At 41.3% G+C, this 513,730-nt stretch overlaps 3 protein-coding genes across 5 annotated transcripts; 1 reads left to right on the top strand and 2 right to left on the bottom strand.

Annotated features, from left to right (window-relative positions):
- Nucleotides 1–28,579: 28,579 nt before the first annotated feature.
- PLCE1 (phospholipase C epsilon 1) lies at nt 28,580–353,781 on the top strand. 2 transcript variants are annotated; one of them, XM_084634850.1, is made up of 34 exons: nt 28,580–28,727; nt 58,112–59,695; nt 176,400–176,685; nt 228,636–228,952; nt 267,439–267,584; nt 270,353–270,611; nt 275,945–276,153; nt 281,090–281,765; nt 283,687–283,869; nt 284,671–284,788; nt 291,239–291,392; nt 297,205–297,327; nt 297,426–297,562; nt 298,131–298,369; nt 299,261–299,322; nt 299,417–299,582; nt 302,628–302,735; nt 303,500–303,616; nt 303,702–303,860; nt 305,351–305,480; nt 306,934–306,975; nt 307,816–307,940; nt 312,491–312,608; nt 319,020–319,151; nt 320,135–320,428; nt 321,685–321,848; nt 334,511–334,772; nt 335,541–335,659; nt 337,353–337,481; nt 340,140–340,349; nt 341,785–341,946; nt 342,146–342,361; nt 347,311–347,517; nt 351,890–353,781. In XM_084634850.1, exons 2-33 carry the CDS (start codon nt 58,490–58,492, stop codon nt 347,482–347,484), a joined length of 6,942 nt encoding a protein of 2,313 aa, XP_084490976.1. In that variant the 5' UTR covers nt 28,580–28,727; nt 58,112–58,489; the 3' UTR covers nt 347,485–347,517; nt 351,890–353,781. The 2 variants fall into 2 exon arrangements, with proteins under 2 accessions (XP_084490976.1, XP_084490977.1); XM_084634851.1 differs by lacking the exons at nt 306,934–306,975; nt 351,890–353,781 and adding an exon at nt 348,497–350,037.
- A 149-nt stretch (nt 353,782–353,930) lies between these two features.
- NOC3L (NOC3 like DNA replication regulator) lies at nt 353,931–380,747 on the bottom strand. The gene is made up of 21 exons (XM_084634852.1): nt 380,648–380,747; nt 377,327–377,534; nt 376,022–376,148; nt 371,686–371,843; nt 371,514–371,573; nt 367,879–368,009; nt 367,046–367,207; nt 365,223–365,316; nt 364,713–364,888; nt 364,309–364,437; nt 363,382–363,513; nt 362,359–362,439; nt 361,354–361,454; nt 360,789–360,861; nt 360,627–360,690; nt 360,464–360,535; nt 359,064–359,245; nt 358,613–358,741; nt 356,755–356,852; nt 355,930–356,014; nt 353,931–354,393 (listed from the first exon to the last, which is right to left on the bottom strand). Exons 1-21 carry the CDS (start codon nt 380,654–380,656, stop codon nt 354,262–354,264), a joined length of 2,403 nt encoding a protein of 800 aa, XP_084490978.1. The 5' UTR covers nt 380,657–380,747; the 3' UTR covers nt 353,931–354,261.
- A 7,038-nt stretch (nt 380,748–387,785) lies between these two features.
- Nucleotides 387,786–488,177, bottom strand: TBC1D12 (TBC1 domain family member 12). Of its 2 annotated transcripts, XM_084634848.1 has the most exons (14): nt 487,103–488,177; nt 455,825–455,948; nt 437,039–437,095; nt 412,345–412,460; nt 409,497–409,579; nt 402,914–403,031; nt 402,395–402,501; nt 400,373–400,453; nt 397,112–397,206; nt 396,604–396,675; nt 395,517–395,645; nt 395,141–395,250; nt 393,139–393,397; nt 387,786–389,577 (listed from the first exon to the last, which is right to left on the bottom strand). In XM_084634848.1, the coding sequence occupies exons 1-14, from the start codon at nt 487,951–487,953 to the stop codon at nt 389,509–389,511; spliced, it is 2,271 nt and encodes a 756-aa protein (XP_084490974.1). In that variant the 5' UTR covers nt 487,954–488,177; the 3' UTR covers nt 387,786–389,508. The 2 variants fall into 2 exon arrangements, with proteins under 2 accessions (XP_084490974.1, XP_084490975.1); XM_084634849.1 differs by lacking the exon at nt 437,039–437,095 and having other exon boundaries at nt 487,103–488,175.
- Nucleotides 488,178–513,730: the final 25,553 nt, after the last annotated feature.

Below are 513,730 nucleotides of genomic sequence, written 5' to 3'. Positions count from 1 at the left end.
TCCCCTCACAGGATCTTAGCTTCATCTAGTACACAGGACCAATGGTACTGAATTAACGGGCAGCTGTTCAATATGTGACTTTAGGCCTTATCTACTGCACAATATTCAAATCCTGCTCTGAAGGCAGAATTTTTAATTTCTGCCTGGGTTTTTCTATGGTGCTCATCATTGTAGTATTCAAGTACTTCACAAACATGAATGAATGATCTTCACAATGCTGCTGTGAGTTCAGGGGATACTATTGTCCTCATTTTACAGATGAGGAGCTGAGGCACAGATTTAAAGTCAAATGGATCAACTAATTTTGGGTGCCCAGTTTCAGATGACTAGAACCTGATTTTCAAAGTAATTAGCATTATGTAGCACTCTGTGTTCAGTTAGAGCTCCCATTGACTTCAATTGTAGCTGTGAGTGCAATTTAGACCCCAGAGTCTCAAGTCAAGCACTCAGAAAATGAGGAACACACAATTAGGGCAGGGATCAACACTCTGAGATTGATCCACCAGCCATCAGTTTAGCTGGTCTAGTGAAGACCTGCCAAATCAAGTGCAGATCACTCTCCAGTTGACCCTTGTACTCTACCCTCAAAGAGAAGAGTAAGATAAGACGCGCACACACACTCTGCAGTGTAGGCCCCACGGTAACTCGACCTAAGGTATGTTGACTCCAGCTACATTATTCACGTAGCTGGAGTTGTGTAGCGTAGGTAGTCTTACCGTGGTAGTGTAGACAGCCTAAATGACCACCTGTAAAAAATTTTGTTTAAGTGCTGTGCCCAGCATCACATAGGAACTTTGTGACAGAGGCAGGGATATCAGTGCTCCAGAGCAGCATTTAAGTGTCTTAACCATGAGAGCATCCTTTCTCTTCCAGCAGTCCCTTGCTTCATTCACTTTCCAGCTTCTGCAACAAATGAGGCAGTGCTCCTACAGACAACAGCCTCCTTCATGACACAGCCCTGACTCATCCCCAGAGTGAGCCTATTATGTACTGGGAGACAGAAGTGATACGGAAAAAATGTGATCATAACATACACACAAGGGGAAAAATTAAGGTTAAGATCCAGGGTAAAACATTTTAAGTTATGTTAGCTGGCCATGTTTTTGTGCAGGCTTCCCCCAGGCTAAAACACAGACAGCTAACATGACTTCAGACATGTTAGCCTTCATTTAAACACAATTTAAAGCCCTGTTAAAATTAACCCTTTAATTGAAAAACACCCTTTTTGCCTGTTAAAATGATGGTAAGGCCTACAGATATCCGTGCCTAACACAAGCAATATACTTGGGTTATATTTACCTTCGCACCACATCAACCTTCATAATCTACCCATTATGAAGTTCATCCTGTTTTGTTAAAAATAGCACTTAATATGGTCAGTAAAGTTTAGAACAACTTTTAAAGTGGGGAAAGGAAGTAACTTGCCATGGTAGAGTAGCTCTGCTGGCAATTGATATAATGGAAACTTTACAGATTTAAGTTGAAGTTATTTCTCATAAGAACACCATCTTTAAAATGAATACATTTAAATAACTAGATGTTTATAATTATAGTACTAGTTTTCTCTCAATCGGAATTTTACAGCTGACCTAATCTGAGGAAGGGCTGAGCCAGTTCAGGCAAAATAGAAACACTCCTGATGCTTTATCGGTATCCTGAATCAACCTAGAAACCACTTAATATTTTGTGATCCAAGTGTCCCTTTCCATTTCTTATCTCCATGGAAAATTTGGAAGACAGGCCACAGTGTTCAAATGCCAGCCTTGTCCAATACCACACAAAAGCTACATGAATTTTATTCAGATATAACCCCTGAACATGTTAATTTCAGTATAGTGCTCCTGGATCGTGTTTAAAATTGCAGAATTGCACATTAGGCTCGTCTTCACTAGAGCAGTTTAGTGTTAGTCATTTACAGTTTCCCAGAATGCTGATAATACATATCACATGCTTAACACAGTGCACAAAAGTTCACACAATGTTATGCACTTGCTTTGAGCAAGGCTAGGCTGTGTTACATCCATTGCTATATATACCATTGCAGTGATAGCATTGTAGCAGATGCAATAATGCAATTAGCTCTCCCATAATGATTCAGCACACCCCTCGCTGGCTGTATGCATGGCTGAGAGCAGCCAATGTGGTACTCAATTGGTCTTAGCAGTGGCCACCACCTGGTACCTTCAGCCAAGCTGCCAACAAAATAAATAAAACCTCACCTACCTTGTCTCTCTAATAAATTCTTTAATTCTTAAACTGAAAAAATTGCATCCACTTTTTAATCAAAAATCATTTTTATACGTTTTTTCCATTTGTTTATTTTTTGCAACATTTAAGAAAATATTTTATTGTAAAATGTTTATTTTTAATCTATATATTGTTTAACGTAAACTTTTATAACAGCATTCTTTTCTTTTTTCCCATTGTTTCTCCTGCAATGTGTTTTGCTTTTGTAGGTCCATCAATGGCTATTAGCCAGGATGGGCAGGGATGGTGTCCCTAGCCTCTGTTTGCCAGAAGCTGGGAATGGGCGATGGGATGGATCACTCGATGATGACCTGTTCTGTTCATTCCCTCTGGGGCACCTGGCATTGGCCACTGTCGGAAGACAAGATACTGGGCTAGACAGACCTGTGGTCTGACCCAGTATGGCCGTTCTTATGTTCTTAAAGAAGGTTACAAAATAACCACTGCCTGAGCCTGTGCTTGAGAGAGTCTTGCTTGTAATGTATGTCCCTGCCTGGCTGAAGCCTTGCTTGGCAGCTATCGAGAAGCATTTCCTGAACTCTGGAAATATTAAAAGAGAAAAGGTTCATTATATAACAGGAAATTATTAATAGTATCAGTTTAGCTACCCAATACTTGCTCCTCCTCCTTCCCCCTCCTCCCAAAAAAATAACTTAGCATATAGTGTCTTGTTTCCTCCCATTCTCTGAGCATGCAGCATAACCCCTATAGTGACCACTGTCCCAGATATGGCAGGAGGGAACTAATTCTAGGTTGAGGAGTCCTGTGGATAATCTTGCTTACCCTTGAACCTGGCTTTTGGGGAGACCCTTTTCTGGATCCTATGGAGAAAATATCAAGAAAAAGGGAAGCTACTTACAAACTCCAGTTACAAGGCATGGTCTCTATCTGTATTCCACTGTGGCTATGCATGCTCTCCATGCACCTGAGACTTGAAAATTCTTGCAAGCAGTATCTTTTGGTCAGCGCCTGCACCCTTTGCTCTCCTCATACTCCATACCAAGGGTATAATGGGCAGGGTGCATTGACCACCTCTACAATTCCTTCACTATTGCGAATCTAGTCATGATCCAAAGCAGAGGGGAAGGACTGTGGGTACTGGAGTACAATAGGAATCACACATCTTGAAGAACTCCAGTTACAAGGTAAAAAAAAACTTCCCTTTCTTCTTTGAGTTCTGGTCCCTACGTGTATTCCACTATGGGTCATTAGCAGTACTCAGAGAAGAGGTGGGTGCAAGGATGCAGGTGTTATAGCTCCTTGTAGAACCACTGCCCCAAAGGACGTGTCAGCAGAGGAGCGTTGGACCAAGGCATAATGTCTTGACTGTCTGAATGGAACTCCACATAGCTGCCCTGCAAATGTTTGTCATTGGGGCCCCTTGTGCACTTGTAGAGTGAGCCCTTACCCCATCTCGGGGAGGGAGCTGTGCCAACTGTGATAGAGTAGGATACAGTGAGAGATCCACTTGGAGATCTTCTGATAGGATATAGCTTGATCTCTGACTCATTCTGTTATGGCAACGATCTAGATGACTTACTGATCAGTTTTGCTCAGGTCAATGCTCCTCTTATGTTGAGGGAATGAAGTCTCCTTTCCTTGCCAGAGGCATAGGGCTTTGGAAAAAATGCAGGTAAGTGAATTGACTGGTTTATTTGAAATTCACTCCTAAGTTAGTTTCAGGTCATAGTAAGACTTTGTCCTTATGGAATATTGTGTATGATGGATCAGTCGTTAGTGCCTCGAGTTCACCTACCCTTCTGGCTGAATTTGGGATACAGTTTACTTGGGCTTTCTGTTTGTTTAGATGATCTATGAATCAGGGAACTGTGGCCAAAGGGAGCTTTGGGGGTGGTACCCACAGGTGAGAGAAGTATGCGGCGGAGCCACTTGCCCCACCCCACCCCCTGAAGCCACTGCTGGACATGCTGGTCACTTCTGGGTGTGGCACGGGGCCAGGGCAGGCCGGGAGCCTGTCTTAGCCCCAGAGCCACTGGAAGTAAGCGGCATTGGGCTGGAGCCCGCACGCCAAACTCCTCCTGCACCCCAACCCCCTGCCACACCCCTCCTGCACCTCAACCCCTTGCCCTGAGCCCCCTCTTGCACCCCAACCCCCTGGCCTGATTCTCCTAACCCCCTGTCTTGAGCCCCCGCCTCACCCCTCCTGCACCCTAACCCCTTGCCCTGAGCCCCCTCCTGCACACCGCACCCCCTCCTGCACTCCAACCCGCTGCCCCAGCCCTACATTCATGGTCCTGCATAAAATTCCCCACCCAGATGTGGCCCTCCGGCCAAAAAGTTTGTCCACCCCTGGTCTAAGCCCTGTTATTTTGCAGTGTGGATGCAGCTCAATCTGCAGACTCAGCCAGAGGTCTGTGTCATGCAGTATGAATTCAGGGTAGATGCTCAACTACAGGCTTGGAAATACACAGTCCATAGTGCTGTGTTTACAGTGCTGTGCAGTATATGTGTATGTGTATCCAGAGAGTCTGTCAGCTAGTGTTAGCCGACGGCCAAGGATGTTTGGTGAGGTGCCAGCTATGCCCATTTATACCATCCGTGACTTTAACCGCTAGGACGCACTGTCCCTTCGCGGCGGGCAGCCCGGGCTAGGCTGACGGATGCCCCAAGGTCCTAAACACCCGTGACTTTAACTGCTAGAGCTCAGAGCTCCTTCGCAGCGGGCAGCCAGGATTGACTGACAGGTGCCCCAAGAGTTTGCCCCGTGGAGGCGGCACAACTCAACGCTAGGCTCTTAGTACTCTCACCTAATGGCCAGGCTTTAGAGCCAAAACGGCTGAGGTTCTTTAATTGTGTTGACTGCTTTACAGTAAACCAGAGAAAACAAGTCAGGCTTATGCACAAATGGTTACCAAAATTTATTAAGCTAGATTCTAATCATGTGGTTACAAAATTGCTAGTGCCTACTTATTTAAATGTAGAGATGTTACACACACAAACAAAGCCACAATCCCAAAGAAAGGTTTCAGAGTAACAGCCGTGTTAGTCTGTATTCGCAAAAAGAAAAGGAGTACTTGTGGCACCTTAGAGACTAACCAATTTATTTGAGCATGAGCTTTCGTGAGCTACAGCTCACTTCATCGGATGCATACTGCTGCAGTTTCCACGGTATGCATCCGATGAAGTGAGCTGTAGCTCACGAAAGCTCATGCTCAAATAAATTGGTTAGTCTCTAAGGTGCCACAAGTACTCCTTTTCTTTTTGCGAATCCCAAAGAAAGAAAACAAAGTATAGAGCTCTATTTCAAAATATGTGTACACTAAAGATAGGAGATCAGGTGTGGGTGCTTCTTACCCTCCTTGCATCTCTCGATTCCAGCGGTGTCAAGCCAGGATCGGTCACTCAATTCCGCGGAAAGACGAATAAGGGACAAGGCGTAGGGACCCTCTTAGCTGCAGAAGCCTTGGGAGGCTGTCACTTATCTGACCAGCAGATAGATAGTGAAAAGCACTCAAAAATCATGGTGCTGTAGGTCCCCTACTTATACCTCTGTACTCCTTTATTCTCTTTCTCCTTTCTTATGCCAAATTGAGGCTGGTCTGTCTGGGTGACACCAGCTTTCGCAAGAGTAGTTTACTCTTGCAAGGGAGAGAAACAATAAGTTTCGACTACTGGACATTTCTTTTATCAGGGTAAATATTTTCCCACCTAGGATGTTGGTGTGTGTGCATCACGCTATTTAGTAGGGGCTAAGAGCCATGTCTGTCACAGGGCCTCTGCCTGCTGTGAGCTTAATCGTTGTATCTGTTCCCAGAGGCACATTGTAGCAGCACACCTGTGCTTTCACAGCTTCAAAGGTTGTGCTGGAATATATGTTAAGTGCCCTGTTCCGGCTTCCTCCTGTGTTTCCAGCAATGCTGGTCTGAGAGGAGGGGGGGGGGGGGGGCTGGCTGTCTGGCTACAGCTAGATGGCAACCTGTGTATGTTATGGCAAGGATGGTGGGTGACACTGAACTAATGAGAAAAGGCTTTGTCAGCTGAATCACAGCACCTTGTATCAGCATGAATATTGCTCCAAATAGGCAGCTAGCTCTTGGTTAAGCAATGGCTTTGTGCAAAGCACTTCCACAGTCAGATCCACAGTCATTAGTCCTGCCTATTAGGCAGAGGAAAACTTAGACCTGCTTTTAATTTCATAGCCCTGCTAGTGCACAGCAATTTGCAACTGTTTAGAGGGCTGTATGAGGATCCTGAGAGGAAGATTTAGCCCTAAGAAAACATTATATCATTTTCTCGATAATAAGGAATATGAAATTCTTTAAACTACAGTCCTTTCTTTGTATTACAATGTCTATATCTCCTTTCTGACAGTAGATGGTGCTAGGTCTAATCAGAATCTAAAAAACTGCTCAAGGGTATGAATTTAAACACAAAATTCAGCTCATTCAAAAGTTAAGATTTGCTTATAGTGACATAGCACTATTGTACATATTGTATACTATGATCTAAGTTTGTTGGTCTAAATTGGTGTCAAAACACTTGTTTTAAATTACTGTATGCAGTATATGCCATTTTTCAGTTAATTACACTATATAATATGCTTCCAATCTAGATGCATGGGCCCACATGCTCCTCTCCACTGTTCAAAGCAATGGATAGCAAACTGTACCTGGAAGCCAGCAGAGACTCCTCTGCATTCTCCCATGCTCCTAACAACATCCCACACCCTGACTCAAATTAAAAACCTGTATCTTTCCACAGGATAGGGGCATGTTGGCAGTGCCATCTCTGAAATTTGTCCTTTGTCCTAAATAGTCCTTGCGAATATGCTCTGTGTGCTACTACTCAGGCAAGGGCTATAGGTGTTTTCAGATCCTATTTCCTAAGGCTCTCGTTCTGGATGGGTGTGCCAGATGCCTCCAACTGCCAAGCATTTCCCAGGGCCCCTACCCATCCTGTCTCCATGACCCACTCCTCCCTAACTGCTGTAGTACCTTCCCCTCCCAGTGACCTATATTCTTCCAAAGCAAAGAAGCAACAGGTTCATTATTAGCAAATTCATCATACTGCCCTCTATTGGCTTATCACTGCTCAGGGATTCATTGCAATGTGTTATATTCCTAGGCCCTGATTTGCAAAGAGCTTAAGCATGCATTATTTCTCCCTTCGCTGAGCCTGGAGGAAGAGGGCCTTTGTGGCTGGGTGCTTATGTTGCTTTGTAATTTCAAAACTATTAAACAAGTTGTTTGTTTGTTTGTTTTGTTTATTTCAAACTCATGTCAACATTAAATGGGCTTCAATCGCATCAGTTTCAAAATCAGCAGAATTTGAAGGATTCTGAACCAGCAGACTAGAAAGTAACTTGTGAGGGTATATTCCATGCATTTCTGGTATTGACTGAAGTTTAAATGTTATCTTGGAAATTAACATGCACCACTTTAAAAATAAAGTACAGCCTCTCTAAGGAAGGAGGGTTATATTGAAATGAGAGAGCTGCAGGGTGGGATAGGAATTTTTGATGAATGAGCATTGTAGAGGCCAGGGCAAAGACACGACTGCTTATTGTCACCAGCAGGTGTCACTATAATAGAATTTGTTTTGATAGTTATCTGGGCAATTTACAAACATGAACAGAGAATAAAAGGGAGTTTAGAGTTACTTGTAAATTGTATGATTAAAGCCCGTTGCTCTGTTGCAGAAAGTATACTTTGATCCAGGCACATAAAATACCTAACTACTTTATATTTTTATTTTCAAAAGAAAATTACAGGTGGAAATATACATTCCCATTAAGGTACCATAAAACCTATTCAACCACAATCAGGTGTTGATCAGGAACTAAGAGAAAAAGCCTTTTACTTAAAAAAAAATCATTGTGAAGGTCCACCTATTTATGGAATTTCTTCATTTATTTTATGCAATTTAATTTTAGATTCAGATTTAAAAAAAACAACCTTTTAGGTTAGCTCACAAATCACACTAACAGTAAACAATGGTTTATATATTGCTGTTCCAGCTTCAGTATTTTCAGAATCTTGATTGGATTTAGTTTTATGATATTTGATTGCCTTCTACAACAGAGAAGTCCCTAAAGCAGAATATTTTGCACTGTATAATGTACCTATTCAAACAGTGTATTTCTTTTCATGAAACAGTATCTTTACTACATGATAATAGGAAAGAAAGCGCAGAACATATTATGAAAGCTACATTGGAAATATGAGAACCCTGTTAGACAAAAGTCATTACCCCACCATATGGCAACATAGTCTTTAATATTAAACAAATAAAGCAATAAAGAGAAATTTTATAATCTGGAATATCATACACAGGAACTCCAAAGAACAAGGTAGTATTTTTTAACTCATCACCTTTGCTTGCCAGTCACATAGTTTTATTTTCCCAGCACTTCATTATCTCCTACCCTGTCCCAGAAAAAGTAGCTATTTGTGTAAGGGCTGGCCTTAAGCACAAGGAAAACAAGTAGCCACTTGAGGCCATGCTTTATTGGGGAGTGGTGGAGTGGGGATCTCCTGTGCAAGTTCTAGAATTTATGAGTGAGCCTTATCCACTCTCCATCAGTGGGAATGGAGAAGGAGGAGAAGGCTACTTACTGCAAATTTCCTTTCCTCTTCCAGTTTAAGACTCTCCAAACTATAACTTAAAATCAGACCTATTTGTCTCAGTTTTACTGGGAAAAAATACCAATGCCTCTGCTTCTTCACTGGCAAACAAACTTTTGAGCAAAACTATCTTCCTGCATGCTGCCTGTGTGCCCAGATACAAACTGGGAGAAGGGAAGGAGCAGTTTGTCCTCTTCCTATGTATTATATAGTAAAATTCTTGATAGTGTGCTGCTCTCGCTTAGATTACATCACCTATCCTAAGAATGGGATAGGATAGGAAAACCAGTGTTAAATCCACAATTTTTTTTCTTCAATGTGTTATCCCTTAAATTTGGAAAACATGCTGGCTATGTAATTAATCTTATTGAATATTAAGTTTTAACATGTTAGAAACTCACATTTCTATCAATGTATCAGGAGCCCCCTTGTGTACTGGTTTCCCCAAGAGAGATACACATGGCAATTTGACCCAGTGTTCTAAGTTTTCTAGGGGTCACTATACTGCCTTTCCAAGTTTCATGGTGTCCTCGGACTAGTCTGTGACATGTTTACTATTTGTATTTTGTCTTCCACCTTCTCATTCCTTCTATCAGATTTAGCAAGCTGCATATCAAAATTAGAACATTCCTCTGCAATCTTTACTAACTTCATTTTTAGTGATAAAAGAGTAGGTCGTCTCATACCCTGATTAATTACTTATAATACATATTTGCAAGGTACATATTTGGCAAATAGGTATGTGCTGCCAATTCATTTTTGAAGCAATCTCTGATAAGCAATGGTACTTGATGCAATGGGACTTTGTAGGCTGCAGTCTAATTGCCCTTTCTTCTGACTTTCTGGTTCAGAAATACTTAGTTCTGCTTCCTTTGAAGTCACTGGCAGCTTTTAGGTAAATCATAATATATATATATATTATTGTGTAGAAGCATATGTGAATCTATGTGGTACATGTGCAAATGCATAGGCCGCACAAGCCCACCTGGTACCCTGGGTATGTATTTGCATTGTTAGCCTACTCCACTTAATCATAGGATAGGGGAATATTATGTGGGCAAAGGAGCCAATGGCAGAAGGATTCATGGAGCCAGGAGCATAGAAAGGCTTAGCAATGCTGAAGATTGGCCAGCACATTACAAAGCTGGAACTTCCAGTCCCTGCATATCCCTAAGACCTATGGTATTTGGAGGCCATATCTCTTCCTTCTCTGTGCCCCCTCCAAAATCCTCTCCATAAGTGGTGCATTCACTGGAAACTGGTTTAAAAAGGGAGTAAAAAGGGGAACAGAACACTTTGGCTAACCAAAGGCAAACACCATCCACTGAATGCCTCCGATGAAGTGAGCTATGGCTCACGAAAGCTTATGCTCAAATAAATTTGTTAGTCTCTAAGGTGCCACAAGTACTCCTTTTCTTTTTGCGAATACAGACTAACATGGCTGCTACTCTGAAACAACCCACAAATTAACAGTCAGAAAAACCAGAACAGAATTTGGGTCATTTCAAATTGGAACAGAAAGGAACAGTGTAACTCTATAAAACCGAGAGAATGTACTGTCAGGGACAATCCTGCATTGTTGAAGAGCTGGATTAATGACATATGCCTTTTCTCACCTCTAACAACTTCATTCTATAAAAAAATCACTTAATTTAAGAAAATCTTTGCATAAAGCTGTAGATCAATATGGTGACATGGAAGCTGGTCAGTTACATTTTTTGACAACTTCCAGGTGTAATTATGTTAATATATGTTAAAATGATCAGGAATTATTGAGTGGGTCAGGGCTATTTCCAGTTTGGTTGTTAGATTCCTTATTATCAGCCTGTAATGGAGTTGTTTAGCCTTGGTGAGTGATCCAATTTATAATTAGTATGTCAGAGTTATAATGTAATGAGATATCTGAAAGAAAGCACAATGTACAAATATTTTGAAGAAAGGAAATCAGGACACATTACTTTTTATACAGCTGAAAGCTGCTCAGCAGATGTGGAAGGAATTACAGTAAAAGGAACCTCAAATGGCATATAAAACAGGAGCTTTAGTTTACTTTGTTTTTATTATGAAATAGAAAAAGAACACTTTAGTAAGATTCTGTTCCATTTAAAATTATATGGCTATATAGTAGTAATGGAACAAAAGAAAATTATCCAAAATTAGGCTAGGTTGTCTGGGGCTGAATATAAAATTCTATGTACTAATAGGATATTACAAGTAGAACATGACAAGTTTTTACAAATGTATTTAGAGTAAAGGTTTTATAGTTTCTGCATTGACATTCATTGGCTAAGCTTGCAAATGATTTACCTCTGAGGTGAGCAGGAGGGAATAAGGGGGGACACAGAGCTGCTGACATAGGGGAAGAGTGAGGGACCCTAGTATGGGAGGGAATGGGGAGCACATAAAACTCCTGGGTGGGAGATTGTGGGAACCTGGCATGAGATGGATCAGGAAATGGGGGAGGGGAGCACACAGGGGCCCAGGCATGAGAGGGTGGCGGGAGTTGCAGGGAGTCCCTGAAATAGAGGGGGATGGGAGGGTGGCACATACGCAGCTTGTGGGGGGGGGGAGGGAGAGGATGCAAGAAGCCCCTAGTAGGTTCAATGAACTTGTCTAAAAGAAGCTACAAAATGTGCAATCCCCTATTTGTAAAATAATCTCCCTAGAAATTGGATTGATAGCAAACCACATGATAAAATGGGTTTCATTTATTTGTATGTGATGATCAGTTCTTGTTAAACTCCACTCTTTTTCAGTTCACTAGTAAAGTGAAACATAGTCATTGCCCTTTTTTGTAGACTGTGCCTGGCGAAGTTCATGGAAAGCCCTGGTCATGTAAATTCATTTCTGAATACCCATTATGAGTAATTGTATGAACTCTCACATTCTAAACACCTAATCAGCCAACCTGAACTTGGAAAAACAATAGGTTATTGGAATCTAGAGCAAAGAATGAACCAGAAAAAATATGAATACTATTAAACTGTTAAAAGATCTATTTCACTCGCTATTTTCTTTTTGTTGAAATCTTTTGTGGAAAAGCTATTTTGGAATTAAAGAAAAGAGTAAAGTTCTATTCATACCTCCTCCTTTTTGAATAGCCAGCACGTGATAGGTAGAGAGCCCCGCAAATCTGTGAATATCTGCTTTTTAGCTGCGGATATCTGCATCTGTGGTTATCCATATCCGCAGACCATGTTTGAGGATCATGGATGTACGCGGATCCAAATTATATTTCTAGAGCCCTGCAAATCTCTGGATATCCATTTTATATCCACAGACCATGTTTATGGTTCACGGAAACGGTTAATGTAGAGTCAGAAGGCGGCTAATTAACCTGGCAGGCTGCAGCTGAGGGGAATCAGGTGGCTAAATAATCCCCTGACTGAGTGAGGGAGCCCAGCTGGGGAGGAACGAGCTGGGCACAGTCTATAAAGACAGGAAATTGGCAGCCAAGGGATCTGTTGGGAAAGTCTGCAGTCACTCCCTGGGAGAGAGAATTGTGAGGCTGGAAAATTTAGAGGGCGTGCCAGATGGTAATGAAAGGGCTCGGGGAAGACAGTTAGGTCTAGAAGGGAACAACCTTTGGCTGTTGATTAGTGGGTTCCTGAGCTGGAACCTGGAGTAGAAGGTTCCCCTGCCAGCCACTAAGGATGTGGCGCCATTTGGCAGTGAGTGAGAAGATAGCCTAGGATTGCTGAAGGAAGACACTGATATCCCGGAAGGGGAAAACACACAGTTATCTGGCTGAAGGGTCAAGTCATGAAGCAGCAGCTCCTGGAGCAAGAGAGGGGCTGCAGACTGCGAGAAGGATGGAGAGATCTCATGCAACCACAGAAAGGGGTGTTAACCTTGCAAAGCTAATCCCCAGAACAGCCAGGAGGAGGCACCATCCTAGTGGTGAGTACAGCACCCTGTCACACAGGGACATCAATTAACCCACTCTACTGTTCATACTTGATCTCCTGTCCATAAATCCTTTGTTGTATATAGACAGCAATGTGTTCTTTGTCTTTAATCTTACTCTTTTAAATAATAGACCTAAATTGTGGAGCATGGAGTACCAAAACCAAATGGGCCAATAATGGGTTTCTCATACACGTCTCTCAAGTACCAAAGATATTGCTGAATTAATGTATGAATCAAGTGCTACCAGGAATGCAACTATATATAGTACTCATGACAAATGGTAGACACACAAGAATGCAACAATGGTAAATGAGAGTCAAATGTATGTCATTATTCTATTCACTTGTAAATCTCTTAATCTAAGAAGAGCTTTGCTCTTAAACTTGAAATTACAGAACAGATTCTTCCAAGGGTATGTTGGGAAAGGTAGGTCCCTCAACATGTCACTTTATAAGGACTTAAGTTTATTTTGCAGGTTCTTTTAACTGTGCTAATGTAGAACAGTAGTAGACACCAAAGCAGTGGACAACATGAAATCTTTTGCAACGCCATCTCAATTCACATGAGTTAGTTAGTGCCAAACTGTGCTGGCTGCAGCAGATAATATTGCTATTTGTGGGATATGCCAATCATATATTGCCTTAATGAAAACAGACACTATTTTACTATTGCCAAATTTTATATTGCCAAATTGCAATAAACTGTCACTTTTAATACTTCTTGGAATCTACATCTGTTTAATAGGTTTTAATGAGAAAACCAGAGAACAGTATTAAGTTGTCATAAATAAGTTTCACATAAGCTCAGACTTTTTTACCACTACATTGTGTAACCAGAAACACCTCAGCCCTTTGAAGATCTGTATATACAACAGCATCCACTGGCATGAGGTTACATCTATTTGGAACGAAGGCTCAAAATCCTAGTATTGACAAGGACTAATTTGTCCTTGAGCTTTGTAGTGTTGTCATAGCTGTGTTGGTCCAAGGAGGATATTAGAGAGACAAGGTGGGTGAGGTAATATCTTTTATTGGACCAACTTAAATAAAAGCTCAAAAGCTTGTCTTGCTTACCAACAGAGGTTGGTCTAATAAAAGATATTACCTTACACACTTTGATCTTAGGGGCATTAATGCAAGTCTTCCAAGATTAGGTTTTTCCTTGCCCTTGATAACTCTAGGGAAGATGTATACCATGTAGGCCCTCAGAACGCCCAACAGAGAGACCTATGAAAATTGGGCCACTCTGAGTGGTGATTCTGGGATTTTTTTATTTGACTTTGTCTAATTTACTATTCCTCACTCTGTTATCTTCCTTCCCTTTTTCCTGTACTTAAAGTTTTGTATAGCTGTTAAGGAATTTATATTATCAGAGTAGTATTTCAATGTGCTATGGGAGGGGGAAATAGTCTTCTCTTGTTTTACGAGAATAATTCCCAGTTACGCTAATGGAAGTTCTGTGCATAGTTTGTGGGGAAAGTAGTCCACGGGCACGTTGCATCTGAGAGTGCTAAAGGAATTGGCGGCTGTGATTGCAGAGCCATTGGCCATTATCTTTGAAAACTCGTGGCAAATGAGGGAAGTCCCAGATGACTGGAAAAAGGCTAATGTAGTGCCAATCTTTAAAAAAGGGAAGAAGGAGGATCCTGGGAACTACAGGCCAGTCAGCCTCACCTCAATCATGGAGCAGGTCCTCAAGGAATCAATCCTGAAGCACTTACATGAGAGGAAAGTGATCAAGAACAGTCAGCATGGATTCACCAAGGGAAGGTCATGCCTGACTAATCTAATCGCCTTCTATGATGAGATTACTGGTTCTGTGGATGAAGGGAAAGCAGCGGATGTATTGTTTCTTGACTTTAGCAAAGCTTTTGACACGGTCTCCCACAGTATTCTTGTCAGCAAGTTAAAGAAGTATGGGCTGGATGAATGCACTATAAGGTGGGTAGAAAGTTGGCTAGATTGTCGGGCTCAACGGGTAGTGATCAATGGCTCCATGTCTATTTGGCAGCCGGTGTCAAGTGGAGTGCCCCAGGGGTCGGTCCTGGGGCCGGTTTTGTTCAATATCTTCATAAATGATCTGGAGGATGGTGTGGATTGCACTCTCAGCAAATTTGCGGATGATACTAAACTAGGAGGAGTGGTAGATACGCTGGAGGGCAGGGATAGGATACAGAGGGACCTAGACAAATTGGAGGATTGGGCCAAAAGAAATCTGATGAGGTTCAATAAGGATAAGTTCAGGGTTCTGCACTTAGGACGGAAGAACCCAATGCACCACTACAGACTAGGGACCGAATGGCTAGGCAGCAGTTCTGCAGAAAAGGACCTAGGGGTGACAGTGGACGAGAAGCTGGATATGAGTCAGCAGTGTGCCCTTGTTGCCAAGAAGGCCAATGGCAATTTGGGATGTATAAGTAGGGGCATAGTGAGCAGATCGAGAGACGTGATCGTCCCCCTCTATTTGACATCGGTGAGGCCTCATCTGGAGTACTGTGTCCAGTTTTGGGCCCCACACTACAAGAAGGATGTGGATAAATTGGAGAGAGTCCAGCAAAGGGTAACAAAAATGATTAGGGGTCTGGAACACATGACTTATGAGGAGAGGCTGAGGGAACTGGGATTATTTAGTCTGCAGAAGAGAAGAATGAGGGGGGATTTGATAGCTGCTTTCAATTACCTGAGAGGTGGTTCCAGAGAGGATGGTTCTAGACTATTCTCAGTGGTAGAAGAGGACAGGACAAGGAGTAATGGTCTCAAGTTGCAGTGGGGGAGGTTTAGGTTGGATATTAGGAAAAACGTTTTCACTAGGAGGGTGCTGAAACACTGGAATCCGTTACCTAGGGAGGTGGTAGAATCTCCTTCCTTAGTTTTTAAGGTCAGGCTTGACAAAGCCCTAGCTGGGATGATTTAATTGGGGATTGGTCCTGCTTTGAGCAGGGGGTTGGACTAGATGACCTCCTGAGGTCCCTTCCAACCCTGATATTCTATGATTCTATGATAGTCCACTAGCAGCAGCTTTATTCCTGGATTCACGCATTTCTGTAGTAGAAAGTAGTTTTGTTCCTAATCTGATTTTGTTATGGCAGTACAAGGTAAACAATGTGCATAACGTGAGCATAGGTGCCAACTTCTCCTGGTGCTGGTGGGTCCTCTCACCCTCCGCCCCGACTCCACCCATACTCTGCCCCTGCCCTCCCATCAATTCCAACCCCATTCCCCAAAGTCCCTGCCCCAACTCCACCCCCTCCCTGCCCCTATTGGACTCCTTCCCCAAATCCCCACCCTGGCCCCGCGTCGTCCCCTGAGTGCACCACGTTCCCACTCCCCCCTCCCTCCCAGCTGTTTCGCGGCTGCAAGCACTGGGAGGAGAAGCAGGGAAGGCGTGCTCAGGGGAGGAGGTGGAGACAGGGATGGAGGTGAGCTGGGGTGGGGTGGGGGAGCTGTCCATGGTTGCAGAGCACCCACCAATTTTTCCCCGTGGGTGCACCAGCCCCGGAGCACCCACAGAGTCGGCGTCTATGAATGTGAGCAGGTCTTTCTCACAAATATCTAAGTTTTCCTTCCTTACAAATCTGTATAAGATATATTACTGGGGGAATTCTGTGCCCCAAAATTAAAAATTCTGCGCACAATATTTTAAAATTCTGCATAGTTTATTTGTCAGAATAACACAATATAATCACTCCAGTTTCAATTATGTTGATAACTTACTCGTTGACAGGTATTTTGAAATATATCTGTAACAATACAGACAACAACAAGGATTCAGGAAACCTTTTTTGACAAATAAGGTTCCTTACTAGGTATATTAATACAGAACTTTGAGTAATAGTTCATTTAAACTACAATACAGAATTGTATTTCCTGCATCTCTCAGAAGCAGTGCAAAGGCTTGGGAGAGTCAGGGGTAATGGAGGAGCTGAGGGAGAGGGAAGTGATTGCTGGAAAGGAGCCTGGGAGTGAACCTGGAGGGCTGTTGGGTGCAATAAGTATAGAACAGGTTTTTGGTGGGGAGGGATTGTTAGGGAGTTGGGGAGCCTTCCCCATGCAGACACTGGCTGATGTCCTAGCCTCTCCCATTCAGTCAGGCATATTTGTCCCCATGTGTCCCTGCACACACACCCCAGATGTCCCTGCACCTCACCACACACCATGTGTCCCTGCACCCCAACTCAATCACCTCTCCTCCCCCAACTCTGTGGTTCCACACCCCCACTAATCCACCCCTCTTCCCCATTCCTATGTGTTCCTGCACCTCTGCTCAGCCGTCCTCCTCCCCCAGTCCACACGTATCCCTGCACCCCAACTCCCATTCAGCTCCTGCCTCAGTCTGTCCCCGCTTGTACTCCGTTCTGTCTGACTCCCCATATCCTGTGCCTCCTCACCTGGCCTGCAGGCAGGGCGCTGTGAGGAAAGCAGTCTCTCCTCCTCCCTTTCTTTGCTGCTTCTCAAGTAGCCTTAGAAGGATCTGAGACTATTAGAATGAGCAAGAACTTCAGGATTGATCCTAATGTACGCAAAAAGTTCTCTAATTCAATCATTACATCCCTAATTTAAAAAAAGGAAAATGTGTATTGTATAGCCCAAAATTCTCTTTATATTTTTATGCTAAGTTACTTTTTATCATTTAATCAAAGTCTTGTCAAATTTTAATTTGGCTATTTCAAGCATTAGAACATATTACAGGAAAGTCTTGACCTGAAACATCTCATTTACAGGCATAAATACAGAACTTTGTATGTGTAACTATATAACATGGTCTGATCTGGTTGTGGCTGTTAGTTACTACTGTGATATGTTAAATTATGAAAATAACTCATAAGGGGCTCATCAAATTGCAGAACTGAGCTATAAAAGAACAGAGAGGTCCAATCATGGTTCCATTGGAATTGCTGGCAAAACTCCCATTCACTTTAGAGGTCATAGAATGAGTCCCCAAAAGACACATTTTGAATAAAAACTGTATCTTTTCCTTTGTGCAAAGGAACATCTTTTTCTCATTTTCACAGAACAGAACTCAGTGGATTTCAACTTTCTTTTTGTTGAATAGTCTGTAAATGATCCAAGATAAAGTACAATATTAAAGAACAACAAAAAAAATTAATTTCCATCAAAACTATATTACTTACAATACTATTGCCCTTCGCTTTCACATTCAGGCTTCTCAGAACAATTCAAACAAAAGCAAAATGTCCTAATATTAAAATATGCATGTATGGATTTCATAAAGATTATGCTCAATAACTCATGGAAGATGGGAGAGATTCCAGAGATCTGGAAGAGGGCAAATATAGTGCCAATCTATGAAAAGGAGAATAAGGACACCTGGGGAATTACAGACCAGTCAGCTTAACTTCAGTACCCAGAAAGATAATGGAGCAAAAAATCAAGCAAGCAATTTGCAAACACCTAGAAGATGATAAAGTGATAAATAATAGTCAACATGAATTTGTCTAGAACAAATCGCGTCAAACCAGCTTAACAGCTTTCTTTGATGGGGGAACAAGCCTTGTGCATAGAGGGGAAGTGATAGATATGGTATATCTTGATTTTAGTAAGGCTTTTAATACTATCTCACATGACCTTCTCATAAACAAACTAGGGAAATATGGCTTAAATGGAGTTACTATAAAATGGGTACATAACTGGTTGGAAAACCATCCTCAAAGAGTAATTATTAGTGGTTCACTGCCAAGCTGGTATGTCATATTGAATGGGGTCCTGCAGGGATTGGTACTGGGTCTGCTTCTGTTCAATATCTTCATAAAAGATTTAGATAATGGCATAAAAACATAAGAATGACCATACTGGGGTCAGATCAAAGGTCCATCCAGCCCAGTATCCTGTCTGCCGACAGCGGCCAATGCCAGGTGCCCCAGAGGGAGTGAACCTAACAGGTAATGATCCAGTGATCTCTCTCCTGCCATCCATCTCCACCCTCTGACAAACAGAGGCTAGGGACACCATTCCTTACCCATCCTGGCTAATAGCCATGAATGGACTTAACCTCCATTAATTTATCTAGTTCTCTTTTAAACCCTGTTATAGTCCTAGCCTTCACAAATGCAAAACGATCGACTTAGGAAGGAACAATCAATTGCACAGATAGAAAATGGGAAAATGACTGCCTAGGAAGGAGCGTTGCAGAAAGGGGTCTAGGAGTTATAGTAGATCATAAGCTAAATAAGAGTCAAGAGTGTAATACTCTTGCAGAAAAAGTAAACATCATTCTGGGATGTATTAGCAGGAGTGTTGTAAGCAAGACAGGAAGTAATTCTCCCACACTAGTCCACACTGATTAGGCCTCAGCTGGAATATTGTGTCCAGTTCTGGGTTTCACATTTCAAGAAAGATGTGGACAAATAGGAGAAAGTCCAGAGAAGAGCAACAAAAATGATTAAAGGTCTAGAAAAAATTATCTCTGAGGGAAGGTTGAAAAAAATGGGTTTGTTTAGTTTGGAGAAGGGGATATGATAACAGTTTTCAAGTACGTATAAGCAGGGCAGGCTCTAGGATTTTTGCTGCTCCAAGCAAAAAAATTTTGAGCCGCCCCCACTTTTTTTTTGTGCCCCCCAAATCCCCGGCCCCACCTCCTCCCCCAGGAGTGCCGGATTTCTCCCCCCCCATTGCTTCCTGAGGCTCCCCACCCCAGGAAGTAACGGGGAGGGTAGAACCGCTCCCCCACCCCCAGCTTGCCTCCGCTCCACCACCACCGCCTCCCCCGAGCGCGCCGCCACTCAGCACCTCCTCCCTCCCTCCCAGGCTTGCACGAAACAGCTGTTTCACGCGCAGCAAGCCTGGGAGGGAGGGGGGACAAGGGGAGTGGCGGCGGCATGCTCAGGGGAGCAGGTGGAGTGGAGGCACATTTCTAGGGGCAGCGTGGCCGGCGCCGGAATGCCACCCCTAGAAATGTGCCGCCCCAAGCACCTGCTTGTTTTGCTGGTGCCTAGAGCCGGCCCTGCATATAAGGTTGTTAGAAGGAGGAGGAAGAAAACTTGTTCTCATTAACACCTGCGGATAGGACAAGAAGCAATGGGCTTAAATTGGAACAAGGGAGGCTTAGGCTGAACATTTAGGAAAAACTTCCTGTCAGTGTAGTTAAGCACTGGAGTAAATTGCCTAGGGAGGTTGTGGAATCTCTGTCTAACCTGCTCTTAAAAATCTCCAATGATGAAAACCTGTCAGGAATAGTCTAGTTGTTATCTAGTCCTGCCTTGAGTGCAGGGGACTGGACTAAATGACCTGAGGTTCCTTCAAGTCCTACACCTCTGTGATTCTGTGGAGTGGCAATCTCATTGGATAACTAAATCATGTTACACTGGTTTCTTAAGAAGGCCAAATGTGGCTCTGGGAGACTGCCAGAGAAAGCAGGTTCTAGAAGTATAGGCCCTCCAGGGTGAATGCCCTTCCACCAGTCAAGGAACAAAATGGAAGAATGACCCATCAGATTGTGGCAGAAGAAGAGAGGAAATCTCAGTCAGATGAGTCTAAAACCATGTAGGATTTTTTTAATCCACATAATCAACACTTTGAACTGTGCTTGGAAGAAAATAGGCAGCCAGTGCAGAGCATAGAGCTCTGATATTGAGCTAATTTGTTGGTTGCTTTTCAAGGGAAACCCTGAACACTGCAATAATTTTCCTCTAAATTAAAGGCCTAGCTCACAGAGGTCAGAGGAAGAACAGCCACTGGGCAAAAGTGTAGGCGAAGAAAGATTCTTTAGAAATATCAATCATAAGAAACAGACTTAAAAATAAAGTTAAAATACTGTTCAACAGGATTAGTCAGGTGAGTCTGAAGACACAATGAGATTATACAAATATAGACACATCTAATTAGATCAGATCAGTCACACTTTGTTAGACACTCTTTGAACATATTCACTGCCTGTTGAATTTCAATGTAATTCAATAAACTGGTAATTTGTAACAATATTTTTAGGCACCAAAAAGGAATTTAATTGTGGGGAATGGGATATTTATATGCCATTTGGGGCAAACTTAAATCTGGCACTCTGTGGGGGGAAAACGTATAGTCATTAGATTGGTATCTCAAGATCAAAGGCTTTAATATATAGCCTAATCATCTTGATCTACAGTGGTAGCCACTCTTTCTTTTAAGTGATCTTTGTGTATAACTCATGGCACAAATTCCCTTAAGAATTAATATACTAAAAGATTTATCTTCCATTCACAGATTAAACAAGCTTCTGATTTTAGCGAGAACTACAGATAATCTCAGAAAATTGATGCAGTTCCTTTAACATTTATTAAAAATTGAGTAGTAGTAGTAAAGTAAGATGAATTAAAAGTTCATATGCTTAAAATGTTTGTACTAAATCCCACAGCCTCATATTGTAATTTTTGTAAGAATTATTCCTCCAAGATTTTGAAAATAGGTATTTTAAACTGTATTTAACTAGGGAAGGAACTTCCTGGAATAGTGTGGAGAAAACATTTGAACAGAAACACAGATAAGTAATAAGATGGCAATAATAATTAAACATATTGGCTCAGATCTTCAAAAATAATTCTGAGGATCTGGACTGTAGGGTCTGATTCATTTAAATAGGAATAAATTAGGAGTAACTCTATTGAAATCAAAATTAGTATAAGCAAGAAGATAATCAAGATGATGATTGTTTAAATTAATTAACATATTTACAATAAAGTTATTATCCTTATTAGAAATGTTTAATCTTAGTTAGATTTGAAAACAAGATTTCTCTTTACAAACTACTCAGGAAACTTCCTGATTGATTCTACTAGGCTGCTGAGTGATTACAGAGGAGGCATATTACTGTTATAGCCAATAGAGTACGTTTCCTTGATCTGAAGCATAGCTTGGTGGAAGTTTGAAAGCTTGTCTATCTCACCAACAGAAGTTGGTGTCATAAAAGATATTACCTCTCCCACCTTGTCTCTGATAGCCAGTAGATACATTTTGTGGTGGTCTTTTTGTCCAGAGATTAAACATTTTTCTGCATTATGATGTCAAAAGAGACTCCAGCTGAGCATGCTTATTATGTCTCCAAAATTATTCACATAAGCCCAACAATATAGCAATCAGGTTGGATGGAATCAGACTCACCCTGTGAAGTGACATTATATGGTTGTTAACAAAGAGGTACTTACTGTTCCAACACAGTTGTCTACATAGACCCATGGAACATTTGTAAGATAGCAGCTTTGGTTAAGACCTTTTATATGCTAGAGTCAAAATCTGAAAAACTGAGACATAACTCACAAATACTAGAACAGCTCTTAATATCTGCACCTTTGGGTTTTCTACTTACTTATTGTTTTAAGAAAGTACAATAGGGTATTGATTTAAATCAGTGTTTCTCAACCTTTTTGTCCTGGTGACCCCCTTTGGACTTAAAAAAAAATGTGACTAAGACTTGAAAAAATTGCAACCCCCCACCTTAAATATTATTAAGTAAATTATTAATAATATTCAGGGTCAGTGTTAGTGGGTGGAAAGCAGGGCAATTGTCCGGGACCCCACACCAGCAGACCTTGCAAAGTTAAGTTACATGCTTGAGTCTGGGGTGGCAGGACGCGGGCTGAAGCATGTAATTTAACTTTGCGGGGCCCCCTGTGGCATAGGGCCCTGGCCAGTTGCCCTGCTTGCCACTCCTAATGCTGGCCCTGCACTTGTGACCCTAAAATTGTCCTGTGACACCTCCCAGGGGATCATGAATCCCAGGTTGAGAAACACTGATTTAAACTTCCTTTTAGGAGTTCAAACTATTAGAAACCATTTGATTTGAAATGAATACTTTCAGTAAAGCAACAGCCTTCAGAGCTGAGACTGTGGATTTCCCCAGAGAACTCTCTTATAATGGGCCAGAATGTATCCTCCCTGATATAGAGGACCTGTCAATTGTGTATGGAAAGGGGATTGCTTGGCAGGACTTGGTGGGCTATTCCATGTGTGCAGAATCTGTGCTGCAGTAGGAAAGACAACTGAGCAGGATAAGAAGTGGAGTGGATTGGAGGCAATTAACTTTGTCCCTTGTGTGGCCTTATATACCTTCCCTAGCAAAGATCATTCATCCCCAAGCTATATTACCTTTTCCACATGACCCCACTGTGGATTTTGGAAGCCACTGGAAACAATGGGAGTTTCAGCTAGCATGGCTCCAGTGGAACAGTGCTTCCAGGAAGCTAGGTGGGGTATACCTTCTTGAGGATCCCCAGGGCTTTGCCTGGCTTGTCAACAGACCGCATTATTTTTTTCTCTTGGGAAGAGGGCAAATCCAACCTCCCTGGTAGGATGATATAGGTAGAACTTCCACAAGAAGATCCTGACTGAGATTTCCTTCCCAAAAGCTCTCTCCTGTGGCTCTTAATGTGGAAGGAAGTGATCTGGCCCAATATTAGTAGAAAGCAAGACTCTTTGAATAATAAATGTGGGTTTTTAAAATTTTAATATTGTGGTAGTGATACTTTCATTGAAGTTGAGAGAACCTTTTCAGTCTAAATTTGTGTTCATGTGTTTCTAACTTTTTTTTTATTTTTATTATTTAAATTTCCTTGTGTGTGTGTTCTTAGCTCATAGGTGCATTTTGGAGGAAAACTTGAAGAAAATACTGACATTTTAAAATTATATGAATGTTAAAAATGTTTAATTAAAATTAGATAGTTTGAAAATATTGTTATAAAATATCATAATTAAAGAAAAAACTTTTCTATACACTCCATTCTGTAGATTTTAGACCGAAGAGGCACAGTGTAGACCAAGGCCAGATCTACACTACAGACCTATATTGGTATAATTATGTTGCTCAGTGAAAAATCCACACCCGTCAGCAACGTAGTTATACCAACCTCACTCCCCATGTAGACAGCATTTTGTCCCTTCATGGAGGTGGATTAACTACACCGAAGAGAGAAGCTCTGTAGCGCTGTATGTGAAAACAAGCCACTTTCTCTAAGATGGTAGCACTTACATGGTAAATTTGGGGTGGTTTTCTCCTCTCTCTATCATCAGGCCCACAGAAGCTATGGGCATTGTGTTGGCATTACTTTCAGCCTTGAATCCTCAAGGATCTCAAAAGGCCAAATAAGGAATAAAGGCCACCCCATCTCGTCTTCACATAAAAGAATGATGAGTGTGATGTGGAGGCTTAGGGAAGAAGAATGGAAGACTCTTCCATCTTGTGAGGGATTCCATGGACCCACATGACAGAAAAATATTTCAAAAGACTGTGATCTATGAGTCCAACTCAGCAGAAGACAGTTTTCATACCTTCAAAATGCTAGGTTAGAAGTTGTCCGTCAGAAATAAGAACTCAGGCAGCCCCAGAATTATCCCCTCAAATGTTAGCATTTGGAATGCAACACTGAAGGGGATGGAGCCCTTGAAGCAGATGTATACATGTGGAGTATCCCCTCCCCAATAACACACTCGTTTTCAATAATTTTTCCAAAACTTAGTTCAACTCAACCTTTTTAGTAGCCCCGTTGATAAGGGGCTAAGTATGGAGCCAGACTTCCCAAATGTCAGTTGTGTAGAGGAATTACTTCCCAAATGTCAGTTGTATAGTAATGCCAATGGACTGTGCAGTCAAAGGTGAACTGTCCTGAAAAACTGAGTGATGCAGTGTGGAGGGCAAAGAGATCATCTGAATGAATTATCCTCTAATAGGCAGCTTTAGAACTTGCCACCAAAGCCCTGGTGGTTATATTTATGCAGAATTTTTTTCCTGCTAAATCTTCGCAAGCTGTTGCAGGCAGATCAGAAGGTCATATATACTTCTGTTCATTTCCTAAATTACTACAAGTGGCTTAAGAGAACCAGCAAAGCTTGTCTTTCTTGATCTGCCAATGACTTCCATGCAGCTTCTTAACAAGGAAAATCATGTGGAAAACGTAATTAACCATGGGGTTACATGAAAACTCATTATTTAGATATACCTATATATGCTATTCCTTTCTATTAAAACTTTATTTTAGTCTGCAACACTTTTCAGGAATGTGATTTCTGGATTAACAAGCACATAAAAATAGGTTGGAGGAAGGAGTCTGAATGCGATAGTTCTGCAACTCTATGGAAAGAAATAATTAAGATGCTAAAAAACTGCTGGGTTGGGACACATCCTCCTCAAATGTACCCATCTAATCAATCTAGTATTTCTAATGTGCCTATCACCATGGTATCAGACATGGATGTTTCACGTTTGCAATTTTCTATCTATTTAGGTATTTCTATGGCCCCAATTGTCATAGTATCTGAGAACCTCATAAATATTAATGAATTTATCTGCACAATACCCCTGTGAAACAAAGTGTTATCCCATATTTACAGATGAGGAACGGGGTTACAGAGAGGTTAGTTCTCTAATTCAGTAAGGTACTTAAGAATGTGCTTACCTTTTAAGCATGCGAGTAATCCCATTGATTTCTCATATGCTTAAAGTAAGGCACATGCGTAAGAACCTTGCTGAATCAAGGATCAGATGATTTTCCCAATTTTTTAAATTTTTATGAAGGTTATAACCTTTTATTACTCTTCAGTACAATAAACATATACTCTTGCCAAGTTAATAAAAATCAAGTGCTCATATATTGTGAAGGAAAATGGCAGATACATTTTCCACTGGAATAATTTGATATAAGTTTCCTGTACTTATTGAAACAATTGAAAAAGCAGAGAGGCTCCATGAAAAGTTCTTCTTTAGAGAGGCTGCTATTGCTTGTATTTGTACTCCCACTCATGATTTTTACTAAACAACTACTAGTCCTCTTCTACGGAAATTTGGTGCTTTAAAAATGTAAATCACACTATTTTATTTATTTAATTTATATTTATATATACTGTTACAATATTTGTAAATTAAATATACTTGTGTACAAATTAAAAATAAACAGTGCTGAAACACAATACAAATATTTTCAATTCAAGATGTGACTTGGCTAAGGGGAAAGAACCAACAAAATGTCACCTATGGCAAAAAAGGGACATTACTATTAATACTATGTACTATGGGTGAAATCCAAACCATATTGGAGGCCATGAGAATTTCAACCAATATATGGTCCATTTCAGTAGAGAATGATTAATATGAAGTATTTTGAATTGGTGTAACTGTTTTAATTTCAACTAAAACATAATTCAGATTAAACTAGACATAACAGTATAAAGTCAAAATCATATTAGGAAGGCTGAGGTGATCTGTTGTGGCTCGCATATTTTAGCACTTTTCATTCTTTACTCTAATAACCTTGTAGTTTAAGCTTGTTGAAAGAACCAAGCTTAAAATAAGTAGCTAATAAAGCCACGTAATGTTAAGTGAATATTACAAATATCTGGCTACGGTAATAGTAAAAAAAACCCCTATGCTTTCAGAAAATATATATCTTTCCTAGGTTTTACTTCACTAGACAGTTACATTTACTGGTTTTAAAAGTCTGTTATAACATGTCTCATAGTAGACTTATTACACTTTGATTCCCAACTATGCTACGCTCAGTATAGGTGCCCACACTATCATAGTGTCACCATTTTATAATACTTGTCCTCTGAGCATGGTATAAAGAGATACAATATATTTTCTGAAGTAAAGTAAGTATATAATATACAATAGTAAATACCTGACCCTCAAGTGTAAGATACGGTTCCCTAGAAAACAGTATGAATTCCTTATATTAGAAGGGAATGAAGTAAATTAATTTTTTTAAAACCCAACAGTGAGACATTATCTCCACATGCTAGCTATGAGAATTTGTATTCTTTATATAGAAAAGTCCAAAAATAAAATTGCATGTTGTCTACAGCCAACTTTTGCTGTTTTCAGAATTAGAATACTACTTTTAAAATTAAGTTCTAAATAGATCAAGACTCCTTTTCTCTTTGTTTGACTCTGCACACAAAGACCAGAAAGTCTTGCATGCAAAGATGCACAGCTGAGTTAATTTAAATTGTATTTTTCCATAAAGTACTTGGAAACTGTACAATATTTCCCCCTTTCACAGACTTTAGTTAAGTCTTTCTTCCCATAGATAATGGTTGGCAGCAGTGCACAGTGCAGAGGTTGTGTGCTGCACTTCTGAACAAAGTCGTGAATTGAGCCATTGTTTTCACTAAGATAGCCTGCATTTTTCGCTGGACAGAGAGCAGGGTGTAAAAAAGGCACCTTGTGTGCAACTGTTGGCAAGGCTTGGAAGTGAATTAAAATCTCCACAAGGTCTGGGCAGTACAGCTCTGCTCGGTATTGAGCTCTTTGGAAGCACAGTTAGCTCAGACATTCCAATGTAGTGAGACAGCAGGAGGGACACAACTCAACTCTACAGTCGAACGGGGGAAAAAAGCCAACTCTTTCACAGAGATTAGTCTCTGTACTGAACTTTCATTCACAACGTGTGAGACACACAATGGCTCGGGACCAGCTTCTGCTCTACAAAGATTTGGAGAAGGCTCCGTTATCCAGTGATCTTGAGTCACTGGGTATTACCACTTAAACAGAATGAGTTGCCTGCCAGAGGTAAGCAAAACTAACAGGAAAGGCTGAAAACAAATCAACTGAAGATGCACGTCAACTGCTATGGTGTAGGAAATTTTGGGGAAAGTAACTCTCCTTTTGCGTTTGGTCTTTACCCAAATCCTTTCCTCCTTCCAAGCTCTGGTGTCATTTGAGCTTTACAAACCAAATCAAATGTAAAAATAACAGTTGAATGTATTTGCGTGATTATCTTAGTTAGCATTTTGGAAATCTCAAGCCCCAAATAGTTTGCTGTAGTGTGGCCTTGACACCCTAACCTCAGTATTTTAATTGATTTCAGCAGAGAAGTTCTGAGCTTGAGAGCCTTTGAAGATGCACCATAATTCAAGAGCAGGCAGGCTGCAGCTCTAAACGTGATGAAAGGCACCAGGATAGTAGCTATTGAACACTGTCCTATTGCTTAAAAAGCAAATGCGTTACAGCTGGGAGGGGGCGGAGTGTACTCCAGAGGTGTTTCTAACAATGTAAACTCTCGATCAGTGCACGTAGCACTGCATACAATGGCGCAAACTCTTTGGATGGGGGTATGTATTTAATATTGCATGTAACAATTTTAACATGGAACGGAAGGTCAATGTACCTAACGCCTCACAGCGGTACAGATAACCGGGGAGACTCTCCGGGGGAGGGGAGAAAGAGCTGTGTGGAAGGTTCAGCCACATCTTGTCCCCTGAGTTCTGCGGGTGCCCCCCGCCCCGCCCCCCGCTTTATGCTTTTGGGTAGGTGCAATAACCTTCCTCCCTGCAGCGTGTGGGATTTGTGGGAGGGGAGGATCAGGAGCCTGGCCCTGGACTGTGTCGGGGGGAGGCGGGCTGCGGACCCTTCAGCGTTGGCGCGGTGACGTTCTCTCCTGCACGGTGTGTGGCCCCCCTGAGGAGATCGCTCTGGGGCTGGGGCGGCGGTGTAATCCCACTGTGCGCTACGCTGGGCAGCACTAGTTCCCCGGGGCAGAGCACGCAGGAGGAGGAGGCGGCAGCAGTACCCAGCACTGGGCTGTTTGCCCTGGTGCGAATGACTCAAGGTGCTTCCCTGCTCTGTGGCCCTGCCGCGCTCACCTCAGGATGCCTGTGGCGGGCTCCCTTCTCGCTGGGGGAGAGGAGGGCTGGGCACGTTTCCTTGCCCGCCCAGCCGTCCTGCGGGGGGAACCCGGCCGTAGCCCCCTTCTCCCGCCGCCACCCCCCCCCCCGGGGGCTGCGCGAGCCCCCGTTCTCCCCGCTGCGCCTCCTTCCGCCCAGCTGGGCGTTGCGAGCCCGGCAGGCCACCTCCCCCTCGGTCAGCGCGCGCTCCCGTCCGCCGGCTCGCTCAGCGGAGCCGTGGAGTTCGGGGGCTGACCTGACTCGGAGCCTGCCCTGCGCAGTCAGCCGGGGCGAGAGCCCTCGGGGCTGCTGCGGTGACCCGCCGCCCGGCCTCAGCTGCAGCGGCAGGAGGAAGAGGCTGGGGAGACGCTGAAAGTTGCCTCCTTCTACTTATCCCCAGCGGGTGAGGCGCTTCCACAGGCTCCTTGCCTGAGTTCCTGGGGCTGGGGTGGGTGGGCCTCCGGGTTGCCCAGAATCACCCCCATAGGTTGCTTTGGGGTTTCGGGTGGTGAGAGAGCGCCCCCCCCAGTCACCGAGCTACGGGGACACAGGTTCACACCTGATTGTGCACCCCAGCAACCTCCTGGACGTCAGAGGGGTTGTACTAGGTCTGACATCCTTGCATTGGCTACACTTGCACCCTAGTTTGTCATCCCCTTTCCTCCCCATATATCAGTTCTCCATTAGGCTTGTGAAGATGATGATCCACACTAAAAAGCAGTTTCTATGCATTCACATTGCAATATTTAGTTGTAAAATATCCCCTTTCTCTGCAGAGGATTTGAGGAAATGCATAGAGTGATTTTTTTTTTTTTGGGTGTGGATTGTAACAAACTTGTTATAAATTACAACTGGGTCTAAAGTCCTCACTATCTTTTCCCTGAAGTTCTCCCTTTACAGCGTGGTTTATATCAGTAGTAAGTTTCATATTTCATTGCTTTAAACTTTCTGGCTAATCACATCTCAGTGGATTGTTCTGGGTGAGATGCAACATCTGATCAACTACTAAGGTTTTAGGCTACTGGGGTGAAGTGGTCTCTCCCCAGCATTTTGGTGGTTTACAGTAATAAGCCCCGGTTCTCAGATGTTATAAAAGTTCGTTCTAGGCTGAAACCTGGAAATCAAAGCAACGAAGTGTGTAAAAAATTTATTTTTCACTGGTTCTGGCCTTGCCTTTGATATTTTTGAAAAAGTTTAGTTTTGTGAGTAACTTTGCATTCCCTACTAGTCCTATTGAAGTGTTTGCAGGATTGGAGCCAAAGTGTGCAAGACTTGCTGGTTCTCAGGTATACTGTACACTCTGGGGAATGAGACTAGCATGGAAGCCTAGCCGTGGTCTACACTAGGACTTTGGGTCGAATTTAGCAGCGTTAAATCGATGTAAACCTGCACCCGTCCACACGATGAAGCCCTTTATTTCGACTTAAAGGGCTCTTAAAATCGATTTCTTTACTCCACCCCGACAAGTGGATTAGCGCTTAAATTGGCCTTGCCGGGTCGAATTTGGTGTACTGTGGACACAATTCGACGGTATTGGCCTCCGGGAGCTATCCCAGAGTGCTCCATTGTGACTGCTCTGGACAGCACTCTCAACTCAGATGCACGATTGTTTGCTGTTGCTCTGACGCGGGGGGGGGGGTGACTGACGACACGGCTTACAGGGAGTTAAAATCAACAAAGGGGATGGCTTTACATCAAGGAGTATTTCAGGCAGGACTTCACGGAGGGTTCCAATAAGAAATGGTGCATCTAAGTTATTGTTCTTATTGGAACAAGGAGGTTAGTCTGGCCTCTGATTGATACATGGCTAGATTTACCTCCCTGCACCTTCTCTGTGAGTGACTGCAGTGTGACCTAGAGGAATGAGTCTAGATGGGGGGGTGGGGGGGGTTGCAGATGAGTACAAAACAAATCTGGTCTATTTCTTGTTTTGATACACTCCATCTATCTTTTACATCTTTGGCTGGCAGCAGATGGTGCAGAAGGACTGCATGCCATCCACATCTCATGGCTGCTTGGCAGAAGATGGTACAATAGGACTGCTAGCCATCCTCATGTCTTGCCTGCCCGGCAGCAGATGATGCAATAGCAATGCGTATCACCTGCCTGCTCACCATAAGATGGTTCAATAGGACTGACTGCAGGACTAAAGAGAATGACCTGATCAAGTCACTCCAAATTTAGTCCCTGCGACCAGGAGCACCTCAGACATGACGATGACGGCTACCAGTCCTATTGCACCGTCTGCTGCCACAAGGTAATGGGTTGCTGGTGCTGTGAAGCAAAGCAGTGCCGCATCTGCCAGCACCCAGGAGACATACAGTGACAGTGAGCTGAGCGGGCTCCATGCTTGCCGTGGTATGGCGTCTGCACAGGTAACTCGGGGAAAAAAGGTGCAAAACTATTGTCTGCCCTTGCTTTCACAGAGGGAGGGAGGGAACGGGTGCCTGACGATATGTACCCAGAACCACCCACGACAATGTTTTAGCCCCATCAGGCATTGGAATCTCAACCCAGAATTCCAATGGGCAACAGAGACTGCAGGAACTGTGGGATAGCTACCCACAGTGCAACACTCCAGAAGTCGACTCTAGCCTCGGTACTGTGGAAGCACTCCGCCGAGTTAATGCACTTAATACACTTAGAGCATTTTCTGTGGGGACACACACACTCAAATATATAAAACCGATTTCTAAAAAACCGACTTCTATAAATTCGACCTAATTTCGTAGTGTAGACATACCCCTAGAGAGGAGCTATAAGAGTATCAGCAGGCTGAGTTGCTGCATTCTAAGGATAGTAGGATGGTAACTGAAATGATACAGGTTTCAGAGTAGCAGCCGTGTTAGTCTGTATTCGCAAAAAGAACAGGAGTACTTGTGGCACCTTAGAGACTAACACATTTATTTGAGCATAAGCTTTCGTGAGCTACAGCATCCGATGAAGTGAGCTGTAGCTCACAAAAGCTTATGCTCAAATAAATTTGTTAGTCTCTAAGGTGCCACAAGAACTCCTGTTCTTTTTGAAATGATACAAAAACTCATGAAAGGGTTGGCTGTGGTTCAAGGACAAGACAAATGTTCAGACTGATTCTTATTTTGCCATGTGGTTTGACCATCCCTAATTGTAATGCACATTTGCGAGGGAGTAGTATTAAAATTAGTATTTTATGTTTATATCAAGATTTTGTTGAATGAATAAAAACATAAATTTTATAAGTATTTCAGAAGTGGGGATGTGATTTGCCCCCTTATTAAAAAAAATTCTCAACATCTGAGAACTAATAAAGAATTTAAATTCCAGAATTTGTAATTACCTAATAATCATCTTGAATCAGAAGCCCTCCTTTTAATTTTTGAATCATCCTATGAGAAATAGGACTAACTACAAACAGTATATGTATATTTCTAATTAGATGAAAACAGTGACAAGATGAGCAACACCTAGACCAACAGGGGGGGAAAAATAAACCAAATCAAACTACAAATAACTTTATCACAGGAACTGAATATATTGTAGATCACCAATAGAAAGCTGTTGAGAGAGACAAACTGGACTGCGTAAGTCATGAGAAACCGTGCCCAGTTTGCATAGAAATTAACAGGGGATTGCTAAGTTCTTCCATTCTTCTCTTAGTCATCTGAGTAAAAGAAACTTCTCATATTTTTGCCATGTTAAGACATTGATCCAATATATTATTATGAGTTCATTTCCACTTTCCCATGTGTTGAGACAGTTTTCTTTGTAGCTAGATTTGCTCTTAGAAACCTTCCCTTTTTGGGACCCAATTCTACGAAGTGTCAGCTACCCTCAACTCCGTAGACTTTTATGTGGAATGTGTTGGGCAATGTATTTTTGTTGCATTAAGCAAGATTTAATACTAAATATAGTTTAACCAGTATCTTCTCTATATTTTTGCATAATTTTGTCAGTCTGACAATAAGTGACACATAGGAAAAGACGGGGAAAACTCTATCAGTAAAGTAAGGATAAGAAAAACAATAAATCGTCAAAGTATCCATTGAGAGTCATGGAAAGGGTTCAGAAAAGGGCTACAAGAGTGACTTGATGTTTGGAAACACAGATTAGAAATAAGGCACAATTTTTTTTTTAACAGTGTGGGAAATTAACTATTGAAATAGTTAACTAAGGGTTGTGGTGGAGTCTCTATCACCAGTAATTTTAAAATAAAGATTGGATACGTTTCTAAAAGATGTGCTCTAGTTCAACCATAGCTACTGGACCTCAAACAGGAATTAATTCAAGTCCTAGTCTAACTTTCTGCGTAACACAGGACATAAATCACAATGGTCCCTTCTGGTCTTAAAATCTATATATGAATAACTGCATTAAAATTAGAACTGTTACTGAGTGTTTTTCATTAATCATTAAAATAAAATATATATTTCAAAGATCAGTTGAAAGTAATCTTCCAGTAGAAAAAGTATTTCCATGTTGGTTAGTTTTGTTTTGAAATAACCTTATTAGGAACCAGGCTCTTTAGGCAGGAACTGTCTTTTTGTTCTGCTTTTGTACAGCGTCTAGCACAATGAGATTCTGGTCAGTGAATAGGGCTCCTTGGCACTATGCTAATACAACTAATTAATCGTAATGTCTGCTATATTTTATATACTTTTAAAAAAAATCCGTAAGTGAAACATAATGCTTAATCATGCAACTCCAACATGACTAGTTATGAAAATAAGTTCTATTCCCCTTGCAGTCATTTGGTATTAGTTGTGTGAATAAGGGATGTGGAATTGGTCCACAGTCTTTAACTATGAAATTGCACTTTAAATTTTTTATTTTTTTAATTATTTTTATTATTATAAAAAACTGTTAGTATGCAGAAGTATGAGCCATGTTTGTCAGTGGTCAAATTCTGCCCTCAAATTACTTTTTAAATCCCATTTAAGTTAGCGTTATTGTATGTGAGTACCTGAGGCTGTAAGTGACTGAATACACAAATCAGAGCAGTACGACTTATGCTGCATACTACTTAGTTTGTCTTGGCAGACCTATGTGGAGATCTGACTGTGGGTGGGGTTCCCAGAATCATGCTTCTGTCAAACGTGGATCATATTGCACTCTTGGTTTCTGAGCAAAACTCCTATTTACTTTGAGAGTTGCATGAGAGTTGAGGAAGAGGGTCATTGTGTTAGCACTACCTATATATGGGTGTCTTTTCTTTCTTTAGTGACAGAATTCTGATCTCACTTGAAATAAGTGGAATTTCTTCAGACTTACAGCAGTGTGATATCGAACTCTGGCCATTAATGGTCTATTATGTTCCATCGCTCTAGCATTTGGGTGCATGACATAACTGAATGCAATTAGATACTGAATCATACCATTGACAGTATTCTTTCCTGAACTACCCTAACCAGTCATAAATAATCCACCATAGTCAAACAAATACTTAACGTAAAAGGTGTCTTGTACTTGTTTCTGAAAACCTGTAAAGGTGACCTCTAACAGAGTGCTCATGGGGATGAGTTTCAAAACTAAACTTTCTCCTCCAGAATCATCCGATTTCCAGTGCCCAAGAGTGCACACCCAGCAACTATCAGCAGCGGTGTCTCAGGTGATCTCATCTGTTGTGGTGATTCGTTGGGTCATAAGCGAGTCACGTATCAAACCTCGGGGCATATATGAATATATCTCAAGGAAAATCCTTCTGCATCCAAATCTCCTATTCAGTCTAGGGAAGTTTTGGGCGTGCGAGAAATGCAGGATTGAGCCTTACATGATGATCGGCATTCTGCAGGCTAGTATTTCAGCTGTGACATTTTATCCACAGTAGTCTGTGGCATGCCTCAGTAGACTAAATGGGTTCTGGACTCTGGAATGTCTTTTGCTGTATATTGCAATCAACAGAAAAGTAACCTTTAGTAATTTGGTAAGAAAATTGCAATGGAGATCTCTTTTTAAAAAGGTAAAAATGATCTGCTTAATTTTTAAATTGATATGTAAAGTTTTTTTAAATAAATACTTTAAATATCATTCAATATCTTTAAAATATTTAAAGGTATTCCTGTGTACTCTTACAGTTAACTTTTTTGTGTTTCTTTCTGTTAATTCTTACTAACATTTAATTACTTCTGGTTCAGCAGAAAGGTGAAAATGTTGTGTACCAAAGTAAAGTTACATGAAAGATATTTTTAAATATTTATTTTGGGATAATATTTTAATTCTATTAGTATGCACAAGTGCTGTATAACTTGCATCTAATAATAGTATGTTTTGTTAAACAGATGACTCTCCAGTTGCATGTGACCTTGCCTAGTGTTGTAGGACTTTTGCTGTCTGTTGTTTTAGACAATGCTCTGATGTGGGACTTTTCCTCCCACAATATTTTTCTCCATCTGTGCTACAGTGTACAGCAAGAATGCCTCTGAAGTGAACTCTGGTATTTCTGAGGTTTGTGCTACAATACATCTTTATTTTAACATTTTTATAATGCATTCCTTTCTTTCAAATACAAAACTCAGTTGTTGATTGAAATCAGCCACTTAGTTGGCTGATTTCCCCTCATAGCAGTGCAAGTAGTTTCAAGCAGCATTAACACCTGATTGAATTTCCACTTGGAAATCAGTGGGTTGTGGAGGGAATCGTGCTGTGTAGAGTAACTGCGCTGTGAATCTACTTCATCTACAGTGCCTCCAAATTCCCATGAAGGAACAAACTTGTGGAGCTCCAGTTGAGAAACTTCCATGATGTCAAAAGAACAAGGAGTACTTTTGGCACCTTAGAGAGTAACAAATTTATTTGGGCATAAGCTTTCGTGGGCTAAAACCCACTTCATTGGATGCATGCAGTGGAAATACAGTAGGAACATATATATACACAGAGAACATGAAAAAATGGGTGTTGCCATACTAACTTTAATGAGAGTAATCAATTACGATGGGCTATTATCAGCAGGAGGAAAAAAAAACTTTTGTAGTGATGATCAGGATGGCCCATTTCCAACAGTTTACTAGAAAGTGTGAGTAACAGTAGGGGAAAAATTAGCATGGGGAAATAGTTTTTACTTTGTGTAATGACCCATCCACTCCCAGCCTTTATTCAAGCCTAATTTAATGCTATCTGGGGACATGACCAACTTTTTCTTAACCAGCCGTGTCAGTTAAGAAGAAGTCAGAAAAACACTATAGAGGAGATGAAATGTGCATTGTGGGCTTAGTAGATCTCTTATTAGATGGAGTGTATCAAAGTTATTTATTCAAGCCTAATTTAATGGGTTTTGATTGGACGTCTTTATTCAGTTTGCAAATTAATTCCAATTCTGCAGTTTCTCATTTTGGAGTCTGTTTTTGAATTTTTTTTTTTTTTGGAGTATTGCGACTTTTAGGTCTGTAATTGAGGGAGGTTGAAGTGTTCTCCGACTGGTTTTTGAATGTTATAATTCTAGACGTCTGATTTGTGTTCATTTATTCTTTTGTGTAGAGATTGTCAGGTTTGGCCAATGTACATGGTAGAGGAGCATATGCCCAAATAAATTTGTTCGTCTCTAAGGTGCCACAAGTACTCCTCGTTCTTTTTGCTGATACAGACTAACATGGCTACCACTCTGAAATTTGTTTCTATGATGTCAGGTCTCACCCTTCAATTTCTCTGGCTTGGTTCTGCTTGTTTTGGATCCTGCCTGCTTATGAAAATGAAGGGGAGAAAATCGTTTCATGTTTTTAGTATCCAAGCTAAAATTTAAGAGCATATTTTGCTTCTTTGCCTTCCTTTGCTAACTTTCATTTTCTTATTTTTTCATATATTTATAACTAGATTAAGATAATGAATTGTTCAATTCATATGAGTATATTAAAATAAATGTGTTCTGTAGGATGCTTCATTTAGTGGACAGTGATATTTTAATATTTGTACTTCTAAAGTTGTTTAATATTTATACATTTTACTAATAAGCTTCATGTTCTGGTGACTTTTTTCAAATAAACTAGATACCTGCTGTATGTCTACATAGCTCCCTTCTGCTCAAAATTATGTGGGTGGGAACTAGCTAATACAAACATTCCCTGGCCCCGTAAAAGTTGCAGGTCCTTGTAATCTCATCTCTTTTAGTGTATGGAACCAAAAGAGGTTCAAGTGTAAGGTAAGCAATAAAAGCAGGGAATCTGCATGTATCCAAAACTCCAATTCTGCAGATTATTGGCCAGCTGAGCCCCTCTGCATTCCCCTCTGGCTCTTGCCAGTTGTGCCTATTACTTGATCAGGCCAGGAGGTTCACAGGTTGCTCATCCAAGGTTGTTCTGTGACCATCTTGGGTGGTAAAGGGTCAAAGAGCAAATAAGATTGTTTGTTTGAAGTCCTACCCCCCACCCAGTGGTTCTTCCATGATTCTTGGAGCAAATATATTGCTCCATGTGGCTCATTCAGAGTACTGTGAGAGAGTATACTGCATAGTGCAGCTCCCATCCAAGTCCTGTCGTGTCCCGTCCCCCCCATGCAGTCTGCACAATTCTTTTGTAGTGGATATGCAGAAGGGGGAGTATCCTGCGTAGCTACCTTCCCTCTGCATGTGGTCATTTCATAGCAGTGTCTGTAGTCTTGCTTCCCTTCACATGAAGCAGCTGGAAGAGGAGGTGAAAATAGGAGCTTTAGAAATGATTATGTATAATTTGTATTAAAAAGTACATACAGTGTAGAACCCCAGTGAGGCCAACTAGTCATATATTAAGAGAAAAGCTTTTAGATGCACACAATTAATCCATAACATGAGTGGGAAATCTCACAATTTCCTTGGTGGTTGTTGCACTCTCAGGCAAGGTTTCAGGCAGAAGCTTATACCAGGATTGTTTTTAGGTTAGTGAGCTCTCAAAATGTAGGTATTACAATGGGTTTTGATTGGAGGTCTGTTTCAGTTCTAGTTTCATGTAATAGTGTACTCTGCAATAATTAGGTGATGTCTAAAGAAGTTCTACTTCTTGTTGGCCATTCAGCACACATACAGCCTGGACGTAGAAAAATTGGATCTCTTGTCTCACTTGTATAATAAAACCAGTATCCCAGGGCTATACCTTTTAAAAGATATTTTCACTCTAATTAGCATGTATCATTTAAATATACAAGGTAGGCTTATAGGGCCTTTTTTTGTTTTATGCATGTATAAAGCACCTGTCACCATATTAGTGTCTGTCACTGAACAATATATGTTTCAAGTTACACAACTCAGAATTAAGTATCTTATTCCTTTTTATAATTGCTATATAGCCTCACAATATACAATCGGTCATATACATCTTGTTTTCTTAGTACAGTTTTTAGAAGGCAGTTAATCATGTGTCAGGTTTCAGAGAAGTAAGACTTCAGCATACCACATGAGTGTATGTGCTTACAAAATATAATTTCTAATACTTAGAAATACAAATAACACTCATAAAATTAATTGTAGTGTTGGGGTGCAGTTCTTTTGTTTGGCAGAACATTTGGCAGAGTTCCAAAATTCATATGCATTTCTGTATGCTCTGGGTGGCAAAACATTTTGTCCAGTTATTTCCTATCACAGTCATCTATTTGCACTATGCAGATCTGGCTGAAGGAGGGATTTGCTAATATACATTGCTCAAAAACAAGGTCACTGTACAACCAGTAACTAGTTCAATATCTGATTCCTCTCTTGTGTTTTTGCTTTGAACTTTTCCCAGTTTCCCTCTTCTGCCCATAATGTCAAATCCTGTTTGCTGTTACATAGAGGTTAGATTCTAAAAAAGAGCAACTGATGTTGTAGCAGGCAATATGTGCTACAAAATACAACAGAAAATCAGTCGTGTGATTGTACTTTTAATTTCACTGCCATGAAGCGTGACTGAATGACCTTGGAAACCAGTAATGTGTCTGTTTTCAGGGCCTCTTTCAATGTTCCTATCAGTCCTACAAAAAGTCTTTTGTTCTAATTTTTGAACCTCTGCAGACCAATGAGCCACCTGAAGAAGTTGCCTGTCAGCTGAGCTGGTGAAATCAACAGAAGGCTGTCTGAATACATATGCAAACCAAAGACTACTTATCCACCAGGCACATCACATACTAACCATTCCTGAGGCTTAATTATTATATGTGCTCTTTTTAAATCTAGCAATAGCCTAAGTTCCAGATGTATTTTCTTTTTGTTTTTAATAAAATTTACCTTTTTAAGAACGGGATTTTTTTTGTGTCCTAAGAGGCTGTGCACATGTTGTTTAATTAGATGGTGGCAACAGTTGATTTCCTTTGTTTTCTTTCTCAGCTCTTCCTGGGGGGAGGGTGAAAGGGATTGAGGGTACCCCACAGGGAGGAGTTCCCAAGTGTGCCTTCCTAGGTCCAAAGGATTGTTTTTGCACTTGGGTGGTGGCAGCATCTACCCATCCAAGGTCAGAGAGAAGCTGTAATCTTGGGAGTTTAATACAAGCCTGGAGTGGCCAGTATTAATTTTTAGAATCCTTGCAGGTCCCTACCTTCTGCATTCGAAGTGCCAGAGTGGGGAATCAGCCTTGACAGCCCACAACCGAGTTTTTATTTACGTCTGAGAGTGAAGTATGTACAGATTTCATGGCAGAATGCTATTAACATCTAAAATCCAGTTTTATCTATCAGTTTTGCCATATAGTGACTGTAGCTTGGGTATTTGTTAATGAATGTAAAATATTTCGTTATTTAGATTAGATTTGCTGTTGCTTATTTGTGGTGGTTTTTAAGGTTTATTTCAGAGAGAGAGCATTTTTGAGTCCTGAAACTATTTGCACTGACAGGGCAAAATTTTTCTAGCAGTGGCAGGTTGTCTATTGGATGTTAAAGGTACTTTAAAAATAAAGTTTTTAAAAATTAAATGAAATATATATTTAAAAATTTAAACTATGTACATTTAAAATATAATTCTTTTCCCTCTGTTGTGGTTCCCTTTCCTGGTAAAACTGGAAGACCCTTTGAGACTCAAGCTGCTGCTGTCTTAAGGACTTCCTTTTTCTGTGCTCAAAAGGAACTATGGTAGCCCAAGGAAGTTAGAGGAAAATATTGGATTAGGGAAAAGATAAAATCTATTTACATTACTTCAGTACGTTCTTGAGAGTCCTCTTGGGTGTGGAATCAGGAACTGGTTAGATGTCAGCAGCAGTGTGGGATGCAAATAGCTTTTCTTTCTTTTCTGTGGGAAAGATGTAACTTTTAAAAATGATTGTGGAAAAATATTTTTTTGCATAATTTAAACAATTTGCCTTATCATGGTACCTAAGAGCCCCAGTTATGGACCAGAGCCCTGTTGTGCTTGGTGTTGTACAAACAGAGAACAAAAAGACAATCTTTGCCCCAAAGAGCTCACAATCAAAGTATAAGGCTAGAGACAACAGATTGGGGAGTACAAGGAAGGCATTGAGACAATATTGCCTAAAATAAATAGACAAGACAGACAGAGAGGTTGGGGGAAGAAGTACAGCACACAAGCAGAGTGAACAATACGATGGCAGCAAACTTCCTGTTAGTTCCACATTTATTTTGGAGTGTGTGAGTTTACTTAGGAGATTAGGAAGGGAAGGGAAGTGAGGGGGACAAAGCAGGAATGGAAGTGTGACCGAGGGAGCAGGAGGATTGGCGCAAACAGCCAATCAGCAAAGAGCAGAGAAAGTCAGAACATTCTACAGTTTTGACTGGAATGTCTGTGGGTCCAAAAGTCCCTCATTTGGCTGCTCCTATTCCTCATAATGAAGTAACTGACGTCCTCAATTTAAATCAGTTTGTTATGATTAGGGTCTGGCTCCCCCTCTCAACTTCAGTTCTAACATGTCATCAGGCATTTTTTTTTATAACAAAAACAGTGTTACTAGCTCCCCCAGGGTTCAAAAGTCACTTGATATGCCATCCAACGTCATTAGGTTGTGTTAAAAATAATAATTTGGGGGTCTTTATCCTAAGGTTCCTGAATCTTTACAGGTCATGTTATATAAGTGTTACCACAACTATGAGGGCTAAAACATATATTAAAAAAAATTAAGTTGAAATTCTCAGCAATTACATGACTCCAGGAGCTGGGGCTTTAAGAAAAACACAAAATTTTGTGAGACTGGCAATATGATGAGAGTTTTCAGAGCATTGCCTACCTGGTTAGAGATGAACACTATATACCATTTAAGAACTGGGATTCTGAACTTGCAGTTTGTGTTCTGCATTGATTGTAATTCTGATAGTTCTCAAGATAGCAGTACCTAAAAACAAGTCTGAAATGCAGTGGGCGATTCCCAACTTTCCGATGGTTGTATAGCATTTGACTCCTGGATGGATTCAAAATCATGTCCATAATTTCTAGTTTTGGTAGATAAGGGACATTAAAACAGCTACTGGTCTCTCAGCTCAGTAGTACCTTTTTTTATTTTTTAAGCACATTTATTCAAACTGAAAAAAATTGACCACAGTTTATGTAGGAGTAATGTTTTAACTGATCCCCAGCACACTATTAGAAGGAGGTACTCTAGGGAGTGGTATTAACTGGTGTTAGGAGCCAGATTCTCCTTAGAGGAAAAAGGATAATGCTAGCTGGAAAAGCCTTCTCTTTTTGAGTCCATTTAAAAAACAAAACAAAACAAAATCTTTGCCTGAACAAGTGTCCCTTGTTTTGTTCATTTGTCCAAGTTCATTTAAAAACCAAGCTGAAGGAAACTAATTGAACTTGATTTTTGAAGTATTGACTGTGCAAAAACTTTCTTTTGACCAGGCTCCAAAAATCCTGAGTACACCAGGAAAATGGGAATCAAAGCCTTCAGTTGTTGGTAGAGACTGAAATATTCGAGTGACCATCTATGGTGAACCTTATAATGAAAATGAAATCTAGTAAAATCTTTGCCTCCATCCTTATGCTCTATACATCTGCAGACTCCTACTCTTCCCCTCCAACCCTCATTCGTACACACCCTTAAAAAGCTCATTTAGGTTACTGTCAGTTGTCCTCAGTTTCAAACAAGCACCTTCATGCTTCCCCTCATGTTTGGGAGAAACTCCCTGTAAATATCCACAGAACTAACTCATTATCACCCTTCAAGTCTCTCCCTAAAACTCTCCTTTACTGTGATACTTACACAAATACCTAACAATGGTTAGGCTACCAGTGTACTGAGACCACGTTCTATCATGCTGACCAATATGTTCTCAATGTTTCCTTGTTCTCCGCCATGTATCTATAGCCAAAGTCTCTTGTCTTTTACTTAGATTGGCTCTTTGGGTCAGGGACTGTCTGCCGCCCCCCCCTCCCCTCCGTATTTCTACGGTGTCAAGCATAGTGGGAGCCTGGTCTACAACTGGGGCTCCTGGGTACTACAATAGTGTGGACTTATAGCATTTCCTTGGAGGACTCTGGGTCCACAGACAAAATAATGGATTTTATTGCTCCATTAGCAGTTACATCTGTTTTAACTCTAAAATATATGCTAATACTCTTTACTTTGACATGACACTCCTCAATTAATGTTTAAAACAGGTATAATTTAATACATTTCTAATGTAAACTATGTTCTTTTTATCCTAATATTTTTACTTCTACAGTACAGTACCATTTGTCTGAGGAACTCGAATTACTTAACTATTTGTCAACGCTCACAACATTAAGTTTTGTTCTTCCCAGATTTGGAGGAGAAAATTGAAGTACAGAGAGATTAAAATGTCTTAAGTTGGTCACTCAAGAACTGACACACACAGAATTAGAGGGCATGTCTAAAAGTATTGAGCCAAAATGCCTTCATACTGTACTGGACATCTATGGAATTTTCTTTGAAATTTGGGCCCAATTAACTTATCTAAGGTCACCCAGTAAATCAGCAGCACCATGGGAATGGTCTCCTGACTACCAGTCTTGCATTCTAACCATTTGATAATGCTCACTGCTTTTAGTTCAGCAGACTTATGGCATATGATGTAAGGGGGAAACAACAGAATGATCAAATATAATATTAATCAACTCTGTATTTTATGATGAACACTTACTATTAGCTTTACAGTCAATAGCATATGGCAAGTCACATCAGGATCATAAGCGAAGGATGAAGGTTTCTGGCAATGGGAGTTTGGGGAGGGCTGAGAAGTTACTTCCCTACCCTGTTTCTCAACTATCATAAATCCTCTCTCATCCTGTTGCCAGTTTCTAAGAGTTAACTTTAAGGTCTTCATACATTTTATTATTAAAAGAAGACTGAGGATAAGTAGTATTGTAGTTGTTTCAGCATCCTCATTAGTTTGGTTTTTTTTCCTTATTATGTAGTGTTCATTTTCCCCCTGCCGCCCCCTTTAGGTTCCTCATATCATTTTTGCACTGTATTGATACATTTTCTTCTTGTTTCTTTAGCGATGTTATCCAACACTATTTAAGTTTACAATTCAATTTTATTCTTGCAACTTTTCAATGATACTATATAGCCTAGTCATGTTGCTTCACCCTTTTTTCATTTAATGTAGTTTTTCTTTTAATTTTTTTTAAAGTCTTCCCTGTAGTCACAGTGGGTTACTTTTGTTGTTTCTTTTATGTTTAAACTGCAACAGAGTCAGTTTCTTTTGTAAGTAGTGTAGATTCCACTAATTTCAGAGGGATGGATTAGAACAATAGAGTAACTGCTTAACTGTAAATTTGTTCTGTGTGGCTCAGATCCATCTTTCTGGAGCCTATCCTAACAGACAGCTGCAGCAGCACAGGAGCCAGCAGACAGAGCTGTAAACAGGGAAGTTTGAGTGGGAGTTCTGTTGAAGGAGAAGGTATTATGTTGGAGGAGAAGACTAACAGGACTTAGGTGCGAAGGCCATGACCGATACCGAGGCAGCGGTGGTAGTGATCCAAGTAATGGATGACACAACGAAGATGACTGAATGTGGAAGCTGCAGCATGTACATGATCCTAGAGGGGATACCTGAAAAGAGTTTTGTCTGTATGAAGTGCCGCCTGATAGAGCTGATGGAAGAAAAGATCCGAGGGAACAAATGATACAGCTAGGTTCTCGCTGGAACGTATCAAGGGAGAGTATGCCAGGCTGGGGAAGATGCTTAAGGAAATCGAGGTTCAGGTGATCTTCAGTGGGATTCTTCCTGTTCCTAGAGAAAAGCAACAAAGGTGTGACAAGATTATGATGATCAACAGATGGCTCAGGCAGTGGTGCTATAAGGAGGGCTTTGAGATGTATGGCTACTGGGAAGCATTTGTGGACAGAGGACTGTTCTCTCAGGATGGACTTCACCTGAGAAGGGAGGGAAATAGACTTCTAGGATGGAGGCTGGCACAACTGATTAAGAAAGCTTTAAACTAGGAATTTGGGGGAAATGGTTGGGAGATGTCCAGGTAATCTCCATGCTGGATTTTAACATTGAGAGGGAAGAAAACAAATTAAGAAGGGATACAGTCGTGGGTAGGAGAATGGACATAAGCAGGAAGGATAGTGTAGATACCAGTCTAATAGGTGATACTGGTTGTGGAATGTCTGTGCCCAATTGGGTAAAGAATGTGAGCGAAGTGAAACAGCAAAAATTAAGATGTTTGTACACTAATGCGAGGAGCTTTGGTAACAAAATGGAGGAACTAGACCTACTGGTGCAGGAAGTGAAACCAGATATTATAGGGATAACAGAAACATGGTGGAATAGTAGTCATGACTGGAGTACAGGTATTGAAGGGTATGTGCTGTTTAGGAAAGACAGAAATAAAGGCAAAGGTGGTGGAGTAGCATTGTATATCAATGATGAGGTAGACTAAAGAAATAAGAAGTGATGGAATGGCTAAGACAGAATCTGTCTGGGCAAAAATCACATTAGGGAAGAAAGCTACTAGAGTCTCCCCTGGGATCGTGCTTGGGGTGTGCTGTAGACTGTTGGGATTCTATTTGGATATGGATAGAGACCTCTTTAATGTTTTTAATGAAGTAAATACTAATGGGAATTGTGTGATCATGGGAGACTTTAACTTCCCAGATATAGACTGGAGGACAAGTGCTAGTAATAATAGTAGGGCTCAGATTTTCCTGGATGCAATAGCTGATGGATTCCTTCACCAAGTAGTTGCTGAACCAACAAGAGGGGATGCCATTTTAGATTTGGTTTTGGTGAGTAATGAGGACCTCATAGAAAAAGTGGTTGTAGGGGACAACCTTGGTTTGAGGGATAATGAGCTAATTCAGTTAAAACTAAATGGAAGGATAAACAAAAATATATCTGGGACAATAAAAAATTAAGGAAATTAGTTAAGGAAGTGGATTGGACTGAAGAACTCGTGGATATAAAGGCGGAGGAGGCCTGAAATTACTTCAAGTCAAGGTAGCAGAAACTATCAGAATTCTTTTCAGAGTAACAGCCATGTTAGTCTGTAATCGCAAAAAGAAAAGGAGTACTTGTGGCACCTTAGACTAACCAATTTAACTCCTTTTCTTTTTGCGAATACAGACTAACACGGCTGTTACTCTGAAACCTGTCATTATGCAAGGCACTGCATTTAGCCGTATGGACTGAAAATGCTCAAATAAATTGGTTAGTCTCTAAGGTGCCACAAGTACTCCTTTTCTTTTTATCAGAATTCTGCATCCCAAGAAAGGGGAAAAAATTCATAGGCAGGAGTTGTAGACCAAGCTGGATGAGCAAGCATCTCAGAGAGGTGATTAAGAAAAAGCAGAAAGCCTACAAGGTGTGGAAGATGGGAGGGATTAGTAAGGAAAGGTACCTTATTGAGATCAGAACATGTAGGGATAAAGTCAGACAGGCCAAAAGCCATGTAGAGTTGGACCTTGCAAAGGGAATTAAAACCAATATAAAAGGTTCTATAGTGATGTAAATAAGAAGAAAACAAAGAAAGAAGTGGGACCGCTAAACGCTGAGGATAGAGTGGAGATTAAGGATAATCTAGGCATGGCCCAATATTCTAAACAAATACTTTGCCTCAGTCTTTAATGAAGCTAATGCGGAGCTTAGGGATAATGATAGGATGAAAAATGGGAATGAGGATATGGAGGTAGATATTACCACATTCAAGGTAGAAGCCAAACTCGAACAGCTTAATGGGACTAAATCGGGGGGCCCAGATAATCTTCATCCAAGAATATTAAAGGAACTGGCACATGAAATTGCAAGCCCATTGGCAAGAATTTTTAATGAATCTGTAAACTCAGGGGTAGTACCATATGACTGGAGAATTGCTAACATAGTTCCTTTTTTTAAGAAAGCGGGGGAAAAAGTGGTAGTTTGACATCTGTAGTATGCAAGGTCTTGGAAAAAATGTTGAAGGAGAAAGTAGTTAAGGACATTGAGGCCAATGGTAATTGGGACAAAATACAACATGGTTTTACAAAAGGTAGATTGTGCCAAACCAACCTGATCACCTTCTTTGAGAAGGTAACAGATTTTTTTTAGACAAAGGAAATGCAGTGGATCTAATTTACCTTGATTTCAGTAAGGCATTTGATATGGTTCCACATGGGGAATTATTAGCTAAATTGGAAAAGATGGGGATCAACATGAAAATTGAAAGGTGGATAAGGAACTGGTTAAAGGGGAGACTACAACGGGTCACACTGAAAGGTGAACTGTCAGACTGGAAGGAGGTTACTAGTGGAGTTCCTCAGGGATCAGTTTGGGACCAGTCTTATTTAATCTTTTTATTACTGACCTTGGCACAAAAAGTGGGAATGTGCTAATAAAGTTTGCGGATGACACAAAGCTGGGAGGTATTGCCAATACAGAGAAGGACCGGGATATCCTACAGGAAGATCTGGATGACCTTGTAAACTGGAGTAATAGTAATAGGATGAAATTTAATAGTGAAAAGTGCAAGGTCATGCATTTAAGGATTAATAACAAAAAAATTTTGTTATAAGCTGGGGACGCATCACTTGGAAGTAACAGAGGAGGAGAAGGACCTTGGAGTATTGGTTGACCACAGGATGACTATGAGCTGCCAATGTGATATCGCCATGAAAAAAGCTATTTCTAGTACAGATAAGGAGGTGTTAGTACCGTTATACAAGGCACTGGTGAGACCTCTTCTGGAATATTGTGTGCAGTTCTGGTCTCCCATGTTTAAGAAGGATGAATTCAAACTGGAACAGGTACAGAGAAGGGCTACTAGGATGATCCAATGAATGGAAAACCTGTCTTATGAAAGGAGACTCAAAGAGCTTGGCTTGTTTAGCCTAACCAAAAGAAGGCTGAGGGGAGATATGATTGCTCTGTATAAATATATCAGAGGAATAAATACCAGGGAGGGAGAGGAATTATTTAAGCTCAGTACCACTGTGGACACAAGAACAAATGGATATAAACTGGCCACCAGGAAGTTTAGACTTGAAATTAGACAAAGGTTTCTAACCATCAGAGGGGTGAAGTTCTGGAACAACCTTCCAAGGGGAGTAGTGGGGGCAAAAGACATATTGAAGTATCACTAGAGGAGGTTTTGGAATTAATTGAGAAACTTAACAGTAACAAGTCACTGGGACCAGATGGCATTCACCCAAGAGTTCTGAAAAAACTCAAATGTGAAATTGCGGAACTATTAACTATGATTTGTAACCTGTCCTTTAAATCAGCTACTGTACTCAGTGACTGGAAGATAGCTAATGTAATGCCAATATTTAAGAAGGGCTCTAGAGGTGATCCTGGCAATTACAGACCGGTAAGTCTAACGTCAGTACCGGGCAAATTAGTTGAAACAATAGTAAAGAATAAAATTGTCAGACACATAGAAGAACATAAATTGTTGCACAAGAGTCAACATGGTTTCTCTAAAGAGAGATCATGTCTTGCTAATGTATTAGAGTTCTTTGAGGGGGCCAACAAACGTGGACAAGGAGCCAGTGGACAAAGTGTACTTAGATTTCCAGAAAGCCTTTGACAAGGTCCCTCACCAAAGGCTCCTAAGTAAATTAAGTTGTAATGGGGTAAGAGGGAAGATCCTTTCATGGATTGAGAACTGGTTAAAAGTCAGGGAACAAAGGGTAGGAATAAATGGTAAATTTTCAGAATGCAGAGTGGTAACTAGTGGTGGTCTCCAAGGGTCAATCCGAGGACCAATCCTTTTCAACTTATTCATAAATGATCTCAAGAAAGGGGTAAACAGTGAGGTGGCAAAGTTTGCAGATGATACTAAACTGCTCAAGATAGTTAAGACCAAAGCAGACTGTGAAGAACTTCAAAAAGATCTCACAAAAGTAAGTGGTCGGGCAACAAAACGGCAAATGAAATTTAATGTGGATAAATGTAAAGTAATGCACATTGGAAAAAATAACCCCAACTATACATACAATATGATGGGGGCTAATTTAGCTAGAACTAATCAGGAGAAAGATCTTGGAGTCATTGTGGATAGTTCTCTGAAGACGTCCATGCAGTGTGCAGCGGCAGTCAAAAAAGCGAACGGGATGTTAGGAATCATTAAAAAAGGGATAGTGAATAAGATGGAGAATATTTTATTGCTGTTATATAAATACATGGTATGCCCACATCTTGATTACTGTGTACAGATGTGGTCCCCTCATCTCAAAAAAGATATACCGGCATTAGAAAATGTTCAGAAAAGGGCAACTAAAATGATTAGGGGTTTGGAATGGGTCCCAGATGAGGAGAGATGAAAGAGTCTAGGACTTTTCAGCTTGGAAAAGAGGAGACTAAGGGAGGATATGATAGAGGTATATAAAATCATGAGTGGTGTGGAGAAAGTGAAAAGGAAAAGTTATTTTCTTGTTCCCATAGTATAAGAACTAGGGGTCACCAAATGAAATTAATGGGTAGCAGGTTTAAAACAAATAAAAAGAGGCTCTTCTTCACTCAGCGCACAGTCAAGCTGTGGAACTCCTTGCCTGAGGAGGTTGTGAAGGCTAGGACTATAACAGGGTTTAAAGGAGAACTGGATACATTCATGGAGGTTAAGTCCATTAATGGCTATGAGCCAGGATGGGTAAGGAATAGTATCCCTAGCCTCTGTTTGTCAGAAGGTGGAGATGGATGGCAGGAGAGAGATCACCAGATCATTATCTGTTAGGTTCATTCCCTCTGGGGCACCTGGCATTGGCCAGTGTCGGTAGACAGGATACTGAGCTGGATGGACCTTTGGTCTGACCCAGTATGGCCATTCTTATGTTCTTATGACCTTCTGTAGATGGGTTGAAATGATCCCCAACAACTGTATTGCTTGGCATGTGTGGTCAGTTAGGTCTTGGAGTTTTCTGGTTGGGAACAAACAAAATGGATGAGTCAGGAATTTCATCAGGGCGAAGAGGAGATAATTCATCAAGTCATGGAGGGGGAAAATGCTGGAGATGATAAACCTGAAGAAGAAGAATAAATTCAGGCAATCTAAATCCATTCCTCAAGCATCTATACAGTAGATGCCACTTAAAAAAAAACACCTCCGCATTCACCCTCCATTCCAGGTAGTGTATTTGAAGCGACCAGGGGATCTTCAGAACTACAGAATCTCTGGATTATTAGTGGAAGCAATGGTATAACTACATGTTTGTCTTCAATGTTGTTGTTGATTTTCTCTATAAAATATTGAAAATTTTGTAGATAGTAACTCTAGGTAGATATGTTCTTTTAGAAGTCTAGAGTATTTTTAGGAACTCCTTTTGATCCTCGGAAAAGAAGATTTGGGTGAGATAAAGCATAAGCACATCTGCAGTCTGAGAATGGAGATTATGATGTACTGTAAAAAAGCATTAGGATTTATGCTGGCATGTGTAGATCTGGTGTCTCTGTCAAAATTCAAATGCTCACTGCAAAGTTTGATGCAGTTGGAATGGAAGAAGGATCCATGAGCCTGCATTGCACAAATTCATTTGTCAACTAAAGTCCGGGTAGTGCTACATTATGTTAATTCCAGTGAAGCAAAGGGAGACCTCTAGATTCTCCAAAATCTTTGAACACCTTTGATGATCCTGTTAGTCAAGATTGCAGTGGTGATTGGAAGGTTAAGAGTACGGCAATGTAATTAGCATGTCCCATAAATCTTCAGACCAGGGCAGTTTTCCTAGCTATGTTGAAATGACAGTATTCGGTGAAAGGGAGGACTGTCTACAATGTACATTACAATATATATTGCAATACAATTTTTTGTCATGGTTTCATTATGAAAAATCAGGGAAAAGGTACAGTAAAACCCCTTTGAAGCTCTCTTCCTTTTTGCGTGGAGAGGCATCTGAAAAAAATCAAGTGTCTCACTTACCTGGACATCTTGATATGAAGTTGGACTGGTTGTCTTCACCAGTTTAAATCCAAGGGAATTAACAGTACATCCAATGATCTTTACTCAGTTGTGTGAGAAGTTGAAATTTCACGACTGGATTTATTTAAATCAAGTCAACACTGCCAGTTCTTTCAGGAATGGGAAAAGGTGTGCAATAGTGAAAAATGTTTGGTCAGCCAAACTGCTGTTGGCACGTGCATTTTCCTGGGTCTGTTATTCATGACATCCATAGAGAATGGAGAGGGAGATTAGTAATTTTGGTGGATTTGACTGAGATGGCGGATAGTAGAAGGACCTTGTATCTAGTTAGATGAAACAAACAATATGGCAAAATTCAGTATTACACTATCAATTGGAAGTTGTCACTTTGAGCATGAAGTTCAAGGCAACTGTTGAACAAAAAAGGGTCTTTGACTTAAAATGCAGATTTTTAAGGGTGTTTAGACCTTGCTGTACCGTTGGGATTTATCTCTGGAAGGCCTAAATCACTTTTGAAAATGAGATTTAAGCTCCAAAAACAGGCATTGTAGCACTGAGCACAGCAACACCTAAATACCTTTAGAAATCTGGGTCTAAATGATTGCAACTCAGATCTAGAAAGAAACCAACAACTTCCGTTGACTACTGGGTTTGTGAGAGATTGTTTCAGGTTCTCCTCTTAGTATTGTACTCTTACTGATGGAAAAAGGCATGGATGTGGGGGAGCAAATGGGGACCTGTCTGGCACAGGGGGATTTCAATCCTTAGCTCCCCAAGATTAGTTATGGTGAGAAGGGCTACAAGGGGCTGCAGCATTTGGCACATTATTGGAACATCTAATAGTTGATTTTAAATTTTCATTCTATTCTGTTATAGCTATTACAAATAACTGTCTAGCCTAATTTATGACAAGTTGCATAACCATTTTAATTCTTTGAGATTTTGTTATTGAAACGGTCTGATGACACATCTGCATTACTGTTATATTTTATGCCAAATATATAATTTGTCTTCAACTGTTAAAAGGGATTATGTTAGTTTTCATTGATTCTTAGGAGGCCCACCATTTCTTTTTCACTGTTGGTGTCCTGGTGGTGGTGACATTGCCAGGTGATGGAACTTGCTTCTTATTTCTGGGGCCTTTTTCATATGGGGAATTAAATCTAGATATTTTACTTCCAGGAGCACATTGCCAGGGTCATTCCATAACTTTATTATTAGGAAAAGGTCTGTAGTTTCAGCTTTTTCTTGCTAATCTAGAGGTGAAAAGCTCTGTATCTCATCACAAATCCTGTGACCTGTCCACTCCTCCAGATTCCTTTCTTTAATATGGAAAACTCATCTAATACTGAAGTCCGTACTGATGTCTTACCCAAGCAAAACTCCAACTGGCTTAAATGGGAGTTTTGAATAAACAATTAAGACTGGACCCCATCTCACCTTTTGTGGAATTTTCTTAGGTTGGTAGGGGTGTAAACCTATTTTTACCTAGCCTCTTTTTTAATCTATTTCTAGAATTCTTTTTTAATTTAAATATGAAGTTACCAAATAACAGTCAGTACTAACTAACACGGCTGTTACTCTGAAACCAGTCAGTACTAGCTGACACTTTAAATCTTAAAACACTGTACAAGTAATTAAGCTAAGTGAATATAGATGAAATATTTACTTTGTTAAATTGGTTTCAGTGTCTTATGTTTTACAACTTGAAACATTTTGTGAATGTGAGTGCTGAAATGTTGCCATGTTATCTCTCTCAATTATTCACTTTATTTTTGTTGGCTGACCTTTGGATCCAGGATGATTCACCTTTGGATCTAGTTTTCCACATTTTTACTTTTCTGTATTGATATTGGGAGCATATTTCATTTGAGGCTTAAATGATGTCAGAAATGTACCAGTGTAGTTATTAATGTATTTCATTAGCTATTTAGTGGCTTTAGAAAATGTCCATGTGAGACTATAACCAAGGTGCAGGCTTTTGTAGGTTGGCCCATGTGCCTTTATATTCAAAATTAATTATAAAAATGTTTTGAGTGCTTTTTGGCAAAATAAGATTAATTGGGATAATTTAAATGTTTGCATATTTGCTGTGTGTATATATTTTCAGGTTTCTATACTCATTGTTTTTGACTGTTCATGTGCAAGTATGCAAATAGGGAGGGCCTGGGAAGTCACCCTTTCTGCATATCTCTGCAGAGTGGTAACTAGCATCCTGGTGCTTGTTTTCCATAAACACTAGGTGGAGGAATGCACGCTATACTTTTTTAAAGGGTTTAGCAATTGCTGCCTCATTGTGCTCCCCTGGTATCCCTGGAGACATTTTATCCACCTCTGTGATCGTCAGACATAATGCCCTTGGACAGCTGCAGCCTGTGAAGCATTCCCCCATGTGTCTGTGGCTTCAAAAGCTACATGTAATGCCCATGTCACAGGGTGCATCGTCAGCAGTGGGCATGTAACCTGGGACCTATGGATCTTAATGCATGAGTCTCCACTGCTTAAGCTAAAAAATCCCAGCTTTTAGGTAGGGCTGTAGCAGGCTCATCAATCTCTAGGGCTAGCAACCACCAGAGGGGGACAAAGTGCCAAACTAGGTGGGCATGGATTAACTACAGTATATAACCTAGCCAGAGAAATATTTACCATTGAAAATGCCCACAGGCTTACAGACTGTTTCAAAATATTATTTTATTTTAGTAGCTTCTTACGTACACTGGTACACAAGTACTATGTTAATGTCAATGTTTTTACATTTTAAATGGTGTAAATTACCATCTACTGATCAGTTTTATGGTCTTCAGTGAATGCTGTAAAATTAAGTTGCATACCAATGTTGTAAGGCTTTTCTGCCTTAAATAAATTAGTTGCTTTGAAAGAATCAGTTACTGAAGCAATAAATACATTATTCTCAGTGACCGTTCATAGCATTTTCTCTTTATTTCCAGTTTAGCAGCATCACAGGGAATATATTTATGAATATGGTACAGTAGGTTACCTTTTTTTAGGTTTGTCTGGAATTTTCTTGCGTAGGCAGGAAAGGTGAATCCGTAGTCTGTAGTGTTTTGATAGATGAAAAAAATCCTCCAAAAAATAGAAGGATATTAGTAATACATGTATATATTTTGATCTCTAAACCATCATTCTTATATTGGAAGAGATCTAGTGCAGTACGGAACAGGAGTTGGAAGAATATAAACAAGGTATCTAGAGAAAGCAAAACTAAAAAGATGTTTTTTCCCCCTATACTTTGATTTTAAACACAGGGTGTTTAAAATAATAAGCCAATCATGTCCTCCACATTAAAAGCCACAAGAAGGCCAAAATGCAAGTAGAAAAGTCTATTGACTTGAATCTGAGGGATTTTAGCTGCATCATCCCTTAAAATGGGGGTTTGGCAGCTCATGAAAGTGGGACTGTGGATCCCCATGCCAGTGGCTCCTTGCCTGTGCTTGACCAGAAACAACACCAGTGGGAGGGTTGGATTTGAAGGCACAGAGTAGTAATCTATAGAGATGAATGTGGAAAGGTTCAGTGGAAACTCCTGTGGGCATTTTCCCTGAGTGTGATATGGGAAAAGTTGCAAAGAAAAGTTTTCATGTTTGTTTAGGAAAATGGGTCAGGGTAGATAAAAATCAGTTACTTGAAGAAAAATCTGATTATTTTTTCTGTTTTAAATTGGAATTTTTTAATTTAAATTGAATACAGATTAATTTTTTTAAACCTCTTTAAAATTAAAATTTGAAAATATAACCACCTATGTTAAGGCCTCAATGTACCATTTATTAACATTTAAATTATTTAAAAATACATATTTGTTTGCCAGGTTTTGAAGAACTTCAATCACTGAACTGGTGGAAGTCACTGGGTCGGCAACTTGCATTAGAGTTGTTTAAAACACCTTTTGATAACAGTAACCTCTGTGGCATGTGGAGAGAGAATATTTATTTTTATAAATTTCAGTTTAGTCAATTAGCTCAATTGAATGACTAGTTCATTCAGAGTTAAGAAAAAGATTAGGAGTTGAAAAAGGAAAGCTTGTTGTCCTCTTGTGATCTATGAATAAAAACTAGGTATGAGAAAATGAGACCTACTAATTCTAAAATCTGGAAGGACATGGTGACCAGAAACAATCAGTTTGATTCACTAACTACAAGTCTTCCTTTGTTTAGTAAATCAGTTAGTTTTAAAAGCAAAACGTTTTGATAAACTTTGTTTTTTTCTTATGTATCTAGCACATTTAAGGTTTTCATTTTTAAAAAAGTTTTGTGTATAATTCCCTGTTTTCTAAGATAAAAAATGTAAACATTAAGAATCTGAATAAATATAACATAAGCTGTATAATAGCTGAAATAGATGTGTATAGCTATACACATCCTCCTACTTAGCAAAAACAAGTTCCAAATTTAGTGTAAAGGCCTATATTTAGTTGCAAATCAACACGTTTTAGTGGTTACCAACGAATGAGGTTCAACCTTTCTTTTGGTAAATAAGTAAATACCAAGGTAAAACCAGATTAAAACTGATTTTAAATCAGTTTCCCCCTTGCTGAATTAAATCATAATTAAAATGGTGTGGTTTAAATCAATCCACCTTGAGGGCAGAGGTGTGGGGTGTAACATTATTGCTGAGGCACCCTCCCCCCCGCCCCCCAGCAGAATTTTGGGCATTGAAGTGTGCTTTTTCTGATCCATTCATTCCCCAACTGGGTAAAATTTAGGGAGGTGATCGAAGTAGAAGTAACTAGTTTTATTTAAAATATTTCATTTGGGGAAGATTCTCTAATGATGATAAAATTGGTCAAGTGTGTAAGGAGATTTTCAGAATTAAATGAGCACATAGCTTGCTTTTATTAAAATGCTGTAACTGCACGTGGTAATTTTAAAAAGTAATTAGTTTTATTAGTTAGGTTGATGAGAAACAGCTGTTGATTTTAGAATGCTTTTTTTTTTTTAAAGAATCCAGGGGTTCTAACAATCAATCTTTTCCTTGCTAAATAACAGGGCTTCTAGTCTGTTGCCTTGGACACTAGATCATAATTCCTTTTTTTTATTTAAATGCCTTACCCTCTGGACTGGCCTCTCTCGATTCTACTTCTATCTCTCTGGCCATTCCTTAAGTGTCTCTTTTGTCTGGTCATCATCCTCTGTTCCACTTGCCATAGCGATTCCACAGGAATCTATCCTTTGGCCCTTTTATTTCCTTTTGTCATTTCTTTAGATCAGTGGTGCCCAGCCTTATTACACAGGAGGGATACATAAACCTAAGCACAACCTTGTGTGGGCCAAAGATTTAAAGTCCCCTATATTGATTTATATTTTAAGTTCCACTTGTTTGGTATGTATTTAGGTTGTTTCTAGGTACAGTATTGTCTTTTTACACACTTGTGTAAATTAAAATCATGTAAACATGATGACAAAACTTTAATGAATCAGCTGTTAGTATATTGCGTTGAAGCACGCTGCCGGCCTTAGGAAATGCCCTGGTGGATCATAGGTTGAGCACCCCTGCTTTAGGTGATCTTATATGCTCCACATGGCTTTAGTTAATATCTCTATGCTGATGAGACTTTAATTTGTTTGCTCCTGAGTTGTTTTTCATCCATTCAGTTCCATATCTCAGCCTGTCATTCTGATATCTACTGGATTGCCGCTCAAATTCAGCATTGTCAAAAGTTAACTACTTATTTTTCCTAACAAACCCTCCCAATTCTTTCTCATTGTTGACAAAAACCACCAACCTCCCTGGAGCTTAGACTTGTTGTTAATTATTTGTATTACTATAATACCTAGGAGTCCAACTTATGGATTTAAAGGTGTTAGTTTTGTGGATGTTTATGTGGAGTTCCTTCCAAACATGAGGGCCAGCATGGCAGAAAAGAAGTAAAGAGCTTGTTTGAAAATGTAATAATGGGGATAGAGTGTGGCTTCATGGGGTGATCACAATGAGAGTTGACATCGCAGTGGTGAATGGGAGATGATAGATAAGATAGTAGTAAGTTGGGAGGGGTTTAAAGTGAAGACCAGTAGCTTATGTTTGGCATGATAGAGAAGGGGGATGCAAAGAGAGTGGAGATGTGGTCAGAGACTGACTAGGAAAATGGTCTTTGCAGCAACATTCTGAATTGATATGAGTGTGCAAGTTTGCATTTGTCAAACCCAGAGAGAAAGATATTACAGTAGTAGGTGTTTTAGCTGTATTGTGGCTGAATAGGAAAGGTCATATTTTTAGACATGTTTTGTGGAAGCAAGGGGGTTTGAGTTCATTCAGAACAGAGAGCATGTGCTTGTCTAGCTAAGCATGGGAAGGCTGTAATTTGTATGATATATGTTGCACCAAGGAGAAAGTGTTTAACCTGTGCTAGAGATCCTTACTTGGGTTTACTCCTGGCATTGCCTCACCAAGATAAGTATTTTATTGCTTAATATAGTACTTGTTCCAAGTGTTTAACTCTTGCCCTCCCTCCAGGAGAAAGGGTTGGGACTTGGGCAGAGGCAAGTGGCTGGTGACCTGGGATCCCCTTCCTCAGCTCAGGGAACTCCCCACCTCACACATTTTCTTTCAGTCCCTACTGCAAAAACTCTCATCCAGGCTCTCATGATTTCCCCTTTTGACTACCTCCTCTTTGATACCCACATTAACCCTTCCAATCTGTACAAAATGTACATACTAAGATGCTTGTTGTTCTGACTGTGACGGGTTGGACCCCCCTCTCCTGTCCGGGATGACACCTGATGTACTGGGGTTTAACTGAGCCCCTTTTCAACCAGCCTGGGTTCCCTCTCGCTGCTTTGCTGAATTAGGCTCTCTGGCCTCTTGCAGCACACACACACAGAGGTAGGGCCTAACCCCGCTGCAGACAGACTAAAGTCAGTTCTGTGTGAGAGGGCTACCCCAGCACTCGCGTGCCCCCACCCCTTTTGGGGGACAAACTCAAAGTAATACTGTCTTGCACTATGTAGAAATATCTGTACAGCACAAACTCTTAAAATTTGCCCTCTTCCTCAGTGTGAAGAGAGATGCACGACTTCTTGCCCCTCTGTTAGAAATTGCATAAACTGGGTTTAATAATGAACAAAATCTGCCTTTTATAGTTCATAAAATTTAAGTGGTTTAAGAGATAACGAACAGAGCAAAGCAGATTACTAAGCAAATGAAACAAAACATGTAAACTAAGCTTGACACACTAGATAGGTAGAATACAAATTAGCAAATTCTCACCCTGAGTGACAAACAGGCTGGCAGATTCTTAAGGCACACGTTGCCTTGACTTTCCCAGGTTTTCATACACAGGCTAAAGATCTTAGCCTGGGACTGTCACTTCTAACAGTTCAGTCTTTGTTCCTCAGGTGTTTTCAGATGTGTTGTTGTAGGGATAGTGAGGACTCCCACATATTATCATTGTCCCTCTTTTTTTATTTCCTCTCTCCCCCCACACCCCTTCCTGGAAAGCTTTTTTGCTGTGACTTGGGTCAAACAAACAGCTCTACACAATGGGAACTATCTCTGACCTTTAATGATGATCATAACATTTAATGATACCTTACGTGAGTCATCTTGCATAAAGTACATCTCAGTTATGTCATGTCCATATCATAAGCATATTTACATAATGAATATGAAGCGCAATGTCACACTGACCATGTCATGTTCCGTTAGATTTCTTCTCTGGCTTTTCCTCCTTCATACCAAGTTCAATCCTCTGTCCTTGCTATCAAGTCCCTGCACAATTGTCTTTTTACTTTTATCTCCCATCTCCTTTGCTGTACCAGTGGTAGCAGCCTTGACACAAGACACTTGACTAGAAGAAATGCGTTCCCTCATAGTGGCAAGGTTTAAGGGCAATTAAGTATAATCGTGTAATCTTTAAAAAACCTCTGTTAAGGCATAAGCAATCATTATCTTGACCACTTTACTTGTGTGTTGTAACTTTTTCCCCTACTGTGTGTGTCTATCTCTTTAATTTTGATTAAAAGAATCAATTATTTTTCAAAGGACATCAATAATTAATTTTTTCTGAAAATATTTTACCAACTTTAGTGATAAGTAGCCCCTAAAATAACTCTGAAAGAGATCATAGAAAACCAAGTATTTTCACTTTGTTCATATTATGTATGTTCAATTTCACAGTTTCACCCCGTACAGTAACATTTTCCTGTTTGTGTTTTCATGCAATAATGTAGAGAAAAACCTTTTTTAAAATAAGAAAATTTGATTGCAAAACCTTAAATATTGATGGAGGGAGTCTAAGGGGATGCCTATACAACAAAAAGGCCTGTGGCAGTGAGTCTTAGGGCCTGGTCAACTGGTTTGGGCTTGCAGGGCTTGTGCTACGGGCCTGGAGCCCAAGCCCAGACATCCACACCGCTGTGTTTAGCCCTGTAGCATGAGCTCTGCAAGCCCAAGTTAGTTGACCCAGGCTCTGAGACTTGCTGCTGCTCCTTGTGTAGATGTTCCCTAAGACAGATATACTTCCTGAAACTGTTTTCAACTTTTTTTTTCAATTAATTAGATATCAAGTTGACTGTGTCCTCTTAACATTCTATGAACAGCTTTTACATACTAACCATTTCTTCTTGTTGTTATGACTATGCATTTTATACCATGGAATTTAATACATTGTCTTTTTCTTGCAGGAAACTAATTAAAATTGGATGTTGTATGGTGAGATACATCTTTGTGATGGATTATATGTTCAAATATGCTCTTTTTCTACAAACTGTGGAAACAAATAGTACCCTGCGTATGACAGAAATGCTGAAAGTGGAAAGAAAATTGTCAACTGGCAATATCACGTTAAAAAACTGCTTTAAGAAACACTGTAGTTCACATCAGTGATCCACAGCTGGTAAAGCTTTGTAGTTAGTAGTGCATGTGCTTTTAAAAGTAATAAAGGATTCAACATGTTTTTACACAGTGTCTGCACTGATAATTTAGCACTGAATTTTCATACACTGAAATCATAGTATGATTATCAGTGAGGAAAAACAGAACATTATCTAAAAACTGTCAAAATGACCTCTGAGGAAATGGCAGCTTCTGTACTTGTGTCTGTGGCACAGGGTAAAGTGATACCTGCTCAGTCAGCTGGAGCTGAAAATAGTGAAAATGCTGTGGACACCAATGTTATAAAAAGACACATTGCTAATCAAGGAAGGCAGACGACACATACTTTCTCATACTTACACAGACTTAAAGAAGAACATCTTCAGGGCTCGCTGCCCAAAATTTTCTCTTTGGCAAATGGAGAAGGAATGACTGATAATAGGAGTAATGAAAACTTCTTGGAGAAGAACACATGCATCCCTGGTTCAGTGGAGTTTCTTAACATGAATTGCAACACTATAAAGAAAAAATGCAAGAGCAGTGTTCCGCATAACCAGTTACATAAATCATGTGATTCTTTAGCAGAAGAACACACATGCTTGGAAACTGGAATTTCTACTTCACGGGAAAGAACCATGTTTGCTGAAATTCAGTTGAAGAGGGATGAACCTTCAGTAGAGATGAAGTCATTAAGAAACCATTTAGCGGTAAATAAAAGTGGCACAGATGATGCTGATAATGTAGCAGTGTTTCACTTTCACTATGCTAGTGAAAGAAATATATCAAAAGCTTTGTGCACGCTACACAACAGATTCATTTTGGGTGACTGTTTACAGCATGTAAATGTTGGTAATGATCATGCCAGTGATTCAACAGCCTGCACTTGTAAATTAATGGAATTGACAAATAATTGTGACAATAAAAATGGACAACAGTTGTATGATAACTGTGACACTTTAAGGGACAAGTATTTATATGTGGAAAGAGCAGCACGAAAGGTTAGAGTGGCATGCTCAAGTCACAGCTTTTATGGTGGTAATTTTACTGGAAAAATGGCCTCAAAGCCCTTTCTGAGCCATTTTGAAGATTGCAGTGATAACTGCGAAGAAGGGATGGAGGAGGAGTTTTTTAGAAACAAAAAGGAACGTTCCACTTTATTAATCAGACGTTTTTGTAAAAATGATAAGGAGATTAAAAAATCAGTTTATACTGGAACAAGGGCAATTGTTAGGACTTTACCTTCAGGGCATATTGGAGCTGTTGCTTGGGATTATGTGGAGCAGAGGAGAAACAAGAGTGATATAAAGCATTGTAGGATTATCGCAAAACATCTAACTATTCAAGCCTTAAGTGAGGAATTAAATTCTGATCTTGTGAAATCCATGTGGTATGAGGTAAGCTTTTCATATTTTTTTTCATGTAAACATGTACTGAACTGATGTTTTGATTTAACAAAATTATTACACAATTTATTGGTGAAGCTCTTGAGGAGGGTGTCAAACTACATGATTAAATAACACCGATAACCTTGTAGATAAGATGTAAAACAGCCACAACTACTATGCAAAAACAAGCTTTTATTATGAATAACATTTAAGATGCATTTTATGATTATGTCCACTGGTACCAACTAGTATAGAGAATGGAAGACTTAATTAACATATTGCTATGTTGAACACTCCTTTTTAGAAGGGTTTGTCTCATCCTTAAACTCATTTTGTCTAAAAACTGGCACAAGAGTTTCTAATCAAGGGTAGAATAAAAAAAGAAATCCATCCATTTTTATGGACTTTCTAAAAACGAAGCAGAGACATTGTTGTTTCAATTTTTTTTTTACAATTTTCAGACTAATGCTATAATGTCCCATGGTGTGGATTGATATAGAATGATTGTAGTGAAAACATATGGGTTATATTAGGTATTTAGGTATTTTTAAAAAAGTACCTAAATATTTCATCTAAATTATCATGTTTGAACATTACTTCTGCACATATAAATGACTATCTTTATAATTTGTTATGACAGTTGCATACTGTGTATTGATATATGGTTGTCTTAACTTACATTCTGTTGACTAAATATCGTTCTAAGCCTTCATCCACAATTATTATGAACTCATTAAAAAGTTGTAGAAATGATATGGTGCTTCACAAACAAATAATATTAATTGTGAAGTACTTTTACATTATGCTGTTCAGAGTTCTGCAGTTCCATGGTTATAGAACTGGAAGCAGAAACTACACTTGGTAATGGAATTTATAAAAAAGAGTTTCTTCACAGTATTGCTAACAAAATGCCATTTTAGAATGGAAGATTACAGTGCTTTTCTTTGGCATCAAGTTCAGCCAGCATCTAATGTCAGTGTTTTGTATTTGACTTCACTTTGCCAACCATATGCTGCCGGACATTTAAAATCATTCTACATAATCTTATTACAACTGACTTTTAAATTTAACTCTGATTTTATTAATCGTAGCATTACTCTTCTAATCGTCTCGACACCTGTTTATTTTCATGCCACTAATACGTGTAAATGATGTAGTATTTTGTGACTGGGCAATCATCTCAAGGGTGTAAATAGTGATATCAAATCCATTCTCCATTTTTGCGGTGGTTCCTGATTTTACAGTTTGACTAGTTGGCTGTCATTTTAACATTCCCTTTGAATACCTGTGTTTCGGGGAGAATCTCAGTAAACAATATGACCAAAGAACAGCAAGTGTATCTAGATCATGTGAATGGTTGCTGCATTCCATATGGAGTAGTGGTGGAATCATTGCTACTCCAAAGGATATTGTTGCTATTGTCAGATCACTATATCAAGACTGAGAAAAGGCCATGTGACTGCCTGTTTAAAGAAAGTGTTTTAATTTCATCTTTTTATTTATTAAACTCTGTCCATATCCAGAAAAAGTGGAAGAAGTTTTCAAAGGTAACTAACTGGCATTTGTGACTTTGAAAATCTTCTCCAGTGTGTATGAGTAATTCTCCTGTAGTACTCCATATTACATTTTCATATTTATGCTCATTTATTATTCAGTCATATTTTCCTGGTATAATTTACACTTCCTATATATTTTCATTTTACTTTTTCTAAATTATTTAAAGTGTTGAAGAAAAAATAAATTTGAAATATGTTTATAGGGACTTCTGATTTTGTTTCACATATCATTTGGGAGAGGGTGAGCACTCTTTCTTTTGGTCTCTGATTTAAGTACTTAAGCATGTGAGTACTCCATGGGATTTAAGTGCTTTGCAGAATTGGGGTGTGGAGCAAGCTGTTCTAGCTCACTACTGTGTAGAGAAATTGTCTTCAATTTCCTAAAGAACGTATTTAAAGGAAAGCCTGAAATAAAATTCAGTACCTAGGATTTTTTTACCTTGTTTGTCTGTCCAACTTTTTGTCGGATCTCCAAAGTTATTGATTTGTTTACAGTTGAGTTGAGCAATATTCCTGTGTTATGCTTGTATCTTCTTTAATGAATTCTCCTGTTCCTATGTTCATGAAGATCTCTAAAAAGCAAATAAGATAAAGACAGAAATCAGGAAAATGTATAAGTAGAACTTTTTATATAAGCTACTGCTTCTTTTTATGCTTATCTCAAATTATGAGAGAGATGAATAAAATATTTCTCAACGCTTAATTATTTATCCAGTACCTGAATGCTTTGGTCAGTGAAATTGGAACAAATAAAACAAAACAGCTTCTCATATCTCAGAGCTTTTTTGCTAATGTTTCTGATAGTTTTAGAAATAAATAAATATATTTATTTATTTTTATTTATATTTGTTTTTGGAAGGAGAAATTTGAGATTAAAAATAAGTCAAAATTAATTCCTGATATTAGTGACTACAGCTCCACTGACTTGGAATAAAATCTACCTGCACAAGGTCTGAATCTAACTAGCATAGAATACATCACCAAAGTCCCATCTAACTAGCATAGAATACATCAAATCTGGAGTAGTGGATATGGAACCATGAGAGCACAATTTCTGTGACATAGTATTCCCCAGACCTTGGAACGTTGCAGAAGCTTCTCTACTGGACTTATATGGGGTTGCGCCTCCCTCAGTACTTAGCAGTTGGGCCAAAACTAACTAACGTAGAGAGTCGCATGAGGTGAACCGTTTTTCCCACTGCTCTCTGTCTGGATCAAGATGTTTGACTCCATCTTAAGTTGGATTCATGATGGTAGAATCCTTTTCAGTCATCATCATTATAGATCATTCTTTGTCTTCCACGCTGCCTTTTCCCTCCAGATGGAATCCAATCTAAAACATACCTTGTGCTTCTGTCCCAGGGTAGCCTAATTACCTGACCAGACTGCCATAACTGTGTCTGTATAATTTGAGTCCACAGTCTGCTGACCCATGCGGCACAATACTTCCACATTGGTTACATAATCTCCCTGGTAGATTCCCAAGATTCTTCGTAATGCTGGTGGAATCCATTGAGCTTTCTGTTGTGTACATCCATTATCTGCCATGTTTCTGAGGCATACAGCAGTGCTGGGAGAACAATCTCATATTACTGTATATATGTATCTTCTTCTTCCAGATGTTTGACAAATGAGAAAATGATCCTATGGCTTCACTGATTGCTTCTTTAGTGAGTTGGCCATGAGCAGATCATAGAATCATAGACCTTAAGGTCAGAAGGGACCATTATGATCATCTAGTCTGACCTCTTTCACAACGCAGGCCATGGAATCTCACCCACCAACTCCTGTAACAAACCCCCAACTTATGTCTGAGCTATCGAAGTCCTCAAATCGTGGCTTAAAGACTTCAAGATGCAGAGAATCCTCCAGCAAGTGACCCATCCCCCACGCTGCAGAGGAAGGCGAAAAACCCCCAGGGCCTCTGCCGATCTGCCCTGGAGGAAAATTCCCTCCTGACCCCAAATATGACTGTCCGCTAAACCCTGAGCATTTGGGCAAGACTCACCAGCCAGACACCCAGGAAAGAATTCTCTGTAGTAATTCAGATCCCACCCCATCTAACATCCCATCACAGGCCATTGGGCCTATTTACTATGAATAGTCAAAGACCAATTAATTGCCAAAATTAGGCTATCCCATCATACTGTCTCCTCCATTAACTTATCAAGCTTAGTCTTGAAGCCAGATATGTCTTTTGCCCCCACTGCTCCCTTTGGAAGGCTGTTCCAGAACTTCACTCCTCTGATGGTTAGATACCTTTGTCTATTTTCAAGTCTAAACTTCCTGGTGGCCAGTTTATATCCATTTGTTCTTGTGTCCACGTTGGTACTGAGCTTAAATAATTCTTCTCCCTCCATGGTATTTATCCCTCTGATATATGATAGCAATCATATCTCCTCTCAGCCTTCTTTTAGTTAGGCTAAACAAGCCAAGCTCGTTGAGTCTCCTTTCATAAAACAGGTTTTCCATTCCTTGGATCATCTTAGTAGCCCTTCTCTGTACCTGTTCCAATTTGAATTAATCCTTCTTAAATGTGGGAGACCAGAACTGCACACAGTATTCCAGATGAGGTCTCACCAGTGCCTTGTATAATGGTACTGACACGTCCTTATCTCTACTGGAAATACCTCGCCTGATGCATCCCAAGACCACATTAGCTTTTTTCACGGCCATATCACATTGGTGGCTCAGTCATCCTGTGATCAACCAATACTCCGAGGTCCTTCTCCTCCTCTGTTACTTCCAAGTAATGTGTCCCCAGTTTATAACAGAAATTCTTGTTGCTAATCCCTAAATGTACATCCAAGGTAGAGGAAGTCCTGAACTCCTCTGTACTCTTCTTCATCAATTACATATGTGCCTGTGTTGACAGCATTCTCTCCTGCCTCCATAGTCTTGGTCTTCTGTGTACTGACACACAATCCCTCTTTAGTTACTTCTGCTTTTATGCTCATAAAGGATCTTTTATTTTTTTAATTTTGTCCAAGTTGGTATCCAGTATGACCATATCATCTGCAAAATCTAAGTCTCACAGCTTATTGCTTGCCCAAACAATACCATCGTCGTTGGCAGCAGCTCTCGCTCTAGTCATCAGTCTGTGACAGTGCAGAAGAGAAGTGGGGAAATTATGCAATAACAATTTGAAAACACTCCATGTCTACGCTTTCTGTCCAGATGCAACCTGCAGACTAATCATACAAGGCTTTTATCGAATTCACATCTTTGCTGGAATTCCAGAGTGCCTCAGGATCTTCCAGCAGGCTTTTGTAGACACTATATTCAACACTTCTATGAAAATCAAGGAAGTTAAAAACCATCTTCTGCTGGTATTCTAGGCCTTTCTCAAGTCATGTCAAGGTGAAAATCTGGTCTGAACACAACCTACTGGATTGACATCCAGTCTGATCTTCCCTGAGTATTTAATCAACAGCAGTTTTCACCATATTTAAAATGATAATGCAAAACGCTTCACCAGGTATAGATAGTGTTCTCTCTCCAGTTATCACAAATAAGCTGCCCCCCCCTTGGGAAGCTTGCAGATAACACCTCTTGTCTGATCTTTAGGACAGGTTTAGGGTTCCTAAACTATTCTATACAACCTGCAGGTGCAGTTAATCATCACTTCCTCTCCATCTTTTAATGTTATAATAGTCTGGTGTTTTCCCTTTCTCTTCAGTTGGTTTATGACACTAGTTACTTCCTCAAAGGCAATTACTTTTAGTGATATAAGTTGTCTGCTATTTCTTTACATATCTGTGTGTGTTAGTGTTCTGGCTGATTCAGGGTAGCTGTAAATGTTCCATCTAATGGGCTCTCTACCTTTCCTCTGTGGTTAAAATTATACCATCTCAAGTCTTCACAGGGCCACAACAGTTTGAGAATTATGTCAGTTTTACAGATACTACTAAAACCTTTTTAGAATCTCTGCTTTTGTATGCCACCTCAGCTTCTCTTGCTTTATTTTCCATACATTCTCTCATCTCGTCTGGCTGATCTTTTTAACTTTCTTGTCTTTTGTCCACATATTTTTGTTGCGGAATACCTCTTTTACTGCAGTTTCCTTTAATACTGGTCTTCAACAAGCCTCCGTACATTTGGTTGGAGCCATTATTTTTTCTTCGCATCCACACTTGCTTCTTTGAGAGACTACCATTGTTTGGTTACATCATCCATCACTGTCTTTAACTTTTCAAATCACTATCTAAGTTGCAGTTTTAAATGTTCCTTCACTTCTGGATATACTAACTTTCTAATATCATAGATGCCCTTTGCCTTGCACGGCCTTACCTGTTTTAGTTTTATTTTCCTAATGACAAGATGATGGTCACTTCCAACATCAGCACTCATATACGCTTTAGTGTTCAACAGTGTTCTTCTCCAGCTTCTACTAATGGTAACACACTCAAGCTGTTTCTGGGTGAAGCCATCCTTAGATCTCCATATTATTTTACCTTTCCTTGCTTGGAAATAATGTACCCACAATGCAAAGATTGCATGGACCACAGAATTTAACTAAATGTTCTCCATTGTAAATCTGCCCTGGCATGCCATGTCTGCCCATAATGTGTTCATATTCAGTATTATCATCACCAGCCTGTGTTATCCTCATCGGGATATTTAAAAGCAATGTCATCTTTATTGGTCTGACTAAGGACATGCTGCAGTTTTTCATGGAAGCAGTTTTTGACCTGTTCATCGCTGTCACTTATTGGCATATAACACTGAACAGCTGTGACTTTTTTGCATGGTTCATCACAAAGCAAGCAGTCAATATTCTTGAGTTTACAGGTTCCCATTCCTTCAGTATTTTAGCTTCCTTGCTGAATAATATATCTAAGACTTCCCAGTGTTTTTTATCATCCTGTCTTCCAGAATATAAAACATTCATGCCTTTGATGATGATGATTTGCCTTGTCTAGTCCACCTCATCTCATTTAGTCTAAGTATATTCGGGCAAATATTTTCATTTCTCTGATAACTTGAGTCTTACCTGTGCTCCAAAGTGATCTAATATTCCAATATCCAATTCTTGTGTTAACCTTAGCTGTGAAGATGCCTTGTTTCACTTTCAGAAATTCCTTGCAGCTTTGATTCTTCATCATCATAGTGTTGGTTGCTTGGCCAGTACTGTCTTATGTCCAGCAGATTGTGGTTCCCACAGTTGATTTGTAATAGCAAATTTGTGACACTCCTCTTGTCTCTGGGCTGATTCCATAATAACAGAAAACATTTTTGCATGGTCAGGTTGTTAGCCTGACTCTCAACCCGCTAACAGAAAGACTGGTGGACTGCCTTTAGTCTGGCTTCTACCCTTCAACCCATGTGGCTTTGGAAACTGTACAGGGAGTTTTGCTTTAAGCAGCATTTAACATTATCTGGAAACTTCATACTGTGCAGCTATGGAAGGTCTCTGCTACTGGCAGCAGAATTCCTGCCTCTGGTTGGTACCCAAAGCCCCTCTCTTGAGGGGAATATTGAAGGAAAACTCCACAGCAATGATCTCATGGAGTTTCTCTACCTCTACTGCAGGTGTCTTTTTATAGGAGGGTACAATTGGGCCCCAAATTTGGTATTTTATTGTGAAGAGATTTTAAAAAGAGCTATAACTCTGAAGTCTCACTTTCCCCACACCTTAAAATAATAGTTTATTTTACAAACCAATATATTCCTTAGAAGAAAAATAACTTAATTTTTTTTTGTTCTGAAGATTCTATCCATCTGACTTCATAAAAATATCTGAGAATTCCTTGTAGTTAAGGATAGAGTGATTTTTACCAATTTAGAAATCAGAGATCAGTCTTCTCTACTAAAACTGCTCACCTGTTGGAGGTTAGTACTTTACTTTTCCATTTAAAAATATGTAAAATTATCTCACTGTACCATACAGTGTCGCTCTGTGGTAAGGTTCACTAACGTGATGTCCCCAGTCATAAATAGTGAAAGTATGCAGATGCCTATACTTGTGTAGGACTTGGTAGATGGGCCACATTCCAATGAAGGAATGAGTCTGAACCACATATTTACATAACTTGACATCCACTCACTAGATTTGTGTATCTTTTCACTTAACAAACATTAGCTGAGATCAGATCAGATTGTCACTTGCTCAATTTAGGAATGGATGTATTTTAGGTTTCTTGTAGGCAGTTCTACCTTCAATTATTAGAGTCTATCTGCTTTTACATGCACACTGCTTTCCCTGACCTTTTCACCACCGCCACAATCAGTGCATATTGTGCAAGATGTTGAACATTTTGGTTGTACAGATTTAATTTTAATTTATGGTCCCATATCTACAAATTCAAGAAAAGGATCAGCAGTACATAAAATTGTCATACAAAAGTACAGACAAAATAAGAAATTATAAAAAAATTTTAAAAAATAAGAAATTTTTTTAAATACAGACAAAATAAGAAAAAATAAAACGCTCAGTAAAATTGCCAGAATAATTATTGCAAAGTAAGTAGCTTGTTCGCCATAGAACGGAAGACCAGACAAAACAGTGACCTAAATCTGCAAATGTCACTGTTTCCCGACCTGTCACCTTCCACATGATGGTTTCTGTATTTCCTTTACTATCCTATTCTGTAATTGACCTATTGCGCATAGTATTCATCAAGAATTCCTAGTATCTTTTTAATAAAAATGTAGTGAAAAGTTGTTCTGTAATATTACTCCTGTTAGTTTTTTGATTATAGTGTCTTAATAATGTTTTCATATACCTGCGAATGAATTGTGTAGTAGCCAAGTATTAATACATTTACTGAGTTTAAAAAAAAAATCAACTTAGAGAAATGGTAGCCAGTAAATGAATGTGACTTTTTTTTCATACTTTTTTCTCCTTGGTTCACTCTTATGCATGTTTTGTTGGAACAACTGAGTGAACGTTAGTACAGTCTTTTGAGTAAGAAAATCAGAGCACTTATCCACACCAGAGAGATTGCCTTGTCACAGTAGAATAGCTGTACCATTCAGCATAGTGCTGTCCGTGGTCTAAGTAGAACATGTGGGTATCGTTGATAAGTATCTCTTTGCATGATTGTTTCAGCGTTGGTTTGGAAAAGGCACGATATTGTTGTCTTGTTAAAAAATTTCCTGTTTGCTTGGACTACTGAAGTGTTAAGGGATGTAAGAAGGTGGAATTGAGGCTTCAGATGTATAGATAATACAGAAATTATTAGCGTCCTTGTATAGTGTATGGCTGCTCTTTATATATATTTCATATACAGGTCTCCTTGTCCATATAAATACCTTCATATAAATAGGGGATATCAATGTTCAGTCACTACTTACGTTTAGTTCTTCCTTTTTATTTAGTGTATAATCTCTGTAGTGATCAGTAAAATGAAAAGAGGCTCCATTCAGTCCTAGTCTATTTATCACAACATCTTGAATATGAAATATGAAGTCCTGTTCTAGACCATTGGTTTTCAGACTGTGGTCACAACTCCAGTACTGGGTCGCGGAATGTAAGGCACTGGGTTGCAGCCGCTCTGGTCAGCATCACCGACCGGGACATTAAAAGTCCTGTCGGCGGTGCTGCCTGGCCAAGGCAGGCTAGTTCCTACCTGTTCTGACCCCACACTGAGCCTTGGAAGCGGCCAGCAGCGCGTCCGGCTCCTAGGCGTGGGGGCCATGGGTCCCACCCAATGGGAGCTGGGGGGGCAGTGCCTCCAGGCAAGAGCCGCACAGAGCTGCTTGTGCACCTCCGCCTAGGAGCCAGACCTGCTGCTGACTGCTTCCGGGGTGCAGCACGGTCTGCAGTGCCAGGACAGACAGGAAGCCTGCCTTAGCACCCCCACTGCACCGCTGACTGGGAGCTGCCCGAGGTAAACCCATGCTCCAATCCCTGGCCCCAGTCCTGAGCCTGAACCCCCAGCCCAGAGCCCTGAACCCCTCATTCCTGGCCCCACCTTGCAGCCCTCACCCCTGCACCCCAACCCTCTGCCCCAGCCATGAGTCCCTCCCAGACCCTAAACCCCTCATCCCCAGCTCTGTTGGATCATGCGCAGCAACGGAGGAAAAGCTAGTGAAAACAGGATGCAAAAATGGTCATTGTAATACCATCTTGAATGTAAAGATCTTGAACCTAACTTTGAAGATCGCTAGAGAGGGACATTGATCCAGTATTGCCAACCCCACGTGTTCAAAAATCCTGAGTCAGGCCCCAGAAATCTTTAAATTGGTTTAAAGATAATGAGACTTAAAAATAATCTCATGTTTTTTTTTTAATTTTACTTTTACTTTTTAAAAAAACCTTCAAGATACAATCTGTTCAAGTCTTTGAGCTTTTCTTCACAGCCATGAGGGCTAGAATTTTTTTAAATGAAGGCTGAGATTCTCACATATCACATGACTCCAGGACTTGGGGCTTTAAGAAATACATCAGATATTTGTGAGAGTTGGCAACATTGCCTGTGGTTATGCTTAGGAAGGGAGTTCTAAAGTTTTCTTGAATTAAGAAAACACTATCCCTGGCTTTTTCTTGAATTAAGAAAACACTATCCTTGGCTTGATTCAAGAATAGCACTGTGATTGGTGCTTAATTCCCATCACCTGTAAGGGAAGGGAGATGAGCTCTGCACCTAGGAATGATTAACTGATTGATTGTCTCCTGGCCAGAGAAGGAGGAGCTAGGTGGTATAAGGAGCAGAGAGAGCTCCCTTGGAAATGGAAGACCCAGGAAAGAGAAGGTAGGTGGAAGAGTTCCCCTCCAGGGTAGAGGCTTGGAGGAGAGGCTAGTTGTTATGATTGGTTGCTCCTATAGCTTTGATTTCTAGTAAGTGTTAGCTTCTCTGGTGGGACTCTAGAGTGGAGAGAGTCCCAAGCTAGGGTCTCTAAGGACGAGGGAATGATCTATAAGAACATGAGGGGTAGAAGTTGAGTGATACTTGGAGTCCTAGCAGAGAAAAGCCCTGGGGTCAGTAATGGGATGGAGGGGAGGAGCCAAAGTTGAGCCCAGGAGGGGCAGAGAACCTTTTGTCTGTCAAGCCCATGATTGGTGAAGGACCTTTTTTTGTTTAGAGCTGAACCCAGAAGGTATCAAATTATTGTGTGACTTGGCCGGAGGGCTGAGCGATAGGGACTCTATTGGGCAATCTGGAAAAGGGACCATCTGAAACTGACCATCACAGGTAGGGTTGCCAGGTGTCTAGTTTTTCAACTGGAACGCTCGGTCGAAAAGGGACCCTGGCAGCCCCAGTCGGCACTGCTGATCGAGCTGTTAAAAGTCTGGTTAGCAGTGCAGTGGGGGCCCGGGGCTAAGGCAGGCTCCCTGCCTGTCCTAGCTCCGTGTGACTCCTGGAAGCAGCTGCCAGGTCCCTGCAGCCCCTAGATGCATGGGCGGTCAGGAAGGCTCTGTGCACTGCCCCATACCTGAGGGCTGGTTCCACAGCTCCCATTGGTCAGGAACCACGACCAATGGGAGCTGCGGGGGCGGTGCCTGCGGGCACAAGGGTAGTGTGCACAGCCTCCCTGGCTGCTCATGGGTCTAGGGGCTGCAGGACCTGGCAGCCGCTTCCTGGGTAAGTGCCGCTGGGACCTCGCACTCCAACCCCCCTGCTCCAGCCCAGAGTCTCCTCCTGGAGCCCGGACCCAAACTCCCTCCCGGAGCCCTCTCCCGCACCCTGAACCCCTCATCCCCACCCCAGAGCCTGCACCGCCATCCAGAGCCCCCAACCCTCTGCCCTAGCCCAGTGAAAGTGAGTGAGGGTGGGGGAGAGCAAGCGGGAGTGTGTGTGTATGGGGGGGGGGACCAGGATGGAGCAAGCGGGGGTGGGGCCTCAGATAAGGGGCAGGGCAGAGAGAGGGCCTCGGGGAAGGGTTTTGTGCAATTAGAAAGTTGGCAACCCTAATCACAGCCCTGGAAGTGCAAGAGGCAAAGTCTCCTGCAACAGTGCATCCAGAGAGGAAGGGGGCACCCTAGTGGTAAGGACATGCATTTACAAGCACCAAAGATAAATGTTTGCATGGCTATTACAATAACCCCATTAAAATGACAGGTTTCAGAGTAGCAGCCGTGTTAGTCTGTATTCGCAAAAAGAAAAGGAGTACTTGTGGCACCGGTCTCTAAGGTGCCACAAGTACTCCCATTAAAATGAGTATTAATAAAAAGAAAAGGAGTACTTGTGGCACCTTAGAGACTAACAAATTTATTTGAGTATAAGCTTCCATGAGCTACAGCTCACTTCATCGGTCTCTGGACTGCACTGAAGCTTCTGTGCCCCGATATGTTAAGTAAGTGGCATTGAAGTTTGCCTCTAACTCCTCCTCTTTATGAGGCATTGCTTCTGCAGAATTGCTGAAAGCATGAAGCACAGGTCAGAGCCAATAGCTGTGTGTGCGCCGCTGCCAAAACCTTTAAGTTTGAGCTGCTCCATGTTGAAGCCCCTGGAGAAACCTCTCAACATTTGGAGATCTCCATGTTCAGGTTCCTTTGCTTGTTCAGTTCTTGTTCACCTAGCAAATTCAGCTGTAACACAGGAAATGCTGATTTGTCCCCAAACCTGCTTATAAACAGGATTCTAGTAGATTCCATAGATTAGACTGTATGAGTGTTTCATAACCAGATCAATGATTTGGTGTAACAAAGGTTTAAAAAAATTATACATTCCTTAGGATTATGTAGTTAAAATATTTTGGATGTTAGAAGTAAAACTGAATAATATGAGGAACTCTTGCTTCCTATGTAATTCAGGAAGTGACTAGAGGACCTAGTAGTTGACGGTAGTGCCAGTTAATGATCTGTTATCTGTGTTTGTCATATTGACATAATGCTACCTCAGATAGTCAAAGTATTGTGAGATGAGAATTTTTTCCCCTGTGTTGTGCTGGGAACATGAGATACACAGAGTGTGCTCTCAGATGATGATTTCAAAGAAGCACAATTACAAATGAGGTTTGGTCAAATTTTCAGGTGTTTGCTAATTTTGGATGCTGCTCTTGAAACATCAAGAGTAATTTTTCAGAGGTGCTTAGCATCTACAGATCTAGTCAAGCTTCATATAAGCTGCAAGTGTACTACCACCTCTGACAATCAGAATCTGTGTATTTAGAATTAGGCACCCAGAAATTGGGACAACAAAAATAAGTGGGCATTCTTAAGGGGGAAAAATAAATAAAATGTGGACTAAATGATTTGTCCAAGTAAAGAGAGCATGTTAATCTCAGCCATGGGATTGGAATCTAGGTCTCCTGATGTTCAGTTCCACTCTCTAAACACTGGGCAACTCAGCATTCTATAAATAGTATATATTTGTATGTTTATTATTAAAGGAAGATTAAGAAGTGTTTGTGCTCAGATAATATGGAAATGCCCTTTTGGTTAGTTTAATCAGGTTTAAGCTCCCCCAATAACCTGGTTAAACTCAACAGTTTTCTTTTTAATGATGAATTAGATTATTCTATTTTATAGCATTGTGATGGATATAGTGTTTCCCACTCCTGCTACATGCAGGAAGATTTAATAATGCGCATGCACAATTTTCTAAAAAGGTAGATAAAATTGAATATGAACTATAATTTATAAAAACAAATTTAATTGACCCTAGTTTGCTAAGACTATATAAAAGCATTTTCTTGGTGTCAGTCTTTTCACTATGATGGCTAATGCTATTTAGGAGAAGAAAAACAAAGGTTAATAGAGTGGTAACATAGTCATCCACCAATAGGAGTGATGGAGAAAATCATTCTGCCAAACTCTAACTTCTCAGGGTCTGAAACAGTAGCTGTGTAATAAATTTACTATTATCTTGTTACAGGTGCTCTCTTGTCAATTTGCTGACTCATTTGGCTGGCAGGAGGAACCAAAGCCTGAAGGCCCTGTTTTGTACAGGAAAATTTCAGGTTATAGGGGCACAAGAACAAATTTTACTCAAATTAAGTAGTGGCAAAGTCCAAAAGAAATGAACAATTAGAGCTCATGGTTCAGAATCTATACTTCCTTATTGCATAACCACCAAACATAGGGGTTTACACGATGGAAATTGCAACTGACCCTTTGTTAAAGTTAAGTGGTTATCCCAATGGCAATAAATTTGTGTTCTTCTAGTGCTTGCTCATGTGAATGTTAGGTGTGCGTACGCTGCATGTACCGCTGCTGGAGATTTTTCCCTGAGTGGTATCTGTAGGGCTGGCTCTGGCACCCTCTGGAGTGATGCACTCACGCGCTGGAATATGAGGCGCTGCCGGCTCTGCGCCTTCTCAGTTCCTTCTTACCTCCCGTGAAGGTTGCAGGAACAGTGCTCTTGCTTCGGCAAGCCTCTAGTGGTTTCTCCTGATTTCCATTGTAAATAGTAGTATAGTTTTTACGGGATGTTGTTCCTAAGACAGGGCATGCCCTGGTCTCTGGGCTTCAAACCACGTTCAGTGTGTGCTAAACCCATGCCGGTCAGCAACCCTCACTGTAGCTGCCTGAAGTGTCTGGGGCAAGTCCACATTTGTGATAAGTGCAGGATTTGCAAGAGCTTCCGCTCGTGAATCCAAAAGTACAGAGATTGGACTCAAAGCCCTCCTGATGAAATCTGTGCTGAGACTGGCTTCCTAGTCAAGTTGATCAGACTCTTCACTGAGCATGTCTGCCTCTGTGCGCAGTGCTCCTGTGGCACCGTTCTGTCCTCTGCACTGTTCAACATCCCCAGTGCTGAGGAAGAGACAAAAGAAGCGCACCGAGAGAGGGCACTCCCAGTGCTTGCAGGAAATACAAAAGATTTAGGAAGTGAGTCGTGACCCGCACCCACGGGAAGAAGCAGGCCTTTTGGAGGCACGCTCAGGGACAGATTACCAATCTCCGTCCTGGATCAGCAACTTCCTCTTGTGTTTCTGGACCACCTTTTGCCATACCTACCTGCTTGGGCAGCTATTACATTGGACCACTGGGTACTGAGTACTATTGCAGTGGGGTACCACCTCCAATTTGTTTCTATCCCTCTCCCAGACCGCCCCCCCATTCCTCTTCAGGGACCCTTCTCATGAGCAACTTCTTGTCCAGGAGGTTCAGGCCCTCCTGGGGGTAGAAGCAGTGGAGGCAGTTCCTTCAGAACTGAGAGGGAAAGGATTTTGCTCCTGATACTTCTTGATCCGAAAGGAAAAATGGGGGGTCTATGGCCTATCCTAGACATACATCACCTCAACAAGGATATCAAGAAGCTGAGGTTCTGCATGGTCTCTTTGGCCTCCATTGTCTCGTCGCTAGATCCAGAAGACTGGTACACTTCCTTCAACTTGAAGGACGTGTATTTCCATGTCCATTTTTTGGGGACACAGGAAGTTCCTCAAGTTCATGGTGGGTCACGAACACTGCCAGTTTACATTGCTCCCCTTCGGACTCTTGGTAGCCCCAAGAATCTTCATGATGTGTATGACAGTGGTGGCATCTTCCTTAGGCCCAGAAGAGTATAAATTTATCTGTACCTCGACGACTGGCTGATAAAAGGCTGTTCAGTGGTAATGGCCACCTGCAGATCTCCGGGCCTTCTCATAAATGAGAGAGTCGACGGTGATCCCAGTACAGATGATAGAATTTATAGGAGCAGTGCTTGACGCCTCCAAGCCCAGGCATTCCTCCCAGAGGCCAGATTCAAAGCCATCATGGTCTTGGTCTCTCAGCTGTTAGCTCGTCTGCTGACAACTGCCCAGGTATGTCTGCAGTTTCTGGGCCACATGGCGGCGTGCACTTACATAGTTTGACACACATGGCTGTACCTCCAACAGCTCCAGATGTGCACTGTTCTCTTGGGAGTGTCCTTCAAGACCCCGCAGCCTGTGATGACCCTGGTATCTGACACGTCGGACCTACAGTGGAGAGCTTACCAAGGCAACTTCAGGACTCAGTCTCTGGGTGACAAACAAGCTGTCCCTGCACATAAATGGGAAGGAACTTAAGGCAATCCGCTTGGCATGTGAGGTGTTCCTCCCCCAGCTAATGGGCACAATGGTGCAAGTGTTGAGGGACAATACAGCAGTGATGTTCTATGTCAACAAGCAGGGAGGTGCCCGCTCAAAGGTCCTTTGTCAGGAAGACCTTGGGCTATGGAACCTCTGCATGAAGCATTCTGTCCACATAGAGGCCAATGCACCTGCAAGGGGAATGGAACGTACTAGCAGATCGCCTCATCAGGTCCTTCTCCTCTCACCGTGAGTCGTCTGTACACCCGGAGGTAATCAGTGCAATCTTCCAGAGGTGGGGACTCCTCAGGTGGATCTGTTCACCACTTCAGAGAACAAGAAGTGTTCCCTCTTTTGCTTAAGACTCTGCCAGGGCAGGGGTGCTCTGTCTCAGTGGTTCTCAAACTTTTGTACTGATGACCGTTTTCACACAGCCTCGGAGTGTGACCTCCCCCTTATAAATTTAAAACACTTTTTTATATATTTACCACCATTATAAATGCTGGAGGCAAAGCAGGGTTTGGGGTGGAGGCTGACAGCTCGCGATCCCCCATGTAATAACCTCGCGACCCCCTGGGGGGTCCTGAACCCCAGTTTGAGAACCCCTGCTTCGTCCATGGTCGGACATTCTGCTGTATGCTTTCCCACAAATTCTTCAGATTCACAAGGTGGTTCTGAAAATACAAGTGGACAAGGCAAAGGTCATTCTGATAGCCCTGGCATGGCCTCACAACATTGGTTGGCATGCTCCTAGACCAGGGGTGGGCAAACTACGGCCCGCGGGCCGGATCTGGCCTGTCGGGGCTTTGGATCCGGCCCATGGGATTGCCCCCTGTGGCGCTGCAGGCCCTGTGCCGCTCTCAGAAGTGGCCGGCACCACATTCCTGGGGGGGCGGGGGCACAGAGGGCTCTGTGCTTTGCCCTTGCCTCCAGGCACTGCCCCCCCCCAGCTCCCATTGGCCGGGAATGGAAGCCCTGTACTCCCCGCCCTGTACTCCCCACCCCCCAGGGCCGTGGTTCCGGCCGCTTCCCAGAGCGGCACAGCGTGGGGCCAGGGCAGGCAGAGAGCCTGCCCTGGCTCCGGTGTGTGTCGCTGCCATCCTGGAACCGCTTTAGGTAAGCGGCGCTGGGCCGGAATCTGAACCCCTCCTGCACCCCAACCTCCTGCCCTGAGCTCCCTCCCGCAGTCTGAACCCCTGCCCTGAGCCCCCTTCTGCACCCCGCCTATACCCCAACCCCCTGGCCTGAGCCCCCTCCTGCACTCCGCACCCCTTCTGCACCAACCCCCTTCCCTGAGTCCCCTCATACACCGTGTACCCCTCTTCTGCCCCAATCCCTTGCCCTGAGCCTGTTCCTGCACACCGCACCCGCTCCCACACTCCACACCTGCTCCCACATCCCAACCCCCTACCCTGGCCCTGCATACAATTTCCCTATCCAGTTGTGGCCCTCGGCCCAAAAAGTTTGCCCACCCCTGTCCTAGACCTAGCTGTTGCAGCCCAGTGGACTCTCTCCCTCAGACCAGACTTGATCTCACAGGATCAAGGGAGGCTCCTCCATTCAAACCTTGCAGGCCCACCCCTGACAGCATGGCTGCTGTGTGGCTGAATCCAGACAAAAGAACGGGTTCTGAGCAGGTGCAGCAGGTCTTGCTAGAAAACCCTCCTCGAGGGCAACCTACCTGGCCAAATGGAAACACTTCTCCTGTTTCTTCTGTAAAAGTTGACTTGGTGGCAATTTCAGCATTCCATCTCTGGATCCATGGCAGGTTGATCTTTGCACAGAAAATGATGGGCAGAGTTATCAAATGGCTGGAAAGTCTCTAACTGCAGGTTTGTGCCCCCATCCTGACTTGGGACTTGAACCTGGTTCTGTCTGGGCTATTTGGGCCACCCTTATAGCCTTTGGCATCATGCTCCCTTCTGGTACTCTCATGAAAGGCTGCTTTCCTGGTGGCGATCACTTCAGCAAGAAGGATTTCTGAGCTTCATGCATTAACCTCTGAACCCCCTTAAACCACCTTTTTCAAAGACAAGGTCTGGCTGTGTTCCCACCCAGCCTTTTTTGCCCAAGATGGTGTCGCAATTTCACATCAAACAGGATATCTTTCTACCAGTCTTCTGACCGAAACCGCACAAGTCAGAAGAGGAGCAGTGTCCACATTCTCTGGATGTAAGAAGGGTCCTAGTCTTTTATATTGACAGGACAAGACCCTTTCACAAATTGATGCACTTTTTTGTTGTGATAGTGGATAGGATGAAGGGCCTTCCGCTGTCGGCCCAGAGGATCTCCTTCTGGATCGCAGACTGTATCTGAGCCTGCTGCGAGCAAGCAGGGATCCCATCTCTGGCCATTGTAAAGGCTCATTCCACAAGAGTGCAGGCATCCTCAGCAGCTTTCCTGGCTCATAGTCCTATGCAGGACATTTGCAGGGCCATGACTTGGTCATTGGTGCATATGTTTGCATCAAACTACACCATCACCCAACAGGCCAGAGATGACGACAGCTTCGGCAGAGCTGTGTTGCAAGCTGCATGTCCGTGAACTCTGAGCCCACCTCCAGGGATGCTGCTTGTGAGTCACCTAACATGGAATCGACATAAGCAAGTACTCAAAGAAGAAAACACAGTTACCTGCCTTTTATAACTGTTCTTTGAAATATGTTGCTCATGTCCATTCCGTTACCCACCCTCTGTCCCTGCCGTTGGAGTTGATGGCAAGAAGGAACTGAGAGGGTGCGGGGCTGGCAGCGCCTCATATATATGGGTGAGCATGGCACTCCAGAGTGCACTGGAGCTGCCCCTATGGATCCCACTAGGGGAAAAATCTCTGGCAGCAGTGCACATGGCACGCACACACCTAACATAGAATGGACATGAGCAACAGTTATGAAAGATAGGTAACTGTTCTATTTATGGTGACAGGTTTCAGAGTGGTAGCCATGTTAGTCTGTATCCACAAAAAAACCAAGGAGTACTTGTGACACCTTAGAGATTAACAAATTTATTTGGGCATAGGCTTTCGTGGGCTAAAACCTGATGAAGTGGGTTTTAGCCCACGAAAACTTATGCTCAAATAAATTTGTTAGTCTCTAAGGTGTCACAAGTACTCCTTGATTTTTTTGTTCTTTTTATATCATTGTATTATAAAAATGTAAGGAAGTTGTCTATGGAATGGTATGCAGTTGAACTGTACTCTAATACAGAGGTTCCCAAACAGTTTTCCCTGAGGACCACCTGTACAGCTGCAATAGGTGCTGTGTCCCACTATTAACACGTGTCCATCAGGGAGAGAGGTCACAGGGGGCATGCGCAGCTCCTTGCCTCAGCAGGAAGCAGGGCCTGTGAGAGGGCAAAGGGGTCAGGCAGGTGCCACAGCCAGCCCCTGCCGACACCCTCTGCCTCAGCAGCCCGCTGAGTGCCTTGAGCTGGTCACCTACTCAGCACCCTAGCATGCCTCACAGGCATCCCCTGCGGGGGAATGAGGGAAGGGCTGAGGGCCCACCAGTGCCGGGCAGAGGCAGGTGCTTAGCTGGGCCCGGCCCTTGCCTTGATGGTCCTGATCACCCATTGCCAATCCCCAATCCCTGGGCTGGACAGCCATGGATCGCGGGGTGCAGCATCTCACAACGGGAATGGCCACAAACTCTCCAGCTTTCCTGGGAGCTGTTGCCTCTCAGGGGTGTACCCTTCTTCTGGCCCACTGCCCGGTGCTTTTACCACCTGCCAGGGACGCTGGACTCCTTCGGACTCCACTGATGGCGGACCATCCTGGATTGTGTCACAGCCCATCTTTGGGCTGCGACCCACAGTTTGGGAACCTCTGCTCTGAGTAACAACTATATCCTTGATCAGAGTGCACAGCTAGAGTAAATAGGATGTATGCTCAGGGAATGAGGTACAGGGTTGAGGAACAGCCACATATGTAATAGCTTGCACTGAGCCACTTGTGCCACAACTAAGTCAGGCTATAGAGCAGAAGGTGATATGGATTGCTGCAGTCTCGCTATATAAGCTGTGGGAGAGTGGATCCCTGTTGTGACTAGGGAGTCCACACACACTGCCATTCTGCTGATCCACCATTTTACCATTTTGACTTCATATTGCACAGAGCATTGGAATCTCCCTGAATGGTTCTGCCCCTTTTTTTTTTCCTTTAACCCCCCCCAGTTGCCCCACACGTGCATTTCCACCATTTTAGGTCTTTTCTGATTGCAGGTGGGGCTGAAGAATTTGGCCCGAAACCAGTAACATTTATGCTAAAGCCTGTGTACCATGACCCCTGTTATAAATATATTCTTTACAGTTATTCTACTTTATATATGGTTGTGGGTTAGGTTTTTTTCTGTATTTTCACACTTTGAAATAACAATTTCCTCCCTACTGTCTGGAGGAGGGATTTGCATGACAATGTGGTATAAAGCAAATCTGCTAAGTGCTATTCCTCCCATTTTCGGGAAATTAATTTTCTTCCCTTCTACTCCTCTGACCCTTCTGTTACCATTTAGAAATATCTCATACCTGGGAGGGGGTATTTCTAAATTTTAAAAGAAAGTTTTATATTTTGAAGTTCAAAAATACTGAAGAATAGATAAAATTTTCCTTTTATATTGTCTCAAACTTGGGGTGTTATTGATATTCTTTTTATAAAATTCAGAATCTGAGATATTCAAACATGTTTTAAAGCATAGGTTCATGAGCAAACATAATTAAGTGGGGGAGGGAAGTAAAGCTCCAGCAACAGTGAAGCCAAATGGACACAGAATGAGGTTTCCGCTTTGGCAAATGCTGTAAAAATTAAATTGAACTGGTTCAAATGAAACTGTATACTTCTATTTGCTTTGGTCAGGGTTACTCCATTTTTATGGTCTTGCCTTTAGATATAGAAACTGTATACTGTTTGTATAAAATAGTCAATTCTATCACTATCAGGTTTATCGATAAATTTGTTTGCACTTCTATGTGGTAGTGGCTTAATGGCCTTGCTTCAAAAAGATTTTGGGCCAAATTTTTAACAAAGTTTTAGCTCTGAGCACATTCATGTATTTAGAGCCAATAGTGTGGGAGTCTTGGCAGGAGTAATAAAATATGCCTTCAGTTTTTCCAGCTTTTCTGTCCTTCCTTCTAGTGGTTATTCCTTAACTACGAAGAAGTACAGAGCTCTGTTTTAGAGAATGTCACCTCTCAACATATTAAAAAGTTAATCTTAGATCTTCATAAATTAGGTTTTTCTAAATTATTGTCAAACTTTTTAATTTTAAACACTTCACCTGCCTGTCAAAAGGACAGGATCTGATAAGCTATTTAATATTTGTTTAATATTTGTGGCTAAAATCTGCCTGAGTCAAGATATTGACAAGATATTGACAAATCTGCTCAAGAGTCAAGATATTGGAAATTGGAGTCACATATGTGAGTTTAGCAAGATCATATTTTGCATTGATCTAACCCACTTAATTCCGAGGCATCTCAGAACCCTGAAGAAATTATACACCTACAGGTCTACTGAAATATTTGGGGTAGATAGCAGTCAACGGGCACATGTCATGCTGTTAGGAAATTTTAGGCAAGGACATGTAGGAAAATCCCTATTCTTAAAAAGTGCCATCTATCATCAATGTCTATACAGAAAAGAATGGAGGATACCTTGAAAACTGTGGTCCTAATGTTCCATGGTGCTCAGTTTCTTTACCTGTGAAAGGGTGAGTTCCTCTTACTAGAATATGAACATGTGGCTCCAGAGTGTCTAGTTATTACAAATATAGACCCTTCTCTTCATTCTGTTTCACGTTCATTCATGCATATCCATTCCCTTCAACAAGGTGGTACTCAGTACCAAGATATCAGGGTCACAGGCACAGCTGGCTCTCAATGAGCTCCTTCCAAATGGTTGTTACTTGTTGATTGGGCACGGGAACCAGCAGTCTTCTACTTGAGCCTTGCAGCAGTCATATGGTGGCTGCTCAGTGCATACCATGCCTGTAGCTGTGCTTTCCCTGCTCTCACTTCCAGTCCTTGCTCCAAGCCCTGCTCCTGCTCTAGCTCTAGCATCAGCCTGTATCTGCTCCATTCTGATTTGACTCCTGGTTCTGACTCTGGCTAAATCCCTGACTAAGACTCCACTTTACCCTTTGGCTCAGACTTTGACTTTTGATTCCTGGTTCTGACCCCCTGGTTACATCTGACTATGATTCCTGCTTAGGTTTTGGCTTCTGACTCCAGTTCTGACATTTGGCTTAGCTCCTGATCCTGACTCCAGCTTCAGCCTTGAACTAGTGGATCCCTGGATCTTTGCTTGCCATTACCTGAACTGTCACTACAACCACCAGGCTCCACCCACTAGGTAGGCCACCCATAACCCAGCAGCTTGTACGAGCCGGGACCGGGTGGTCTTGGAGTCAGGTTGCTTGGGAATGCAGCCCAAAACTGCTGGTAAACTCCATCTAAGGCTAAATACTGGCACGAGACCGATAGTCAACAAGTACCGAAAGGGAAAGTTGAAAAGAACTTTGAAGAGAGAATTCAAGAGGGCGTGAAACTGTTAAGAGGTAAACGGGTGGGGTCCGCGCAGTCTGCCCGGACGAGTTCCAGGAGGCCAGAACTGACATTGAAAAACACGTAATAACTGAGCATAGTGTAGCAGTTAGGAACAATCAGGATTAATCATAGTGGTGGTGTGCAATACTGTATAAGAGATTAGAAAAGCCATCAGAGTATTAACACAGAGTAAAGCTGAACACATCAATACAGCAGTCAGACACAATCATGATGACTCAGGATGGCATGGCTGCGCTGAGCATTCATCGAGAATACCAGCAATAAAACGGGTCTGGAAACATAAAAATTCATTCTCTGGGACTGATAGCTCATTGTTTTCTTAATCTGTATATACCTAATAACTTCACCAGCAACTTCTGATTTTAGAAGTCATTCTCTCTCTCTACAAAACATTTACCATACAGTTGTTACGTTATGCATAAAACATTGTGCAAGTGCTCACTTTCATAATACTTAAAAAGCACAACAGGACACAAATTTAAAAAATTTAAGTCAAAAGTCAACATGTCATCTTTTTGATCCTCCCTCTCTTAATCCTGCAATTTTAGTAGAGTCACAGTCATTCTAGCATTAGTAGAAGGGCCTGCTTGGCTGGTACCTGATAACACATATGTATGGATGATATTTTCATCTTCATTCAAATTCACACAAATATTGATAAATCCACTAGATCCTTTTCCTCTATGGTAGAGGGAATGCCTAATATTCAGACTGATGATAGGATGTCCATAGCCATGTAAGTTGATAGCTAATAACCACTTTAAAAAACTTTTCTATATCTGTTAAAGATTTCCTTACTCTTTGTACTTAGCCTCCACAATCACTTGCTCTGGATCTAATTGAACAAACTGACTTTTTTCGCAGCAGTAAGTTTTTTGAAGACCTTGTTTCAGCTTTATTTTTCAAGAGTGCATTGATTGTGTTTTTTCCTCAGTTGTCAATAAACAGTCTATTGGCCTCTATGCCAGGCCCTGGGACTAGTTATTCCTGACATCTTTAATCCTGAAGCCTCTTCAGTGCTTCCCCCCTTTGATGTAAGGGAGAGGTAGGGGGAACTGAGGCCTACGCCCACTCTTCTGGGTTCCAGGCCTGTATGAAGTGGTCAGCAGCAATCTCTCCCAACCCCTTAACTGTTTCTGTGGCATGCTTTCCTGCTGTGCCTCACCTGCAGACCATTCCTCAGTCATACCCTGTAGTTTTCTTCTCTGGAAGATCTGATTTCCCAGGCTGCTTCTCACCTGTCTGTTGCTTTAGATGTCTACTCCTGGTGGTTTCTCAGCCTTTGTGGTAACTGCTCAACTCTGTTATGAACCGGCCTTCTGAGCTACTTTTGTCTGACAGGAACTTTCCCCCGAGCCTTCCTCCTGGAGCTGAGGTTGTGGTTCAGGTGATTTAATAACTTGCTCTTTCAGACAGCAGTCTCCCCAGCTCTCCAAAACATTCTTTATTCCCAGGATTGTTTCCGCTCTCCCAATTTTTCCTAGGTCCTTGTATATCAGGGCTGCCAAAATTTTTAAGGGTCATGTCACGTGATGGTGGGCTGACCCCTAGGCACCACTGCCCTTAATGGGACGGATCACCCCAGATGATTAACATATTTAATTAGTAAAACCTTGTTGCATTACCAGTTGTCGGTAACAGAATGTTCTTCAGTTGCATATATTCATTGTTTCTTATTTTTATTTATTTGTATTACCAGAGCACTTGGAAGCCCCGGTCAAGGACTAGGACCACACTGTATGCCCTGTACAAACACAGAACAAAAAGATGGTCACTGCCCCAGAGAGCTTACAATCTGAGTTTATCAGTGAAATAATAATGGTGTCTCACTCCAGCTCCTATATTTAACAGCTCTAGGTGTTTTTGGAACTATTAAAAAGACAAACCCCAAAGTACAAGGATAAAAATCCAAAAATATATAAAGATCTTCCCCCGCACAAACTAATTGAGACTAAAATAGTATTAGCCCAAATAAGGGCCATAATGTGAACCCCCTACAGCACAGCCCTCAACCCCTTGCCATTAATAAAAGCTTGAGAAAATAGATGAGCTTTGCAGCATATCCTAAACATATCGGTTCTATTGAACCAAGATGGGATCCTCTAGTAGAAAACGTATCACCAGCCTTCTCTATTTTAAATCAAAAGATTTAGGTTGAGTGCCTCTGTTGGTTACAGTTGTTGTTAGTGTCACAAAACAAAATAGAGGCAATTGTAATTTTCATCTATTGCACATGTGTACTGTGTTCATTACTGTATATCATAACATTAAAGCATTAAATATACATGTGTTATGTAATAAATTATTGTGGGTGTTGAAACCATAACTTTGAATTTCCTGGCTTTTATAGGTATACAGTTTCAATTTTAACATTTCAGTAAGAATTTTTTGCATGTCACTATTTTTATTTTTTTTTAAAAAAAGGAAAAACAAACCAGTTGCACATTTACATAAACATATTCAGTATATTTGCTTCAGTGTACACTTCAATATGAGTACAACTCCACATTCACTTGAAACTCCTATTACATTAAAATAAACCCGGCTGTGTATTTCAGTAATCATGGCTCCAGAAATGAAGTCTTTTCATATGCAGAAGTCCCATTTAGTAGGATCAGGCCCTATATGTATGAATCTCTCCAGCACAGTATTTTTTTTAAGTGAAAAGTGATGGACTGTGAATATGCAATATGAGACTTTCAAATCCAGTTTTTAAAAACACAATCTGTGAAGTCAGTATTTCTCACTGAGGCCTTGCTACATGCCAAGTTTGAACTGAGTACAAAACTGCTTTTGTTGTATATGTGGTGGGAAGTGGATAATCCAACAACCTAAAGCATGTTGTGGGTTTATTTATTTATTTGTTTTATTTTATTTTTTTTAAGGTGAAGGTTTTTTCCTTGTTTAATTTGGATAACAAAAATTACTGGAAGAAAATATTTTTAAAAATTCACTTTTAAACATGACAGTGCTACCATATGGTAACAATGCTACTGTAAAACAGTAAATATTTACTCGTTCATAACTGATTTTTACGGACGAACTAGGAAAAAAAATCAAATACTGCTGGTAGGCAGATGGCATTCTGCAGTAATCAGTCACAATAATTAATATTTAATGTATTTACTATAAGGGTATCTTATAGTTTCATTCATATAAATATACTGCATGTGTAAAAGGACACACAACTTCCATATTTATTTCAAATGATAAACAGTTACTTTGGTAGTAAGGCTGAAAACTGTGATCAGTTTTCTTCTCTAACATAGGGAGTATGTGCTGCATTTCTATTATATAACTAATATTTGAGTGCAGATGGTATCACCCCAGTATTTAAATCAAAATCATGTAGAAAGAAAAACTGTAAGTTTAATATTGCACAAGATTAATACCTAAATATAGCAATATGTGACTTTTCTTGGTCTTTAACAGTCCAGAATTGTATCCTGATTTATCAGCAAGCTGGAGACAGAATTTAACAATATGATTGCTTCCCTTGAGCAATAAAGTAAATTAACCTTTCATGTTTAGCAGATTTCAGAGCTAAAAGCTTTCAAGCTTTCAGATTTACTTCAGTTTGTCCAGTGTATTTCTGACTCTGGTTTGGAAAGATTGTAAATCCAGCCATTGCAGGTGATTGCTTTATTTTTGAATTTTGAAAACATTTATTTCTCTCAGCACTTTCGCTGTGACCAGCTGTTTCCTGTTTTTGTTCTCGGAGGCCCAGCTGCAATGGAGATAAAGGCAATGGTGGTATGTTGCAGAATGAATATTGGTCACCTTTATAAAATGATGGAAAGATGAAAGAACAAAAAAAAAATGGACTTATTACACGTTGGTTTACGGAAAAATTCAGGACACAGACAATGCTATCATTCTTGCACCTGTGAGGTCTTGGTACTGTTCTCTTGGCTTTCACCCAGTGCTAGATGACAAGGCTGCTTCTGTTAAAATAGGATCTCTTCCTATGAGGTGAAATTCACCACTCATCACAAAACCTCAAGTAATGCTTCTTTGTTTAGGGAATTCCACAGGGTTTGGGGGAACTGAATCCTCCAATCTGCAGAGATGTTTCAGGGCTACATCACAACACCTTGATGTGCCCAGGATGAGGGTTTTGGGCTGCTTGATCTGCGTAAGGTCTTCAGTTGGAGTAATCACAATGCATGAAGTTAAGAACGTGCATAAGTCTTTGCAGGATTGGGGCCTAAATTCGTGTCTGTTACCCTCCTTGGTCTGCCACTCAGTGGCCCCCTTCACAGTGGCCTATTCAGGACCAGGGTGGAGCCCCCTTTGCAGTGCCCAAGAAGTTTTCCATCTGCTGGATATTCTGTCTGCACCACAGGAGTGAATTGGTGTGGAAACCTTGCATAGACCCTATTTTGTATGCGAAATTCCTCAATAAAGGCTAAAGTCTTCACTGACCATTTCTTAAAACTCTTGACTCCCCAAAAGAGAGAATTTCATGCTGAGGAAAATGTATACATATACACAAAACCTAAGATTATTGTGCATTATTTCTGTGATAAGGGCAGGCTGTGTATTCAGTGCTGTGTAATGCACACAAATACTCTTCCTACCATAAGATGCTTATAGCTTAAAAGTCAGATGCAGAGAAAACAAGACACTGGAAAATCTAGAATATCCATTACTATAAACATGTCAGCAAACCTCTTTGAGAAGCAAATTAGATCTCTCCTATTCAATGAAAACTCTTACAGAATGAAGTCCGTTATAGTGTAAAGAGCTCCATTAAAAGAATAAAATATGGGGTAGAGGGAAGAAACAAACACCTGCCCCCTTCCAAAAACCAACAATAACCCCCTTCCCAAAAAAATACATGGCCTTCTCCCAATCGCAGTGAGGCATAGATTCCAAGGCCAGAAGGGACCATTGTGATCTACTTGCCTGACCTTTTGTTACACAGGCCATGGAACTTTCTCACAATAGTTCCTAGAGCAGATCCTTTAGAAAAAACATCCACTCCTGATTTAAAAATTGCCAGTGAGGGTGCATCCACCATGACTGTTGGTCAATGGTTGCAATGGTTAATTACTCTGACTGTTAAATTACACCTTATTTCCTGTCTGAATTCGTCTAACTTCCAGCCATTGGACTACGTTATACCTTTCTCTGCTAGATTGAGGGGACATTATCAAATATTTGTTCCCCATGTAGGTATTTAGCCAGTAATCCAGTCACCCCTTAATGTTCGGTTTTTTTTTCTTTAAGCTAAATAGATGAAGCTCCTTGAGTCTATCACTATAAGACACATTGTCTAATCCAGGGGTCTCAAAGTCCCGGTCTGCGGGCCATCTGTGGTCCAGAACCTCCCCAATGTGGCCCACGGGGCTCCAGCAATTTTGGGGCCGGGTCTCTCCCTTGGCCCCGTCTGCTGCTCCTGGGTGCTTCCCCTGCCACGCGTCCCCTGGGTGAGTTAAAACTGTCTGGGGCCCTGCCCACCACCGGCAGTGCAGCGGAGCTGAACAGCTTCCTGCACGCTTGCTCCACGTGGCTGCTGGCCCCTCCCTGCAGCCCCGGCGTGGGGCTGTGCCTCCACGTGCTGCCTCTGCCCTGAGAGCCCCTGTGGCCAATGGAAAGCTGTGGGGGCAGTGCCTGGGAGTAGCAGCATGCAGCGGCCCCCCAGCTTGCCCTGCCTAGGGGCTCCCCCCCAGAGCCTGCACCCCCCCTTCCCAAACCCTTCCTCCTGCCCCCCAAACTCCCTCTCAGCGCCCACACCCCTCACCCCCTTCCCACACCCCTCCTCCTTCCCCCAAACTCCCTCCCAGAGCCTGCAACCTCACCCTCTCCTCCTGCATCCCTGCCCCAGCCCAGAGCCTGCACCCAGCACCCAAACGCCATCTCAGAGCCTGCACCCCAGACCCCCTCCGCCATCCAAACTCCCTCCCAGAGCCTGCACCCCAATTCCCTACCCCAGACCTCCTTTCCCCACCCAAACTCCCTCCCAGAGCCTTAGGCAGGTGCAGGGCGGAGTTTTGGGGGGGTGGGTTCTGTGCGGCATGAGTGACATTATTGGTCCGCTGGGAGGATTTGAGGACTGGCACTGGCCCTAAGGTAAATTGAATTTGAGATCCCAGTCTAATCCTTTAATCATTCTCATGTCTTTTCTCTAAACCTTTGCTAATTTATCAACATCGTTCTTGAATCCTTCAGAACTTGACACAGTACTCCAGCAGTGGACAAATACCAGTGCCAAACACAGAGGTAAAATAATTGCTCTCTTGAGATTCCAGTGTGTATGCATTCAATGATTGCATTAGTCCTTTTGGCCGCAGTGTCACACTGAAATCTCATGTTCTGCTGATTATCCACTGTGACTTCTAAATCTTATTTTGAGTCACTGCTTTCCAGGTCAGACCCCCCATCCTTAAACATGGCCTACATTCTTTGTTCCTAAATATATACATTTACATTTAGCCATATTAAAACACACATTGGTTGCTTGCACCTGGTTACGGAGCAATCTGGATTGCTGAGTATTAGTGACCAATTGTTGTGTTACCGGAAACTTTTATCAGTGATGATTTTGTTTTCTTCCAGGTCATTGATAAAAATGTTGAATAGCACAGGGCCAAGAACTGATTCCTGTGGGACCCCACCAGAAACATCTGCTGAATGATGGTTGTCCATTTACAATTCTATTTTAAAACAGTCATCTAGCTGACTTTTGATCCATTTAATGTGCCATGTTAATTTTATATTCTAGTTTTTAATCAAAATGTCGTATGATACCATGTCAAATGCCTTTCAGAAGTCTAAGTATATTCTTACATCACTGATATAACCTTTGTCAACCAAACTTGTAATCTCATCAAAAAGTCATTAGTTTGATGGGATCTATTTTCCGTAAACACATGTTGACTGGAATTAATTATATTTCCCTCCTTATTTCTTTCTTAATCAAGTCCTGTATCAGCCACTCCATTATCTTGCCCAAGATTGATGTCAGACTGACCTCTATAATCACCTGGGTCATACCATTTACCCTTTTTTTTTCAATATTGGCACAATGTTAATTTTCTTCCTGTCTTCAGGAACTTGATCAGTGTTCCAAGACTTATTAAAAATGAACATTAATGATCCAGCAAGCTCCTCAGCCTGCTCTTTTAAAACTCTTGGATGCAAGTTGTCTGGACTTGCTGATTTTAAAACGTTTAAATTTAGTAGCTGCTGTTTTTAATCTCTTCCTGAGATATCAGTGGAATGGAAAAAGTGTTATGATTAAATCATTTGTTTTCCCCCCCCAAATACAGAGCAGAAATTTATTTAACACTTCTGCCTTTTCTGTATCATTATTGATAATTCTACCATTTCCATCCAGTAATGGACTAATACTGTTGTTAGGGTTCTTTATGTTCCTAATGTATTTAAAAATCTCATTGTAGTTCACTCTTCTGCCCATACATTTCTCCTTTGTCCCTTATATTTTTTTCTACAATTCCTAGCTTCTGATTTATATTCATTAATATCAACTTCCCCTTTCTTCCATTGGTGTTTATAGATAATAGCTGCCTTCACTTCCTCTATATACCAGGTGGTAGTCTTTTTTTTTTTTTAAACCACTACGGCCTTCTTCCTTGATGGTGGGTTTTTAGGCTTATAGTAAAGTGTTCTTAAACAATTCCCAATTATCATTCATGTTTTTCTGATGAAATTCTTCTTCCCAGCTGCTATGGCTCATAATTGTTTTCAGCTTTGTGAAATTGGCCCTTTTAAAGCACCAAGTATATATTGTCATTGGTTTGGACTTTATTTGCTTTGCATATTATAAATGTGATGAAGTTATGATCACTTATACCTAAGCTACTATAATTTTTTAGTTCTATGATCAGTTCCTCCCTTATCTGTCAAGATAAGGTCTAATATAGAATTCCCCCATGTTTGATGCAACACTTTCCAGTTAAAAATTATCTATAATATTTTGAAATGTCAAGGATCTTTCAGTACAGGCAGCATATGTCACTCAAACTGAAGTCTCCCATAATCACACAGCTTTTTCCCCTGCACATTATAGGTAGGTGCATACGGAATTGGTCATCCTGTTCCCTAATATGATTTTGGTGGTCTGTAGCAGACACCAACTGATATCCCATCTTGTGCTTTATGTGGTAGGACACTGATCCATAAGCATTTAAGATGATTTTCTTCTAAAGTTATCAGTGACTAAGAAACAGATGCCATTTCTGACATAGTACCACTCCCTCCCCCTTTTTTTCTCACTCACTCCTTCCTAAAGAGGTTATTACCACTGATTTTTAACCGTCCAGTTGTGTCGATGAGTGGTTCTCAACTACGGGTACATCTACCCCTGGGGGTATGCAGAGGTCTTCCAGGGGGTACATCAACTTATATTTTGCCTAGTTTTACAACAGGCTACAGAAAAATACATTAGCAACAATTTCATACAGACAATGACTTATTTATATTGCTCTATATACTATGTGCTGAAATGTAAGTACACTATTTATATTCCAATTGATTTATTTTATAATTATATGATAAAAACAACCAAGTAAGTAAGTAATTTTTCAGTAATAGTGCGCTGTGACACTTTTTTCTATTTTTGTCTGATTTTGTAAGCAAATAGTTAAGTGAGGTGAAACTTGGGGGGCACGCAAGATGAATCCGACTCCTGAAAAGGGTACAGTAGTCTGGAAAGATTGAGAGCCACTGGTGTGACTCCAGGTTTCAGTAATACCAACTAGATTAGATTAAATTTATGTTCATAAATGAGCAATTCAAATTCTTGTTTGTTACTCAGGGTCCCAGCATTGGTATATTAGGCAATTAAAATGTTTCAGTTCACTTCTAGAATCTTCTGCCTTCTGTCTTCCTTTGCTTGTGGGGCAGGAAAGATCTCAGAGAAGATTGTTGCACGCACTTCTTCTTTAGCATGCATATGAGTTCCTTGAAGTAATCTATTATCTAGACTGTGAGATATCTTGCAGTGTAGTGCCAATATGCATCATTACCAATAGTTCCTTGTCCATCGACTTAAGAAGTCTGTCCAGTCTTCGTGATGTCCTGTGTCTTGGCTCTGGGAAGGGAGCACACCATGCTGTTGTCCTCTTGCCCCTTGCAGAATGTTTTTTCTATTCTTCTAATACTGATCCTTAATGAGGATAGTCTGTCTTCGCTGGGTGGTTGGAGAACTCTTGTAGGCAAGCTTGATTTTCTTACAGGCTGGGCTGTACTGCCATCCATTAGCTGTGTCCTTCTGTTCCCTTGGACTAGATGGATCTTGAGAGGTCCCTTCCAGTTGCCACATTGAGAACATGACGTCAATTGTAAACTTCTAGCTGTGTAGAATTCCTCCTGGTCCTCTTTTCTGTGGTGGCCACAGCCTGCCCATCTTTGTATGTCTCCAGCCAAACAGAATGCTACTGTGACCTCTTCCTTCTGGTGGTTACGAACTGCCAGGTGTCCTTTCTGACTCTGTCTCTCTATTTCTGATTTGCTTGGTGGCCAGCTCCTTTCTTCCTTGAACCTGAGGTACTGACATTTCCCGGATCTGGTTGTCTAGGAACTCCTCAGCTTCTCTGATTCTCCATAGCATCTGAACTTCAAGAATCTTTTCCTTTAGCATAGCCACCAACTTGCACTTCATGCACAGGAAGTCCCTTCTGGCTTCAGGTAGGAAAGAAAACATGGCACATCCGAAGCAAGTCACTACCACTGTACGCTTGCTGGCTTTCTTGAAATTGTGTGTAGAACTGACCCTGGAAAGAGAGCCTCTCTCCCTTGCTCTCTCTGTCTTTGTTTGCAGCTCTCAATTTTGCCTAGCTGGCAAGTGATTTTTTTTTATACTAAGTCTTGCAGCTCAGCTCTGCCTCTCACCACAAGAGAGCGATTAACCACTCAGACGTCAAACAGTAGGGCAGATCAAAGCTCCAAGGATCCGAGCCTTGCAGCCCTTAGTAAGCCCTTAGCTTCTTACTCTGGGGCCCTTGTCCCAGCTGTACACCTGCAACACAGAGAACACTCAAAAAACCTACAGATGGACCAAATGCACCACTGAGAGTTCTACTACCTCCAGGCACAGAGTCCACAGCTATGTCCTCTGAAATTGTTAGATACCTAATGGAGGGCAGAACATGGCCACAAATATAAATTTATGCAAACTCATGGCATAAATAAGTTTCTCTGAAGGCAGAATCTTGCTTATTGCTTTTAACCTGAATAAAAATAATTATTTACATGTGAATGCTATAATTTGAACTGCTATGGAGCTAAGTTTTTTTCCCACAGAAGAGCTCTAAAAAATAACTAAATAGGATCTATCCCAAAAGTTATTCTTAATATGAAAAATTGAAAAGTTGTTCTGTCATCTTCTTTCATATGGCTTAGATAGGTAGCAACGATTACAAATTTATATCTAGATTTGATAGCCAGCACACTGCTACAGCAGTGAGCTGGTTAATGTCCTTCAGGCCCCTGGGAAAAGAATGAAGGGGATGCTCAGATATAATGTGCTCCATTTGTTTGTGCCTGATGACCACAGGTGACCATTTAAAGAGGGTTTTTCCACATCTCCCATGGAATGTCCTGATGCAATTCAATCTGCACCTTTCTTCCTGACATGAGTCAAAACCCGGTGGTTCCTTGGCAGGATCAAGGATGAGCTGCTTGTTTGAGCAGTCAAAATGCTCCATATGGCTCTGTATTGAGCCTCAGCGTTGAATGTAAAGGTCTTGATGCAATTCCATAGAAGATTATGGGATTTTAATCTTCTTTAGCGGGTTCTGCAGTCATTGTGCAACGGGATCCTTGTGTTTGCATTGACATCGTTGAGACAGCGAGATGTCTGGGCAGCTCTTCTAATTTGTGAAGGCTGTATGTGTGATAGACTCCAGTTGACTGTTTCCCAGTCAGTGTCCCTGACACTATGTGCATGGTGTTTTTGAGCTGAGTATCAAGGAGCTAAGTGCGGCTGCTATGGGACCACACTGGCGCACAGAATTCAGCCACAGAATACCCCAAGGGAATTGTTGCGATTCGTAGGGTCTGTGGACTGGAGTCCAATGATGTTCCTGTCAGTTTTCTGACAAGCGTGACGTGAGACCTGACCTTGTTCTGTCTCTTAGTACTATGGTTCGTTGTGTTTTTTTTTTTAAATTGTTTGGCTTACAACAGAGGGTCCCACACTTATTTTTCTGAGCTACCCATTTGAAGATTCTATGTCCAATGAGCACCCTCCTCTCAGGGTTAAGGGTGCCCTATATTCATGGGGGCAGGGGGAGGGTAGAAGGGTGCCAAGTACTCATGAAGGCCAAGGATGGGGTGGCGAAGAGAGAGGTGCCCAGTACTCATGGGGGATAAGGCTGGTATGAGGGGTGCCTGGTATTTGTGATGGGGGGAGGGGTACCTAGTACCTATGGGAGGTGAGAGGTTACTCATAGGTTGCCAACTTTCTAATAGCACAAAAACGAACACCCTTCCCCCCCCCTTGGTTCTAAGGCCCTGGCCTCCCTCAGTCACTTGCTGTCCCCCATCCTCACCCATTCGCTCATTTTCACCAAGGGATGGAGTGAGGACTCCAGCTGGGGGTGCAGGCTCTGGGGTGGGGGCCAGGGATGAGGGGTTTGGGGTGCAGGAGGGAGCTCCGGGCTGAGGCAGGGAGTTTGGATGTGGGAGGGGGTATGGGCTCTGGGCTGGGGGTGTGGGCTCTGGGCTGGGGCCAGAAATGAAGGGTTCAGGATGTGGGAGGGGGCTCTGGGCTGGGGCACAAGGTTGGGGCACAGGGGTGTGAGGACTCTGGGGATGCGGGCTCTGGAGTGGGGCTGGGGCCAAGGAGTTTGGAGTGTGTGAGGGGGCTCAGGGCTGGGGCAGAGGGTTGGGGTGTGGGAGCGGGTAAGGGCTCTGGGGTGGGGCCAGGGTTATAAAGTATATCACTAGCTTGAAATTGGCCCACATTGGTTGTGACCAAAAGTTACTACTGTCTGAATGGCCTGTGTGAAATTAGTAGGTCAGTTTCTTTTAGAAAATACATCATTAGAAAGGACACATTTCTCACTCTTGATTTCAGTGATTCAGTAACTACCCAATCCAGGTTTCAGAGTAGCAGCCATGTTAGTCTGTATCCGCAAAAAACAGGACTACTTTTGGCACCTTGGAGACTAACAAGTTTATTTGAGCATAAACTTTCGTGAGCTACAGCTCACTTCATCAGATGCATCCGATGAAGTGAGCTGAAGCTCAGGAAAGCTTATGCTCAAATAAATTTGTTAGTCTCCAAGATGCCACAAGTACTTCTTTTCTTTATCCAATCCAGGTAATTGCATTGTCAACCTTGACTTGGACATCTAATATTGCTGATCCTAAGCTGTATGAAACTATCCTCTCATCCACAGAAAAGTTTCCTTGAGGCCAGTGCTGAAGCATATTGGACGGTGTGACAGACCCAGACTGGTTGGGTGCAGGAGTCTGATAGAAGGAAAACAACACTGGATGAATAATTTTCTGTTTCCTGAGTGATGTGGGCAGGGGCTACCCCAGAGCAATCAGGAAGGTGCTAGAAGCAATTAAGTCAGGCAGATGCCATAAGACATCAATTAAGAACTGATTAGAAGCAATCAAAGGAAACAGGCTAATCAGATCATCTGAAGCCCATTTAGAACCAGCTGGGACTAGTTTAAAAGGAAGCCCCTTCAGCCAGGCCAGCTGGTAGGAGTTGGGAGTAGGAAGGTGTGTTGTGGGAAGAAACAAGAGAAAGAAGGTGCTCTGTAAAAGACCTGGGAAACCAACATGGTCAGGTGCTAAGAGGGGCCGTTTGGGGAAGTAGTCCAGGGAAGGGCTATAGCTCCAGTAGTATCAGAAAACTACCTGTTTCTGCTGCCAATTAGGGTCCCTGGGCTGGAACCTGGAGAAGAGGGCAGGCCTGGGTTCTCCCAACCCCCCCATCCCTACACAGACGCTCCCTGAGAAGGAAGACAGGGACTAAAGAGGGTTCTTACACCAAATCCGTTGACTGACCGATGATGCGGGCAACTCAGTAAGCTGTAACTCTTGTCTCTAGGAGGGGAGAGAGGCTACATTGAGGGTCACAGCAAACCTCTGAGGCAAACCCTAACTGCCTAGAAGTGCAGAACTCCCCCGGGGCAAAGGCGGTGCTCTGCCACACCAGTTACAGTGTACAATTGAGTTGTGATCAGAAGCTGAATGTTCTGTCTGGGTATCTGTTCTGTTTATAATTAAGACTTTAAAGTCTCCAGCACTGTTTACCACCTGGAAACTAGTTGTTTCTAACAAATTTTCAGAGATATGAAGTCAGGGAAAAGGGATAGTTTCGGACAGTTGCGAGATAGCAGAGAGTGGATGGCTGGAGCACATGTAGTCAACACCTCCACCAACAGGTGGTGCTTTATCTTAGTGCTAAGTTGTTGTCTTTGATATTATATTGCTGTAGCTGATTTGGGGTGGAGGGATATCGTAGGAAGTTTTAGTCTTGCTTGTGGTTTTGGAGTTGTTACTTGCAGTGTCCCAATAAATTCTTTGGTTTCTGTAAGTGAGTATTACAATATACATATGTAACACAACTGCCAGGAGGAGTCGGCAGCAGCAAGGGCTGGATTCAATATCTAGGCAGCTCCTTTTTAACAATACAACACAAAACCGGCTTGAGGCCCCACCTAGTAACCTGGGAAAATTACACACCATCCTCTGTGTGCCTGAAAGAGGCAATGTTTCCCCACTTGCAAACACAGAGTCTGTGTGTAGAAAAGAAACTTTTTATTAAAAGGGGCAAAGTAACCTGGCATTATCTTAGGAAAATGCCATAAGCAGGGTTCATAAGCATAAGACCATGAGCAAAACACCCACACCAGAGTATCCTATTGGGATCCAGGAAGCGGGCGGGGGGATCCACAGGACCTGGAAGCCAAGTGATTTTGGGGGACAACTAATAAAATAACAGGAACAGGAGTGCGGTCAAAGGGTCAAACAAAGGGAACCTGACAGGGACACCGAGCAGAGAATGCCTGGACAGCACCCACTGCTCCTCGAAGGCGTCGAGTCAGTGGATGCCACCCAGAGGAACTCTGCCCGGATGCGTGAACGGACGGAAGATCCGGAAGTAGGCCCCACAGTCACAGGAGTCTCCATCAGCCAAGCTCCTCTCCCTGGTTTTATAGATGGCCATTTTAGCCAGGGCCAAGAGGAGGTTGACCAGGAGGTCCCTTGGCTTTGTGGGGCCACGGATAGGGAGTGCACAGATAAGGAGGTGAGGGAAAAAGTGCCGCCAGAAACGTAACAAAATATTTGTGAGGAGCCGGAACAGGGGCTGCAACCTGGCGCACTCCAAGTAAACATGCGCTAGGATCTCCCTCACACCACAGAAGGGGCAGGTGTCCAGGACAGGGGTAAATTGCGCCAAATACACGCCTGTGCTCACGTATTGGACAGTGTATTTTCCCTCAGGTTCTTAAGTTCAACAACCAAAAGTTCCTTTAAAATGCCCTTCCCTTTTCCCTCCACCTCACTCCACTCAGTTGTTGTCTTTGGTCAGTGGAGACCAGAGTTCAAAGGTGCTTTTGCGTGAATTCCCATCCCCCCAGGAAGGGGGGAGAAGGCTTGCTCGTTCTTCCAGCCACTGAACCAGTTCCTCAGGATGTCTTGAGTTCCCACTACTTAACACAGCCTTCTGTGATTTCAGTTGTTAGTAAGGGAGCCTCTGTGCTAGTGCAGGCTGGGCAGTCTCTCTTCTCAGAGACACTGTCCCTTAGACCTGGTTTTAAGCGACTTCACCTCTATTGATCTGCAACACAAGACTCTCAACTGAATCTTAATCATCTCTGTAATTACACAGTGGAGAGGGTGACGGTCAAATGGTGCTGTAGGCCCTGCCTAAGACACGTACAAACACCTATCCCCAATCTCTCTCATCTCTACTGGGCTTTGGCTCCCCTACCCCCTGTTTAGCAAGGGAAGTTCTGCTGCCCTTGATTCACACAACAAGGATAACAACCCTTTATTACCTCTGCACTCCAGTAACAAAGTGACTTTCAATTCACCACCCGCCAAAAAGGATCATTTGGGCAAAGCAGCTCCATTAGGCTGTTCACCTAGCCAGAGTGGGTGTGTCTATGCAAACAAGATCAGCTCCTGAAGTCCTCTTCCCCAGCTCACACTAGATGTCAGGGGAGAGCTCATTCAGACTCTGCTTGCATATACAATAGCAGAGGATTTGTGTTCTAATGTTCAGTCCTGTATACTAGTTTCCTCTAGATATTGTTTCTATTTGAAATTCTTTGGCTTTCTCAAGTAATTGCAGGAAAGAAACCAAATTACTGAAACTAATTTATGTTTGCTGTGAAGCACACTAAACCTGTTCCACTACCTTCTGGCCTGTCACATATGGGAGCTCTCTTTAATAATATGTCCATTTACAGATGTGGTTAGGTGTTGGCCTTCCATACTTATTCATTAGTGACGTAAATAAGGATGAGGGGGAGGGTATAAAAAGAATTTTATTTTATTTTTCCTACCTGGTTCAAGTTAAATCTCTCATCTGGTATGGGCCAGATGTCTCTGTAGATTGGTAATGGGCCACAGAACCTTGTAGATAACTGGTTCAAATCCTGGCCAGCTTGCTAATAAATGCAAGTTGCTGCCCTACGAACAGCTGTTGATGCCATACCTGAAAATGGTTAGAGGCCCCAGTCTACTTCTTATGGACAGATATCAAAGCTCTGGTTGGCAGCCTCAGTAGAAGGAACAACAGTCAAAGAGGAATGGAACTTCAGCTGTTCTCTTATCAAGAGTTGATCCTTCCAGAAAAGGAAGGAGACTGTGAAGAAGCTTGCACTTTGGGTAGTTCCTCATACTGTACCTGTTCTGCAATAAAAGTGGCCTGATCTCAAAGTTTTGACTAACCATAGGTTCCATTAATGTCTGTGGGAGTTCTAGATGCCTAGCACTTCTGACAGGCCTCTTATGTTCAGGTGCCTAAATACAGACTTATGGGCTTTAATTTTAGGCTAACAGATTTGAAAACTAGGACTTAATTTCCCTTGAAACGTTGCCCTAAAAAAACACATCTGTATGAATAGACAAGCTTTGGCCAGCTATTCACATTCGTATTCACGCAGGCCTGGTCTATATTTAGTTATAGTTATATCGGTTCAGAGTGTGGAAAACACTACATCCCTAATTGAGAGCTGTGCTGGCAAAAACTCTGGTGTAGACACAGTTATATCAGCAAAAATGCCTTTAACCAATGTAACTTATTTTGTTTGGGGAACTGGCATAAGCTTTACCTAGCAAAAGAACTGCACCTGCATTTCTACTTGAAGGGTTTGCCAGTAAGGCTGTAGTGGCAACTACTTTTTAGTGCAGATATGGCCTAAATCAGCTTATGGGTTATGTGGCTTCTAAGAACTTGTCTACAGGAGGGTTTTGTGGGCTTAGTTATATTGGCAAAACTTTCCACTGTGGATGCAGTAATTCTGGTATGCTTGTTCTGTCAACCAGGATAAGGATTTGTCTACACTTAAAAGGGTTTATCGGTATAGATACAGTGAAATAGCTATATCAATAAGCTCCCATAGTGGAGCCACAGCCTATCCTAACAAAAGAACTTTTTTTGCCATTACCAGTTTCATGCTTCTAACTGACATAGCTATGCCACTTAAGTGTAGACCAAGCCTAAGCTATTTTTGTATAAGCACCATTATACCAGTATAACTGTGTGTAGACTAGGGCTTTTGCTGGTATAGATATGTTTGTTAAAAAAATTACACCCCTAACCACCATAGCTATGCCAATAAAATGTTTAAGTGTAGAAGGCCTAAGTGTGAAAATACATGTATTTATTCTGAATCTTAATCACAGCATGTATCTTCATCTCATGCATTCTGTTAACACAGTATTGTAATAGCTAATCTGTCTGCAAATCTTGTAATTTACAAGAAGAAACAGGCAGAGTATCTGAAATCAGGTAGCCCAAGCTTAAATATATTTTTATTGAAACTGAGATGCATGTGCCATCTAGTGGATAAAGTTGTTAATGCAATTTTATTGCAAATTTTGCTGTAGTTAATGAATAATTAATATTCACATTTTGGACAACTTGGGTTTCAATGTATCTGTTTTAGGTAGAACTTTGTTTATATTTTTGTAGTCAGATGTGAAAGGCATTCTGGAAACTGAGTTCCTGTGCTTGTTCATAGGCGGAGTGTCAGGCCTCTGCCACCAGCTGTACTGTATATCCTGATGATATAATAACTTTGGAAATGAATTCATTTTCAAGTTTCTGTTGTGATCTTGACTTGTCTTTTCTTGCATATACAGACTTAACGATTCTATTATGCTGTGTAGTTTTGTGATAAACAGTAAATTACTATTGGGATTTATGAGAATTGCAGGATATACTTAACGTGATACCAGAAATTTAAATATAGTGATTCATCTAATAAATTCCTTAGCCTAACACTTTTTGAATATCAAGTTAGAAAAAATTAATTCTGTTGTTAACAGGACAGAATTGAACCGTGTAAATGCTTAATCTCAGAGCATAAGGACTAACACTTACACCTACACAGTAGAACCTCAGTTATGAACACTTCAGGAATGGAGGTTGTTTGTAACTCTGAAATGTTCATAACTCTGAATAAAATGTCAGGTTTCAGAGTAACAGCCGTGTTAGTCTGTATTCGCAAAAAGAAAAGGAGGACTTGTGGCACCTTAGAGACTAACCAATTTATTAGAGCATGAGCTTTCGTGAGCTACAGCTCACTTCCTCAGATGCATATCGTGGAAACTGCAGCAGGCTTTATATATACACAGAGAATATGAAACAATACCTATTCCCACCCCACTGTCCTGCTGGTAATAGCTTATCTAAAGTGATTTCCAGCACAAATCCAGGTTTTCTCACCCTCCACCCCCCCACACAAATTCACTCTCCTGCTGGTGATAGCCCATCCAAAGTGACAACTCTTTACACAATGTGCATGACAATCAAGCTGGGCTATTTCCTGCATAAATCCAGGTTCTCACATCCCCCCCACCCCCATACACACACAAACTCACTCTCCTGCTGGTAATAGCTCATCCAAACTGACCACTCTTCAAGTTAAAATCCAAGTTAAACCAGAACATCGGGGGGGGGGGGGGTAGGAAAAAACAAGAGGAAACAGGCTACCTTGCATAATGACTTAGCCACTCCAAGTCTCTATTTAAGCCTAAATTAATAGTATCCAATTTGCAAATGAATTCCAATTCAGCAGTTTCTCGCTGGAGTCTGGATTTGAAGTTTTTTTGTTTTAAGATAGCGACCTTCATGTCTGTGATCGCGTGACCAGAGAGATTGAAGTGTTCTCCGACTGGTTTATGAATGTTATAATTCTTGACATCTGATTTGTGTCCATTTATTCTTTTACGTAGAGACTGTCCAGTTTGACCAATGTACATGGCAGAGGGGCATTGCTGGCACATGATGGCATATATCACATTGGTGGATGTGCAGGTGAACGAGCCTCTGATAGTGTGGCTGATGTTATTAGGCCCTGTGATGGTGTCCCCTGAATAGATATGTGGGCACAGTTGGCAACGGGCTTTGTTGCAAGGATAAGTTCCTGGGTTAGTGGTTCTGTTGTGGGGTATGTGGTTGTTGGTGAGTATTTGCTTCAGGTTGCGGGGCTGTCTGTAGGCAAGGACTGGCCTGTCTCCCAAGATTTGTGAGAGTGTTGGGTCATCCTTTAGGATAGGTTGTAGATCCTTAATAATGCGTTGGAGGGGTTTTAGTTGGGGGCTGAAGGTGACGGCTAGTGGCGTTCTGTTATTTTCTTTGTTAGGCCTGTCCTGTAGTAGGTAACTTCTGGGAACTCTTCTGGCTCTATCAATCTGTTTCTTTACTTCTGCAGGTGGGTATTGTAGTTGTAAGAAAGCTTGACAGAGATCTTGTAGGTGTTTGTCTCTGTCTGAGGGGTTGGAGCAAATGCGGTTGTATCGCAGAGCTTGGCTGTAGATGATGGATCGTGTGGTGTGGTCAGGGTGAAAGCTGGAGGCATGCAGGTAGGAATAGCGGTCAGTAGGTTTCCGGTATAGGGTGGTGTTTATGTGACCATTGTTTATTAGCACTGTAGTGTCCAGGAAGTGGATCTCTTGTGTGGACTGGACCAGGCTGAGGTTGGTGGTGGGATGGAAATTGTTGAAATCATGGTGGAATTCCTCAAGGGCTTCTTTTCCATGGGTCCAGATGATGAAGATGTCACCAATATAGCGCAAGTAGAGTAGGGGCTTTAGGGGACGAGAGCTGAGGAAGCGTTGTTCTAAATCAGCCATAAAAATGTTGGCATACTGTGGGGCCATGCGGGTACCCATAGCAGTGCCGCTGATCTGAAGGTATACATTGTCCCCAAATGTGAAGTAGTTATGGGTAAGGACAAAGTCACAAAGTTCAGCCACCAGGTTAGCCGTGACATTATCGGGGATCGTGTTCTTGACGGCTTGTAGTCCATCTTTGTGTGGAATGTTGGTGTAGAGGGCTTCTACATCCATAGTGGCCAGGATGGTGTTATCAGGAAGATCACCGATGGATTGTAGTTTCCTCAGGAAGTCAGTGGTGTCTCGAAGGTAGCTGGGAGTGCTGGTAGCGTAGGGCCTGAGGAGGGAGTCTACATAGCCAGACAATCCTGCTGTCAGGGTGCCAATGCCTGAGATGATGGGGCGCCCAGGATTTCCAGGTTTATGGATCTTGGGTAGTAGATAGAATATCCCAGGTCGGGGTTCCAGGGGTGTGTCTGTGCGGATTTGATCTTGTGCTTTTTCAGGAAGTTTCTTGAGCAAATGCTGTAGTTGCTTTTGGTAACTCTCAGTGGGATCAGAGGGTAATGGCTTGTAGAAACTCGTGTTGGAGAGCTGCCGAGCAGCCTCTTGTTCATATTCCGACCTATTCATGACGACAACAGCACCTCCTTTGTCAGCCTTTTTGATTATGATGTCAGAGTTGTTTCTGAGGCTGTGGATGGCATTGCGTTCCGCATGGCTGAGGTTATGGGGCAAGTGATGCTGCTTTTCCACAATTTCAGCCCGTGCACGTCGGCGGAAGCACTCTATGTAGAAGTCCAGTCTGCTGTTTCGACCTTCAGGAGGAGTCCACCTAGAATCCCTCTTTCTGTAGTGTTGGTAGGGAGACCTCTGTGGATTAGTATGCTGTTCAGAGGTATTTTGGAAATATTCCTTGAGTCGGAGACGTCGAAAATAGGATTCTAGGTCACCACAGAACTGTATCATGTTCGTGGGGGTGGAGGGGCAGAAGGAGAGGCCCCGAGATAGAACAGCTGCTTCTGCTGGGCTGAGAGTATAGTTGGATAGGTTAACAATATTGCTAGGTGGGTTGAGGGAACCATTGCTGTGGCCCCTTGTAGCATGTAGTAGTTTAGAAAATTTAGTGTCCTTTTTCTTTTGTAGAGAAGCAAAGTGTGCGTTGTAAATGGCTTGTCTAGTTTTAGTAAAATCCAGCCACGAGGAAGTTTGTGTGGAAGGTTGGTTTTTTATGAGAGTATCCATTTTTGAGAGCTCATTCTTAATCTTTCCCTGTTTGCTGTAGAGGATGTTGATCAGGTGATTCCGCAGTTTCTTTGAGAGCGTGTGGCACAAGCTGTCAGCATAGTCTGTGTGGTATGTAGATTGTAATGGATTTTTTACCTTCAGTCCTTTTGGTACGATGTCCATCTGTTTGCATTTGGAAAGGAAGATGATGTCTGTCTGTGTCTGTACAAGTTTTTTCATGCAGTTGATAGATTTCCACTCCATACGGCTAAATGCAGTGCCTTGCATAATGACAGGTTTCAGAGTAACAGCCGTGTTAGTCTGTATTCGCAAAAAGAAAAGGAGGACTTGTGGCACCTTAGAGACTAACCAATTTATTAGAGCATGAGCTTTCGTGAGCTACAGCTCACTTCCTCAGATGCATATCGTGGAAACTGCAGCAGGCTTTATATATACACAGAGAATATGAAACAATACCTATTCGGTATAGGGTGGTGTTTATGTGACCATTGTTACATTATGACCATTATGGACACAAATCAGATGTCAAGAATTATAACATTCATAAACCAGTCGGAGAACACTTCAATCTCTCTGGTCACGCGATCACAGACATGAAGGTCGCTATCTTAAAACAAAAAAACTTCAAATCCAGACTCCAGCGAGAAACTGCTGAATTGGAATTCATTTGCAAATTGGATACTATTAATTTAGGCTTAAATAGAGACTTGGAGTGGCTAAGTCATTATGCAAGGTAGCCTGTTTCCTCTTGTTTTTTCCTACCTCCCCCCCCCAGATGTTCTGGTTTAACTTGGATTTTAACTTGAAGAGTGGTCAGTTTGGATGAGCTATTACCAGCAGGAGAGTGAGTTTGTGTGTGTATGGGGGTGGGGGGATGTGAGAACCTGGATTTATGCAGGAAATAGCCCAGCTTGATTGTCATGCACATTGTGTAAAGAGTTGTCACTTTGGATGGGCTATCACCAGCAGGAGAGTGAATTTGTGTAGAGGGGGTGGAGGGTGAGAAAACCTGGATTTGTGCTGGAAATCACTTTAGATAAGCTATTACCAGCAGGACAGTGGGGTGGGAATAGGTATTGTTTCATATTCTCTGTGTATATATAAAGCCTGCTGCAGTTTCCACGATATGCATCTGAGGAAGTGAGCTGTAGCTCACGAAAGCTCATGCTCTAATAAATTGGTTAGTCTCTAAGGTGCCACAAGTCCTCCTTTTCTTTTTCTGAATAAAATGTTATGGTTGTTCTTCCAAAAGTTTACAAGTGAACGTTGACTTAATACAGCTTTGAAATTTTACTGTGCAGAAGAAAAATGCTGCTTTCCCTTTATTTTTTTAATAGTTTACATTTAACATAGAGCTATACTGTATTTGCCTTTTTTTGGTCTCTGCTGCTACCTGATTGTATACTTCCGGTTCCAAAAGAGGGGTGTGGTTGATTGGTCAGTTTGTAACTCTGGTGTTCGTAATTCTGAGGTCCTACTGTACATCACAGAAGTCACTAAGATGTGGGTGTACCTGAGCATAGAATTCGGCCTTACGTTTTCTTTTTTTCCCATCTTTCAGGAAGTTGCACCATGCTGTTTATTCTATCATTGCTAAAAATGTCCTATTACTGTACACTGTAATATTGAGGTTCAGATAGGAACATAGGAACAGTCTTCGAATGAAATACTGCAACTACAGTCCAAATATGAACAGCAGGCTACATTTATCCTTTTTTTTTTTTTCCCTTTCATTTGCGTTTAGGCAGTGCATGAGAAGAGTGGTTTTCAACCTGTGGTTCATGGACTGCAGACTGTCTAAGATTTCCAAAGGGGGGTCTGCACCTCCCTTTGAAAATGTTCAGGGGTCCACAAATTAAAAAAGGTTGAAAACCACTGCATTAGAAACAGAAGGGATTTATTTTGAAGATATTACTACTCAGCTCTTCCTTTTTAGAATTAGAGGTCGCAGACACAAAAGCAGTCCAGATATTAGTATATAAAATCAGAAAGCAAAGTGGCTGAATGGCTTTATCTGAGTAGCTGAATTGTGAATAATTAACTTCAAAGATACTTATAAAGTGTTTCTAGAAGTAATTTGTCTAAAATTAAATTAAAAAAATCAATGTCCCCACTCTCTCCTGGTCACACCGTACAGTTACAATGGAACAATCCGTTGCTAGGTTTATCATTTTACTATGTGTGCAGCATTATGGTAATTCTTTGGTCTATGTGAAATGAGTTATGGTGGACAGGTATTCACCTCACAACACCCATCACAACTGGCACTAGTTGGCATCTATTTGTTTATTTTTGAGTTGTACTAATAAAAAAACCCACAGCCCAAAACCCTGTGCACTTTTGGCAATCTTTATATACTCAACAATACTGTTAATAAATCTCTCTCAATACGTGAGAGAGGCCAAGAATTGATTGGGCATAGACACTGAACTATCCTATGACCTGTACAGTCCCAATTCAAGGGGGCACCCCTATTCAGAACAGTACTTAAGCATAGGCTGAATTGGGGCTACATTTAGATTTGTAAGGGGCCTGTCAGAAGTGCTAAATGCATCTACATACACGTTTAGAATTTTAACTCTTTGATGCAAGGACTTTATGTATTTGGCTCATTTTACTCATTGTATAGCACTGTGTATACATACAGTGCTACGTAAATAATAGTAACAAAGATGTAAACATTCTGGTAAGTCTAAGGGGAAACTTCCATTAGTGCTGTCTTTGCTGCATCTGCACTGAGGGCTTCAGTCTCCTGAGATGTCAACATGGTCTGATCATAGCAATACATCTGTGTAGATAATTAATATAATCCCCTATTTACAAAGGAGGGTGTTGAGAGACAGAGGGTCAAATTCCCCCTGGTAACTAACTTGTTGAACTCAGTGGTGTTTCATCAGGGATGAATTTGGGCAAGATTATGAACCCCTTCATCAGACTAGTGAGCAGTTACTTATACAAGTAATTTAATTGAAATCGGTGGGATAACTCAGTCTCTGTGATTTGCCCAGTCAGAGATGATTCGGTGTTACAAATGGAATAAAAACTTGGGAAGCTTTGGCTCCTAACCCCTATGTTTGGTCAACTAGACCACAGTTTGTTTTAAATAAAAGCATAAGATCAATAATAATGTAAAAAGTCAAGCACTGACTGACCACAATTTTGTGTTTCATAAGTATTCACAGAACAGACACAGCACAGGCACCAGTAGTGCACCTACTTCCACTCACTGACCTGCCAATGTGTTTTGATCCTGATGGACCGCTTCTGTGGATTCGTGTGTAGTTTATAATGATTGTCCTTGACCTATGTGCTGAGACTGCTAAAACAGATGCCAGACGCAGTGCTGATTTTAATGATATGGCAGCTTCCCCACTAAAATTACACGGGGACCACAATCTCATTTTATATGGTCACTAAACAGCAGTCAGTTTACTATTTACTACTGAGCTAGATGTGTGAAAAGGTGACTGCCAACAAGTCTTTCAGACATTGTCTTCTAAACTTGGGGTCTTATTTTCTTCTAGTATTGGGAATTTGGATGAAAAAACTCTGGGGATGAGTATCTATTTTGTCCAATGATAAATATATCTTAATTTTATGTAAATTATCATATTGTGATATAGTACAGTTAACATGTTTTATCAAATTAAATTTGGGTTGTAGCTGTTACTTCAAAAGAAAATAATAGCTCTAATATACTGGTGACAAGCAAGTGTGACATGAACTTATTACCATCTTACCACACACTTGAAATTCCATAAGGAATATTATACAATCTGTTTTAATCATAACTAGTTAGCTTTTAAAAGAGTATTTTAAAAGAATTATGCATCTTGTCTAATTTTGTCCACTGCAACTTGAAAAACTAGACATAGTGTATGTGCCTCCCAAAGTTGAGGGCCATATTATGCTTGCTGATGCTGATTTATTTCTCTGCTTTCAAAGCTAAACAGAACAACCGAGAAGAGCAAGAGTTTTTATGGTTGGAGAAGAATGTAGTTGAAGGATTTTGGATCTCAGTGTAACAGAGGCAAAGAAATCTTTCAGCTTATTTCTGAACTAAGCTGCTTTATGTACTTCATGCTTCAACTATTTCAAGATGGAACAGCATGTACGGGCTTTCTTTAACTATTTTGATGCCCTATTCAAAAAAGTATCACTCACGTGCTCTATGCATGTGATTCATGTAGTCCTGTATCTTTTTAAAATGAACACTGCTGCTTGAAAAGAACTTGGTCCTTTGATGCACTATGGGACTTATTGAGCCAAAAATAGCTTCCATGATCGTTTACCCTTGGAAGCTCAGAGCTGCAAAGGTCAAAACCACTGAGATGTACTGCCTCTTCAGAAAAAGAGCTTCCCCTTCAGTAGTGGTCGTAGACTATAGGTTCAGACATTATAGTCACCGATTGCTGTTCTCTTCCCAGGTGAGGGTCAATAAGTCATTCAGTGTTGTAATACGGGGAGCAGGATTTTCCCAACATGACTAAATATTGGTCACTGAAAGGAGAATATAAAGAGGGGTTCTGCATATAGCAGGATTGGTTTCATAATGAGACCCAGGGAAATGAAATGGGCCACTGTAATTCCCCGACATTAAAACACTCCTGGAAAACAGTGTGATCAGGATTAGTTAAAAGGCATTCATGTCAATGGACAGATGATAGATAAAGCCCCCTGCCCAACTTCCATTGGCGGACTGGAGTAGAAGTTTCTTCCTACCCTAACTCCCAGTTAAAGAGGTAAGGGGAGGGAGGCTGGCCCTTTTCAACAACAGAGAGCCACGCAGAAGAGTTATTCAGCCCTATTTATTTATTTATGTACAGGCTATTTGCGGCCTATAAATTAGTTACTTCACATCTAGAGCTGCAGGAAATCCCCCAACCTGTAAAATCCAATGGGTTAAGAAGAGCAGGTCCAGTAGAGGGAGTTTCATAGAGTTTCATAGAAGATGCACAGCTAATTTTTGAGCTCCTTTCACCTGTCTGTGCTTCTGTACAGAATGGTGAAGAGTTGCTGGGTTTGGTGTATGTGGTTTTTTGTGTGTGGGGTTTTTTGTTGTTTCTTGATGCCCTTCTTTTACGTGCCTGACAAAACAGTCATTCCCTGGGTTGGGTTTGCCAGTTATGGAGTCAACATCTATGGCTGTCCATTGCTTACTTGGGGGAAGACTTTTTACTGGGTAGAACCCTATGACATGACTGTTATATTAATCTTAACTGATAAGAAAGATTTACTGCATTCACATCATTTTGTCACTTAAAATGTTGCCTATTTTCATCTATATGAAATATATTTAATATATTGTATGAAAATGTTGCTTATGGCTAAACTGCAAATATTATATTTTACATATCATGGAAAAGTCTTAATTAGTAGGATAATAAAAACACTGAGAGCTACATTACATTTGTACAAATTTTTTTTGTTTTTTCACTATGCAAAATGTATTTCAAGCAAGTTTAATTTTGGATGCAGTAGCCCTTAAAAAGACATAATTAAGTTCTGATGGGACCAATATGTAATATATTTAAATTTTTAAATTCTGAGACACATTGTTGTCTTATTTTTTACCCTGTTGGTTTTTCTTTAATACAGTGATTCTTCAAGCACTGAGCAATTCCTTCAAACCCAAACGTGGCACTAATGGTTCTATATGTGAATAAATCACTGAATATGGGATATAATGGTGAATGGTATGACTTTCAAAACTTAAAGTATACAGTGAGATACTGATAGCTAGAAATTCTGGGGTAATAGAACTACATCTCTATTATGAGTATGAAATTAATTTCCCCCCAAAATGTAAAAATAGGCAATGACAATCGGACTAAATAAGATCAAATACAATTTGAGACTGCTACCCTCAGTGTACTTATTGGGATGAAAGAAGGATCCTGTATTTTGACTTTCAAGCAAATGATACTGTACAATACTTTCAATAAATGTAATTTGGCACCCTTTAGGGCCATTATTAGCAGCTTCTCACATATTTATTTTTTCTTGTTTACTTCTGCATGGATGATAGTGAGGACAAATGCTTTTTTTTTTTCCCCTTGTGGTTTTCTGTACCATTCTCGGGTCTATAGAAGTAATTTTCTTACCAGCAGATTGAAACAGAATAAAATCTTAAATCTTAAGCACTTACTCTGTATCTGAATTTCTTGGACTTGGGCAAGGGAAACCATCTCAGAGCAGCTCCAAGTTTACAGTTCTTAAATAGTGGCAGTTTTCTTAATGCCAGTCTGCTTAGAAGAATAGCTGTCAGATATACATAAAGTCAAGATTTCTGTTTAAGAAGGGGACAACTTTGACACTCTGTATCTGTGTGTTATGATCAGAGTGTGCACTCGCCTGGGCTAAATTTGTTTTGTAATGATGTGATCCTCACCATTGTAGGACTATAAAACATCTTTGCAGACAGCTGGCATGTTACAATTAGCTTCATATATTTTTGGAGGATTCTTCTTTTTATCCATTTTACATTATTTACTTGAGTGAAAGAAAATCCTTCAGTCCAGTGGCAAATCCAGATCTGCCTGGTAGGAGCTGCTTCTTCCAAGGTTTGTTTTTTCTCCACAGACGGTTAAAACTGAAATCATTACAGCTGCAGTTGTTGACCTACATGATCCAATAACAAAATCCCAAAAGACCTGGGAAAGGAAAGAACTTCTTCTATAAACAATATTTTAGAAGATAAACATTCTAATTCTTTAAAATTAAATTTATCTTTGGTGATTTTTAGGAAGAATCCTGGCACTCTAATTGCTCTGCTCAAGATGGTCATAAGACATTAATAAAATACAAACTGTGAATAACGGAAACTGTGGTTTCCTGGTTGTATTATGATACTCTTTATATAGTGTAAAAGTATTGTTAATGATAATTCTTGTATAAATGTTATATAAAAACAATTCTGTCCTATTTGGAAACACATCTTTCTGTTATGAGAGACAGAAAATACACATTTGATATAATTTTTTACCCTATGAAGTGGTAGGTTCTCTAGAATGTATATTATAGGTGAGATTGATTATTATTAAGGTTGCCTGACACTTCTTATTAGCATTCCTGACACTTTTCTCTGTTTTCAGTTGCTTATAACTTTGGTAGACTTCAATTGTTTGGGCTGAAATTTTCCATGCTGGGTATCTGCTTCAGGCTGATTTTGTGTGTGGGGGGAGGTGCTCGGCCACAACCGTTCAGCCATTTCTGGGAATGAGGTTAGTGGAAAATACATTGTCCCATGTTAAAAGATTCTCCTCAGTTTTTCCTTCAGTAGCTCTTGTGCCTCCATATTTTGGGCCAGGGACTTGAAACTTAGTAGGGTAGTAGCTTTTGAGTTAAGGTCTGTTGCTGTCCCCGTGAAAATCTGCCCAAATTTAGCTAAGTTATTTTTTGTTTAAATTGTGGTTCACGCATGTTCAGTAGAAACTTACTAGAACTTGGAATCTTTGGAGAATTTAGAGGCCATCTGCAATAAGCATGCTCCAGCCTGGGGCTGAGAGGGACTTTTCTTTCCCTGTGATTGCAGCTCTGGTTGTGTGGGCCAGGTTGGGGCTGGTCACCAGACCTTGAGGGCAGGGAGCCTGTAATACAGGGATTGGCAAGCTTTGGCACGTGGCCAGCATATTCCTCGGCCCACGCCGCTTCCTGCAGCCCCTATTGTCCTGGAACGGTGAACCTCAGACAGTGGGAGCTGCGATCCGCCGAACCTGTGGATGCGGCAGGTAAACAAACTGGCCCGGCCTGCCAAGGGGCGTACCCTGGTGTGCTGCATGCCAAAGGTTGCCGATCCCTGCTGTAATAAATTTGCTCTAATAAATTTGTTAGTCTCTAAGGTGCCACAAGTACTCCTGTTCTTTTTGCAAATACAGACTAACATGGCTGCTACTCTGAAACCTTTTGGAATGGAATACTAAACTGTTAAGCCACTAGATGCCACTGGGTGTAAAATGCCTTATCTGAGCTCACCTTAGCTGTATCTGGAAGAGCATTAAAGGATCTTACAATGAACACATCTGGTGTGTATCAGCCAGCTCTGTGACCAGCCCATATCTGATATAGGGGAAAATGACATTGTGTCAGGTGTAAACTAAGAACAAAAATTAAAGAAACAGCAAAAAAATTTTCAGGATCTCATCAACATGCTACTCCTAGTGCCGCAGATAACTTCAGCTTTGACAAACTTTCACAATGGACAGACTGGAAACAATATTTTGCAAAATTGCATATTGCTACCAAGCTGCACAAAGAAACTGGAGATGGACAGATGTGATAAATAAAGGGAGGGTAGCTCCCTTTTATGGACACCTAGCCAGCCAGTAACTATAAAATCCTTCTTAGTAGCTGTTCTCTAATTGCTCTGCCTGTAAAGGGTTAAAAATTCTCACTGCTATGCATAGGTAAAAGGAAGTGAGTGGGCACCTGGCCAAAAGAGCCAATGGGAAGGCTAGAACTTTTTAAAATTGAACCAAATACTCCCTTTTGTCTGTTTGTTGTTGTTTTTCCCGGGGAGAGGCAGACAGGGCAGAGCTATGGTGTGAGAAGCTTGGGCCAGGTATGAAAAAATTATGAATATCACACCTAGAAACTACTCATTTAAACCCCAGGTATGTAAGTAGATTAGGAAATGTCTAGGAAGACGCGATTAGGTTTATTTCTTTTTTTATTTCTTTAAGGCTTGTGGACTTCTTTGTGCTAACCCCAGATGCTTTTGTTTTGCTTGTAACCTTTAAGATGGACCTCAAGAAAGCTATACTTGTTGCTTAATCCTTGTAGTTGCTCTTTTAAAATCTAGAAATAGCCTGAGTTTGGTGCTCTTGGTGCAGTTGGCCTTCACCAGCTCATTACATTTAAAGCATTGCCCAGCTGACTGTGAGCTGGGGTGATGTGGGTGGTTGGAGAGTTGGGTGGCTGGAGGAGAGGGCATCTGGGGTCTCCCTGGCTGTGTGGAGAGCTTCTCCTTGCGAGGTGGGGCCTTGGGTTGACCTCGATGGTGGGGTGGCAGGTTGCCCCTTCTTGTATTCCCAGCAACTGCTCCTAGCTTTCTTCTTCTCGGCCACCTCCACCCATTTGGCACAGATCTCCCCCGCCTCTATTACAGTTTTGGGCTTCCCATTTAGGATGTACCTTTCTATTTTCTTAGAAACACCCTTAAAGAACTGCTCCATTTGTATTAGGAAGGACAGATCTTCCAGAGACTTAACATTTGCTCCTGATATCCAGGCATCCCAATTTTTTACAATGTAGTAGGCGTGTCGGGAAAATGCTGTATCTGGTTTCCACCTTAGGGCTCTGAACTGCCGACGGGCATGCTCGGGTGTTAGCCCCATCCTAATCCTGGCCTTTTGTTTAAAAAGTTTGTACCTGTTCATGTGTTCTGTAGGCATTTCAGCTGTCACCTCTGGTAAGGGTTCATTGAGTTGTGGTTTCAACTCCACCATATATACTGGTTTGTAGGGATGTTGTTCCCAACGAAGGCCCTTTCAAAAAATTTTAAGAAGGCCTCTGTATCATCTCCTACCTTATATGTGCGGAATTTCTTGGAATGGGGAGCAGTACCTGTAGGAGGAGTGTTAGGGCTTCCTGGCTGACCCAGCTTAGCCCTTTCCAGCTCTAAGCGTTTCAGCTCCATTTCTGCCTCCGAGCGCTTCTCCTCTCCCCTTGCCTCCGCTTCCAAGCGCTTCACCTTCGCTTCCACCTCCAAACGCTTCATCGATAGGAAAAAATTCCTGTCTTCCACAGTTAGAACTTCGCATTACTCCACCTTGTCACCTGGATCTCTGGTCCCCCATTCCCTCCCTGCATTTCTGTCATGGAGCTGGGTGTCTGAGCTTGATCTGGGTCTGACTTCTCCATGGCGTGCTGCTTTGGGAAGACTGGTTTTTCTAAGTTGCTAAGTTGCTTTAGGGTTTCGGTGCCCGCCCGCAACCTCATGCCCGCTGCCCTACTCTAGCCTAGCTATTTCATTGCCACAAAGCTAGAAAAAAAATACTGCTTATTGGACTCCCTAGCTTTGCAGGCTGAACCCTTTGTGTGCCTGTTCCCCCTCAGGCAGCAAAGAAAGAAAGAAAGAAAAAACCTCCCTGGCTTTGCAGGCTGCCAAAAGGAAATGTGTCCTTTTAAAATCCTGAGGTCTGTTCCTCTGGTTCAAAATGATCCCACTGCTCTGCCACCATGTCAAGGCTGATTCCCACCTCTGGCACTTCTAATGCAGAGGTGGGGGCCCGCAAGGATTCTAAAAATTAGTACTGGCCACTCCAGGCTTGTATTAAACTCCCAAGGTTACAGCTTTTCTCTGACTTTGGATTCGTAGATGCTGCCACCACCCAAGTGCAGAACCCCTTTGAGAGCCCAGAAAGGCGCACTTGGAAATTCCTTCCTCCGGAGAAGAGCTGGGGGCTGGGGAGAGGAGGAAAGGAAATCAGCTCTTGCCACCAGCTAATTAAACAACATGTGCACAAACCTCTTAAGACACAAAAATTCAATTCTGTTCTTAAAAAAGGTAAATTTTATTAATAAGAAAAAAATACATCTGGGAACTCAGGCTATTGCTAGATTTTAAAAGGGGGGTTGCGGACAGGGGTAGGTGGGGTGCAACCCTCAAGACTTTGGAGACCGCTGACATAGAGGATGACAACCTACTACTGCTATAATTTACTCTGTTAACTTAAGTGAGAGAGGTCTGTAGGAGGTATTTAAAAGTTCCCACCCTGCTAATGACTCTTGTGGGTGTCAATATAATACCATGCAATGAAATTTTGGTGTTCTTTTGTTGCCTTTTTTAAAAACCTAAGACGTTTCTCTCTCACACACAATTCATGTTAAAAGAATATTATTAAGGTTCTAAAGTCTAGGACGCAAAAGTTAGGAAATGCAAGAATTAAGGTTGCCAATGCAACCTCAGTTTGCCCCCCTTACGCATATGCATTCTGATGTGATGTATAATTTACATGATGACATGCTATTTTTTTCACAGGACTCCTGGCCTCATTCAGTGCACAGGATAGACCTGCTCTGGGGGTGAATCAGGGTTGTTTAGTGAAGGTTGCTGTTGTGTCTAAGACCTCTGCCTCATATGTTCTAGATTCTAGACGTTTGAAAGATGTGTAGTGAATGAGGTAGGCCGGGTATTGCAGAAAGAGAAAGGATGGTCTCATGGTTAAGAGAGCTGAATTCTGTCAGAGTTCATATGTGATGCTGGAAAAGACATTTGAACCAAACTTTTCACAATTCACACTAATTATGTGTTCGTTTTGTGGGTGCTTGAATTGAAATTGTTAGGTCTGATTTGCAGAAGAGCTGAGCACTCACAGCTGTAATAGAAGTCAATAGAAACTGTGTTTGTTTTGAGCAAATAAAGTGCTGTATAATGCTCTATACTCTGAAAAAATCAGGTCCTAGTTGTCTGAAATTGGACACCCAAAATTAGTGGATATGTTTAACCTAATCTTTGAGTCTCAGTTCCCCATCTGTAAAATGGGATAATATCCATTCATCTTACAGGAGTGTTGTGAAAATTGTTTGTGAAGCTCTGTGTTTTAGTAATGAACACCATAGAAAAGTCCATGAGGAAATTAATAATTCTGTATTTAGAGCAGGGTTTAAATGATGGTGCAGTAAGTAAGCTCTGTGGCCATATATTGAACACCAAGAAGAAAATGAAAACAAAACGTTGAATGTCTGTTTATTAGTTGAACACCATCCATTTTGTGCACTGATCCTGTGGACAAAATAGTATGGTATTTGTAATTAAAGACTATCAAAATGCATGCCTGTGCTACATATACACAAGCAATTTTAATTCTGTTAATTCCTAACTTTTGAATGCTTGACTTTGTTCTTTTAATATAGTTTTTTTTGCATGTGTGTAATATATAGTATCTTGGGTCAAGTATGTTTTTGCATGGTACTACATACAATATATAGAAAAGCTTTATCAATGTGAACCATCAAATGTATTTATTTTATTTGTCCAATATACGAATGCATAGGAAAAGAACAGATAAATATGTTCTTCTTACGCATCTGTGCAATTCAACTAAAATATTGAAATTTTAAAACAGAAACAAATCCATTGTTATACACACTTAGCCCATCCTTTTCCACTCGCACTGTTAAACAATAGACTACCAACTGAAATGTATTGAATATTTTTGGATGTTTTTCTGCTTTTTCAAATATATTGATTTCTATTACAACACAGAATACAAAGTGTACACTGCTCACTTTATATTATTATTTTTGATTACAAATATTTGTACTGTAAAATTAAAAAAAAGTATTTTTCAGTTCACCTCATACAAGTACTGAAGTGCAATCTCTTTATCGTGAAAGTGCAAGTTTCAAATGTCAGATTTTTTTTAACATAATTTCACTTATAAACAAAACAATGCAAAAGTTTAGAGCCTACATGTCCACTCAGTCCTACTTGTTGTTTAGCCAATCGCTAAGACAAACAAGTTTGTTTACATTTATGGGAGATAATCCTGCCAACTTCTTATTTACAGGGTCACCAGACAGTGAGAACAGGCATTCACATAGGATGTTTGTAGCCAGCAGTACAAGGTATTTACGTGCCAGATATGCTAAACATTCGTATGCCCCTTCATGCTTTGACCACCATTCCAGAGGACATGCTTCCATGCTGATGACGTTCATTTAAAAAAAATAACGTGTTAATTAAATTTGTAACTGAACTCCTTGGGGGAAGAATTGTATAGCTCTGGCTCTGTTTTACCTGCATTCTGCCATATATTTCATGTTTTCATAGTCTCGAATGATGACTCAACACATGTTGTTGGTTTTAAGAACACTTTCACAGCAGATTTGACAAAACACAAAGAAGTTACCCATGTGAAATTTCTAAAGATAGCTACATCACTTGACCCAAGGTTTAAGAATCTGAAGTGCCTTCCAAAATTTGAGAGGGACAAGGTGTGGAGCATGCTTTCGGAAGTTTTAAAAGAGCAACTCTCCGATGTGGAAACTACAGAACTCGAACCACCAAAAAATAAAATCAACCTTCTGCTGGTGGCATCTGACTCAGAGGATGGAAATGAATGTGCATTGGTCCACACTGCTTTGAATTGTTATCAAGTAGAACCCGTCATCAGCATGGACACACGTCCTCTGGAATGGTGTTGAAGCATGAAGAAACATGTGAATCTTCAGTGCATCTGGCATGTAAATATCTTGCAATGCCAGCTACAACAGTGCCATGTGAATGCCAGTTCTCACTTTCAGTGTGAATAAGAAGCAGGCAGCCTTATCTCCAGCAAATGTAAACAAACGTGTTTGTCTGAGCGATTGGCTGAACGAGAAATAGGACTGAGTGGACTTCTAAAACTTTAGAGCCTACATTGTTTTATTTTTGAATGCAGTTATTTTTTGTACATAATTCTACATTTGTAAGTTTAACTTTCATGATAAAGAGATTACACTACAGTACTTGTATTAGGTGAATTGAAGAATACTATTTCTTTTGTTTTTTACAGGGCAAATATTTGTAATCAGAAATGACTATAAAGTGAGCACTGTACACTTTGTATTCTGTGTTGTAATTGATATCAATATATTTTGAAAATGTAGAAAACATCCAAAAATATTTAAATAAATGGTATTCTATTATTAACAGTGCGATTAATTGTGATTAATTTTTAATTGCTTGAAGCCCTATTATATAGATATATAGGGTTATAGGAATGTTTACTGTATACATATGTTGAGTTAGTTCAGTATCAGCACTGTTAAAGGAACTAGCAAGAAAGCAAGTAACTTCACAGTAAATACAGTGCGGGGTCATTAAGAAACAGTGCTGGGTTATTAAGCTGTAAAGATGCTTCTACCTTGGCCCCAGGCCAAAGTTACACAGCGGTTTTGCCAAGGCTGGGAACAGATAGTTCAAAGGACTTGAAATCTTTAAAAAGTGACTGGCTTGGGAGGGCAGGGTCAAGGGCTGTTCACAAGGAAGAAGCTGACACGGGGGGGCCTGAAGCTGTTGGGCCTTTGTAAGCTTCTGGGGGATAGTATGTCTTAGGTGAGAGAGAGACGTGTTGAGAGACTGTTTTATTACCTTAAAACTTTTTCTCTTCTGCTTTGCTGTGTTCCTGTGTTCATGTTAATATAAAATAATAATTTGCTTTCAGAAGACTGTCTGCTTACTTTATTAATCCACTGGATCACAGCACCTGAAGGGAAGACTTGCAGGTGCTGAGCCCCATTTGACTTGCCGAGAAATCACAGTTGATAGATAAGAAGCTGTAGCTTAAGACATGTTTTAAGAGTGGGAAAATTATGGGATTCCACCCCAGTACAGGTAAAGGCAAGAGATCTGATATCTAATGGGGTGTACTTAGAAAGACCAGAGAGTGGTCAAAGGTGCAGCTTCCTCTGCACCTGGATGCTTTCTTGGTGCACCCAGCATTGTAAGTCACCTTGTTATCCCTCTGCCTTAGCAGAAGAGGAGTTAACTACTACTAAACTGAGATAACTCCCTGTCCCTCCAGTCTCTTAGCCAAACAAACAAACTCCTTCAGACTCTTCTAGCCTTTACCTTGCCTTGCAGTAGCACTTGATGCATCCCAGTTTCTGAACCCTCTGGAAAAGCGTTTCTGTAAGGTATCCAGCCCCTGTCACTGGACACACTCAGAAATTACCAAGTCTGTTGTCCCCAAGAGACAATATACACACCAGCTTGTTGGATCAGCTGAGGATGCACACCATAGTTTAATATTGCAGCATTGAGATGATGTCAAGGTTCCTCCCCCACTCTGAACTCTAGGGTACAGATGTGGGGACCTGCATGAAAAACCTCCTAAGCTTATCTTTACCAGCTTAGGTCAAAACTTCCCCAAGGTACAAAATATTCCACTCTTTGTCCTTGGATTGGCCGCTACCACCACCAAACTAATACTGGTTACTGGGGAAGAGCTGTTTGGATGCGTCTTTCCCCCCAAAATACTTCCCAAAACCTTGCACCCCACTTCCTGGACAAGGTTTGGTAAAAAGCCTCACCAATTTGCCTAGGTGACTACAGACCCAGACCCTTGGATCTTAAGAACTATGAACAATCCTCCCAACACTTGCACCCCCCCTTTCCTGGGAAATGTTGGATAAAAAGCCTCACCAATTTGCATAGGTGACCACAGACCCAAACCCTTGGATCTGAGAACAATGAAAAAGCATTCAGTTTTCTTACTAGAAGACTTTTAATAAAAATAGAAGTAAAAAGAAATAAAGAAATCCCCCCTGTAAAATCAGGATGGTAGATATCTTACAGGGTAATTAGATTCAAAAACATAGAGAACCCCTCTAGGCAAAACCTTAAGTTACAAAAAAGATACACAGACAGAAATAGTTATTCTATTCAGCACAATTCTTTTCTCAGCCATTTAAAGAAATCATAATCTAACACATACCTAGCTAGATTACTTACTAAAAGTTCTAAGACTCCATTCTTGGTCTATCCCCGGCAGAAACCAGCATAAGACAGACACACAGACCCTTTGTTACTCTCCCTCCTCCCAGCTTTTGAAAGTATCTTGTCTCCTCATTGGTCATTTTGGTCAGGTACCAGCGAGGTTACCTTTAGCTTCTTAACCCTTTACAGGTGAGAGGAGCTTTCCCCTGGCCAGGAGGGATTTCAAAGGGGTTTACCCTTCCCTTTATTTTTATGACATATGAGTTTATAATAAAACAAGAACAGAGATTTAAGTGATAGTAAACAAGGATAATTAAAACAGAAAATAGTTACAAATAAAACAAAACTATAATATACTTTCTAGTGATTGAAACTTAACAGGCAACAATCCTTATCTGAGGCAGTTTTCTTACCTAAATCCTCCTCTCAATGTCACAACCAGCCCCACCACCCGGGGCCAGGATCTAATTTGCATAAATGTTTCCTTAGTGATGGATAACTGAAGGATTCCTTCACCTTCTTCTGATAGTCCAGAAAGCCATTTAAATGGTATTCTTTTGACAGGTACCTCCAGATAAAGTTTTTCTCCTGCATTGGTGTACAGCTGCCCTGCTATCCATGCTCTTTCTTTTTATCCTTCTGTTAACTTGCTGCTCCTGCTTACCTCCAGTGCAAATGAATTTCCCGTGGTCTCTGGCTTAATGCTCAATTTACATCAGAAACCGAGATAACTACCTTCCCTCTTATCTGGAAGAAAACCTGTTTTTCCCTGGCTTTTGTTACAGACTTTGAAGCATAGTATCAGTAAGTATCCATAATTGTTCATATAATGTTAATACTTAAATTTCCCAATGATATTAATGACCATTATTTTCACTATGCAGCACAGTTATAGCTGTGTTGGTCCCAGGATATTAGAGAGACAAGGTGGCTTAGGTTATATATTTTATTGGACCAACTTATGTTGGTGAGAGAGACAAGCTTTCGAGCCACACAGAGCTCCACTTCAGGTCTTAGCATATCACTGGCTTTCATTTGATATCTCACATAACATTTTTTTAATAGAGCACGCTATGACAGTAATGTGTTAGGTGTAATGAGTTTGTCAGGCCTGAAAGGAGTTGCTGTTACATGACAGTGACCCCTTTGCCAGTAGGCATTTGAGGGGCTCGTAGTGTCGCACCATGACAATAAAAGAAGAAACAGTTTAGTGGTTAGAAAAGGGATTGAAAGTTAGGTAGTCTGGATTCCATGCCAGACTCTGCCATTTGCTATTTCTGATTTTAGGAGTGTATTTTAACTTTGATGTGCTTCACTTTTTCCACATTTGCAAAATAGAGATAATATTTACTGGCTTTTGGACCCAATTTCTCCTTTCGCTTGGCCCCCTCTGCAACTAAACACATCCAGTTGGAGGTAAGAGAAATAATTGGAAACTTTAGAAATGATAGAATGGAGAAGAAAAAATATTTAAAATATTAGTGACAGATATTTTCTGCAAGGACTTAACACAGACTTTCTAGTGGGTCCCTGTGAGATGCAGAAAGCTTGGGCAAGCTTTAGTTTTTATGAATTCCTCTACAATGGCTTGCTGGACTTGGTCATTGTATCTTTTCTCCTTACCAGGAACTGTATGGGCAGGAAAGCTCTTGGTTATGTTGTTGTAGGCAGGAATTTTTCATTAGACATTTTCTCTCCCTTCAGAGGGGAAAAGCTATTCAGGGATGCTCTGAATCAAAACCTTCAGGATTTCCATGATGAAATACATGTGATACTGGAGTTTGAAAGGCCATTGTTTCTTTCTCAGTAGTACAGGCTTAGGTTCCAGAGTGTGTACTAGGCTGTGTCCTTTTAGGTAGGCAGGCAGGCTTGATGAAGCCATGCAAGAACATTTTTGACACTTGTGATGTCTCCCTTGGTTCTCCAAGACAGGCTTGATGAAGAGAACAACTATGATTGCTGCGTAGACTTCAGCATCCTTTCATCTGGGACAGATTTGTGTCCTCCTCCATTTCCATTCTCACAAGGAAATGGGAGCAGAAACACTTATTCGTCCATAGGAAATGAGGGTCATAATGCCACCTCTGGAGCACTGAAAAGGTCTGAGGTATTTATTCTCTGCTCTTTGCAGTGTCAAAGAGGTCAAATAGCATTGAGATTAGTGTTAGATTCCATGTGACTGAACTCTTTCATAATATACAGGCACTTCATAATGGAGGCAATTTAGTCATTCATATGGAGGGATTGTTTGTCCCTCTCAGGAGCAAGAGAGTACAGATGACCAGGAAACAGTGCAGATCAGAGCATCTCCAAGTTTCTGCTCAAGAGGAAACCACAGCTGGAGAATCATATCTTTTGTTAATATGGTTCTTCTTTGAGGGCTTGTTCGTGTCAATTCCAATCAGGTGCACACATACATGGCAGCTGGAAGATTTTCCCCCTAGCAGCATCCGTTGGGTCGGCCTGGGCACCCCCTGTAGTTGCTCCTTCTCATGGCGCTCAATACAGAGCCCTGCCAACCTGCCACCCCCTCAGTTCCTTTTTACCACCTGTGACGGTATGCTGCAGACCCCAGGTTTTAAAATTTGCGAGGCCTGTGGCAAGTGTGTGCCTAAAAGTGTTCCACACACCTCATGTTTAAGGTGCCTAGAGGAGAGTCACCAGAAAGACCAGTGCAAGATCTGTCGCAGGTTTTCGCTGGTGCCACAAAAGAAAAGGGGGCCAGAGAGGGGCCAGTCTTCCCTGGTCAAGACCAAAGAGCCAGCCTTTGTGAGACCCGAGATGGGCCCCACCACCTGTATGGGTCGCATCGACTGCTGCCCTGGTGGGGGGGTGGTTGAGTCCAGACCCACCTCACTCTTTGGCCCTGAGTCAAGAGCTGCACCTCCTGTCTACCCCAGAGGCTTTTGAGGTGGCACAAGACTTGCTATGCCTCATGGCGCTGTTCACCCTGCCTAAACGGGATAAGTCGCCAGCACTGATCGATCCCTGAGCACCATTCAAGGGTGAAACCGGCCATGATACCATGGCGGTCTCCATCCGCAGAAGGCCACTCCTTGGCACGGGCAAAGGTCCAGGAACCACGTTGCTCCTGTAGCCAGCAACGCGAACTGTCAGCACTGTGAAGCACCTCTCCTCCGTGGTCCTCCTTCACTGAGATGTTGGAGTCGGACTCCTTCCGGTCCTGCAGGAGGCGAAAAGATTAGACCTTTTTCGGGAGAAAGGTCTACTCTACTGGCAGGTTGCAGCTCTTCATCGGAAACCAGCAGGCCATTGTGAGCAGATACTGTTTTAACACCTGTACTGCAATGGCCAAGTTTGTGGAGCTGCTGCTGCAGGACTCCCGCTCCGAATTCTCGGCCCTAGTAGAGGAGGGCAGACTGATTGCCTGAGCCTCCCTACAGGCCACTCTGGATGGGGCGGATGCGGTCACACAGCCTCTGGCTATGGGAGTGGCCATGAGGAAGAGCTCCTGCCTGCAAGTCTCAGGTCTGCCTTATGAGGTCCAGCAGAACCATCTAGGACCTCCCCTTCGAGCGTTTGGCTCTTTTCTCCGAAAAGATGGATAAAGACTTCACAGCCTGAAAGACTCCAGAGCCACCCTCAAATTGTTGGGTCTCCATACTCCTGCCATGCAGTGGAAGCATTTTAGGCCAAATCACAGAGATGCAAAAGCAGTCCTTTGCTTTTTTCTGGTTATCAGGAAGTCCTTGGTGTGATGCACTCGATATGATTTTATAAAAATATGCTAAAGTGTGTGAATATAGTGTAACTGGACTATGCTTCATGCAAAAGGACTCTTGTAAGGTATCATTACAAAGCTTATAATCTACTGAGTGTGGCCATCCTATTTGTATAAATGTATCACTCTCTTGTATCTGAAACTAGAAATATAAAATATAACTCTGAGGGCCTATTGTAATTATGCAAAGTGTGGGCCATTAATGGTGGTTTGGAATCTTGATGGCTCTCATTAACCAGGACAATTGTCTGTAGATAGCTCTGTTTCACTTGAAGTCTTCCTGTATAGGCGTGTGTTGGCAAGTGGGTAATGAAGTCTTACAGTGACGTGATCATGTCACCTGAACCAGAATCCATCTTTAATCTGAGGCTTTCCATTGAGAAGGAGGGGGTGGGAACCCAGAGAGGGACAAAGGATTCCCGCCTTATGCAAAGGATATATAAGTGGGTGGAACAAAACAAAGGGAGAGAGCCATCACGAGAAATCCCCTAGCTACCACCTGAGCTGGAACAAGGGCTGTACCAGGGGAAAGGATTGTGCCCAGACTAGAAAGGTGTCCGGTCTGTGAAAGAAACTTATTGAAACATCTCTAAGGGTGAGATTTTATCTGTATTCAGTTTTTATTACTGTACTAGACTTAGTCTTGCATATTTTATTTTATTTTGTTTGGTAATTCACTTTGTTCTGTTTGTTACTACTTGGAACCACTTAAATACTACTTTCTGAATTTAATAAAATCACTTTTTATTTATTAATTAACCCAGAGTATGTATTAATACCTGGGGGGGGGGGGAGAAAGGAGGCAAACAGCTGTGCATACCTCTCTATCAGTGTTATAGAGGGAGAACAATTTATGTGTTTACCCTGTATAAGCTTTATACAGGGTAAAATGGATTTATTTGGGGTTTGGTCCCCATTGGGAGTTGGGTATCTGAGTGTTAAAGACAGGAACACTTCTGTAAGCTGCTTTCAATTGAGCCTACAGCTGTTAGGGGACTTGGCCCAGACCTTGGTCTGGGTTTGCAGCAGGCTAGCAGGTTTGGCTCAAACCAGGCAGGGCACTGAAGTCCTAAGCTGTCAGGGCAGGAAAGCAGGAGCAGAAGTAATCGTGGCACATCAGTTGGCAGTTCCTAAGGGGGTTTCTGTGATCCGACCCATCACACTTGGAATGGTGGAAAGAAGTGACCTCTCTTCCAAGAATTGGAATAACAGCAAATGCCAGCCTCAGGGGTTGAGGTGGAAGGAACAACCCTGCATGTCCGTTAGACACAGGTGGGAGAGGTCCCTATGCATAAATCTGTTGGAACTTTGTGCAGAGGCAGTCATACTTTAATCTTGAAAGAGCAAGTTCAGTGCAGGGGGGGGGGGTTTGATATTTAACTGACAGCTCAGCAGTGATCTCCTGCATGAAGAAGCAGAGACATATGAGGAGACAGTGGAACACAATTTGCTGACATTCAGAGTAGCTCATTTGGTTGGATCTCCCAGCATGCAAGCAGACAAGCTGAGCTGCTGGAGACTCCATTTGGGGCAAGCAGTCCCTGATTTCAGAGGTCTTCCAGTAAATCTGCCCAACCTGGGACATCTATTTGATGGAGTTGAGCAAATTCTGTATCTAGTTAAAATAGGCTGGTGCCTTCACACCAAGTGCTTTTTTCATCACTTAGATTGGTCCACTACTATATTCTTATCTTCCCTTCCCTCTCAGCCCTCAAGACCTCCAGAAATCTAAGACCAACCAGGCAGAAATATCCAGTTATTTCTGGAAGAGCCACTGAGCTTGAGTTAAATATGTTTAGATTCAGGGCTCAGTGCCTCTGTTATCCAGAAATGTTACAGCTGAAGGTCTGCTGTAGGAGAGGAGATCCCTGAAAAGTCAGCGCTTAACCAAAAAAGTAATTAGCTCTCTCTCTCTCTTGGTCTCTTGGTCTTTATGTCCATGATTTACTACCATACTAAGTAAAGATTGTATCACTGGTATGCTATGGGGAGGTAAAGTCTTTAGCTGTCTAGAGACTTTCCAGGAAAAGCTGCAGAGGAAGCCTTCATACCTTGAAAAGACAGGAGTCATATTTACAAGCAATAAGGGGCTTCTTTTAAATTTCTATCCTGTAATATCAAGACTTGTGAGGGTGGTGAAGAATCCGACAGCATCACCATATTGCTCCTGTGTATAGAGTTAATCTGATTCTTCAGATGGTTTTCCTCCCTTTGAGCCCTCAGACGTGGTCTTTCCTTTCTTGTTTTCCATTAAAGTAGCCTTTTGGATGATTATTATCTCTGCCAGAAAGGTTGAAGAAATTTGCTGCTTTCCTTTTTTTTTTATGATCCTTATCTGATTTTGCATAAAGATTAGGTGGCCCTTAAGACATAGTTCCATTTTGTTCACAAAGTTAATTTGGAGTTTCAAATGGAACAGACATTTGAACTTCCCATCTTTCTGCCCCAACCCTTTCTTACCCAGAGAGGCCCTTTGGCACATTCTGAATTTAGTTAAAATGACAAACAAGTTCACTGAAAGAAGAGTATGTTTATGTCTATAGAGACACAATGATCCTGAATACAACTGATGGGGTAATTCCCAAACCAAACACAAAATTTCACAGGACTGTGAACATTGTTTTGTCCCCCTTCTGCCCAAACTGAGTCCCTAAAGAATAAAGGGAATTTCATTGTTTATATGCCAGAAGAGCAATTAAATTGTGTTTGAACAAATCTGATAGACTTTTTGTTTTGTTGGGACTGCCAAGAACAGATTGGCTGCCTTGAAATCTTTCATTGCAAGGTGGTTCATACTGCACATTAAAGAAGCTTATAAGAATAAAGCAGTTTCTGTACTAGATGGTATCAGGGTTCATTCTACCAGGACAATGGTGTGGTCATAGGCACTTAGAATGAAGCTTTTATTACTGATCTCTGCAAGTTTGCACTATGGCACTCACACCATACCTTCAATTTAGATGCTTTAGTCTAAATTTTCAAAGAATTCATGTTACTTCAACTGTTAATATACTGCATTATAGTGGTGTAGCATCTTGAAGAATACAGAGTATCTTCCCTAAATTTACATCACATAAATCTGGGTAAAGTTTGAATTTTCTGAGGATATTCAACTAAATACTATACTTAGTATATGAGTTTAAATTATGAGTTTAATAATTATGAATTATTAGTATATGAGTTTGAATTTATTTTTTTTCTTTGTTTCTCACTTTGTGCAACTATTTTGCTAATAAATGGCTGGTTTGTATCCTTCAAATGTTCTATGTAGTTAAAACTCATTTAAAATCAGTGTCAGATGCACATTTGAAGAAATTGCAAGTAAGCACAGTTAACTGTTGTATTCTAACTTTACTGTTATGTTTGCCAATTTCTTTCTTCAAAATGGCTGCTGTTCCTTAAGTTGCAATGGGATGGAAGCTACCAAATGGAAGGGAAGCTACTTAGGCCCTCAGTAAAGATGGCCACCATTTCATTAAAGTCATCCATGTGAAAGTAAGGCTACCCTTAGTAATGATGGCCAATGTTTACGCATTGTTTTCAATAAAATGAAGGTACAGGCTATCCCCGTGGAAGATGGCTGCCATCTAAATGCTTGGCATGTGCAAGTGAAGGTGTCTTAGCCATGTCCTATTGTTTCCAATGGGACTGAAGCCACACTGCCAAAGGAGAGAGAGCCACCCTCTGTGATTTGTGGTTACAAAATTGGACAGTCAATTGAGAAGCTAATCGATGCTCCAAACCCCATCTTGGTTAGAGGGGAGAGTAGCTCTAAGCTCCCATGCTGGGTTTTGTCCCACCTCTTTCAAATATCTAAGTCTTAACAGATGCTCCTCCACTCTGAAGTAAGGCAGAGCGGTTTCACCACATGTCTGGGTCTCTTGGCAAGGAATGCAGGCTCCATTGTACTTGAATTAGACATGGTAGAAACAGGCCAGTCATCCTCTCCCTCAAAAATAAGCTCCATGACCCTCCCTTCAACCTCCTATCTGCTCTGTCCCTTTCTTCAGACATCACTATTCCATCCTGATTCCCACATACTACATTGGAAATTGTATGTGTGAGAGAGAAAGGGAAGACGTGCTTTCCAACACTTCCATGCTCTTCCTGTGTCCTTCTATACTTGCCATATTAGAAATCTTGGCAATTCCATAAACGAAATCTTTGTTTAAAGAAATTAAGGTTGGTTGAGCGGGTCATCCCCTTAACACTAAGCCTTTAATGGAAATGCCAAATTGTGGGGTAGCTCTTAATTATATGTTAACACCAACACAATACATTTCCACTGACAGTGACGGACTTCATAGCCTCATAAGCAACGTCATTCTCCTCCAATAGTTAAGGAAACACAAGTACCAATCCAGCTGTCTTCCACTCTTTCAGGTGTTTACAATTAACTAGAGGAAAGATTTAATAGAATCATAGAAATCTTTGTTCTAGGGTTTTTTTGGTGTTTTTTTGGTTTGGTTTGTTTTACCATAAATTCCATATTTAATTTAAGTTTCTTGAGACATTATTTATAGTGACTCTTTCAGACTTAGTGAAGTGTTCACAACAAATATAATGGACAATAGACCAGTTTATAGCTATAAAAGGAAAGCTTCACTGAACATAATATACAGCAACATTCACCAATGCATCTGGGTTTTTTTTTCTGTCCGCTTGTTATCAGGGAAGCATCACCCTACAGGCAGGTGGTATGGTGTAATGGAAGTAACATAAAATCAATGATCAGAAAGGGAGACATTCTTTTTCTTAAAGAGCTTTTTTCTTAAAATACAGTTATTGTGTAACAGCTATTTTCCATTGCTGTTTGTGAAGATAAGGGCTCTATATCAGAAGGGGCAAAAATTGATCCAAATAGCTTGTACAGTAGAACCTCAGAATTATGAACACCGCAGGAATGGAGGTTGTTTGTGACTCTGAAATGTTCTGTTTTTTTCCAAAAGTTTACAACTGAACATTGACTTAATACAGCTTTGAAACTTTACTATGCAGGAAAAAATGGTGCTTTTAACCTTTTAATTTAAATGAAACAAGCACAGAAACAACTTCCTTACCTTGTCAAATCTTTTTTCTTTTAATTTTCTCTTTATTTTTGTCGTAGTTTGAATTTGTACTGTATTTGCCCCTTGGGGTGGGGAGGGGGTCTCTGCTGCTGCCTGATTGGGTTAGTGTTACAAGCTTTTATGGATGTGATGTTTGGCACAAGAATTCTGCAAGCTGTATTATCTTTGCAGATGAAGTAAAATAAGACTGGGAACTGTATATTCATTGTTATTGACTGATATTTCCGGTTCCAAATGGGGGGTGGTTGACCAGTCAGTTTGTAACTCTGGTGTGTGTAACTCTGAAGTTCTACTGTACAAAAAACCATGACCATCATGTTATTTTTGTTTCTGTTTTGGAATTTGGAAAGAAATTTTATAGTAATAACAATTGCAATGCAACAGAATTTCTCATCTGCCTACTGTATTTTAAATGGCTGTTAGCTACTGTATCACTGAAGTATCTGGTGGCACATTCCCACTGCTTGAAGGAGGAAAAAGTGATGATGAATGGGTTGTAGAAAAGCACTGTTAGTTAAATATCTGTATGTATTCCTTTCTTAAACACACACACACTTTTTATTATTTTCATGTCAAATACACATCTATAATGGATAAAACAAGGGTATGCTGTGCAAGCATTGAAATATAAAGAGAGATTTAAGATTTATCTTTATACGGAGAGTGAGGTTGAGAGAGAAAAGAATATTCTAACTGTACTAACAAATTTGTTTTAAAATAATAAAGCACACATAATTCTGTAGAATTTATTCTTTAATTTTTTCTCTTGTTCATTGGTTGTCTGACATATGGTCAAGAATAAATATTTTACATTTGGTTAGTAAATAATGGACTGTTTACTTTGTTCTAAGTCAGAATATTCCAAAGAGAAAAATATGACTAATGCTTGAAGTGTGAACGCATTTGAACTGTACTTAAATTGCACAAAAACACATAGTTCTATTCATCCTGTGTCATCCCTCAGCAAAAGACAAGAGCCTCCGAATGATAAACTGCAGGTAGATTAGAAGGTGTACATTTGCGTAGTCTATGTAATACGTTTTCTTCAACAGCATTTCCTGACTGTAATGGGTCAGAATCTCTATAGAGCATTCAGAGAGATTTGTAAGGCCACATTGTTCTTGACTGACATGTCTGTGACTACTCAGAGTAGACTTACAGGCTTTCATGGATGTGACATTTGACACAAGAGTGCTGCAAGATGAGGTAAAATGAGAATGGGAACTGTATATGTAAACATAAAACATAATGCCTCCCCCCTCAAAAAAAAGTTCTCTTAATGCTCATAAAATCACAATTTTAGGGACTATGGTCCTTGTCTCACTGAAGAATAGAAAACATTTTCTGTGCTTACCTGAAATCTCCCTCCTCCAAGTACTTACGTCCTCAGATACAGCACCCTTTGAGCGAGTTTGGAACTCCAAAGGAGCAAATAATTTTTTTTTAAATAAAAGAGAGGACTCCATTTCCTTAGTTTTGTAGTAGGTATGTATTGTTTAATGTTAATTTAAGAACAGTTTTCGGCAGCTGAAACAGCTGAACTCCTTAACTTGATTATTAAATTTTTTGGACTCCTCAAGAGGAGCAGCATAATTTATTACCAGTAACTGATATCTGTCTGTATATGTAGTCTGCAAAAAGGCTGACGATCCAGTGTTAGGATCTGTGGGCCTTGTTACCTGAAGAAAATAAATTTCCCTAATCTTAAGCTTTGTGGTACAGTCTAATAACAATTAGAAGAATTCCCCTCTGATTCTCAGGAACTTTCAGAATGTTCTCCCTAGCAAATCTCTGAGGGGAATCAACATCCTGAGAGGAGAAAGAGAAGACATATAGAGCTCTTACTTTTTGTTCATCTCTGGAGGACATATGTGGCTGACCTCAAGTGCCAAGTATTCTCTACCTAGCTACTTAAATATATTTAAGTACAAACTCTGGAATTGTACCGTATTTTAACCTTTGAACAGGGAAACTGGTTTATTTGTTGAAAAAGATTAAATCTTAATGCCACCATTGTATGTAAATCAGTTTTAAAGATTCTAGACCCCCTAAACTGGATACTTTAATCCCTCTATTTAGTGAAAAGCTCCTTAGTTGCAGAAAAAAAGAAAATCCTGTAAAGTGAACTTAGTTATGAATTGCTCTAATTGCAAAAGTATATCCATCGTCCTTGCTTTGTGTAACAGTTATTCTGACCTCTTTAAAATAAGTCTCTTATTTCAGTGACAAAACATCCCATTAAAGGTGATCATTGGGCATTAAGACAGAGACTGAGTTCTATGTTTCTTCCCTTTATATGAAAGAGTAACATATTTTGCAAGATATAAACGTTTATTTCAACCAAAACAACATATCTAAAGAGTATTATATCAAGTTTTAGTGTCTTAGGTATGACTAAACAGAATTCATTCAAATCAGTATTTTCTATCAGGTGTAAGAAGGTGTTGTACTTTACATAAGAAGGATAGTTTCACATCTTTTGAGGGGGCAATCAGTTTTGTAGTTTACAGGTGTGTATGTCTCTTTTAGCAAAGCAATGGGCTCACAGAGATAGAGGATTAATAAATGATTCTAGTTTACTTTTAATGATAATTTTGCACTCTTCCTCTTAGAATTTTGGCTCACTTAAAAAAAAATAGCATGCCTTAGGCTTTTGTACTCTTAAATTGAAACAAAGTCTTATCAGGAGAAGATTTCTGTATTTCCCAACTAACACATTTAATCAGTCCTGTTCTGCTCCAGCATATTTAACTACTTCTGTTGAGATGCTCTACTCACAAAAAGTCTTTGAGTGTGAAATAGAACAGGAAGGAATCATGGCGGAGTGAGGGGTTTAAAATGGTCAACTCTCCTCCCACTGACAGATGTTGCTGCTCCTGGATTTGGGCACTGGGCTGAGGTGGAAAGTGATTGTGGTCTGGAATAGTCCTGGTAAGCATCATTCAAACCTATCTAGGTAATCTTTTGCTGTAAAGTTTTTATGGTGTCCCTTATGCTATTCCTTAGGGAAATTTTTATCTTTTTTTAAAAAATAAACTGTCTCCCTGTTTAATTGCTAATATAATGAGCTGTGATTTTTCACCTTCTGAGAAAGATAAGATCTTAGGGAATAAAATGGTTTCCCTTACTCTGTAGCTATGTAACTTAATGCATTGAGCTTTTCTGGTGTTTCCCATTCCCTTTACTATGCTTTCAAGATAAGAAACTATGTGTTATAAATATGACTTTTGACCATGTTGTCTCTGCCCACTATTGAGAGGACAAATCATGAATAAGGCCACGTTTTAGTCATGGGTATTTTTAGTAAAAGTCATGGACAGGTCACTGGCAGTAAACAAAAATTCACAGTCTATGACCTGTCCACAACTTGTACTATATATCCCTAACTAAAACTTGGGCTGCGGGTACTCTGGGGGGGCAGGTTGGCAGGGCTGGCAGCCTCCTTACCTGGCACCACACAGCTCCCCTGAAGCGGCTGTCATGTCCCTGCAGTTCCTAGGTGGAGGGAAGGTCAGGGGGGCTCTGAGTGCTGCCCCCACCACGAGCGTTGGCTCCACAGTTCCCATTGGCCAGGAACTGCAGCCAATGGGAGCTGTGGAGGTGGCACCTGCAGGCAGGGGCAGCATGCAGAGCCCGCTGGCCCCTCCACCTAGGAGCTGCAGGGACATGCTGGCCATTTCTGGGGAGCCCCCCCACCCCGAGATAAGTGCTGCCCCGTACCCCAACTCCCTGCCCCAGCCGCGAGCCCCCTCCCACACTAAAACTGCTGCTGCTGTTGGCCCAGGGGCTGCCCGAGTGCTTGGGCAGCCTCAGAGCTAGCTGCACCAGCCACTGCAGAAATCATGGAGGTTATGGAAAGTCACGGAATCCATGACCTCTGTGCCAGACACGCAGCCTTAATCATGAACAATGGTGCTTGCATCCATATACCATTTTTCTGTACTGTTGGCTTGTTGTTCTGATAGCAGCCGGGTAGTTTGCGACTAGCTATGACTTGTCTGTCTTCAGCCTTTCTTCTATTTTTTGAAATGTTTTATAATAATAATTAATGATACCTAGGTTGAGGGACAGTCATGGATAACTGAATACTTATTTTAAAAAAATAGTTTCAAACAATTTGGAACCATTAGAACCATGAGACTTTGAAAGTGGAAGGCAGCTTGGGTGAAAGTGATCATGAAATGATAGAGTTCATGATTCTAAGGAATGGTAGGAGGGAGAACAGCAAAATAAAGACAGTGGATTTCAAGAAGTCAGACTTTAGAAAACTTAGGGAGTTGGTAGTGTGACAGACCCAGACCAGTTGAGTGTAGGAGTCTGGTAGAAGGGAAATATATTGGCCGCTGGATGAATACTTTTGTGTTTCCTGAGTGACCAGAACAGGGACTTCCCTAAAACAATCAGGAACCTGCTAGAACCAGTTAAGACATGCAAACTAATTAAGACACCTGGAGCCAATTAAGAACTTACTAGAGTCAGTTAAGGCAGGCAGGCTGATCAGGACACTTGGTTTAATAAGGATCTCCCATCAGTTAGGGAGGGGCGCGCATGGAGCGGGGAGTGAGAAGGTATGCTGCTGGAGGACTGAGGAGTACCAGCGTTATCAGGCTTCAGGAGGAAGGCCCTGTGGTGAAGATAAAGAAGGTGCTGGAGGGAGGCTATAGGGAAGTAGTCCAGGGAGTCGTAGCTGTCACACAGCTGATACACAGCTGGAGATGTAGGCAGTTGCTATCCACAGTGCCCTGGGATGGAATCCAGTGTAGAGGGCGGGCCCCTGTCTCCCCAACTCTGTATCTGACACAGGAGTTCCAGTTGACCTGGTCTGTGAGACACACCAGAGGGGAAGGTCTAATTTGGAAAGGGATCTGGCCTGTCCCCGACCCAGAGGCTGTGGAGATTGTTCTCCGTTTCCCCCATGCTGGCCAGTGATGAGGTTAGCTGAGTGAACAGCAGGTTTGAGCCTCTAGCAAAAGCGGCCAAACTGAGGGCTGCTGTGAACCTCTGAGGTGAGCAAATCCACCAGAAAACGCAGGACCCACTAAGGCAGAGGAGGGAACTTTGTCACAGTAGTAAGATCCCATGGGAGGAAATCTAAGAGGAAAAGCAATTGACAGTTCGCAGTTTTTCAAAGAGACATTATTAAGGGCAAAAGAGCAAACTATCCCACTGAGTAGGAAAGATAGGCAATATGGCAAGAGACCATACTGGCTTAACCAGGAGATCTTCAATGATTTAAAAATCAAAAAAGAGTCCTACAAAAGCTAGGTCAAATTACAAAGGATGGCTATAAACAAATAACACAGGTATGTAGGGACAAAATTAGAAAGGCCAAGGTGCACAACGAGATCAAACTGCTAAAGACATAAAGGGTAACAAAAAAATATTCTGCAAATACATTAGAAGCAAGAGGAAGACCAAGGACAGGGTAGGCACGTTACTCAATAAGGGGGGGGAAACAATAACAGAAAACGTGGAAATGGCAGAGTTGCTTAATGACTTCTTTATTTTGGTTTTCACCAAGGAGGTTGGTGGTGATTGGACATTAAACAGTAAATGCCAGTGAAAATGAGGTAGGATCAGAGGCTAAAATAGGAAAAGAACAAGTTAAAAATTACTTAGACAAGTTAGATGTCTTCAAGTCACCAGGGCCTGATGAAATGCTTCCTAGAATACTCAAAGAGTTGACTGAGGCAATATCTGAGCCATTGGTGATTTATTTTTGAAAAGTCATGGAAGACTGGAGAGATTCTAGAAGGCTGGAAAAGGGCAAATATTGTGCCAATTTATAAAAAGGGAAATGAGGACAACGCAGGGAATAACAGACCAGTCAGCTTACCTCTGTACCCGGAAAGATAGTGGAAAAAATAATCAAGCAATCAATTTGCAAACATCTAGAAGATAAGGTGATAAGTAACTGTCAGCATGGATTTGTTAAGAACAAATCGTGTCAAACCAACCTGATAGCTTTCTTTGAGAGGGTAACAAGCCTTGTGGATGGGGAGAAGTGGTAGACGTGGTATATCTTGACTTTAGTAAAGCTTTTGATACTGTGTCATGTGACCCTCTCATAAACAAACTAGGGAAATGTAACGTAGATGGAGCTACTATAAGGTGGGTGCAAAACTGGTCGGAAAAATCATTCCCAGAGAGTATTCAGAGTAGCAGCCGTGTTAGTCTGTGTTTGCAAAAAGAAAAGGAGTATTGTGGCACCTTAGAGACTAACAGATTTATTTGAGCATAAGCTTTCGCGATGCATCCGATGAAGTGAGCTGTAGCTCACGAAAGCTTATGCTCAAATAAATTGGTTAGTCTCTAAGGTGCCACAAGTACTCCTTTTCTTTTTCCCAGAAAGTAGTTATCTGTGGTTCACACTCATGCTGGAAGGGCATAACAAATGGGGTCCCACAAGGGTCAGTTCTGGGTCTGGTTCTGCTCAATATCTTCATCAATGATTTAGATAATGGCATAAAGAGTACACTTATAAAGTTTGCAGATGATACCAAGCTGGGAGGGTTTGCAAGTACTTTGGAGGATAGAATTAAAATTCAAAATCATCTGGAGAAATGGTCAGAAGTAAATAGGATGAAATTCAATAAGGACAAATGCAAAATACTCCATTTTGAAAGGAACAAGAAGTTGTGCACCCAAAATGGGAAATGACTGCCTAGGAAGGAGTACTGTGGAAAGGGATCTGGGGGTCATAGTGGACCACAAGCTAAATGAGTCAACAGTGTAACACTATTGGACCAAAAAAAAAAAAAAAGCAAACAATTCTGGGGATGCATTAGCAGGAGTGTTGTAAGAAAGACACGAGAAGTAATTCTTCTGCTCTACTCTGTGCTGATTAGGCCTCAACTGGAGTATTGTGTCCAGTTCTGGGTGCCATATTTCAGGAAACATGTGGACAAATTGGAGAGTCCAGAGAAGAGCAACAAAAATAATTAAAGGTCTAGAAAACATGACCTATGAGGGAAGATTGAAAAAATTGGGTTTGTTTAGTTTGGAAAAGAGAAGACTGAGATGGGACATAAGTTTTCAAGTACATAAAAGGTTGTTACAGGGAGGAGGGAGAAGAATTCTTCTTCTTAACCTCTGAGGGTAGGACAAGAAGCAATGGGCTTCTATTGCAGCAAGTGGGGTTAAGTTGGACATTGAGAAAAACTTCCTGTCAGAGTGGTTAAGCACTGGAATAAATTGCCTAGAAAGGTTGTGGAATCTCCATCATTGGAGATTTTTAAGAGCAGATTAGACAAACACTTGTCAGGAATGTCTAGACTTAGTCCTGCCATGAGAGCAGGGGTCTGGACTAGATGACCTCTCAGGGTCCCTTCTAGTCCTATGAAAGTATTATTAAGTTTTGTGCACATAGCTAGCTAGCCTATGAAATATGTCATCTTTTTAGTCTAACCCTCATCCTCCATGTTTTGCTCTTTCATCCCATTGTTTATTATTTTCACTTATTGCATCTTGTTTTAAATTAAATTTTGCTTTACATTTATCTTAATATACTGGTTAAACTTAACATGAACAAGGCACCCTCATTCTGGAATAAGAATGTACATGCATGGAGTTATTCAATAACAGTTTTTTCTGAATAATTCCATGTGTTGAAAAGCCTTTAGATTATTAACTCTTCAGGGAAGAGGTGGTGTGTGTACAGTGCTTAATACAATGGGGCCGTGATATATTGGGCCTCTGAGTGCTACTGCAATACAAAAATTGAATAACAATATTGCCATAATTGCTGGTGTTAGGCTGATATATTTTTTTCATCCATCATGCATGGAACACCACATCCTTACTTTGAATAGTGGCTAGGATGCTCTTTGTTAGTGTGAGAACACTGCAACCTCTGCTGATATAGCATGGCCGCGCTTTGTAGATACTTTGTCAACCCATTTGCAAAAGTTTCTGTGGAGAATAGTGTGTGTCTGTGTCCCCATCAGCATAGATTGATTTAAATCACCTGTTTTTTTAGCATGATTGAAATCCATGGGAGCTTAACTTGCTAAAGTGCTTTTGAAAATCCTACTAGGCACCTGTCTGCATCTTTATTTGCCCAAATATCTTTAAAAATCTGGCCCTCTGTCCTTCAAGTTTTTAGAACTGTAGTTGATCTCATGCTGCCCCAACTGGTTTTTAGTCATAGATTGGAAGAGGAAAAGAAGCTTTCTTGCTTTTTCAGTTCCCAATCAATTTCTCAACTTTGACTGAACTGAGGAAAATATTTACTCTGCACCTGGTAGCTGAACTGAAACCAAAAGTAATAAAGGCAAAAGCTTTTCTGTGCAAGAGAAACTGAAAATACTTTCATTTGGAAAAATGCATTCATTCCATTGTGAACACCTAAAATAATATACTTATTTAATGCAGTACATGACATTGTAACATATTTATAGAGCTTTAGTTGACCTCAAAAGTTGAAATTGTTTTCCCCCTGTTTCTGTATATACTTAAAAAAGCAGCCACTTTTAGCTCATTGACATTTGAGGAGATTTCAATGATATAGCATATGTTTTTAAAAAAATATTTAAATGATTTTTAAATTGCAGTAAGTTTAGGCCTTAACTTAGGTTGTCATACTTTCTAATTTTGACAAGGTTCATTTTTAAAAAGAAAAATATACTTAAATAAATAAAATCATTAACTTTTATTTACCATGGTCGTCGGGCAATCCTGGACCTAGAATGTGTTGACACAACAGGGTTTAAGGTATTGGTCATGATCTAACAAAATCCTAAATAGCCTGGGTCCAGGCTGCCTGAGGGATTGGCTCTTCCCAGCTCCCATCTTGCCACAGTTGAGGTCTGCCAGACCACAGAGCTGGAGTCTCCTTGTTATCCAAGGCCATTATTCCCTATGAGGGCTCTGGAACATGCTTCCTCCTGGGTCTGAAATAGTCCAAATTTGGTGACTTTCCGGGCGCACTACACAAACATATGTTTCATAGGGAGTTTGGAGGAATGCTTCCTATAGTGATGAAGGGGGCAGAACTGAGTTTTTGTAGGTGGCTATCAAGGTTGCTGTTGAATTGATCATTTTAATGATGCTGAGGTTTAATTGTATTGTTAAATGTTGTGTTAGGGCACTTGGAGCCTTGGAGAGGTGTCTGAAATAAAAATGAATACATAAATAAAAATGAAGACCGGATTTATTTTTGCATAGGGTGGGAGCAACTGACTTTTACATTAGTATGGTCAACATGCCAGAATACCATATGCTGTTTTTCAGTAGACCCATGTTTGAATAATATAGGTGACTGATGCCTTCCTGATTTTCCCTGGTTTCCTGATTGCAGTATTTATGCTGCTGGCTTCAGTGCTAACCTCCGGTGGTTCTGAGCTTGTGTCATACAGTTGTTATGCAATGAAAATTTGATGCCATCGAGCTCTGGCTGTGATATATTTTTCATTCCCTTTGAATTTCCTTAGGGAGCTACCTTCCATTCATACCAATTCTTGGGGATACAGTTTTTCCTGTGTTGCGTATACTTCCTTGTCCTTTAAATCTGTTTGTAGTAGTAATAATAATTAATATTTTTACCATTTATGTACTGCTTTTTCATGTTCCAAGTGCTCTTCAAACATTTACTAATGAATCCTCACTACTCTTGTATTGGTTTCAGAGTAGCAGCCATGTTAGTCTGTATCCGCAAAAAGAACAGGAGTACTTGTGGCACCTTAGAGACTAACAAATTTATTAGAGAATAAGCTTTCGTGGGCTACAGCCCACTTCATCAGATGCATAGAATGGAACATATGGTAAGAAGAGATCATATCTATATCTATATATATTATAGATAGATATATACATGCTCTTGTATTGAGTATGCAAAATTGTTATCCTCCGTTTAGAAATGGAGACACTGAGGCAAAGATGGAGTGACTTCCCCAAACCCACACAGAGCAGGGCAGAGTCTGGACTTGAGCTCAAAGATCTTAACTTGCAACTCTGTGCTCTTTTCTTCATATCTTGTCGAACATCACTTTCCTGTCCTGCTGTATGGGGAGGTGACCTGTGGTGCATATGTAAGTGGCCATCCAGACTACTGCAAATCAATGGGAAATTAAATAACACCCTAATTCCCACACATCGCAAACATTCCCAAGTTGTTGGGAAAGGAATTATCATGGCTATAGAGAAATATTAATTCTCATCTTTTTATTATATATTGAGGTTTCCAACTGCTTATGAGTACATGCTTATGTCCTTACAGAACTTCTGGGTATACTGTAATTTATAGCATCACAGGAATGGCGTTGAGTTACATGTCCCAGATATGGGCTCTTTGTATTCTCCTCCTCCCCCCCGCTCCCCCCCCCCCCCCCGGTTCAGGATACCAACAACTTTTTGTTTCCTTCAGACCACACTTTCTTAAAAAAAAAAAAATCAAAAAAAAAATCAGGGACACTTTTCCTTTTTATACATGCAATGCTGTGATCAGTCCATATAAAAGCAGTTGCACTGATCTGGGAATGGTTCAGAATGCCTGCCTGCCTGTGCTGCTTTTTACTGTAACTGTGCTTAGTCACTTTTGATGTAGGCAATTGGCTTTTTGCATACATATCTCTACATTTTGTTAGTAAATGCACAACTGAAATAACTGCAGAGCCCAGGTTAGTCCTTTGAAGGTTAGTTGTAATGTGATCTTTCCCAGATGGTAAAGATTCTAGAACAGATTTTGCTATGCACTTCTTGGGAGAGACAACACAGAGGGCAAGGAGAGGGGCGAAGCATACATTCCCTTTTCATCCTCCATAACTATGATCTGCTATAAGGGGATGATATGTTCCCCTGCGTAAACTGGAGCAGTCCCCAGGCCTACTTTCACGGATGACAGCCTTAACATGGGTGCCTAAAGACTTTGCCTCAGCCCAGTCTCCTGTAGAGAGGTAAGCACTACATACTCCTAGTTCTCCTTCTCCCATGCTAGGGGCTGTAAGAAGCTGCTGCATAGGGCTTTTATGACGGCTCCTGCACTAGAGGAATTCTGTCTTGACCATTTGAGGGAACTCTAAGAACCCTATATGCCTCTAGAGTTGTGCATAGGGTTGCTCCTTCCCTTTTTAAATGGATAAGATTTTGAGAAATTGTTTGTGAAATATCCACGTTCTCCCTAAATAGTGCCCTCCTTTGGAGATCTGAAATACAGTTATGGAGGGTCAGTAGAAAAGGAGATCTGTAGCCTTTAGCAGGGCAGCCTACGACATCAAAGTGCGCTGGGACACTGTGCACTTGTAGTAATCAGCTGAAATCATGCTCTTGTGATATAGTTCTGACGGTAGAATTTGGTCCATAATTTGTATATGGTAATTCTTCTGTAAATTTTCTTCAACAATATTACTGTATTTTACAGTTTAAGTGCATATTTAGAAGTGATGGTTCCGAATGTTGGAGGAGAACTTTTTTTTTTTTTTTTTTAGTTCAGAGTTACCAGTTTGCATTGTATCAGTGACTTCATATTCTGGACTTGTAAATAATTTCTAATTGAAATAAGCAAAAATAGTTCAAGTACTAAATCTTTGTAAAAGATTTTACTTTGCAGGAATGCATGTACCATAAGTCTGAAACGGTGCTTTCAGATAAGTTTAACATTACATCATTTAATTTGCAGAAATGTAAACATTAGCAAACATGCAAGCTCCAGTATGTTTCAGCAAAATGATATATTCCAGATTTCTTTGTGTGTTTTAGTTTTTAGAATGAATTAAACTGGACTATAGGAGAAAGGTTTCACAGGAACTGAAGAAGTGAGGCAGCACCATGTGAAATTCTGCAAAGGGATTAAGATTTGGCACTGCACTTCATTTCTCTGCAGGCTCTTAGGCATAGTCTCTGTAGACGAGAACAGACTGTCATCTTGTATAGCCGAATGCTGTTTGCTTGTTTTGGATGTTTGTTTTTTTCCAGTTTCCATATTATTGTGTAGTTTTTTTACAAGTTAGTGTGATATGGATATGGATGCTGTGGCGCACAAGAGAAAAAGGTATGGTTTATGTAGTATTGAATATCAAAAAGTTTTTATTATTTTTGCAGGAGGACCTTTCTTCTGTAGAAAGCAGCATGCAAGGTTGCAGCATATTATATTCTTTTTCATCTTGAGTCATTGCATTTTTCACTTTGACATGCTTCTGTTTTTCAGTCACTGTTTATTAATCTCTGCAGATACAAAAAACTAATAATACTTTCATAATCTCTGCATTAATTCTTTTTATTTTAAGTTGTGCACACAGAATTGCCTTCAGATTTCCTAGCTTGTTGCTGGTTAATTCATTTTAAAGGATCTTGCAGTATTTTAGTATTTTAAAGTGATAAAACTCTAATAAAATTCTAACTGATTTTATTATGTGGTTAATAGAGTGTTTCATTCTAAATATATAAACATAGTGTAATTGCTCAACTTGCCTTGTCCTGACTCTTTTTTTTGTTTTGGTAAAGAAAATTCTTGCACTTAGTCACAGTTTATAATGTCAGCATTAAAAAACTTCAACAGATACTTTACTAATATTTAGAATTGTAATGTTAGTTAATTAATCAATATTATATATACAATTAGAGTTTGGTAATAGATGCATGGTGTTCATAGGAAAATGTATAAAATCCATAAAGTGAATATGTGGATGTGCTTTTGTCTGTATTCTGTAAAAGTACATATAAAAAGTACAGGCACAAATTATGGGCCTGATCCTGCACTCACTGTGGTCAGTAGATGAGACTTTAGTAAGTTTAGTAGGAACAGGATTATTTACTTTTCACTGCTGTGTGTTAAACTCGTTGACTAAAACTTGAAAATTGTGTTATGTTCAGTATACTTGGCTAACCACTTAAAGTAATGTATTTCAGGAATTTAAACTATGTCACTACTTTTGACTTGGCCTGGACAATTTGCTTTGGTTAATTAGGAATCATACTACCTATTGTTTGAAATAATGTGATAAAAATGTTAAAAGTGAAGTAAAAGTGATGACTGTTTCTCATTTTCATTTGTATAGCAGTGGGGTCATGCTGCTCTATACGCTAGAGGGTTCTAGTACTATTTAACTTTAGAGAGGTAGCTTATTAACTGTGTTAACATCATGTAGACTGCAGAGGTGCTGGAACTAGGGGTTTGGAGTGCTACCTCACCCCCAGCTTAAAGTGATTTCCATTAAATACAGGATTTACAGTTTGGTTCAATGTAGGATGACCAGATAGGGTGAAAAATCAGGACGGGGGGTGGTGGGCAATTGGCACCTATATAAGACAAAACCCCAAATATTAGGACTGTCCCTATAAAATCAGGACATCTGGTCACCCTACTTCAATGACTCTCAGCAACCCCACTGTACAAATTACTCCAGCACTCCTGTAGGCTCAGAATGCTATGATAAAACTTGGTGGCCTTGAGAATAGGGCTCAGATATTGACATGTTCCTTAGTGTAACTATGCAGTAAGAAAACCAAAGAGGCAATCAAATAACAAAACAACTTCACACTGGTATTTACATAATAATATCAATATTATTTTGGTAGTGGCCAAAGGCATCAGGATCTGGGCCTCCTTGTGCTGTGGGTTTTACGAATGCACAGGAAGAGACAGTTTCTGCTGGAAAGAGCTAATAGTCTAAATGTAATAAACACAAATGACTTATCCGATGGGATATATGGGTACAACATACAATTCAATTATCATAATGATGATTGCCACCCATCTGGTTAATTACAGGGTGGGGGGGTGTCTGTGTGTGTGTGTTTTTACTTGTTTGTTTTTATTAGGGCCAGAGGTGAAGTGAAGAGGAATGACCTGGTGGGGGCATTAATATAAGCAATGGAGAAGGAAAGAAGAAGAAAGATATAAAGGGAAGACATAAAAGTGAAGATGGCAGGAGAGGGACTGTGCGCTAAATCCAGAAAGGGGATTTAGGCTTAGCATTGCAATGCCTAATTTCAGATGCCCTGCTCTCTAGTAGAATCCACAGCCACAAATTAGGTGCCCAGGATCCCTATACTATTCATGGGAAGAGATGGGTCCTGAAGAATGAGATCTACAAAAGCCAGCACCCTGAGCAGAGAGCCCCCCAAGCTAGCCAGTGTGGTCTAAGCCCTGCCCCTCAAAGGGAATTAAGTGCCTAAATCTGGATGCGAGAAAGGTGTTTGCCTCAACAATTCACAGCCATGAACTCTGTCCTTTTTTACACCTATGCCCCCCCACCAGTAATGGTGGTGCCCTTCTACCCAACATCCAGTGGTTAGAGCATTACCCCCTGGATGCCAGGTTCTCTTTCTGGCCCAACGAATATTTAAGAATTTTATACAAAGTGGTACAGCTTCAGTAGCAGAGACTGAGCCCCACCACAGAATACCCCCATAGGTAGAGCACTCACCTGAGAGGTAGAAGGTCTGGGTTCAAGTCCCTTCCTTCTCCTCTCAGACAGAATGGGGATTTGAACTTGGGTTTTCCCACATCCTAGGCAAGTGCTCTAACCACTGGGCCCTTGGGTAAGGGGATGGGTGTGCCTATGGCTTAAATTTTGCATCTTAAATTTTGAAAAGCTACTGTACAACTAATTTTCCATCTTTAGTTTATCTTAATTTGTCCCAGGTTATAGGTATCTTATATTTTAGAAGACACTGTACTTGTCCAGTTTCAGGTGAAGTTTTAAAAACATGAACTCCTACAGAGACTTGATTTCATAGCAGGTTGTAATATGGTGTTTCATCAAAGCACTGACCTTAGTTTTTTCCATGAAAATTCATGTTTTTAGCTTAGAAGGTTTCTATATATACATAAAACAGCTTGGTGTTTAATGACCTTTGTATAATTGACTAAACATAGCATCTTGTGTTCAGTGGGAATTGGTTGTTCAGTATTCTATTTATGTAGCCAAGGACTGAAAAATATGTGATTTTCTGTGAAGTCCGTACAGCAGTAAGAAACGCTGGAATCTATGGAACCTCTGTACAGTTAAGAGTAGGGTATTCTAGTTTTTGTGAACATTAATGAGGTGAGCCTATAAAAGGGATTCCACTCTAATTCTTCTCAGGTTCATATACCTCTCTCATCACAGTGTTGTCTGAATGGATAAGGTTGTTTCAGCATTCCTGTTAATTTCCAGGGTGATGCTGCTTGAGTAGAATTAAGGTTGATTCTGTGATCTTAACACTGTTGTTTTCATACTTCAGAGTATTTAGGGCTTTATACAATGGAACTTTAACCTTGAATTTCCACACAACCATTTTGTTTTATTTTAAAAATATATAAAAAAATGCAATTTTGGCAATAATTTTCTGGCCTTTGGTAGGTGACAATACTTTCAACTCCAATTATAGAGTAAACAATTTTTAGCTTGGTATTTACTTCGTTTTTTTGAAAACTGTCATATCATCCATTAGCATTTCTCTTCCCTGTTGTCCTGCAGACCTGGTGAGCTCCACAGAAGACCATTCCTAAACTGTGTAGGAGGAATGGAGGGGGAACTTCTACTTAGGTGGCATTTGGAAGCTTCACAGGCATGCAGTTCCTAATTCTTTACTTTCTTCCTCAGTCTCGCCACAAAAAACTCAACAGGAGATTTATAAACATGTATCTATCTGATGAGTGGTTTTAATGGTTGCATGAGCCATGCATACTTTGTGTGCATGTAAACCGCTGTTAATATCTAAATAATTATGTGCTCAGCTCTCCCAAAACTAGTCAATGGTATAGTCTTCCCTAGAATCAAGCTTTTAAAAATGTACCGTAAGGTTGATATGTGAAAGTTCATATAGATCAGTTTGACTTATGATGATGTTATAATGTTTGTAATGAGAAGCTAGTTTTAACCTTAGTTTTGGGGAGGTTAGCATTTGTCTATAAAGTCATTCATATATCACTCAATATGATATCTTAGCCATTTATAAAAATGGTTGCATTGGAACAGAAGTGTCCATGAATTTTGGTAAAGAAGTTGTTTGTATATACAAAGTTTTAGTTAAAACTAACACTAGAGCAAAATAAATCTCATGGATGCCTAAACTGTAGTCCTTGCATCTGTAACAGTCCCCAGAGAATAAGGGAAGTTAATTTAAAGTGTTTTTGTTCTTCTGGTCCTAAGACAGATATTTTAAATTCAGAAAATGAAGCCTCAAGTGACATTCAACTCCAGTGGAAAAAGACAAAAGAACATATGTACTTGTCCTTTAATAAAAGTTAAATATCACAATTTAAATATTATTATTATTTTTTTGCCAGAAAGGCACATCTACTTTAAAAATATCTTTCTAACTGCAATTAAAGGAATTGGAATCTTTGACGATTAACCAACCTAACATTTAGTGCTCTTGTATAGATTGGGGCACAGACCATAAAACTAATAAATATTCATTTGTTTTCCTCACTATTCTGGATCTTGGAATTGCTTGCCATAACTCCAGTTGGAGGTAGAGCATGATGTAACATATGAACTGATCAATTTTCACCAAACCTGAAAGTGGTTACCATTCTCTCAGCAGAATTAAACACTGGACCTCCATGTCTTTGTCACTGCCAACCATTTCTGGAAATATAGATAAATTTTGTATAGAGGGATATTCATTATTCTCTTCTATTACTACTGATATAGGTTCCTAACCTCTTTTGGCTTTGATTGTCTTAATAAAAATATGGCCATCTGAGCATGGTTTGTTGTCCGCAGTCCATTCCCCCAAATAGTAGTTGTTTTCTTAAACCAAATGTAGGGCAAGTATGGCATGTGCTATTGGCTAAAAAGACCACAAATTATTCTTCTTTGAGTAGGTGCAAATGTGCATTCCAGGTAGGTAGCAGTACCCATGTCTGTAGCCTCTCCCCTGGCTATAGCTCCTCCTCCCAACCTCCTTCAGTTCCTTATTACTGCCTATTGGCTGGAGTCAGAGCTCAGTGTGGTTGTAGTCTCCCAACCTCGCATTCTTCTTCGAGTGATTGCTCATGTCAATTCCATTTAGGGTTGTGTATGCCGTGTGCATGGTAGCCAGAAGGTTTTTCCCCTAGCAGTACCTGTCAGGTCGGTCCAGGTGCCCCTTGGGGTCGTGCTTTCATGGTGCTGAATATAGGGCCCTACCAACGGCCATTTCAGTTCCTTTTTACCGCCTGTGACGGTTAGCCGGAACGCTCATAGCTCTTGCTTTGCAAGCACAACTTCTCTAGTAGTTTGACCTTTTGTCCTGTAAATAGTTAGGTTTATAGTACTATCATTTTAGTATAGTGCTAGGATAAGTTTCAGTTGAAGGTAACCCCTCTCTTTTGCCCTCTTTCCCTGGTACCGGGGCATGCCTCAATCCCCAGTGTTTAAGTCCTGAACAATGTGTGGCAAGTCTATGCCAAGAAGTGACCCCCACACTTACTGCTTGAAGTGTTTGGGGGAAAGCCATCAGAAAAAATGTTGCAAGATCTGCAGAGGAATCTCAAAGAGAGGGATCGGCACCTCAAGATCACGCTAATGAAGGCTGCTCAACATCCCCACTCCGACCCTGGCTCAGCAGAACTGACACTGAGCACCTCAGCATCCGTACGCCAGCACCAACAAGGCATGAGTTGGCGCCAAAGAAGGACTCTGGCAGAGACTCTCAGCACCAGCAGGGTTCCCCACATAGGGGTTCCACGTAGGGCAGTGGGCAGCACCGTTCTCAATCCCTGGTGCCCCACAAGAAGAGGAGACCTGAAAGGGGCAGCTCCCTCATGCACAGATGTGTGCAGAAAGAGCCCACCACCGTGAGACCCACACTGGGCCATGGGAGTTTGGCTTCACCGACTAGGGTTGTGTCAACTCCTGCCCCAGTGCAGGAACAGTCGAGTCCAGGCCTCCAGCACTCCCCTTTCCAGGAGGAACGTGATCTCCAGTTGCCTTCCATGCTGGAGGCATTGGAGGCCGCCAAAGACCTCATTGTCTTTACGGTGCCGCCTTTCCTTCTGAGGTGAGACAGGACACCGAGCTCACATGAGTCTCAACACCCATGAGAACCCCGGTGTTGTCCAGAGGAAAACCGGCAATGCTACCACACTGGTCGACATCTCCTCGGCACTGGTCACTGGTGCTATCCACCAGGGACCAACCGGGGAACTGCACCAGTCCCCGAATTCCAGGCATCGCTCCTCTGTGGTCCTCGTATAGCGAGTCCTATAGGTCCAGGAGGAGCAGGTCCAACAGATGTGGACAGCAGCAGACTCACCCAGTACTGTGACCTGGTTAGTGGCAGGCCCCCGCCAAGTGGCCTTTCTGGACCCTCTGGGCGTTCCACCAGGATCAGGGCCGGAGCCAGAGCTCCTACTCCAGGTTGGCATCGGCCTCAGCTTCAAATGTGCCTCCAGACCCTCGCCATGGGCAGGACCTGGTGTCTGCCATGCCAGCACTGGCACTGCCAGAAGACCAGGCACTGCGTGATGCCTTTGGTGCTGAGGACTGGGAACAGGACCCATTCCCAGCTAGAGTCTCATCCTCGCCTGATGAGGCCGTGACGGGAATGTCGATGGCCCCCATCCTGGAGAACAATAGCGTGCTCCAGCGGCTGCTGGGAAGGGTGGTGCAGAACCTGGGCATCCAGGCGGAGGAGGTCGTCAATACCACAAACCCTCTGGTGGACATTCTCACCCCCTCTGGTCTCTCCCACATTGCCTTGTCACTCATTAGAATAATCCAAGATGCTGCAAGATGCTGTTACAAACCCCTGCTTCTTTCCCACCGAAGAGGAATGAGCAGAAATGAGCACCTTTTCACACATCCTCCGCCGGACTCCCTAGTTGTAACAGCGGCTAATGAATGAGAGCGCCAAGGCTATCAGAGACCCTCCCCGAAAAACCAGGAGGCCAAAAAGCTTGTTCTCTTTGTGGAAAAAAATCTATTCCATGGGAGGGAGCTCCAGTTCTGAATCTCTGATCACCAGGCTGTCCTCAGTAGGTACAGCTACAACTCCTCTGGAGCAATGGAAAAATTTAGGAAGCTGTTGCCGCAAGACTCCAGGGCAGAGTACTCTTCCTTGGTAGAGGAGGGCAAGCGCATTGTCTGGGCTTCGCTGCAAGCAGCCCTTGATGTTGTGGACTCAGTCACTCACACTATGGCCTCTGGGGTATCCATGAGAGAAGGAGCTCCTGGCTATAGGTCTACCATCTGAGGTCCAACAAACCATCCAGGACCTCCCTTTTGGGGGCTTGACACTCTTTTCAGAAAAAATGGGCTTGCGGCTTTACAGTTTCAAGGATTCGAGGGCCACCCTCAAGTCCCTTGGCCTGCACGCTCCGGCTACTCAATGGAGGCATTTCAAGCTGCGGCGCCCGCCTCATTTTTACCACCCTCAAAACAGGCAGGATTTTTCTTGAAGGCAGAATAGAAATAACAGTAAAAACCTCACCCTTTGTCAGCCCAGCGCTCTGGTCAGGCAAAACAATCCTCTGGCCAGAAGCAGAACTTTTGAAGGTGCGCCCAGGGGCGACGCATCAGTCCAAACTATGTATCCATCCCAGCTCATCTTTTCGTGCCAGCTGTCCAATTTCTACCCTGCATGGGCCCGAATTACATCGGATTGCGGGGTACTCTGCATGGTAGAAAGGGGATTCTGCCTCCCTCCAAACCCCCTCCCTGTCCCTCTTCCGGGACCCTTCTCACGAGTAACTCCTCATGGAGGTGGTGTACTTGCTCCTAACACTGGGGGCAGTGGAAAAGGTTTCTCAGGAGCGGAAGGCCAAGGGGTTCTATTCCCAGTATTTCTGAATACCAAAAGCCAAAGGCAGCCTCACTCCCATCATAGACCTGCGAGATCTCAACAAGTTCATGAAGAAACTGAAGTTCCGCATGGTCTCTTTGGCCTCCATTATTCCTTCCTTGGATCTGGGGGATTGGTATGCCGCCCTCGATTTGAAGGGCGCTTACTTTCATATTTTGATAACGCCGTCCTACAGATGGTTCCTCAGGTTCATGATGAACCACAATCAATGTCAGTTCACTGCCCTCCCATTCGGCCTGTCAGTGGCTCCTCGAGTGTTTACCAAGTGCATGGCATTCATGGCTGCATTCCTACACAAGTTCCAGGTGCTGGTTTTTCCATACCTTGACAGCTGGCTAATTGAGGGCTGCTTCAGGGCACAAGTGTCCTGGGCCTTCTACTGAATGTACAGAATTCAACCCTATACCCCGTTCAGCGGATAGAGTTTATAGGGGCAGTATTGGACTCTACACAGGTGAGGGCGTACCTCCCAGAGTCGCATTTCCAGTCCCTGTGCGACACTATACAAAGTCTCAGGCTGTTCCCTACTGCCACAGCAAAGAATTCTGGGACACATGGCTTCTTGTACCTATGTAGTACAGCATGCCAGACTGAGACTCACGCCTCTTCAGGCATGGCTGGCTTTGGTGTATTGGCCGATTCGGAACAGTCTAGATAAGATCGTCATTCTTCCTCATCCGGTCTTCGACTCATCCCTATGGTAGCTTTACCCAAAGGCAGTGGTGCTGGTGTTCCTTTCGCCAGACCACAGCCATCCCTCTCGCTGGTGATGGATGCATCAGCATTGGGGTGGGGTATGCACCCTGCAGATCTCAGGACTCAGAGCCTCTGGTCCCAAGCAGAGCTCTCACTTCACATCAATGTCAGAAAGCTGAGAGCGGATCATCTGGCATGCCAGACATTCCAAGTTCATCTGGAAGTTCATTGGTCATGGCGGACAATACAATAGCGATGTTTTATATAAATGGGAGTGTGGGGGTGCATGCTCCTCTCCCCTGTGCTAGAAAGTCCTCAGACTTTTTTGCATAGTTCACTCAATACGCTTGGAGGTGTCATACCTCCCTGGAGTACAGAATGAGTTGGCGGACTATCTCAGCAGGTACTTTCATGGCCATGAGTGGTCCCTTTGCCTGGATGTCGTGAATACCATCTTCCAACGGTGGGAGTTTTCCTTGATAGACTTATTTGCCATGCATCACAACAGGAAGTACCTGCAGTGCCACTCCTTAGAATCATAGAATATCAGGGTTGGAAGGGACCCCTGAAGGTCATCTAGTCCAACCCCCTGCTCGAAGCAGGACCAATTCCCAGTTAAATCATCCCAGTCAGGGCTTTGTCAAGCCTGACCTTAAAAACCTCTAAGGAAGGAGATTCTACCACCTCCCTAGGTAACGCATTCCAGTGTTTCACCACCCTCTTAGTGAAAAAGTTTTTCCTAATATCCAATCTAAACCTCCCCCACTGCAACTTGAGACCATTACTCCTCGTTCTGTCATTTGGTACCACTGAGAACAGTCTAGAGCCATCCTCTTTGGAACCCCCTTTCAGGTAGTTGAAAGCAGCTATCAAATCCCCCCTCATTCTTCTCTTCTGCAGACTAAATAATCCCAGTTCCCTCAGCCTCTCCTCATAAATCATGTGCTCCAGCCCCCAATCATTTTTGTTGCCCTTCGCTGGACTCTTTCCAATTTTTCCACATCCTTCTTGTAGTGTGGGGCCCAGAACTGGGCACAGTACTCCAGGTGAGGTCTCACCAGTGCTGAATAGAGGGGAACGATCATGTCCCTCGATCTGCTGGCAGTGCTTCTACTTATACAGCCCAAAATGCTGTTAGCCTTCTTGGCAACAAGGGCACACTTCCTGAATCCTTCCTGAATCACAGCCGGGCTCCATCGTGGACACGTTCCTCCTTCTCTGGAAGGGACACCTCTTGTATGCGTTTCTTCCCATATTCTCATTCTCAAGGTGCTCCTCAAGGTTCGAAGGTATGAGGCCTCAGTGATATTGATAGCTCCAGCCTGGCCCCACCAGCACTGGTACACATTCCTCCTGCAAATGTCCTTGGAAACCCTGATCATCTTACCACTGCTTCCGGACCTGATAACCCAAGATTTGTGGGGGAGGGATAGCTCAGTGGTTTGAGCATTGGCCTGCTAAACCCAGGGTTGTGAGTTCAATCCTTGAGGGGGCCATTTAGGGATCTGGGGCAAAAATTGGGGATTGGTCCTGCTTTGAGCAGGGGGTTGGACTAGATGACCTCCTGAGGTCCCTTCCAACCCTGATATTCTATGATTCTATGAAGATCATGGCTGCCTCCAGCATGCAAACCTCGAATCGCTTCACCTCACGGCGCGGAAGCTCCATGGCTAAACCCGATGGAGCTCACTTGTTCGGGTCCAGTCAGGGAAGTCCTCCTTGGCAGTAGGAAACCCTCCATTAGGACTATCTATCTGGCCAAATGGAAGAGAGTCACAATTTGGTCTTTGCAATACCTCCCATCTCCAACGCTCATGGCTATTCTTGTCATATTGGACTACCGTCTCCACCTAAAACAGCAAGGGCTTTCCATGTCATCAGTAAAGGTTCACTTGGCCACCATTTCTGCCTTCCATCCGGGCATGGAGGGCTGGTCAGTCTTTGTCAACCACATGGTCAGTCGTTTTCTAAAAGGCCTTGATAGACTGTACCCTCACGTTCGACAGCCAGTCCCAGCCCGGGACTTTAATCTGGTCCTTTCCAGACTAACGGGGCCATCTTTCAAACTGCTGGCGACATGTTCTCTGCTGTACCTCTCATATAAGGTGGTATTTCTGGTGGCAATAACATCGGCCAGGAGGGTGTCTGAGCTCAAAGCCTAAACTCCAAGGCTCCTTATACAGTGTTCTAGAAGGACAAAGTTCAGCTCAGACTGCATATGGCTTTTCTCCCTAAAGTTGTCTCCCAGTTTCATGTTAACTATGATATTTTTCTCCCAGTTTTCTAACCTAAGCTATACTCAAGCAGCAGGGAGTAAAAACTTCACTCATTGGACATGCGCTGGGCATTAACGTTCTATATTGAGCAAACAAAACCGTTCCAGAAATCCATTTAGCTGTTTATCATGGTAGCAGACAGAATGAAAGGGCTTCCAGTCTCCTCCCAAAGGATTTCTTCGTGGATCACATCCTGTATCAGGGCTTGCTATGATCTTGGGAAGGTACTGGCCCTTCCGCTGACAGTGCCCTCTGTGAGGGCACAGGCAGCATTCCTGGCCCATGTTCCAATGCAAGAGATCTGCAAAGCTGCGACTTGGTCATCTATACATACTTTTACCTCACATTATGCTATTATGCAGCAGGTTAGAGACGATGCAGCCTTTGATAGAGCAGTGCTTCAGTCTGCGAACCTTTGAGCTCTGACCCCGCCTCCAAAACTTAGGCTTGGTAATTACCTAGTTGGAATTGACATGACCAATCACTCGAAGAAAAAATGGTTACCTACATTTTGTAACTGTTCTTCGAGATGTGTTGTTCATGTCCATTCTAATACCCACCTACCTACCCCCCTGTCGGAGCAATTCGGCACGAAGGAACTGAAGTGGCGGCGGGTCGGAATGGCTGTATATTCAGCGCCATGAAGGTGCAATCCCAGGGGTGCCCAGACCAACCTGAAGGGTACAGCTAGGGGAAAAGCCTTCCGGCTGCTGAGCATGTGGTACGCACATACGTAATTGGAATGGACATGAGCAACACATTTCAAAGAACAAGGGTTATGAAAGTTGGGTAACTGTTTTTTCATCCTTTCTTAGCCTAGTTAGTTAGTTTTATAAAAAAAAGTTATAGAATATAGCGTTATCGGTAGTTCTCTCCAGTCATAACCTCACCAATGTTCAAGCATTGCCCTTCGTGTCCAGTGGCAATTCCCAAAAGTGACCCCCCACATGCTGTGCTTCCTCTGTCTTGGCAAAGCCCATCTTGAATAGCATTGTTCAATCTGTAGATTACTCAGAAAGAGGATGCAGGTGGCGTGGAACCTTTGCTTCAAGCAGCATTTTCTTGAACAGGCCATGCAGCCAGACCCGGTACTGAGGACTTCCTTAGGCTCAGAAAGTGCTGCCGCTTCTTGTACTGGGACAGGTGCAGAAGCTGTTGTCTGTCATCGACACCAAAGAAGAGGTCTCATAAGACCAATTGTGAGTGTTCCAGGTCATGGCGTGACTCTTCTGCCTCCTGTAAGAGGAGTGTGGACTGGCATGGGACTGGCTCCAGTGTGTGGGATGGCATGGGTACCTCTGACTCTTCCTCAGAACCAAGTATGGAGGTCAGAAACCCTGTACTGTCACCTCTGGATCTGGCCTCCAGGTGTCTGTTGAGTTCAGTACTGACAGGGGTGATGCTGGTACTGACTACTTCTGTGACGTCAGCATGCCAAGCTGCAGCAGGCCTACTCTGCCTTTAAGTCCTGTCCTTGCTACTGGTTCAAGACTTTTCAAGACTGTCACCTTCAATAGCCCCCCAAATGGAATGTGCCACTGAGCCCTCAGGCCCCTTGGCACCCCACTCAGTACAGGGAACCTCAGTACCGCGACCCTCTTTGGCACTGACGCAATTAACACCACAGATGCTTCCATGGTGGCTGTCACCACCCTTGAAGTCAATGCAGTCAGGCACTTCGGTACCGTTGTTTGTGCTAGGACTGACCTTGCCTATTACATTTGGTACGGGCAATATTGGCTTCATAGGGAGTGCCGATGCTATCCTTGTTCTGGGCAACAAGTGGGTGGGATTGCCCTTTGGCTTCCTCCGGAGTTGCTCTGTCTATGTCACCGGGACCCAGGGCTCTTGTGCTTCAGAGTCAGGATCATCATCCTCCCACTCCACATCATCTGAGGAGGTCCAGTGGACCTGTAAGTCTACAAGGGTTGGCATGTACCCTGGGATGTACTGGCCACCAATGCCTTACCCATACCAGTGGGCCCCTTGGACTCAGTGGGAAGCTCCTGACTCTCGGAGCCGTCCTCCTTCATCCCAATCAAAGGTGAGATCAGCCATCCAATTGATATTTGTTGCTATGGATCAGCTGCAAGCCCAGGCACCCAAGGTTCCCCTTCCTGCAGAGCCTCCAGAGTTTCCTCATCTGGATACATTCTCCCAGGAGTAAGATCCAGCTGTGGTTCAACTAAGGGCCTCATCCCTGGATGATGTGGTGCTGCCTGGTTTGTCCTCCCCTTCCATCCCAGAAGACTTTAAGGCATACCAGGACCTTTTACATTGGGTGCCCACATCCATGGGTATTCAGGCAGTGTTTCTCCAGGAGAATACCCATAATACATAAACTAGTGGACGTTCTCCAGCACTCTGTCTCTAGGAGGGTGTCCCTCCCAATTAATGATGCACTTCTTGAACCAACAAGAGCCATTTTGTGGTACACTGGCCACTGTACCGCAAGTGGCTAAGTGCCTGGAGAAGCGCTGTTTTGTGCCCGAGCAGGATATGAGGTGTTCTTGACTTTAGTAAGGTTTTTGATACTGTCTCACATGATCTTCTCGTACACAAACTAGGGAAATACAACCTAGGGGGAGCTATTATAAGGTGGGTGCATAACTGGTTGGAAAACCATTCCCAGAGGGTAATCAGTGGTTCACAGTCATGCTGGAAGGGCACATCAAGTGGGGTCCCACAAGGATCAGTTCTAGGTCTGGTTCTGTTCAATATCTTCATCAGTGATTTAGATAATGGCATAGAGAGGACACTTATAAAGTTTGTGGATGATACCAAGCTGGGACGGGTTGCAAGTACTTTGTCCAGATCATTTTGAATTTTAATCCTATCCTCCAAACTGGAGAAATGGTCTGAAGTTAAATAGGATGAAATTAAATAAGGACAAAGGGAAAGTACTCCACTTAGGAAGGAACAATCAGTTGCACACATACAACACATATAGTACAAATGACTGCCTAGGAAAGAGTACTGCGGAAAGGGACCTGGGAGTCATAGTGGACCACTATCTGTGACAGACTCCAGCGTGGCTGAGACAATGCTGGTTCTTCGACCTCATTGCTATGCCAGTTCAGCCTCCCATGGTGCTTTCTCTGCATACTAGCCTCCTCACACAGGACCACAGCCACACCTTGCATCGGGTGACCAGCTCCCTGCACCTTACGGTGTGGCTGCTGCATGGCTGAACAAAGAGGAGGAGTGTTGCTTGGAGGCTGTCCAACAGGTCCTACTTAACAGTAGGAAGTCTTTCTCTAGGTAGGCATATTTAATGAAGTGGAAGAGATTTCTGGTGTGGTCCTTGGCCCCGGGACCCATCCAGTGGTGCTTCCATCCAGGACATCTTAGAGTATCTACCACACCTGCAGACATTGGGCTTCGCACTCAGTACTCTGAGAGTGTACTTGGCAGCAATGTCAGAGTTTCGTCCCCCGCATCCAAGGGAAATAATTTTTTTCCAGTGCCATGATGACGAGATTTCTGAAAGGCCTTCTCCACTCACATCCTCTGGTTTGAGAGTCGGTCACCTTGTGGGACCTAAACATGGTTTTAGCGGCTCTAATGGGATCTCCATTTTAGTCTCTGGGGTGCTGTCCACTGACCCTCTTGACTCAGGAAAAACTGTGTTCTTGATAACCATTATCTCTGCCAGGAGGGTGGGTGTGCTGCAGGCCCTGATGGCGGGGCCTCCTTACACCCAGTTCTCCAAGGACAAGGTAACACTTCAGCCACACCCGAAGTTCTTATCTAAAGTCTCTTTTTCATTTAAACCAGTTTTATTGTTCTTCCTGAAGCCTCATTCCTCCTCCTGGGAGCAGCGCCTCCATACGTTAAACGTTAGGCAGTGCCTAGCCTTTTATCTAAACAGGACTTAACCATTTCATCCTTTGCCTTGGTGTTGATATCATATGTGGACCACATGAAAGGACAAGCGGTCTCTGCACAGATCATCTCTAGATGGATAACCTGGATAACATCTTTTATCAGGACTGCATATGAGATAGTGTTGGCTATGCCTCCTCAGGCTTATTCAACAAGATCACAGGCAACTTCAGTAGTGTTCCTCAATGACATTTCTATATTAAACATTTGCATGTGGTTGCCAGATATATAGGTTTAGAGACCATTATGCTATCGCAGCATCTTCCAGAGCAGATGGTGATGTCAGAAGAGCAGTCCTGCGATCCTTACTCTGATAGACTCCATGTCCTGCCTCCTACAAGGGATACTGCTTGTGAGTCACCTACCTGCAATACACATCTGCATCTACTCGAAGAAGAAACAGTTACTTATTATAACTGTGGTTCTTTGAGATGTGATGCAGCTGTGTATTCCACACCCTATTGTCCGTCCTCTCTACATTGGAGTCTTCCCCAGGACGTTCGATGTGAAGGAACAGAGTGGGGTTGTGGCGGTGCTGCCTTGTATAGCTACAGACATAAGGCACGGGTGTCGCCCTTTTACAGGTACTGCTAGACAAAAGTCTCCAGCTCCAGTGCATGCATACAGCTACCTGGAATACGTGTCTACATCACATCTTGAAGACGTACAGTTACAGTAAGTAACCCTTCCTTTCTTTAGGAGACTAGTGTTTTCAATACCTGCTCCCAGCTGCTATCTTTCCAGCTGGAACACTCCAATACTCATATTCCTTTTGGGAGTAGATCACAATCTGACATAAATGTTATTGATACAATATAGAAAAACACTTGGCACGTATGTTGATGTTTATGTCCCAAGTACTGTACAAACAAACTGTTTTCACAGTATACTCCCCAAAATGAGATGGGGACTATTACTTGTATTTTTGCAGAAAGTAATTCAATATTTGCCAGTAATTATTTAACCAGATACGTAAAGTAAGCATGATCTTAAGTGGTTGGCCAGAGTGCTCAACGCCTTGCTAAATCCATCTCTAAATAAAAAGGGGCCAAATAAGATGAAGATATTTAGTCCCACTTCTCAACTGCTTTGAAGGCTGAATATTACAGTTGTAAAGATGCTTATGCCAGATATTTGTGCTTTAAAAAAAGGGGAAAAAGCTAATCCACTGAGGACTGAGTAAAAATAAATAAGTAAATGTGGTACTTTGTGCAGGTTTCAGTATACATAAAGTTATTCTTACAGTTTTGTTAGTATTTGAAACCTGTATTTAATGCTGAACTTGTTTCTTTTCTTAGTTTTGAAAAGTTGAATGTAAAAAAAAATAAAAAAATCCCAAACTCTTAAATGGCATCACAAGTTCATTTGTCACTATAACATGTAGTTTTAAAGATACTAAATGTAAAACTGGAGCTGAAATACCGTGACACAGTTCCTTTAAACATTGAGATCTGGCAACAGTAAACCATTTTAACTTTAAACATGAATTTCCGTTCTCATAAATTCAAAGGAAAAATGGGATTTTTTGGAGGGGTAAGATTTTTTTAAATTCTTTCTGGTTATTGATAATCCAAAATGATAAGTGGGAAACTCATAATTTTGACAAAATACCCACCAGCACTAAAACTTTATCTGAGGCTGTAGATATTGTAATGTTAGTTTGGGCAAAGGATGGTACTTTTTCTATTTCTAGTTAATTAAAAAAACCCTTAGAATGGAAAATGTCTCTTTATAGAACAAATTTATTTTGTTTCATGAAATCATGTTCTGTAGCCTGACCTAAAAAAGTATTAAACAATTCAATCATAAAAACTCTGAGAATTTCCTGGCCCCTAAGTACTATCCGAAATGATCTTCTAATTATTCATGTGAACTCTGTGAACCCAACAGCTGAAGTCCAAACAAACAAATAGGAATAGATTCAGTGTCTCAAAGTATACTGAGAATACTGTCACAAAAAGTAGAACACAGTACTCTAATTTTTTAGTAGTTTACGTTTAACAAGGGAAGGCAGCATTTTTCTTCTGCATAGGAAAGTTTCAAAGCTGTATTAAGTCAATGTTCAGTTGCAAACTTTTGAAAGAACATCCATAATGTTTTGTTCAGAGTTATGAACATTTCAGAGTTACGCACAACCTCCATTCCCGAGGTATTCATAACTTAGAGATTCTTCGGTACTTATAAGAGACTATAAGCTATTTGAAGCAAAGTCTGTTTTGTGTGTGTGTGTGTGTGTGTGTGTGTGTTGTAGGGTTGCCAACCGTCTAATCGCACAAACCTGAGCACTCTTCCCTGAGGCCACGCCCCTACCCTTGAGCTGGGGGCGGGAGGACCGAGGGGTTCTGAGTGTGGGAGGGGGCTCCGGGCTGAGCCTGGGGCAGGTGATTGGAGTGCAGGAGTGGGTGTGGGCTCTGGGGGGGAGTTTGGGTGTGAGAGCGGGCTCAGGGCTGGCTCCTGATGAGCAGATCCAAAGAGAAAGTTCATTCAGTGACCCTATTCCTACTTTGTTTGCTATCTTCCTTGGGAATCTGTGTCAACATAGAAAAGTCCACTTTGACTCCCACAAAGACCATAGACTTTATAGGAGTGACCATAGATTTTTATAAGAGCCTACCTCTTGATGGAAAGATTCCAAGTAATGAGCAACTTGATAAGACAAATCAACCACAGTCAAGGTCTATGTTCCCTCTAAGGTGTGTGGCTGTGCAGGAGGCTACCAACAGTCACACACTTAATTAGCAGAGTTGTGCAGGTGTGCACACTGCACTCAGGGGTGTGGCCATAGGTGGACCTGGAAAATGGTAGTGGGGTGAGGTGGGGGTGGTGATGGGGGAGCTGCGACAACTCCCCCAGCCCTGGAGCAGCTGCGGTGGGGCCAGACGCCTCTTTTCCCGCGTCCCCCCACTCCAGCCCTGGGGCTGCTGTGGTGGGGCTAGAGGCCTGTCCTCCCCATCTCCAGCCCTAGGCCTGTCCTCCCCATCTCCAGCTCCCTGCCGCAGCCCCAGGGCAGCCTGCACCCCAAATCCCTCGTTCCCGACCCCACCCATAGCCCACACCCGCAGCTGGAGCTCTCATCCCCTGCTCCCCAACCCTCTGCCCCAGCTCTCAGCCCCCTCCCACACTCTGAACCCCTCAGCCCCACCCCCATCACACATCACCTCCATATTGGTGCACATAACAAAATTCATTCCGCACATGGATGTGAAAAATTAGAGGGAACATTGGTCAAGATCTGCCTTTCTTTACTAGGCCATATGGCCTGTTTGCCAGTCTCCACATATGTTGCTTAAAGGCTTGGCTTCAGTCTGTTTACTCACCAGAGACAACAAGAATACCAGGATCACACCTGACTCGAGCATACTTATTACCATGCTTCCTATCTTTCCTATGCATTGATGTAGTTTGTTCTAGTTCCCTTAATTGTCTCTTTAAAAGACTGAAACTGGTTAGTTTAGACAGAAAGAGACATGATTGAGTTGAATACAAAATAGATTTCCCAGAAAAAATAAATCAGGAACTCTTATTTTATCCTTTTCAGAATGCAAGAACAAGGGGCAGACAATTAAATTGAAAGGCAATACATCTAAAGTTGGTTAAAAGGATTTTTTTATACAGTTCATAATCACACTATGGAACAAGATACCACTGAATCCTGCTAAGCTCTTGGACTCAGAAGAGGATTAGACATTTATATGGATAATGAAAACATCAAGTTACATAAGAGAGCATAAAAATATTAGGGATGTAAATACTTATGCTTTAGGAGATAAGCCAACCAGCATTGGCACAATCTTGCACGATACTGAGCACTCTGACCTCCATTCAGCAAAGCACGTAAACTAGTCCAAGTACTCACATGCTTAAAGTTAAGTTCATGCTTAAGTGGTTTGTTGGACTGTGGCCAGTGTGTTCAATATCTTGCAAGATCACACCCTAATTGCTTAGTCAGGAAAAAATTTCATATGATTCCAATCTGCGCTTTTCACACACCCTTTGCCTTTTTCATTTTTGGATTTTTTTTCTATCTTATTTCCTAATTCCCATCCCTATAATGATTTCCATGTGACTTCTCAGTAGCAAAAAGGATGAGCAAAGTGTTCTGTTTATTTAGCTGCTGTAATTGAGAGTAGTAAAGAGTGCCCTGAAAAGATCAGGTATGCAGTCAACTTTTGAAGATTAATAGATATTTGTATTATCCAATTTCTTAATGGTTGAGATATGGAGTTATTTATCTGTAGAACGTTGTGGATCTTGGAAGCATTTGAGTCAAATTTGCCAACAGCTTTTATACATTTGTGTTGACCTTACAAGTTTTATGATGTATGCTGGAAACAAAATCAACCTAACAGTTTGGGTATGTCTACACTGCCCAAGTTACAATGCAGCTGTGGCCGTGCTGTGAGGTGGGCAGTGTAGTCATGCTTTATCGCTGGGGGAGAACTCTCCGAGTGATGATAAATAACCACCCTGAACGAGACGTGCTCCTGGCGATAAAGCAGTCTATACTGGCGCTTTTCAGCGCTAAAACTTTTGTCACTCGGGGGAGGGGGTGTTTTTTCACACCCTGAACAACTAAAGTTTTAGCGCTGAAAGTGGCAGTATAGAGACTGCCTTACTTATGGCCTGATTTTCCAGCAGTGGCTGAGTATCTGTGGTTCCCATTTGAAGCTCTATTGTTTAGCCACCTCTAAAATCAGGTTATTAGCATCTGAGGGCTTAATCACCCTGCCTCTGTTTATAAACAAACTCCCTGCCCCAAAGGCAGAAGTTGTTAGCAGCACAGAACTCGTCACATTCCATACTCAAGCTCTGGCTCCTGGGTGCTGAGCACTATTTTTTTTTCTGTGGGTGCTTGAGCCCTGGAGCACCCATGGAATCAGCGCCTATTCATAACCCAGTTTTGGCCCCAGACCATCTTGCGATGGAGAATATAAATCAAATACTTCTCTATTGCAGGTGCTCGTGGATCACCATGGCCGTTTCACTAACATAAATGTGGGGTGATCCAGGAAGGAGCAAGATGCATGCAACTCCAGGAACACTGTCCTATACAGAAAGTTGCAAGCAGGAACTTTCTATTCGGACCAGAAGATTTCAGTGGGGGATGTTGAAAGGCCCATAGTGTTCCTGGGAGACCCAGCATACCCCTTTCTCCCGTGGCTTATGAAGCCTTACACAGGAACCCTGGACAGCAGCAAGGAGCACTTCAACAATAAGCTGAGTGGGTGTAGAATGTCCCTTTGGCAGATTAAAAGCATGCTGGTGCTGTGATATGGCAGGTTAGATCTAAATGAGGAAAATATTCCCGTGGTCATAGAATACTGTGTGGTCCATAATATTTGTGAAGCTAAGGGTGAAAAGGTTCCCCCTGAGGTGGAATGTGGAGGCGGATCGCCTGGCAGCTGATTTTGAGCAGCCAGATACCAGGGCTATTGGGGGTACAATGGCGGGGGGAGGGCTTTTTGAATCAGGGAAGTTTTGAGGCACCATTTTGACAATGAGATCCATTAATGTGTCATTCTATAAAGAACTTTGCCATGCTTTGTTAACTCGCTGCCTTGCATTTAACGTTTCGTTCCTGACCATTATTTGTACTCAGAAAATGATCAAATTGCCACTGTTTGTTAATTCCAGCAGAAACCACAGTGTGTAGGAGACAAACAAAGATTGATTATCTTTCAGAGAGTATGTTTTTATAAATGATCAATTAACAACATACACAAAAGGCTTGGTGGGAAGGGAATAACAATGAAGAGCAGTGTAGGCTTTTATAGCTATGTGCAACTCCAGGTATCATTGTGGAAGCTGTCCAAAGAGGTGGAGTGAGACAGGCCGGGAAGTTGCAAGGAAGGGGGGCTGGGAGGAAGGGAGGCCGAGCACGCATGAATTCTGCTTGCAGTGTGATTAAGGACTTCAACGTCTCCATTTGCTTCTCTATAACTTTTATCATCTGCTCGTGGCCTGTTAAAATTTGCTCCTGGCTCCTTAAGTGCTGACTCTGTGGGTGCTCTGGGGCTGGAGCACCCACGGGGAAAAATTAGTGGGTGCTCTGCAAGCTCCCCCCTGAGTGCACCGCGGCCCCACTCATCTGCCTACTTCCCAGCGCTTCCCGCCGCCAAACAGCTCTTTGGTGGCGCCTAGGACTTTCCAGGAGGGAGGGTGGAGGAGTGGGGGACGCGGTGCACTCAGGGGAGGAGGCGGAGAAGAAGCAGGGCAGGGGTGGGGACTTGGGGAAGGGGGTGGAATGAAGGTGGGGTCAAGCACCACCGGGAATGGTGGAAGTCGGTGCCTGTACCTGGCTGTCCTGCCTATTTTATAATTTTCTTTTAAAGTCTATCTCCACACCCTGTGTTCTTGGAGCACCTCTAGAAACATGAGCTCCTTGCTACTTCTTGGTCCCTTCCTTATCTGGTGGAGACGCTACGCTGGTGTGTAGGGGGTTTCCCTGAAGGCCACATCTGCAGAAACACAAGAAACAATAAACAGAAGTATGATTGTTAGTGCATGCACAGCAAAAGGTCTCTGTTTCTTTTAATGGGATCACTGCAGGCAACTAGGGACAATATTGTAAATTTTGCCACCATTTTTCACAGGCGTGGGTCATTGAAACTGATATCTCACTCCTTTAGGGTAAGCAAGGATGCAAGGGTGCATCTGCTGCATGCATGTGGTTTGACACCGGGTGCCTATGCTGCTCACCCATGTGCCACTTTGGTCTCTGCACAAGTGATTGCCGATTGGTGCAGGAAAGTTTCATACAGTGGAGATGGATCAAAGCAGCTCTACCAAGGAACCTTCGACAGAGGATTGGCAAGTACCTCCAGGAAAGTTTCCTGGAGATCTCTCTGGAGGATTCCTGTGAAATCTCGGTGTGAGTTAAGTCACTGTTTTGATGAACTGCTTAGCTGCACAAGGGAATGTGAAGCACATGCAAACACAGCTAGTCTTGTACATTTCTATCCCTTCGCCCACTTCTAGAATATACAAAGCAAAGGGCAGCTCTACCTCATATAACCGAACAGCAACAACTCAAAAAGATCACTTACCAGAGCCCTCCTCTCCTGCATTGCTGACCACAGCAATCAGGATTGGCATTGTGGGACACCTCCTGGAGACCATTTACAGTGACATAACCAAGCGCAGTGTCTACACTGACACTTTGTCGAAATAACTTTAGCACAAAAAGCTCTACGACTCTCATTGAGGTGGTTTTATTTTGTCAGCAAAGCAAGAGAGTTTTGTCAGTGGAAGGAGCATTATAGTGACTGCACCTCCACTGTTTTGTTGATGAAAGCTGACTTTTGTCTATAAAACTCTGTAGTGTAGAGAAGGCGTCAGTCACACAGTATGTGAGATGTTATGGAGCCAGTGGAATTAATCTAAAGTTGTTCGTGAAGCAGTTTTTATTCTAAGCCTATTTTTGATTTCATATCTAACCTTCTGAAAAAAAGGCACCCCTTATTTCCTGTCATTTTTCATGCTTACTTTCAGTCAAACAGAGAAATTTTGGGGAACATTAGATGTTAGAGACCTGTCTTTTTGGAATTAAAGGGACCTGGTGGGCGAGAATATGGGGCAAAGTCTGTGGAATCTTAATTAGAAATTTCCTCATTTCCAATTTTAAAATCATTTTTTGTAATGATTTTTATCTATAAATTTCTATATTGTCCTAAAAACTTAGCAGCATTCTTTTAATTTTTGGTATGAAAGGGCAACATTTCTGTAATTTTTTACTGTCTTTGGTCAGCAGTTCCTATAAGGTTTGATTTATGTATGAGGGAAAAAAACAAGGAAAAGAAGTTAGGACATAACTTTACAGGGAATATTGTTAATACAACTATGCAGCTCTACTGCCGCCAGCTGTGCTCTGATAAAGAACTCTGGGAAGATACAGGGTCCTTCAGAAAAAGATGTAGATTTCTGAGCAAATGGTACTCTTTGTTCCAAGTAATTACTGAACGTGTTCTCCAAGAGGCGATGTTGAGCTGGTATTTCTTTGTACAAGATATAAAACCGAGATCTTGATTACCTCTGGTCATCAGGGTCTCATGGTACTTCTTTGACAGTGTAAAGATTACAGTCATGTTGGCTTGGTCAACTTCTCATCTCAATAATTACTTTTTGTCTAAATTCCCCCTGAAATTTGTTTCTTGTAGCCTTCACTTCCTGCCCCAAACTGCTACCGGGATATAGTGTTAGACACATCATGTTCTATCCCAGAGGTGACTGAGTTTAGTGGTGAGAGAAGCAATTCTTGGCTCTAAGAGCTTGTAAATTGCTTCAAGATGAAATGTAAGATGCTATTGTTATGAACTAGAGCTCATCAAAAAATTTCTGATTGAATGTTTTTTTATTTGGAAAATGCTGTTTTGGCGAAAACAAACTTCCAATGGGAATATGTTGATTTTCATGAAATTTTGTTTTTGGGAGGGGGAAAAAACAAAGCATTTAGACAAAGTCAAAGCATTCTGTCTCAACATTTTTGGAATTGAATGTTTTGATTTTTCATTTTCAAATTACTTTTTGCTTTGAAATGTCTTTTATTTTCTATTATTTTTAAAAATCAGAACACAACATTTAGATTTTTATCAAAACAAATTTAATTTGGAAATTTTGTTGGAGATTTTGAAATTCTTTGTTTTAATTCCTGCTTGGAATGAGACAAACTGCAAAATCATGGAATTTCCCACAAAATGGAAATTCATGGTTCCCATGCAGCTCTGTTATTTACTTGACAGAATTGTGTTTTGTGAAGTTTTTGTGTTCTCAAAAATTGTTTTAAATGATTTTTCAAGACATTTTCTAGGGAAAACTACAATCTGAAGGATCCTGGTTATCTCCCATTCTTGCTTGGTTAAAAAAAAATTGATAACAAATCAAGTCTATGTATAATAGGAATGCCACACTAGTGCTGTGCATAGTATTTTACTATACACAGATTGCCTGTTATAATTATAGCAAGATAATACTGTTACCACTCAACCAACAAGTCTAACTTAAAATGTACATAATAGACTGAACTTATCAATGCTATGTTGCACTTTGGGATATATGTAAAATCTACATTTCTGCAAAATTTCAGAGGAATAAACCTTCATGTTTTGGCCACAGCAGTCAGCAAGAACCATATAGTAGTAAGACACATTTTTATGTATGCTTTCCGTTTTACCTTATGTTTGGGTATGCTGTATCTTTATGATGATAATAAAGTTATAGAGAAAGGATACAGGATTAATATTTGACCTATTCTTGTTTCAAAATGTTCTGGACTTTACACAATAAACAGCTGTTAGATATTTGGCAAAATAATTGCATTCACTAAGGTCCTAAACTAAATACCTGAGATAAAAATAAAATATGAAAAGAGAAACAGTTAAACCATTTTAATGAACGTAGGGAGTCACATGGAAGTTTTTAAAAAAAGCAAACCAGATATTCTTGAGAGCTTCTGTATCCAATATTTGGAATACTGCAATGCTCAGGAAATCATGCTTTGTTTTGGAGGAACCATCAGTCATATCCCATAGTGCCGAGAGCTGCAACAGTATTTAAGCTGCTGCTTCTCTTATTCTGCAAACCTACAATAACGTATCTGGAACAAGGACAGAATCATCCTTATTTTATAACTGACTAAATAGAAAAACAAAATTAAGAGAAAAATATGCAGTATTTTCAAATGAATTAAATGGATTTGTAATTATAGTAATGTCTGTTGTTGTTGTAAATAAGTCTTATTGCCGAAAGGTTATCAAAATTCTACCTTGCAAATGCCATTTTAACTTTTTATAAGCAAGGCTGAGTGTTGGGGTTTTTTTAGTAGCGACGTAATGATTTATTAGATATTTTATTAACAGTCATCTTGTTTCCATTTATTTCCCAAATACGGATTTGTGAGATTATATAGATGGAATTCCTGGCTGAATTTAATCACATTTACTAATATTAATTTTCATTTTTGTGTCTGAGACCGGTTGTCCTCCTGGCGTTTTTTGTATAGTTTTGTATTAGAAGTTTTTCTATATTCTCTTTATTAACCACCAAGGATTCCACTCAGAGTTTAAAAAAACAAGACAAAAAAGAAATTCTTTAAAGCAGTAATACGTGTTCAGGTTCATGGATACCAAGAGTACAGTAGCATGGAGAAAATAGATGCCACTTTCAATCCTTTTCCTTTTGGGTATGTCATGTAAAAAACCCAAAAGATTGAGGTAGAATGCTTTTTTTTCCTTTTTTTTCAATTAATCCAGAGAAGTATTAATTATGGCTCACACAATTTTATCCATCCATTTATATGCTCATCACAGTGTTAGAGATAAGAATATCCTGCTCAGTACTCATTGCTGAAATCAAATATGTGCTGAGTTCTGCACTGATGATACAAGTAATCTGGAATAAATTCAGTGTTTCATAGTCTAGCAGCACCCTTTGGCCTTATCCTGCTCTCAGTATACATGGGGATTGTTATATAGTGGTATGTGAGATAGCTCAGTCTCAGGCAATAAAAAGCTTTGAAGACCCTGAATTTGATATTGAGATCCTGTGGAAAGCCCAGATAGTTTCTAGAGCACTGGGGTAATGTGTTCTTGTCAAACATTGTTATTTAGTGCATAGACTGCCACATTCTATAACTGCTGGAGCCTCTTCTAGCCCATTATATTAATTTCCAATTACAGTAATCAAGCCAAGATAGAGATCAGGAATGGTGTTGGTTGTCTAAGTTCACATCTGTCAGAATGGACCATAGTTTGATAGCTGGATAGAAGAATGTGGTTTTCTTTTCCGTTATTTGCATGTCCAGTAGTAGTGAAGGGCATCTAGACCAGGAGTGAGCAAACTTTTTGGCCCAAGGGCCACATTTGGGTATGGAAATTGTATGGTGGGCCATGAATGCTCAAGAAATTGGGGGCTGGGAAGCAGGAGGGAGTGAGGGCTCTGGCTGGGGGAGCGGGCTCTGGTGTGGGGCCAGAAATGAGGAGTTCAGGGTGTGGGAGGGGGCTCTGGGCTGGGGCAGGCGGTTAGGGTGCAGGGGTGGGGGTGTGAGTGCTCTGGCTGGGGGTGCAGACTCTGGAGTGGGGCTGGGGGGTTGCGGGTGCAGGAGGGTGCTCCGGGCTGGGACCAAAGGGTTTGGAGGCTGGAAGGGGCATCAGGACTGGGGCAGAGGATTGGGGCATGGCAGGTGGTCAGGGTGCAGGCTCCGGGTGGCGTTTACCTCAAGCAGCTCCCGGAAGCAGTGGCATGTTTCCCCTCCAGCTCCTACGCAGAGGCGTGGCCAGGCAGGAGCTGCGGGGGCAGCGCTTGGGGCAGAGGCAGCGTGTGAAGCCCCCTGGCTGTCCCTGCGTGTAGGAGCCGGAGCGGGAACATGCCACTGCTTCTGGGAGTCATGTGGAGCCACAGCACATGCAGAGTGGGGCAAGCCCGTGACCCCACTCCCCAACGGGAGCTCGATCGCCGGTTTAAAACGTCTGAAGGGCCAGATGTAGCCCCTGGGTCGTAGTTTGCCCACCCCTGATCTAGACTATGCAACATCTTGACAATGCAAGGACAAATGCCCTCAGCTGAGTATGATATTATGATGTTCAAAATGTTTTCCTTTTCCTACCAACATTGTTTCAATCTTCCCTGGTATTACCTTCAGTCAGCTGTTCTTTTTGACTGATGGTCTTGCTTAGATACTAGTTTGGCTGCAAAATAGTGCTGTATGCATTCAACATGAAGGAGGTATAAAGCTGGGTGTAATTTGCTTATTTCTGGCATTTAACTCCATCATGTCCCTTCTGTGCGTCTTTCTTTAATGGGCCCCTTTTATACCGTTTATTGGAGGCAGTCCTCTGATTAAAATAAAAGGGAGATGTATTTACACTCAATAACAAAGCAACAGAAATCATATCTACAAGAAGCATAGATTTGATTACATAAACAAAATGTATAAACCTTTTCATAATGTTTCAGTCCTACAAATAGACATGTGCATAAACCAATGAGCCTACTCATATGAGTAAAGTTACGCATATTTATGTTTGCATGCTGAGATATAAACTCTTTCTTCAGTCCTCCAGCAATTGTAGGTATTTACTTGTGCCTTAAGTAATCTGAACCATCTAGACATTATTGTATTCAGAGCTCATACCTTTAAATTAGGTCTTTCTTGATCAAGTTAGTTTTATCACAGTTTGGACCTCTACAGAAGCTATGGAATAAAGGAGGTTTGGGTATCTATGTATAGTTCACTGTTCGAGGTGGGAAAAAAAAAAGTGAAGAACTATATCACTAGTTTGTGTGAGATGTCACCTGTATTTCTTGGCACATGTTCAAATGTTGCAAAATAAATACATGGTTCTTTGCAGATGGCGTTACCAAGTTCTCAAGTAATACTTTGATGGCCCCTCACTATATTTTTGTGTGTTAAGTGCTCATAGACTAGTCTGGTAAAGAGAAATTTTACTGCAGTAAAATTTAAATTTGTGAGCACTCATAAAACAGGTAAATTAGCCGTTCATAGGTAAAAATGAATTGGATTGCAGTTATTTGCAGTTGACTATAATTATGTACAGTGTCAATCTGTATTTTTTCAAAAGCTCATCTACATAAGGCAGAAGTTACACATTCAGTGCTTTAGCACATCAAAACAGACAGTGTTAGAAAATGTTATATGAAGTGCAGAGTCTTTGGAGACAGCAAGTGCCCTGAAGTTACTTTATACAATCGGGATTAGCACCATTATTCTATATATATCTCTCCAACAAAACACTGTCGCCTATTTCTGTCAACAAATGGTTTCTTTGCTTTGGCAGCTGTAGGCAACAGAATATGCCTTTATAAATTGCAGAACCCGATTTTTAAAGTATTTTGGGAAGGTAACTGCAGTTTTTAGAAATTGTAATTATTTTCATTAACTAAATATTTTTCAGAACAAGCTAGAAAGACTAACTATGCCTGCTGCTAAGGTATTTTAGAGACAGTCATTTATCAGTAAATGTGGTATACATAAATAAATTGCTGTGCTGTACTGTAGTTACACTTGAAGTACTCCTAAATGTTCATAAGTAACCAACATGAGACATGGTTCCAGTTTAAACAGGACCAATAAACAACAATTAGTGGGAAATTGGCACTTTTTAAAATTAAAATTTGACGAACCCTGAAGTTTATTAGATCTGATCTGAAAAGTTATAAGCATTCTGAATGCCCTCTTCCACCTTTCTCAGCTATTACAGATAATTTATTTTCAAAGTGAAAAGGAGTACTTGTGGCACCTTAGAGACTAACCAATTTATTAGAGCATAAGCTATCGTGAGCTACAGCTCACTTCATCAGATGCATATCGTGGAAACTGCAGCAGACTTTATATATATACACAGAGAATATGTATATATTTATATTTATATATACATATTCTCTGTGTATATATAAAGTCTGCTGCAGTTTCCACGATATGCATCTGATGAAGTGAGCTGTAGCTCACGAAAGCTTATGCTTTAATAAATTGGTTAGTCTCTAAGGTGCCACAAGTACTCCTTTTCTTTTTGCGAATACAGACTAACACGGCTGTTACTCTGAAACCTATTTTCAAAGTGTTATTTCCAAGGCAATGGGAGAGTTGTATTGAGATTGTCAGTGGTGGGTATGTGGAAAGAGATCGCAAAAAGTCAACAATATTAGGTCTTGAGATCTTTCTTAAGACTCTTCCCTGAAAATACAACATGTTGTATTCCCAGCAATGCAGGAAGTTGCTGGATGTGACATGTATGCAGAATTAATCATAATATTATAGAAATGTAGGGCTGGAAGGGATTTGAGAGATCATCTAGTCCAGCCCCCTGTGCTGAGGCAGGCCAACTACACCTAGACTATCCCTAACAGATGTTTGTCCAACCTGTTCTTAAGACTGGAAGACTATTCCAGTGCTTAACTATCCTTATAGTTAAATTAGATATCATGGGAAAAAATTCGAAATCTCCCTTGCCGCAGATTATGCCTATTACTACTTCCCTACCTTCAGTGGCAAGGAGAACAATCAATCACCATCCTCTTTATAATAGCCCTTAACATATTTGGAGACTGTTATGAGGTTCCCCTTCAGTCTTGTTTTCGAAAGACAAAAAATGTTCAGGGGTTTTTGTCTTTCTTCATAGGACATGTTTTCTTTTATAATTTTTGTAGCTGTCCTCTGGACTTTCTCCAATGTGTCATTTCTTTTTTAAAGCGTGGAGCCCAAAACTGGATACAGTACTCCAACTGAGGCCTCACCAGTGCCAAGCAGAGCAGAACATTTACCTCCCGGGTCTTACATACAACTCCCCTGTTAATACACCTTGGAATTATATTAGCCTTTTTTGCAGTTATCCATCACATTTTTGACTTTTGTTAAATTTGTGATCCACTATAGCTGCCAGATCCTTTTCAGCATTATTATTGCCTAGCGAGTTATTCCCAGTTCTGTATTTGTGCATTCGATTTTTTCCTTCCTAAGTGAAGTACTTTGCATGTGTCATAAATGAATTTCATCTTGTTAATTTCAGACCAATTCTTCAATTTGTTAGTCATTTTGAATTCTAATCTGGACCTACAAAGTGCTTGCAACCCCACTCAACTTTGTGTCATCTACAAATTTTGTAAGCATATTCTCCACTCAGCTATCCAAGTCATTAATGAAAATATTGACCAGGACTGGACCGAAGACAGACCACTGTGTGACCCAACTAGATATGTCCTAGTTTGACAGCAAACCATTACTTTTAAATGTTCTTTCAATCAGTTATGTACCCACTTTATAATAGTTTTGTCTAGACCACGTTACCCTAGTTTGCTTGTGATAATGTGTTGTGGGACTTACTAAGTAAAAGCCTTACTAAAATCAAGATATATGGTGTCTACAGTTTCCCCCCCTCCTTTAGGCTAGTAACTATGTCAAAGAAGGAAATTAGGTTAGTTTGGCACAATTTCTTCTTGACAAATCCATGCTGGCTAATAAACCCTATTATCGTCTAGGTCAGTGGTTCTCAGCCCGCAGGCCACTTGCAGTCCGATCAGCATGCAGCTGCAGCCCATGTGCCATCCTCCGAGATAGTATATATATTGTGTGGATGCAGCTGTAACCCACGGGGAGCTGCATATACATCCCACAATGGTAAATAGGTTGAAAATCACTGCTCTAAGTGCTTAGAAATTGATTGTTTAATAATTTGTTCCAGGTAACTTTCCAGGTATTGAAGTTAGGCTGACTGGTATATAATTCACCAGGTCCTCTTTGTTCTTCCTTTTAAAGATTGGCACTATGTTTACCTTCTCTAATCTTCTGGGACCACACCTGTTCTCTGTGAGTTCTCGAAGATAAATGCTAACAGTTCCAAAATTACTTCAAGCTAGTTTCTCAAGTACCCTAGGGTCAGTTTCATCAGGCCCTGCCAACCTGAGTACATTTAACTTATCTGAATATTTTTAACCTGTTCTTCCCCTATTTTGGCTTGAGTTTGTTCTCTCTTGTTGCTAGTATTAATTGTGTTAGCTGTCTTGTCACCATTATCCTTTTTAGTGAAGACAGAAGCAAAATAGCTATTAAACACCTCCGCCTTCTTGACATCATCTGTTATTAGCTCTCCTTCACTGCTATGTAGTGGATCTGCAGTTTCTTTCCATTTTCTCTTGCTCCTAATTTATTTATAGAACCTCTTCTTGTTACCTTTTATGTCCCTTGCTAAGTGTAACTAATTTCGTGCCTTAGCCTTTCTGATTTTATCCCTTTCTGAATGTAATTAACTAATCATAACAAAATCCTAGACCTAGTGTAGGATCGAGAATTTTTACTATTAATTTCTCTTAATTTTAAATGCTATATACACATGTTATATCTGAATGGTTCCTGATTCAATGAGAGAAGAACATGTTATATCTTCAGAGTCGAGTCTTGAGAGAGACTGCCTATGCTTTGGAGAGGTTTCAATATCTACTGATATGTTTGCTCTGAAAGTAAAGGTTATATAATGTATAATTAGTAAATGCTAATAACACTCTTTGCTTAAACCAATCAATTAAAATAGACAATATTAGACAGGGTCACATTTAAAATCTATCTGTGAACTTATGGTGTATATTCACAAAGTAATTATCTGTGCAACACCTATACCATTGAGAATTGAGCATATTATTATAGGCATTGCAGTTAGTGACACCTATAGTTAAAGTTGTATGTGCTCTCCTTTGTAAGATCATAGTTTTGGTTGCTTATAACTTTGGCAAACTTAACACTTGGCCTGAAATTTTGCATTTTGGGTATGAGCCTCAAGTTATTTGTTTTGTTCTTTTAATGTTTTAGCTAAAACAGTTTAGCTCTTTCTGAGAACAAAGAGAAAATATGTTGTTTTGTCCATGCTGGGGAAAAAAGTGCATGAATCTAAGAGAGCACACTCTCCTACAGAACTCTTCGTTTTTCCTGAGTCTCAACATTCCTTGGCTATCTAGAAAATAACCGTGAAACCCACTTCCAGAGCTTGTCTCTCCATCCTTTTCTAGGGGCAAGTGCACAGAGAAAATAACTCATCTTCTGTTACCATCTACTCTTCGCTCAAGTGGTAGAGGACTGTATTGGGGATCTTCAGATATGAGGGCTGATGATGACCCGTGGGGGGCCTGTATTGTTCAACATGATGAAATTTTTTCTTTTCAATTTTTAATTTTTTAAAAAAATTGGGAAATATCATTTTTTAAAAGATTACATTAAATAAATATCAAGGTTGCAAAGTCAAACACTCAAAAGTTAGGAAACACCAGAATTAAGGTACCCTGTGCAATCTTTATTTGGCCTCCTTGTGCGTATGAATTATGGGCAGACTTTACTTATATGATTACACTGTTTTTTTCCACAGGATCCCTGTTTTACTCAGTGCACAGGCTGGACCTGCTTTGAGGATAAATCAGGGTTGGGTAGTGAAGAAACCTTGTCTTTAGGACCCCTGCTTCATTTGTTACAGAAGCCAGAAAGTATGTGGTGAGTGAGGCAGGGAACTGCAGGAAAAGAAAGGGTTATTTCATGGTTTAGGCAGTTGAATTTCACCCTGGAAAAAAGGATTCTATGCCTACTTCTGCCACAGGATTTCTTTATGATTTTGGTCAAACCACATTGTGATGGGTTTGGTTATAGAGATCCCCTTGGGACTGTCACCTGATGTGCTGAAGTTACCTCTGAGCCCATTTTCCCTGCCAGCTTGGGACTCCAGAACCCTGCCTTGTTGAGCCAGACACTCTAGCCTGCTGCAACACAGACCCAGGTCTGGTCCACACCCCCAAAGCTGCAGACTTCAACCAAAAACTGCTCAGCAGGTCACCTATCTCCAACACCCAGAAACCCAGCTCCAAACCCAAATAAATCCGTTTTACTCTGTATAAAGCTTATATAGGGTAAACTCATAAATATTCTACCCTCTATAACACTGATAGAGAGAGATGCACAGCTGTTTGCTCCCCCAGGTATTAATCACTTACTCTGGGTTCATTAATAAACAAAAGTGATTTTATTAAGCATAAAAAGTAGGATTTAAGTGGTTTTAAGTAATAACAGACAAAACAAAGTAAGTCACCAAGCAAAATAAAGCAAAAACACACAAGTGTAAGCCTAATACATTAAGAAATTGATTACAGGTAAAATCTCACCCTCAGAGATGTTCCAATAAGGTTCTTTCACAGACTAGACTCCTGCCTAGTCTGGGCTCAATCTTTTCCCCTGGTTCAGTTCTTGTTCGTTCCAGCAGACATCTTAGGTGTTAAGCAGGGGCTGTCTCATGACTGGCCCTCTTTGTTCTCTTCCACCCCCTTTTATAACTTTGGCACAAGGCGAGAATCTTTTGTCTCCCTGGGTCCCCACTCCTCCTTCTAAATAGAAAAGTACCAGATTTAAGATGGATTCCAGTATCATGTGACATGGTCACATGTCCTGTGAGACCTCATTCTTCATTACCCACAGGCTGGCCCACATGTACACAGGAAGGCTTGCAGGTAAATAAACTATCTACAACTAATGTCCTAGTCAATGGGAGCCATCAAGATTCTAAACCACCATTAATGAGTTATACTTCATATTTCTAGCTTCAGATACAAGAATGATACATGCATACAAATAGGATGAACGCCCTCAGTAGATTATAAGCTTTGTAATGCCTTACAAGAGACCTTTTGCATGAAGCATATTCCAGTTAATCATATTAATAAGCATATTTCCATATGGAGTGCAACATCACACATATAATCCAACATTTTCATAGCTGGCCACAGTGTGTCCCTCATTTTCTGTGTACCCAACCTGAGACACCTGGATTGTGCTTTCTAGAAGCTCTAAGCACTCACAGCCACAACTGAGGATAATAAGAGCTGAGCAATAAACCTATAAAGTGCTATAAAATGCTCTGTACTCCGAAAACTCTTGGTTTCTCAAATTGGGTATTCAAAAGTTGTTGATAGTTTTGAAAAGTTTAGGTTCAGTCTGTGTCTCAGTTCCCCAGGTGTAAAATGAGGATAATACCACTATTTCACCTCACAGGGATGTTTGAAGATAAATTCATTAATATTTTTAAAGAACTAAGATATATGAGATCACTATAGACAAAACCTTTAAGGAAAGTAATGGTTCTGTTTTCAGTGCAGGGCTTGGATGGTATGCAGTAAATAATGCATGGGGCCAACATCAAATGATGAGGATTGAAATAATTACATATTTACAGTAACCATTCAGTGAGCACACTCCATCCTGTGCGCTAAATGAGGCAGGGGTCCTGTGGACAAAATAATATGTGATCATGTCATTAAAGACTGTATTGTAATGCGTGTATATAAGGGGGCTGGATTGAGATGGCATGGGCTACATTAATTCTGGCATTTCCTAACTTTTGTGAGCTTGACTTTGCAACCTTAACATTCTTTTAATAAGGTTTTTAAAAAGTAATATATATAGGCCGATATGGTGTGGTGTAGAATACCATGGGGGAGGAACTCCCTTTTCTCCTGAACAGCATGGAGAGAGAGATGTCTCCATGGGCCCTGTGTTCAGCATTTCTTGCTACACCATTCTGAAATGCATGGCATACAATCACCCAGTTTTTCCCTGAAGTTGTTTACTGGAGGAAGTACCTCCTCTGAGAGCACCTTTTCTTCCTTGGTCAAAATTAGGACTGTGTTCTTGCTTAGAGTTCATTCTTGCTTTCCTTGAACTAAGTAACTAACTTCATGCCTATATAGTCCAATCCCCTGCTTGGAGCAGGGGGTGGGACTAGATGACCTTCTTCTAACTCTAATCTTCTATTAGTCTGTGATTGTGCAGAATTCATAAAACAGTTGTATTCTAAAAAAAAAAAAAAAGTGCCACAATTAAAACCTTAATGTTTTCCATAGAATGTTAGAAAAAGTTAAGAAACCAGATGAAAAATAATATTAATTATGGAAAAATGACAAGGTCTCATGCCTTTATTTCAGTATACCATTACATTCTCACTGGAGTTAAGAAATCTGTATTTGTTATCTAGTAATAAGCTAAGTTTGATTCATCCTGTTGACATCAAATGCCTAAAGATCTCATTCATTGTTTTCTAATTTTAGAAGGAGCCCTTAGAGGTCAGTCAGGTTGTCTCAACATTGGGTTCTGAGTCACAGATGCTGTATTTCTAATAAAATTAAGAGCTTCAGAAGTGACTCACCTTGGAAAAGTTTAAATCCATGGAGATTGTTTATGTGGTTTGTATTCTATATTAACAAGTCTGAGAGTTTTCTGTCTGGGAGTAATTGAATTGCATTACTAAATGTGATATTAAATTATCAATTATCATAATAGTAAATTACACATTATAGACTAAATAAAATTGAAATTTGTTTCCCCAAAGTTGTTGTATTGGAATAAACAAATACTAAATTTAAGTTTAAAATATTTATTTTAATAAACATTGCATTATATTTGAGTCCCAAATGTTATGGCTCAAAATGAATTCCAATATATTACTTGGGAGCCAAATTCTGCAGCACTAGTTCAAACAAAACATCAGTTGCTTTCAGTGAGTGTTTTGCCTGAATGAAAACTGCAGAATTGGTACAAGGTATCAAAAATATCACATTAATTTATATCTTTTTATGCATCTGTTCAAATTACGTTTAGAGTTTTAAGCATGTTGCAACCATGCCTTTAACTATAAGTTGAGTCTAGTTGTACTGTAGTAAAACTGTGTTCATATTGCTGTATGGTGATATAAATGATATGAAAGTAAACCACTAATGGTTGCTGTTTATCTCCCATTGGTATAATATAGAAAGGGCAAAATGGAGTGGGGTCTGCCAGTGAAGTAAATTGAAGCCTAATGCGCACATTTATAGATAGAATTTTTCGTAATTTCAAGTTAAATTACAATGTTAAATATGTGTGAGGATGCTTTGGGAGTAAAACACACAACTGAGGGGCAGGGGAAGGGCAGTTGACCAAAAGCAAACCATTTCCAAAGATCATCTAGAAAAAACTGTTAAGCAAGTAGCACTGTTTGTGCTACCATCACATTACTGTGCATGTCTATAGCACCTTTCACTTAAAAATTCTGAAGTGCTTTATGAATGTATATTTGTATATCATTATAATTAATTATATATATGAAAGTTAAAAGAACAAATAGAATTCAGCCCAATATATGTGAGAGAAGCAGCCATTTTGTCAATAACATAGTCAATGAATTTAAAAAAAAACAACTCTAAATAGGAAGTGCTTGTGAATAAGAAAGGCAAAGTGGACAAGCATGAACTGATAGCCTTACACCAAAACTTGCAGATAGCTAGAGGACTTTGGTGAGGAAGATCCAGGGATGAGGTCCTTGAACTGAGAAGACTGCCTCCAGTCTGATCAAAATGAAAGCTGGTGTTGGAGAACAAGGACAACTTGACTGAACTAACATTGCCCTGTTTAATTGTGATAGGACTGAATGTAGTGTGTTTTCAGTGAGGGATCCTTGACTGTGGAATTTGCTTCTGTTGGTGTTCCAGAGACTGGATTTGTTAATCTTCAGGTTGTGCTGCAAGGCTCATCTGTTTTATACATTTTAGAAGGGGTGATGAATAATTGCTTGGTATAACTTTATAGTCTGAACTGTGGTGGTTTGGGAGAGTCCTTATTTTTGGGACCTTAGACCCTATTTTATATTGCTTTTTATAAAGATTGTATGTTTGCCCTGGATGGGAAATTTTGTAGTAAATAGAAATACATACCTAAGTTGGACTTTGGCCACAACACCGTAGCTAACATTGCCAGGTTAAATGTAAAAGGTTAAATGTAATGGAACAAAGTCTTAGTTTTACATCTTATTCGGAAGATGGTATCTCTAGGGAATTGATTAAAGAAAAGTGCCTGAATCACTAGCACCACTCTCTACCACCTAGGTTTTTTTTGGTAGTCTCGTGTCTAAGCAATGAATCATTATACTGATTAGCTATCAAGATCTCATGGAATCACAGTACAAAGTTATTGAAGGACTGAACTAATGGTCTGAGTCCAGATATGACAGTACTATGCACCTTTACAAGGTGGTCTGGGCTCAGGACTCTCTCATCTATTCAGTTAGGGTGAAGAGTATTATGGAGATCGAGTCATTTGTAGGAGGAAGATTTGTTCATGGTACAATGACAGATAAGTGCTTACCCCTCCCATGGACTTTCATTCAAGTTAGGTGCATAACTGTCATCTGTAACTTTGAAAATCTCCCTTCAGAGGCACTTCAGTTCTGATTTCAGAGTGCAGCAGACTTTGTCTTGTTGTCCTACATAGTGTATGAGGCAAAATCTACTATTTTATAAAATATTATAAAAAATATTCTAGTAACAGTAGTACAACCTTGGATGCCGTATTTTTGACAATTGTTTGTGTTTGTAGATTTTGTTGATACTTTACCTCACAGGTTTCAGAGTAACAGCTGTGTTAGTCTGTATTCGCAAAAAGAAAAGGAGTACTTGTGGCACCTTAGAGACTAACCAATTTACTTGAGCATGAGCTTTCGTGGCATCCGATGAAGTGAGCTGTAGCTCATGAAAGCTCATGCTCAAATAAATTGGTTAGTCTCTAAGGTGCCACAAGTACTCCTTTTCTTTTTCCCTCACAGTTCATCCTGAGTAGCCTACCTTCTGCTGCTCTGTATCTAGATTTCCCCTTTCTTTATAATGTGTTCTCTTTCCTTTCATGTCGCCATGTCTGGAAATACTGTAGCAGTGAACCTTGCTTTGAGGGTGGAGAGAAAGGAAACCCAAGAGCTAATAAAATAATTTTAATAAGCAAAGCAAATGCAGTCAGTCTCTCACCTAGTAAAATCCTTCCTTAATCTGCAGCATTCATAAGATTAACTTGTCGGTTTTAAAACTACTTAAATGTTAAATTCAGAAGTAATTATTTCAGGTAGAGTAGATTTATTGAGTGAAGTGAGAATAATGATTTAAGTCCAAAGGTGTAAATTGCTTGCACTGCTGTCTGGTTTCGGGACAGGCCTTTGCAGCTTATCTCGGTATCCATACTGGTAACTATTTAGCTAACCTTTTGCTACATTCACTTTTGGTTTGCTAATTCATATTATTTAATTTCAAAAAGTAAATCTTGAAAACAGAGTATTAACATTAATTGGCAGTTTAGCCATATAAGACTGTGAAATATCAAGTGTTTCCTTGTATATTACATGAAAAAGATTTCTGGAAGCTTTTTGCTTTGATCATTAGGCTCTTTTAAAGTAAACAAAAATTACTTGGTAGCTAAGCCATAGAATGAACTTAATTAGTGTCTGAGCATGAGTATTGGAAAAAGAGAACTAAACCAATATTAGGCAGAGAACCTAGGCATATGCTGGATGTAGGTAATGAGCATAATACCAGAACATTTTGAAAGATTGTTCTTATGGATTAAAAAAAAACCAAAACCCTAAACCAAAAAAACTCTTAATGAAACTGTTTTTACTGCCATTGAAATCAATAGGACATTATTAATTAGTCAAAAAATGTCTAGTCTTATAATAATGTCATAAATAATTTTTAATTTAAATGTTGCCTCAATTTCTCTTCATGGCATATTTTAGTAATATGATGATCAGTAAAGCCTGTTTGGAATTGGGACACACTAAAGTAGTAGTTTTTAAGCATCCTGTTAGAAAACAGCCTTATTTAAATAGCTAGTTTAAAATCCCCACTCAAAATCTTTGCAAATAAGGTTTGGATTCTTAGTATTTTACAGTTTAATATATAAATACAATGTTCTAGCTGCTAGAGTCTTTACTCTTTGAGCCCATTGAACTTTTACAAGAAGTCATGCTGATGTTTTTTCGGAAGGTTCAATTTATTGTCCTCAGCAAATTGAACTAACACTTCATGCTTTTATATTTTTCACAGATCTACAATGCAGTGAAGGAGGAAGAGGCGGCGGAAGATACTTTTGAATATTGTCTCCATCCTCTGAGAGAGCTTCCAACACTAGATGCAGATTGCAGATGCAAAAATGTCTCTTTTGTAAAACTATGCGTAGAAAGTGCTTGCTCTGAGTACCGTGCCACTTTACAAAGGACGTCACTCTCTAACTTTATCACTGGTGCTCTACTAGAAGCAACTACATCACTGGGAGCAAGAAGTGGTCTTCTAAACATCTTTGGAGGGTCAACTGGAAGAACAATGCTTAAAGGTAATAAAGGAAAATTTTGTTGTTTTGAACTTTTATACAAATATATTAAGTACAGAAAATCTTCATATTATAGAATGCTGCACTGTGTACAATAATGTATATTCCCCTATGTGGAACTGGCGTAGATAGGCGAAAGTACTGTATGCTTGCAGAAGCTTTCCTGTACAATTCAGTCGGTGAAGAAGAGGGTAGCTGTGTCAGTTTGGTGAGATAGTAAAAATGCCTGTAAACTGAAATATTCCATATAACAAAAGAAATGTCAATATTTGTTTCTCTTTAGAAATGTTCCTGTCACCATCCCAATAATTAAAGTTTATGCCATAGTTGTCAAGACAGGTTTCTTTGTACTGTAATATCTAAATATTTGGCAAGAGCTCCTTTTTATCAATTGAATGGACTCATTACTTTAGACAAGTCTATACTATATCTAATAATTTTTGTTGTCATTATTATTTTACACAGTACTATACTATAAGCATATGTGGTTCGTTAAATACTGGTTTTCTATGCCCTCCTCTCTGTTGTATCTGAACACCTCAGATACATTAGTGTACCCTATAAGAAAGGGAAGTGTGTTTTCTCAACTGGGGTTTTGAAGCAATAGAAATTGTTACTTGCCCAGAGTCACACAGAGTCTGTGACAGAACTGGGAACAGAATCAAGATCTCTTGGGTCCCAATCCAATTCCTTAATCAGAAGATCATCCTTCTTCTCTTTACAGACAAATAATGGTACAGTTCCTGCTCAGAAGAGTTCACAATTGAAGGCCTCACTTCTGCAATCTGATCAGTGTGATTGGATCCTTGAGCCTGCGTAGAGTCCCATTAAAGTTAATGAGACTATGCATGAGTACAGTTGTCTGCTCATGCAAATCAGATTATAAATTAAAGCCCTAAAATGGATGGGGGGGATTAGGAATAGGTGGTAAACTGTGAGTGGAAGAGGGCTAGGGATGTGTCAACAATAAGAACTTGCAGTTTAGGTCACTATGCACAAGTCTTGAGAGTTTCATTTATTATTATAATAAAAAAAGAGTGCTTATAAACCTTCCTTGAAGAAGTGTGTTTTGAGAAGGAACTTGGAAAAGATATAATGAGATAGAGACAGAAAGGAGGCCCTAGATATAAGCTAAGTGGTCTCAAGGAAGAAGGCATGAAGCTGAGTGCAAAAGAAGGAAGCGAAAGCAGTGATTAGTGAATGGATTGGAAAGGGATAAGAGGAAGAGCTGGAGAGTGTAAGTGTAATGATAGTACAACAGTAGCAGTGCTATAAATAGGACTAGAAAATGTTCACAAAAACAGAGAAATTATATACGTTTATTTGAAAATTTATTGAAAAGTAGTTACCAATGTTATATACATCTAACTATGGAAAACCTAGAATCATCTAGTTACTAGTTTGCAGTTACAAAAAATACATTTAAGTTTAAACATTTTGTTCTGTATATTTGTTTAGCTATCTAAATCTTGGTAACTGCAGGTATTGATCAAAATAGCATTATATAGGGCAAAGATTGGAGGGAGTAGTTAATCATTATGGAGTAGTACATTCGTTTGTTTAGTGAAACATTCATTTTGCGTGCTTTATCTAGTTCAACAGGGAGTTATCTTATAGGTTGTTTTTAGGGATTGTTTTAGGATATGCTGTATAAAAATGGATAGGGAAGGATATATTGTATGGCACTGTATTTACAGTACTGTATGTTGACAAATATTCGCATATAATAGAATAGCAGATAATGAGATATGAGTTAAAGATCTCTTAAAACATTGTAACAATTTTGGATATACTCTCAAGATACATTTCAGTCTCTGTCAAATGAACTAGAAACTTGTTTGTTACTGAAAGTAAAATGTTTTGTCAAAATGTTTATATATAATATGTGAAACATTCTGTCATCCAGGTTTAAAACATGCTGTGGTGATTAAAATTAAGGTCCTAAAAATTTTAAATGTGTATGTATTAGTACATTTAACTGAAAAATACATTATTGATTTTATGTAGGTACTGTATTGTAACAGGGGCCTGGGAGGGCCGGGTGGCCTGTTGGTTGGAATGCATGACTTCCGGCCCCTTGCTTCCCTGTTCAAGGTGCCTGAGTCTTTGGGGTAGTGGAACCTGGTCCCTCCCACTCCAGCAGGTCCTAGTCCTGGACCTGTGTGAGTCAACCCCTGAATTATGGATCTCCCTGCGGGGAGTCTATGGCCACTGTCCTGTGCTCCTTCCTACCGCTGTTCCTTCAGTTTGGGGCACAGCCCATATAATCCAAGTTGCTGTGATGGCTTGTCTCAAGCAGTGTCTTCTTGTGCACCTTGGGTGGTATCCTGATGTGGTCCCAGGTTGATTCTGGGTGGGGCAGCTGTAAATTTGGCAGGGTTGGAACCCAACAAGAACTCTGTGCTACAGTTATCGAATTCTCTCGTAGGCCAGGTGCTCTTAAGTCTCCTCCACAATCTTCATTAGCCAGGGAGATGGTACTTATTTCCTGGTGACTGCCTTCACTGGCAGGCTAGTGATCCTTCCCCTCCAGTAGGGAGGCAGCTAGCTCCTGCTTCTTTTACAGTCAGCCCTGAACTGAGCCAGTTTCTCTTTTTCCTCCCACTCCAGGCCAGGCATTGGCTGCAGGTATGACGAGTCGAGGCCGACTGGACCCAAAGTTTCTCTTTAGCCCCTTCCATGCAGTTTCTCCATTTCATCACATATACAAATGCTTTCTTAAACATAAACTGATACTATTCATTCTTTGATGGGAGAATATGGATTGCCTAGGTAATTCTAAGTTTATTCTATAATATCTATGAGAGCAGCAGTATTATAGAATCATAGGGCTGGATGAGACCTCGAGAGGTCATCTACTCTAGTCCCCAGCATTCATGGCAGGACTTAAGTATTATCTAGAACATTTCTTACAGTTGTTTGTCTAACCTTCTCTTAAAAATCTCCAATGATAAAGATTCTACAACCTCCCTATGCAATTTATTCCAGTGCTTAACTACCCTGATAAATAGGAAGTTTTTCCTAATGTCCAACCTGAGCCACCCACCCTTGCTGCAATTTAAGCATGTATCTTATTCTAAAATCGCCATTTAAAAGTTGAATGGATCAAAACTGACTTTGATGGAGGGATGCATGTTTGTTTAATTCTCAAAATATTGACCATAAACAAGAAGGTTGCTTGTTTTATACTATTTATAGAGACTTTGTTTATAGATACAGTGGAGACATAAATTTACTATTGGTAAAATGTCATTATGAAATAAACATCTATCACAAGAGAATTGGCTTTATTGAGGGATTTTGAGTGGTAATGTAGAAGAGACCAGGAAGAGTTCCTGGCTGCTGGGAGGGAGAGCATGTTGGAATTCTTGCTCATAGTCCTGCCCCTTTGTTGCCCTGGTTCCTTGTGGTACTCTTCCCTAATCTACGTTGTTGGTGACAACCAGGAACATTTCATTTACAGCCATGATGTAAATCCTGTGTTAATTCTGTCCTAATGGTCACAGCAATGGCCACTTCTTATATTTTAGGTGTTACATTTGACATGCATTTGCAAGGAATGACTTTTCTGTCCTACTGAATATCAACCTTCCCATCCAGCAGTGGTAAGCAGTGAAAAGGAAGAAACTTTAAGGAATATGGCAACTCACTCCATCTTACCTGCACCATGGCAGGGAGAGTTTAACTTGTAGTAGTTTAACTTGTAACTTGTAAAGTTAACCTGTAGACAAGCCCTTACTTTACAAAACTACAGAAGTTTTTAAACTACCTATTCAAGTGGATAAATACTTGCAGGCTTCTTTTTAACTATAACGTGGGCTACATCTACCCCATATGGAACAAATTATTTACCCATGCAAGAGCTCTTTCTTCAAGATGATGAAAAGTTTAATTTTTTTTCATTTTTAAAAAGGTAAAAAGGTTCAGGAAAATACAATTAAGCATACAGATTATGCTTAATCTGTTTTATTTTTTCCTTTTTCTACAGGTGCATAGCACTCTATCAGTAATACAGTGATACTACTTTACTAATATGCTAAGCCAAGCACCTGCCACAACTCAAGATACATGAGACAGGGAATTTAATTCCTGACTCATTTAATCATTGACTAAATCCATAAAATAACTGAAGAATACAGAAATACTTTTTAATAACGTAAGAATCTGGAAATGTCAAATATTTTGGTTGTTTCAGCTGCTCTATATTCCCCACTGTGATTCAGCAAGACATTGGTCAAAGTTTTACCTTAAGGCTTGCTGTCTCTGTACATGCGTATATTATTTTACAATTTGAAAAATAAATTGAGCCAAATATAAAAAGGGTAGCAAAACCCATGACTCAGGTGTCTCTGGTGAGAACATTTTGTGTCAGCTGTGATTCCAGTAACTGATGTTAACTCTTTAAAACTCAAAGGAGTCTGATGTTTTGTTTAAACTAGTGGAAAAGGCCATAGGTCTGATATTTTGTTCACTCACAGTCTCAGTGACGCAATTCTGGCAGCCTGGAATCCTGTGGAACATTATTGTTAAAGACAGATGTTCCCAGAGGATAAGAGAATTCCCTTAGTTGACCAGAAAATACCAGATTAGTAATTTAACATGGACCCAGTTTAGATTCGACAACCATTCAGATGTAAACAGCAGGAATTTCAGGCTTACAAGGCAATCATTTCACAGATTCATGTTTGACAAGAGTTAAGAAATTAAAACTCTGAGGACTTGTGTGTTAATTATACAATCAACTCTGCTTAAGTGTGTGGATAGAATTTTTTTTTCCTGATGTTTTTCCACCTCTTTATGGCCGATTCTCTTACTTGACCAATTTTTTTAAAAAACCCCAAATAATATTTTAATGTCATTTATACTTAGTCCTTAGTAAATTGATGGATGTAGTATTTGTTCACTACATACTACTTGTTTCTCAGGGTTTTCTTTTTCATGAGTGTACGTAACATGAAAACTTGAGATAGCTTATTGTAGATTTTATTTTGCTGCCTTGCAGTTTTACATTTCTATATGGACAAGATGGTGACACATACTGTTTGTGACTGGGCCAGATATTTAAAGGAATTTAGGTGGCTAAAGATGCAGTTAGGTACTTAGTGCAATTTTCAAAGCACTTAAGTGCCTAATGTCCATTGAAATCAATAGGAGTTGGGTGTGTCGGTGCTTTTGTTTCACCCCTATATTTACAGAGAAAGCTGTGTCAGAGGGGGATAATTAACCCCCAGTACCACCACTGCCACCATTTCACAGGAATTCTGCTGGAAGAAATTACAGCTGGGGTTCCGTAGGAGCCTCTCCTAGTGGTGGCTGGTCAGGAGAGGAGATGAATGAGCGTGTCTCCTGGGTGCGATTTTTCAGACTGCACAGGGTGTTGCCAAGGCTCACGCAGACCAGGTGCTGTATTTGTGTAGTTGAGTCCGATGTTGCTTCAGGCACGTTTTCTGTTGGAGGGGTCTGTAGCCTTTGTTTCCACCAGCAAAAGGTAGCTTAACCCAGGGCATGAATCTGGCCATATTAAGATTTCTTCTGTTGTTAGCTGTGAAATAAAGGATTTGCTGAGTATGAGTGTGTGGACCATGGCTGAGAGAGAGAGTGTGTGCAAATAGTGAAGTTAATTTTAAAATGAAAGTTTGTACATTTTATGAAGTTTAATTAGTCTGAAAAAAATGGGATTTTTAGTGCATGTAGTTAATCCTTTGGAGTGTATCTAAATTGTTTATTATTTTAAAAGGCTAAAAACTCATTTGCATGAGCCTTGTAAAAGTAATGTCCATGGGAACATTTATAGTGTAGAGTGGAACTTGCTTGGTATGTTTATGTTAGCTTGTCAGTCAGAAGCAAAAAAAAACCCCAAGGACCTCAAGACATTGAGTCATCACTAAAGATTCCCTTGAAGTTTTGTTTCCAGCAAACAAATGAGAAGAAAATAATCACTACATTTATAGTAAAATGCTATTTTATTTATGATCAGATAAAATATGTGGGATACTAATATTTGCTATTGGTTAAATTCTAAGATATCCTTTACAGTTTTCTTATTAAAAGAAATTCTGAATTTTTGTTAGCCTTTCAAACAGACATTTGGTTTCAAAATATATCTAATGTTGTTTTACCAATTGTTCTGTGATCACTCAAAATGTTTTCTATGGTGAGCTATTTTATTCTTTTTATTGGTAGAGAAATAATGAACAAAAATTCATATTTTTGTCAATTTTTCGTTAACATATTTTTATCTCTTCTTCATCTCCATGATGAATCTTGTATTATAATATTTAATATTAATTCCTCAGTTATGTAAATTTAGTAGCCGTCAATTGTAGCATTGAAACAACACCAGATTTACATGTTTATGTTTTGTTTTCTTAAACCTGAGTGGTGTTATTGCCAGGCTCTATTTCCAGTTCCATATAAAAAAAAAGTCAAGTTTTTTCAAACAAAAAGTGTATGCAGCATGTAACCAAATCACGCTTGAGTGTAGTTATTTGAGTTCCAGGTCTAACTAAGTAGTTTTCTTGACTTCCAAGAGAGAGAGGTTACTTATGGTGGCTTTCTTTCCTTAAGTCTTCCCTACCCTAGCTAACTTAATAGACCTGATTTTCCACTTGTGTAGTTCTGCTGCTTGTAGCACTGGAAAAAGTTGGAGTATAGACAAAGTTCAGGTTAGGGTAAGATGAAAAGAGATAAAAATGCCACTATAGCTATGACCCATGGAGAATTATGATATCTGTGTAAGATGATAATTAAGATGCAGTCCAAGAGGCGGCTATCTCTTTATAAGCCCCTCAATTAGTGTTTTTTCACAGTGAATCCGACTTACTGAATGATTCAGAAAGGGTTTTTCCCCCCTATTTTTCCAAGCTAAACAAATAACTGCCTGGGATCCCAGCTTTCTCTCTAGCTATTTGTCTCAATATCTAAGTTGATGCCATATCACTCTATTAGTAAAACTAGGATGGGGTACATACTGGGTGTTTCAGGAAGGAAGTCTTGAAATTAAAAATAAAAAACAAACAAACAAAACCCCCTAACCTACAGGTTTTGTAGTGCTTAGAGTAAAGTTTCCTAAAGCAAAACTAATTCAGTTTATTATTTTTACAGGATGACTGGTCCTTTTTAAGAGAGAATGGGTTCAGTTCCACTTGTGACTAATCAGCTGCCTGATAGAAGGCATTAAGTGTGAAAACCCAGGCAGGTTAGGACACAGAGGAAGCAGAGGTGGGAAGGAGCATAAGGGAGCTGGTGAGGGTTCCCTGGGGTGAGCTGTATGAGCATGTGTCTCTTCCTCTCTCCCCCCTCCAGAAAGCACAATTTGGGGGCTGCTGGGGGTTGGGGGAAGAGCTGGCACAGAGAGAACAGAAGAAAGTTGGTGGGACAAGACTGGCCAGAGTTGGGGAACCCTAACTAGCAGAAGGCTATCAGTAAAGGGGAAGAGCTGGCTCAGCCAGGAGCTAGCTGAACTGAAGAGAAGAGGGTGATTCCAGAGGAATATGAGGGATAGAACTCAGGCAAAGGAGGCATGGGGAATGGAACAGTGGGGTGCCTCCTTGCAGAAGTCTAGAGAGAAGAGCTGTAGCGGAAGACTTGTAAGGCGCTTGGCGAATGGCCAGCATGGTAGTGGTCCTGGAGCAGAGGCACAAGTATCATGGAACAAGGATTGTTGCCTCTTAGGTAGGTGAGCTGGAGGTAGGGGGAGCCTGGGATAGGGAAAATAGAACTAATGAACACCTTTGTAACTTGTTTTACTTCGGGATTTGTGAACTGTTTCACTTTGAGGGACCTGTGAATGATGCACTTATATTAATCAAGTGATGTTCAGAAACAGGGCTTACATGAGACTCTGAGAGGGACATTATTTCTTTTCTGGGTGGGCGAGATGGCTGCTGCTCTGATCTGTGGCAAAAAAAACGGGTAACTCCAGTCAGCTCTGGGGACTGAAGAAGGAGTAGCTGAGGCAGGACTTGCATGTATTGCCATGCTTTGCTGCTTGAGGGCTCTATGTGGGCCCTGTAACAACTACCTTTTGCCTACTTAAACAGCACTGATAAAAATAAATGTCACTTGTTCACAGTGCTGCAGGTAAACAAACTTATTTCCTATATAAGACACATATATACAAAAATTTAACACAATTAAAATCGATTTTGTGTATAATTGTGTTCTCAAAATCAAAGGCTCATTTGAGTCCCAGTATTTCAACTTTTATCTGAGGAGGTGGGTAACCTGACCTTTCAGCAAGCAAGCCAAATGCATGTCTTCTTCATGGCTTACACAAAGCATGTCAGTTATGCATTTTGCCACAGTTTGTAGCTTTAAACGGAGCAGCTGCTGCCTGACTGTGAGTGTGGACAAGTGCTGTGTGCTATCCTTTTTGTGGTATTGAAGTACCTGTTCTTCTGGCATTTTAGAAAGAAACTTAAGGTTCAATAAAAGATACTTTAGCTGGTAAGATTTACATTTTTATGGGCTGTAAAACAAGGAGTTAATAATGTCTTTATAAAGCACGACAAGAGATAGAAGTAATGCGTTGCTTTTTAATCTAGTCAACTCATCAGTGTCTGCTATTTAATAACACAGCTTTGAGGACACTTACACTGTTGCTAGGTGGAAAATAAAGCAGACACACAATGTAAACAATGTTAAATGCAAAGGCCTCTCAGACTTGTAAATATGTATTTTGTAGTTTAATTTGTCTTTGAAATGAAAAGGAATAGAAATCTTTCTGGGGTCTGTAGGTAAATTTGTGTTGATTTTCTTCTCATTGCAGCTAATTTAGTTTGATGGTGAAATACGTTTGTGGGACATGCATTTATTTCTTACTTTATAATGGTAAGATTACATAAAACAGCTGAAATATTTATATTTGCTCCAATCAACTTTTAAAGAAAACTAAACAGGTGATTGTGTCTCATACAGTAGAATCTCAGACTTATGAACACCTCAGGAATGGAGGTTGTTCGTAACTGTGAACAAAACGTTATGGTGGTTCTTTCAAAAGTTTACAAGTGAAAAGTGATTTAATACAGCTTTGAAACTTTACTATGCACAAGAAAAATACTACTTTTAAATATCTTATTTTAAATGAAACAAGCATAGAAACAGTTTCCTTACCCTGTCAAATCTTTTTTTAAAATTTCCCTTTATTTTTTAGTAGTTTACGTTTAGTACTGTACTGTATTATATTTCCTTTTTTTTTTTTTTGGTCTCTGCTGCTGCCTGATTGCGTACTTGCGATTCCAAATGTGTGGTTGACTGGTCAGTTCGTAACTCTGGCATTGGTAGCTCTGAGGTTCTACTGTAGTTCATAAATAATACAGATAAGATGTCATAATTTAGCAAAATTTTTGGAGTGTGTGAATTAATTTCTGCTTTGGTATCTTATACGTGGCCAGGTTTTAATCTTTTGAAATTATACATATGATTTGCTGCAAATTCGTTCTTTGTAGCTGAAATAGTTTTGTCAATAATTTCCCCTTTTCCTATGTAAAGTACCTGAGTGCATAACATGCAAAATGTGTATTTTGTTACTAATTTCATATATAATTGTGGAGTAACTCTTCTCCTACATTATTAAAAGTGAAAATACTGGTACTTGTGTAATTTAAACACATTTAATAAGATTCTTTGAAACAGGAATCAGGGGTGTATTTTATATGATAATGATTATGCTCCCCAAAATGGGCTGTTAGTTAAAGGATATATGAAACATACACCAATCAAAGAGATAATATTGCACTGCAATAGGAAAATTATAGTTGCTATCAGTAGCTACATTTTCACTTTAACTATTTACAGTATACAACATAAAAGCCCTGATTTGAGTCATGTCTGCATTAATGGCAACATAATAGGATTTACTAGTAAAAATGTAAAGTATTCCTGGAGTTGCAATTAAGGGATTCTGAAAATATGCTAAAAGAAAAGGAGTACTTGTGGCACCTTAGAGACTAACAAATTTATTTGATCATAAGCTTTCATGAGCTACAGCTCACTTCCACTGAATGCATCCAATGAAGTGAGCTGTAGCTCACGAAAGCTTATACTCAAATAAATTTGTTAGTCTCTAAGGTGCCACAAGTACTCCTTTTCTTTTTGCGAATACAGACTAACACGGCTGCTACTCTGAAACCTGAAAATATGCTATGATTCAATTTGCAGCTTGCTTGCTTTCAAGAAGAGAAAGTATGTTGCTTTTATTGCCCACCCCTTTAGTTGATTTTTTTCTCCACAACTCAGGGGGCACCCATCTTCCATTGCACAGATTTACAGTACACGATATCACTACTTGAATAACAAAATCAATATTCACATTAATTACATGACAGAGTTGTGTTAGATTACAGAAATTGTGCAAGGTTCTGAGATGTGCAGTGTACAAACAGCAGAATTTGATCCTAGATCTCTAATTCTGACAATATCAAAGTTTCAGTTATTTTAAAAGTATAAATAAAGGTTGAGAAGAATAGTTTAAGTTAACAAAAAGAAATGTAAAGTTACAAAGGTCAACTCAGTCCTCGGATACGTAGAAGTATCTTTCATTGACTTCAATAGTCTGATTTGGTATCATTATTCTAGCTTTTTTCTAAAATGAAGGGAGGTGTGAACATTTTTTGTTAATGCAAATTTTTTTATTCATAAATTATTGGATTACATTAACTACAGATTCTCTGTTTGTACATCATTTACTGTGGAAACAGTTGCATGTATTAAAATGCACTGTCCTAAATTTTAATAATTACAGAATAAATGAGCCATCAGTATGTTTTCTCATATCCAAATAGTGAATGTTGTGGTGTTCTACTTGTATAAATATTTAAGCCTAAACATGAATTTTCAGTTCTTTTGTAATTATTTTAAGTGCTTCAGAAGTTTTTTAAAATTAATTAGCAGAATACCAGGGGTTGCACAGTTTAAGGCTCAGTTCCAGTTTGAAACTCTTAAATTTCTGTATACCGGATTTCATATGAATTGGAATGTAAACATTTTAATACAGATTCTTTTTCTTTCTTTGCCAAATTCAAAGGTGCATATCTGCTTCTGGAAGGGGTTTAGACCTGATGCTACTACAGTAGCTCTTCCCCATTTCTTAATTTATTTTTTCTGTGGGACTACTGAGCGCAAAGTAGCTACTCTCTGACCTTCCACATTCCTCCAAGAAAAAAGAAGAAATTTTTAAAATTGAATTATTTGTTAATTTGTGTAGAATATTTGGAAGTGAGGACGCTGGAAGATATTGCAAACATTTGCACACTAGCCATTTTCAATTAAATTCAGTGAATAATCTCTGTACATGCCCATGCATGCTCACAATTCCAGTTTCAATGTGAAGAATCAATGAAGTGAAAAATTGCTTTATTTTAGTTCAAATTTGTCTTCTGTATGATCAATCCTGTTACAGTACTTCTGTACATATCTCCTTCCCAAAATGGCATTAAGCAGTGGGGGGAAATTGTAATAATAGAAGCAAGGAACGTTTGGAACTTTTGTGTGTGTGTTTGTGTGTATTACTATTACTTCTAGAGAAGACATGGTCTAAACTTACTCAGTGGTCTTTTACACAGGGATTTTGCATAATATTCTTTGTGAAACGTGAGTGGGTACTTAAGTAGGGTGGTATCATACATATAGACAAATTTTTCAAAGGTTACTTTGATAACTTGTTCCTGTAAATACTTTTTCTCCTAGTCATTTTTCAAAAAGAACAGAATTTGGCTTTGTGAGAGTCTGTAGTTCATTTACAACTTTAAGCTCCAGTCCTGAAAAAAACTAATGCACAAGAGTATCATTGAACTACATGCTTTGTCATGTGAGCTGTTGCCCTGTAGAAGTTTTGTGGGGAGTTTCTGGCAGAGTATGGCTAGTGCTGTTCTCTGCAATCTCCTGCCCATTTATGGAGCTGGAATCCAAACAGAGAGACTTCTGCAAGTCAAAGCAAATTATAGAATCATAGAAATGTAGGCCTGGAAGGGACCTCAAAAAGTCATCAAGTTCAGCTCCCTGCTCTGAGCTAGGACCAAGTAAACCTAGACTGTTCCTGACAGATGTTTGTCTAGTGTGTTCTTAAAAATCTCCAGTGTTGGAAATACCACAGCCTCCCTTGGAAGCCTAGTCCAGAACTTAATTATCTGTCCAATTAGGAAGTTTTTCCTTAATATGTAACCTAAATCTCTCTCGCTGCAGATTAAGCCAATTACTTCTTTTCCAACCTTCCGGGAATGGAGAGCAATCGATTATCATCCTCTTTATAAAAGCAACGAGGAGTCCGGTGGCACCTTAAAGACTAACAGATTTATTTGGGCATAAGCTTTCCTGGGCAAAAAAACGCTTCTTCAGATGCATCATTTTTGTTGCTCTCCTCTGGACTCTCTCTCTTTCCACAACTTTCCTAAAGTGTGGCACAAAGAATTGAACACAGTACTCCAGCTGAGACCTCACCAGTGCCAAGTAGACCAGGACAATTACCTCTCATGTCTTACATACAACACTCCTTTTTATTAGCCTTTTTTGCAGCTGCATTACGTTGTTAACTCCTATTCAGTTTTTGATCCACTGTAGCCCTCAGATCATTTCCAGCAGTACTATTGCCTAGCCAGTTATTCTCCATTTTGTATTTGTGCATTTGATTTGTCCTTCCTAAGTGAAGTACTTCTTGTTGTCTTTATTGAATTTCATCTTGTTGAATTCAGACCAATTTTCCAATTTGTCAAGGTCTTTTTGTATTTTAATCCTGTCCTCCAAGGTGCTTGCAACCCCTCCCCACTGGGTTTTATCCAAAAAAATTAAACATACTTTCCACTCCGTTATCCAAGTCATTAATGAAAATATTGACTAGTACCAGACTCAGGACTGACTGCTGTAGCACTCCACTAGATAAAACCTCCCAATTTGGCAGGGAACCATTGATAACTGCTCTTTGAGTACGGTCTTTCAAACAATTTGCGTCTACTGTGACGTTGCACTCCATATGATTTCATGAAAATGAGTGCGAACATAATGTCACTGGAATATGCTTCATGCAGAAGGTCTCTTATAAGGTGCATTACAAAGCTTATAATCTACCAAGTGTGGTCATCCAATTTGTATAAATGTATCATTCTTGTATCTGAAACTAGAAAGATGAAATATAACCCTGAGATCCTGTTGTAATTATGCAAAGTGTGGGCCTTTAATGGTGGTTTGGAAGCTTGATGGCTCCCATCAACTAGGACAATTGGTTGTAAATAGCTCTGATTAATTACAAGCCTTCCTGTGAGTCAGACCAGGAAGAATGAATGCTTCGGGTCTCTCAGGACATGTGATGACGTCACCTGGTACTGGAATCCATCTTAAACCTGGTGCTTTTCCATTTAGAAGGAGGGGTAGGGACCCAGAGAGACAAAAGATTCCCGCCTTGTGCCAAAGCTATGCAAGAGGGTGGAACAGAACAAGGGGCTGCAGTCATGAGAAATACCCTAGCTACCACCTGAGCTGGAACAAGGACTGTACCAGGGGAAAGGATTGGACCCAGACTAGAAAGGAGTCTAGTCTGTGAAAGAAGCTTGTTGAGACATCTCTGAGGGTGAGATTTTATCTGTAATCGGTTTCTTAATGTACTAGGCTTAGACTTGCATGTTTTGTTTCATTTTCTTGGTAACTTACTTTGTTTTCTGAGTAGCAGCTGTGTCAGTCTGTATTCGCAAAAAGAAAAGGAGTACTTGTGGCACCTTAGAGACTAACAAATTTAAGCTTATGCTCAAATAAATTTGTTAGTCTCTAAGGCGCCACAAGAACTCCTTTTCTTTTTACTTTGTTTTGTCTGTTACTACTTGGAACCACTTAAATCCTACTTGTTATACTTTATAAAATCACTTTTGTTTATTAATTAACTCAGAGTAAGTAATTAATACCTGAGGGAGCAAACAGCTGTGCATATCTCTCTATCAGTGTTACAGAGGGCGGAAAACTTATAAGTTTACTCTCTGTAAGCTTTATACAGAGTAAAACAGATTTATTTGGGGTTTATTTGGGAAACAGAGCACTTCCTAAGCCATTTTCAGTTAAGTGCAGCTTTGGGGACGTGATTCAGACCCTGGGTCTGTGTTGCAGCAGATTAGCATATCTGGCTCAACAAGACAGGGTTCTGGAGTCCCAAGCTGGCAGGGAAAACAGGCTCAGAGGTAGTCTCAGCGCATCAGGTGACAGTCTCATAGGGGTCTCTGTGATCAAACCCATCATACCTACTTTATGGTAGTTTCATCTAGACCACATTTCCCTAGTTTGCTTGTGAGAACATCATGTTGGACTGTGTGAAAAAACGTTACTGCAATCAAGACATAATATTTCTACTGTTTCCTTCCTTTCTAATAGGCCGGTAACCTTGTCAAAGAAGGAAATTATGTTGCTTTGGCATGATTTTTTCTTGACAAATCTATGCTGGCTATTCTGTCTAACCCTATTATCCTCTAGGTGCTTACAGTTTGATTATTTAATAATTTGTTTCAGTACTTTTCCGTGTATCAAAGTTAGGCTGACTACGATTTTGTCACAGATATTTTTAGTAAAAGTCACAGACAGGACACGGGCAAAAAGAAAAATTAACGGAAGCTGTGACCTGTCTGTGACTTTTACTAAAAATATCCGTGACACAATGGGGATCTGCAGGTTTTGACACTGCCTAAAGCAGGGCAGCTGCGCAGGGGCTAGGAGCCGCCTGCAGCAGCTGGGGGCTGCGGGGTACCCCTGCCACCTGCAGTGTCAGGGGTCCACCACTGCCTGTGAGGGCCAGAAGCTTGCAGGTTCCCCCTCCACCCCCAGTGAGCTGGGAGCTTGGGGGTTCCTCTGCCAGGCCAGCAGCTCTGGGGGCCCCCACCACCTGTGAGTTCGGGGATTCCCCACCATCGCTGCCTGTGAGCTCAGGGGTTCTCCTGCCACCCACAGCAGCCGGGAGGTCTGAGGGTTCCCCTGCCGCCTGCAGCGGCCAGGAGTTACGGGGCCACCAGAGGTGGCGGGGGTACCACATAGCTCCCTGCCCCTGTAGGCAGCAGGGGACCCTGCAGCTCCTGACCACTGCAGGCTGAAGTCATGGAGGTTGCTGAAAGTCATGGATTCCGTGACTTCCGCGACCTCTGTGATTTAATCGTAGCCTTAGTTTAAAACGTAGCCTTACTTTACGTCACAGCTATTTTTAGTAAAAGTCATGGACCGGTCATGGGCTGTAAATAAAAATTCATGGCCCATGACCTGTCCATGACTTGTACTATATACCTCTGACTAAATTGCTGGGAGGTGGCCTGGGCAGTGCCACGGGTGCTCGGGGGGCAATCCAGGACCCTCATTGGTGCTGGGGCAGAGGGTTGGCAGGGCTGGCAGGCTCCCTGTCCGGCTCCACACCTCCCCGGAAGCGGCAACATCCATCAGCTCCTAGGCGAAGACGTGGCTAAGCATCTCTGCATGCTGCCTCCAACCCGAGTGCCATCTCTGTAGCTCCCATTGGCCAGGAAGTGCGGCAAATGGGAACTGCAGGGGCAGTGCCTCCAAGCAGAGGCAGCATGCAGAGCTCCCTGGTCCCTCCGCCTAGAAGCCAAGGGATGTCACCGCTTCTTGGGAGCCTCCTCGAGGTAAGCGCTGCCCAGAGCCCTCACCCTCTCCCATGCCCCATCCTTGAGCTCCCTCCAACACCCAAACTCTTGCTGCTGCTGGGAGAGGGAGGCCCAGTGGCCTGAGACTGCCCCAGCAGCAGTCAGTGCGGCTGGCCCAGGGGCCACCTGAGCTGTGCAGGCGGCCCTGGGGCCAACCACACTGGCTGCTGCAGAAGTCACGGAGGTCCCAGAAAGTCATGGAATCTGTGACTTTGACCTCCGAGAAAAACTTGCAGCCTTAGTTATAAGTCTCCAGGTCCTCTTTGTTTCCCTTTTCAAAGATTAGTACTATATTTGCCCTTTTCCAGTCCTCTGGGACGTAACTCATCCTCTATGACTTCTTGAAGATAATTACTCATGATTCTACGATTGCTTCAGCTATCCTCAAGTAGCTTAGGATGAATTTCATCAGGCTCTGCTGACTTGAGTATATGCAACTTACCTGAATATTCTTTCACGTTCTTTCCCTATTTTGGCTTGCATTACTTCCCCCTTGTTATTGTTGTTAATTGTGTTTGAATATCTGGTCACCGTTTACCTTTTTAGTGAGGACAAGTGAAATAGGCATTAAACACCTCTGCTTTCTTGATGTCGTCCTTCATTAGGTCTCCTTCCCTACTAAGTAGAGGACCTACTTTTTCCTTTCTCTCTCTCTTGCTCCTAATATATTTAAAGGACCTCTTCTATTACCTTTTATGTCCTTTGCTAGGTGTATCTTATTTTGTGCCTTAGCCTTTCTAATTTTGTACCTACATGCTTGTATTATTCTTTTGTACTCATCCTTAGCAATTTGTCCATATTTCCACTTTTTCTAGGATTCCTTTTTTGATTTTTCAAGTCACTGAAAAGCTCCTGATGGAGCCTTGTTGGCCTCTTACCATTTTTCAGCCTTTCCTTCACATTGGGACAGTTTACAGTTGTGCCTTTTTATATTGTCTTGTTGAGAAACTGTCAGCTTTCTTGTGCCCTTTCATTGCTTAGATCAGTGGTTCTCAACCATGATCCTGGGGTCCCCTGGGAGGCTGTGAGCAGGTTTCAGGGGGTCCTCCAAAGAGGGCCAGTGGTAGACTCACTGGGGCCCAGGGCAGAAAGCCAAACCCCACCACCTGAGGCCAAAGCCCTGAGCCCCTGCCACCTGAGGCCGAAGCCAAGACCTGAGCAGCTTAGCTTCCTGGGTGCCCTGTGGCCCAGTCATTTGCCCTGCTTGCTGCCCCCCTAACACCAGCCCTGGCTTTTATATGCAGAAAACCAGTTGTTGTGCACAAGTGGGTTGTGGAGTTTTTATATCATGTTTGGGGGGGGAGGGCTTAGAAAGAAAAAGGTTGAGAATCCCTGTCTTAGATATTTCTTTTCCCCCATGGGACCTCACCCACCAATTCTCTGAGTTTGTTAAAGTCTGCTTTTGTGAAGTCCATTGTCCTTATTCTGTTGCTCTCACTTCTTCCTTTCCTTAGAATCATGAAATTATCATTTCATGGTCACTTTCACCCAAATTCCATCTTTAGATTCACTACCAATTCCATCTTTAGATTCACTACCAATTCCTCCAGTTTGGTCAGAATCAAGTCTAAAAGGGCCGCCTCCTCATTACTAATTCTACTTTTTGAAACAAAAAAGTTGTCCCCAATACATTCCAACAACTTATTGGAAATTGTATATTTTGCCATATTACTTTTTCCAACAGATTTCTGGGTAGTTAAAGTTCCCTCTTGCAACCAGGTCTTGTGTTTTGGATATTTCTGTTGTTTGTTCTAGAAATGCCTTATCCACCTCCACCTCTTGATTTGGTGGTTTGTAATACACCCCTACCATCTCTACTTTTTCACTTTATCTTTACCCAGAGACTTTCAAAAGTCTGCCTCTGACTCCTTCTGGACTGCAAAACAAATGTATATATTCTTTATATAATCCAACATTACATCCCTTTTTTCCTGCCTGCCCTTCCTGAAAAAGCTATACCACTTTATACCAAAAAGAAAAGGAGGACTTGTGGCACCTTAGAGACTAACCAATTTATTAGAGCATAAGCTTTCGTGAGCTACAGCTCACTTTCCTCACGAAAGCTTATGCTCTAATAAATTGGTTAGTCTCTAAGGTGCCACAAGTCCTCCTTTTCTTTTTGCGAATACAGACTAACACGGCTGCTACTCTGAAACCTGTCACTTTATACCAGTATTCCAGTGTGTAATTATCCCACTGAGTCTCTGTAATGCCAGTTAAGTCTGAATTTATCTTACATATTAATACTTCCAGTTCTTTCTGTTTATTCCCCATAATACTTGCATTTGTGTATAGACATCTAAGTTGTTGAGAAGATTCCTCTACTGATGTCCCTCATGTTGCTCCTGTGACACTGTTTTACCATTCCATGTCTTCCCCCGCCCCCCCCCCCCAACATCTAGCCCTCTGTTAAGGTTTTTATGCTTACCTATGGGCTTTTGTCATCTTAGTTTAGAATCATAGGACTGGAATGAACTAAGTATTATCAAGACCATCCCTGACAGGTGTTTGTGTAACCTGCTCTTAAAAATTTCCAGTGATGGAGATTCCACAACCTCTCTAGGCAATTTATTCCAGTGCTTAACCACCCTCACAGTTAGGAAGTTTTCCCTAATGTCCAACCTAAACCTCCCTTGTTGCAATTTAAGCCCATTGCTTCTTGTTCTATCCTCAGCAGTTAAGAAGAACAATTTTTCTCCCTCCTCCTTGTAAAACTCTTATGTACTTGAAAACTGTTATCATGTCCCCTCTGTCTTCTCTTTTCCAGACTAAACAAACCCAATTTTTTTCAATCTTTGCGCATAGTTCACGTTTTCTAGACCTTTAATCATTTTTGTTGCTCTTCTCTGGATTTTCTCCAATTTGTGCACTACTTTCCTGAAATGTGGTGCCCAGAGCTGGACACAATACTCCAGTTGAGGCCTAACAGAGTGGAAGAATTACTTCTCATGTCTTGCTTACAATATTCCTGCTAATACATCCCAGAATGATGTTAGCTTTTTTTGCAACAGTGTTACACTGTTGACTCATATTTAGCATGTGGTCCACTATGACCCCCAGATCCCTTTCCACAGTACTCCTTCCTAGGCAGTCATTTCCCATTTTGTATGTGTGCAACTGATTATTCCTTCCTAAATGGAGTACTTTCCATATGTCGTTACTGAATTTCATTCTATTCAGACCATTTCTCCAGTTTGTCCAGATCATTTTGAATTTTAATCCTATTCTCCAAAGAACTTGCAACTCCTCCCAGTCTGGTGTCATCCACAAACTTTGTAAGTGTACTCTCTATGCTATTATATAAATCATTGATGAAGATATTGAACAGAACCAATCACTGCCAACCTTCTTGGTGAAAACCAAAACAAGTCATTAAGCACCTCTGCCATTTCCATATTTTATGGTATTGTTTTTCCCCCCTCATTGAGTAACGGGCCTACCCTGTCCTTGGTCATCCTCTTGCTTTTAATGTATTTGTAGAATGTTTTCTTGTTACCCTTTATGTCTCTAGCTAGTTTGATCTCCTTTTGTGCCTTGGCCTTTCTGATTTTGTCCCTACATACTTGTGTTATTTGTTTATATTTATCCTTTATAATTTGACCTAGTTTCCACTTACTGTAGTACTCTTTTTTTTTTTTTTAGGTCATTGAAGATCTCCTGGTTAAGCCAGGGTGGTCTCTTGCCATACTTCCTATCTTTCCTATGCAGTGGGATAGTTTGCTCTTGTGCCCTTAATAATATCTCTCTGAAAAACTTCCAACTGTCTTCAATTGTTCTTCCCCTTAGACTTGCTTCCCATAGGATCTTACCTACCAACTGCCTCAGTTTGCTAAAGTCTGTCTTCTTGAAATCTATTGTCTTTATTTTGCTGTTCTCCCTCCTACCATTCCTTAGTAACATGAACTCTACCATTTCATGATCACTTTCACCCAAGCTGCCTTCCACTTTCAAATTCTCAGCTTGTTCCTCCCTATTAATCAAAATCAAATTTAGAACAGTGTCTCCCCAGCAGTTTTCTCCACCTTTTGAAATAAAAAATAGTCTCCAATACATTCCAAGAAGTCATTGGATAATCTGTGCCCTGCTGTGTTGTTCTTTCCCAACAGATGTCTGAGTAGTTGAAGTCCCACATCACCACCAAGTCCTATGCTTTGGATGATGATGTTAGTTGTTTTAAAAAAGCCTCATCCACTACTACTTCTTCATGGTTAGGTGGTCTGCAGTAGACCCCTCCCATGACATCACCCTTGGTTTTTTACCCTTTTTATCCTTACCCATAGACTTTCAGCAAGTCTGTCTCCTATTTCCATCTCAACCTCAGTCTAAGTGTATACATTTTTAATATATAAGGCAACACTTCCTCCCTTTTTCCCCTGCCTGTCCTTCCTGAGCAAGCTGTACCCTTCTATACCAATATTCCAGTCATACGTATTATCCCACCAAGTCTCTGTGATGCCAACTATGTCATAGTTGTGTTTATTTACTAGCATTTCAAGTTCTTCCTGCTTATTCCCCATAATTCTCGCATTAGTATACAGACATCTAAGATACTGATTTGATTCCCCACTCCCAGTTCTGTCTTGTCTCTTCCTTATCCCTGCTATAAATAGCCCATGCTCTCCCCAAATTCCAACCCTTCTCCCAGGCCTCCGTGTTTTTGACTTACCTGTGGGCTCTGGTCACCTGCCACCTTCGAACCTAGTTTAAAGCCGTCCTCACTATGTTAGCTAGGTTTAAAGCTCTCTTCACTGGGTTGTGGAGTCTGTGCACGAAGATGCTCTTCCCCTTCTTGGTTAAGTAGACCTACCTCATCTCTAGGGGGTAACATGCCAAGAATCCAGTTTTCTCTCTATCCATTCCTAACCAGCCTGAACCCATGGGTTTCATGCCTCCAGGGAGGAAATCAGCCTACGTATACTAGATGTCTGGAGGGCTCTCACCTTCTACCTTGACAGGACTATGACCTTCAGGTCCTCTTCCAGACTATTTGTACCTTTTGCAGAGAGAATGAAGGGACAGCCCATTTGCATGCAAAGACTGTCAAAGTGGGTCTCGGGTTACATACAGTCCCCTCATAGAGTGATGGCATTCTCCAGTAGGGCTCAGTCCACATCTGTAGACCTCTTGAAGGAAGTTCCCATAGCATAAATCTTAAGGATTGCAACTCAGTCCTCTGTCCATACCTTTGCCAAGCATTACGCTATCACATTGGCTTGTAACTCTGTAACTCTGGAATAAATAAACGAAAAGTGAATTTTGAAACTGTTACTGGATCTGAATGGAAGGATATCCAAAACAGTTAATCACTGGTTCCAATTCTACCAACTTTGGTCACCTATGAGTACCTGGGGCCTGTGGCATATCTGAAGCAACTAACAACCCTGTAAAGTGATTCACGTACCACATTGGTCCAATTCATTTAATTGTTAATAAGTTCATCCTTTTAGTTTTAGCAATTGTAGTGTTGAATTTGTAAAGTGTACCCTATGGCTTGTTTTTAAAGTTGTGTTTTTACAAAGTGACATTTGCTCCATTGTGGCACAAGGCCTATACCCACCACTGAAATCGTACTTAAGCCTTGTCAGGACTCAAAATAGAGCTTAAATGGGATCTACGTGGTTCACGCTCTACATAGGGGTAAATTTTACCCTTAATCATAGAATCATAGAATATCAGGGTTGGAAGGGACCCCTGAAGGTCATCTAGTCCAACCCCCTGCTCGAAGCAGGACCAATTCCCAGTTAAATCATCCCAGTCAGGGCTTTGTCAAGCCTGACCTTAAAAACCTCTAAGGAAGGAGATTCTACCACCTCCCTAGGTAACGTATTCCAGTGTTTCACCACCCTCTTAGTGAAAAAGTTTTTCCTAATATCCAATCTAAACCTCCCCCACTGCAACTTGAGACCATTACTCCTCGTTCTGTCATCTGCTACCATTGAGAACAGTCTAGAGCCATCCTCTTTGGAACCCCCTTTCAGGTAGTTGAAAGCAGCTATCAAATCCCCCCTCATTCTTCTCTTCTGCAGGCTAAACAATCCCAGCTCCCTCAGCCTCTCCTCATAAGTCATGTGTTCTAGACCCCTAATCATTTTTGTTGCCCTTCGCTGGACTCTCTCCAATTTATCCACATCCTTCTTGTAGTGTGGGGCCCAAAACTGGACACAGTACTCCAGATGAGGCCTCACCAATGTCGAATAGAGGGGAACGATCACGTCCCTCGATCTGCTCGCTATGCCCCTACTTAATCTACAGTTACTTCATTTTGCAGAATTTATGAAATTTTGCCAGCTAATAGGCAAAGTATATTTGTTCACCTTTTACTATGATGATGATGATAAGAGTACTAATGATATTTTTCCAGCCCAACAAGAGAAATTAGTTACTATTTCAGAATAGAACATTTTCAAGACTGTAGTTAGTGGTGTTATACTGGATATTCAATATCATGCAGACATTTAAACTAAATGAAATAATGGCTATTTGTGGAATAATATCCACAAACACTCAGGTGAAATATCAGAATTGTACAAAATCTCATTTTTGGATGGTGGCGGGGGGAGATCGTTTTTTCTAGTTTGATATGCTAAGACTTTCTTCTGGAAGAGACTTTTAAAAATATATATACAGTGTAGTTTAATTTAATGTACATTAGAAATAATTAATGTTACTTTTACATTTAGAGAAATTTGTTTTGACCAGATACATATTTCCAGAGAACAACACACTTTTTAACACTGGTCATATTCTGCCCTCATATATATTCTTATTTATGGGTGTGGTTCCCATCCCAATACAAGAAAAGTATTTGATTCCATGAATGTACTGTATTTCTCCTGGATAGATAGTTTTTAGTAGTTGGTTCTAGATCCCAGTCTATGTCCCCCGCCCCTCTAATACCAGTAGAGGATTGTGGAGTATTTCACTCACCAACTAAAATTTGGTGAGTGAAATCCTGACCCCACTGAAGTCAACAGTAAAACTTCCCCAGGATTTCACCCATTATGTTTTGTTATTTGTTAAAAGGTTAAAAATTTCAGTCTATTCCATCCTCCTGTATCATATGAGGATTGATTTTATTACATCTAAAAAGCCTTAATAGGTGTGGTACTAATCTTTCCTAAACTATGTCACATTCTGATGATTTTTACATCTTCCCGTTGTTACTTGTTTCATTGCCTCATGGTTATTAAACTTAGAAGGCCAGATTCTCAGCCATATACTTTGGCATAACTCCGTTGAAGTCAAGTGGTTATACTGTACAGAAACCATGCACTTGACATGGCGTGTGTGTGTGTGTATATATATATATACTTCTGAGCGAGAATAACTTCAGCTACCATCATTGTTCAGTCACACTATTCTTATCAGTATGCAGGTTTTACTGAATTATGATTGTGTATCTTTGTATAAATTGAGCCCCTGCATCCTGTAATTGAGCCCCTGGCATCGCTTTGTGATTCCAGAGAGCTTGCTAAGAATAACTGGTCAGTAGCAATACTTTTTAAAAAGAAATATTGGCATGATATTATACTTATATAATATAACAAACATGTGCTACTGTGATAGGAAGTTGTAAAATGATATGTTAATCTTTAAGAAAATAACATACAGATTTCCTGTAGCTTCCTAGAGCTCCTTTCATCCCAGTCATATAGGAAAAATCACCTTGAGCAGGAAAGACTATTATTATTATTATTTAGGATGTTGATTGCTAATTGATGTAACTAGATATTGGCATAAAATCCACCTATTAAAATTTACAACAAGCATGTTTTAAAATATTTTAAAACCAAGGAACTTGGCTGTTGCCTGAGAACAAATCCCCTTTCATTTGCAGTGTCACTATGTACTAGATAAATTTAGCTAGTGGTGGTGTTCAATACCAAAATGTTGTTCTGGCATGCTGGAAACTTGGTTCAGGTTGCAATTCAGGAAGAACCCAGGGTCATGGAAGACTAGGAGCCTTATTGAGCTGTGTGCGAGAATGGGCTCTGCTTCCCCAAACACACTGATCAGTGCACAAAAAGAATATATTCCAGAAGTGTGGCCCATTTTTTTTGTGTTGATTTCTTTGGGTCATGAATGCTATGTGGTGTATATATGAGCTACTCTCCAACTGGCCTAATCCATCAGTATTGGCAAATGTTCCTGTCCTGTCACTCACAGCTTTCCAGCTCACTTTGCATGGGTCTTCTGACTACTTGCATGGTGACATTGCAGAATACCTATTTATGTTTAAGGAAAAAGCAAAGTTAAAAACCCCTTCTCTAAGTTACAGGTATTTGCTGGCTCATTTTATAACATTTCCATGACTTGATAACAGTCCAAAGGTTTAGTCCATGACTAAAGAAGAAATAACAAAACCTGCTTCCATCTCCAGAGAAGTGATGTTCACCGCATCTCCGTCTCCTTTTGCACTCTTTTCACCAGACCGCTTCTTCCCAGACTGTAACATTCCAAAATCATTGTATCAGTTGATAGAAAAAGTATTTTGAGCCACAATGTATTTTCACACTGATTCCAAATATAGACATCTGTGAACACACATGGCTTAACTAAATGGGACTATTCAGGTGTAACTCTGAATCCCCTTTCTAGTTGCTGTTAAATGTGTCTGCATTGCCACTAGCCTTGGTGATCCTTAGCAATTAGTTCAAGCTACTGAATATAGTTTCTGTGGCTAAATATATAATAAGTGTATAAATTACCTTCATTTCTTTTAATCTAAATCATAAAAATTGTATCTGTGATTATCTTGGAATAAAGGAGGAAGATTCTAATATTAGTGTCTAAATTTGATTCTGTAGTTTTGTGCAGTCTATATGTAACAGAAGCAAGATGATATTACAAAGACAGAAGCTGAATCTGAAGTACCATGTTGTGTTCCTAAATCAGACTGCAGTCATTCATCTAGTTTTAAGTTATCTGTTAGATGTGTTTATCAAATCTATATCTGCCACTTGTCTTTTCGATCACTCTCCAATGAATATTCTTTTAGCACATAATACAAATATTCATATGCCAACCTCTTTAATAGTAAATAATTTATTAATTAAGGCACTTGTGCCAAAAAGGCTGTTGTTCCTCAGTTAAAAACCTCTGCTTCTTCACTGTTTTAAAAACTAACAAATTATTTCTAATTCGTCACTTTTCTCTTTTTTTCACCTTCATTTCACTGGCATCTTGTTAAACATGTGTCCTCAATTCATTTATTGAATCTCCTATGTGAGAGTCTTTTCATCATATACCACAGTGCTGTGAAACATTTCCCCTTGTCATAGTAAAATTGGAATGCCAGAGCAGAATTTTGCATTGCATCGTAAGAAATATTTGTTTTCAGCAGCATGTAGTTCATTATTCATATGAACCATGTATTAGTTTTTAAAATGTTTTATAATCCATTACGGTATATAGCAATACTTTAAGATTCTAAACAGTTGGAGATTATGTTCTTCTTACTCTTGTACATTACTGGCATTCAGACTGAGTAATAATTATATCAAACATCTCAGGCATAAATAATATAAAATCACTATCACAACTGTTAAAAAAAAATCCTTCTGAGATTCATTAGCTGACACCTTAGTATACGGAGCTTAACATTTCTATCGTGATATTTGAAAGCCATGCAGCTTTAAATATATGTCATCCTTTTAAATATAGATACATTTCTTGCTTTTTATTCTACACAGAAATTCTTTACGCAGCAAAATAAAATGTAGTTGATACTTCGAGAAATGTCTCCATTTTAACAGTTGTTCTCATCACAGAATAAATGGAGTGTCCAGTAAAGTCAGTAACAACAAGTATACTCAAAGGAAACATGGGGAGGAAAATGAATCCTGTCAGCCATTTATGAACAAGTCAGAGGGGCAGCAAGTTGTCTTTATATCAAACAGAGAAGAATGTAGAATACTGAACATAGTTCCTAGACAGAACACACACTGCAATATAGAGAATGAAAACACATCAGTCAATTTTATTGTCTCCAGATGGTTGTATCTTAGGTATGTTTTTTCATAAATAATTTTCTTCAGATGTATTTGTACAGAGGACAGATCCCAAAACAGATAGGTGGTGTCATTTTACACTACGCAGAGCATTGTAGGAAGCAAGATAGAATGATGTAGAGACCTCTGCGTACATCAAACCTTTTTAAACTGCCTTAAACTCTTTTAAATTGCTTCATTGTTGAGTTACAGGGCTCAAATCAGGAACATTTAATCAAGTGGTGTGGTTTTTACCAGATGCAGCTTGGATTGATTCATTCCCTGTTCCAATAATCAACAAGAGGGCAAATTGAAATATCTCTTGCAGCAGATTTACCTTCTTTAGCTTATTTGCAAGCTCCTGTAGTATCTTTCATCATTCAGGATTATGTTGATATTCAGACCCAAAAAATGAGATCCAGTATTCACCATCTATGTCACCATATCCCACTGAAATTCCAAGGATTTTAAACTTGTCAGATCTTACTTGATTCTCAAGTCATTTTATTAAATGTTTGTCCTTATTGTACTGGAGTTTTTTGAGTTCCCTCAGTCTCTATCACTCTCTTGTCTCTGTTTTTCACCATGTGCTTTAGATAAAGACCATTGGAGCTTTGCCTGGACACAGGATCAAACTTTTGGTTAACATCCTGAGTGCTGTTTTCTGCCCAAAGAACTGTACTATAATGATCATTGTGTACCACAAGACTGAAATACTTCCTGGTGTGCAGGAGTTGCTATTGTCTGCAGCTTCTGAGCAGCACTACAAGTTATGTGAGGAGTTTCTTGCTTATCTCCCTGACCCTGCATGGTTTCTCCATAGTCTCACAAAATCTAGCCCTCAGTATGATCATACTGTTAGAAAGATGATGACATGATATGACTTGGGAATCGGTTTATACTTTATACCTTGAAAAAACAAAACATGCTTAAGCTGAGGTATAAGGTCTGATTCTTAATGGCCTTGCACCTGTTTACACTTAAGCTTAATGGGTTTTAAATGCTGTGGTTCTGACTTAGTATTTTATATTCACTTTGCATTTATTCTGCATGAGATGAATCAGGCCATAATTTCAGATGCAGTGCTATAGTAGTTATTGGTTAAGCCTTGCTTATTCATGTGTTGAATTTCTGAGCCTCTCACAGCCAGAACAACAGTTGGGGGTGTTGACATGGCAGAATGGAGACACCTGTTTTCATACTATATATACAGGTTCCCCATATGTAGACCAGGGCTAATGGTGTAGGTCAACTAACACATGAAGGTGAGATCACATAGTCATGCAGACGTGGGATGAGCAGCAATGGCTCCAAAACTTCTGCATGAAGAAGCAGACCTTCACAGCCTCCTGTGTGGGGATCTTGTCCTGACCTTCCTGTTGCAGGACATAAAACTGATGGAAGTCAACCAGTCAAGAAGGAGGTTGCTGTTGCCACCTGCAGGCTGGCTATCCCACACTGCTACAGGTGCATGGCTAACCAGTCTGGTGTTGGCAAGTCAGCTGTTGATCCTGTGGTAGTGGAATTTTGTAAGGCTGTACATAATGTGATTTATCTGTGGATGGTGGACATTTGCAATATGCTTGAAATAATAGCTGGCTTTGAAAGAATTGGCTTCCCAAATTGTGCTGGGGCCTGCCATAAGGAGCACATGAATGTGTCAACCGCAAAGGATACTACTTGAACATTCTACAGGCCTTCGTTGACCACAAAAGCAGGACACCATCATGGAATTACCAGCAAGTTACATGATGCCAGGTTGCTGCTGATACCTTATTCTCTCTTCCAAATACCCCATTGATAACTGTGTTATCTGTGTCCACTGTTACTTTACCCTCTGCTTACCCTCTACTGCCCTGGCTATTATGATACACTACCTAGATACTTGGCAGAAGAAAGTTTAATTACACACTTAGCAGTTTCAGTATAGTTGGAGTGTGCATTTGGCAGATTGAAGGTAAGATGGCAAAATCTTTTGCATTCCAGTGTCGCCAAAGTCATCTGTATTATTGAGGCATAAGAATGGCCATACTGGGTCAGACCAATGGTCCGAGGTCAATGGTCAAAGGGAATGACCAGAACAGGACAATTATCAAGTGATTCATCCCCCTGTCATCCAGTCCCATTGCCTGGCAGTCAGAGGCTTAGGGACACCCAGAGCATGGGGTTGCATTCCTGACTATCTTGGCTAATTGCCATTGATGGACTTATCTTCCAAGAGCTTATCTAATTCTTTTTTGAACCCGGATATTGGCCTTCACAACGTCTCCTGGCAATGAATTTCACAGGTTAACTGTGCATTGTGTGAAGAAGTATTTCTTCACACTCTTTTTAAACTTGCTGCCTATTAATTTCATTGGGTGACACCTGCTTCTCGTGTTATGTGAAGGGATAAATAACACTTCCGTATTCATTTTCTCCAAACATTCATGATTTTATAGACCTCTGTCATATCCCCCTTATCCTCTTTTCCGTTTCTCTTTTCCAAGCTGTACTTCCCAGTCTTTTTAATCTCTCAGATGGAAAATGTTCCAGACCACTAATAATTTTCGTTGCTCTTCTCTGTATCTTTTCCATTTCTAATATATCTTTTTTTGAGATGGAGCAACCAGAACTGCACACAGTATTCAAGGTGACTCTCTTTCTTGAGTGGTGACAGCTAATTTAGACCCCACCATTTAGTATGTGCAGTTTTCCAGGGTGCATCACTTTGCATTTATCAACATTGAATTTCATCTGCAATTTTGTTGCTCAGTCACCCAGTTTTGTGAGATCCCTTTGTAACTCTTCACAGTCAACTTTTGACTTAACTATCCTGAGTAATTTTGTATCACCTGCAAACTTTGCAACCTCACTGTTTACCCCCTTTTCCAGCTCATTTATGAATGTGTTGAATAGCATTGGTCCCAGTACAGATCCCTGGCGGACACTGTTGTTTACATCTCTCCATTCTGAAGACTGACCATTTATTCCTATCCTTTGCTTCCTGTCTTTTAACCAGGTACTAATGCATGAGAGGACTTCCCTCTTATCCCATGACTGCTGTGTTTGCTTAAGAGCCTTTGGTGAAGGACTTTGTCAAAGGATTTCTGAAAGTCCAAGTATACCATAGCCACTGGATCACCCTTGTAAACATGTTTGTTGATCCTCTGAGAATTCTAATAGCCATCTTGACTCTTCTCCAACAAATCATGTTCATATGGGTATCTGATAATTCTTTTCTTTACTATAGTTTCAACAAGTTTGCCTGGTACTGCAGTTAGGTTTACTAGCCTGTAATTGCCAAGATCACCTCTGGAGCCTTTTTTAAAAATTGGTATCACATTAGCTATCCTCCAGTCATCTGATACAAGAACTGATTTAAAAGTGATAGATTATATACCACAGTTTGTGGTTCTGGAATTTCATTTATTTGAATTCCTTCAGAACTCTTGGGTGAATACCATCTGATGCTGGTGAAGTATTACTGTTAAATTTATGTGTTTATTCCCAAATCTCCTCTATTAACATCTCAATCTGGGGTGGTTCCTCAGATTTGTCAGCAAAAAAGAATGGTTCAGGTTTGGGAATCTCCCTCACATCCTCTGCAGTGAAGACAGATTGAAATAATTCATTTAGCTTCTCTGCAATGGCCTTGTCTTGCTTGAGTGCTCCTTTAGCATCTCAATCTTCCAGTGGCCCTTCTGATTATTTGGCAGACTTCCTGGTTCTGATGTACTTTTAAAAACTTATCAGAAATTTTTTTTATCTTTTGATAGTTGCTCTTCAATTTTTTTTTTTTTTGCTTACCTAACTATTGAGTTCCAATTTTTAAAGGATGCCTTTTTGCCTCTAACCACCCCTTTTGTTTAGCCCTGGTGGCATTTTTTGACCCTTTATTTATTTGTTTTAACTTAGAGGCTCAAATTAAGTATATACTCCACTATGGTGTTTTTAAAAAGTTTCCAAGCAGGCGTTTCACTCTTGTGACTGTTCCTTTTAATTTCTATCTAATTAGCTTCCTCATTGTGGTGGGCTTCTTTGGTATCCCCATCCCCATATATTATTATGGAGGATATGCCTCTCCACTTGTGGATTTCAGAACTAGCTGCTCCAAGAAACAGTCATTTATTGTGTCTAGAAACTTTATCTCTGCATCCTGTCTTGAGGTGACATACCCAGTCAGTATGAGGATAATTGAAATGCCCCATTATTATTGAGTTTTCTATTTTTATAACCTCTCCCTGAGCATTTCACAGTCACTGTCACCACCCTGGTTAGGTGGTGGTAATATATTCCTACTGCTATACACTTATTGTTCAAGCATGACATTTCTATCCATAGTAATTCCATGGTACAGTTTGATTAATTTAAGATTTTTACTATATTTCACTCTGCTTTCTTTCACATCTAGTGCCACTCCCACACCAGCACAACCTACTCTGTCATTCTTATATATTTTGTCCCCTGGTATTACCGTGTCCCACTGATTGCCATCATTCCACCAAGTTTCTGTGTTGCCTATTATATCTATATCCTCAATTAATACCAGGTACTTGAGTTCACCCCTCTTAGTATTTAGACTTCTAGCGTTTGTATACCAGCACTTAAAAAATTTGGCCCTTTTTAGTTGTCTGCCTTCATGTGGTATAATTGCATTGGACTCTTTTTTTCATTTCACTGTTTCTCTTCAATTCCTACCTGTACTTTATCAACTTCTATCCTCTCCTCTTTACTAAGATATAGAAAATTCCCATTAATAGTCCCCCCCATGGTATATCTGATTTTGAATCGTGTGCTCTTCCTCGCCTGTCAGCTTTTCCCCGGCCCTTCGTTTAAAAACTCCTCTACAATCTTTTTAATTTTACATGCTAGTGGTCTGGTCCCATTTTGGTTTAGATGAAGCCCATCGTCTCATCCACTCATTGAGGCCCTCTAGTTCTGCCTGTCTAATGGGTCCTGTGGATGGAACTGGAATCATTTCAGAGAATGCTACCATGGAGGTCCTGGACTTTAATCTCTTAGCTAGCAGCCAAAATTTGGCCTCCAGGACCTCTCTCCTACCTTTCCCTGCATCATTGGTGCTAATGTGTACCACAACTATTGGTGTCTCCCCAGCGCTGCACATAAGCTTGTCAAGATGTCTTAAGAGTTCTGTGACCTCTGTACCTGGCAGACAATTCACCATGCTGATCTCCCGCTCATTACAAACCTAGCTATCTATAATTCAAATCTACTCCCCCCATGACTATTACCTGTCTCTTCCAAATAATCGGGATTTCCCTCCCTTCCCCTCTTGAGAGGTATCCTCTTGCACATCATCTAGAGGGAAGGTTCCAACTATGGAATTGTTTTCCTCCGCTCCAGTTTCCCTCCTGAGTCTTTCATTCTCCTCAATAGCCCAGAGGCTGTCCGTCTGAGAGTGAAACTACTCTACTTTGTACCAGAAAGTCTTATCTATGTGCTTCTCTGTCTCCCTTAGCTCCTCCAGTTCAGCCACTCTGGTCTGAAGAGCCCATACTCGGTCTCTGAGAGCCATGAGCTCCTTGGTTCAAATGCACACATAACTCGCTTGCTCACAAGGCAGCTAATCATAGGTGCCACATTCAGTGCAATAAACTAGATAGCCCCCACTTTGCTGCTGGACTTCTGCCTGCATTTATTTTTACTCCTGTGACTTTCGGGGGGAGGGGGGAAATGTTTATTAGCCTAAATTTAGAGAATGTTAGGTGTATCTGGCTCTCACATTCCCTCTCTAAACTCTCTTGCAAAACTCCCCTGTTTGTTGCTCCTCTGTTCTCTTAAGAGTTGACTTTTTATACCCCTCTTCTCCCTGATTAGCCCCCCGCTGGTTAATGGCTCCTAAAAGGTGAAATGCATGGGGAAATGTGATACTGTGATGGGGGAAAGTGGTACTGTGTACTGGTACAATTTATTTGCTATTGCTTTTATGTGATCATGATGGGGTATACAAACTCCACACTAGGGCAGCAAGAGGTTAATGAGCTGCTCTAGGCTCAGCCATCTCCGCTCTAACACACTTGCAAGAGATGCATAGACTGGAAAGGAGTTAAAAGAGAGCAGAACAGTTCACTTGTGGGCAGACTACGGAAGAGAAAGGACCTCTACCTTGCAGCTCCTGAGGGAATGCAGGATCTCTCCCATCAGGAATTGCCTGAAGGTTCCTCCCTGAAGGAAGGAAGGACTTTTTTTCTTTTATACCCTGAGAAGGAGGCATTTCCCTTTTCCACATACTAGCCCAGTTTATTTCCCCATGTTTTGTTTATGGATTACCCCTGAAGGGAGAGACTTGAAACTGACCTGGCTGTAGGGCCAAGGCACGAAATGAGGCAGCCACTGCCTAAAAGGGAGAGAGCTACCATGCCACACCCAGGCATGAAGAGGTGTCAAGGGATGAGCTGACCCTCCTCCATGCTTTTCTGGTACAGACTACAAGCTTTGGAAAACTGTAGGGTAGAGTAGGAAGTGGCCCAGGGAGGACAGCCTTAAGGTACTCCTGAGTGTAAGACCCTTTTGTTACCCCCACAGGGCCCTGGGAATGAGTCTGGTAGAGTGGGAGGGCCCGGGCTCCCCTACCATAACCCCCCCTGCAGATAGAAGAGCCTAAGCCTCTGACCATTAGACAACACTCCCTATGAGTGAAGACCATCACAGTGATTATAAAAGAGTTTTTTATACTTTATGAAAAGCTTTGGATACAACTTCCTTTCTCTTTCTTTCCCAAGCACTCACAAAGCAATGTATTGTATAGACAAGCCAATTTATTAACAAACAAAAAAAGTAAAAATACAACCAAAATTATTCTGAAAACTATTGCAGACAACCCAGCTGCCTGTAAACAAGCAGCAATTAAAGTAAAAATGCCAAAAAGTGCAAAACTAAGCCATTAGATAAAGTGCAAGGTGTATAGTCTCACTGGTAGTGGAACTGGATATCAAAAATATACCTGTTCTCCTTTCCTTGCATGTACAGGTTGTACTCCATTGCACAGGGATAGAATGAACTGGAAACATCTGCCCATCCCAGTTCATGGAGTGTCTTCGAGCCCATCCACCCCTCAAATGTCCAGTGGCTGCAATAGGTGCATGACATAATAGTATGGAGGATAGTTTGTGGGTACTGGTGATGTTACTAAAGCTGGTGCCAGTGCAGAAGCTGACAGCTGCAGTCTGCTGGCTATCACGGTGAATAGTTACACAGACAGCTCCTTTTGCTGCTCTTGGTCCTGCTCCTTCATCCTTCAGTCATCGTTTAGGTACTGCCCAACCATTTTCTTCTCCACCTCCTTACCTCTCTGATAGTCCAGGTGCTTGTCTGACCTGCACCCAGAGTCATCTGCATTTTATACAATGGGTCATTACTCAGTCTTTTCCTCCCCTTCTCCCAAAGAGGCCTGGGCCTCTGCCTTGGTCCAGCAGAGGTGGAAGGTCCTTCCAAAGAAACAAAAGGGCATATTATTTTTTGTCCATGGAAGGAAACAAAAAAAATCCTCCCTCTTATGTTTTGTGTCACGGCAAAGCCAGAGGTTAATACTGTTATCAAAATGGTATGCCTTTATTTCATTTACATACATTGGCCTGTTCAGAAACTGCTTCTAGCCAGGTTGCCAGCCCACAGACACAACTATTTGTAAGAATATCAGATTTAATTAATTTTTTTAAAAAATACTTTTTTGGGACCTGATTTGGCCAGGGAAGGTTAAGGCAATCAGACCAGGACCTTGATGCCAATATTGGTTTTAACATTATTTCAGGATGGAGACAACATGCCGTAAATAGAGAACATCAGGAAACCAAATATTGCCATCACCAAGGGATTTTTATTACCTAATACAACCACTGAGATTTATAATCCAGGCTGTCGCAATGCTCTAATGTTAGTAATGGTATAAGTCTATCACAGTCTACTGGTGTTTTTTGATAGCATCTTTTGGTGTGTCTGTTGACTTTTGAACTCCCCATGCCCATCCCCAGTGTGTGTGTGAGACAATTAGTGTTGCCCACTTCCCCAAATTTATTGGGTAAAGTGATTTTTGGCTCCTGCTTCAGGAGCTGTGACACCCAAGTCTGCCCATCCCCTGCCCAGTAATTAATTCTGCCCCTGGTCCCCAAATCAATCCTATTCCCCAGTCATCACATAATTTCTGTCTCTCTCAGTTCAACCCTCCCCCCATCAGTTTAGTGCCCATCTGTTCAGCCCCTCCATCAGTTTAGCTGGTCCCCTCATCAGTTGAGCCTCCCCATCCCCCAATGTGTTCAGTACTTCCCCCACATCTATTCAGCACCCCCATCCTCCTCTCTGCTTCTTCTGGGATACTTCATCCCCTTCTCCCAGGCTTGTAGGGAGTGGGGGAGCTGCAGTAGGGTCCTCTTTCTCTCCTCCTTTCTGTCTGTGGAGGCAGCTGCAAGGGCTCTTCATCCCCCCTGCCCCTTTCTATGTTGGGTGTTGCAATGGGAGAGGAGCAAAAGACCCATCCCATTGTTCACAGGAGGGGAAGGCAGAGGTGGGAGAAGTCTCACTTTGAGCTGCTGGGCTCTTTCTGCTCCCTCCTCCCCTCCTATGAGAATGTCTTCCAGTTGGGGAAGGAGAGGGAAAGAGCTCTGCCTACAGCTGCTCTGAGTGGTTGTGCTGCTCTAGGAGGAAGGGAAGTGGGGTCAGGCAGCCAATCGGAATGGGTTTCCCCGGGACTCAGATTTGCTAGAGGGCTAGAGTTTCAGCCTCAGCCAAAATCCTGTCACTTGCAAAACATCACAAGAGTGGGCAAAAATGACAACCCCCCCTTCCTCCTGTCTAAAAAACATACCATCTCTGTCATGCAGGTCTGTGGGTTCTGTGCTTGGGTTGTGGTGAGTACCTTGGATGGTGGGTGAATTCCTTGTAGTAGGAGCAGGTAGGTGGGGTATTGCTGGACTTCTTTATCTTGCAGTAGGCACACTTTAATTTTTTAATGTGCTCCCCACATTGGATGGCCATCTGCTTGATCCCCACCTCTGCCAGCCTCTTTGGCATGTTTTCATACCAGTGCAGATTTTGGATGCTTCTCCCAAAATCATGCTCCTTACTGTACTTGCACTTGAGGTTAACCAGCACCATGGTGTGCTCCTCTGGCCAGCTAGTAGCACACTGGGACATCATCTTCTACAGCTGTTTGGCTGAGGTCAGCTGAGTACTGCAGAATTAGAGCAGGCTTCATGGAATGAAGTATTAAATGCCAACCAAGTGTATATAAACTGACAGGTAGTGTCTGGTGTATAGGAGGCAAGTGGGAAGTGAGTTGGTAAAAGGATGAGAACATATAGGCCTCAGAAGTTGTGGAAGGGCACTGGAGGATTATCAAAACTTGAGCTCCACCACTTGGGTTTTAGTTGCATCATCACTGCAAAGTAGGTGGGTCAGAGCCTGCTTTAAACTCAGGTTCTGTCTAACCCATATGCCCAGCCGTGCAAACAAGCCTGGGTTCAAAACATATATAATCCTATGCATAAAGGTTTTGTTTGAGGATGGTCAGGTGGATTGGGCTAAAACCTTGATAGGAGCTCTAGGTAAGCCTGGAGTGTAGACCTACTCTAAGTGACTAAGGAGCACAAATCCCATTGAATTCAGATTTCACAGTCAGATGGAGTGTTTGGCTTGGTTGAAGCATTTCAGCTTTCTTCACTTATGCAAGGTGGTGTTGCAAAGGCTATTTGTGTCTGAGTTTGTGATCTCACAGTAAGGATGTTAATGAGATCCTGGACCTGTGTTTTTATCATAGATGAGCATTTTAAATATGAAGCTTCCTGGTAGAAAAAAATCTCTACGTAAAATCTGAAATTATACTAACAATTAGGAAACGCACTAAGTACAAAACAGCTATGTAACAATTTAAGACTATAAAATGGAAGGAGTACAGAACTAGCAACATGTAAATACAAATCTGATTTAAACTGATACATATTAAAAAAAGATAATTTAAATTTTTTAAACTGATTTATTTTCGTTTAAATCATGAATTTTACCACCCAGCCTACAATTGAGGTATAAAGTATATTGTATAAAATAAAGCTTTTTTGTAACTATCAAACTTTTTAAAAAAATTGTTGAAAAGCATGTTAACCGCTAGGATGAGACTGAACATGCCAAATTTCAATCTGGAATTTTGATATCTGAATCAAATTGGCAAGGGACATTAAAAAATGTCTCCTGTGTTATAGTATTGCACAGTTAGGTCCAATACAGACATGTTATGCCCTCTTCTGATCATTTTTGGAGAAAGCTTACCAAAGTGCATGGACCATTGTTCATTTGCATTATAGCCATTCTATAGCACCACTGAAAAATGTACGGACAGCCTCATAACTATGGTTATTAGGGGGCAGAATAATACTTTCTTTTGGTATTAATACAGGAATTGAGTCTTCATCTTGGTTTACTTCTAACACTGCTTGTAAATGTAACGGAATGGATATTTTTCAGCCTGTGCATAGGTTATCATCTCTCATGAGAGCATTCGTGCACACCTTTTATGGTCAAAACAGAATGCTTTCCCATGCCCATATGTCTTTTCTTTGTAAATCTGATGCACTTTGACCTATCCAAATCCTGATATCTGGGTCATTTTTGCAGTCAATTTTAAGTAAGAAGTGGTATAGGCAGGTTGTCTTAAAAGTAATAAAGGGAGTACTTGTGGCACCTTGGAGACTAACCAATTTATTTGAGCATAAGCTTTCGTGAGCTACAGCTCACTTCATCAGATGCATTCAGTGGAAAATACAGGGAGGAGATTTATATACACACAGAACATGAAAAAATGGGTGTTTATCATGCACACTGTAAGGAGAGTGATCACTTAAGATGAGCTATTAATAGCAGGAGAGTGGGGGGGAGAAAACCTTTTGTAGTGATAATCAAGGTGGGCCATTTCCAGCAGTTAACAAGAACATCTGAGGGGGGGGGGAATAAACAAGGGGAAATAGTTTTACTTTGTGTAATGACTCAACCACTCCCAGTCTCTATTCAAGCCTAAGTTAATCGTATCCAATTTGCAAATTAATTCCAATTCAGCAGTCTCTCCTTGGAGTCTGTTTTTGAAGTCTTTTTGTTGAAGAATAGCCACTTTTAGGTCAGAAATCGAGTGACCAGAGAGATTGAAGTGTTCTCCAACTGATCTATGAATGTTATAATTCTTGACATCTGATTTGTGTCCATTTATTCTTTAACGGAGAGACTGTCCAGTTTGACCAATGTACATGGCAGAGGGGCATTGCTGGCACATGGCATATATCACATTGGTAGATGTGCAGGTGAATGAGCCTCTGATAGTGTGGCTGATATGATTAGGCCCTATGATGGTGTCCCCTGAATAGATATGTGGACACAGTTGGCAACGGGCTTTGTTGCTTGGATACGTTCCTGGTTTAGTGGTTCTGTTGTGTGGTTGCTGGTGAGTATTTGCTTCAGGTTGGGGGGCTGTCTGTAGGGAAGGACTGGCCTGTCTCCCAAGATTTGTGAGAGCGATGGGTCGTCCTTCAGGATAGGTTGTAGATCCTTGATGATGCGTTGGAGAGGTTTTAGTTGGGGGCTGAAGGTGATGGCTAGTGGCGTTCTGTTATTTTCTTTGTTGGGCCTGTCCTATAGTAGGTGACTTCTGGGTACTCTTCTGGCTCTGTCAATCTATTTCTTCACTTCAGCTCTGATCTTTGGGGCTGTGTCCTGGAGTTGGTTCCCAAAGAACTTTCTTTTGGATCCCAGTTTATATAGTAAAATTTGAGTTCTTTTTAGCTGTACCTTAACCAATCATTATATAAAATTTTACTAATTAATCCTAACATAGTGTAACAAAATTCTCTAACCAATCCTATCCCAGCACCTTAATTAATTTACACCTAGCAGAATTAATTATGTGACAGAAACAATTTCACAACCACAACTGTTTCCATAATCACCATAAGTGATTTCGTGACAGACAGAATGCTATCAAACTAATTTTTTTTTTAACCATCTTTTTGTAGTAGCCAGGCAAGGTACTAACAAACTTCAACAGGACTTTCTTCCCCCTCCCCCCCGCTCCTGCTGGTAATAGCTCTTCTTAAGTGATCACTCTCCTTACAGTGTGCATGATAAACACCCATTTTTTCATGTTCTGTGTGTATATAAATCTCCTCACTGTATTTTCCACTGAATGCATCCGATGAAGTGAGCTGTAGCTCATGAAAGCTTATGCTCAAATAAATTGGTTAGACTCTAAGGTGCCACAAGTACTCCTTTTCTTTTTGCGAATATAGACTAACACGGCTGCTACTCTGAAAAAAGTAATAAAGTTACTTTACTCTTATATATTAAGCCCTTTTTATGGGCATTGGTCAAAAATATAATTGTAGTAACTGATATAAGGAAGACAGCAGCGTTCAGAGAATCTGATATTTAAAATGAATATCCTTAAAATAAACACTGATTTTTAAAATATATATTTTTTGTGACTTGCTGTCATGGTTACAGTACTAGCACTCCATATTTTGCTTTCTGCTAACATCCAATATGCTGGTCAAAGTATGAGCCAGTAAAAGCATGAGCCAATATTGTTTGGCCCCCAACAAGAACCTAATTCAATAAAATATCAATTTGGTGGCTTCCCTTTGCAAGCTCCCCAAATCAGGTTATATTTGAGGGCAAAGCATCATAAATGTACATCAGTCTACATCTGCAGTGGTTTTGCTTGTGATATGAGGTTCAGTAGATTAACATCATAAATACTGATTGCTTTACTTGTTCATTCTGGGCTTGTTTTGCTTTGTAATTATATTTAAACAAACTATTGATCTGAAGGACAGTGTAAATTCAACATTGGTATTGTTTGCAAATTTGATCTAACTATGAAGTATAGCAAATATGTATATGATAAAAAAAAAAGTATCAGATCAAAATTGCAGAACAATCTGAAGTGTTGAGAACAGTGGTTGATCTAAGTGACATGAGATTTTTGTGTATCTAAATGTAATATACTAAAGCACAAAAAACAGCCAGCGACAATATTAAGGAGACTGCCGCTGTGGAACAATAATTGTAATGGTACATAAACTGAATGAAGTTGCATTATATTGCTATTTATTAAAAAGTTACTGCCATTCTTGAGTGTGTTACGTATAGATGTACAGTGTTTCCTGTGAAAGTGTGGAGAGGATTACTAGAACGTCAGCTCTACTGATTATCTGTACTTGATTTAAAGTTCAGGATCCACTGATTAAATTAATCTTTTCCTTTTATGTTCCTTCCAAATCCTGATCCAGGAATCTCTCCCTTAGTCCAGGCCTGTGACAACCTGTGTCCGCCTTCTGTTTAGTAATTCCTAGATCATGTTCTACTATTTAATTAATCCAAATCTCATGTAGTTATAAGGTTTCACTGGTCATACTTTCATATGCTTTTTGGTGCTCACTTTATAGTGGTACCCCAAATCACTAATTTTAGAAAAAGAAACTGGTGTTTCCCAAGGAGAGAAAATATTCTGGGCTTCTGAATCTTTGATTATTTTAGTAAAATGTAATTTTGGAAAGAAGGTGGGATCTATCCATTTCAGTTGTGTATGCAAGGGAGTTTAGTTTGAACCTGCTGGTGGTGAAGTCTGTGGCAAACTTCCTATTGACTTCAGTGAGGGCAGGATCAGGCTCTTTGATATTTTTGTCTACAACAAGGTTTTTGTATGCAAAATTGATTAACAGTAGAATCAAGTTCATTTTAAAAAGAGAGACCAAAATGTTTTACATTACAGTATATGTAAAATGAACAGGAAAGTAACATAAGCTTATTGATTTGATTGCTATGGTACTGGGTGATTTAACACCCTAGAGACAGAAAAAACCACTTTCCTGGTTATGCCATTCTTTATTTGAAGCCCATGTTTGTTTAGCAATTACAAGTTACATATAAAACTTATTTTTCTGAATGCTTTTTGTGTTTTTAGTATGTGCCATGAATAGTCTTGACAACATTCTTATAATATTCCTGTTAATGTACATTGTTAGGAAGCTGCATTTCCCTGGCTCTTAACAAAACTAAGTATGGAAAAAATATTTCTCCCAGAAGCAAAAACAACCTTGCAATTAAAAAAAGACCCAGAGTGTAATCTAGCCCTGTTGAAGTCAATGGCAAAACTCCCACTGACTGCACTGGAGCCAAGATTTCACCACAGCTTGCTGATACCATTTCATTGTAATACAATGTTTGTTTTCATGGGTCTCTGGGCTGAAATTTAAAGCACAAAAATCTGGGTGAAATCTTTGGGTGTAGCTTGTTAAAATTGCTTTTGTTAATTGCATTCTTTTTACCATGACTATTGGGTGATGCTGGAGTAGATGGGGCATTAGTGTGAGATGCTGAGGATAGATGTTAGTCATTTTATCTGCTGTATGTTTTACCTTTTGATAACCGTTGAGAAACAGAGCTGGATGGGTTTTATATCATGTCATTCAGAATAGCCCAATTTAGTGGAAGCAAAGTCTGTTATTAAAAAAGGCAACTCTGATTGAGGATTTCAATTACAAGATGCTTTACTAAATCAAATAACTACTTTCATTACCAAATCTATTTGCAATCCACATGTTTTGTTTTAGAACACACAATTTGTCACAATTCAAAAATCTTTCACAAGCAGCACAAAAGTGCACACTTTTTTTAAATGATTGTACATTTCTTATTGTTTTTCTTCCTTTGCATTACTGTTTTTATCTAAGGTACTATTTTGCTTAAAATAGATGTTGGTATGAAAAACGACTAGACAATAAAGGCAAGACATTAACTGCATGGTCTCATTTATAAACTTATCAAACCCTGTTGAAAGGCAGTTTTCATCTCTGCATGAGGTTCACTGTTTCTAAGTTGTACTTCTTTTATTAGTACAGTTGCTTTACCCTGAGCATCCTGCTTCATTATGATTCTGCATTTTATCTTTTTATGAGGTATCAAATTTAAGAGTTGTTGAATTTGAGTTTGGACAATAAGAGCTCCATACTGCAGTCCTTATTTGGTTAAATTTCACGTTGGAAGCAGTGTGATTTTTGTCTGAGTAAGAACAGTAAAGTTGGATACTAAAATGGTAACCAGGATTAATGCTGTTGACATCTGTGTGCCCAAAGTTTGCGCTATTTATTTTCTTTATAGCTTTCTACAAATTCTGTATATTTTAAAAAAATATTTTTCAAAGTCAATCTTGAAAAAAAAGTTGATGCCAGCAGTCCTGAAGTTATATAACCAACCAAAGACTAACAAGTTTGTCTGTGAATGATAAAAGCATTTCCATAACTAAACAGATGTTAATTTCAAGTTTATAAAAATATAATATAATAAACAATGGGATAATTTATCTTTGGTAGAAAGTAATTAAAGAGGTTCTATATACTAGATACTGTCATTAGTACAATATTCAGGCATAGAATAGTGATGAAAATGGTAACATATAGTTAACACAGGCATTCATTTGACTTTTCCACATTTTTTTAAATTTTTGAAAAATACCTTGGCAGTGTCCTTTTAAGTAAATTCCCTAGTTTGGATATTTAGAAAATCCCAAATAAATTGCATGCAAGTACTTCAACCACAAAAATGACAGAGTGCAACAAGAGAAACAAGGTCAACTAAAACAGAGGGTTTCAGCACTTCATTGTGCTCTTTATATGGTGATCTCTCCCTCCCTCTATCTTTCATGGTGTATTCCTTCTATGGAACTTCGCACATATATTGCACATGTACAAAATGTGTTGAAATTTAAAATAAGGTAATTAAGATTGCCTGCTTGTTGAGTTTCTGTGAAAATAGTCTGTTAGAAATACACTAGCTCTTTTATAGATCAATGCAGGCTTGCTTGCAGCATGGTTCAGAAAAGTCAGAGATGCACTGTTTCTAGGGTGAATTTCCTTTTTCAGTTAATGACACGTTTCCGTGTTTGAGTCTCCAAGGGCAGACTTAACTATATTTCTCCCATTCTTAACTAGATAATTCCTTTGGTAGGAAAGAAAAATAGTAGAAAGGTTTGTCCTTCTTCAGGTATGTCTCTCTATGCGTGCTCCACCAGGATGTGAATCTGCCAGTGTGCTCTCGGTCAGAGAATGAAAGTAGTGTCTGTGGGCCCACACCAGCGCATAGCAGAGTCTTGTGGCTCCAAATGAGGGCATATATGGAGGCATGGGCCCGCCACTACTCAATTCCTTCTCAATCACCTGCAACTTGAGATGAAGCAACTGCATGTTTGCTGTTCTCAGCTTCCCACCGTTTCTTACGTAGCAATTTTTTCTAAGTCTTTTTCTTATACGTTGTTGTTATTTTATTTCTTCTTTAGTTCTAGTTTTGTTTGAAAGGGGGATTACCCTCCTCTCCTTCTTAGGACCTCTGGTTTTGGTCCTTTAGCACTATGTATTATGCCAAAGGCCCTGGGGTTGAAGCCCTGCCAGACCTGACACAGGTCCTTTCTCCATAATGACAGGCATTCTAGCTGTCTCTGCTGCCTCGGAGCACCCACCTCTAAGTGTAAGGTCTGTATGGGATTTAAAGGCAGGTCTCAGAAAGGCAGAGAGGCTAGACTGAAGCTCTTTCTAATTGAGCATTCAGTAGCCCCAGCAACGGCTGCTCCTCCACTCCCCATACATCGGCCTTACATCGCAAGCTTCCCTAGTGGCAACAGCCCCTTTGGAAGCTAGGACTTCTAAAAAGAAGATACCTCTTTCTCCTTCCAGTTAGCCTCAGGGGAGGGGTAGGTCACCCTATAAATACCACTCTAAGGAGGCCTCATGTCCTTCAAAAGGTACACCTGAAGCTCCATCTGACTCCAGAACTAGCCACTGGTACCACACAAGAAGCAGTGTATGGACAAGTTGTCTAGCAGGAATCAGCCTGCCTTGGCACCTACTGACAGGCACCAAGAGATGCACATGCCCCAGTACAGTTATCTCCATTTCACCAGGCCTTTAAGGTTAGATAAGCTGATACTGTGCTAACCATCTCAGCACTACCAAGCCTTGGTACAAACTCAATCTTTTGGATACCATAGCCCTCCAACACCCTCCAATATTTCTTTCCTTGGAGGTCCTGGACTCTCCCCTGCTTCGCCCCTCTACCAGGGCCCCTTCTCTTGTACTGCCTAGATGGATTGAACTTTGGTCAGGCCTTCAGTATGGGTACCTATCTTTGAAGCTCCCCCCTTCATCCCAAGGAACGATTTTTCTTCAGGTCTTGGTATATTGCTCTTTTTCTGTGCCTTACCACTCTACCCTGCTGAGCCAGTACTCTGAAGGAGCTCTTTTGGACCTCGCCAGATGTCCTAGAGATAGGGGCTATGACTATCCATGGGTTCCCTTTCCCTAACTGCCTCCTCAGTGGGTGTACTGGAATCCCTGGGGTCATCTTGGTGAACAATTTTATAGGGTTCCATTGAGAAAGATACCTCAGTACCTGCTCATATTGTATCTTTCACAGGCACTGACTGACCAATCTTTGGTACCATAGGATCTCCATCCAGTACTGTATGATCTCCCTCTGGTACCTTATGCTTCCTCTGTATCAGGAGACACCCAGGTACAGCAGGACCAACAGATGGAGGGAAACTCACCCCATCAGCTAAGTTCTTCTTATCCCCAGATGAGGTGGTAATGCCTCCATCACCTTGTTATGTTGGTTACTTTCAGTGCTTTTAAGACTCCGTGAAATGCCCGGTGGAATCCCTCCAGATCCTATTAGAGGAGGTCCAGGAGTCTCAACACTCCTTGGTAGGCATTTTAAATATCCCACCCCCCCCCAGGGAAAAATCGCCCGCTTAATATATATAATGCTCTGTTATTGCCTGCTTGTCCAGCCTGGCAGACACCTGCCACTATCCAGCCCACTTGTAAGTGGGCAAATAAAAAATACTATATACCAACCAAAGGAATGGAATATTTCTTTCCCCACACCACTTCCAATTCCTTGGTGGTGGACGCAGCTAATGAAAGGAATAGACAGGCCCGTTCCAGACCTTCTCCTTATGATAAGTAGTCTAAACTTTTAGACCTCTTGGATGGGAAAAGCTATTCCTTGACAGCTCTCCAATTTTGCTTGGCAATCTACCAAGCCCTGTTGGCAAAAATATGACTTTAATACATATTTCAGGTTCACTTTTTTATTGAACATCTGCCACAGGACCAGAGGGAACAACTTTGGCCCCTCATTTTGGAGGGTTAAAACCTCCCTCCAAGCTCTCCTAGATACTGGGGATAAGGCTACTAGATACCTACCCATGGGTGTAGTTTTGCAAAAGCATCCTGGCTCCAGTCTTCCAGCCTCTTGAACACAGCTGAAGACCTTCCTTTTGAAGGACTCAGGCTCTTTAGCTCTGATTCATACTCCTTCCTCCATCCTCTGAAGAACTTGAGAGCTATCTTATGATCACTGGGAATTTATGTTCCTGCAACAAAAAGATATTTTAAGAGGTGTCAAACATCACAGCGAACTATGCCGTTTCAGTACAACCTGCAACAAGGGTTTCCCAGACCTTCAGAAGTTCAGAGGAGATCTAGACCTCAGAAAAGGGGCTCTCCCCCTTCTACAGCAACACCTCCCTCCAAGGGTATGTGTACACAGAAAAGAAAAACCCATGGGTGTTGCTCTCTGGCTTGCAGGGCTCAGGCAGTGGGGCTTTTCATTGTTTTGTAGACTTCCAGGCTCAGGCTGGAGCCTGGGCTCTGGGACACAGCAATGAAACAGCTCCACAGCCTGAGTCGGCTGGCATGGGCCAGCAGTGGGTTTTTCTTTGCTGAACAGACATACCGTAAGAAACCGTTCTGACATCTTGGTCGAAGACCTCAAGCAGTCTACTTTCCTGGATTCTGTGCTGAACGATTCCATCCATCCCCCACTTTGGAGATCAGCAATCTCATTTCCTCCCTGACTGTGAATAGACTATTTTGGACAGATGGATTTTGGAGGTGATTGATGTGGGATACTCCATATGCTTCCACTGTATTTTCCGCCCTTAAGAAACCTCCCTTTGAACTGATAGCTTCCTGTTCTCTCCTCCACCTCTCCCTCAAGACTTGGTTCCTCGCTTCAGCTAGACGAATGGGAGTGCTCACCTGCCAAATACCACCTTTTATAAAAACAGAGTTACACCTTGTCCCCATCCTCGCTTCCTCCCAAAGGTCTCTTCAGAATATCTCATTAATCACGTGATTTGGCTGCCAGTATTCTACCCGAAGCCTCATGCGTCTAGAGAGGAGACCAGCCTACATACGCCAGATGTCAGAAGGGCCCATGCCTTCTACCATGACAGGACTAAGATCTTCTGGGCCTCTCCTAGGCTCTTTGTATCACTAGCTGGGAGAATGAAGAGTCAACTTATTTCCACTCAAGACTGTCAAAGTGGGTTTAGGGTTTCATCTGAACTTGCTGTGAATCCAGCGGGATGCAGCCGCCTCAGAGTTGCTGCACAGTCCACTAGAGCTCAGTCCACATTTATGGCTCCACTGAAGGACATTCCCATAACAGACATTTGTAGGACTGCAAATTGATCTTCCATCCATACTTTTACCAGGCATTATGCCATCTTAACTGCTTCCAGAGATACTACACTTGGTGTCTCAATCCTCCAAACTGAACTTGCCACCTCTGCACCCACCTTTTTGCTGAGTTACTGCTTGGGACTTTCTTATGGTGGAGCACCCATAGGGCCATATACTTGGAGATATTACTTGCCTTACAGTGACTTGAATTCTTTGAGATGTTTTATCCCTATGGGTTCTATACCCACCGTCCTTCCTCTTGGCTGTGAAGGCTCTGCTTCATTTTTGAGAAGGAACTGAGTGGTGTCAGGTTGCACTTCCCTATGTGTCTTTGTATGGAGGCAAGAATTGCTTTTGGTGCAGGCGCAGGCCTGTGGACACTGCTTTTCATTCTCCAACTGAGAGTTCACAGGCATGCGAGCATCCTATGTTGGAACACCCATTGGGACAAAACATCTCAAAGAACTCAAGTTCACTGTAAAGTATGTAACCTCTCCCTCTCATGTCTATCAGCTTAAGATTAGGATGACCAATGAGTCCTCTAAAGCTAGGAAGAAATTATGAAGCAGTGACTAATAGTTAAAAAGATTCTCCTCTTTGACCATTGATCAAAAACAGAATGACGCTCTCAGTTTCAGCACTGTGCAACTAGCAAAAGAGAGCTCAGAATCCTTTTCACTCTCTTGTAGCACTTAGCACTCTCTTGGAGCAGTAACTCCATACTTAGTGTTCAAGGAACAGATGTTCTCTTACTGCATGGTCCCCAATAATAGAAATAATTATAGCCTGTCTTGATTCCAGCAACAAAGCCCACTTTTTTTAAATCAATATCTGTCCTGAAAGTAGCTCCATGTAGCAAGTTATTATTCAGCATTGTACTTTATGTGAAATATAGAGGAAGATATGGTCTTTGCTCTGAGAAGCTTAGTTTGACACAGACAAGATAAAACATAGGACATTTCAGGTAGGAAAGGATGTGGAGGCATTATTGAGACTAGTTTTAGGAAGAAACTTTAATAGAAGAAATAGATTTTAAATAATGATTTGAAGGAGGAGAGAGCAGCTGTTGGTGCATAAGAAATGGGGGGTTGTTTCAGCCACAAGGCGTGAAAGAAGGCACATATCCCATAGAGGAACAAGGAAACAATAAGAAGAAAGGACTAAGGCTAGCGTTTGGGTTAGAGGAAAAAAAGGAAGACATATGAGCAGAGATGTACGTGGAGATGAAATTATGAGGGGCCTCGAAGGTTAGTATGAGGAGCTTGAATTTCATGTAGTAGAAAACAAAAGATAGAGTCAAGAAAAGCATGATGTGGTCAAAGTAGCAGTTACTGTAGGAATATTGTTTTACCAATGAAGTTTTAGATAGACTGGAAGGGTCAGAGATGAGAAGTCAGAGATTAGAGAGGAGAAGTTTAGAATAATTGAGGCAAGCAATGGTCTAAAGTGAGGATGAGAGATTTATTTTATAGTGTAGTGAAGCAGTCTTGTGGAAGTCATTGTAGCAGAAGGAGAGACTATTTCTCAGGTAGCTAGGGCCAGTATTATGTAGCGATTTGAAAATCAGTGCAGCAACCCTGAACTGAACTTGTATGTTCATTGCCAGTGTAGTGAGTGGCAAATTGGTGTGTTCCTGGTTTTTGTTAGTCAAAAATAAAAACTCATTTTTTCTGGTAATTATCCCTGCTGAGTCCCATTCATCTCCAGTAGAACATAACAAATATTTTTGTTATATTCTGGTACATTTTTCCTCAAAGAGCTCTTTCCAAAAGAAGCGCACAATGTTGTCTGCTTGCCCTAATGATTCATAGTATTCAGTTTGTGCTAGCTGTAAAATGCACATAAATGGAGGGGGTATGGTGAGACATCTTCACAATCATCATTCCAGTCAAATATTTGACTCAGCTTCTTAAAATGACAACACTCCTACTCCTTATGCTAAATGGCAACACAGCAGAGCCAATACAAAGAGAAGAACAGGAAATTCTAGAGAAGGAGGAATTTTTCCTTCCTTTCATAACCCTAGGTTGGTAGCATTATTATTTGTATACAAGGAAAGCTCAAGGCCCCATTGTGCTAGGCCACCAGCTCTCAAACTTTAGCAACCCAAGGATCCCCATTTTGATTTAAAAAATTTCCTGGACCACCCCACCCCCCAAGTCCCCTGCTCAGCTCAAAGCCCCACCTCCACTCTGCCACTTCTGCCAAGGCCCTACCCCACCTCTCCCCACCCCTGCCCCTCCTCTTCCCTCTCTCAAGCACATCCTGTCCCTGCTCCCCCCCCTCCTTCCCAGTGCCTCCTGTGTGCCACTGAACAGCTGTTCTCCAGCATTCAGGAGGCACTAGGAGGGAGTGGGATGAGTTGATCAGCAGGGCTGGTGGCCCTGGACATGATTCTGCCCCCTCCCCCAACCGCACCCCCTTCCCCGCTCCTCCCCCTCCCTCCCAGCGCCTCCTGCACATTGCTGAACATCTGTTCTCCGGCATGCAGGAGGCGCTGGGAGGGAGGAGTTGATCAGTGGGCCCGCAGACCCCAGTTTGAGAAATGCTGTTGTAGGCATTATACAAGCAACTAACAAAAAAAGACAGTCCCTGCTCTAAAGAGCTTAAAATCAGTCCAGCAAGCTGTTGTATGCAGGAGATTTCTGTGCTAGTAATAAGCTGCATTGACTTCATTGCTTGTCTATAAGGGTCTGCCCACATGAGAGCTGGCAGGATTGGAGCTTAGATTTATGACTGGATGCAACAGGTTGATGAAAACAGGGGGATGGACATTTATTTCTACTACAAATATGTCCTTATTATCAGCCACTGCTAATAAAAAATACACCACCTTCTAGTCACAACTCACCACAAGATGGGAAAAGACAGCAATGGTTATACACGTTTGGTTTTTTTTTCCTTCAGAAAAAGCCAATATGTTTGAAATTATCTAGCCAGACAGTATAAACAAGAAAATAGATATATGATTTCCCTCTCTATATAAATCCATAATAAGATTTTCTGTTATTTTATTACACTGTAAACTCTTTGAAGTAAAGACTGTCTGCATTTTTTTATTTTGTATAGAGCACATTGTCAGTTCTTAACAAAAACATAATAAATTTATTCAGATGTCCTGAGCAGCCACCATCACCACTTTCTGTTAACAGTGGAGGTGTACCTTTTGTCTCAAAACTATGCTTCCTACACTTTACATCAGTGCATCTCTAAGTCACACAGGAGAATATCAATCTTTGTCTCTGTTTAGTGGCTGGTCCCTTGTGACAATTGGGCTTATAAATTTACTTGAATAGTGAGCTCAACTGTAAAAAGTATGTAAAAGTTCAGATGTTACAATAACCTATAATAATAAATATTGATGAGAGCTGGTATGAAAGAAAGAATAAATGAATTAGTTTAAACAAAAAAGCCAGTTTTGATATGATTCAAGGACTGTGTTGAAATGCTTGTTAAAAACAGCAGATTGGGAGCCAGAAGTTAATGAGCCAAAATTAGTATGTCAGATATTAGGCCTAATTGGTGGACAAAATGAAGAGGGGGTGGGCTATTTGACCCATCACTTCTTTTTGGGTCCTTAAAAGAAAGATTTTGTGGGAAAATAATGAGGAAAAAAACAGAATGGAACAACAGATGGAGGCTACTGAGCTGAGCTTCACCATCATGGCTACCACGTCCTGGGACCCTGGGCCTTCATCACCCTGAACCTGAGAGGTGTCCTGACCAGAACTGGCCAAAGAGAGAGGGCCTAGATGACATCACTACTCTCCCAGCTCCAGCTGAATCTTAAACACCACCTGGGATGACGGTTACTGCCATCTTTGATACCATCTAAGACTGTGGCTCTCAACCTTTCCAGACTACTGTACCCCTTTTAGGGGTCTGATTTGTCTTGTGTACTCCTAAGTCTCACCTCACTTAAAAACTATTTGCTTGGAAAAATCAAACATAAAAATACAAAAGTATCACAGCACACTATTACTGAACAATTGCTTGCTTTCATGTTTTTAACATATATTATAAACAAATCAACTGGAATAAAAATATTGTGCTTACGTTTCAGTGTATGGTATATAGAACAGTATAAACAAATTGTACGAAATTTCAGTTTGTAGTGCTTTTTATGTAGCCTATTGTAAATCCAGATGAATTGGATGTACCCTCTGGAAGATCTCCGCCTGTGAGAGGCACTGATCTAAGCACCTGTCAGACAAGGGGGCTTTTCCTTCTAAGATTGGACTGTAACAGCAACAACATCTCCAGCTGATCTCTACATTTCCAGCCCAAATCTTTCCTCCCAAAAGGACAGTTATTACCATCTTTGATACCATCTAAAAGACTGTCAAATGAATTTTTTCCTTTTAAAATCTCTCCCCAGCTAAAGAGAAAGGGAATAAGGGATGCTGATAAAATGAAAGCCTGATTTAATACTTTACATTTCAAATGCTTTAACAGTTTTTCCTTCTTTCCTGTATCTTTAATAAAAGATGAAAAGGATTTTAATGGTGTGTTTGCCATTGTGCTAAGCAGGCTGAGAGCTCTGAATACCAAGCCATGGATCTTGTTTAACACTGTTTAATGTTGGACAGTGACTGGGTTATGTTATCATTAGCATATATAGTCCATCTAAATTAATAGAACAAGTCCACATGGTATATGAGTGCAACAATTTCCAGCTAGTGAAGTTAGCCCTTTAGTTCAAGTGATAGAGATTCCCACTTTCAGTACTGAAGAGTCCGGGTTCAGACCTCCCTGTCCACCCAAACAGTGCCGGCCACGCATCCAGAATGTTTTATTAGCTGCTTGAGACAAACATACAACTAGTACCTTCACTCTTCAGAGTAATATTTTGGGTTAAATATTGAGACCTGTCTTCAATCAGTCAGTATCATGAGTTGACAACTCCATGTGAGAGGTACATCTGCATTTCCTGTAGCTGTACCCACAACCCATTCTCAACTCCTTTTCTTTTTACTTCAAATTAGTTTTTTCTACCAACATAACCAGCCCTTTTCTTCTCACCCTGATCTCTGCCCACTTGAAAAAGGAGGATAATTCACTCCTTTTTTCTTCTCTGTATATTGGTCACAGTAATAATTAATAAATGACTGCACTTTACATGTTCAAAGTACTATATAAACATTAATGAATCCTTGCAACATCCCTCTGATGTAAAATTAACATATATATATATAAAAATTTAATGTTAGCATATTTATATCCTAAAAAGGCCAAATGCAATTAGTCTGGACAAGCATTTGAAAGCTTACTCTAACTGAATCTCAGAACCTTTCATAATTGTTCAGCACAATGGATAGATGAGATGATCCTGATGTAAAGAGTGAATGGGGTATGTTGTCAAGGCTTGCTGGAAGAAAGGTAGCAGTGCTTCACGGGTCGGGGGACAGGGGTAAGAGGAAGTTGGAAGCTGCATCAAAAAGAGAGGTGGGGATCAGCATGGCGATACTGACTCATTCCCTGGAAACGTAAGTGGGAAGGGTTAAAACGGACATGCCAAGATGTTAGAAGCCCTTTTTCCACTCAGCACACAAAGCAGCACCCAGCCTCCCTCCTATGGCGGGGGCGGGGATGGGGTTTGGTAAGATCCAAGCCAGGGGTTGGCTGGGGGACCTGGATGGAAAATGACAGGGGGCTAGCAGAAGCCCCCAGGTATTATTGAATGACTGTGGAGTTGCCTGCACTATACACTTTTATCTGCCGTTGTCCTAGACATCTAATAATAAAGTTGCAGCCTAATTACATCCATATTGAGTGTCTCCTGTCCTCCTTTCAGTATAGTCGGACCTTTGCTTAGATGAGTGCATAGCATTCATAATAAGAGAATGAATTGGGATCACTCATTAACCTGATTGATTAGACAGCACAAGCAATACTGATTTTACATAAATGGAAAGAATTTGCTGCTATGAAAAGATGTTAAAGTAAAATATATGTCAAGAAACAACACTGTAAATTATAAAACTATTGTGACTCTCCTTTGTAGTGACAGATTCAAAACATACTCTTCCAAATATATGCATGTTTTTTTCAGAGGAAAGAAAATTGTATTTTATCTTTGGACATTTTCTTATATGAAAAAGTACAATGAACGCAAATGAATAACAACTTCTAAGCAGTGATAGTCTTATTGCAAAATCTTGGAGGTGGGCGGGCGCTAGCCTACCCACTTCTAAAGGCCCCTCCCCCAGCCTAGTGGGAGGGACCACTGGACCCTGGAACCAAATGAATACGGGGGGACAACTAATGAAAAACAGGGATCGGCGTGATGGTCACCAGATGGGGAAAAGCAGTGTTAGTAGTGATAGGAAAAAGGGAGAAAAAATATCACATAGGTATTGATTTATTGCTATACATTCATATTGCAATGATGCCCAGAGGCCCCAATCAGTGACCAGAGCCTCTTCGTGCTAGGTGCTGTACAGACGAGCAAAATAAAGGCAGTCCCTGCTCTACAGAACACCTTATTTATAATCATGATAAGATTTAACTGGTGAATGAAACAGACAGAGGGGAAGAGTTGTGGAACACAGTAACAATAAATGCAGTCAAATTTTGCTTAAATCAATAGTCTCAGTGGTCTCCAAAGTCCCAGGTCTACACCTGCCTAATTAACTCTAGATGGTAGTGTTTTGTAGATATGAGATGAGTCACCACTAGAACAATTTATTAGGTTATTTAAATATAAAATGTGAAATCCTGTGTCGTTTAAGTAAATAAACAATGTACGAGAACAAAAAAATTCAGTCTTAACATGTTTTTGCACAGTCAAATGCAATAGATGAAGGAAAGAAGCTACATAATATTTTTTATTTGTTTTGTTTTAGAACGTCAACCGTGCACATCTATGGCTGGTTCAAATGCACTCCCCTCCAGCGTAGCTGGTATCAGTAAAGAGCTAGTAGAACTTCAGCACCTCATTCAGTTCCCAGAGGAGGTTGCTAGTATTCTGACTGAACAGGAACAGGATCTCTACAGAAGGATCTTGCCCATTGACTACCTCAGCTTCTTAACCAGGGATTTGGGTAATGCTGAATGTCAGAGCAAACTTCCATGCATTAAAGCTTCCGTATCTGCGACTATTCTTTCCTCCCAAAACAACGAGCACAATGTTATTGAAGATCTCGTGACAAGATTTAATGAGGTAAGACAGGATATTTTAATTACTTTGTAAGTGTTTTGATGCAATTTATGGGCCAGTTTTTCCCTTTTATCTAAGGGATACCTTAACAATTTTTAAAAATGAATGATGAAATTTTTGAAGCTGAATAGGGAGCCACACAACTTCTGTTGACATTAATGGGAGTTATGTGACTAACTTACCTAGTCAGCTTTGAAAATCTCAACCCAGGCCTTTCTCCCAAATTGGGAATGTAAACAAGAAAAAAAAAAAAACATTAAATCAAGACTTATTCTCCTGTAATGTGTTTATACTGGCATTTTGGCATGTATTCTCAATCAGATTATTACTCTGCTCAGAAGCTGGAGGGTATTTTTTGTGGACAAAGCATGGTCTCGTTAGTAGTCAGCATGGAAGGATCATGAACTGGGAGTTTTTGGACTCCACTAACTACTTGTGTAATGATTTAACTAATCTGGAGAAATGTAATCCCTTTGTGTGTTTTGGATATTATTATACAAGAAGTGTGGCTCAGCTGGGTACTTTTCCATGAACCATATCTTGAGGTCTTTAGTATGGTGTTTTTTTTTCTCTCAGTTTTTATTCAGGTAAACTCCTTTTGACTTTAATGGAAATTTGACCAGGGGAAAACTTAGTAAAGACCTCAGGATTCAACTCCAGGAAAATATATTAAAATAGAATAGTTACTTTAAAAAACAGAATACAATATACTGTGTTAAATCAATAGGACTGTCCTAAATTTATGAAAGCCAAAAATACGGTTTCATCTCAATCCTATCCTCTGCTCAGTCTGTTGTGCCTAACCATAGGATGTATTTTGTATTCTTAAATGAGATCCTAAAATTCAGTGAGAGCACAGAAATAACTGTGTAGATCAGGCCATATATTTAACCCCTAATGAACTATCTGGGTCCCAAGTAAACAAGAACTGACTGTTCTCTTCCAAAATATTTGTATTCCTGGCAGGTCACAAAATACAGGTACTTAAAATCCTGTAATTCTTTTGGTTTTCCCTGATTTGGTGCTAAGATAAGAACATCTAGTGATAGAAAACTGGTAAATACTGTCTTGAGAATGCTACAGAAAGCTGTAGAACACAGCTTTTAAAATATGTAAATGACCTCTAGTTACAGCAGTTTCTGAAAGATTAGTCTCAATTCTCCAGTACGTTGGGGATGCTTTGTGTTTCTTGGTAGCAAGAAGAAACCTTAAAGCCATCAGCTCCAACCTGTGGAGGATTCTCCCTGCCTAGGGTATCTATCTTATTGCCACTTTCATGAGGAATGTAGGTGGGAAGAAAGGGGAGTGGCCAGAGCTCTCTTGTGTCCTGGCAATCTGCAGCTGCCCATGTGACCCCCTGGGGCATTTTGTAGTTAACTGGTGCAAACTAGGAAAGCCTTCGTGGTGTTGTAACTTTTAGCTTGGGATAGGTGCTGGGTGAATTTTTTTGGCCAAAACATTTTTCGTTGGAAAAAAACGTAGATTTAGAACACCAAAATGGCTTGCAAACTTGTGACTATTTCCCTGAATTGTTCAGTTTGGGGACAGGGTGAGGAAGACCTGAAAAAGTCAAAACATTTCATTGACATTTTCAAAATGAAACATTTTGATTTTTTGTTTTGAAATATCTTTGTTTCATTTAAATTTTCTTTAGTTTTTTTGTCCAACCTGAAACTAAATTTTTACTTTTTTTTTTCCTTCCAATTCACTGAATAGTCTGTAAAACTTCAATTTTGGGTTGACCCAAAACTAATATTTTTCCCCAATTTTTTGGAATTGCCAGACAACTGGAAAAAAAAATCTGTTATTTGCACTGCTCTGCGTGAGACCCCAACAGCCTCAGGATTAGGGAAGACACCGCTGATTTAAAAGCAATGATGAGATTTTAAATTCTGGTCTTGTGATTTGTCGAGGATGGCTAGAAGTATTTTATGTCCAATGTGAAGCTGAAAATTAAAGCTATCCATTGGCAAAAGTACATTACATTATTTTCTAACCCTAGTGGGTTGTGATATATCAGACTTTGCTAGTGTCACTATTCTTTCAACCTAATTGTAGGTTTTTTGGCAGTACTCCAAGATTAATTCCTCAGAGCAGCAGTTCTCAAACAGTGGGCTGCAACTCCTATTTTAATGGGGTCACCAGGGCTGGCATTAGATTTCCTAGGGCTAAAGCTCCACCACCCAGGGCCGAAGCCAAAGCCCTGGTGGGGCTCAGGTTACAGGCCTCCCACCTGAAAAAAATTGTTTAAATGGAGTTGCTGTGTAATATTCACTGCTCCTAATAAATCAGTATCTTAGCATCTGTTTTATTTTACAGCACAGTTGAATATATATCAGTGTCATATCCTACCAACAAGAGTGGATTTTCTAAATGGCTTTGTTTTCAAATTTGCAAGAAAATTCCTGCACAGAGAGTCATACTTTTGTTGGCAGAAGACAATGAGTGCTTGCTGATTTTCTGGCATTGCCCACGAGAATACTGGAGTGTATTTATACTCTGGGAGCCAAAATGAATTTCAAAATGACAGGCTTTTTCTACGTAATGGGAGAAGATTATTTTATTTCATTTTCCTTCTTTTCAATAGAAATTATTGCATGCAAATTATCTTTCATGTAGTGATGTGCTTTGTGAATTTTTTTTAGAAATGTAACTGCAAAGTTTTACTATTCACTAGCTGTTGTTTCATGATAAAAAGGAAATTCAGCCAAATCTTAACACACTTGAAGGAGTTTTCACCGAATAAGGACTGCAGGATTGGTATTAAGTAACCTCTGCAAAAAAATGTGCCTGTTAAGCGTAATCATATAGGGATTAATCCTGATCCCATGGAAATAAATGTTATTTATATTACAGTAACACCCAGATCTCATTCATGATCCAGGCCCCAAATTTCCATTGACTTCATGGTACAGGATCAAACCCTAGAGAATGGAAACATCACGATTCCTTGTATATGAATGACATTAAGTGCAGTTGCTATTTTGAAATTTTTGCTTACTATATATTTAAATGGCATCACTAGAGGATATAGACAATACAATATGGTAATATTCTGATAGCTTTTATTTGCTTTAATTTTCTTAAATCACTCTAGTTACCACTGGTTCACGTTTTGGACTTGAATTGCAATATTTGGGCTTAGAGGGGAGGAAAAGCATGTTAATAGCTCATAAGAGGCAATATAAAGGGATATGAAAAGGGGAAAGAATCCATGATGTATAGTCAATACCTTATGGAATGGGAATGATTTATGAAGGGTGATCAGGAGGAAGGGGCTGACTCAGAAATCAGCTCTCTTATGCAACATGTATCATTTGTTTAATTTGTAGCACTTACATTTATTGGATCTGCTTGTGTGACAGTATACATTTATTTGTTGTCATCTGCTTTTGTTCTGAGATGTCAGTGTGGAACTCCTGTCATATAGGCCTTTGAAAATGCAAGAAAATGTTAAAAAAGGCTAAATTAAAAAAAGTAGTGAACAGTCTGCCTCCCTATTAACATAACACATAAGGAGAAATGTGTAAGTTTTGCTCCGAGTCAGAAGAGATTTAAGGTAGAATGTATTTCATTCAATTGGAAGGAGCCATCCAGAGTGTTTGAGGCCTTTCCATAAAGAAAGGTGATTAGCATAAAAATATGAGTGGTTAGGAGAGATCCTTGCAAGCAACAGTATCATTCACAAGATGTGAACCATTCTGATTGGACTAGAGCAGCAGGTGGATTCCTGACTGAGGGCAATTGTAGGTATAAATAAAATTACTAAGAATTTTTTCAGCAGTGTCTACAGAAGTGAGAACACTTGTATATCGGTTTTCCCAGGGATCATGAAATGGTGCGTTAACATTCTAAACAGCATAGGGATCATGAATGAGGGGAAACCTGATGCTATTTCACTGCAGTTGGATCAAGCACAGATATAATAAAAGATCTTGTGCTGGTCAAATCTTCGAAAAAGTTTCTTATGAACATAATTGCTATAGTGTCAGCATTTCTTTGTTGCTTCAGTAGGCTCATTTATAGTCATGACTAGAACAAGTGCCTCTACTGCAGTTAGACCTTTGTCTGTCAAAGGTGGTTATTTAAGATAAGCATTTATTGTTGTGTTTTCCCCCCAGAGATTTAGGAAAAGCATTTGAGAAAACAGTACTAAGATTAGAGAGAAACCACCTCTTTCGAAAACATTCTAATAAAAAGAAAAATTGAATAATAAAAGTGCCCTCAATACAGACTTCAGTTGTGGCATAGAGGTGCTAGAGCAAGATAGATAAATTGAAATTACTAACCAGAACTTCACAAATAGAATGAATACATGACTAGCAAATTATTTTCTTGATGAGCTGAGCCTGGATAAGGGAAGCCTGCCTCTGTTTAAGGAAGCATGACCATTTGGGTATTGGAGGTATATGATTCAAGTAGTATGTATCATCACCCTGGAGACACTTCCTTCCCAGAGATTTGTAACCCACTGGTCAGTATGCTTACATGTCTTGCTCTGTGCCTGATCCAGAGATGAGTCTGTTACAGGCCACAGCTATAAAGAGCCTGCTTCCTTAGCTCAAGTTGCTTTCATATCTAGAAGTCCCCAGTTCAGTCCCTGGTGTCAGCCATGATGGCAGCTGTCCTAGGTTCATCCAGTCAGCTTTTTCAAAAATATGTGGGGGAAAAAGGCTAATGGTGAATAAACTGTGACATACAAAGAGTAACAGAACCACTCCCAGAAATAGTCAGGTACTCTGATCTGTATTCCATCTTTTTCACTGTACTCTAGAAGATGGGACAGTTCTAGATCTAGAGGCCCTAACTAAATCCACAAGGAAATACAGGTTTCAAATATAATATACCTATCATCTGGTAAACCTGCCATTTCTCTTGGGAATTTATGATCTCTGATGGGCCTTCCAGGTGAATATGCATGTAACAGTATGGCCCAGTCTCATAAGATCTCTAGTGTTTGTTGCAGAGGCTACACATTTTTTTCAGGTTTCTCATAAGATCAAACTCACTGGAGTTAATATAGAAAGGAAAAGCAAGTGGTGAACATTACTACTGGAGTACAGATTACTGATAATGCTAAATAGAAAGACAGGATAACATGTTGAAGAAATAGTTGATAAAACTGACATTAAAATGTAAAAATGAATAAAAAACAAAGACTTGTTAATATGGGGGCTAGATATGTGCTGGACTTCAAAAAGAAAAATTCAAAATGTTGGAGAATGAGGGAAGGCAAAACATTTGAGATTAATTTCCAGTGAGTGAAGACAATATGGATCTGTTCAGATTCATAGGAAAGCTATCTGATCTTCTGGATCTCTAAGATTAAAATGATTCATTGTATACTCAGTGATGCCACAGAACTTCTGTGGTGAGATATTGTAGTGCAGAGGAAAAACAGAAAATTGCAGTATGATAGTTATCCTGGTTGATAAAAGAGAAACAGGACAGAGACAATGGTGGCTTAAGACATGGAGGTATTAAAATCCTCATTTTTCCAGAATTGACACAGAGCAGATGGAAAGGGAAGTCACAGATCAAACAGTCCTTGTGAAGGAGTAAAATCTGCTGTACTTGTAACCAGTGAGGTTGCAGGTCACATATGGAGAACAGACCCATCTGTTCTTGGACACCCTATCATCAGCTGCTTTGTTGCTGTAAATCTGATAAGAGCAGATTGAAAACAAAGCAAGAAATTCCATCAAAGTCAGAAAAAAAAAAAAAAAAAAAGACAGAACCATAAAGTCACGATAAATGACATAGGGCTTGTCTACATGGGGATTTTAAAGCGGATCAAAACTAAGTTTTAATTGGTTTGAAAATGGTCACATACACACGGGGCAATCACAGTGCACTGACTGCACATTTGCTGCAAACTCTAGTCCTTTTGCCAAGTAGACTAGGTTTGCTGCAAATTGAATTAGTGCAGTCTATTATTCTTGTGAACGCAGTTGCTGTGCACCACTTGTGACATGCTTCCATCAGCTGTCCCATTGTGCTTTGCAAGTTAACCATTATTGACTTGTTCATTCACCTGTATACCCTTCCCTGCTCTGGTATCAAGTTCCCAGGATGTCTCCTTCTTTCTTTAAATGATGGCGGGGAGCCAGAATTTGCCCATTTGCTTCTGGATCTGAGTGTTTCAGCATTCTTGCGATACAACTATATCTAGAAGCCCCATAACATGACCTGCACAGCTGCTTGGAGCTGTACTGAGACCCTGGATCTTGTTACCCTCTGGGAACAAGCATCAGGATAGAAAGCTCTTGTGGCCAGCTGCTGGAATGAAGACCTTTTTGTGGATATTGCCAAGCAGATATCTGAAAGGAGCTGTGACTCCTGACCAGTGCCATATAAAGAGCAAGCAGCTCAGAAGTATGTTGAAATGAGCAACCAAAGAATGCAATTGGGCAGAGAACACGTGATCTGTCCATTTTATAATGACCTGGATGGGATTCTACACCATATGGAGGTTGCTGGCTGCACTCTTCCCTCCCACTGAGGATGACTGATGAAGCCCACAGGAGGATGCTGGGGATAAGCTGTCCCCTGAGAGGTAGGATCTTTATAGGACTTTGGCCAGCTGAAAAACTAGTTGCAGTCATGTGCTGCTGCAGTGTGCCCTGAACCTTTCCCTGCATCAGTCTAGCCAAAATCAAGAAAGGGGCTGTATCTGGCTTGGTCCCAATATACCCTCATAGCCCCCCCACCACCACACCACTTTGACATCATAGAAGCACCACAAAGACACAAACAAAACTGTATAATTAAAGCAGCAGCATAATTTTAACCCACCCACTCTCCCAACCCATTAAGGCACAGCAGTAAATAACATATACAGGAGAGAAATCCCAGGACACCCTGTGTCTCCTCACACACAAAAATGCTATCATGGCCTGTCTAAAATATGACCAATAAGCACCTGGTTTTTTCCATGCTCCCACACCACAGCACCTGTGACATTCAGATTGTCTAGGACAGGGCCTCTGTCTGCTGCTTGGAGGCTGGCCAACCTGAGATGGTGAAAAAGGAAGACATGGGACAAGACATTTGTAGAACTCATGATAGAGTCCCAAAGGAAGACCACACTAGCTGAAAGGTGGAGGCAGTACATGATGACCCAGAGGGAGGGAGAAATGCAGTGGTCCATGGCAGTGGTCAAGGAAAGAATCACCATGGCCAAAGAGGCCCCAAAGAGGCAAAAAAGGCCGGGAGATGCAGAGGCCACTTGTGGATGCGGTTCTCAGATAGAATGCTCTCCTACAAAACATGCTTCTGCAAGGCCAGCAAGCTTTGCAGTCCCATAAACTGGGACCAAGCCATGTCTTTCAGCCCCTGGACATTACTGGTTACTCAGACCAGCAGTAACTCCTACCCACCATATCCATGCAGCACTTGTTCCAGAGGCCATTCTCTTCTCAGGTCCATTATCTGCCCACAGAGAACACAGTCTCCTGATATTTTTGAACTCTGCAATGCTCCTGAAAATTTTGAGCCAGAGCACTCAACCCTTGAATCACACATAAAAGAAGAGACAGAGGGAAGAGAGATACGTGCTTGTAACTTTATGGATGCCCCCAACCCCTCCAAATCTTATTTTTGCACTGTTTGCATTGTTGTACTTTCAGTTTGGTTTTCACTGTTTTATTTAAAGGTTCACTGTTAGTTGGTTACTCAGTAGACTGTTCTGATAACTATACATTTTTATGTGAAAATACATCTATTGGTTCAATTAGAATTTTATTTTGGTTTTGTTACCGTTTAAAAAAATTGTATAAAATAAATTTGTCTATTATGACTCATCTGTGCATGACACAATCTTTTAAATAAAGCTAAAATAATACATACCGTTTTATGTAAGTATATCAGCAACATCCCACTGCCACTACCAATAAGCGATATTGCACTGCTAACAGTCTATCCCAACCTCCCCCTGCACCCCATGGATTAGCAGCTGGATTTACAGTTACATGTTCAAGTATGAGACTCAAAATATGAATAGGCATCCCGGACAATATTTCCCTGGGTGTTAGTGTTCTCTGTGAGACACATTGCTGACTGCTCGAACCATCAAGCAAGTCTCTTCACCTCAGCTTTCCACCCATCATTGAGGCTTTCCTCCTTGTTCTCACAAAATGTTGTACATAACACAGCATGCCACTATAATGGTCAGGAATTTTTTTCTGCTGTTTCCCAATGATAAGCAATGCTTACTGCCTTTCAAATGTCAGAATGCACACTTGACCATCATTCTGCAACTACTCAGGTGATAGTTAAAAAGTTCCTTCCTTCTGACCAAGCAACCTGTGAATGGCTTCATTAATCAGGGCATCAGAGGATAAAATGAGGTCTCCTAGAATAGCTGGACCAATCTTAACACCATTAGTGTCCAAATTGGTTATTGGGGCAAAGAGCACCATGGAGAAATACCCCTTTCTATTTATAAACTGTACTCTGGCACAGAGGGGGGCGGAAATGCTAGGGACATGGATTCTATCAACTGCCCAATACAGTTTGGGAATCCCATGAGTGCAAAGTCATTAATCATCTCCTTATTCCCCACCACCACCACGCTGAACCGATTGGCGTTAGACTAGTAACATTCCAGATGACAAAGGTTATCCACTTTTCTACAACCATGTTTTTATGTTGTTACTGAAGCTCCTGTGTCAGTTCTGTGCAGGTTTAAAAAAAAAAAAAAGCACTTCCTATTCTGAAATTCTCTCACCTCTGCTGGTCATTCCCAGGTCTGCAGAATTATTCTCTCTCCTCAATCCATGCAGGTTTGCTGGGCCCAGAAACTGTGTTGTGTAGCTGATCCAGGAATTAGTCCTCTAGTTCCAACAGGTTGGCTTCCTTGTGCTGGTACAATAGCTTTGCAGTGTTCTGCTGCTGCTGCAGATGGGGTGGGATGGGGTATGTAAACGCCACAGTGGGACAGAAGGGATTTAGGAGCAATTCTGGGCCCAGGTAACTTTGTACCACCACACTTGCAGAGCCTCCCCCAGCTAAAGGAGGAGCTGAAAAAGAAAGCCAGACAACTCAGAAGGGGAGCAGACAGACAGCAGATGAGGGAAGACTTATCTTGGGAGCTCCTGCATAACGGTACAGGAGGAGTCCTGGCTACAGGGGAGAGGTCTGCAAGAAGCAGCTAATCCAGGCTCTAGAGGAGGGATTAGCCTTTCCCTAGGAGTAGGGAACCCTTTACTTTAACTGCTGGTGGATTATTTGTAAGGCTTTTGACCACTCCTTGGACTGGGAAAGTAATTGATAGGAAGTGGCCCAGGGAAGCAACTCAAGCACTCTGGAGTATTTGTGATCACTGCCTCTGATAGGCACCTGTGTCAGAGCCTGATGAAAAGAGGAGGGGGGGGGACCAGGATCCCCTACCAATCACCCTTTCATGAAGGGGGCACAACCTGCCACCTCATCCCCTGTGGAGATAAGGGCAGGGAGATAGAGACATTGTAAGTTCTGAGTCAAGAGTGCTCCCCACACAGGTGCCCAGAGGTGGGCTGAAGAACCTTTGTTTTGTGGGGACATTGGACTATATATGTTTTGTTGGACTCTGACCCCAAAAAGGAGCAAACTCAATTGGTTACCTGACCAGAGGGTCAAGTTGCTACCTACTGGAAGGCAGACTGCCACCGTGTCAGAGTGATTGCAGGCAAGGGATGCCAGAGATGGGGATGAACTGGGACATGGTGACCTACCTGCTAGTCAGCACCACTGAACATGCAACATTCCACCCCAAAAGTTATTTACAAAAGTGACAGGAACTTAAAGTTACTGGGTAAACAATATGAAGTGCTTAGAAAAAAAACAAGTAGCGTTTCAAGCCAAACAGGTCAAAGGACTGCAAAGGTCTTCTACCTGCTGAGTAGACAACAAACCTCAGCCAACTAGGTGAGGAGAGACAGAAAAAACAGTTCTGTTCTATGTAAACATACTCCCTAATTTTTCTGTCATGTATGACTAATCTCAGAAAAATAAATTAAGCAGCACTATTTTTCTCCTTTACAATCCTCCTAGAAATATAGGATAATACACTTTTGTTAAATTGCATATACATGATGGTCACAAGAAATGAAAAGGGCATACAAAATATAGGGTCTTAACAACTGACTACAATTTGCTACAATAAAAATATAATCCCACTTTGGAGCAATATGAAGTATATAAGGAAATTTTGGAGTTCCAGGTTCCTGTAACATTATCCTCTCTTTTTTGTTTTTGTGTATTAAGTCTCACCTCAACTACAGGATTGGAGAAGGCACATTGCTTTTTGGAACTGTTGTTTAATTATATAAGAATTTAACAAAGTTTCAAATTCAGTTACATTTCTACCATGAAGGTAGAGAGCATTCATTGCCAATAAAAGTTGTAGCCCGAGTAGGAGGCTACCCATATGTCTATACCTGGGGTCTAATACAAAGCAATTTGATGTACACCTGGTAATTTGCAGTATACAAATTGCACCAACAGCATGGACACCCATTTTGTTTCCAGTTTGCATTGTGTGAACACATGGCAGTGGCTTGCTGTGAACTGAGGGAGTAGCATTTTTGGGACATAACCTATGGTGCTTTGTTTCTCAGTTGTGTAGTATGCATCCTGGGATTGTTTTCACTGTGAGTTGTATGGGATGCAAAGTGGAAGCCATGAGGGTTCCATTTTTTTTTTTTTTTTTTTTTTTTTAAAAACAATCCCATGTTTCCACTGTCTCAGCACCATGCTTCCTTTCTGAGCAGGTTAGCACAATTTTCAAATTGCTTTCACCATGGAATCAGAAATGAACCAGGCCATAATGGTGGCAAGCACAAATACAGAGACTGCTTGGGCTGTATTACAGCATTCTGTGTTGGACTTCGCCTGCTGCACCCATGAAGCAGATGGTGAGGTGCACAAGAACGTTCAATGGCAGTGTGACAGGCTAGGCTGTTCAGTGGTGCTGACTAGCAGGTAGGTCACCGTGTCCCAGTTCATCCCCATCTCTGGCATCCCTTGCCTGCAATCACTCTGACACAGTGGCAGTCTGCCTTCCAGTGGGTAGCAACTTGACCCAATTATAAAGAATATTTACCTTTATCCTGATCCATTGCATCACTCACATAGTCTTGTGTTAACTTGTTTCTGCAATCTCTGAGGGGTAGAAGTTGTGCTCAGAAGGATTGAGATAGAACTGAAGTTTTTAATCAAACTTTCAAAAAGTATGGGGTTTCTACACAGTGGGTCTTACTGAATGTGTGTGGTTTGGAACCTTCATTTAGGAACTAAAATCAGGAACATACTGAAAAGCACCACATTAGTTACCTCCATACACGTGACAAACTATACGATAGTTTTAAAATCTATTAACTGAAGTGTTTTATACACACACACACCATTATTTCAGAACATTCTACATATTTAAAGCCAGATTCACCTCTGACACTTGTGTAGATCAAAAGTAACTACTGAATTTAAGTTATAATCTTGTAAAACGGGTACAAGTGAGAGGACATTCAGACTCCTAATTACTAATTCAGAGAAGTTTATGTATCAATAAGACACTTTTTAAGGACTCTAAAAGACTTTACTTTCTTATTGTGAAAGGAATGTCAATATCCTATATTAAACCCTTAAATCTCTTAAAATTTGGATATTTACCATTTTTAAAAATCGTCTTTTCCTTTGTTTTTAAAGAAGGCCCTTTTCTCTCCATGGCTTGGAAACAAACTGACATAAGAGGCTAGGATTTGGGAACAAATGTGGGACGCTGCCACTTTTTTTTATTTAGCCAGCCTCTGCTGAAAATTTGAACCTGTATGTGTCCATGTTTTAATTGAAATCATGGTACAGTGCTCACTTTATATTTTTTTATTACGAGTATTTGCACTGCAAAAAACCCCAAAAGAAATAGTATTTTTCAATTCACTTTAAGTACTGTAGTGCAATGCCCTTATCATGAAAGGGCAACTTATAAATATAGAATTGTGTACAAAAATAACCACGTTCAAAAAAACAAAAAACAATGTAAAATTTGAACCCACGAGTCCACTCAGTCTTACTTGTTCCGCCACTCACTCAGACAAACAAGTTTGTTTACATTTGCAGGAGATAATGCTGCTTGTTTACGTCACCTGAAAGTGAGAACAGGTGTTCTCATGGAACTGTTGTAGCTGGCATTGCAATATATTTACGTGCCAGATGTGCTAAAGATTCATGTGTCCCTTCATGCTTCAACCACGATTCCAGGGGACAGGCATGCTGATGATGGGTTCTGTTTGATAACAATCCAAAGCAGCGTGGACAAACATGTTCATTTTCAGAGTCAGATGCCACCAGCAGAAGGTTGATTTTCTTTTTTGGTGGTTTGGGTTCTTTTTTGGTGGTTTGGGTTCTGTAGTTTCCACATCAGAGTGCTGCTCTGTTATGACTTCTGAAAGCATGCTCCAGACCTCATCCCTCTCAGATTTTGAAAGGCACTTCAGATTCTTAAACCTTGGGTGGAGTGCTGTAGCTATCTGTAGAAATCTCAGATTGGTACCTTCTTTGCAAAAATCTGCAGTGAAAGTGTTCTTAAAATGAAGATGTGCTGGGTCATCATCCAAGACTGATGTAACATGAAATATATGGCAGAATGTGGGTAAAACAAAGAAGGGGACATACGCTTTCCCCTAAGGAGTTCAGTCAAATTTAATTAATGCATTTATTTATTTATTTTTTAAACGAGCGTCATCATGGAAGCATGTCCTCTGGAATGGTGGCCAAAGCATGAAGGGGCATATGAATGTTTAGCATATCTGGCACATAAATACCTTGCAGTGCTGGCTACAAAGTGCCATGCAAATGCCTGTTCTCACTTTATGGTGATATTGTGAATAAGAGGGCAGCAGCATCTCTTGTAAATGTAAACAAACTCGTTTGTCTTAGCGATTGGCTGAACAAGAAGTAGGACCAAATGGACATGTAGGCTCAGAAGTTTTACATTGTTTTGTCTGAGTGCAGTTATGTAACAAAAATTACATTTGTAAGTTGCACTTTCACCTCATACAAGTACCATAGCACAATCTTTGTTGTGAATTGAAAAACTTTTATCATTTGTACAGTGCAAATATTTGTAATAAAAATATACACTTTTCAATTACAACACAGAATACAATATATGTGAAAATGCAGAAAAACCCAAAATATTTAATAAATTTCAATTGCTATTCTACTTAGCAGTGCAATTAAAACTGATCAATTTTTTTGAGTTAATCACATGAGTTAGCTGATTAATCGACAGACCTAATAATTAATAATATAATCAGTTTGTATTGATGTTAATGCCCAAAGACCCCCATTAGGATTAGGTTCCCATTATACTAGATGTTATACAATCACAGAAGTGGACATGGTCCCTGACCCAGATAGTTGACAACCTCATCTGAAAAAGACAAGTGAGTGTGGCAAACAATTGAAGGAAAGGGGGAATAAAGGGAGAAGAAAGATCCAGTTTGAGTGTTCCAAAAGACACTAAAAGCAAAAAAAACCCAAAACAAATCCATCCTGCACTGAAATATGTTCTCCCATTGATGTGTTTTTACTTTACTTTCTTCTAGGGTAGTTATGGTGAATCATTTGAGGTCTTAGTTTCAGGTACAACATACAATATTCTACTATATATCAGCACATTTCTCAATCTGATGCAACTAAAAGCGCAGGGGGGAAAAAATCCCTGTACTTGTAATGTTTTCCTTTTAAAATTAATTGATGTTTGCCTGATGTTTTCATAGTTAATATGGCTCACTGCTGTTTTTCCTTGTTGGTTTCCTTAGTGTTCTGTTGTATGCTTACTTCATTGTAGTTTGTTTTAAGTTTGCAAGTTTTCAAAACGATGATCTGAGTGGTATGAGAATATGTACCCTGAGTAATCTAAGAGCTAAGAGTTTTGTTTGTGGGTCCCTAATGATTTTCTGAAGTTCATCAAGTTCTTGGATGCCATGACTTTCTAAGTCTACTGGGGGTATGTCTACACTGCAGTAGCTGGTGTGATTTTCTGCTTGGGTGGGCATACTCATGCTAGCTTTAATCTAGCTAGCACACTAAAAATAGCAGTGCACACATGTCCACATGGGCTTCAGAGCAGGCTGGCAATGTGTATTACGTACCGAGAAGCTAGTGGGTTGTACAGCCCCCCTCCCCTCCCCTCCCTAACCCAATAACCAAAGACCAGAGTCAGTAATGCTGGTACAAATCCAGAGTATTTCTGGTAAAACAGACTAATTTGATGACTCCAAGATATATTGACTAGGGATTTATTGATTAGTCTATTAATATTTTAATTCTGATCACAGTGAAAGTGATTATAATTAAAGGAATGTATTAGAGCACCTCTTTCATTACAAATTAAGCACTGTACAGCTGTATGTATAACAATAATATCAAATATGCAGTGGTTAACAAGCAGTCCTTCAGATTTTCATAGTTCTCCAATATATGTGGAAATGTTACCTTTCAGCTCTTGCATCTGGGTTACATTATAGATTCCTTTGCCTTCAGTTGAATTAAATAAGTGAGACACTTATATAACTTGAAAACTCCGTGAAAGTGTATTAGCTGCTACGTTAAATCTTTAGTTACACGTCTCACCTACCATTAGATAGTCCGCCGTGCCAAAGAGCTAAGCATGTTCATTCTGTGTAAGGAGATCATATTTTAGATTAAAAAATGAGAGCACAGTGTGTATATATATATCTCTCTCCTCTGTTACAGGCTGCAGCAACTCTGAGAATAGTAAAATGGCAGCTGTCTCAGCTCAAAGACTGAGGACCAGATTCTCAGCTGCTGTAAATGGGCATAGCTCTTTGACTAAATGGAACTATGCTGATTAACACCTGCTGAGAGTCTGCCTAGAATTAGTAAAAATGTAATAGTAACCCAGAGAACAAAAGTATGATACAGTGGTATGTTCTATAGTTGTAATTGATGCCAGGTTCCTATAATCACCCAGATTTCACCCATTCCTCAACTTCCCCAAAAATAAAACATTCCTGTAATTTCATATTACATCTCATTCTCAGGTTTGAATTTTTCTAGGAAACTTTGGGGAAAATCATAAAAGGAGTTTTAAAGTTAGGCCGCCAAGTTCTGGGTTATACTGTGACCCATTTTAGCCGCCCTGGAAATGCAAAAAGGGCCATAAAGCCAGTGGATCCAGGTACTCTGATGCAGTCCCCAGTATACAGTGGAGGGAAGGCAGCATGGCCAAAGTGCTACTGAATTCTAGCAACTTAACAGTCAAAATAGTTTCTTGGAGCCACAGGTACCTTGAAGCTGCATTAAATTTTGTCAGGGGTAGGTCCAGAATAGGGGAGGCACAAAGATAAATTTGTGTATACTACACTGCCTCGAGGTATCTGCATCTCAGCATTTGCTAACAAAATTGAGGGTGTTGTGTACTGGATTTGGGAAGTGGCTTCCATCTCTGGCCAAAGACTGATAAGTTCTCACACTTATTCCTTTTTTCCTTCAGTTAACTTTCTCTCCCCTTCCTCCCCACATATTTTTTCTAATACACTTATGAAAAGTAAAAAATCCAATATTTTTAGAAGTCTATATTTTGATGATACTGTTAAATTCTTACCTAGTTTGCTATGATATAGTCAATAATTTAGCTTCACCATCTTAATAGCACATACTGAAACATGAATTTGGGTTATTCAGATGAATATCCACCTCCCACAATAATTTACCAGTTTCTGGTCCTTTGGGGGATGACTTCTTCCTTCTGTCTGGAGGGAGGGGCAAGCATAGTCTGTGAAATATAATTTTGCTTCCTTTTGTGAAGGCTAGGGGAAGGGATCAGATTAGGAAATGGAGAGATCTTTAGTAGGGAGGGAAGGGGGAAAAAAACAGGAAGCCATTGGGCAGGGATCTTCACCTCCTCTTTATGAACATATGGAAGGGAACAGAGAAGATCCATTAAGGGTGTAGGAGAGTCCGCAAGGTGTACAAATAGGAATCTTCGCTCCCCTCCCCCACATTGCAAAGAAAGGAGCTGGAGAGGGTCAGGGGAGGGAAGAAAGAGTGCACAAGGATGGAGGGATCTTCAGTACTCTTCTTTCCAGGAAGATTTCTTCAGGGACATGCTTCTCTCTCTCAGGCAAAGTAGGAGCAATGAGCATTCATTCAGTGGATCTCTCTCAGTTACTCATCTCTTGGTCAGGAGAGAGAGGTGTGAAAATCCCTTATTCCTTGATGCATCTCACTCTTGTTCTCAATTATGTATTTATTCATCCGGGGGGGCATGCAGGTGAGGGAGAATTTAGAATTCTTCACCCACTGCATGTTTAAATTGATAAAGAAAGTGATTTAATGCATGGTAATCTATTTTCAATTATTTATAATTTCTCTATTTCTCAACCTAAACTTGTAATGTATTCCACATTGTGGTGGAAGTGTGACATCTTAAAACAAAACTCAATTCAGGTAACCCAGAAACATTTACACTGAATGTAACTTAAAGTTATGGGAGGAGAGCAAGGATGACAAATTTCAGTATAAAAGGTAACTTTTTTGAAAAATTAAAAATGCCTGAAAATAAGTGAGGAATGAAAGTACCTCCTGAACTATATCTCTCGTATGGCACTGCTACTGTGATACTATAATCATGCATTGGTTTGTCACTAATTTATTCAAGAAAGACTTTTGTTAGAAATCAGAATATTCTAATTATTTGTCAAATTTAAATAACATTGATAATTTTAATGGCATAATGTTTCAGGTTCTCTTCATTATCATTCAAATGATAAATTTAAAAAATCATCATCAAAAGAGATACATGATCTAAATCTTTCTCTCTAATAGGGGTTGAACTCACGTCTTGCAAGCACCCCCTGGCTACGTGCGTGTGCCTGCACTCTGTTTGTGGTCTTCACAGAGTCATCCCTCTGGCCAAATCACACAGTTGGAGATAGAAGCAAAGCAAACCCTGTCAGGGTACAAGTCCAACAGGGGCCTCTCTCAGTGCCCTCTGTAATATCTCTTGGTTTGTCCCAGCTTTGGAATAGAACAGTGCCCCAGGGCTCCTTCCCTGGAGGCAATATCTTCACCCTCTCAGGGTCTCTTCAGCTGGGCCACTACAGTTCACCCTCCCCCCCTTCTAAGGTACCTCAAAGTCCAGGCCACTACCCAGGCCCACCCTCTACTGCAGGTCCCAGCCCAGGGACCCTATAGATAGCAGCCATCCCTTTAAATAAACTGTGTTGCTGCTATAATTCCCTAGGCCAGTTCCCCGTGACTCCTGCACATTCTTCAGCCTTACCTCAGGGCCAGGGTCTTGTCCTGGTGGAATCCCAGTAGCCAACCCAGAGCACCATCCATTCTCCACCAACTCTAGCAAGAAAATGAATTCACTCTGGCCCTGGAGCTCTTCTTATACTAGCCTGCTGGGCCCTGATAGGTTGCTTCCCACACAGCCACTCTAGACCTCTCTACTGCCCTTTTCTGAGGCGGAGTGTGGTTGGGCCAAAAGGTCTCCAGCAGGGGGCCTCGGAGCCTAGTCCATCCTGTCACACTATCATTTTACTGTAATAATGGAATGTAAATAAATACTGCTCCGTCTTCGTTCAGCATTTTTTCACAATGCCTAAATGGGTTTGCATAATACTTTTTAAAAGATTTTGTTATACAGATATCAAACTGTTTCTAGTCCTTGTCCTTGTTCTAGTGTTTAATCAGGGAAGGGAGATTGTTTGTAACTCTGAAATGTTCATAACTCTGAACAAAAACGTTATGGTTCTTTCAAAAGTTTACAACTGAACATTGACTTAATACAGCTGGGAAACTTCACTCTGCAGAAGAAAAATGCTGCTTTTAACTATCTTAATTTAAATGAAACAAGCACAGAAACATTTTTCCTTAACTTGTCAAATCTTTTTTAAACTTTCCCTTTTTTTCCCCCCCTTTAAGTAGTTTACATTTAACACAGTACTGAACTGTATTTACTTTTTTACCCTCTCTGCTGCCTGATACTTTCGGTACTTCCGGTTCCAAATGAGGTGTGTGGTTGGCCAGTCAGTTTGTAACTCTGGTATTTGTAACTCTGAGGTTCAACTGTATATGTCACTGGAATTGTACGAAAGAGCCTAAGCATATTAGTGAATCTGATCCATCAACTTTCTCTCAGCAGTATTTTGACTTCAGAGAGAAGTGATAAAATTGCAGTTGCTGGATGTGAAGAGTTACTTTGATTTCATTCTGTGTACTATGAATCCTACTTTTCAAATAGTGGAATAAAATTTTTCTCTCGTCACTATATAGTGTATGCTATCTTGATGATGATTCTTATTTTACATGCCTAGGGTTTTAATGTGTAGCTCAGATTTATAATAATAATAGAACAGATTTGTTGCATACGGGATTATAGATTGTTACATTTATCCTTTGCAAAATGCAAAATTCATCTAGTCTTGGTTTGAGAGTCTTAAAATATACTTAATTACTCTGTCAGTATAAAAATGTGTCTTTCCTACTCCAGTAAAATTACTATTAATTCAACTTTACTTTATTACAGAAGTATACGCACCATTTATTTTGTATACTAGGTTGTAGAAGAGGCATATGCTGTAATTTTATCCCGTGACAAATCTGTAAATTTGTTCATCCTTTAATTTACTAGCAACAGTATATATTCTACCTCAGTGATACAGACAACAGCACACATACTAATTTCACTTTTTAAAATACATTATTGCTTCATCTATTATGTGTTGTAAAATGATTAAAAATTCTTCAATTAAAAAAAAAGAGCAGGTTAATGTCTTCTGCAGCACATCACTCTTTGAAACATGCCCCACAGAGACACTGGACTGCTGAAGAAGTCTTGGAAGTATTTTAGGTTCAGTGGACAGGGTGGTGGACTGGGAATGAGAAGAATTAGGTTCTGTTCCTAGGTCTGCCATTAGACCTGCTGTATGACCTTGAGCAAGCCACTTCATCTCTCTCTGTGCCTTCATCCATTTACAGTGGAAGCTCTTTGGGGCATGGACACTTGCACTATATGTATTGCTTAGTACAGTACAGTGCAGTTCCTTGGGGCATCTAGATTTTACTCTAATACAAATAATATATAAGAATTTCTTCAGGTGCCAAATATACCCATATGTGGCAGGCAGATGTATGTACTCTGCATTTCAGTTTTCTCACCAGTGAATGGCTCTGACTCCATGTTGTTGTAATTTTCATTGTTATTCAAACAAATCAGAGATGAAGTGTATTATTAGGAGATAGATATTTGTGATATTCTTTTTAAATGTATGTTCACTCTGGCTATGAAATTGAATGAAATTATTCAAATCAGGCTGGCATTTAAATTTGAAAAATTGTAGTAGCTGTATAACTATATCATGCTTATATTAATCATGTTGAACTATTACATACATTTTTGGAGGATTCTTCTGATTTCATGGTCTTGCAAAATATTTCCTTTCTTCAGGTGCCAGTACATTCACTTTCAGGCAAAAATGAACATGTCTTTTACTGATGTCTCCGTGTTATGTTCATATATATCTACCTTTTAATTCTTCATATAGCAAAAATCTTGTCATATGTCAGTTGAGAGAAAAATAATTTGATCCAATAACTTCTTAATATTGGAGACCAATTTGATATCCTTCTTGGAGGTGAGGGGGACATAGCCATTCAGCTATATCAGGTACTTATTATGCCCCCAGTATCAAAATGTCTTGAGTGCCTCAAAGTCTTTTGTGTATATATCCTCACAACACCTGTGTGAGATAGGGAAAAGTAAGTACAGTACTGATATCTGCTGTTGCTCAGTGAGCAGAATCACAAGAGGGGGGGAATGAATTAATGCTCTCCCCAGTGGCAGTTTCAATTCCTTTTGTTTTTTATTGATTCACACAGGATTCCACACAAAAAGCAAGGTAATCAAAATAGTAGATCCTAATTGCCTGAGTCCTTTCCAGGTAAGCTAGAGGGGAAAGGACATGCATGCCCTTCCCACTCAATAGTTACCCCACAGACACTTTCTCTCTACCCAGTTACCCATATGTCAGGCAGATCTGGGTCAACTTTCATATAAAAGCACTTACGAAGCACCTTTTTATAATCCCATTTTATAGAGAGGGAACTGAGAGATGAAGTGGTCAACTAGAGGTCACACAGTCTGTGATAGAGCAGGGAATTGAACACAGGTCTCCCAACTCCTGTGTTAGTGCCCTAAACACTGGACATTTTTCCAGTTATTACTCATGCACATGCTCACTAGCTGACACACTATTTCTCATACAGGCACTCATTTTCTCAGTCATGAAACTTATTCATCTCTGGTTGCCATGAGCATCTGCTTATGTGTTGGGTTTTTTTAAAAAAAATCTTTACACATTTGTAATTTGATGTACAAATGATCAGATAAAAAGTTAAGGAAAGATGACGTTGCTCCACACGCATCAAATGATGCTCACTGTGAACGAAGATACTGTACTGAACTGTGTGAAGGGTATACCATGCTATCAGTCCTTTACTAGTCTACAGAGCTAGGTACGTTATCAAGTATAAATAAATAAAACAACCTGTAGACAGATTTCATGGAAACTGACTCCATAAATATTTCAATAAGTATTACAGGCATTTGCTCTATTCATATATTTCCTTAAAGTCATAACTTATATTTTTGTAACAAGTATTGTGCTGAAAATGTATAATTTCTATTGGCCAGACCAGGATACCACTCAGCTTGACCATGAACCACTTTCTGGCTATGGTCAGATGCATTATTATTTTGAAGTCTGAATTTTAAAGACTTACAGAGGAATTTGTACAGAATTGCAGAACCCTACGCTGGTGCAATATTAAAAGGACTTTATTCTAAATGCCTTGGGCCAGATTGTCAGCAGCTGTTGTGGCTGTGCCCATTTACACCTGCTGTGTATCAGATCTATATATTTTGAACGCATCTTAATATTGTGGTTATTTATTAAGAATATGCATTTGTTTTCATTCATTATTTTGTTTCCAACCATTGGCACATATTTTCACTGAAGATGCATAGGTGGCCTTAGGAATCTTTTGCTCTAAAACTTAACTTTCTACATTTAGTCTAGCATACTGCAATTCTGACAGTGGAAACAGTCTGACAGTTACCCTTTATTACACATAGTATAATACTTAATGATAAATAAAGTGCTAGTTTATAAAAATCATAAGGGTTCTGGTACTATTTATTTAATGGGCATCGGGCTTCTATGGTGAAACACTGGTGAAACAATCAGTAGGTTGAAACACTGACTCCTAATGTACATTTGGAAGTCAAATTTATGAAAGTGACATTGCTCAATTTTCCTAGGTTCTCCCAGCCAAAACTATGGTATACAAAAAAATTACACTGAAAGAAAATTAAATCTCAAAAGCTAGAAAATGTGAAAAATCAGGTTGCCTTAATTTGACCTCTTCTGTGTATGCATTTAGATAGTTTAGTGTGGAAGTCTATGGCAGAACAAGAAATAGCACCCAGCTCTTCTGGGTCTTAATGTGCCTTAAACACAGGAGAACATTCTATTTATTCTGGAACATTCTGCCTCATTCACACCCCATTCTATGCCACTGCCTAAGGCAGAGGTCCTGTGGAACAAACAGTATGTAATTAAAGACTGTATCAATCCAAGTAATGAGATGTCATAAATATAAAGGGAAGGGTAAACACCTTTAAAATCCCTCCTGACCAGAGGAAAAACCCTTTCACCTGTAAAGGGTTAAGAAGCTAGGATAACCTCGCTGGCACCTGACCAAAATGACCAATGAGGAGGTAAGATACTTTCAAAGCTGGGGGGGGAGAGAAGAAACAAAGGTTCTCTCCGTCTGTGTGGGGCTTTTGCCGGGAACAGAAAAGGAATGGAGTCTTAGAACTTAGTAAGTAATCTAACTAGATATGCGTTAGATTCTGTTTTGTTTAAATGGCTGATAAAATAAGTTGTGCTGAATGGAATGTATATTCCTGTTTTTGTGTCTTTTTGTAACTTAAGGTTTTACCTAGAGGGATTCTCTATGTTTTGAATCTGATTACCCTGTAAGGTATTTACCATCCTGATTTTACAGAGGTGATTCTTTTACTTTTTCTTCAATTAAAATTCTTCTTTTAAAAACCTGATTGCTTTTTCATTGTTCTTAAATCAGGTTCTTAAAAGAAGAATTTTAATTGAAGAAAAAGTAAAAGAATCACCTCTGTAAAATCAGGATGGTAAATACCTTACAGGATAATCAGATTCAAAACATAGAGAATCCCTCTATGCAAAACCTTAAGTTACAAAAAGACACAAAAACAGGAATATACATTCCATTCAGCACAACTTATTTTATCAGCCGTTTAAACAAAACAGAATCTAACACATATCTAGTTAGGTTACTTACTAAGTTCTAAGACTCCATTCCTTTTCTGTTCCAGGCAAAAGCCTCACACAGACAGAGAGAACCTTTGTTTCCCCCCCTCCCCAGCTTTGAAAGTATCTTATCTCCTCATTGGTCATTTTGGTCAGGTGCCAGCGAGGTTATCCTAGCTTCTTAACCCTTTACAGGTGAAAGGGTTTTTCCTCTGGCCAGGAGGGATTTTAAAGGTGTTTACCCTTCCCTTTATATTTATGACATGAGACATAACCTGAGAGCCCCAGAGAGGGTCAAGACATACCACGTGCATCTCCTTTTCCTGTGTTTGCTCAATCCTTTGTATTATATCAGTGAGGGCAGCTGGCTATCAGCTGTGCACCACTTGTTGATAGCTAAAATTGGGAGCCCTTTCCAGTGCAGGGTCCACATCATAAGGATATATAGATCTGCCCTGAAATCATCCAGACAACTTCCAAAAATGCCTTTACACGGTAGTGGAGGTTGTCAGGAATGTAGGAGTTGTGTTATTAGTGGAACCAGAAATGAAAAATTGCCAATTATATAGAGTTGTGGGTTTTGAGGAGAGGGAGGGGAGTAGTGGGGGTCGGGTGGGGGAGATTGTCTTGTTTTCTAAGTAATAGAACACCATAATTTTTTCAGAAAGGTAACATAGTCTCAACTATAGCTCTGATTTAAATGTTTTCTTTGTTAATCTAGTTAGAGGAATTTTGAGCTCTTTATTTACATATCTTTTAAAAAATAAAAATACAAAGGGAATTGAGAAAATTGGAGTAGAAATCACCATGGCGTCCTGCAATTTCAGGTCTTGAAAATGGGCAGATTTGTTCATTGTAAATAAGGGTCTTTGGTTACCAAATCATGTTCCATGATAGATTTATTACTGGCTTCACCAAATTTGTCTATAAAACTGTTGCAGAAACTTTGGCTTAAAAAAGGTGGAACCACTGGATGATTCTCATTGACTTCAAAAATTCACAGTATATTTTTGGTCAAATACTGACATAATTTTGCCTTTCTAAATAATATTAAACTTTAAAACTATTTGAAAAATAAACATTATATAAGGAAAGCAACATCATCAAAGCAAGATAAGCGTAACAACCAAATCAAAAGTATTTGAAAAAACAAGGAGATTTTAGTGTAATTTAAAATCATCCAATAAAAATCTATTTATTGGTCAAAACCATAACATTTAAAATAAATATAGAAAATACTAAAACAAGAGATAATCTTATGGTTACCACACAAACCTTTTTTCAGCTTATAGCACAAACAATTAAAGTTTCAAAGAAACCCAAACCGTATTGCTCTTTGTGTACTGCTGTTCTTTAGATCATTGCTAAGCTACTATTTAAATTGCCAGGACAACTGACAAAAATCCTGTTGTGCTCAGAGTCAAATTTAAAGAGGGCTCTTGAATTGTGTGAAAAATTCTAGCTGAGGCTTTGTATTTGTTTCCGGTATGGCTAAAATTTGGCACAAAGCTGGAATGCAAAGCCATGTGAAAATATTATGTGTATCTTAACTAATTATCTATTTGGTTTCATTTTGTATAATTATAACCTAATATTTAATTTGTGTGGAGAGATATTGAGGGACCCATTAATTTCTACCCACCTGAATGAAAGGGCAGTGCTAATAATCAACTTGAGTGGCTTGTGTTTCAATTTATGACTTACATGTATCTAGCTGTCATTATTATAGTGATCCAGCAAACATACGTTTTCTCATCCTTTTTCAACTAATCAGTGCAGTGAAAATCTAATTATAGAATTGGTATGATGATTCCTGTTGTGGGGAGAAGGGGTATTATAATGAGGGTTATGTAAGCAGAACTATGTATGAAAGGAAATAAAATTGAGATCATAGAATCATAGAATATCAGGGTTGGAAGGGACCTCAGGAGGTCATCTAGTCCAACCCCCTGCTCAAAGCAGGACCAATCCCCAACTAAATCATCCCAGCCAGGGCTTTGTCATGCCTGACCTTAAAAATATCTAAGGAAGGAGATTCCACCACCTCCCTAGGTAACGCATTCCAGTGTTTCACCACCCTCCTAGTGAAAAAGTTTTTCTTAATGTCCACCCTAAACCTCCCCCACTGCAACTTGAGACCATTACTCCTTGCTCTGTCATCAGCTACCACTGAGAACAGTCTAGATCCATCCTCTTTGGAACCCCCTTTCAGGTAGTTGAAAGCAGCTATCAAATCCCCCCTCATTCTTCTTTTCTGCAGACTAAATAATCCCAGTTCCCTCAGCCTCTCCTCATAGCTCATGTGTTCCAGTCCCCTAATCATTTTTGTTGCCCTCTGCTGGACTCTCTCCAATTTTTCCACATCCTTCTTGTAGTGTGGGGTCCAAAACTGGACACAGTACTCCAGATGAGGCCTCACTGATGTCGAATAGAGGGGAACGATCATGTCCCTCGATCTGCTGGCAATGCCCCTACTTATACATCCCAAAATGCCATTGGCCTTCTTGGCAACAAGGGCACACTGTTGACTCATATCCAGCTTCTCGTCCACAGTAACCCCTAGGTCCTTTTCTGCAGAACTGCTGCCGAGCCGTTCGGTCCCTAGTCTGTATCGGTGCATGGGATTCTTCCCTCCTAAGTGCAGGACACTGCACTTGTCCTTGTTGAACCTCATCAGATTTCTTTTGGCCCAATCCTCTAATTTGTCTAGGGCCCTCTGTAGCCTATCCCTACCCTCTAGCGTATCTACCTCTCCTCCCAGTTTAGTGTCATCTGCAAACTTGCTGAGGGTGCAATCCACACCATCCTCCAGATCATTTATGAAGATATTGAACAAAACCGGCCTGAGGACCAACCCTTGGGGCACTCCACTTGATACCGGCTGCGAACTAGACATGGAGCCATTGATCACTACCCGTTGAGCCCGACAATCTAGCCAACTTTCTACCCACCTTATAGTGCATTCATCCAGCCCATACTTCTTTAACTTGCTGGCAAGAATACTGTGGGAGACCGTGTCAAAAGCTTTGCTAACGTCAAGGAACAACATGTCCGCCGCTTTCCCCTCATCCACAGAGCCAGTTATCTCATCATAGAAGGCAATTAGATTAGTCAGGCATGATTTGCCTTTGGTGAATCCATGCTGACTGTTCCTGATCACTTTCCTCTCCTCTAAGTGCTTCAGAATTGATTCCATGAGGACCTGCTCCATGATTTTTCCACGGACTTGAGGCCTGTAGTTCCCAGGATCCTCCTCCTTCCCTTTTTTAAAAATGGGCACTACATTAGCCTTTTTCCAGTCGTCCGGGACTTCCCCCGATCGCCATGAGCTCATATGTAAGACGTGCATGTGAAGGGCCACGTGCCCTGAACCTAAAGCTGTGACTGACACAGGAACTTGGGGGAAGAAGTCTCAGTGTTAGTTAGCGCTGAGTACCCTTGTTGAACCATAAGAGCTTGATTCTGATCTTAGGCATGTGTATTATCAACAGTGGAATAACTTGTGCATGTTTGAGGGCTAATACAAGTGCCACAGATTTTGCAGCCTCCAAAGATGCATTAGGCCAGTTACGTGTGGCTAACATACCTATGCTTTAAGATCTCCTAAATGGGGTGTATGATTTGAACCAAATTAGGAGGGGTTAGCTCTATACACTTAGTTCACATATTTCTATCTAAAATACACATTTCAGGAGTAAAAACAAGTAGGAGTACTTGTGGCATCTTAGAGAATAAGAAATTTATTTGGGCGTAAGCTTTCGTGGGCTAAAACCCACTTCATCAGATGCATGGAGTGAAAAAAAAAAGGAGGTAGGTATATATACACAGTACATGAAAAGATGGGATTTGCCTTACCAAGTGGGGGGGTCAGTGCTCACAAGACAATTCAATTAAAGTGGAAGACAGTGGGCTATTCTCAACAGTAGAATACCAAGGGAGGAAAAATCACTTTTGTAGTGGTAATGAGGCCTGTAGGTGTTTGTCTCTGTCTGAGGGTTTGGAGCAAATGTGGTTGTATCTTAGAGCACATCACACGATCCATTGTCTACAGCCAAGCTCCAAGATACAACCGCATTTGCTCCAATCCCTCAGACAGAGAGAAACACCTACAGGATCTCTATCAAGCTTTCTTAAAACTACAATACCCACCTGGGGAAGTGAAGAAACAGATTGACAGAGCCAGAAGGGTACCCAGAAGTCACCTACTACAGGACAGGCCCAACAAAGGAAGTAACAGAATGCCACTAACTAAAACCTCTCCAGTGCATCATCAAGGACCTACAACCTATCCTGAAGGACGATCCGTCACTCTCACAGACCTTGGGAGACAGGCCAGTCCTCGTTTACAGACAGCCCCCAACCTGAAGCAAATAGTCACCAGCAACTACACACCACAGAACAAAAACACTAACCCAGGAACTTATCCCTGCAACAAACCCCATTGCCAACTCTGTCCGCATATCTATTCAGGGAACACTATCATAGGACCTAACCACATCAGCCACACCATCAGGGGCTCGTTCACCTGCACATCTACCAATGTGATATATGCCATCATGTGCCAGCAGTGCTCCTTTGCCATGTACATTGGCCAGACCGGACAGTCTCTATACAAAAGAATAAATGGACACAAATCAGACATCAAGAATTATAACATTCAAAAACCAGTTGGAGAACACTTCAGTATCCCTGGACACTCAATAAGAGACTTAAAAGTGGCAATTCTTCAACAGAAAAACTTCAAAAACAGACTCCAATGGGAAACTGCAGAACTGGAATTAATTTGCAAACTGGACACCATCAAATTAGGCCTGAATAAAGACTGGGAGTGGATGGGTCACTACAAAAACTAATTTCCCAATACTAATTTCCCCCTACTGTTACTCACACCTTCTTGTCAATTGTTTGAAATGGGCCAGCCTGTTTAGATTGGCCTCATTACCACTACAAAAGTGATTTTTCCTCCCTTTGTGTTCTACTGTTGAGAATAGCCCACTTCCACTTTAATTGAATTGTCTCGTTAGCACTGACTTGGTAAGGCAACTCCCATCTTTTCATGTACTGTGTATATATACCTGCTTACTGATTTTTTCCACTCCATGCATCTGATGAAGTGGGTTTTAGCCCACAAAAACTTATGCCCAAATATATTTGTTAATCTCTAAGGTGCCACAAGTACTCTTCGTTGTTTTTGCTGATACAAACTAACACAGCTATCATGCTGAAACATTTAAGGAGAGCATTTCATGAGCCTTATTGATTTCATACACATTTTAATTAATAATATATCTGAGCCTCCTCTGAGGTGCAGTTAATGAATGGCTAGCTGTCAGACTACATGTGATTTTATACACATTTCAGCTAATTCAGAGATCCAAAATTCAGCATGATGCATTCCCAAAAAACCTAGGGCCAGATTTTTAAAGTTATTTAGGTGCTTAACTCACATTTATTTGGGCATAAATTTCACACCAGAGAGTGCAGTAAGGGGCCTTTGGGCCTAGTGCCCTTCTTCTGCTGCCACCTCTATAACAGGGCTCCTCCCTCTCAGGGATTGCTTTGCTGTGCATGTGCATTGCTTTGCTGTGCATCCCAGGCTGAGGCCTCCATGAGAAAGATAGATCTATCTGGCCCATCTGGATCCCAGACAGTAGAGACAGGTAGAACATCTGGGGAGCCCATCCTTTAGCCAGTACCTTCCTTGAGAGACCTAGAAGGGGTCCATGTGGAGAAGGGGAGACACATAAACCCAGCTTCCACAAGGACAGGGGGTTCACTAGCAACTTCAGTATTTCCAGAGCAATCTGTGAGCTCAAATTCAGTTGTGTCTCTGAACAGGATTATGGGGACAAAATCCCAAAAGGGAAATAAATGAATAGTAAAATCAGTGCCGTTTCCCCAGCTCCCATTCATGGAGTGCAACAGGACAGATAATCCTCTATACTCAGTTCCCCATATCATCTTCACAAAGTGCAGCATGGGAAATAATCCTCCGCACTTCGTTCCCCTCCTCAACTTCATGGAATGCAGCAGGGTATATTAATGCAGAAAAGACCTGGGCATAGACATGCTGATTCCTTCAGGTGTACTTACACACACCTTACAAAAACAATTACAAGGATAATTCTTCCTCCTTTGGGGAGGAAGCCTGACAGTCCAAATTAGAATTGGAGAATCAAATAGTAATATATATATATATTTTAAAAAGTAGGATTCAAATCTGTTGCGTGCACATATATGGGGCTTTGGTTCTTAGGAACAGATGCTTGGACAAATTAGTTCCCAAGCTCTCTTAGTGATACAGTAGGAAGCTGTATGGGGAACTGAGGCTATTCACAGTAATCAGAAAAGTCAATATAATCCTGGCTCCTGCCAGACACTACTGAAAGGAATACAGATTATATGGCAAATTGAAGTAGTCTCTGAAGTACAACAGGAGAAAATACCTCTTTGCAAGTAGTAGCTAGACCAAGTGTGGAGTGAGTAACTACCCTGTATTGTCTCAGAGCTATCTGCAGGTCTCCCAACACCTCTGTCTGGAATTAGAGCCCTGATTTGTTCCAGCCTCTTTCAATTTCGGAGCAAAAGAGCTTTGATCAGATGAGGTCACTGGACATTGTCCAGCGTAGGTACCTTAAGGAACTGTGCAAGAAACCAAGAAATAGCTTTGTCTCATTCCCAGTCTCAGCAACCAGTGCAGGGGCCACAGCATGAATGAAATCATCCATCATATACTTCAGACTGGAGTGTTACAATGCATTCCCCATCAGCTTTCTAGCCTCAGAGAATTAGGAAAAACAGAGCGGAGCCCTGTCTGAAACATCTAAATAAGTTCCTAAAGGAGGCTTATCTTCAAAGCATTCCCACTTTACCATCCTCAGACAATTTTTATGTTTTGCAGATGGACGGCACCCTTTTTTTCCCCGTAACTTTGATCATAACCATTTGATCTTTCATGTGCTCCCAACGTCTCTCTCTGGCATCATGGTAGCAATAACATTGACTTTAGGGAAGAAGAAGATTCACTTCTCTTCCGAGATTATTTTTCTGATTAGGGTTCTTCTGTTCAGAGAGAAAGCTGAAGCAAATGTGCAGAGTGATGTGGTTCCTGGAGTATGAAGACAAATACATTGTGCCAGGGAAATGAATCATATGCCTGGGCTGTGGATGAATACTATCAGGTACAAGGTCTTCTCCCAGAAGAACGTTACTAGAAGATGAAGATGGCCGTAATGTAAAATGTGATGTCACAGAAACAACAATCCAATTTTTACTGGAACCCATTGGGAATTCTGATCTTATACACAGGTATGATTCAGTGATCCAGAATTCATATGTTACCTATCTAATAATTCCAGGTATTCCCTTCACATATCACCATATCTCATCCTTTTGGCAACGATCCGCGTCTCATTTTATATTCTCTGCTCCCACAAATGGTGAATGCAGAAAATCAGATTTGGTTTTGTTTTGTTTTTTATTTTAAGAGATTTTCCCAATTCAGTTCAGGGATTGTGTACCAGAAAGAAAGACCGCAACATCCATGAGCTAGAACACAATGATTCATTGAGGTCTTGGAGCACTTTTCCTTCCATAGATAAGACTTGTTCTAGTCATGTCAGTTAATGTGTCAAATAGTGTTTTCATAATAACTGGGAAGAACATAACCAGCCCTACCCTAGAGAGAGTGAGTCTCGGAGCAGAGTTTCCTTTCTCTATATGTACTGCCTGACAAGATAGAGAAGAACACCAAGATTTACATGGCAGAAGTCCGATTAGCAATGTGGCTCCTTTACCTAGAAATATATCCCTCATTATAAATCAATTTGGAGGATTGGTGATTGACTTCTTTGCATATGGAAACATAAATAAGATGCCCTGTGGTTTTCCTACATGTCAGGACCAAGAATGTGAGGCAGTGAATGACCTTTCTCAAACCTGGGCAAGATCCCTGCTATATGTCCTGCTCTGCAGGACAATACAAAATATAAGAATGCAAGAACGACAGTTACCCAGGTTATGCTATGCAGGATGAAGAGACTGTGTTTTTCAGGACTGATTGGATCTTCAGATGTCTGTATCTCATAGAGGAGGTCTGATATAAAATAAAATAAAAAATATTCCACCTGGGACGAGAAACATTTAAAATGAATACTTTTATGAAGTGATTCTTATTCACATGGGTCCCAAAGGAGAAGTAAACAAATAGAAATTATTCTATGGGACAGTACAAAATAACTTAATTACCATGTTAAATCAGTGAAACATAGGCTTGAGTTCCTCCAGGAGGGCTTTATTGTGCATGTATAAGAGTGTCCAAGAAAAAAGATCAGGTCTGTGTAGTATATTCTCAGCCTGTCCAAGACAATAAACTTTTGTACACATCCCAACGTTAAATGCTCCTTCGAGCATAAACTTTATTCCAATCTCACAAGGCCATAGAGTATGACTTTGGAAGCTCATTTTGCTCCTTACAATACTACCCAGATTGAACCTCTGCAGGAGGTGCCATTATACTTGCTATCCATTAGGGTGAGCTTCCTAATGGCTATTATCGCCAATCAGATGAATTTTTATTTTAAGGAGCTTCTTCTAATGAGACTTAATATTGTACCTTTAATTCAGACAGGTAGTCCTCTCAATTGTCATAGCATTCATTCCCTAAGTAAATTCAAGATATATTCCTCCTTCAGTTAAGCATCAAGGTCCAGTCTTTAGGAGCACTCATAATCCTGTATTGAGATCTTCTAGACAGCCAAATGGCCATCAGTACATAGGTTCACCAGATTCTGCACATTGGTCACCTAACTTAGTCATTGTCATTTCCTGTCTTTTGGCAAAAGTTTTCTCTATGCCTTACTGCCCAGGAGAAGTTGGAGGAGATAGATTTTATAAAATCTATCTCATTTTGGATGTGTCAACATTTAAAAGATGATCCTGCTTCTACCTTAGAGTCACACTACTATGAAAATCACATTGTAACAGATTTGTGGGCCTTTGTACAAAGAATAGGAAAATTTGTCCATGCTTATTTGAAAATTTCCTTTTTTCAAGTAATAAGGTCCACAGATCCAAGCCACTTGGAAACAAATGGATCATTCAGAATAGAGATGGAAATTGATATTAAAGGATTTAGGGTTTTTGTCATTAGATAGAATTTATCATGCTCTGCAGTTGGAGAAATTTCCTCTGTGCTTTTCCTCAAACTATATTTAACACAATCTGTAACTTAGGAAAGTAAATGTGAATTATCCTGGCCATGTGGAAGTTATCTCAGATTCAGGGAACTTCAGGAGATGAGACATTCCCCAGCTGCCAGTGACTAACAAGTTCTGGTTCTGCCTCCAAGATGTAAACACACTGAGGTATCTATTGTAACAGATCTGTGTGCCTTATTACTCAAAGGAAGGAAATTATCAGATAAGCAGAGACAGATTTTCCTATTCTTATTTGTTTGTTTGTTACATTGTGTTTTTAAACAGTTAATGAAAGAAGAGAATTGAATGGATATTGCTTTTAAATAATATGAACAAAGATTGTGGCATCTTATGGAAAGGACAATGTGGCACGTATCTCAGTGAAATGAAAGACATGTTGCACTTCAATTTAGCAACTGAGGCGATCCAGATGACATCTCACAGCCAAAATTCTAACTGGTCATATGCTTTCTTTACACTTTATTAAATTACTTACTACAGGATGCACCATGAAATGTTGTAACTCTAATTACATAATTTTGCAATATATATTAGGTACTATACAAAATTTATAATTGCAACAGGATATGAAATTGGAGCATTCATATTGTACATTTTGCTTTATGGTCAAACAAATATTAGCTATACTGTTTGCAGTATTGCTCATGCATTGTTTATTTCATGTCATGTCTTCATTACTGTTCAGGTCTGTTTTGTCTGGTTAAAGAATAATTAGAACACCCATTTCAGATTGAACTGCTAGAAAGAGGCACAAGTTAGACAAAAAAATGGGCCTGATTCTCAGCCCACTGAAGTCAATAGAAGTTTTTCCATTGACTTCAGCGATCTTTGGATCAGGCCCTATGTGCATAAATGAGTCTAATATGTAAAAGTCCATAAAGGTTTGGATTATGGGTCTAGATACCTATAAGATCTGCACTACAGAAATATACTAGACAATTGTGATAATTAATAGCAAACATCAGTATACATCAGCAGTTGTGCTGTTCATTTAGTACACAAAAATATACACACTTTTTTTAATTCAAATTTTCCTTTTCTTTTTTTCCCCAAAGAGGAAAATTGAGGCCTTAATCTTGTAGCATTTTTATAAATACATACAGTAGGTGAGAATCTCACCCCTGATTACTCTGGGTAAAAGGTTTCAGAGTAGCAGCCGTGTTAGTCTGTATTCGCAAAAAGAAAAGGAGTACTTGTGGCACCTTAGAGAGTAACAAATTTATTTGAGCATAAGCTTTTGTGAGCTACAGCTCACTTCATCGGATGCATTCAGTGGAAAATACAGTGGAGAAATTTTATATACACAGAGAACATGAAACAATGGGTGTTATCATACACACTGTAAGGAGAGTGATCACTTAAGATGAGCTAATACCAGCAGGAGAGCGGGGTGGGGGCGGGGGTAGAAGAAAACCTTTTGTAGTGATAATCAAGGTGGGCCATTTCCAGCAGTTGACAAGAACGTCTGAGGAACAGTGCGCGGGGGATAAACATGGGGAAATAGTTTTACTTTGTGTAATGACCCAACCACTCCCAGTCTCTATTCAAGCCTAAGTTAATTGTATCCAGTTTGCAAATTAATTCCAATTCAGCAGTCTCTCGTTGGAATCTGTTTTTGAAGTCTTTTTGTTGTAATATTGTGACTTTTAGGTCTGTAATCGAGTGACCAGAGAGATTGAAGTGTTCTCCGACTGGTTTATGAATGTTATAATTCTTGACATCTGATTTGTGTCCATTTTTTCTTTTAAGTAGAGACTGTCCAGTTTGACCAATATACATGGCAGAGGGGCATTGCTGGCACATGATGGCATATATCACATTGGTAGATGTGCAGGTGAACGAGCCTCTGATACTGTGGCTGATGTGATTAGGCCCTATGATAGTGTCCCCTGAATAGATATGTGGACACAGTTGGCAACGGGCTTTGTTGCTTGGATACGTTCCTGGGTTAGTGGTTCTGTTGTGTGGTGTGTGGTTGCTGGTGAGTATTTGCTTCAGGTTGGGGGGCTGTCTGTAAGCAAGGGCTGCCTGTCTCCCAAGATCTGTGAGAGTGATAGTTCGTCCTTCAGGATAGATTGTAGATCCTTGATGATGCGTTGGAGAGATTTTAGTTGGCGGCTGAAGGTGATGGCTAGTGGCATTCTGTTATTTTCTTTGTTGGGCCTGTCCTGTAGTAGGTGGCTTCTGGGTACTCTTCTGGCTCTGTCAATCTGTTTCTTCACTTCAGCAGGTGGGTATTGTAGTTGTAAGAATGCTTGATAGAGATCTTGTAGGTGTTTGTCTCTGTCTGAGAGGTTGGAGCAAATGCGATTGTATCGTAGAGCTTGGCTGTAGACAATGGATCGTGTGGTGTGATCTGGGTGAAAGCTGGAGGCATGTAGGTAGGAATAGCGGTCAGTAGGTTTCCAGTATAGGGTGGTGGTTGTGTGACCATCGCTTATTAGCACCGTAGCGTCCAGGAAGTGGATCTCTTGTGTGGACTGGTCCAGGCTGAGGTTGATGGTGGGATGGAAATTGTTGAAATCATGGTGGAATTCCTCAAGGGCTTCTTTTCCATGGGTCCAGATGATGAAGATGTCATCAATATAACGCAAATAGAGTAGGGGCATTAGGGAACGAGAGCTGAGGAAGCGTTGTTCTAAGTCAGTCATAAAAATGTTGGCATACTGTGGGGCCATGCGGGTACCCATAGCAGTGCCTCTGATTTGAAGGCATACATTGTCCCTAAATGTGAAATAGTTATGGGTGAGGACAAAGTCACAAAGTTCAGCCACCAGGTTAGCCTTGACATTATCGGGGATAGTGTTCCTGACGGCTTGTAGTCCATCTTTGTGTAGAACGTTGGTGTAGAGGGCTTCTACATCCATAGTGGCCAGGATGGTGTCTTCAGGAAGATCACCGATGGATTGTAGTTTCCTCAGGAAGTCTCGAAGATAGCAGGGAGTGCTGGTAGCGTAGGGCCTGAGGAGGGAGTCTACATAGCCAGATAATCCTGCTGTCAGGGTGCCAATGCCTGAGATGATGGGGCATCCAGGATTTCCAGGTTTATGGATCTTGGGTAGCAGATAGAATACCCCAGGTCGGGGTTCCAGGTGTGTGTCTGAGCAGATTTGTTCTTGTGCTTTTTCAGGGAGTTTCTTGAGCAAATGGTGTAGTTTCTTTTGGTAACCCTCAGTGGGATCAGAGGATAATGGCTTGTAGAAAGTGGTGTTGGAGAGCTGCCTAGCAGCCTCTTGTTCATATTCCGACCTATTCATGATGACGACAGCACCTCCTTTGTCAGCCTTTTTGATTATGATGTCAGAGTTGTTTCTGAGGCTGTGGATGGCATTGTGTTCTGCACGGCTGAGGTTATGGGGCAAGCGATGCTGCTTTTCCACAATTTCAGCCCGTGCACGTCAGCGGAAGCATTCTATGTAGAAGTCCAGTCTGTTGTTTCGACCTTCAGGGGGAGTCCACCCAGAATCCTTCTTTTTGTAGTGTTGGTAGGAAGGTCTCTGTGGATTAGTATGTTGTTCAGAGGTGTGTTGGAAATATTCCTTGAGTCGGAGACATCGAAAATAGGATTCTAGGTCACCACAGAACTGTATCATGTTCATGGGGGTGGAGGTGCAGAAGGAGAGGCCCCGAGGTAGGACAGATTCTTCTGCTGGGCTAAAACTATTTCCCCATGTTTATTCCCCACACACACACACTGTTCCTCAGACGTTCTTGTCAACTGCTGGAAATGGCCCACCTTGATTATCACTACAAAAGGTTTTCTTCCTCCCCTGCCCCCCCCCCCGCTCTCCTGCTGGTATTAGCTCATCTTAAGTGATCACTCTCCTTACAGTGTGTATGATAACACCCATTGTTTCATGTTCTCTGTGTATATAAATCTCCCCACTGTATTTTCCACTGAATGCATCCGATGAAGTGAGCTGTAGCTCACAAAAGCTTATGCTCAAATAAATTTGTTAGTCTCCAAGGTGCCACAAGTACTCCTTTTCTTTCTGGGTAAAAGGACACCAGTGGTGTAATTAGGTGCTAACAGTTTCAGATCCAGCTGGGAGAGAATTCTCCATGCACAGGAATTGTGGAAGAAACCTGATGTCAGAGGCAAGCTGGGGATGGGGCTTGTGGCAGGAAGAGTGTTCCAAGAGCAGAGCAGCAGCACCTAGCACTGCAGAGATTCTGGGCAGTGCTGCTGCTCTTAGGCAGGCATGAAAAGGCTGTTGTAAATTAGATGGCCTTCAGGGGCTGTCTAAATTATGCAGCCCCTGGAGCAGCCCAGAATCAGATGTGGTTTAAAACTATCTTAGCCCTCTCTCCATCTGTGAGTTCTATTCTGCACCTCTTAGAGCAGGGGTGGCCAACCTGAGCCTGAGAAGGAGTCAGAATTTACCAATGACCATTGCCAAAGAGCCACAGTAATATGTCAGCAGCCCCCCATCCACTCCCCAGCCCCTTCCAGCAGCCCCCACCAATCAATGCCTACTCCCCCCACCCACCACAATCAGCTGTTTCATGTGTATAGGAGGCTATGAGGGGGAAGGAGCGAGGGCATGGCAGGCTCAGGGAAAGGGGCAGGGGCCTTCGGGGAAGGGATGGAGTGGGGGCAGGACTTGGGGCAGAGCAGGGGGTTGAGCAGTGAGCACCCCCCAGCACACTGGAAGTTAGCATCTATAACTCCAGCCCCGGAATCAGTACCTAGGTAAGGAGCCACATATTAACCCCTGAAGAGCTGCATGCAGTTCCGGAGCCACAGATTGGCCACTAGAAGCATAGCACAGCATTTCACCTTCTGTGTATAGCCTGTTTTGAAAATATATTTACTTGAGTGTGTTTATTTGAAATACAGAATTTATTTGAAATACAGAACTGTTTCTGCCTCTTGAGTAAATTAGGGCTTCTCTACAACATGCATTAGCCTGCACCAGAGGGGTGTAGATTCTTGTGCACACTAATGTGTCATGCACTAACTTACCCATGTGGGACCCGACTGGCGCACACTAAAAGTTCCCTAGTGCATGTTAATGTAGCACTGTTTGAAATGGGACTACATTAACATGCACAGGGAACTTTTACTGTATGCCAGAATGGGTCCACATGGACCAGTTAGCGCACAGCGTGCTAGTATGCATTGGAGTTTATACATCTCCGTTGTGGACTAATGCACTGCATAGACAAGCCCTTAGATGCAGTTTTAAAACATTGGCAATATGTAGGAAAAAATTTTGCACCTCATTGACTTACTTTCTCCTTATTAATTTATTTAAAGAAAGAAACTTAAATGTAAAAATACATTTGAATAATGCTGAAAATGTGACACAGGCCAATAACAAAGCTAGTTGCCTGGCTTTCTTTCTTTCTTTCTTTCTTTCTTTCTTTCTTTCTTTCTTTCTTTCTTTCTTTCTTTCTTTCTTTCTTTCTTTCTTTCTTTCACAATTGGATTTAGGGCAAAGCTATAACTTTGGATTTCCTGAATTTTGCTGGTTTCTGTCAACCCTAATATTACTTAAACACAGTCTTTCATTAATAATATAGTATGTTAATATATTTCAAATTAAGAAAACAGTGGAACTCGACTTTGTTGTGCTTGATTAAATTGGGCATCAGAAAGATTGAAAAGCAAGAGAACAATCTTATTCTTGTTCTTGCTTTTACTGTGTTTGCTGTTCTCATGACCCAGAATGAGGAATTGAGAATATTGTGTCTGTATAGGCTCAGGAAAATATAGTGATGTATATAACCCCTACGTGTTTTCATAAATTGTTTTGAATTCAACAAATTTTCAGTTAATTTCACATGTTTGGTTTGTGTCTTGAAATATATCAGTAGGACATTTTAATACAGATTTCTTTCTTTGGGGGAAGCTAGGAGTCTCAAATGTTACGCGAAGCTCTCATCACTCTGGTAATGACTATAAACACATAAATCGTTCAAGACCAAAAGAAGAATGGAACTCAATGTCAGCGAACAGATCACATTTATTATTTTATGATTAAAAGTATTTCTACAATGACAAAAATCAACCCCTCGGGAATCATACTGTAAAAAGGAACAGTTGGTTTAATTTAGGTTTCCATGTGAAATATATCTATTTTTTGTGGATGTTGTGGAAAAGTAAACTGAAAATTTTCAGAGTAGTAAATTTCTGTGCCTGATCAGATTTTAAGTATGTACAGAATCATATAGTTAGTTGATTTCTGATGCTGACATTAATTACCAAACAGAACTTGACAATAAGGTCAAATTTGGAAAGTGATATTTTCTGCTTCGTTTCTTAATATAACAAATAGCTATAGTAGCTAGTTATTAAATGTATTTAGAGTATATTGCAGTGAACAAATTTGTACATCAAGAAAAAAATATATACAAATGTCAGCTCAATCAACTCAAGCAAAAAATATTCTTTAATTTATAAACTGCTGCTTCTGACCTGTTTCCCAAATTGAACAAAATGGGTTATCTTATCTAAGGCTAAAATTTTCAAAGCCATATAGGAGATTTGGGTGCCAGTTCCCATTGATTTTAATGGGAATTGGTCTTGCAAATCCTTTAGGCAGCTTTGAAAATCTTGGCCCTAGTCTACAATACAATGTCTGTTATTGTTCAGCATTTTTGGTTTAAAATAAATAACTTTAAAAAGCATTTTGAGATTCAAATACTTTGCATATATGTGTGTGTGTGATATGTGTATACACAAAGTATATATATCATATGCGGTGAATGTTTTTGTGTGATTTTATTGTGTGTGTGTGTATATTTATATATATATAAAAAATTTGGTGAAATATCTTATTTTCCCCCCAAAAGAGACAATTTAAGATTAAAATATAGTAATTCTGTTGCATTAAATATGTCTGAATGTTCCAAATAACATAGCCATGGCTGATTTCTTGTACTGTACATTTTGTTTTATTAGGTGAGCTCTTGGGTTACATGGTTGATCCTTACTGCCGGTTCTATGGAGGAGAAACGAGAAGTCTTCTCATATTTAGTACATGTGGCAAAATGCTGCTGGAACATGGGAAACTACAATGCTGTAATGGAATTCTTGGCAGGGCTTAGGTACTGGCAACTCATTTTTACATAAGGAAGTTTCAGAGATAGAGATTAAATTACAGCTTCTGTTAAACCCAACTCCTCTCTGAAGAACAATGTGGGACATTGAATCAATCACTCTGTTAAGCAGTATTCTGTTGCTAAATCACATCATTTCATCTTTTGAATTTCTCATAATTATTGGGGGAAAACTAAACATGGTGAAAGACAGACATTTTCTCAGAATGCTCTGGAGACATCATCATCTATCCTGGTACATGCTAAATATGTTAAATTGAAAACATGGACATACATTTTTCAAACAGCTGATTTAAATGAGAAAAGAAAAGTGTAAAAGTAGTTCTATTATAACTATCTGTAACTCACTACAACTACTATAGTTTTAGGGTTGGAGTTTCAATAACAAAGGTAGTGAAACTATAAATGTTAAAGTAATATTATGATTATAGGTCAAAAAAGAAATGTCAAATAAAGCTCCTTCCTTAGCTCACTCCATTTTACCTACGCTAACTGCTGCTAGGTTCTCAGAACAGTAAGTGATTTTACATAGAGTATACAGTATAATGAATTATTCTGTAGTAGGAAGAGTTAAGTCTAAAGTTGCAGCCTCTTAACTCTGACTTTCTTTGTATTTTGAGTGTGTGTTTTTACTGCAGCTTTTTGTGGTTTAATAAGCACACTCATTGTGCTGTTAGTTTACATTTTTAATATATGAAACAGATTCAAAGCACTCACAAACACAAGAAGCCTTGTCCTGCAGAACATATCCACGGCCTCCCAGGCCATGTAAGCCCAAGAAGGCTGTGAATGGTTGTTCTACAACAAGCCAGCTGATTCAGGGAGAAGTCAAAACTGTAATAAGAGTTTAATTATGCCTCTCTTATGAGTACACTGCATGAGGGAAGGGGAGGAAAGGAAGGGTAGTGCCAGAGCTTTATGCAGTGGACAAGGAGATAGTGGAGAGAGGCATATCTTGTAATTAGCTGTTCTGTAGCACCGCTGGTGTGCTGGGTGAGGAGGGGTGGAATTGCCATGGCTCTGCCCAAACATGCTCCTCTGGGAATGAGGGAGCTTCTAGCAGTGCAAATGTATTCTCTCGTGCAGTCCTAAAACCATTTTTTGTTTGGATATAAACATTCCTTTGAGCATCTACAACACAAACATGGCTGCAACATGCTAGAGCGTGAGAGCTGGAAAGCTGAAACTAACAAGAAACAAAAGTGAAATTGTTTATTTTATAGTTTATTTTCATTGTCCAATCTGACGGAAATGCAAAAAATATACTAATCAACATTAATGATTTAAAATCATTTTTGAAAATTATTTCACTCTCACTTATCTAAGGATTACTAATAATACAGCAGCTTATGTTATGTACGGATAGGTTTATCGTGACATTGTTCCTTTAACTATGTTTGATTTCCTGCCACTACTCTTTATTTTTAAGATAGTATAACAAGATAAATGGAAAAGATTCCTCTTTTCCTTCCCAAGCTGTTGTGCCTAACTCTCTTAGGCTCTGTTGAAAATCCCAGCTGTAGCTCCAGCAATTTCTAGATCTCATTACTCAGCTTTGCAAGTTCATTTTGGTGTTCAGTTATTCAAAAGGAAAAAATTGTTCTGTTAGCCTGAGCTAACTGAATTTGTCTCATTCATTTACAGGGGCTGGCAACGTGTCCGTACATGGACACAAGTGTCTATGGTAAAAATTTTGAGGTCCATGGGAGTGCTCACCTGGGGCGGCTCCCCACAAGTGGCTCCCTGTCACTGCTGTTGCTGGCAGACGCCAGGTGGCTCTGCAGGCACACTGCCTCTGTCCCCTCTACCCAAATGCTGACTCCACGGCTCCCAGCCTATTGGCCGGGAACCACGGTCGATGGGAGCTGGGGGGGCGGTGCCTGCAGACTGATGCAGCATGCCTGCAGAGCTGCCTGGCCGCGCTCGCCTCCACCAGCAACAGCAGGGACAGGGAGCCACTTGCGGGGTGGGCAGTGAGCCTCCCCGCAAGCAGCTCCCTATCCTGCTGTTGCTGGTGGAGGCGTGGCCAGGCAGCTCTGCACACTGCCTCTGTCCCCCACCTCCCAGCGCTGACTCCACGCTCCCAGCCCATTGGCTGGGAACCACGGCCAATGGGAGCTCTGGGGGCAGCACCTGCAGACAGGGCAGTGTGCAGAGCCGCCTGGCTGCACCTCCGCATAGGAGCCAGAAAGGGGACATGCCGCTGCTTCAGGGAGCTGCTTGAGGTAAGCGCTGCACGGAGCTTGCACACGCCCAGGCCCCGCCCCCCTGGCCCAGCCCTTATTCCCCCTCCCACCCTCCGAACAGCTTGGACTCAGCCCGGAGCATCCTCCTACACCTCAAACACCTCACCCCCAGTCGCAACCCAGAGCCTGCACCCCCAGGTGGAGCCATCACACCCCCACACACACCCAACCCCCTGCTCCAGCCCAGAGCCCCCTCCTGAACCCCTCATTTCTGGCCCCACCCTGGAACCCTCACCCCCAGCCCAGAGCCCATACCATTTCCCACACCCCAACCCTATGCCTCAGCCCAGAGCCACTTTCCACCCCCCGCCAATGTCTGTCCCTAAGTCCAGTAATTTTGTCAAGTGTCTGTCGCGCAGCATGGTGGTGCTGACCCCTGTTTCTGAATAATGCTAATGAAAGTAAGACTAATTTTCTTTAATAGAAGAGATCGACTTCTGGTGTTGAACTTTAATGTAAACTATGTTTTTTTTATTTTCTTACAAATGTTTTGTTGTCTATTTGCAATAGGTCTAGAAAAGTTTTAAAAATGTGGCAGTTCATGGATCAGTCTGATATTGAAACCATGCGAGGTCTGAAGGATGCTATGGCACAACATGAATCATCCTCTGAATATCGGAAAGTGGTAAATCGTGCTCTGAATATTCCAGGCTGTAAAGTAGTTCCTTTCTGTGGTGTATTTTTAAAGGAGCTTTGTGAAGTTCTTGATGGAGCAGCAAGCCTCATCAGACTTTGCCCACAGTATAATTCCCAGGATGAAACATTAGAGGTAAATTATTAAGAGATGGCATTGATGTTCTAAATGGTTACATGCCCATACCTGTATACAGTGAAAATGGCTCCCTACCAAATTGTAGATGATAGTGAAATTGTTATTTGACAGTTACTGAAGGTGACAATTGCTTGAACCCCCTTTGTTCAATGCAGTTGATGAAACTTTTTATGACCTTCTCTAAACCAAAATGTAATCTATGGTATCAAATAGAAGGATATCAATCCAGTTATACAATAACAACTCGTATTAATTTTTTAAAATTAATTTAAAGTGGATTGTTTATATATAGGAATGACAAATATATTGCAACTACAGTTGCAATCAGCAATGAATGTTTATGCCAAAAAACCTCATTCTGGAAGGTGCTAAGCACTTTCTTTGAAAGATAGTGCTCTTAACTTCCACTTAATTCAATGGGAATAGAGGTAAAGAAGAGTTCAGAACCTCAGTGTTTCAGGCCGTTAATATACAAAAAGAAGCAAGTCTTCGAGTATGTGTCAGTGTGGATCCTGAGGTAGGTGCTCAGGCAGGCGAACCTGGAATCTTTTGAATAGCAACATCCAGCAGGGCCATGGATGCAGCCCTGTGCTACTTTGTGCTCTTGTGCAAAGACATAAAGGGTGGAGAGGCCCTGACGTTCTCTCAATTCCTTCTTAATGTCTGTGGTAGGGAGACAGACCGGGAATTTGTCTGACCTGCTTCTGGTTTCAGAACCCTTTTCCAGTGAAGAAACCCTTCTGCACTTCTCCTTTTAATTAGATCCTTCATCTTAGACTTTTTTGTTGGGTATTCGTGAAAAAAAGAGAGAGCAAGCAGTTAGGATAGACGTGGGGGACACCCCCCTGTACAGCAGAGTGAGGTGCTTTGTGCTAATCTCTAGCTATGGCAGGCTCAAAACCCACTAAGTTTAATGTGTGTCCTTCCTGTTATAGTTTCATGCCTCTCATAGATGAACAAAGCAGATTCATGGATTCCAAGGGCAGAAGGGACCATTGTGATCATCTGGTTTGACCTCCTGTATAACACAGGCTATAGAACTTGCTCAAAATAATTCCATTTGAAATAGAACAGATCTTTTTTTTTAATCTGAATATAATTTAAAAATTGCCAGTGATAGAGACTCTACCCTAACCTTTGATAAATTGTCCCAGTGGTTAATTACCCTCACTGTTAAAGATTATATGCCTTATTTCCAGTCTAAATTTGTCTAGCCTCAACTTCCAGTCTGTTCTGCCTTGGGAAAGGTTACATCACCAACAAATGTTCCATCTGCCACTCCTTTTCAACCCATACCTGGAAATCCCAAGACACGAGGCTCTAACTGCCCCACTTGTACCTAATCCATGAAGATAGCTTCAGATTCAGGAGCACCAGAACCAAGGAGATTGTATTCATTGATCTGTCTATATCAGGCACCACATCTTTGGCTCCAGTAGGGAAAAGAAGGCAAAAAGGGTGCCAATACCATTGTTACCAGTGCCGACATCACCAACAGCAACTTTACCACTGACTGCATTGTCTTCAGGACAGAGAGACCTGGCACTGCCTTCTGAGATGGAAAGACACTCCACCACCAAACGCAAACACAGCAATCAACTGGCATCAAAGCCAGTTTCTTCAGAGAGGACTCAAGGACTAGAGAGAAGCCCTTGAAATCCTCAGCATCGATAAGCATAGTGTCATGACATCGGTGAGACCAAGAGACCAGGTGATTGCCCTGGTACTGACATTGATACAGAGAACTGCTCCAGTACTGATCCTGGAACCAGAACCCTTCTTGGTATCAAGACATTCCTTCAAAAAGCCCCCCTCACGACTCCTCTTGGTGTCAGAACAAGCCCAGACACCAGTAGTGATATTGGCACCAGCTCCACAAACATCAGTGCCAGAAACCATATGTATTGGCACTGTAATTTCCAGAGACCTATTTCTCCTCTTCATCACCAGGCCATTCCTTCTCCCCCACCTCAGGCAAGGAACCATTGCCCAAGAGGAAATGACAGTATCCGAAAGAGTACTTGGAAGGTATGTGGTACAGAGCCCCTGTGCAGGACTGGGAATGGATGGGACACCCACAGTTTAGCCAGGACCAGTACAACTTGCTGTACTGGATTTATTGAGGCCCCACCTTCCCATATGTCCCCTTCCCATGACTCAGAAAAGAGGAGATGATCTCGGTCACCATCAGCAATGCTTGCTGAAGCGCCCTCAGTAGTACTGCATGGACCTTCCAAAGATATGGTGGAGTTAATGAAGGAGACACTCCAGCTGCTCTCCCTACCTAAAGAATTCTCCTCATCCCTTGATGAATCAGCCATCATAGCCCCAACACTGGCTGTCAGTGACTTCCAGGCTTTCCTGGAGTTGCTGCCAAGGATAGCGGACACATTGGACATGGAAATGATGGTGCTCCAGGAAGACATATTTGACAGCCTCAGCACCTCCATGCCCACAAGAATTGCCCTCCCAGTCAATGAGGGCATTTTAGACGCAGTGAAGGGTTTGGGGCACATCCCTGCCTCACTTCCTTCTGTCTTGGAAGCGTCTGGAAAAACACTACCAAGTCCCGCCCGGAGGTTTTGATTACTTTTATGCCCACCTGACTCTGGGGTTGCTCATTGTCTCTGCAGTCCAGGAGAGGACTAGATCCAAGCAGAGGACTTCAGAGACAAGGACCTCAAAAAGCTGGACATTTATGGAAGGAAAGCATCTCTCCAGTTCTGCATTACAACCAATCTAGTGCTGTTTACAAAATACAACTTTTGGTATGGGAGAGGGTGGCTTCCTTCCTATCTCAACTCCAACAGGTGTATAGGGAAGAATTGAGACATGATCAAGGAGGGGCAGATGATAGTCAAGACAGCACTACAAGTGGCAGTGGATGAATCCAATACAGCTGCTTAATCGGTCTCCACAGCAGTCGTAAAGCACCAAGTGTCCTGGGTCCAGGCATCCGGAGTATCAAGGGAAGTCCAGGCTACAATTGAGGACTTACCCTTTGAAGATATGCATTTAAATAGCCCATGAATGGAAGAGACACTGCACTGCCTCAAGGATTCCAGACCAACACTCAGCTCTTTGGACATTTATGCCCCAGTACCATACTGCAAACCCTTCCAGTACCAGCCATCTCAGAAACCAAGAATGTCATCTTTCTTTCATAGCTACCAGCCTGAGTATTCATCCAGAAAGTGATCCCACTATTCATGGATTATTCATGGACCCCACTATTCACCCCTCTTCCCTCTTCTCTGTTGCAAATCAATCTCTCTCTCTCCCCCGGAGGGAGCAGGTTTGAAGAGATGATTGAGAACCATGTCAAAACCACTCTACAGCTCACTTTCAGATATCACTTGTCCGCCTTTACTGGACACTTTCCTCCAACAATGGAATCAGGGCCCTTTTTTACATCTTCCCACCAATCCTAGCAATCACCAGCGTGGTTGCCAAAATTAGACAAAATTGGACCTGATTCATCTTGGTAGTTAGCTCCCTACTGGCCAAAATAGTTCTTGCTGGCAGACTTTCTACAACACCAATCTGACTTCCAGACCACCCAGATCTATTGTACAAGAGATAAGTCAAGTACTCCATCTGAACCCAAAGTTGCTGATGCTGAAGGCCTGGATATTGGCTGGCTGATCATCATGGAAAAGGACTGCTCCTTGCATAATCAGGAGATTCTGGCATCAGGCAGGAAACTATCCATAAGGAAAACTTACTCTTCTAAATGGAAAAGGTTCTTGATGTGGGCAGCCCAACATGGCCTGGACCCAATGCAGGTCCCAATACTGAAGATTTTGGTCTACTTGCTGCAATTAAAACATTCTGGAATTTTACTTCAATTAAGATCCATTTGGTGGCAATTTCAGCATATCATCCACCAATTCAGTCTCTTTCAATCTTCTCTCATCTGTTGGTATCCAGATTCCTTAAGTGCCTTATGCATGCTCACTCATTGGTTAGAGATCCTCCATGGGGCTTCAGTGTTGTCCTTCATAGGCTTATGGAGTCCCCCTTTGAGTCCCTTTCCAACATCTATCCAACATCTTGCTCTCCAAAACAGTATTCCTGGCTGCCATCACTTCAGCCAGAAGAGTCAGTGAGATCCAGCAACTCATGGCAGAGCCTCTGTCTACCTGGTTTCATAGAGACAAAGTGGTCCTGAGACCTTATGCAAAATTCCTTCCAATGGTGGTTTTAGAAATGCATTTGAATCGATCAGTGAACTAACTTGTGTTCTTCCCATAGCCATGTTCCAGGCAAGAGGAGAAGAAACTCCATACCTTGGTTTATCCAGGGTTCTTTGAAACTATATTGACAGGCTCAAACCTTTCAGACTGTCCCCACGACTATATGAGACTATACCTGACCACTCTAAAGGGCAAACCATTTTATCCCTAAAATTTCAAAATGTATCACACTGTGCTACCAGATGGCTGATGTTCCTCTCCCACTGACAATTTAGGGACCATTCTACCAGAGCTCAAGTGGCATCGTCAGCATGGTTCTGCAATGTGTCACATTTGTCAAGCATTATGCACTGGACTTATTGCAAAGTTTGGGAGAGCTGTACTCCCATTTGTCTTCGACAGTTGCAGCTGATTCTCCGCATGGCCGCCATCCTGAAGAGGCTACTACTTGACAGTCACCTGCAGTGGTGGCTTACACATACCTGAAGAACAAAAAACAGTTACCCTACAGTAAAAGTAATTCCTTGAGATGATGTTAGCAGTGTGAATCCCATGACCTGCCCTCTGCTCCATCCACAATTTCAGTCTTCAGCTAACACAAGCTTCAAATTGCAAGGGAACTGAGAGAGGGTCAGTTCCTGGACCCTTTATCCTCTTCCATGTGAGCACAAGAAGGCACAGGGCACATACATGGTCCTAATGGACATTGCTATTAAAAAAAAATCCAATCTCGCACACGTGTGGTGCAGCCGTATCTACAGGGGGATCCACGCTGACTACATCTTGAAAATCTTACATCTTACGGTCATTGTAAGGTAAATAACTGTTCTTTCCATTTTTATATTTTTTTCCTTTCAAATCATCCCTCAAGTGTAGAGATTAAAGCTGAGATTTTCAAAAAGTCTAAAGGAATTAATATTATTTATTTATTTGTTTATAGTATTCTAATGCCTAGAATTCCTAGTAATAGACCAGAATTAGGTGTTCAACTCCCACTGAAAGTCAATGGGGTTGATCTGTGCCTCATACACCAAGGCCCCTTTGAAAATCTCAAGTTAAACTCTATTTCTGTCAGTTTACTTAACTATGTATTATTCTAACTGTTCATTGTATTAACTATTTGGGGTTTTTTAGTTTGTTTCAGATTACAACGGGCAAGATAATTTCTTGCAACGAGTAGGCCAAGATGGTTTAAATAATACAGAAAAAGAATCAACAGCAAACAGTATCTTTCAAACCATTCGGAGTTGTAATCGCAGTTTGGAATCTGAAGAAGTTGAAGACAATTTTAGTGAAGGAGGCAATTCAAGAAAAAACTCTTTGAAGGATAGAAACCGTTACCAGTAGGTTTTACATTGCATAGTTTACTGTGCTATTTTTCTATGTGTTTCAAGATTTTTCATGTTTAATTTGCTGTTGTCTGAGTCTCAATTATGGTAACAACATGAAACTTTAATATAAGCATCCTTGAATTTTGCCCCTTCCAATTTCAGCTCTTTTCCCAGAGTTACGCTTGATATCAGGATGCTCAGAGGCTTGGAATCTCTCAATAGTTTTATCGTCTATTGTGATGTAATTATTTCCAGGCAAATCACTTTTATTTTGTCTAGAGAGCTTTAGAAACCCACAGTTACATTATGATTTTGATCAGTTGTGCCAGGAATAGCACCATGGCATCTCTGTTATCAAAGCTCAGAACCTTATATCCTGTGGGTTGAAACAGCATTCTGCCCTAGTTAATATAAAGGTTATTTATTATTGTTGGTAAAGCCTGCTACTTTTTAAGGATATGTTCATTTGAGGTTCATAATTACCTCAGGAAGAATCCATGAAAGCTATTAACCAAATTTTCACACTGGATCAGTCCAGTTATTTAGCACTGGTGTTTCTTTTATTATGACACCTGGGAAAGCTTGGTGTTAGCAACCTCAGATTCCCAGTTCCCACTTGTACAGTGAGAGGTCCAGTAGTAGATCAGTATCATACCAGCATACCGTACAGTATTGGTCATGTGGGAATAGTGATAAGTCCAAAGCCTGCTAAATCATTTAATCTTCCAAAGTGTTGTTTTGTTTTCTAGTTGTCTTTCTTATTGAATTTAAAGAGGAAAACATTTTACAGGGGAATGAAATTGGTGTTATGTATCTAGCTTCCAATTTGAGATAAGTCTCCCACAGTGCATTTCTAATTAACCACATCTATATAGCATAGAAACAGCAGAAAAATGCAGTTAGGTGAGATGGTGGTTCTATGTCTATCACAGTCTTTCCCAAGGACAAGTGTATTACTGTTATAAAGAGAGGAACTTTTGTTTTTACTAAGAGCTTTAGTCTAGTCTAATAAATTTAAAATATCACAGTAGCAGATAGTTAACAGGAAGCATGCTCCCTACCTCTGTAGATAAAGAACCACATGATAGAGAGTAAAATACCCACATGTTTAGAGGTATCCAAACTGGTTCAGCCACCTATATATAAAGTCCAGTAAGTGAGCATCTGAGAAGGAACTACCAGCTTCCTGCGTTTATTTCATTTACATGCAATTGTAAATTTCATTTTAAAGAAATAATCTTTGTTTCCTGAAATAATGTTTTCTAATAGAATTATTAACATCTGGCCTTAGTTCCTTCTGAGCACCGAAGCAGCAGCTGATGCCAAGAAAGGCTGTCCTACTTCACTGTCCATTTACATCATCCCTTGATTGCGGAAGAGTGCTGTAGAAAGCCCATAGTCTTTAGAATTTCCTACAACTTAAGTGCTTCCTTCCAGAAATTATTTTCTTAACTAACATCAGACATTTTAAAACTAGTATTTAATTCACAGCTCAGATTTAAAAGAAACTTGGGAAAACAACATTTCACTTATTGAAGCAAAGTAAAATGCTTCTAGTAATGATAAATGGGAAGGTAACTTCTCCTGTAAATGTTTAATCATTGCTTTGGAGTATATGTTTTATATCTATATACATACATGAAATTAAATGAATTCATCCTCCTTTGAGCAGTACCAGTCTGTCCTGTCTGCTTTCTTAAAGAGTTCATCCCTCTGTAGTCAGGCCCTCTTGGCTGCCAGCCGTCAGTGCTTGAAGTCTCCTTTCCCTTCCCACTGTCCTGTTTTCTCCTTCTTGTGCACACTGAGAACTCTGGGAGGGACAGGAGCTTGCAGCAAAGGAGGATGAGGCAATACTATTTTGCTCTCTTTTTGTGTAGAGGCTGGAAAAGCAGGATTGTTTTAAAATATTGTGCACTGTGGACAGCTTTTCCAGTGAGATGGGAGTAGTATTTTGCACGTAGTATGTGAGGTCATTAACTTATGCTCTTTTGTATATGTTAATATTTGGTTTCTTAGTAAAGTTAAAAAGTATTTTTATTATAGTTATTTATTTAAACTAAAGACTGTTTAGTAGTAGAAATCTTGATTTTTGTAGGGTGATATATGAAACTGTAATATTTTGATGTTTGGGGGAAATATCACATAATTTGCTTCAGTGTCATAGTTCAAAGTGAAAATGAAGATCTTACCTTAATTGATTTTTCCTGAATTACATATAGAACTGAGGCTATGAGTCCATAAAAATAGATAACTTAGCTTGAGCTGAAGAATATAAGGGGCATCTAACAAAGTCAGGGAATATGTTTATCAATATTCCCACTCTTGCCTGTTGATAGGATATTTAGCACTCTGTGATCAGTGCATTGGCTATTCACCAGGAATTTCCTGACATGCCAAGTATATGTCAATGATTCATTTTTATTAGGGCTTTCTCTTTTCAGGGATAAAGCAAGTTGGGTAGGAAGACAGAAAATTGCCAACGCAAGTACAATTATTTGTCATCTCCTTCATATCTCACTCCCCTGACAGAGAGGATAGAGTTATTTTTCTAATTTAAAATGCTTATATATTTCAAATTATTTCAAACTTGTGACACTTAAATATTGTCAAAATTAAGGTAGACCAGAATAAATTGAGATAGAAGCTCCCCCTAATTTTCCTGTGATTTAATGTTTTCATACACAACAGTATATAAGAGTGGGAATCTATAAAATATGGGTGTCATTGAAGAAGGGGAAATTACATGGTCTACTTGTAATTTGATGTCCTTGAAAGTGATATGGCTGTGAGAGTCACATTCACCTATCCATTCCAAAGGAAGAACTAGAATTGCATTTTGATTCGTTAGAAATTTTGATTGTGGGTGGAAAAGTACATAGAAGCTTGCCTATAGTATATGTATCAGGGGGTAGATGAGTTAGTCTGTATCCACAAAAACATCTGAAGAAGTGGGGTTTTTTTACCCACAAAAGCTTATGCCCAAATAAATCTGTTAGTCTTTAAGGTGCCACTGGACTCCTTCTTATATGTACTTTTTCAAGGTTTGTTAATCAACTAACTTACGCCGACGTTCAAAATTTTGCCACATAATCCTTTTAATGATTGATCCCACTTTGGAGAGACAAGCCATATTATATGTGTCTGAATCAACATCTTTAAAGCACAGTAATTTCTCTTTAGAATAAGTGTGAAAATCCACACAGTTTTCTTTTTTATATATTGCATCCCTTGCTATTTCCTTCATAAAACGACAGTCTGTTCTAACATTTCCTTTTATCTGTTTCCTTCATTCCTAATGCATCTCAGTACAACACACGCAAAGAAAGCCTCTGAGTCAAACCGAGTTCTGTAAGTTTGTTCTCAGCACTTCCTAAACTATATTGCTTGTGCTAGCTACTGCCAGAAATTAATTGTGCATTTTTTGTGTGGCTGCTTCAGATGGCACAAACAAGAGTATGCCATCCCTGTCTATCCTGGGCCGCTCTTTGCAAATCCTCTCTGTTGTTAAATCCTGTCAATATTTTCTAGGATATTTGTAGGGTTGGCTGCTTTTTTCCATTTGAAAAAGTTATTCTTGTGTGGTCATGACAAATACTTTAATGTTTAGATATGGGGTGAGATGCATTGAAGTCAACAGCAATGTATACTAGCTGAGGATCTGTCCTATGGTTGTTCTTTTTTACATTCAATACGGCAGTACATGTGTGTTTCAATTTAGCAGAAGAAGCTCTTGTAGGGAGGAGATTTTGGATAAGTGAATTCTGTTCTCATAAACCATATTTGTTAATTTAGATTTTTCTGCTTCATAACTGCTGTTTCTCAGAACAGTAAAGGTATTCACTATATTTGGATTGGTAGCTACAAACGTTGTGATTGATAATTATATGTTACTTATATAATATTTTACATGTTCAAAATAGAAATATTCACTAATTAATTCTCACAACACTTTTCTGAGCAAGGTATGTGTTGTTGTCGTCACTATTTTATAGATGATAACATTAAGGGTATGTCTATGCTGTGGGGGAGGGGGATGATTCCCATCTCATGTATGCATACTCATGCTAGCTGTCATTGAGTTAGCATGCTAAAAATAGTGATGCAGCCACGGTGGCATGCATAGCAGCGAGTAGTGGCATGGGCTAGTCGTGCTGAGTACAAACCCTCCAGAACCCTATGGTACTTGGAATGGCTTGCCCCCCCTGCCTGTGCCACCCCAGCTTTGCTACTATTTTCAGTGTGCTAGCTTGATGGGAGCTAGTGTAAGTATGTCTGAGTGAGCTGGAAATCACACCTCTAGCTCCTAAATGTAGATGTAGCCTAAGACAGAGAGAGTAAGTAACTTGCTCAAGGCCACAGAATGAATCTCTGAAAAGTAGAAATATAGTAAAGGAATTAGCCTTCAATCCACTAGGCTGTGCTGCCAGTGTCCACAAAAGAGATTTGGACATACTGCAACCAAAGCTATTGTATGGATTGGATTTAAAAGCTGGAATCACTTTGTTTTTAGATCCCCTGTGAAAGTGATTCATTACTAAGAACTTTTTAAATGTGCATTTATATTTTTGTATATGTGATGTTTGGGAGGGAAACCTGAAAAAATTGTCATCATACATTTTTTCTCTGTCTCTAATACAGTGATATCAATCCTAACAATATCTGTTAATTAATTAGTTTGTCCAAAATTACAATAGTATAAAGGTACATTCTATATACTATATAATACAATACTGTCAAAGTCTTTAAGCATAGATATCCTTGTACCTCTAAACAGTATGATGTTAATCTTCTGCTGAATTTAAACTATAATAGAACAGGTTTTAAAGATAGTATTGTAGCTAAACATGCACAGAGTAAATGAAAACATGTGTATCAGATGTTCCACTATGTATACAGTATATATACAAATACTGGAAAACATAAGTGTTGTATCTTACTTCACATACAGGTTTATAATTGGAGATCTCTCAGACTCAGAAAGTGACATATCTGAGCAGTCAAAAGAGTGGGACACAAATACAACTGAAGAGCAGCAAAAGGCATACAATCATGGAATAGAACTCATTCCCTGGTATGTGTTATCAATCAGAGCTGATGTCCATCAGTTCATGCTACAAGGGGCAACTGTCATACATTATGACCAGGAGATGCATCTCTCAGCACGCTGTTTTCTTCAGCTTCAACCTGACAATAGTACTTTGACATGGATAAAACCCACTACAGCTTGTCCTGCAAATACTAAAGTAAAACTCGGTGTGCTAGGTAGCAATGCTGACCTTGGTAAATTTCAGTTTCTTGGCAGTACTGGATTGAATGGACTGGTGGAAGGTTTCTTGGATTTGTTTTCAGCAAAGGCTGTGTACATGGGGCACCCTGGCGTTGATATGCACACTGTGTGTGTTCAAAATAAACTTTGTAGTATGTCCCTTGAAGAGAATGGAGTAACACTACTATATGGACTTCAAACTACTGATAATAAGTTACTGCACTTCGTGGCTCCAAAATATACTGCCAAAATGCTGTATGATGGATTGCTGGAATTAACAAAAGCTGTAAGAAAAATGAGGAAATTCCCTGATCAGAGATTGCAGTGGCTACGGAAACAGTATGTCTGCCTTTATCAGGTAAGTTTCAGAGTAGCAGCCGTGTTAGTCTGTATTCGCAAAAAGAAGAGGAGTACTTGTGGCACCTTAGAGACTAACAAATTTATTTGAGCATAAGCTTTTGTGAGCTACAGCTCACTTCATCAGATGCATTCAGTGGAAAATACAGTGGAGAGATTTATATACATAGAGAACATGAAACAATGGGTGTTACCATACACACTGTAATGAGAGTGATCACTTAAGGTGAGATATTACCAGCAAGAGAGCGGGGGTGGGGGGGAGCCTTTTGTAGTGATAATCAAGGTGGGCCATTTCCAGCAGTTGACAAGAATGTCTGAGGAATGGTGCGGGGGGTGGAATAAACATGGGGAAATAGTTTTACTTTGTGTAATGACCCATCCACTCCCAGTCTCTATTCAAGCCTAAGTTAATTGTATCCAGTTTGCAAATTAATTCCAATTCAGCAGTCTCTCGTTGGAGTCTGTTTTTGAAGTTTTTTTGTTGAAGAATTGCCACTTTTAGGTCTGTAATCGAGTGACCAAAGAGATTGAAGTGTTCTGCAACTGGTTTTTGAATGTTATAATTCTTGACGTTTGATTTGTGTCCATTTATTCTTTTACGTAGAGACTGTCCAGTTTGACCAAAGTACATGGCAGAGGGGCATTGCTGGCACATGATGTGTAAAACTAGTGAATCTGGCCTTTGATATTGCATTTAATCAAAGGCCATCATGTGCCAGCAATGCTCCTCTGCCATGTACATTGATCAAACTGGACAGTCTTTACGTAAAAGAATAAATGGGCACAAATCAGATGTCTTCAATCTCTTTGGTCACTCGATTACAGACCTAAAAGTGGCAATTCTTCAACAAAAAAACTTCAAAAACAAACTCCAACGAGAGACTGCTGAATTGGAATTAATTTGCAAACTGGATACAATTAACTTAGGCTTGAATAGAGACTGGGAGTGGATGGGTCATTACACAAAGTAAAACTATTTCCCCATGTTTATTCCACCCCCCACCGTTCCTCAGACGATCTTGTCAACTGCCGGAAATAGCCCACCTTGATTATCACTACAAAAGGTCCCCCCCCACTCTCTTGCTGGTAATATCTCACCTTAAGTGATCACTCTCGTTACTGTGTATGGTAACACCCATTGTTTCATGTTCTCTATGTATATAAATCTCCCCATCTCCCCACTGTATTTTCCACTGTATGCATCTGATGAAGTGACCTGTAGGTCACGAAAGCTTATGTTCAAATAAATTTGTTAGTCTCTAAAGTGCCACAAGTACTCCTTTTCTTTTTATCAGGTAAGGTACATTGTAATCATCTAATGTATAAATAAGTGAGAGTTTCTAAGATACCAACAATATGCATAGTCATATCTGTTTTAGACAGGTTGAGATTAAAGATACAAGACCTGATTCTCCACCGTTACATTAATTTTACACCAGCATAACTCCACTGAAGTCAACAGATTGACACTAGTGTAAAACTAGTGAAATCTGGCCTTTGATATTGCATTTAATCAAAGGCTATTTGATACATTAAAATCAAGTATTAAACAGATCTTTTATATTAAGCAGATCTTAATAGATCATAAAATAAAAAGTGAAACTGGTATGCTAATTGAGCCTTTGAAGTTCGCATTTGATTAAACAGGAAGCAATGCCCATAACTACACAGGGGCTCAAATCTTGAGCAGTGGGAGGTGGGATTAAAAAAAAAACAAAACAAAAAGCAAAACGTTTTGCCAATAATAACAACAAAACAAATAGCAGTACTTTTACTATAAGTAAAACTTGCCTTGCTTTTGATGTTCAGTCTTTCACTGCTTAATAGTGGGCATCTTCACTACTATTTCAGAAAATGTTTGAGTCCTTCTGCAATACTGTACCTAGTCCTTTTTTTTGTAATACCGAGAATTTTTGTAGGAGGATGGCAGATTTGAAGGTCCAACTTTGGCTCAGGCTGTTGAACTGTTTGGAGGTAGACGCTGGAGTGCAAGGAACACAAGCACAGGGGCCCTGACCAGAAGCACTGAGAAACCCAGTGTGCAGAGAAACAACACTCTGGGAATAAGCACAGCCAAGAAAAAGAAGAAAGTACTCATGAGGGTAGAATATTTTGTTATGTACTAATCCTGTGATCTAGCCAATTTAAGCTATTTATAATATAGTTTTTGTATAACTAACCATGTATTCGGAACCAGAGAAAAGATCAGTAAATAATAATACAGTTGTTATAGCTTTGAAACTATGTTAATTGCAATGGCAGTTCCCTGGCTTATTATTTATTTGGGAGAGGCTTATTTTTCCTCATACCCAGGGAGGCCCAGGATTTTGGGGGACAGCATGTAGAACAATGGGGTGCAGACTGATTGAGACCTTTATATAGTACCTCCCCTCTGAGCTGTTCCAGTAGTTGGAAATCAGCTGAGCACAGGAGTTGCCCAGGCTACATGTTCTTTTTCCTAGACATACATCCTTTTCACAAGTGGCCAAGAGAGGGATCATGTAGGAACTGGTATGATGGCTCTACGCTACCCAAAGGTTCCTTTAGTCAGGGGGATTCCTCAAGGGGCCAGATGCACCTCCTCTAGGACTGTTTTATGCCATTGGCTTAGCGCAAGCCAACCAGAGCACTCCAGAAAATCAAGGCCATTGTCTTGTTATGTGTGATGTCACACTGAGGTGACAGCCAAAGTTCCCACACTCCTTTGTGTAACTTTCATGAGATTTAAATGACCTCTTTTCTATCTAGAGTGATGGTGGCAACTATCAGCATTTACAGCAGGATTCTTTAGTGTTTAATGTAGAATAGCTGATTCATGTCCAGTTTTTGTCATTCACAAAAAGAATATAGGGTAAAATAAATAACATTTTAAAGATGATTATGACAATGTTCACTGTTTCCAGGGTGAAAGTGGAGATGCTACTGATGATGAGATGGCAACTCGTAAGACAAAAAGTTATAAAGAATATCGTAATAGAAGTGGTTCGGATCCTCAAGACATTGATGAACACGAAGAATCAGGTAGACATAATAGTCCAGTAGTTAGATCCCTTTTAGTGCTTTGTTCTGAATAATTTTGATACAGCTAATGATGGGTGAAATGTTACAATGGACAAAAGTTTCAATAGGCTTTATTCTATACAAAAATAGTAATAGTTATTTGTTTATTAATAGGAAGTTACAGCTCTGACACACACATCTGTGGTGTGATAGTGTTGTCAGGATGGTATTTTCTGCAAATGCTGTAAACTTTTTACATTAATTTGTACTGTTCTTCTTTGAGTGCTTGCTCATGTCGATTCCATTCTAGGTGTGTGCATGCCCATATGCGCAGTCGTCGGATATTTTTGCCTTAGCGGTATCCATAGGGTTGGCTGTGGCGCCCTCTTGAGTAACGTGCTCATGCATCGGTGCTGCAGGCCTACACCCTCTCCGTTCCTTGTTACCGCCTGTGATGGCTAGTCGGAGCACCTTTCCCTTGCCTGGCAAGGGTTAGCGGACCTTTCTCCTCAGACTTCGAGCCTTAGAGCCTTGTAAAAAGTTTGTTTACAGTAGTTAGTTAGTAAGTAGTTGTTAAGTAGTATAGTTAGAGAGAGAGTGTCCCAGCGGGGACTTCACCCCAGGCAGGGCATGCTCCGGTCTCCAGGTTTTAAGCCCTGCTCTGTCTGCAACAGGCCTATGCCTGTTAGTGACCCCCATAGCAGCTGCCCAAAGTGCTTGAGGAAATCACATGTGAAGGACAAGTGTCACATCTGTAAGAACTTTCATCCCAGAACTCAGAAGGAGCAAGACATCCATTTGAGGGCCCTCCTCATGGAGGCTGTTCTCCGCCTGGCTTCCGAGCCTTTCTGGATGGACTCTACCCCTAGCACTTTGGCCTCGGGGTGTAGCTCACCCCCGGCACCAGGCTTTGCCTGACACCACTCCCCATTGCCAGTGCCAAGAAGAAGTCAAAGAAATGCAATTCCCCAGCACCAAGCAAGAAGGGCCAAGGGGCATCGGGCAAAGGACCCAGTTCGGGCCACCAGCTCACACCAGAGCCACGTCGGAATTCCTCCCTGATAGAGTACCCTAGCCCCACAAGGGATCCGCCACTGACTCCTAGGAGTGGTAGGGGACTCAAACTCATGACAGGGCCGACGCCTCCCCAGGTTCTCCTGGCACCTAGAGAGCAAAGGCCACTACCAGTGCTGCCAGCACTGTGTGCATCACAGGACACGGCAAGGGTTCCCTACAAGAGCAAGCCAGCCATAAAGACCCCCCCAAGAGGGCAAGCGAATGCTGCCAGTCTCCAGAGCCAAGACAACGCTTTCCGTCTCCACGCCCCAGGTCTCCATCTTCTGCAGGACGCCCTAGATTGCTGGCACTGGGATCACAGTCTCTGCCCTCTCAACATGGGTCACCCAGAGGGAGGTATCAGTCACCATATCACCGGCATTAATCATCTTCCTGACTGCTGTCTCCTCTGCACAGATCCCCATTTCTTAGACTGTGGAAGAGTCTGCAATGCGATACTGATCCCCTTGCCCCCGGCACCGATCCAGCTACTCAAGACACCGGGCTTCTGTGGCAATAGTTAGCTGTCAGACTCAAGCTTTGACAGCCGCTCCGTGGTCCCTGGAAGGTGATTCCCCCGGCACAGAAAGGGAATTAATTTCTTCACCGAGGCAACACCGGCATGACTGGGCACGTGAGGCTACATTGACCTCTGCAATGCCATCTTGGCAGCAAGGCCAGTGGCCAGCACAATGGCCCTACTGGAGTTTGTGGGACATGCCTGTGATGCCAATGCCTCCTTCACTCCATTTTTCAGCCACTGCCTCGGAGCAGCAACCAACAGCACCAGCAGCACCAAGCTCAGTGAGCGAGGTGCACTCAGAGGCTGGGGTAGAGGAGCAAGTGCTCACCCCGAAACCCTCTTCCTCCATGGGGGATAATGCCCCAGGGCCTCCCCAAGTGACCCAGTCATCATTCTCGTCCCCAGATGAGGTGGTAACGGTGCCCTCTCATGCCAGCACACCAGATGATTTTAAAGAACACCAGGACCTGCTTCGTAGATGGCCACAAACTTCGGCTTGGAGGTGGAGGAGGTGGCTGAACAGGAGGACACTCTGTTTAATGTACTCTCAGCATCTACCCCCGCCCGTATCGCACTACCAGTAAATGATAGGGTCTTAAAAATAGCCAAAGACCTCTGGCAAACTCCATCTCCTATCCCTATCACCTCAAAGAAGGCAGAGAAAAAAAATTTCGTCCCAGCCAAGGGTTTTGAATATTTGTATACCCACCCGCCTCCGGGCTCATTGGTCATCTCTGCAGCCAGCGAGAAGGACAGATGGGGCAAACCAGTTCGACCCCCAGAAATAAGGAGGTCAAGAGGCTGGACCTTTTTGGAAGGAAGGTTGATTCAGCCGCCAGCCTTCAGTTCCGGGGGGGGGCTAACCACCAGGCTCTCTTGGGGAGGTACAACTTAAACTTATGGAACTTCCTCTGTAAGTTTGAGGAATCCCTGCCCCAGAACTCAGCCCAGGAATTTGGGGCCCTGATGGAGGAGGGTACGGCAGTGGCTAGGTGTTCCCTCCAGATGGCTGGGACACAGCCAATTCGGTAGCTCGGGTGGTCACATCGGCGGTGGTCATGAGGCACAGCTCCTGGCTTCAGACCACTGGGCTGTTCTCAGAAATGCAGGCCTTGATCCAAGATCTTCCCTTCGATGGGAATGGTATTTTTGCGGAGCAGACCAACGCGAGGCTACACCGTCTGAAGGACACTTGGGCCACCCTTCACTCGCTCAGTCTGCATATGTTGCAGTTGGCAAGGAAGCCGTTCTGGCCACTCCCGCCACCAAGGCCTTGGCAACCTCAACAAGGTCCTGCAAGGAGAAGGGATAGAGACATGAATTTTAGTCGTTGCTGCCCTCCTTCCTCCTGCTCACCTGCACAACCCAGCCCAGGAAAGCATGACGGGGGCCAGAAGCTCTCATTTTGAGGGTGCACTCGAGAGTGATGCCCCAGTCCACTCTCCGGATCCTCCTCGTTCTTTCCTCAACAGTCTTTGTCCCTACCATTCGGTCTGGTCGTGTGTCACCTCGGACCGTTGAGTGCTAGAGATTGTATTTCAGGGCTACATCCTGCAATTTTCACCACCCCCCATCCTTCCCCGTCCCTCTTCAGGGACCCTTCTCACAAGCAACTCCTTGTTCAAGAGGTCGAAAACCTCATGCAGCTGAGGGCAGTAGAAGGGCCCCTCGGACATGAGATGAAAAGGGTTCTACTACCGATATTTCATAATCCCAAAAGCAAAAGGTGGCCTGGGACCCATTCTGGACCTGCGGAGCCTCAACAAGTCTCTCAGGAAGTTGAAGTTTTGCATGGTCTCCCTGGCTTCCATCATCCCCTCCCTGGATCCAGGATACTGGTACGCTGCCCTCAATCTGAAGGATGCTTATTTCCATATCTCCATCTTCCAAGGTCATAGATGATTCCTCCATTTTATAGTGGGTGGGTACCATTTCCAGTTCATGGCACTGCCTTTGGTCTTTCATCTGCCCCAGGGTATTCACAAAACGTATGATACCAGTGACAACTTACCTGAGGTGTTGAGAAGTTCAGGTCTACCTGTATCTCGATGATTGGCCATCAAGGACAGATCTCGGGAGCAGGTGCAGATGAGTCTCGATCTGGTATGTTCCATCTGCCGCGACCTGGACCTGTTGATAACAAAAAGAAATAGAACTCAAGGCCGGTGCAATGGATAGAGTTCGTTGGGGCGGTTCTCAACTCCACATGAGCCAGAGCCTTCCTTCCAGAAGCATGTTGTCAGGCCATGTCAGACCTGCTCTCCCTTGTGAAAAACTACCTGCTCACCATTGCTCGCAACTGCCTGCGATTGTTAGGCCACATGGCTGCTTGTATGCATGTGGTCCGGCATGCCTGGCTCCATCTCCACCCACTGCAAGTGTGGTTGGCATTAGTCTACATCCCCAACCGGAATGATCTAGACTGCGTAGTCAGGGTGCCAGTTCATATCTGGTCGTTCCTGGATTGGTGGTTGAGGGAGTTCCCTTTGCGGCCCCAGCCCCATCACTGTCCCTGGTTTCCAATGCCTCAGACCTGGGCTGGGGAGCCCACCTGGGTGAGCTGAGCATGCAAGGCCACTGGTTGTGAAATGATCTGGCCCTCCACATAAATGACAGGGAGCTCAAAGTGGTTCCTCTGGCCTGCCAGGCTTTCCTGCCCCACCTGAAAGGCAAGGTGGTACAGGTCCTGACGGACAATACCGCTGCGATGTCATACATTTCTTTGTGCAGCATGCTATCCATCTTGTATGTTCCACCTGTCACACTCTGCCCGAGGCCAGGAACATGTTAGCAGATCGCCACAGCAGAATCTTCTCATCTCATCACAAGTCATCACTCCATCCAGAGGCGGAATAATCTTCCACTGGTGGGGGAGTCTCTAGGTAGACTTGTTCGTGTCCGTAGGATTGGGAAATGCCATGTGTTCTGTCCAAGCTGGGGAATGGGCAGGGACTCCCTGTCAGATACCTTTTTGCTCCCATGGTTGGAGGCTCTGATGTATGCCTTTCCACCAGTCCCATTAATCCACAGAGTCCTCATGAAGATCAAACAGGACAGGGTGAAGATGATCCTGATAGCCTCTGTGTGGCCTCGACAGCACTGGTTCGGCACGCTACTGGACCTTTCGGCGGCCACCCTGCTACAGCTGCCTCTCTGGCAGGACCTGCTGTCCCAGAACCATGGCAGTCTTCGGCACCCAAACTTGGCGGTGCTGCACCTGGCAGCATGGCTACCGCATGGTGAAATGCAGAAGAACGGGAATGCTTGGCCCATGTCCAACAGGTCTTGTTAGAAGCAGAAAGCCCTCCACCAGAGGGACCTACCTGGCCAAGTGGAAAAAGCTCACATGCTGGACCTTGGACCGCAGTATCTGGGCCGAGCAGGCCCCCCTGCAGGCAATCCTGGACTATCTTCTGCACCTCAAGCTCTAGGGATTGTCCCTATCATCAATCAAAGTCCACTTGGCCGCTATTTTGGCCTTCCACCTTCCATTCCAAGGCAGGTCAGTCTTTGCTCACGGCGTGATGGTCTGGTTTTTGAAAGGTCTGGAGCGTCTCTACCTGCACACCTGGGATCCTGTTCCTCCCTGGGACCTGAATCTCACGCTGTCGCAGCTCATGGGTCCCCCTTCGAGCCTCTGGCTTCCTGCTCTACTTCTCTCCTGGAAGGTTTCGTTCCTGGTTGCGATAACATTTTCCCACCAGGTCTCTGAGATCAGGGTGCTTACTTTGGAGCTGCTGTATACAGTGTTCTACAAGGACAAGGTCCAGCTGCGGCCGCATCCAGCGTTCCTGCCCAAGGCAGTTTTACAGTTTCATACCGGACAGGACATATACTTACCTGTCTTCTTTCTGAAGCCTCATAAATCAGAAGAAGAGCGCAAATTGCATGCCCTGGACGTCAGGAGGGTGCTTGCCTTCTACATTGTCAGGACTAAGCCGTTTCGCAAGTCAGTGCAGTTATTCGTTGTGGTGGCAGATTGGATGAAAGGTCGCCCAGTGTCCGCTTAGAGGATTTCATCCTGGATCACGGCCTGCATCCATTACTGCTGCGAGGTGGTGAAAGTGCCTTCACCGGCAACTGTGACTGCCTACTCAACTAGGGTGCAGGCTTTGTTGGCGGCCTTCCTGGCCCAGGTGCCGATTCAAAATATCTGCAGGGCTGCTTCCTGGTCATCTATCCACATGTTTACAACTCATTTTGTGCTTACCCAGCAAGCCTGAGACGATGCTGGCTTCGGTAGAACAGTGTTGCAAGCTGCATGACCATGAACTCAGAGCCCACATCCATGGATATGGCTTGTGAGCCATCTAGAATGGAATCGATGTAAGCAAGCACTTGAAGAAGAAAAAATGGTTACCTACCTTTCATAACTGTTGTTCTTCCGATGTGTTGCTCATGTCCATTCCATTACCCACCCTCCTGCCCTTCAGTTGGAGTTGCAGGCAAGAAGGAATTGAGAGGATGTAGGGCTGCCAGCACCTAACATACTGATGCATGAGTGCGGCACTCAATAGGGCGCCAAAGACAAATACCCTACGGATACCGCTAAGGCAAAAATCTCCGACGACTGCACCCATGGGTGCTCACGCACCTAGAATGGACTGGACAAGAGCAACACATCTCGAAGAACAACAGTTACAAAAAGTAGGTAACGGGGTTTTTTCTGTGATTGCTTTTACAATGAATTTTCAATAATAAATACTATAATCATTAACTTTATAGTGCTAACAAGACCTAATATTCATAAAATACTGTTCAAGATATGTTTTTAAGTGATACAAGACAAATTTAGAAACTCTTTGGGGTTTTACTCAGTTTAATTCAGTGATAGTATATGAGTGTTGTGTAGAAAAAATACTAGTGATGCAAAATTTTGTTTTCTTTCATAGATCAGAATATTGCGACTGCCTCTAACACTCTGCCATCTAGAAGAGCTCATTCTCTGACTGCATCTGGATCTCCTAGCTTAGCACCCGGGGCATCTGCACCAATCAGACCAGTCTCCTCTCCTGTAATGTCATCTTCAAGCAAGAGTCAGGCTAGGTAGGGACAAAATCAGTACTTTACTTTTTAAAAATCTAATTATTAACATTATAAGTTATGACTGAAGTGCTCGCCTAGATATACATCAGTATGGAGCTTACCTTTTCCAGCTCTTGGATATCCCAGAGATCATCTGCACAGATTTTGGTCACAGATGCTCCATGTGTGTAACGGTCATTAACTGAAGTATTTCAGCTGTGTAAACTGTATTGCATAGGTGCTTTGCACAAGTTAGTTCAACTTCAAGAAGCATAAACCTGCACTAGGATTTCTGGTGGAAGTTGCTCTGTTTTTCCAGGAAATAACAGGGATATTTTGGGGAACCTTCCCTTTCCCACAGATTTCTCTTCTCTTTTTACTTGAAGTACTTTTCAGTCCTTTATTTACTTTTGACTGTGCAGTGGTAATTCATTATTATTATTTATGATTTATTTTATTATACCATAGGTGTGCATGGCACTTTACCGGCATACAAGATGACAAAGTCCCTGCCGTGGGGACCTTCCAGTCTAAATGAGACAGATAACATAATGAATAGTGTGGGTAGGGACAATAAGGAAGGAGGGAAAGACAACTGTAAACAGCATGAAAAGATCATTGCTGATGGATGGGGGAAGGATAGCTCAGTGGTTTGAGCATTGGCCTGCTAAACCCAGGGTTGTGAGCTCAATCCTTGAGGGGGCCATTTAGGGATCTGGGGCAAAAATTGGGGATTGGTCCTGCTTTGAGCAGGGGGTTGGACTAGATGATCTCCTGAGGTCCCTTCCAGCCCTGATATTCTATATCTGTAGTGCTAAACTGGCTGCTTTTGCCTTGAAAGTCACTTTCTAAGGCTTTTTTGTTCTCTTTACATACAGTGTGCCGTTCCGCACTCCATCATGCAGGACCAATGGATGTATACATCAAGATTTATTTCTACTATATGGCTTTCATGTTATATTTTTCAAAAAGGCTATAACAAATTTAGTTCACAGTACATTGAAAAAGCATCACAAATTGATGCCACAGCAGTTGCTTCCCAATTTTGAAAATCTATGTTATGTTTCATTTCATTTGCCAAAATAATTGATGTTCCCTATATGTAGAGCACCTGGAACTTTGTAATATTTCAGTGTGCCATTCATTTGGCACAGGCAAGAAAAATCTGTTGTTGACTGTATTGTAGCATTCCACAATTCCATACGCATGCCACAATTCCATACTCATAAATCCTGAGGACCCATAACTCCCACTGATTTTAATGAGAGGTATGGGTACTCAAGTATGTGTTCAACACTTTTCAAGATTTTGGGTGAGATTCTGTGCTGTGCCTCTAAAGCTATGTCTACACAGCAGTGTAAGCCAATGGTTAGTGAGACTCAAGTCAGCTGACCCATGTCAGGGAACCGTGGGCTTGAGCATCTATATTGCATTTTAACCCTAAGTTAAGAATTTCCTGACCTATACTCGAATCCAGGGTTCTGGCATTCCCATTCCAGTGCATATATCCGAGTCAAAGTAAACACATCCCAAAGTGCTTGCTGCCACCACCCCACATGTTGACACTCTAGCCCTAAGAACATGATGCACTGTGGGAAAATGCTACTGCCCATCCTGTTTCCTAACTGGCGGTACTATTGATGGGACTCAGATGTGCATAATGAGCGAACGAGTACATCAGTTGCATAACTAGCTCCTTCGGCGGCTGTCTAAGTGGAATGACTGCAGTTTGAGAAGAGTTTATACTGAACTACCATCTAATCTGATTCGAGTTGGCTCTCCGCCTCTAGGCTGAGTCACATTGGTGGGGAAATGCCCATGTGCACCTGTTCTCAGGATAATTAAGACATCAGTGTCCAGGGCTGTCAAACTATTAAAATGAAATTTTGCACTTTAAAATTTTTAAAATGGGATGTTCCATGATGGTGTTTTTGTCTGGGGTTTTTTTTTTTTTGGCTGTTTATTTTGAAGTTTGACATAAAATGTAGGTTTCAGAGGAAGAATACACACACCCAGCTGCCGGCTGCAGAGCAGTGAAGTGAATCCCCAAGGCTTGGGGTGCAGTGTGCTCCAGTGCAGATCCCTTATCTTTGTATAGGGTCAAATGCTGCAGTCCTAGTTTCAGTCCTGGTCCAGATATAAGTCTTATTTCCTTCAGTTGGACTATTCATGTGAATAAGTCAAACAGGATTTGATCCTGTATATTATCTTTATGGGGTTGAGAACTATCTCCAATAGCTCACTCTCCTTGGCTAAAGAAAACCTTGCATTTCTCTGAATAGTATTCTTACTTTACTTTTTGCTGTCCAGTATTCTTATTAGTTGGCCAGAGTGCTTGGGGGAGGGTTTGTTGGGTTGGAGGGTTGGTTCAAATGTACTAAACAGAAATTTAGCATGGATATAAAAGCTTGGTTGTTTTTGTCAAATAAAGTATCAAAGCCACAGTGGTATGGAAAAGTTATGTAACTGAGTCACTCAGCCCCATTTCCTAGTCTTCCCCCTATCTGCTTCATGAGTGCCAAAATTCTGGCTCTGTGGGGACCATGGCAACTATATTTTAAACCCATAGTTATTAAATTGTCAGACACTCCATGTTTCTTCAGCCCTGGCGAGAACATCCTTCTATCCACTTTATTGTATGCTTTTTCTAGGTTTATAAAAGCCCAGAAGTTATCTAGTTCAAGTTAATATTATTATTTATACTACAACACAAACTACAACTACAAACTTGTAATCTCATCAAAAAGAAATATCTAGTTAGTTTGAGAACCTATATTTTCCATAGCGCATGTTGATTGGCATTAATTTTATTACCCTCTTTTAATTTTTATTCATCAAGACCAATATCAGCCATTCCATAATTTTGCCCAGAATTGATGTCAAGGTGACAGGCCTATATTTATCCAGGTAATCCTGTTTACTCTTTTAAAATATTGGAACAATATTAATTTTCTTCCAATCCTCTGGAACTTCCCCAGTGTTCCAAGACTTATTGAAAATCATCAGTTACAGTTCAGAGAACGTCTTGGCCAGCTCTTTAAAAAGTCTTGGATTTAAGTTATCTGGAGCAGCTAAGTAAAAAATATCTAACTTTAGTAGCTGCTGTTCAACATCCTCTTGAGTTGGAATGGAAAGCATTTCATCATCTTTATGTGATATCAATACATCATGTAAATTTTTCACAAATACAGAAGAGAAATATTTATAGAACACCTCTGCCTTTTTTAACACTTTTGACCATAGATGTTTCCTTATGTCCTTTTGCTTCTTTTATCAATTTTCTTCAACACCTAACTTCTAATTTGTATTAAGTGCTAGCAACTTCACCTTTTTTCCATTTGTTATATATTGGGGTTTATTATTATTGTATAGCTGTTTTCAAATCCCCTCTGAGCCAGGTTGTTTTTAACCAATGTAGCCTTCTTTATCAATTGTTAGACTCTGGGTTTTAGGCATCTAGTAACATGTTCTTAAACAGTTCTCAATTGTTATTCACATTTTTCTGTTTACATTCTTTCTCACAGCTGATTTGGTTCATAATTGTTTTCAACTTGTGAAATTGGCCTTTTTAAATCTCCAGGTATATTATATATATTATTGGTTTTGATTCTGTTTGGACATAAAATGTAATCAAGTCACCATCACTTACACCTAAGCAACCACTTATTTTTAATATTGTGATCATTCCTCAATTCACACTCAAGAGATTCTACTCTGCTTTCCCTTCCCTTAATCCGTGTGGGTGAAGGAGGGAAGCCTGTGATACCTTGTTCTGCCGTGGTACCCAGGCCTGGATATTTCACGAGCTTGATGCACTTAAATCGGGACACAATAAAGTTAGCTGACTACTGTAAGACTTGGCGCCTGCAGCCAAGCATCATAAAAACAGTCTCCAGTTTGTTCCATCTTCATCACGCCAGCACAACCCGAGACTGAATGTTTATCTGAATGGTCAGAAGGTGAAGCATGAAGTAGAACCAGTCTATCTAGGTGTGACCTTAGACCACACACTGAGTTACCGTACCCACCAGAAGAAGACAGCAGCTAAAGTTAAGACGCGCAACAATCTTCTTAGCAAACTGGCAGGTTCATCATGGGGTGCTTGTGCTCCAACTTCGTGGATGTCAGCTCTTGCCACCTCATATTCAGTGGGGTAGTACTGAGCACCTTTTTGGAGTCGATCGTCACACACCAAACTGGTGGATACACAGTTATATGCCACCATGAGTATCATCTCTGGCACTCTGTGTCTGACTCCACTCTCATGGCTTCCAGTTCTGAGCAATATTGCTCCTCCTCATATCAGGCAAGTTACTGGAGAAAGTACGCGCCAACTGAAGCCTGCCACTGCACAATGACCTTTTTAAACCACCAGCTGCATGTTTTCCGTCACGTTGCCTATTATGGTCTCATCTGCCATGCCAGGATATTAGGGCGGAAACTCTCTGGTGAGAGGAATGGATATCTGTTATAACCCCCAACCAATCCCTCGTCACCAACCCCACAATTTGACCGCCTGGTTTTGACCTGCCCCGTCGCCAGTGGTCCCTGTTGAACAGGTTCTAGATCGGGCAAGGTCTCTGTGTAACACCCACAGACCCCCAGTTGTCAGCAGGCAGAATCGAACCGGGGAGCTCTGGAGCTTAGTGCATGAGCCTCTATTGCATGAGCTAAAAACCAAACTGCTTGTTAGCTAAGGCTGTAGATCAAACTCATTAATCTCTCTCTCTAAGTGGTCTCAGTGCCATTAGATGGGACAGAAAACCACACCCAGGAAGTGTGTGGGTTACATCTGCACAGCTAACCAGTATCGCTGGGGCCTTTGTGACAGCCCTTTGTGCAGCTGCGGCGCAACACAGACAATAACGCACATTGTCGATGAATACCTGCTGACTAGGTTCAGTGGTGGCCTAGAAGAACTGCATCATGCCACTGAAGATACCATTGCTTGGCTAGACAACTATGCACACGCTAAATAAATTTGAGGAGGAGGGTGCCCCAAATGGTAATTCTTCCTTACAAGAGATCAAGCCTGAATGAAAAAGTGGGGTAGCCATGGCTTAACTTCTGTGTGCCACTTCTGATATTCCTGGCTGTTCCTTGGGAAGCCCTGGCTGCTTCTGGGGACTAGCTCCATCCCTGTTTCCTCTATTCCATGTGATTGGGGAAATAGAGGGGAGGGCTACAGCCTGTGTCGCCTGCTGGAATCGGCAGGCAGGGGTCCCCCCTACTGAGCACCTCCCTGCCTCACCGATACACCCAGCTGTTGGAGATGTCCAAATGTGTGACACCTTTATTTTCTGCATATAATCCAGAAAGAATCATTTATTTATTATGCTAGCATTATACCTTAAGGAATTCTGTACATTTCCAGCATGTTTCCCATTTTAATTGTCTTGCTGATAAAATACTAAAAGCAAACTTCCTGTGATCTTCATAAACAGCAGGACATATTTCTTTTAGGTTTCATGCTATAGCAATAATAGGATTATTTTGTTAAGTGAAAAAAAAAGAAAACTTGTTGGTTTGTGCCTATTTAAATTAGATTCTTCCATGCATGGAAAGGTTTCAATAGAATTTATTTATTTGCTTTGGCAAAGTTTGCAGTGGTCTTTAAGGGAATGAGTGTATTTCTCCATTGGAAGTACAGAATCAAAATACAAACTCTGATTTTATCCACTAAGAAGTATTGTTTTTGTTTCCTTCTTTCAAATATTGATAATAAATATATGAAAGAAAGCTTAGAATAGACCTCTAGGGCAATGCTGCCTAATATTTCACAATCAGTGGAAGTTAAATATAAGAAAATAACAGCAATCTCATTTTGTTTCAGTACTTGGAGCAGCAGTAGCTGGCATGGCCGAGTCAAAGGAGGATTGAAGGGGTTTCAGAACTTCATGGTTTCCGATAGTAATATGAGTTTTGTTGAATTTGTAGAGCTTTTCAAGTCTTTCAGGTAAAATCTATTTGATTAATCACATTCATCACATCAAAGTTGGTGAAAATCTATTTTAAGAAAAAAAGCACAAAGTTAACATTCTTCCTGTATCCTAGTGTTCGAAGCCGCAAGGATCTTAAAGACCTCTTTGATGTCTATGCTGTACCCTGCAATCGATCAGGTTCTGATTCTACTCCACTTTATACTAATCTGAAAATTGATGAGAACACCAGTGAACTCCAACCTGATTTAGGTTTGTTAAATTTAATTTCAGCAAGAAAATAACACTTTAGAGAACTGAACTATTTTAATTATTGGCATTGTTAAAAAATCCTGTTGAAGTGGGGGGCAGAATCAGGCTTACAATTGACAGTGAGTTGCAACCTTAACTAAAGGGTCACTACCACAGCTCCATAATAACAGTTCATCACATGCCATCCATACACAACTGGTTTAACTAATTTTAAGAAGTTTAACAAATTCAGAAAGTTTTATTTCACATAAGATTTACCAAAAGTGCATTACTCTCTGTGTGTGTGTGTGAGAGAGAGAGAGAGCCAAATCCTGAAGAACTCACTCAGCTCTCAATAAAGAAAGAGTTCCACTGATGTAAATAGGAATCTTGCCTGACTAACTCTTGGCTAAGAATTTCAGGATTTGATCCATAATTATTGAAAATTGATTTTTTCCAGTGAATACAATTTTAATTCCTTTGAATAATTCCATGTGGTATGAATAATAGAATAGTACTCGCCTAATTTATCTCCAGGTGATAAAATGAAACTCCTCAAATATTTATGTTCATATTTATTATCTTTTAGATTTATTGACCAGGAATGTATCAGATCTGGGTTTGTTCATTAATAGTAGACAGCAACTATCAGAAAACCAGAGACAGATATCTGATGCCATTGCTGCTGCTAGTATTGTAACTAATGGTACTGGAGTAGAAAGCACATCACTGGGAATATTTGGAGTGGGAATCCAGCAACTCAATGACTTCTTAGTGAATTGCCAAGGTGAACACTGCACCTATGATGAAATCCTCAGTATTATCCAGGTCTGTAATATAAACATTTTGCAATGCATCTATTCATTTTGTAGGGGTTTTTGTTTCCTCCATTTTTTCCCCCTGCACGTGTTCTCTGTGCAGTCTCCAGAACAGTACCTTCTGTATCACCTATATGAAGGTTTGATTTCCTCCTTTGGAACCACTGCCAATTCTGTTCCCTCAGTTTGCATGAAACTTCTCTAAACACAGTGTACCCAATAGTCCCTTTCCATGAGATCAATGTTGCATTTCTATAATGTGTCTTACCTCCATTGAATGTGGACAAAATGATCCGAGTTGAGTTTTGTGTCCATTGTGTTATAAAAATTGAATAACTAGCTACCATAATGTAAATTTTTATTCCTTTTTATTTTTGTCTAATGCAATCCAAAATTAAGTCCGTACTCTACAGGGTTTAACAAAACTGTCAAAACATTTTGAACAGTTCAAATGTTAGGCAAGTATGTGCAATATACATTTACAGCAAGGTTAAAAAATCAGGATGTCTAGGGGAACTTCAGAATGATTTTGTGCAAGTTGATGTGTTGTTGAACACTGGTGAGTAAATACAAATAGTTATTTCCTTTTAGATGATCGCACTGAGTATTATATATAAGAATAAGAACATGCATGATTTTAAATAATAATCTAGATCAACATTCTACATTTGTAAGCTCTGCAATATTATTAATTTTATATATTTAGTGACTTTGCTAACTCCTATAACTATTATCAATATAGTGAAGACACTTCTGAATGATATTCAGACTGCATAAATACAGCTTATTAGTTTGATGTACAAATTACATTGTAAAAAATGAATGAAAGCCTTTTACCTAAAGCATGTGATACGTATTTCTTTTGATCAAAATAATATTGTTCTCTTACTGTTTCTTACAGAAATTTGAACCCAGTGTCAATATGTGCCAGCAGGGGCTACTGTCATTTGAAGGATTTGCAAGGTAATTAATCACATATGAAGTTAACATACACGTGATGTTATTTGTGCGCATTTTGCTAAATATTTGTCACAAACTATTATTTCTGCACCTTTAGGTTTTTGATGGATAAAGACAATTTTGCCTCAAAAAATGATGAGTCACAAGAGAATATTGAAGAGTTACAACTACCACTGTCATATTATTACATTGAGTCTTCACACAATACATACCTCACAGGCCATCAGCTTAAAGGAGAATCATCAGTAGAGCTTTACAGCCAGGTATACAGAGTTAGATCGCTGCATAGTTTTCAGCATGAACTTGTTTGTTTAACTAAGAAGTCACAGAAACATGGCCTTTTTGCTTTGAAAACCCAAATGTTCTGAGCCCCTGCTTGTAAAATGTAGGAAAACATGATGTGTGGGAAAGCTGCCTGTGTGCACAGTTGTGTTCAAATGCTTTTACTAAGGCAAAAAATGGGTTTCGTTTGAGATTCATAGCATTTAGACACTAGTCATTTTGACCTAACTTACTAAAATTAGACTTTCCCACAGGAAAGACTGATCTAATATGTTAGTTCATTTAAATGTCAGAAACACCCTTCAGATATTGTACATTGTACTGAAAAGACAAAATTCTAATGAAAACATCACTCCCGACAATATACTTGTAGGAATATTACACTATTTATCTGACCCTGTATCTAATTGGTGACAAACCTGGAAAGACTGATTTCTCTCTATGGGCTTTGGGACTATATTTTTGATATGTGTATTCAACAAATATTACAGAAAACATCAAACTTCCTGTGACTGGGATTTTTATTACTCACCATGTTAAAGAGAAATCCATTCAAGTGTGACAGGCTGTGCTACTTCAGCCCTTTGTTTGTATGTTTGGAGGTGGGGAGGTGGACTGTGTGTGAGAAAGCCACGAGTAAAGTGGCTGCATAGTGGTGCTGTGAAGTAGGTTTCTATGACAGCCTCACACAGGATGGCAGTGTTGGAGGAGGTAGGGTAGGGATCCATTGTCCATAACACCCCAAGTGATGTGAAAGAGCTGCAGGCACTCTTTCAGCAGCCCATAGGCTAAAATAATGGTCCATAAGATGAGATGGGAACATTATTGCAGCCCTGTTCCCCTGGGTGGGGTGAGGGTGCCCCCTCCACTGACATAATGTACTTCCATTGTCTAAGGCTTTGAGCAGGATAAGTGAATTTCATCCTAATCATATATGTACTTTACCTGAAGTTATAGATAGATTCCAGAAAGCTTTATTTCCAATAAAAAGTTGTAGCCCAGAAGGCTATCTTGCAGTGGCCCTTCTCCATCTGGAGAAAATATCTGTGTAGATACCCACTTGTTTCTGCAGGCAGGAAGATGTAAATATTTCTCTCCCAGTGTAAGTTCCTGGCCCTTTAAGGGACAGTTTTGGCAGCTGTGACAAGGTGTCTTGCCCTTATGGGCTGGAGAGTCTGGGGCTAGCCAATCCTGATTAGAAGCAAACCTGGGTTGAATCAGGTGATTCCTTATTAAGGGCAGCAGATGGCTACAGCAAAGTGGGGAGCTCAGGGAATGGTAGGAAGAAATGAAGGCAGTCAGGTTTCTGCAGTGATGACCTTGTTACCAGGTGGTTTGGAAGCCAGAGACCTATGATTCCAGCAAAGTAGGGCCTGGAGGTGGCCTGCTAAAGTAGGAAAAGCTATAGGCAGGAAGGCCTGGTAATAGGGTGAATTGGAGTCTGCTGTGAGTGAGCAGGCTCCAGCAGAAAGACCTGGGACATGGGATTTCCCTACTGAGGGTATGTCTAATTTAATTGGGGATTGGTCCTGCTTTGAGCAGGGGGTTGGACTAGATGACCTCCTGAGGTCCCTTCCAACCCTGATATTCTATGATTCTACTCAGCAGAAGAAAAACCACAGCAGTAAGTCTTGGAGCCCTGGTCACCTGAAATACAGTGAGGGAGAAGGGTTTCAGACCCTAGGCTCCAGTCCAAGCCCAAGTATATACACTGTTATTTTTAGCCCCATAACACAAGGCCGAGTCAGTTAACCTGGGCTCTGAGACTTGCTGCTGTGGTTTTTTGTTCTGTTTTGTTTTTTGGTTGGGTTTCTGTGTAGTTGTAGCCTGAGACTACAGGCAGGAAAAGCCTGGGAGTGACCTGATAAGAGTAAAACTGATGCACTGTTTTCAGACTTGGAGTTTTATCTTGGAGATTTATTTATGTGAATAAACTCAAACCCCTTTAGAAGGGTGATGAATGAACAAGAAAGCCCTATGTAGAGTTTGTTTAAGAAGACTTTTGAGGGAGAAATTGTTAGCAGAGCATCACAGAGGTACCCTGGGCTAGGGTTGCCAACTTTCTAATTTCAGAAAACCGAACACTCTTGCCCCACTCTTCCCTGAGGCCTCACTCCAGCCCCCCTCCTCTGTCACTTGCTCTCCTGCCCCCTTGCTCATTTTCACCAGGCTGGGGCAAGGGATTGAGTGCAGGAGGGGGTGAGGGCTCTAGGGTGGGGCTGGGGATGAGGGGTTTGGGGTGCAGGAGGGGGCTCCAGACTGGGGCCAAGGGGTTTGGAGTGTGGGATGGGGTTGCCAAATCCAGGAGTGAGTTCAGGTGCAGGAGGGGGTGTGGGGTGCAGGCTCTAGGAGGGAGTTTGGGTGTGGGAGGGTGCTCCAAGCTGTGGCAGGGGGTTGGGGCGCAGGAGGAGGTTTGGGGTGCAGGCTCTGGGCAACTCTGCCTGGTGTGGTTTGTGGGGGCTCCGGCAGGTGCTTTTGTCAGGCTGCCCCTTAAATAGAAGACGCACCAGCGCTGCACTGGAATTTCGTGGATCTCAGAGTCTGCTCTATCTGCCATGAATCCTGGACACATGGCTCGGCCAGCTCACTAAGGACAAAAGTGCTGACCGGAGCCGCCAGGGTCCCTTTTCGACTGGGCATTCTGGTTGAAAACCAGATGCCTGGCATCCTACCTGGGGCACGAGGCACCGCATGGGAGACAGCTGACCCCACTCACCAACCAAATTCCCATTCTCTCTGCCTCCAGGAGCAATTCTGGTAGCTTCTGAAATTTCTTTCTATTTCTAATGGGAACCTTTCTTTTAAATTCTTGCTTTCTAATATGCTTCATTTTCCTGCTCTCTGTGTGTGTGTGAGATCCAACTGTTAGGGATAGTAGCTTCCATGGTTTTCTTTCACACTGCAGTAAAGTAGCTTTCATGGGCAGCAACTTCCCCCAGCTGCCATTTAGCACTGCAACCCCTTTTCTCTCTTTGTTTTTGTACAGTTGCTGTTCACATGGGATCTATTATTCGTTTGTGTTACAGGTTCTCTTACAAGGCTGTAGGAGTGTGGAATTAGACTGCTGGGATGGTGATGATGGGATGCCTATCATTTATCATGGACATACCCTCACTACTAAGATCCCTTTTAAGGTATATTGACAATTTCCTGCAGAAAACAGAAATTAATCAAGAAAGAAGTTTAATAACTTGTTCACTTGTATGATGATACCAGTTTAATGAAGCAACAATTATCCTTCTAGAAGAAAATAAGTCACTATGGATTTGTGTACACTGCAATTAGACACCCGTGGCTGGCCTGTGCCAGCTGATGTGGGCCTGTGGGGCTCATGCTAAAGGGGCTGTTTAACTGCAGTGCAGACATTCAGGTTTGGGCTACAGCCTGGGCTCTGGGACCCTCCCACCTCACAGGGTCCTAGGGCCTAGGCCTCAGCATGTGGATATGTCTACACTGCACATGGGAGCGAGTGTTCTTCCCAACATGGGTAGACAGACACATGCTAGCATTGCTCAAGCTAGCACACTACAAATAGAAGAGTAGCCGGGGTAGCACGGGCAGAAGCTTGGGTTAGCCACCTGAGTACAAACATGTCTGGACCCTCAGGTACATACTTGGATGACTGGGCCAAGCTGAGGCCCATGCAGCCTCAACTACACTGCTATTTTTACAGTGTGTTGGTTCAAGCAGAGCTAGCGTGTGTCTGTCTGCCCGTGCTGGAAAGCACAGTCTTAGATGCAGTGCAGACAACCCTAATTGGATTAGCAACAGACAATGATAAAGTCATATTGTATTTTGAATCATGGAAGCAATACTCAGAAATAATCAACTATAAATATTTTATGCTTTTCAAATTAGAGAATTCTAACTCTTGTAATTTACACTTTGATTCTTATAGGATGTAGTTGAAGCTATTGATCGCAGTGCCTTTCTCACATCTGATATGCCAATCATCATATCTATAGAGAACCACTGTTCATTGCCTCAGCAACGCAAGATGGCTGAAATTTTTAAGGTTAGTCATAGTGTATTATGTCATTCAAAGAGCATGTCCAGGGATTTTGTTTTTCATGATATCTCACGTATTCTCAATATTTCAGAATGTATTTGGAGATAAGCTGGTAACTAAGTTTTTATTTGAGAGTGACTTCTCTGATGATCCAATGCTCCCTTCACCGGACCAACTGAGAAGAAAAGTGCTGCTGAAAAACAAAAAACTCAAAGCCCATCAAACTCCAGTGGATATTTTAAAACAAAAGGTAAATTATTTCCCTAACAAACATTCTGATATTTAAGTTGTGGTTTGGAAAAAAGCAATAGTCATTAAAGTTTGTCCAATTTAACATGGACAAAAGAACCAGTCTAATGCACACTGGGAAACACACTGTGGATTATATATCAACATAATATAAATATATAAAATAAAAATATAAATACAAAAATACTTGGTTTATTTTTGTGGTTTTTAAGTTTTAATTATGATACATGGTAAACACAACATAGTATATTTGGTAAAAGTAATATAGTCTTACCAAACACTTCACTAATAAATGTTTGCTCAGAAAGGGGGAGAGGCCACCCCAAGGTTTTTTTGTGTGTGCATTTTGTTCTGTAATACTTTGTTGTCTTTTTGGATTTAGCAAAGTTGTGCTGTATTTTTACCATATTCAAGCCAGGTACTTTCTTGTTAAACAAATTTTTTTTCACTTGCTACCAATTGATTTTATTTTATGGCAGAATGTTACCATTTTTATTAAACTGTATTTCCATATGATAGGTAGAAAATTTTCCTGAAATATTTAGTATTTCTTAATATTTATGTATATATCCTTTTGTGACATCTCCTCCATCTTTTAATTTTTGCAATGAATGAAATACTCTTACAGAGGTTGAAGTCTTCTCTTTACAAGGAAATCGAGTCCCATGCAATGCAACAATGCAAGCTTCCTTTACATTACAGTCCCTTTTATTTTAATCTATACAGCCTCAGCCCTTCCTTCATTTTTTCCACAGGGACTGTACAATAACTGTTCCAGTTACCAAGGGCTTGGAATTGATGCCAAACATCCCATGTAGTGAAATACATTATTTAGTGGGAACTGGACTTTTTCAAAAGTGTGATGTTATCTGTAGATCCACAATGACTCTCTTTTCACTTTGGGTAAATGTAAGCCCAATAAATAATCCAAAAAGATGGACAATTATGTATGATTCACATTCAGATCTTTCTTGAAATTCTAGTTTATTGACAACTCCTGTAATCCAGGTTTCAATGTTACACGGATTTTCAGAGATTACAGGAGGAGATTTAAACCCATTTATGGAATCATTTAACAGTAAATAAACTATTTTGGGAGATGGGGGGGAATTTTGGGGTTTCTGTACACAGGAAAGTTTCACCAGTCAAACTACTATAGTTAAACCACTAACTCCCCGTATGTTTTTTGGATTTTTTTGTTTTGTCTAAACAGCTTCCAAAGTGCCATAAACTAAACCAGAAAAAGGGTACTCTTATATTGGACTAACAGTGGGCACATGGGGATTTATACCTGTGTAACTATATATGTTTAAATTCACTCTTCACTTTTTACTGCTATAACTTTCCCATGTGGACAAGCCCTTAGAATAGCTATTTTTCCTCTTATAAAAACAGGACACTGAACAGATACATATGAATAAGAATATTATAAATAGAACTTTTTTGCTGTTTTAATATTTGAGTGCTTTAAAAATTATTTTAATGCTGTAGGCTCACCAACTCGCATACATGCAAGCCCAGGCCAGTAATGGTGGCAATGCTGGTAACCCCACCACTAATAATGAAGAGGAGGAGGATGAAGAGGATGAATATGACTATGACTATGAATCTCTCTCTGATGGTAAAGAAGTATAGTTATTACAATGCTGTACTTTGAGAATTCTTGGTTCATAAAGTTTCTCCATACTTATGACTGACTTTAACTGTTTAAATTTGCTTCAGTTAGAATAGATCAAACAAGATGTATTGAGACATTTGCATGAGACAATTAGGTGGTTCCACATTTTATGTATTTGTTAGTGTATAATCTAGTATCACTTATAATGAATGATAACTTATATTCATTCTAAATTACATCAAAATAATAGTGTATATAAATGAAGTACAAAGTACTGTATCTTATATAAACCCTGTTTTCTTTTACGGTTTTAACACCTCAGAGTTCATGCATTTTTCATATTAATTCCTTTTCCCTAAGGGCTGAAGAGTGGCCTGGGTTGTGCAGTGGTATAAGGAGGCATAAGGCATTGTCTTACCATCTTGCCATACACTTCATAGATCGCAACACAGGAAGGGAAGCAGGCTTTGCAGAGCCACTACAACCTGTGGCCTACACAAATGGGTAGGGAGTGGGCAGACCCTTGGCTCCATCTCCCCAGAGGTCCTGATAGCATAGATGTACCTGGGTGTCTGGTGGCCTACGTTGCACTGGGTATAGGCCTGGCAAAGTTTTCTCCCTCACTAGAACAGTGGGAGATTTTGGAGATTTTGACTCTATTCTTTCTGGACTGCTCATGGGGCAGGGCCACATCAGAGGCCCTTGTTCAAGTCAGATCTCATAGTTACAATGTAGATGTGTTTGCAAGCATGCCATTGCTGTCATTAATAAGTTAAACTAGTAATTTTTGTGCTAAGAGTTCAATCATGTTGCCAACATTCAAACAGTTTTTCAGGGACAGTATTCAGAACAGGTGCAGAACATCCTTCTATGAGCGCAGCATATACACTTGTAGTCTGGGGCCTGGACATGTCTGGACATTTTCCTGAAGTCAGTGAAGTTACACTAGGAATGAATTGGCCTAAGACATTCAAAAGTGTCTTAGGCCATTCCACAAGATAGCTGGAAAGACTGCTTAATTGTCTACCTGAAAAATTCTCCCTGTGTAGAAGAATCTTCAGGTAGCATAGATGAAAATATGCTGTTCGAGTGCAGATGTTTCTTACATATTGGCCAGAAAGAAATTGCAAGTTGCCCACTATAAGTTGTACTTGAAACATGCTCCAGTAGGAGAAGACTGGAAAAGTCTGTGCACAGTGCAGTACAAAAAGTAACCTGTGGCATGCTTTACTGCTTTAATATAATGGTTACACTATTTGTTTGTTTTAACTATTATAATATTTGGCAGAACTAATCTAAATAATAATCATCTGAAAACTTTAGAAGATTTCAGTTTTATGCTGTAGTTTTGCATAATGCTCATAGTTTTAAAATTGACACTTAATTTTCATTTTTTCTGGCTGTATTTCTTAATTTCCTTTACTCTTATCCCCTTTCTGACTCTGTTTTCCTGTAGTTGATGTCCTTAATGCTTCTCCCGCTCCTAACAGCCAGGAAGGTAAAAGCCATTTGGTTGAGCATTTTAACTGCATGAATTTCAGCACTGTGTCTCCAACTTGTTAAAAGTCTGTAGTGTAAATATATGGTACCTCCTTTGTATTAATTGAAAATGCATTCAAATGGTTTCATTAAGCCTTATTTACTGGTCAGGTATCATTGGAAAAACATTGGTTATTCATAAAGATATTGTGGTCCAAAATTACACACACACACACACATGCTGTATAAAGAGCCAAAATAAACAAAAAATGCTCCCCGTTGTAACAGTTTTTCCATTCTTATAAATCACTCTAATTTGGGGGGCCAATCAGGGTAAGTCTCTAGCATGTACATGAGGCATGCTCTTTAATGGGGAAGAATGCCTCAAACATATAGGCAGTGTGAAGTGGGGGCAGCATGAGAATCGAAGTCTGAAATGTGAAGATACCTTTTAAAATTACTGATTACTGACTAAACTATATTAACTGATAAACTTCTGCAATTCTTGAATATTCAAGAATATCGCCTCTTAAATACTTTCGGTGGCAAGCCTGTGTTTCTTTGTTTCTTGATTTGCCAAAGAGGATGTGGAAATATTTAACTCGTATTATTAAACGATTTTCTGGTTTAATATCTACTGAACAAAAAAGACAGTGTAGAAGGTTTCATAGAAGAGCAACGTCCTAACAAACAATATTACCAATGAAGGAGAAACGCTTTAACCAATAAACAAGTTATTTTTGCCAGTTGGTTATTCAGACATGTAACTAGGTGCTTTACCCAAAACAACTTGTTGAAATAAAATTTGCAGTTAATTCTTGGCCTGCATATTGTTTATCTAAAATCAATTAATTTCTAGATAACATTCTGGAAGACCGACCTGAGACTAAATCATCCAGTGATAAACTGCAATTTGAATATAATGAAGAAACTGCCAAGAGAATAAAGAAGACTGATTGCATTACTTACAATAATAAAGGAAAGGTAGTACTTTTTTTTCCTCTCCCCCAAACCTTTTGACATGGATCCAGCTTCAAAAGGATTTGATTTGCTCAGGTGACTGAATCATCACATGGCAAATGCACTTTAATGACAAATATCTGGAAGCAGGGAACCATCCTAGGGAAGATAAGGTAAATGCAACAAGCATCTGGGTCAAGAAAAGGATTCAGAGGTTATTGTGGACACAAAATGGAGCTCATTAGACCAGTATGCAACAGCAATAAAAACAGGAAAAGAAATTTGTAGTCTGTGAGCCAATGCCTACTGAAGTCAATGGAAGTCTTTCCACTGGCTTTAATGGGCATCGGATCAAGTCCCTAACCTTACTAGCAGAGAAAAATAGTATAAAACAAAATAATTGACTTTAATGGAAGGTGGTTGTTAAATTCCATCTGGATAATCTACACAGTCTTGGTTGGTTGTGCTGTAGGTGGGAATATATTCATTAACTCATTAGTGTGTGGTGGCAAAGTGAGCTAATAAAGAACTCTAAAATATTTAAAAGATTGCTAAAGTTGATAAAAGGCAAGGGTTTCAAAAACATAATCTAAACAGTGGTGGCCCAGTTCTGCTGTCGGTGAGGCTGTCCCCCGCTACATCCCTGCCCACTTGAGGAGACAGCCATGCTGCAGCACCCCAGAGGAAGGGTGGAGTCGGGAAGCATATTGTGACTCAATCACAGTGGTTCCTTGGTTGGCTCCTGGCCAACACTGTTATTATGAGCCTGACTAAGAGGTTACTCTCAGTCCATATCTAGCAAAGAAGTACAGTGTCCATTCACAATTATAGTAATTCACTCTTGTTTCAAATTCTGTTGATGCAGTTTAAGCTTCCCTGCCCTTGCTTTTTATAAAAGACTGTCCATCTCACTCTCAAAATTACGCAAGTCTTGATTTTCTATGATTATGCTCCATATGTATAGTGCTATAACTGATGTTTGTGAAAGTAAGTTGAGTTTTTATATAAAAAGCAAACATTGTTTATAAATACCATATGGTTTTGCAGAGTACTTAACTGCAGCTTATAAAGTTTGCTTTATCTTCATGACTTTCATAATTCCATAGAACACACACTGTTTATCAGATTTGAGGATTACTTTTTTTCCAAACCCAAGCAATTTACCAGATATTATTGTACTTCACTGTGAACTCATTTTTGACACACACTCCTCATGATATATTGAAAATGCTGGGCTCATCAGAACATTTTTTCCAGGCTCGGGTGCACTGTATACTGACTCAGTCTTTACTGTTTCCATTTAGTTCAATGGGAGTTCTGTGCACAGAACAAAGACAAAATATGGCCCACTGTCCACAATTCATTTAAGAAAGCCAATAAATTTATCAGTATAATTATTTAAAATTATAGTTTTCGTAGTAGAGTTTAAAAGAAAAATCTCTTTTAGACTTTTTCCTGAAAGATATATAGAATCATAGAATATCAGGGTTGGAAGGGACCCCAGAAGGTCATCTAGTCCAACCCCCTGCTCAAAGCAGGACCAATTCCTAGTTCCCAGTTAAATCATCCCAGCCAGGGCTTTGTCAAGCCTGACCTTAAAAACCTCTAAGGAAGGAGATTCTACCACCTCCCTAGGTAACGCATTCCAGTGTTTCACCACCCTCTTAGTGAAAAAGTTTTTCCTAATATCCAATCTAAACCTTCCCCACTGCAACTTGATATCTTATACTGTTTTAAATCAAGATAATATACATTTATTTAGAACAGATCTGTGCAATCTTTTTTTATTAATGATCCAGGTTTATGTGAGTTTTGTGTTGTTAATCAGTAATAATTAGAGCATAATGTATTTTATACGTATATTAATATTATGAGATACATAGAGAAATCCACACTCAGTATATTCCTGGAGGGTATTGAATATCGTGAATTTCTATGTGCATCTTTCTCTTTCAATCTGAAGTGAAAACAACACCAATAAATAACTTTTTTTTCAAAAATTGATTTTAAAAAATAAACACTGGGAAACAAACCTGACAAAATTACGAAACTCCCTTTAAATGGTATTCCATTATCTTGAAATCAAGTCAGTTTAAAAAAAAAGTTCACCAGTATATTGGCTGCATATAAACTGGCTCAACATAAGAAATGTCAATTTCTGTATTAATTTGTCACATTAACAATCCAACTTCTGCCATTTTGCTTGCTTATGTGACAATACTCTTTATAAAACAGTGCCTCAGATAGGTGATTAAACCTGAGTCTCTCTACCTCAAATGCGTACTAGAAGAAAAATGGTGCTGATGCGTGTATATTTGCATTGTCTTCTTTTACAGGCAAAAAGGAACTTTATTCATAAGATTACATTTATTTTTTTCTCACTATTTCAGCTGGTTCATCCCATTTTTAACAGCCCCTTTTACCCATTTTCTTTTTGTGCAATTTTGCTAAAATGTCCAGACATCTCTCCTGGCGTATTCATTGGCCATGGCAGCTGTATTCTATCCCGCAGTTTCCCACCCTTCTTGTTTTCCATCAAGAGCATGTGAAAAAATATCTTCACTAGTATTTCAAACAAAAAAACCAAAAATATATGAATTTGAAATAATTTTTCACTCATTTAAAGAAGACCTTCTATGGAATTTTCTTTCAGCTGTTGTACTGTCTTTCTCTCTGAGGTTTTTTCCAATTGTGACAAAGTCTCACAGCTGTTGGTTGATGATATTCAGATTGTAACAGATAGTGTAGGTCTCCCCTTAATGATTATGCATACATTCTGCCATTGTTAATGTGAGCTATTCCCATGCACTCAGGGAGTCTCACCTCCCAGATTATCGCTGGAAGTTCAACTTGAACATCAACCTTCCCCTCCTCTCAACTATGCACGTATTATGTTGTGCAACTTTTTCAGTTAACTGGCAAAATTGCATTTTGCTTTTAGTAAAATTTACAAAAAGTAAAATGAGAAACTGGTTTTTAAAGACATTCTGTTCATAAAGACAAAATGAATCACACACTTCTACTTTACGCTGAGTGAAGCTCCCTACCTATGGATAAACATGTATGAAAAGGGGTTAAAAATAAAGTGTAGGATGGAAAGCCTCCCTTCAGGGTCTTGACTGGTGATTCCTTAATATATAAAGGAATACTGTTACTCTTTGTGTCATGTTGAGCAGGGATTGCAAGGCTGCTGCACTCCACAAGTGTGATCAGAGGTTACATGGGGGCACAAGTAAGGTAAAATACTAGTGGCCATATTTTCAAGAGCTGAGCTCCCATTTATTTAGTCACTTAAATAAATGACCAGATAAATGACCAGGTCATTATTGGGTGTTGCATTCTTTGGGATATCTGGTCTAGGTATGAACCCTCATACTGAATGGTAGTAAGTCTCAAGCCCTCCGTATACTTGGTTTCCTGCTTTCAAGAGTGCAGGATAAAAAAAATAGTGTGGAGAATGATGTGGAGGGTGTGGGTGGAGAATGAGCCTATTTGAGGAGACATTAGTTTAAGTGTCGTCGTCAGAATCATAGAAATGTTGTGCTGGAAGGGATCTTGAGAAGTTATCAAGTCCAGCCCCCAGTGCTAAGGTAGGACCATCCCTGATAGGTGTTTCTCTAACCTTTTCTTAAAGACCTCCAAAGGTAGAGACTCTACAACCTCCACTGGAAGCCTATTCCAGAGCTTAACAACCCTTATAGTTAGAAAGTTATTCCTAATATCTAACCTAAATCTCCCTTGCTACATATTAATTCTTCTTGGCCTATCTTCATTGGACATGGAGAACAATTTATCACAGTGCTCTTTATAAAAGCCTTTAACATATTTGAAGACTGTTATCAGGCCCCCCTCAGTTTTCTTTTCTCAAGACTACATATGCCCATTTTTAAAATCTTTCCTCATAAGTCAGGTTTTCTAAACTCTTTGTCATTTTTGTTGCTCTTCTCTGAACTCTCTCCAATTTGTCCCCATCTTTCCTGAAGTCTGGCACCCAGAATTGAACACCATATTCCAGCTTAGGCCTCACCAGTGCCGAGTAGAGTGGGATAATTACCTCCCATGTGTTACAGAGGATGCTGCTGTTAATATAACCCAGAATATTAGCCTTTTTCGCAACTGCATCACAGTGACTCCTATTCCGTTTTTGATCCAGTATAACCCCCACGTCCTTTTCATTTGAGCAGCACCAGCAGCTAGCCATTTATCCCCCATTTTGTAGTTGTGTATTTGGTATTTCCTTCCTAAGTGTAGTACTTTGCATTTGTCTTCATTGAATATATTCTTGTTGAATGAAAATGAGCTGCTTAGGTCTCACTCGTGCTATGATTCAGAAGTAACTTAGGGCCGGATTTTTAAAGTTATCTAGGTGTATTTTGAGTACTACTGCAATACAAATAGTACTAATATATGGTAACGAATGGGAAAAATAGATGCATGCATAAATCCATTATGTGAGGATATAGAACCATGTGTGCTGAATGTGATAAAACCACATCAAGTGTGTATATGAGGTATGCTAGAATACTTTCATTTTCAAACCTTTTGTATTATACATCACTTGAATTGTCACTTAGGTTTATGACATGGAACTGGGTGAAGAATTTTATCTTCCACAAAATAAGAAGGAAAGTAGACAGATAGCACCAGAGCTCTCAGATCTTGTCATCTATTGTCAAGCTGTGAAATTCCCTGGTAAGTATGCTTATTGCTTTACATTTTCTAAATCTTTGGAACATTACAGTGATATAATTGTAACTGCTTATACTGCGGAATTCAAACTGTAGTATGTGGGGAATATGCCTTTTTGTGGTTATGGATTCTGTACGATGACGATTCTATGTGCTGCGTTTGTCATGGAGGGAAAAAGTACTCCAACCCTTAAACTGTAGTGAACTGGCTAATTCCTATCTGACTGACAGCTAAGAACAAGCTGTTTTGTAAGGCTTTTCATTAGAATTTCACCTAAGGAGCTGCTGTGCCAGGTCTGAAGAAGAGTTTGCAGCCTCTGGGAGGCGGAGCAGGTCAGGACTCTTTAAGAATAGGTTCCAAGTTAGCTTGTCACACCACTGCCAGAAGCCTTCCCTCTCACCTGCACCCCTGACATTATTATCTACATCCCTCATTACCCAGTAATTGGGCTAGACACCAGCTGGGGAATGGGGAGAGAGAGAGAGGTCATATTGGGGATGAGGCTAAAAGGGAAACTGGCATGGAACCAGGAGTAGAGAACATCTGGAGAGCAGACCAGGTAAAGTGGATGGGTGGCAGGAAGAAAATGGCCCATGATAGGCATGTAGCAGTGATCCCGCAGGAGGACAGAGAGGTAGGAGGGGTTTCATTCTGTAGTGGTGGAGAGATAGGGATTGGAAAACAGTAGGAGGTGGAGGAACTGAAATTGAGATTACTTGTCTTCATTTGCTCAGAACAGAACACTGAGGATGAGCATATTTTGGCTAATATACTGTACATTCTGTATACTAACTCATTTTTTAAATTGCTAATTTAGTGTTCATAATTGATAGTTTGTTGAAATGAGAATTCAGCTTCTTTAATAGAACAGTTCTCTAGAGAAATATTGGCAACTATTGCACATTAGGATTTAATACAAAAAGAAATATAATCTGATATTAATTTACACAAAGTCAAAGTAAGCAAATTGAAAAATTAGAGAGAAACATTTCTCTAATCTTAGTTTTATGAATGTTAGGTGTAACTTGTAACAATGGCAAGTTAAAAAATAAGATTTGTGATTTTTAATTTAGCTGTCCCCTTAATATAATCTACAGTGAAATAATTCCAGTTGTCTTTCAAGTCAAACATTATTTTCTTCTGAGCAAAGAGTAGTATTTTCCATCTTTCATACAGTTTCAATTACTCAAAACATTTTAATACACACATTTCTGACTTTCTAAAATGTTCCTAAAATTCAATTAGAAAATAAATACTCACTTGCCATAATTAAATTTCTCCTTTGTTTTAATTCAAAACGTAATTAGGACAAATAAAAAAATCAGTTCCTTTCACAGGGAGGACACTTTATAGGCATAGCTAGAACCCATAAAGCCTGCTTTCCCAAGTTAACGTTTATATGCCCCCCCCTTTGGGGAAAAATCCTGCCCTTCTCTTTGTGGACATAGAGTCCCTGACCTCAGTGCAACTGATGTGATTCCACTGTGCAGCAAGGGGACAGGAAGCTGGAAACACTTCACAGGCCCCAGCCAATAGACAATATTGAGGTTGGAGCAGTAGAAAAACGAGGACAAGGCTGGTGGATCCATAATTATGTGGATGTACTGACCAGTTTTTTCTGGAGAGGGGAAAGGATGCAAAAGTTGGGAGGGGGTGGGGGTAATGTAATCCTGAAGTAGCAGGAGTGGCTGCAAGGTGGCTTTGCTGTTCCTGTATAGTCTAAAGAGAAGATTTCTTTCCTCTGGCCCCTTTTACTTGTTTTGTGTTTTGCACTTATGATTTGGCTCTTTCTGAGGAAGCCAATCTTAGATCATAAGGCCAGAAGGGACCACTGTTATCATCTCTTGTCTGACCTCCTGTATAACACAGGCCAGAGGATTTCCTTGAATTATTTCTTGTTAAAACGAGAGTTTATCTTTTAGAAAAAAGTCCAATTTTGATAATAGCATTTTCAGTGATGGAGAATCCACAACAACCCTAGGAAATTGTTCCAACCCTTAGGTAATTTTGGTTAATTAAACTCTCTGTTAAAAAATTGCAACTTCTTTCTAGTCTGAACTTGTTAAGCGTCAGCTTCCAGCCATGTTGTTCCTTTGTCTGATAGGCTGAAGAGCCCTCTATTATCAAGTTTCTGTTCTGTAGGTATTTCTAAATTGTGATCTAGTCATCCCTTAACCTTCTGTTCATTAAACTACATAGATTGAGCTCCTTGAGTCTTTCACTATAAGGCATGTTTTTAATTCTTTAATCATTTTTGTAGCTCTTCCCAATCCCTCTCCAATTTATCAACATCATTCTTGAATTGTGGACACCAGAACATATGATCAAGTGAAAGCTAAGGGAATTACTCCAAATGTGAATGTGAAGAACTAGGCTAACACTTGAACGCTGCCTGATGCAGTGACCCGGTCAACAACCTGTACTCCCAAGAAATAGATAGTAACTATGGTTTGGGAGCAATAAGCTCTGATGACCAGAACAATATTCCAGTATTGGTTACATCAGAGCCAAATAGAGCAGTAATATAACCTCCCTACTTTTACTTGATATTCCCCTGTTTATACATCCTAAAACAAACATGTTTTCTTCCTTCTCCTTGATAAAAATGTTAAACAGGATAGGGCCAAGAATTGATTCCTGTGGGATCCCTCTGGAAATGTTACCAGTTGATGATCATTCGCCAATTACAATTCCATTTTGAGACCTATCAGTTAGTCAGTTTTTATTCCATTTAATGTGTGCCATGTTGAACTTGTATTGATCTAGTTTCTTAATCAAAATGTTGTGTGGTGTCTTACAGAAGTCTAAGTATATTACATCAGCACTGTTACCTTTATCAAACCAATTTGTAATCTCATCAGAAAAAGAGATTGTGACTTTGATAACATATATTGTCCATAAGCCCATGTCGATTGGCACTTATTATAGTACCCTCCTCTAATTCATGAAAGCATTTTATCCGTTCTGATTGTTTATGGTGTGGAGAACGAGAATGATGTCTGTATTATGTCTATGAATATTATGAATGTTACCTCATTTTACCTGCTCGTTTTACCTGTCCGATTACATGGAGTTGAATTAAAAGGGGTGGTTAGGAAAAGCCAGGAAACAAACCGCTGTCACAGCTAAGACATCTTTGGATAAACAACTTCCAGGGGGCGACGGCTGAGCTACAAAATGATGAAGATGCTCTTCCTAGGTGCCAGCCGAATGTTACGATGCTGTTTTGCCAAGGTCAGAGTTTAAGATCAAAAGAACAATGCTCCACTGAAAAATCCCTGCCTAGAGAGAAAGGGAGAATGACTTGTTTGCAGCTGCTAAGGGAGAGACTCTGCAAGAGGGACTGAGATAGGCAGAGCATGCAGCAGGGCTTTGTGGGATGTGTCGGAGGCAGTTGGGCTGACTTATGCTTTGAGAGAGGTGATGAACTCTAGACAGGACCCAGGCAGGCAGAACTTTTGTGGTTTTAACCTTTTCCTCTGTTTGCTATGTAACTCTCTGTGAATGGACATTATGTCCCTTTGGAAGGAGCTGTGCTGAGTCACCTTAATCAGCCAGTGGTCAAAGGCTCCCAGAGAGACAGCTGTGTCTGTCATCTTAGCAAAGTTGGAATCAGGGAGTTGCACTCAGGGATCCAGTCTAGGAGTGATAAAGCCATGGAGTTCCACCAGGAGAGAGGGAAAGGTTGAGAAACCTGTCACCTGAGGGGTGCATTCGAAAGGTCCTATAACTATGACAGTAGAGTGGGAATAAGGAGTGTTGTTGCCCATTGATCCAATCCAAAGAGTGCCATTGTGGGAAGAGTGCAGCAAGTAGAGGCCCTGTCACTTGGAAAAGGTGCCTAAAGGAGAGACTGGGGGACAGATCACAGATGCAGTTTGCCCCTGAACCATCACATGTGGCTAGGGCTCAACTTACCCTAATGTTTTGCTTTGCCCTCCAATAATTAGGTAACAGGATAGTCTGTTTCCTCAGTGACTGTCTCCACAACAAGGGCTTGAAACATAAGACTTGACTGCCACAAGTTTTGCTCCTTTGAGACCTTACTTAATCCTCCAATGTGGAAAGGACCCAACACCAGAAAAAATTAATGCACCCAGTGGGCCCAGTTCTAGGGTCCAGGTGACATCCACTTTGTACCACCTTTTATGCTCTTGGCCATGGGCTGGGCTGGCCTCAGGCGCAACTTAGAGCAGCTTTAGCACTGCTCTAGTTTTCTCCTGGCTACAGATGGCCACCAAAGGACCATTCAGGCCATCAGGCCATGCTCTGGTCATGCCCTGTGTGTCAGGGAATCAGAAGAAGAGGTGGTATAGGGCTGGCTATGTAGCCTCTACACAACCTGGAAATTAACCAAGTAACAAGTAACCCCAGTTTTACAGATACTTTGTGCTGCTGGAGTAGTGCTAATGTGCTATATCAAGGTCCAGGATCTGGCCAAATACATATTGAAAAGGCCAGAAGTCTGCTGTGAGTTATCAGTTGCTCCATGTTCTTCCTAAATCATCTGAAGTTTTATTTTGCAGCTGATTATTATTCTAATATAGGTAGCTATGTTTAACACAGATAATTCTCCCAGTTGTACTAGCCAATGCACAGGATATTAGAGTTGAAGTACTTATTTTTATAGCATCTTCATTTTACAAAAATATCTGTTTCCTTCATTTTGTCTCTTGGTTAATAGTGGGTAGAACTGGACAAAACTAGAGATTTCCAGTTTGTGGGAAATTTTTGATATTTTGAAATCTCCTGCAAATTGGACATCTTAAAAATAAAAAAATGGAAACACCAAAGCATGGTGTTTCCTAAACAAGGCATGATCCCTGGGACTGCTGCAGCTGCTAAGTGAAACTGACATTCTTGTCAGTTTCATTGCTTCCAGTGAACAGCTGTTGGAGTCTGTCTCATGGTCTGTGACTCCTGGGCAGCCCCAACCTGAACTGTCCCAGGCCAGGGGACCCAGGACTTCTAGACTTGGGGGCCAAGTGGCTCCCCATGCAGCCCAATTCCCAAGCAGGCAGCACAGGGAGCCAGCTGGCCTGGAAATCTGAAAACCCTGGGCACTTCCAGGATTTCCTGACTCAAACTGAGGTTCTCATGTTTCCCAGTCTCCCTGCTGCGGAGCTGGGAGCCAAACAGTGGAACTCAGATTCCCAGCTCTGTCACGAAGGCTGGAAGCCCTGGCCTGGCGGGGCTGCCCCAGAGCTATGGACCTTGGAAGCCATGAGTGGCTCCATTGAAATGATGTGCTTAACTTCATTCAGTATGTGCAAAAGCATTTGAAGGATTGAGACCTCATTGCTAAATTGCAATAGGTTGAGTTCAGTGGAGCAGAACCCAACTTCTACTAAGCTTCAAATTAGTAGTTAAAATATTAATTTTCAGTGTAAATTCAGTATTTTCTTCTATTGTAACTTAAGTTTTCAATTTACATTTCTTTGTGCAATAATTTTTTTTTCAAATTTTAATAAAAAATTAAGAAAAATGTAAGTTACAGGTATGTCGTGGAGTTCCAATAGCATTCTTCATCTGGCTTTCAGTGTTGACTGATGTCAAAAGAGCTCCTTGATGTATTTTTACTTTGTATTTCAGTTAGATCTGACCAAAACCCACTGAAATCAATGGAAAGGCATTTAAATCAGTGGAAATGGAATCCATTGATTTCAGTGGAGTTTAGATCATGTCCTTAATGATTGTTTTGTTTTGAATATATGTATATAGAATAATAATATTTATTATAGTGCTTTTCATCTGAGTATCTCAAAACAGGTCATAATCATTAAGGGATTAAAAGATTTTCCACACTTACAAATATTTTCCGTGGTTGAAATATGAGTTATAAATAGTAGTTTTAATATAATATAAGATGGACTCGAAAAGACTCATGGGTCAACTAGTATTTTACCCTACGATTCTTTGGGATTGTCCTTACATCAAATTTAGTCCTTTTTGTCAGGTTCATTTGAACACATAGTCAGTGTCCTTGCCTACAGTGTGTCAGTACATGATACGGTATACTTGTATGTTTTGATTTACCGGAAAAACAGGTTAGATCTCTGATGGGTAGCATTATTTTTTAGGTCTGAGTTTATTGTGACTGTTCATTGTAGAATTTGTTTCGAAAGTCATTGGGGCTATTCTGTAATACAAGACTTAAATCACTTCCTGTTCTCCAGCCAAAAATAAATCTCAGGCAACAGTTATGTCACAGATTTTTTTTCCTGTGTTGCATTGTATATCATCTTCTTGATGATTGTAAATATAGTTAGACTCAGTTACTGGGAATCATATGCTAGTTGTCCTGTGTGCTACTTTAGTATTAGTGCCTCAAAGAATAAAGTGAAAAATGATGGAAAATGTCATGCCCTCTTGGTCATGTTTTTTGGCTTATTTATTTTACTTTTATGGGAACAGGCCTGTCAACGCTAAACCCATCTGGCTCTAGCAGAGGAAAGGAAAGAAAAAGCAGGAAGTCCATTTTTGGCAACAATCCTGGCAGACTAAGCCCTGGGGAGCCAGCAACACTTGCCAAAGCATCTGGAAAAGGTAAAGTCAGGATCTTCTTTCACCAATCACGTGGAATGACTCTGTAGTCCAACACATACACCAGATCAAGATGTTAAAGATCAAACAATTTACTGTGTGCATGCTGCTCTTGAATTTTTGAATCACTTTTCATTAATAATGCAGCTATTACAATAACTTCTTTATAAAGAATCAACTGTAGGGTATGGAATGTTAGTATAGGATTAATTTTCTGGAGGTATAAAGTTAGTCAGTTAAAAATTACTGATGAGAATGATTGATTCACAACTAAAATATTTGTATCTTATAGCTTGAACATGTACCTTAGGATCAAGTTTATATATTAAAAGGTACGGGAGGAGATTTTCACAGGTGCAAACGACAGTTAAACAGCTGACTGCCATTTTATGTCTTGAAAAGCTTCCCCATAGTCTTTAGGCAAAATCCTGCACTTAGACTTGGTGCAAACTTCAGTGGGGCTGCAAGGGATATAAATCAGCAAAGAATTTGGTCCTCCATCTTTTACTGCAGGTTGTATAGTAAAGTTTGAAAGTGACATAGTAGTCTTAAAGAAATTTTATATTCTTTCCATTTAAACAATCTCTATATTCCAAGCAGCGTACTAGCAATATTATAAAGGTTTCCAGCAATGAATTAAGAGTCAAGACTCATTTCAAACTGTTAAGATAGTCTCACACATTAAATACCACATTAAATATGTACTCATTTAATTCAAGGAAATGATATTCAAATACTTATTTATGGAAATACCTTTTAATACATGCCTAGTTACAGTATCAGTATTTAACCATTATGTAGTCTCTCACTAATTGCTCTTACTGCACATGAAGAAAGAAAAGTGATATCTATGTGAACAGTGTGGTTTCTAGAGATCATTTATTTTTACCCCATTCAAAATACATAAATATACTTCACAGGAAAAAACTGATGCTTGAGGTCTGAGGATCTGCAGCTATAATTTGAGATTAATGTTTATTTTCCAGGTCCTTTTGAGGGTGCCCGGCAAACCTGGGAAGAACTTTGTTCTCCTCCTTTCAACCATACAACTTCTCTCAGTGCTATCATAAGGACACCTAAATGTTATCATATCTCTTCACTGAATGAGAATGCTGCCAAACGTCTGTGCAGACGATATTCTCAGAAACTGATTGAGCATACCACATGTCAGCTATTGAGAACATATCCTGCTGCCACACGCATTGACTCTTCAAACCCCCATCCCCTTATATTCTGGCTCCATGGAATACAGCTAGTGGCAGTTAACTATCAAACTGATGGTACGGGTAGAATAATTCCTCTAGTAATATATATTTATGTACATTTTAATCATCAAATAAGTGCTTCTTTAATTATGAAACTGTATTTACCATAATATTCCTTTATCTTACCATCGTCTGTATTTGTGGATTTATTAAACAGATGTTGGATTATTTGGCAAAGATACTGTACTTGAAAAAGTTTTGAGTAAATATATACCTGGGTGGTAACTCATAGAGAATAGGGACCAGATTGTATCCATTAGCACAGCCTGAATAAGAGGTGTTGCATAAGGGCACCACCCCAGAAATAGCCCTGGGAGAAATTGTGACTCTAACAAGCACAATTCAACCCGTGCTCCCCTTTTGTTCCCAGGGAGGTAATTTATGCCAGCTCTTGAAAGGGTGCATCTTCCTTCCCAACACATGCCCAACCAACCAACCTTCCTCACCCACTTGATTGCCGCAGAGAACATCATACCCTGCACTGTACCCAGGAGGGAGACAGATGATTTGGATAAAATTCCACGTGGTCATTTGAGACCTGGGGGAGGGCGGGGGCTTTACCTGCATTTACTTCCTTTTGCAACCATGTTAAGGCTAAAAGCAATCTAGCCTATGTGAATTACTGCTTCCAGAATACTGGAATTCTGTGCCTAATTTGGTAGGTCTTCTGCCTCACTGATGATGTGGAAATGCCTAGAGCACTGCACCCACAGATACCATAATTGGCTGGAATCCAGCACTTTTACAGTGCTGTAGCCACAATATCGTTTATAGTAACTTTTTAAGTATACAAAGACACTGAATTCCCTTATCCTAGAAATGACTCCTCTGGAACAAAGTCTGAGTACTGATGCAGTGTTGGTTACAATCTTTGGGCTATATTCTATCCCTACTTATGCTCCCTTACCTTTTGGGTTTTCATAAAAAGTTGCTCCATTCAGCCGATTTCAAATTACACAATCCTTTTTTTTTTTTTTTCATCCTAGATTTTGGGGAAAATCTCAGGAAACTTGCTAGGTATTGTTAGTGGGTATGGCCAAGTCCAAAATAGAACAAAAACTAGAAAATGGGTGAAACTGGAAAATCCTTATTTTTTAAAGTATAAACTATTTGGGCAACTTGGATATGTAAGTTAAAGCTGTCCCAAGAAATTTAATATTAGTTTTATACTGTCAATTCAGTTTTAACAGTAATCTTTAAAAAACCCACATTTTGCTGTCTTTCTATTGAATTTTCACTATTTTTCAGTTGTGACTGCTTTACTTTTGCAGATCTCCCTCTGCATCTTAATGCAGCAATGTTTGAGGCGAATGGTGGCTGTGGGTGTGTTTTGAAACCCCCTGTTCTGTGGGACAAGAACTGTCCAATGTACCAGCAATTTTCTCCATTAGACCGAGATCTGTATAATATAGAGCCAGCTATATATTCTTTAACAGTAAGTACATTTTAAGGGAATGCTATATATTTAAAATATTAATATTTAATATTAAAAGCTAAATATTCAAACTGGATGTCATATAACTTCAGCCCTAAAAGGATCCCATCAACCACACTTCTATATTAATATATTCTATAATAATTAGAACATAAGAACGGCCATACTGGGTCAGACCAAAGGCCCATCTAGCCCAGTATCCTGTCTTCTGACAGTGGCCAATGCCAGGTGCCCCAGAGGGAATGAACAGAACAGGTAATCATCAAGTGATCCATCCCCTGTCGCCCATTCCCAGCTTCTGGCAAACAGAGGCTAGGGACATCATCCCTTCTCACCCTGGCTAATAGCCATTGATGGACCTATGCTCCATGAACTAATCTAGTTCTTTTTTGAACCCTGTTATAGGCTTGGCCTTCACAACATCCTCTGGTACAGAGTTCCACAAATTTGCTGTGCTTTGTGTGAAAAAATACTTCCTTTCATTTGTTTTAAACCTGCTGCCTATTAATTTCATTTGATGAGCCCCTAGTTCTTGTGTTATGAGAAGGAGTAAATAATACTTCCTTATGTACTTTCTCCATACCAGTCATGATTTTATAGATGTCAATCATATCCCCCCTTAGTCATCACTTTTCCAAGTTGAAAAGTCTCAGTCTTCTTATCTCTCCACAGCCGTTCCATACCCCTAATCATTTTTGTTGCCCTTTTCTGAACCTTTTCCAATTCCAATACACCTCTACCCCAATATAATGTAGTCCTCGGGAGCCAAAAAATCGTACCGCGTTATAGGTGAAACTGCGTTATATCGAACTTGCTATGCCTCCCCAAACAGCCTGGCCCTGCACCCTATCCAACCTCGACCTACTTCCTGCCCCCTGACTGACCCCTCAGAACCCTCGACCCATCCAAACCCCCCCTGACCGCCTTCCAAGACCCTCTGCCCCTTATCCACCCCCCTAGCCCAGGCCCCCTTAACACACCACTCAGAGTAGCGTGTCAGAGCCAGACACGCTGCCGCCATAGGTGCCAACTCCAGGGCTGGAGCACCCAGATTACTTGCTGCGGCCCTCCCACAGCCCCAGCTCACCTCTGCTCCACTTCCTCCCCTGAACGCGCTGCCACTCCACTTCTCCCCCCTCCCTCCCAGGTTTGCGCAAGCCTGGCAGGGAGAGGGGAGGAGGGGAAATGCTTTACCACGTTATATCCGAATTCGTGCTATGTCGGATCGTGTTATATCGGGGTAGAGCTATATATGTTTTTTTGAGACGGGGCGACCACATCTGCACATACGGATTTATATAGAGGCAATATGATATTTTCTGTCTTATTATCTATCCCTTTCTTAATGATTCCCAACAATCAGTTTCTTTTTTGACTGCCGCTGCACACTGAGTGGATGTTTTCAGAGAACTGTCCACAATGACTCCAAGATCTCTTTCTTGAGTGGTAACAGCTAATTTAGACCCCATCATTTTATATGTATAGTTGGGATTATGTTTTCCAATGTGCATTTCTTTGCATTTATCAACCTTGAATTTCACCTGCCATTTTGTTGCCCGTCACCCAGTTTTATGAGATCCTATTGTAGCTCTTTGCAGTGTGCCTCGGACTTAACTATCCTGAGTAGTTTTGTATCATCTGAAAATTTTGCCACCTCACTGTTTACCCCTTTTTTCCAGATCATTTATGAATATGTTGAATAGGACTGGTACCAGTACAAACCCTTGGGGAACACCATTATTTATGTCTCTCCATTCTGAAAACTGACGATTTAGTCCTACACTTTGTTTCCTATCCTTTAACTAGTTACAGATCCATGAGAGGACCTTTCCTCTTATCCCATGACACCTTATCTGGGGACCTTGTCAAAGGCTCTCTGAAAATCTAAGTACACTATATCCACTGGATCCCCCTTGTCCACATGCTTGTTTACCCCCTCAAAGAATTCTAGTAGATTGGTGAGGCATGATTTCCTTTTACAAAAACCATGTTGACCCTTCACCAACAAATTATGTTCATCTGTGTGTCTGACAATTTTTTACTTTACTATAGTTTCAAACAGTTTGCCCAGTACTGAAGTCAGGCTTACAGGCCTGTAATTGCTGGGATCACCTCTGGAGCCCTTTTTAAAAATTGGCATCACGTTAGCTATCCTCCAGTAGTTGGTACAGAATAATGACTTGTAATAACTAAGATCAGAATAACTAAAAGCAGTTACTGGGGGTGGGGGGGGGAATTCTCTAGTTTGTTTATTTGTGCATTGACAGCACTGTGCTTATAGTGTTTTTCACTGTTTCCCCTTGTTGACATGAGTGCTTACCCCTAAGGTGCCCCTACGTACCTGTGAATAAATTGAACAACTGTCATGTCAAGCTTGAACAAAATAGAAGTATTGCAAATGTTAGGCCTCAAACTTCCGTATTCTGCAAAATGCAAGCCTTGCAAAAATAAAGCTTACGCTTGTGACTTGTGGTCAGGAAACGAGGCAACCAGATAGCGATTTATGCTGACTCATATATACTTATCAATACAAAATTACCCACATTCAAAATCTAATTGGCTACAGAAAATAAATAGGCCTTAAAATTTAATATGCATCAATTATACAATTAGGGCAGCCACATAAACAATGTGGCCCACCCTGATTGGTTGGTCTGTTCTAAAACACAGCCGTTAGACCAGATAAAAAGGTGAAGGCACGGGAGTGTGTGTGTGTCTCATCGGTTGTACCTGATCCACACCCCCTGAACCGAAGGGACGTGCACTTCTCGACTGTCTGTACCTGACCAGTGTGGAAAATGGCCGACCGCAGGGTATGTCTATGGAGTAAAGAAGTCTGGTCGCTCGAGCCAAATTTATCATAGTCGTATCGATACCATAGTGTAAAATCAATAGTAGATGGCTGATGCATAATAGCTTTGCATGTGTTACTGCTTCTCTTTTACGTAGTCCTAGCAAAAGCATGTAGAGCTGTCGTTCATCAGCTTTATGTTACCTTTAAAAACACCAGGAATATAGGGCTGGTGAACAATAGTTTTACCTATGCTTGTCTTCGGGGCTTTTATTATAACCTGCCAGGACCAGCATATGTAGAGTCACTGTTCAGGAACTCTCAAATGGTCCACAATATTACTTTTACTTGCACTTGTCTTCAGTGTAATCTGCCTTTTGTACCGAGACATGGCAATGCATGGGACTGCACCTCTCACACCCCTCGGGTGGCCATCTTCTCGGCTCTGATGACCAGTGTCATCTCTGGACTCTCTCACTGGGTCTTCTTTGCCTCGGTCCTTTGCCCAAGTCACACAGCAGTTCAGCTCCCCTTCTGGGGTTCAGTCCCCTTCTAGGGTTCAGCTGAAAAACATTTTTTTCACACCACCCGAGCTTAACTCTAAACAAAAGGTCCTTTGCCCCTTCTGGGCTCCTCCCCCCATCAGGATACTGACTGACTGCTGGGAATCCAAATACGACTTAAACTACCCTTCTGCTTGTATCTCATTCCCTGGTATTCACAGACCCTAGATTGGGGGTTCCTCTCCACTCTAGGGCCCCACCATAGGAAGTGGTCCTGCTCCTGTAGCTATGCTTTCTGGCCACAGACAATCCCAAATACTGGACCTTCTTTGAGGCCCTTCTGAGGGACAGGGAACTCTCCCTAGCTTCTCTCTCCTGGGTCCCTCCCCATCAGCTGAACTCCCTCAGCTCCTTATTCAGCCTAGCTCAGCCTCCCAGGGGTCTCTGATAATCGTGCTTCTTGCAGCTTCCCAGTCCCAGCCAGCTCCCTTTTCAACCAGTCCTTACTCAGCCAGCTCTGTTACGCTTTTGGAACAGCAACCCTAGGGCAATTATTGAATCATAGAAATGTAGGGCTGAAAGGGGCATTGAAATCAGCAAGTCCAACCCCCAGTGCTGAGGCAGGACCAAGTAAACCTGGATCATCCCTGACAGGTGTTTGTCCAACCTGTTCTTAAAAACCTCCAATGAGGAGGATTCCATAGTCTCCCTTGGAAGCTTGTTCCAAAACTTAACTACGCTTATAGTTAGTAAGTTTTTCCTAATATCTAACCTAAATCTCCCTTGCTGTAGATTAAGCCTGTTGTTTCTTGTCCTACCTTCAGTGGACATGGAGAACAATTGATCACAGTCCTCTTTGTAACAACCCTTAACACATTTGAAGACTGTGATCACGTCACCCCCTCAGTCTTCTTTCCCCAAGACTAAACATGCCCAGGTTTTTAACTTTCCGCATAGGTCAAGTTTTCTAAACCTTTTATCATTTTAGTTGCTCTTCTCTGAACTATTTCCAATTTTTCCACATCTTTCTTGAAGTGTGATGCCCAGAACTGGATACAGTAATACAGCTGAGGCCTCACCAGTGCCCAAGAAAGAGGGATAATCACCTCCTATGTATTACACTCCTGTTAACAGAGCCCAGAATATTAGCCTTTTTCACAACTGCATCACATTAGTGACTGCTATTCAGTTTGTGATCCACTAAAACACCCAGATCCTTGTCAGCAGTGCTACTGCCTAGCAAGTTATTCCCCATTTTGGTGTTGTGCTTTTGATTTTTCCTTCCTAAGTAAGATACTTTGTACTTGTCCTTATTGAATGTCATCTTGTCTAATTCAGATCAGTTCTTCAATTTGTCAATATCTTTCTGAATTACAATCTTGACCTCCAAAGTGCTTCCAACCCCTGCCAGTTTGGTGTCATCTGCAAATTTTATAAGCATCCTCTTCACTTCATTAACCAAGTCATTAATGAAAATATTGAATAGTACCAGGCCCAGGACTGACCCCTGGAGGACCCCACTAAATACACCCTCTCAGTTTGACAGTGAACCATTGGTAACTACTCTGAATACAGTCTTTCAACCGGCTGTGCACCCATCTTATAATAATAATTTCATCTAGACCACATTTCCCTAGTTTGCTTATGAGACTGTCATGTGGGACTGTGTCAAAAGCCTTACTAAAATCAAGATATATCCACTAGGCCAGTATTCCTGTCAAAGAAGGAAATTAGGTTGGTTTGGCATGCTTTCTTCTTGACAAATCCATGCTGGCTATTCCATATAACTGTAACCCTTCTGCCCGTCAGAGTTGGCAGCAACAAGGGCCGGGTTCAATATCTAGGGGTTCCATTCCAATAACACAATGCAAACCGGCTCGAGCCCCCACCCAGTGACCTGGGACAAATATATACCACCCCCGCTGGGCGCCTCCAAGAGGCAATACTTCCCCTCTCGCAAGCACATAGTCTGAGTGTAGCAAAAAGCCTTTTAATAACAGAGAGAAACAATGTGGCATTATGTTGGGGAAACACCACCAACAGGATTCATAACACAACCCATGAGCAAAAAAAAACCCACCCCAGGCAAATTGGGGCATGCCCTTTTCCCTTTGGTTCTTGAGTCCAGCAACCCCAAATCACCCAAAGTCCCAAAAGTCCAATGCCCCAAAAGTCTCTGTCCCTGGTCAGGGCAGCCCCAGACTTCGAAAGTTTATCTGCGGAGCTTTACCTCCCAACCTGGGTGGAAATGGGACGGGGGTAAGAGGCACCTTACGTGATCTGAAGCTGACCGCTCCATAGCGGCGCTCCGCTCCGCCAGCCGCCCCACAAACTCCTTCGCTCAGCTGCACTCCGCTCCGCCAGCCGCCCCACGAACTCCTACGCTCAGCTGCACTCCGCTCCGCCAGCCGCCCCACGAACTCCTACGCTCAGCTGCGCTCCGCTCCGCCAGCCGCCCCACGAACTCCTCCGCTGAGCTGCGCTCCGCCAGCCGCCCCACGAACTCCTTCGCTCAGCTCCACGGCCCACAAGCAGCTCCTGCCATCCACACACTGCTCCGCGTCGAACTGCTTCACCAGCCGTCCCGCAAACTGCTCCACAATATATCTTCAGGCTCCCCCACTACTTAACACAACACTCAGTGATTTCAGCTCTTAGGTGAATTCAGCTTGTAGTAGGGGAGCCCCAGTGCTGGTGCACTGTCAGCCCAAAGTGAGCTCAGCAGCCTATAACTAGACTTCTAATGAAATCAAAATTAGCTCTGATATTCCACAGTGGAGAGAGGAGGAAGTGCAATTAGCATGTAAGGTCCTCACCAAGGGGCCCATGCCACCAAGTATTAATACTTGTCCACAGCCTCTCTCTATTCACACAGTTTTGGAACCCATGACCCTTGCCTAGCGAGTGCTACTTAGTTGATGGTGAATCCCTCCAGCATAACAAAAGGCCACGTACAGTTCCAAGCACAGTTCCCATAATCAGGGTAATAACAATTTATTCTTCCTGCCCCAATAACAGAGACACTGGGGATCCCACAGCAGCCAAAGTGACCATTTGGGCAGCTATGGTCTCATTCTAGGCGTGGTGGGTGTGCCTATGCAAATGAAATCGGCCCCTGAAGTTCTTTTCCACAACTTGCCACACCTCACCACCAGATGTCAGGGTGGAGCTCATCCTGACACTTACATCACCATCTAGAAAATGCTTACAAATGGATTGTTTAATAATTTGTTACAGTACCTTTCCATGTATTGAAGTTAGGCTGACTGCACCATAGTCCCTGAGTCCTCTTTCTTCCCCTTTTCAAAAATAAGTACTGTGTTTGGCCTTTTCCAGTCCTCTGGGAGCTCACTCATCTTCCATGAGTTCTCAAAGATAATCACTAACGGTTCCAGGATTGCCGCAGCTAGTTCCTCAAGGATGAATTTCTTCAGGCCCTGCCACCTTGAATACATCTAACTTATCTCCATATTCTTTAACCTGTTCTTTCCCTGTTTTGGCTTGCATTCCTTCCCCCTTGTTGTTAATATTAATTGTGCTGAGTATCTGATCACCACCTTTTTAGTGAAGGCGGAACAAAACAGGCATTAAACCCCTCAGCCTTCTTGATGTCGTTCATTATTAGCTCTCCTTCCTTGTTAAGTAGAGGACGTACACTTTCCTTAATTTTTCTCTTGCTCCTAATGTAGTGAAATAACCAGTACTTATTGCCTTTTGTATCCCTTGCTAGATGTATCTCATTTTGTGCCCTACATGCTTGTACTATCCTTTTGTACTCATCCTTAGCAATTTATACATTTTTCCACTTTTTGTAAATTTGTTTTTGATTTTCAGGTCATTGAAGAGCTCCTGAAGGAGCCATATTGGCCTCTTACTATTCTTCCTATCCTTTCCGTCACATCAGGGTAGTTTGCAGTTGTGCTTTTAATACTGTCTCTTTGAGAAATTGCCAGCTCTTCTGAACTCCTGTATCCCTTAGATCAGTGGTTCTCAACCAGGGGTCCGAGGCCCCCTGGAGGGCTGCATGCAGTTTCAGGGGTCATCCAAACATGGCCAGTGTTAAACTTGCTAGGGCCCAAGGCAGAAAGCCAAAGCCCCACCACACAGGACTGCAGTCCAGGGCCCCAAGCCCCACTACCTGGGACTGAAGCCAAAGCTTGAGGAACTTAGCTTCACAGTGCCCCCTGTGGTTGGAGCCCTGGTCACTTGCCCTGCTTGCTAACCCTTAACACTGGCCCTGGGTTTTATATGCAGAAAAACAGTTGTGGCACAGCTGGACTGTGCAGTTTTTATAGCATGGGTGGGGGAGCTTAGAAAGAAAAAGTTTGAGAACCACTGCCTTAGATGATGTTCTTAGGAGACCTTACCTACCAGTTCTCTGAGTTTTAGTCTGCTTTTTTGAAGTTCATTGTCCTTGTTCTGCTGCTTTCACTACTTCCTTTCCTTAGAATTACAAAATTTACCATTTCATGATCCAAATTGCCTTCAACCTTCAGATTCTCAACCAGTTCCTCCCCTATTGGTTAGAATCAAGTCCAAAATGGCTGTCCTCCAAAATGGTTACTGCCTCCATTTTCTGAAACAAAAAGCTGTCCCAATACATTCCAAAAACTTATTGGAAATTTTGTGTTTTGACATATTACTTTTCCAGCAGATGTCTGGGTAGTTAGCCCCACATTACTACTTTGGTCTTGTGTTTTGGATATATCTGTTTGTTCCAGAAATGCCTCATTCACCTCTGTAACAGGGTTTCCTCTCCACTCGTGGAACCTCCTGCTGGTCGCTCTGGAGATTAGCTCTGTCTCATGCTGTGCCCTCCTCAGCAGTCTCTTCACCTGTCATCTTCTCTCTGAATGCAGCCTCTCTCACTCTCGGTGCTGCCGCTTCTGGTCTGTGGATTGGCCCTCCAACCAGGTCACAAAGTCCCTCCCCTTCCAAGGAAATCACAGTTTTTCTGGATCAGCTGTCCGGCGGGCATCTCTTAAACTCTGAACAGCTACCCTGTAGCTAGTAAGGGAACCCAGGACTATCCTCTACACTGGGTTCCAGCTCAGGGACCCTATAACATGCAGCCTGGGCCTGTGCTGCCTTTGACCTTGCTGCTGTTTCCCTGGGCTTTTTCCTAGCTAACTGGCTTCCTTCACCCTGGATTTGCCAGCTTCTCCACTCCCTCCTCTCAGGGAGTCGGTGCAGCCTGCCTTCCTCCAGCCTCAAATACTCTCATCCCCCTTTCCAGGGAGTGACTGCCCTTTCCTAGTCACGGCCCTCCTCTCTAGCCAACTACCGGCCTTTCTAAAGGTCCCGTCCTGTTCATGCCAAGATGAGCCCATTCCTCCTCCATTAGCTCCCTGCCTTGCTGCCTAATTAGTAGCTTGGACCCATCTGGCCCCACCCAGCTCTTGCCAGGCCAGTGTGGGTGCACACCCAATCACAACCTCCTGTTCCTGATTCAGTGGTCTCTAGTAGACCCTACCATGACATCTCCCCTATTTTTTCCCTTTTATCTTGACCTATAGATTTTCAAGCGCTTTATTTCTCACCTCGTTCTGGACCTCAGAACAAGTGGATATGTTTTTTTTATGTATATTGCAACACCACCTCCCTTTTTATCCTGTCTGGCTTTCCTGAACAAGTGATATCCCTCTATACCAATATTGAAGTCATGAGACTTATCCCACCAGGGCAATTAAGTCAGAATTTAGCTTATATACTAATACTTCTAGTTCTTCTAATTTATTCCCCATACTCCTTGCATTTGTGTATAGACATGTAAGATGTTGAGCAGATTCCCCTACTGCTTTCGTTCATGTTGCTTCTATGACTTTATTGTGATTTTCCATGTCTCCCCCTCTCTACCCCACACATCTAGCCCTGTGTTGATCTGCCTGGACACCTGGCTCCTTGCTCCAGGGACCCAACACAGGAGTTGGCACTACTCCTCCCAGGCACAGGCAACTGGGCAACAAAATAGCAGATTAAATTCAGTGTTGACAAGTGCAAAATAATATACATTCAAAAACATTATCCCAACTATGTATACAAAATGATGGGGTCTAAATTGGCTGATACCATTCAAGAAACAGATATTGGGGTCATCGTGGATAGTTGTCTGACATCTGCTCAATGTGCAGTGGCAGTCAAAAAAGCTAACAATTTTAGAAACCATTAGGAAAAGGATAGATAACAAGACAAGAAAATATCATAATCACACTATATAAATCAATGGCTGCCCACACCTTGAATACTGCATGCAGTTCTGGTGGCCCCATCTCAAAAAAGATATATTTAAATTAGAGCTGTCAAGTGATTAAATAAAGGAAGCATGCAGTTAATTGCAGTGTTAAGAATAGAATACCATTTATTTAATTATTTTTGGATGTTTTCTACTTTTCAAATATATTGTTTTCAATTACAATACAGAATACAAAGTGTACCATTTTCACGTTATATTTATTTTTTATTACAATATTTGCACTGTAAAAAAACAAAAAATAGTATTTTTCAATTCACCTAATACAAGTACTGTAGTGCAATCTCTTTATCATGAAAGTTGAACTTACAAATGTAGAATTATGTACCAAAAAACTGCATACAAAAATAAAACAATGTAAAATTTTAGAGCCTGCAAGTCCACTCAGTCCTACTTCTTGTTCAGCCAATCGCTCAGACAAACAAGTTTGTTCACATTTGCAGGAGATAATGCTGCCCACTTCTTGTTCATAATGTCACCTGAAAGTGAGAACAGGCATTCTCCTGGCACTGTTGTAGCCACCGTCGCAAGATATTTATGTGCCAAATGCTCTAAAGATTCACATGTCCTTTCATGCTTCAACCACCATTCCAGGGAACATGCGTCCATGCTGATGACGGGTTCTGCTCAATAACAATCCAAAGCAGTGCAGACTGATGCATGCTCATTTTCATTAGCTGAGTCAGATGCCACCAGCAGAAGGTTGATTTTCTTTTTTGGTGGTTCAGGTTCTGTAGTTTCCTCATTGGAGTGTTGCTCTTTTAAGACTTCAAAAAGCATGCTCCACACCCTGTTCCTCTCAGATTTTGGACGACACTTCAGTTTCTTAAACCTTGGGTCAAGTGCTGTAGCTATCTTTAGAAATCTCACATTGGTACTTTCTTTGCGTTTTGTGAAATCTGCAGTGAAAGTGTTCTTAAAATGAACAACATGTGCTAGGTCATCATCCAAGACTGCTATAACATGAAATATATGGCAGAATGCAGGTAAAACAGAGCAGGGGCATACAATTCTCCCCCAAGAAGTTCAGTCACAAATTTAATTAACACATTCTTTTTTTAACGAGCGTCAGCTTGGAAACATGTCCTGGAATGGTGGCTGAAGCATGAAGGGGCATATGAATGTTTTGTATCCGGCATTGCAAGGTATTTATGTGCCAGATATGCTAAAGTCCCATGCAAATGCCTGTTACCACTTTCTGATGACATTGCAAATAAGAAGAGGGCAGCATGTAAATGTAAACAAACAAACAAACTAAACAATTGTTTAGCAATTGGCTGAACAAGAAATAGAACTGAGTGGACTTGTAGGCTCTGAAGTTTTTGTTTGTGAGTGCAGTTACGTCACACAAAAAATCTACATTTGTAAGTTTCACTTTCATGATAAAGAGATTGCACTACAGTACTTTTATGAGGTGAATTGAAAAACACTATTTCTTTTGTTATTTTTACAGTGCAAATATTTGTAATAAAAATAATATACACTTTTATTTCAATTACAACACAGAATACAATATATATGAAAATGTAGAAAAACATCCAAAATATTAAATAAATGTCAACTGGTATTCTGTTGTTTAACAGTGCGATTAAAACTGCGATTAATCACGATTAATTTTTTTGAGTTAATCGCATAAGTTAACTGCAATTAATCAACAGCCTTAATTAAAATTAGAAAAAGTAGAGAAAGGCAACAAAAATTATTTGGGATATGGAACAGCTTCCATATGAGGAGAGATTAAAAAGAGTGAGACAGTTCAGCTGAGAAAAGAAATGACTAAGGGAGGATGTGATAGAGGCTTATAAAATCATGAATGGTGTGGAGAAGGTGAATAATGAAGTGTTTTATCCCTTTATATAACACAAGAACCAGGGATCATCCAATGAAATTAATAGGCAGCAGATTTAGAACAAACTAAGGGAAGTACTTCTTCACACTACACACAGTCAACCTGTGGAACTCCTTGCTAGGGGATGTTGAGAAGGCCAAAAGTATAACTGGACTCAAAAAAGAATTAAATAAGTTTGTGGTGGACAAGTCCGTCAATGGTTGTTAGCCAAAATAGTCAGGGACACAACCGCATGCTCTGAGTGTCCTTAAACATCTGACTGCCAGAAGCTGGACTGGACATCGGGATGGATCACTCAAGAATTGCCTAGTTCTGTTCTTTCCCTCTGAAATATCTGGTACCAGCCACTGTCAGAAGACAGGATAATGGGCAAAATGGACCATTGGTCTGACCCACTATGGCCATTCTTATGTTCCAATAACTCACCCATTTTCCTGTCCTGTCACAGGCCTTTATAGCCCCATGTGTAGCCTGTCTCCTTTAATCGGTTCAGTTCAGCCTACCTGCTCTGACACAGTGGAGCTGTGCGTTGTTCACTCACAGGGCCCAGCTACTCTGTGGCACCACCGTAGTGTCCATTAGCGAGGCCCTGATCCTGCAAACATTACCCTGGGACTACTCACTTGAATAAAGTTACACATATGCTTAGGTATTTTCAGGGCTTCATTTCTCCCTTACTGAAAAGACTTTTAAAACATCAGTAGGGGTGCAGTGAAAAACCCTTAAATCTTTTTTAAAATAATATTATATAATGAGGACATATTATTTAAAGGATGTTCTGTCAGAAATCTGGATGTTTTGAAATTAGTCCCTTTGTGGAGATATTTGAGAACATTTATATGAGATTAACAGAAATCAAATGTATCCTAATTCTGAGCATTTAGGGTCAAATTCTCTCATTTATCAGAGTAACTCCATTGAAGTTAGTAGAGTTACTCTGATAACTGAAAGGAAAATTTGACCGTTATTATCTAGAATCCAAGTACAAGTACATATTTTTTGATTAACCTTCAAATACTTTGAATTGTTATATTCATGATCTATGTTCTATTTTTCAAAGGAAAGATACACTAGCAATTGTATTTGTTTTAAGCTGCTTTGTTTCTGAAATTACTATCTTGGCAATTCAGGATACTGAAGCAGGGTTGTAATTAGATCAGCATGTTAACAAATTGTTCTTTGGAGTATGATAAATTTTATTTAACTTGAAAATGCAACATAAAAAACCCAACCCACTAATTGGTTACTTTGTGTTCTCCTCTGTTTCAGATTGTGTCTGGACAAAATGTTTGTCCTAGCAACAGCACAGGAAGTCCATGCATTGAAGTTGATGTACTTGGGATGTCTCTGGATAGCTGCCATTTTCGCACAAAACCCATTCATCGCAATACTCTCAACCCCATGTGGAATGAACAGTTTCTCTACCGGGTTCACTTTGAGGATCTGGTCTTTCTTAGATTTGCAGTTGTTGAAAACAACAGCTCAGCTGTAACTGCTCAAAGAATCATTCCACTAAAGGCTCTAAAAAGAGGTAAAATACAATTTGCACTAAGTTTGTACACAGTGCCTAGATCCTGAGTTATGACTGAGAGTGCTGAGTATCACTTGGTGGGAAGTATTTAGTTCTGGGGCCATCTGTCTCAGATGTCAATTAGAGCATTTTCAGCACTCGATTTATGCTGTGCTGGCTAGCCTTTGCCCCCCAGAGGCCATTCCAGGAACTTGTGATTACTAGGGCAGAAAGATGTCCTACCCATGCCCCCTTTTCCATGGCTATGCACAGTGCACCAATGGCTGGGAAAGGTGGGGGGCAAAGTTTAGGGGTGCTACAGTAACTGTCACCTAGGATTTCCTCTAGACCAGGAAATCCTGAAGAGGGGTGGTCAAGTTGGTCTCAGGTCTATCTTGTGCCACTGTGGTAATACAGAGTAGTCTTATCCTTCTGGATGATCTGGTCCATTACGCTCATTGTCCAGGATAAAAATAAATATTTCTTTGCTGTTTAATACTTGTAATTTATTTTGTTGCTTTCATGAATGAATGTATTTTGTACACAAAAGAAGGAATGACGTCAGTGGAAGTTAAGGATATTCAGTCTCCTGAGGTACTCAGCACCTCATAGGATCATTCCCATGTTGTTGCTCAAACAGGAATTTTAATTCAAATCATTACAGTGCTTTAATAGTTCAGGCATAGCAAAATCTTAGATGCTCAAGCTTTCAACTTTATAAATCATGTATTCCACTTTAACATAATATGCTTGACAAGTTTTCTCTGCCCCAATGACATATTGTTTTAGGGTATAGACATCTCCAGCTACGAAACCTACACAATGAAGCCTTAGAAATCTCAAGTTTATTCATAAACAGTCGGAGGATGGAAGAAAATCCCTCTGGGAATGTTGTGCCTACCTCTTCGGTAATTTATTTTATGTGAATATCAAATATATTTGTTCATGTGTTCCAAATGACTAATAAACTGTTACAGTACGTCGGAGATATACTTTTATTGGATAATATCTTTTATTGGACCACCTTCTGTTGGTGGAGACAAGCTTTCAAGCTACACAACAATTAGGCAGTTTTGTGCCTGTTCAGTAATGGGAACTTAAGAGTCCTAAGAAACTTCACCAACAGAAACTCAGACACCTACAGAGTTAAGTGGCAGTTGAACAAGGGGTTTGAAGATCTCCTGGCACCCAAATGTTAGACCTTGCCACCAAAAGTGGCAGTTAGCTGTGCCACAGTGATTCTGAAAAACACAGTAGGTGTCTATCTGCATCTTTAGGTGCCTAAATACATTTGAAATTCTGGCCTTTGAGGAATATCTATAGATTTCTCCTTATGTTATATCTTTATCAATAATTTTAAGGCTATATACGGTTAAATGCCAAAAAGTTTAATCAGCTATATCAGTGATACTCAGAGACTTCAGTGGTTCAGGAGCCAAATTAGCGAGCAATATTACCCAAAAGAGCCACAGTAGTGTGAATTCATTGTTTCATTTACTATAATATTATTCATAGTTAAACAGGACAGGGGAAATATTTTGTGTGTGTATATGTGTGTGTATATATATATATATATATATGTATATATATATAAAAATTATCAGAGCAATTAAGTTAATAACTTAATCGGTTAATAACACGGTAAAAGCATCCTGCTTGGTTAATAACTTAGATTGGTTAACAATGAAATCACACCGTGATTTAATATCATGTGCTGAAAAGAGCTGCATGAGAAACATTAAAGAGCCACTTGTGGCTCTGGAGCCTCAGACTGACTGAGCTAGATTCTTGTGTCTGGGAGAAAAGTTGTCTGTCCAGTGTCTGTTTCCTTATAAATGTATCAAATTAGCAGTTCAGTTGAGACCAAAAGTTATGTAAGTCACAGACAATTGCTTCTGTGTCTGACACGAGATGGCTCTTTGCAGTGTTATAGCTGTGTTGGTCCCAGAATATTAGAGAGACAAGGTGGGTGAAAAAGTGGGAAGGTAATAGAACTCTAATAGGAAAAGGGGCCTCAACAAGGGTATAATCTGTATAAAGCAGCTCAGAGTGCTAGACTTTTTATTTTTTTATTTATTTGAAAATGCATGATTAATCCCATTGCTGATGCCTAATGTATATAATATGTCAAACAAAACATAGCTCCTGGCTATCCCATGTGCAAAAGGCATCAGCAGAACAAAGGCTAATTAATAACCCACCAAGAAGAAGTATGTTTTATATACATACTCATGGATTTTAAGGCTAGAAGGGGCCATTGTAATCAACTTGTCTGACCTTATTCATAAACCATAAAACTTTACCCAGTAATTACTGCATTGAGCGTAATAACTTGTGGTTAACAGACATCCAGTAATGGAGAATCTAGCAGATCCTTGGGTAAGGTGTTCCAATAGTTAATTACCCTCACTGTTAAACATTTGTGCCTAATTTCCAGTTTGAATTTTTCTAACTTCAACTTCCAGTCATGAGATCTTGTTATGCCTTTGTCTGCTAGACTGAAGAGCATGCAGGTACTTATAGAACGTCTGTGCATTTTCTGTGAGACCTATAATAGTATGCCTATATATCTGAAAAAAATATTAACTGTCTTTTGAACAGTTGTTTAGCATAGAAGAGAAGAGAACTTCAAAGTTGTACAAAGTCACAATACATGGAATTCCAGGCCCTGAACCCTTTACTGTTTTTACTATAAGTGAAGGGACTACAGCAGCACAGCTTCTTCATCAAGTAAGTATGTCCACTTGCCCTAAAAAGGTCACAAGAATCCATAGTAACCAGCTACGTGCTGGGCAGTATCTGACCTTCCTACTTTTATTTGGAATCATTACATTTAATAAAATGGATGCATTAACAAATATATTTTTTATCACTTTAAAGGGTAAGAGATTATTTTGTATATCTGTTTGCTAAGGAATTAATTGAACAGTTAAGATATCAGTGAAGTTTTCCAAATCTTGACCATTAGGTAATGATTTTTAATCTATGAAATGCAATTCAGTAACAAAAATATATTTAAAATTTAGTTTTCTTTTTGCAGTCCTACAGTCTGAATTAATCAATATGACAAAAAATAATTAGCTAAAATTACAAGAGTCTACATTTTATTACAAGGAGCTGCATATGGTTAATTATCTAATGACAAATTATATCCTTTGTTTCTTTTCGGTTTTGTACATATTCAGTGTCACAGCTCCTCTAGTGGTTTTAATGACCATTGTGAAGTTCATTATAAGAATTCCTCATTGCCATACTACCTTGGGCTGTGAGTTAAACAAAGGGAGAGTTGGACTTGGTCAGTACTTAGAAGGAAAACAGGGTTCTTTGGTGACTGGTGATTCTGTAGTTGGTGTTCTTCTTGAATCAGTGCTGAACCAAACCTGCAGCCTGGTGTAGAGTGTAGTTTGCTGTTGGAGATGCTGTCTTTGAAATGCAAAATTGAGGTCAAGATCACCTGTAGTTATTAAATAACATGACGTTTTACCTACTATTAGAGGTGGTCTTGCTATGTTACTATTTGGTACCTACTTAAATGTACAGATTAATTTGGCTTTGTAGAAGTCATATATGTAATTTGCGGTCTTTGGAAATTAATATTTTATTATTAAAAAAATTTAAAATAACCAGAATTTTAGGAATTGAATATAAGCTTTTTCAAATCACCTTGACTTGATCTTAGCATACAGTTTGTGAACTATTTAAAAGACAAATGCCCTTGTTCCTGTGGGTTGTTGTTGCACAAAGCTGCCTAAAGCTGGTTTAGCTGGTCACTGTAGAGGAATCCTGTGGTTAGGTACAGCCACTGTAGTGCATTCTCCAACATAGATTGGAGCCAGCCCTGAAACCTCTAATTTAAAGGAACTCTTTTTGGGGAGATGCAAAGCCCCAGAATTGGGAAGCACATAGGTAACTTAAATGCATGCATCTTCTTACACACTAAAACTAAATCATGCTAAACTAAATTAACTATTACTGCTCAAGAAAGAGATTTTGGAGTCATTGTGGATAATTCTTTGAAAACACCCGCTCAGTGTGCAATGGCAGTCAAAAAAAGCTAACAGAATTTTGGGAAAGTGATAGATAATAAGATAGAAAATATCATAATGCCACTATATAAATCCATGGTAAGCCTACATCTTGAATACTATGTGCAGTTCTGGTGGTCCCATCTCAAAAAAGATATATTAAAATTTGAAACAGTGCATTGGGCACCAATAGTGGAATATATAGAGACCGCACATCTCAAAGAACAACAGTTACCATACACTAGGTAGCTGTTTCTTACTAAGAAGGTGTAATGATCCTCTGTGTGAAAGAATGTCACAATATGTCACAATATTAAAATGAAGCAAGGGTGACCCATGTCAAGGGTGATGACATTTCAGTGTTAGGACATGGCAGAATGACTCAAATCCCAGTCTAAGGGAAGAAAGTGCAGTGTCCTGAAACTGCCACAATACCTGTGCAATTATGTACCAACTGAATGCTGTTTTCAACATACAACCAATTTTTCTGCAATTCTCTGATGATCATTGTCATTAGGAATCAGCTAAAATGAGGAATAATCTGAAGCTTCGTGCAAAATTCAGACTGAGCCATGGTTTGAAAAGTTTTGATTACATGTAACATTTTTCCACAATATTTCCAGGATTCAGCCAGGAGCAGAAGGTTCTTGAGGTGTTTCTGATCTATCCAGAAACAATTTAATGAGAATGTCCAATCTACCCTTCAAATCCCTTCCTCGCAGGATTTTCTGTCAGGGGTATTGTAGGCTATTAAATGTGATTGGACCAGTTTGAGAAAATACTAATTGCTTCTGAGCAACAGCTGAACATGAAGTTAAAGCTGGATAACGACAAAGGTTTTTCTCTGGTGCTGAAGATCTGTTTGGACACCATATTGCCTATCACTATTTTAATGTTTGGGCAAACAAAGATGAGAGCTTTTTGAATAGTGGGTTAGACTGGTTGCCCTTGTATGACACTTTTCTGTTTAATTCTTTGAATATTCTAGAAATACAAAGTAAATGTTAAAGGGCTTAGTTCATAAGCAGAAAAACCTGAAACAGATTAACTCAACAGGAGTTGTTGTTTCATCAGTGGGAAAATTTTGTAATGTCTTGGGATTATGAATACATTGACCAGCCAAACTGGACAGGCATAAATTCAAATAGTATTGCTTTGTCTGGAATAGTTGAACTGTTCGGGTAATCTAAAGAGAACTGTATATTAGTTATGAGTAGCAGATCAGAAATACTTGTCTACACCACCAGAATTAACTAATTGATCATAGAAGCTTTTTGTGTACACATTCATTCATAGCTACTAAACACGTACTGTTTATGTCTAGCATTCTAATAGTTGTGTATGTGTTGTGGTTCTGTCTCAGATTTTGGCTACCACAAAAAGCACTGAATCACGTGCTCCTGATTATTTTCTGATGGAGGAAAAATGTTTTATATCTAAAGAAAAGACTGAGTGCAGGAAACCACCGTTCCAGAGGGTGATTGGCCCTGAGGAGGGGCTAGTACAGCTTTTGAACAGCTGGTTCCCAGAAGAAGGATATGTTGGAAGGATTATCTTTAAAACCCAAGAGGAAGTAAGTCTGTTCTGGAAAAACTGTCATTTACATACATAGCTAAAAATAATGATCACAAGAGGGACAATAAGAGCATCACATTTGCTTTGCTAACTGGAAGTTAATCTTATTCACCACCCATAGCATTAACAGAGGACAGCTGAGCACTGTCAAGTTTTATGCACCTATCATTTAGTATACCTCTGCAAAGACAGATATACTTTCACACAGCCCTGTTGATCTCTAAAATGCAATACATCATTGTTGTTATTTAATATTTGTATAAATCAGAATCAGGCCATTATTGTACGAGGCACTGTACCAAAAAAAATACACTCCCTGCCCCCAAGGAGTTTAGATTTTTAATAGTGATTAGATATGAAGGGATGGCAAATATAAGGAATGAAAGGAGTAAGGTGGGTGAGGGTCGTAGCTGTCGGAACACTAGATTGCAATTATTAGAAAGAGTATTCTGTGCAGATAGCAAGGCTTTTTCTTATTTAAATTGCTAATTACCTTTTAGATAAAGAACCTCAGCAACTGAGAGGATGGGAAAGTTGTTGTCCGTGACAAAATGGGGGAGGAGGCGGGGTTCTAGAGGAAGAGATGTAAGTTTTAGCTGCTGTCAGTCAGGGCATCCATGAGATGCCCTCAAATACAGGGATTAGGGTGCAGGGAGAAGAGTCAGAAGTAGAAAGGCACCTAATGAAATGACCCGGTTTTCAGGAGTACTGACACCTGAAACTCCTATTGGTAAGTTCAGCATTCAGTGGCACTTATTTAAAACACATACACACACAAAATTTATGTAAGTGGGTTTTTTTAGGTGGAAAAGCTCTTGGGATGTTTGAGAATGAAAAGTTCTGACAGTGCAAATTTTATTTGATAAATTTGCAGAGAAATATTTTTACCCCTTTACTGTTTGTACAGTTCTTCTGTTGCACCTTGGTTTTGTAAAATCTTTATTGCACATCTTTTTTCCTAGCCTCCAATCCAATCTTATTTTGGTGCATTTACTTCATCCTCCACAAAGCAAAAGGTTACCCAGGTGTGCATTTGCTTGGGGGAACAATTGTGCTTTTTCGGTTGAAGGCATTATTTTTAGTTTTGTGTGAGCAGCTAGGTACATGAATTAATGCATGAGCCCTTCACTTAAATCATAACTGAAAACTAGTGTGAAATCTGAAAACTGAAATCATTAATGCATGAGCCCTTCCATCTTAAATCATAACTGAAAACTAGTGTGAAGGTTTTGTTTTAGTCGTCATGGGACACTAGTCACCATCAAAACACCTTTACAGTTTGGCACAAATCCAGAGGTGGCAGTCTGTTCTAGGCAGTGGAAGTGCATTAACTTTCCCATTAGGTGACGTAAGACCCTTTTAAAAATCAAACCTTTAGGTCACTTTTCTTAACTAGTTTTCTAGTTTTGTTTTCTCTTTACATTTTTCTACAGAATTTGAATGGGAGAAACATTTTTCAAGAAGAGAAAGAAGACGCAAACGTTAGCTCTGAAGATGATAGTTTCTTTGTTCAAGTGCATGATGTCTCCCCAGAGCAGCCTCGCACTGTCATCAAAGCTCCCCGCTTTAGCACAGCACAGGATGTCATACAACAGGTAGAAAGCCTTTCTTTCCTGTTTCCACTCAGTAAGTTCCCTGTTCATTTGTTAGAGGTGGGTTCATACAAGAAATGTTAACTGAGTTTTGTTCTCAGTTAAAGAAGTCCTTTGCTTTTGCCAATTTGGACTGAGCATCTACTCAGTAAACACGGAGGGGTATTATGTTTTTAATTTGCCCCTTTTTTTTTTTTAACAGACTCTTTGCAAAGCCAAGTATTCCTACAGCATTCTGAGTAATCCCAACCCAAATGACTATGTCCTCTTGGAGGAGGTGACAAAAGAGCTAGCAAACAAAAAGTCAACATCTAAGCCATCGCAGAGGATTCTGTCTGATCAAGAGTGTGTGTTTCAGGCTCAGAGCAAGTGGAAGGGAGCAGGGAAGTTTATCCTTAAACTTAAAGAACAGGTTCAGGTAAGTGACTGAAAACTCTTTTGTTGGTTTTAAAAATGGCGTGTGATCAAATATTTGGAATGGCAAGTGAAAACATATTCCTTGACAAGAACATATGTAAGAATGGCCATACTGGGTCAGACCAAAGGTCCGTCTAGTCTAGTATCCTGTCTTCCGACAGTGGCCAGTGCCAGGTGCCCCAGAGGGAATGAACAGAACAGGTCATCATCAAGTGATCTATCCATCCCCTGTTGCTCATTCCCAGCTTCTGGCACACAGAGACTAGGGACACCATCCCTGCCCATCCTGGCTAATAGCCATTGATGGACCTATCCTCCATGAACTTATCTGGTTCATGAACTAGAGACAAGGTGGGTGAGAATGGATGCACTGCGAGAGTGAGAGGAACATTTTAGGCTGGATGTAGCATTAAGCTTCCTTGCAACATAACAGTAAATTCCTGACGAGCCATGCTTTCATAGCCAAGTGGAACTACTCTCTTTTGTGCATATACTACTACTACTTACTACTGGTGAGCTAACTTCAGATCTGATCCTGTTATAGGCTGAGGGCTATATCCACAAAAGCTTAGGCTCAGCGATGTAGTGTCTTGTCTTTAAGTGCCCTGACACCATCTAGTGGAATCCTCAGCCCGCAGTGAGATGCCCTAACTCCCTATACAATGCACAGGGAGAGAGATACGCACCAAAAGAATGGAATGCACAAAGCCAGAAAACAGAGCAGGAAGCCAACAAACTAGCCAGTAGGAAATGCCGAGAGGCATGGCCTAATCCCTGCCCCTCAAAGGGCTTTAAGTACCTAACTCTGGGCTGGAAGGGAGGCCCCCAGTTCTCAATTCACAGGCCATGAACCTTGTCCTGGAGTGAGATACCTAAACCAGGTCAACCCTTTCTCACACAAATTGGAGACCACACCCTTATACCCAACAGCCAGAGACAGTTCAAATCCCCATTCTGCCTGTGAACTCGGGGGTCTCCCTCTGAGGTGAGTGCCCTAACTACTGAACTGTAGGGTATTCTGGGTGAGAGTTTCAGTTTTTCCTGTTGAAGCTGTTCCACGTTGCTCCAATGAATATTTTATACATTGACTGGAACCTGGGTCTCCTAGGAGACCGCCGAAATCATTGGGCTATACAGTCAATTTTCACCCTTGAGCCCAATGAATATTTAAATATTTTATACAAAGTGGAACAGCTTCATCAAGAGACCAACCCCAGAATACCCCAGGGGTTAGGGCACTCATCTTGGAGGTAGACCTAGGTTCAAGTGCCTCTTCCACATCCTGGTGAGTAGGGATTTCAACTGGGGTCTCCCACATCCTGGTGACTGGACTATTGGCTACTAAGAGAGAAGGAAGTGCCCTGATCTGGTAGGCATGCTATCCGTTGGCCTTGGAGCACACCTACTGTAATGGGTGAGACAGTCTGGGGGAGAGGGATGGTTAGTCTTAGAATCCTGCCAGGCTTTGGTGGCTATCCACACGTCCATGGATGAAGTGGCAGTTGAGCAGGGGTTTGGAGGACCTAAATTGTTGAGATACCCCTGAGTGCTCCCAATATTCATGTCAATGTTTTATTGACCATGCTAGGAGGTGAGAATGCACAAAACTTACAGGAGATGATACAAGATCAGTCACTGAAAGACAGCAGCACAGAGCAAAATGCTATTTTCCCACTAATTTACTTCACCTAATGGACCTAATGTTGTGGATTCCCGGTGCAATCCATACCAGTGAGGGTTGTCACTACTCCTACTGCAACTCTGGGCATCTTACAATACTTTGCTGCTGTAGCTCCCAGCCTGGGACACTCAAAACCAGCCTACATGCATGCAAGTCACACCCTGAAGTCTGTGTGTGCTAGACAGCCCTACCTAGTACAGCAGCTCTGATCCCAGCAGCCTGTCTACAGCCCCATGCTGGTTTCCACCTGCCTTCGTGACAAGCAGCAAGATGACCCCCCACACAGCCACTCCAGAATTTCCCCAAAACCATGTGCTCTGCAATGTCCAGTCCATTCCTGGATAGTTCAGAAAAGTAATATGGTTCCTTTGTTCAAAACACCCAAGCATACCACATTATTAACTTGCGTAAATACACTCCTCTAAACACCGTACTAAGTTCGTTTACAGTAAAAAAAAATAAAATTTATTAACAGATGTTAAGTGATGCCAAGTAAAAGGAATAAAGGTAGAGTTACAAGCAAATAAAAGTGAAAACACCCATCTAAAACTTGATCTAGCAAGGTACAGGCTTTGTTCAAGATGGTTCCTCTCAACAATCTTTCTTCTTCTCAGCCATGGCTGACTTTTCCTCAATCAGGACTTTCCAGAGACGCACAAGGGGCTGGCTTTCTTTATCTTCCTGGATTGAAAGATCATGGCCTAAGCAGGTTTCTTACCTGTATTCAGTTTATGGAGACTTCAACCACACTTTAGCTGAAAAACCCATCTTTCTCAGCTTGCTAGAGCTCTGTTCCCTTGTGTCTCTCTAGTGGTGGATGCCAAAAATGGCTTCTTTCTTTGCTTATATCTTCCAAAGCTCAGTTACTTTGTTTCAAGAAGCAGGATGACCTCATGCTGTTCTTCCCTTCTAGTGGGCTTCCCACCCTGCTGCATGTAAATGAACCTTCCATTCTTTTGATTCCACATACAATCAGAATTCAAATAGAAGACAGGTAAATAACTGCCTTCTCTCCTGTCTGGGAGGGAATCTGTTTCTCCCCATTTGGCCACAGACTTTAAAATGTAGTATCATTATGAAAGTATCTGTATTTCCTCAGATAGTGTTAATAATATTATTGTGTAGCATTAGTTTTCTGCACACTTACAGTACTATTGTATACAATCAGTTGATTAATTTGCTTATCACTTAAGGTTCAGTCCCTACCCCCCCCACCCGCCTCCCTCCCCACACCTTTATAGACCAATAAACCATTGCAATGTATTCTTCTGTGAGGAAGGCAACATGATGTCTCGTGGTGAAGGACACTCCATTCTGTTTCTCCCCTCATTTGTTAGCTTAATAGCTTTGTTTACCTAATATGTAAAAATGGATCTTCATTTTCTTTGTCTGAAGATTGGGCTGGACAGAGAATCAAATACACCTAAGGCCGACCTATTTAACTAACTCCACCTGACATGCTTGGTTTAAGCACACTTTAGTCATAATTCTAGCATGCATTCATAACTCTTAATACCCACCATGTACATACATCACAAGGATATTAATGATGAGTTATTAGTTTTCAAATGATACCTCAAAGGCATATTTTGTGCAAAGATTATTGCAGTAGTGTGTAGGGTGTGAATACAGGGGTGCTTAGTATCACAACACCTGCCACTGTAAAACCTAAACCCTTCATTTTTGGTTTTTCAACTGAAAAAGTCCCAGGTTTTATAAAAGCTATTTAATCAGTTTTTAAGCTATTTTCACCCAAAGTCTGGACTGCTAAAGTACGTGAAAATACTGATTATATGAAAAAATCCAGTACATTACATCAGGTAAATGTGTTTGTTAATAATAAGTTAGTCTAAGTGTAAATGTAATGCAGTGGAGTGGAATTTACACACACATGGACGCACATGTACATGGGTGCTCAACTCCTAAAACAAAGTACTGCAGATCCTGAACCAGAGAGATGGTGGCTTGGTAACCCAGGTTAGTGCTGACAACTCCCCAAGAGAGGTTGGGGGGCCCAGGTTACTGAATTGCACTCTCTCTCCTTCCAGAGTGGGAAGCTGGGTCAGAAGTAATCTTACTTTTCTCTATACACTGCTTTTTTCCCCTGTCCTCCTATCACCCTGTATTACCCAGAAAACTGTGAAGTCAATTTTTTGCACCAATTTTCACCTTTTTTTTTTTTACATTTTTGTAATAAACACCCAGAAAATTGTAAACAACATAAAAACCAAAAACAAAGGGTCTTGTTAAAACCCACTGGCAGGCAGCCTTGGCCCTACTTTACACCATACAAATTCTGCTACAATACCTAGAAATCTTAACCTTTCAGGACAATCTGTCTTAGTTCTCCTATTCTAATTCCTGTAACTCTGCATCCCCATTTCCCTGCTGTATCACCTTGGGCTAAGTAAAATTTCAGATAATAGCTGTACAGATCCCTGTGAACTGCTGTGATTTTGTTGCCTTTATTCCCAGTCAGCAGAAAAGCAACTGTGGCTGGAGCTCTTTACACTTGTGAAGTAGCAGGAAGAAACTGCTTCTACCAATTGGTGCTTCTACCCACTGGCAGGCAGCCTTGGCCCTACTTTACACCATACAAATTCTGCTACAATACCTAGAAATCTTAACCTTTCAGGACAATCTGTCTTAGTTCTCCTATTCTAATTCCTGTAACTCTGCATCCCCATTTCCCTGCTGTATCACCTTGGGCTAAGTAAAATTTCAGATAATAGCTGTACAGATCCCTGTGAACTGCTGTGATTTTGTTGCCTTTATTCCCAGTCAGCAGAAAAGCAGCTGTGGCTGGAGCTCTTTACACTTGTGAAGTAGCAGGAAGAAACTGCTTCTACCAATTGGTGGCATGTCTATGGCAGGGGCGAATATGGTTCCTTTTCCCCAAAAGAGATGTTGCTTCTTCAGCATTGCATTGATAGGAAATACATTGTGATCACAATCAAATCCTGAATACAATTGATCTACTTATCTATACTGTATCAGTCAGGAGTATCTAGGCAGCAGACTTGCTAAGGCTTAAGGCCATGTTAAGCAGCATTCTATTTCTGCAATTTTAAAATAATTTTTGATGTGAGACAGTCAGGACACTGCTTTTGTGAACCTGACATAGGGAAGATGTCAAAAAATGCTGCTATTTGCTCTCACATGAAATCCAAACCATATTTCAAACCTCAAAGTTCAAAGTATCAGTGAGCTGACACATTCTTGTTGTTTAACTGTTTCCAGTGTCTGTGGTTCTTTTGTTTGTTTTACAGGCAGCACGAGATGATAAAAGAAAAGGCATTTCTTTTGCCAGTGAACTTAAGAAATTAACCAAGTCAAGTAAACAGTATCGGGGCTTTGCATCATCACCTTTGCAGAGCTCACCAGACAATACTAAAGATGAAAAATCTGCAGGCAGTTTGACCTTTAGTGACAATATGGAATAACATCCGTAATTGCCAGCAGTATGTTCGCTGCAGGTATGACGTGTGCTCCTTGTTTCTAAATCAGACATGCTCTCTGTTGATTTTTCAAGGTACAATTTTTTCAAAAGTGTGCTTGGTAAACCATAGTGAAATACAATAAGCAGCCAGAAAACTCTCTATGCTTTTAGGTTATTACTCTGTACTGGCACAAACCTATACACATTACTATGCATTGGCAGTCCTGTCTAGTCCCCCTATGAAAGCCTAAAGATAAATGGCGTGAAAATTGCTAGGAACATAGGAGTTTTACTTCACCTGCATAGTCCTAGGGTCCATCAGGTAACCTGACAAGGGCCAGTCCTTTTAAAAGACTCTTAGAATGCAACCTGGTTTCATCATACACTGTGACAGTGAGTTCCACAAGTAATGCAGTGTGCTAACCGCTACTTCCACACTCACTCTTAATTAAGAGGTGCCATCATTTCGTGTTATGGGACAGCTGAACTTTACTAAACATTAATTTATATGCATTTAATAATAATGGATCTGTGATCTCTTACTCCTCTCTCCATACGTAAACTGTTTGTGGCAGAGTTTCTAAGAATTTTATTGTCCCTTTCTGAATCTTTTATATTCCTTCTAGCTTGTTTGAGCTAAAGTGACAAAACCAAATACAGAATTCAAGGCAACAGTGTGCCATTTATGTATACGACAGAAAAAATCTTTTGGAGTTAGTAAGGTGTCTGGGCAAGCTTTTCTTCTTAATTAGCTGTGACCTCTCAGTACCAAACAAGTCTTAATAATCCCTTATCACATGGAGCAGTGATAAATTTCCCTATTTCCTTTCCACTCATTCTCAATTTATCAAGATACTATTTATATCTACAGTGTCACTTCATCAGAATTCAAGTAATAAGGCTGCCAATAATATTTTGTTTACAAAATTCCTTAAAAATGTATTTCATAGTATGCAGGCACCCATTTATACACTTGTATTTGAATTTAAATGCTATCATCATCTTCCCCTTTCCAGGTGATTTTAAAGACCCTAAAATGGCGAAGGCAAAAAGCCAAGCTGAGGCTGTCAAAAACAGAGGGAGATTGTCATATTCCCTCTTTTTCCACATAGCCTTGCATTTACGTGATAACTGGAACCAACATCCTGATTTAAGAGAGCTTTCTGCATTCTCCATGAAGGATACTGCTGAGGCCTAAACTATTCAGCACTAGCTTGGCCTAATTCAGACTGTACTTCTTGGTGACAGATACAGATCTGGTAATGCTGAGCGGGATGTTACAGTTTCTAATGTTTGGAAAGATGCTTGCCAGCATTTGAAAGAGATTCCTCTCTTCCCAAATATCTTCACATCTGCAAAATCTGGAGAGGAAGATTAAGCAGACTTCTTAAATTGTACTTTGTAAACAAAAGATATTTTAACTAATTGCTTTAAGGGAAGAGAATTAGAACTAGAGTGTTCTGTGTATTGTATGAAAATAATGCACCTTTAATGGTTCCTGTTAAACACTGTTAGGTGATTGTAAAAAGATTTACATGGACTGTAACTTTCTTGGTATCACATATTTAATTTTGGTGATAAACCATAAATAACTATGGTAAGAATTTTGAGTATATCTATTTTCACAAAATAATCATGTACAAACAGCTAAATACACCTCATTGATAGTGATATTTTGACAAGGAACAACATTTTCTTCATTCAAATTCTAGTTTTCCAGGCTTGTGTTTCAAGTAAGAATGATTATTTATTTTCACGTTCCAAGGTATGAGTCACTGTGTAATATATTTATCATACCTTTCTTTTTTGGTTTAGGGGAAAAATAATTTTCTGCTGAAAAGAAATATTCAGAAAAAAAAACTATTTGAAACATGCAATTGCTTAAAGTTTCAATTTTGAAATCATAGTAAAATAATCTCAACATTAGTGTTTGTTAGAGAATGGAAAATATTATAGTCGTGTAAATAACCCAGGCTACTTCATTTATTTTCCAATATAAACCTTGACTTTTTGTTTATGTAGAAGCACTGCTGTAAAGTTTTGTATATGTTTGAAATCATGATTTTTTTTTTTAAAGAAGTTAGTTATAGCTGTATCATTTTCTTCAGTGTAAATCAAAAGCAGTTCATACTGACTTATACAAAGTAAGGGCACAACTGAAACTGCTGATGTCCATACATAAGAACCTTGTCTAGTAACTAAACTGTTCAGCATAAGCTTTGGCTATACTTCAGATCATATGTCTGATGCAGGGATTGCTGCAGATGAGTAAATCAATTAAACTAAATTTACAGGACAGTAAGAGAAGCAACTCTCCATTAAACAACCTGAAGTTGAATGAAATGCAGGGAGATGATTCAAGCAGTCTGCTCAGCACAGAGAATTAATACCCTGTATATTAGCTAGAGGGTCTACATCCCCAGAAATGTCCTCTAGCGCAAAAAGATGCTATTTCTAAGGTTGTAATTTTGTGAAAATCTATATCTCTGTACTCAATCTAGACAAGGCACTATAGTTGCTGACTCCAAGAAATAAATATAAAACTAAAAAGTCATAAGTTGATTTCTAAATGTGCAGAAATTATGCTGTGTTCAAATAAAAGCAAGAGAAAGTTAGAAAGCAACTCTCACCTTTTTCTGTGCAGGGAGTGCCCTCTTCAGGCTGATTCCAACATTAGGGAAAAAAAATGTAACTACACATTCAAAACTCCTTTACTGAGGCATCCCCAGGAGCTTACACACTTATTTTGAAATTCACAATATTTTCAAGCAGTGCTATGTCATTTGTCAAAACGTGGTTTTCACAGTTACATGGGAGAAGATTACACATAATATTTTGAAAAGCGAGTAGCCATGTAGCAGCCACTGACTTTAAGCTTCTTAGGCACTTATGAAAATCCCACTAGTCACCTATCTGCATCTTTTTTGAAAATGGACCTTAGGCCTCTCAATTACTTCAGGGTAAAATTTTCAGGACTGTTTATGGTGAACAAAAATAGCTGCTCTTCTATCTAGTCCTTCCATGTCTAAAGTAACCAGTCCCACTGAGAGAGATACAGGAAATTCAGCTTCCAAGGCACATTATTAAGTGAAATTACATGGTGTTTTATATGCACATTACCCCTTCAAGCAATATTTGCATTGATAGTGTATATCTTTCATTGTCCTTTGAATAGAGCTTAGATAAAGGTCTGATCCCTTTTTCATTTATATATATCCATCCCCTGCATTGGTTGTTAAATCCATTTAGACACATGAAAATATTTTTTTAATAAAAAATTTACCCTTCATTTGATAAATGGATTCCCCTTATTTCTAGTAGCACTGAAAGTAAGAAGGTTGGGTCCAGAGAGATTTGGGAGAAGCTTTTGTAAATCTACTACAGATCCAGCAGAGAGAGAACTCTTGTGTAGGAATGCCACAAACATTAATGTCTCATTGCTACTAGACTTGAAAGAAAATTTAGATAAGGGCATCCTCAGCATCCTAGATTATAGCAGGCAAAGTCTGGTAGCCCTTTAAAAAGCAACAGATTCGCACTATTTGTGACTAGCATACACTCACTGTGTAAAGTGCATGATGTGGTTTATCCATAAGGACATTTTCTCTTTGCTAGTTATTTTAGCCTTGCCCAACTGTCATGAATACTTACCAGCCACAGGACAAAATCTACTTAAAAGCATAGCGGTAATGAGAAAACCAAGCATTTTGCTTGTTCAGTTTAAAAAAAATCATTTTATGGAGGTGGGCATAGTAGAATTTTCCAAAACTGATTATATTGAATTGGGGGAGGAGGGGTTCATTAAAGTACCTCAATTTATTTAAGTTTTAAAAAATAGGGATCTTGATGATTAATCTGCACCGCATTAGTTAATTGCATTCATGTCGTTTTGGTCATAGACGAAAGTAGGGGAAGCACATAAGCTTTCCATTTTCGTTAGCCTAAAAATCCCCCCAAATGAAATAGAGAGCTATTACTCTTGTGTTAAACAGCTTTAACTTATTTAAAATACCATAAACAGATTTAACATCAAGCTGTTTGGTTAATAGGAAAATTTGTCCCGCTTACCCATAAGTTTCCTTTCTTCAGAAATACAAGTCCACAGATACATATTAATGGGTCTGATAGATGGACAGCAGTGGTTCTGCCTCCCTGGCAGTTCAGGCTAAATGCCATCATATGGATCTGTGGACCTGGGTTTGATAAAGAAACATTTTTATTACAAACTATTCATAGGAAATAATTTACCACAGTATATAATATAAACCTTCCAGACCCCTACAAATGATAGCAGGACTCACCATGGGCAGTCAACTTCCTGTTACCTCTTTTGTAAAGAAAACACTTTATTCTACCCTAAACTGTTTTTTTTAACCCTTCCTACCTATGTGTGTCTGTATTTGTTTCAGTGTATAATGAATGCTGGTATCGGTGCTTGTACGGGATTGACGTTGGAAGCCATAGGTCTTGGCTGTGTTACAACACTACACAGTTTTCAGGAACTGGATTGTTGTATTGGCTGGTGTTCAAGTTTTAAGAAGACTTTAAAAAAAAAAACCCTTAAGATATAAAAGTACTATGTCACATTTTAAAAACATACATCACATTTGTTTTTAGTTTTATTATTATTACTAATATTAGTTGGTGGAATGTCTCAATAACCATCTCCTGAAAATAACGATTAGCCTCTAGAGACCACTATCAAGTTATCAAGAATAAGAGTTTAACAGAGAAGTATCTCAACATTAAGATCAAATTCTCTTTAAACTCTTTAAACTTGGCTTTATAAAAGAGAATTTGTCAGTGGCTTTTTACTTCAAAACTGAGTCTTCAGCTTCTGAATGTTAGTGATTTTGCTCTAGCTCTCAGAATGCAATTTAGCTTCAGCAGATGATTATTAATCACTTTGTTGTTGCTAGCCCATTAGATGTAATGATGGTGGAGTGTTTTCTATTTGTGATAAACATTTCATAATTGCTGCAGTGCTACACAGTTGACAGAAGTAACAAACACAAACAAAAAATACAATAGCAGTAAATATTTCTCTCACACATATATAGGCTATTAAACTGAATTTGTTAGTTGTGCAATCGTCTTCATTCTGCTGCTTGTCAATGTTCTATCAGTATGTGCCAGTTTTTATAAATTTTACATAATTTAAAAACTATGTATTTTAAAACTGACTTTCCACTTGGACTACTTTTTCTCGGACTTGAAAAGTAAACTTATATTTGTATATGTTGGAAAAATAAATGGTTTAAGAAGTGGACCTTTAGTAGTTCTTTCCTGAACTGCCAAAACTGTTGGCAATGGGGACACTTTCTAAAGTTTTCAAACCTTAAATCACATCACCTTCCCAAACCCCCTCACAGAGTTATTTAAGAACAAGTATTCAAATGCTATGGAGATGGGGGATCATATAAATTACTAAGAGACACAGAAGACTATGTGGGATACTATTTGTACAAAGCCACAAGCATTCTATAGGTTCTTTTTACAGTTCAGGTAGTGAAAACATAGGTTTTTAAATATACTAATTTATAGGGACTCACTAGTACCTACTTCAAAAGTGAGATATTTTTCATTTACGTCTTACTTCTTAGGACTATTTAACCTATTTTGATTGAAAATTGATAGCATGGTGGTATTAAATTAGATATTTAATATAGATTTCACAGTAATTATGGTAGCACCTAAAGGTCTGACCCGTTCTACAATAAAGGAAACATTTTCTAAGTGTTGCAGGTTACCAGCCACATGAGAAAAGCCCCTGAGGGCAGGGACCATCTTTTTGTTCCGAGATTGTGCAGTGCCTAGCACAATGGGGTCCTGGTCCATTCCTAGGACTCCCGGGTGCTACGATAATACAAACCACCACCACCTCGCATAACTGAAGCCTGTGTTGCATAGCATACCACACGCCAGATCAGTTCTACACAAAGTCATATGTAAAGTGAGTGTTAGAACTCTCACTTTTAAATTATTTCATGCAATTTATCTGCAAAGCCAACATGAAAATGGCATTAAAAACACAACTTATGCTAAGCTAACCAAAGGGCGGGGATGTACTCATAAGACCAAAAAAAAAAGTTTAAATCTTTACCCTGAATCTCTTTAACAGTGCCGGTTCACTGAAGATATTGCAGAATGTCTCATTCAGTGACATCCAAAATACCATGAGTAGCACTGGAATTTAGCATATCATGATGCCCAATTCTGAAATACCTTCAATGGACCAGTAAGTACCAAGAGGATTTCACTGAAAGAAAGTCATTTAAAAGAGAGAGATTAATGGATAGGGCAAGTTAGACAAGAGAAATAGTTCAAGTTATTGCTCTTGGGATGCAGAGTCCCCAGATGTCTTAAAATAAGCATCAGAGAACACAATCCTGTGTGAATACTTCCTAAAATATACATTCAGTTAGTTGTAAAACATAAACCCAATGAATCTCTTGCAAAATATATATTTATGTAAACAAAAAATATTGCAATAATATACATCTCAAGCAATATTAAAATCACCTGCCTCCAGACTTTTATACTTCCAGAAGTTACTTTTGTTACAGCTCAGTATGGTTCCTGTGAGGATGCAACCTTCTCAGTTAACCAACAGGTAACTGCAAAACACTGCTATTACTTTGTGTGCATCAGTAATGCATCATATATTTTTATCTTTCCACAGCAGGACTTCATCTGAATTCCTGTAAAGATGATGGGCAACAATTTCTTTCTGCTATTCCCAGACCCCAATTAAGAAGTCAATTATACTGGGTTGTAATACTTATGATAGGGATGATTCCTTTAAGTGTTTAGCAAAATCCACGGGTCTGTGAACAGCAGCCTCATTGAGATGTGTCTGAATCAATTCCTTTAAATCTTCATTTAGAAATGAATCCCCTTGAAGAAATTTATCCTGGAAAAAATCAAAATGTTAGTTGTATAAATGATGTAAAATACCTATCTAAATAAGGTCAACAAAGGGGTTTCTCAAAGTAGTAGTGATATTTTACTACTTTATTTTTCCTTCCCTAGACCACCTTCTGAAGGCGAGGACACCAAATGTTCACTGATCCCTATTCATGTAGCAGGGAGAGCCTGTCAGTCTGAGCAGGGGAGGTCAGAGAAAGGACTTGCTTTCTAGACATGCAAGTTTTTCCTTTCTTCTTTGTAACTAAGCTAAGGGGAGCTTGCCACATCAGCCTTTGGCTAACATCATACAAACTTTTTTGATTTCCTCTCCATTTTTAATAACTCTTACTTTTAAGAATACTACAGTTTGAAACACCCACACACTGACTACCTCTCAAAAATCTGTCCTCTAGCCTCTAAGGAGAGGCACAGAAGGCAAAAGAAGCCTGCATCTCCACTCATGGTTTCTGTCAAAGAGCCTGGACAGAAGTGCTCTGTCCCACTGAGATATGTTGCAAAGGCCTATGGCGGACAGACTCCAGAGGAGAAGCAAGTGGGCCATGGTATGGCAAAACTGAGATATGGTCAGAGTTTGTTAGAGAAGCAATAAGTTTCTTAAGCAATAAACAAGACCCCAAATTAAATTTAAGAGACCTAAGTCACTTTAACGTAAAACAATGTAGAGTTACTGATTTTTTTTGTTAACTATTTTCAGAGGTATTACATGCTACATATTCTCACTCAAGTACTAGACAGTTCTACTTCCATCTGCCAATCCCAGTGCCTCTCTGCCAGACATGCAACTGATGTGATAATCCAGGGGAACAGGCAAGTTTACAAGTCATTTTCAGAGGACTCAGTTACTTATTTAATAAGGAAATTCTGTGGTGTCAGAGGACTTTGCTGATATTAGTAGATTATCAGCAGGAGACTCCATTGCAATTCATAGGTTACCATACTTTCAAAAGAGAAAGTGGGGATAAAGTCTCACTTTGTAAAAGGGAGAGCACTTGTGTAACATGTAGTAGGAGCTGTCAGTGGAGAATGTTTCATAGTGAAGCTCTGAGACATGTTAACTTTTTCCTTTCTCCCATAAAAGCTCTATGTTCCCCTCTTATATTTACACTTTTCAGTTACACACTGGCACTGATGGTGGCCACTTCCCACTCTGTATGCTGAATCAGGGCTCTGGGAACTTGGCCATCCTGCTGATTTCAGACTCTGAGACAAGAAAGGGCTTTGACACAAAGGCAACAGAAGCAAACTTGCACTCAGCCACAAGACAGCATTACAGATCTGAAAGGTAACAGACACTACATTTGTGTTACTACACATGCTCGTCCTATGGGAGATGGAACTATTCATACCATTTCTCTTCTTTCACAGTCAGCAGTCAACAATATTCACACCAGTAAAGAGAACTTAGCTGGGAAATCTGGTCATACAGTCAAAACCCCTTGGTGCTGAGCAGTGAGTCAGGAGTTCTAGTATCTGTTTGTGAACACGTGAGTTTAAGAAAGGATGTTGAAAGAGACAGTACCTTTTTTCTAGGTGTAACTGATGCTACAGGAGGATTAAAAGTCATTCCTTTCATATTATATGTCTCAAAAAGTTCTGTGCCAGACCTGTAACACAAGATCAGTTTTACACAATTAAAAGAAACCGTACAAAGTATATGTCCATAAAACGAGTCTCACTTCAGTACTCTATGAACTCAAAGTAACCTGCTCCTCAATCACTACTTCAGACCTGCAAGGGAAGAATACCTGGTAATACAGAATATCAATTGGAAAAGTTATATGAATCAGAAATGTAGAGATAGGACAAATAGACAAATTAAAAGCATGTAAAGTGGCTGTAAATTATTATACTGAGATTAACTACATAGCTGAGGTATGAACGAAGATGGAAATGAGGGAGATTAGGAGTCCAGCTCACAGAGACTATTGCTATGCATGCCTGACAAAGTTCCACAGTCATCTATCCTCACACTAATTTCCATCAGTACATACTCCAGAACCCGGCACCACAATTGTTTTTCATTGGACTGTCGCAGCCCAGCAACACTGCTCCTTATTAAGATCCCTGGGCTGCTACTATGCAACACCAAGTGCTTTTGCTCCTATGAGGGCAGAGTATGCTGCATTTTCAGGACTTTTATCCTCTGCATGGCCAGGAAACAAGCCCTTAGAGAAAGCAGCCAGCTTTTGGTACTTATAAAAGAACCATCATACTTTTGTTCTTCAAAAATAATTTTCTTGAAGCATATGGAAAATTACTTACTGGGGAATCTTATAACACAAAACAAACAGCTTCTACTTTGCCAGTGAACTATTTTTCAAAACATATCCACCGTATATCCCACCTTCGGCTCAGATCTGGTCTGAGAGCTTCTGAACCTTCAGCTGGAGCTCCAGCAATAAGATGATCTGCAAATTTCTGCACTGTCGGATGATAGTGTCTCTGAAAGGAAGAAGGGGATTGGTGAGGGATAGGATAGTAGGTACTTATGTATGTACTTCACCAATAATAATAATACTGTATTTATACACTGCATAGAATACTTTCAGCAAACTTCTTTTCTGTTTCAGGATGAGACTAAGGATTAGCCAGTGTTCTAAGGGTTACACACGCTATGTTACCAACCCATAAAACCACACAAATAGTTTGGATGCAATGTCCATGACAGTTTCACTATAGTTAATCTTAACTCTTTTTCTTCCAGTAGATACTTCTAGCCAGGATTATAGACAAACATTTTCCATTACATATTTGCAGAGATAGGCCTTAAATATAATTTCTGGAATGAGTAGGCTATATTAAAAGCATACGGATAAAACATAAGGGCCATAAAGGTTTCCATTAGGCTACCAGCTCCACTGAAACAATTTATCACACAAACAGGTTAATGGTAAGATTTCCCTTACTGCCATCTTTGTCCCTGCCTCAGATGGGTAATTAATCTCAGTATAATAATTTAAAGCCAGTTCACTTGTTTTTAATTTGTCTAGTTGGTGGAGCAAAGCAAGATCTAACACTCAACTCCGTATCATTTCTCTGTTTATCTGCAACACAATAACTTTGCAATGCCACATCCCAATCAATTTCAAAATTAACAGAAATGTTGTAGGTACTGGTGGGCACAAACCTATTGATTCTGGTGCAGATTAGAAGACCGGAAAAGACTGAATCACAGGAAAAATCAATACCACCAGACTGAGGCAGAGGAACATCTCTCTGCCGCGCCCCCTGCTGCTGCCTATACATATCAAAGGCAGCACATTAACCTGCTATGCTAGAAGTTTGGATTCTACCATAAAGAAGGTTTCAGAGTAACAGCCGTGTTAGTCTGTATTTGCAAAAAGAAAAGGAGTACTTGTGGCACCTTAGAGACTAACCAAATAAATTGAAGAAAAGAAAAAAAAGAAGAAAGCCTTTCAGGGAGGATTTTGAGAGGGGTGGGGTGGAGAGAATCTAGGACTGCAGGGTTTAGGTAGCAGGGGACGTAGAGATCCAGAGAGAACTGAGGGGTGTGGGTGAAAAGTGGTGGTGATGAGGGAAGCATGGGGAAGGGAAGATACTGGGTGGATTGGCAGGGAAGCAGGGATCCACAGCACGGGAAGCATAGGAGACAGGGAAGGGAAAGTGGCACTGGAGGAAGGGGGAGAGGCAGGGACCTGGAATGGGGAGGAATAAAGGGACCATGTCATGGTCAATAAGTGGGGAATGAGGGTGCGCACAGAGCCCCTGCCATGGTACATGGAGAGGGGGACATGGAACACACACAGAACCCATGGCCTATGGCAGAGGAGTGGATGGGGGCACACAGAGTGCCTGTGATGAAGGAGGAGTTGGGGGGAGTTGCAGGGAGGCCCTGAAACAGGGTGCCACACAGGGAGATTATAGGGAAGAATGGAGGGATGCAAGTAGACCTGGGGTGTGCAACACGTTTGACCTACACTAGCCACAGAACATGAGACCTCCTAGCATAAATACACAGAAAGGATACACAGAACACAAGATTTCATCAGCCACCATCCCAACAACCTATCTGGAAATACTGTTGTAACAAACAAAGTATTGTGTTAGCAGAAGTTAGACAAGGGTATGTCATTCATCTAGAGTACACAGTCTAAAGATTACAGCATTGATCTGAGCTCTGTATTTAGTTAAGTATATAAACATTTAGCCAGCTCCCCAGAATTACCCAAATAGTAACTCACCCGGAGTGCATGTAATTCCCACAGGGCTGTGTTCTGAGCATTGCAACACTCTGGCTCATCCAGTTCGGGGAGATACAGTCCACTGCCTTGAGCCTCATTATCTAGCAGGAGGTCTGTTTTTGGGAACGTCTATCACACCATCACACAGAAAAATTGATTATCTCACAGAAGTTTAATGCATATAACATGGTAATGCAAGTTCAAGAGTGTAAACAAACATTCAGCTCTATTCAGACTCAGCAGTACTTAAGGAAATCCCATTTTCATGTTTAAAATGTCAAAATATTCTGTAGTAAAAAAAAAATTAAAAAATTGTAATACTACATAACAATTCATGGACTAGCAAATTCTGCAGCCCAGTGTCTCCCACAATTCTGGAGGAGACACTGCTAGCAGAAAGGAAATAATCAAATAAGAAATTTTCCATTCCAGCAAGTGACTAAGAACTTACTTGCATCAATATTCTGTTGGTTGCCAAGATCCCAACACTGGAATTTGGAAGGACATGGAGAGCAAGTGTGGAAAGTCGCTTTATGAAAGCAAGGGCTCGTTGCTGGGAAACCTGTTTCCTACGTTTGGTAAGCATTACATCCAGGCACTGAAGCACTATCACCATGTCATCATTCGTAGCACCTCAAAAAACAGAATATGCAAAAACCCATTTAAAGGCAAAAAGAGACCTTCCACATGAGAAAGAAAATATTCTATGAAGGATGTTGTTTAGAAATTAGAGCCCTAGAATATTGTACTAAAGCATAAATAATAGTTCAACAAACAGTGGTTATTAACATGATAGACAAAAACACACATCTACTTTTAAAAAACTATTCCTGCTTTGAGCAGACTCAGTATATCTGTGCTTCTTTTAACAATGCACTTATTCAAACAAGGATGCTTAAATTCACAAAGATTCTTTTGGTCCTAATTACACTGATCATTCTATCAATTATTTATAATTATAAAAGTGTACTCATCCAGTGTTTTGGATGCATATACAATAAAAACAATGTACAACATATAGTTAATTCATGAGCTCCTCCTATACAAATTAATGAAACCCATTTTAACTAAATTAATCCTTACTTTAATAGGCATCTTTTCATAAAGTGTTAAAGCACATATTAAAAGCAATTAATGTTGAAAATATAAAACTTTCAAAAGATCAACAGAGATTTCAATTGCCTTTGCAAAGAATCAAGTAATATGGAGTCAAAAGACAGATTTCTATGAAGAGAGGTTAGATCAGGGATGGGCCACTAGCAGCATCCGGTCCGCCAGATCATTTTATTTGGTCCACCACAGCCCAGCTCAGGGCAAGCAATCCAGCAATGCCAAGGGCAGGAAAAGGTGGGAGGGCCCCGCCTGCATACATACACATCATATGATGCTGTAGCAAGAGCCAGTGGACCGGAGCAGGAAGTCAGGCCCAGCCCAAGCTCCACAGGACAGTAGCTGTTGCCGCAGGATGCGTGTGAGGCAGATATGCTCTCCAACCCCTCTCCTAGGCGGCAGGACGTGACATTCCCCCGGTCACACCCATCAGCCCACCAGAGGGTTTTAGTGGATTTTGTGGCCCTGTGCTACCTTAAAGTTACCCATGCCTGGGTTAGACGCTGATCCAAAGTCACTCACTAGCCACTAATGAAATCTGACGCTATTTGAAATTGGTACTAAGTAATGCCGTAATATATATACTAACTTGAGAGAAGAACTAAGAAGTTAAAACAAATTTGTTATCTGTTTCTGTAAAAGGATGGCAAAGGCATCTTAAAATTAGCATTTTTAAGAGTATCATACAAATAAAATAAACAGTCTATGTGTTCAGATGTTAAAATAAGACGCTGAACTTACCCGCATGTAGCCTAAATAGTGTCCTGTAAAGGTGACTGTAGAACTTTGAAGGGTCAATGTTAAGAACATCACCTATTTAAAAAATAATCCCAAATAAGTAGGTTTACTTCACTAACCTATCAGCTAAAATCAAATTATAAAGTTTATATTTTAGAGAACTTACCTTGTCCAGACAGAATATGAAAAGCAGTGAGAACGCAATGAAGGCTCTCCCGATAGCTTAGATCCTGGGAATACAAAAGAATAGCTGATGCACAGTAGATAAAGCTTCATTTTTAAAAAAATGTCTCAAAAAATTACCTCATTAGGAAAAAGCTCAACTTACCCCAGATGCAATGAGAGAATGTAGAACAACCAACAGGTCATCAAAAAATTCTACATTTATGAGATGGGCAAACCTAGAATCAGGGAGATTTTTATTTTTCTGTAATTATAGACAATTTTCTCTGCAAGCTCATTCAAAGCATTCTGTGACCCACCAAAGACTACATCTTCATCCTCTACTTTCATCAAATGCCCTCTTAAATCTACTCTATATTCGCACAGCTTGGTAATGCGATGCCTAGAGGCATATCTTAACTTTTCATTAACGCTACTGCACAGAGCAAAGAACGACTATCAATTTCTTTATTAACAAACCAGAATAAATAATGCAAATCACCTCATGATTTGAAGGATTTTTGTCATGTAAGTCCCATACTGACAATTAGATACTACAATGAAAGACGTTAGAAATGCTCAAATATACAAACTGATGAATTTTGGTGTGCTTTATTCATATATCCTACATGCAGTTGAATTGCTCATAAAAAAGATTCTTAAAATGTCTTTTTACTGACTCATTTTTTCTAAAATATATAGAAAAAAAAATATTGACTCATAGCTCTTACTTTGCAAGACCTTCCAGTACCGTAGGCAAAAGAGGGGATTTCTGTACTTTCTTCAGTATTCGGAAGTAAGTTAAAAATACAATATTCAGAGTCTCTGTGTGCTGTGGGAAAAAGTACATAAAATCATATCAGTATGCACAGAAAACAGGTATTGCTGATTCATTTAAACTAAACTCAAAACTTTCCTTTTCCTCTTACTTTTTTGAATTTTGAACTCACCATTCCCCCAAATCCTAATAATTACAAATATAGCGGTCCAAAAATTCCTATCACAAAGGATACAGTCACACGTTATTGAGTCAGCAGGTGGATTTTAGATTCTGTAGTAAACTAAAATTAATGGCAATATTTTTAAATTTGACCAACATAAATCATGCTTTTAAATTCCACTTTGATACAACATCTCATTCAAACAAAGAATTGAGAAGACCTACTTAAATATAAATAAAAGGAAATAAATGCCAACAAACTGATACTGAACAGCTGTACATATTTAAAGGGACGCTGTTCTAAATAGGCAGTGTCAGGCTGTCAGTTTGCCTGTCAGCCTGGGGTAAGGACTACACAACTGAAACTGACATAATAAACATTGCTACTAGCAGCAGAATTTTTCTGACACACACAAAGGAACCCTATTACAGATTCAAGTAATTCCACCTTACTGGAGCCCTCTGCTGTAAACTGTAACCTAGTCAGTGAGTTACAAATTAGAGGCATCATTTTCCTTTCTTTGTGCTCCACCTGTGTTTTTATAATTTCAGTCTCCTCAACACAGCTAGGTCTGTTAGTTGCAAAAAATGAACCCTCCCCAGATCCTATCTCATGACATACAATACCCTTTCTGCCTGAGAAGAGGTCTTCCATACCCCGTATCACTTACCTACTGAGCTAATGTGACAAAGAAAAGACAACAAATTGGACCACAAAATAGACTTCAGACAACTAGTTTTAATTGCTTGCAAGAATACATGCAAAAGCAGAAAAAAAATTTCTCTAATTCCCTACCAGTTTCAGTTTTTTTTCTTTACTCTCAGAGGCTTCTGCTTCCAGGAGTTCTCGTTCCAGCTTCTCTTCTGCTTTCTTCCACTGAAAATATATTCATTTTAAAGGTTTCAGAGTAACAGCCATGTTAGTCTGTATTCGCAAAAAGAAAAGGAGTACTTGTGGCACCTTAGAGACTAACCAATTTATTTGAGCATAAGCTTTCGTGAGCTACAGCTCACTTCATCGGATGCATACTGTGGAAACTGCAGAAGACATTATATACACAGAGACCATGAAACAATACCTCCTCCCACCCCACTCTCCTGCTGGTAATAGCTTATCTAAAGTGATCAGTCTCCTTACAATGTGTATGATAATCAAGTTGGGCCATTTCCAGCACAAATCCAGGTTCTCTCTCCCTCCTCCCCCTCCCCCTCCCCCCACAAACTCACTCTCCTGTGCTGGAAATGGCCCAACTTGATTATCATACACATTGTAAGGAGAGTGATCACTTTAGATAAGCTATTACCAGCAGGAGAGTGGGGTGGGAGGAGGTATTGTTTCATGGTCTCTATGTATATAATATCTTCTGCAGTTTCCACAGTATGCATCCGATGAAGTGAGCTGTAGCTCACGAAAGCTTATGCTCAAATAAATTGGTTATTCATTTTAAAGACATTAAATATTCTGGCAAATTAAAAAATTCCACTTCTCACTAAATTTGGAGGCCCAGGGTCCACAGGTGCCTGGAATAACCATGTTCAGTGCTCTGCTGATCCTTTGCGAGTTCCATGGTGGAATGAAGTTGTCTTAATGATGGCAGAAGGGTAACTGGAGGGTAACCCTTCCCACCAACTAATAAACAGAACTGAGTCACTATCAGAAGTTTTGCTAATTATTATAATAAATATAGGGAAAAGGACAGAATTAGGAAGATTAAAAATTCCTTGATGTGCCCCAAAATGCTCTATACACAGTGATAATGCAACGCATTTACCAGCGCCAAAGGATAACGAAGGTAACAGGAATCCGTTTCTATTATACCTTTCTTTGCATCCTTGAAAGATTTTTCCTTTTCTCCTTACAGGACATGAACTTTTTCTTTGCAGTAATGTCTTCTGTGTCTTTTTTTACTTCTACTTCTTTAATTCTTAGATGAAGGAATATTTTTAGCACCTAAAATTGACAAAGAAACCAGAAAATATTTAGTGCCTGAAGTTTAACAAAGTCACGTGCAGCAAATTTACAACAGCAGATTATCAACATCAGGAACTTCAAGAATGGGTGTGTCTGACTGAGCTTTTGTCCTGTAATACTGGAGAATCTTCATACAATTTTATATAGTTAATTAGAAAACATACACAATGCGTTTTCATAAAATATTAATTTACAGCAGTCTTCCTTATAGTCACGGTCACTTAAAATTCTGGCTCCTGCAACATAATTTGGTCACCTTAACCTATTTTCTTGGCTTAAATCCAGTGACTAGAACCCATAACTTGAGCATGCCTTAATTTATTTGTCAAACAGACTACACCCCTTGTAGGCGCAACTGCAAACTATCCCGATGCAAAGGAAAGATAGGACAACTAGTAAGAGTCCAATATGGCTTCATCAGAAGCTATTTAATTATCTGAAAATAAAAAATGAAGCTTACAAAAAGAGGAAACATGAATAACCAAGGAGTACAAAAGAGCAGCACAAGCATGAAGGGACAAAATCAGAAAAGCTAAGGCACAAAATTAGTTATACCTAGCAAAAAGCAGTAAGAGGAGGTTCTTTAAATGCATCAGGTTTGTCAATCTAACAGACTACACCCCTTGTCTCCTTTTTAAGGGAAGTCAAGAAGCCCTAAACTTGTTCTATGCTCAGGAAAAGCGAAGAAATACTGGATAGCTTTCCTAAGTATAGACTTTTGCTATTTTTGCCATTGTCAAAAACAATTCTGAAGTACAACAGAAAGAAACTTACCTCAGGTCTAACATCATAATTTCTGCTTTTTACAAGGCCAGAAATCACCTTAACAACACCCAGAGAAACAGAGCCCAGTTTGTCTTGTTTAAAGAGCTTCTTTACAGCTTCACAACACATTTCAGAAATCTGTAAAGTGAATTGAAATGTTTATTCTCATAAAATTATATAAAAAAAAAAAGAGACAAGTTCATCCCAATAGTTACTCAACTAAGTTTCTATGTCAAAATTTACAATGGTGTGAATATCCATTTTCAATAAAAAAGTCAAGTACAGAGAGAGAGAGAAAAAGTGTTGAAGAGAGGCATGCTACGGTTGCTTTGTAATTAACTTTCAAAAATCAAATATTTTTCATATAAGAGAATGCCTCTTAAAATCAAACAAATAATTAGAAAGATACCCACCAATTTTGATGCGTCATTCATGAGAGGTACAATCAGGACAATGATGTTATTGTGGAAATTGAAGTGAGGCAGCACCACAAGAAGCTCACACAGACACTTGACTGCAATCTCTGCCAGACCTTTATATGCTTTTAATGAGATCACGTTACTTTTCTTCAGCTTCCTCTGCTTCCAGTCTGAATAAAATATTATTTTTGTTATTATTATGCAAACCTTAGCTACTGCATTATTTTTGAGTATTTTTCTGGCGGCTTTCCTGATGTTTTAGTAAAATCAATCTTAAGTACAGCTTTCTATGAAATAACAATCAGAAAATGTTAGGTGCAGAAAGCAATATTCATTCCAAGAATAAACAGTTATCCTGCAAACACTTATATAGGCGAGTAACTTTGTGCGCACAACTAGGCCCTTTCAGTTCAACGGGATTATGCATATGTAATTGACGGCAGGATCAGGACCTTGTATCTAGGAATGTACTTAACTAAGAAATGAGGAAAATCCACACTATACCTTTAACTGTTTGTTCCAGATTTTCCAAGTAAAACTTGTACTGGCTCACAAGGCTTTCTTCAAACTCCCTTAGTTTCTGAGTTTCTTTTCTAACCTGTAAACATGATACAGGTGAATTATTTTAAAGACCTAAGTATTTCAGTTAACTAATACTGCCAATATAAGGTTTGGTGTTTTGGGTTTTCTTCTTGTTTTTGGGATTGGTTTTATTTTTATTTTTTAATCCAATGAAGTTTAGTTTTTAACAGAGCTTTCCCAGGTATATATTAAAATTAACTTTTCTGTACAAGTTTTGGTGCTTGGAGATTTTTTCTGCCCACCAGATCTATTTCACTAGCAAGTATTTACGTGGGATTTGGGAATAGGACTGCCTTTATGAAAAACAAAGCCAGAATCCTGAGTTGTGCCACCTCAATTGGTAAACACCTTCTAAACCAACATTTTACAAAAAATCCAGGAGAATAAGATATTCTGCCTTTATTTAGCAGAGAATTAAATATACTTGTAGAAATCTGATCCAATATAAGGGCATCTACACGGGGGCATCCAGGAAAATTAATCTGAATTAACTAAGGTGTGAATTTGAAGTAGATTAGTAAAACTGCATTAAATCCAATGTGAACACTCTTATTCAGCATTAAAGTGGCCTTAATTTGGTATAGTTTAAACCACTTTCAAAAGGAGTTAAAATAAATTAAATTAAGGCCACTTTAATCCTAAATCAAAGCATCCACACAGGGATTTTAATGCAGTTTAACTAATTAACTTCAAATTCACACCTTTAGTTAATTCAGATTAATTTTCCTGGATGTCCCCATATATGCAAGCCCTAAAATACATGAATAATTGTACTCTTTCTGCTCCTTGCCCCAGCCCTACCCCCAGCTGCGGCTCCGCTCCCAGCCCCAGCCCAAGATCCACCCCCAGATGCAGCCCCACCCTCGGCCCCCTTACCCCTGTCTGCGACCCCCACCTCCCTCCCGAAGCCGGGGCCCTGCTCCCAGCCAGGGTGCACACAGAGATAAGGGGGAGGCACAACCCTGAAAAGCTGAGCATCCACATTGTATTTTAACCCAATATTAAGACTCTTCTAACCCATAGTCAAACCTATGGCTCTGGAGTCCACACTGCAGTGTGCAGACCCAAGTCAAAGTAACCATATCTCAGAGTCCCTAGTGCTCTCCCCCCTACCCCCAAATATGGCTGCTCTAGCCTAGGACCTGGTGCACTGTGTGAAAACTTTACTGCCTGCCCTGCACGTTACAGGAAGTTTGAAGCAACCTGCTTTGCAAAAGACTTGATCAGTTTGTTCTCCATTGCAAACCCAGGAGGTTCTTGGATAGTGTGATTGCAGCTTGGTGATCAGAAGAGAACAGGTTAACGATGACCTGAGTTGCTGCCATTCACAAAAGGAGGCTGGGCTTCCATTTTCAATAAAGTGGATTGCAGATTGTTGGGACAGAGAGGAATAAGGAAGTTATCCCACAATTCTATGGGACACTTCCAGCTGATTCTCGGGAGATGAGTCAAGTGGGGCTCCATCTACACTGTAAAGCAATAACACAAGCTCGGACCCTCCAGCCCTGGGTCCAAGCCCTATGTTAGTGCAACTGAAGTATAGACACAAGGGGGTTAGGCTTGAGCTACGGCTCAAGCATGTGCTCATGCTGCAGTGTAAACATATCCCATAAATACTTCATGTTAAAATAGGATTTGTTAAATTTGTTCAAAAACTAGATTTCTGTTAAACATCTGTTTTAGATCAGGGACATTAAAAACAACAAACTATCCACCCTATTTTATAAAGAAACCTGGAGTTTCACCTTGGTATGTTTTTCTGCTTCAGTCAGAGGCCGAATTTTGTAAGAAGGAGTAATATCTTTGAATATTTCCATCAGAGAAACCATCACCAGCTTCCGAACAATCACAGCCACATTGGGGTCTTGTTCCATTAGCATGGCACGCAACTCTTTCAGCTTCTTTATCTGTTCAAGAAAACATATGGTGCAGAATAAATAAAGGTTATATACCAAAGAGAAACAAATTTACACTCTACTTTACGCAAAGGGTGGCAGTAGGAAAAACTCCCATATCTGGCAATAAAACTACTGTAATAAAGTGATATTAAACAAACAAATTAGTACACACTATTAAACACCAGGGAAGGAGTCAGCAAACCCCAAAGAATCTAATGAAATTAATAGTTCAGGAATGTTGCAACTAGCAAGTAAATACAACTTTAAGCAGAATGATAGGAAAATATTAGTGCACGCTGGAACACTGAAAAGTAAGGGTCCAATCATGAGCCTGCAAGCAGAGCCCAAATAAAGCATTATGCCCACAGGAACTATGGGCCTTGGTGGAATGGGAGCTGTATGGAATCCCCACTCCCAACCCATCAATAACACCAATGAATTCGTGGAGAGTCCAACTACTGGTGGGTATGGGTAATATCAAACACAGTCTTGCGGATTTACTTTGTCTGCAGAACAACTGCCAACAACCATGGCCCCCCCTTTGCTGTGCTCTCTCTGCTGATTTTGGCTTTTCCATGGGTGCATAACATGTTGCAGACTTTGCCATTCCTTGATTACTTCAGATTTTTGAAATTAATTGATTTACTGTACCACACACAAAAAAATTGAACACTACTCACGCTGTTTTCTGGGTCAGACAGAATGGCAGCTGCTAAGGCTGCAATGTGTATCTTCTTCTCTTGCAGCTTCCTCCTCCTTTGAATTACCAGTTCATCTGTAGTGAGCACAGGCTGGGGTTCTTCACTAGATGCTAACACAATGAAGTTTAATAGTTAACTTTTCCCCATTAGTTCCCACTCTTTAACTGTATGTTAGAAACCACTTAAGTATCATACTGTAAAATCCAATTCTATTAATTTTATTTCAAATTATTACTTAGCAGATACAATATCATAATGTTAAGTTCAGCAGTATAGCACTCAAAAGCAGCCCAAGAGGGTTTTCAGGGCCACGTGATGACTTGTAATTTGCATAAGACCCACTTCACCTCTTCTAACCCAAAATAAACAAACAAAGGAATAATGATGTCAAACTTGGTGGGTTAGGTCAGGGCTTGAGATACAATTTTTCTGTTAAATTTCAAGTGAATTGGACAAGGGCATTTTGAATTGCAATACCCTAAGAAATGGAAGTGTTCACAAGAATAAATAAATAAAAAAAGGACACTGATAAAGCATAGCTGCACAGACTCATGAACCTGAGCTCTCATGCACTGAACCAAAGATTAATTAATTAAATCAATTTTAAAAGTTAAAGATTTTCATTAACTACAACCAAATGGCTTGGTGGCGCCAATGAACTTAAAAAGGATGACAACAACTGGAGATCTGAACGGTCATTTAATTTTTTTTTAAATTACCTCGAAGTGTAAACCCATCACTATGGTGGCTTCTCAATAGAAAAAGGAAACAGTTTCCAACAAAACTGAAGACAGGTTGTTTTTAAATTAAAGTTTTTAATAACAAAAAAGGTGTTCTCAACAGTAAGAGACTTCTAACGCTTTTTTTTGGGCAGAGTTTTGTATCCTGAAAATCGAGAGTAGGAGACATTAAAAATTAAGATTATTCAACTAAGCTATTTTAACAGGTGCAAAAGGAGTGGTGCCTCCCTGCTCCCTCTCACCATAGTCCCACAAGCACACACCAGTGGACCTTTTAAGACGCTCACTTCCAATGGATTCAAGGGCTTGCAGGGTGCGTGTGTATGTGGAGGGGAAATATGTATGCTGAGGACAGTACAGAGCTTGTGGACTGAGAGAAGGGGTCATGAAGAGTATCAGCAAAGCAAGCAGGGTGATCTGACGGGAGAGAAGAAAGGAACAGAAGAGTGAAGGAAAATGGATAAGGGGAACAGCAGGACAGGGTACATGCCACACATACTTGTAAACATTAAGAGTCTCAGCATTACCTCTTCTCCCGATCAGCTCTGGAGAGGCTAAACAGGCCCAATCAGTAGCTGTAGAACTTAAAATGTTGTTGCCCTCTCAACCCTTGCAACTTTAGTAGGCTCACTGTAAACTCTAATTTCCACAAGGCTTACCAGGGTAGCCAGGGTTCCTCACAACCACTCACTAGGAGGTCCAATTAGACTCCGCAGCATAAATAGTGTCATCAACCTCCCAGCTCCATTTAGGGTTTTGGGCAGCCAATGAGTCAATTTTAGGTAGTCAGGTAGCACCTAAGGCTTGTTGGAGGGATTGGGGTTAGCTTGGCCTGGCCCAGACTTGCAGTGTGGTGGGGGTTTGGGCCTCCTTCACAGGGGCCGGGGACTGACCTCAAGCCTCCTATTGCTTGAGTGGATGTGTTGGAAGGCAACTTCAAAACGAATCTTCTAATGTTCACCAAGAGGCTGCTGAACTTAGGATTTCCTATCACTGTGCATCTCCAAACATTGTGGGCCCCAGGAGATCCATAGGAAGAGAAGGAGGAATGCTTCCTGGTGTGCTGCCATCTACAATCCTCCTACTCTACCCACTTCTCCTCAGGAAGGGATACCCTTAGAAAGTGTACAGGAGAGGATATGTCTGAACATCAAGCTGGAGTATAATTCTCAGCTGAAGAAGCTGTGTTAGTTCTGAGTTGGCATGCCAAAAATAGAGTGCAGTTGTGGCAGCACGAGTGGCAGGAGGGGCTCAGTACCAGAGTGCATGCCTGTCCAAGACACTATGTAAGTACTTGGGATGGCTAGTCACTCCCACTGCCCTGGCTACACTCTATTTTTATGTGCCAGCTCTATCAAAGATAGCATGGGTATGGCTCCTCAAGCCAGAAGTTATACCCCCAGGCTGATATGCAGACACACTCTAAACTACAGGCAATGCAGAATTTTCAAAATGCCTTTAAAAATGTAAGATACCTCCAAAATGTGCACATACAGATTGGCAGTTGGTAAGACACAATACTCCCCTGGCTGGGTTTCTAACTCCTGTAAAAAGGAGTAGAGTGTATGTCTGTTTTGAATTTGAAAGTGGTTTTCTCTATGTACACAGTGACAACATACAAACCCAATGCATAAACCATATTGGCAGCTTGACTGGAGAGAAACTTTGCAACAGAGTGTTTTGATGTAAATTTATCACAACCTAATTCATACTATAGCAATACAACCACTTTACTTGCATTTCCTGATGACTGTTAATTTACTCAAATGTGTGTTTTGGCTTTTGCTGCCCTGACTAAAACCAGCCCAGAAACTCAGGATTTCTCATTCGCAGGAAATTTTGATATTTTGACATTTGGTTTTGTTCTGATGTCAACAAATGTCCATTTTCCCAATCAGCCCTAGCCACAACTAAGACAGAGTTAGGGTTGTGCTTATCATGTGAGTGAGACTCTGTAGCTTATTGTGGAAGTGCAAATTGAATTCCAAGTTTTCTGGGTTTCTCACATTTGATAGTTCAAGTTAAAAAAAATTCTTGAAAGGTAATATATACTCAAAAAACTGATACATGCTTCATTTTAAGATTTTTTTTGTTTTGGAATAACCACCATGAATCAGGCAAGCCAGAGATTCCTGAATTAAGAATAGGAGTACTTGTGGCACCTTAGAGACTAACCAATTTATTTGAGCATAAGCTTTCGTGAGCTACAGCTCACTTCATCGGATGCATACTGTGGAAAGTGTAGAAGATCTTTTTATATACACACAAAGCATGAAAAAATACCTCCTCCCACCCCACTCTCCTGCTGGTAATAGCTTATCTAAAGTGATCACTCTCCTTACAATGTGTATGATATTTTTCATGCTTTGTGTGTATATAAAAAGATCTTCTACACTTTCCACAGTATTCATCTGATGAAGTGAGCTGTAGCTCACGAAAGCTTATGCTCAAATAAATTGGTTAGTCTCTAAGGTGCCACAAGTACTCCTTTTCTTTTTGCGAATACAGACTAACACGGCTGTTACTCTGAAACCTGAATTAAGAATGAGGCTTCTTCCTTCACTTGTGAAAAAGACACAACAGTTCCAAAGGGCTTAGTCTAAGCATCAATTCTGGAGACACCAACACATCAAAATGATATTAAATAAAGTAATTTTGAAGTCAGCGACAGAAATTTTTTCCTGCAAGTCCTGGAATTCTAGCAGGTGAGCATGAAGCATTTTACATTGCCAAATTGTGTGGGTAAAATGACACTTGACAGAATTGAGCTGTCTGTTCCAAAACCTCCTAGGCAGAACACATTCTGTGGTAAATGACTTTATTAAACAGAAAAATCACTTTCAGTTGTCTAAGTGTAACAGGGTGTTTTATTACCTTCTACCACCTCCATTTCTTCTGTGTCTTCATCCTCTTCATTCTGTGCAACACCGATGACTGCAAGAACGGAATGTATATTACAAACCTAACACTATGCACTCGGGTTTAAAAAAATTAATAAAATACAACCTTGCTGGCTGCTATGTTGAATCCAGCACCTGTTTCTTACCTGGCTTTTCCATTGTTTGTGGAATAATGCCACTTTTGTCTTTGATAGGAAGCAGGTGAATAAGTTCTTTTTCTGGCTCAGTCTGCATGTGCCTTGGCATTTTCTCATATCTGTCAATCACGCTTTCCTGTTTTCGTTTCTTGAAATGAACAGGTTCACTGTATAGTGCAAGACAGACTATTTAATTCATCAACAAATTAGATATTAACTGTAAATTCAAAGTACACTGCAAAATTAAACTCCTAAAAAAAAAAAAAAAAGTTATGCAGTACATCATGAACAGAACATCTGAGTGAGTTTCAGTGTCAGTTTCAGTTGCCTCTCCAGTTATTCACTGTTCTATGAATAAAAATGAACAAAAAATCAACCCTCCTGTTCACCTCCAATGTTTAGTAAACTTAGATATGAAATCATGATGGCTTACTTAACCTAAAAAGAAAAGGAGTACTTGTGGCACCTCAGAGACTAACCAATTTATTTGAGCATCAGATGAAGTGAGCTGTAACTCACGAAAGCTTATGCTCAGATAAATTGGTTAGTCTCTAAGGTGCCACAAGTACTCCTTTTCTTTTTGCGAATACAGACTAAAACGGCTGTTACTCTGAAACCTAATTAGTGTGGCTACTATCAGTCAAGATGCTTTGGGCCAAACATGTAGTAGCTGCAAAGAAGAGAGCAGTAGAAAGAGGCCTCACTGTCATAAGATCTGCCATAGCAAACAGACCAGTGTCCTAGTTTTAGTCTGGTGTGCCATCTCCTTTTACAAGCGGTCATAACTTAGTTTGTTTTCATTCCGTTCAGACTCCTAACCTGTATATGTTTATATGTGACTACATATGTCTTTGTTTTGTAAATAATAGATAACCGTCATGGTCCGGCAGGCCCAGATCCACAAAGGATTAGGCACTGCAATGCTTAATTTTTAGGCACCTAGAAAATCAATGGAACAGCAGCAGGATCCACAAAGCCTGAGATAGTGGCCTAGGGAACGCACAGGAAGAAACAGACGCCTGAGAATGCAAAACACAAAGCCAGCAAGCTAGGCAGGGAGCTGCCCAAACTAGCCAATGGACAATGCCAATGAGAGGGGTATGTCCTCAGCCCTGCCCCTCTCACAGTTAGGCACCTAAGTCAGGACTGCAGGGGGGTATCTATATGTTTGCAATGCACAGCGAGGAACCCCTCTTCTGGAGTCAGGCAGCTTAGGCACCTAACCTGTTTCTTGTGGGAAGGAGTTAGAGAAGTGCCTAACTCCATGCCTAACAGTCAGAGGAGGTGATGCCACTGTCACCCTACCTTATAATTTTTAGCCAAGTGGTTAGAGCACTCTCCTGAGACGTGGGACACCTGGATTCAATTACCTCCTCTGCCTGATGAGAAGGAAGAATTTGAAAAGGAGCCTGCCACCTCTCTGGAGAGTGTTCTAGCCACTGGGCTATGGGACATTTTAATGTGGGATCCCTCACTCTCTCCTGTTGAAGCTGTTCCACCTTCAATAAATAATTAAAGAGTCATTAGAGCAGGGGGACTGGACTTTACAACTCCCATCTCCCAGGCTACAGAGTCTCTCACTCTCTTTCTCTGGCCCAAGTACTTCAATTAATCATTGGGCTAAAAACTTAGAAGGGAGGCACAACCACCTCTACCTCTGGCCAGATTTTGAATGGGGCCTGATCCAGTAGATATATTCAGAGCACTGAACTAAGCCCTGCAGTCAGTGATGAGCTGCCAAAATCTTAACAACCTGTTCCCTCCTCACCCCACGAGAGGGTCGTGGCTCGCCCCCGCCCCCTGGGACTCCTGCCCCATCCATCCCCCTCCCCGTCCCCTGACTGCTCCCAGAACCAGGCAGGAGGGTCTCGTGGGCCACTGTAGTGGGTGCCCACCCCGCCCTTAAGAGCCAGAGGGACCTGCCGGGGGGTGAGGTGGGGAGTCCCGGTGTTGCTTACCTGGGGCAGCTCCCAGGAAGCATCCGGCAGGTCCCTCTGGCTCCTAGGGGCTGGGTAGTGTAGCTAGGGGGGGAGCAGGGGGAGCGGTCGCTCCCCCCAGTTGATCAAATCAAAAGTGGTGCCTTAGGTACCGACTCTGTGGGTGCTCCGGGGCTGGAGCACCCATGGGGAAAATTTGGCAGCTCCCCACCCCGCCCTGCCCCAGCTCACCTCCAGCTGTTCACGCAGGAAACCTGAGAAGCAGGCGGCAGCTTTGCGCTCAGGCCCAGGGAGGCGGAGGCGAGCTGGGGCGGGGAGTGGTTCCCCTGCACGCCCCTGCCCCCCCCCCGGTTACCTGCTGCAGTGCGGGCGGCCCTTCTCACGCCCCCCGCCCCAGCTCCCCTCCGCTCCGCCTCCTTGGGCCTGAGTGCGAAGCTGCCGCTTGCTTCTCAGCCCTCCCAGGCTTCCTGCGCGAACAGCTGATTCGTGGGAAACTGGGGGAGGAGAAGCAGAGCAGGGCAGAGCATAACTCAGGAGTGGAGGGGGAGCAGAGGTGAGCTAGGGTGGGGAGCTGCCGGTGGGTGCTCTGCACTCACCAAATTTTCCCCGTGGGTGCTCCAGCCCCGGAGCACCCATGGAGTCGGCGCCTAAGGTGCCACTTTTGGCCGGTTGTTAAATTTAGAAACCCTTTTAGAACCAGTTGTCCCACGAGGCTTCTAAATTTAACAACCGGTTCCAGTGAACTGGCTATAGTTAAAATAGGCACCATTCCCCCAGTTTATGGATCATGCTGGCGTTTAGGCAGGAGATGGGCACCAAGACTGTGGCAGCAGCAGACATGCCCAGAGGCAGAAATTAAAGCACTTTTACAGCAAAACTTTAGGCACTGAGTGAATGTAGGGGCCTACAGAGTTACATGGCAGCCGAGTGAGGATTTTGTGGTTGTAGTGGAGTCTACAACTGGAACTTAGGTGCCTAAATCCCTCTGTGGATCTTGGCCATAGTGGCTACATTGCAGATGTTTCTATGAACTTTTCACAATTGATAAGAATAAAAGGGAGAAGAATGGGGGATTTTTTAAAATTGGAAAATGCTACATTCTGTGCTTTAGAAGACAATATGAAAGTAACAAAAATTTGGCACAGTAGCTAATTTTCAAATGTTTATCTCAACAATTTAAAAATGTCTTTTTTAAAATGAAAAGAAACTAGGTCAAACTAAAAGATCCACAGCTTGCACAATGTCATTCAATAAATATACACGTTTAGAGTTTTCCGAGATCTATTTCAGATATTCTGTAACAGTTGGAAACAGAGTTGTGTTTTAAAAATAAAATTGTATCTTAGCTAACAACTTGTAGACCAGCTACAGCATTTTACGCAGCACGACAGAATGCAGGAGTGCTGTAACTCTGTATGTCAAAAATTATTTTTTAGTATATTTCAAAAACTGGTCTACATTAATAGTTTATAAATTTAACAAAATCATTTGAATTAGGATTAGCATAAATAAGTGTTGGAAGCATAACATTTCTTCCTCCTTTTAAAAAGTCAAAATTAATTCCAAATCAATATTTTTTTAAAAAAAGAAAGTACTCTGAGCTGATACTTTCTATGTCAAATTAAGAAATTTTTTTATAACCCATTAAACAGAAAAGTTGAGTTTACACTGGAAATTAGAACAAACTATTAACTTCACAGTACCCATGACAGGTCATGGCATTTCCTACTGGTTGCCAAAGGATATTGTTAAGAAATAAAGAAAAGATACTATAATTCTGCTCCTCTATAGGACTGAGAATCCTGCAGAGATCCTATTTCAGGAAGTGGAAGAAATATAGGGTAATTTATTTCTCTGGAGATATCACCTTCCAAAATTTTCACTCACCCGCCCACTCTCCCCAACACAGACGTTGCAGGTCCTTTTTTTTCCCCCCCCCTCTTCGTATCTGCATCCAAAGCTTATCATCATTGCATTTAAGGCATGAAATTTTTCAAACTATTCTCATAATTGGCTTAACACTGCAGGGAAAGTCTTTGTATTCGGTTCAATCAAGAATTGACCTGAATTTTCAAAGGACAGTGGCTGGAAGTCCAGGGAACCATGTGACCACGAGTAGGAGATTGGTTCCTTCTCCATAGCTGCTATCACTGCGTGTAGGAACCAAAAAACATCTTGAGCTTTGGGGATTCCATCTGCCTCACGCTAGGGAGTTGAGACAGGAGTGAAAATTGTGCAGACAAGGTATCTTAGGAGAAAGTAATTTCCCAGCATAAGAGGAAAGCTACAGTAGTGCTGATGAATGTGTTAATAGAAAATGTGTGACTAGATCAAGTAAAGTCTAAATAGGAAGTATTTATCAATCTCACTACAGCTTATAGACTGTAAGAGTATATGAGAATACTTACCTAGAAGAAAGGTCTCTCGTTACAAATGATGCTTTTTGAGCCAAATCTTCCATTAATTTCAGGTCATCTTCATCCATCATATCTAGTGGAAGTGCTTCCTCTTCCTCCTCTTCCTCCTTTCTTTTAGCTGTATCAGAAGACAATGGACAGACTTGTGAGCCACTGCACTTGTGTGCAAACTTGAAAATGCACCTTTCCTGTATTTGTCAATCTTCTCAGCTCCACACTTCAGCCCCAATCCTACAAACACACATGCTGAACTTTATTCCTGTGATTAGACCCATTTACAATAGTAGGACTACTCCTATGAGTAGTCACTCACATTCGTAAGTATTTGCAAAATCCAGGACCTTAAGTCTTCCTGGCTCCTCAATCATTATCTAGATAATAAAAAAAGGACCTCATCAATCTCAGTAGGCCAAATAAACCTGACTTTGAAGAATAGTCCCATCTAAAAGGATTTAGTTTGGGGCAGTCATGCCCAATTAATTCTTTCCTTCATATTTCTAGTGTTGGGAAGGTGTTTTTGTTCTCTTTCTAAAGAAAAAGAAGATAAAAACTAGCACAAGTGCATTCTGCATCATACCATGTGCAAGCTCCATCATTGAATCTATATGAACATTTCTGACACGCTTAAGTGATATGTGGGCTGTTTCTAAAAAGATAGAATAGTCAGGAATTCAGGTTCAAAATAGCTTTTGAATCTGAATCTATAGGAATGTATAAACTTGACAGTCGGAAAAATAACAGGCTCAGGATCTAGTCTGGAACAGGAGACAAGAAGGTGAGCAGTGCAGTCACCAAACATAATACTGAACATAAATTGGTCCAGAGAGAAATCTATGCAGGCATTCTTGAGAAGAAGAAAAGAAAATTCAGAGACGACAAGAATAAAAAAAAAAGAGATTGTCTGAATATTGAAGCATAAGTTTGTCTTTATAATGGGAAACTCTGATGTCATACTTTTCCTGCAGTTCATTTTGTAAAGCACTGCATACTGTTTACTCTTGCATAAAAAATAATATAAGCATTATTACAATTTTCTCACCACACTCCATGCACATAACCCTTTGATGCAGAGGCAAAGAACTGACTGATAATCTACAAAAAGGCAAGTCAAGACTCAAACATCTGTACATATCACTAATGGCAGTATCAGAATAAAGAACAATTTGTAACTATTGGGTTCAGCTCTGGTTTCACTAGATGTAAATTACAATGTCATGCTTACCTCTCATCCCCCATCTATGCAAAATAGATCAGAAACCTTGCTAAATTTACTACCTGACACAAGCAAACACTCACCTGCATGTTTTGTCTTGTATTCCTCCAACGGAACAGATGTTCTGGACGTAACATCTTTGACAGCTTGCCTAAGTTTTCTTTGCTCTTTTCGATATTTCTTAGCAATGCTCTCATGCTTAAACTGTTTATTCTTTAACTTGTTGTCAAGCTTTACTTTACTAGTTTTCAGCAACTTGCGAAAGCTTGGAACTCGTTTTTTATTTTTTCTCTGGAAACCAACAGAAAACTTCAGTTAACTGATTCATGTTTATTTTTGTTTTAAAAAAAGAAAAGAAAAGAAAGAGAAAAAAAGCCAAAATCACACTACATTTAAGCAAAAGATTTAAACCAGACACGCTAAAGCTCACTAACACCCATGCTGGATAACAAATTTCTTGTGAACAGAGATTTCTGTGTTTAGGTTTAAATATACCCAATTCCTAATTAGTGAAATTAATTGCATTAAGCAGAATAACCTGGAAACAAATGGGCCAAAGATTTTACAGAAACATTTCTGAACAATCCTAATTCTATAAAAAGAAAAGGAGTACTATTATTATTATTTGAGCATAAGCTTTAGCATATGAGCATAACATAAGCATAAGCTACAGCTCACTTCATCGGATGCTGTAGCTCACAAAAGCTTATGCTCAAATAAATTTGTTAGTCTCTAAGGTGCCATTAGTACTCCTTTTCTTTTTGCGAATACAGACTAACAGGGCTGCTACTCTGAAACCTAGTTCTATAAATATCCAGCACAGAAAGCAATGCAGTTTTAATACAGTCCTATACCACATACGTAGCGGCCTCTTGTTTAGGAAGGATTATTAGGAAAGAGGTGATGGGACAGCTCCAGCAACAGTTGACATTCAGACTACCTCTGCCCCCATTATTCAGGTTCCAGACATGGATGCAGAAATGTGACTATACTGATATTTCTGTGATCTGTTCCTAGGGTAAGCTGTACAGCATGTAGCAGGATGGAGTCCTAGTTCATGACTAGGGCTCCCAAGTGCCATGGTAGTACAAACAATATCCCTGTTAATTTTATTATCAGCAGTCTTTGAAGCCAATTTGCAAAAGATATCAGGGATCTGCTTCTGAGATATCTGTAGGGGTGCTGACGTGAACATTTCAAAAGGTGCCGGCTTTGCTCCCAAAGAGGTGTAAGAAGGCCAGCGCTGCCTCTTCACATGAGGGCTTTCCACATAATTCACAGTCCTCCTCTATCTCTTCACCCTTCCTCTTCAATACCGGGCCTACGGGCCTATGTGCGCCCCCGGGTGCTGCTGACAAGGAGGCGCAGACACAGGGAACTTTGAGAACCCCGGGCCCGCCTTGGAGAGGCTGCGCGGGCCTCAGCAGCCAGCCGGGCTCGGGGCACGAGCCGCCCATGTACCACCCCCAAAAGGACACCACAGCCCGTAACGCCCCCGATCCCCACACGGCCCGGCTCTCCCTTTCACAGCGCCTTGTGCCCCCCCCCGCGACACCGAGCACTTACCCCGCTCCACTCTCCCTCACAGGACCGTGCCATCAGCAGCCGCCCTCCCAAGGCCTGGCTCTCCCCCTCACAGCGCCTTGTGCCCCGGCCTCCCCCACAGCCCCCACTCGGCCCTCCCCCTCACAGCGCCTTGTGCCCCCCGCTCTCCCCTCACAGCGCCTGTGCCCCCTGCCCCGGCCTCCCCCACAGCCACAGCCCCCCCCGGCCCGGCCCGGCTCTCCCCCTCACAGTGCCTTGTGCCCCGGCCTCCCCCACAGCCCCCACTCGGCCCTCCCCCTCACAGCACCTTGTGCCCCCCGCTCTCCCCTCACAGCGCCTTGTGCCCCCTGCCCCGGCCTCCCCCACAGCCACAGCCCCCCCCGGTCCGGCCCGGCTCTCCCCCTCACAGTGCCTTGTGCCCCGGCCTCCCCCACAGCCCCCACTCGGCCCTCCCCCTCACAGCACCTTGTGCCCCCCGCTCTCCCCTCACAGCGCCTGTGCCCCCTGCCCCGGCCTCCCCCACAGCCACAGCCCCCCGGCCCGGCTCTCCCCCTCACAGCGCCTTGTGCCCCGGCCTCCCCCACAGCCCCCACTCGGCCCTCCCCCTCACAGCGCCTTGTGCCCCCCGCTCTCCCCTCACAGCGCCTGTGCCCCCTGCCCCGGCCTCCCCCACAGCCACAGCCCCCCCCGGCCCGGCCCGGCTCTCCCCCTCACAGTGCCTTGTGCCCCGGCCTCCCCCACAGCCCCCACTCGGCCCTCCCCCTCACAGCACCTTGTGCCCCCCACTCTCCCCTCACAGCGCCTTGTGCCCCCTGCCCCGGCCTCCGCCACAGCCCCCCCCCCGGCCCGGCCCTCCCCCTCACAGCGCCTTGTGCCCCGGCCTCCCCCACAGCCCCCACTCGGCCCTCCCCCTCACAGCACCTTGTGCCCCCCGCTCTCCCCTCACAGCGCCTTGTGCCCCCTGCCCCGGCCTCCGCCACAGCCCCCCCCCCCCCCGGCCCGGCCCTCCCCCTCACAGCGCCTTGTGCCCCGGCCTCCCCCACAGCCCCCACTCGGCCCTCCCCCTCACAGCACCTTGTGCCCCCTGCCCCGGCCTCCCCCACAGCCACAGCCCCCCCCCGGTCCGGCCCGGCTCTCCCCCTCACAGTGCCTTGTGCCCCGGCCTCCCCCACAGCCCCCACTCGGCCCTCCCCCTCACAGCACCTTGTGCCCCCCGCTCTCCCCTCACAGCGCCTGTGCCCCCTGCCCCGGCCTCCCCCACAGCCACAGCCCCCCGGCCCGGCTCTCCCCCTCACAGCGCCTTGTGCCCCGGCCTCCCCCACAGCCACAGTCCCCCCCCCGGCCCGGCCCGGCCCTCCCCCTCACAGCACCTTGTACCCCGGCCTCCCCCACAGCCCCCACTCGGCCCTCCCCCTCACAGCACCTTGTGCCCCCCGCTCTCCCCTCACAGCGCCTTGTGCCCCCTACCCCGGCCTCCGCCACAGCCCCCCCCCCGGCCCGGCCCTCCCCCTCACAGCGCCTTGTGCCCCGGCCTCCCCCATAGCCCCCACTCGGCCCTCCCCCTCACAGCGCCTTGTGCCCCCTACCCCGGCCTCCACCACAGCCCCCCCCCGGCCCGGCTCTCCCCCTCACAGCGCCTTGTGCCCCGGCCTCCCCCACAGCCCCCACTCGGCCCTCCCCCTCACAGCGCCTTGTGCCCCCCCCCGGCCCGGCTCTCCCCCTCACAGCGCCTTGTGCCCGCCCAGGCCCGGCTCCGAGCCCCCCACAGCCCCAGCCCCCCACCCCGGGCCCGGCTCTCCCCCACAGGGCCCCGTTTCCAAGCCCGGGTCCCCCCCGACCCCGCAGACCGAGCCCCTCACCGGCTTCATTGTGGCGGCTCTGGGGGTCCCGGACACACGTGGCCACAGACCGCTGCGCAGGCCCGGAAGCGCGGGGCGGGGCTGAGCTGCCTCACAGCGGGGCGTGTTTGGCCGCGCCCCACACACCCCTGAGACGTGTGTGACCCCGCCCCGGGCCTAGAGTCGCCCTGCTCCATTCCAACCCCGCCAGCGAGCTGAGGCTGCAGCGGCCTGGTTGAAGGGCCCGGCGCCCCTCCTGCACGCCCACACGTGAGGCGACAGCTGCAGCAGTAGCCCTTGAAACCCTAGGACCTCTCGCAGCGTCTGGTTTATTTTGCTGAAAGCGCGAAAACCATTCACAGGCTTGTCTCTCCCTGGGGCGTTGATCCTGGCTAGCTGCATGGGTGGCGACTCCTGGTCCAGGCTACATGGCCATAAGAGTCAATCAGGAACAACTCCATGAAAATAAGTTGTTGCTGGTTTCCAGGTGTGTGGGTTTCGACTGGAGCACCCAGTCAAAAAGGGACCCTGGTGGCTCCTGTCAGCACCACCCAGAGGGCAGTTAAGAGTCCGGTCAGCAGGTCTGGCTCCTAGGTAGTGGACCATGCACCCTCCCCACCCCAAGCACCAGGAGGCTCCACAATACGGTGCCCGGGGCCAGGCAAGAGTAACACACAGAGGCTCCTACTCCACCCCTGTAGGAGCTGGACCTGGTGCTAGCTGCTTCCAGGGTGCAGCACAGCTTCCCTCATCTCCAGCCCCACCCCAGAGTCCACACCTCAGCCCAGAGCCAGTACTCCCTCCTGCATCCTAGCTCCTTGCCTCAACCTACAGTCCCCTCCCACACTCCAAATCTCTCAGCCCCAGCCTGGAGCCTGTTCCTGTAGTGCACACCTCTCATCCCCAGCCCCACCCCAGAGCCCCCCGGTGGAGCCCTCACCCCCTCCTGCACCCCTAACTCCCTGCCCCGTGAACCCTTTATTTCTGGCCCCACCATGCAGGATACACACACGCCCACTTTGAGCCCTCAACCCCAACTCTCTGGCCCAGCCCAATGAAAGTGAGTGAGAGTAGGGCAGAGCAAGCCACCAGGGGAGTGGCAAGGTAGTGACCAGGGGTAGGGCCTAAGGGAAGGAGCAGGGCTAGGGTGTTCAGTTTTTTGCTATTAGAAAGTTGGAAACACTATTCTGGTCAGGAGAATCTAACTGCTGCTACTCGTTCATTTCAACCAAGAGGGGAAAAATATTTACTGGTGTTAGAGAACCTGCCACCCTCACCCAGGGATGCTAGAACAAGTGTTTATAGTGGGGGTGTTGAAGCCCTTGAACCAAACTGTAAACCCTGTATATAATGGAAACATCAAGCCAGCACCCCTGCACTCTTAGTTCCAGCACCCACGCCCTCACCCTACTAACTCATGCCCTAAACCAAAATGACAAGGTGAAACAGAAATCAACATTCCCAACCAGTAATATTCTGGCAAGATTTGAAAGCACCCACTTCAGTATAGTAGCCAAATCACCTACTTACACTACTGTTGACCTCACACAGCATGAAACCAACTGCTTTTGAAAGCTGTTTCACATGAATTTGAAACAAGTTATAGTGACCCGGTTGGGCAAAAGATAAGTATACTGAACTTTCAAAACTGGCTGAAGTTAGAATGATCTGTCTCAACATAAAGCATCAATAAAACAGTTAACGAAAGACTATTTTGTTTGTTTTCCTACATGGAGTTGTTTGGATGTCCCTGAGAAGGTTTGTTACATTCCTGTGAAATTGTGTTGTCCTAGTTTATTTTGCATCAGCAACGCTAGTTTTATAGAGTACCATTCTTTAGCCTCCATTAAGTCAGACTCTTCTACCCACCACAATCCACATGCTTGTCACCACAGCAACTAAGCCTTCCTGTGAGGAAGGCTGAACTCTTTAGCTCCCCTGGACTGGTACAATATAATCATAGAATATCAGGGTTGGAAGGGACCTCAGGAGGTCATCTAGTCCAACCCCCTGCTCAAAGCAGGACCAATCCCCAATTAAATCATCCCAGCCAGGGCTTTGTCAAGCCTGACCTTAAAAACTTCTAAGGAAGCAGATTCTACCACCTCCCTAGGTAACGCAGTCCAGTGTTTCAACACCCTCCTAGTGAAAAAGAAGTGTTTCCTAATATCCAACCTAAACCTCCCCCACTGCAACTTGAGACCATTACTCCTTGTCCTGTCCTCTTCTACCACTGAGAATAGTCTAGAACCATCCTCTCTGGAACCACCTCTCAGGTAGTTGAAAGCAGCTATCAAATCCCCCCTCATTCTTCTCTTCTGCAGACTAAACAATCCCAGTTCCCTCAGCCTCTCCTCATAAGTCATGTGTTCCAGATCCCTAATCATTTTTGTTGCCCTTCGCTGGACTCTCTCCAATTTCTCCACATCCTTCTTGTAGTGTGGGGCCCAAAACTGGACACAGTACTCCAGATGAGGCCTCACCAATGTCGAATAGAGGGGGACGATCACGTCCCTCGATCTGCTCGCTATGCCCTTACTTATACATCCCAAAATGCCATTGGCCTTCTTGGCAACAAGGGCACACTGCTGACTCATATCCAGCTTCTCGTCCACTGTCACCCCTAGGTCCTTTTCCGCAGAACTGCTGCCTAGCCATTCGGTCCCTAGTCTGTAGCTGTGCCTTGGGTTCTTCCGTCCTAAGTGCAGGACCCTGAACTTATCCTTATTGAACCTCATCAGATTTCTTTTGGCCCAATCCTCCAATTTGTCTAGGTCCCTCTGTATCCTATCCCTGACCTCCAGCATATCTACCACTCCTCCCAGTTTAGTATCATCTGCAAATTTGCTGAGAGTGCAATCCACACCATCCTCCAGATCATTTATGAAGATATTGAACAAAACTGGCCCCAGGACCGACCCCTGGGGCACTCCACTTGACACCGGCTGCCAACTAGACATGGAGCCATTGATCACTACCCGTTGAGCCCGACAATCTAGCCAACTTTCTACCCACCTTATAGTGCATTCATCCAGCCCACACTTCTTTAACTTGCTGACAAGAATACTGTGGGAGACTGTGTCAAAAACTTTGCTAAAGTTAAGAAACAATACATCCACTGCTTTCCCTTCATCCACAGAACCAGTAATCTCATCATAGAAGGCGATTAGATTAGTCAGGCATGACCTTCCCTTGGTGAATCCATGTTGACTGTTCTTGATCACTTTCCTCTCATGTAAGTGCTTCAGGATTGATTCTTTGAGGACCTGCTCCATGATTTTTCCGGGGACTGAGGTGAGGCTGACTGGCCTGTAGTTCCCAGGATCCTCCTTCTTCCCTTTTTTAAAGATTGGCACTACATTAGCCTTTTTCCAGTCATCCAGGACTTCCCCCGTTCACCATGAGTTTTCAAAGATAATGGCCACTGGCTCTGCAATCACAGCCGCCAATTCCTTTAGCATTCTCGGATGCAACTCGTCCGGCCCCATGGACTTGTGCACGTCCAGCTTTTCTAAATAGTCCCTAACCACCTCTTTCTCCACAGAGGGCTGGCCATCTATTCCCCATGTTGTGATGCCCAGCGCAGCAGTCTGGGAGCTGACCTTGTTAGTGAAGACAGAGGCTAAAAAAGCATTGAGTACATTAGCTTTTTCCACATCCTCTGTCACTAGGTTGCCTCCCTCATTCATTAAGGGGCCCACACTTTCCTTGGCTTTCTTCTTGTTGCCAACATACCTGAAGAAACTCTTCTTGTTACTCTTGACATCTCTTGCTAGCTGCAGCTCCAGGTGCGATTTGGCCCTTCTGATTACATTCCTACATGCCCGAGCAATATTTTTATACTCTTCCCTGGTCATATGTCCAACCTTCCACTTCTTGTAAGCTTCTTTTTTATGTTTAAGATCCGCTAGGATTTCACCGTTAAGCCAAGCTGGTCGCCTGCCATATTTACTATTCTTTCGACACATGGGGATGGTTTGTCCTTGTAACCTCAACAGGGATTCCTTGAAATACAGCCAGCTCTCCTGGACTCCTTTCCCCTTTAAGTTAGTCCCCCAGGGGATCCTACCCATCCGTTCCCTGAGGGAGTCGAAGTCTGCTTTCCTGAAGTCCAGAGTCCGTATCCTGCTGCTTACCTTTCTTCCCTGTGTCAGGATCCTGAACTCAACCAACTCATGGTCACTGCCTCCCAGATTCCCATCCACTTTTGCTTCCCCTACTAATTCTTCCCGGTTTGTGAGCAGCAGGTCAAGAAAAGTTCCCCCCCTAGTTGGCTCCTCTAGCACTTGCACCAGGAAATTGTCCCCTACGCTTTCCAAAAACTTCCTGGATTGTCTATGCACCGCTGTATTTGCTCTCCCAGCAAATATCAGGAAAATTAAAGTCACCCATAAGAACCAGGGCATGCGATCTAGTAGCTTCTGCGAGCTGCTGGAAGAAAGCCTCATCCACCTCATCCCCCTGGTCTGGTGGTCTATAGCAGACTCCCACCACTACATCACGCTTGTTGCTCACACTTCTAAACTTAATCCAGAGACACTCAGGTTTTTCTGCAGTTTCGTACCGGAGCTCTGAGCAGTCATACTGCTCCCTTACATACAGTGCTACTCCCCCACCTTTTCTGCCCTGCCTGTCCTTCCTGAACAGTTTATAACCATCCATGACAGTACTCCAGTCATGTGAGTTATCCCACCAAGTCTCTGTTATTCCAATCACGTCATAATTCCTTGACATCACCAGGACCTCCAGTTCTCCCTGCTTGTTTCCAAGGCTTTGTGCATTCGTATATAAGCACAATAATTCCTCATTACTGATGGCCTAGCTAACATAGGTTGGCGCTTGGTACCAAGTACATTGTTCCTCTAATTATGAAGAGCTGAGAGAAAGGGGGGAGGGATAGCTCAGTGGTTTGAGCTTTGGCCTGCTAAACCCAGGGTTGGGAGTTCAATCCTTGAGGGGGCCATTTAGGGATATGGGGCAAAAATTCAGGATTGGTCCTGCTTTGAGCAGGGGGTTGAACTAGATGACCTCCTGAGGTCCCTTCCAACCCTGATATTCTAGGATTCTTCCAAACAGTTGGATGAAAGCCTTTGCTGTCCCTAAGACAGAACTGAACTGACAACTAATACCCCAGTTAAAGTCCTATGGTAAAGCAGCAGATACTGAAATCATTTATTATTCTATCCACACTCCACCGCACCACATCATGGGATTGTCTGCATAACTGTCACAGGTATACTCTTATTGATATTTAGCAAATTAAGGACCAAGGTCTGGCAGAAGCAGAGAGTTTCCAGCTCATATCCTTTTTGAAAATTAAGCTACAAATTGAGGGTACTAACAAATTGTTACTACTACTTTACACCTTGATGACAAGAAGTCTGGACAGAATTTCAAGAGATTATGGTCTGAATGCATGTTTAGGGACAAGGGGTTTTGACATCAGTGAAGCAAGGGAAACAGTATAGCATTTTGTTTAATATCACCAACTTACAATTGGAGGCTGAGCACAGACTACGCCCCACCCTCCTGTCTTCTGAAACGCCAAAAAAAAAAAAGTTATATGAAGCACTCTCATATCCTCATTCTATAGTAAATATTTATATGGCTCCCATCAGCACCATATCTGAGCACCGAATAGTCTTTAATGTATTTGTCCTCACTACAGGTCCCCAAGTCCAAGTCAACTACTCTAACCACTGGACCATCCTACTTTTCCCCCCCTCATTTTTTAATAATTCACAAGCATTGGTGTGAGTTGTAATGCAGAACCACTTTTCTGTTTTGGATTTTTATTGAGCAGAGTTATCAGTAGGTGCTTCATGAAAGCACTCTGAGGATAGGACAAGAAGCAATGGGCTTAAATTGCAGCAAAGGAGGTTTAGGTTGGACATTAGGAAAAACTTCCTATCAGGTTGGTAAAACACTGGAATAAATTGCCTAGGGAGGTTGTGGAATCTCCATCATTGGAGATTTTTTTAAGAGCATGTTAGACAAACACCTGTCAGCAATGGTCTAGATAATACTTAGTCCTGCCATGAGTGCAGGGAACTGGATTAGATGACCTCTCAAGGTCCCTTCCCGTCCTATGATTCTATGAAAGCAATAGTAACCATTTCCAATGTGTGCTGGTTCTGGACCAATCCTTTCATTATACCCTTGAGGATTAGACTGATCCTCTATTAGCATGTAACTTCAGCAGAAGAAAACCTGAAACTAGGGTGACAGATAGCAAGTGTGAAAAATTAGGACACTTTTTTCAGGAGGGTGGGGGGAGCATATAGTTGTGTATATAAGACAAAAACCCTAATATAAGGGCATGTGATTACCCTACCTGAAGCACATATGATATTACTGCTCACAATTCAGGTGTCTCCTATGCCCAAACTACTATCCAATTAATGTTAACCTCTTTATTGCCTGAATTGTAATACTGTCCTCTTCTGATCTATTGACAGAGGAAAGGTCGCCATCATACCTCTTCTGTCCAAATTTTCACTATTTCCCGGAAGTAGAACAAGTTTTGGTGAGGATAGACTGATTTCTACCTCCTCCTCACCCTATCAGAAAAGCAACCCCTTGTCAGAACAAATTCAACATGTGCCTTTGGGTCAACAATGAAATAAGGAGTGACTCACTGAATACAAGTCAGTTTTTCCATCCCCTTGACTGTCCCTGGCAACACAGTTAACATGCCTATCTATTATCAAGACAGCAAAATGCCGCCCCCCCCCCCCGACTCTGGCTCCATCAGTGACCCCAGGACAGGTCCACAAGTGGAACACTTTCAGGGGGGCATTCCTCACACCCCCAGCCTAGCTCACCAGCAAACCAGCACTCTCAAATCAATATCAACTCATTTGTATTACAGTAGTACCCAAAGGCCCTACTATGCTGTGCATTATACATATGTTAAATGGGATAGATCAGCAATGTTGCTGAATCTATCACCTGGGATGACCAGCAACACACTACATCAAGCTCATCAATGAATACATTATTTCAGTTTTCCTCACTACAAGAAAATCTTTTAGGTACAACTCTATCAGATTGAAGAGAAAAGTTTGGCAAGAAGTTTTTTTAAGCAAGAGTTTTCTCCTGTATTAAATTAAAGAAGATGCCCCCAAAAGGGAAAAGAGACTCAAGTAGTTGTTCTGCTTATGAGTTTTATTTACACAGGATTGTTACTAGTGGTCTTAAATGAAGGCTAGATCCCTTCTATTTACAATTTTATATACATGTTTGTACTTGAAAAGTAAGAAAACTGTACAACAGAACTCAAAAACAAAAGACAAATAAATTGGATCCAATTAAAGTAGTGAATACACACAAGAAAAAATCTCAGACATTTTAACTTTAAATTGTATGTTATGAGTATTATATTTAAATGTAGTTTTAAACCAGATAGCGACATAAAAAGTTACACTACACTGTAATTCAAATCTTTAACCAGAACAAGTTATGCAGACTCTGCTTTTAACACTGGACAACTGAAAAAACCTCCCAAATTTAAAAATATGTAATGATAAATCTGACTTCATTTTCACAGAGGGACCAATTACAAAATCACAAGTAAGCAATGTATTTACATTAAATACTATCAAAAATGGACTCCGAAAGAGCAAGTGTTAGCTACTTAGAGTATTATCCGTTTTCAATTTCTAATCCCTAAGATCGAACATTGTGTTTTACATATTTTAGAAACTAGGAAATATCTGCTTGTGTGACATGTACCATATGATCTTAGATCTCACACAATTAAAAGAAAAAGCAAAGTATTGCCAAACAATATGCTTTTTGGATTTTTTAGTATTGCACACCATGAAAAAAAAAGTTTCGAAAACTATTCCGTCTGCATTTTTTTTTCAGCATTTTTGTGTGGACTGAAATTTTTAGTATCAGTGCTCCTGAAAACATACAGAGACTTGTCAGAAGATTGTTTTTAGTGTTTACCATCAAGCATAAGAGTGAACCATTTCTTTTATTAGTAATGATTAAGCAAGATAAACTGTTGGTGGCAAACAGTTCACGGAATATCCATTTAATTTTCCTTTAAGAAAGCTGCACACCCAACACTTCAAAAAACAAATGATTGAAACCATCTGTTACCCATGCTAACTAGATTAAGAATTGTTGCACTGGTATACCTACCCATGCTAACATTATACCTTAATTTGCAGTGTATACACACCTTTATAATACACTACAAATAATGGGCCTGATATTGCCACCATTTAAGTCAACTGGACTTTTGCTACTGACTTCATTTGTAGCAGGATAGGGCACAATATTTCCACAGTTCCTGAGTTAAATTTGCCTAAACTGAAGAATGAAGCTACAATTTAAGTGAGCTAAATAAGACATACCCCAATACTTTATATTATCTGGTACAAACATACCGAAAAATTCATTTGGTCCACAATATTTCTTACTGGTTAATTGTGGTGGTAATTTTGTACCAGAGTGTTTGGTTCAGAAAGCAGTTCTTATTTAATATTTTCGTCACTCCCCAAAAAAAGTGCCTTTGTGGTATTTGTAAAAAAAAGTATGTCTAAATTTTTGTAAGTACCAACAAAAGTTATTACAAATATTTATTGCATTAAGCAGATTCTTTTTAAATATTAAATATGTATTACCCACTTCTCAGTTTCACAAGTTTTAGTATTTTGCTTTCTGTGAAAACAATTCTTCCCACAAAAAGCTATTTAATACTGGCAACAGGGTGAAGATTTCATCAATTTCTGCCACTGTACTCAGTCAAATACTGTCTCTCCTTGTGTTTCTTAAGCTTTTCTCTATAGTGGTTTTCACATAAAAATGATGTAATAAATCCTTTTTAATCAAGTGGTTTTCTACATCAATAGACCTTTACATTATGGAGATTAGCTTTTCAGTGCTGGGCTATGGTTCTTGTCCCCTTCTTTGTTGTCCTTCATTAGTGAGGCAAATACCTATAAATCAGTGTTAAAAAGGCAGGTTAAAATGATTTGCAGGTTTAAAAAAAATAAATGTTAATTAAATATTAAAATAGTTATAACATAGATTACCCTTATAAAGAGATCATAATACAGATGTTTTTCTCAACAAGGATTTACATTTATCATAAACCTGAGGATCCCTATGTTTCCCCTAATGTCTAATCTTTAGGTCAAGTGTTGCAACTGCCAACTCCACAAGAAGAGACTGACTGAAAGGGACTAGAAGCCAGATACCACTAATCCTTACTGGCCACAATCAAGGCACTTCCCTTTCCACTCCATCCTAGGGAGTACTCCCACACCTCCAGCTTCCTCCAGAAGCAAACAGAACTGAGCTCAGACATTTGACAGGCAAAGCACTACCAAGTAGCCCAGCCCACATGATGGCTTCACTTAAAGTACCTGTTCTTCACTGCTCAGTGTGCAAGAGAGCCTGATACAGCAAAAAATGTGTTTAGCTTCTCTTTCATCCCAACCTTGGGTTTTGTACTCTTGTAGTCTGGTATAGATTTCAGCAGCAATAGTGCAAATATTTGCTGAATATTGGATTTTAAATATTTTTCTAAAACTTCTGAAGAAAGAAATTCTGGGCAAATATAGAAAAATGTGACCAGCTCCTGAGCTGCTAAAGCCCACAAGAGATTCAAATGCCACAATTCAAAGCTGCACTATATAGAAGCAAGAAATATTGCTGAAAAAGTGCCCTACATAAATTTTAAATCCTACATCTTAGTCAATTTCCCAGTTAGGAGATATTTTATAGTAAGTAAGATTTAAGGTTTTACAATAAATATTTGTTTTCTGGCCTCTAACTATAGCATTTTCCCCACTGTTTCTGCACTGGAAAGATGGTCATATACAGGATCCTAAGGAGGCCTGAGCCAATTCATTTTAGGGCAACCATTTTATTATGGTTCCCTTCAAAGCTCCATGACCATGGAGCAGGCAAAAAAACATAACTTCTCGTAACTCTTGTTCTTCAAGATGTGTTGTTCATGTCCATTCCAAATTAGGTGTGTGCGCACCGCATGCACGGCAGCCAAAAAGGTTTTCCCCTAGCAGTATCCGTTGGGTCGGCTCAGGCAGACACCCTGGGGTCACGCCTTTATGGCGCTGGATATAGGACCCTGCCGACCTGCAACACCCTCAGTTTCTTCTTGCCAGCTGCTCTGACAGAAGAGTAGGAGGGTGGATATTGGAACAGACATGAACACCACATCTCGAAGAACAATTACGAGAAGGTAGGTAACCATCCCCCCGCCCCCCCCGAGTGCTTGTTCATGTCAATTCCAATTAGGTGATTACCAAGTCCGAGTTTGGAGACGGGGTCAGAGCTCAGGGGTTCACTGACTGCAGCACGGCTCTACCAAAAGCTGCATCGTCTCTGGCCTGCTGGGCGATAGCATAATGTGAGGTAAAAGTGTGTATTGATGACCACGTTGCTGCTCTGCATATTTCCTGGATTGGAACATGCTCCAGGAATGCAGCTGACAAAGCCTGTGCCCTCACGGAGTTTGTTGCTGTAAGTGGAGGGGCAGGTATGTTCGCAAGGTCATAGCATGCCGGGATGCAGGACGTGATCCATGACTAAATTCTTTGGGAAGAGACTGGAAAGCCCTTCCATTCTGTACACTACTGCAATAAACAGCTGAATGGACTTCTGGAACAGTTTCATTTGCTCAATGAAAAAGCCAACGCCTGGCGAACGTCCGGCAAACGTCCGAGTGACATTTTTGCTCCTCACTGCTAGAGCGCAGCTTAGGGTAGAAAACTGGGAGAAAGATATCCTGATTGATGTGAAACTGGGAGACAACCTTACGAAGGAAAGCTGGATGCAGTCTGAACTGAACTTTATCCTTATAGAACACAGTGTAAGGGGGATCTGATGTTAAGGCCTTGAGCTCAGACACCTCGTGGCTGACGTGATTGCCACCAGAAACACCACCTTGTAGGAGAAGTACAGCAGAGAACATGTTGCCAGTGGTTTGAAAGATGGCCCCATTAGTCTGAAAAGGACCAGGTTGAGGTCCCATGCTGGGACTGGCTATCGGATGTGTGGGTATAGCCTGTCAAGGCCTTTCAGGAAACGACCGACCATGGGGTTGGCAAAGACTGACCACCTGTACCTGGATGGAAGGCAGAAATGGCAGCCAAGTGAACCTTTATTGACGACATGAACAACCTCTGCTGCTTGAAATGGAGAAGGTAGTCCAGTATGAGGGCTATAGACATGAGAGTTGGAAATGGACAGCGTTGTGCTGACCAGATTGAAAATCTCCTCCAGTTGGCCAGGTAGGTAGCCCCTGTGGAAGGTTTCCTACTGCCAAGGACAACTTGTCTGACCAGGTCCGAACAAGCGAGCTCTATTGGCAGGAGGTAATGCGACCTTCAATACGAAGGCTGAGCTCCCGTGGCTGTACGTGGGTCTCACAGCAGGCTCCTACAGTGCTGCCCTGGGCATGGGGGAATGTCGCTTCTCGGTCTTCTCTTCTTGTGGAGGACCAGAGAATGAGAAAGGTACCATCCACTGCCCTGTGCGGAGCTCCTATGAGGAAACGCCTGCCGGTGCCAAGAGTCTCTACTGGAGTCCTTTCTTGGCACCGACTCGTGTCCTGACTGTGCCAGGGCACCACGCACCAGTGCTGAGGCGCGTGGCATCTGCTCCGCAAAGCCAGGGTCCAAATGCGGAAACAAAGCAGCCTCCATCAGCAGTACCTTGAGGCGCTGCTCCCTCTCTTTTTGGGTGCTTGGCTGAAAACCCTTGCAGATCTTGCAGTGCTCCTTGAGGTGGCCTTCCCCAAGACACTTCAGGCAAAAAGTGTGAGGGTCACTTCTTGGCACATGCTTGCCACAGTCTATGCAGGGTTTAAACCCCAGGGATTGAGGCATGCCCTAATACGAAGGAAAAAAGGAGGTGGGGGGGCAAAAGGTGCACCCCCAACTAAATCAGAACTATACACTACATACAAACTATTTACATGAAGAAGTCAAGAAACTAGGGGAGTTGCACTTACAGAGCAAGAGCCACGAGCATTCCGGCCAACCGTCACAGGTGGTAAGAAGGAACTGATGGGGTGGCAGGTCGGCAGGGTTCTATATCCCGCGCCATAAAGGTATGACCCCAAGGGGGCACCTGAGCCGACCCGACGGATACTGCTAGGGGAAAAACTTTCTGGCTGCCATGCATGCGGCGGCATACCTAATTGGAACTGACGTGAACAAGCACTTGAAGAACTTCCTTTCCTGCACTTATATACCAATGAAGGAAGTAGTAAGCAATCACCTCCACGAATGACAACAGATCTGCTCTTCAAATAGATAAGTAGGATGCACTTTACAGAAAGAGAGAGCAATCCAAACATATGCTTTTGATACAGTTTTGTTTGTTTGTTTTAAAAGTAGAATCAGACTTCCAGCAGAAAGTAGGCTCTATAATGGAGATACCCTACAGGTTCTGAATTTATACAGGCCACTGTCTATTTTGAGAAATGTGTATTAACAACTACTTCTATTCACATTATTATTTTCACTCACCTGGGCCCATTTTTTGTTACTGTTCTGCATCTGAATAGCTGCAATGCAACTAAAAAGCTTTTCTGATGTGATGTCTTCAGGCAGTTTGGTTAGAAACTGCGCTATATGAATGAAGTCCATCTGTAGGAGGATATCTTCATATAATCGAAGGATTCCTAATCCTGTTCTAAACAAAAACTCTTCTCCATCTCTGCAAAAGACATCCCAGACTCGACAGGCCAGATCAAGTGGTAGTGACTTGCTGTAGAGTGTGAAGATCCTATAATTGTATAAAAAGGTAACTGGTTAGTGCTATTGTTTTGCTTCAGAAACATGATCAGATTCCATACCCTTCCCTTCTCTAGGTTGCTGAAAGCTATCAAATGACAAATTAGCACTGACATGTTCAAGAGCTAAATGTTTTCTAGTTTTATTCTTTGTCAAATAGTTGCAATTTTAAAAGCTAGCAGAGTTTTAGATGGTCCCCTAGAATCTGAATTCCCAATCTGAGATTATCTGCTATTTCCTTCCCATGCTACATTTGAGTGCCGCCTTCTTTCCCTCCCGCACAGAGCAATTCAGATATTTCCCACCCACCACAATCCAAATGTTTCCAAAGAAACAGTGTGGAGTAGGGATATACAACACTCTGAACAGGGCTTTTTCCTTGAATTTTGTTTTGGTTTAGGCTTCAGTAGTATTTTTGTCCACTTGGTTGGAAAAGGCTTAAGGCAACATATGGGCATGTTCACAAAACAAATTTTAGGACATGTTCACAAAACAAATTTTAGTTGGTTAGTTTCTGAATGATTTCATTTTTTAGGGACAGACCAACATTTTGTTATTCTGGGAAATGATGGCATGAAATTTACTTGGGTGACAAGACATAAGACATTGGCAACATATACAATTCAGGACATACATTCGGGATCACTTCATTTCTAAATCCAGTCATTTCTGGGATGAAGTAAGACAGCTCTTCAATGCACACCACCTCACAAAACACTTTAGAGTCATAAAAGGAGAATATTGGAATCAATTAAAAACTTGAGGAAACTTGGTTAGGAGGAGAAAAAATTTTTTACATGTGTTTTGGACTGCCACCAATATAAACGCCTTTGAAGATGTGTGGAGGTAGCAACCTTTAATATTTTCTTTCCAATAAATTTTAATATATTTGATATAATAGCACTACCAACTGATGTCTCTCATAGTTACCAATCATGGATCAACTCAATTAAAAGTGTTTCTAAAATGTTAATCTGTTAAATGTATATATAAATATGTATTATGGTACTTTGCCCACATTTTTAGAGTACTAACTTGTTTCCATTCTTCCATTATCTTTTTCTCTCCTGATTTTTAGTGTATTCCTCCAACTTGAACATTAAATACTTTTACGTGTTTGTTATTTCTAAGTCTATCCTTTCACTTCTTCAATTCTTATTCTTTTATTCTGCCTCTACCTTAGTTTTCCCTTCAGACTGTCCTCTTACTCTTTTATTCAGTATCCCTTTACTGCTCCCTCTACCACTACAACTGGACCAAAATGTCACTCCAAGTGAGCTGTAGCTCACAAAAGCTTATGCTCAAATAAACTGGTTAGTCTCTAAGGTGCCACAAGTACTCCTTTTCTTTTTGCGAATACAGACTAATACGGTTGTTACTCTGAAACTCCCTTGAGCCTCCTCCTTCCTGACAAGGTTACAACTAAGCATCTCAACTATGTGGTATTGGAGCAAGATCAAATGGCCTTTTAAATTAATTGTATGTTATTTCTACTTCTAGTTCATAAATGTACACTGATGTTGGAACTAGGTGCTGCTGCCAGGGCTGCCATGGGATGTGCAGCCGTGCAAAGTAATTCTCTAGGAGTTCATGAGACCCACAAAGTTTGAAGATAGTTTTGGTCCCACACAAACTCTTGACGTATACTGTACTTCTGCTGGGGATGGGGGAGTGAAGCAAAATAGGGAAATCACAGGCAGTTGCTAAATCAGGTTTGCTGTGGCCATTAACTTACCAGTCTATCAAGTATATATCTGGAGTAAGACTATATGATTTGAAGTGAAGAAATAGTTTTGGGAGATTTTCTTCAAAGAATACTTCAAACGCTGCAAAATATTTCAGCATCTGTAGGGGGGGGGAAGTATCACAAAAATTGAAGATCTTCAAACCTTAAAACTTGTCTATAGTACAACAAATTGTTTTTTTATTTCTCTCTAGAATGAATGTCTTTAGGTAATTAATCACACTAGCTTGATTGTCTAATTCTAACCATCATTAGAAATTGTTTGCTATCCAAACAAATGAAGGATTAAAAGGTTACTAATAGTAAGAATATGTTCTGAACGAAAGAACAAAATCAAGGTTTAATACTTTACAATCTGTTAGCATACCATGCTGTGATCCACACGAAAAAAGGCCAGCTGGCATGGCTTGTTTAGGAGATTTGCAAAGGCAATGAAAGCATCTGCCTCTTCCAGATTGAGAATGAGTACTGCGGCAATGAAGGACATCCCTTGTACCTTCAATGGGGAAGTGCAATTAGCACACAAAGAATAAATAGCACAGTATCTTAAATGTTTGTAAATGCAAATATTTATAATCTGCAATATGTCATTAACCAGTTAGACAAAATTTTGAGATGTATACAAAATAACATGGTTAAGTAAAGGCAAAATGTTAAAGCAGTAATTTACAAAATTCTTTACAACATGTAGCTAAAAACAGCGAAAACATGGCTCCAAGAAAATCATCTTTATTTTGCAGAAGCAAATTGGGGATGTTTGTCACTGAGCTTCCAGGAAGGCCTTGGGTGATCTAAAGGTGCTCTGGGATTTGGAATGCTCCCTCTCTGTAGGGAAGACAACAGACTGGATGCAGAGCTCATTAGCTCAGCAAAGACAGAGTTTGGCCCCAAATTCATTGTTAGGATATGGAAAAACTGCTACAGGGAAATAAATCACATGGAAAAGGGTACAGGCATAGCCAACTAGGTTGGAACAGAGACAACACTAGTTACACAGTTGACTCTACTGTAACATTCCTATTAGCCAATGCCATTTGTTCTCATGCCCCCAGCTCACACTCCCTAAGTGCATATATAAATAGTTAGCTACATTTAAATTTTACACCTCTGACTTCTCTGCTCCTAGATTTTCAGGTAGCAAAGTGCCTATCAATTTCTCCTACTGTTTCTACTTGCTGACATGTTTCACCTCCATCTTATCTAGACAACAGTGTTTGGGGACTTTTAAAAAGAGCATTGTAACAGCAACAATCTACTTTCTTTACAGAACTTCCTGACCTGTAATAACTGACCATAACATCAAGTAGTTTTTCAGAGACATATGCATCATATGCTCATAAAGATGGGAACTAGTTTTAAAACTGCTGGTAGCACAGCACAATAAAAGTTCAGAGAACTAGAAGCTTTGATATCTACACTATTAAAATATATCAATGTATAGAGCAAATACTTACATATCCCACATCAGGTCTGTAACACGTATATGCTCCTAAGACACTATGCAAGAGATCATGATATGGACCTCCCTTGGGGAGAGAAAAAAATGTGAATACTTTTGTAAAGCTTTCCTCAATGTAGGTAACTAAACCAATCAAATCAATTATTATTTTAAGATTCAAAGGTGAGACCCTAAATTATTATGCTATTCGTAACTACTGAATCCCCAACTTCACCATACACATTAATTTTGCTTCAGGATCTACAATTTTAAAAAGCAATTCTTAATATGGTGTTACTCTCAAGAATACCACCACTGCTACATACAAAACATATATGGTGTCTTGCGTTCAAGGGCTACAAAATCTCATCTCAACTTCTTTCATGTTTTTTGAATGGACACATACAGTGCAAATATACTTCATTCAAATGACACCACAAGCTCTTCCACTCTTGACATACAGTACATAATGTGAATTCACAAAGTTATGGCCTCGTCATGAAACAGATTTTAAAACCTCTCACCTTCTGAAAAATATAGAAGGACGGAAATGTGCGGGATATATCCAGCTTAATTAGTTCCAGGCTGGCCTCACGGTCAGCAACAGACACACCTGCATCTGCAAGTAAACAAAAAAAGCCACTCATGAAAGTGGATAAAATATGCTGTTCTATAGACATTTCTTTAGGAGTCAATATGAAGTCACACATGCATATGCAAAAGGAACTTCAGGAAATTGTCAGTGTTTAAAACAGGAGAAAAAAATGTTAATTCTTGTTCTCTGAATGTACTTCCTCCACAAAGCCATATTGTAAGAGTTGCATACCTAGGAACATACTGAGAGAAGTTTTTTGAAAGAGAGGCTATTTAGCTTACAATAACTGGAGTTCTTTTAGATGCCTTTCTCCACATGGATCTCACTGTAAGTGTATGTGCACCCTACGCATGGAAACCTAGAATATTTTAGCCTGCAATGTCTGTTAGAAGCTGCATACCCCTCCTTGCATACCCTAACTCCCCCCACCTCCAAGACAGGAACCCCTCTAAGGCATGCTACAGACGTTTCTTGAGCCCTTGTAGAGAGCAACCTAACTGTAGAGCAGAGGTAAGCAACGTTTCAGAAGTGGTGTGCCAAGTCTTCATTTATTCACTCTAATTTAAGGTTTTGCGTGCCAGTAATACTTTTTAAAGTTTTTAGAAGGTCTCTTTCTATAAGTCTTTAAGATATAACTAAACCATTCTTGTATGTAAAGTAAATAAGATTTTTAAAATAAGAAGCTTCATTAAAAACTAAATTAAAATGCAGAGCCCACTGGACCAGTGGTCAGGACCCGGGCAGTGAGTGCGCCACTGAAAATCAGCTAGCGTGCCACCTTTGGCATGTGTGCCATAGGTTGTCTACCCCTACTGTAGAGGGATGGAAATGCTTATTCATAGCATACAAGATCTTAATACCATCAGTTCCATTAAAATCAGGCTCATGTAATACCCAATTGGTGCTTCAGGCTGAGGAAGCTCTTTGGCATCCTAATCCTTCCCTGCCACAAGTCTTTGAGATCACTGCCTTACTTCTGTGTCCAGAAACTATATAAGTATCAGATCAGTGAAAAATCAGGCTTTTCTTGTTTCTCCAATTTCCCAGCAAAAAAAAAAAAAAAAAAATAGGTTTCTGCCCACTGATACCTGGAACATTCCCTGATTTTTTTAAATTGATCAGGTCAGCATAAGAAAATAAGACTCATTACACTAAGTTCTTGCTGCCTCGATCCCCTCCTGCTCCTCCCTGTCCCTGACCTCCCCACCACCCAATTTGCAACCTCCATGTTGTATTATGCCCCTAAACTGCCAACTCCTGTTGAAAATCAGTTCTAGAAACACATGGCTAGAGTCACACAACTCCTATAGTGAGGCTCTGGAGGCAATGTCATGAAGGAGAACCAGAATTAAAAACAGCCACTTTACTAATCCAGAATTGTCCCTCTAGTAATTCAAGAATTGCCAACTAGCTTTTTCAATTGGTTAGCAGCAACCACTAAGAACTGTTTGACATCAAGATACCACATGGCAATCTGCTTAAAGACAGGTTTCAGGAACTGCACTGTCGTGAAAACTGGAGTATATTAGTTTTAAATAAATTAAGTAGAATGGAAAATTAATATTAATTTCTGTAACTCATTTCAAGTTGGCTCTTAACAGTGGTGTTTTTCTTTTTTAAATCTTCCTGGACTACAAAAAAAGTCACTTCGTGAAATTTCATTTTCTCTTATTAAATGTGTATAAAATTCAGAGTAAGTAAAAACTTAAGTTTCCATTAATAAATGCTCATCAGTAAAATAAATACTGTCGTAGGCGGTAGCCATACCTGCCAACATTTAAAAGCTAGAAAGTTATTTGAGGAGAAAAATAGAGAAAACCTGAAAATACATGAGATTAGAAAAGCTTTTGGAAAGATGTTAAAAAGAAGATTAATATTTTGCTAAAAGAATTAAGGCCAATCTAAATACATAAAGTAAAATCTCTGGTATTTTCTGGACTTCTCTACACAATCAACTAACAGATCTTCCTGCTCTTGAAAATGGGGGGGGGGGAGAAACATACTTCAAGTCCATTTGGTTTGGACTTCCCTTGTACATTTATAAGAAAAGCAACATAAATACAATATAAATACGTTAAACCGGAGCTAGAACCCCATTTTTCCTTTTTAAGGGTGTCAAGAAAAAGCAACTGAACATTCTGCTTGAAAGGTGATACTACTAATAAAAAAAATTAAATCAAACTGGTGGCGGTAATACAGTGCAAAAACAAAAAGGACATAAAAGTCATTTAAATATATATGCCAAAGATAATCAAGCTGTGTGTCATACTCATATACACAAAGATTTTTAAAAACACAGTTTGCCTCAGATTAGTCACAGATGTTGACTGAGGAAAGCATGAGTAATTTACTGGCAAAGAAAATTTGGATGGTCTAAGCAGAAACGTGGACAAAAATATTTTCATGACTGCTATATTTTTGAACTGGTGTGTTTTGAAAAAAACAAAGTGATTGTTAGGGTAGTAAACATTTTATTAACCTCTACAAAAACAGTACCCCTACTTAAAGTACAACAAAACAAAAATAATTTTATGAAATGACATTTTATAGGAAAAATCTCAGTAATAGCAGCACAATAAACCACCACTTATGGCAAGGATTTTTTCAACAATAAAGGTAAGCCATCCCCCGCAACATGTAACTGAAGAAATTTGCGACAAAATTGGAAAATGCAGAGGATTTAGAATTACACAGATGTATGTATATAAACAAATGTTAATAACCCCATTTTATAGATCTGAGAGGCCCAAAAGGGTCTTGCGGTTAGGAACCAGACTGGGACGAAGACCTCAGGCAAATCACTTAATCTCTTCATCTCTCAGTTTCCCATCTCTAAAACGGTTGCTAATACTTTCCCGTCTCAAGGCTGTTGTAAGGACATCGTCGTCACTGGATTTTCAAAGGCTCAAAAGGAAAAACTAACTTAAAAATTAATTTTGACATTAAGAAACTGCTCCCACCAACATGTCTTTTTGCAGGCACCTCTCTTGGCCTGGGGAGTGCTAGAGGGTATACATTCGGTGACCTGCTACAAGAAAAAAGCATCAAGGACAAACTGGACCTGAACACTGAAGGTTTTAATTCTCATCTGAATTGAATCTCTGAGCCTTCAGACATTTGCCCATCTGTATGTCAAACCATACAAAAAGCCATGCAAATCATGTTTGGTATTATCATTGTAAGAACACACCTTCTATATCATTCTCTGAATTTGTCTCACTGAAGCTTTTCCATCGTTCCTTGGCTCTGGATAAGAAGATTTCATAGAGTTCTGCAAAAAAACACAGCAAAAACATAGCCAACATACACAAGTATAATGAAAAATAATCAAAACAGAGCTCTTTAGCTCTGGTCTCTATTGCCCCTCCCCCCCCCCCCAAAAAATCTATAGTCTAGGATATTAAAATGAGAAAATCCATTAGATGAGGTTACTAAAATTTCACTGCATTACACTTTTACACATAGAGTTCCAGAGATATCTACTGTATTATGCTTTGTTCGGTGATGAATATTCGAATCAACAAAGAAACAAAAATCCTTGTTTTCATTACACATTTATTGAAACAAACCCACTTGTAAAAGCAGAAGAGTACTGTGTCCAGTTCTGGGAAAGATGTGGACAAACTGGAGAGCGTCCAGAGGAGAGCAACAACGATAAAAGGCTTAGTAAACCTGACCTCTGAGGAAAGGTTTAAAAACTGGGTATGTTTAGTCTTGAGAAAAGATGACTGGGGGAGGGGGTCAATAAGTCTTCAAATATGTTAAAGGCGGTTATAACGAGGATAGTGATCAATTGTTCTCTGTTCCATGTCTTGTATTCTCATACTTCCTTAGTCTCACCAAATGTACACGTCTTATGTAAGGCTCAAGAATTACTATCACTTATTTTTAGAATGAAAAGCTAGTAAATTTACTTTGAAATTTCCATTAAAAATTGATATCATAAAGAACTTGTGAAGGTGCAACCAATCAGTGTTTGATTGTACACTGCTTTTTACCTCTGAAGACGTGTCTTGGCCTACCCAAACTGCTACTTTTACAGTGTTTGGGATTGGGAAATTTTTTTTTCTTTGCAATTAAAACACACACACACACACCCACCACAAAACTGTCAGGGAATTGAACCATCACTCCTCTTTCCTAAGCATTGGCACAGTATACCAGAGCTTTTCCTCTATGTCACGTCTTCAACAGAATTTAGAAGAGCTCTTCTACCTGTCTTTTAGCTATATAAAAAGAGTTTATTTGCTGTGTTTTATTTGCTATTCAACAGTCCATAGCATCAGAGCACTTTATTAAAAAAACCCCAAAACAACAACAAAAAACCACACATATACCAGGCAGAGTACTCATTAATAGTATATACAATATATAAGGAATAGAAAAGCACTTAGTTGGACATTATGCTCTTGCAAACACTCATTTTGATAGCCTGGGTTAAATGCCTGATGAACTGAAATAGTTTTGAAGCAGGTCAATATTTAAAACTTGTGCAATGCATAAAATTTTGTAAAAATTGTGTGAATGAAGTTAGCACCAAGTTTTAAACACAACTCAGCCTTTTTATTCTTTTTTAAATGAGCTGGAGGTCATTAGAGCATATTATAACCACACTCATTTAAGTACATATTATTCAAGCATTCCCCCTGCCCACACAAAAATCACAAATACCTAAATTCAGTCCTCAACTTAGATTTTTAATTACTCTCATCCACAAGTGAAAAAAACGTTCCTTTATGTATCTTTGGGGGAAAATGTGTCTTTATATGCAAAAGGTGTGCCCCAGAATAAAAAGTTGTGCAATTTTTGTGTATTAGTTACATAGCAATGAAAAGAGGTGTTTAGAATGGAAACAAAAAGTCCTCATAGCTCACAAAGGACTCTGCTTATAAGGATGTGAAATATTATTTCTATAATAAATACATCCTAAAGGTGTCAGTGGTTTTCTTCAAACCTGACTTTTTTCTTCATTTTAAAAACTGTATTAAACTCACTATATTCTGACCTTTTTAAAAGAAAAAGCTTCATATAAGCTGACAACCATTCAGTGGCAAAGTGCAAGATTTCGGATTACCTGATCTGTAAAAGGGATCATCCCCCCATATCAGAGACAGCAAACAAAGGAAAGAAAGGAGGGGTGGGGAAGATAGGTACACATTTGGATAAACAAAGTAAAGAATTGTGCATAAAAGTATGTATACATGACACGCACCATGAGTAATATTTAATTCATTTCCTATAGCTAGACTCCAGACCTTCCCACGAACACTTGGGGGTAACCCCTGCCACCACAATTCTCGAACTCTTCGGGTAGTACGCCTAGGGGAAAAACAAAACAAAAAACAAAACAAAAAAAAACAAAAAAAAACAGGAAATTTAGCAATTTCTGTTTCCTGATCTCACTGAGCAGTTTAGCAGTAACATAACATGCTACTACCCAAGTCAAAATTTGAAGCTCTCTGCTTATGTTCTTGGACTGAAAAGGGTTAAGACCGCAATGCCTAGCAGCCCACTGTAAGGAACATCTCATGTTGCTATAATAATTCTTCATCACATCTTAGGCACTAATGATGGGATATAAACTTTCTTTGGCTAGTAGGATCAGTCCAACATATGGTCAGGAGTATGGAGAAAAAAAAATGAAGTTGGTGGTTCCTCTGTGTTCTAAGAGTAGAAAAAAACCAAACCACATTTGTATTAGACTTACACTAGAAAAAACATATTTACTCACATGCCTTCCCAGTTAGGTAATATTTCATTGATCCAAATCACCATAGCACTAGCAATATTTTCCTCTTGCTTGAATCGTTCTTTCATTATTCTTTTCCTTTTATGTGCTTCTTTAATTTCTAATGTTAAAATAGACAACGTTTTAATACATGATACTATAGGAGCACTGAGTTAGATAATTAAATATTCTGATGGTCTCCGGAAAAAGGTCAAAGCTAAGAGTTAGACATATGAAAAATACATTTGCATATGAACTGCTTCAGAGACTGAAAGCAGGGATTATCAAATTAGTTTTTTAAATAAACTCATTTCCCTAGAAGACAAGTCATGTACAAATACATAGGTCTTCTTACATGCCTCATTGTTAGCTTAAAATGTAGTCCTGCTTTGAAAAGTGACTATAAAAATAGCAATGCAGTGTTCCACGTTTACTGTAGCTAAAGGATTTCCATGTCAAATGTACTCAGTTTATCATAAAAGTGTTTTTCTCCAAACCCAACCATGCAAATCAATCAATCTTGGGGCCTGAGATTCAAGCTGGCTTCTATCCTTTCATAGATCACCCCCCAAAAAGGGTCAAATTGGGAAGCAGGGTGAGGGTTTAGATGCTCTTGTGACACAAAGCAATCCAGTCTTTCCACCATCTAATGCCATGCTTCTTCCTCCATTATAGTCTGTTTCCATGACAGCAGCATCTTTCTCAATGGTTTTCTTATATGTCGTCTATTGGTTTCCTCTTTTCCGACTTCTCCCAGGTAGTATACAATCCAGGGCTTGTCTAGGAATACAGTTTTTTGATATCTGTACAACCGGTCTAAAACAACTACAATCTTCTTTCTCAAATAATTGTCTTTACAGTCTGCTGGCCAGTCCTTTGTGCCATATATCAGTTGTTGGTTACTTAATCCCACCAGCAGACACTAAGTATTCTTCACAAGCATCTCTGATGGAATGGATTAAGTTTCCTGTTGTAGGATTCTGGCATTTGCCAAGTTTCAGAAGCAGATAATGCGAGTGTCACAATGGCACCACAAAACTTGATCTTTGTTCTTGTGTGAATCTTGTTGCTTTTCTGGACAGCTGCTAACATTGAAAAAGGCTCCACTTGCCTTCCACTTCTTTATGGAGTTGGCCATCGGCACTAACTGTGCTTCCAAGATACACAAACTCATTAGCCATGCTGTATACTTCATCATCACTTCTGTACCATCACTGCTAACCTTCTTCAATGATCATGACTTTCATTTACTTCTGGATAATTCTTAATTCTACTTTGGTGGCCTCACACTTGTCATTGGTACTGGTCTTTTTCATAGCATCATCATCATCATCATGTGTCCAATAGAACACGTCATCTGCAAAGGAGATCCTTAAGTTTTCCTCTACTCCATATAATGGTTTCTTCCTTTTATGATGCTTTTCATGTCACATAATCTATCACAATGCAGAAGAGGAAAAGTGATAAAATGCATCCCTGTTGTGCTCCAGTGACTATATCAAATCAGATAGTCTCTCCATTTTGTCCTTACACAGCATTTTGAACCTTCATACAGCATCCTGGCCCATGTCATGATCTTTCTAAGAAGCCCATATTGTCGCAAGACCTTCCATAGCAACTCTATAAATGCAGTCCAAAGTTTTGGTGAAATCTATAAAGTTCAAGATTAATCTTCTCCTGTAAGCAAGGCCTTTCTCAATCAATCAATCTCAGGGTGAAGATGTAGTCTGTACACAATCTTTCTGGTCTAAAGCCTACTTGCTCCAGATGCAGTTTTTCATCTATGACCAGTTCCCCCACCCCCCAATAGTGCACTACAGAACACTTTTCCAGTATAACAGCTGTGTTAATCTGTATTCGCAAAAAAAAAAAAGGAGTACTTGTGGCACCTTCAATTGGTTAGTCTCTAAGGTGCCACAAGTACTCCTTTTCTTTTTCCAGTATAGAAAGTAGCATTATTCCTTGCCAGATGTTGCTTATCAGTGGTTTTCCTTTTTTGGAATTTGTAGATCACACCTTTCTTCCCTCTTCTGGGCAGAATTCTCTCCCTTAAACTGTATCACAAAGGGTATATTTTTCCCATGAACTACCACCTCCTCCACAGCTTTACACATTTTAGCCGTGATCTTATCTTGACCTGGCACTTTGCCATTTTTAGCTGCTTCTTGTTTCTGCTTCTGAAATTTCTAGCAGTGAGATTTAATTCTTCACATCCATTGGAATTGTTGGCCCTGGCTAGTTGAGTACTTCATTAAAATATTATCACCATTGTTCCTTTTGTTCTACTTTCATTAAAAATCTTCCATCTTTTGCTTTTATGATACCTCCACATGCTGCTTTGACTTTTTTCTTTTCTGTCAAGCCATTCTCTCTTATCTTTCCAACAACTTCTTTATCTTTCTCCACATACCCCTGTTGCAGCATGCATTGTTGTTCCTGCTGTCATATCGCTGGTGCTTGCCTCTTTTAAAAGGGGAACAGACAAAATTCTGGAGCAAACGATGGCAGCTTAGAGGATGTGGTAGTAAAACATTCCACCATGTACCAGCCTAGTCCAAAAGTTCCGGAGGAAAAAATATTCCCACAACTACATGTGCATCCCACTATCTTTAGTTTTGTAAATAACCATAGGTTTCATTATTCTCCACTGGAACCTGAAAAACAGCTCTGTTAAGATTATTTTGACTCTGCTGAGCTAATGAGAGGAAGAGCACAGTAATAGCTCATTTTTGTCACTGAAGTCAGCAGATGTGCCTCAATATGCACAAGGAGCATATCTGTCCAGTAAGAAGGTACTATTTTTAGTCACTTTTCGAAGCAGACACTCCCTTCCAGCATGTGTATTGTGTGTGATTCCATATAAACAATCAAATGGCTGCTCTTTAACACGTTAACATTTTGCTTTCATTTTGATAATGGAAGAGGTGCCTTGGTACAAGTTAGCATATAAAAAAAAAGTATTTTTCTTTTGCTTTGGGTTTGTTTGTTTTAAGGTCATGGGAGATGGTCTTTCTTTACAGGATATGATTACGAAGCAGAGATAGAAACATTGCTACTGCCTGTTCAGCCATCATGCGCTTTGCCAATCAGCAGATCACAATCCCAAGAGAACTCTTTGTCCAACTGTATTCAGAAAGCAACTGACGGTTAGTCCAGTGGCGGCATAAATACTCCTGAAAGAATAGTGCCCAACATCTACTGCTGGTTTTCAAAATTTAAAAAACTTTAGAGGTATGGGATTTCTCCTCAAGCCATATGAGCGGCAATCTATTTTTAGATTACTGCACAGTACTGCATAATTTGATAAAGTGTTTGCATTAAAATAACCTCAGACGGAAACTACTGAAGAACACACACACACACACAAGCAAAAGCTCTCTTCTTACAGCAAAGTCTTTGACAAGCCAAGAAATTATATGTTTTAGAAGATGTTAAGCTTATCAGAATTGTAATTAATCTTCGGAGAAATCCCACAGGACTTAACCTATAATCTTTGAGTAGATGACTTATTACCAAATTTCCAAGTTAATTAAATAAAGCCAGTAGTCTGGACCAACAGAAATCTGATTAGAATGAATACAAACTAGAAGCACTCCTTTAGCACGATTAACACTGCTATATACAAAACGTCTAGTAAAGCGAGTTCTATACCAGGTTCTGCCAATAGCATGTTTTTTACCTCTATTATAGCTGTATGTCCTGAGCATCTGAATTTACAGTAGTTCTTACACACTGGAGAATTCCATCAATCACAGTGTAACTACAGTAAATTATAGCTAGAGCATTAGCAACAATAGTGAAATTTAAAATCCAAACATCTGCATTCTAAACCCACTTTCAGTTATTCAGTTTTCTGAAACTTTCACCTATTGGGATTCAGTTTAACAGGCTTTATCTCTTCCAGGAAGAGGACTTTGGTTTTGCTTAAACTTTTTTTTTTTAAATTCAGTTATTCTTGATTGTACAAAGAGCAAAATTATTTTCCTATGATAAAAAGGATCCACTATCCTCCTCCCCTTGTTTTGTTTTTTAAAGAGGAAGGTCTAGCACTGAAATGGCTCATGGTAAAATACTGAAGTTTGGCCTTGCACTGAGATGTGTTGTGGCACTGAAGGAAATGGTATTCTGTTGAAAACTGATCTGGATTCAGCTGTGTTAAAGCCATTGATCATTTGGCATATTCAGTTGAAGTGTCACAGCTTGTTTTTAACTGCTTTTTATTGAAACTGAAGGTAAGCTATGCAGTACACCTTATCTAGTGTGCACTAGAACAATATGCATGAAATGTTGCATTTTGTAAAGTGTGCAGCAGGCCACGCACAGTTAATAAAAACAAGATCTGCAGGAGTCCTCATCTCATGCAGTGTACCTTTTGCAAGGGGTACAGTGAATGGGGCAGAGTTCTGCAGTCCCTTGCCTTAGTCACTCTGCATCTTTTAGATATGCAAGGTATGGAGACCTACCCTCTGTCTCCATACATCTTGTAGGGTAACACTTTGCAGGTCCAAATGAACATGGGGGGGAGGGAGGGGGCGCTCCTTAACATAGGATAGGACAGGGCATCCTAATAGTGTCTAGCTTTTCTTTTAAAAAAAGTTCTAGGAAATTAAAAGCTACATTAAAAAATTATATGGTTAAGCACTGATAAGTCAGAACTGCCAAAGTTCAGTATACACAAGTTTAACTCGACCCCTTGTGTACACATTGTGAACACTAATATTTGATTTTGTACAGCCTTTTAAAGTACATTTTGTTTGGTACGCAGGCTCTTGTGTTAGTCACTGTGCATTTTCTACACAAATTACTCTCATGGATTGACACATAATAGTACAAGATGCTACACTTGTATTTACGGCTGTAGGAAAAATATACAACCATATTTTACCACCTGAGAAATAGTAAGCTATCAAACTTAGGGCTTGATTCTGCAAACACTGCATTCACATTCTAGAAAAGAACTACTGGGCCAGGAAATTCCACATAAGACAAAGGGCCCCAATTCTTATTAGGGGTTTTCCGTGCTATTGCAATGGAAGTTATATGTAGTAATAATTTTGGTTTACTGTGACAGGCCCACTGACAGTAGGGGGCAAAGGGGTCAATTGCCCAGGGGGGCCGCAGGGCTCCTAGGCACGCCCGGGATGGTACCGGCGGCGGCAAAGGCTGCCAGGCGGACATGTGGAAGCCCTAGCCATGCCAGAAAAGCACAACCAGCGGCAGCTTGCTGGGCACCAGCCACGGGAGAAGCAGTACCACACGCACCCACACACTTCAGTAAATGCCATTGTCGCTTCACATATCTGTATCTTAAAAAAGTATCTAGCAATATTCAGGAAGGCACCTTTGGCTATGACTTTTTCAGCCAGTTCAGTATATCACGATCAATAAGACTGATCTCTGTCCAAAGATGCAATGCATGCACATGCATACAAATGACTTTTCCTCTCAAGATCAGCTAAAGTCCAATATTTTTCCTAGCAATGAAAATGTGTGTTTATGTTTTATTCAACTTCCTCTTCCATAGTATATGTACTGTATGTGATCCTTCATATCCCATAAAGAATTAATTTCATACCAGGTAGTTGAAGGTTGCTATCAAATCTCTCCTCATTCTTCTCTTCTGCAGACTAAATAACCCCAGTTCCCTCAGCCTCTCCTCACAAGTCATGTGCCCTAGCCCCCTAATCATTTTCGTTGCCCTCCAATTTCATTCCATAATGTATTTAATTTAAATATATAATTCAAAATAACAAATTCTACATCTTACATTTAGGCTCACAATTTGTTTAATACTGGTGCCATAACTGGAAAAAAAAGTTAACTATATCAAGCAACGCCACAACTTACATACAGTGGGTTCTAATGTGCTATCAATAGGATAAAAAGTAGTGTTGTAAACCTCAGCCATCACTTTCTAGTGGGCCCACTGACTGTTCTGCCCTGGGACCCGGAATGGCTGTCGGTGGGCTTCATTGTGACAATTCCCATACCTACCTATATGACTAATTTAAAGGCAGCTCAATGGCTTTTAGATACTATCTTGTGGTTTACATATTCAGAATAATAAAGTTTTGTTTGGAGGATCCACTGTTATCAAAAATAAAAGGGGGGTGCAAAGGTGAAGTCTTTGATAAGCACATGGACAAGCTGGGATTTGCATGCATGTGATCTTTGAAGTTCCTTGGCATCCTCAGGGGTGCATGTGCCCTTTTGAAGATCTGGCCCTAACAAATAGTAATTGTGATGGTGGCACTGGTAGCTGGGAAGATTTAAGTACCTAGAAAGTTTCCAACTGACCATACTGCACAAAAAGTTAAAACAAGTTTCCACTTAAGCGTTGGAGACTATATTCAATGTAAGAATTCACTTATTCACAACAGTGATGAAATTAAGGCTACAAGTTGAGACTGGTGGTCTGGTTTAAACTGTGAGTGTGCCTGTGAGTTCTGCAGCACATGAGTAGTATTAGCCCAGAAATGTAGTCTTTAATGTAAATACTGGCCTAGAAGCTAAAAATGTCCTTATTCTCTCATTTTTGAGATAGAAAACAGAACTGTATTACCATGGTTATAGTTAGCTAACATACCTCGTTTTTTTGCCTCTGCCACCATTTCATCATACTCTTGTCTGTGACGTAAAGCCTCCTCTATGGATTTGGCAGGAAGGTTTCTGAAAACAAGTCATTTCTGAATTCAATATATGGATGACATTCTGGACCATTTCAAGACAAACTGACTGGTTTCTCTCTCCTTTTTAAGGTGAATTTAGTGATTATATTAAGTGGAGGAATAATGGAAAATGAAGTCCAATATGGTGAAACATTTGTATATAAACAATCTATCAGACAAGTATTTTTGCATATATTGGCTCTTATCACTCTCCTCACTGTTAGTAAAGAGACTAAGTGACTTGCTCAAGATGAAACAGACTATGGCAGAGCCAGGAACAGAATCCAGGTCTCCCGAGTGCCAATCCAGTTCCATAATTATAAAATCATCCCTCCTCTCAACCCAGTTGCTGAAGAACAACCTCCAAGGTAGAGAAGCTCTATGTCATTCAATCACTGCTCTCTGCTAAAATTGGTAATAAGTTTGCCAAACACTACCACTTGCAATGGCATTTTGCATGTGATGTACACAAAAATATACACTAAGAACAAGATCATCACTATAATGCAATAATCCGGAACTTCCATTAAGACATAATGTTGTCTATTACTGTAAAACTTGGTACTTCACTATCAATTGCAGGCCTACATAAGTCAACATATTTTAGGTCTTGCCAATAAGCTATTTTTATCATCACATGTACAAGTAATACTGGTTAAAGCACAGGGTGAGAAAGACGCATTCTGGAAGGCTACGAAAACATCTGCTAGAATGGCCTTCATGAAGCTGCAGAACTAATTTCACTGAGGCATGCTTGAAAGTCAGGGATTCTTTTACTAGAAAACACACACTTCTGGCTCATCTAGAACAAAGTTATTTTAACTTAGTGAAATTTCACGTTCTCATGGAACCTTTAAGGTCATACAAAAAGCTTTGTATGATGTTAAAGACTCATTCTACACTTCCTGTTTCATGGTTCCGTTTCATTAAGATGGATGAACCCTGAGGATTTTTGTTCCCAGATTCAGAGAAAATACTAGAAATTTCAGTCCCACACCACTGATTGAGCTTGCATACCTCTGGGAAAACTAAAATATTCTAATAAATGGTAAAAATTTCCCAAAGAGATTTAATATGAAACTGCATAAATGCATGCTAGAATTTTTTCCATTGATAATGAAAGTTAAATCAGCCAAGTGATGGATTAACTGAGTCTTAATGATTTGAAACTCATAAGAAAATTCCTGTAACTCAAAGAATTCAGCACCCACACACACACAAATCAGACAACTATATATTGCTCCCTTAACTGTTAATTTCTCAAATGTCTACTTCTCATTTGATTCAGTATTTCAAAGTTAGTGCTGGCTCAGTGGCTTGTATACTGTGGCGTCACATGGTAACAGCACAGTAGTTTAGAAAACCTCTGGTTTCCTAGTCTTTTGAAAACATTTTAGAAATGATCTCAGCCTCTACAGAGGGAGGCAGAGGGTTGATCATATTTAGCACACCCAAATGAATGAAAACAATATTATAGTCTGAAGACAGCCTTAAGATAAATGCTGAGCAAGAGTAAATGTACTGAGCAAGACGCTAGATATAAAGGTTAACATGGTATCTTGCATTCCTGCTTCAGGAAGGTGAAAGTCTCCTTTTGCTGAGCAAGAAGCAGCATGGGTTTGATTACCTCTTGATTCCTTTATTGTCAGTGATAATTAAAAACTCAGACTTCAAAGCTCTGAGAGGAGATGGGGTGGGGAATTCAGTAACAAAACTGCTAATAGCTCAACCTCGATTTCATTTTGGCTACCCTTTATTGACAGAATAAATATAACTTTTAATGTGACTTTTGAATAGGATTTGCTATAATGAATAGAAAGATGAAACTTATATATGTGCCAAAAATACAATCAACTCATGTATTTACAAATAAGCATTGATATGCAGGTATATATTAACAAGTAAAGATTTTTTACTGGGGGTAGAATGCACTTACATGAAACATCAGTATTGCTTTTATACACTGCATCACCAATTTTTATACTTCAGGCAACTGTATAAGACTTTAATATATTGTAACGGGTGAAGGAGGGCTATCTTATAGAAATTCTCTTAGTCTAGAAGGGTGGCGGAAAAGAAAATAAATTGCATGAGGTATTTTACCAGAAGCAAGTTCCCAAGCCACTTGCAGGCTAGAAAGTAGGTAGGAGCAAGTTCACCCTGCCAGAGTCAGAACCCAACATATTTAGTTGGTAAGCAATTACCCTGTATTTCCTGGCAACAGCATCTTTTTACCATATGCCGTAGTTACATTTTTTATCCCCAAAATTAGGCTCTCATGGTGACTGGTCTCAGACTATGCTCAGCAGACAAGCATCCATGCTGACACCCTCTTGGTGGTCTAGCAAATAAAATATTTTAGGAACCAAGCAGTGGAGAAATGGGGTTTTAGGAGCGGTCCTTAAGAGAATCTTTTATAAAGGAGTCTGCAGAATGAAGAGTTTTGAGAATCAATGTCACAGGCAACTACCTGACAGCACTACAGGATGAATATATAGGGAAAAATTCTTGCTCCATTGACTTCAATGGAGCAAAACTCTCATTGACCTTAATGAGGTCAGTATTTCACTCAATTATTTAGTTAAGGTCTCAGATTGAGTAATTTATAAAGAAATTGTTCCAGTTTGACCAGTATAATACCTTGAGAAAGAAAATTGTAAACAGGACATCTAAATTATTTAATTTTTGCTAGGTTGGTAGGCAGGAGGGCATGTATGTATACCACATTATTATCTACTTCATGGCAGAATTCACTACTATACTTACGATGGTCGATCTTCCAAAATAAGAGCAGTAGTTGAAAGTGGTTCAAATACAAAATTTTTACGTCTTGTTGCCTGGGGTGGAGGTTTACATGTTCTTCCTGTTCGTGCTTCATATTCCTAAGTAATGTTATTCAAAGAAAACATTAAAAACTCCAAATTTCAAACTTCCTTATAACTATGGGACATGTTTTCAAAATGAATCAATGAGGAACTAATACATTCCAGCTTTAAAATGATTTACAAAGGAGATACTGCTATTTCATGACTATTAGGAAGTGAAAACTAATGAGAAGGTTACATTTCAAAAATTAATATATCTGGTTACAATAGATCCATGATTACATTCTAAATATAAATCTGTATTCGTATGCAACTGAAATTATAAAAACAAGTGTAATGTGTTTTACAATGTTAATTGCAGTACAAATATTCTATTGGAGCAGTCATATGAAGAATTACAAAAAATACTAATTAAGATGAGCCTTCTAGTTCCCTTCATTTTTATTTTCCTTTTCCCCCCTTAATGGCTGCTGCTGTCGTTTGTATGATGTTGCTCTTATTTCTGATTTCCACCTTTTCCCAACATCCTTTTGAATACCAGTGAGAAGGATGTGCTCTTGTTGTTCAAATTTAACTATACAACACAGAGTAGTACCGTAATCAAGGTCTTATATCATTCCATCTGTTATGGATGTACATGTTTTAACTTGTATCCTTATGACTGAGAATGAAGTAAGTGACTTCCTAATTAGACAATGTATATTTAAGGGCAGGAGGGGAGACATTTAAGATACCCCAGTGCAACCTCAGATACTCACCCTTAATTGACTTCCAAGTTACCCCGTGACTCATTCTTACATACAGATTACAATTCAAGATTTTTCTATGTGACAGCATTCAGCTTAAACCCAAATGACATTTTCACCTTAAACATTCTCTTTATGCCAAAAAATAAATTCTGGCTTCTCCTCTCTAATTCAGTTTCTTTCACAAGCTGCAGTTTAACAAAAACAGAATATATAGGGGCGAGTGTTTGTTTCTAAAGAAGAGAATAGAAGTACATTGGAACCAACTGTTAAAATAGGCCTGTTCTCAAGATGAGCCAAGAATCTTGTCCAAACTCATATGAATAAGTTTAAAAAACTAAGTTTATTCCTGTACATATTTCAGCACTGTCCACTTTCAGAAGTAAAAAAGAAATGTTTTACATTGAATTTCCTGAAACAAAAAGAATCTGTATCCATTTCCTACAAAAAATATATCATAAATGTTTTATTTAGAAATAAATAGCAAAATAGAATCATAGAATCATAGAATATCAGGGTTGGAAGGGACCCCAGAAGGTCATCTAGTCCAACCCCCTGCTCGAAGCAGGACCAATTCCCAGTTAAATCATCCCAGCCAGGGCTTTGTCAAGCCTGACCTTAAAAACCTCTAAGGAAGGAGATTCTACCACCTCCCTAGGTAACGCATTCCAGTGTTTCACCACCCTCTTAGTGAAAAAGTTTTTCCTAATATCCAATCTAAACCTCCCCCACTGCAACTTGAGACCATTACTCCTCGTTCTGTCATCTGCTACCATTGAGAACAGTCTAGAGCCATCCTCTTTGGAACCCCCTTTCAGGTAGTTGAAAGCAGCTATCAAATCCCCCCTCATTCTTCTCTTCTGCAGGCTAAACAATCCCAGCTCCCTCAGCCTCTCCTCATAAGTCATGTGTTCCAGTCCCCTAATCATTTTTGTTGCCCTTCGCTGGACTCTCTCCAATTTATCCACATCCTTCTTGAAGTGTGGGGCCCAAAACTGGACACAGTACTCCAGATGAGGCCTCACCAATGTCGAATAGAGGGGAACGATCACGTCCCTCGATCTGCTGGCAGTGCCCCTACTTATACATCCCAAAATGCCATTGGCCTTCTTGGCAACAAGGGCACACTGCTGACTCATATCCTGCTTCTCGTCCACTGTCACCCCTAGGTCCTTTTCCGCAGAACTGCTGCCTAGCCATTCGGTCCCTAGTCTGTAGCTGTGCCTTGGGTTCTTCCGTCCTAAGTGCAGGACCCTGCACTTATCCTTATTGAACCTCATCAGATTTCTTTTGGCCCAATCCTCCAATTTGTCTAGGTCCTTCTGTATCCTATCCCTCCCCTCCAGCGTATCTACCACTCCTCCCAGTTTAGTATCATCCGCAAATTTGCTGAGAGTGCAATCCACATCATCCTCCAGATCATTTATGAAGATATTGAACAAAACCGGCCCCAGGACCGACCCTTGGGGCACTCCACTTGATACCGGCTGCCAACTAGACATGGAGCCATTGATCACTACCCGTTGAGCCCGACAATCTAGCCAGCTTTCTACCCACCTTATAGTGCATTCATCCAGCCCATACTTCCTTAACTTGCTGACAAGAATACTGTGGGAGACCGTGTCAAAAGCTTTGCTGAAGTCTAGAAACAATACATCCACTGCTTTCCCTTCATCCACAGAACCAGTAATCTCATCATAAAAGGCGATTAGATTAGTCAGGCATGACCTTCCCTTGGTGAATCCATGCTGGCTGTTCCTGATCACTTTCCTCTCATGTAAGTGCTTCAGGATTGATTCTTTGAGGACCTGCTCCATGATTTTTCCAGGGACTGAGGTGAGGCTGACTGGCCTGTAGTTCCCAGGATCCTCCTTCTTCCCTTTTTTAAAGATGGTAAGTGATAAGCTGCTGATTAGGCAGCTGTATCTGCCTGAACAAGTACAGCAGTCTGTTCCAAAAATTGTTTCCACCTGAATTTCACACACTACACGGAAGAGCTTTCTTTACACCTTTTCACTACTAAGTATTTATATCTGGGAATAAAGGTGGTTATTGACTTGGCCTATATATTCCATTCATACAGGACATTTATTCTAAAAGGTTATGAAAAGTGAAAACAACTTTTAAAGTTATCTGTATAACAACTTAAGTCTTACAAAAAAGTTACTATGCAACCTCAAGGAGCTACCTGAAACCTTTGGATAATGTACAAGATGGAACAAAAATATTGTTCACCATGGAGTCACGTAACTCCCACTTGTGGTCGACAGTAAAGTGTCTGCTAAGGAAGTTCACTGGTATGTTCTGGTTCCCTGAAAGACAAACTGTCAACACAGTGGCTTGATTGGTCACGCATCAATTCCATAGTCTGACTGCTTCTCCGCACAGGGGGGTGGTAAAAGATAGCCATCATTTGTCTGACATTATGAAGGTAAGATGGTCTTCAATGAATAGGAGAAAGGTCTTGCAAGCCTTTAGGACTGCCCACAATTCCTAACTATTGATGCACATAGTGGACTCTCAAAATACCTAAGTGCGCTGTGCTGTATGGCTCTTGTCCATGTGAGCTCCCCAACCTAAAAGAGACACATCTGTAATAATTTTTTCCAGTGAGGGGGAAAGAAAAGGAACATCCAAGCATACCTGGTGTGGATTCTTCCAGTGAGGGGGAAAGAAAAGGAACATCCAAGCATACCTGGTGTGGATTCTTCCATCATAGAAAAGATTACATAACTATGGCAGGAACAATTACTATGGCATTCTTACAGTATTGATTTCAAGAGTACACTGTTTGAAGCCACACTTGCAGGCAATGAAGATGGAGTCTGGCAAACGGCATTACATAACTGCATAAAACTATATGATGCAGCAGAGAAAAAACTCTGGTGCTTGAAGATGGTCTATGGAGGTCATTCATTGCCTGGAACCTGTCCACAGACCTCTGGACCTCCCTGGGAAAACCCAAAACATGAAGCCATGATTCAGAGTGTATTACAATGACAATAGCCACTGCTCTCAAAGATGTATCCACTGCTGATTGAAGAGTGGTCCTGCCAACCATCTTGTCTTTTTCCTATGAGAGCCTGAAATTGAGCTCTGTCCTGATGGGGAAGCATGTCTATGAAGTCTGAAAATTGGGAATAGTTTAGGTAATCATACTTAGCCATCAGTGCTTGGTAGTTGGCTATCCTGAACTGAAGACTGGTATTAAAAAAAAAAAAAAAAAAAAAAAAAAACACCAACTCCTTCCTAATAGAGTTGCTTGCCTTCTTTGTCAACTGGAGTAGATCTAATGTGTTGCTATCTTGATCTCTCTGTGGCAGCCTAACCACCTAAAAATTAAGAGAAGGATGAGAAAAGAAAAATTCTACCCTTTGGCTGGGACAAAACATTATTCTGCCCTTTTATGGATGGGAGACAGTGCCAGTGGCTGAGGTATGCTAGACTGTTCTTGTTGGCTCCATGGTGACTTCATTAATAGGAAGTGCTCTTCTTCTGGAAGACTGAAGGAGGTCGGATCGCTTACATTGAGGATCCTGAACTTCCTCAAGAGAAATCTGTAACTCCCCTGCAATTTGACATAACAGATCCTGGAACTTCTTATTGTCACTGGGGGATATGGAGACATTAGAGTCACTGCTTCGTCTAGAGAAGAGGACAATCTTGTCAATATCAGAGGAACTGCTGGATCTGGCACATAATCATCTTCAATGGGTTCAGGAGGAAGCTCTAGTTGACCTCTCGTTCGGGAGGGGAGGTTGTTTAGACTCCCTAGAAGGCTGAACCAAGCTGATGGGATGGTACAGGTCCGAAGGTCCCCAGTCTGGCCAATAAGATGGGTCAAACGCAAGTTGCAGTGTCCCCATAGCATGGGGTAACAAACACTGCAAGATGGATGTTGAGGTACAAGTTGGTCCCAAACTGGTTCCGGTCCCTTATCCAGAAAGGTACGCTTCAGAGAACGAAACATCAGTTCATCAGATGATTATGGATCTCCTAAGGAAGAAAAAGCAGATGATAGTACCAACAGTCCTGCTAGAGAAAAATCAGAAGCAGAGAATGGAATGGGACTCCTCCCATCAGTTGCAATCTCCCGGTGAAAGGAAAAGGAGTACTTGTGGCACCTTAGAGACTAACCAATTTATTTGAGCATGAGCTTAATCTCCCGGTGGAATCAGGACCTCCTTCATGAGAGAAGGACCTGATTGAGGAGACTGAGAATTTGTAAAAGCAAAAATGTCCTCAGGTGGATAAGATTCAGCTCTCCCCACAGCATAAGGGATCCTGTCTGCTCAAACTGATGGAGCCACAGTAATTACAGTCTGTGCCAAAGTTGTGCAAGATGAAGTTGGTACAGTCAGTAGCTGAGACTCAGTGGTTGCTTCTAACTGGTCAGTCTAACAGTCAGATCCCAGAGTTTGGTTGGATGGTACCAGAGGCACTGTTGACGACAGATCGCAATCCAGTACCAACGAAGCCCTGGATTTGTAGTCTCTCTTGTCACGTCCCTGAGATGTTCTAAGTTCTCTTGGACTGAGCTTGAAGACTTTCAGTCTAGGCAGGGTTGTAGCCGACTTCTTCTATGTGGATTTGGAAGAGAATTTATTCTCATGTTTATGAGAATGCTCCCAGCCTTCCCAACAAGACACCAGTGAGGGATCTGTAGTCAGACCTCATGGTAGGAGGGGTACTCCTTGATGAGTCAAGCCTCGTATTGGAGGGGATCCCATCAGGTGCTCAAGGAGAAGTTTTTACCTTTCATGGGTACAACTGGGGAACAAGCAGCACATACTGCACCTTGCCACAACGCAGGCTTCCCCAAGGCAGTGCAGGAAGCATTGATGGTCAGTGCTGACTGAGAAGTAGTGCAGGCAAGAAGCTCAAAATCTTGAAGCCTGAAGTCCTGAGCATATCTAGTACCTACAGTGGGGTAGTGGACTATAAAAAGCAAAACTAGAATTTTAGAGTTTTATCTGGTAAAAACTTTTCACACATACGTATTTACAAACAAACATATAAAGATGACAAAGTTCTTGGAGCTGGAGGTTCCAACCTGAGCCATATAGTGGTGAGAAGGAACAAGGGGGTCCGTCTGCTCCACCCTTTATTTTCTCAGTTGGAGGCTCAAGGAGAGCAAGGGGTGCAGACCAACAGACACAGGTTTCAAAATTCTCCAACTATGGGCACATGGATCACATGCGTACCCACATGGAATGCACATAGGGACCAGTACTTGTAGATGAAATATAATAGGCTTGATTCTTCAATTCCTTCATCTAGAACTCCAGCTACCTTAAAGAATGCCCTACGCACACTTCACAGAATGATATTTTATAATAGCCCAGTTAGATGGGTTTTAAAAAAATAAACTAGTTTGAGATAAAGTTCTATGTTCACAGTCTCGGCTACAAATTCCTGGATACAGATCCCCGTTATTACATTGTCTTTAAACTTATAGAAATAATAGATTAAGTTGTCAACTGCCAGAAGTCTGGACTTTTAAAAATGTATAAAACTAACCCAAAATGTCAATGGAGCAACAGTAATAGGTACTCTCCTCTGTTTGAAACAAATGGTCTGAGGTCTCGAAGACCCATATCCTAGAGAAAGGATTCAATTCTGTTTCTGAAGAAGGAAGCAAATAAATGGCTACGTGAAAAAAGAAGCCCAGTAGGACTCCAATAGCTTAGATACTGTAGCAGGCATATTGGTTGGCCAAATGGCCTTTTTCCAGTTCCTGAAGCATTCCAATTACTCACTTTCAGTTAGCAGTTCAAGAAGTTTTGAAGCACTTAGACGAGAGGAAAGTGATCAGGAACAGTCAACATGGATTCACCAAGGGAAAGTCATGCCTGACTAATCTAATTGCCTTCTATGACGAGATAACTGGCTCTGTGGATGAGGGGAAAGCACTGGACGTGTTATTCCTTGACTTTAGCAAAGCTTTTGACACGGTCTCCCACAGTATTCTTGTCAGCAAGTTAAAGAAGTATGGGCTGGATGGATGCACTACAAGGTGGGTAGAAAGTTGGCTAGATTGTCGGGCTCAACGGGTAGTGATCAATGGCTCCATGTCTAACTGGCAGCCGGTATCTAGCGGAGTGCCCCAAGGGTCGGTCCTGGGGCCAGTTTTGTTCAATATCTCCATTAATGATCTGGAGGATGGTGTGGATTGCACCCTCAGCAAGTTTGCAGAGGACACTAAACTGGGAGGAGTGGTAGATAAGCTGGAGGGGAGGGATAGGATACAGAGGGACCTAGACAAATTGGAGGATTGGGCCAAAAGAAATCTGATGAGGTTCAACAAGGACAAGTGCAGAGTCCTGCACTTAGGACGGAAGAATCCAATGCACCGCTACAGACTAGGGACCGAATGGCTAGGTAGCAGTTCTGCAGAGAAGGACCTAGGGGTGACAGTGGATGAGAAGTTGGATATGAGTCAACAGTGTGCCGTTGTTGCTATGAAGGCCACTGGCATTTTGGGATGTATAAGTAGGGGCACTGCCAGCAGATTGAGAGACATGATCGTTCCCCTCTATTCGACATTGGTGAGGCCTCATCTGGAGTTCTGTGTCCAGTTTTGGGCCCCACACTACAAGAAGGATGTGGATAAATTGGAGAGAGTCCAGCGAAGGGCAACAAAAATGATTAGGGGTCTGGAACACATGACCTATGAGGAGAGGCTGAGGGAACTGGGATTGTTTAGTCTACAGAAGAGAAGAATGAGGGGGGATTGGATAGTTGCTTTTAACTACCTGAAAGGTGGATCCAAAGAGGATGGAGCTAGACTATTCTCAGTGATAGCAGATGACAGGACAAGGAGTAATGGTCTCAAGTTGCAGTGGGGGAGATTTAGGTTGGATATTAGGAAAAACTTTTTCACTAGGAGGGTGGTGAAACACTGGAATGCGTTACCTAGGGAGGTGGTGGAATCCCCTTCCTTAGAAGTTTTTAAGGTCAGGCTTGACAAAGCCCTGGCTGGGATGATTTAGTTGGGGATTGGTCCTGCTCTGGGCAGGGGGTTGGACTAGATGACCTCCAGAGGTCCCTTCCAACTCTGATATTCTATGAAGTTTTTAAATGACACACTGGAATCCAGGGAATAACTATGTTTAATGGATTCACTCGAAGAGTATCCATAGTTGGTCTGAGTTGCATGATAAAAATAGTAGTTACTCAACAAAAAGAAAATAGATTAAATCATCCTGCATCTCGGACAACAATTAAGTTCTTAGCTTTGATTTGTGTGATTAAAAGACAGAGGTACCAATTAAATTACATGAAATGTTCTAGTTTTACGAAGACAATGTTTCCAAACTCTTAAGATACAGGAAAGATATGATTGGAAAAAAACACTGATAGTTTTCCTACTCCTAAAGTGGTCAACTAAAGCCAAAAAATATTAACAATAAGAGTACTAACAACAGTTATAGTTAAAAGTCCCAAGCACACAATTTTCTTGAATGTGTGTGCCCCCGCATTAGTCTGATAACTTTAAATTTAGGTCATACTTGTCGTGGGGCACCCCAGGCCTTGCTTATGTTCATTATCAAAGAAGCCACCACCTTCAGGCTTCAGAATGTAAGCCAAGAGCTTTTTTATTTATTTTATTTATTTATTTTTTTTTGGAGGGAGGGGATGACAACACGGGAGATGGGGGAAAAGGTATCTGAAATATCCTTGGTCAAGGAAGCTAGATTGCTTCTCTGAGAGGCATAAAGGTTGCACCATCTTGTGTCCTAGTTCAGAAGGCCTTAGCTAAAGCATTAGTGAAACAATCCGGTAGAAAGGACAGTGGTAAGGCCCCATCTGACCACAATAGTAGACATGAAGGTCTAGCAGGTTGAAAAAGAAAGGGAGCATCAGAACTGCTTGAATTCCTTTACATTTAGGGTCCTGATAGAAGTCATACACCAGCTTCACTGATAGTTCAGACCTGAGAAGAGATGAAGATTCCTGCATAAGAACCTTCATGTTTCTGGAAAAATAAAATATTTTATCCTGAGATCCAAGGATTTGCATTGAGCATGCATGAAACCTACTAGTTTATAACATTTCTAGAAACTGTGGATATCAGTGACCATTTTCTCCATTTACACTATGCACTACAATTGTCAGGACTTTAAGAGTTGATGTTCCTGTGCCTAAGCAACTAAACTGCTAGTAAACGTATTGCAAGCTTCAGGTCTGAACTGCAGGGCTTGATCTAGAATTATACAGGTCCAGGCAGAATCAACATCTTATATCCAACAATGGTACCAGTTTAAAAGTTTGTCTGCAAAATCCTTTATTATTCAAAACACCAACTGATACTTGGCAGGACAGTAAAAAGTAAGTAATAGTTACTTGCTCAATAGTGACTTCAAGATGGGTGGTCCACACTGATTTCACTGTTGGCGCAAATTATACGAACATGGGATTCTTTTGAAAAGCTGTGTCCACTGGGCCACAACTGCACCTTGCTCACCCTCTTGCTTCAGTTAGCAGGGGAGGGAGGTTAAAAAGAACATGGCAGCTACCACCTAAGCTCACTTCCCTCACTCAATACGAGGACTCCTACCAGCGGGGCCGGAGGGAGGGACAGACGTGGAATCCATGTGGACAACACATCTTTAAGAACTACAGTTACTTACCATACAGGAAGAACAAATAACTTAAAGTGACCATCCACACAGATTCCACTCTTGGTGATTAGCAAGCAGTCATCCTAATCCCAGGAGGAAGGGGAATTGAGGACGATTTGAAGAATGATTGCAGAATTACCCTACGGATGTTTGAAACCTGTGTAGGATCTAGAAGTCTATCACAGGGGGGCGAGGAGAGAAGAGAAGAGAATGCAAAAATATGGACTAATATGGCCACACCAGAGGGAAGTGCTGGTCCTGCATACAAGAAGGCCCACTGAAACCAAATGAGCCATTGTGAAACAAAGGACAAAAAAAACTTTGTTGATTGCTACTCCCTCCACCTTCCCCCCATCCCCCCGCCCAAAGAGGAGACAGGCGTGGACATTTGTACCATCAGTTTGAACTCTAGGGCAGGGGTTTCAACCTTTTTCTTTCTGAGGCCCACCTCAACATGCTATAAAGACTCCAGGGCTCAGCAAGGGAGGGGGGAAGACTCGGGGCTTCGGGCCGGGGTTGGGCCCTCGGGCATAAGCATACTTTGACTTCTATTTTGGGGAGGTAAGGGCCAGCAGGGCTTGGGCCAGCTCTGCATGGAAGGGGGCGTGTGTGTGTGCGAGTGTGTGAGTGTGAGAGAGAGAGAGAAGAATCTCAGGGTGGAGACAGGGAGTCACTAGGGGCTGTGTGCAGGCAGGGAGGTAGCTCAGGGTGCAGGTAGTGGGGTAGCTCGGGGCTGTGTGCGGGGAGGGGAGTAGCTCAGGTGCAGGGAGGGAGTAGTTAGGGACTGTGCATTAGAAGGGCTCGCCTGTGGCTCTTCTGGGCACAGAGCTGGGTCCCCCTGCCTAGGCAGCTCTTACCAGCTGCTTGAGCTGAGGAGCAGCCACAACCCAGGCACCAGCAGCAGGAAATGGAACGACGTGGCTGCCTGCTCCATGGCACCAGCTGGAGCAACAGCTGCCCACACTGCCTGATTCCAGCTTCCCGCCTCTGACCTGGCAAAAGGGCGGGGACTCGGGGGCAGAGAGAGGAGGAAGTGGTGTGAGGAGCTGCCCTCAGGACCGCTCTGCCACTGCAGGAATGGGGAGCAACCAGCACTTGGGCCTTCAGCCCTACAGCAGGGACGGCACCAAGTCTCAGGCGGCACTGAGACTCAGGCTCTGGGTTCCAGCCACAGGGTCCCACATCCCCCCGAAAGGGCTTGACGCCCCCCCCCCCCCGGGGTACACGGATCCCTGCTTGAGAGCCGCTGCTCTAGGGGAAGGGAATACAAATGTCTGACCAAAAGCAACTGTATAACTATGCTACTTGGAATTTGGAGAAGTCAATATTTCTAATCTTAAGTAAGGGAACCCCAAGCTGCTTAGCTTGGGTTAGCCTTAAAGGGCATATAGAGCTTGCACAAATTGATAGAACGGCAAACTCTGAGGGCTCTTAACAAAAGATAGATTTTTTTCTCCTGCTGTATATTATAGTCTTCATGAAAAGGCACTTCACTGGAACTCAGTTTCTGTTCCTATCGCCGCAGACTTCTTCTGCAACCAGCACACGCTATTTAATTTCTCCTTGCTTTCGGTTCCTCATCTACTTCCCCCCACAAAGTACTATTTCAGGGACAAATTTATTAATGCTTGAGGTGTTTAGATACAACAGTGATTTGTGCCTTAGAAAAGTCTTTATGTACAGTTTCTTTCCTCCAAGTTCAGACTGGGTTATAACTTATTTAACAGCAACTACATGGAGAACTGCAACAAACCAAATGCACCCAGAAATTTGAAGTGCAGCACAGTAGCTTGTCTAGTGGACAGCAAAATTTCCCTTGGTCAGATGTTGGTGGTCATGGGGGGCTGGACAACAAGCTTTAATGTTAACTTTTAATTAACATTCGTGCAAACTTTTGAGTAGGTAAAATACTATTACAGGTGATAGAATTTTTATTAAATACTTGATGTACTAGCCACTTTGAAGGACAAAAAGGAGTTTATTTTCTTTCCTCTACTGAATCTGGTGCAGAATCAAAAGCTCATTGTTTTAAAAAAAAATTACACTTATCTTTTAATAGCCATGCCTGCTGGACTTTGATGGGGCTGCCTGTACCAAGCCTGAATTAAGTGGGGAAGGTTGAGTGCAAAGCTAGCCATCTAGCCTCATAAAAAAAAAACCCTCACTGGTTACAGAAATTGAACGAAGCTACCATTCCGGTACAAATGCCTGCTGAGTAGAGAACACTGCCAACTCCTCACGATGCATGAAAGTTCCTAGTGAAAGCCAGTCTCTGGAAGCCAGAGCCCTAGAAAGTTTGATGCTGGCAGTAAGCAAACACTTTAAAAATGGAAGAGCAGTTTAGTGAAGTTTGAGGAAAAAGACCCCTCCTGGCCAGAAACATGGAACCATTGTCAAAATACTCCAAAAGGGTGATCTTATGAAAAACTAGAGGAGTTACACTACTTTCTCTGGTCAGGAAAAGCCTTCTGATGTGTGATGCTAAACAAGATGAAAGGAGCAGAGGAGGCAAAGCTTGGAGAAGAACAGACTGGATTCAGGTACAAGAGATTGTATAGATCAGATATTCACACTAAGGACCATTATAAAAGAACGTATAGAATAGCAACCTGTCCTCATTATCAATTTCATTAATTTTCAAAAGGCATTTTGACAACCTGCTCTGACATAGTATTGAGGAATATTCTTCAGCCCTAAAGCAGTCAACATCATCAGGGCCATGTACAGAGATATGAGGTGATTTGTAGAAGTGAACCACTGGACAACATAATGGTTCAACGCGGACACTGGCATAAAATAGAGCTGCATTTTATCTCCACTGTTTGACATTGGCACAGACTGCATAATGAAGTGCATTAACTACACAAATATTGGCATAGGATGGACAGATGGAAAATGCCTAGAAGACTTAGACTTTGAAGATGATATTGTGCTACTGAACAATACCCCTAGCCCCCAAAGTGACAACCTGGCCCCAAAAAAAAAAAAAAAAAGCATATGCCAAGCAGGGCTCAAAATTAGTTATGCTAAAACAAACATCTTTGAAACCCACACATCAAGCAGTAACGTCACCTTAGAAGGCCAAAAAAAAAAAAAAAAAAACCACACACCAATAAATTTGAGCCATTCACTGATCTGGGCAGCACCATATTGGCCAATTGAAAATGAAGGCAGTGACACCAAGAAAAGGAAAGACATCCAGAATATTTACTAATCAGAATATGGAAACCAAAGACGTATGGCCGGAATAAAAGTGAGAATTTTCAATTCAAACGTAATTTCAGTGTTACCATACAGCTGCGAGAGCTGGAGATCTACCAAATCATTAGGAAAAAAGGAAGCCTTAGAAAATAAGCGCCTACGAAAAATTCTGGGCATTGTTTAGAAAAACTTCATTACCAAAGAAGAGATTCAAGAAAATCACTAACCAGCAGCTCGTTTCCATCAGAATTTGAAGAAAGCACTGGACATATTTAGGGCATATATTCCAGATGCCAATACAGAGACTCCCATATAAAGCTATCAAGTGAACACCAACTGGTGTCAGGAAATGCAGGTGCCCAAAAGAAGCCTTAAGATCACCTTTAGCAGCGAGGGCAGCACAGTCAATCTCAACACATAGAGCAAATGGAAGCTGCAGCAGGTAACGGCTGAGGAATGAAAGATACGTTTCCGCCCTGTGCGCCAACAGTGGCAAGGGATGGATGTAAGAATGTTTACTAATATTTGGGGGAGAGAAAAAGGGCAATTATCTTCAGGGAGATTGTCAGAATTCTGACAAATCCATAATAAGAGAGGGGTGAAAATTCCAAACTATGTCATCTCCAAAAATTCCACATCACATGTCCACCTAAATAAAAGTGAAATATATGTTAAAATATAAGTAGGCAGGTGAACACCAGCAGACAGAGTCTGAACAAGATGCTATTTTCCCTTTTATTCCACAAGATAGAAGTTTACCTGACCCAGTGTTGCTGGCCCATTCACTCTTAGCAGCAGAAAGATAGGAGAGTAGCTGTAACAAAAGAAAGCCTCTGAAGTGATAGGGACCCTGCCAAAGTCCCATCCACCCCTCTTTCTCCATGAATAAGAAGAGGAAGTCTTAATACCACAGTTTAAGAGAAATTTTACAAAATAAACAAATGTTTGGTCTTCAGTGGTGCCAGAGAGTAGAACCTATAAATGTCTGCAAGTTCTTGGAAGAGTTATGAAATTGTGTTAGATCTCATTATCAGAATTTAAAGATTAATTCAACATTAAAATCCAAACTTAGATCCATAATATTGGAAATGGACAGTCATTATGCTGCTAAAACAGGTGTCTAATTCACCAATTTTCATTGAAAACAGTGACATGCATCTTGTTGCCATAAAGCAGGGGTGGCCAACCTGTGGCTCCGGAGCCACATTCAGCTCTTCAGAAGTTAATATGCGGCTCCTTGTACAGGCACCAACTCCGGGGCTGGACCTAGAGACACCAACTTTCCAATGTGCCAGGGGGTGCCCACTGCCTAACCCCTGGCTCTGCCACAGGCCCTGCCCCCACTCCACCCCTTCCCACCCCCATCCCCTCCCTTGAGCCTGCAGTGCCTTCGCTCCTCTCCCCTCTATCCAGAGCCTCCTGCATGCCACGGAACAGCTGACTGAGAGGTGCGGGGAGGGAGGGGGAGGTGCTGATCAGCGGGGCTGCCCGTGTGTGGGAGGTGCTGGGAGCGGGGTCGGGGAAGAGCTGATGGGGTGGCTGCTGATGTATTACTGTGGCTCTTTGGTACACTGGTAAATTATGGCTCCTTCTCACACTCAGGTTGGCCACCCCTGCCATAAAGTTTGTTCTAGCTTGAGTCCAAGAAAAGCTGTCAGTAGTTTTACCTATAATACTAAATTAATACAAAATAGTATTTTAGTGGCTAAATTATCTGAGTGACCATGGATTTTCAGAACTATGTGGTCTAGCACTCCCACAGTTATTACCTCAAAATTTAAACTTTTAGAAGATAGTATAGTGATTATAAAAAGATAAACCTTACCGTAAAAGTCTATGGTAATCCTATGATTAAACTTCAGGGGAAGGGTAGTTCCTAACTGTGTGGGAAAGCTAACTCTGAAGCCAGAGAGCGATTCCATCTGACAGACTGCATCTTTAGATGTAGCCATAAGGCTGGGTCAGAAGTGGTCATGAGCTTTACCCTAGGTAAAAGCTAGTAACTCCCAGATAAGATTATAGCAGATCAAGTCTCTTTCACCCCCTGTTGTAACTGACGCAATAGCACAGCTCTACACAATCCAAAAAGCTTACTATGTAACACACTGAGCCCTTAACACTCTTTTCTCTAGGTTCACTCCTGTCATTTTGAACTAAATACCTCTGATTTTTATATCATTAGTCCTCAATTAGACTTCTTTTCTGGGGCACAGCGGATACTGGCAAACTCACTATACCCGATGCTCTTATTAAAATCAACAGATAGGGCTCTACATTAATTCATATAGGGTAGAGAATTGTCTAATGAGTTCACACAGTTCTTTTAGGGTCTTTGTTTAACAAAAAGTTAAGGCTAATTCCACAATTCACAGCACTTTCAAAGATACAGTCACCACAAGAATGTGATACAAGAACTAATTTTTTTTAAAATAGAACTGTTCAGGAATAGATTTTCCTATATGAGAGTTTTTTTAAAAAAAATTACTTTGTATAATGCCTATTCCAGAGAAAAAGAGATTGGATTTACAGTAATGGTAAAACTTATCTAATAGATATGTGAGAGAGACTGAAATTGAAAGGCAAGCCTATTGACAAGCGCTTAGCAGTTAGGTAGCATTCTATCTTTCAGACTATGTAAAGCTTTAATAGACCCACTCTCGCTGCTATCTTTATTTATCAACTTCAACTGTTGAAACAGGATTCCACTCAGTTTTAATAAAACTGTAAAAGGACATAAAAAAATTTACATCAAACTCTCAGTATGTCAGTGCAGTTACGGGTGGTAATGATATAAATAGCACCACGCAAAAAAATTACAGAAGACTTACATTAAAATAAAATATAAGTGGTCTTCAAATAGCACACCAACTAGACCAGAGGTGGGCAAACTACACACTACAGGCCACATCCGCGGAACTGTCCTGCCCGGCCCTTGAGCTCCCCTCCCCCACTGCCACACAGGTAGCACAGCTGGCTCAGTCTGGGTGGGAGGGCTGCGAGCTCCTGCTGCTCTGCGTGGCATGGTAAGGGGAGGCGCTGGATAAGGGGAAGGGGGTCCTGGGAGGCAGTCAGGGGACAGAGAGCAGTTGGATGGGGCAGAGGTTCGGGGGGTTGGATAGGTGGTGGGGGGGCAATAAGGGGGAAAGGGAGATTGGATAGGGGGTGAGGTCCCGAGGAGGGGGCGGTTTGGGGCGGGGGGTTCGCAGGAGGGGGCAGTCAGGGGACAAGGAGCAGGGGGTGTTGGATGGCTCGGGGGTTCTGTGGGGGCAGTCAGGGGGTGGGAAGTGGGAGGGGGTTGATAGGGAGCGCGGGCCAGGCTGTTTGGGGAGGCATAGCCTTCCCTACCCAGCCCTCCATACAGTTTCACACCCTGATGTGGCCTTCAGGCCAAGAAGTTTGCCCACCCCTGAACTAGGCTTTCAAAAGATACTGCTCACTGAAAACTTTTCCAACTTACCATACAAAGAGCATTGCTATATCTGTACAGATTTACAGTCTCATATTACAAAATATTTACTACATAACTAAGTTGAACAATGCTAATCAAGCAAATTAAGCCAGTTAGAATGATAATATTAGGCTGTTTCAAAGCCCTTATCTACACTAGGACTTTAGGTCGAATTTAGCAGCGTTAAATCGATGTAAACCTGCACCCGTCCACACAATGAAGCCCTTTATTTCGACTTAAAGGGCTCTTAAAATCGATTTCCTTACTCCACCCCTGACAAGGGGATTAGCGCTGAAATCGACGTTGCCGGCTCGAATTTGGGGTACTGTGGACACAATTCGATGGTATTGGCCTCCGGGAGCTATCCCAGAGTGCTCCATTATGACCACTCTGGACAGCGCTCTCAACTCAGATGCACTGGCCAGGTAGACAGGAAAAGAACCACGAACTTTTGAATCTCATTTCCTGTTTGGCCAGCGTGGCAAGCTGCAGGTGACCATACAGAGCTCATCAGCACAGGTGACCATGATGGAGTCCCAGAATCACAAAAGAGCTCCAGCATGGACCGAACAGGAGGTACGGGATCTGATCGCTGTTTGGGGAGAGGAATCCGTGCTATCAGAACTCCGTTCCAGTTTCCGAAATGCCAAAACCTTTGTCAAAATCTCCCAGGGCATGAAGGACAGAGGCCATAACAGGGACCCGAAGCAGTGCCGCGTGAAACTGAAGGAGCTGAGGCAAGCCTACCAGAAAACCAGAGCGGCGAACAGCCACTCTGGGTCAGAGCCCCAAACATGCCGCTTCTATGATGAGCTGCATGCCATTTTAGGGGGTTCAGCCACCACTACCCCAGCCGTGTTGTTTGACTCCTTCAATGGAGATGGAGGCAATACGGAAGCAGGTTTTGGGGACGAAGAAGAAGAGGAGGAGGAGGAGGTTGTAGATAGCTCACAGCAAGCAAGCGGAGAAACCGGTTTTCCCGACAGCCAGGAACTGTTTCTCACCCTAGACCTGGAGCCAGTACCCCCCGAACCCACCCAAGGCTGCCTCCTGGACCCAGCAGGCGGAGAAGGGACCTCTGGTGAGTGTACCTTTTAAAATACTATACATGGTTTAAAAGCAAGCATGTGAAAGGATTACTTTGCCCTGGCATTTGCGGTTCTCCTAGATGTAGTCCTAAAGCCTTTGCAAAAGGTTTCTGGGGAGGGCAGCCTTATTGCGTCCTTCATGGTAGGACACTTTACCACTCCAGGCCAGTAACATGTACTCGGGAATCATTGTAGAACAAAGCATTGCAGTGTATGTTTGCTGGCATTCAAACAACATCCGTTCTTTATCTCTCTGTGTTATCCTCAGGAGAGTGAGATATAATTCATGGTCACCTGGTTGAAATAGAGTGCTTTTCTTCAGGGGACACTCAGAGGAGCCCATTCCTGCTGGGCTGTTTGCCTGTGGCTAAACAGAAATGTTCCCCGCTGTTAGCCACAGGGAGGGGGGAAGGTTGAGGGGGTAGTCACGCGGTGGGAGGAGGCAAAATGCGACCTTGTAACGAAAGCACATGTGCTATGTATGTAATGTTAACAGCAAGGTTTACCCTGAAAGAGTGTAGCCACTGTTTTATAAAATGTGTCTTTTTAAATACCGCTGTCCCTTTTTTTTTCTCCACCAGCTGCATGTGTTTCAATGATCACAGGATCTTCTCCTTCCCAGAGGCTAGTGAAGCTTAGAAAGAAAAAAAAAAAAACGCACTCTCGATTAAATGTTCTCCGAGCTCATGCTGTCCTCCCACACTGACAGAGCACAGACGAATGCGTGGAGGCAAATAATGTCAGAGTGCAGGAAAGCACAAAATGACTGGGAGGAGAGGTGGCGGGCTGAAGAGAGTAAATGGCGGGCTGAAGACAGGGCTGAAGCTCAAATGTGGCGGCAGCGTGATGAGAGGAGGCAGGATTCAATGCTGAGGCTGCTGCAGGACCAAACCAGTATGCTCCAGTGTATGGTTGAGCTGCAGCAAAGGCAGCTGGAGCACAGACTGCCACTGCAGCCCCTCTGTAACCAACCGCCCTCCTCCCCAAGTTCCATAGCCTCCACACCCAGACGCCCAAGAACGCGGTGGGGGGGCCTCCGGCCAACCAGCCACTCCACCACAGAGGATTGCCCCAAAAAAAGAAGGCTGTCATTCAATAAATTTTAAAGTTGTAAACTTTTAAAGTGCTGTGCTTCAAGTGCTGTGTGGCATTTTCCTTCCCTCCTCCACCACCCCTCCTGGGCTACCTTGGTAGTCATCCCCCTATTTGTGTGATGAATGAATAAAGAATGCATGAATGTGAAGCAACAATTACTTTATTGCCTCTGCAAGCGGTGATTGAAGGGAGGAGGGGCGGGTGGTTAGCTTACAGGGAAGTAGAGTGAACCAAGGGGCGGGGGGTTTCATCAAGGAGAAACAAACAGAACTTTCACACCGTAGCCTGGCCAGTCATGAAACTGGTTTTCAAAGCTTCTCTGATGCGTACCGCGCCCTCCTGTGCTCTTCTAACCGCCCTGGTGTCTGGCTGCGTGTAACCAGCAGCCAGGCGATTTGCCTCAACCTCCCACCCCGCCATAAACATCTCCCCCTTACTCTCACAGATATTGTGGAGCACACAGCAAGCAGTAATAACAGTGGGAATATTGGTTTCGCTGAGGTCTAAGCGAGTCAGTAAACTGCGCCAGCGCGCCTTTAAACGTCCAAATGCACATTCTACCACCATTCTGCACTTGCTCAGCCTGTAGTTGAACAGCTCCTGACTACTGTCCAGGCTGCCTGTGTATGGCTTCATGAGCCATGGCATTAAGGGGTAGGCTGGGTCCCCAAGGATACATATAGGCATTTCAACATCCCCAACAGTTATTTTCTGGTCTGGGAATAAAGTCCCTTCCTGCAGCTTTTGAAACAGACCAGAGTTCCTGAAGATGCGAGCATCATGCACCTTTCCCGGCCATCCCACGTTGATGTTGGTGAAACGTCCCTTGTGATCCACCAGAGCTTGCAGCACTATCGAAAAGTACCCCTTGCGGTTTATGTACTCGGCGGCTTGGTGCTCCGGTGCCAAGATAGGGATATGGGTTCCGTCTATAGCCCCACCACAGTTAGGGAATCCCATTGCAGCAAAGCCATCCACTATGACCTGCACCTTTCCCAGGGTCACTACCCTTGATATCAGCAGATCTTTGATTGCGTGGGCTACTTGCATCACAGCAGCCTCCACAGTAGATTTGCCCACTCCAAATTGATTCCCAACTGACCGGTAGCTGTCTGGCGTTGCAAGCTTCCACAGGGCTATCGCCACTCGCTTCTCAACTGTGAGGGCTGCTCTCATCTTGGTATTCATGCGCCTCAGGGCAGGGGAAAGCAAGTCACAAAGTTCCATGAAAGTGCCCTTACGCATGCGAAAGTTTCGCAGCCACTGGGAATCGTCCCAGACCTGCAACACTACGCGGTCCCACCAGTCTGTGCTTGTTTCCCGAGCCCAGAATCGGCGTTCCACAGCATGAACCTGCCCCATTAGCACCATGATGCATGCATTGGCAGGGCCCATGCTTTTAGAGAAATCTGTGTCCATGTCCTGATCACTCACGTGACCGCGCTGACGTCGCCTCCTCGCCCGGTATCGCTTTGCCAGGTTCTGGTGCTGCATAGACTGCTAGATAATGCGTGTGGTGTTTAATGTGCTCCTAATTGCCAAAGCGAGCTGAGCGGCCTCCATGCTTGCCTTGGTATGGCGTCCGCACAGAAAAAAGGCGCGGAACGATTGTCTGCCGTTGCTCTGACGGAGGGAGGGGCAACTGACGACACGGCTTACAGGGTTGGCTTCAGGGAGCTAAAATCAACAAAGGGGGTGTCTTTACATCAAGGAGTATTTCAGGCAGGACTTCACGGAGGGTTCCAATAAGAAATGGTGCACCTAAGTTATCGTTCTTATTGGAACAAGGAGGTTAGCCTGGCCTCTCATTGATACATGGCTAGATTTACCTCGCTGCACCTTCTCTGTGAGTGACTGCAGTGTGACCTAGAGGAATGAGTCCCCTAGACAGGGGAGGAGGCAAATGAGTACAAAACAAATCTGGTCTATTTCTTGTTTTGACCCACTCCATCTATCTTTTACATCTTTGGCTGGCAGCAGACGGTGCAGAAGGACTGCATGCCATCCACATCTCATGGCTGCTCGGCAGAAGATGGTACAGTACGACTGCTAGCAGTCCGTTTCGCCTGCAACTCTTGACTTAAAAAATGGCCAATGATGGAGAATCCACCACAACCCTTGGTAAGCTGTTCCAATGATTAATTGACTTCATGGTTAAAAATGTAGTTTATTTCAAGTCTGAATTTGTCTAGCTTCAACTTCCAGCCACTGGCTCAGCTTTTTCTGCTAGACTGAAGAGCCCATTATTAAATATTTGTTCCCAATGCTGATTACTTATATATGTAATCAAGTCACTCCTTAACCTCCTCATTAAGCTAAATAGATTGAGAGCCCTGAGTCTATCACTATAAACCATGTTTTTTAATCCTTTAATCATGCTCATGGCTTTTCTCTGAAGCATCTCCAATTTATCAATATCCTTCTTGAACTATGGGCACCAGAACTGGACACAGCATTCCAGCAGCAGTTGCACCAGTGCCAAAGACAGAGGTAAAATAACCTCTCAGCTGCTACTCAAGATTCCCCTATTTATACATCCAAGGATTACACTAGCCCTTTTGGCCACAGCATTGCACAGGGAGCTCATGTTCAAATGATTATCCATCACTACTCCCTAACCTTTTTCAGAGTCACTGCTTCTCAGGACAGAGTCCTGCTTCCTGTAACTATGGCCTATATTCTTTGGCCCTAGATGTGTTTTACTGAACCAGAAGATGTGTTGAGAAACACTGGCTCCCAGGTCAGAAGAACAAAGCAGATAGCCAAAAGCTTGAGTACATTAAAGCTCAACTTGCACTTTTTGCACCCTAGAAAAGTAGGTGAACCCGAAGCAGGCTCCTCCCCAGCCCAGGAGACATGTATCTGAAGTTATGCAGGTAAGGCTATGAGGAGGTAAATGAGGTAGACACACTATACAATGGGGGTGGTGTTCCCATCAGGCCAGGGGAACAGAGGGGCTCTTCCCAAGAGAAGAGCAATTTCCATCTGATCACAAGAAAGGAAGGGACTGAAAGGGACATGCATTTTCTATTCCTGAGGGAATTCTGCACCAAAAAATTAAAACTCTGCACACATTTTAAAATCCCTGCAAACTTCTGCATATTTTATTTGTCAAACTAACACAATATAATCACACCATTTTCAATTATTTGCTGACAAGTTTTTTGAAATAAAATTATCAAAATTATTTAAAAACACTGGTCAGCAAATAATTGAAAATGGTGTAATTATATTCTGTTATTTTGACAAATAAAATATGCAGAACTTTGCTGAATTTTAAATTTTTTTATTTTGGGGGTATAATTTCTTCAAGAGTACCAGGGTTCTTTCAGTGTGGCACAATCCAGGTACAAGCATCTTAGTAGAAGGTGGGTGGAGGGGCTCCTTTGGAGGTTGTGGGTGCAGGGGAAATGGGACTCTGCAGGGGAATCCAAGTGAAGGTGGTTAGGGCTCAGCAGGGAGGGCTGGGATGGGGGGGGCTCATCTGGGGATGTGGGTGCTGGGGTAGTGGAGCTTGGTAGGGTTGGGGTCAGGGTCCAGCTGGTTGTGACTCAGTGGGGTGAGGGTCTTAATGGGGGGGCCTGTGTACTGGGGGGCTCCTGATGCATGGGGTGAGGCTCAGTGGGGTGGGTTCTGGGTGCAGGAGGTTACAGGCGGTGGTGATGCTTGGGATGGGGGGGGTGTCATCCAGATGCACAGGGGTTGGGCAGATGGGGGAGAAGCTCCCCCTACAGTGACCCCTTTTCCCCATGGCTGAGGAGCAACAGGGCCAGGAAGGGCAGAGGGGTCACTGTAGGGGGAGCTGCTCAACCCCCACGCATATGGACCCCCGCACCCAACCTCCCTCCCCCCCACACCCAGACCCTCCCCTCCCCCCAGCCAACCCACCTCCCCATGGTACAGAGCTTCCTGCAGCCAGGGGAGGTTTTGGGGATTGATCTGACCCAGACCCAGCGACTGCGTGCAGCAAAAGGGGAAGGGAGAACTCAGTCTCCATCCACCTCCTCCTGCCCAGGACTAACATCCCTGGGCAGCCAGACTGGCCCCAGACCTATACCCCACCCCCTATGCAGTGACTTACCTCTTTTCCCCGGCTGCCCAAAACTGACACACCCGCGTTGCCAGGGAGGAGTGAGTGAGCACTGATGCAGCTTCTCTTTGCTTCCCCACAGAAAGTGGTGATGCAGGAACCAAAGAGAATCTGCAAGGGGACACGCAGTGGTGCAGAATTTCCTCAGTAGTAATGTACTATTGCCCATAGGAGCAAGTTCATATAGGCCACAAAACCTCCCAAGATAGGCAAAGTCATGCTGACTGGGTGAAATACGTGGAAACACCTTAAGCCTGGGAGGATTAAAGTGTGAGAAGTGTGTCATGAGAAAGAAAAGCTTTGACAACCCATGCACAAGTGATGTAATTCCTGGGAGGAAGACAGGTGAGAGACTTTCCCTTGGTTGATTAAGGACCTATTGTGGGCTTTGTAAATTAGAACCCTGTCTTGGAGAACCCAGTTTAGTGCAGATGAAGAGGTCTTTTAGGTGGGATACACTTGTAATCACTATCTCAGCACAAGCTTGAAAACAGAACTGACAAGATAAAGCCACTATGAACTAACTAGACTCCAAAGAGCAGATACTATATTGCAAAGAAAAATCCCCAAGGGCAAAGTGAGGATAATGCAAGTAGACCAACAGCCATGAAAACATGAGGAATTCCCTGAAGTCCACTGAACAGCTTGAATAGTAGATCTTGGAATCTCTACACAAAGTTTGTTTGTGGGACCATCTGAGACAGCAAAGATGTAGGAAGGGGTGAAAGTCCCCATGGTGCATGTGTCAATCAGAAGACAAGTGTAGAAAACACTGAGATAATTCTTCTGGGAAAGATAACATGATGGTTCTCTTGCAGAGGACTTCTGTGACCAAAGTATGAGAATCTGAGATCAAAAAGGACAAGTGGCAGCTGGGAAACCTGAAGAATGAGGGGGGCGGGCGGAACACACTGTTTATCACTAACTCCCTTATGTAGATATCTAAGGTGGCTCAAATGATAACCAATCAGTCCACCCCAAAAAGGTGGTAACACCCACAAGCATAAATTGTGTGTGGGGGTAGGGAAGAAGATGGCAAAGCCTCTAGATCTGTGGCAAAAATGGTAGCATCAGAGGTTGCTTTACATAAAAGTAGATGGTGAGCCAGGCAGAATCTATAAAAAAAAAAAAGAGTGTGCCTTGAGATGGTGTTTGAAGAGAAGAAACTTAAGGAAGATACTACATTCAGTTGTAGAGCAAAAGATACGAAGGCCCAAGTGTGTGGTATTCCAAAGGTGAATGCCATACCTTCCTTTCAGTGGAATCCAGTGGAGAAACCATCCAGTCAGTGAAACAAAGTGGATTTTCTATGGGCAAATTAACATTGTCATTCATCCTAAGGATAGAGAATATTATGTCTTGGAGAGATTGCATATTAATTTGCCATGGGACAGGATCATGAGGCCTCTAGTCTACACTCTCTCATTCAAAGGAAGCTATGTTGAAAATGGAACTTAAGGGGTTCTTGTGCTTTAATTATTGGGAGGGTCTTTTGAAAAAAAAGTCTACTCAGGCTGAGACTTTAGAACTATGACCCCCAATGTGGCAGGAGTCCAGAATGGACTCTTGCTCCATGTGAGGGGCAGTCTGGATCCTGATGCATCTTCAAGCTGGTGTACTTTAGATCCTCATCAACCAAAACTGGCATCACAAGAGAGGAGACTAGTCTGGAGAAGAAACGCCACTACAGCGGGGAAAATGCATGCAAAAATCAGAACCTAGGGCACTCATTTATCTAAAATTGGTTTGAGAGAAGTCAGGGTGGGAAGGACAATTCCCCCAGGAAGAATTTCTGCCCTTGCATGATTTGAGGGCTCCAAAAATCAAGGATTAAATCCTGTCAAAGCTTCTTATGACTTCAGATACCTTGACAGGCAGCCATTGCATCAGGAACAGCTGGACCAAAGATGCTTGCAGGAAGCATACAAACAAAAAATTATGCAATCAAAGATGTCAGCCAGAGAATATTTTTTTGAGACACCATAACTCTATTTTCCACTTCGCTTCCTGGTAGGTGAAGCCAAACCCATAGCAAAACACTGTACTGTTGAAACTCTTCATTTGGACTATAACCTACTATATACCTTCTGCTATTTAAATCCAAATTAACTGGTACATTAGTAAAAAAGCAGTGGCAATTTTACATCAATTCTTAAATTACATTAGTGAGGTCAATAAGCGTGAAATTTACTTGTTGCTAATGGTACCTAATGACTGGATGATTTAGTGCCATAACTACTCATGCTACCATGAAAATGTGATGTTCATTCTACTTTAATGATTGCTAAACAATCCCATGCATGGCACAGAATGTGACTAGAAAGAATATATTAAATTCCATACCCCTGTGTTTAACAGATTGAGAGTAGATACTGATGTAACACTGCCAGAACTGTCATCCTAATGAGAAAAACAGAAGTAAAGCCTTAGTAAAAAGTTGTAAAAAAGTCATTCAAATATTGCAATATGTATGTTAAAACTCATTTTTCCACAGCTTTCTCTATTCCTAAAGTACTTTTTACTTTGAGGCAAGGATGCCATCTGTCCTAACATGGGCTTGCCTTACCTTTCCCAGATATACCAGGGTGTAGCACAGATGTGAGGTCTCACTTGTTAAAGACTCACATTTTGTATGTGTTGCAATGGGGGGTCATAGAGCTTTCATTCTGAGACAGGTCTTCCTTCTCCTTTCATCCTCCTCTTTCACTCCAGCCCAGTTTTTACAATTCTTCTTTTCTGGGATCAAAACCTCAAGCACTTCATAGCGTAAACTCTGTGGCCAAGGGTGCAGATAGTCTGTTCCACAATTATAAACACTCCCTCCATTACTGGAAACTGGGGATATACATATCTGCTAAACTATTAGTCTCTCATGAAGCAGAAACACACATGTACAATGTCACACCAATTTTGTGACTCATACTGTAAAAGACAGCACGGAAACAAAAGGTTAAGAGATTGACAAAAATTACGATTAAGTAGTATTCAAGAGCTGAGCTAATTGGTACCACTCTAAAAAGAGTTTCTCTATTAGAAATGTTAGTAATTAACTGTAGCTAACAATCAAGCTAACTTAAGTTTGAAAAGACATTAAAAAACTTCCTGTATCACATTTTTCCCCCTTTTTGACACTATGGCATCAGTCTGTCCATACATCAGAACAAGATCTACCTCTTTGGAATTAGCATCAGTAAAATCCATCATGTTCAAGAAAAGTACCTTTCACAGAGAACGAGCATGTCATCTGAATGACAGACTTAGGCTCTGATGGCCTATGATGAGGCTATGAATTAATTCAAATCCAGATTGCTGGCAATGGCGGGGGGGGGGGGACACCTCAATTGTTACTTACATTGAGTAATACAAGTTTCAGCTACAAGTCTATCAAAATAAACCTAGATATTAAGAAAAAAAAATCTAACCACAAATCTCTAAAAAGGAGACACTAAACAGATAGCAAATAAGGGTAATTTCTATCCCAAAATACCCATCTTCACAACATTTTTCACATAAAACATTTTAGATACATTCCCAAATCCAAAACCTTAACTCTTCAGTCCTTGAACTTAAAAGTTAACTTCAGAATAAGTGCTCAATGATCATGTTAATTGTTAACATACTGTAAACTCAGGCGTTTGCATTACTGTTTCTACCGCCCCCTCGAAAGATGTTTTAATAGAGATTTATAGGAACGCAGGAATTGCAATACTAGGTAAGATCCAGTGTCCATCTACTCCAGTACCTGATAATTCAGAGAAAAAAAGCAAAAACCCTACAATAGACAGATATGAGATAATCTCTGACTCTTAGACTGACTAAACCTCATGCTTCAAGGCTGTTAACATATTCCTTCCAAATGTAACTGGATATTCTTTATAACCTTGTGTGTCCATATAAATATTCAGTCCCTTTTCAAATCTTCAATTCTTGACCTCAGTGACCTCCTGTGGCAGTACGTACCACAGATTAGTTACATGTGTGAAAATATTTCCTTCCATTCATTTTTAATTTCCCACCTTTTAATTTCACTGAATTACACATTTGTTCTCATGTGACGAGACAGGGAGAAAAGTACCGACCTACCTTTTGAATAAAAGTTGCATAATGTTCCCTCTTATTTGCTTAAGGTAAGCAACTTCAGCATTTTCAATCTCTTCCATGAGAGGTTTTCTATGTCCTTGATAAAGTACCCCATTTACCAATAAGTTTGTATAAAAAAAAATTGCACAATTTAATTTGTAACTGTATATACATACTCACTGTTACATGCTACTTAATAGAACTCTTCCTTTAAAACTATTTCTCCCCACAATAGCTATAATTACCAATGTTTCAAAATGAGTCATCTCTCTAGACTGAGAAAGACGGAATGAACTGTGAGGCAGCTTCAGTAGATATGAAGATACTTGGAATTACTGGTCATCCATCCAAAGTCACAAAACCATAGAAGAGGGTAGAATGAACTCAGACAGAACAGAAGATTAAGGCCATCCATGTTGAAACCTTTGAACTAGTAGAACAAACAGCCATTAAAACCTCCGGCAAATGTTTTGGAAAAATCTCTTTGCTGGATCTGCTATCTTTTGGAACCAAGCCAGATCACAGTCCCATGCACACAGATGAAACTCCAGGATAAAACAAACAGTTACTTACCTTCTCGTAACTGTTGTTCTTCGAGATGTGTTGTTCACATCCATTCTACATTAGGTGTGCGCGTGTCGCATGCACAAGCGTCGGAAACTTTTTCCCTTAGTGACTCCCGGCGGGGCCCCCCAACTGGTGCCACTACGCCGTGCATATATACCCCTGCCACCCAACCCCCTCCAGTTCCTTCTTGCCGGTGACTCCGACAGCAGGATAGGAGGGTGGGTGGTGGAATGGACATGAACAACACATCTCGAAGAAGTTATGAGAAGGTAAGTAACTGTTTTTTCTTCAAGTGCTTGTTCACATCCATTCCACATTAGGTGAATCACAAGCTTACCTGTGGAGGAGGGTAGGAGTCACAGAACAACTGATTGGAGGAACGCTCTGCCAACTGCCGCGTCCTCTCTGGCCTACTGGTTGACCGCATAGTGGGTCATGAAGGTCATGCACCGAGGACCAGGTGGCTGCTCTGCAGATCTCCTGGATCGGGACCTGTGCCAGGAAAGCAGTGGAAGTCGCTTGCGCCCTGATCAAGCTTGTTATCGAAGATGAGATCCACTGCGCCAACACCGGGGGGCCTTTCATCCTCTCTGCTACGGCCACGAACAGCTGCGCAGATTTACGAAAGGGTTTGGTGTGCTCCAAACAGAACGCCAGCGCTCGACGGACATCCACAGTGTGTAGGCTGTGATGACTTGGGTCCACATGGGGTTTTGGAAAAAACACTGGCAGACAAATGTCCTAGCCCAAATGGAATTGCATGACCACCTTAGGGAGGAACTTGGGGTATAGCTGGAGCTGCACCTTTTCCTTGTGAAACACTGTATACGGTAGCTCAGAGGTGAGAGCCGTCAGCTTGGACACCCTTCTGGCCGAGGTAATGGCCACCAGAAATGCCACCTTCCAGGAAAGGTGGAGGAGGAAGCAGGTAGCGAGGGGCTCAAACGGGGGTCCCATAAGTTTAGACAGGACTAAGTTAGGGTTCCAAGGAGGGACTGCGGAGCATGAGTACGGGAACATCCTCTCCAATCCTGTAAGGAACTGTCCCACCATTGGGTGGGAAAACACGAGCCCCCCGAAAACCCCAGATGGAAGGCAGAGATGGCCGCCAGTTGCACTCTAAGTGAGGACAGGGCCAGCCCCTGCTGCTTGAGGTGCAGGAGGTACTTGAGAATGGCTTACACCAGGGCCTGGCATGGCTGCACCTGTCAGAGCTCACACCAACAGGAGAACCTTTTCCACTTGGCCATATAGGTAGCCCTGGTAGAGGGTTTCCTACTGCCAAGCAGAATCTGCTGCACAGGAAGGGAGCCCTGGCTCTCCAAGGCATTTAGCCACAGAACTTCCACGCCATCAGGTGTAGTGATTTCAGGTCAGGGTGGAGAAGCCGCCCACCATTCTGCATGATGAGGTCCCGGTGCAGGGGCAGGACTACCGGGGCCTCCACCGACAGCTCTAGGAGTATTGTGTACCAACGTTGAGGGGGCCGCACCGGGGCAATGAGGACCACCGCCGCCCTGTCCCTGCGTACCTTGAGCAGCACCTTGTGTGCCAAGGGGAGCGGGGAAAATGCATACATCAAGCTCCTTCCCCACGGGATCGCAAATGCGTCTGCGACTGGGCCACACGGGCACTAGGCATTGTCCCTGGTGACAAACAGGTCTACTCGGGGAAACCCCCACCTGCAAAAGAGCGAAAGCATGACGTCTACTCTGAGATCCACTCGTGCATGCGATACAACCTGCTGAGGTAGTCTGCCAGCTTGTTTTGCACCCCCGGGAGATATGCCATTCTCCTCGAGGCATCCTGGGCTATACAAAAGTCCCAGAGGAGGAGAGCCTCAGAACAGAGCAGCGAGGAATGGGCCCCACCCTGCTTGTTTATATAAAACATGGCCGTAGTGTTGTCTGTCAGAACTTTCACGCCGTGACCACTCAGAGCGGCGTGAAAGGTCTGGCAGGCTAGACCAACTGCCCTGAGCTCTTTCACATTGATATGAAGCGACCGCTCTGCTCCGGACCACAAGCCCTGAGTCCTAAGGTCCCCCAGGTGAGTCCCCCATCCGTGGTCTGACGCATCCGTCACCAGCGTCAGGTCCAGCTGTGGGGTGGCAAAGGGGATGCCTTCGCAAACCACCAGTTGGGACTGCCACCGGCATAGGGAGTCCAGCACATCCCTTGGGGATGTCACTACCAAGTCCAGAGGGTCCCTGCCTGCACGGTGCACCCAAGCAAGCCACACCTGCTGTGTCCCGAGTCTCAGTCTGGCATGCCTGACCACGTGCATGCATGCTACCATGTGGCCCAGCAGCCGCAGGCAGCACCTGGCCGTTGTCATTGGAAACTGATGCAGGGAGGCCACCACTTGCTGGATAGCTTAGAAGCGGGATACTGGAAGGCTTGCCCTGGTCTGCACTGCATCCAGAACCACCCCTATGAATTCCACTCTCTATGTGGGCACGAGAGTGGACTTGTGGACGTTGACCAGGAGCCCCAGCTCACCGAACAATCTGAGGGCCACCTCCATGTGTCCCCACACTTCAACGATTGGCTCCTGACGGGTCGATCCAAAGCGGAAGTACGAGTAAACCCGGACTCTCTGCCTCCATGAGAAGGCAGCCACCACCACCACACATTTTGTGAACACCTGTGGGGCCGCAGCTAGACCGAATGGGAGAACCGCAAATTGGTAATGCTCTTGGCCCATGGTGAAGCGCAGGAACTGCCGATGAGCTGGGTGGATGGTGATATGAAAGTACGCGTCCTTCATGTCAAGGGCAGCATACCAGCCTCCCGGCTCCAGAGAAGGGATGATGGTGTCCAGGGAGACCATGCGAAACTGGGCCTTGACCAGGAACTTGTTGAGCTCTCGCAGGTCTAAAATGGGACGAAGGCCCCCTTTGGCCTTGGGGATGAGGAAGTATTGGGAGTAGAAACCTTTCCCCCTTAGGCCGTGCAGCATCGCCTCTACCGCCCCCACCTGCAGCAGCGAGTGAACCTCCTTCTCTAGGAGATGCTCATGAGAGGGGCCCCTGAAAAGGGACGGGGAAGGGGGGTGGGAGGGAAGGAAGAGAATTGCAGCGAGTACCCGTTCCATACCGTGCGTAAGACCCAACGGTCCAAAATAATGCTGGACCACGCACGGGAGAAACGGGCCAGGCAGTTCAGGAAAAAGGGGACGGATCCGGTGACTGGTCTGGTACGCTGTCCTCGAGCATATCTCCAAAAGCTTGGCTTAGTGCCCGGCTGGGATTTGTGCTGATCTTGTTTATTATTGCACCGTCGCCTGTTATCCCGCCTCGCCTATGGTAAGGCTCATGCCTATGATGAGGCTGGTACTGACGCTGAGGGGGAGGCTGTGGCTTAAAGGGCTTCCTCTGCGTCACCGGGGTGTGCATACCTAGCGACTTAATTGTAGCCCGCAAGTCCTTGAGGCTATGCAGCCTTGCGTATGTCTGGTCCAAAAAGAGCCGAGACCCTTCGAAGGGGAGGTCCTGGAGTATACTCTGGACCTCAGGCAGCAGGGCTGACTCCTGCAGCCACGCCGAGCACCTCATGACTAGCCCCGACGCGATCATTCTGGCTGCCGCATCTGCTGAATCCAGGGAGGCCTGGAGAGAGGTCTTAGCCACTAACTTGCCCTCGTCCACTCCTGTAAACTCCTGTTGGGAACCTTGTGGGAGGCTGTCCTTAAAAAGTTCCCCACCGCTGCCCAGGAATTAAAATTATGCCTGTTGAGGATGGCCTGCTGATTAGCAATCTTCAACTGAAGGCCCCCCCTGCGACGAGTACACCTTTCTGCCAAAAAGGTCCAGGCGTTTTGCCTCCTTGGCCTTAGGTGCCGGGGCCTGCTGACCATGGCGCTCCTTTTCGTTCACCGCCGAGACCACCTGGGAGCATGGACTTGGGTGGCAAAATAGAAATTCGTAGCCCTTTGATAGGGCAAAGTACTTGCACTCCACACCCTTGGCCATTGGAGCGCTGTAGGCTAGGGTCTGCCATATAGTCTTATAATTCGATTGGATGGTCTTAATGAACGGGAGCGCTATTCTAGATGGACTTTTGGGGCTCAAAATGTCCACCATAGGGTCCTCCTGCTCAACCGTCTCCTCAGCCTGCAGCCCCAAGTTCTGGGCGACCCTATGCAGTAGCTCCTGGTGGGCTCTGTGGTCTATGGTTGGAGGGCTGGACACTGCTGTTCCCGCCACCGCCTCATCCGGAGAGGATGAGGAGGTTAGCTGCTGCTCAGCCCCCTCTGGCTGGTCCTCCTGCTCCCCTTCTCCCACAGGAGGAGCCTCTGGCTTGGCCTGGGGCTGGAGACCTCAGGGCAGCACCAGACTCAGTGCTGGTCTTCCCGATTTATCCTGGGGGGATGCTGGAGACCTGTATACTGTGGCTTCCGGCACCGTCGATGCAGGGACCAGGACCACTGCACCGAGTAGCTCGTCCTGGACGGGGCCCCTTTTCACTGTTGATAGGCCCAAGGAGTCCAGAAGGGCCAATGACATGGCGGCCCCCATTGGGGGTGCCACCCCGTCGGAGGGTCCTTGCTGTCTGGAGCACGGTGCGAGGGACTGTAACGGCTGGAGTCGGCGCCGGACTGCAGCGATGCTGACCGCGAAGGCCATGGCGGTGCTGACACTCTGTGCCAGTGGGAGGTCGACGAGCGGCTCCTAGCGGAACGGGAGCGAGACCGGTACCAATATCCCCAGGACTGGGAACGGGATCTGGACCAGGACCGGGACCGGCGTTCTTGGGACCGGGATCGGAGCCTGCGGGAGTCCTCCGGCAAGAGCCGTCTCGACTCCTCCTGGTGCCGGGTATCATGCCTCTTCTGTGACCTCCTCACGCCGATCCACTCCCGGTACCGTGTCTTCCTTCTGAGCCACAGATAACTGGGAGTCCGCAGACACGGAGCTCGACCAGGACCAACTCCCGGAGCGGTGCCAGGACGGTGTCCTCAAACAGCACACCATTGACGGCTTACCCCTCAATGGCACCTGTGGCATGGGTGCCGGAGGATTCTCTCTGTACAGGAGGGGGCTCGTTGCTGACAGCTCAATGAGGTCCTTTGCCGCCTCAAAGGTGCCAGGCGTGGAGGGCTGATCCATTAAGTCCTCAAGCCCATTGTCCGCACTGAGCTCACTTAGGCCTGGGCTCGGTGGGACTTGTGGCGCTGGAGCCGCTAGTGCCAGAGCCGGTACAGCGGCCTTTCCACTCGTATCGGTGCTCGGGGCCTCGAAGGAGCTGGCCTCCTATGCGGGGAAAGTCCACGCCTTCCTTTTGGCTGTGCCGTGGGCCGCACCCGGGAGGACAAGCAGTGCTAGGGCCTAGTCTGGCGCTGTGGAGTTGACCACTTTTGGTGTTTAGCCGGTGCCGGGTCTCCCGACGGCTCTGGGGCACTACGCACCAAGGAAACTGGAGCCAGCGTCGGGCGCTGTAATGCAGTGGTAATTTAATGCTTTAAACGAAAGTCTCTTTCTTTCTTTGGTCTTGGCTTGAATGCGTTGCAAATCTTACACTGCTCAGTTTGATGTTCTTACCCCGGGCAACGTAGACACGAGCCATGAGGGTCACTAACTGGCATAGGCTTGTGGCACGTGGCACAAGCCTTAAACCTATGGGCTTGCGGCATGCCCCATGGTGGGTGCTGGAAGCCTCCAAGCACCTAATCACTTAAGTGTCCACAACAAAGTGTATGCTAACTAACTGATAACAGCTATCTATAAGAGAAAGGCTAAGGGACTGCTCTCATACAAGAGAGGTTGTCCAACACTGTCACGGATGGTAAAAAGGAACTGGAGGGGGTCGGACGGCAGGGGTATCTATGCACAGCACCGTGGCGCCAGTCGGGGTGGCCCCGCCAGCCCGCCGGGAGCCACTAAAGGAAAAAGTTTCTGACACTCATGCATGCGACGCGCGCACACCTAATGTGGAATGAACGTGAACAAGCACTCGAAGAAGAACTTAAAGATTTCCAGACATGGAAGCTACTCCCAGTAGAAAGTAAGAAAGGCTCTGTTTCAAAGAAAAATCCATTTCCTCCTGCCCTGCACTTAAAAAAGGGCCTGTAATGGCTAAGACAAAGCACCCAGTCAGAAAACTGGATCTATAAAACCAGTTGGACTCCCCCAGATCTGATGAAATCTTAACTTTCTCGTTTAACTTACCTTCAAAGAAGCTAGATTGTGCAAACTAAACTGACCTTAAAAAAGGTGATAAAGAATGAGCACAGAGACTCAACCTTTCCCTTAGAGTATTATTTCTTTAGAGCCTCCGAGATATACAGGAAATCTTTTCTATCGCATTCTCAACAGTTGAAATTTACATATTTTATAGCAGTCAGCAAGAGGGATTATCCCCCATCAACTTCAATACCTTTGTGGTAACGCGGATATATCCAGTCAGATGTGAGGTATAAAGTCTAGGAGAGGAGATCCATGTCATAAATTACTCAGACCAGTGGCTGACAGCGCCTTTACAATCAGCACAGTTTTTGTGATCCTTAGAGGGTTCTACTAGAGAAACATAGAAGGCACACTTCTCAGGCACACATCCAAACATTTGTCATGGGTGTCAGACACAGGAATCTTACTATCACAGGAATTAGACAAAGTTTTCTAACTTTAGGCTTCTAAATTAATATGCAGTAATCTAAAGAAGTGATTTTGAAAAGTGTTGTGGGATGCTTATTCAGGTGTCTAAACACGCCTATAAAAGCCTAGGCACCAAGATTTGAAAGTGATGGCTGTACTTAAAAACCAAACCAAACAACTAAGTGTGTGTTTGTCTGTCATAACAATCTCGGGGGGTAGGGGAGGTGACAGCAGGGAAAGGGGAGAAAAGACCCACAAAAGAAAAATTCTTCTACAGGCAAAATGAATGACAAGACAATATAAACTTTAAGATACCACAAGATCTAAAAAAACCCTGAAAAACTACTAACAAAGTATTACAAAAGAATCCTAGTTTCACCCCATGCAAAGCGAGAGTTGAGGTGGCACAGTTGATGCTAACTGGCAGAAAGTGGGGAACAAGGGGATGGGTGAGAAGGGGCACCAATGCCTTGGCCTTTAATTACGATTTACCTTCTAAAGTGACACAGTGGATGAGCTCACTAATATCCTGGGACTGGCACAGCTACTGCTACACTACATAGTTAGTGTGATGGGTTCGGTCACAGAGACCCCTTGGGACTGTCACCTGACATGCTGAAGTTACCTCTGAGACAGTTTTTCGTGCCAGCCTGGGACTCCAGAACCCTGCCTTGTCGAGCCAGACACGCTAGCCTACTGCAACACAGAGCCAGGTCTGATCCACATCCCCAAAACTGCAGGCTTAACTGAAAACAGCTGAGCAGGTTACCTGCCTCCAGCACTCAGAAACCCAGCTCCCAATGGGATCCAAACTCCAAATAAATCCATTTTACTCTGTATAAAGTTTATACAGGATAAACTCAAATTGTCCACCCTCTAACAGTGATAGAGAGATATGCACAGCTGTTTGCTCCCTCAGGTATTAATCACTTATTCTGGGTTCATTAACAAACAAAAGTGATTTTATTAAGTATAAAAAGTAGTATTTACGTGTTTCAAGTAATAACAGACAGAACAAAGTCAGTCACCAAGCAAAATAAAGCAAAAACATGCAAGTCTAAGCCTAATACATTAAGAAACTGATTACAGGTAAAAATCTCACTCTCAGATGTTCCAATAAGCTTCTTTCACAGATTAGACTCCTTCCTAGACTGGGCCCAATCCTTTCCCCTGGTACGGTGCTGGTTAGTTCCAGCAGACATCTTAGGTGGAAAGCAGGGGTGTTCTAAAGGGCTGCCAGTCATGAGCACAAGGTGGGAATCTTGTGTCTCTCTGGGTCCCCACCCTTCCTTCTAAATGGAAAAGGATCAGATTTAAGATAGATTCCAGTATCATGTGACATGGTCACATGTCACTATAAGGCCTCATTCTTCATTACCCAGGGGCTGGCCCACACATACACAGGAAGGCTTGCTGTTAAATAAACCATCTACAACCAATTATTCTAGTCAATGGGAGCCATCAAGATGCTAAACCACCATTAATGGCCCACACTCTACATAATCACAATAGGACCTCAGAGTTATACTTCATATTTCTAGTTTCAGATACAAGAATGAAACATTCATACAAATAGGATGAATATATTCAGTAGGTTATAACCTTTGTAATGATACCTTACAAGATACCCCCTGCAAAAGGCATATTCCAGTTACATCATACTCACATTCACAAGCATATTTCCATAAAACATACGGAGTGCAATGTCAGAGTTAGTTTCTAGGCTGTCTGGGAACAAGTGATACAGTTTTAAAATATTAGTTAAGGTGCACAACTCCACAAAGAGGGAATCAGAAGCAGTACCTAAAGATTTTGTTAATGGTTGCATGTGTTTGGTACCTTCTGCTTCCACTGGAAAGACAAAGCTTCACTGTAGAAGTGGGAGTTATTGAAATCAACAACTAAATCTTAAACTGCAGGAGCTTCTCCCATCAGTCTCTCACTAGGAACATGTAACATTTTAGTATCCGTTGTCTAAACTGTATTCTTAAATTTATTCACCTAAATTTGGGTTATTGCTGATTATGCACTATATGTATCTTAACACTTTAAAAACAAATTTTGTATTTGTGGATAATCTAAGCACTATACCCAGATGTACAGACACTCTTTTCTTAACCTGTGTACTACATAATTTTTTAACATTACCTTTAATAAAAAATGTAAATCAGTTGTGTGTCCTTTTTGCAGGGAGCAGATAATACCCATGCTCTATGGTCTGCCCTGGCTTCCATCAAGAAATGGATATTTAAAGTGTTCATTTTCATCTGTATAAATTTCTAAATAGCTAGGAGTTCTACCTACCTTAGATAGAGATTGCTTCTCTTCCTGTGCGCTGTATCAGATGCTGAAGTCCTTAGCTAACAGCCCCCTTCCCTTATTTAAACAGGAATGGTCTTACAGCGGAGTGTTTCTGGTAAGTAGTTGCAACACTAGAACTTACTCCCACTTCCCTAGGACCCATCTGTAAAAGCCTAGGTTTGTTGATTTTCAGGGCACACTGCAAAACTATTTTCCTCTGGGTTTTCCCAAGGAAGGGGGGGGGGGATCAGGTGACCTGAACTAAAGCTATGTATGGATTTAGAGGGAAGAGTTATTATGGTGGGTTGAGAGGCTCAATGTACACGGATACTGATCCAGCCTATTTTGTGTCTTTTATTTAACACACACACACCCAAACCTGGCCTAATTCAAGTTTTTGTGACCCATCTTAGAAGTCTCTCTGAGAGAAAACGCACAAGGCACACTTTTCAGGCAAACATCCAAACATCTGTCATTGGTGTCAGACACAGGAATCTTACTATCGACTTCAATGGAGTCGGGACTTCATTAGCGTTCAGGTAGGCACTTCAGCATAGTCAACTTTTGCTAATTGAAACCCTCTCACATTACTCTCTTGATTATGATTTCTAATGTTCAATATCCATTTTCAGAGACCTGATGACAATCCTAACTTTTTTTTAGATATATTAGTTGTAGGACAATGACAAAATAGTCTACAAGTGCTATTTGGTGTTTGTCAGATTGCTTGCTTAATGCTAGCACCCTTGGTCACGTAGAAGTGAGTGTAAATAATGGTTGCTGCTCTTTTCTTCACTGTTTTAGAACTGATTTCCTATTCTGCTTTTTAGAGTGTCAGAGACTTAAAAAAAGCAGTTTTTCTTCTAAATTCTAAGGCTCCTAAAAAGGCTTTACCTGGCTAAAGGAGGAGATAATGCAGGCTACTTTAGAATATGAATCTGTCTCTCACAGATGTACAGCAAGACATGAGAAGACTGAAAAAGCTACCATCTCTGTCTTGTAGCCCAAGCAGAGTTCAGGAATCACTTTAAGCTTTACTTTTATGGTAAAATGATTTATTGGTCTTCAAATAAATATTTTCATTAATAAAAAAACGAGAACTGAATTTAAATGCCTCAATCAATATTTCACTTGACTATGTCACTTTCACCACAGATTTAAATATCTCATTTCTAATAAGTATTTTCAAAAAATGGAAGCAAATTAGTTTTACTTAATCTTAAACAGATCTGCCACTTTAATCAGTACCAATGGAAATATATTATATTCATCATATGCTGCAAATGCATTTCAGCTTCAATCTTATTAAGTTGTATTTCAAAGTGTAGGACAATGATTTTTAAAGTGAGAAGGCAAGTGTAGTTTACTAGTCAGGATTTCGGTTAATCCATATGTTCCCCTATTTAAATTGGCAATTACATTTGTAGTCACAGTTCATCAGAATAAAAAGTTCAGTACACTAAACACATTTTTGGCACTTTTAATCCTAAAAGATTGCTATTTTTCCCTTTACTAAACAGGGGAGGAAGGAAGCACAGCTGGTGGGAGATGTTCAGAAAAAAAAAAACACACCACACATCCTACTTGTGCAGTTTTAAATCCAGTGAGAACTGAGACAGCCAACAGCTGCAAGCTGAGAGAATTAGCCTGCCAAGAACTTTCAACCTTTGATCCATTTACAGCTGTAAAGTCTAACCAGAAGAATGTGGGTATCTATAGCTGAATGAGCAGTAATCTTTTGGAAAAGAGAATATGCAATTTGCTGCACTAAAGTATAACAAAAATAAAATCAATAAATAGACTTACTCTTAAAATTATTTCCTTGCAGTACTTTCTGCATGTGTATAGGGCAATTTTTCAAATCTCACTAGTTCTCTGAAGATAATACCCATTACAGCATTACATTTCTGGGACCTGTGGCTTCAGGGAGTTCTCAAACCAAGTTTCCAGATTTTCTGGAGGACCTTTTTTGAGACAGCCTGCTCATATTACCACCTATCCCATTTTTTGTGGAAGAACAGTTTGCACTAAAATCTAGTAGTCAGACCAGATGACTAGGAGTCAAACTCTTGAATTGAAATCCTGACTGCCATTGACTTGCTGTGTGACCTTGAGCACATCCTTTAGGGTTGCCATCTCTGATGTATCAGAGACCAGGACATCAGAGATTATCCTGAGCCCGCAACATAGGACAGTAGACAGTGTGCACTGATCATCCTTACAAATTTCCTGAGACAACTACCTCAAATAAGTGGGGGGGGGGGAAGAGAGCAGAGGGTGATCTTGGGAAAACCTGAGTAGGTGGGCAACCCTATTTAATTGATATCAATTTCTCCATATGTAGAAACAGGAATACCTGCCTACTGTACAAGCATACTGTGAAGATAAATCTTCAGGTTCTGAACCCTTACAGCAGGCCTTCACTACCCACTGGATCGGCGGGTTAGTGATCAATCTATCAGGGATCGATTATTGCGACTCGTCTAGACACTATAATCGATCCCCGAATGCACTCCCCGTTGACTCTGGAACACCAGCTCGCAAGAGGTGGAAGCGGAGTCGACAGGGGAGCAGCAGCGGTTGACTCACCACCGTCCTCATGGCCAGGTAAGTCGGCCTAAGATGCGCAGACTTCAACTACGACACCGACCCTCCCTCCCAGTGTAGACCAGGGCTTAGAGTGCTATGGTTATTTAAAGAGGCCTCAGTGTTGACTTAGTACAGCTGAACACAAAAAAACCCAAACACACATTTAGTTTAGGCCTAAATTATAGCTGAAATATCGAAATGTCACAGAATAAGGAACTCCAAAAAAAATTCTGATTTGCAAGTACTGACAAATCTCATTTCAACATTTTCAAAGTATTTTGACATTCCCTGAAACAATGTTCTGTTTCAAGTAACAGAAACATTAAACTGCATCTGCCTACAGTGCCATGGTGCCTCATGGAAGCTGTAGTTTGGACGCATCATGCCCTTATTCTTTCCTATGGGTTGGCCTCCCTGGCAGGATTATACATCCCTTGATGTACTGTAGTCCGGTTACTCCCATGATGTGGCTCAGTCAGAGGTGAGACAACAATGCAAGGTATAGTGCAGCCAAGAAGCCAAGACCACAGGAGAGAATGGGGATATGAAGCACTTGAACTACCATTCCCATGAGATAGTATGGTACAGAGACAGATGCAGTAGGATGTTGAGCTAACTCAAAATTAAGTGCTCGGGGTCAGTCAACATGCCAAAAAAAATTCGGACTTGGGTCCAACCGACTGAAAGCAAAATATTTCATTTGAATTTTTCCCCACAGAAAGTTTTGATTTTTGGAAGCTACATTAAAAAAAAGTCTTTTAGACTGAAGATCCCCAACCAATTCCACCGAGTTGGATGGTTACCTCAATAACAAAAGAAAATACAAATGACATTCTAAATTACTCAGCAATATTGGAAGGATACATTTAGATATATATTGCATGCCTTTAAAAGAAAAAAAATGACCTTTTTGAGAACACAAACCCATTAATGATTTATTTTTGCTTAACTTTCTCAATAATTACCATACCAGTTATTTGTTTTATATCTGGTACTGCCATTAAATTCCACTTGGGGCATCACCACTTCACTAACCTCATTTCTGTTATTAGTCACTATGGGATTTTTCCTATTCATTGCAGTTTTGTACTCTTAAATCTTCTCTCTTTAGAGAGAGAGAAAGCTACTTATAATCCAGACATTATCAAAAGTCCATTTTCAGATCTGTAGTCTCCTTTAGCTAAATAGGCAGAGCTTGCCTCTACATTTCAAGCCCTCTGATCTCTAGAATATATAAATAGGAGAATCTCAGCTTTCATTTATGAATTAGTATATTTAATCTCTCTCGGCAAAAATGGTTTTGGTATGTAAACAGATAAACCAATTACTAGGATTGTGATTGGATTTTTTCCTAAAGACCATACAGTTCATTCATGTCTTCAAACCCCTCCTCATCCCCACTGTTTCTTTGGAATCCATGAAAGCCATATGAACCTCAATTTTGGAGAAGCCATTAGATTAGCACCCAGCTATGTGAGGCCATGGTTTTAAGGGTAGGCCTACACTTAAAATTCTGCAACAGTGCAGCTGCATCGCTGTAGCGCTTAAGTGAAGATGCTCCTACACCAACAGGAGAGTTTCTCCTGTCAATGTAGTTAATCCACCTCCCCAAGAGGGTGGTAGCTATGTTGACAGAAGCTCTCCTGTCAACATGGCACTGTCTACATGGGAGGTTAGGCTGGTATAATTACGTCGCTGAAGGATGTGGATTTTTCACACCCCTAAGTGATAGTTATACCGATATAAATCTGTAATGTTGACCTGGCCTTGGATTGGTAAGGCTTTCCACCAATGACACAAAGACTGATGTAAGCATGCTCTCTCTGGTGGCCTGCCTCAGCCAAGACAACGCCACTGTTGAACACCCAGCCTGACCTGTCGGCACTTTGGGAAGGCGTATTTAGCATATTCTCATTGGACTTTTCAAACAAGTAATAATACAAGGCCACAAGCATTTTGTGCAAGTGGTCCATAGGTGTACCCACAGGCACTGGTTTCCAACTTTCCCCGGGGTGCTCAAGCTCCTCTCAGCTCCAGGCCCCGGACCCACTCCACTTCTCCAAAAGCCCCACTTCAGCCCAACCTCTTCCTGCCCAGTTCTGCCCTCTCACCCCAGCACGCCCCGTCCCCATTCCTCCCAGCACCTCCTGCATGCCACGGAACAGCAGCAATGAAAGAAGGGCTTTAGCACACAAACCACACCTCAGAGACTTTACACGCTTCCATATGTTCCACCCAGTTTTCTACTTCCTGTCATCATCAAGTTTGGCAGTGTATTATTGTGGGCAACACAATTTAGACCAGGTACTAAAGGTGAAATTATCTTTAGTAAAATGCACCTTCATCCATTAGAATCCCTGCTGGATTAACAAAGTGGGCCAAAATTTTCCAAGAGACAGGGCTGAGTTTTCACAGAAGCTGCTTGCTTAGAGGGAGTGGTACCACTTCTGGAAAAGGTCCCACTATTGATGTGGATTTTCAAGGCACATAATCAGGAAATGTCTCAAGTTTGGAATCTCAGGTCAGGTACTGCCTCCCATAATTCAGATCAGCCAAATGTGTTCTCATGTTGTAAAGTCTCATGCTGTGGCTGGAATGCTGACAGTGCACTCGAACAATAATCTGATGCCATTAAAACACTGAAGATAGATGGTTGTTGTCGTCTTCTCTAAGATATTACCTCAATACTATACAATATCTAGATGAACAGAAAAGAGGATGCATTCATCAATTTAAAGTTACTTATAGAAGTCTCATTTTGAATGTAACAAAAATGAAGCAGATATTCACTGAGGGGGAGTAGAAGGAAGTAGTAAATTTGCTGATCTGATGGACTGATCTGTCTCAAGAGCAAGCTCCTTCACTGCAAGAAAAGAGGAACTGATGACTGGAAACTGTCTAGTCCACCACCTCTACTCCGAAGACAAGAAACCAGAAACCTCTGGATTCTCAGCATATAGTATTTATTGGCGACAGAGAGCCAAGAATGTTAATAGCAGATACTTTTAGAGAACACTTCTTTTCACAATTAAGGAAGCTACCATTAACATTCAAATTGAAGGAAAAACTACACTTGAAGATGCACACCTTTTAAATATTGTACATATGAAAGTATCTCAAACAAAAACATACAACTTTTATTGCTTAATCTAAGGAAGTGATATCTTAAAATAGAGTTTGGTTTATCATTTATCCCAGCGAGTCCTGTTTAAACACTGTTGCGATTTCAGTGCAAGTGACTTTTTTTTTGGCAGCTCATAGCAAAACACTACAGGATTCTATGACTGATATTTCCCATCCCACTGGGAGTTCAAGCTCCCGAAAAACCCTCCTATTTTTCACTTCACTGCTTCACAAAGGGTTCCTATTGAAGTTTTTTTTGGTTTGGTTGTTGGCTCCCCCCCCCCCTTTTTTTTTTTTTTTTAGAAAAAAAGAAAGGATGACAGAACATAGCTCCCTCCATAGCTTGCCAATTGCAACTGTTGGAGGAGCATGGGGCGGGGGGAGGAAGAGAAGCAAGAGAGAAGAGAAGTCACAGAAAGGCGGGCGGGAGGGGGAAGCTCTCCCTCAGGTCACTCGGGTCTGGTCTACACCTAGAAATTAGATCAACCTAGCTATATCGTTCAGGGCAGTGAAAAAATTTCACACCATATGCAATGCAGTTAGGTCAACCAAACCCCCACTGTAGAAGCAGCTAGGTCAATAGGAGAATTCTTCCACTGACCTAGCTACTGCTTCTCAGAGAGGTGGATTACATGCATCAATGAGAAAACCCATTCCGTGAATGTGGGATCTACCTACACTATAGCAGCACAGCTGCAGAACCTTAGCTGTGCGCTTGTAGCATAAAATAAGGTTACTGCCTCCGCCAGCACAACAGAAAGGAACTCAAATTCATTGAGTCAGCACACCATACTGCCTTTGAACTGCAGGGACACATTCATGTGTTTCATATTTTCAAACATTAATACTGTATTACTACCAATTATTCACTTTAATAAAGCAGTGGCATTTTTACGTACTAGCAGAGGAATAGTACACTAAAAATATACAGGAATGAACATAAAAGACAATAAGACATTATAATCGATAGACAAGTTATTAGCCAAGCAGAAGTTCCAGACGCTTTGACCACTACAGACTCCCGTCTGGGCAGACTTTTCACATGGCTTCTTGTGGGGCTCAAGGTACTCTAACTTCACCTAGGACTGAATCTAACCAGATCTGTGCATTGTCTATAGACAGTGATTGTGTATCCACACTCAGAAAAAAACCTAGTTTTTGTTTTTAATCAATGTGTTTGCTAACAGATAAGATTCTAGTGACAAGGCAGTGTGTGAGTTCTCACAGATGTTAACAGGTTGAGGTAAACCACTAGGGTATTTGTAAAACCATAAACGGTCTTTTCCACATTAGTATTTTATCATATATCAGCTCACATGATAAAATAAAACCCACATCTTTTCTCCTCGTGAAGAGCAGGCCTGAGTCTTTCTAACCTGATTTGGAATGGTATGCCAAGTTTTGTCTCAATATATCCAGTCACCAAGCTCTCTCCCACAATCTTGTAAGCAAACTAATGTTGTATTATAAGTCATTTAGAATGTGGGGAAAGTTTGTAAATACTGAAAGACCATTAGTTCTTTAAATCAGAATATATTTTAGTACTGCTAGGACAACTGGATGCATATGAATGGTTTTCATACATTTTTTTCTACTGCTCTCCAAAGTACTGAAGACAACTTTGTTTATTCTGTATTGAATTAAGTTTCACTGAGTGAGCTGAGGTATCCATTGTCTGCTTGGAAAGTTACTTGAGAAACAAGGAAATATGTAACCTTTTTTCTTTCAGTGAAAAGCAAAACTCAAAAAGGTTCTTCTGACTGTCAAGCTAGGTGCCAGTTACTGATAATTATGACGGGGACATCTACTAAGAATCCAACTCATTCCTAAAAGAACCAAAATTTCATACCTAAAACTATGAGATAGTTACTCACCTGCTGAATTATTTTGGAATCTTTTTGAAAGTTTTCTCTAGGAGGGACTTTTCCAAATAATTTCCAGCCAGGAGCACTGTGGAGAGCAGGTTTGAGTTCCTTTGTCCTTTTGGTGAAAAAGTTTCTGGGGGAGGGGAAAAAAAATCCTTTTAAATTACAGGCATCTTACAATACTAAAGTTTGTCTCAATTTTAGATTTGTTTTAGCCCAATACATCTTTGTAGAAACTTAATGTTCAGAAGAGCAAATACTTGTTTGTATACTACCTTTAATTTTCTCTTGTTCTTTAAAAAAAATGTGAATAATGTACAAAATAAGAATTGTCACGTGCTATTGAAATAAATATCCAATTGTTTTCAATAATTGCTTTTGAAATTATACACCGCTGGACAGTTTTCTTTTTTAATGTTTGACAGTTGTAACTCAACAGGAATAAATGGCTAGAGCATTAAATATCAGAGCATCTACAGGATACTGGAGGACTCACCTATCTTTTAAGGAGTTCAGAATATTGTGTATCTAGTTTATGTCTTTGCAGTGATAGTATGTTTAAAAAATAATATTTAATCATTTAGCCAAGGATGGTGAATTTAAATCTTTGTGTTAAATAAATCAGCTGGAAAGTGATTTTAAAAAAAAAAAAGTCTTCCTAGTCCAAAATTCTAGGCAGCCGATGAAGTGAGCTGTAGCTCACGAAAGCTTATGCTCAAATAAATTGGTTAGTCTCTAAGGTGCCACAAGTACTCCTTTTCTTTTTGCGAATACAGACTAACACGGCTGCTACTCTGAAACCCGTCAAAATACTAGAGACACTGGTACTATAAAATACATAATTCCACTGATTAAACATAAACCAGGACAACATTTCCAAAAAATTATGTTGTGATATAGAGCACTGCATACCAAGAAGTTTTAATTTCAGAATATTTGTGGTGAACTCGTCTCCAAGTATTAAATTTCAGCCTGTAACAACTCATCACTCTCATGTATGGGGGATATAGCTTGTTCAGGAAGGACAGGCAGGGTAAAAAGGGAGGAGGTCCTGTATTATACATCTAGACTATATACACTTGTTCTGAGGTCCACAAGGAGGTGATAGGCAGACCAGTTGAAAATCTATGGGTAAAGATAAAGAGGTGGGGGGGGGCGCAAAAAAAAAAAGGAGTGATGTCATGGTAAGGTCTACTATACACCATCATATCAGGAAGAAGAGGTGGATGAGGCATTTCTAGAACAAAAAAAGATACATCCAAAAAAACAGACCTAGTAGTAATGTGGGACTAACTACCCAGACATCTGTTGGAAAACTAATACGGCAAATCACAAAATTTCTAATAAGGTTTTGGAATGTATAAGGGACAACTTTTTATTTCAGAAAGGGGAGATAGTCGTTTTCAACTAGTTTCTACCTAAGAGGGAGAAATTGGTAAGGAAACTGAAGGCAACTTGGGTGATCATAAAATGGAAGGAGTGTAAGCAACACAATAAAGACAATGGATTTCAATAAAAGCAGACAAACTCAGAAATGATAGGGATAAGGTCCCAGGGAAGAGCAATCTAATGGAAAAAAGGAGTTCAGGAGAGCTGGTAGTTTCTTAAGGAGGCAATATTTAAGGCACAACCACTGCAGGCAATCCCAATGTGAAGGAAAGATCAGAAGAATAGTAAAAGCCCAACTATGGCACCATCAGGAGCTCCTTAATGACCTGAAAATCAAAAAAAAAAGAAGCCTACAAGAAAGTAGAAAACAGACAAATTGCTAAGGAGGAGTACAAAAGACAAATTTAAAAAGTAGCCTCATATTACTAAATAAGATACAAAATGTAGATGCCCAGTGATATCCAATATAATTAATGTTACAAAGCAGTTCCGATTTCAGCACCCAATTTTCACATTCAGAGTTTCTTTAAACATACACAGTTGTTAAGCTAGGAACGTGACTCTGTCCATAGATAAAATTTCTTTTGGAAAAAAAAAATCTCTGCAATTATAGATTGTGTGCGCTATGGGGAAACGTGTACATTCTTTTCCCCATTGTGATATATTCCAACTTTTCAAAAAGAAAAAAAAGAAAAAAAACAGGCCTACAAACAGCTCAGCTTGGGAAATTAAAAATAAAGCAGTGACTGAAAAAACCTCACTCACTTAGCATATGCCCAAGCAGCACATCCTAAATACTAGTGTAATATAAATGAATAATGTTTAAAGTTTTTCAGCAGAGCTCAGTGAAACCAATTCACTGATGTCTCTACACACTTGTCTTGCCACTTCACAATCGCTTGATCAGGCAAGGACTTCCACTAGAATTTGCACAAACAGTAATGATAAAGGTTTCATTGAAACATAGCAAATATTAAAGCCACCAAAATCTGCATAGGCTTAGCATCAGGAACAGAAGAGAAATTCAGGTTTGAAAAGAATAGCTAAGCCGATCCTATAATTTTAAAAAGTCTCAGTGTTTGTGACAGTTTTCATTCTTAAAGTTCTAAAAAAGTTAGAAAAATATTTCCAGAATTTCCATTGTGAAGTTGAGAGCATAAGTTGAGACTGCCAAAAAAAGTGTCTTTAGGCAAAAGTGTCATCAGCAACACTCCCAGCTTCCCTCAAAATTACCTCACTATGGTGTGAGCTGCCCAGTGTAGTAGAGAGACTCACATTTAACACAGTTTTAAAAAAAAAGTAATGAAGCACATTGTCATAAATATAAAGGGAAGGGTAAACCCCTTTGAAATCCCTCCTGGCCAGGGGAAAGCTCCTCTCACCTGTAAAGGGTTAAGAAGCTAAAGGTAACCTCGCTGGCACCTGACCAAAATGACCAATGAGGAGACAAGATACTTTCAAAAGCTGGGAGGAGGGAGAGAAACAAAGGTTTTGTGTGTCTGTCTGTAGTCGTCTTGGCCGGGGACAGAACAGGAATGGAGTCTTAGAACTTTTAGTAAGTAATCTAGCTAGGTATGTGTTAGATTATGATTTCTTTAAATGGCTGAGAAAAGAATTGTGCTGAATAGAATAACTATTTCTGTCTGTGTATCTTTTTTGTAACTTAAGGTTTTGCCTAGAGGGGTTCTCTATGTTTTTGAATCTAATTACCCTGTAAGATATATACCATCCTGATTTTACAGGGGGGATTTCTTTATTTCTATTTACTTCTATTTTTTATTAAAAGTCTTCTTGTAAAACACTGAATGCTTTTTCATTGTTCTCAGATCCAAGGGTTTGGGTCTGTGGTCACCTATGCAAATTGGTGAGGCTTTTTATCCAACATTTCCCAGGAAAGGGGGAGTGCAAGTGTTGGGAGGATTGTTCATTGTTCTTAAGATCCAAGGGTCTGGGTCTGTAGTCACCTAGGCAAATTGGTGAGGCTTTTTACCAAACCTTGTCCAGGAAGTGGGGTGCAAGGTTTTGGGAAGTATTTTGGGGGGAAGGACGCGTCCAAACAGCTCTTCCCCAGTAACCAGTATTAGTTTGGTGGTGGTAGCGGCCATTCCAAGGATAACGGGGGTAATATTTGTTACCTTGGGGAAGTTTTGACCTAAGCTGGTAAAGATAAGCTTAGGAGGTTTTTCATGCAGGTCCCCACATCTGTACCCTAGAGTTCAGAGTGGGGGAGGAACCTTGACATGGTGGCACAGTGGTGGGATTAACCTGAAATCATTTTGAGATCCAGTTGAGATTTTTTGAACTAGAAATACAGATTTTAAAAAGGAATTTTTAGGAAGTCCAGAAGGCAGCTTTGAAACTGAAAGCAGCTTGGTTTCTCTCTGCTTTGTGGCCAAGCAGAGACAAAAGGGGATTATCTTGTGAATTGCAGGTTTTCTTGCCTGGAGGCAGGGTACTTAACTCCTGCAGGGAAATTCACAGTCTTCCAACCCAGAGGTTTTTTTTTTTTCTTTTCTTCCTAAAAGTAAATAGGGGGTGTGTGCTCTACCCATTTGCCTGGAGACAAAAGTGGCAGGGTTTTTTTTTAGGATTTTGATTTTTTTTTTTTTGTTTTACAAGGAGCACAGGTTTGAAAAGAAATTTTTTTTTTCTTTGGGCTGGGTAAGCAGTTTTCCAAGTAGTTGGAGGTTTTTTGCTTTAATTTGGGCCCAGAGCAGAGACAAGGGAATTGTCTTTTTCTGTAGGCTGACAATCACTATCAGAGAATAGGTACTCTATTCCAGCACAGCAAAAGTTTACAGCCAAGTTTTGTTTGTTTATTTCTAAACCTCGGGTGTAAAGTTAGTTAAAAACAGAGAGGTTAGAATGGCCAAATCCTCAGCTCGACTACAGCTGGAATTAGCCAAATTTCAGGCTGAGGAAAAACAAAGGGAACATGAAAGACAGATAGAACTCATGCGGCTGGAGAAGGAGGTACAGGAGGCTGCCCACAAGAGGGAAATGGAGGCAAGGAAGCATGTGGAGGAGATGGAGAGGATAAAGGCCCAGCAGAATATACCAACAAACCCTAGCAATCCTTCTCCAGGTACCACTTCCCATCCCAGAAAGTTCCCCACCTACAAGGCAGGTGATGATACTGAGGCCTTCTTAGAAAACTTCGAAAGGGCCTGCCTTGGGTACAACATCTCTACTGACCAATACATGGTAGAGCTGAGGCCGCAGCTCAGTGGACCCTTAGCTGAGGTGGCAGCTGAAATGCCTAAAGAACACATGAACAAGTATGAACTGTTTAAATCCAAGGCGAGAGTCAGAATGGGGATAACACCCGAGCAGTCTCGTCGGAGGTTCAGAGCCCTAAGGTGGAAACCAGACATGTCATTTACCCGACATGCCTACCACATTGTAAAACATTGGGATGCCTGGATATCAGGAGCAAGTGTTGAATCTCCAGTAAATTTGCCCTTCCTAATGCAAATGGAACAATTCTTAGAGGGTGTTCCTGAGGAAATAGAAAGATACATCCTAGATGGGAAACCCAAAACTGTAATTGAGGCAGGAGAGATTGGAGCCAGATGGGTGGAGGTGGCAGAGAAGAAGAAAACTGGTCGCAGTTGGAGCGGAGACCAGAAGGGACCACCCCAGACCACACCCTATTACCGGGGGCCGCCCAAAGCCCCACCTACCTCCCAAAGAACCCTCCAGACCCCTTATCGTCCCACCACCCCGTTCTCCAGCAACCCACCTCGCCCCGGTGACCCGTCAGCTGGACGATGTTTTAAACGTAACGAGCTGGGGCATGTAAAGGCCAACTGCCCCAAGAACCCCAACAGATTACAGTTCATTGCACCGGAATCACACCAGAGGTCCACAGGCCCAGATACCTCCCAGATACCCTTGGAGCGGAGGGAAACTGTGAGTGTGGGTGGGAAGAAGGTCACCGCGTGGAGGGACACCGGAGCACAAGTGTCAGCTATCCATGCTTCCTTAGTGGACCCCAATTTAATCAACCCAGAGATCCAAGTGACGATTCAACCCTTCAAGTCCAACTCTTTCAATTTGCCTACAGCCAAGTTGCCTGTCCAGTACAAGGGCTGGTCAGGAATGTGGACTTTTGCAGTCTATGATGATTATCCCATCCCCATGCTGTTGGGGGAAGACTTGGCCAATCATGTGAAGCAGGCCAAGAGGGTGGGAATGGTCACCCGCAACCAGGCTAAACAAGCCGTGAGGCCTAGCTCTGTTCCGGAAACTTCTATCAGGACCCAGTCAGAGGTGATGGACCTGGACCCCAGGCCAATGTCTGCAACAGCAGTAGTGGATCCAGTCCCAGAGACCCAGACGGAACCAGTCCCAGAACCGGAACCAGCCGAACAACCAACACCAGACCCCGTGCCAGCACTGAATCCAGTACTTGCAACCTCAACACCAGAGGGCCCCACCGAACCTGAACTGGCAGCAGCCGATAACCCTACACAAGAGGCTCAGCCGGAGCCTGAATCCCAACATAGTGCACCAGCGGAGAGCGGTTCACAGTCAACAGAAACAGCTCCATCCCCTATATCGCTTCCAGAGGGACCAAGCCTAGGTCCACAATCCAATGAGGAACTGATGTCTCCAGCATCAAGGGAACAGTTCCAGACCGAACAGGAAGCAGATGAAAGCCTCCAGAGAGCTTGGACGGCGGCACGGAGCAACCCACCGCCTCTCAGCTCTTCTAATCGATCCAGGTTTGTTGTAGAAAGAGGACTTTTATACAAGGAAACTCTTTCTGGGGGACACCAGGAAGACTGGCATCCTCAGAGACAGTTGGTAGTTCCAACTAAATACCGGGCCAAGCTCTTGAGCTTAGCCCATGATCACCCTAGTGGCCATGCTGGGGTGAACAGGACCAAAGACCGTTTGGGGGGGTCATTCCACTGGGAGGGAATGGGCAAGGATGTTTCTACCTATGTCCAGTCTTGTGAGGTGTGCCAAAGAGTGGGAAAACCCCAAGACCAGGTCAAAGCTCCTCTCCAGCCACTCCCCATCATTGAAGTTCCATTTCAGCGAGTAGCTGTGGATATTCTGGGTCCTTTTCCGAAAAAGACACCCAGAGGAAAGCAGTACATACTGACTTTCATGGATTTTGCCACCCGATGGCCGGAAGCAGTAGCTCTAAGCAACACCAGGGCTAAAAGTGTGTGCCAGGCACTAGCAGACATTTTTGCCAGGGTAGGTTGGCCCTCCGACATCCTCACAGATGCAGGGACTAATTTCCTGGCAGGAACTATGAAAAACCTTTGGGAAGCTCATGGGGTAAATCACTTGGTTGCCACTCCTTACCATCATCAAACAAATGGCATGGTGGAGAAGTTTAATGGAACTTTGGGGGCCATGATACGTAAATTCGTAAATGAGCACTCCAATGATTGGGACCTAGTATTGCAGCAGTTGCTCTTTGCCTACAGAGCTGTACCACATCCCAGTTTAGGGTTTTCTCCATTTGAACTTGTATATGGCCGTGAGGTTAAGGGGCCATTGCAGTTGGTGAAGCAGCAATGGGAGGGATTTACACCTTCTCCAGGAACTAACATTCTGGACTTTGTAACCAACCTACAAAACACCCTCCGAACCTCTTTAGCCCTTGCTAGAGAAAACTTACAGGATGCTCAAAAAGAGCAAAAAGCCTGGTATGATAAACATGCCAGAGAGCGTTCCTTCAAAGTAGGAGACCAGGTCATGGTCTTAAAGGCGCTCCAGGCCCATAAAATGGAAGCATCGTGGGAAGGGCCATTCGTGGTCCAGGAGCGCCTGGGAGCTGTTAATTATCTCATAGCATTCCCCACCTCCAACCGAAAGCCTAAGGTGTATCATATTAATTCTCTAAAGCCCTTTTATTCCAGAGAATTAAAGGTTTGTCAGTTTACAGCCCAGGGAGGAGACGACGCTGAGTGGCCTGAAGGTGTCTACTACGAAGGGAAATGTGCTGGTGGTGTGGAAGAGGTGAACCTCTCCATGACCCTTGGGCGTATGCAGCGACAGCAGATCCAGGAGCTGTGCACTAGCTACGCGCCAACGTTCTCAGCCACCCCAGGACTGACTGAACGGGCATACCACTCCATTGACACAGGTAATGCTCACCCAATTAGGGTCCAACCTTACCGGGTGTCTCCTCAAGCTAAAACTGCTATAGAACGGGAGATCCAGGATATGTTACAGATGGGTGTAATCCGCCCCTCTGAAAGTGCATGGGCATCTCCAGTGGTTCTAGTTCCCAAACCAGATGGGGAAATAGGTTTTTGCGTGGACTACCGTAAGCTAAATGCTGTAACTCGCCCAGACAACTATCCCATGCCACGCACAGATGAACTATTAGAGAAACTGGGAAGGGCCCAGTTCATCTCTACCTTGGACTTAACCAAGGGGTACTGGCAGGTACCGCTAGATGAATCTGCCAAGGAAAGGTCAGCCTTCATCACACATCTCGGGCTGTATGAATTTAATGTACTCCCTTTCGGGCTGCGAAATGCACCCGCCACTTTCCAAAGACTTGTAGATGGTCTCCTAGCGGGATTAGGAGAATATGCAGTCGCCTACCTTGACGATGTGGCCATATTTTCGGATTCCTGGGCAGACCACCTGGAACATCTACAAAAAGTCCTTGAGCGCATAAGGAAGGCAGGACTAACTGTTAAGGCTAAGAAGTGTCAAATAGGCCTAAACAGAGTGACTTACCTTGGACACCAGGTGGGTCAAGGAACTATCAGCCCCCTACAGGCCAAAGTGGATGCTATCCAAAAGTGGCCTGTCCCAAAGTCAAAGAAACAGGTTCAATCCTTCTTAGGCTTGGCCGGTTATTACAGACGATTTGTACCGCACTACAGCCAAATCGCTGCCCCACTGACAGACCTAACCAAAAAGAAACAGCCAAATGCTGTTCAGTGGACCGGAAAGTGTCAGAAGGCCTTTAACACGCTTAAAGCGACACTCATGTCTGACCCTGTACTAAGGGCCCCAGACTTTGACAAACCGTTCCTAGTAACCACAGATGCATCCGAGCGTGGTGTGGGAGCAGTTTTAATGCAGAAAGGACCTGATCAAGAATTCCACCCTGTAGTGTTTCTCAGCAAAAAACTGTCTGAGAGGGAAAGCAACTGGTCAGTCACTGAAAAAGAATGTTATGCCATTGTCTACGCTCTGGAAAAGCTACGCCCATATGTTTGGGGACGGCGTTTCCACCTGCAAACCGACCATGCTGCACTAAAGTGGCTTCACACCGTCAAAGAAACTAACAAAAAACTTCTTCGGTGGAGTTTAGCTCTCCAAGATTTTGATTTCGACATCCAACACATCTCAGGAGCTTCTAACAAAGTGGCTGATGCACTCTCCCGTGAAAGTTTCCCAGAATCAACTGGTTAAAATCGTCCTTGAGATGTGGAAAATATTGTTAGTCTTTATGTACTTGGTAGTATATTTAGAGATGCATGTGTCTTATTAACTCTGTTTTCCTAGAGCTCCAGGAAGAAATCCCAGCCAGTGTTTCACCCTAGCTGAGATTTGGGGGGCGTGTCATAAATATAAAGGGAAGGGTAAACCCCTTTGAAATCCCTCCTGGCCAGGGGAAAGCTCCTCTCACCTGTAAAGGGTTAAGAAGCTAAAGGTAACCTCGCTGGCACCTGACCAAAATGACCAATGAGGAGACAAGATACTTTCAAAAGCTGGGAGGAGGGAGAGAAACAAAGGTTTTGTGTGTCTGTCTGTAGTCGTCTTGGCCGGGGACAGAACAGGAATGGAGTCTTAGAACTTTTAGTAAGTAATCTAGCTAGGTATGTGTTAGATTATGATTTCTTTAAATGGCTGAGAAAAGAATTGTGCTGAATAGAATAACTATTTCTGTCTGTGTATCTTTTTTGTAACTTAAGGTTTTGCCTAGAGGGGTTCTCTATGTTTTTGAATCTAATTACCCTGTAAGATATATACCATCCTGATTTTACAGGGGGGATTTCTTTATTTCTATTTACTTCTATTTTTTATTAAAAGTCTTCTTGTAAAACACTGAATGCTTTTTCATTGTTCTCAGATCCAAGGGTTTGGGTCTGTGGTCACCTATGCAAATTGGTGAGGCTTTTTATCCAACATTTCCCAGGAAAGGGGGAGTGCAAGTGTTGGGAGGATTGTTCATTGTTCTTAAGATCCAAGGGTCTGGGTCTGTAGTCACCTAGGCAAATTGGTGAGGCTTTTTACCAAACCTTGTCCAGGAAGTGGGGTGCAAGGTTTTGGGAAGTATTTTGGGGGGAAGGACGCGTCCAAACAGCTCTTCCCCAGTAACCAGTATTAGTTTGGTGGTGGTAGCGGCCATTCCAAGGATAACGGGGGTAATATTTGTTACCTTGGGGAAGTTTTGACCTAAGCTGGTAAAGATAAGCTTAGGAGGTTTTTCATGCAGGTCCCCACATCTGTACCCTAGAGTTCAGAGTGGGGGAGGAACCTTGACACACATGAAAATGAAACAGCATCATTAATGCAACATTAAGTCAGCACAGTCAACGTAGTTTAGGGCTTATCTACACTGCCCCACAGTTTAGACTGCTAGGGCATACATAGCAGTGTGCACCAAAGTGTTGCATTGTCATTCCTCCCCACCCGGATCTTGCAGATGCAAACAAACAGGTTCCTAGTCTGCATTAATGCAAATTAGGAGCCTTTTAGTTTGTGCCTGCAGTATCCACACAAGGGGAGTTACAATGCAGCACTTTGGTGCACACGGCTATACACCCCTCAGTAGTCCAAACTGAGGGACATCTACTGTTGACATAGCCCTGTCAATAGAAGCAAGAAAAGCAAGAGTTAAGGTTCAAACAGCAACAGTAACTATTGCACAGACTGTACCTTTCACAGCACAACAGTAACATTTAATGAGAAAAATAGAAAATACCAATGTTGTGGAACAGTTCTGCTATTGAAGTTTAGCTATGTTAGTTAACCTTTTTATTTAATAGTTTCCAATTTGGAAAAAATTCTGAAGTAGTAATGTGATAAGATTTGCTACGGTCCATCTTTAACAAGTTATCTTCAAAGCACAATTTAAAAGGCTCGGATATCGTACCCCAAACAAAATGGTCTTTCCTGATATTCAACTATTCAGAAGTTATAGGCAGGCAGAAGGAAGCTGCTGTTCTATAGTAGCAACAATTTCAGTTTTGATTGCCATCTCTTATTACTTACTGTTAGAGAAGTTGCTCTGCTGCACAGTAAGACACCTTGAATTACTTCTTCGTAAAAATCTTAAATTCTTCGCTCTGAAGTTTTATTCCAGATGACAATTACTTCTTCCACTACGAAACAAACCTCCCTCCCCTAAATTTAAGATGGTTGTGTTGACTCACCCTTTATCCCAGCAAAATGTAGGATCAGCACTTCTCAGTACTGTATGCCATATTTTCTCCAGCCTTTCATGTCCCTTTGATAAGACACTTGTCCACAAACGTTGTTAAAGGCCATTCCAACTTTTGTGACATGGATTAGAAAACCTAGGAATGCGTGTGTGGCTTTAAATAAGGTTTCCTTCATCAGCCAGTGTATAAAACAATTAAGTCTAAATGGACAGATGTGTCTGAATGGAAGTTCTAAGCCTTCTAAGGAGTAACTAACAAGGTCATCTTAGGGCACATTTGATCAGAGGTATGCCTGCAACCATTTCTAGCCTCAGATCAGTTGCTGTTTAGAATGATTACAGGGCCAGTGGCATGTAGGCGCTCTGCACAAATTTTCATAGATTTACATTGTATAACTCCCAACATTTAGATTTTTTTCAAATCAGTGTTCACCTAACCTGTTTCAGGGTGGAAAGTAAACCAGCTTTCCCAGTTCCTTGGTTCAGTTTCTCAAGCCACTTATGTGCTGGCCTCCAAATGTACAGCACAACACTAGTTCTCTGTATAAAATACTAGCATTTTTAACAGCTTATTGACTTTATATGGTTACTTTGTGCAATGATTTCTGACTGGCTCTTTAGAAGACACTTTTTTTGGAGTGTACAGCTAGCTAGAAAACCTTTAACTGAAACTTGCCAAATTTAACAGTACGAGTGGGACTTTCATAACGTGTGTACCTTTGAATAAGAATTTTGTTTAGTTTTATCCATGGGTTTTGCTTATTTTTAGTTGGATACATTTCCTTACCAGCTTGACTGAATTTATATTAGTGTCCTGAAAATATCCTTTACAATTTGCCCTGATAGAAATACAAGTATCTGCATTCTACTTGTGAAAAACTACAACCACGTCTGTCTTCTACTTAAGACGCTCCACCTATTAACTTTCTAATCTGTTATAAAATTGCATTTTAAACTATTGCATTAATCATTAACAAGAAACCCTGTATAGTGCGTGTCCAAACAGCATCTTTTCTGTATCACAACCATGTTTGTGCACCTGTACCCACACTATCTAACCTTGTTTGTATCACGGTGCACTCTGAAAAATCAGCAGAAGCTACTCCAGCGTTCTCCAGCAGGGGACATATCATGTGGAGGTCATCATACAGAGCAGCATGTGGGGCATCACAAACATTAAAAGAAAGATGGACAAGCCAAACTGGTCACAGGATGTCTTGGTTAAATGCCAAAAACAAGTGTGGTGAACCACTGACAAGAGGACAGCTACGTGCCAGCATAGGGTTCTGGTAAGAGAGAAACATTTAGCCAGGCACTGCTCCCAGAGTTTTAACTATGTTTAGAGCTGGCCATGTTAGTAACTAAATTACAAAGTTAGTGGCAGATGAAGTTTTAACAAAACCAAAATATGCATGGTAAGTAAGCCTGAAAGACAAACCAGAAACAGAAAACTTGCACCAGACACAGAAGGGGAAAAACCTACACTGTTCAACTGACCCTTTTGCTGAGCTTAGAAAAGGTGTTCCTGCAGAAGGATCTAGTTTCTCCCTTTTCTTTGAACAGTTGAGAATCATGTGAGTGATATTATTAATCAATGAATATGTCCACCCTGAGAGGAAGATTAGAAATTCTGCTTGTTTGTGATGTAGTAGCAAAAGTTTTGACATTCTGCTCAGTGCTGTGAATTAATTACAAGAATGAGGTACCTTCCACAGTGCTCTGGATTGTTTACAAGGCGGAGATAAGTGTATTAAAACATTTCCTCCTGAATATATATACACACTAGTTCCACAGATTACCATTTTACATAGCCTGCCCTGATGTAGGTGTTGGAAAATGTAACAGTAGCACCAGGTTATGAAACTTGCAGGAGTACAACATGACATCTCACTACAATCTCTTCTCTTTTCACATCGAGTTCCAGCTCTTTGGCCACATCCTCAAAGTTCTGCATTGCTCCACTTATTTTACAGGTTAGTTTTTATTCCCCACACTCAAGATTTTCTAATGATTTATTCTCTACTTAATTCTCTCTCCTTTGTGTGACCTTATTTCCTCCTGCTGCTCATTACTTCATACCTTTTTCACATGGTCTCCAACATTCTCTCTTTGTAGGCAACAGCATCTCTTTCAAATATCTCCTAAAGTATTTTTCATTTATTCTCATAGTTGTTCCCGCCCTCATGCCTGATTTGTATTGCAGTTTACATTCAGTTGGAAGTGTCTCAAAGCAGCGATCATCTCACTTGTAATTTAAGAGAATCACAGCCAAAAATGTCTACTTAAAAAAAAAATCCTTCTAGTGCAGGATCTTCACATGAAGTTGTATCCAATCTGTTGGAGACAAGAAAGACATCTCCCAAAGGACTTCCGAAACTCTTCCATGTACTGTGGATACCTTCGAGAGACTAGAAATCGGACATACAGATCTCCTATATTGACATTGACCAGTTTTGTTCATTTCCCGTAACTGACTGAACTGTCAAAAAAAATATAGTAAGTATCACTATTACAGTGCTGTCCCTTAGCTATATAGTAGTAGCTGAAATTGAGCACAATGGTGAGCCAGATTTTCCAGAAGTAGGTATGCAAGAACATACAGCTTTGTGGATGGTTTGGGAAATAGAGAAACAGATTTTAGGTCAGGGACTTTGCTGGTTGCTGGGAATCACTTGGCCCTCATGTATGCTAGGGAATACCACTGACGCTACCCACCAGCTCAGCTGCATCACTGTTAGCACCAGCAGAAGCTGTAATACAGACAAGACTCCAACAACTGTTAATATTTTACCACCAAGTCAAATAAAATTCCTTTTATGGGTCCCTAAAAACCTTCGAATTTTAAGAAGAAAGTCAAACAGCAGCGTTATTTATACAATAGGTGTGAACAGCCCTTTGCGATCAAAGATTTTCCCCAATATTTCATTTCTATAGACAGGTATTTCAAAATTGAATCCCCCATGGTCTACAAACATCCCCACTTCCCCGTATGACACAAGTCTACCTTGCTTTAGATATTCTTTACTACAATGAAGTTATAGTGTGTTAACAAGAAAGCCATATAGTAGAACCTCAGAGTTACAAACACCAGAGTTATGAACTGATCAGCCAACAACACATCTCATTTGGAACCGGAAGTATGCAATCAGGCAGTAGCAGAGATTTAAAAAACAAAACACAACACAGTTTAGTACTGTGTTAAACCTAAACTGCTAAAATATATAGGGAAAGCAGCATTTTCCTTCTGCATAGTAAAGTTTCAAAGCTGTACTGAGTCAATGTTCAGTTGTAAATTTTTAAAAGAACCATAACATTTTTTTCAAAAGTTATGAACATTTCAGAGTTGCAAACCATCTCCACTCCTGAGGGGTTCATAACTTTGAGGTATTTAACTCATGCAATAGCCTCTGTTTGCCTTTTGAATACCAATTTCAAATGCAGCATTGAAGTTAGACTATACAACATAAAAGTAAATTGTACATGTTTAGTGTATTTCAGTTTTTCCTTAGAAATATATCTGGTCAGTAAATACTCAAATTTCAAATCACCAGGGTAGATTCAACGCTAGAATTTTTTAATCTGTCAGTACTGAGTAGCAGTTAATTTAACTGTTTCATCTATTATGAACCAGCTTGAAGTATAAGTAAGATTCACTATTTTTGGAAGCCAATATAATATTTTCTGTTCTGATGTGCTCATTTAAATCATGATTAAAATTGGTGACTTAAAAATCACAGATTTAAAATCAGTCCACTCTGACTCAGGGTATATTGATTACCCTAGATGTCCTCCTCCCCTGAACTTAGGCTGACCATATAGCAAGTGTCAAAAATTGGGACAGGAGGTGGGGTGGGGGTAATAGGTGCCTATGTGAGAAAGACCCAAAAATCAGGACTGTCCCTATAAAAATCGGGACATCTGGTCACCCTACCTGAACGCCCCAAGGGAGAAAACTCAATTCAGTGCATCACACCCTCCTCACACTCTGCAATGACACCAGTCTTGACTACCCTCTTTTCCTACTTCTCCCATAAAAAAGGTGGCATAGAAACATTTATGTAATGAATAGCCTCCTTAAATTACTCCATGCATCTACTAACTTCTGCTTTTTCAAATCCCTTCTCACACGCCACTTCTACTGCTACATCTATAGCGATGTTATGGGGCTAACTACACCTCAGAGTGCTCCCTTCTCAGATATTAAGCCTCTTGCCATCGTCTATCTCCAGATGCAATTTCTGTTCAGCCTGAGATGTAGGTGTAGATTTGTAATTGCTTATTCCAGTGCAGGCCCATCTCTATTTGGGTACCGGTTTGATGTTCTCTTTAGGAACTTATGAACAGCAATACTGACCAACAATCTTCTTAAACCAAAGTATTTTTATTTAGTAGTTGGAACAAAATTTCAGCGATTATAGGATTATAAAACAACTAACTGTCTACACACATTTAGTCTCTACCTTATACTTCATCACAAGCTAAGTTAGATAGGCTTTTTACACACACACTTTATAGGTTCAGTTCTGTTCCAACTTAGATTCTCTTAGAATACATCCATATTAAGATAAAATATGTGCTCTTACCTCATGTTAGCTAGCATGTGTAACTAACGGAGGTAAACTCTTAGCGAAGACAAGACAGTTTATATAGTTTTCACATGTGTTAGCAGGTTGAACAGAACATTGTTCCCAGTAATGCGCAAGTAGTTTTATTCATTCCTTCCACCGTAAATTACCTTGCATTTGCCTACACTGAATTTCATCTGCCACTGTTGCCCTATCACCTAGCTTTGCTAGATCCTTGTGAAGTTCCTCAAAATCCTATTTAGCCCTCACTAATCTAAAATTAAGTCATCTTCAGATTTTGCCACCTCATTTTTCATCCCCTTTTTCCAGAATAAATATATTAAAACAATACAGTCAACTTAAATTTCTGTATGGAAACAGTTTACATACTATTGTTAAAAAGTACCTCCAAGGAAGTTTTCAGTTTTACTTTTTGCACAGGATAGCATCTTAGTCAGTTTCTCCTGTTTGAGTCAGTCTTCCAAACTTAAACAAAGGAAACTGGCAAGAAAAATGTGATTTTGAAGCTACTAGAATTGGCTAGGGGTAGCAAAAGGCAGGTATAGTAACAAATCACTTCTTAGTCATTTTCTTTAAATTAACCATCCCAACATCTGACAGAGATGAAAGGGACAGCTAGCTGAAGCTTAACCTATACAGGCTAGAGACGATGCAATTAAAAAGAGTGAAATGCTTGTATCATCATCACAGCATCCTCTACTAAGTGAATGTGTCCACAGATCAAGTCAGTGGCAGACTTCTTACACCAGAGAAAGGTTAGGAGACTGAACTCCATCCTGTCAGAGGTTTTGGCCATTGTGATCCATGCCTTCATGAGCTCTGGGCTGGATGTAAAACAAAAAGGTAAAGAATATATAGAGCTAAGTTTCATCTATATGTTACTGATAGCTGAGACTGATTACCGCACATACACCCTTCCCAGCTTCATGAACATGCTAAGAAAACAGAGCCCTGTGCAACTCCACAGGTGAACACTCTGCTGACCTGCAGAATCCATTAAGTTCCAAGGTGGATAAAATCTCTCTTTTCGAACTGGATTTTAAAATTTCACATCATGATTTAAATTAAGTCAGATTTACATATTAGTTGTTTGCTTTCTTCACATTTTATAATCTTAAATTGGGAAAGTGGACATTTTGTAGTGGCTTCTTTAAATACTTCGTAAAATTTGAAATTCTAATTATTAGGAGAGACTTTTCTAAGAGACTTCATACTTAAAATGCTCATCTGCTGAAACAGTTGTACAGACCTTCGTTAACATCATTTCTATGGGACCACCACAAAATTCAAACATAAAACTGGAAAGTATATAACCTATATTTGCAACCCACACCAATTTCCAGTATGTTGAAGTTCCACAAGTCACAAAAGCAGAATTGCTTTGATTGGAGCTATAATCCATTAGGGTCTGCGACTGGAGATCAATGGCACCTATATTCCTACATCACTTGGGAGCAAAATAGTCAAAGAAGAAATTCACAACTTCTAGCATATTTAAAAATCTAAAAACTTTGCTATTAACAATGAAGCAATTTTGTTTTGAACAAAAATGTGTCAGAAAAGTTTATAAAAAATACAATTTTAGCCATTCATGCTCCTAACACTTTGTGCATGAGTAACTTTACTCAGATGAATGGTCCTATTGACTCTCATTCATAATTACGTACCTGCATATGTGTATGCAGGAACAGGACCTTAATTTTCAAATATATTGTTTTTGCTTAGAGCAGCTTTGTAAGTTCCAATAAGATACCCTATTAGTAGTAGCATTTTAAAAGGCAATTATAATTTAGTTCATTATATATTTTAATTAGGGCTGCCAAGAGATTAAAAAAATTAATCGTGATTATTTGCACTGTTAATAATAGAATACCATTTAAGTATTTTTGGATGTTTTCTACATTTTCAAATATACTGATTTAAATTACAACCCAGAATACAAAGTGTACAATGCTAACTTTATATTTATTACAAATATTTGCACTGTAAAAAACAATTGTATTTTTCAATTCATCTAACAAGTACTGTAGCGCAATCTCTTTATCATGAAAGTTGAACTTACAAATATAGAATTATGTACAAAAAACACTACATTCAAAAAACAAAACAATGCAAAACTTTAAAGCCTACAAGTCCACTCAGTCCTATTTCTTGTTCAGCCAATCACTCAGACAAAGAAGTTTGTTTACATTTGCAGGAGATAATGCTGCCCACTTCTTGTTCACTATGTCACCTGAAAGTGAGAACAGGTGTTCTCATGGCACTGTTGTAACCAACATCACAAGGTATTTACATGTCAGATGCGCTAGAGTGTCATATGTCCCTTCATGCTTCAACCACCATTCCAGAGGGCATGCGTCCATACTGGTAACGGGCTCTGCTCAATAACAATCCAAAGCACAGCAGACAGACGCATGTTTATTTTCATCATCTGAGTCAGATGCCACCAGTTGGATGCTGAGTCAGATGCTGGATTTTCTTTTTTGGTGGTTTGGGTTCTGAGGTTTCCGCAACAGAGTGTTGCTCTTCTCAGACTTTTGAAAGCATGCTCCACACCTCGTCCCAATCAGATTTTGGAAGGCACTTCAGATTCTTAAACTTGGGGTTGAGTGCTGTAGTTATCTTTAGAAATCTCACACTGGTAGCTTCTTTGTGTTTTGTCAAATCTGCAAGGAAAGTGTTCTTGAAATGAACATGTGCTGAGTCATCATCCGAGACTACTATAACATGAAATATATGGCAAAATGTGGGTAAAATAGAGCTGGAGACATACAATTCTCCCCACAATGAGTTCAGTCACAAATTTAATTAACGCATTTTTTTTTTAATAAGCATCATCAGCATGGAAGCATGTCGTCTGGAATGGTGGCCAAAGAACGAAGGGGCATATGAATGTTTAGCATAACTGGCACGTAAATACCTTGCAATGCCGGCTACAAAAGTCCCATGCAAACAACTGTTCTCACTTTCTGGTGACGTAAATAAGAAGTGGGCAGCAATATTTCCCATAAATGTAAACAAACTTGTTTGTCTTAGCAATTGGCTGACCGAGAAGTAGGACTGAGTGGATTTGTAGGCTCTAAAGTTTTGCACTGGTTTTGTTTTTGAGTGCAGTTCTGTAACGTACACATGTAGAATTTTTTGTAAGTTGCACTTTCATGATAAAGATTTCACTACAGTACTTGTATGAGGTGAATTGAAAAATACTATTTCTTTTATCATTTTTACAATGCAAATATTTGTAATCAAAAATATAAAGTAAGCACGGTACACTTTGTATTGCGTTGTAACTGAAATCAATATAGTTGAAAATGGAGAAAACATCCACAAATATTTAATACATTTCAATTGGTATTCTATTGTTTAACAGTGCGATTAATTTTTTTAAATCACAGTTATTTTTGAGTTAATCGTGTGAGTTAACTGAGATTAATCGACAGGCCTAATTTTAATCTAAAGCATCAAGTTTTGAAACTAGTTTTAGAAGGCTTCAACTTGATGTACATCAACGATTTAAAGAAAGTGATCTGAATCACGATCATTTAGGTTGCTCCACTCTGCTAAATTCTGAAGCATGTACCTTGGATCTTAAATGAGGAAGTTCTCATGGTTGATTTCAAAATAAGCTTGTAAAGTTTCTAGCTGACTGAGCAATGTTCAGAGCATTTTAAAATTAAGATAAAATTTTGAAATGGATCACTGCTTTGCAGTGCTAGTTTAAGTATACTTATTTCTAATACATCTACGTGTTGAAAACAAGAATTACTAAAAGAGCAGTCAATTTTCCTTGTCTGAACAACTATGGACAACTAATTTTGTATGTTTACACACAAAAAGTTAATACATTATATGTGGCAGAAATTCAACTGCGGTTAAGATTTGAGAAATCCTCATCTAGTAAGTACCATAACTCAAACAGATGAGGATACGATCTAATTATACCATTTTGTATCTTTATATCCATTTTATTTTGTGTTTGTATATTTTGTAACACCAGATGTCAAAATGCATGAACTGTATACTTTTACTCCCAAAAACTGTTTCAAAATATACAAGATAAAAATACAACTTGAGTCAGATAAGGATCCATTTATCAAGACTAAAGCATGCCCTATTTTATGCAGATTTGTTTTTGCCTAGCTTGCAGTACTCAGTCATTTACACAGTTGCTAATATTTCCAGGATATGCAGAGTCAGACTGTGGCTTATTAGGGGATAGGAGTTTCCCCTAATGTTATACTACTTCCAGACAAAGTAAGCTCCAAGTTTTGAATCATCTGGTTCCTTAAATTCTACTTCATTTTGAAAGTGTAGTAGAGTACACTTCAACTGTGCCTTCCATGTAAGTGCGCGCACACGCACACACACACCCTCCCTTCCAACCCCACACATCCAATAAGACAACTTCAGGTCATGCAGGCCTGCAATTTCTCTCTCATTTTCCTTCACAGCCTCACAAGAGTTTGCAGTTTTTTAAGAGCCCAGTACAAAGAGTTATTATTCGGAGCAACACAACAGCTTAAAATGAAATAAAAATTAAAAAATACAGCATGTTGAGAAAAAATTCTATTACATCCTTGTTGTCTCACACAAGGAATTATGATAATGGGTTATAGGAAAAAATAGTAAAGTAAAAGTAACAATATTTGAATGTGGCTGAAGTTAACAACATATTTTTAAGAGGGGAGTCTCACTGTTAAAACAATTTATTAAGCATACCAAATGTGACTCAACATAATCTATAAATAATGAATCACTAAAAAGAAATAAGATCTTCCAGATAACCATCTACTAGCCTTCCAGGTTAACAGAAAGGTTTCAAGGTCTTAAAACAAAAACAAAAAAAATTAAAGTTATGAATCAATTTGCACGGGGCAGAGGGTGTGTCCTTGGATTGTATTTTGTGCAGAAATCAAGCTTTGGATCAGGGATCGGAATATCATTGCCTGTCAAGTATTGCAGATCTGTATTATGTGCCGTAATCCAAGAGTTATTTTGTTGCTTATACATGTTCAACCCCATATACTTCCTCAAATTACTAATCATATGAAGGATTGGAGAGAGTGCATGATGGGATATATTAATATATCCAGTTCTGGGCACCATACCTTAGGAAAGATCTAGCTAAATTGGAGGGAGTCCAGAGAAGAGCAACAAAAATGATTTCTAAAAGATTTAGAAAACCTGACCTATGAGGACAGGTTAAAAAACTGTGCATGTTTAGTCCGAGAAAAGATGAGTAAGGGGGGGGGGGGCACGTTCTTCATGTCCATTGAGGGTAGGACACAAAATACTGGGCTTAGTCTGCAGCAAGGGATATTTCTTTTAGATGTTAGGGAAAGGTTTCTAATTATACAGGTAGCTAAGCTCTGGAATAGGCTTCCAAAACAGGCTGTGGCATCCCCATCATTGCAGGTTTTTCAGAACAGCCTGAAGATACACCTGACAGGTGTGATCTAGGTTTACTTGGTCCTGCCTCAGAACAGGGGGATGGACTAGAAGACTTCGAGGTTCCTTCCAGCCCTACTTTTCTAGCATTCTGTAACTCTAACAGTACACTCAAGTCTCATACACAAAGAGAGAAGCATTAGGAATTACATACAGTAATTGCATACTTTAATAGCCTAAATATACTTTAAATCTAGGAATAAGTAACTGACTTCAATCTTTATAATAGCTATTTTAAAAGATATACAGTCAACACTGACCTCTGTGTAACATACTCAGATAAGACATTTGAAAAATCAGTGCACTTTAAGACCAACTCAGAACAAGATGTCCAATCCATGTTTACGTTGAGTCCAGTGAAAATAATAAATCCAAAAACTTCACAAAAGGTAAGTTTCCGGTTCATGATTTAGTTACTATCTTTAATTTTAAAAACGGAGAAAACAGAATAAGGAAATTATTTTTCTCTGTGTTACCAAACTAGTGGAGCTGTGGTTCATAACGAGATGTTTGACACAAAAGGGATGAAAAAAAAAAAGCTAAGCACAATAATGATTGCCATTAACATATTTTAAGTAGAAAAGTTAAGATATACGTCCCAGCAAACTGGAAGAATGACTAATCTAGATGTATACAGCATATTTTCAAATATTTTTTGCTACTCAGTTTGCAAAGTGAGACTTCATGTCTGAGTACACAGATTTCCCATCACTATACAGAAACAAGATTTTAAATTTAGACCAATCAGAATAAAACTATTCCAGCCTTGCCCACATTAATACAATTCAACAGTTATTTCCCAAACCACCACGTTCTTCATCAAAGGAATCCAGTGTACTATAAAATTGCTTAGAAAAGGAGGTACTAATTGAAATAGGCATATAGAAAGAAAACTGGGAATGGTTATCTTTCCAGTTGTTTCTTGAAAAGCTGTCAAACCTTACAGTTTCAGAGATTAAGGATAATCAGAAGAGAAAGCTATAACAAGATACATTCCATATAGATAGCTAAATTTACATTACAGATGCAGGAGTCAGGAAAGGAAAGGTAAGGTTTAATCATATATTTCTGGAGAATCCCTGCCTCGGTCAATCAACAGGCTGGTGCAGTCAATGAGGCAGCCACAATTTATTTTTTATTGTCAATATACAATGAATGGACCTGTGCCTTATCCATTACACATTGTTAAACCTGTACACGGAAGGCCTAAATTTGCTCTTCGGCAATTTTGAGTAAATCCACTATCTTCCTTACACTAATCTAACTACGTAATCACATTATTTACATACAACGCCCTCCATAATTAAGTACACATATGGAATGGTGTGCAGTGAATTAAGAAAGGGTACAAAAGAGACCTATCTTACATCTGTGGTCCTCATTCTGGATAACAGTAGATTTTGGGTTTGCTTGGGATTTTTTAAACTATCACAGTAAATTTACTACATTTCATTACAAGCCTTTGGTTCGTTTGCTGTACTACATTCAACCAGTGCAGCTAGCTATGCAAGTAGCTATTAATAATTATAATAATGTATACAGCCAAGAAGATTTACAAGGTGTATGTGAAAACAATCTTAGCTTTCCCCACATCTGAAGTGTTCCACTTTGCTGCCTTAAAGACAGACTGCAAAAAGTATTTTAAAGGGAGTTTGTGCCCTCTTCTTCTTTATGATATATAAAGATGACCTGACTATACTGCCTCTCTTCTCTTCCTCTCCACAATTTTTCTTACATATTTCTGACCTGAGAAATATTAGGAACATCATGTCTGGTCTTCCCATAAAGTTATCCAGCAAAACTGGGAAGGAGGGAGAGAGCATCTCCGATTTTTATTATGAATCCACTCCTTAATTAACAGACGTTGACTGATGAATCTCCAGCTCAAGTCCTCCTCTTTGGAAAATTCTCATTGAACATCATCATTAGAAACAGATGTTATGTATACCAAAAACTAAAATTTAATTTTCCCTTTCAACTGGTCAGCTGTCATTTCTTGAGCCACCAGTTTCACTAGTTCTCTTGCTTATCCACGGTCTTTTAGGATGTAAGAGACCTGTATTTCTAATGTTAAACAGAAATGGCAACATTCTTAAATACTGAAGTCTTCTTTATACATCACGAAATAACATGAAGCCAAACAATTTTTCCCCTCCCTTTGCAGGTCAAGTGTAAGTTACAGAAAATTTTGTATAAAATTCCTTAAGTTGGTTGGTGTGTTTTGTTGTCCTCCCCTCCCCTCCAAGAAATCAACAAAAATTCCATCAACAGAACAGCATGTCTTGCATATGGTGCACACTTAATTCTTGGATCTTACTGAACGAAGCAATTTTTAGTTAGACATCCAGTTAAGCAAAGATTCAGTGCTGTCAGACTTGCCTCGAACCTAGATGAACTGGTAGGGGAAGAGTTGCCTGGTGGTAGAATGAGTCTCAGAAGTCACTGAAGGATGCAGTGTCAGGCCCTGCCTCCTGGTCGTCAGGCCTAGTAGTCAGAGTGGAGGGCAAAGCCTGACGTAGGGTCGGGACTGAACAGAGGACAGCACTGGAACGTAGATCTGGGGACAGGCCAGGGATCAGAACCAAAATCAGAGTCTACAGACAAGCCAGAATAGTACTGTAGCTGGAGTCCAAGTGCAGGCCAGAGGTCAAAGCCAGGTGGTTAGAGTCCAAGGAGGTCAGGAAGTGGAGGCAAGGCTGGAGCAAGGTCAGAGTAAGGCAAGGACAAGACTGGAACAGGGCTCAGGCAAGGCTGAGGCAGGAAGAGGAGCAGAAGCAGGCTGGGAGTAGAGTCTGATCTGCTGCACTGCAGTGTGAGGGTTCCTGGCCAGTAGTGCTGTTGTGTTGGGGAAATACCTGAGCCTGGGGGGTCATCTGACCCAGGCTCTACTGAGAGATAGGCTGCTGTCACATGCCTAAAGGCTGAGACCCTGCAGGCTCTTTGTGAATGGTAAGTTAGTGTAGCTGGGTTGTTGCACAATGCCTGAGCGGTGACTCACGACAGCTCTGTTGGAGGGGCACCTATTGAGTTTCTGCACATAACAGCCCCTGTTGGTGGGGTGGCTGAGAGAGCAGCCCTGGTTTGGCTGCAGGTTTGCCTCACAGACAGAAGGATTGTGATATTACACTAGGATGAATAACTGAACCAAAATGGCTGTAGCACTCAAGTTGCTAGTCTACATCAGTACTGAAGTCATGAAAACTGAACCAGCTATAACCTGCTCAGGGTTTGTCAACACAGTGCATTAGAGTACACCAGCTGGAGTGTAATTTCTAGTGCATACCAGCATGTCGCACTTCAACTGCCCATATGGGCTCTGCTGGCATGCACTAACAGTTCTTTTCTGTGCTTCTATGGAATTTTTAGTGCATGCTAACAGGGGCCACATGGGCAGTTAGCGAGCAACACATGTAGAGCACACTGGAATTTATACCATAGCTAATGCACAGTAACATTGTGTAGATAAGCCCCTCAAAGTTACTACAGTTGTAACACTTAGAACTAATGAAAAGTGTTATAAGCACCTATGGGTAGATCAGAGGTCTCAAACACGCAGCCTGCATGTGGCCTGTGGGGTTATTTCCTGCGGGCCGCCAAGTTCCCATCCCCGCCCCCCCTCCCCCCAGGTTGCCATGTCCCTGCTCCTCTGCCTACCTCCAGGCGCTTCCCACCGCCAAACAGCTGTTTAGTGGCACTTAGCACTTTCCAGGAGGGAGGGGGCAGGAGCGGAGTGGAGGTGGGGTCAGGGGGTGTCAGTGATGCAGCCCTCAGGTCAATGTACTAGTCCTCATGTGGCCCTTGTGGTGATTAGACTTTGAGATCCCTGGGGTAGATAGTGTTTTATCAGTTTGAACCAAGCTCTTAATGACAAGTATGCCTAGTACAGACCAGCCCTACAAATACTAGTTTGTTGATAGAGTATTGGAATATGTTGTAACCTTAAACTCAATCATGTATAACAAAAAACAGTAGGGTTAAAAATGCTAAGAATTTAATAAGGACAGAAAAGAAAAATAAAGGGAAGGAAGATAAATCAAATATCCTCATCATTCACACATGTGTACAACACAGTTCTGGCTGCAGACTTAAATATGGAGATACTATACAGCAACTGCATAACTACGTTAATGTTTAATGATTTGACAGAAACACATGGTGATCAGATGGGAAGAAAACAGATGAAAAAGGCACTATTAAAAAACTCAAAATACTGACAGAACACGTCACCAAAAGTAAAGGCAAAAAACGCCTAAAAAAATAAAGTAACAGACTTTTAAAAGTAGTTTTTCGATTTTTTACAGTTTTTCTTCTTTGAGCTACAAAGTGGCTGGAGTAAGTGTATTAATGCAATTCTAGTAACTTGTTCACATAAGTCTGTTAGAACTAGACAGAAGGGCCAAGAAATAATGGCAGAATAAGTTGATGTTCTGCTTATACTGTACATTACGTATGCCAAAAAAGCCTTCACATTATTTTTGATTGCAACTTTAAAATAAGCATGCTTTTTTGTCTTGTTTGCACAGTTTTAGCCCAGCTATACTCCAGGGGTGAAATGTTATTTGAAGTTAACTACAATGATCACTGCAACAAAATTTGCGTCCAGCAGCTTTTTACCTTGATTCTCCAGACAATTGGAATTCAGGTCAAATATTTGTAATTTAAGTGGACAGGTAGGTATGAGAATGGCTTTGTTGTTCATAAATCAATATTTGAGATGCAGACAAATGTAAGCGCAACTGTTACATTAAAAATTTCTAAACAGACAGCTGAAGCTGCAAAGGAACTAGAATGAGCAGAAGCTAAAAATGAAGCATAATTAAAAAAACTAGCAGTAGTGTTTAGATCACCTACATATTATTTTTCTGACAACTGACCTCTTTGTAGTTCCCCACCTGCTTATTAAGATCAACAGTAGGAGCAAGATGGGAAGATAATCAGCTTTTGAGGTACAGCCTGCTGCTTGAGCCAGAGGAACACGTTTACAACAGAGTAAAGGACATGTGGGCTCAGGTGACTTTTCCACTAGTGATCCCCGTCTCTGCCCTGTGTCCCCACCCAAACTAGCCTGGCACCATCCGATACCCCACTCAAGAAAACACTACTTTAAAGTTTTTTCTTTGCAGGTACAACAATGACTCCCCAGCACTGTTTTATTCCAGTAATAACTGCAGAAGGTTTGGGGGGAGGGGGCTGTGGGGAAATGGAAGTGGGGAAGTGTTATTCTTTGGTTTGAGGGAGTTGGGGGGGGGGAGGAAGAAGAGGAAATTGCCACTACCTCTGGTGACCCACCAGTAGTTGGCAGATGAAGTTCACAAGACTGCTTATGAACCAGTCACAAAAAATACTTACAGTGTGTCTTGTTCTATTTTTATGTAACTGCCATAGTAACTGTTTATTAAAAACCAAACCATTCAGTTTACACCAGCAAGGACAACTCTTCATGAAGGTGAATTTTGGGAACAAGAAACTGAACCACGTTCCATTAGATTTATTTTACTTCTGCAAAATTAACATTAAACATGCTATTCAAAAGAGCAGCAATGTAAAGATTGAGGAAAAAAATGAAAAGACGCAGGACAAAAAACATTTCACAGTTGTTAAGCTGTAAACTTGAGAATAAAATGGCAATCAAGTATCTTACCAACAATTGTCAGGTGGCTATAATATTGTTCTTGGGAAAGGAATAATAGCCATGTGCACAACAGATGCATGTTCTTGCATTATAGAACTTTTTAAAAAGTTTTGCAACTATATATCCTAGAAAAGCCATCACAAAACATTGGTTCCCAACCTTCTTGCTGGAGCCCTGGTACAGTTACTGCTGCCTGATCTCCAACAGTTTCCTTCTCTTGCCCTTTTACAGTTCATTCTTTGCCTTTTTTGGGGGGGGCGGGGGAGGGGGGGGAAGCAGAAGCACTGCTTGTTTTCATTCCCCTTCAGTTTTCCCTACTCACTGGGAGGCTTCATGCTGCAATGCTAGCGGAACCCCTGCTCTAGCTCAAAAATGATCTGAACAATGAGACAAGACACACACTTGGGCTAGTAGGCTCCTGTCTCAGGCCATATCTGCACTATGGGAACTCTACCAGCATAGCTACAGTGCCATACCTATGCTGGCATAACCCAACAGCGTAGACACAGCCTACACTAATGGAAGGGGTTTTTCTGTTGCCACTTCTCCCAGCAATGGTAGCTAGGTTGACAGAAACATTCTTCTAGCAACCTAGCTACAACTTGGGGTCTACAGTGAGGGTCAGAAAACTGTAGTCTCTCAGTGGTGCAGATTCTTCACACCCCTGAGCAACACAGCTATATCAACCTAAATTTAAAGCATAGATCAGGCCTCAGATTATAATTATGTACCACAAGAGCTACTGCCAGATCTAGGTACATTAAGGCTCAGTCTACACTTAAATTTAAGTCAATATAACTGTGTCACCAAGGGGTAGGAAAAATCCACACCAAGCACTGCAGTTATGCCAACTCAACTGCCAGTGCAGAGACAACTAGGTCAACATAAGAGTGTTTCCATCAACCTAACTACCATTGCTTGGGGAGGAGGTGTTCCTACAGCAATGGAAACAGCCCTTTTGTCACTGTACACTGCATCTACACTACAGGATTATACAGATGTAACTATATAGCAGTACAGTGCCTGTTGAGTAGACAAGGTCTAAGAGAAGGCAGGTAGCTTTCAAGAAGCTTTGGCCATAGCATCAGACACACACTTTCAAGGTGGAGGCAGGTGGATCTGGGGACATGCAATTTTCCCTGCCCCACTGATCATCAGCCCTAACAAACCCCACAATTACTATGGCTGTCCTACAGGAGGCCCACACCGCATGCTGTGGAAAAAATGGAAATATAGAACAAGAAAGATGGTGAAAACTTATTTTCAAGACAAAATTTAGCACTATATCAAATAGATTTGACAGTACTTGGAACAGGTTGGGACTCTGGTTTCAAGCCTAACAATCATCAGATTAAATTTCTCCCTCATATGGGCATTAGGTTTGATATTTAAGGGTTCGGTTTAAGTCAATTTGTGACAGTCTAGGTTCTGACTATTGAAAGTAAGGAAGTGATTCTGTGATTAAGCACAGAGTTGTGTTCAGCTGTAACAAACAGAAAAGTAGTCACACTTACAAGGCAGTTTCAGTTCTAGCATGCCTTCTTTATTGAATGTTTACCAAAAAGCCTGGAGGAAACACTTATTTCTGGCCTATTAGTATGGTCAGCTGCCTCTTTTGCATTTAAATGCCTTCTACCAAAAAACAAAAAAAGCAGCTATGTTTTAAAACTAATTTTAAATATAACAGAAGATGGCATAATCAGGGTAAAGAAAGAAAATGAAAGAATCAGAGTTTTAACACAAAACTACAGAGGAAGAACAGAACAGAGAAGTGATTTTCCCTTCTATAAAAAGCACCTTCAGTGGGAAATCAAGGCATGCATAATTGGGATTGTTTCCACGTACAGCAACTTAAAGGTTTGGTACCAGCATCATTATGACTTTGTGTTCATGGTAATACAATGATCTATTCACAAGAGTCACAAGAGACCCCATTGTCACTATTGAGGATTCACGCATAAGGCAACTTTAACAGTTCCAGACCTGCGCCTCTTAAAACAAAAATTATCAACTTCTGCAACATTTAAATGCTTTATAAAAAAAGCGGGGGTGTGGGGGGAGGGACTTCTAGCCCTTAAAGTTGCAAAGATAACCTACAACACGCAAAAGGAGCATATGGGCTTGTCTTACACAGAGCAGCAAGGGGTCTGATTTCTAAAGCACATTAACTGGTCTGCGCAGACCCTCCTGGTACAAGCTAAAAGTTCCCTAATGTACTCTAACATAGTGGTGTTTGAGCACTACATTAAAAGCACACTAGGAAACTTTTACCGCACAGCATCAGGGTCTGCCCAGACCAGTTAGTACACTTTAGAAATCACACCCCCACAGTGCAAATTGCTGCTTCATGTGGGCAAGTTCTAAAATTATTGTTGTGTTGTCCTCTCAGAAAGTCTGTAGGCAAACCACTCCAATGCCTTTAGTAGTGCTTCTCCAAACTGCAGCAAAATGGAAACTTAGGTCTACACTAGAAAAGGTTTGCCAGTATAGCTATACCAGCAAACTCTCGTAGAGTAGATGCAGCTCGTATCAGGAAAATAATGTTTTTGCCAGTATAGCTTAGTACAGGTTCCCCGAGTAAAATAAGCTGTAATGGCAAAAAAAAACTTATGCCAGTATATAACTGCATCTATATCAGGATGGTTTCCCAGAAAAGTAGTACTGGGAGGAATAAAAGTCATCTTCCCCACACCTGACATCAGTATACTGACGGAAGTTTGTAGCACAGACCTGGATTTAGCCTGGTCAGTCTTCATGGTTTCCCAGAAGACTACTCAGTGTTACTTGGCTACTACTCTGGAAAGCAACAAACAGCAAGAACTGGAGTTATTCATCTGGAGTACTCAAAAAATGAGGCAGGGGAGCATAGAGTACTGGAGACAAAAAATGACAAAAGCAAAAAAGGGACAGAGCAGAAACACCACACACTCCCATTGCAGTAGACAAGAGACTGGTAGACGCCTCCCTCAATCCATCCTCAAAGCAGTCAGGAGGCTCTTTAGAAAGGATGACAAACTCCAAATTTATCAGACAGTTACTAGCTTGAAGATAACTCCAAAGCAGAATCCAGTGATAGCATCCAGTAGGAATCCAAGCACCTTCCCCTTTCCCAGCAGCTGCAGCAAGGGAAAGTGCTTCTCACTTGGGCATTGTCTCTGCAGAGTGAAACTCATCTTTCGTATCAGTCTTCGGCTAGTGGGTTTACTCTATCTGATTTCTTGTAAGATTTCCAAACCTTGTGCGTGAGAAGATTGTATTAGTTAACTGGATGTGAGAGATTATATTTATCTTTTCTCCAAAATAAGTCTCAGGTATAAGTATATACGAAGGAGGCAGGGAGAGGGAAGAAGAGAACGAAGACAATATAGGGAAAGAACAACATAGAGAAGAGAGAGAGTGTGTAGGTAAACAATCATGATCTATCACAGGATATGCTGTGTCCATTGAGGCACATTAACCCCACATTATACAGGAGAGACCCCAGAATTACACAGCTCTGCCTTTCAAAGATCTTTCCTTCAAATTTACTCCAAACAAGCTTAGCATTCAAGCTAGTTGGTGGCTTGTACAATTTTCCAAGCTCTGCTTATGGATGAAAAACCGCTGTTTCTTTATCATATTATCAATTAAGTCTCATAGCGCTTTGATTGAAAGTTACTGAGGAGCAGAAAACTATAACAGTCATATATTTTGACAGTAATTCTCCAACCCAGAAAAGTTTATTTTAATACCAAATATTCTCCAGAGACCTGTGGCTATTAGGTTAACATGGATCATGCTGCTGCTGTAACTACCTTCACATGTGATGCAGTCTTCAGCTTTGAAGTCAACAAACTCACGGACTGGAGTTCTAAAACTGTCTTAAAGAGCTTGTCTATACTTACAGCATTGCATCAGCTACTGTAACACTTAGTGAAAACATTACCTATGTTAATGAGAGAGCTTTCTCCCACCAGTGCAGGTACTCCACCTCTCCCGGAGGGGGTAGCTTTGTCCACCAGGTCAGTGTAACTATGTTGCCCAGGGGTCTGGATTTTCCACATCCCCCAGCAAGGTACTTTACACTACAAACATATGTCAGTTAAGAGGAGGGCTCAGTCTTCTTAAATTCCCTCCCAAGTGCACAGCCTCCCTCTGGCTGGCAGGTAGGGTGACCAGATAGCAAGGGTGAAAAAAATCAGGAGAGGTTAATAGGCACCTATGTGGGGTAATAGGCACCTATGTAAGAAAAAGCTCCCCCACCCCACCCCAATATTGTGACTGTCCCTATAAAAACAGGACATCTGGTCACCCTACTGGCAGGGATAGGAGATACTTAAGTTCTGCACACAATCCTACCATTGCTGGAAGTTAATACTAACATGTTGCGTCCGATGAAGTGAGCTGTAGCTCACAAAAGCTTATGCTCAAATAAATTTGTTAGTCTTTAAGGTACCACAAGTCCTCCTTTTCTTTTTGTGGATACAGACTAACATGGCTACTACTCTGAAACCTAACATGATCAGTGTTACTGAAAATTACTGTTGACCATTGGTCTTTATGCTTAAAAGATGAGTGAGGTAGGGTTGTTTTTTTGTTTTTGGAGGGGGGAGGGAGGAGAGACCAGATCACAGTTCCCAGAGCTAGTTTCGGGGAGCCTTAGTTAAACAGGTAGGACAGCAGAGCATCGGGTCACCTTGGGAAGACTTCTGCACAGACTAACGCTATTTTTGAAGTTTATTCCACCCACCATCAGCTCACTGCTGTTCCTGCTCTCCCAGGCACCAGGGCAGTGTCCTTTCCTTCCCCTTCCCCAGCCAGGAGGGTCAGTATTGCTCCCGCCCCAGTAACATAGGGCTCCGGGGGAGGGGGAATCTCACCTTGTAATGAAGTCGGCGATGCCGCTGCTGCTGCCAGGGATGGCGATTCTCTTGGTTTTGTCCGTCGGCTCCTGGGGAGGGGCCGGGGAGGTGGCCGGCGTCCCCCCGTGCGCCTGGTGCTCCGGGGCGCTTCGGCGCCGGCTCACTTCGTAGGTGTTGCGGGAATTCAGGTTAACGTCTATGAAGCCCACAGGCGCCGGGAACAGACCTCCCGCCGCAACAGCCCCGTCGCTACAGTCCCGGGGAGTCCGAACGCCGGCGGCGGCTTCTGTCGGGCTTCTGGTCCCAGCTCCGCTGAGGGCCAGCGGCGGGGGGCTACCGACTGCCGCGCCACCCTCCGGATCGGGCCCCAAGCAGCAACTCCTCAGAGGCTCTTCGAGGGCGGCCCCCGCCGGCAGGCTCGCCCGGCCCGCGCCGCCTCCCCGATCCCCAGCCGGAGCCGGGGGGAAATGAGGAAAACCCCCATTGGGCAGTCTCGCTGCTTCCTCCTCCTCGGGCCCCGGCTCGGTCCGCAAGGCCCAAGCGGGCGGCTCCTCCGGCTGCAGCAGAAAGCCGGCGTCCCCGTTGGTCATTCTCCCGTGGGGGCCCAGGACACAGGCGGCCCCGTTGGGGGGTCTCTCCGGGCAGCACTTGCAGCCCAGCCCCGCAGGCGCCGTGGGGCCGACCTTCCCGGCCAGGTACCGCTGCAGCAGCAGCTCCTGCCCCGAGCCGCCGCTCAGGCTCCGGCTCCCATCCCGCTCCCCGTCCTCCTCCTCCGCCGCCGCCTCCTCCTCCTCCGTCGCCTCATCCTGCCGGCCCGCGGGAAACAAGGCTGCGCTGCCCTGAGCTCCGGCATCGTCCGGCCCAACCATTTGCCGCCCCGCAGCCCCCGGGATGCCAGTGGCGCAGCTGTGGGTGACGGGGGCGCACGAGCCCCCCCGGCGCAGCGGACCGAGGGGGGCGGGCGGGCGGGCGGGCGCGCGCTGCTCTTCACACCGGGAGCCGCAGCTACCGCTGGCTCCGCTCACCGCATCGGACGGCGGCCTGGGGCAGCCCGGCTCACGCAAGCGCACAACCGCAGCAGCCCCCAGGCAAAGGCGCTTCCACCATAGAGAAGCAGGGTAGACCTACCTGGTTAGCCCTGGAATATCCGGTACCATAGAGATACCACCTAGATAGGATCCTCCTCATAGGAGGGGAAATCTCGGATTTCCTTTACCATACGCCATATAAGACCTCCTTACGCTCAGGTCCCCTTACCGTATTCTATCTAACACTCCCTCATTCACATGAGAAAACTGTTTCTGTGACGAAATTCCATCAAAACCTAGCCACACCCAGTTACTGTATTCCATCTGAAACCACCTCCTCTAAAAATCAGACCCCAGTAGCCACAGGTGTAATTACTAATGGGTAACAGCAGCATCACCCAAAGGCATGATCTAGCCTACAGACTTCACTGGTGTCGGACTGAACCATTTAGTGCCAATATGCTGATGGCCCTTCATTTCATACTATATAAGTAGAAAGGTGGACAAGTAGAAGCTGGCGAGAAGGGGGTATGGTGTCGTTAATATCTAGTGCAGCCTAGGACTCAGGCTTGCTCAGTTAAAGCGAACGATAACATTACCTCCTGCACAAGACAGGCTCTGGGGCAGCTTCATACTTGTGAAGTGGTGCAATAAGCTCAGAAATTCCATTTAAAACACACACAGCTCAGGAGCCTAATCTTGGTTCCCAGGCAGCAACCACATTAGATATGACAACCTCTTTTTGACTCCTTCTAAACCAATGGTATCCAACCTTTTCAGCCCCTTTATTGCAAAGAGGGGAAGAGACGACAATATTTGGGGGAAGGTTCTTCTCCTTTTGCACCATATGGATGGCACAGAGGGAGCAGAAACCATAGTAAATCCCATGCTGAGGATTCCCTAATGTGGGGAGAGACATCAATGGGCTTCAGCATCAGCATAGCCGACTCCTATGCCCCCTCTCTGAACAGTCACCACACAGTGCAGTGCTACTGTTCCCCAATGCTTTCTGGTCCCTTGGGGACCACAGACAATGAATGCAAGTTAGAACAGCCCTCTGGCTGCCATATCCCACAGAGAATTAGGTAGGTATAACTGATTGTTGGTTCTCACCTTATCTTTTCCCCACCCCCTTCCTGGGCTGATCAGGTTGATGGGGGGGGTAGGGAAAAGAGGGGAACCATTCTTTGCTAGGTACTTCCCCCTAGGCTCAAGCAGAGCCAGTGGAACATGTATCCAGCCCTCCCTGGAGAGAGCCAGATTAAGACAAATTGAGGCCTCTGAGATTCTACAACATGAGTCCTCCCCCCAAATATCTGTGCCCCCATGCTTTTTCCTCACCACTGCCAGACGTGGCAGAATACCCAGCATGCCTCAGGAACAGCAGCAGTAGTACTGGATCCCTTTCTTCCTCTCCTGGGAACAGCTGCTAAGGGGAGGAAGCCACTGAAGCAGTGGGGGTGACCTGCAATTCTTACTCCAGAATCTGAGGTGGTTTTGCCTGTAAGGGTAGGCCAACCCTTCTGTGCCCTTCTCCTGTGACAGAGTCCTCTGTTGGGATGGTAGTAGCAGGGCTCCCCAGAGTAGTCAGGACTGACTGTAGACACCAGCAAAGCAAGCACGTGCTTGAGGTGACACAATTTCCAGGGTGTCCGTCCCTCCCCCCCCCTTTTTTTTTTTTTTTTTTTTTGCTTGAGCAGTTGTGCTCTTGGAGCAGCAAATTTTTTGCTTAGGGGCGGCAAAAAACCTAGAGCCGGCCCTAAGAGTAGTTGGTCTTATTAAGAAGAGATTGGAATGAATGGGGTACACTTCTCAAGGCCATCTACAGACTGAGTTTATATCTCTACACCAATCATGCTTGGTTCACATTTCCAAGTTTTTCTTCCCAACCACGAAGGCTGGAAACTTACCAATTTTCTTTCCCTTTATCTTCTGTTTTTAAATGAAAGTGGAGAGTCTGATATCATTACATGACTCCAAGAACCTATGATCAGGTTTACATAGTGCATACACCTTAAGGCAGCCCTATCCCTCAGGTTTCTGTAGGCTGTCAGGGAAGCAGTGGATTCTCCATCACTAACAATTTTTAAAATCACAGGGCACAACTCAGAGAACACATTTTCAATTTACCATCCATTACATCTTTTCTGAACTGTTGCCCTTGAGGGCCATGGTTTAGAGTCTCAAAGCCCCAGGCTGGGCACCACTTTTCTAATCCAACTGACTGCTTTCAGTTGCTTGCCAGGGACTTCTATATGCCTTTTTTCATAATACAAGAGCTAAGGGACATTCAGTGATAATGAAAGGACAACATATTTAAAAGTTATGAGGGCTATTTTTTTTAGAACATTGCATAACTAACTTATGAGATCAAGTATCAGAGTTAGTCTGTATCCACAAAAACACTGAGGAGTCCCAAATAAATCTGTTAGTCTTTAAGGTGCCATCAGACTCCTCATAACTTATGAGACTCATTTTGCTAGCTCAGTAGGTATACAGGAGCAGGATCCTAACAGGGAACATAAGCCAAGGTCATGTTCAGATTTTCCTATATAATTTAATGGAGGTTCTTTAACATGCCAAACTGGGTGGGAAGGAAGGAGTTAACCTTATAGACAAAATGTTCAAAAAGAGCTACAGATTTTGGGTGTCCAACATGAGCCTGATTTTCAGAGCACTTGCAGCTTCCACTGACTTCAGCTAAACCCTTATCTCCTATCATACACACAAACACCAGTGTATACACATGCAGATTCCAATGATGCAATTTCCACATAAAAATTAATATCAACCTTAGATCAACTACATAGATCACATTACAGAAAAGCATTTTAAAGCCACTATTTCAACATGACACCATATCCCCCACACACCAATAGAAAACCAAACACAGAATGTGTAATGTACTTTATTAGAGACACACTAACTTTGCATAAGTCATCAAAAACACATGAAGCCATAACCAATAATCATGGACAGAGGTGGACAAGGATGCCTGTTAATTAGTTAGTTGAGTTTGAGGGTAAGGATATGTGGGCTGAGGTTGGTGGAAAGAAGATAGTTGAGGGTACGAAGGAAAACTGCTGATTATAGTGTAGGGGTGTTGGTTTATTTATTTATTTATTAACTTTTTATGTTTCACTTTGGGTCTAGCATCTTAACTTAACTTGCAGGTGAAGAGTTTTGTGGGGGGAAGTCTATAATACGCAAATGTTAAGTTCTGATATTAAGTAGAGACTAAAGTAGAGTAAAGAGGGAGAAGGAAAAAGCATAATAGTAAAAAATGGTGAAAAGTAAAAAAGGTGAATTTTGAGGAGAAAGTTGAAAGAAGTAAGGATGCTTGGCATACAAGAAAAATGGTCTCATTCTAGGTGAAAGGAGAAGCTTGGAAAATGTCATGAAGACAAGAGTGACATGAGCAGACAAAGGGTGAGAATGTGAGAAGAGCAGGCAAGAACACGGGGAGCTACAGAAAATGAAGCGTGGACAGGAGCAGAGCTGTGGAGGAATTACACTGCTGTACAGACAGAGAGGTCTAGTGAAGGGGCATGAGATGGAGGTGACTGAGTTGTCAACAGAAGTGGAGAAAGGAAGCAGGGAGAAAGTTGTGGAGGACAGATATGTTCAATTTCTGCCATGTTTTTCTTTAAGGAAGCAGCAGGGCACCCATATTAGAAAGACATAGAAAAGATGTGAACATAGTCAAGGGTGGAAAAGTAAAGTTAAGCCTCAATACAGCATAAAGCTTATAACAGACTCATCCAAGAATTAGTGTAGAGGAATGAAAACCCAACTCCTGGGAACATCAGCAAAAAGGGATGGGGAAGAAGGAAAGGATCTTTCAAAAGTAGTGCTAAAGGAGTCATCAAGAACACAGAAAATGAAGAAAGGACACAGCTACAGAAGTCCAAAAAAAGAGAGGGTCTCAAGAAGTTGGTAAGCACGAGAGAGACGAAGGAGAATGAGCACAGAGAACAGATCATAGATATGGAAAGAAAGATTACTTTTGTGATCTTCTGAGTGGGCAGTTTCACAGGAAAGGAGAGGGCAGAAGCTCAAGAGAAGACATCAGAGCAATAGGACTAACCACATGAGTAAGGTTTGCAGGATCAAGCAAAGGCTTTGCTTACAAAGGTTTGCATAACAATGTCTATGGGCACTAATTAAATAAAGCAGCAAATTAAAGAAATAAGGAAAGTTGTATGTGTGGGGAGCAGCAAGGTCTAAGAGATGGATCATATCTGGTAGTTAGTACTTACAGGCAGTATCATTTGCTTTTAGGGGAAAGTTATTTTTCTTCCCCCTTTGATGCTAAAACAGGACTGCTTAGCAAGTCTTGTCCAGCAATAACTTTCTTGCTACTTCCTCCCTCTGGGGACTTTAAGCCACACTATTTTTCATTGGAGAATTTTGTAAGTTACTATCCTCCCTTTCTAGGATAAGTGTCAGAAGTAACCCTTAAGTGTAATAGAGTCCTGTAATAGAAGAATCTGTTAGAAGAGTGAAATAATGTAGCTAAACTTACCTTTCTAAAGGGGTAATATCTAATTCTCTTGGAAACTTCTGGCTAGAGGAGTCCTCCATTTAATGACTCCCTCCTCAAAGTTTCCTTTAATCTATGGTGTGGCAGACCAACCTGTCTTTATAGGCAGCCAGCTGGAGCATGCTCAGTACAACGGAGGAAGCCTCAACTGCACAAAAGCGTTTTCCCCTTCATTTTAATCCTTTCTTCTATTAATGGGGGTTTTTAAGAGAAATAGTTTTATCTGGGAATACTTACAAGGATCTCTTTCTCTCTCTTTTTAAACAGAATGTTGTGTTCTCTTATTGTTCACTTTCTTGAGTTGCAAATCATTGCTAGAGCTTCAGGGTCAGAAAATCTGCTGGGGATAGTTTTAATAATAAATAATAACTGTTTATTATCTTGGTTTTATTTTTCTCTTTCTCTATCCTCATTTTACAGATACACTTCTGAAATCATACATGATTTTTTACCACCTCTCTTGACTATAGATCTTAGCATCTGGGAAAGACCAGGAATTTTGAGCTTTTGGATTTTGCTGCTAGACAAGCTACTCTCTGGCCCCAATTCTAGAGTTTCCCGCAGCCCTGGCCTGTAAACCAGCAGAGCCAGCATATAGAAACTGGAAAGCTAACAGATCTCTCCATGGAGGAACATCCCAGGTGTAAGAGGGATATCTGTGGTAGCACAGGGCAGAATGGCCCTGTGCTGCAACCCTTGCAGTCCCTTTCAGGGAAGGGGCATGGGGGAGAGGAGGGTCTATCGTTGTAGGAGTTAATTAGACTGTTAGGTTTGCATCCCACAAGCCGTGCCATAAATAATGTTATTTTTAACAGTCTCAGGATTAGCTTTATCAATAACCTCTTATGATGACCTTTGTACTTTATTAACCTAAGCATGCAAGAAATTCAAAGTGAAACCAATTTGTTTTCTTAATCCTTTTCTTAGCAATTCAGAACTAACGATATTACAATCAAAGAATTCCCAGCATAGATTAATTTCCCCAACCAAAGACATATACAGTGTCACAATTGGCTGACATTTGTACTGTGATGTCATCTTATTATGGTGCCATCCCAGAAGTTTTCAGATTTCTGGTGTCTAGAAGGGGCTGGCTTCATGGAGAAGCCATGCTCTTAAAGAGATGTTACACAGCGAGAGCAAGCTCCTGGTACCTATGTGACCATCCCAGCAGAATTAGCTAAACTGGAATTGCACCTTAACATTCTGTGGCAACATGATTTTGCAAACACATCAACAGCCCCATGTTGAGTTTAGGGTTAAACAAAATTTGTACCTATGCATTTTGACAGGGGGAGATCTTTGCAATTTTCATCCATTTGACTCAAACTGTTCCACCAAATGTCTTTTCTGGAGACATTCAATATCTAAGATTTTTAAAATAAACAAACAACCCTATACTAGACCTGATCTTTCACTGAGTTCCCAAGGGGGAAGTCAGCTCAGATCTAATATCAAATCATTAGGTTCTGCATTTTAGCAATGGGAGGTTGATCCCAAAGACTCAGATAAGAAATTTTTTTTTTCTCCAAATGTCTCCTCTGTGAAATATGGGGCAATGGTGAAGTATGTGCACACCCTTCAGCAAAGAGACACTAAAGTGGTTGCCCCTGCTGTTTAGCCAAAGGCTTTAGCCTAAGAACAAGGTTTTAGACTATCATAGTGAGAGAAGGCCTATAAACAGGCAGACTAATTTTGATTCTAGTTTTGTACCTCTATAACTAGCTAAGTGATAAGAATACACCTAAATTCTTAAAGTGTAGGCTTTTGCAGACAGGCTTGAATATCTATATCCTAACATTTCCTTCTACTAGGGCATTATCACCTCCACCAAGTGTGTTTATTTGTCAGGGCAGACAGCTTCTTCAGGTAATAGATGACTCTTTAATCTAGAGGTGAAAGGTAGAATGAGATTAAAATGGTTAGAAGCGGAAGATAGACGAATTGACTAGAAATAAAGTGGAACAGTGAGGGTGGAATAGTTTACCACTGGAATAGTTTACCTAGGAACATGTTATATTCTTCATCTCTTGAATTCTTTAAATCAAGATTGATTGTCTTCCTAAAATATATGCTATAACTCAAACAGATGTCCTGAACTTGATATGGAAGTTACCAAGTGTGGCTCTATGCCTTGTGTTATGCAGATGATCAGATTATATTATAATAGTCCCTTCTCACCTTGAAATCTGTCAATCTATATGAAACCATGAAGCAGCCTTCTTCTGGACAGCTAGCAATCTTTTTCATCCAGATTCATCAGCTGCTAGAGACAGTGTCAGAGCACATATGATTTCTTCCCCCACATCATTTTCAAGGACAAGATTTTAGACATGCGACATGACCTGAACCACATTTATAATACACCTCTTGACTGTATAATGTTTTGAGGTCTTAAATTCCTTAAGAGATTGCAGGACAATTTCAAAATTCATTCCTTGTATTAATTGGGATGAAATCCAACTAATCACAGCTTGGATCCTTGAAGGATATTTCCTTTCTGGAACTTCTAGAGGTAAAATGTTCTACATTAATGAGTAGTCCTTGTGAGGGAGTCCTATTCTCATAGCTTTGAAAAAGTGTTGGCAAGCCATCGGTTGAAGAAGTCTTAGTTAATTTGACTACAATCATAATTATAGGTATAAACGAGTGTTTAAACTGCTGATGACAATCGAAGTCCTAGGGAAAATGGCACAAGTGCTGGCTTTTATACTCTTAGTACTTGGTCCTGCAAGCACTTCAGACTGAGTGAGTGTAACACTCACTACCATGAATTGGCAGGATTACTTGCAGTAGTAAGCACTACATTTGATCATATCTATACTTACTACTTCTTTGAGAGCTATGATCTGGGTTATGTCACTGCTACCTATATATTACTCTTTAGACTCAGGCAAATATATTACTACTGTAATCTAAGCTTTTCAGAACATTCCACTAACTACAGCTTTGTCTAATAAATGTAGGTGTTTCATTTCTGAATACCTCTGGAACTTTGAATATCTTTACATGATTTATTTAGTCTCACATACAATAAGGATTGCTGTAGAGCTGTTTTCATATATTTAACCATTCAAATCTGGTCCTCAATAATGTTGAGCTTTTGGTTTATTAAACTAGCAATCCCAAGGACAGAAACAAATATGATATTTTGTATATGATGCTTTGTAACTTGGTTATCTACATTAACCATGATTAAATAGGTTTATTCAAAAGTATAACCATTTTCAAACAAAAAGCAAGAAAATTATCTTGATTGTTGAAGACGAAAAATATTTAGGGGAGATAGAACAACTGCTAATCATATCCAAAGATTAAGCTTTCATTTCACAAGAAACAAGTAGTAGTATTTCAAGTCATATTCAAAAGGTTAAGATTTTATATATAAATACTCAGCTGTTTCATAATATAAAACATAATAACCATATAATCGATTCCTGCTTTAAAAAAAAACCCGTTTCTCTTTTTTATTTGTAACACAAACACTCAATGTAAAAAACAGTAATCTGCACATACTGTATATAACACGTTTCATAGAGGATGTTAAAATACTTTAGAAAAGCAATAAATAACATGGTCCCTATTTTATAGGTGTGAAACAGAGGCACCGAAGTTTAAATGAGTTGCCTAAGGTCACAAAGTTCAACACTGACAGTTAAGAATGGAATCCAGGCTTCCTGACTTTAGTTCTATATTCTAACTGCTACACAATGTAATCAGATATTCTTCAAACTTGTGCATTCCTTTAAAAGCCTTTAACAGGTTTTTTAAAATAAAAAACTACTCTCCGTGAGATCTGTATTAAAATCTTGTAATGGCAAAATCTGGTTACCAAGCTCCCATAGATAAAACTCAGTGCAAGTGGAATGAACGTAGGAGTGTCTCTTGTACAAGATAACCTGCAGTCTTTTTGATACCTCTGCACAATTTTCAGCTACAGAGCATATTCCACTGCACAGTCTGAAACAAAAACAACAAGGAGTGGACAAAGACTAACATGACTACCCGCTGAGTCTAAAACAAGTTTATCCTGTCACACAAGATTGTCTAAGCCAATCTCAATGTCACCCTTTTTTGTTTACAGTTTATCTCGGAACACTTTATTCTATACTGGACCGTACTATGTTATTCAGGATCTGCCTGGCTTTATCATATGAACTCAGTTATCACAGGTTTATAATTCAAACATAAAAGTTAATTCCAGAGTGAAACTTTGTACAGAAAACATCAGGCAGGAAGTGGACCTTCTGTAAAAAAATTGTACAAAATCTATTTCCGTGGTTGGTAAGTCTTAGTTTAAATTTAAAAATCCCCAACAATAAACCAAGTGTACTTTTGCGTGATCCACTCCTGATGCAATACTAACATACTTCCTCATAGTTCCAGTGACTCCCCCACTAAATACACCCTGTCCCTAGCTCCAAACAGAGGCCATATCTTAAAGCTGCAGCCATGTTTCTAAAAGAAATTACAAAATAGCATTTCAGCAAGGATACCCAGGTTCTAAAAGAAGCTGATGTGAAATTACTAGGATGCCCATTCCGTCTATTTGTCACGGTACCTGAAAATAGCTTCTGTACCAGCGGGCTTGGAGGATAGCAAATGTTGTACCTATATTTAACCGCGACACAGGGGGGTCACCAACAGAGGATAATGAATGCAGGACTTCTGCATCTAAAAGGATGAGCATATATGCCTGTGCTAAAAGTCTCAGCTCTGTTAACTTGAGGCCAATAACAGATTCATAAACCTCTATGTGATCCATTGTGTAACCACAGGTTACATAAAAAAGGCCCTAGGAGTGATCCAAAGAAATTACAGACAAGTCAGCCTGCTACCTGCCCCTAGTGAGCTTCAAGGCAGTAAGGATCCAGCTCCTCAGAAGGATCCAGCCCATGGTGAGAATAAATTACAATTTGATGCACAATATTTCCATATATCAGCTGTATGTATACACATGAATCAAGAGGAACCTGTGGTAGTAATTGAGGCCAAACAAACCTACTCTACTAGTTAGCCTAACTGGTGAAAAGTGGATAAAGTTTCATGAATGGATAAAATGATTGGTTACTTAAAACTGTTTAAGAAAATGTGAGAAGGAGACAGACTGAATTAATGTAAACAGAAAGGGTCTACCAATACCATTCAAGGACTGGGTTAAGATTATGACTGGTAAACAAAATTGGTTTGGCAGAAATTAGGCTTAATTAGTTTGCCCATCAATGAGAAGGTCGATTGGCAACCTTCAGGGGAGAAAAGTTTTTATTTTTTATTTTTAACCATTACTGCCAGAACACCAGACCTCAATGCTCCACTGGGGATGCTTGACCATCATTGCTGCACCAATGACGACCTGAGCCAGATGCATTGAGATCCTGCTCTGTCTTCCCCTCCCTGATGTACTCTTCTCTATCCCCCATTATCTTCCTCCAGTCCTATCACTCTCTGCTGGCTTTTCACTTGATCCTGAAATCAACAATACTGCATGCCATCAATATAGGGACATTATATGGCCAATCCCACTCTTCCTGGGCTGAGAAGTACCAGTGAAGGAGAGGGACCTCAGCAGATCAACTAGCTGTCTCTGACTCAGGAGGAGAGCGAGGATCCAAAACAACTGCTATCGTGGCTGACCTGCAGGCTCAAAGCACACATCTGACAGACCAACCGCCTGTATCCTGAGAACATCAACAAGTCATATCTTCCCCCATCTTTACTATCCTCTCTCTTCTCTCCCTTCTGTGTCTCTGTTTTGTCTAAAGCAGGAAAGGGATTATCATTCCTGACTCAGAAATGAACAACAGAACTTAACCCTTTCTTCCCAACCAAGGAAGGCTGTTCAACTAAATAAGAGACTTTAACCAATATTCAATATCTCCAAAAAAGGACTTTAATAGGCTTTAAGTAAGTTTGTTTGCATAATTACTCGATTACAGATTCAATGTGTTTTGCCTTGTTTTGATTTTTTTTCTTTTCTGTGTTTCAGTTAATACATTTCTGACTTTTGGCATGAATTTCCTCATATGTTTGCCAAGATGCTACGGTCTCTATATACCAAACCCTGAACCTTGTTTGTCACTGGAAAAATGTAGGGACTGGTCTACACTAAAAAGTTACATCCGCATAGCTATGCCTCTCAGAGGTGTGGATTTTTCACACCCCTGAGAGACCTAGTGAAGTCAACCTAACCCCTGCTGTAGATTATCTTAGAATTTTCCTAAGAATTCTTCTGTCAACCAAACTACCACGTCTCAAGGAGGTGGATTACCTATAGTGATGGGAAACCCATCTCATCGCTGTAGTGGGGGGTCTACATTGACACACGACAGTGGAGCAGCTGCACTGCTGCAGCTGTGCCACTTGTAGCATTTTAAGTGTAGACATAGCCTCAGTGTCTCTTTGATAACTAAGCTCCCAGCGTTGGCAAAACAGCTTGTAACTATGGATGGATCCTAGAAGTAGCATCTTCAACACTCATAGCTAGTCCATTGTCTTGTGATCATCCAAAATACTTGCTGGGAGACTACTTACCTAAAGTGATTGTGTTGCCTTCCTGCTAATTTTTTGAATGGCCCCCTATTAATCTGTCAACACATTTACACAAGAAAGCCCAATAACCCAACAGGAACTGTCTCAATAACCAGGTCACATACCATATTTATGAAATTATTACAGTTCAGTATTCCTAGACTATTACATAGTTGGCCCACAACATGGGCCTCTCCAAATGAGAATTTGACCTCTCTGTCCTAGATATTTGGGAAAAAAACCAGGCCCTCTCCCCAGAAAGTTAGTTAAATTATATGTGATATCAATTTTATTGTTCATTATTCAACTTTAAAGGTATTCAAATTTGAGACTGATAATATGGTTCACAACATTGTTCAATTTCAAGTGACTTGGAAAGCTACGAAGGCCTCTGAGTTGGATGTTACAATGTGCAAATTATCTCCATTAAGCCACAGCAGATTAAACCTATGTTTGATACTTAGCTATAGCTTTAGGTTGTCTTTTCTTTACCCTGTCTTTTGCAATGATGTAGTTTCCACTTCTGATGTGCAGACAGTCCAAATCTCAATGGTGGGAAGGTAATTCATTTCTGACACTGCTATAAAGAGATTCTTAACTCATAACTAATTCATAATTCATATAACAATTATATATAGCATCCTATTTCAAATGTTTTATTCTTGCCTTCAATACAATCTCAAGTTTTCTTCCAGGACATTTCAAATCAGTCACAAATAGTACTTGTAAAGGTAATCACTAACTTCACCTTAGTTCAAACCACACAATGTACAGCAGTCACGATTCATATTTTTCAGTCTGCAAGGATGACAGTTTACCCAGAATATCCTTTTCTCTACACAAATATATATATTTACACAGTCTTATTAGTGGTTACATCAGATTATACACATTTAAAGAGCTGGTAACAATAACAGTAGTAGTTTTATTTCAGTTGAAAAGAATTAAAGTAACAAAGCATCATGGCTATTCTTATTTATTTGCCAGAGTCAGAACAAATCTACTGTTCACTACTCAACTGAAAGCAAAATAGTAATGAATGGTATCTGATAAACTGAGCACAAATCCAGAGTTACTACTACCACTACTTAATGAGATCATGCTGTGTTAGGGAGATTTGGAGCTAGCCTGCATGCAGTATGGAACCATAGCATGGAATCCGTCATTAATCTACACTGGTTTCATCCCTGCCAATATGGTAGGATATGACAGCCCAGAACTGCAGCACCTTTCCTGCTGAGATGGAGAGGACAGGACAGGATAACCAAACAACCTGAGACCCTAGGTCAGCCAGCTGGGGGGCAGCAGGGGAGCAGGATTAAGTCATCAGGACTCCTCAGGTGTCAAGCCTTGTGCCTTTGGCTCTCCTGGGGTGGAATTCTGCAATCCTCCTAGTCTCAGACTGGACCCTGGGCTACAGTACCCTATGTATCAACCAGGCTTACCCAGATGTCTGAGTTTGGGCACCTGCAGTTTTTCCCTTCAGGAGTCTGGCCAGTGATGAATATACTGACCACACAACCTTCTTAACCCACAGTATTGTTTATTTAGAGGTAGGAAAAAATATTTTAGAAAAAAACAGGATTTTATAACAAGAAACAGCCTACACATCAGTCACCTAAAAGGCTTATCATCCCCCAATTGCATCCTATGCAAGCCTAACGTCTAACACTCCCAGCAATGTCCTATGTGCCCCGCTGGTTTCCCCCAAACAACTAGTGCTTCTCTTGAGAAAGGTCCCCTTTTAATCCTGCCACAGTTCTTTTGTTCTTTTTCCATGTTCATGGGCCTTTTCTTGTCCTGGTTCAAACCACTTTTGTAGGTTGGCTGGGGACAGAGACAAAGTCGAAGCTAGCTATAGTTCTGGCATTTTCTCTGAACAACTTTTAAGTGTTTACTGAGAAATGGCTTTACTGAGCCTTTTCCTTCCTGCCTGTTTTCTCAGACAGACTCCTATTGAGCTAAACAAATATTGTCATAAAGAAAACACACTGACAACCAGGTCAACATATAGCATTCATAAATAATTACAGAGAAGACTGAAAAAGAAATTCAGCTGTTCTTGGTATGTGTTGGCACTGGCTATTTAAAGGGAACAGTTACTGAGCTTACATTTATTATTCCATAGAAGCTGACATTGATTTAGGTCAGCACCAATGCCATTTCAAAAGTTAAGGTAATTTTCTTTAATTGGTACTTCCAGTCTAAAGGTTTATTTTAGACTTTCCATTAGAGAGTCTACACTGAGGACAATACCATCATGCAAAAGGAAAAAAACTCCTCTCAACTACAACCTGTGTGAACACAATGGGCCTGATTCTCTTCTCACATGGTGTAAACCAGGAGTAAATTCACTGTAGTCAATAGAGATGCATCAGTGTAAAATTGGTATAAATGAGGTAGAAACAGGCCCAAAGCGCTTCATGAAGTTATTAACAACATAGCTATTCTCATCCAATTTAGCTATGTCACAGCCTAGTAACAACCAACAAACACTAGGATCAGCTTCAGTACACACAGGTTTGTTTTTAACAACTGTTGACAAGACTATATGAAATAATTGTCATACATATTAGAATAAAGGGCTAAGAGGTAATAGTACTTTGACCTTTCTAGTTAGATTCTGATTTGATCTTTTGGTTTAGAACCAGTTTGAAACTGGAAACCAAAAACCAATTCTAATGCTCTAGTTCTTAAAGTTCCCTAAGAAACAAAAAGAGGCAAAAACATCACATGACGTGCAAAGAATGACTAGTCCTACAAAATATTATCAAGAAATGAATGTGTAAACTAACAAAGAGCAGGATGATGAATAGTAAAGAACCCATCAATGTTACATTCACAAAGCTAAAGAGGGAAAGCCTGAAAAAATGAATTATTGTTCTGGTACAAATTTGTTAACTGAGTTGAATATCTGGAGTAGCAAAATGATATTTAGACTCATTTTGTCTTGTTAATAATCTGGATTATATTAGAAATTATGTCTCTACTTGTTTGTGTTAGATCTGGCCAACTATACCATAACCCTGATTTAATTGATAGTACTAATTAGTTTCCATAATTTTCATTCTGGTAAGCATACTCAGTTTGTAGATGTCCTTCAGATTCATGAATTCTAGTACCAACTGAGCAGTGATTTTTCATTAGTGTGCTGCCAGGCTTCAGCCTATATTCTAGATGGGTTAGAAAAGAGACTACTGTTTTATCATAACCAAGAAGGTACCTTACCTGCAGTAGCACGCCTACCTTTCCATTACTTTTGATCTCTCACTCACATTGAGATTTACAGGACAAAGAAAATCCTTTGCTCAGGTAAGTGGCCCTTCAAAAAGAAGATTTGTGAATATGTCACTTTGCTACAGCACCTGCCTCTTACAGTGCACTGCTGCATTTATTCCATGTGATGAGGATGTCCGGGGGCCTTTCGCTTGTGCCCTTTCACATGAGGATTTATATCATACTACTTTTCTCTGTGACTTTCTGCATTCCCTTTGCTAACCAGGGTAATTTTGAATCCATTTGAGATGTTTCCATTTTATATCTATTTTTCTTGCATAATCTTCGAAGAGAAGTCCTAAACCTGGACCGTGACACGTTGTATTGCTAAATTGATTATGATATCACAGACTGATCATATGCTCTTCATCACAGAATCAAGAAAGAGCCTGTAAAGAAGAAATTCCTTTTTAAATAATAACAAAACACAAAAATTAGATAAGTAGCAAAAGCAGAAGAAAAATTAGTCCTTTCACAGGTAGGTAGATTTGTGGTTATGTGTAAACATTTTTCCAGTGTGAAATTCCCTTTTGAAATGTTTGGAAAAAGTTAATTGATTTTAATAATTCAAAATCCATCAGTCACTGCCATTTTTAGATGGACATTATCAGGCACCTATTCTTTCTTGCGACTTCAACAGCCATTGACATTTCCTAACAGGGCAATGTGGCTGCTCAGATCATTCTTTGAGCCCAATTTTACAGTCCCTTGCACACACAAAATTCCCATTGAAGTCAATGGGAATTTTGCATAAGGATCTGAAGAATTAAGGTCCTGCATAGGTGATGTAGCCTTCAGGGGAAAAGAACTAGGCACTCAGCTCTTCATTCCAAGAAGTTGCATCCATAACAGTTGGCAGTTCTACTCTTCCCCACAGACAATACAATGTATTTTGGGGACATCAGCTTATTTCATACGTATTTTCTTATAGAAACATTTACAGCAGCTAAAGGATTCTTCAGTATATTGGGCCCAATCCTTAGCTTCACTAAGGTCACTTTGTGCCACAATAATACATACATTTTTTCAGAGTGCAAAAGCATCATAGTCACATCACAATGGACAGTAAACACAACATACAAGAGTCATTGTCCAGCAATCTTCCCCCATGTTCTGCAGCCTTCACACTGCTTTGAGAAGCATGCAATACCGCATCCTGTCCAGAAAACCACATTGGCAAACCACACTCACCATAGGTATCCCCTTCTCTGGCACCTGACACCAGTCTCTGCAAAATTTGTTTCAGCAACCTTCCTCTGTTCATCTGACCCACATGTCCTGAAAACTCAAGTTTTCTTTGTCTGATCATCTTGATATTAGGTTATGCATCTGGTTATGCTGTAAATTTAGGCAATTACCTCCTTATTAGTCATGTAAAAAATAACTAATGTGCAGCAATCGCTGTAGCATTTCAGTTGGAAGGCAGTAAGCCTCTTAATATCCTGTTTCCTTAATATCCATGGCTCACATGCATATAGCAAGATGCTAGAGACAAGAGACTGCAGCAATTTCATTTTATTCTTCATGGTAATACCTTTGTTTCTCCAAACATGGCGAAGAATCACTGATGCAGCAGGTGAGTCCAATTCTATGTGGGATCTCTAAGTGATGTTTAGCGTCCCTTGTAGTCATGGTACCCAGGTATTTGAAGTGTTCATTGCACTCCAAGCTCTCTCAGATTCCATCTGCTAAAATGAGAGATTCGGTGCTGACATTTAAAGTATCTTCTTCACTAGCTTTAGAGTTAAAGTCCCAATGAGATAAATAGAAGATGGGGCAGAGGAGTTCATGCCTTTTCAGCCCTTGTTTCAGATGGTCAGCAGATTCAGGAAGATGATAATCTGCTGATTTGTGTTCAGTCTACACCAGAAGGTTTTCTTTGTAACCATGAGGTTTAAAAAAAAAAAAAAGTTAAAATTCTGCAGAAGCTGAATGTGTCAGGAATGTGCCACATAAATACATCAAGTGGGCCAGATCTGGTCTAGACATTTGACAACGCTGGTTTAGCGTTATGATCTAGTCTTTAATCTATCTGCATCTCAGGCTTCCCACCTGTAAGAGCGGAACCATTTTCACAGGGGTAATAAGGATGAATTACTTAGCATTTCCATAGCACTTTTAAGATGCAAAACATTTACAAAAGTATAATGTAATCAACAATGGTTCAGTTTGTTTGTTTTTTTAAATTGAGGGAACAATTTGAGTGTTTTCTGTTTTGCACTGTGTTTAAGAAGTGAAGAAATTCCTACTTAAAACAGACCAGTGCTTTCCTATCTAACTAATTTCTTTTTATACATAGTGCAGTTGTGGGACTCTCTGGGCTCCCCTTGTGAATAACCTCTTGGCCCACGTATCTGGAAAAAATAAGAATACTTGAGGTATAACAGATGACAGTTTGGAAAACAATTAAACAAAAACCAGATGGGACAATAATATTTTGTGCATACATTCTTTTTTAGTGCTTCTCGCCACCCCAGCACTGCCAGTGTGAAATGTTCCAAATATAGCAGGAACATGCTGAAAGTTGTTGGAATCTGTTCCTCTGAATACACTGGGTAGAGAATACTGGGACACATTCAAGGCAAGGTTATACTGCATAGCTGTGGGGATTGAAGAGAGTTTACCTGCATGGAGGATATTTATAAAATTAAATCTGAATCTTTGTTTTTCAAAATGTATTTTCCCTACAGTGTAGTTTGTCCCATTTAAAGGGTATTTGTTTCTTCCCAACCGGGCCCCCGATCCTGAATTCCTTGTGCATTGGCACTCCTACTGTAGTCACTTGGAATTTTGGGTGTGCAAGAAATGTATTATGAGGCCTTAGAAGGAAAGCAAACAAGGATGACAGAGGCATGACTAGTTCCTTATTACTAATTTTATATTGCAGTGGCACCCAACAAGAGGCATTTGTTTAGCACGGAGGAGATGCAGCCCCAAATTGATGACAATCTAAAAAGAGAAAGACAGATGAAGGAGAAAGAAAGGGGAACAACTTACAAGTAGAGTATTTACAGGTCACTAATTTTCGGACAGGTGCTCTATAGTTCCCTACATTTACGGCAAATAAAGGATCACTGTTAAAGTAATTGCTTACAAAAGTGGGGTTTAGCTAAACATTTGCTAACTAGGCCCACATTTGGGTCATACTGGAAACTACCCTTCTACAAACTGAATGGACAGGGAAGCTCTTATTTTATTCATTGAATGATACAAGACAACGGAAGTTTGCAACTCCACTTTTTGATTCCTGTTTCCCAATTAGGTAGTGTCTTTCCTTGATGTTTTTTCCCTACAATCTTTTCTATATGGTACTTATGCATATTGTAGCTGTACATATTGAAAGGTAATGTTATGTTTTCTCTGATTTTGTACAAAAAAAAGTCAGTCAAACTCCATCCAGAACTCTGGTGTATTTGCAAATTATTTAGTGCAAGAGCATCCATAATCTTCCTAGATTGTGAGCTTCTGGGGCAGGACTGTCTTTGCTTGTACACTGGCGAATACAATAAGCCACTAATCCCTGTTTGGAAGCCTGAGTTGCAACCACAATACAAACAATAAATGAAATACAACATTCTACGCAGCCAACACAGTCATCTTCCTTTTTTATGAGAGTATCCAGTTTTGAGAGCTCATTCTTAATCTTTCCCTGTTTGCTGTAGAGGATGTTGATCAGGTGGTTCCACAGTTTCTTCACACAACAGAACCACTAATCCAGGAACCTATCCTTGCAACAAAGCCCATTGCCAACTGTGTCCACATATCTATTCAGGGGGCACCATCATAGGGCCTAATCACATCAGCCACACTAATAGAGGCTCGTTCACCTGCACATCTACCAATGTGATATATGCCATCATGTGCCAGCAATGCCCCTCTGCCATGTACATTGGCCAAACTGGACAGTCTCTCCGTAAAAGAATAAATGGACACAAATCAGATGTCAAGAATTATAACATTCAAAATCCAGTCAGAGAACACTTTAATCTCTTTGGTCACTCGATTACAGACCTAAAAGTGGCAATTCTTCAACAAAAAAACTTCAAAAACAGACTCCAACAAGAGACTGCTGAATTGGAATTAATTTGCAAACTGGATACAATTAACTTAGGCTTGAATAAAGACTGGGAGTGGATGGGTCATTACACAAAGTAAAACTATTCCCCACCCCGCACTGTTCCTCAGACATTCTTGTCAACTGCTGGAAATGGCCCACCTTGATTATCACTACAAAAGGTGTCCCCCCCCCGCCCTCTCCTGCTGGTAATAGCTCACCTTACCTGATCACTCTCGTTACAGTGTGTATGGTAACACCCATTGTTTCATGTTCTCTGTGTATATAAATCTCCCTACTGTATTTTCCACTGAATGCATCCGATGAAGTGAGCTGTAGCTCACGAAAGCTTATGCTCAGATAAATTGGTTAGTCTCTAAGGTGCCACAAGTACTCCTTTTCTTTTTGATCAGGAAGGTTTTCTGTCTGTTTCACACATTAAGCTTAGTCATTTTGGTCGATGATGGTAAAGCTTGTGGGGATTTTACTGAAACTGATAAGTTATCTTATGGCAGAAATTCAATATTGCTTTGAAATTTTCCACTCTAACCCTAGAAAAAACTAGCCAGTGTTTTGAGAATAGTAATCATCTTTACATTTTGGCTGCCATGCAATTATGGTGGGTTTTTTCCATGTCAAAAAAGTCTGCAAATAATTTAACTGTGTCTGCCAAAACTTAAAATTTCAGAATTTAAAATAAATCAAATTTAACAGTGACCTAGAGAAGAATTCTGGGTAATCTCAAATGCTTGTCTCCTTCACCACCAGAAGTTGGTCCAATAAAAGACATTACGTCACCCAGCTCACCTCTCTGTCTAATATCCTGGGACCAATCTAGTTGCAACAGCACTGCAAACAAATGTAACAATCACAGAGCCCTTTCACGGAGCCTGTAAAATATGATCTCTTATGCCTATAGCGAATGGTGTGTTCAACCTGCAGTGCATAGTTTTATGTTAGCAATCTTCTGTCATCTTTACATTATGCCTGGTGCCTCTGGAATAATAAATGTGATCTTTCACACAATTTGAAACCAGCGTCAGCAACATTTTAATAGCTGAATGTTGCAGAATTGTAAGTCTTTTAAACTTCAGCAGCTCTTCTCATATTAATGCTGAAATATTTTTCATAGCCTTATTATTGTATCTTGTTCATCTTCAAGTGTTATACAAGAAATAAGTAAGAAATGGACTCAAGTTGCAATGTTTGGATCCAGAATTTGAACACCCCAAATTCGGGGGATGTTTAGATCTGGGGTTTTAGCTCAAGGCTATCCCTAAAATAAATAAGAAAAAAATCAGCTGCAACAAGGGCCCATCTTGTTTCCCACAACATTCATCAGTTTTCAACCATTGCCACAGAGTCACACTGTGTGTGAGTATTCACCACAACTGTGAGGATGCATGTTCTGTTTCTTTAAATCTGTTGCAGGAAGTCAGGCAGCACAGGCTGGAAAGGATTCCTTGCCTATCCCCCTTCCCTTCCCCCCCCTCCCCATCAGTGTTAGAAGAAATCAACTCTTTCTGTGATTTTTTTTTTTAACCATTGTCATATGACAGGATGTCAGAAGTTTTCTTATTTATGCTGATTCAAAGTGGGTTAAGAAAAAGCCAGAGTTCAACTTTTCACAAGACTTTCAGTTTGATCAGCCTATGCAATAGCCCTAGTGGAAGGGGCACTTGAGCAGATTCCAAACCACAAAGCTTTACAAAGGAATTTGAAACATAGGTCAGCTCATTACTTTATGTAATGAGGAATGAAGCTGAAAATGTTAGCTATGTGCTGCCCCAGAGGAAGGAGATGAGTAACTATGACATCATTCTTAAAACATTTGATGAACATTTCATTCCAAAAGGAGATATAATTCTCATATGTGAATGCTTTTACCAAAGGGTACAAAGGCCCAGAGTAAGCATGTTAATCTTTATATGAAAAAACAAAGTGACATTAGGAAGAAGAATACATAAGACCTTCTAATAGATGAGATTTTTTAAAAAGGAATTTTCAGGAAAAAATACAAACTTAGAAAAGTTACTGAGTTTACTGTGGGGCAGGAAATACAAGGGACATGGCAATATGAGTTTGTGAACATGCAAGTCAGTCAGAAAGCAAGTAGTAGAATTATTGTGCAAGAAAAAAGGAAAAGGAAGCACTATTAAAATCTCTTAAAAGCACAATTTCCTGAGCACAGTGTAACAGGCATGGCATGGGAGAACACAAGATGGAGGAGTCTGCTCAGCTAATGACCAGATGTTCAGGAAACGTTAGAAAAAAGGAATATGTCTGTCAAAGCAAATAAATCAGGGAGATTCCTATTTTCTGGGACCTCTGTCCAAAGACAACATTCATTAACAGAGTGGGCTGTTAATCTCAAGATTAGCATACTGCTAAATTTAAACAGATTCATGAGCAGAGGTGACTGATTTGTAAAAACTTTTAATGAGGGGAGTCTTAGGGTCTACACTACGAAATTAGGTCGAATTTATAGAAGTCGGTTTTGTAGAAAGTGTTTTTATACTGTTGATTGTGTGTGTCCCCACACAAATGCTCTAAGTGCATGTAGTCGGCGGAGTGTGTCCACAGTACCAAGGCAACCGTTGACTTCTGGAGCGTTGCACTGTGGGTAGCTATCCCACAGTTCCCGCAGTCTCCGTCGCCCATTTGAATTCTGGGTAGAAATCCCAGTGCCTGATGGGGCTAAAACATTGTCGCGGGTGGTTCTGGGTACATATCGTCAGGCCCCCGTTCTCTCCCTCCCTCAGTGAAAGCAAGGGCAGACAATTGTTTTGCGCCTTTTTTCTTGAGTTACCTGTGCAGACGCCATACCACGGCAAGCATGGAGCCTGCTCAGCTAACCGTCACTGTATGTCCCCTGGGTGCTGGCAGACGTGATACTGCATTGCTACACAGCAGCAGTTTATTGCCTTTTGGTAGCAGACAGTGCAGTATGACTGGTAGCCATCATCGACGTAGTCCTGGGTGCTCTTTTAACTGGGCACCTGGGCAAACATGGGAGTGACTCAGCCAGGTCATTTCCCTTGTTTCGTCTCGTGGCGATTGAGTCCTACCGGCAGTGCACTGTCTTTTAACCTGCAGCTAGCAGAAGATGATGGCTAGTCATCATACTGCACCGTCTTCTGCCGAGCACCCAGGTGTTGACGATGGCTAGTGGTCGAACTGCACAGTCTGCTGCCAGCAAGATGTATAAAGATAGATGAAGTGGCTCAAAACAAAAAAAAGACCAGATTTGTTTTGTATTCATTTTCTCCTCCCTCCCGCCCTCTGTGAAATCAACGACCTGCTAAACCCAGTTTTGAGTTCTATCCTTAAGGTTTTGAGTTCTATCTTTGAGGGGGCCATTCAGTTTCTCACAAAGCCACCCCCTTCGTTGATTTCAATTGGTAAGCCAACCCTGTAAGCCATGTCATCAGTCGCCCCTCCCTCTGTCAGGGCAACAGCAGACAATCGTTCTGCGCCTTTTTTCTGTGCAGACACCATATCACGGCACGCATGGAGCCCGCTCAGATCACTTTGGCAATTAGGAGAACATTAAACACCACACGCATTATCCAGCAGTACATGCAGCACCAAAACCTGGCAAAGCGATACCAGGCGAGTAGGTGATGTCAGCGCGGTGACATGAGTGATGAGGACATGGACAAAGACTTCTCTCAAAGCACGGGCCCTGGCAATGTGGGCATCATGGTGCTAATGAGGCAGGTTCATGCGGTGGAACGCCGATTCTGGGCTCAGGAAACAAGCACAGACTGGTGGGACCGCATAGCGTTGCAGGTCTGGGACGATTCCCAGTGGTTGCGAAACTTTCGCATGTGTAAGGGCACTTTCATGGAACTTTGTGACTTGCTTACCCCTGCCCTGAGGCTCAAGAATACCAAGATGAGAGCAGCCTTCACAGTTGAGAAGTGAGTGGCAATAACCCTGTGGAAGCTTGCAAAGCCAGACAGCTACTGGTCAGTCAGGAATGAATTTGGAGTGGGCAAATCTACTGTGGGGGCTGCTGTGATGCAAGTAGCCAATGCAATCAAAGATCTGCTGATATCAAGGGTAGTGACCTTGGGAAATGTGCATGTCATAGCAGATGGCTTTGCTGCAATGGGATTCCCTAACTGTGGTAGGGCCATAGACGGAACCCATACGCATATCCCTATCTTGGCACCGGAGCACCAAGCCGGCAAGTACATAAACCGCAAGGGGTACTTTTCAATAGTGCTGCAAACACTGGTGGATCACAAGGGATGTTTCACCAACATCAACGTGGGATGGCCGGGAAAGGTGCATGACGCTCGCATCTTCAGGAACTCTGGTCTGTTTCAAAAGCTGCAGGAAGGGACTTTCTTCCCAGACCAGAAAATAACCATTGGGGATGTTGAAATGCCTATAGTTATCCTTGGGGACCCACCCTACCCCTTAATGCCATGGCTCATGAAGCTGTACACAGGCAGCCTGGACAGTAGTCAGGAGCTGTTCAACTACAAGCTGAGCAAGTGCAGAATGGTGGTAGAATGTGCATTTGGACGTTTAAAGGCGCGCTGGCGCAGTTTACTGACTCGCTTAGACCTCAGCGAAACCAATATTCCCACTGTTATTACTGCTTGCTGTGTGCTCCACAATATCTGTGAGAGTAAGGGGGAGACGTTTATGGTGGGGTGGGAGGTTGAGGCAAATCGCCTGGCTGCTGGTTATGCACAGCCAGACACCAGGGTGGTTAGAAGAACACAGGAGGGCGCGGTGCGGATCAGAGAAGCTTTGAAAACCAGTTTCATGACTGGACAGGCTACGGTGTGAAAGTTCTGTTTGTTTCTCCTTGATGAAACCCCCCGCCCCTTGGTTCACTCTACTTCCCTGTAAGCTAACCACCCTCCCCTCCTCCCTTCGATCACCACTTGCAGAAGCAATAAAGTCATTGTTGCTTCACATTCATGCATTCTTTATTCATTCATCACACAAATCGGGGGATAACTACCAAGGTAGTCCAGGAGGGGTGGTGGAGGAGGGAAGGACAAGGCCACACAGCACTTTAAAAGTTTAAAACTTTAAAACTTATTGAATGCCAGTCTTCTGTTGCTTGGGCAATCCTCTGGGGTGGAGTGGCTGGGTGGCTGGAGGCCCCCCCACCGCGTTCTTGGGTGTCTGGGTGAGGAGGCTATGGAACTTGGGGAGGAGGGTGGTTGGTTACACAGGGGCTGTAGCGGCGGTCTGTGCTCCTGCTGCCTTTCCTGCAACTCAACCATATGCTGGAGCATATTGGTTTGATCCTCCAGCAGCCTCAGCATTGAATCCTGCCTCCTCTCATCATGCTGCCACCACCTTTCAGCTTCAGCCCTCTCTTCAGCTCGCCACTTACTCTCTTCAGCCTGCCACCTCTCCTCCCAGTCATTTTGTGCTTTCCTGCACTCTGACATTGTCTGCCTCCACACATTCGTCTGTGCTCTGTCACTGTGGGTGGACAGCATGAGCTCAGAGAACATTTCATCACAAGTGCATTTTTTTCACCTTCTAATCTTCGCTAGCCTCTAGGAAGGAGAAGATCCTGTGATCCTTGAAACACATGCAGCTGGTGGAGAGAAAAAAAGAGACAGTGGTATTTAAAAAGACACAATTTCTAGAACAATGGGTACACTCTTTCACGGTAAACCTTGCTGTTAACATTACATACATAGCACATGTGCTTTCGTTACAAAGTCGCATTTTCCCCTCCCCTCTCCCTGTGGCTAACAGCGGGAAACATTTCTGTTCAGCAACAGGCAAAGAGCCCAGCAGGAATGGGCACCTCTGAGTGTCCCCTTAAGAAAAGCACCCTATTTCAACCAGGTGACCGTGAATGATTTCACTCTCCTGAGGATAACACAGAGAGATAAGGAACGGATGTTGTTTGAACGCCAGCAAACATACACTGCAATGCTTTGTTCTACAATGATTCCCGAGTATGTGCTACTGGCCTGGAGTGGCAAAGTGTCCTACCATGGTGAATGGAATAAGGCTGCCCTCCCCAGAAACCTTTTGCAAAGGCTTTGGGAGTATATGCTTTTAAACCATGTATAGTATTTTAAAAGGTATACTCACCAGAGGTCCCTTCTTTGCCTGGCGGGTCCGGGAGGCAGACTTGGGTGGGTTTGGGGGGTACTGGCTCCAGGTCAAGGGTGAGAAACAGTTCCTGGCTGTTGGGAAAAATGGTTTCTCCGCTTGCTTGCTGTGAGCGATCTACAACCTCATCATCGTCATCTTCCTCGTCCCCAAAACCTGCTTCTGTGTTGCCTCCATCTCCATTGAAGGAGTCAAACAACATGGCTGGGGTAGTGGTGGCTGAACCCCCTAAAATGGCATGCAGCTCGTCATAGAAGTGGCATGTTTGGGACTCGGACCCGGAGCGGCCGTTCACCTCTCTGGTTTTCTGGTAGGCTTGCCTCAGCTCCTTAAGTTTCACGCGGCACTGCTTCGGGTCCCTGTTGCAGCCTCTGTCCTTCGTGCCCTGGGAGATTTTGACAAATGTTTTGGCATTTCAAAAACTGGAATGGAGTTCTGATAGCATGGATTCCTCTCCCCATACAGCGATCAGATCCCGTATCTCCCGTTCGGTCCATGCTGGAGCTCTTTTGCGATTCTGGGACTCCATTATGGTCACCTCTGCTGATGAGCTCTGCATGGTCACCTGCAGCTTGCCACACTGGCCAAACAGGAAATTGAAATTCAAAAGTTCGCGGGCCTTTTCCTGTCTACCTGGCCAGTGCATCTGAGTTGAGAGTCCTGTCCAGAGTGGTCACAATGGAGCACTGTGGGATAGCTCCCGGAGATCAATACCGTCTAATTGCGTCCACAGTACCCCAAATTCGACCCAGCAAGGCCGATTTCAGCGCTAATCCCCTTGTCAGGGGTGGAGTAAGGAAATCGATTTTAAGAGCCCTTTAAGTCGAAAAAAAGGGCTTCATCGTGTGGACGGGTGCAGGGTTAAATCAATTTAAAGCTGCTAAATTCGACCTCAACTCCTAGTGTAGACCAGGGCTAAGAACAGCCTAGGTAAGTCATTTAACCCATGTCAGCTGTGCTGAGAATTTTCCTCTGCTGCTGTTTGATGTACTTTTCTATTCCTTAGCAAGGAAGCATATGTTCATCTACAAATAATCCCTGGTGTTATAAAACTATTTCTAACTGTCATCTGTTTTTGCCAACAGTTGCTGAAAGGAGGCCAGAAGGAGAAT

Source organism: Lepidochelys olivacea (genome assembly GCF_965140295.1).
Source record: "Lepidochelys olivacea isolate rLepOli2 genome assembly, chromosome: 7".
NCBI classification, from domain to species: domain Eukaryota; kingdom Metazoa; phylum Chordata; order Testudines; family Cheloniidae; genus Lepidochelys; species Lepidochelys olivacea.
This window is presented reverse-complemented; position numbering and strand designations above follow the sequence as displayed.

Coding starts and splice junctions, on each gene's coding strand:
- NOC3L (XM_084634852.1), bottom strand. Junction 364,438..364,712: donor TGAATGACGCATCAAAATTG/GTGGGTATCTTT, acceptor TTCACTTTACAG/ATTTCTGAAATGTGTTGTGA. Junction 356,853..358,612: donor GGGAATTACATGCACTCCGG/GTGAGTTACTAT, acceptor TCTTCCTTTCAG/AGACACTATCATCCGACAGT.
- TBC1D12 (XM_084634848.1), bottom strand. CDS start 487,953: ATGGTTGGGCCGGACGATGCCGGAGCTCAGGGCAGCGCAGCCTTGTTT. Junction 402,502..402,913: donor TTACCTAACTGGGAAGGCAT/GTGAGTAAATAT, acceptor TTTTTCCCCTAG/GCGTACTACCCGAAGAGTTC. Junction 389,578..393,138: donor GTAACAAAAAATGGGCCCAG/GTGAGTGAAAAT, acceptor ACTGATTTATAG/GTATTTGCCTCACTAATGAA.
- PLCE1 (XM_084634850.1), top strand. CDS start 58,490: ATGACCTCTGAGGAAATGGCAGCTTCTGTACTTGTGTCTGTGGCACAG. Junction 276,154..281,089: donor AAGGATAGAAACCGTTACCA/GTAGGTTTTACA, acceptor CTTCACATACAG/GTTTATAATTGGAGATCTCT. Junction 283,870..284,670: donor AGAAGAAAGTACTCATGAGG/GTAGAATATTTT, acceptor CACTGTTTCCAG/GGTGAAAGTGGAGATGCTAC.